The sequence below is a fragment of the Malaya genurostris genome, chromosome 1 (genome assembly GCF_030247185.1).
Source record: "Malaya genurostris strain Urasoe2022 chromosome 1, Malgen_1.1, whole genome shotgun sequence".
NCBI classification, from domain to species: Eukaryota; Metazoa; Arthropoda; class Insecta; order Diptera; family Culicidae; genus Malaya; species Malaya genurostris.
This window is the reverse complement of record NC_080570.1, coordinates 84,530,296-85,107,011: the sequence shown is the minus strand read 5'-3', so window position 1 is coordinate 85,107,011 and position 576,716 is coordinate 84,530,296. Positions and strand designations below refer to the sequence as shown.

At 37.4% G+C, this 576,716-nt stretch overlaps 4 protein-coding genes across 7 annotated transcripts; 1 reads left to right on the top strand and 3 right to left on the bottom strand.

Annotated features, from left to right (window-relative positions):
* Nucleotides 1–136,339: 136,339 nt before the first annotated feature.
* LOC131440655 (uncharacterized) lies at nt 136,340–141,153 on the bottom strand. 2 transcript variants are annotated; one of them, XM_058612128.1, is made up of 4 exons: nt 140,696–141,153; nt 140,567–140,638; nt 140,443–140,503; nt 136,340–140,356 (listed from the first exon to the last, which is right to left on the bottom strand). In XM_058612128.1, exon 4 carries the CDS (start codon nt 139,424–139,426, stop codon nt 138,506–138,508), a length of 921 nt encoding a protein of 306 aa, XP_058468111.1. In that variant the 5' UTR covers nt 139,427–140,356; nt 140,443–140,503; nt 140,567–140,638; nt 140,696–141,153; the 3' UTR covers nt 136,340–138,505. The 2 variants fall into 2 exon arrangements, with proteins under 2 accessions (XP_058468111.1, XP_058468112.1); XM_058612129.1 differs by having other exon boundaries at nt 140,567–140,705.
* Nucleotides 141,154–194,309: 53,156 nt separating this feature from the next.
* On the top strand, nt 194,310–256,841 carry LOC131440654 (contactin). 2 transcript variants are annotated; one of them, XM_058612127.1, is made up of 6 exons: nt 194,310–194,797; nt 194,858–195,854; nt 198,969–201,232; nt 230,755–231,157; nt 244,768–244,851; nt 256,608–256,841. In XM_058612127.1, exons 2-6 carry the CDS (start codon nt 194,864–194,866, stop codon nt 256,718–256,720), a joined length of 3,855 nt encoding a protein of 1,284 aa, XP_058468110.1. In that variant the 5' UTR covers nt 194,310–194,797; nt 194,858–194,863; the 3' UTR covers nt 256,721–256,841. The 2 variants fall into 2 exon arrangements, with proteins under 2 accessions (XP_058468110.1, XP_058468109.1); XM_058612126.1 differs by having other exon boundaries at nt 194,310–194,806.
* A 38,393-nt stretch (nt 256,842–295,234) lies between these two features.
* Nucleotides 295,235–319,106, bottom strand: LOC131440653 (homeobox protein unc-42-like). The gene is made up of 3 exons (XM_058612124.1): nt 318,689–319,106; nt 318,339–318,619; nt 295,235–296,124 (listed from the first exon to the last, which is right to left on the bottom strand). Exons 1-3 carry the CDS (start codon nt 318,996–318,998, stop codon nt 295,894–295,896), a joined length of 822 nt encoding a protein of 273 aa, XP_058468107.1. The 5' UTR covers nt 318,999–319,106; the 3' UTR covers nt 295,235–295,893.
* A 2,750-nt stretch (nt 319,107–321,856) lies between these two features.
* LOC131440652 (GPI inositol-deacylase) lies at nt 321,857–576,113 on the bottom strand. 2 transcript variants are annotated; one of them, XM_058612123.1, is made up of 17 exons: nt 575,516–576,113; nt 575,246–575,465; nt 567,230–567,378; nt 522,027–522,374; nt 521,792–521,968; nt 521,580–521,738; nt 484,825–484,913; nt 450,429–450,718; nt 416,280–416,409; nt 408,638–408,754; nt 408,374–408,567; nt 401,694–401,880; nt 389,903–390,053; nt 369,254–369,389; nt 369,058–369,199; nt 327,689–327,793; nt 321,857–322,080 (listed from the first exon to the last, which is right to left on the bottom strand). In XM_058612123.1, exons 1-17 carry the CDS (start codon nt 575,648–575,650, stop codon nt 321,906–321,908), a joined length of 2,904 nt encoding a protein of 967 aa, XP_058468106.1. In that variant the 5' UTR covers nt 575,651–576,113; the 3' UTR covers nt 321,857–321,905. The 2 variants fall into 2 exon arrangements, with proteins under 2 accessions (XP_058468106.1, XP_058468105.1); XM_058612122.1 differs by having other exon boundaries at nt 408,638–408,757; nt 575,516–576,112.
* Nucleotides 576,114–576,716: the final 603 nt, after the last annotated feature.

Sequence of the window (576,716 nt, the reverse complement as noted above, 5' to 3'; positions counted from 1 at the left end):
TTAATTTAATTTATTTTTTTTATTTCTCTTATAACTGAAATTTTACTATACATAAGTTTTCATTTTCATTTCGTTTTCATTTTGATATTATTAAATTACAAAAAAAAAACAGTTAATGTAATGGATGATCTCATGGAAGATCATCCGAATCCGATTCCGGATACTAGTAAAATCTTAAATTCTCCAAGGGCTAAACATTGTCCAGAGGGTACCACTGGGCCATGGATAGTCTATTTTCGAAAAAAAGAAAAGGAATTAAATTTGATGCGAATTACAAAGGAATTGACATCACATATTTTAAAAGTTGTAGAAATCTCTAAAGTTAATAGAGATAAAATTCGAGTTGTTGACGATTTGAAACAGGCAAACAATATTGTAAGCTGTAAATTATTTGCTGTTGAATATAGAGTTTACATTCCATCGAAGGAGGTGGAAATTGACGGTGTTGTGACTGAAGCAAGTCTGACAGCCGATGATTTACCTCAAAATTGAGTTGGTCGTTTTAAAAACTCCATGCTTGAGGGAGTTAAGATATTCGAGTGCAAGCAATTGTACTCAGCATCTATTGGCGATGGAATTAAGTCTTATCGACCCTCAGATTCGTTTCGAGTAACATTTGCCGGATCTGCGTTGCCTAGCCATGTCTATATCGATAAAATTCGTCTTCCTGTTCGGCTTTTCGTACCGCATGTTATGAATTGCACGAACTGTAAAAAAAATCGGAAATACAGCTACTTATTGTAGTAATAAATCATGCATAAAATCTCAATGGGTTTATTGTGGGGATAGTCCTAATGATGATCTTTCAATATGAGCTGCATTTAAGTTGCGTAAAGACAAAAAGAAGCTTTCTTTAAAAACACGGTCTAAGCGCACACATGCAGAAATGCTTAAAACGATCAAAATCTTGCGGAACCAGAGAAATCTGACTCTGACGAAAATAGTGAATCGTTTGCCACTCTTCAAGGGTCTGTTAAGAGGAGATTAACAACCACTAAAAAATCCTATTTTAATCCACCTAGTGGTGTAATGATGCCTTTCTCATATTACTCATTACATCATAAATATAATCGTGAAATTCGCAAAAACAACTGTTTATTGAATAGAAATAGGAAAATTTGTTCGGACCTAATCTCACAAACTCTACAAATCCTATCTGCAGTTCCGGAACCGAAAGTAATATCCACAACAAATTAAGGAATTCCGTATGAAAATTTAAAACTTTTCTTTTGAACCTATAAGTTTGTGAAAATCGATTTGGCCATCTCCAAGAAAAGTAAATGAAATCCTTTTTGAAGTTTTTGATCATTATTTCAATTCTTCCGAAACTGGATTCAGATTAATGGAATAGCCGAAGTTGGTTCGTTTGCTACCAACAAATATGACCTACAAATTGGAACAGTTTTGAACGTAGTTAAATCTATACTTACTATCTCATGCTCTATTTCGATTAAACCAATTAAACGAAATCTAACAAACGAAACGAACCTGCGTTTCTGTTACTTCTGCATATGTAAGTCAAGCTAAACCGCATAAAACATGTAATAGGATTATTATTATTATTATTATTATTATTATTATTATTATTATTATTATTATTATTATTATTATTATTATTATTATTATTATTATTATTATTATTATTATTATTATTATTATTATTATTATTATTATTTATATTATTATTATTATTATTATTATTATTATTATTGACATCACTACACAACGTGTACGAAATAGAACAAAGCACGCCTTGTTCGTTTTGTCTTTTCTTCTTCTTTCGGTGTTGTACATATTGTCACTCTATATGGCGATTCGAAAACTTTGACACTCATCGCCCTGCAACTGTGGAACCCGATGTCGGATCCGGATGAAATTTCACAGTAGGTTTAAAGACAGTATGAACTTTAATTCAAATCAAGATTTGTGAAAATCGGTTGAAGCATCACAGAAAAAGCGAAGTGAATTTAGTTTTAGGAGTTTTTCTTCTCCACTTTCGGTGCTCTCGGAACAGGAAAAGAGGAGACCAGTAGTGCCAAATTAAGTTTTCATGCCCACAAACTAACAAGCTCTGCAAACTAGAAGAATTTATCAGACAGGAAAATTTTTAGGATTTTATAACACCTTTCATTTGAATCTTAGTTTGCAGAAATCGGTTGAGTTGTTCCAGAGATAATTGAGTGTAAAGTTTTTCTCAAATTTTCACATATTACCATATAACTCCGGAACCGGAAGTTACATTTAAATGAAATTCAATAGCAAGCAATGGGAGTATAATGTCTTTGATTTGAATCTTAGTTTGTGAAAATCGGGTCAGCCATTTCTGAAAAAAGTGAGTGCAAATTTTTGCACTTTTTTGGTACATATCATCCTATATCTCCGGAACCGGAAATCGGATCGGAATAAAATTCAATAGCAGGCTATGCGACTATGAGACCTTTCATTTGAATCGTTGTTTGTGAAAATCAGTTTAGCCATCTCTGAGAAAAGTGAGTGCATATTTTTGTTACATACACACACACATACACACACACGGACACATACACACACAGACATTTGCTCAGTTCGTCGAGCTGAGTCGAATGGTATATGATATTCGGCCCTCCGGGCCTCGGTTAAAAACTTGATTTTCACAGTGATTGCATAGCCTTTCATATGAGAAAGGCAAAAACTAAAAAAAGACACCTAAACTTACACCTTCCAAAAAAAATAACCGTGTTAAATCTAAAAAGACAAATTTCAAACGAAAAACTGTGCCTCCTGGTTTGTCAAATTCACAAACCAATCCAGGAACTAGCACAAGAAAAGACATTAATCCAGTGGGCTCCGTTTCACAGCCACCATCAGGATGACTGAAGTTTTCAGAAATTGTAGAATGGATTTTCGCAGCATTCAATATTTCTGAATCTCTTGAAACCATCATAACGGCATTTCTTCCAGTAGCTAGAACTTTTCGTCGTGAATACGACTTACTTTACTATGGGGCGCCTTTTCAAAATTAGCCATATGGAAGAATGGGCAGAACTTAAACGTGAATATCTCGACTTGTATTAAAGGAAGCAACATAATTCTTTCACCATTTCATCAAAAACATGATCCAGAATTTAGGATAATATTTTGAACAGTGTGAGATAACCACAAACAACTCAAATATTAAGTTTTTTCAAACTTTGAAAACAACGCGGAAAACTCTGTACTTTTGCTTGGCTTTTTCGCGCAAGGACGACGATTATGAGGTAGTCAGGCGCATATCTTCAACTGACTGCGTATAAAAGGGGAACCGTCTTCGAAATTCGATAATTTCTTCTTGTGCGTTGGATGCAAGCAGACGTCGTGGAACCAGCAGCTTCGGAGAGTGCACATTCTGCGTGGTTAAAAACCTCAAACGCTCAGGTCGCAACTCTCATTTAGACTTCACTCATCAGGTGGAGCAGTCGTCGATGAAAGCGGACCTTTTGCGTGGTGCCAAACCTCAAACGCTTACGCCGTGCTTTCATTTGGACTTCAATCGTCGGAAGCAGCGGTCGTCAATAATGGGAGCAGACCTTTTGCGTGGTGCCAAACCTCAAGCGCTTAGGTCGTGCTATCATTTGGACTTCAATCGTTAAGTGGAGCAGTCGTCGATGAAAGCAGACCTTTTGCGTGGTATAAAACCTCAAACGCTAGGGTCGTGCTTTCATTTGGACTTCAATCGTCAGGTGGAGCAGTCGTCGATGAGAGCAGCCCTTTTGCGTGGTATAAAACCTCAAACGCTTAGGTCGTGCTTTCATTTGAACTTCAATCGTCGGCAGCAGCGGTCGTCAATAATGAGAGCAGACCTTTTGCGTGGTGCCAAACCTCAAACGCTTAGGTCGGGCTCTCATTTGGACTTTAATCGTCAGGTGGAGCAGTCGTCGATGAAAGCAGACCTTTTACGTGGTATAAAACCTCAAACGCTTAGGTCGTGCTTTCATTTGGACTTCAATCGTCGGGAGCAGCGATCGTCAATAATGAGAGCAGACCTTTTGCGTGGTACCAAACCTTGAACGCTCAGTTCTCACTTCAATCGTCGGGAGCAGCCGTCATCAATAATGAGAGCAGATCTTTTGCATGGTGTCAAACCTCAAACGCTTAGGTCGTGCTTTCATTTGGACTTCAATCGTCGGAAGCAGCGGTCGTCAATAATGGGAGCAGACCTTTTGCGTGGTGCCAAACCTCAAGCGCTTAGGTCGTGCTATCATTTGGACTTCAATCGTTAAGTGGAGCAGTCGTCGATGAAAGCAGACCTTTTGCGTTGAATAAAACCTCAAACGCTCAAATCGCAACTCTCATTTAGACTTCACTCGCCAGGTGGAGCAGTCGTCGATGAAAGCAGACCTTTTGCGTGGTATAAAACCTCAAAGGCTTAGGTCGTGCTTTCATTTGGACTTCAATCGTCGGCAGCAGCGGTCGTCAATAATGAGAGCAGACCTTTTGCGTGGTGCCAAACCTCAAACGCTTAGGTCGGGCTCTCATTTGGACTTTAATCGTCAGGTGGAGCAGTCGTCGATGAAAGCAGACCTTTTACGTGGTATAAAACCTCAAACGCTTAGGTCGTGCTTTCATTTGGACTTCAATCGTCGGGAGCAGCGATCGTCAATAATGAGAGCAGACCTTTTGCGTGGTACCAAACCTTGAACGCTCAGTTCTCATTTCCCTTCCGGTCGTCAAGGCGAGAAGACGCTTTAAACCAGTGTCGCATCATTTGGCATTGCGTACGGATGTGTCCGTTTGTACGCAAAGCTAGTTTCAATTCAAGCAAGAACGATTGCATCAGCTGCTGGTGCTTTGCATTGGAGAGAAAGAAAACAAGAAACGAAAAGTGAACAACATTATATAAAATCAGCCGTTCTAATGGCTCTAAATACTATCTAAAGAACTATTAAGATTATTTCTTTGAAATTCGAAGGAAGAAATCATCAGTTTAGTGAAAATCCAAAATAATTTGATTTGGTTCGTGCACTTTTCGCTGTGCGAAAATCGTTCGAGATAAATGTTCCGAACTGTGCTAAATATCGTTGAGAACTACACAATTTGGTCCTTCTAAAAGGTAGAAATGAATCCTGTACAGCATCTTGATAGTTTTTTTCAATGTTTCGAAATGAGATAAACGACGTCAAAACTCGTTGAAAAGTTTAGTAGTGAAAAGGGGGAAAGTTTCGCAATTCACACAACCAATCAACTATCATTTCGAATTCGAAAGTGTAAAGACTAAGAGGTGGAGATCTCAGAGATGGCTGGAACGATTTTGATCAAACTAGTCGTAAATGAAAGGTCTCCACAGGTTAAGTTGTTCGTTTTCAGTTATTATTGTGGTGCTTAGCTTTCCCTCAGTTTTAATCTCACGATAATTCGCCGAGGTTGATTATTTTTGAATTGGATTTTTTGAAAATTTCAAGTCTTGCATTTATCGACCAAATTTGAATTTGAAAAACCTGTTTTAACCCGCCTAGTGGTGTAATGATGCGTTTCTATTCAAAATGTTTCTCTTCGATTTTTGAAAGAAACCAAGGGATTGTTTCTGCATTAATTAGTATAACATACATAACGAAAAAGTGCTTTGCTCGCATAGGTCATCCTTAAGAAAACGAAGATGGTTCACTATTATATGCACTTCCAGCACCGGAACCCGAGAACCGGTATAATCGAAGTCGGTTCGTACGCTCACCAACTTACATGACGTACAAACTCTACTAGTTTCTTTTTTTAAATTTTTAAATGTTTATGCGATTTAGCCATCGTACTCTATGCGACATTTCAAGTTTTCGTTGAAACAGAAAAAATGCAGTAATTTTTGGTACGACCATAAAATCTTTCATTGGACTCTAAGATTGGGAATATCGATTTTACAATCTCTGAGAAAGTGAGTAAGATCCATTTTTGACCATATGACTATTATCTGCCGTCGTTAATCGAAAACCGGGAAGAAGGATAGCCGAAATCTATTTTCTTCGTTGCCTACTGATAATAACTATCAATTTCTGAGTCCATTTTAATATTTTTTCTGCGTGTTTTGTTTTGCCAGTTTATGAGACAGTTATAGGGTCAAGTGTGTTGTCTATAACTTCGGAACCAGAAGTCGGATCCGTATGCATTTGTGCAAATCGGTCAAACCATCGCTGAGAAAAGTAAGTGAAATCCATTTGGGAATACATGACCACAACTTCCGGTGCTTTCGGAATCGGAGACCGAGAACCAAGATAGCCGGAATCGGCTTGTTTAGTTGCCTAATAATGACTATCGATTTGTGTAGTTTTGAGATCAGTTTAGAAAAATGTTCGCGTGTTTTGTTTCGACGGTTTAAGTGACGGTGTACCATATTTAACACACTTTAGCCTATAATTCCAGAACCGGAAGTTGGATCCAGATGAAATTCAGGAATCAATATAAGACCATTGCTGAACGCCGCCTACAAGGTACTCTCCCAAATCCTTTGCCGTCGTCTATCACCAATAGCTAAAGAATTCGTAGGGCCGTACCAAGCGGCATTTACTGGAGCCCGCGCCACTACGGATCACATATTCGCGATAAGACAAGTACTCCAGAAGTGTCGTGAATACAACGTACCCACGCATCACCTATTCATTGACTTCAAAGCGGCATACAACACAATCGATCGAGAACAGCTTTGGCAGATAATGCACGAATACGGTTTCCCGGATAAACTGACGCGATTGGTCAAAACAACGATGAATAGAGTGATGTGCTACGTTCGAGTATCTGGGACGCTCTCGAGTCACTTCGAATCTCGGAGAGGGCTTCGTCAAGGTGATGGACTTTCTTGTATCTTGTTCAATATTGCCCTGGAAGGTGTGATTCGAAGAGCGAGGATCGACACGAGTGGCACGATCTTCCGGAAGACTTTTTGGCTTCGCTGAAGATATTGATATTGTAACACGTAACCTTGAGAAGATGGCGGAAGCCTACATCGGACTGAAAGCTGAAGCTAGGCGTATCAGACTGGACAGAAATGCGTCGAAAACCAAATACATGAGAAGAAGAGGCTCTAGAGAAGAAACACTACGTCTCCCACCACGAATATTGATAGACGGTGACGATATCGAGGTGGCTGACGAGTTCGTTGGCCGAGTTGGTGACTGCCGAAAATGACACCAGCAAAGGAATTCATAGACGTATTTTGGCAGGGAATCGTGCGTACTTTGGACTCAGAAAAACCGTGAACGTGCACCCAGATTGATTCCTGTACCGTTCTCTGTATCTTGTGCTTCGCCATTCAGATGCTCGTCATAGTACTGCGTCCACCTGTCGATCACCTCACGTTCGTTCGTGAAAATGTTACCACTGGTATCTCTGCACATTTAAGTCTGTGGCGTGTAGCCTTTACGCGAGCGGTTCACCTTTTCATAGACCTTCCGTGTGTCATTTGCGCGGTACAGCTGTTCCATCGCTTCGCAATCTTGGTCTTCCTGGTGGCGCTTTTTCCTCCGGAAAACAGTGTTCTGACTGTTCCGTGCCTGTCTGTATCGTTCCTCGTTCGCCCTCGTGCGGTGTTGCAGCATCCTCGCCCTTGATGCATTCTTCTCTTCGACCAACTGCTGACACTCGCCGTCAAACCAGTCATTTCCTCGATTCGATAACCTCGTACCTAAAACGGTTGCAGCAGTGCTACTCACGACGGACCTTATGTTCCTCCAGCCGTCTTCAAGAGTCGCCGCGCCAAGCTGCTCTTCCGTTGGTAGCATTAACTCCAGTTGTTGCGCGTATTCCTCTGCAGTACGAATGCTACGTAGCTGCTTGAGATTGAGTCCCGGCGTTCTTGTGCGACGAGTATTGTGCACCGTCGATAGTTTTGAGCGCATACAAATCGCGACAAGGTAGTGGTCAGAATCAATGTTGACACTGCAGTAGGTGCGGACATTGATGTCGTCGGAGAAGAATCGCCCGTCGATGAGAACGTGGTCGATTTGATTTTCTGTATGTTGATCAGGTGATCTCCAGGTGGCCGTTGTCGTTTGTTACCGCGTGCAGGTTCTCCAGCCTGATCACAGACCTGTACATTACCTCCAGGTCTACCTAAGCATTAATATCGCCGATGACGAGTTTTACATCCCGCCGTGGACAGCTGTCGTAGGTTCGTTCCAGCTGCGCGTAGAATGCTTCCTTCTCGTCATCGGGTCTCGTCTCATGTAGGCAGTGCACGTTGATGATGCTGTAATTGAAGAATCGGCTCTTGATCTTCAATACGCACATTCTATCACTATTGGCTGCCACCCAATCACGCGCTGGCGCATCTTGCCCAACACTTCGAATCCCGTTCCTAGAACGTTGGTTGTGCCACAGCTCTGGTAGAAGGTAGCCGCTCGATGCCCACTTTTCCACACCTTCTGTCCCGTCCAACAAAGTTCCTGCAGTGCTACGACATCGAAGCCGCGGATTTGAAGCTCATCATGCAGCATTCGGTCGTATCCTGGGAAGCCAGTCCAGTCGTTTACCAACCGCTGTTAGGTAAGGTAAGGTATATAAGACCATGAGATCTTTCATTTGAATCTTAGTTTGTGGAAATCGGTCGAACCATCGCTTAGAAAAGTACGTGTTTTGTTTTGCCGGTACAATATTTAACATACTTCAACACACACTACCGTATAGCTCTGGAACCGAAAGTTGGATCCGAATTTCCGTACGGGACCATTTCAATTCTGCGTTACCTGCTGGGTAGGTATAAAAGTATACACACACACACATATATATATATATATATATATATATATATATATATATATATATATATATATATATATATAAAAGTTACCGAACACTCAACCATTATCATGTCCAAATAACTTAGGCGCCATACCAACGGCTAAGAATCCAGCAAACATAAGCATTTCACCGTCATCGACCGCATCGAGCCTGCAGCTCTTGTCAACCCCGAGAACGACGAAGACTTCCACCACGCGATCCACCGGTACACCGATGGTGCCGCCGCAGACATCGCTTTAATTTGAACCTAGCACCTGAATACCTAGAAAGCAGTGTAGTTCATAAGTACCTTTGAAACATTATTTCTTGACGGATAAAAATCAGATTCAATTGTGCTTTCAGCCGAGACAGTTCATATTTTTTAGAAACCTAAATCAAATAATCCGTGAGTTAACTGGCGCCGTCGGTAGGATCTGCGTAGTGAATAAAAGGGTAAGTAAAATCCGCACGTGGAAGCTTCATCGAGAGGACATCGTTTGAAGCCGATACATCGCCAAGGGAATATTGGCGAGTTGATACGGGTCCAGCACTTTCATCACGAGAAGCAGATAATTCCTAGTCGAGAGCAGATCGGCAAACTAACTGCAAGTCATAAATATTAATCAAGTAAAAATCAGTGATTTAGTGAAGAGAAAAAATAGAAACTAAGAGGTGATTAGGATTAAGGAGTGAAGTGATAGAAGATTAAGAAGAGCTATAATTTTTTATCTTTTCTCTTTCAAGGAATAAAAATAACAAAAGGCGGTAGAACTTTTTTTTGTCGTGAATACGACTTACTTTACTATGGGGCGCCTTTTCAAAATTAGCCATATGGAAGGATGGGCAGAACTTAATCGTGAATATCTCGACTTGTATTAACGGCAGCAACATGATTCTTTCACCATTTCATCAAAAATATGATCAGGAATTTAGGATAATATTTTAAACAGTGTAAGATAACCTCAAACAACTCAAAAATTAAGTTTTTTGAACATTTCATAACAACGCGGAAAACTCTTTACTTTCGCTTGGGTTTTTCGCGCAAGGGCGACGATTTTGAGGTAGTCAGGCACATATCTTCAACTGAACGTTATAAAAGAGAAACCGTGGTCGAAAATCGATCTTTTTTTTTTGTTTCGATTGTAGAGGTTTTAACCTTAAGGTCATTCACTTCTTCGGGCCAGAAAAACTTTCTGACCCTATGTGCGGGGTTGGGAATCGAACCCAGGCGGGCTGCGTGAAAAGCATCGACTTACCCATCACACTAACAGATCGGCTGAAAAGTTCGTATCGTTTCTATGAGAGGGCGCCACTAGAATTAAATCCATACCATTTTCAGTTAGTACCAACCTTCAATAGATACGTGTATAAATTTGACAGCTGTCTGATTATTAGTTTGTGAGATTTTGCATTTTGAGTGAAGCTACTTTTGTTATTGTGAAAAAAATGGAAAAAAAGGAATTTCGTGTGTTGATGAAACACTACTTTTTGATGAAAAAAAGTGCCGCCGAAACCAAAAAATGGCTTGATGAGTGTTATCCAGACTCTGCACCGGGCGAAGCAACAGTTCGTAAGTGGTTTGCAAAATTTCGTACTGGTCATATGAGCACCGAAGACGATGAACGCAGCGGACGTCCAAAAGAGGCTGTTACCGATGAAAACGTGAAAAAAATCCACAAAATGATTTTCAATGACCGTAAAGTGAAGTTGATCGAGATAGCTGACACCCTAAAGATATCAAAGGAACGTGTTGGACATATTATTCACGAATATTTGGATATGAGAAAGCTTTGTGCCGCTCACAATCGATCAAAAACAACAACGAAAAACCATGCTGAAATTGAACGAATTGCTCCCTCATCCACCGTATTCTCCAGATTTGGCCCCCAGTGACTTTTTCCTGTTCTCAGACTCCAAGAGAATGCTCGCTGGTAAAAAATTTAGAAGCAATGAAGAGGTAATCGCTGAAACTGAGGCCTATTTAGAGGCAAAGGACAAATCGTACTACAAAAATGGTATCGAAAAGTTGGAAGATCGCTATAATCGCTGTATCGCCGCTGATGGCAATTATGTTGAATAATAAAAACGAATTTTGTCAAAAAAATGTGTGTTTCTATTAAACGATACGAACTTTTCAGCCGAACTGTTATACCCGTCCCCATAATCGATCATTTCTTCTTGTGCGTTGGATGAAAGCATACGTCGAGGCGAGAAGACGCATTCAAACAGCGGCATCGGAGAGCGCACCTTCTGCGTGGTTAAAAAAAACCTCAAACGCTCAAGTCGTAGTTCTCATTTGCCTTCCGGTCATCCAGAAGAGAAGACGTATTAAGCCAGTTTCGCATCATTTGGTGCTGCGAGCGGATGTGTTGCTGTTTGTACGCAAAGCTAGTTTCAACTCAAACAAGAGCAATTGCATCATACAACAGAGCTGCTGGTCGTTTGCATTGGAGAGAAAGAAAACGAAAAACAAAAAGTGGACAACATATAAAATCATCCGTTCTAATGGCTCTAAATGTTATCTAAAGAACTATTAAGATTACTTCTTTGCAAAGCGAAGGTAGAAATCATCAGTTTAGTGAAAATCCAATATAATTTGATTTGCTTCGTGCCCTTTTCGCTATGCGAAAATCGTTCGAGAAAATTGTTGCGAGCTGTGCTGAATATCGTTGAGAATTCCACAATTTGGTGCTTCTAAAAGGCAGAAATGAATCCTGTACAGCATCTTGATAGTTTCTTTCAATGAAATATGCAAATCCGAAATGAGATAATCGTCGTTAAAATCGTTGAAAATTTTAGTATTGAAAAGGGGAAAAGTTTCGCAATTCACACAATCGATCAACTATCAATTCGAATTTGAAAGTGTAAAGAAATCGTGTCAGTTTTATTCGTATTCACGACATCCAGTTGTGTCTCTGACATTACACACCCGTACTTTTTTCGTTAAACTTTAATTTGGGAGTTTCTGGTAGTTATTGAAACGCCGTCATCGCATAGACAGCCATTATTACATTATTGCACTTAACTACTGAATTCTGATTACATTTTTTTATGAGTAAAGGTCTCAAATCTAATGTCGTTTTCGTTTTTAAATTGCACTACACTGGTGTAGCGAAAGCTGCACTGAAACCGTTCGTTTTTGCCAATTGCACTACACCAGTGCTACACTTTTTCTGCACCGATACCACTGGTGTAGCACTCATCAAAAGTTTGGTGTAGCTCTGTGCAATGGAATCATGTATTGTAGTCAATGGTTACTGTTTATGTTTTCGTCATTTTTGTTCGTTTATTCAAGCCTCAGTGTAGCACTGCACCGGTGTAGTGCAAATTAAAAACGAAAACGCCATAAGAAAGGCATGGGCGAAAATCGTTTCACGAATTAGAGCGGCATATAGAAGTGCTCAACAGAAACTTACAAGATCGCGATGACCAAATCGCGGAACTGCAACAAAGCCAAGATGCAGTTCCAGTTGTACCATTGGCACCGTCACATAATGTTATAGTTTTTTTTGTTTCAATTATAGAGGCTTTAACATTAGTGTCATTCACTTCTTCGGGTCAGAAAAACTTTCTGACCCTATGTGCGGGGTTGGGAATCAATCCCAGGCGGGCTGCGTGAAAGGCATTGACTTACCCATCACGTTATACCCGTCCCCTAATGCTATAGTTAATATTGATATAGAATGTCAGAGAGGCAAAGTCCCCGACCTCATAAAAAACTTACCAATCTTTTCCGGTAATTCGAAGAAAATAAATCATTGGAATAATTGCGTAGATCGCGTCATTAAACAATATGACCGTCTTGCTGGTACGGACGAATATGAGCTCTGGCTTATGGAAATCCGGAACAAAATTATTGGAGAAGCTACTACAAATCTCGTATCTTACACTTCATTTATCATAAAATCCCTGCAAGCGCGACTGCAAGTAGATGCTATATATACTGATTTCTCTGCTGCTTTCGACAAGATCAATCACCGGATCACAATTTCGGAATTGAGTAGACTTGGATTCAACGGACCTTTTTTTAATTGGCTGTACTGTGAAAATAGGAGATTGCACTACGTCTCCATTTACGGTCAGTTCCGGAGTTCCTCAAGGCAGTCATCTTGGACCGTTCATATTCCTACTCTACCTAAACGATTTAAACATTTTGCTATAATGCATGAAGTTATCGTATGCTGATGATTTCAAACTCTTTCACCTTATCAAAACCATCGAAGATGCCAGATTCTTGCAGTCACAACTGGACATTTTTACAAATTGGTGTGGAGTAAACCGAATGACCGTTAATGCTTCAAAATGTTCTGTTATTTTATTCACTCGCAAACATTCTATGGTTCAATTCGACTACACGATCTTACAAACTATTCTTAGACGAGAATCGTGTATTAAGGACTTGGGAGTTATCTTGTATTCGAAAATGAATTACAAACAGCACATTGAATATACCATCAATAAAGCCTCGAAACTGTTAGGGTTCGTCTTCCGTGTGACGAAAGACTTCAAAAACATATATTGCCTCAAAGCATTATATTGTTCTTTGGTCCGTTCTACACTAGAATATACAGCTGTGGTTTGGTCACCCTACTATCAAAACGACATTCAACGCATAGAATATATTCAACATAAATTTATTCGTTTTGCGCTTCGCCAACTACCATGGAGAGACCCCCTAAATCTTCCGAGTTACCAAGATCGCTGAAAGCTCATAGAACTCGATCTACTGTCCGTTCGCAGAAATGTGTTCAAGGCAGTTTTCATTGCTGATCTTCTCCAGTCACGAATTGATTGCTCGGAGCTGTTACGTTTGCTAGATTTTGATATTCGTCGTCGTTGTCCTCGAACTCATCCTTTCCTACGCATTCCTGCCGCCAGAATCAACTATGGCCACAACGAGACATTCGTCAGTATGTGCCGAGTGTTCAATAGCTGTTCAAGTCAGTTCGACTTTCATCTAACTCGTGATACTATCAGGAAATAGTTTATTCGAACACTATCTTTTTAGAAGTTTATCGTTTGTTCTAAGTACTTAGCTATGTAGTTATAATAGTTAATGATATGCAATATGTTATAATAGATAATAATATGAAATGTATCATTTGGATATTCTGTAATCTGTTGGTACAAAGAATGAGGAGGTTTTATGCCTACTGGAGACATAGTGTTAGATTGATAATAACTTATCTCCAGTGGGCTTTTCCCTGCTCCAGAAATAAAATAAAATAAAATAAAAAATAGAGCGGCTTATAGAAGTGCTCAACAGAAACTTACAAGATCACGATGACCAAATCGCGGAACTGCAAGAAAGCCGAGATGCAGTTCCAGTTGTACCATTGGCACTGTCACATAATGCTATAGTTGATATTGATATAGAGTGTCAGAGAGGCAAAGTTCCCGACCTCATAAAAAACTTACCAATCTTTTCCGGTAATTCGAAGCAAATAAATCATTGGATTAATTGCGCAGATCGCGTCATTAAACAATATGACCATCTTGCTGGTACGGACGTATATGAGCTCTGGCTTATGGAAATCCGGAACAAAATTATTGGAGAAGCTGGAGACCTTCTGGCCTCTAGTGGAACTCCCATGGAGTGGGAGAAAATTAAAACACAATCAAAGATTATATATGGAGACAAACGAGAATTATCAACCCTTCGGCAGAGACTTTTCTCACTCAAACAATTAGAAATAATGTAAGATATTTTTACACTGCAATTAGTGACCGCTATACGGGAATTTCCACCCACATTCAAATGGATGCGGGAGGCAGTTTTCATTGCTGATCTTATCCAGTCACGAATTGATTGCTCGGAGCTGTTACGTTTGCTAGATTTTGATATTCGTCGTCGTTGTCCTCGAACTCATCCTTTCCTACGCATTCCTGCCGCCAGAATCAACTATGGCCACAACGAGACATTTGTCAGTATGTGCCGAGTGTTCAATAGCTGTTCAAGTCAGTTCGACTTTCATCTAACTCGTGATACTATCAGGAAATAGTTTATTCGAACACTATCTTTTTAGAAGTTTATCGTTTGTTCTAAGTACTTAGCTAAACAAGAAGACAATTAATGATAAATATCCTATCCCAAACATCACTGAAGAGTTGGATAAAATCGGTCGATGCAATTATTTTACCACCATTGACCCCGCTTCGGGTTTCCACCAAATTGGGGTGAACCCAAGAGACGTTAACAAAACTGCCTTCACTGTAGATCATGGGAAAAATGAATTACTTAAAATGCCTTTCGGATTAAAAAACGCGCCATCCACCTTTCAAAGGGTGATGGACTATGTACTTCATGACCTTATTAGAAAAGTATGTTTGGTGTATATGGATGACATCATCTTATACTCCACATCCCTCTAGGAACATTAAGTAAATATGAGGACGGTATTTAATGCCTTGCAAAAATATAACTTAAAATTCAGCTTGACAATTCTGAATTTTTATGCAAAAAAGTCAGATTTTTATAACACGTTGTCACGGCAGAGGATGTAAAACTTAATCCTGATAAGGTGATTGCTATAAAAAACTGGCCGATCCATAAAACGGAAACGGAACTTAAAAGTTTTTTTGGAACCCTAGGTTATTATCTCCGTTTTATAAAGGATTTTGCCAAAATTGTCAAACCTCTCGCTAAACCATTGAGAAAGGGCGAGAGGATCGAGCACACGGAGAAGTTCATTGAAACCTTCAACAAGTGCAAAATTTTATTGACTAGCGTCATGTGCTGCAATATCCGGACTTTACAAAACCTTTTATTTTAACAACGGATGCTAGTAATGTCGCCATCGGCGCTGTTCTTTCGCAGGGACCAATCGGTCAAGACCGACCAGTTGCGTTTGCCTCGAGAACACTTACCAAAACAGAGGAAAAGTATTTAGTGATTGAGATGGAATTTCTTGCAATCACTTGGGGCTGTGAATGTTTCAGGGCATATTTATACCGGAAAAAATTACGCTTTTTACGGACCATAAACCCTTGACATACATGTTTAGTTTGAAAGATCCAAATGACAGGATGCTCAGATGGAGACTTCATTGACAACAGTTTGACTATGATGTAAAATACCGCCCTGGCAAACAAAACGCGGTTGCCGACGGCCTTTCTCGATTTAAAATCGAGATAAATTCTAGTAATACTTCAAATCAGACAACTAGTGGTAGAAATGACGACGCACTAGTCTCATCAGAATCAGAAACGGTCCATTCTGCGAAATCTGATGCAAGCGATCTGATCAAAATGACTGAATTGCTCACGATCGCGCGCATAGAGGTGGTTCCGAAAATCATTCTCAAATTATTATACAGTACTATTTTCCAGGCATGAAGCGACAAATTCAACGATATATAAATTTGTGAGAAACATGCTTAGAAAATAAATACGAAAGACGCCCGTATAATATCACACTCCTCAAACCTGAATTCCCGAATAAACCTTTTGAAACCCTCCATTTGGATATTTGCATTGCTCAACCAAATCTATTCTTAACCGCGGTGGATAGCTATTCTCGTTACGCGATACTCATTCACATAAAATCACGTTAAATCCCCGATATAAGAGATGGTTCAATAAAAGTAATTTCCGGATATACACATCCGAAGAAAATAGTTTGTGACTAATAAACAGCTCTTAAATCTGTTGAGATCCGATCCCTTTTTCAGAGACTAAATATTCAAGTAGCATACAACCCTTCAAACCAGAGTCAATCCAATGGCATCGAGGAAAGATTCAACTCAACACTGAGTGAAATCTTTCGTCGCATAAAAGATAAATACGACGACTTATCTCAAAAACAAATATTCAAAATTGCAGTTGAGCCACAGACTAACAGACATGACAGTATAAGTAAATTCTTATAAATTTTTTTTTTGTGATGCACTAGTTCCACCTATATTGTACTGCGCGAACTATTTACTATCTGTACACCCCTTGTGTTATGTAAAAATTTTTTTACTAGTTGGTTTCCCCTCGTTTGTCAACACCGATCAGCTGCCTGATTTCATCAAAATATTTGAAAATGAATCGTCACAATAAATTATTGGATTACGTTGATAATATATTTAACTTTTTCGCGACTCAAAGTTGTTCATCTAGACTATTTTTTATTGTGTTGGTAGTTTTCACCCGAAATTAAGTGGCGCAGACCAGAAGCAAGTAAATATTGTAACAAAACGGGTTCGATTTTTTATTGCGTTGGAGGATGAGAAATAGACACAATTATGTATATAGTTTTGGCAATATGTATTAAATCTGTATCCTGCATGAAATTCGCATGGACGTATACAAATCAATACATTACAGGTAATTCTGTATGAATGGCAACTCTGTTGGTAAATGTAAAAAATAAACACAGTCTAGATGACAGACAGGATGTTTTTGATAGGGTAACGTGGCGCCATCATGACACATGTGAGTACTGTCCCAAATAAAGGAATATTCGAAATGACCGTTAAAATGATTGAAGAATCTAATTTGAGTGTCCTGTCTGTTAGTCTGTGGTTGAGCTCTACAATCAAACAATTCACACGGCGCACGAACCACGGCGAAAACCCTTCGAAATCCTTTTTGGACAACGAGAGGAAGACGAGCTACCGCTTGACTTGGACAAACTATTTCAGAATAGACAAGACTCAGTGTTGCTAAACTCGCTCAAATTGTACGTATTTTATTCACTCATGTGCTATCGAATCATCAAGCACTCCCGTGTGAGCGTTCTCCACATACTTATTTTTTGCTTTATTACCCTACCGAGCTGTTTACTAGTGAGTGACGATCAAACATTCTCTGCTTCAACCGTGCTCCTGTTGTCGCTCACTCATTCGCTCGTATACACACAGGCATGCACACTCCTATTGCAACTGTTACTCTTAGATACTCACACTCTTACTCCCGCTCACAGTCTTGCTCCCACACGTACTTTTGCTCCCACTCCCACTTCTGAATCATTTTGAAGGAACCATTCATAATCGCTATTTTTTCGACCAAATAAAAGTGAAAGTGACGCCAGTCCTAACATTTTCTTTCTGGTGAATTTTGAGACATTAAACATTCAAAATAGCAGAACGAAAGTGGACATCGTCGGTGTACTTCATATTCAACGAATGTACAAATACATCCGAATGCAAACTTTGCGGACGTAGTTTAAAAGGTAAGTAATTCATGAAAATATACAACGCTTGAGATAGACAGACCAATCAAGTTTAGTTAGATTTTACATAGAGATTATATATGATTATGACAAATTGTAAAATTATGACAGGAAAAGTAAAATATATTTTAGACCGTCACGTCGTTAATGTGCATCCGAAGTATGCAGAGGGTTGTACGGTATCAGGAAGTCACCGGAAGCGCAAAAGTGAAACCGTTGGTACCGAAAATATAGAGACAGCTGACGTACTGAATTGTGAAACTAAACGAACGTCAGTAACTAAAGTACGTAAGCTCAAAAAGATTTCAATTGAAATGGATTCCGAGGAGTTCAAAACTGCCTGTGTGAAAATGGTGGCTTTCGATGGAATTAGTTACCGGTTTTTCGAGCAGCGTGGATTTAAACGACTAACAGGGGGAATGCAAACAGTTCTCAAATGTACAGCCAACAGACCAAAGCATGCTAGAGATGACCATTCGGCATACCGCCGAGAATATTGTAGACGAGATTTTATTAGTACTGGCATTATATAAAGTTGATATGTGTCAAATTTATGCATGGTCAAGTGATAATGCTTCAAACATGATTAATATAGCAGAGTTCATCAGTGAACATCAGAAAATTGAACTGAATTCTCTATTTTCAAAACAAATACCAATCGAGTTGACTGATTCCGATCTTCAACAAACGAATTTAATTGAACTGGGTAAGTCATGTTTAATATTTATTCTGTTGAAAGAAATCCATAAAAACCAATAGTTCTGCCTTTTTCACATAAAAGGCTATGCAATCACTGTTAAAAACGACTTTTGAACTGACGCCGGAAGGCCGAGTGTCACATACCATCCATACCATTCGACTCAGTTCCTCGAGTACTCAAAATATATTTGTGTGTCCGTGGGTGTGGATGTGTGTATGTTACAAAAATGTGCATTTGATTTTCTCGAAGATGGACGGATCTAGATTTAAATGAAAGGTCTTACAATATCATATAACCCTACGGAATTTAAGTTAAGAATGATTTTGAATCAAAATATAACATTTATTATAGTGTATATCGTCAATAGAATGAAGTTTATGTGTTGTTTTGAAATCATTCTAAACAGAATCGTTATTTTCCTTATTTTTCGGAAATTAAGCTTGCAGAGAACTCAATAAAGTATGTGATACTTCAATGACGATGACGAGTTGGCAAAATATCTGTTTCGTACATATTAGGATTACATATTACTCTATTCTGCTTGAAATCATGCGTGCTTGTTACTCTTGTGTATTAAATTCAAGTATAATATGGTGATATTGCTTTGTGGTTGAAATATCATTGCTCTGATTATCATTATAATTATTATTCATCAAAAGATGTGTGTACAATTTATTCGCTTTGATTTTATTGAGATTATTACTTCAACGATTTCACTGTAGGACACAAAACGAGAGAAAAAATTCCGTTTGTTCAGCGAAGCATAAAATTCCGATGCATGTTTTTTTTTAATTATTCCAACATAATTTCACTCTTTCATTTGCACCATACTGAGTCGCGTTAGAAGCGAGAAATTTTCTTACAGCTAATTAAAAGCACCTTGTAAGAATGAACACTAAGATGAGAAGATTTCTGGATACTATTTTGATATGAACTCTTTGATTATTAGCAACAAAATAATTAAGTTTCCCACTTTTCAACTTAAGTCGAGCTGGAGGCAGGTTCTCGCGGTGTATGCGGCTTTTTGATCGCTTAACACGCTTCTATAATCAATGCTAACTGTATCTTTGCACAAAAATTTAACATAAAAGCATATGAATTACACTGTTTTTACCAAATTAATAATTTTATGAATTTATGTTCTATTAGACCCAGAAGAAGATGCTGCAAAAGAAGAGCATTGGCTGGAAATGGTTGAAACAGCTTTTCCTAGTAAATGCTTGATGCTATCAAAACTACCAAGTGTGAACAGCAAATTAAAAAAATTCGAACGCTGGTGGAAAAATCCAAAGCCATAATTTTTCGGCCAATTTTCAAGCTTCATTCAAAACCTATTCCTACACTTGACTGTGAAACCAGATGGGGAACAACCGCTGTGATGATAGATTCCTTTTTAGCTATAGAAGAAGAGTTGCGCAATGTAGATTGCTCGTTTATGGTTGACAAAGATCAATGGAAATTCTGTAAACATTATAGTTGCGCCAATTGTTAAACTTTTGAAAAACCTCAAACGAGCTCAGCTCACTATCGGCGACATGTACAGTTATTATTGGATAGAAACCAGAATGGAGTTGAGAAAATCAGCTGACACGAATCGTTTTTCCACAGCGCTTTTGAATTCTTTTGAAATTAGGGAATCGAAGCTGTTTCAGAATAATGCGTTTCTAGCTGGAATGTTTATGGATCCTAGATTCAACTTTAAGGATTCACCATACCTATCCACAGATCAGAGGCAAAATTCGATTGTAAGTATTTACTCCTATTTTTGTTATATATGAGGCGTTCCACAGAAAATCAGCCATCAAAAAAATTTTTTACTCATAACTATTTTTTTCGGTAATGAAGTCGAAAATATTCGATTAGATTTAGTCAAATCCCTAAGAAAAAAATTAGGCAATAGTTTTCAGTTTTTTTTAGTTGTCTATTATTTGTAACTTTTTTCATTAAATAAACAATAAGGACTCTTTTTACACGGGGGTTACGTACCGTGTTAAAAAAATCCGTGTAAAAGAAAACCGTGTTAATTGCGGAAACCGTGCAAAAAAAACCGCGTGGAAAATTTTACGTTATAATTCCAAAAACCGCAGATTTGATTATTTGTTTGTTTTGTTTTTGATGAAATATAACTTTTGATCATTTGAAGGGGAAAAAAGTTTATTTTTTAACCCCCAAATTTATGCAAGGTGCACATAACTGTGAAAATGTAACTGTTATTTCCCAATAAAAACGGAAATCTAAAAAACAGCCTGAGGTTACGAGAAGGGTCCAGTCATACTTGATAAAACACATTGGATGACAAATTAAAATTAGAACACTTGGCTTAAACCTTCTGTATATTGCATTCAGTTTTCAAAAGAACGATAATACGTACAATTAGAACCCATAAACACCTTCACTACAAAAAAAGCTTGAGAATAAGTTCTATTCAATTACGAAGGTGCGATGTGTAGTAAACACTAACGATCTTAACAGTAATTCTCAACTAAACTGAGAGGGAAGATATGGGTATTGGGTGAAGATCTATGCACGCAGCGACAGAATCAAAGGGGAAGAATTCATAGAGATGAATATGGATCAAATTAGAAAAGTTATTACTATGTGTAATGCTGAAGAAACTCATTTCATCGACGTAAATCATAACACTACTAGAGCTAGAGAATTCAAATGGGTATAATATACTGTACTGTTTGATACTAATCTAGTTGCTGACATCATACACCACAACTGAGCAGAAGAGACGTTGTCGTGTAATTTACAACAGGGATTCAAGATCTAAAAACTGATTAATCATTTTATGGAACGACAGTCAATGATCCCGTGAATTGTTGAATGAATGATTTTAGTTAACTTTCAAACTTCAAATTCGCTCTCATAATCGTTTTTTACAGACAACCTGTTCACTTTTTTAATTTTTTTCTGAAAAAACAAATGACAGTGCTTTTAAAACTCTCATAAGAAACCGTGTTAATTGCGAAAACCGTGTAAATAAATACCGTGTTAATTCCGGAATCCGTGTAAAAAAGCCGTGTATAAAAAAACCGCGCGAAAAAAATCGTGTAAAAAGAGACCTTAGTGTACATTTGATTTATGAAATCGCTTATTTGAAAGCTAAGGAAAAGACGCACATTTCATGTCTTGGACGAGTTTTGGTTCTTTTTTATAAACACGGAACTTCAAATATCTTGCAAATTCCACGTACAATATTAAAATGAAAATAACACGTACCGAATATTTTCGAGTTCTTTACCGAAAAAAAAATTGATGGAAAAAAAGTATGGGTGTGTAATGTCAGAGACATAACTGGATGTCGTGAATACGAATAAAATTGACAAGTTTTCTTTACACTTTCGAATTTGAATTGACAGTTGATCGATTGCGAAACTATTCTTAAAGTTATACCAATAAAACAAATGAGTTCTGATTCGATGCTTTCACCTCATTTTTAATATCCGAAACATTTTAATTTTGGTTTTCTTCTCAAATTACAATTCACATTGTTCACATTTGGAAATTTATTAAGACTCCAACCTCCAGGTCTCGAAACAGTCAAAACGATGTTTTCAAATGGCTGTATCCGCAATTCCGCAATCGCAGTTATGTTTGATTTATTCAAAATTATGTTTGATTCATTTAAAATGTATCCCAATAAAGAACCCCAATTATTCTTTCTGATTATTCAGATTAACACTACTGATAAGTTTTATGAGTTTCTCTCATGATTCTACTATTTTTTTTACTAAATTATTATTTATCTTAAGCCCTGCTTGTGTAACAGTTTTATGATTGTTAAATTGTTGCGAAGTGTCTGCTGGCATGTCAATTAGTTGTTAAAATATTAAAATGAACAATTCCAATCAGATTAAGATCATAACAGGTATGTGTCTGACCAATTAAATCTTATATAAAAAACTACAAGGATCAGCCCCATGGGGTTGTTCGAGCCGTTGATGTGGAACAAGGCAACCAACATTTCCAATCATTGACATTTTCAATTTATCGTCACACTTTTGAATCCGCAAATGCACAAGAGTCTGCTTAGATTGATCCTAAATTAGGAATCAACACCGAACACGCGAACCCAGAATATAAGCTCTATTTATTGCGATTTGTATTTGTTTCGTAGCCGACGAAATTACATCAATAGCCCAAATGTATACATTTAAATGTTTGTACATGCTTGCGATACGGATATCGATATTTAAGCTTCTATTCACCAAGCTTGTGTTCAAGTTTTGTATGCAAGCAGTTATTTTTATAGCGTTTCTCTACCAATACTACCATTTCGCGATTTCGGTTGAAGCGATAAAATATTTATCATTATCAACCGAGTTCATCTTATATAAATTAGAAATTAGCCTTATGCACTCAAAATTTACCCTGGGGTAGTTGTCAATTTCTCAGGCGAAACGGCATAACATGGGATTTCATCCAATCTTGCATGACACAAGATCAGAGCATACCAATAAAAGCTTCAAATCGTTTTATGGCACTTTTTGTCTTGCTGTGTAGCAACAACCTACCTCTAGCAAGCTACGCATAAGACTGAAACGTTAGCTATAATTTCTCTTCTATTTGTAGATTCGCGTGCTTCCAACAGCTTCGTTTTTGCATCGATTAACCAATCAAAGCGATGCTTTCCCATTGATATATCGCTTACTCCTTCAAAACCGTCGACTATGGCAGGGAATTCCAGTATGTTGGCGATTTTTAGCAAACAAAATAGGACACTGCTAGCTATTAATCAACATTTCAATGATATAAAATTAAAAATACATGGCTATGAACATTCAAATCGATACGTAGAAATATTTCCAATCAAATGGTGACATAATATTAATAATTGATACAAAATTGACTGAGCTGTAATTGTTCAAAACCTGACCACATTTCTATGTGTATTTTTCTTGAGTTTCTAGTTTGCACCGCTATATAGAAAACAAAAATGTGTTCCACATTAAAATAATTGTCTTCATTTAGGGGTTTGGTACATCATGTGTACCGTTTTGTGCTAAAGTGCACATGACTAGTTTTCATTTTTTTACGTTTCGCATTCAGCTCATCAGTGCGTCTGCAGTTTATGTTGAACTGCTAACGCCACCTAACGGTTCAACACAAACCGCTGAGCAGACGTAAAGTATTTGCTACTTACAAATCACTTATTGGCACCGAAGTGCCATGTCTATCCTGACGTGCCGAAAGAACAAAACAAATTGACGACATACTGGCCGCCAACATATTGTAGTCATTTAGGGGTTTGGTACCTCAAGTGTACCGTTTTGTGTGTTCAATGAAAACTAGTCATGTGCACTTTAGCACAAAACGGTCATTTCAATGAAAACTAGTCATGTGCACTTTAGCACAAAACGGTACACATGAGGTACCAAACCCCTAAATGACTACAATCTGTTGGCGGCCAGTATGTCGTCAATTTGTTTTGTTCTTTCGGCACGTCAGGATAGACATGGCACTTCGGTGCCAATAAGTGATTTGTAAGTAGCAAATACTTTACGTCTGCTCAGCGGTTTGTGTTGAACCGTTAGGTGGCGTTAGCAGTTCAACATAAACTGCTGACTCACTGATGAGCTGAATGCGAAACGTAAAAAAATGAATAATTGTCTGTTACTAAAATAATAATCTTAATTTATCGTTTATACTATCATTGGGATTTCCACTCTCACGCTCACCTAACATGTTTCAATGGGGTGGTCCCTCATGATCCCCTGTATAAATACACAGATTACAGGCTTTATAAGGCTAGTGTTTATTCATGTAGCAATGAGATTTTCCGATCACAAAAAAGTTACAAGAGTTAAAAACAACTTGGGTTATATAATGGTATCGATCTCTAGATAGCTCAGATATTCGTGATGTGATGTGTCGATACCAAATTCAAGAGGCTTTTTTATAGAAAAAATAAATTAGTAATCCATGCTTGCTTCGAAACTTAAAAAAGTTGATTGATTTACTCATTGTTTGATTTACTCTCGTTTGCTATCGGACGGACGAAAACATAAGATCCAAAAGCGAACGAAGGTAATGGTATGGTAAAGCGCAATTCACGATTGCACTATTCTTCTCACCCGGTATCGGTCATTCATATTTTTTCCGAAAAGCTGTGAAATACATCAACAGCGTAAATTAAATAATACCTGCACTGAACATTCATTCGAAAAGCAGTTAAAAAATTATTAGACTTAATCCTCATAGCATAAGCTGAGCTCAAGTTGTAACACACTCGTACGGTTATCATGGTGCTCGCATACGCTTCGATTTGCCAGAGAAAACTAACGCACTGGAGGAGTGCTCACACTCCCTGGGTGTTAATGGAGTGAGTACGAACGTAATCTGGAAGAGTGTAGGCAAACACGCAGCAGTAACCCACTCCCAGTAAGTGTTTACTCCTGCTGACTCTCACTCATCGTACCCAAATAAAACGCCACTCGTGTTTAAACTGCACCTTTTTATGAGTGACACATAAGCGTGTGTGGAGGAATGTGCTGCGTTCACTGGCTTCTCGCTCTATTAACAACACTGGACAAGACATTACAGACGAAGTGACTTTGCAACATGGTAAAACAGCGGAACGATGTGTACGATTTAACAAAAATCAATTTGCATCTAAATTAATTGACCAAGCAAAACAAAGACCTAATTTTCGAAAACAACGAACAAATGAAGATTCACTAAAAAGTCCAAGATAGGCTCATCAGGCTCATTAAAATTGTAAATGATCAACAAAATATTATTAAAAAAAACTTTATAAAATTTCGACAAAACTATGTGAACAGAAAGAATGTCTATGATGAGATTAAAATTAAAAGAACTGTTCAATCTAAACCTAAATATTGATCTGTTAACATCCCACGTGAATAACAAATTTTAAGCTGTCAAAAGTAAATACAATTTCTAAAGACATTTTATCGTCCGAAGAACTCAATGAAGTAACTAAAAATCTCGAAAACGAAAATGTAAATATTCAAGCCTTGATCAAGTGTTAGCATACCTAGACTTAGCAGTGATTCATAAAGATACAAAAATTGTGTTCCTTATCCAGATCCCGACGCTGAAGACAGACATCCTGCAACATCAACTATTGAAACCGGTCGCTAAAGATGGTAAAATGCTTAACCTACATTTCGTGGAAACTCTCAAGAACGAACAATCAACATACCTTATAACTGGATAATGTACAAAGATAGGGCAGAGTATCATCTGCAACGAACAACAAGTAAAAGATGTTTCCAAAGACACTTGCTATTCAAAACTCCTGAAGGGAGTATCTGACAGCTGTGACCTCATCGAGGCACCAAACGAAGGGCTTGTCAAACGAATCTCTAGTAACTACGTCCTTATTGCAGTAGAAGAGAGCACCCCGATTACATCTAACTGTGGCCTCTCGGATGGAAACATTTCCGGAAATACGCTAATATTTTTCCGGAATTGTACAGTAAAAGTTAACCACACATTATTCACCGACATCGAATATGTCACAAAGCAAGAACCACTACTCATTCCATTACACGATTTAGAAAAACGGTCAGCGCAAACTTTACCCTCGAAAAAGTGAGAGTAGTCCATATCCAAACCAGAAGACAATTATACACATTACAAAGACAGCAAAAATATTCGACCTTTGGAACATCGTTAGCCATTTTTACTATTGTCATCATCCTGATACTCTACCTATCCAAATTCAAACCAACATATACACCGAAGGATAACAAAAACGATCCGGGACGGTCCGTTCTTCAGAAGGAAGCAGTTACCGAACGGACCCAACAATTATCATGTGCAAATTACTTAGTCGTCACACGAACGGCTAAGAATCCGGCAAACATAAGCATTTCATCGTCATCGACCGTATCGAGCCTGCAGCCCTTGGCAACACCGAGAACGACGAAGACTTCCACCACGCAATCCACCGATGGTGCCGCCGCTAACATCGCGTTTATTTGAACCGAGCACCTGAAGTACCTTTGAAACATTATTTTTGACGGATAAAAATCAGATTCAATTGTGCGTTCAGCCGAGACAGCTCGTAGTTTTTAAAAACCTAAATCAGATAATCCGTGAGTTAAGTTATATACATATAGAACTTACTTCTTTTACTTTGTCGATACTTGCAGTGAATTCCATAATACATTTCTCGTTTTTCTTCGCTGGTATATTTGTTTGTATTATTACATGCTGCGAGACTCCATTGGTTATTATTTTGCCAACTACAAAAAAAAATATTTCTTTAGACATAATAGATTGAAAAATCACACGGATAAATGAGAAAACGAAACTTTTGTGCTTATTTAGGATGTTTGATACTAAAAGGTCATCCGATGAGTGCGGCTGTTTTAATTTATTTTTCTTTGCGGTTCACATTCTGCGGCTCGTTAGTTTATTTGCAGTAGAACTGCTACCAAGCTACTAGCCACCAACCAGTTTATCACAAACCACACACAAAACATACCAAATATGCTGAACACTAAAACTTATCTACAACTATAACTAAACCCTCTTAATAAATGCTAGCTTGTAACTGTGTACAGAGTGACAGTGTCAAGAATCAAGAAACAGAACATAATGGCTCAGATTGGCTCGGATATGAAACTTTGTATCTACGAAAAGATTCGAAGTTTTGATTTATCAGATGACAGTTTGTGTCTTATGATGACACGCGTTGTCACCTTATGAAATCCATAATTCATTCTGAATTTGAGCTTCTTCAGAACACCCAGACGTTCATCATCAATGCTGCAGATAAGCAACTGACTACCTGCAACACTGCAGTTGGACCATAGAAGTTCCGGAATCGTCGGGTTATAGAAATACATTTTTTTAAATATCGATCCTATTCCAAGGAATACTAAATGAGATCTTATTTTGACGAAAGCTGTAGAGTTCAATTACGAACCTGTTACACCTTGCCTTCACATTAATCATTTCCAGCCTCTGCGTGAGCCAGACATGACTGTCCTCGTTCTCAGGAGAAAACCAGATAGCACCGTATCGTAGCCCACAATCTGTGAAGCTGGGAATGAATGAGGTGGAGCGGAAGTTGAAAAAAGGATACTATTAAGATCTCTCAGTAAATCGTCCTTCAAGTCCGAAGTGAACATTCCATCCACTACTCGTACTTGAATGCGATTATCATCAATAGATGCAAAATTTTTCTCGTTTTTTCTTAGAACCAGCAAAACAAACCGTTACGATCAGTGTTCTAGGATGGAAAGAGTTTGGCAACACAGTCGTGACGGTTTGATACGATACTATTGGTTGTCTACATTAAATCTATTTTTGCGGTGTTTTTTTACTTGTTTGAGTGTTAAAGATAGTAAAGTTGAGGAATTGAAAGTGTGTTTACTTAAAGTTTATAAAAGTGCATGATGCAGGTTGCTCTGAAGCAAATAAATTGCGTTTAGAAAAAGTGATTTTTGCAAGATACGCTCAGATAAGGCAACCATCTAAGTTTGGCTTTCTTTTGCTTGTGGTTGTGGTGGTGTTAGTAATTGTACCCACTGTGATTCTATTGCTGCTGTGGTGTGGTGCCTTGCTGAGTGTCTTGAAATTTTAGAGAAAAAGAAATTGCTTCGTAGTATAGTTTGTTTCACATGCTCTAATACAGCCGTTTGGCACATTTGAGATGCGCTTTGATTGGCGTTGGATGTGTGAAGATCGCTTAATTGAACTGTGTTTGGTCGTATGCTGCTATATACATAATAGTTTGTATGTGATCTAACTATCTCTGGTTCTTTTAGTACCGACCAGCACATGCATGTGCTAACGTCGACCAGTGTATTCTATAGTGGTGTTATAGTTCTGTGATAGGACTTGTCACTTGTATGCGACTACACATCTAGTTAGGACGCATGAAATTTGACTGTTCTGGTTACGGAAATATGGCCCGGGTTGGTGGTTCAATGCATAGGGCGCTGGTCTTACAAGCCAGTTGTCGTATGTTCGAGCCCCGACCTGGAAGGATTCTTAGGGTCAGTAGGATCCATAGTACTAGCCATACAATGATTCTGTACACTAAGAATCGGCTGCGAAGTCTGTTGAAACAGAAAGGCCAAATTCCACTAAAGGAATGTAATGCCAGGACTTTGCTTTTGGTTACGGAAATAACATTGGCAGAAGCGGTAGGAAGGGGAGTGGTCTACATATCGACGGCTTCTTAAGTAATGCATGACTTCTCGGGTTTGCATGGCATGATAGCGCAGGATTGTAGTAAAAATATCAAGGGTGAGTTCTACTGCAACCCGCAGACACTTGAAACAATCACAACTTTAATTCTGTTTGGTAAATGTAAGACTCGTGTATGTAAACAAATCTTCATCTGTATTGTTTTTATTCATTCTTTATTGCATTTCAATACATTTAAGTTAGTTTCCTATTTGTGTCTGAAGGTACCTCATCTCGATAAAAATGACGGATGAAGAACTTTATTGTGTAGAGTGAAAACAAATGGAAGGCGATCAAAATAAATTAATAGCATGTCAGTACTGCTTCTCAAGCGCGCATTTTAAATGCCGCAACATTATCGGGAATGCAATAAGACGGGTCCGGGAACTTCGTACTTTTGTTAATCGGGTTACTCGGCCTCTCATCAGCGTATAATAGATACGAGTAAAAACAACTCATCTATGATTACGGCCATTGCATTGGAAATGAAGAAAACAGTATCTACTGCAGTTGCCAATGAAATGAACAGTATGAAAAATGTGGTGGAAAAAAACTGTTTCGACTGCGGTTGCTAATGAAATGGATATTGTTAGGACAGAGGTGAAGCATATTACGAATGCTATAGAAAAATCACAAGATCTATCCTCAAAATTTGATGACACTATGGTCCGAAACGGGAAATTAGCGTGACAAAAATATTTTTACTATTAAATATTAGTTTTTTGTAGTTGGTGTCTTCACAAAAGTTGTTTGTAATTGAATGGCGCTCCTTTTGATGAAAAATGTTACTAGGGTGGTCCTCATTTAGATTGAAATCTGAAAACTAACTTTCTTAATTCAACTCAAATATGATTTTGTTGTACAATAAAGTTGTAGGAAATTTTTTTTGAGCAACTTTGCTAAAAAAAGCACCTCTCTAGCTTTTCATTTGATCGAGTTACATCAATTTCCCCGAATAAGAGTAGGGTCGCTCCTGAAAATTCACTTTTTTTTATCTAACTTTTTTGTGAAACATTCTACGGAAAAGTTGTCTTCAGAAGAGTTGTTGTACTAATCATTGCGCACAATTTGGATCAACCAAGCGTTTTCATATGAGCTATTAGTAAAAAGTTATGATTATTTTTTCATCAAAAACTAATCAAGCTTCAAATATCAATATTCATTACATGCCAGATCGATAAAAATGTATCCTATGCGGTTCCTGAAAGGTCATAGTATAAGTAAAAATTTAGGAGAAAATTGGGAGGGTGCTATTTTTTTAACTTATTTAAATTAATTTTAAAAATCCCTTCAAAAAACTCGAAAACATTGCATAACTCTTAAGCTTGACTAGTTTTTGATAAACATATAATCATAACTTTTTACTAATAGCTCATATGAAAACGCTTGGTTGATCCAAATTGTGCGCAATGATTAGTACAACAACTCTTCTGAAGATAACTTTTCCGTAGAACGTTTCACAAAAAAGTTAGAACAAAAATAAGCGAATTTTCAGGAGCCACCCTACTCTTATTCGGGGAAATTGATGTAACTCGATCAAATGAAAAGCTAGAGAGGTGCTTTTTTTAGCAAAATTGATCTAGATTGCTGTGAATTTCACAAAGCGAAAAGTGCAAAAATCAAATCAAACAGTTCTAGATTTCCACTAAACTGAGGATATTTTCCTTCGATTTGCGAGCAAGAAATCCTAATAGTTCTTTAGAAAACTTTTAGAGCCATTAGAACGGCTGATTTCGTGTAATGCCTTCCACCGTTGCCTTTTCACCAATGCAAATGACTGGCAGCTGTGACGTAATCGCTCTTGTCGGAAGTGAAACTAGCTTTGCAAACGGCACAAAATACATCTGCTCGCATTGGCGATAGAATCCAAACTGATTCAAATTTTGTTAGGAGCTTTCTTTTACGTGATTACGTTTGTAACTTTTTCTCTAATGGGCGGTCCTAACGGCTATAAAAATAGCCGCATAAAGAATTTTAATTTCGATTATTTCATTTCGGATTTGCATAATTTATTGAAAGAAACTATCAATATGCTGTAGGGATTCGTTTCTAGCATTCAGAAGGACCAAATTGAGGAACTCACTACGATATTCACCACTTTTCGGAACATTTTTCTCGAACGATTTGTTGTACAACAGCAGATATTTTGTTCTCTTCCACAGAACGCGTTCTGATTGGCTGGTGTTGACATGGGTCAAATGAGATAGGTTTTTCAATAGTGTACTATTGAAATACTTCAATGCTTTTGCTATACACGTTTAAGTTGAAAAATTTCGATTTTATTGGTAGTTAGATTATATAAATCCTTCCACAGATCACTGAGCTATGAGTTTTCAAAATACGAGAAAGGCACACACGCTATATGAATTATCCTCTTTGATACTCGTTTATACCAAACATTTCAGAAAAGTTTAATTTTGAATTATTTGAGATTATGTCACACAACTGAAATTTTTATCATAAAATTGTGATCATATTTCTGATGACATGTAGCAAATATAATGTTGATTCGTTAGATACAACAAGAGATATTCACGATCAAAAACTTATCACTCTCTCAGAGGGTAAATTTTGAAAAGGCGCCTTGTACAGGGTGATTTTTTAAGAGCTCGAGAACTTTTTTAAACAATAAAACGCATAAAATTTGCAAAATCTCATCGGTTCTTTATTTTAAACGTTAGATTGGTACATGACATTTACTTTTTGAAGATAATTTCATTTAAATGTTGACCGCGGCTGCGTCTTAGGTGAGAATCTGTGAAAGGTTAGATTAATTAGCGTTCATTATATCGTGTTGCGTGTAGCGATGTCATGCTGTATTAACTGTTTACATGCTTCTATCAAACATACAATAGTCAACTTCAGTTTCATTAACTCGTTCACTTATTCAATTATTCAAGCTTTCATTTTTTAACTCACTCACTCATTCCATTCTTCTATCCATTCATCTACGCATCTACTCATCCACTCATTTATTCATCCACTCATTCATAACACCGTTCACAAACTCTTTTTATTCATTTCAAGTTTTAGCCATTAATTATGATACTAAAAGAAGAAGAGGTTTTTGTGACCTCTTGAGCGAGAACTAGTGGCACAGTCAGCTCAAGAGGGTTTTTTTTTCCTTCTGTGAGGGTTCTCAAGAGGGTTTTTTTTCCTTCGGGGGACTACTTCGGTGCGGTGACGTAGTGACGTTTTCACCAGATCCGTAGAAGCGAACATACGATGGGAGATCCTCAGCTAATACGTTCTCATCGAACCGCCAATTTCCATTCATTTCGAATGCCGATTTCAAACGCATTTGATCAATGTGACGTTTAACTTTCTACCTTGAAATTCAATTCCATAGTTAAGCATGTAGCGCACATTCGTTGAAAGACTTCACGGTTTGTTCCAGATCCTGATCCATGCCGGGCCAATAGACAAATAAGCGGGCCAAACATTTCATGTTGACTATACCGATGTGTGTTGCGTGTAAATCGTTTAAGATCGCTTGACGAAGTGGAGGTGATACGACCAAACGATGCTTAAAAAGCAGGCAGTTTGCAGCCAACGTATAGCTTGCCTCCGAATTCTTGTAACCAGCGCTACACAAATGCAGACCTGCTTCCAGCTCGCGGACTATTTTGCACAAATGTGAATCCTTCCGAGTCTCGTGAGCAATATGTTCTGCGCGTACAGGTAACTATTGAATTTGTTTCAATGTTAAACATTCAAAGTCGTCTTCTTCTTCTTATCGTAAGTACAGTTAGGCGCCATCTTTGTGTGAAGTAAGTCCCGGGATACGAGAGCAGTAATCTGCATTTGTGTTCTCTTTCGTGGGCTTGAATTCGATATCGTAATTAAAGTGAAACAAGTAATCCGCGTAATTGACCATGCGGCTGATACACAAGGCTGGTAGTGTACTGGGATTTTCTTTTACTCGTAATTAAAGTCCACAACCATTAGGTTTGGTTGTTCATCTAGAATTCTTTTATTGCAAGCTTTTCAGACTTAAGCTAACCTACTGGCCTGTTCTATAATGTATATAAAGGTGGGAGGAACCAGTTACAATTCTTTTGTTAAATATATTGTTAGCGGGAGAAAAGAGAAAGAGAGAGAGTATCGATTGGTGTATCAATGCAAAGAAGGCGATTGAACCTATAGCGCATTACCTAAGGGTGCAGCGTGCAGCGTATGTTGCAACACGGCTGGCTAGCATGGGAACTTAATGTGAGCCATATGGATTTGCAACCGGCTCTTGGGAAATGTAACGAGCGTTCAAGTGTTTTACAACCTGTTGCAAATTTGGATGCATGGTGCTTGAAGGATAAAGGATGTAAGGATTGGTGTTTGGGATTTTGGTGCATGTTCGGTTTTAGTTTATGATCTGTGATCAGAGAAGGATTGGTTAGAGATCGTGTGAATGTTATAATGTGGGAAAGTATTTCGTTTGGGTTAGTCAGGTCAATATTATCATGCTACATCACCCACCTTTTGGTTGAATGATGTGACATAGTGTAATCATTCAAATGTCATCGAACTGGCTCCCTAACATTATTAATGGATAGTATATGCTGTAGTGTGTTGTGTATCTGCTGTATATAATCTACTGTATGTGTGTTTCAATTGGGCTTGTATGTGTGTCATAAAAATATATACAAATATTTTTAAAACCTTTTACAAGTCTGTTTTTGTGTACTATCATTCGTTATTTTGTTAAATTGTTTTCGATTTCGCAATTTACATTTATAAATTTGATTATGGTGTACGTTAAATATGATAAAATGAATCAAGTTTTCTCCTCTTTTCGTTTTGGAAATACACTATTTTGCCTATTTATACTTCTAGTGGGTTTATATGGATATTTGAGTTTTTGCATCCGGAGTTTTTACTCTAACTTAATCTTTTTCTAGTTTTTATATGAGTACGGTGTTGTAGAGGTCAAAATTGTAAACGGGGGTCGTTATTTTTGGGTAATTTTCATGCAGTAATTTGGCTTTAATTCGAAAAACAAATTCGTATGGTATAAATTGGTGTTCCGAATGTGGTGTAGTGTTGTATGTAAATGCGTAATAATGTAACCAGTCAGATTGATATTCATTGACGAAGGATCGGAGATACTCGTTTAGGCATCTGTAATTTCTCTTCAATGGTCCAATAGTCTATGTATGATAGGCTGTTGCGAAATTTTGTTTGATTTGTAAGTATTTGCATACTTTCTCAAGTACTTCATTTTTGTACCTTTGTCGGATTTAAATTTCAAAAATTTTCCATATATTAGTATCAATTTTTCTACTGAGTTTTTAGCTATTGTGTTTGCTTCTTTGGTTTGGATGTTTTATTATTATTGATTCTTGGGCGGGCGATACATTATTATTTGTTGTTCTAATGTTGAAAGTATGAGTTCTAAAGCTCTTCTTTTATTAGTATGTGTTGCTAATTGCTTTATTAATTTTTTCATTTGCGCGTCTTTGTATATGATAATTATTAGGTAAGTATTTTCTACAGTTATTCTTAACTTAGGTAAGGATCTCGTTTCAGTCGGGTTTTCGGTCGTATAGCTAACGAGGTTATAAGTCTCTTTATCTTTTGTCGTTGGTAAACTGTCTGTCATAGTTGTCGGTTTATTGTTAAAATTTCTGTTGTTAATATTCTTATTATTATTGTTATAATTATTATTATTTAAATTTGTCATGGCAATAATAAGGCATCTGCCGTAGCGTTGATTTTTCCATTAATATATTCTATGTCGAAATCAAATTCCTCTAAATATAATCTCATTCTTGTGAGCTTAGAAGTAGAGATTTTCATGTTAAATAGATATATTAGAGGACGGTGGTCTGTCTTGACCGTAAGTTTTCTCCCGTATAAGTATGGCTTAAAATAGTCTATTCTTCAGTGTATTCCTGTTAGTTCCTTTAGTATTGTGAAGCTTTTGCTCGCCAAATCTATAGGTAAGTCGATTCCGTTTTTGATTTGAGAAAGTACAGCTCCACAACGTACGTCTGAAGCGTCGGTTGTGAATATGAAGGGTAGTGTGAAGTCTGGATATTGAAGTAGTTTAGGTGACATTGGCCTGACTGACTGAGGTGACTCGACAAATCTCACCTTGTTGTCACATGACTGTAGTCACCCTATTCTACGAGTCGACTCGGGTGACGTGACAAGTTCATTCCATGGTGAGTGAGATGATGAACCTAAAGTGACAAACGTTTCATTTTCCCAAACGTCAAAGCAAAAAAAATGAACGGTAATATTTACTTGGGACAAATCTTCAAGAACACCAATTTTGAAGAAAACTGTCTCGAATTCAAGCTGTAAGTAGTTTGGATTTACAAGAATGTATTGATTTTAATCTTTTTTGCATGGTTTTCAGGAATTCGATGTGAAAATTGATAAACTGGACATGCAGTTTATAATAAGAACATAAGTACCGGAACTGCTCATATGGATGGAGCTATTTTGGTAGTGGCTGCCACCGATAGTGTTATGCTGCAAACGACAAAGTTGATGCTGACGATCAGCAAATGGTTAAACTAATGCAAAATGCTCGAGCTGATCAGTGACATGGAATGATGGGGTTAATAAATATGTTGCAGCAATACTAGACTTGGGCAAGCCATTCCTGCTAGAATCCAGAGAGGGGTAACTGTTGTGACCGGTAGATTAGAGCGCGGAACAGTGGGAAGGGTACAGGATTCCGATGCAGTAAAAATCCATTATTAATTCAAACCCAATGAAATTTACACAATCTTGAAGTCTTTGCGCTTTCTTTCAATTTTTTCCTTGTTACTAGCCCCACCTATATCGATTTCAAGACTTAGAAGTTAGTCTCTCAGTATAAGAAAGGCACAAAAAATCAAATTTGACTACTAACAAACACATATATAACGGAAAAGCTCGATTTAGTTAGCAACAAAAAACAAAATTTAAACAAATGTAATTTCGGCTTTTCTGCTCAAAGAAACTGATAAAATCCACTTTCATACATTATTTACATTTTCTAAAGCAGAAAGTTTAGAGATCTCTAAGATTTTTCGTTTCATATTTCTACTGTCACTTGTCTCATACGTATCGACTCTAAAACTCACCCCACAGTGACTTTTGTCACTGTGATTCGACTGCAAGAATACGGTGAGAGTTCATCCTGGTGACTTTTGTCACTTCATTCGACAGTCAGAATCGTGTGACTCAGGCGACTCGACTTATCTCACCTCACTCGACTCGCAGAATAAGGGCCATTAAGTATAGTTTTAGTGTGTTAAAAGCGTTTTGGCATTTATTAGTTCAAGCGTTTTCTTAAGGTGAAATGTAGCGGAATGCGAAAATCGCGTTTTTGATCAATTATTCAAAAACTAGATCGATTTTCGAAAAACCAAAAACACTTAAGTTTTCGAAATCAAATTTATCATAACTAAGTATTCTTAGAATTTTGAAATTTTGCTTTGCCGAGCCGTAATTGGTTTTTGAAATGTATAAACGGTCACTGTTCCGTCCCACGGGGATGATTTTAGAACTGATAAGTAGTGTTTGTAGCAGAATTTCACAAAGAATCTGAAAATGCCACTCAAAATTACAAAATTTAAGCTAAAATAACCGAAATTTGACAAAGTTGACATAAACTTTTCCGCATTTTTTTATTGCTTGCGCGCTGCTGTTTCGTATTGAGGTGGTGTGAGAAATGCACGGTGGGCACGGTGGCATTATATCGTGAGCAAAAATTACATATCAAATAATGCCGCGAATTTATGCAGCATTGGATTTTGTGTTGAAATGGAAACGAGTTGAATACAATAAAATGAGTATTGTAAGAAATCGTTTATTTTCTAAGTAGCTGTCATTTATAATGCTAATAATGTCCAACTCTGTTGAGTTCAATGCATTGATGTTGCTGAAGCAATAATGCTTGGCTGTGTAATATCGTAAAACAGGTATTATTTTAGATTGCAGCAATTTTTATAGCAAAACTAAAACTTCAACATTGACAAGCTACTGAATGAAATGAATACAAGCCAAGTATTATTAACCTGATATACAAACAAAGTGATAAATATTGAGAGTCAGCTTTGAACCAGTCAGCATGAAAAACTAATTGGAATTCATTGGTTTTTCAATTATTATGAATACAATGAATCAACGGTTGATTTTGCTTTCAAAACCGATTGAATAATAAGGAACTACGAAATAACTTTATATTCAATTTCGTGCCCCAACTATGTGCTTGAGAAAAAATTCACTAAATAATTTTAACTGCATGGTATGATGAACTACTAGTTACAATTGGAATGTATTCCAATAATGTAATCTAAGAAATTAATAAACTATTGATGATTTCTGGCAACGGAGGCCAGAGGCTGTTTGGTCTTCGGTTCGTTATCGTTGAAACAGACATTTCTAGACTCATCATGCTATATAATTCTGAAAGTCGCTTCCGAAAAAAAGTTAATGGTGAATACTTTTACGTAAATTCTATCTCATCGGCGGGAAGGGCCTGGTGAACGACTGGCAAAGATATCGAAAATACTTGAATGTTCTCTTGTCTTCAATCGTTCTTTTGAAGGAGAAGCCATGCTTGCTAGTAAATTCAGGCATATACATGGTTAGCAAGTTAGTCAATACATATACATATAACCTCATGTTAGTCATTCATAATTACTCATGATTTATAGCTCTAGTGTAAGAGTAATCACTAATAATAATGATTGAATTAGCATATATTCAAAGTGTGAAGAATTCAAAAATCCATTACGTCCAGTCTTTTTACAAGCCAATATAACGAGAGGTAAACCGACTGCGCTCAATCATTGAAAAAAGTTCTTGTTTCTATGTGTTCGTTTTTCTTGGTACGCTTTGTGCGACGGTTCGTTCAACTGAAGCGGATAAAATTTGGCGCGCATTTTATGACGCTACATTTCACCTTAAGGTAGCGCTTCGCCGTGGTCACGGGAGTTCGCTGCCTATCCCGGGGTTTCACGCAATTCACCCAAAATTGTAAGAAAACGGGGAAGAAAACGGAAATTCCAAGAACATACGATTCTAGATAATGAATTTTTCTATCGATTCGTATATAAATTGTGCCTGATAAACGTTTTTATCGAAAGATTCCGTGCGAGTTATAAAAATAAATGAGTTTTTCCTTATTCTTTCGCACGCACACAATGTCAACGCATGCATTGGGGTGTGCAAAATGCCACATGCGGTAGACGCTAACAACATTTCTTTTGTTTTCGTTGTCCGTTCTCTCTGCGTAAACGTTGAACATAGATGAGTAGAAAATGAAAGTAAGTGTTACTACTTTGTAAAATAATTTCTATTCATGTTTCAGTAGAACCAGAAATCAGTAATGATTTTCATCGCTACTAGCTTTGACGCTTTGTCGAAAACGTAGCACATCCCTACTTATGCGAGTTGTTTATAGCGAGAAAAGGAAAAAAGAAAACCAAATTTTAACAAAACTCGCACGAAATCTCGCGAAAGAAAAGCTTTCTAACTGATATTTTTCGCCAAATGCATAGTAAAATCATTTACCTACAATCGTATCTTTTTGATTTTTCGTGAATCGGGTTAGTATTTTAGAAATTTGCAATTTAGGGTGAAATTTCGGCGACAAAGCAAGAGAAAGCAGTGAGTTGTCTCGCTTCGACCTGACCACGGCGAAGCGCTACCTTAAGGTGAAATGTAGCGGAATGCGAAAATCGCGTTTTTGATCAATTATTCAAAAATTTCGATTTTCGAAAAACCAAAAACCAAGTTTTCGAAATCAAATTTATCATAACTAAGTATTCTTAGAATTTTGAAATTTTGCTTTGCCGAGCCGTAATTGGTTTTTGAAATGAATAAACGGTTACTGTTCCGTTCCACGGGGATGATTTTAGAACTGAAAAGTAGTGTTTGTAGCAGAATTTCACAAAGAATCTGAAAATGCAACTCAAAATTATAAAATAGTAGCTAAAACAACCGAAATTTGACAAAGTTGACATAAACTTTTCCGCATTTTTTTATTGCTTGCGCGCTGCTGTTTCGTATTGAGGTGGTGTGAGAAATGCACGGTGGCATTATATCGTGAGCAAAAATCACATAGAAATTAATGACGCGATTTTATGCAGCATTGGGTTTTGTGTTGAAATAAAAACGAGTTGAATAAAATAAAATGGGTATTGTAAGAAATCGTTTATTTTCTAAGTAACTGTCATTTATAATGCTAATAATGTCCAACTCTTTTGAGTTCAATGCATTGATGTTGCTGAAGCAATAAAGCTTGGCTGTGTAATATCGTATAACAGGTATTATTTTAGATTGTATCAATTTTTATAGCAAAACTATAACTTCATCATTGACAAGCTACTGAATGATATGAATATAAGCCAAGTATTATCGTTCAAAGTTCAACAAAGTGATACAAATTGTGAGTCAGCTTAGAGCCAGTCAGCATGGAAAACTTATTGGAATTCATTGGTTTTTCAATTATTATGAATACAATGAATCAACGCTTGATTTTCCTTTCAAAATTGATTGAATAATAATGAACTACGAAATAACTTTATATTTATATTCGTACCCCAAATATGTGCTTGAGAAAAGGTTCACTGAATAATTTTAACTGCATGGTAAGATGAACTCATGCGAGTCAAGTAAATACTTTTACGTAAATTCTATTTCATCGGCGGGAAGTGAACTACTGCAAAGATATCGAAAATACTTGAATGTTCTCTTGTCTTCAATCATTCTTTTGAAGAACGATGCTTGCTACTAAGCTCAGGCATATACGTGGTTAGCAAGTTATTATATACATATACATATAACCTCATGTTAGTCATTCATAATTACTCATTATTTATAGCTCTAGTGTAAGAGTAATCACTAACAATAACGATTGAATTAGCATATATTCAAAGTGTGAAGGATTCAAAAATCCATTTCGTCCAGTCTTTTTTACAAGCCAATATAACGAGAGGTAAACCCACTGCGCTCAATCATTGAAAAAAGTTCTTGTTTCTATGTGTTCGTTTTTCTTGGTATGGTTTGTACGACGGTTCGTTCAACTGAAGCGGATAAAATTTTGCGCCAATTTTATGACGCTACCTTTTACCTTAAGGTGAAATGTAGCGGAATGCGAAAATCGCGTTTTTGATCAATTATTCAAAAACTAGACCGTTTTTCGAAAAACCAAAAACACTTAAGTTTTCGAAATCAAATTTATCATAACTAAGTATTCTTAGAATTTTGAAATTTTGCTTTGCCGAGCCGTAATTGGTTTTTGAAATGTATAAACAGTCACTGTTCCGTCCCACGGGGATGATTTTAGAACTGATAAGTAGTGTTTGTAGCAGAATTTCACAAAGAATCTGAAAATGCAACTCATAATTATAAAATTTTACCTAAAACAACCGAAAATTGAAAAAGTTTACATAAACTTTTTTGCATTTTTTTTATTGCTTGCGCGCTGCTGTTTCGTATTGAGGTGGTGTGAGAAATGCACGGTGGGCACGGTGGCATTATATCGTGAGCAAAAATACATATAAAATTATGACGCGAATTTATGCAGCATTGGGTTTTATGTTAAAATAGAAACGAGTTGAATACAATAAAATGGGTATTGTAAGAAATTGTTCATTTTCTAAGTAACTGTCATTTATAATGCTAATAATGTCCAATTCTGTTGAGTTCAATGCATTGATGTTGCTGAAGCAATAAAGCCTGGCTGTGTGATATCGTATAACAGGTATTATTTTAGATTGTAGCAACCTACTGAATGAAATGAATACAAGCCAAGTATTATCGTTCATTAACATGATATACAAACAAAGTGATAAACATTGAGGGTAAGCTTCGAGCCAGTCAGCATGGAAAACTTATTGGAATTCATTGGTTTTTCAATTATTATGAATACAATGAATCAACGCTTGATTTTGCTTTCAAAATCGATTGAATAATAAAGAACTACGAAATAATTTTATATTCAATTTCGATCCCCAAATATGTGCTTGAGAAAAGATTCACTAAATAATTTTAACTGCATGGTATGATGAACTATTAGTTATAATTGGAATGTATTAAAAATGTAATCTATGAAATTATTATTTGATGATTTCTGGCACCGGAGGCCAGAGGCTGTTTGGTCTTCGGTTCGTTATCGTTGAAACAGACATTTCTAGACTATATAATCCCGAAAGTCGCTTCCGGAAAAAAGTTAATGGTAGTTTATGGTACTATAAAGTTTGTTCATTTCAATCTAAGTGCTCACAACCCAAGCTAGTGATGTCCGAGAAAATGTGCCGCTTTTTATTATTGCACACACATGAGTCGGCCTCTTTGGCTTGGTTTGAAATTGCTTCGGCTGTGTATGTGAATATTTCATCATACCGGTTGCACAAACTATGCTTTGAGTGCAAGTGTTAGTAGATCAGGGCCGCTATTACACAGGCCCCGGGTCAATCGACCAAAAAATAAATTAAATGATATAACCGGGACCTTTTTTGCTCTCTTCACTTGTTCTCGGGGGTCCTCACACAAATATTGCTTGAGCCCGGACCCATTGAAACGTGAAAGCGGCCCTGTAGTAGATGGATTTTTATTCTTGAAACAAGACGCACAAAAGGAAACAGACAGTTCGTCATTTCGTATTCAGCAATTCAGTTGGTCAATGGTCATGTTAGTCACTCATAATTACTCATGATTTACAGCTCTAGTATAAGAGTAATCACTAACAATAACGATTGAATTAGGATATATTCAAAGTGTGAAGAATTCAAAAATCCATTACGTCCAGTCTTTTTTACAAGCCAATATAACGAGAGCTAAGCCCACTGCGCTCAATCATTGTAAAAAGTTCTTGTTTCCATGTGTCCGTTTTTCGTGGTATGCTTTGTGCGACGGTTCGTTCAACTGAAGCGAATGAAATTTTGCGCGCATTTTATGACGCTACATTTCACCGTTGATTGAGAGGGTGTGCTATCGTTGCGAAATATGGAACGAATTCACGGTAATAATTGCAGAAAGCTACAAATCATCTAGTGTTGTCGCTATTTTTCGGTATCGGGTAGTTACTGATGGCGTCATATTTTGTACCAGAGATGCCAGGAGAAATGCCAGATCTGCAGATTTGTCTGTAACTCTGCAGATTTCGGACATAGTGCTGCAGACATTTTTTTTGTTATGAAGACTTTCGCAGACTTTTGAAAATCGAAGTTATCGCAGATTTTCGGTAAAAATTTACAGACTTTTGAAATTGTCGCGACCTTTTTTTTTTTTTGTTCACCAAGTCAGTTTAGCGTATCATACTTTATAGAGAAATTGCTGCCAGCAAGACATACTTGCTAATTGCAGATTTTCGTATATACTGACTTTTGCAAACCTGTCTGAAGATATTTGATTTTAGTACGTGGCATATATGTGCTCCATACACTGCTCGAGTATGTCTAAAGTCTACGTAGTCTCATATTTTTTTCAAATTTTCAAGCAATTTAACTTAGTTCAATTAGGCGGCCGCGCGTTTCCTTCGATTGATTAAAAAGACAGTTGAAATCGCGTATTCAACCAAATGCATGATGCTTGAGAGCAGAATTGCAATTTGTCACGTCAAATGACCTAGACAGACAGACTGAAAACATCGTCGACTGTACTCTGTACTGTGAAATTGATTATCAATTATCAAATACTCCGTAGTTCTATGACCAAGTAGAAGTATACTCAAAGACAGACGACTATATTGTTTTTCTTCCAATCTTCTATTCCATATCAAAGCGAAAAAATAAAAGAAAGTACTAACATAAACATAAATTGGTAAAGCTCATTATTCTTTGCAAAAAGTCATCGGACTTTATGTTTATTGGAGTAAATGAATAAATTTCAATTTTTATGCTGTCGATTATTATTTAGTCAAATCGTAATCAAGCAGTCGAAGGAGAAATAAAAATAATGTCAATTGCTTCTGCAATCCATGAGCATTCTGACGAGTGAAATGTCCAGAGAATTTTAGAAATCGCCAAAGGAGCGATTTTAGTAGGGTGACAAAATGATCAATTTTATTACTCAATCGTGAAGTAATATCAGTGTGTTTTTTTCCAAACAAAAACGGGTTTGAAAAATCAAAATGATTGGAATAGCAACAGTAAATTTTTGCCTAAAAATACATCCCAGAGGTTGAAATCGAACCAACCAAATATTTCCACCCATAAAATTGTTGATTTTAATTTTGCAATAATTGTGGTTTCGTCTTTATCGGACTGTTAAATAAGAACGGTTGTTATATGCTGCCTGACGCTTCGACCACTGGTTTTGGTCTTTTTCAAGGGAATCGGTTATGAAAGATATTACAAAAACATTAAAACTGTGTATTAACTCACTATGTTATCGATCCTTGTCTAAAAATCGTATGCTCATGAACGGTTGTTTACATAAAATGGGATTTTAATCACATTTTCTTTCTTATCTATCATCCAGCGAAGCCGTTTGAGATTTATTGTATATCTTCACCTATTGAATATCTTAAATAACTAAGACTTTATGACAACGGTACTGGATCAGATTTTATTTAATCTTATTACACAGAACGCAAACTATAAGAATTTATCAGTGGCTGATAGAATTTAGTTGGTGAACGACTGGACAATGCTCAATTCCCTCCCCAATGTGGTTCTTAGCCTCTTGTTTAGTAACTCCTATCCCTACCTCCTCGCGGTGCCGGCTGAGGTACGAGTGACCAAAGGAAAGATCGGGTAAGCACAAAGCCACCTGGAGATCACCTGATCAACATACGGAATATCAAATCAACCACGTTCTCATCGACGGACGATTCTTCTCCGACGTCATCAATGTCCGCACTTACCGCAGTCCCAACAATGATTCTGCCCACTAACTTGTCGCGATTTGTATGCGCTAAAAACTATCCACGGTGCACAACACTCGTCGCACAGGAACGCCGAGGCTCAATCTCGAGCAGCTACGCAGCGTTTGTACCACAATTTGGCGCGGCGACTCTTGAAGACGACTGGAGGAACATAAGGTCCGCCGCGAGTAGCACTGCTGCAACCGTAATAGGTACGAGGTTATCGAATCGAAGGAATGACTGGTTTGACGGCGAATGTCAGTAGTTGGTCGAAGAGAAGAATGCAGCAAGAGCGAGGATGCTACAAGACCGCACGACAGCGAACGAGGAACGATACAGACAGGCGCGGAACAAACAGAACACGGTTTCCCGGAGGAAAAAGAGCCACCAGAAAGACCGAGATCGCGAAGCGATGGAACAGCTGTACCGCGCATATGACACACGGAAGTTCTATGAGAAGGTAAACCGCTCACGAAGAGACTACACGCCACAGGCCGAAATGTGCAGAGATACCAGTGGTAACCTTCTCACGAACGAACGTGAGGTGATCGACAGGTGGAAGCAGTACTAGGACGAACATCTGAATGGCGAAGCACAAGATACAGAAAACGATACAGGAATCAATCTGGGTGCATGCTCAGTCGACGACAGATTCCCAGCACCTGAGCTGTCAGAGATAAGTGAGGAGATCGGCAAGCTGAGGAACAACATAGCCGCGGGCAATGGCCAGTTACCAGGCGAGCTGCTTAAACATGGAGGAGAGGCACTGGCTAGAGCGCTGCATGGCATGATTTCTAAGATTTGGGAGGAGGAGATTCTACCGCAGGAATGGATGGATGGAGTGGTATGTCTCGTCTACAAAATGGGCGATAAGGTAGATTGTTGCAATTACCGCGCAATCACATTGCCGAACGCCGTCGTCTATCACCAGTAGCTAAGGAATTCTTAGGGCCGTACCAAGCGGGATTTACTGGAGCCAGCGCCACTATGGATCGCATATTCGCGATAAGACAAGTACTTCAGAAGTGTCGTGGATACAACGTACCCACGCATCACCTATTCATTGACTTCAAAGCGGCATACGACACAATCGATCGAGAACAGCTATGACAGATAATACACGAATACGGTTTCCCGGATAAACTGACGCGATTGGTCGAAGTAACGATGGATAGAGTGATGTGCTACGTCCGAGTATCTGGGAGTCCCTTCGAATCTCGGAGAGGGCTACGGCAAGGTGATGGACTCTCTTGTATCTTGTTCAATATTGCCTTGGAAGGTGTGATTGTAAGAGCGAGAATCAACACGAGTCTTCCGAAAGTCCGTACAACTTTTTGGCTTCGCTGACGATATCGATATTGTGACACGTAACCCGAGAAAAGTACGCCAACGCACGAAATTGACCATCTACAAAGCGCTCATCAGGCCTATTCTTCTCTATGGCCACGAGACCTAGATTATGTTGGCAGAGGACCAACGCGCCCTCATTGTTTTCGAAAAATGGAAGACGGAACGTGGAGACGGCGTATGAATCAAGAATATGGGGGCGGGGGTTAATTGAAAAGTCTACGGGGTGGGAAGGTGGGTTGAAAAATGTCATATTTTTGTCTACGTTGTTTATGAACGCTCCCTTTCGGGTAAAGTATGTTCATCTTCAATCATTCTAGACTTGATCGTGGCTTATAGTTTCCCGTAATGCGTAAACTACCATTTTTGTTCACTACTACGTGTGTGAGGGAAGCCCACTCCGAATAATCAACTTTCTCGTAGAAACCTGGCGCAATCTTTCTATCTATTTCTTAAGCGTACTGATTGCGTAGAGCGAATGACACATCTCTAGATTTTGCAAATATTGGAGAAGCTCTAGGTTTGAGATGCACCCTGGCCGGAGTGCCGACCAATTTTCATGGGGATTCACTGAAAATATTGTTATAATCTTTTAACAGCTGATCAAAACACAATTCCTGATTACGTGACATCTTTGGCTCACTCGAAGTTAGAAATAACACCGGAGCAACAGAAGAGGAAAGACGATTTAAATCAATGACATCAATGAAATGCGATATGCACTCCCGACCGAATAGTGTATCCGAGTTACCTGACACTACGTACAATGTACAGTGGTCCGGATCCACAATTTAGGGGAACAAAAACATTTGTGGCTTAGCCTTATACTTTAGAGCTATAATGTCTTCAGAACAAATGATCAGTGAAAGATAAGCCATATTTTGAAGCATATGGTATTAGGGTGGTTCTTATTATTATGGTGATCCTAAAATTATTTTCCGTATGTGTTGAGATAGAGGACTGAATCCTTCATCAAAATTGTAGGAAAACTTATATCAAGCAACTTTGCCGAAGACACTATTGTAGTATCTCTAACGGTTTTAGTGTTACAGCTATTTTAATAGAGCAACTTAGGGTGTTCCTAAAAAAAATCAGATATTTTGCTCTAGCTTTCTTATTTTTCACTTCTCGGTTCTGGTGTCTTTGAATATTTTCTAGAGTTTAGTGAAATTAATTTTGGAAGGCTAGCGCATTCAGGTGGCGTTTTCTGAACCGAAGTTATGAGCAAAACTAGTTCAAAAACAGATCATTTTTAAACTGCTATATCTAACATTGGAGCAAATGAAAAAAAACTCTGTTTCTTTCATTTGATAGAAAATACTTTCGAGCATGTTTATAAAAAAATGGCGAAGGAGATATTTTTTTAATTTTTTAAATTGTGTTCAAACTTTGGGTTTTTTTTATTGAAAAATGCTCTTCAGAAACTTCATAAATTTCATTCATATGATAAAAATAAGACAAACACTTCAAGGCTGTCTTGAAAGGCTTATCAAATATTCAAAGTACTGATGAAATTAAAAATGAACTAAAAGAATTGTTTGGTTTTGCACCTTCCCAAGTAATACTTATGAAAAATGAGCAAATGGTACTTCTAAACCACACTCTGGAATTTCCCATGATCTTTACCTAATACATTTCAATCGAAGTGATGTAAACAATTTGAAAACTTTAGAAAAAGTACGTTTCATTTTCCACATTAAAATTCTTTGGGAACATTATAAACGGCATTATGGTATTGCAAACTTAACGCAATGTCTTCGTTGTCAGGGCTTCGGCAATGGTACCAAAAACTGTCATATGGACATACGACGTTTGAATTGTGGTAAATCGCATTCGAAAGACACCTGTCCAATGAACTGATAAATTGTCATGTTCATTGTCATGACAACAAGTCAAATCAACGACCCTAAATTTACAGAACATACCAGAAAATAAAATAAAAAACCTTACAAATGCCACACCTAATTCTTCTAAGGAACTTATTTCCTCGAATTTAGAACAAAAAAACAGGTGAGCCTTCCAATTGGTCTTCTAACAAGAACAATTTATTGACAGGTAGATTATAATGACAGTTACGCTTTGGGTTACCAAAGCGTAACAGTCATTTGAAAAAGATGATGACGAGGTCAATCTACCTGTCTACCTGTTAAGGTAGAAAACTACCACTTAATTCTTCTAATATAAATAATCAAAACACAGGAACGCCTTCCAGTTCATCTTCTAACAAAACAATTAATTAAATCATCTTCTTCGAATGGCAGTTACACTAGTGTAACAGGTAGACATCTACCTACCAATGTTCATTCAATGCCATTCGCTTCTTTAAACGAAGTCGATTTAGGCGATATAACGGAAAATGAAATGATCTACCTACAAGATCAACTATTTCAAATGATTATCCGTATGAATTCGACTAAATCACTTTTTCAAGCATATCAAATTGGATGGCAATTTGCAAATAATATTTTAATGAATTTTAAATTTAACAGTTATGTTAAATAATTATTTGAATATTTTAAATTGGAATCTCGATCTTTAAAATCGAAGAAGATGAATTTTATAATTTTCTCAAAGTTCACAAAATTCATATTGCCATTGTGACAGAAACTTTTCTTAAGCCAAAAGTCAAATTGAAACGCAATCCACATTATGTGGTTCATCGATTTGACAGGTTTACTGGAATGGGTGGTGGAGTTACCATTTTTGTCCAACGGCAAATTAAACATCGAATTTTACCTTCTTTCAATACTAAAGTTATTGAAAGCTTGGGAATCGAAGTTAAAACCATTCATGGAATTTATTTCATCGCTGGAGCATATTTGCCATTCCAATGCACCGGCGAACAATTAAATTTCTTTAAAGGCGATTTGCAAAAACTCACAAGATATCGACCGAAATTTTTCGTAATAGGGGACTTTGCATTTGCAAATCATGTCCAGTGGAATTGTATATCTGAATTGGTACCCGTACTTGCAGGTGCTCCGTAGGATTCGGGCGCAGCTCCAATCTTGTATAATATTTTTACTTCTGATCTCCCAAATCTACCCGTTGGTTGTCAGAAATCGCTTAGTTTGTTTGCCACAGGTAGAAATCTAAGAGTGATCTGCAGTCGCATACAAAAAAGGTTAAATACGTTCAGTGATTATGTGTCAAAATGGAAAATTAAACCAAATGCTGCAAAAACGCAATTAATTATCTTCGCTCATAAGCCGAGAGCTTCTTTTGTTAAACCAAACAATAATCACATTCTCAAATTGACATGGTCTGATCAAGCAACATACTTAGGTTAAACGTATAACAAAAAACTCACTTTCAAGGATCACATAGAAAGATTCCAGGCAAAGCGTAATAAATATATTAAATGTTTATATCCTCTTATAAACACAAATTCTAAGCTCTGTCTAAAAAACAAATTTTAATTTATAAACAAATGCTTTATGCAGTACCAATTTGGTCAAGTTGTTGTTCCACCAGGAAGAAAACGCTTCAAAGAATTCAGAATAAAAATCTGAAAATGATTTTGAAGCGTCCTCCCTGGTTTAGTACAAATGAGTTACACAGACTCACAAATATAGAACCATTAGATGTAATGTCACATAATATTATAGGCAAATTCCGACAAAAATCGATGCAACCTTCAATTGAATCGATTCGCTCTCTGTATTAGTTAGTAAGTTAGTATATAAGTTCCTTTTCCCCATTACACAAAACAAGTAGGTATAGAATTTTCCCAACACAACAATCACAGAATTACGCAACCAAATGATGTCTTCATGGTAATAACCAAATCATGTATATGATAGGGCTGAAAAGTCACCACGTGTGGCTGAACACCCAGTTTAAATCTCAATCATTTAATTTTTTTGTACAATGACATGTGACGGACAACTTGAACCATTACTCGAATGCACTAATCGTGGTGTAAAGGGTTAAAAAATAAACAATTATTATTATTATTATTATTATTATTATTATTATTATTATTATTATTATTATTATTATTATTATTATTATTATTATTATTATTATTATTATTATTATTATTATTATTATTATTATTATTATTATTATTATTATAAATATTATTATTAATTCGAATTCGGGACACTGTAGCAGCCCAAAAGTTGCACACGCGCTCGTGTTATTTTGAGGCTTTTTTGCTGATTTTCAACCATTCGCAGCTTTATTGAATTCATTTATTAGTTACTGCAGTTCTTACTAGCCCGGATTGGCGGTTCAATGCATAGGGCGCTGGTCTTACAAGCCAGTTGTCGTATGTTCGAACCCCGACCTGGAAGGATTCTTAGTGTCAGTAGGATCCATAGTTCTAGCCATGCAATGATTCTGTACACTAAGAAAACAGAAACATAATCCGCTGAGCAGACGTAAAGTTAATGCAACAGATTTTCGTCATTAGCGGTCAGTATGCCGTCGAATTTGTTTCGTTCTTTCGGCACGTCAGGTTAGACATAGCGCTTTGGTGCAAATAAGTGTTTTGCAAAATGCAATAACTTTACGTCTGCTCAGCGGATTATGTTGATCCGGGGGTTTTGCATCAGCAGTTCAACATAATCTGCTGATGCACTGATGAGTCGAAGACGAAACGTAAAAACTAGAAATAAAAACTCGGAAAATTGGTAGTTTGGTGGCCAATAACGGCGCAAAATAACCCGCGTCATAGTGTAGGTTTATTGGTTCATTCACTCGCTCTGCGAGAGTCGTTGTTGGACGTCCCGACTGACAAGTGGTACCAAGAAGTATGAATTATCAAAATAAATAAAGATATATAAACACTCGCAGTGCAAATTACAGTGCATTACGTAATTGTAGAAACGATACACTAAAGGATCAACTAAGGTAGGACTTTCCTATTTATTACCTTTTATTTTTGGTGTAGGGAACGAGTGACCATCTCCCACATTGACTGCACAAGCGTATTAATATGGCGGCCGTTAGTAACGTCAACCAGGATGGTTCACGTAGAAGAAGAATTCTAAAGTTCGTGGATCCCTCCAACACGTTTGTAGAACTGACCTTTCTTCAATTGACTGAGCAGAATGATACACCGCTGCCGAAGAACCCTTTTCTAACAGTTCAAAGAGTCGCAGGCGTACCGATTGAAAGTACGATTACCGAAACAAGAGGCACCAAGTACACTCTGAGAATACTGAAAATCCTTAGTAAGTCCAGAACCTGTTGCAAATGGAAACTTTAGATGATGGTACAAAAGTAAAAATACAACCACACCCAACTAAATGTCAGTCACTGTGTTATCGTCTCATACGAATTGATCGACTTTACCGAAGCAGATACCCTGTTGGGATTAATCAGTCCACGTGAAAAAAATCACTCTAACGGAAAATGACATGCGAGTTAACACGCCAGCTATGATCCTCACCTTCAACAAATCTACGTTCCCGAGAACTCTGAAAGTCGGCTTATTAGAAATATTTAAACGTCTATATTATCCAGATCCGATGTTGTGCTAAAATAGTTTTTTTTACGGCCACACTCGTGCATGTTGGTCCACAGCGATGTTTTAACAGCTGAGCATCATGTTGAAGGCTGTAGTGAAGCCGCTTACTGTATAAACTGTAAGGTAAATCACAGACCGTCAAGTCGCCGATGTCCTGTACACCCAAACCTCCATTTACGTAACTTATATATGTATATATGTATTGATATACGTACGCATGTGTGCAAATATTTGTATTTCTTAATACATATAAATATTGGTGAAGTGAAAGCGATCATTTATATGTATAAATATATACACATATACGCAAACGAGTGAGTGTGTAAGCATACATACATACATATATAAGGTTCGTAAATGGAGGTTTGGGTGTATATAAATTCGAAGTTGAAGTGATTAAAATCAGGATGAACGAACAAATCAATTAACCAGAAGCACACAAGAAAGCAGAGATGAAATCGAAAGTTAGCTACGCGCACGTAGTTGAATGACCAGTGAGCTCAAATTAGAACACTCGAAGAACAGATGAAAATGAAAGATAACCAAATAGCTGAATTGCTCGAGGAAATGGCGAAGAAGGATGAACAATTTGGAGAAAATGTTGGAACACATAAAAAATTCCAAACCAAATTAGAGAACTTACGAAAACACAATGCCAGACACCTCCTATAATACAATCCCAATCACAAAAGACACAAGCATGGGTCAGACCATGAAAATGTTCACCTCTAGTGCAAGATCCGAAACAAGGCCGACAAACCGATATATCGCATCTATATGGACCGATAACATGGTCTAGAAATAAATAACTCATAGGCCATTCTGGATATCAAAAGAGGATAACCACCGAAACAACCACGGCAAGTCATCCGACAGCCATATCCCCGGAGAAACAAAGCCCTTCGCTAAAGAAGACCGCCACACAGATCACGGAATCATATTCTGAAGCGGAAGACGAGCTAGAGATTATGGAAACGCAACCTAGTTAGTGTCTTTGACAGTCCTAAACAACAAGAATGCATGAACCCATACCAATTGGACCCAAGCAAGGTCACGGGAATCGAATACAATCGGTTTGGAAGCGGTGAAAGTGTAGTACACTTTTCACACTTTTAGGATGTGGCCGATAAGGAAAACGGTCACCAAGCACACTCTACTAAGCTAACTCGAGAATAAGATCAGAAGAGGGCAGACCACCTACAGGTCAGTACCGCCTCAAGTTAATACACCGGATACAATGCTAATCTAATCTTTCAGGTTTTAATGAGAACCATCGCACTCGATCATGGAGTCAACCCGATAAAGGAGTAAGATCCAAGCAACACACAGGCTACTGCTCGAAAACTGCACAAAATCTTTCCCCTTTTTCTTTTCCTTTAGACGAACTACCACTGTATATTTGGAACTACCCACTTGGATCTCTACCTTCCCGAAATTACCATTAGGTACTACTTCGGGGTGGAAGCCTATCGGTGCTCAAAGCACCCTTTCCGGCCTTATGCATCGCCATGGACGAATGTATCGTTCTTTCCAACTTTTGGACCATTTATCTCTCGCCTTTAAGCCACTCGTTTCGCTCCAGGGGATCGACCAGGAGGATGTCGAGCTAGCTCCCCGGCGAAGGAAGTTCTCCCGACATCGACCATTCATGTTATATAACCGGGACACTTGAAGAAGCGCCGAGGTCGATCCGGTAATTTCGGTTGGAGCATAGCTTTCGATTCACTGGCACCCCGACGACTCGACTTCGGTGCTGTGGCTTCTACTCGAATAGTACCCGACGAAGGAACTAGCCTATACTGGCGAAGAATTCCCCGACGATTGAAGTTCTCCCGTAACCGTCCCGTGAACGGATCGATCAGCAGGATGCCTGGGTCGCTCCAATGATTCCGTTTGATGGATGGCTTCCGGTTCACTGGCGCCCCGACGATCTATACTGGGGCTGCGTCGCAATCTACTCGTCTAATCCCCGGCGAAGGATTTATACTTGTTCGCTTAGCCCTCTCTAGCCTCCGGCGGTCGCAGCTGCCTGTTGTTCTGCGTAGCCAGGGCAAGCAGGAGATACCGCGTGGCATAAAACAACCGTAATCTGTGAAGAACTGCGTCAGGCCGAAGTTAAATTTGCCATGGGTCTATCCACCTGGTGACTCTTGAAATGAGTCGATGTATCCACCTGTCCTTGGTTGAACTGTCCCATTTGCTATTACACTCACGTGCGCTAGTTGCAGTTTTCTGCTACGCAACATGTCTTCCACCATGCTTATCGAGTGTGATGCGCTCAGTTTGATGAGTTCTCCGTAAACTGATAGCGTGATATCGTCCACGAACCCGACAATCTTGACGCCCGGGGGAGCCTCAACCTCAGTACGCCATCGTACATTGTATTCCACAAGGGCGGGCCCTGTGGTACTCCTGCCTTAATAGAAGTTCTATTAAAGCAGGATGGATCCCTGTGGTACTCCTGCCTTAATAGAAGTTCTGCGTAAGCCTTCCTTGATCTCGTAGAGCAATACTCGGTACTCCCAGTCGAAGGAGGGAGTCAGCGACATTCGCTCAACAAGCACTATTGAAGGCACTTTGACGTCAAGCATTATTACTACACAAAAAAGAATTCCACGCCGCTTAGGTTGAATAGCGACCTCCGCGGTGGATACTACCCATTTTATGGCATCCGCCGTAAATCTGCATTTGCGGAACCTGTACTGTTCGATAGATAGTCCATCAGCTTCCTCTATAAACGCCTGTTCAGAATGCTTCTCTCCAGAAGCTTCCCTGTGGTATCGATCAAGCAGATTGGTATATATGCCGAGATGTCCCAGGTTCCCCAGGTTTCACTACCTGTGTCTGCCTGTCCGGGAATGTGCGCTCGTCCAGACATCTCTACATGACCTCCCTGAACATGTTCGGTTTTGAGATTATAGGAACTTTCAGAGCCGCGTTCGGGATACCTTTGTTAGTATCGAGCGATCTCGTGTAACCAGGGGCTGTCGGAATCGGAATCGTTCGAATGGAAAGTGGATGATTTTTGCGCCACTCCCGAAGGAGATCATCCACCAAGGTGGCTTTGCCCAGCTATTAAGACCTTCTCTCGAAAGGCGGGTCGCTTGGTAAATCGGAACCGGTTCCAAACGACTCGACTGTCCCCGTACAACTTCCGATGGCCACCAACAACTACAAGAGAGATCTCCACAGACTCCGAGTCTGAAATATTGGAACGAATTCAGTCGATAAAGAAGAACGCAGATGCCAGTCGCATCATAGGCACTGCTCCAATAGTTCACCTCGCCACAGTCTGATATAGATTTAGGAGCGGGGGCTGAAGCATGGGGTCAACCCAACTACACGTAACATAAAATCGATAAACGAACTTCTGAAAAAACGTGAGAATCCCGTCACCAGAACATTAAAATAAATAACACCTCATCTAGGTTTCCTAGCAGCTGCATCCTCCAGCGTATGAGTTTATTCAACGACAACAATAAAAAATAGCATAGATGGGGGGGGGAAAAACTAACTAAAAGGAGTTATCGTTCAATTACATCAAAAAAAAGATTTTACTGTACGAGATTCGAACACACTACATTTCGTTAGCTACCTACTTCACATACTGCCTTTGCAGTCCTGACTATCTCCCCTACTGTCGTTACTTCATCATCGAGCGCTCTACGTCGTGCAGTACATTTATCTCATATTGTGAGTGGCTTTTGAGTGTAAATTTTAATTTATGGTGGCCCTAGGGTCTTTGCGTATTTTGTGTCATGATCACGGTTCATCTAACATGCGCATGTAGAAAATAATCGGAACGTACTTACTACCATGGATTTACGTAAAATGGCGGAATGTTGGCGTCGGTGCATCATCCAGCGGTGGACGAACGGCGATGGCGTGGTTGGGGAGCTAAATGCAGACTCAATGGCGGTCGCGTTGCTTTCAATCCAACGACGGCGTTCTTTGCTGGTGTTGGCCTCCCTGCCAAGCAGTGTCCCTGCTCTTCCGGTCCCTGGATGGTTGACCGGGTTCTTTGTAGCTGGATGGTGGGGTCAGAAGTATCGCTGGCTATGTATTACGGTGTGCCGGGATATTGGCCCATACAATGACGCTCTCTTGCCTAGATTGAACATACGACCAACATTTGGTTGTTATAAGAATACGCTTTGCACTCAAGCCAACATTTAGAAATTTTACCTTAACACAGTCTATTCTTAGCACTGTGAGATGATCTTTGTTACACACTCACTTATCGACCTAGCTAACTGCACGAGAGAAGGGAAATTTATTCAATATTACTGACTTCAGAATCTCACGCTGTTTCTTCAGCTACCTTTAATCTCACACCGCGGCGCTACTAACTCGCGATTAACTCCTGCCTCTTCCACGAACCAGAACAAAGTGAACGACTAGAACTGTGGAATCCTCAGTCTAGGCATCAGAATAAGTCTTCGGTACCGGAAACAGTTGATTATTTCACGAAGTGAATAATTTCCGTCAACCAATTTTATACCGTAGCCGTCCCTTTATCCCACACACAAAGCCGTTTTGACCTACATCGAGAGCATTGTCTTCACCCAAGAAGCACAGTTCAAATCGAGTCGTCCTTTTTCCCGAGTTTAATCTACCTTTCCCTCTCATCGTACTTATACGCTGAATACCGGTGTCATTTTACATGAAGGTGTCAGCGCCGCATCCACCCTCCAAACCCTACTCCCATCCAACATGCTACCCAGGCAGGCACGAATGAATGCTACCGCCGCATCCACCCCTCAAACCATATTTTAATCGATCATATTTTCTTCCCTGCACGCACGAATGAACCTCTATGCGGCGCAGAGTACTCAACCTAGAACTCATTTAATATTCTCGAGCTCTGAGCAAATTAGGAGAAAGGTAGAACTCGCGAGAGTATCTCTACCACTATACTCAGTTGCTAGTACGAGGGGCTCTCTAACTATTTCAGATATTTATCTGTGTAATGTCCACCTTTTCGCACAAATTTCTGTATTCCTGATACGCACAACGCTACATAATTCCCTGCTATTTTTTCGAAAATTTGATTGATTTCCAACTTTAGTTGCAGGAATCAATCAAATTTTCGAAGGGTAACTATTTAGATAAATCAAGGTGACTATTGTGGTTTTGGGGTCATAAGTTTTCATCGTCAATAAATTGACTCCTCTCTATTTCCAGATGTGGTTAGTCAACCAACCTGCTACTGACCATCAACGTTTCTCAACTCCGGTCTCCAGCAAAACCAATAGGACCTTCCTTTCAAAATTTAACAACCATCCGATGCATTTTCAACACATCGCAACAAATCTTTTTCCTGACTATTGAGTGAATCATTCCAGGCTTCTGAAATTGGCAATTCCTTCCATACATACATTCCATCTATACCTGACTAGACTATCTTCAACCCCGGATCATATCTGGGTTAGGTAAAGTTAGTCTTTAAAATATACAAATAACATACTAGTAAGTCTTGTTTTCCCTACCCCGGCTCAATTTCCGGGAAACCAGGATCCACAATACTAAGTACACCGCCTGTGAACTGCCGGAAAAACCCAAATCATTTTGTTGCAACTTCCCCACAATCCCCAGGCTTAAAATACCTCTGAGAACTTCTTTGACCGCCAAAAGGTTTCGACTACAAGATTCTGTTCCCACATAATTACTTATAAACTAATTCCACAAGCATTCAATCACCCCTTGCATACTAATCATTCTCTCTTCCCGTTCATTCTATTGCCAACCTCATAGCAAAAGATAGTCTCATAATCTAGCAGACAGCAAAAAGAGTTCCTACATGATGGCGGTTATTGTTTACCAAGCCGATCACCGTATTCGGACTTGAAATTTTATAAGGATAGTATTCCTAACTTCGTTCCTTTTCCAAATGATGTAAAGGTTGGTTTTTTGTTTGTGTTTCTTTTCTTATATTTTTAGGTAAACGACACTGGCAGAACTTCCTGGATCCAGATTTCTATATTTTTTTTATGTAAAGGAGAGGATAAACATGGACGATTAATTAACCTGGACGGATAGCTGATTTTAATTGGATTTCCTTGCAAATTGGAATAAGTGCTACTCCTCTAAATCCTGGACAACGAACTGAAAATGACCCGGATAAACGATATTTCTTCGAAGAAAAAAAATGCTGGAGCTACTTGGAAGCATTTCGGTCGCAGTGTATGGAAAACATCGGACAAAGACTGCAAAGCTCTAACCCATCGAAAGCGACGTTTCTAATCGTATGTTGTTTTGTTTATCTGACTAACTATAGAATAGGAACTAATACTAGTGAGTAATGAAGCTTATGTAACTAACTATTAATACTTTTATATACAAGAGGACGCTTTAATGGTAAACTTCTCGCGTTTCGCTTTCCGCTTCCCACTTCCCCCGTACTATCCATAGGCCATTACCCCGCCTTGTTCAAGGTTACGTGAATCACCCTACCCTAAGAGACTCATTCTAAATCTTCTACTTAACGGCAGTAAAACCAACTGTTATGCTTCACATACAGGGTTTCTTTGCTATTTATTATCGAGGTAACCTATCAACCCCACAGGTGTTTTTTTTTTTTCTGTACTGGTTTCTCCGTAGAGATACATAGCTTGCAAACTTCTATTTATCTCTACGGAGAAACCTAAGTGGATGATTTTTGCGCCACTCCCGAAGGAGATCATCCACCAAGGTGGTGTTGCGTTTGTGATCAGTTCATTTAGCATATTCAATAGTTAGCACTATTAAAAACAAAATAAACAACAAATAGTATTTAGCGGGTAATAGCACCACCGATTCCCTCCATCGAAAGTCTAATCTCATTCGTCAGCCAACAACACAAATTGAACAAGATAATAACACACAGGCCAGCAACCCTGGCATCACTGCTTGTTTACGAACCGCTTCCTCGGCAAACGCACGATGTAAAACATGCGAACACTAGCTTCCGCACAAACGTCAAATAGCACAGAAAGGGAAAAGCAAAGAACATCCACATTCGGCTCAATCAGTCATCGGAGGCGGACGTCAAATTCACTCCGCAGTGACACGAAACAATTCGCCGCTATCGGCCATTCTACATAATCTGAAAACGTGGCCGTAAACAGCTCGAAGATCCGTCCACAACGACTAGCAAGAGGACACCAGCTAACGAACGGGGTAGGAAAACGACTGCGACGCTGTTAAAGCAAATCTAGCGCTAGGAAAGAGCAAAACCCCAAACGCGGTGTGATAGGAAACTTATTCGCGAATCGACGGGCACCAAGCATATTAACGGACACCCCGAAAGGGGTTTTGTTGTTTTTGGTTCGCCTCGCATTTCTTCGGCGACGGCTCAATTCATTGCGTCGGCAGGCGTGCTATCATCGACCCAAGCGGCGCGCGGACAGACAACGATTCTCGTACTTCAAGTTTGGTGGACTGACCCTCTCGTTTGATTCGAGCATTGTTGACGGTGGACAAAGCGGAAAGTTAGCTGACGCATACGGATCGAGAAAAGTACCGTGGCCGGACTCAGTGTGCAACTCGCGGCGTTGGATACCGGCGAGTGAATGCTGACGGAACGAGCGACGTCATTGAGCTGCAGCTGATCGATCGCCGGAAGAGAGCAGCCATTGTGTGTTCGCTGTTGGCAAAATGGCGACGTAATTGAGATGATCAATAGGCTAAGTTCACAAGTCTCCGGTACCGTGAGTAGAAAATCACTATTGTAAATATTATGAGATAACGCTGAGGAAAGTGAAGAATTTAGAAACGGTGGAGGAAGGAAGATATTGTGAGGTTATGATTTGTAGAGGATGGAAAAATAGAGAAAGAGTGCGAAGAGCAGGCCAGTTTTGAGCGAGAAGGTAGGAATGTAGGGAAAGGAGGAGGAAAGTACAGTTGAGTGAGGTTATGATGATGGCTTATGATTGAATATAAACGCATGAAATGACACACCGACTTCATTTTGATTTGTTTGAGCAAGCCTGGAGTAACAATGGCGCCCAACAAAACGAACCATTTTAATCTGTGGTTTATGCATATTTAATAGTTTGTTTAGTGTTTGTTTTTGGATTTTAAAGAAAATAGAATTTTGGCACGATCCAAGAGTATTGCATTAGGTTGCTGATTTTGCAACTCAATTGCTTTTGTTTAGTTGGCTAATCATAGACCTTAAGGATCATGGATCCATCAAGCCTGACAGAAGAAGAGATTTGGTATGAATGGGCGTTGCGCCACGTGAATAATCTCGGCGTACTTCCTCGCAGAGCAAGATCCGTTCGCTTACGGGCGCTCATGCAAGAGGATGAAATTAAAGGAACCATTTATAATAGTTCCACTCATGTAATGAACGCGGCAGATTACATCAGCTAGGTAAGCAACAAAAGTTGCCAACCACGAAAATAAAACACGCCAAACTGTGGCAGACACACCACGGTGTTATTTTGCATCGGAAGTCCTCGTTCGGCGGTAATCATTTGGACAAGGAATTACACAATTCAGCTATGCAGTCGGCGAGCAAGGAGCTGACGACGAGGAGCAATGTGCCGTTCACACACGTATTTCGGCAATGGCTCGAGGACCTAAACCAAAAATCGAAACCTCGCTAATCCTTGCACTTAAATGGACCAGCACTTCAGAATCTCGTACGAACACGGTCTAACCACACATTGTTTGATCTACCAACAATCATTGCGATAGGTCTTTATCTCAGGCTTAGGTCTTGAACGAGATGGTATTCTTTTGCATGGGGATCACTATGAAATCTAACAAAAACAACGCGATCGGGAGGCGCGGTAAAACCTCTTTTCAGGGCTCATAGTGATTTAGGTCGCGGAAATGCTTCCTTTACTCGACGCGCATTTAAGATTAGCCCTCTAATCGTTCAAAGATTAGCCAACATTTAGTAGTAATTTTCGTTACATGTAAGATTTCTAGTTCTATTTGCATTCTAGAACTAGTATAGATCTAATGAGTGTCGAACCACAGGAGCGACGAAGCACAGAAGATGGGACAAGAACTAGCGTAGAGACCTTTGCTCATTAGTGGGCGTTCAGATCACCTTTGGCAGAACTTGCTGCCGTTATGTTTGTTTGTTAGTTAGTTAGCTTAAAGTTGAGCTCTTAGATCTGGCGAGCTACAAGGCTTGCGTATATTAGTTATGATATAGTTATCACTATTTTGGGGTCTACCCAAGTCGGTAACATTTGGATCTGTTCTATCTCTATGAAATTTCTTGAAGAAATGAGTCTAAGAGTTTTTTGTGAGCTGCCTATCGACGCTCACAAAAAACTCTGTATCTGTGGTAAGGTTGTGTTGCGTTTGTGATCAGTTCATTTAGCATATTCAATAGTTAGCACTATTAAAAACAAAATAAACAACAAATAGTATTTAGCGGGTAATAGCACCACCGATTCCCTCCATCGAAAGTCTAATCTCATTCGTCAGCCAACAACACAAATTGAACAAGATAATAACACACAGGCCAGCAACCCTGGCATCACTGCTTGTTTACGAACCGCTTCCTCGGCAAACGCACGATGTAAAACATGCGAACACTAGCTTCCGCACAAACGTCAAATAGCACAGAAAGGGAAAAGCAAAGAACATCCACATTCGGCTCAATCAGTCATCGGAGGCGGACGTCAAATTCACTCCGCAGTGACACGAAACAATTCGCCGCTATCGGCCATTCTACATAATCTGAAAACGTGGCCGTAAACAGCTCGAAGATCCGTCCACAACGACTAGCAAGAGGACACCAGCTAACGAACGGGGTAGGAAAACGACTGCGACGCTGTTAAAGCAAATCTAGCGCTAGGAAAGAGCAAAACCCCAAACGCGGTGTGATAGGAAACTTATTCGCGAATCGACGGGCACCAAGCATATTAACGGACACCCCGAAAGGGGTTTTGTTGTTTTTGGTTCGCCTCGCATTTCTTCGGCGACGGCTCAATTCATTGCGTCGGCAGGCGTGCTATCATCGACCCAAGCGGCGCGCGGACAGACAACGATTCTCGTACTTCAAGTTTGGTGGACTGACCCTCTCGTTTGATTCGAGCATTGTTGACGGTGGACAAAGCGGAAAGTTAGCTGACGCATACGGATCGAGAAAAGTACCGTGGCCGGACTCAGTGTGCAACTCGCGGCGTTGGATACCGGCGAGTGAATGCTGACGGAACGAGCGACGTCATTGAGCTGCAGCTGATCGATCGCCGGAAGAGAGCAGCCATTGTGTGTTCGCTGTTGGCAAAATGGCGACGTAATTGAGATGATCAATAGGCTAAGTTCACAAGTCTCCGGTACCGTGAGTAGAAAATCACTATTGTAAATATTATGAGATAACGCTGAGGAAAGTGAAGAATTTAGAAACGGTGGAGGAAGGAAGATATTGTGAGGTTATGATTTGTAGAGGATGGAAAAATAGAGAAAGAGTGCGAAGAGCAGGCCAGTTTTGAGCGAGAAGGTAGGAATGTAGGGAAAGGAGGAGGAAAGTACAGTTGAGTGAGGTTATGATGATGGCTTATGATTGAATATAAACGCATGAAATGACACACCGACTTCATTTTGATTTGTTTGAGCAAGCCTGGAGTAACAGTGGCTTTGCCCAGCTATTAAGACCTTCTCTCGAAAGGCGGGTCGCTTGGTAAATCGGAACCGGTTCCAAACGACTCGACTGTCCCCGTACAACTTCCGATGGCCACCAACAACTACAAGAGAGATCTCCACAGACTCCGAGTCTGAAATATTGGAACGAATTCAGTCGATAAAGAAGAACGCAGATGCCAGTCGCATCATAGGCACTGCTCCAATAGTTCACCTCGCCACAGTCTGATATAGATTTAGGAGCGGGGGCTGAAGCATGGGGTCAACCCAACTACACGTAACATAAAATCGATAAACGAACTTCTGAAAAAACGTGAGAATCCCGTCACCAGAACATTAAAATAAATAACACCTCATCTAGGTTTCCTAGCAGCTGCATCCTCCAGCGTATGAGTTTATTCAACGACAACAATAAAAAATAGCATAGATGGGGGGGGAAAAACTAACTAAAAGGAGTTATCGTTCAATTACATCAAAAAAAAGATTTTACTGTACGAGATTCGAACACACTACATTTCGTTAGCTACCTACTTCACATACTGCCTTTGCAGTCCTGACTATCTCCCCTACTGTCGTTACTTCATCATCGAGCGCTCTACGTCGTGCAGTACATTTATCTCATATTGTGAGTGGCTTTTGAGTGTAAATTTTAATTTATGGTGGCCCTAGGGTCTTTGCGTATTTTGTGTCATGGTCACGGTTCATCTAACATGCGCATGTAGAAAATAATCGGAACGTACTTACTACCATGGATTTACGTAAAATGGCGGAATGTTGGCGTCGGTGCATCATCCAGCGGTGGACGAACGGCGATGGCGTGGTTGGGGAGCTAAATGCAGACTCAATGGCGGTCGCGTTGCTTTCAATCCAACGACGGCGTTCTTTGCTGGTGTTGGCCTCCCTGCCAAGCAGTGTCCCTGCTCTTCCGGTCCCTGGATGGTTGACCGGGTTCTTTGTAGCTGGATGATGGGGTCAGAAGTATCGCTGGCTATGTATTACGGTGTGCCGGGATATTGGCCCATACAATGACGCTCTCTTGCCTAGATTGAACATACGACCAACATTTGGTTGTTATAAGAATACGCTTTGCACTCAAGCCAACATTTAGAAATTTTACCTTAACACAGTCTATTCTTAGCACTGTGAGATGATCTTTGTTGCACACTCACTTATCGACCTAGCTAACTGCACGAGAGAAGGGAAATTTATTCAATATTACTGACTTCAGAATCTCACGCTGTTTCTTCAGCTGCCTTTAATCTCACACCGCGGCGCTACTAACTCGCGATTAACTCCTGCCTCTTCCACGAACCAGAACAAAGTGAACGACTAGAACTGTGGAATCCTCAGTCTAGGCATCAGAATAAGTCTTCGGTACCGGAAACAGTTGATTATTTCACGAAGTGAATAATTTCCGTCAACCAATTTTATACCGTAGCCGTCCCTTTATCCCACACACAAAGCCGTTTTGACCTACATCGAGAGCATTGTCTTCACCCAAGAAGCACAGTTCAAATCGAGTCGTCCTTTTTCCCGAGTTTAATCTACCTTTCCCTCTCATCGTACTTATACGCTGAATACCGGTGTCATTTTACATGAAGGTGTCAGCGCCGCATCCACCCTCCAAACCCTACTCCCATCCAACATGCTACCCAGGCAGGCACGAATGAATGCTACCGCCGCATCCACCCCTCAAACCATATTTTAATCGATCATATTTTCTTCCCTGCACGCACGAATGAACCTCTATGCGGCGCAGAGTACTCAACCTAGAACTCATTTAATATTCTCGAGCTCTGAGCAAATTAGGAGAAAGGTAGAACTCGCGAGAGTATCTCTACCACTATACTCAGTTGCTAGTACGAGGGGCTCTCTAACTATTTCAGATATTTATCTGTGTAATGTCCACCTTTTCGCACAAATTTCTGTATTCCTGATACGCACAACGCTACACTCGCCGCTGACAACAACTCTTCGTTCGTCGCTCTGCCAACATCGTTTTTTTGTCGGTGCTGGCGGCCACGGGGACGTATCGTGGTGAGGAAAAAGGACCCTTGTGACTTCCTTCAACTTCGCCGGACTACATTCAGGGGGTGCTAGTGCTCCTCTCGTTTGTTTATAACCATCCTGTAGGCATTACCCCATGGGTCGGAGTTAGTATACTGTCAAAGGTTATCAAAGCAGGCTTTTGGGCTTACGCGAGAAGCCTGTTTCAGTTTGGCCGCTTTGAACGCTTCGTTCATTACTGCTCTTGTCTCCGGTGATCTAGCTCTTTGCATACTTTTCCTGACCCTTGAGCAGGTTGCTCGAAGGGTTGCAATTTACTCGTTCCACCAGTAGACCGGTCGTCTGTTGATCCACGGTCGTGCCTTCCTCGGCATTGTCGCAACGCACGCTCGTGTCAGTACGGCTACCAACTCTCCCACTTCCAGGTTCACTGTGTGGTTCTCCAGTGCGAGAGATGCACTAAATGGTCGAAGTCTACAACTTTCCACGATCGGGTTCCGGGGGTATTTCTCCTGCTGCTGTACCTCGCTAGGCTACCTATCGTGTAGCGTATAGCTAGGTGGTAACTATGGGTATAACCATCTCCCACTCTCCAGTATATGTCTCTGGCCAGGCCGAGACTGCAAAAAGTCACGTCGATAAACGACTCGACTTCATTCCGCTGGAAGGTATTTTTGGCACCGTCGTTCCCCAGTACCACGTCTAGCTTAGCGAGGGCCTGTAGCAGCGTCTGCCCTCTCTGGTTTGTGGGGCGGCTACCCCATGCCGTTGCACATACCTTGAAAACTCCTGCTATCACGACTGGATTTTACCCACCAGGTCTACGGTCAGCCTGTCGACCAGTAGGGTAAACTGATCTATTGGCAACCGTGGTGGGGCGTAGCAGTTGCAATAGTATACGCAATTTATCTTCGCAATGGCTGTATTGGTCCAGATGGCCGCTGACCTCGATCCGCCCGCAACCCAGTTCCCATTGTCGGCGGGGATGAGATAGGGGTCCGGGAGGATAACGACGTCTGTGCTCCATTCTAAAACCGATTGATGCAGCAATTGCAATGGTTGAGGTTTATTGCAAGTAAACGCCTTGTGGCCTTCGCCACCGCAACGCTTACATAGCTTGCTCCGGTCTGGGTCTTTGCAGTCCCAAGACTTGTGGCCGGATTCAAAGCACCGAAGCACATATCCACCACCGGCGGTTAGTATGAAGTCATTGGGCAAACCGACCAACAAACTTTTAGTTTATTTACTTTTAGGACCTTATTAGCACCCATGACTGATAGCATAAAAGTGGCTCTGAGTGCCTTGGGATCCTTTCTCCTTGCTCCTTAATGGCCGTAAACTAGAACTCCGGCGAATTTCGTCCAGTCGTTTACACTGAAGTGTCACCTTGTTTTGCAAGGGTCTCACTTCGACCTCGTCGCCTAGAACTTGCTGGGTTAGCGCCCCGAGTTCTGATCCGACCGATTGTTCTCCTTTTTTAGTACTAGCAGCATCTCGCCAGCTCTAGAGCAAACCTCATTTTCGAGGTCGGCAAGCTTTCCCTCCCCTCGTCTGTTTTGACCAGCATACCTTCCCTTTTGTCCCTAGCCCTAGCGTCAGAGTCTGAGAACCTCGTACAATTCCGAGGACGTTTGTAACACCGACATTATTCTCGATGAGTTACTATGGGCACTCGATAAAGGACAAGGCACATCGACAGAACCGGACAAATAGGATACCCAATGCTCCGGCGACTGCCGTTATTCGAGATATTTACCCTCCTGGACGTACTGAATAAAGTGTGGCACATCGATGGCTTTCCCACTAGTTGGAGAAACGCATTTATCCAATCGCTCCGAAAACCAAACTGTAATGACATTGAACCAACTGCCTTTCGATCGATTTTCCTTGACAAGCTGTATTGCAAAGTTATTCGAGCGCATAATAAATTGACGGTTAATCAGCTTAAGTCTAACGGAAGACTGGACAAACACCAACACGAATTCCACTGCGGACGCGGCACAAATACATATTTAACCGAACTGGAAAGATCGCTATCAAAGGATAATGAGCACAATCTCATCGTCTTGTACCAAATGCCGTTCAAATCCTATTGTATAAAGACGACATCTTACTTGTAGTTTAAGACCCAAAAAATTCAAAACTTTACCGCAAGTTACAGGCTTCCTTTAAAGCTGTCGGTCAGTAGACGAAGAGCCATGGTTTGCCATCTCTGTCGCAAAATCAAAAACGATGTACTGTAGTCCCAACGCACGACGTGATCCGATACGTAACATCACCCTTGATCGAGTCACCATTCCAAAAACGAAGCAATTCTATCATGGCTGTAACTCTTGAATTTTAAAGCACATGCAAGTTGGCAAAGAAAGCATGTGAGCAGACTCGAAATCCTGAAAATGGTAGGAGCAAAACTACCACGTGGGAGCTGTACTACTTTGCTACAGGTTGATTCGGCTTTGGTAACATAAAAATTAACGTATGGGATTGGAATAGTTAGTAGAGGCGGCCCAGAGATTTGAAAAATACTCGCTCCACCATACAACAAAATGGTGCGGTTCGATACCGGAGCCTCCATCACGGAGCCCATTAATATCGTTCATGGCAGAAAGTGGAATCGACGACACGACCAGGCACTCAGAAGAAAAATCAGCATTAAAACTGTTCGCTAACGATTCACCGCCAGTTACCACAAATCTAGCGACCCCTTGTGAATGATAAAAATAATCTTCTCGAGCAACACTGTTTAAGTTGCTATGTACTGGTTACCAAGGATCCCCAAAACAAATAAACATGTTTTGAAAGCGGTGGAATATTAGTGTTAAACTTTGTCCAAATTTAGCAGAAACGAACGAGGACAATGATCTACTTCCAGCGATTCATCCGTACACTTCCACTGCTAGCTTTTCTGGGCAGTAGGATTCGGTGTAATATGCCGGTGTCAAAATTGTTTTGTGTCGGTTGATTGCGCAGCAGTGGAAACAGTATTTCTCCTTGTTGGCCACTATTCGAGGATTACTAGTGGAATTCCACAAAGAAATCATTTTACCGTACGTTATGCAGGTACCGCAGAGCACAAGCTTCGCTCAGCTCGTTGTCGGTTATTTCCATGTCTTCTTTCTCACACAACGGTTTCAAGTCAAGACCTGAATTTTGAACTTGGCTTTATAAAAGACATAACTCATACTCCTAAATTTTTACATTCCGCTCGAGTCAGGTAAATCCATTAAAATGTTCCGTAATATAATAACCGATCTGAAATTTATTTTGTTAACATTCATCTTGCCTTCGATATGCAGTAACCAAGGTTATGGTGACTGTTATTCAAAATCAATAAATAAATCAACTTGTGCTGCCAGTTTAAAAAAATTCACTAACGTTTCCGATTTGACATTTCCAGTTACTGAGGGGTAGTTAAATTTACGATACAGTTTTGATAGACGAGTGGCAGGTCGTGTCGTCGGTGGAATGCTTCCCTGCGAACTACTAGCTATGCAAACCAGCTAATAGCTACTCGCCTCCTGGAATTCGATCACAATAACACTAATCTTCCACTGGTACGCAGAGCATTTGAACAAATGCAAATAGTCACCAACACAACACTTCCGTTGGTTGCACAGCGTCCAAGGAGACACAATAGAGAATGGCACTCGAATAAACCAGTAATCATTTAGGACGTTATTATTATTATTATTATTATTATTATTATTATTATTATTATTATTATTATTATTAATATTATTATTATAATTATTATTATTATTATTATTATTATTATTATTATTATTATTGTTATTATTATTATTATTATTATTATTATTATTATTATTATTATTATTATTATTATTATTATTATTATTATTATTATTATTATTATTATTATTATTATTATTATTATTATTATTATTATTATTATTATTATTATTATTATTATTATTATTATTATTATTATTATTATTATCACTATGATTATTACTATTATTATTATCATAATTAATATTGAAATTAGTGTTGTAGTATTTACCTGGTATTGGTAACGGTGGTAATTTTCGTTTCGATACGCTCCATTTTTTGTAATATTCGTCAATAGATCTGGACTTCGTATGGCATCCATTTGTTTGGCATTCAATCATCGACTGTTTATGCCTTATGTATTGTTGTCGCTTATTTATACGGAAGATATTGCAAAGCTTCTGTTTTATATTAATTGAAAAGTTATTCTTTTTGCTTTCCTTATTTGACATGGCTTTTCTTCTGTTTTCGCATCCATATCCAGCCGACAGTTTTTTTTTAGTTGGATGATTTTGCAAATCAAGGCTCTGTAACGAAGCAGTCCGCCGTCTTCCAAGAAGAAATTTGCTCTGCAATGACCCTGTTGATTAAAAAACTGTTTTATTATTTCATTTCAATTCGGTATTTACTTAGTTTGCATTGTGTTTATTGTACAAATAATTAGTAAAATATCCTCAATTATGATCTCGTATCTCAGGTAAGGTCAATTCAATAGGCTCATTTCCACGGAATGATTTATCTCTAGTATATATTTAGTTATTGCTTGAAGTCGTCATAAGGTGAAATAACTAAGTCCTCACAAGTTCCTATCTAACGTTTCCCCGTATGTCTATGATGACATTTAGTCAATAGATCGTCGTTGACTGGGTGCTATCGCCTTATGCATTAGTAACAAAATGGGAAGGTGCGTAATGGCTTATAAGTTGAAGCCCACCCTAGTTTGCAATATTTATCATAGGATATTCCAACATATCATTTTGTTTTTTCATTATATTATTTAGTTTATGTTGCATTGTATTATATTATATTATGCTGTATTACATTGTATAACATTCATTTGTGTAACATAATTATATTAGTTTTTATTACATTATATAACAATTAATAATAATTTTATTATTATTATTATTTTTATTATTATTATTATTATTATTATTATTATTATTATTATTATTATTATTATTATTATTATCATTATTATAAGTGACACATTTTATTTATACTACTCGAGACGATCGTTGGAGGAGATGGAGCGATGTAGTACCCAAGACGGCAAACCCGCCCAACGTCCTCCAGCTGCGTCCTATCGAGAATTTCTAAACCAACCAGAGAAGGAATTGATATAAAATAAGATAAACTCAAAACTATTCCTCCAAGCATGTTTTCGTCCGCCATGACTTAAGTTTCGGTTAACAGTCGACAGGCCGCTCACAGTAGGATTTTTTGCAAGTAAGCTTAAATAATTACCTTCCATGAGAAATCTATCAAGAGTAGTTACTTGTCCTAGCTTTTTTTCAGCACCATCCGAAAATGTGAATTTCTTTAATGCAAACCTCACTAGAAAAAATCTATTTACTACACATTTTCGATAGGCAGCTCTAGAAGTTGCTACTCGTAAGTCTTCTGATATGGTGATTGAAATTTTGTTGATTGTTTTACGCATGCTTATGATAGCTTTCCGGGCTTTGTGCCGATCGGCATGCAGAAAATGATCAAATTCAAAAGTAGAATCTACCATAGTTCAAATTTTTTTTATTCATACCAACACTGTATTGTAATCTTGAGACTGTACTAAAAACATCAGACTTTACTACATTTTATTCATACGACCCATTATAAACATCAGGGTTCCGCAAAATGGTTAGCTCCAAAAATCGCGGAAAATACGCAGGAAGGCGGGTATGTTGATAATTTTCGAAATCAAAAATGTTATTATCTATACCAAATGTTATAGATGATGTTAGTAGTGCTCGGATAAAATAAAAATGACTTTTGATCTGAACTTCGGAGACCCATAATGTTTATACATTATTCGACTCAGTTTGAAAAGATCGGAAAATTTCTGTGTGAGTAATTACGTTTGAGCACCTTGCAAAGATTTTTCTTACCGCTTAATTTGCTCTAAGATGACTACCCGATTTGAACATAGGCTCGTTGGAAAGTCACTATCATTGATCAAGTTCAAAGATCAAATGGCTATCACTCTAGCTCCGGAGATATAATGGTATATATAAGTAATCGACAAACTGACACAGGCTACACAATAAGAAATAATCAAACTTACATGACATGTAAATTATAGTAACATGGAATAGACATGGGTTGAATCGAAAAATTGATTGAAAATCATCATCGATGCAAAACTAAAGTCGGCTGCTCGGCCATCCATGGAAGTTGTCAATCAATGTCAACTTCCCTTTCTGAGCAGCCTAGATAGCCGTGTAGTGTCGATAGCGGTTTCTCAACTGGCTAAGAATAATGCTACGGTACACTTGTACCGGTGGTATAAGTCCACCAAACAGGTAAGCCGTGTGGCATCCGGAGGAATTATTTTCTACCAAGAATTGATCCACTGGTTTACTGTTCCATGTCGTAAAAGGCCACAAAAATAGGAACTCCTAAGTCAAGGTGTATTTCCGTGCCGAAGACTGAATGGCTGCAGGAGGTTAAACAATGCAGTCGTGAACGGAATATCTTGGGTTTTTCCCTTAGTGAATACACGCAATGCTTAGCAATCGACTTCTTTGTTCATCGCTTCGGCAAGCAGAGATTACAAAGCTAAGCGTCTGTGGGTGTCCTCAAGGTGGTGCGCTATCCCCACTTTTATGGAGCCTAGTTGCTGATGGTTTGTTAAGGAAACTTAATTACCTTGAATTTCCGACTTATGGTTTTGCCGACGGTTATAATATATTGCTGACCGGTATAAACATGAACACTCTCTTTGATTTAATGCAGCAAGCCCTGCGATCTGTTGAGCAATGGTGTTGTCAGGTTGGATTATCTGTAAATCCAGGCAAAACATCAATGGTGCTTTTCACTTGTCGTAGGATAATCACAGGAGCTCGTCCGTTACTGTTCTTCGGTTCAGAGGTCACTGTGGTTGATCAAATTAAACACGTTGGGGTTATTCTTGATTCAAAACTGAATTGGTCTGCTCACATTGACTTCAGGATTAAAAGAGCTTGCATGGCTTTCGGCCAATGCAGACGAGCTTTTGGAAAATCATGGGAACTCAAACCCAGATACATTCATTGGACCTACACAACTATCGTTAGACCAATTTTAGCATACGGATATCTTGTATGGTGGTAGAAAGGAGGAGTTGCGACAGTTCAGCCAAAGCTAAATCATCTCCAAAGGATGGTCTTAATTACGATGACAGGAGCATTCACGACAACTCCTACTGCTGCTCTAGAGGCGCTACTGTGCATTAAACCACTACACGTGATCCTAAAACGAGAAGCATTATGTTGTGCATACCGTCTTAGGGTTAAAGGGCTTTGGAACGGTAACCCTATAGACTGTGCTACTGGCCACACTCGTTTGTGGTCTGAAATGGTTATCTGGGATGCGTATTTGCTCGCTCCTAGTGACCTGACTCTCACGTGCAGTTTTCCTTTCAAAACGTTCAATGTGATCTATCCTTTTCGTGAGGAATGGTTGACTGATTGTTTGAAACGACAACTTGATGAACACATAGTTTGTTATACGGACGGTTCTCTGTTGAATGGTCGTGCTGGTGCTGGTGTCTACTGTCGTGAAATGAGGCTAGAGCAGTCTCATTCACTTGGTAAATACTGTACTGTATTCGAAGCAGAAATCTACGCGATTCTGTGTGGAATGCAATCGGCACTTCAGCAGAGGATCTGTGGCAAACGAATTTGTTTTTGTTCCGACAGTCAGGCAGCTTTAAAAGCATTCAGTTCGAATGATTCACGGTCGAATCTGTTGATCACATGTCGAACTCAAATTGAAGACCTTAGCATTTCAAATGCTGTTTACTTCTTATGGATGCCCGGCCGTTCTGGTATTACTGGAAATGAATGGGCTGATGAGTTGGCTAGAGCTTTTGCAACGAACGATTTCGTTGGTCCGAAACCGGCTTCACCACTTTAAACTAGTTGGATAGAGCACAAGATTTGTTCTTGGTCTGCATCCAAACATGCCAGCAGAAGGATATTCTCTCGTTTCTCACCCAATGTGCTAAGGAGCTATAGTCAGAAGGGTTCATCGTTCTTCCTGGAGTGCATGAATCCTTTCTTTATTCACCTTAAATAGGGTATGCCTTCATATGTTTCGGCTTATACTTTCCTTCTTTAACTATCATAGGACCGGCATAATCTACTCCGGTATTTTCGAATGCCGCTGTAATAATCACACGCTCTTCTGGGAGGTTACCCATTAATGGTTGAATTCCTCTCGGCTTGACCTTGAAGCATCTTACGCAACTGCGGGTTACCTTTCTTATTATGGCACGAGCATTCAAAATCCAATATTTTTGCCTTATGGTCGCCAATAATCCAGACGGTCCTTCATGAAGCCTATCCTCGTGATATTGACGAATCAGCATCTCCGTTACTTTATGATCTCGTGGAAGAAGCAACTGATGTTTGACGTCGAACGGTACTTTAGAATTCTGAAGACGCCCGCCAACTCTTAGAAATCCTTGATCATCTAAAAACGGTTGAAGATTCGCAAGCCTCTTTGGTAATTGATTAAGTTGAACACTCTTAATTTCGTCACAAAACTTATTTTTTTGCAAAACTCGTACTATGTACTCCATTCCATATCTTGCACGGAGAGATATTGATCATTTTTACGTTCAATTTCTCTCATTCTAACAAGTCGAGTAAACCTCGCCACTTGCGCCAGCACTCGGTGTAACTTAACGAATGATCCGCATCGCTCAAATACAGGTTCATCTTCAACGACAACTGTGTTACACACATTGGACTTCTTCAATTCTGGCAGCTCATCTTCTGGAATTATCGGTGTCTCCCAGGTCTCGTAAATTGTATCCCGCAGAAATTGCGGACCATTCCACCATAAATCAGATTGAATCAAAGCACCTGGGTAGCAACCTCGAGATATCAGATCTGCTGAACTATGTTCGGACTTGACATAATTCCACTTGTAGGTACTGGTTAGCTTATTAATTTCCAAAACTTGTTGTACATTGCCAGTACAATCTGACTATCGGTCCACAGTTTTACATCGTGAATTTCTATTCTCAACATAGGTACCACCACACTGACCAGTTTAGCTAGTGTCACAGCAGCGCACAACTCCAGTCTTGGTATTGTAAGACGGCGCAGAGGAGCAATCCTTGATTTGCTGCATAGCAATCTTACCGACACTGTTCCATTCTCTTGAACACAACGTACATAAAGGCATGCTCCATATGCGGTAAACGATGCATCAGAGAAGCCGTGAATCTCCACTCTATAAGGATTTGGGACCATGACACATCTCGGAATTTGTATCTTGTTCAATTCAATTAGCGACTGATGAAAAGTCAACCATCGGTTCAATGTTCTTTCCGAAATATTTTCATCCCAATCTAGGCCATCGGCCCACAATTGCTGCATGATGGACTTAGCCAGTACGATAACAGGCGATATAAGACCAAGTGGATCGAATAGTTTTGCGATTTGGGAGAGTACATTTCTTTTGGTCACACACTCATTAGACTGCTCCGATCCTGCATTTGTCCAGAACATGAACAGGTCTCTTTTAGGATTCCATAAAACACCTAAGGTGTGAATTACTTCGTTGGCATAAGTGTCTTCTATTGAAGTTATTTTTTCACGGTTACTTTCTGGAACACCTTCGAGTACTCTGTCGTCATTGGAACACCATTTTTTGATAGGAAACTTTCCCTTTTGCATGAGCTTCTTGATTTCACTTCGCAATTGCTTCGTAGCATCTAACGTATGAGCACCACTCAAAATATCGTCCATATAGCAATCTTCTAATATTTCTTCAGCGGCTAAAGGGAAATTAGCTCTCTCTTCTCTGGCTAATTGAATCATGGACCTTACCGCCAGGAAAGATACAGAAGATGTCCCATAGGTCACCGTAGTTGATTCCAACACTCTTATTGGATCCGTCGACTGTTCACGCCAAAAAATCCTTTGGTAATGAGTTTGGCTGGGATCGATTTTCACTTGCCTATACATTTTCTCAACGTCTGCTGAAAATGCATAAATATGCTGTCTGAAACGCAATACGATGGAAAACAAATCGTTCTGTATTTTGGGACCGATCATGAGAACCTCATTGAGCGATAATCCGTTAGCCTTAGCCTTTCCATCGAATACAACTCGCAGTTTCGTACTAGTACTCGTCGGTTTACTAACAGCATGATGTGGAAAATAATAATTCTGCTGTTCCAGTGGATCATTTTCTTCGCAAATCTCTCGGCAATGACTAAGATTTTCGTACTCTCTCATAAATGCATGGTACATCTCTTTCATTTCTGGATCAGTGGCTAGTCGCTTTTCATTGGAAAGGAACCATTTTAATGCTAGTTGTCTGGAATTTCCTAGTTGTTTAATGGAATTGCGAAACGGTAGTTGAACCACGAATCGGCCATCCTCGTTTCTTTTGAATGTTTTGCAAAAATGATCTTCTATCTCTCGATCTTCATCGGTTGATGATCTCCTTTCAGGAAGCTCTTCTTGCTCGAAAAATCTCTGCATGCTTTTCAATAAGGGATCCTCATTAGTGGCGCAAAGTACTCTTACGTTTTCTTGATGACACTCTTCGTATACACCGGCAAAGACCCATCCAAAGCAAGTCTCATAAAGTGTAGGTAAATTGTCAGAAAGTTTTAGCTGGTTTTGTTTCAGAATTTGGAAAAATAGTTCAGCTCCAATAAGTAGATCCACATCTCTTGGTTCATTGAAAGACGGATCTGCCAGGACTATACCGGTTGGAATTTTCCATTGCACAACACTTAGGGAAACATTGGGAATCTTCCCTGTCACCTTAGATGACATCAAACATTCCACAATGCTTTCGAAGTTTGTGTATTCGGAAAATAGTTTTAGGATCACTCGATGCCGTACTTGGGACTTAGCACCACCTACTCCCACAACTGGAATGTTTACGGGATATTTCGGAAGTGCCAAGAATTTTGCTGCCGAATCTGAAACTAAGTTGACTTGCGACCCGGAATCGAGCAGGGCACGCAACTTGATAACCTTTCCACTTTTCGATACCACGTTTACCAAAGCAGTCATCAAAAGCACTTGTTTCACTCGCTGTTGAACACTGAAACATGCAGTAGTGACATCATCATTTGTGCCAGCTGATACTACGGGTGTTTTTGTTTCTTGCAAATTGGAGTCACTAGAATTGCGCTGCTTCGGATCTGATTTTGGCACCTGCTCGAAATGTAGCAACGTATGATGCTTCTTGGAACACTTGGAGCATGATTTATCTGACGGGCAAGTTTTTATTTGATGGCCCTTTCGAAGGCAATTGAAACAAAGGCCGTTTTGCTTTACCTTTGTTACACGTTGTTCAACGTTCATACTCAAAAACGGTGGGCACTTATAATTAGAATGGCATCCCGTGCAGATTTCACACACGTTCTCCGATGATTTGGATGTTGCTGCATGGGCGTTTCTCGGTGTTGAGTTGTACCTTGATATTGTAGCAGGTTTGACAGTTGACTTCGATGTGGACGTCTTATCTGCTTCACATCTCACAAGGACCTGACAGTAACCTCTAAGAAATTTCATAGATTCATCAAAATCAGGTAGCTCCCCGTGATCTAATGTCTGCTCCCACTGTTTACGCGTTTCCCCATCTAAACACATAGTAAGTAATTTCACTACAATGAGTCCGGCTGTACCATCGATCTCTTGCTCCATGAATCGCAATCCCTCTACATGTCGATTACAAGTATCGACGAGATTTCTTAGTTCTCTGTGATTTTGTTTCGAGATTGGTTTCAACGATAGTAGACCAGAAATATGCATGTCAATGATCACTCTTGGATTTTCGTAACGTTCTTCCAACAATTGCCAGGCTCGTTCGAAATTGTTGTCGTTTATAATTCTAGCATCCAGAATTCCATAAGCTTCTCCAATTAACGCTTTATCTAAGTACTGCAATTTGGTTGCATCAGAATCGCCACACTTGCCGACAAGGTCACTAAAGAGAGCCTTGAACTTAAGCCAATTTTCATACTTCCCATCATATGTTGGAATCGGCGTTTTCAAAGGTTGTTGCGTGACTATAACTTGGGGAGCTCCGTTAGCATTCGGTGGTGGATCAGCACGGAAGAAATCTAGCAACTGGTTTAGTTTCACTAATGCATCAGTATGCAACTCATCAAACTCATCTAATTTAGCATCCTGTTCTTCGGTATTTTCACTAGTACAAAGAGCCATTACTTGATCATGTTTCGCTGAATATTCCGAATAATGCAATTCCAGTTTCTTTTCAAACGTCTTCAACTGCGAAAGACTTATTGCTGTAGGTTGATCAACAGCTTCAGTTAGTTTCTGAACTATCACTGTAACACGCGCTTTCACTTGGCCTCGCTGGTGGATTAATTGTTTCAATATGGCCATGATTGTCACTTCACTATTTTGTTCACTCAATTTTAAAATGTTCACAAATGTTCACAAATTGTATGTATCACTCTAGTTACAATCCGGCTCGAAGGACCATTATGTTTGTTAGCACAACTGATGTTCACTGAGCGGATTACCGGTAGCCATGCACGTCACACCCACCGGTAACGCTATGATCGAAGAATGATAGCTAACCACAAAATAGCTACCAGCCTCGGCACGATGATTCCCCACCAGATAATGTGCACATCACAATTACCGGTGTTAGTTCTCTCACGAAGGACCACGGCACACTCAATGAATCACTGCATCGACAAGCTCAACTCTTACAAGGTGGAAGGATTCTCAAATAATTTGTTCCAGAATATCGAAACTCTTTGCAATTCTCAATGATTCATTGAGCAATTAAATAAACGATACCCTTAGAGGTAGTTCCGCTGCGCAATAGCAACATAAGCTATGTACTTCCCCTGGCATTCAGGCGAATAGCGATCACAAACAGGCACAAACATGCTCAATGCGTGTGCCGCACACGGAGGGGACGCGTCTGTATACGACGCGTCGCTCTGTGGATCAGCTAGGATTCTCCTTTCGCTGCCGGCTGGACCTTTCATTCCCCAGTTAATGAATAGACTAGGATTTCTTTCAGGTTTTATTTCCGATCTTCACTTGACAATGGTTAGAAACAGAATGAATAGTAATGCCTATCGTTAGCGTTTATATAGTAATGCTCTAACATACACACAACCAATCAGCGCGCAGCAGCAATGCGCAATAAGGAATAATGCGCAATAAGGAATAGTTCAATGACATCATCGCTCGAAACGCGAGCATCGCGTACAATAATTGAATTGTATAAAAACCTTTTAGTTTGTGAATTTTACAATATGCAACACTTGACAAAAATTTGCATTTTGATAATTGATATATAATTGTAGAACATCCGAAAATTCTAAAAATTTATTGAAAAAAGTTATGATGGAAAAACTTGATCTGGAGGTCTCCAATAAACAATGCATCATATCTCGACACCAATGCATTTTAAAGTGTTCATGTCTTGGGCATGTTTTCTTGTTTCAATATGATCTACATGATATGATTTTCCAAAGACATAAACACTCTATCGCGTACTGTATGTAAAATATTTTTTTAAACTCGCTTGTAGGTTGATTAATGACAACTTTAATTATATTAAAAGAAGCGGACTATTTCAAACAGAAATTCTTCTGAAGACATGAGAGCTCCAAAATTAACCTCTGAAACGCGAAAAAAAACCCTTCTTAATCCACCTAGTGGTGTTATAATGTTTTTCTCTTCTTTCATAACAGTCTCATGAAAATATATTTCATACTTTCATTAAATAACTTCGGATACTAATTTTGACACCAATTGATTCAGGTTGATTCAAGTAGTTTACAAAAGCATGCTTCAGTGTTTTTGTTACACAGTCAGCATCATTTTTCCAAACTAGTGCTTGACATTTGCGTTTTAGTACACTTAGTGGAATTTTCATATATCTTGAAAAATCACCAAAAATGACATGGAATTTCCGATATCGAAAAATAATATTTGATGCCTAAAGTCTTAGAATTGCATGAAACGTCGAGATTTATTGTCATCTCGAAATTTTTTTTTTAATATCAACTTTCTGGGACTTAAAATAAAAAGTAAAAAAAGTAAAAATATCAAAACTTTTCAAAGTCCCAGAAAGACGATTTTTTCAAAAAAAAAAACATCAAATCTCGACGTTTCATGCAATTTTAAGATTTTTGGCATCAAAAAACAATTTCGATTTCGGAAATTTTATGTACTCCCCCCTATGGTGCTATTTCAAGATCGAAAATTTTCAAACCATCACCGCCGGGCAGCACCCCTTACGTATATCCGATTTAGCTCAAATTTCGCATGAGGACATTTTTCGACGTGCTTAAACTTTTGAGCACTAGCGCTTTACGAAATTAGAGGTGATCCCAAAATATGGGCGTGTTTTGTCGGTTACGTCACTTATACCATCATATCTCCGGAACAAAAAGTCACAGCCATTTGATCTTTGAACTTGATCAATGGCCCAACAGTAGCTTTCAAACGAGCCCAAGTTTGTTAAAATCGGTTCAGCCATCTCTGAGAAAATTGAGCGCGTATAAATACAACGCGTTTTGTCGGTTACGTCACTTATACCATCATATCTCCGGAACCAAAAGTCACAGCCGTTTGATCTTTGAACTTGATCAATGGCCCAACAGTAGCTTTCAAACGAGCATAAGTTTGTAGAAATCGGTTCAGCTATCTCTTAGAAAATTGAGCACGTTCAAATATCTTCGAAAAGTTCACACACACACATATACACACACAGACATTTTCCGATCTCGTCGAACTGAGTCGAATGGTATATGGGTCTCCGATGCTCCGTTCGAATGTCGGTTTTTCCAGCAATTCTAATACCTTTATATAGAGAAAGGCAAAAACGCGTGTTTTTACATGATTGGAACCACTGTGCATTGTGCGATGTTTCTCTCACCTCAAAGACAGCAGCATTATTGTGACGTTTCGATTTTAGCACGGTTCGTTTTTGCATGTATTAGAAAGATGACAGTATTTTGAAATTCAAAACAATTTCATATTTATATTGATTTATACTGCTTGCAACAATAATTGCAAATATTTCAATATTTTTTGTAGGAGATTGTTTAACTGATTTCTGAAAACGGAATGACAGGAGAAAAATGGGGTTCAGCTAATTTTCTGTATATGCTTCGAATAATCTTATTTACAAAAGTACATACCTGATGAATCACATATGAGCTTTCTGTGCAACATTAATTCGGTGTTGTATTGAGGTCTTACAAAATCAACCGGCGATGAATAAATGTCGGAGTCTAGAGGAACGTTGTAAAAATCTAATATCTTGTTGTCATCTAACGCATCGTGTGACATTGCTTGAGTAATAAAAATGGAATCATCGACTTTATTATTCATTGGACCATAAAGTGAGTTATGAGAACTAGATAGTCGTTTATGTAATGAAGTGGAGTTTTTCTGCATTGTCGACATATTACTTTTGCTACTAAGACTCCACATAATCTCTTGAGACCCTTGCTTCAAACTCCAGGAGCATAATTGAATTGCATAGTCCTTTAAGTGGGCAAAATCGTGTCCATTATTATTATCAGGGAAAACTTCACACGAGACAACGTTCTGAAGCTCATTGTTCATTCCTCTTACTGTTGTTTTGTGAATTGGTGATAATACTGATTCAAATTGTTCAACACTCTGAAAATAAGCAACAACAATAATTATTTGCGGGCATTTTAGTTATCATATTTTGTTACTGTCGAATAAAAAGACTACCAAGCAATCTCATATTTTTATTTTAATTCACCTGAAATTATCATTCTGTAGAGTTTACCTAACTAACTTGTTGAACTTCATTTCAAATTAAAAGCATCTATTGATTCTATATAGTCAATGAAATCAGCTTTCGATGTATAACATCCAATGTAATTTAATTTTCTTCGCGTTTAACCTTCGGCTCATAAGTGCCTAAAGCAGTTCAAGTTAAACTGCCATTTTCACCTAGCAGTTCAATTTGAATCGCTAAGCACATGCAATTTAAAAAAAGCCTTTTTTAATTCACCTAGTGGTGTAATGAAGCCTTGCTCGTTTTTATGTTTGGTATTATTCAAAATAAATTCCTTGGATTCTTAGAAAAAAAGAGGTTCGTCCATACGCTAGTATAACCTAAAGAGTGCAACAGTACTCGGGTTGGTTAGGCTATCTCTAAGGAAACGGAGTGAGTCCCGAAAAAAATTTGTTTGGCCATCTACTGACAATGACTACCGATTGGAATAGTTTTGAGGCAAGCTTAGAAATTATTTTACATTTTTTACCCCGCCGGGTTCCCGTGACGGTATGAATATTTGAGCAATCTTCACCACGTATTCGGGAATACCGTATGGTACCGATATGACGCAGTCCGTCTGGAATACAATCAGGAAGTAATGTAAGTATTCATAAATTCTCAAAAATTTCTTCACTATCCAAACAGAATGTGTTTGAAATTTTGGTCTATTGTCAAAATTTCAATCGAATGAAAGCCCAACAAAAATGAAAGAAACTCATTAAAATCTATTGACTTCCTCTTTCTTGAAACCGAATGTAGCCGGGATGAAACCGTTAGAAGCAAATGTATTTCAATGTATTCTTGCTTTAATTCAGAATAAATTATTACTCGTGGGGGACGGGTATAGCGTGATGGGATAGTCGATGCCTTTCACGCAGTCCGCCTGGGTTCGATTCCCAACCCCGCACATAGGGTCAGAAAGATTTTCTGGTCCGAAGAGGCGAATGACCTAAGATGTTAAAGCCTCTATAATTAAAACAAAAAAAAAAGAAAAAAAATTATTACTCACTAATAGTACTGTTGTTGTACCGTTTAATTCTACTATGTCACGTCATTACACTCTCACGAAGTTACCATTTTCACAAAAGTATATCAAACGTTATACTACAGATACGTATTTCGAATATTATTTTAATTCTTCATCAGGGTTCTAATAATGTGAAAATAGTGACAGTGAACATAGTGAGTTTGTGAGAGTGTAATGACGTGACATTGTAGAATTAAATAGTACAACAACAGTACTATTAGTGACAATATTCTACTAACAGCTTCACATTTTCGGCAACAACGAAACGCGGACTCTATTTCTGACACGGAAATTGAATAGGAGAAAACGAAACATTGCATTACTTATGTCGTTATCTACTCAAACTTTGACTTGATCGTAAAAAATGGGTAGCCTGCTTTGCCATGGCATAACATTTTGAGTAAACTTACATTTACCTAAATTTTAAGGACATCACTCGTTACCTACAATTGGGGAGATGCACTTTATCCAAGTAGCACCTGTAACCAACTGGTCATCGCAACGAAATGTGACAATGGAAAAGTAACACACTGCAAAACAAAGTAAAGTAATGATTTCATATCGGTTACCGGATTCGTTGAAATTCAAAAATGAAAACAAATTCAGTGTCGATTGAAAGTTTTCGTACATTTTTCGCCCAATAACATATCAATAAATGAAGAAAAATTAATCAATTTGAAAATAAAAAGTTGAATCTGCGCATACACGAAACACTATTGGAATTCCGTAAAAAATGTTTTGGTATTTGTGCGAAACAAACATTATTTTATTTTAAGAAGTATATTTTCTCTACCAAAGAGAATATTTGTACACTTTGTCACGGCAGTGTATGATTGAGGAACTTGTGTTAATGGCTACCATTATGAACAGTATAGAATATTGATTAGATTACAAAACAAGATGCATTAATTTCGTGACATTAGGTCAACTGGTTTAACTTAGATATATGAAAACTAATGGTAATCACCAAAACCTGTTTTAATCCACCTAGTGGTGTAATGATGCCTTTCTCATTTTCATTTTTTCCTGTATATTACAGTAGAAAATCCCCGAAATACCATAATTTAAAAAATGTTCAGAAAATAGTTTTGAAGATTTCTATTGCATAATACTACTACATTGGTACACTAAATTTGAATTTAAGCTAGTGAAAATCTATTCAATCGTATGTAAGTAGTTAATTCTTATTGCCTGTATTTCCGAGACCGAAAGCTGGATATCGGCATAGTGACATTCGGTTCATTCAACCATACACCAACATGAACGACAAATTTATTTACGGTTATTTATAACAATTTGAATTTTGGAAAAAATGTACCGGTAGTCGGACTTGGATAAAATTCAGCAAATCATTTATGGGACTATCAATGGTTCATTTGGTAACAGAGTCTCATGGTCTGGAAACTAGAGAAAATCACTAGCCAATATAAAAAGGTAGCTTATGAACTGTGTTAGGAACCGTGATACCTTTAATTTGAATCTAAGTTTGAAAAATTCGGTCCAACCATCTTCGAGGAAATAAAGTGATATTAATTTCACATTTTTGGTGCATACCACCCTGTAAATCCGGAAGCGGAAGTCCGATTCAAATGAAATTCAGGAACTTTGTATGGGACCGTGATACCTTTCATTTGAATATAAGTTTATGAAAATCGATTTAGCCATCTCTGAGAAAAGTGAGTTTATTTTCACATTTTTGGTAACATTATTTTCACATTTTTGGTGCATATCAGCCTGTCATTCCATGGTCGTCAAATGTTGAGATAACTAAGTCCTCACAAGTTCCTATCTTATGCCTCCCCGTGTGTCTATGATGACATTTGGTCAATAGAACGGCGTCGACTGGGTGCTATCGCCTTATCATTATTATTATTATTATTATTATTATCATTATTATTATTATTATTATTATTAGAAGAAGAACGTAACTTACACTGCCACATTAACTGTTATATTGTATCATAGCATATTATTTCATATAATATCGTCTTACATGTTTTTTTGTCTTTTATGTTATTATATAATATGTTGTATGGTATTATACTGCATTGCATTATATCATATTATATTGTATTATATTATATTATAGGGTTTATTATGATTAGTACTACGTACCTCTGCGCAAAATATAAATTTGTTTTCCTTTTAAGTTATCATTTTTAAAGTAATCTTTTAACTAAATATCAAGGTTGTCACAAGGTGAGCTTGGTCCTCACTGGTTCCTGTTTCATGCTTACACGTGTGTCTGTGGTGACAATTGGTCGATGGAATGCGTTGATGGCAGAATGAGAGGGTGAGAAATGACATATAAATTCAAATAATATAATATCATAGCATATCGCAACATATCATTTTATTCATTCTATTAATTATATATTTCATTGTACTGTATTATATTGTTTTTTATTATTATTTTCATTATTATATTTATTGTTATTATTATTAATTTGTCATCAATAATAATAACATATATTATTTTTATAGATGTGAATATTATCATTGTTATTAGAAGAGAAATATTTTACTTCCTGCAGTATTGCTAAGATAGAAGAGCATAACTGACACTCTACATCAGGGGTTCCCAAAGTGGTCGATATAGACCCCTTGGGGTCGATATCCTTTTTGCGGGGGTCGACGGGAACGAAAACTGACTATGGGGGTCGACGAGGTCTAGAAATCGACCCCTATTGTTTGATATAAGTTGTTATTTGAAATATTTACGCTAAAAAAAGTTGTGTTTATTTGACCATCCGCAGAAATTGGTAAGTATTTTACATCACTATAAAAAAGCAAGACACTGAATTTTCAAAGAAATTTGTTGATGGGGGTCTACGGCCTAAGTTAATTTTAGTAAAGGGGTCCATGACCCAAAATAGTTTGGGAACCCCTGCTCTACATTAACTGTTATTTCATATAATGTTTTATAATATATTATATTATATTATATCATATTATATTATATTATATTATATTATATTGTATGACATTGTATTATGTTATATTATATTATTTTGTAATCTATCATCTATCATTTTATGATAAATTAATTTCATTACACTATGTTTCATTGTATTTATCAATATAAAACATTTATCACGGGGACGTAAAGGGGAGGGAGCATCAGGGCATCGGACGAATCGATGACTGGACGAGGGATTGTGGATAGCCAGCCCAAGTCACTTGAAGGAAACTTGTTTCCTTCTGAAGGTTTGAAATGAGTCTGACGCGCCCTTCTCAAACAAACCATCAGGCGGGTTCAAGCTTGTATAGCGATATGCTTCATCCATGCACTGGATATTATGGTTGGAAGAGCATCTTTTATTCCCGCGGAATACGAGTAAGTGACTCTACTTACATATCCGCCCAACCCTTTTTGTTCGCTTTTCGGTAACAGCTATAGTAAGAAGGTGAATGGATGAGTCATATCGGAGCTACTGTAAGTCTACCCGCATCCACTGGCAAGTCCTTGAACTGATGGTGGTTTCACTTCACATCAGAACACATCACACATATCAGCCTGTCATTCCATAACCGGAAACCGGATCCGGATGAAATTCAGGAACTTTGTATGCGACCGTGAGACCTTTTATTTGAATCTGAGTTTGTGAAAATCGGTTGAGCCATCTCCGAGAAAAGTGAGTGACAATATTTGTCACAAACACAAACACACACACTTACACTCACACACACACTCTCTCTCTCTCACACACACATACAGCCATTTGCTCATCTCGACGAGCTGAGTCTAATTTATTTATTTATTTCGTCAAGCAAATGTAGACTACATATAAATTGTTTACAATGTTCACTTACATACTACGCATTATTTCTACGACAAAGCTGAGATTTGATTTGATTTTTTGACATAGTAAGGTCAAGATGTTCGCAGTATTGATTGTAATGGCGCATTATTCGATTGACTGGACTGTATTTTGCATAATTTGTTCTAGCTTGTTTTTCTAAAAATAATTTCCTGGAACGTAGTTGACGGCTAGGTATATAAAAATTTAATTGCGATAATAATGGAGCTGATTGAATGCGTTGAAATAATGTCGCTGATAAAATAAAGCATTGCAAAGTCGCGGCGTTCTTTAAGTGTTTGTATATTGATGAGCATGCAGCGTGCTTCATATGATGGTAGAGGAAATGCTGTCCAGTTTAATTTACGAAGTGCATATAAAAGAAATTGTTTTTTAATAGATTCGATGCGTTCTTCGTGAATAATATAGTATGAATTCCATACTAGGCTGCAATATTCCAAAATAGGTCTGACATATGTAGTGTATAATAATTTAATTGTGTATGGGTCCTGAAAGTTATGACTGAAGCGTTTAATAAAGCCCAGCATGCTATTAGCTTTATTAATTATGGTATTGTAGTGTTCCACAAAAGTGAGCTTGGAGTCTAAGATTACGCCTAAATCTCTTACAATTTTACATTTTTCTACAAGTTGATTTCCTAAATGTATGTTTGTAGATATAGTTTCATTCTTCCTACTGAAAGTTATTGAGTTACATTTTTTTACATTGAGTTGGAGTAGACTTTTGCAGCACCAAATGTGGAATAGATTGATTTCGTTCTGGAATATTACAGCGTCGTTGATATTTTTAATTTCCATGAAGAGTTTCATGTCGTCTGCATATATAGGCACTTTCAGATTTTTGAGTATGAAGGAAATGTCGTTTATATGTAAAATGAAAAGGAGAGGCCCTAAGTGAGAACCCTGAGGTACGCCAGAAGTTACATTAATTGGTTCAGACAGAATGTCTTGGAAGCGGACTACCTGTACACGATTCGTTAAGTATGATTTGAGCCATTCAAGAAGAGTATGTTTTATGCCATATTTTTGTAGTTTGTGTAGAAGTAAAGGTATGTCAATACGGTCGAAGGCTTTGCTAAAGTCAGTGTAAAGAGTTTCTACGTAGTTGCCGGCGTCCATTGCATTCAGTGTGAATGTCATAAATTCTAAGAGATTTGTTGCAGTTGAGCGGCCTATAAAAAAGCCATGTTGTTTGTTTGTTATTACATTTTTAAGTTGATGGAAAAGTTTTTCGTTTACAATTTTTTCAAATAATTTTGGAATGCATGAGATAATGGCTATTCCACGGTAGTTCCGAATGTTAGATTTTGCACCAGATTTAAATATTGGTACAAGAAAGGAAGATTTCCATGCTTTAGGAAAAGTACATTTATTAAGTGATAAGTTAAAAAGTAGTTGTAGTGGTGGTGTAAGTTCTTCAGCAAGATTTTTTAAAAATATTGGTGGTATACTGTCAGGTCCAGGCCCTTTTGAGGCGTCTAAGTTTTTCAGTGCTGTCGAAATGTCATGTTCTGATAGATAGTTTACAGAGATGGAGTTGGAAAATGCAGGTATGAAAGAGAAGTATTCACGGTCACGGACAGTTTCTGAATAAGATGTATATACTTCTGGAAAAAATTTGCAAAGTGATTGCAGATTTCTGTACTATTTTTCCCTACATGTTCGTCGAGGTGCATTTGAGATGGAAAATTGTTACTTTTTAGTTTAGTTTTTGTGTAGTTAAAAAAGTTCTTAGGGCAAGTATTTATTTCGTTTTCAATTTTGCGGTTGTATTCTTCGTGTGCTGTGTTAATGGCTATTTTGAGTTGATTGCATAGATTTAAGTAATTTTGAAGATGAGCGGCACTTTTTTCTTGTTTGTAAGTTTTGTGTGCTTTTTGTTTCCTATTTTTCAAATGTTTTAGTTGTGAATTGAACCATACAGGTAATTTGCTGTTATGATTTTTTCTTCTTCTTTTCATGGGCAAAGTTTCGGCTAATATTTTGTTTATAATGTGATAGAATTTGTTTACTTCGACGTCGACATTGCCTTCTGTACTCAGTATGTTCAACCAATTTATTATACTTAGTCTACACTTGACTTTTTCAAAGTCAATTTTATTGTATTCCGGCACTTCCTCATATTCCAAGTCGTAGGGAAGGGATGCATTGTTTGTAAATAATGAATATTCAATTGCGGTGTGAAATGCTTCATTTTTCCATAATGGCAGGTTTGATGCGTTCACACAATAGTCTTCTGTGCAATTTGTGAAAAGAAGGTCTAAATATGCATTTTGTTGATTTTTTACGGAGTTTACTTGATGTAGGCCAAAATTAGATATTTTGTCGAAAAAGTAGTGCAATGTTTCGTTTTCTCCTACGACTGGAAGTAAGATAGATTCATTTTCAATGTCAGAAATGAAGTCCGCATTTCGTTGATTGAAGTCGCCAAAAATATGAAGCTTTACTTCAGGTTCCATATTCGAAATAATTGTGTCTAAAGATTGAAAGAATAATTCAAAAGAGAATTTGCTCGCATTTTCGGGTGGGAAGTAGACAGAGCAGAAAATATGTTCTTTTCCCAATATTGAGACTTTGGCCCATACATGCTCAAATTCTTTATATTTAGGAGTAATAATTTCTTCAGAAGTAAAGCAAGAGTTTATGGCTATGAGGACTCCACCTCCAGATTTTTTCTGACAGAGAGATAAATTTCGGTCGTGCCGGAATACGTTAAAATTATTTCCAAATACTTCTTCGCTTCTAACACTTTCATCCCAGCTGCTTTCAATTCCAAGGATTACGACGAAAGAGGAGGTTATTAAGTTTTGGTGAATTTCTTTCATTTTGGCCGGGCTTTTCATGCGGTTAAAATTTTGGCAATAGACCAAAATTTCAGTCACATTTTGTTACTTTTTAGTTTAGTTTTTGTGTAAGAATAATTCAAAAGAGAATTTGTTCGCATTTTCGGGTGGGAAGTAGACAGAGCAGAAAATATGTTCTTCTCCCAATATTGAGACTTTGGCCCATACATGCTCAAATTCTTTATATTTAGGAGTAATAATTTCTTCAGAAGTAAAGCAAGAGTCTATGGCTATGAGGACTCCACCTCCAGATTTTTTCTGACAGAGAGATAAATTTCGGTCGTGCCGGAATACGTTAAAATTATTTCCAAATACTTCTTCGCTTCTAACACTTTCATCCCAGCTGCTTTCAATTCCAAGGATTACGACGAAAGAGGAGGTTATTAAGTTTTGGTGAATTTCTTTCATTTTGGCCGGGCTTTTCATGCGGTTAAAATTTTGGCAATAGACCAAAATTTCAGTCACATTTTGTCTATGAAGCGAAGAAGTGTTTGAGAATTCAGGAATACTTACATTACTAATTCCTGTTTCTATTCCTTAGTCAAAGGGCGTCGTTATTTCCGAAAATTCGGCCTTGTAAAATTGTGTTCGGCTTCCCGGATTAGTTGGAGTCGGCGGAAGTGTTCACTTGTCAAAAATTTCCCATAAGAGTCCAGGTCGGCCTGCGCTTCCTTAGGTTTCATTCCATATTCCTGATGCACTTCGATGTAGATTCGTAGGAGGTGGTCAGGTGTTGTTGGAAGGCCTTCTGATGCTAATAGCATTTTTATACTAGTTGGTGTCATACCCTCGATGCATACTGTAGGTTGTTGATTTTTCATGTATGACAAATACAGACGGACGACGTGCATTATTTTCGGGTCACGAAGTCTTGCTTTCAAGAAGCGTTCGTCGCCATTTGCAGATTGTGAAGTAAGACGTACAATGGGAGGACGCATTGGATCAATTTCGAATTGGCTGTCTGTATTCATGTCCTGTGATATTGCAGACGTATTTTTGTTCTGTGATATTGAAGATATGTTCACATAGTTAGTGGATGGTGCAGCTTCGATGTCATTACTTCCTAAGACCGGAGTAGTGTTGTTTTGAATACTTCTTGTTCCTTTGTAAGGGTTGATTGTTTCACCTTTTTGAAAATTTATGAATTTCGAGGCAATATCTGCACCTGGATTCCCGGAGAATTGAACCCGTGCAGCTGCTAGTAAGTCTTTGTCCAAGGGTAAGGTATATTGTAATGACACATTATTGTTGTGGCAGGTATTGTTACTATTAGTGTTCAAGTTGCTGTTGTAGTGCACATTATTGTCGTTGTTTTTGTTGTTGCTGTTATTGTTGTTGTTGTTGTTGTTGCTGCTGCTGTTGTTGTTGCTGTTGTTGTTGTTGTTGTTGTTGTTGTTGTTGTCGTGTTTGCTGTTGTTGGTGTAGTTGTTGTTTTTACTGCGTATACTGTAATTTGTATTATTTTGTTGTTTCCGCTTCCGATGTTTTCGTCTGAGGTTTGCTTTTTCTGCTTGTTTTTCTTGCAGCCGTCGAGTGCGCTGTTTCTTGTCATACTCACTCCAGTCTCGTTTCCAGATTTTTTTACTTCCAATGAAGCGCCAGCCACTGTCGCATGTTTGAATTTCATTCTCTTTGAGTTCTTCAGCTAGAGACTTAGGTTTGGTATTTTTGTCTTTGGTTCCGATATTGGAGATTGAAGTCGATATTGCTTTGACTTCATCTCTCAATTCTTCCAGAATAGTGTAATACCTATCGCAGGGACTTCAGATTTGGTAGGTCGTAAGAATTTTTCTTCGAGGCGAAGAAGCCGTTCGCTCATTTCCTTGATGTGCTGGTCATTTACTTTACTAAAATCGCTAACGTTTTTTATGGCACTGTGTAACGAGGCCTCGAATGACTGCATGCGCTGACCTACTTTACCGCAAATGTTGTGGTCGTTTCTGCTGATACTGGACAATGACTGCTTCACGTCGATGAGCAAGCGCTCGACACTGTCGAATATTTCCAGGTAATGGGTTTTCATGTCTGCAGTGGTCCGGTGATACGTTTCCGTTTGATTTTTTGTGTACTTCAGAAGTTGCTCCTGTTGATGAAGTAGCTTTAGAGTTTCAGCTCCTGTCCTTATTAAATGTTGACAGTCGGCACACACTGGTACCATAAATGCCAGAATAAAATTTTCTTGATGCCGCTGCACGCCGATGCAGGCTGAATGGTACGATTTTTCACAGAATTCGCATTTCCAAAGGAAGTGATCGTCAATATTAACACACGATTTTACACCGCACTTCATTATTCTAGATAAAATTTGTCCGAAAGGCTATAAAAAAAGCGCGCGCGCGACGTAGCCTACGCGTCAAAAAATAAATAAATATAAATTACTTGCGGAGCGCTGGAAAAAGCGAACCGCGCCTGATGACTGTTCGATGCGAATGGTATATGACAATCGGCCCTCCGAGCCTCGGTTCAAAAGTCGGTTTTTGCAGTGATTGTATAGCCTTTCTATATAAGAAAGACAAAACATTCTATCCAATTACATTTCAACTTTTCAGCTGGAGATTGCATACGACGAGAATAACAGTATAAACATTAATTTTTAGTCGATGTGTTAGAAACCAAAATATCGATGGCGCGCACGTTTTGCCTTTCCCATATAGAAAGGCTATACTATTACTGCAAAAACCGACTTTTGAACCGAGTCCCAGAATGCCGAATGACATACACCATTCGACTCAGCTCGACGAACTGAGCAAATGTCTGTGTGTATGTGTGTGACAAATAATTGCAATCACTTTTTTCGGAGATGGCTTAATCGATTTCCACCAACTTAGATTCAAATGAAAGGTCTCAAGAGCCCATACAAAGTTCCTGGATTTCATTTGAATCCGACTTCCGGTTTCGGAACTACAGGGTGATATGCAAAATAATTGTGATCACTTCTCTCGACGATGGCTAAGCCGATTTTCACAAACTAAGGTTCAAACGAATGGTCTCATAGTCCCATACAAACTTTCTGAATATCGTTTGGATCCGACTTCCGCTTCCGGAATTACTGGGCGATATGCACCAAAAATGTGAAAGTAATGCATTAAACATGTTAAAAAATAATGTCACTCACTTTTCTCGGAGATGGCTTAACCGATTTTCACAAATTTATATTCAAATGAAGGGCCTTACTTACCCATACAAAGTTACGGACTTTTATTTTAATCCAATTTCGTGGTTCCATACAAAGTTCCTGAATTTCATTTGGATCCGACTTTCGGTTCCGGAATTACAGGGTGATGAGCAAAAAATATGTGAAAATAATATCATTCACTTTTTTCGGAAATGACTGAACCGACTTTGACAAACTTAGATTCAAATGAAAGATCCTAAGACACCATAAGAATATTTCAATTTTCATTCGGCTTAAGCCCCTGCTTCCGGAGGAAGAGTTTCTAGTGTAAAAATGTTAGTTTCAAGATTATTTTTGCCTTTCTCATATAGAAAGGCTATGCAATCACTGTGAAAATCGACTTTTTATCCGAGGCCCGGAGGGCCGAATGTCATATACCATTCGACTCAGCTCGACAAACTGAGCAAATGTCTGTGTGTGTGTGTGTGTGTGTGTGTGTGTGTGTGTGTGTGTGTGTGTGTGTTTGTTTGTTTGTTTGGTTATTGTCCAGTAGTGTAAGATAAGACATCTTTTGATTATTACTACCTTCGATTTCACCGTTCGCATATTCATTCTTATATCTAATTATATCTAATTATAATTTCTTATTTTAACAATCAAAAAACTACTAGGTACTAGTTACGATTGAAAAAATCGATGCAGCCAACTTTAAAAATTGTTTCCGAGGGAGAGCGTCTTACTGCAGGTGACAACAAGTTCCAATTTATCACACCTCGAACAAACAGTGAACTAGCGTAACACACCGTATTATGAGCAGGAATCACTTAGTTTTCCAAACGACGTCCTCGAGACTGAATAAGTACAGCAGGGAACTGAGTTTTCTTAAGACCTCTAAGGAAAACACAGGAACGACATACATAAAATCCATTTAGAGTACATCCAATGAGGTTCTGTTGCAGATGACTAACGTGGTCGTAGCGATTTAATCCATATACGTATCGCACACAGCAGTTCAATGTTACGCGTAGCTGGTTAAATAAGTTGGCACTAGGGGAGACATGAAGAACATCTCCGAACAAGAAATGTGGCAAGATCAACGATTTGAACAGTTTCAGTTATGTTGATGGCGGGGCGGTAGGAACACAGCTGTACAACGTTCGCAAGCTGGCATAAATTTTTCCGCATTGTTGCTTTGTTAGTCTATCCCACTGCAAGTATTTTGAAAAATGAACCCAAGGTTATTTGACAATCGAGGGTACTGGTAAAGTAAATCCGTTGGTTCTACGTCGCCGGTTTGTTATAAGCAATGCTTTGGTTTAATTTGGATTCACGTATAAGTTGTTTCGTCGAGACCAGATTTAGACTTGCTCAAGATCACTATATATCATGGTTATCAGTTCACGCACGCACGGTCCAACCCGACCAACATAGAGTTGCACATCGTCAGCATAAATCTGAATTGAACAGTATATCAATACCGTTGGGAGATCATTTATATGGGAGCAGAACAGCAGGGGACCAAGAACTGAGCCTTGCGGAACACCAGACATAACATCAGCACTGTTGAGTAACGATTACCACAAAAAACGGTTTACTTTCTACGACAGAGGTACGATTCAATCATGTTTACAGCAGCCGATGAGAAATTGAATTGTGCTTTCAGTTTTTCCAGCAGTAAGTTGTGTGGAATTGTGTCAAAAGCCTTGGAAAAATCCAAAAGAAGAAGAATGGCAGTTCCTTTTTTATCAACGATGGCTCCTAAGTCGTCGTGTACTCATAGAGTGTCGGTTTTGATGCTTTGACCTCTGCGAAAACCAGCCTGAAAGTCCGACAACAGATTGTTTGTTTCGATATATGTGGTCAATTGCTGCTTGAGAAGCTTTTCAAACACCTTTGACAATGACGGTAGTATGCTGATTAGACGAAGAATGGTGATGTCGTTCAGATGTGCTTTTTTCTTCAGCGGCACAACTTTAGCATGTTTCCAACAATCGGGGAATGTACTTGTTCGAATGAGCAGATTAAACATGTGTGTTATGTGTTGAACGATTAACGGACAGGTAATCTTAATAAATCTAATCGGCAAACCATCCAGTCAGAGTGCATTCGACTTTGTATCCCAGAGAGCTTTGACGACATCCCAATATTCCACCTGTTGGAATGAGAAATTCTGTGGCGATGATTGTGCTGATGTAACAAGTATTTCACTTCGAGGAGTGCTATCCGCATAGCCAGCCAAAAATGCGCGGTTTACTTCGTCTGGATCGTACTCACACGGTAGCGTTGTTTTTACTTTACCAACACCAAGATTTTTTATCCGTCACCAGAGGGTTTTTGACGAAGTCCTACTGTCCAAAAATCGGTTAAAATATTGCTGTTTGGCATGACTTATGCTTGAGTTGGCGCGATTTCTCATCACCTTGTAACGCTGTCGTTTTTCGTCTTTCAAATTTCTTGGTGCCTGTAATCAATCCCTTTAAGCCAAGTCTCGTTCGAGTAAAGCTTGACGTACACTTTCCGAAAACCAAGGATTATATCGTTTACGGGTTGACCGAACACGAAGCGGAATACAACAGTCGTGTATCGTTTTAATGTGTGCGTTGAAGAAAGCGATGGCACCGTCCGGGTTTTCAATTTCATAAAATTGATTCCAGGGAATGGATAATAAAGCATTTTCCAAAGTTTGGGAATCAAAATTCGTATAGTCACGATACGTGCAACGGTCCGACTTCCGGTTCCGGAGATATAGGATGATATGTACAAAAAAGTGAAAAAAAATATGCACTCACTTTTTTCAGAGATGGCTGAAACGATTTTCACAAACTAAGATTCAAATAAAAGGTATTAGGGTTCCATAGCTTGCTATTGAATTTCATTTGAATGTGACTTCCGGTTCCGGAGTTATGAGAAAATTTGAAAAAAAGCTTAAACTCAATTATCTCTGGAACAACTCAACCGATTTTCGCAAACTAAGATTCAAATGAAAGGTCTTATAATATCCTAAAAATTTGTGGAACATTCTATCTGGATCCGACTTCCGGTTCCGGAACTAAAGCGTGATAAGTGGAAAATTACCAATTTTATTAGTATTTTTCCACGAACGATGGTTAAAAACAGGTACAAATCCCATAAAACTGTCTGATAAATTCTTCTAGTTTGCAGAGCTTGTTAGTTTGTGAGCATGAAAACTTAATTCGGCACTACTGGTCCCCCTTTTCCTGTTCCGAGAGCACCGAAAGTGGAGATGAAAAACTCCTAAAACTAAATTCACTTCGATTTCTCTGCGATGCTTGAACCGATATTAACAAATCTTGAATTGAATTAAAGTTCATACTGTCTTTAAACCTACTGTGAAATTTCATCCGGATCCGACTTCCGGATTGTCAAAGTTTTCAAATCGCCATATAGAGTGACAATATGTACAACACCGAAAGAAGAAGTAAACACAAAATGCACAAGGCGTGCTTTGTTCTATTTCGTACACGTTGTGTAGTGATGTCAATAATAAAAATAATAATAATAATAATAATAATAATAATAATAATAATAATAATAATAATAATAATAAAAATAATAATAATAATAATAATAATAATAATAATAATAATAATAATAATAATAATAATAATAATAATAATAATAATAATAATAATAATAATAACTGCTACGGCTGCTGATTCATGATGTTTTGCTTGACTTACATATGCAGAAGTAACAGAAACGCAGGTTCGTTTCGTATGTTAGATAGTAAGAATAGGTTTAACTACGTTCAAAACTGTTCCAATTGGTAGGTTATATTTGTTGGTAGTTAACGAACCAACTTCGGCTATTCCGTTTATTTGAATCCGGTTTCGAAAGAATTGGAACAGTGTGGTCAAAAACTGCAAGGATCTCACTCACTTTTCTTGGAGATGGCCGATGGTCGATTTTCACAAACTTATAGGTTCAAAAGAAAAGTCTTACAGTTTCATACGGAAATCCTTAATTTGTTGTGGATACAACTTTCGGTTCCGGAACTACAGGGTAAACAGGATTTATAGAGTTTGTGAGATTAGATCCGAATAAATTATCCTATTTCTATTCAATAAACAGTTGTTTTTGCGAATTTCACGGTTATGTTTATGATGTAATGAGTAATATGAGAAAGGCATCATTACACCACTAGGTGGATTAAAATAGGTTTTTTCATGCGCTACCTCTTTATATTTGCTACTAGAAATTTAGTTTGCCGATCATGAGAGTCTGTAACTAAATAAACCAATCATTGATAATCCCATAAAACATCTGCTGAATTTTATTAAAGTCCGACAACCGGTACATTTTTTCCCAAAATTCAAATCTTCATATAGAATTGTAAATAAATTTGTAGGTCATATTAGTGTATGGTTGAATGAACCGAAAGTCACTATGCCGATATCCAGATTTTGGTTGCGGAAGTAAATCAAATGTAATAGAGTGACAGTTATTTTGGCAAACTTCATATATTTTGGCCCACCTAACACACTTTAAGGATGTAATCGATGTTAAGTAACCCATGTTGCATCAATTTGAAGCTAATCACATTAAATCACCTATTGCGGAAGCATTTTTCGAAGATATTACAATATTTGATGGATATTTTTACAAAGTGAGCCGAAATACCTCATTGACCCTAAAATGTAGCACACTTCACTTTCTCAAATATGATTGAATAGTTTTCCACTAACCTAAATTATGAATGTAGTAGTATTATGCAACAGAAATCTTCAAAACTATTTTCTAAACTTTTTAAAATTGTGGTATTTCGGGATATTTCTGCTAGAATAGACAGGATACGGGTCGGGTACGGGTAATTTTTTTTTCTGATCGATTACCCGAAAATCTCTATGCGTGACAACGTGAAGTCGCAAAAGTACGGGTGAAAATCTTTTCTCGTGAAATACTCAAATTAACTGGCAAATATACCCTAAGTTTCTGTGCCACGTCTCACGTGATGTGACCAATCAGAAGAAAGAAGAAGAAGAAGAATCATTTCGAGTCGGTGTTGAACAGTCGTTCGCACCGCATGCGAATAGCTCCTGGAAATTTTTTCGTGCTACCTAGAGTTTCATTGATTCAAGGCTTCAGTCTTTTTCAAGGCTACATGAATCACTAACAGTCTTTTTGAAGACTAACAATTAGTCAGTCTATCTCAAGGCTATACAAAGAGTGATATTCTAATATAATCAGTCTTTTTCAAGGCTAGCCATCCAAAGAATTATTCTTCAAACTAATCAGTCTTTATTAAGACTACCACAAAATCAGTCTTTATCAAAACTCAACCAAACTAGCCTAGCTAATTAAATTTCAAATTTCATTCATTTCAAAAATGCCTGCGTCCAACCGGAAAGGCAACAAGCCTAAGGCTAAAAATAATTCAATACGGAAGAAATCATAATCCGTTATTCAAAATTTTTTTAATAACGTTGACGATCTTATAGAATCTGAATGTAAAATGCGGATGGGTAATGTCGGAGACATAACTAGATGTCGTGCAAACTAATTAATCTGTATATGCGGTAACCCTGTTTCGCACGGCATATTTCAAAACGACACCCAAACTAGTATAAAAATGTGTTCTACTTCAATACTTTCATTTTCGCATTACGTAAGTCGTAATTATGGTGTTAGTCACATTTGGAACTCACAAAAAATTCCGACTAGAATTTCGGAAAACTTAACTGAGCAGCGCTCCCATGATGACTGATAACTTCCCTCTGGTAAGTTTTTTATGTAGTTTTGCTGTATGCCTGGCTGCGACTGTTCGTCGGCACAATTCTGCTGTTCCGCACTCGCTTTATTCCAAAGACGTGAGGTCTTCGATGTTGTTCTCCCGTATGTCTTGTTTCGACAAACGTGGCTCAGAAAATGATGGGAAAAAGTGGATCTGTTTCCTCTTTTTATCTTTTATACCGATGCTGTTGTACAGCAGCAGATGTTTTGTTATCTTCCTCAGAACGCGATTTGATTGGCTGTGCTGACATGGGTCAAATCAGACAGCTTTTTCAATAGTGTAGTTTTGAAACACTTCAATGTTGTTGCAATACAAGTTCAAGTTGAAAAATTTTGAATCTATTGGTAGTTAGGTTATATAAATCCTTCTACAGATCACCGACCAATAAGCTTTCAAAATACGAGAACTTCAAACACGTGTCATGAGTTTTCCTCTTTGATACTCGTTGATACCAATCATTTCGGAAAAGTTTAATTTTGAATTATTTGAGATTATGTCATACAACGGAAAAAAATTTTCAGAAGAAAGAAGAAGAAGAAGAATCATTTCGAGTCGGTGTTGAACAGTCGTTCGCACCGCATGCGAATAGCTCCTGGAAATTTTTTCGTGCTACCTAGAGTTTCATTGATTCAAGGCTTCAGTCTTTTTCAAGGCTACATGAATCACTAACAGTCTTTTTGAAGACTAACAATTAGTCAGTCTATCTCAAGGCTATACAAAGAGTGATATTCTAATATAATCAGTCTTTTTCAAGGCTAGCCATCCAAAGAATTATTCTTCAAACTAATCAGTCTTTATTAAGACTACCACAAAATCAGTCTTTATCAAAACTCAACCAAACTAGCCTAGCTAATTAAATTTCAAATTTCATTCATTTCAAAAATGCCTGCGTCCAACCGGAAAGGCAACAAGCCTAAGGCTAAAAATAATTCAATACGGAAGAAATCATAATCCGTTATTCAAAATTATTTTAATAATGTTGACGATCTTATAGAATCTGAATGTAAAATGCGGATGGGTAATGTCGGAGACATAACTAGATGTCGTGCAAACTAATTAATCTGTATATGCGGTAACCCTGTTTCGCACGGCATATTTCAAAACGACACCCAAACTAGTATAAAAATGTGTTCTACTTCAATACTTTCATTTTCGCATTACGTAAGTCGTAATTATGGTGTTAGTCACATTTGGAACTCACAAAAAATTCCGACTAGAATTTCGGAAAACTTAACTGAGCAGCGCTCCCATGATGACTGATAACTTCCCTCTGGTAAGTTTTTTATGTAGTTTTGCTGTATGCCTGGCTGCGACTGTTCGTCGGCACAATTCTGCTGTTCCGCACTCGCTTTATTCCAAAGACGTGAGGTCTTCGATGTTGTTCTCCCGTATGTCTTGTTTCGACAAACGTGGCTCAGAAAATGATGGGAAAAAGTGGATCTGTTTCCTCTTTTTATCTTTTATACCGATGCTGTTGTACAGCAGCAGATGTTTTGTTATCTTCCTCAGAACGCGATTTGATTGGCTGGTGCTGACATGGGTCAAATCAGACAGCTTTTTCAATAGTGTAGTTTTGAAACACTTCAATGTTGTTGCAATACAAGTTCAAGTTGAAAAATTTTGAATCTATTGGTAGTTAGGTTATATAAATCCTTCTACAGATCACCGACCAATAAGCTTTCAAAATACGAGAACTTCAAACACGTGTCATGAGTTTTCCTCTTTGATACTCGTTGATACCAATCATTTCGGAAAAGTTTAATTTTGAATTATTTGAGATTATGTCATACAACGGAAAAAATTTTCACAAAATTATGATCATATTTTCGATAGCATGTAGCAAAATTATGTTGATTCGTTAGATACATCACGAGATATTCACGATCAAAAACTTATCACTCTTTCAGAGAGTAAATTTTGAAAAGGATTCCCATAGTAAAGTAAGTCGTATTCACGACAAAAATAAAAGACAACGGACGGACTTCTCTTCCGTAGATTCTATGCCGTCTAACAATATTTACGAGAATCTTCGTGAATCTGATTGTAGCGACATAGAAGAAATTCTTCTAAAATTCCCAAAATGGATGCTTGGCGTTCTGGGAAGAAACAACAATCTATGTCCATTTCTTTCTACTTTTCTCCCGGAAGTAAAAGTCTCATTTCAAATCGGACGAAGAGGAGAATGTCGAGTTTTGGTTGATATATTGGAAGATTACGAACGTCTTATCCGATATTTGTCCGAGAAACTTCATAAATTTTATGCATATGATATAAAATCAGACAGACCTTTCAAGGCTGTCTTGAAAGGCTTATCAAATAATCAAAGTGCTGATGAAATTAAAAATGAACTAAAAGAATTGCTTGGTTTTGTCCCTTCCCAAGTAATACTTATGAAAAAAGAGCGAATGGTACTTCTAAACCACGATCTGAAATTTCCTATTAACTTTACCTGATACACTTCAATCGAAGTGATGTAAACAATTTGAAAACTTTAGAAAAAGTACGATTTATTTCCCACATTAAAATTTGTTGGGAACATTAAAAACTGTCATATGGACATACGGTGTTTGCCTTGTTGTAAATCGCATTCGAAAGACCAATGTCTGTCCAATGAATGAAACCACTGATAAATTTTCATGTTCTAATTGTGATGGAAATCATAAATCCAATTATTTGGAATGTTCTGTCAGGGAAAAAAATTTAAACGCTCGTTCGCTTAGACAATAACTCAAATCAACGAGCTTAAATTTACAGAACATACCTGAAAATCAAAAAAAACGATGCAAATGCCATGCCTAATTCTTCTAAGGCACTTATTTCTTCGAATTTTAAGCAAAAAACAGCCTTCCAACTCGCCTTCTAACGAAAACAATTTATTGACAGGTAGATTGACCACATAATGTCAATCTTCTTCTAATGACAGTTACGCTTTTATAACAGGTAGACAACTACCACTTAATTCTACTGAAAACAAACAAAAAACAGGAACGCCTTCCTGTTCGTCTTCTAACGAAAACAACTTTTTAATAGCTAGATTGGCCAAGTCATCTTCTTCTAATGGCAGTTACACTAGCGTAACAGGTAGACATCTACCAACCAATAATCTTTCAATGTCATTCGTCATTCTTCTAATACCAAGCCTAAAAAAGTTACGCGGAGCACCAAGCACAGACTAACAGACAGGACACTCAAATTTTATTCTTCAATCATTTTAACGGTCATTTCGAATAATATTGAGAATTCAAACCGCTCGCACTAATTATGGCTATAATGAACCTTTCTCCAGTATGTGTCGTCTATTCAATCGATGTGCTCATGTATTTGATTTTACCCTGTCTCGCAATACCATAAAACAATTTTTTTTAAACACAATCTCAAACAGTCCTTCCAACTCCAATACTTAAATTCTAGATTTAGCTTTAGGGTGATTTAGTATCTAATCCACAAGTTTAGTTTAGTGCTCCCTCAGTAAGCCTACTTCCATTCTCTATCGATTACGCAACCAAGAATAATATTCACCATTAGGTTTGTTTCTAACATCCGCTCGACTCTTTCGATTCCCCGGCTGTCCACCATCTTCTTCGGAACTAACTAGATCTTTATGATGTTACTAATACTTTTTGCATCCCCCCCTCTTCATCTTTTCACCATCTTTTGTGACAATTAACTAGATCTTTTGCCGCTTTCTACTTCGTTCGAAACGCCCCCCCCCCCCCCCCCCTTCCATCCTTTCGAACCCCTTCGTAATTCCATTTACTACAATATTCACTTCTCTCTTTATCTCTCCTTTTTTCCTGCATTGCCACTCTCCGAGGGCCACCCTCTTCGATGTCCAGCATGCCGGACACCCGCCGAGTGTTTGTGACTTGGGGGTTTTCCCGCGGACCCCTACCGGACAGCAGGATGCGGCCCTCAACGTCACCGGCCAGTCACTCTTGACCCTCGCCGGGAATAATTTTACTTTAAGCCCTTAGTATTAAGCAGTATATCTGTTGGATCTTTGTAATCTGTTGATATAAAAAGATGAGGAGGTTTTATGCTTGCTGGAGAGAGAGATTGTAAATTTCAGCTCCAGCGGGCTTTTCCCTGCTCCCAAATAAATAAATTCCATTATTTGGGACAGTACTCACATGTGTCATGATGGCGCCACGTTACCCTATCAAAAACATCATGTCTGTCATCTAGACTGTCTTTATTTTTTTCATTTACCAACAGAGTTGCCATTCATACAGAATTACCTGTAATGTATTGATTTGTATACGTCCATGCGAATTTCATGCAGGATACAGATTTAATACATATTGCCAAAGATAAACTGAAGATTACAATGTTCCATACGTTCCATTGAAAAATGTTGGGTCAGTAATCGTGAACCAGTTGGTTCAGTAATAATGTAATTTTATTGACCCTCCGTTAACAAGCGTCGACTAGTTCCGACAAAATGCCATGGAAACAATACAAGTTAGAAAGGAAGCACACATATGTTTACATTCAGCATATAATGATTTCTTGCCACAACTGATGCTTCATGGGATGAGGCTATAACAAACTAAATAAATTCTAGACAATGGTTCTAAGTAGTTTTCACTTTCTTATTCTAAGAATCACTGATATAAAGCGAAATTTCTCAATATCGTTCATACTGTAACTTGATATTTTTCCAAACATAAACAATCATTGTCATAGTTACGACGCATCTAGTGATCAGACACTTGTTGTTTTGCTTCAAAATACTCAAATTGACAGTGAACCGAGCTCATCGAGGGGTCCTATTCAAATGATACCTAAGAAATCGAAGACTACTCTATCTTGAGTTTATCTTTGATATTGCCTAAACTATATACATAATTGCGCCTACTTCTCATCCTCCAACTCAATAAAAAATCGAACCCGTTTTGTTACAATATTTACTTGCTTCTGGTCTGCCGCCACTTAATTTCGGGTGAAAACTACCAACACAATAAAAAATAGTCTAGATGAACAAATTTGAGTCGAATAAATGGTTACCCTCCAACATCAAGAAAAAGTTAAATATATTATCAACGTAATCCAATAAATCATTGTGACGATTCATTTTCAAATATTTTGATGAAATCAGGCATCCCTGCAAGCAGCTGATCGGTGTTGACAAACGAGGGGAAACCAACTAGTAAAAAAATTTTTACATAACACAAGGGGTGTACAGATAGTAAATAGTTCGCGCAGTACAATATAGGTGGAACTAGTGCATCACGAAAAATAATTTTTATTAGAATTTACTCATACTGTCATGTCTGTTAGTCTGTGCACCAAGCCTCAAAAAAGTTGGAACGGTAACCTTGAGCTATCATAGCTCAGTTGTTACTTGACCAGTTTCGATCAATTTTACACCCTCGAATTTCGTGAAGTTTGCTGATTATTTTAAGCATATCATTATTGACGATCGTTTAGAAAAAACTAATGAAAATCTGATTTTTCCCGTTCCAAGTTTTTTTTCGTGCTCAAAATGTGCCCTATCGACATTCGACACCTGCATCGCGAATCGGATATTGAGAACCTCAACTTTACCGAGTCATAATTTTGTTGTTAGTCAATCGATTTTCGAAATTTGTTCACCATTGGAAAAGTACTACTTCCAGAAACAAAATGCACTGAAAAAAACGAAAAATATTGTTGTCTACCCAAAGTTATAATGAAAACTGTAGATAGATGACCTAAGAAAAGGTGAGACTTTTTACAATGATCGTAAATATCTCGAAATTCAAAGAGATGACCTAAATATTTTATACATCATTTGATTGCTAGTGATACCAGCTACAATTTTTGCTCAACTACCGTTCCTGCACAACCAAAAGAAAACATTAAAAAATTGATGAATTTATAAATATATATGAATTTTTAATTTTTTTTTCACATGTTTGTATATAACTCAAAAATTTAAGCGATGACATGTACATTTCTTTTTGATTCAGAATATTGGAATCATTACCAGAAACAATGTATTAATCACAAAAATTATATATCCGTTCAAAGAATCTCAAGAAATTTGGTACAAATACAGAAAATGTCTATTATTGGGAAAATTTTGAAAATCAAAATCAATTGATAATTACTCAAATTCTGATTTTGTTTCAGGTTTGCTGTAGAGTCTCAAAAAAATAGGTAAAAGATCGGAAATTTTTAAAATTTCCGAGTTGAATTGCATTGCACTGTGGTCCGGATTCACAATTTAGGACAAAAACATTTATGGCTTAAACTTATACTTTAGAGCTATGATGTCTTCAAAACAAATAATCAGTGAAAGATAAGTCATATTTTGATGTACATGGTATTAGGGTGGCTCTTATTATGAGGGTGATCCAAAACTTATTTTCCGGATGTGTTGAGTTAGAGGATTGCATCCTTCGGCAAAGTTGTAGATAAACTTATATAGAGCAGCTTTACTGAATACACTATTGTGGTATTTGCAACGATTTTAGTGCTACAGCTGTTTATAAAGAGCAACTTAGGGTGTTCCTAAAAACAGATATTTTGCTCTACCATTTTTATTTTTCACTTTTCGTATTAGGTATCTTCGAACTTCTTTTAGTTATGAGTAGAACTAGTTCAAAGACAGGTTATTTTTAAACTGTTATATCTAACATTGACGCAAACGAAAAAAATCCGTTTCTTATATTTGACAGAAAATGTTTTAGACCATGTTTAGGAGGAGGAGATATTTTTTTCAATTTTTTCAAATTATGTTCAAACTATGAGTTTTTCATTGAAAAATACTCGTATCATGTAAGTCATTTATTAGCTATATATGAAAATAAGGTATTTTTGTCTTCAAAAGTGTTAAATTATTTCAAGTGCATATTCGGGAAGAAATCGTTCTGCATTCTTCTGGGAATGCAGAATGGTGTCGCTTTTGTAAAATCTCTACGGCCTCTCGGTGGTTGGAGGTTTTATCAACCGTGCATTTTGGCACCTGCAGATCGTTCAGCATCCTTTCGGGGATGCAGGACGATTTATTTATTTATGTTTTGTGCTTTTTTCCCACCTCACGAAATTCCCAATTCCCTTCCAAGTTTCTTTTATCCTTCCTTTCCCATCAGGAAGTTGATGAGAAGCTACGGCAAGGCACAAATCTCCAAATAACTAGGGGAACATGCCACTTGAGCCAGTTAGCTTTGATAACATAGGTGTAGGGATTCATTCAGTAAAAAGCATTCAAACGAAAAGGTTGTTTTTCGAGCCAAAGACAACCGTAAGCTGTAAATAGATTGGTTGGTTGGTGCTAATCGCAAAGACTGCTGCAAATCCAATATTCGGGGCGATTCCAGTTTCATAAGTACCTGAAATAGTGGAACTCACTCCACTGAGAAAGATGGCCTAAACGATTTGAGAACTGTTTCATTTTGTAGGTTACACTAGTTCATGCACTAGCTATCATGTTTTTCAAAAATCAAACAAAACTGGTTGAAGAATACATTTTTTATATGAGTATAAGAGAGATATGAGAAAGGCATCATTACACTACTAGGTGGATAAAAACAGGTTTTACTTAATTTCGTGTGATATTTTGTGCTTAATTCGGAATTCTACTTTTTCTGAATTGTTTACTAATAGAAAATTCAAATAATTTTATAATATTTTTTTTTCAATTGTAGTTGGTTTCTTTTGCTATGGGTTAGTATTTTATATGGAATTCATATAATTTTACGTTCTATTTCTATTTGTACAAAGCCCATTGAAATAATTTAAAATTTTTGTGTTGTCACAAAATTTATTTTATTAATAAAAAAAATTCTACGTCTTTTTGAAACAGATGAAATCAACACGGATTCCAATATTTTCACTTTGATTTTCAGAAACATTGGAACGCAATATATATCAGAAATTTTGAAATTTCCGATCTTCTACTGATTTTTTGAGATTTTACGGAAAACGTTAAACAAAAAAAAACGTGATTTTAGTAGTTATCAATTGCGTTTAGGTTATGCATAAAAATTGTTTACATCTTTCGTCCAATACAAAATCATAATTATTTTCAAAGTTTATGTCTATTCACCAAAATTTTTCAGTGATGATCCAAGTTTTAGTTTCAGTGAAATCCAAGTTTTAGTTTTTTTTTGTAAATTTTGTTTCTAATAAATTTCCAACTAAAATAATAAACAAATACATGTCATAAAATTTCAAAGTTTTGATTTGTTTTGCCTATCTCATATAGAAAGGTTATGCAATCACTTGAAAAACCGACTAGTGAAAATTGGCCCGGAGGGCCAAGTGTCATATACCATTCGACTCAGTTCATCGAGCTGAGTAATGTATGTGTGTGTGTATGTGTGTGTATGTGTCAAATAATCTCACTAGGTTTTCTCGGAGATGGCTGAACCGATTTTGACAAACTTAGATTCAAATGAAAGGTCTCCTGGTCCCATACGGAATTCCTGAATTTCATCCGGATCCGACTTCCGGTTCCGGAGTTATAAGGTAAAGTGTGTTCAGTATTGTTCACCGTCACTTAAACCGGCGAAACAAAACACGTTAAAAATTTAATAACTGGTCTCTCTATCCTGGTTCCCGGTATCCGGTTCCGGAAGTACCGGAAATAGTTGTCATATATACCAAAATGGATCTCACTCACTTTTCTCAGCGATGGTTTGAGCGATTTCCACAAACTAAGATTCAAATGAAAGGTCTCCCGGTCCCAAACGGAATTCCTGAATTTCATCCGGATCCGACTTCCGGTTCCGAAGTTATAGGATAAAGTGTGTTCAATATTGTACATCGTCACTTAAACCGGCGAAACAAAAAACGTAAAAAAATTTTTAAACTTGTCTGAAAACTACACAAATCGATAGTCATTATCAGTAGGCAACTAAACAAACCGATTCCGGCTATCCTGGTTCCCGGTATCCAGTTCCGGAAGTACCGGAAATAGTGGTCATATATACCAAAATGGATCTCACTCACTTTTCTCAGCGATGGTTTGACCGATTTCCACAAACTTAGATTTAAATGAAAGGTCTCCCGATCCCATATGAAATTCCTGAAGTTTATCCGGATCCGACTTCCGGTTCCGGAGTTATAGGGTAAGATTTGTTCAGTATTGTACACCGTCACTTAAACTGTCGAAACAAAAAACGTAAAAAATTTTCCAAACTGGTCTCAAAACTACACAAATCGATAGTCATTATCAGTAGGCAGCTAAACAAACCGATTCCGGCTATCTTGTTTCCCGGTATCCGGTTCCGGAAGTACCGGAAATAGTTGTCATATATACCAAAATGGATCTTACTCACTTTTCTCAACGATTTTTTTGACCGATTTTCACAAACTTAGATTCAAATGAAAGGTCTCCCGGTTCCAAACGGAATTCCTGAATTTCATCCGGATTCGACTTCCGATTCCGGAGTTATAGGGTAAAGTGTGTTCAATATTGTACACCGTCACTTAAACTGGCGAAACAAAAACCGTAAAAAATGTTATAAACTGGACTCTAAACCGTTATTTCCAATCTTAAGGTCAATTGAAAGGTTTTATGGTCCTACCCAAAATTACTGCATATTTTCGGATGTGACAAACATTAAAATCATAATTTAGAGTGCGTACTAGTAGAGTTTGTATGTCATGTTAGTTGGTGGCCGTACGAACCGACTTTGATTACACCGGTTCTCGGGTTCCGGTGCCGGAAGTGCATATAATAGTGAACACACTTCGTTTTCTCAAGGATGACCTACGCAATCAACGCACTGTTTTATTCTGTATTTTATGCACAACCAATCTCTTGGTTTCTTTTAAAAATCGAAGAAATTTTTTTTAAATAGAATACCACAATATTATACATGAGAAAGGCATCATTACACCACTAGGTAGATTAAAACAGGTTTTTTTGGCAAAATTTTCCCAATAATAGAAATTCTCTGTAGTTGTACCAAATTTCTCGAGATTCTTTGAACGGATATATAATGTTGATCATCAATACAGTGTTTCTGGTAGTGATTCCAATATTTTGAATAAAAAAATGTACATGTCATCGCTTTAATTTTTGAGTTATATACAAACATGTGAAAAAAAATTAAAAATTTATATATATATTTATAAATTCATCGATTTTTTAATGTTTTCTTTTGATTGTGCAGGAATGGTAGTTGAGCAAAAATTGTAGCTGGTATCACTAGCAATCAAATTATGTATAAAAAAGGCGGCCGGGTAATGTCAGAGACATAACTGAATGTCGTGAATACGAAAACAACTGACATGTTCTTTAACACTTCCGAATATCAATTAGTTGATCAATTGTATGAATTATGAAAGCATTTCCTTTTTTCACATTTTTAGCAAAAACAAAGAAGGTCTCACTTGATCTCGATTACTGTGAACTTCACACAGCAAAAAGTGTGAAGCGATTTGCGAAGAAGAAATCCTGATAGTTCTTTAGAAAACTTTCAGAGCCATTAGAACGGCTGATTTCGTGTGATGCTCCTCACCGTTGTTCTCTTTTCGTTGTTTTTTCACCAATGCAAACAGCTGTGACGTAATCGCTCTTGTCGGAAGCGAAACTAGCTTTGCAAACGACACACAATCAAATCCAAATTGATCTAATTTTGTTAAGAGGTTTCTTTTTACGTAATTTCGTTTGTAGCTTATTCACTAATGGGCGGTACTAACGGCTATAAAAATAGCAGCATATAAAATTTTAATGTCGATTATTTCTTTTTAGATTTGTATTTCATTGAAAGAAACTATCAGGATGCTGTACGGGTTTTATTCCTGCCTTTCAGAAGGACCAAATTGTGGAACTCACTACGATATTAAGAACTGTTCGGAACATTTTTCTCGAACGATTTGTTGTGCAGCAGCAGATATTTTGTTCTCTTCCTCAGAACGCGTTCTGATTGGCTGGTTTTAACATGGATCAAATGAGACAGGTTTTTCAATAGTGTACTATTGAAATACTTCAATGCTGTTGCTATACACGTTTAAGTTGAAAAATTTCACAGATCACTGAGCTATGAGCTTTCAAAATACGAGAAAGGCAAACGCGCCTTATGAATCATCCTCTTTGATACTCGTTTATACCAAACATTTCAGAAAAGTTTAATTTTGAATTGTTTGAGATTATGTCACACAACTGAACATTTTATCATAAAATTATGATCAAATTTCCAATGGCATGTACCAAAAATTATGTTGATTCGTTAGATACAACAAGAGATATTCACGATCAAAAACTTATCACTCTCTCAGAGGATGAATTTTGAAAAGGCGCCCCATAGTAAAGAAAGTCGTATTCACGACAAAATATATAGGTCATCGCTTTGAATTTCGAAATATTTACGATCATTGTAAAAAGTCTCACCTTTTCTTAGGTCATCTATCTACAGTTTTCATTATAACTTTGGGTAGACAACAATATTTTTCGTTTTTTTTCAGTGCATTTTATTTCTGGAAGTAGTACCTTTCCAATGGTGAACAAATTTGGAAGATCGGTTGGCTAACAACAAAGTTATGATCCGGTAAAGTTCAAGTATTCAATATTTTCTATGCGACGTTTATGCCAAAGGAAAGAAAATTGGAAAGCAGATAGGGCATTTTGGGCACGTGAAAAAACCTGGAACGGGAAAAATCTTCATTGGTTTTTCTTTACCAATAGTCTCCTACAAAGTTTTTGAATCAATCTACGAACTTCACAAAAATAGAGAATGTCAAATTTATATTCGTTGAAAAACAACTGAGCTATGACAGCTCAAATTTACCGTTCCAACTTTTTTTAAGGTTTGGTATTTGGAGTGTTAAAGCATTTCTGCATATGTGGGCTTAGACCGTGCTTTTGAAGAAAGCTTCATTTTGTCTTTACGCAACTTAAATGCAGCGCATGCTGAGAGAGCATGAGGGCTCTCCCCACAATTGACACATTTTTCAATGTCTTTATTACTACAATAAGTAGCTGTATGCCCGAATTTTTTACAGTTCGTGCAGTACATAACTTGCGGCACAAAAAGTCGAATAGGAAGACGAATTTTATCGATGTAGACATGGCTAGCAACGCAGATCCGGCAAATGTCACTCAAAATTAATCTGAGCGACGATTAGACTTGTTCTCATTGTTAATAGATGCTGAGTACAGCCTGTTTCAAATCAATAACTCGAATTTTATCTCTATAAACTTTTGAAATTTCAACAACTTCAGAGAAATGTGATGTTAAATTATTTGTAACTTGCATCAAGTTCAATTACTTTAATTTTCGCCGAAAATAGACTATCCATGACCGAGAAGTACCCCCTGGATAACGTTTAGCCCTGGGAGTATTAATGTTCGTACTAGTATCCGGAATCGGATTCGGATGTTCTTCCATGGGATCATCCATTACATTCAATGTATTGTTTTAAATTAATAATTAATAATGAAAACTTATGAATCTTTAAATTTCAGTTATAGTGAAAATAATAAAATTAAATTAAATCTACCTTGTTGCTGTTGTCTCTGTTGCTCTGTCGTTAAGAACGACGTGAAGCTCATCCAACGATTTCCAATTTGCAGTCTTTTGGTATCGTTATTTGCTATCTCTGTTGCTCTGCCGTCGTGGTCACCACTGAGCTTGGCGTATGCTGCCGGTACCTGGCCACAGGTACAGCGCTATTACTCTTGGTAGCGATAAAATTTGATGCTTGCAGTGTAACACCACGCGATATATGTCGTTTCTTTTGATCCACCGCACTGTAGTCTGGTATCTGGTGGATCAGAACTGGGTTGCCTTTGCACCCCATCGTCTTCGCACCTTAATGAGATAGCACCTCTGTGACTCGACACTTCTATGCCTACGCACCTCTGTGTGTATGAACGGGATGGCCTTCGATGCTAGCTTTCCAGTCGGGAAACACCCTGAATATACCCTTTGCAATTAGCACTGGTAGGTTTTCTACCTGCAGCTTAGAGTTGTCTCGGAAGCAACCGTTAACCCACGACCCAGTATAATCGAAACACAACCTCTTCGTTTAAATACGTTTTACTGAATGAGGAATACTTTTTTCATTATTATTATTATTATCATTATTATTATTATTATTTTCCATAAATACATTTATTTCATAGGCAATATACATACGTTTTTCTTCGCTGTGGCATCCACAATACATAGTACTTTAAACCTTCAAACTCCAATGGACTCAATGAAATTATAAAAAAGTTTCATGTATGTAAGGTCACGACCAAGAATGTCGCGAACTGGGACATTGGATAGTCTTCCTTGAGTACGTAAGGCATTTATTAGTTGAGATCTGACATCACGATACTCCACGCATGTTCGAACCACATGGTCAATATCGCGATAACCTTCGCCACTAGCACAATAATTAGTCTCGGAAAGTCCAATTTGGAGGAGATGTGCATCTAACGTGTAGTGATTGGACATGAGTCTGGACATCACACGAATGAAATCCCTACACACATCCAGTCCCCTGAACCATGCCTTTGTTTCTATTTTAGTTTCTATTATTGAGTGCATCCACCGACCCAGATCATCTTTATCCCAAGAAGCTTGCCAGCTGGCAAGTGTTCTTTGCCGAGACGCGCTATAGAATTCGTTGAAAGCAATCGGTCTCTCATAAATTCCACCCTCAATAGCACCACGTTTGGCTAAAATATCGGCTCTTTCATTGCCTGGAATACAGCAATGAGCCGGGACCCAAACTATTGTGATTTGATAATTATTATTCAATATGCCGTTCAGACACTGTTTTATTCTGCCCAAGAAAAGCGGTTCATTTTTGCCAGCAGCGTTTGGGCGAATTGCTTCAATTGCACTTAGACTATCTGTGAAGAGAAAAAAATTGTTTGGAGATAATCTGACACTCAAACTATAATTTGAACTGCTGCTAACTCTGCTATATAAACAGATGCAGGTTCTTGAAGCCTAAATGAGGCCGAAACATTATTGTTGAATATACTAAACCCAGTAGCCTCTTCAATTCGTGATCCTTTCGTGTAAAATATTTTCTCATAGTCAATATGCCTGAACTTACTTGTAAATACTTTTTGGATTTACATCGGGCGTAGGTGTTCCTGGATTCCACGCACTTCGCGCTGCATGGATGTGTCGAAATATAAAGTTGAGTCAGGGACATTTAGGAGGCTATCACGGATAGGAGTATATCTTGAAGGGTCAATTTATTATTATTATTATTATTATTATTATTATAATTATTATTATTATTATTATTATTATTATTATTATAATTATTGTTATTATTATTATTATAATTATTATAACTATTATTATTATTATTATTATTATTATTATTATTATCATTATTATTATTATTATTATTATTATTATTATTATTATTATTATTATTATTATTACTATTATTATTATTATTATTATTATTATTATTATTATTATTATTATTATTATTATTATTATTATTATTATTATTATTATTATTATTATTATTATTATTATTATTATTATTATTATTATTATTATTATTATTATTATTATTATTATTATTATTATTATTTTTATTATTATTATTATTATTGACATCACCGCACTACCGGCTGAAAAAATTGCATATTGTTTCAAATAAATTTCAATCCATTGTTATTCTTTTATTCTTTCGGTCGCACTTATCATAAAATAGCTAAAATTTTTATCAACCGCAGCATTGCCCTTTACCAATATAACACACTGATAGAAGACATGCGTAACCGTATACGTATATGAAATAGAACAAAGCACGCATCGTTCGATTTGTGTTTTTTTCACCACGTACCGGTGTTGTACATATTGTCATTCTATATGGCGATTTGAAAACTTTGACAATCATCGCCCTGTAACTGTGGAACCGGAAGTCGGATCCGGATGAAATTTCACAGTAGCTTCAAAGATAATATGAGCTTTAATTTAAACCAAGATTCGTGAAAATCAGAAGCATCGCACAGAAATCGAAGTGAGCTCTATTTTTGGAGTTTTTTCTCACCACTTTCGGTGCTTCCGCTAAAACCAATTTGTTCATTAACAGTTTGTATTAAACCGCTAACAAGCTTTGCAGTACACACTGAACTATTCAAAGTGAACTACTAGAATATAATATCATTAAGTATGAAGTTCCGGCATAGCAAAACATGACAGGAGACTAGACTAATTTGACTTACCTTTTTATCAGTTTGAAGATCTGCGTATTCCAAAACATCTCCAATCATTCTTGAAAATTCATCTCTCTGTTCTAAATGTTTTGATGTAGCTGGATACATACTGCGACGTTACTCTGTGTATAAAAGGCAAAACGTAATATATTCATCTATATAAGAAGCATAACATACGATAGATATAAGATAGCTTTTCGCCTTGAACAGTCATCGAGTGCGGTTTGCTTTTTTGAGCGCTCCGCAAGTAATTATTTATATCGAATTTAGTAAAATTTAAGAAAAAAGAAGTGTGGAGTGAAATTTTGCTTTAATGTTGACGACCGCTTTTCATGGAAGTGCGAATATTGTGACAAGGCTTATCACGCCGCTTGTATTGGAGTACAACGACATCAGGAACATTTAATATTGGCATTTATGATGCCAATGTGTGCTGACTAAGGACAGGAGCAGAGACCCTGAAGCTGCTCCGTCAACATGAGCAGCTTTTAAAGTATACCAAATCACAAACGGATGCGTCAAAAGTCATTACTTACTTTTAGCATACAGCCATAAGCGACGTCTGCAAATCGAACGAATCCAACAACAAAACTATAAATGAAATGAATGAGGGTCTTTCTCACCTCGAAAAATAATTTATCATAGATCTCATAAAATCACCATAGAGGGGGGCGCGGATTGGCGGTTCAGTGCATAGGGCGCTGGTCTTACAAACCAGTTGTCGTATGTTCGAGCCCCGACCAGGAAGGATTCGTAGTGTCAGTAGAATCGTAGCACTAGCCATGCAATGGTTCTGTACACTCTGAATCGGCTGCGAAGCCTGTTGAAACAGAAGGTCAAATTCTACTACAGGAATGTAATATCTAGGCTAGGGGAAGGGGGGACACATGAAATTTCCGAAATCGAAAAAAAATTTCGATGCCAGAAGTCTTAGAATTGTAAAAGTTTAAACACCTCGAAAAAATCCCCATGGAAAATTTGAGCTAAATCGGACATAGGTTTGAAAATTTTCGATCTAGGAAAATTACCATAGGGGGGAGTACATGAGATTTCCGAAATTGAAATTATTTATGTCAAACGTCTTAGAATTGCATGAAACGTCGAGATTTAGTGTCATCTTGAAAAAAATTTTTTTTTCAAAAATTCGACTTTCTGGGACTTCTCATGCAAGTCCCAGAAAGTCAAATTTGAAAAAAAAAATTTATATGACACTAAATCTCGACGTTTCATGCAATTCTAAGACGTTTGACATAAAAAAAACTCATTTTCGCTATGGTAATTTTTCTGAATCGAAAATTCTCAAACCTAAACCGCCGGTTAGCACCCCTTACCTATGTCCGATTTAGCTCAAATTTGGCATGGGGACTTTTTTCGAGGTATTTAAACAGTAACATTGAACAGTAGCGTTAAACAGTAGCGCTTAACGAAATTAGAGGTGATGCCAAAATATTGGCACCCTTACATTAGAGTAATAAAAAACAACGTGTTTTGTCGGTTATGTAACTTATACCATTAGGGGCTGTCCATAAAAGACGTCACGCCGCAAGGGGGAAGGGGGTGTTTCATAAAACGTGACCTTTTGTGACAGGGGGGAGGGGGGGAGGTTTTTGGAATGTGACGACCAATATTTTCGATGAGCGCATTTTTAAAATACCTAATTATATTACTGCTTTGCCCTATTTCCTGAAAAAATCTCCACAATAAATGTTTACAATCTATAGGAAAACGTGTATTTGTTGATGTAAAAGCTTCTTCTTGTAAATTCGGAAATGAGTGATGCAGGAAATCATTTCTGTTGTGATCAGCAAAAGTTGCACGGAGGAGCGAGTAAAATAGCGAAATTAATAATTTTGACAAATATGAGTAAAAAAGAAAAAAATGCCTTCATACGGTTTAACTTAAGTTATGCACTGATAATTTTTTCAGTAATTTGATTTTCTAGCATTTATAATAGTATATCATAAGAATTTCTCTTATCTGATTCTGATGCAGTTTATTCAATTGTACTCCATTTTCCTCCACCAACATCAAAGCTTATCGAATCATCCAGTGATTCAACTTACATAAATCAAGAATCAAGAAGATCAGTACCGATATTGATCGATGTGTTTTAAATTTCACTGATCAACTGATAATGAAAAAATTCTCCGGAAGTGATCTCGTTTTGATGAGGTTTTGGTCTTTATTTTCTCAGCCCTGTATGCTACACTAAGGAAATATTATGCTTTACCTAAAACAATAATATATCTATATCGATTTTTCCCTCATATTTGTATGGTTTGTCATACATATTAAGAATGTATTGAGATGAATTTCTTATCTTGATCATATGTGATTTTCCTCTACCAACATCAAAGCTTATCGAATCATCCAGTGATTCAACTCACATAAATCAAGAATCAAGAAGATCAGTACCGATATTGGTCGATGTGTTTTAAATTTCACTGATCAACTGATAATGAAAAAATTCTCCGAAAGTGATCTCGTTTTGATGAGGTTTTGGTCTTTATTTTCTCAGCCCTGTATGCTACACTAAGGAAATATTATGCTTTACCTAAAACAATAATATATCTATATCGATTTTTCCCTCATATTTGTATGGTTTGTCATACATATTAAGAATGTATTGAGATGAATTTTATGTATTTTGAAATCTTTACATGTGGAATAGGGGTCTTTGCTTCTGTGACAATTTGTGACAAAGGGTAGAGGGGGAGTAAAAAATCGTCAAAAAAGTGTGACGTCTTTTATGGGCTGCCCCTTATATCTCCGGAACCAAAAGTCACAGCCATTTGATATTCGAACTTGATCAATGGCCCAATAGTAGCGAGCAAACGAGCATAAGTTTGTTAAAATGTAGCGCTAAACAGTAGCGTTTAATAGTAGCGTTAAACAGTAGCGCTTAACGAAATAAGAGGTGATTTCAAGTATTGGCGCCCTGATATACATTAGAGCGATAAAAAACAACGTGTTTTGTCGGTTACGTCACTTATACCATCATATCTTCGAAACCCAAATTCGCAATCATTTGATCTTCAACTTTGAGCAATGGCCCAACCAGCCTAAGCTTGTTAAAATCGGTTTAGCCATCTCTGAGAAAATTGGGCGGTAAAAAACACAACGAGTTTTGTCGGTTACGTCACTTATACCAATATATCTTCGGATCGAACTTGATCAATGGCTCAATAGTAACTTTCAAACGAGTCTAAGCTTGTTAAAATCCGAGAAACTTGCGCGGTGAAAAATCAACGCGTTTTGTCGGTTACGTCACTTATACCAATATATCTTCGGATCGAACTTGATCAATGGCTCAATAGTAGCTTTCAAACGAGCATAAGTTTGGTAAAATCGGTTCAGACATCTCTGAGAAAATTGAGCTGTAAAAATATCTTCGAAAAGTGCACACACATACACACACAGAGAGAGAGAGAGAGATTTTCCTATCTCGTCGAACTGATTCGAATGGTTTATAACACTATGGGTCTCCGAGGCGTTCGAAAATCGGTTTTCTCAGCAATTCTAATTCTTTTCTATAGAGAAAGGCAAAACCTTTTTTATCCACCTAGCCTTTCTCATATTACTCATATTTTCAATAATATCACTAGAAGACTCTGCGAAAAAAATTTTTTTAATCTTGAATGAAGTAAGATACTTTCTTTGGGTATAAACTATCATAACCTTTTCAATTTGTAAACAGTTATGTCAAGTTAAAAAGATTTTTTCTTAATTTTGCATCGTCATACTAAATGATTAAACATACTTTAGTTCTAGAACCGAAAGTCGGACCCGGATGAAATTAATCAGCAACCTATGAGTCTATAGGAACTTTTATTTGAGAATGTTAGTGGAAATCGATCAAATCATCTCTGAGACAATTGAGTGAGTCTCGTTTTAAACTTTTTGACCGCTATTTCCGGTACTCCTGGAACCGGGAACTTGGAACCAGAATAGCCGAAGTCGGTTCGTGTAGTAAGTAACTAACATAGCCTACAAATTGGATCAGTTTTGAGCCTCGAAGAATTTTACCCTCTTTCGCATCGTCGCTCTGAATGACGGCAACCTATGGGACTTCGAGATTTTTTAATTTATGAGTGACATTATTTGACACATACTCCCACACATACATTGCTCAGCTCGATGAACTGTGTCGAATGATATAGAACTCCTGGCCCCCTGGGCCAATTTTCACTAGTCATTTTTTTCAAGTGATTGCCTACACTTTTGATATGAGAAAAGCAATAAGTGTACTTTTACAGAAAAGCATCGATATCATGATCGTGTAATGACACTAACAAGTAAGTACAAATTGAATAAAAGAATTAGAAATTTACACTTTTTGAATACGACTTACTTTACTATGGGACGCCTTTTCAAAATTTACCTTGTACAAGAATGGGTAGAACTTAATCGCAAATATTTCTTGATGTACTTAATCCAAGAACATAATTTTTCCTGCAAGCTTTTGGAAATATGATCAGGAATTTATGATTGAATTTTCAACAGTGTGAGATAACCATAAATAACTGAAAAACAAAGTTTTCTAAAACTTTTGGAAATAATGAGGAAGATTCATAACGCTTGCTTGCCTTGTTCGCACCCGGACGGAAGAAAACTACAAGTTCTAGAGCATCATCTGTCGGCCATGTGTCAGTGGCTACATTACGGCCACACCTACGCTTCGCTGGACCGTTGATGGTTGCCAATGCAGATTATTACTCATTGCGGAAGGCTCTACATTCATTGAATGTCGCACCAACATTCAAGTTATGCATCTTCGGGACCAAGCTACTTTGCAACTCACAGGACGAATATGATCTGGTAATGAAACATCTCCAGGAAACGAAAGCTGAATTTTTCACTTATGACAAGCCGAGTGAAAAACCATACAATGTTGTGCAGTGAGGACTTCCGTTAGTCAACGAAGAGTCACCTTATCAAAACTTAAAAAACCGGATCTGGCAATTCATCGAATGAAACGTCGAGAAGAGGATAAACGCACGTACAGAGACGCATTGTACCTAATTCACTTCAAGAGAGGTACGATGAAATGTGTACACTTCGGGCATGGTGCTCGAAATTGCCACATGATTAGCCGTTGCAACCGAAGAATGCACCCCCCGTTGTGCAAACTGTGCTGGGCCCCTCGAAGCAACAGAACTGTACTCTGCTATTTACTTCTGTGGAGTTGATGAAAATGATGAACCTCTTCGTCTGAATGACTGATTGCTCATAACACCGATTGAAAAAGCTACTGCTTCAGGTCAACATATTGCTCCGGTCAAGACATGATCAGTCCTCAGGAAACTACTGTTTTTGCCACTGTCGAAACTGTTGATAGAATGCCTTCTATATTTTCTGCTAATCACAGAAAAAGAATGAAAAAAATCCATCAAAAGGTAAAAAAATATGAAAGCTCCGGGTGCTGACTCTTTTTTCAACATAGAGGTCAAACACCTTAGTGTTAGATTTTTTTCAACATCTTGCATCTATTTTCAATCAATGTTTGGTCCTTAGCTACTTTCCCTATAGTTGGAAAGTGGCCAAAGTGATCCCAATAAAAAAAAAACCTGGAAAGGATCCCACCTGTCTTCACTGTCGAAAATGTTCAAAAAAACAATCCTGTCCCTTTTATTAGATTTTGCAGACACCAATAACACTTTTCCTGAAGCACAATTTGGGATTAGTCGTTCTACTATTCACCAGTTGGTCAGAGTCAATAACAATCTCTCAAGAAATAAATCTGTTTCGAAAATATCTGGCATGATTCTGTTTGACGTTGAAAAAGAGTTTGGCAATGGCAATGTTCATAAAATGCATCATCATCACAGAAGATTTGAAGTCTTCGTTAATAACTTATCATCAGATAAATTTCATGTTTTCGCAGATGTTCCTCAAGGTAGTATCCTTGCCCCAATATTATTCAATATTTTCATGTCAGATATTACGGCACTTCCGGGTGATGGCGTACTCTCACTGTTTACCGATGACACCTCCGTCATCTACAAAGACCGCGCAATTCGTTCATTAGTAAACAAAATGCAGAGAGCAATGGATGTACTGGTTGATTATTTCAGCAGTTGGAAAATATACCTTACCTTACCTAACAGCTATAGGCCTGGGGTGTCCTTTGCTGTATCAAGAATACGTCTCCACATAGCTTGGTCCATGGCTGCTCGTCGCCAGCTACTCAAGGCACGGACGCTTCTGAGATCAACCTCCACTTGATCGATCCACCTTGCTCGCTGCGCTCCTCTGTAGATGTACTTCGAAGTAATCCATGAACGAATTATTTTTTCTACTCGTTTGTGCACTCGTTCGATTGTTGTATCATGCCTCCATTTTGAGAATCTATTCAGGAGATATTTTTCGATACCTCGTAGAAATGGTAAAGTTAGGTGCTCTGGAAAATCTTTTTGAGTCTGAAAGAATTGAATATTCAGTTACTTTTGCTACAATCTAGTTATAGTTTGGCAGATTTTCAAAGTCCCCAATCAAAGATGCATTGTTGTCGTTCGAATTTTCAAGAGATGGTGGGCCATTCAAATCCAGTTGATTCGTAACTGAAATACTGGAGTACTTTGGCGCATGCTTGTACAGGTGGAAGAGCAACTAGAAATACATCATTAGAATTAAAACTAAAAGTTGTCGAGAATATCGCGATAACAATCCTTTACATTAACATAGTGTTTTACCAAGGGGCAAATCACTCTAAACTCTAGACAATCTCATACTAATAAACTCATGTCATTCCAAAACAATTTTCTCTAATCTCTTTTAATCCCAACTAGTCTAGATAAATTTGGGTAATTTAAAACTAATCCAACCTAGATTTGCCTAATCTTGTTTGAAGTGTATCTGTCATTCGAGCTCCCACGCAGAGAAGCCATTTATACAGATTTATCTGTATTATACAGATTTTTACATGCGCATACAGATTTAATACAGAGTACAGATTTTATACAAATTTCTCAAATTAAATACAGATTTATACAGATACCACAAAAAGTAAGAAAGAAATATTGAAACTTTTCCGTCTGAGCGTGTTTGATTACCCATATTCAAATGAAAATTTTTTCGTGCAGCGTCATGAAACTTTATTGTCAGACTGAAAAGTTGTATGACCTGACTTGACGTTGCGTAATGGGCGTTTAAATTCCATGTTTGAATTCCAAGTCATCATTTTCAAACGAAAAAAGTATATGGATTTACAATTCAATTGTGATTGATAACAAAAACAATTAAATTTCGTCGTTGAATGTTCATGTCCGTGCGGCAAGGACTTACGATATAAAGGAATGCTCTTTGCATCTGCCATTCTATAACAATAATCTAATGGAATAACATCTTCAAACATCATTTTATTTCCGAAATTTCCTTTCTGAATACAGATAAATACAGATTTTTTATACAAAACAATACAGGTTTTCTATGAAAAATATCTGACATCTCTGCTCCCACGTTCACAGCTACCATTAACTTTTTTTCGAAAGCGACGGAATTATAGCATGATGAGTCTAGAAATGTCTATTTCAACGATAACAAACCGAAGATCAAATGTGTTTAATAATTTCATAGATTACATTATTGGAATACATTCCAATTATAACTAATAGTTCATCATACCATGCAGTTCAAATTATTTAGTGAATCGTTTCTCAAGCACATATTTGGGGCACGAAATTAAATATAAAGTTATTTCGTAGCTCATTATTATTCAATCGATTTTGAAAGCAAAATCAAGCGTTGATTCATTGTATTCATAATAATTGAAAAACCAATGAATTCCAATAAGTTTTCCATGCTGAGGGGCTCGAAGCTGACTCACAATTTTTATCACATTGTTTGTTTCAGAGGTTAATGAACGATAATACTTGGCTTGTATTCATTTCATTCAGTAGCTTGTCAATGATGAAGTTTTAGTTTTGCTATAAAAATTGCTACAATCTAAAATAATACCTTTTATACGATATTACACAGCCAAGCTTTATTGCTTAAGCCACATCAATGCATTGAACTCAACAGAAATGGACATTATTAGCATTATAAATGACAGTTACTTAGAAAATAAACGTTTTGTTATAATACCCATTTTATTGTATTCAACTCGTTTTTATTTCAACACAAACCCAATGCTGTATAAACACAGACTAACAGACAGGACACTCAAATTAGATTCTTCAATCATTTTAACGGTCATTTCGAATATTCCTTTATTTGGGACAGTACTCACATGTGTCATGATGGCGCCACGTTACCCTATCAAAAACATCCTATCTGTCATCTAGACTGTGTTTATTTTTTTCATTTATCAACAGAGTTGCCATTCATACAGAATTACCTGTAATGTATTGATTTGTATACGTCCATGCGAATTTCATGCAGGATACAGATTTAATACATATTGCCAAAACTATATACATAATTGTGCCTACTTCTCATCGTCCAACGCAATACAAAATCAAACCCGTTTGGTTACAATATTTACTTGCTTCTTGTCTGCCGCCACTTAATTTCGGGTGAAAATTACCAACACAATAAAAAATAATCTAGATGAGCAACGTTGAGAAAAATAAATGGTTACTTTCTAACATCGCGATAAAGTTAAATATATTATCAACGTAATCCAATAATTTATTGTGACTATTCATTTTCAAATATTTTGATGAAATCAGGCATCCCTGCAAGCAGCTGATCGGTGTTGACAAACGAGGGGAAACCAACTAGTAAAAAAACTTTTACATAACACAAGGGGTGTACAGATAGTAAATAGTTCGCGCAGTACAATATAGGTGGAACTAGTGCATCACGAAAAATTATTTTTATAAGAATTTACTCATACTGTCATGTCTGTTAGTCTGTGATTTGAGGTCGAATTAGAATTTTTTAAAAGTTTTTCCCCATTTTCAGTGATGGTATACAATTTTTAACCCACTTTACCTATCCGGAAGTCGGATCCGCATGAAATTCAGGAATTACGTATGGGACTACAGGACCTTTCATTTGAACCCAAGTTTGTGAAAATCTGACTATGAGGAAAGTTAGAACACATATTTTCTTTTTTTTTTTGCAAATTTTATCTCATAACTCCCGAACCGGAACTCGGATCCAAATAATATTCAGGAATCTTTTATGGGACCTCAAGACCTTTCATTTGAATCGAAGTTTGTGAAACTCGGTTCAGCCATCTCCGAGAAAAATTTGTGCAAAAAAACGTTGCATACACACATACGCACATACACACACAGACATTTTGCGTACTCGACGAACTGAGTCGAATGGTATACGACACTCGGCCCTCCGGGCCCCGGTTTAAAAGTCGGTTTTCACAGTGATTGCATAACCTTTCTGTATGAGAAAGGCAAGAAAAAAGAAATGAAGCTGCCACACGGTGGTACATAGAATATTCACAAACAAAAGGAATAACATTTTATAACATCCATCCAATTCTCATTAAAAATCCATGGTTTATGGAAGGTTTGGACATCAGTCTCCTGAACCGGCTAATGACACGTTACAACTTTTTAAAATACTAGCTGGGAAAATGGAAACAGTGGATGACCTTCTATGCGATTTATGTGATGAAAACGAAACAGCAGAACATATAATCCTACATTGCTCACGATTTAATATCACACGAAATAAATTTAAATTCGACTGCAAATATCGAACTGGAAACCTGGAAGAACTATTTAAAACTAAAGATCTAAAAATTTATGCGGAAGTGCTCATTTTCTTACGAACAGTAAAAATGCATCTTTGAACACACAAATTAAAAAAAAAATAAATATAAAGTTTATTGAAAAATAATGATAATAGGGCATATAGTAAAAAAAACTGGCCCTCTATTAGGAGCTGACATTTGCTCCGAAGTAGAAAGAAGAAGAAGAAGACATGATATGTTGAATGCGATGCCGTGCGATGGCGTTGCTGAACTGAACATTGATTTCGCTTCAAACTGACAGGTTCTGGCTTGAGGAACGGAACCTCATATTCACCATATAAGCACCAGTTGAATAATGCCGGGTGTAGTTAAATGTCTTGGCGTAGATAGCAGCGTGCGTACTCGATGTGTCTCCGTTCATGGATTATCATAGACTGAAGCTAGCCCGTGACCCCCTATTTATAGATTCGGTTAAATTTAATGTTTTGTGTTTGGACCTATTTTTTCACTATTTAAACAATGTTTTTATAATAAACGTGATATTAACAATAATCTTACATTCTTTTCCATTCGTTTCGTGATAGAATTAGTGAAAATACTCAAATAGGGAAAAAGTTATTAAGAAATCAAATCTGGAGTAATTTCGTTACACTTTCATGTCGTGAAATTTTGAAAATGAACCCTGGTGAACATAGTAAAGAAAGACGTAGTCCTACGTCAATATAAGAGCTACATTTTATATTTCGTAGTAAACAGATTCAATAATAGTGAGTGCTTATTTCATGTGTTCTACCAATAATCATTTTCTGTTGTATACATTTTCAAACTTCCACCAGATTCCTCAAACCAGCAAACGTTCCGAAAGACGCAACTCATTTGTATGCATACTCAAATAATTCTATTACTTTCATTTCTATTGAGAAGAATTGAGAAATATCATTCTTCAATAAAGAACTCCAGTTCTTCGAGGAGAACGAGTTCTTTTGGACCGTTCGCGGACTGATAATCTTTGATAAATTCCAATAATATTTTAGCCTAGTATAGCCTAGGAAAAAAACAAGGTTAACAATGAATGAACTAAGGAACAACAACGATATTCTTTCAAGGTTGGGTTTTGGCGAGACAGAACAGAATCCTTTTAGAATTGTTGAAATGTGCGCTTGTTTGTTGTACTTTAGAAAACATTAACAATCTATGCCTCTAGTGACTCATAGTCTAAATTTGATTCTCCTATCATCGACAATCTTCGACTGCTTCTTCGTCGCCATCAATATCCTCACCATAGCTGATAACCTTGAAAAAAATTAACATAGCTTCACTGAACAAATGAAATTCAATCTTCTGAACCTTTCTAAAGTTCTTAAAGTCTGAAAACCAATTTCAATCAAATACTCCTTGTAAACCGTGGATAAGGTGAAAGTCGACAGCTTTGTCGATTTTGTGAATCCTACTGAAATCAATACCAAGATTACAACACAAGAATTGTCACAAATCAACATTACTGAGACAAATTTTTACGAAATTAGGAGAATCAATGGCTGGCACTTAAAAACATGAAGGCTCCTAAGAATTCTTAATAAATTTATTAAACATGCCACCTGATGTTACCTTTGCCATTATGCATACTTATTCTGAAATTCAATACAAATCCAGCAGAAGCATCCATCACAGACTAACAGACATGACAGTATGAGTAAATTCTTATAAAAAATAATTTTTCGTGATGCACTAGCTCCATCTATATTGTACTGCGCGAACTATTTACTATCTGTACACCCCTTGTGTTATGTAAAAGTTTTTTTACTAGTTGGTTTCCCCTCGTTTGTCAACACCGATCAGCTGCTTGCAGGGATGCCTGATTTCATCAAAATATTTGAAAATGAATCGTCACAATAAATTATTGGATTACGTTGATAAAATATTTAACTTTTTCGCGATGTTGGAAGGTAACCATTTATTTGACTCAACGTTGTTCATCTAGACTATTTTTTATTGTGTTGGTAGTTTTCACCAGAAGTTAAGTGGCGGCAGACCAGAAGCAAGTAAATATTGTAACAAAACGGGTTCGATTTTGTCTTGCGTTGGAGGATGAGAAATAGGCACAATTATGTATATAGTTTTGGCAATATGTATTAAATCTGTATCCTGCATGAAATTCGCATGGACGTATACAAATCAATACATTACAGGTAATTCTGTATGAATGGCAACTCTGTCGGTAAATGAAAAAAATAAACACAGTCTAGATGACAGACATGATGTTTTTGATAGGGAAACGTGGCGCCATCATGACACATGTGAGTATTGTCCCAAATAAAGGAATATTCGAAATGACCGTTAAAATGATTGAAGAATCTAATTTGAGTGTCCTGTCTGTTAGTCTGTGCATCCATATTATACTTATTTTTCGTTATGAGCATTCATTCTGCTGTTATTGATGACAACTAAGAAAGCTCTTATTGATTTGAAATTGTTGTCAAACCTATACAAAAACATGAGACAAGGGGTGTTGGACCCATTTTTGGAAATGGGGATTGTGCACCAATGACCCGTGTGGGACAATAAGATGACCTTCTCGTTCAAACAGAAAATTGATTATTGCCTCCCACTTTATCTATCTATCTATCTATATACATAAAAATGCAGAGATCATTCTTTGTAATCGCATCACGTAAGAACGGATGGACGGATATACATGATTCTTTTTTTGTTTGATCAGTTTTTACCCCCACCGGGTTCGTACATCAAAAAAATTAGGAAAACTTGCTGGAAAAGTGGGGGAATGGAGTGCGCGCAGGCCTGGTACCTGAACAATACCCACTTTATTAAAGCCCTAAAGTACGCGTGGCACTTTATGGAAACTTGAATATACAGAACAAGTTCTGAGAAAACTTTCTCGCTGCTTAAAAACTGTGCAAGGAACTGCTTCAAAATTTATTCTGTCGGGTGAACATTCAATTATGAGTATTTCCTTAAAACGGACTGTTCAGAATGGTTTGCATGCTTTGTATGTATGTGTTAAGTTTATCAATAAAAAATTCTGGTTAGTGAGCTTTTTTATCCATTACCAAAAGCAAGAATCACATCTGGAAGAGAAAGCGTTGCACCTTATATCATCAATTGCATATTATGTTATGTTATATAACAAACAATCCATCAGGCGTGATTAAGCTGGTACAGCGAAATTTTTTATTATATGGCCGAATGTTCTTGCTGGAAAGCGCCGGGTTCTCAAAACCCATTTTGGCCTTCTTAACAGCACTTATATGAAAGCTATCTGATAATCAAATTCGGATCTACTGTAAGTCTACCCGCATACACTGGTAATGCCATGAACTGATGGTGGCTTCACACATACATACATACATACATAATACATACATACATACATACATACATACATACATACATACATACATACATCTCCATTTTTCTGTTTTTTTAATTTTAATATATGATGTGCTGATGGATGCTAACATCCACCAAGTGTTCCCAACCTTGCTCGTTTCTTGGATACTTCTAGTTCTACTGTGTTTTTCGACACATTTGTGAGAGAAGAGGTTCGTGGAATTCCTGATTACACACGTCCTCAGGTGATCCCTAACATTTATTATGATAAATTTTTGCGCAAAATTGACCTCAAAATTTACAGTGAAAAAAGTTAAAACGGTTCTTGGCGACAGTTATGAACTTGAGGATATATCGGGAAAACCGGTTCAAGTTAGTTCAAAATAAAACATTATAAAACCGTAGATCCTTCTTCTTCTACGTAAAATGGCGCAGCTACGCCTTCGGATAACCACCAGAAAAAAGGAAAACAATATACATTTTCGATTACCTGAAAAATAGTGAAAATAATAGGTAATACACAAAATTTTATGCCACAAAATACTCTCCGTTTAAACTGCATAATCACGAAGTACTTTATGCTCATCAGTCAGCATATGACAAAGATAGCTATTATCGACAACTGAAACCCCTAGTGACCTTAGTTCGCAGTGGATGGAAGTTTCCTGAAATGAAGTAGAATTATTTATTTAGAGGAGAGTATATTACCAAATACAAATAATAATACCCCTAAGTCCCATATAAACGAATCGCCAATGTTTGGTTCACAGCATGAACAAGTAAGCCTAGCAAATATCTCCCTTTCGTTGCGATAGTATGAAAATGTGAAAGGAGATTGGTTCTGGCAACGCTTTATGCTAGTTTCTACGGTGCAAAACAAACTTGTTTGTTTATCGTTGCTGTATTAAACTGCAACAATCAGTCTAAATATCTCCGCTAAATAAACGAGAAGCTTTCGAAATGGTAATGATATTTATATTTCTATTCTACTTAAATTTAATATTATGTATTTCATTATTCTATTAGGGGAGTGTGCTCTTCGTATTTTCATGGACCAGTTCAAATTCCATCATAAGGATCGGTTAAGATTATAGTTCTTCTGACTTCGCTTGTGTTTACATATTTTTCACTATAATAAACAGTAACTATAGCGAACTTGTTCTTACCCTTCAGTGTTGCTAGTTTTATAAGAAATTCGTTAAAGTACATTGTCACTCTGACAGTGTATCATGACAATGAACCGCACGATGCAAAATGTGTCCTTGAAAATTTGTCGAAGTACTCCGTATTATAATTTGTATTTGATATTACCTTATATTTGCACTTAAGATCATCCCTAATTAGGTATTGCACAAACGTGACATAACCTCACAAAAATGAGCAAAAAGAACCAATTTTGACAGCTATCAGTGATTTGTTTATCTGTTCATTCTAATTTGAATGTGTTAATTAGATGTTAAATCGTGACGTCATAAATGAACAAGCAATGTTTACAAACAAACTTAAACAAAAATCGAAGAACACATCTTAAACAATCATCTTTACTCTTTCCAACTAGTCACTTTTATTTAATAAATCTCTAAAACAAACCGTATGCAATCGTGAACAAATGTTTAAAGACTCTATTTAGGCGATATGGACCGTAAATGGTCTCATCCAATTTATCAACAGGCAAACAAAAAAATCTCTGTTTACAGTCAAAATGTGTTTATCCGATTGGTGTTAGCAGTGACGGTAAAAAAAACCTGATAGGTATGTAACCAATCCACTGATAGCTGTCAAAAAAAGAACTTGATCCACCGGCAGTTCATTCGTGTCGCCATCGTGCAAAACTTAATTGACTTTTCTGACAGCTCACTTACAACCACAAATGCAAATAAGATTAGTTTTTTGTCGTGAATACGACTTACTTTACTATGGGGTGCCTTTTCAAAATTTACCATCTGAGAGAGTGATAAGTTTTTGATCGTGAATATCTCATGTTGTATCTAACGAATCAACATAATTTTTGCTACATGCTATTGGAAATATGATCACAATTTTATGTTAAAATATTCAGTTGTGTGACTTAATCTCAAATAATTCAAAATTAAACTTTTCTTAAATGTTTGGTATAAACGAGTATCAAAGAGGATAATTCATAAGGCGCGTTTGCCTTTCTCGTATTTTTAAAGCTCATAGCTCAGTGATCTGTGAAAGGGTTTACATAATCTAACTAGCAATAGAATCTAAATTTTTCAACTTAAACGTGAAAAAGCATTGAAATATTTCAATAATACACTATTGAAAAACCTGTCTCATTTGACCCATGTCAACACCAGCCAATCATAACGTGTTCTGAGGAAGAGAACAAAATATCTGCTGCTGTACAACAAATCGTTCGAGAAAATGTTCCGAACAGTGTTTAATATCGTAGTGAGTTCCACAATTTGGTCCTTCTGAATGGCAGGAATGAATCTCGTACAGCATCCGAATTGTTTCTTTCAATAAAATGCAAATCCGAAATGAAATAATCGACATTAAAATTCTTTATGCTGCTATTTTTATAGCCGTTAGCCTCTCAACAAAAATTGGATCAGTTTGGATTCTATGGCCACTTCGAGCAGATGTATTTTGTGTCGTTTGAAAAGCTAGTTTCGCTTCGACAAGAGCGATTACGTCACAGCTGCCAGTCATTTGCATTGGTTGTTGCCCCACGACTCGCTCAGTGGGTGGTTGAGGAGGGGTTATTCACACTACTACTGTTCAACGTTCGGTGCTAGCATATACTCACCACGTGTATTCTTTTGCTAACGGGAACATTAGGAAAACGAAACATTCACTGTAGGTAATGGTCAAGGTGGACTACCAATAGGCGAAAATGCTACTTTACCAAATGCTCCAAAGCGAAATTCGGGAATCTTTCTTTGAGGTGAGCACTCGAAGGCGAGGGCTGGAGGCCCCTTTCGAGCCTGGAAACCGATGCAAACTAGTGTGTAACGACACTAATAATGACTACCCTTTCAAACTAAACTGACACAGATTTTCTGAACATTATTAACAAATTTATTGCTAGCCTAACATTGGTTTTCTTAAATCTATGTGACGTCACATGGGATTGTTTTACTTGCGGTTTTTATTCCGGTATAGTAGTGTGCATTATCTTCGACGAGATGATCGATGATCTTCAATAGTAACTGACCATGTTCCAGCCGTAGGTAGTCTTGGAATTTTCTACGGAATTGTCCCAACCAACGGTATGTGGGACGCCATCTCTCAGAAGCAACACACGGGGTTCTCTTTATCCTGTATGCCTTGATGTTTATCGAATCTGTCTTTAAAGTTCACCAATTGACGTGGGACTAGTGAGGTCGGAGTTGCCTTGTTAGTGGCTTGCGGTTGGACCGCGTCAGGTTTCTCTCCGTTGGTCACTGTAAATGAAAATGGCTTCGGACCAAGTCTCCAGCCCAAAACAAAAAGGCCGCTGGGACCTACCCAGAAGACATTAGCAATTTTGTCACGTGTTTGCTGAGGTCTAACCTACATCCACTATACATAATTTATTTTATTATTTTACCTTTTAACAAATTTTCCTACGTTTTCGTGTTAACTGTGGATGCCTTGTCGCTGTTTTAACACTATTAGATATAAGTACATATTTTAATTTGTATGACACACTTTTAATTTGTAATTTAACTAACCGTATTACTAATTTTAACTGTACAATAGTATCATAAATTTACAAATGCTCACTGACTTTTATTTTCACTAAGCTATAAGAAAGGATAACATTAATAAATCGGTACATCACTTTTTTTTAAGTAAATCACTTTAATCGGGAGAATCGCGCGCACTTCTGACTCCTTTGAGTGCTACTAACAAAAAGACCATTCCCAACTTTTGCTGAGCTCAGCCAACCTTGTACAGAATCGGAAATCGGAAATGTTTTTTATTTTATTTTGTTGCCTAGTCCATACAGGCTGACTTTATAAACTGTCAAATATTGGTAGCTTTTCCAATAGCACCAACCACAGCGAATGGGATGTTGCGCGACAAAAAGTTCTAACCGCTGCAGTGATACACGTAAGGTGCATATCTGCCACATTTACCTTCGTGAGTGACCCATCCGTCTCGCATGTAAACACGGACGTGGAAGGCTATCACTCACACTGGTGAACGCCTTAGACTAATAAGACTCTATGATTTTAGAAGAGAGGAGTGGAAACTGAGCAGGTCGCGTTTAGCCAATGTTTGTGGCGGAGACCAACAATCAAAATTGTACCCACTGGTTACAATATCCCATCGCTCCCCTCCCTTCAACGGGTGGACCTACCGTTTAGATCCTGTGTGCCTTGAGTTTCGCGGGCATTATACTTCTGCACCTAGTTTTGTTTTGGGTGCTTAAAATTAGGCCAGGGAGTTGCCCTCTTACGCTTCTCATTTCAGAGTTTCTTTTCTCTCACTTTAATATATAAAGTAAGGAAAGAACTCACCACACCAACACGCTTACGTGTTGAGAGCTGTCAACTTTCCATCAATCCGTGATGTTGCATTCGAACTGTCCGCAATGTTTTTTTTCAATCGTGTTTACGTTCTGTTGAATAACGAGGCATTTCGCGTTTTTTTTATCGTCAACAATTAAAGTAGAATCATGTCATTCCAAGAGAAATTTTCTCTGTGCGCAACTATAGTGAGATGTTTGCCTAATTTACGTTTTTCTGTCACTCTACGGTTTGTTTACATCCACCGAGCAGGAAAAATTCTATTGAATGAGGTAATTATCTTTATCGTATCCTATTCTTTACAACATCGATCGACCTATGAGTTGACTAATTTAATTCTTCATCATGCGGGTGCCCAGGATGTCTGGACAATCCATGGACACAGAATCTATTCTGAACTAGGTTTTGAAGATATACAGTATCGTTCTAGGAAGCTGATTTTAAATCTGCTGCGGAGAAAACACCAATAGGTTTTCCCTTTTCATCGGCCAGCTCATAAGAGCTCGTACCAACTCGGGCCAAGATTTTGCACGGCACATAAAGTGAATCGAATTTCGCATTATAGGTATTCATCAAGGATGATTGTCGGAAGTTTCGCCTAAATACCGGCTGACCGACCGAATAAACCGGCGCAGGGTGCTTAGATCGGAGATTGTACTGTGTTATGCTCTTATTGTGAGCCTTTCTTAAATTGTTTACAACGATCGAATAAATTTTATTATTTATTTCCCTTTTCCTTTCGTCCCTCTCGTCCACCGAAATATCCTTCTCATCCCTATCCATTTTATGCTCTCCACCTTTTCCTATTATTTCATGTCCGAAAAGAACACGATATGGTGAGTAACCGGTGGCTGAATGCGGCGTACTATTCAGGCAAAACTCGATTTCGGACACACGGGTGTCCCAAAGTTTTTGGTCTAGTTTCACGTAGGAACGAATACATGAATTAATGGTACGGTTTAGCCGTTCGACCGGATTAGCTTGGCTGTGATACCGGGAGGTAGACCAGTGTTGTATATCGTATTTTGCTAATAGAGCCTTGAATTCTTTAGACAGGAATGTGCTTGCATTATCGGAAATGATATATTCTGGGACTGAGTACCGCCTAAACCACATTTCTTCTAGGATCTTCCCAACATGCGTCGCTAAAATTCGTTTTACCGGGACCAGCAGGCACCACTTTGAAAAGAGATCCATGATAACTAAAAGGTGAACATGTCCTACTTTAGTTCGAGGCAGCGATTGAATGAAGTCCAGGGCGATTATCTGAAACGGTTTTGTTGTCAGACGTTGCTTGCCTGGCTCAGGAAGTTGAGAACGGTTGGACGGTTTATTTTGTTTACAAGCTGAACATTTCCGAATGTGATTCTTAATTTCTTCGGCCATGTTTGGCCAGAAGTATTTTTTTTTAATTCTAGCTAACGTTTTTTCGCTGCCAAGATGAAGACTATTGTCATGTTCTATTAAAATTTGTGTTCGCAACTCTTCCGGTACGCACATCTTCCATGAGAAACGATAATCTAGGAGATCGTCCGGTGATGAGATAAATTTCATTAGGGTACCCTTTTCTATTTTGAAGTCTTTAAATTTTTCCGGTGCGTTTTCAATTTTTTTGATCATGTTGGCATACCACCCATTCCTCACGTTCAGTTCTTCCACTGACCTAGATAGGGCATCTGCTACCAGATTGTCGGTCCCTTTTCTATGGACGATTGTCATGTCATGGCGTTGTAGTTCCATACTCCAGCGACATAGCCGAGAAGAGGTTCTCCAACTGCTTCGCATTATATAAGTAAGAGCAGAGGCATCGGTGAAGACCGTGAATTTTGTACCTTCCAAATAACATCTAAATTTTTCAATGGACTTGAGAACGGCCAGGCCTTCTTTCTCAGTCGCGAAATATCTCTGTTGGGTGGTTGTAAGTTTTTGAGAGAAATACGCAATTGGTTTCTCCACACCTTCGTAAACTTGCGTAAGAATGCCCGCTATCGCCGAGTCACTTGCATCGCAATGCACCGCAAAAGGACGCGAAAAATCGGGATTGGTTAAGACCGGAGCCCTTATTAAAAGATTTTTAATTTGAAAGAAGGCTTCTTCTGCCTTGTCATTCCAATGAACGGTTTTGGGCTTATTTCTTAGTAAATCCGTCAAGGGTTGTGTAACGTTACTATAGTTGATAAGAAATCTTCGATAATAGTTACACATTCCCAAAAATCTCCGGAGTGATCGAAGAGATGAGGGTCGCTCATAATTTACTATGGCCGACACGCGATCTGGGTTCGGTCTCAAACCTCCTTGCCCCAAAATATATCCCAAATATGGAACCTCGGGTACACAGAAACGTGATTTTTTTAAGTTTATCGATAAATTGGCTGACTTTAATCGATTGGCAACTTCAGTAAGCAAATTTAAATGCTCCTGAAATGTATTGCTAACGATTATTATGTCATCCAAATATACAAAGATCATTCAGTAAAAACCATTCAAGCGAAGAGGTTGTGTTTCGATTGTACTGGCTCGTGAGTTAACGGCTGATACCGAGACAATTCTAAGCTTCAGGTAGTTAAACTGCCCATAGCAAACGTAATATTCGGGGCGTTTCCCGACTGGAAAGCTAGCAACGAAGGCCATCCCGTTCATACGCACAGAGGTGTAGAAACACAGAGGTGCGAGAGCATAGAAGTGACGAGTCACAGAGGTGCCATCGCATAAAGGTGCGAAGACGAAGGGGTGCAAAGGCACAAAGGTGCTAAAGCAACCCAGTGCTGATCTACCAGGTACCAGAATTTGTACGCTGCGTAGGATCAAAAGAGACGGCATATATCGCGAGGTGCTACACTGCAAGCATCGCATTTGATCGCCACCAAGAGCAAAAGCACTGTACCTGGGGTCAGGTACAGGCAGCACAGCAAGTGCAGTGGTGTTCACAACGACGGCAGAGCAACTGAGATAGCAGTAAACGACAGAAGACTGCCAATTGGAAACAGCAGAAGACTGCCAATTGGAAATCGTTGGAAGAGCTTCACGTCGTTCTTCACGATAAAGGAACAGAGACATCAGCTACAAGGTAGATTTAATTTAATTTATTTTTTATTTCTTATATCTGAAATTTTACTAAACATAAGTTTTTATTTTGGTATTATTAATTTACAAAAAAATTTAATGTAATGGATGATCTTATGGAAGATCATCCGAATCCGATTCCGGATACTAGTAAGAGTTTAAATACTCCGAGGGCTAAACATTATCCACAGGGTACCACTGGGCCATGGATAGTCTATCTTCGAAAAAAAGAAAAGATTTTAAATTTGATGCAAATTACCAAGGATTTGACATCACATTTCTCTGAAGTTAAAGAAATATGTAAAGTTAATAGAGATAAAATTCGAGTTGTTGTCAATGACTTGAAACAGGCGAACGAAATTGTAACCTGTAAATTATTTTCTGTTGAATATCGAGTTTACATTCCATCGAAGGAGGTGGAAATTGACGGTGTCGTGACTGAAGCAAGTCTGACGGCCGATGATTTACTTAAAAATGGAGTTGGTCGTTTTAAAAACTCCATGCTTGAGGGAGTTAAGATACTCGAGTGCAAGCAATTGTACTCAGCATCTATTGTCGATGGAAAAAAGTCGTATCGTCCCTCAGATTCGTTTCGTGTAACATTTGCCGGATCTGCGTTGCCTAGCCATGTCTATATCGATAAAATTCGTCTTCCTGTTCGGCTTTTCGTACCGCATGTTATGAATTGCACGAACTGTAAAAAATTCGGGCATACAGCTACTTACTGTAGTAATAAGTCCAAATGTATCAAATGTCAAGGGCCTCATAAGGATAATCTTTGCGATAAAAATGTTGAAAAATGTGTTTATTGTGGGGAGAGACCTCATGATGATCTTTCAGTATGCGCTGCATTTAAGTTGCGTAAAGACAAAATGAAGCTTTCTTTAAAAGCACGGTCTAAGCGCACATATGCAGAAATGCTTAAAACGGTCATACATGTCTCCCCCTTGGAAACCGAAAACGGTTTTTCAAATCTTATGGAGCCAGAGGAATCTGACTCCGACGGAAATAGTGAAGATACCTCGTTTGTCACTCCTCAAGGGTCTGTTAAGAGGAGATTAACAAACCACAAAATACCTAAAAAGACACCTAAAATTACATCTTCAAAAAAAGATCCCCGTGTTAAAGCTAAAAAGCCAAATTTAAAACCAAAAACTGTGCCTCCTGGTTTGACAAATTCACAAACCAATCCAGAAACTAGCTCAAGGAAAGACAATAATCCAGTGGGCTCCGTTTCACATTCACCAACAGGATTACTTAAGTTTTCGGAAATTGTAGAATGGATTTTCGCAGCATTCAATATTTCTGAACCTCTAAAGACTATCATAACGGCATTCCTTCCAATAGCTAGAACTTTTTTGAAACAGTTATCAGCTCAATGGCCAGTTCTTTCAGGTTTTGTATCATTTGATGGATAATTTATCATCCGCCGCAAATGATTCAATCACTGTCCTGCAGTGGAATTGTCGAAGCATCATGCCAAAACTTGATTCATTTAAAGTTTTGTTGCATAGTCAAAAATGTGATGTATTTACTTTGTGCGAAACATGGCTTACATCAAACATAGCCTTAAGTTTTAATGACTTTAACATTATACGTCTCGATAGAGACTCTCCGTATGGTGGAGTGCTTTTAGGAATTAAGAAATGTTATTCCTTTTATAGATTAAATATTCCTTCGACTTCTAGTATAGAAGTTGTTGCTTGTCAAATAAACATTAAAGGAAAGGACATTTGCATTGCTTCAGTATATATTCCTCCAAGAGCTCAAGTTGGACAACGACAGCTTAATGAAATTGTCGAAGCCCTTCCTGCTCCACGTTTGATTTTAGGAGATTTCAATTCGCACGGAATGATGTGGGGTTCCGTTTACAATGATAGCAGATCATCCTTAATATATAATATTTGCGACAATTTTAGCATGACGGTACTAAATATGGGTAGCATGACACGGATCCCAAGACCTCCTGCACGTCCAAGTGCATTAGATTTATCTCTTTGCTCGACTTCAATTCGACTAGATTGCACCTGGAAAGTATTTCCTGATTTACACGGTAGCGATCATTTACCAATCATCATCTCAATTAGCAGTAACAAAGGCATTGCTAATTCAGTTAATATTCCATATGATTTGACAAAAAATATTGACTGGATTAAATACCAAAGTAATATTTCAAGTGCCTTAACTTCAATGGAAGAGCTCCCCCCACTTGAAGAATATGACTTCCTCGTTTGTTCGATTCTGGAGGCCGCAGAACAAGCCCAAACCAAACGATTTCTTGGTCCATCGTCTAACAGAAGGCCTCCAAACCCTTGGTGGGACAAAGAGTGCTCAGATGCTAAGCACGCGAAACAAAATGCCTTCAAGACGTTTTTAAAACGAGGAGGAGGAACTCCTCAGAATTTTGAAAAATTCTTGACTTTAGAAACCAAGTACAAGAGCATACTTCGGGCCAAGAAATGTAGCTATTGGAGACATTTTGTCGAAGGTTTGTCAAGAGAAACCTCAATGAGCACTCTTTGGAATACGGCCAGACGAATGAGGAATCGTAACGTAGGAAATGAGAGTGAGGAATACTCGAACCGATGGATATTTGATTTTGCGAGGAAAGTTTGTCCAGATTCTGTTCCTACGCATAGCATTATTAGGGAATCTTTTTCAAATAATGGTTCCATTGATAGCCCCTTTTCTATGATGGAATTTTCCATAGCACTCATGTCTTGTAACAATAACGCTCCTGGGTTGGACAGAATTAAATTCAACTTGGTGAAGAATCTGCCCGACCTCGCAAAAAGACGTTTGTTGGAATTGTTCAACAAGCTTCTTGAGCAAAATATTGTTCCACCTGACTGGAGGCAAGTGAAAGTTATCGCCATTCAAAAGCCGGGGAAACCAGCTTCCAATCACAACTCATATAGACCCATCGCGATGTTGTCCTGCATCAGAAAATTGTTCGAAAAAATTATTCTACGACGTCTCGACACTTGGGTCGAGACGAACGGTTTGTTGTCAGATACTCAGTTTGGCTTCCGTAGAAATAAAGGGACGAATGATTGCCTTGCATTACTTTCGTCTGACATCCAAATTGCCTTCGCTCAAAAGCAACAAATGGCATCTGTATTTTTAGACATTAAAGGAGCATTTGATTCAGTTTCCATTGATGTTCTTTCAGACAAGCTTCACCAACATGGACTCCCAGCGGTTATAAATAATTATTTGCACAACCTTTTGTCAGAGAAACGCATGCATTTTTCACATGGCGATTTGGTAACATTCAGAATTAGCTACATGGGTCTACCGCAAGGCTCTTGCCTCAGTCCGCTCCTCTATAATTTTTACGTAAATGACATTGACAGCTGTCTAGTATCCCCATGTACACTAAGACAATTGGCAGATGATGGCGTAGTTTCAGTTACTGGACCCAAAGCTATTGATCTGCATAAACCATTGCAAGATACCTTAGATAACTTGTCCGATTGGGCTGTTCATCTTGGTATCGAATTCTCTGCGGAGAAAACAGAGTTAGTCGTCTTTTCAAGAAAGCATGATCCCGCGCAGCTTCAGCTCCATATGATGGGAAGAATGATCCAACAGGTTTTGACTTTCAAATACCTCGGGGTGTGGTTTGATTCCAAATGCACGTGGGGAGGACACATTAGGTTTCTGATAACAAAATGCCAACAAAGAGTAAATTTTCTTCGAACAATAACCGGATCTTGGTGGGGTGCTCATCCGGAAGATCTAATAAAATTGTATCAGACAACGATACTTTCAGTGATGGAATATGGATGCGTTTGCTTTCGTTCCGCTGCAAACTCTCATATTATCAAATTAGAGCGAATTCAATATCGTTGTTTGCGAATTGCTTTAGGCTGCATGCATTCGACACATACAATGAGTCTTGAAGTTCTGGCGGGAGTTCTTCTATTGAAGGATCGTTTTTGGGAGCTTTCGTCGCGACTGCTAATAAGATGCGAGGTACTGAATCCCCTAGTTATTAATAACTTCGAAAGGCTAGTTGAGCTTCAATCTCAAACAAGATTCATGACTGTATATTTTAACCATATGTCACAGGAAATCAACCCTTCAAGATATATTCCTATCCGTGTCAGCCTCCTAAATGTCCCTGACTCAACTTTATTTTTCGACACATCCATGCAGCGCGAAGTGCGTGGAATTCCGGAACACCTACGCTCGTTGGAAATCCCAAAAATATTTACAAGTAAGTTCAGGCATATCGACTCTGAGAAAATGTTTTACACGGACGGATCGCGAATTGAAGAAGCGACAGGGTTTGGTATGTTCAACAATAATGTTTCGGTCTCCTTTAGGCTTCAAGAACCTGCATCTGTTTATATAGCAGAGTTAGCAGCAGTTCATTATAGTTTGAGTATAATCGTCACATTATCTCCAAACCATTATTTTCTTTTCACAGATAGTCTGAGTGCAATTGAAGCCATTCGCTCAAAGGCTGCTGGCAAAAATGAACCTTTTTTCTTGGGCAAAATAAAACAGTGCCTGAACGTCATATTGAATAATAATTATCAAATCACAATAGTTTGGGTTCCGGCTCATTGCTCCATTCCAGGCAATGAAAGAGCCGATATTTTAGCCAAACGTGGTGCTATTGAGGGTGAAATTTATGAGAGACCAATTGCTTTCAATGAATTCTATAGCGCGTCTCGCCAAAGAACACTTGCCAGCTGGCAAGCTTCTTGGGATAAAGATGATCTGGGTCGGTGGATGCACTCAATTATTCCTAAAATATCGACAAAGGCATGGTTCAGGGGACTGGATGTGAGTAGAGATTTCATTCGTGTGATGTCCAGACTCATGTCCAATCACTACACGTTAGATGCACATCTCCTTCGAATTGGACTTTCCGAGACTAATCATTGTGCTTGTGGCGAAGGTTACCGCGATATTGACCATGTTGTTTGGACATGCGTGGAGTATCGTGATGTCAGATCTCAACTAATAAATTCCTTGCGTACCCAAGGTAGACTATCCAATGTCCCAGTTCGCGACATTCTTGCTTGTCGTGACGTTCCTTACATGAAACTTCTTTATTATTTCATTAAGTCCATTGGAGTTCCAATTTAAATTTTATTTTATGTTAGATTGTTTTCTCTTCCATGAGCTCAACCAATAGCCAGCTATCTTATATTAAATAAAAGTGATGAACTGATACAAACAAACCTGAAATAGTTATAAGATCATGTACAAAATAAATGTATTTCATTTAATGTAATTTATAATAGCAACTCGCTTGATAAAAACAGTGTTTAGATTAACTAATGAATACCAACATACTAATAGGATATTCGAAATGTATTAGGTTTAAAGTACTATGTATTGTAGATGCCACGGCGAAGAAAAACTTATGTATATTGCCTATGAAATAAACGTATTTATGAAAAAAAAAAAAATATACAAAGACGTTCGGTTCCAGTTCGCCTGCCCCTAACACTCGGTCCATTAGTCTCGATAACGTGGCAGGACTGTTGACCAGACCGAAGGGCATGCGAGTGAATTGGAACAGACCTCTCCCGAGTACTGAGAACGCTGTAAATTTTCGCGACCGAGGATGTAAGGGAACCTGTAAAAAGGCTTTGGATAAGTCAATCGTCGAAATGAACTCGGCTGTTCCCAGTCGACTTAATATTCGATCAGCATGAGGAAGCGGATAAGAGTCTCTGACGGTGCGATCATTAAGTTTTCTTGCGTCTAAACATAGGCGAACAGTACCATCTGGTTTGTCCACGGGAACAAGACGCAAGGCCCAGTCACTATAAGACCTCTCAATTATTTTTGCTTTAAGCAGTCTGTCCAACTCTTCATTGATCTGTGCTTGTCGTTTGGGTGACGTTGGAAATGGATTAGTTCGTGCCGGAGACATTTTTTTTGCTTCTTCCGTTAGCTCAATTCGATGACTAATCCAGATTGTAGTATCAAGAAACTCTACGTCTGCGACTTTAAATTTCGCTTTTACGGTTTCCAATTGTGCGATCTGCTCTTCATTAAGCCTGTTTTCTAACTCATCTAACCCGACATCGGGTGTTCTGTTTGGGCTTCCTGAGTTGGCGTGGTATTCCAAATTTTCAACCGTCACCGGTTCAATCATAGGACGGATTTTGAATGACTTCCAAAAGTTCATTCCTAATAAAAGTCGCCTTTTTAACGAAGGTACGATAAGAGTTTCTACAATTTGCGTCTCGCCATTGAAAGTAACGGGTAGATGAACTGTACCAGTTACGTTTAATTCTTCTCCATTGGCGGTTCTAAGACACACCTCGGAGGGGAATACTTGTAATTTGCATCTTTCAATAAGTTTGAGAGCACCTATTCCCAGGACACTGAGATGGGCTCCGCTGTCGAGTAAGCCCACTATGGGATTACCGAAAATAGTTATTTGTGCGAACGGTCTCTCGTCATGTTCGAGATGTATAATATTTTCATAAATTTCAAATTTTGAGGTATGAATATAATCAGTACTAAGTACTTTTTCAAAACCAAGTGACTGAAAAGCTTCACTTTGTATATTTTGTGAGAGGGGCTTTACGAACGCTAGACGTGTCGGCCCTCGGGGACAGTCTTTGGCGCGTTTTTTTCGCAGAACGGACACGATTTTGTATCCACGTTATGGAAACCACACTTTTGGCAATACTTATGCCTGGGACGCTCACACTCCCGAGCATGATGCCCTTTCAGACGGCAATTGAAACAAACACCATCTTTTGGCGGTTGGTAATTTTCCAGCAGAATTATAAGACCTTCGTGAGAATCCTTAACTCGTTCCTCCCTACCGGTTCTCCCTACGCTTTTGCTTTCTTCTTCAGAGTTATTGCCGCGGGATTTAGATTTGTAAAAATTTCGCGATCTGTATTGTTCGTTTTCGAGGTTACGCGTATTTTTGGGCCTTGCCCCTGTATTAATTTCGTTGATTTGTGCGGTTTTACCGCGCGTATTGTCAATGGTAGACGTTTGATACTTGTACCAGTATGTTGCATCTAGACGTCGGCCGAACTTTTTCAAATCCGCTAAGTTATCTATCTCTGACGAAACCGCGTGGCCCTTGTAATCCGCGCGCATGTTTCTAAAGATAATTTCAAACTTCTTTTTCTCGGTTAATGGTTTTGTAAGAGAGTTGAAGATTTTTTGCATTTCCATGAAAAAATCTTGGAACTTTTCGCGGGGGCCCTGCTTTCTTGATATCGCTCGTATTTCACTAGTATGGTCATGATCTGGGCTTAAGAATTCTCTTTTCAATTCTTCTTTTAGTTCGTTCCAGGAAGTGAAGTCATCGTTTTCAAAACCTGTCATGAACCACGATTTCGCGGAACCACTAAATAAATGAATAGCTGACTTAAATAATTCTCTATTCGACATGTTTTCCGATTTCGCCACGAACTCAACCTCTTTTATGAAGCTCATCAATGTTTGACCGCAATCGGAACCGTCGTATTTCAGTTTCCAATCACTTACTGGCCTACGTTTACCAACTCGATTAAAACTTTTTTTCCTCAAATCTAAGTACGATTTGTCTGATGACCAGCCCGATTCTGTTCCGGTTGAACTCCCTGAACTTGGAATACGATTACGCGATGTTTTTTTTTTTGTTTTATAGGACGAGAAATCTTTTCCCTAGTTTTATTTTTATTTGAACGATAATCCGAATTCTCACTTTGGTCATCTTTATTGCGTTCTTTTCCCTTTCCGCCAAACTTTAACCTTTTCTGTGCCCCCTGATTGGTTTGGGGTTTTCCAAACATCCAAGGATATGCACCAGCTTGCATGAACCATGGAATCAAATTGTTTTGTAGAGGGATTGGATTTTTATCTACCGATTGTAAATTTCGTTTCATCTTCCGACCTGGTGTAACAAATGCCTTATTATCATCGGTACTAGAGGAGCTCGATGAATCTTTCGCGGGATCTGGCGTTGATTTGATTGCTAAATTTGATAACGTTTGGTTAATTTGATGTATTATTTCTTGTTGTCCGCTTTGGGAGAATAATGAAAAATTTTGATTGTAAATTCCACGAATGCAGGAGCATATCGCGTCAACATCACTAAGATCGTCATCATCTTCAGCGATTTCGGAAATACGTTTAGTACGCGCGAAATAATGAACCAGTCGTGTCTTTAAACTTTCTTTTGTTCCTTCATAACTCTTCTTTTTTGCCAAGAAGTCTTTAATTTCCTTCACCTTCGCATCTATTTCCAAAATTTCTGTATTAGTATCTATCTCTAACCGATTGAAATCAATATCCGCATTACCCTGTACTCTCTCGGTTTTTAGTTGCTCTCTTAGCCGCCTAGACAGAGCCGCGCGTGTCTCTAATTCTTGAAACTCAATCCCTCTAATCGCAAGTTCATATTCGATCTCACCCTTGTCTAAATGATGAACTAGGAGGTTTTTATATTGCATATCGAACTCAACATCCATTTTAGATGGAAATTTCACCGTTTGGTTGTACCTCAAAGCATGCACTTCGTTTGGAGGACGAAGTTAAATATTAATCAGCGTGCTGATTTCACTCTCCCCGTTCGGGGTTTTGAAAAATTCTGGGTTTTTGGAGTTGGGCGCCAATTTGTTGCCCCACGACTCGCTCAGTGGGTGGTTGAGGAGGGGTTATTCACACTACTACTGTTCAACGTTCGGTGCTAGCATATACTCACCACGTGTATTCTTTTGCTAACGGGAACATTAGGAAAACGAAACATTCACTGTAGGTAATGGTCAAGGTGGACTACCAATAGGCGAAAATGCTACTTTACCAAATGCTCCAAAGCGAAATTCGGGAATCTTTCTTTGAGGTGAGCACTCGAAGGCGAGGGCTGGAGGCCCCTTTCGAGCCTGGAAACCGATGCAAACTAGTGTGTAACGACACTAATAATGACTACCCTTTCAAACTAAACTGACACAGATTTTCTGAACATTATTAACAAATTTATTGCTAGCCTAACATTGGTTTTCTTAAATCTATGTGACGTCACATGGGATTGTTTTACTTGCGGTTTTTATTCCGGTATAGTAGTGTGCATTATCTTCGACGAGATGATCGATGATCTTCAATAGTAACTGACCATGTTCCAGCCGTAGGTAGTCTTGGAATTTTCTACGGAATTGTCCCAACCAACGGTATGTGGGACGCCATCTCTCAGAAGCAACACACGGGGTTCTCTTTATCCTGTATGCCTTGATGTTTATCGAATCTGTCTTTAAAGTTCACCAATTGACGTGGGACTAGTGAGGTCGGAGTTGCCTTGTTAGTGGCTTGCGGTTGGACCGCGTCAGGTTTCTCTCCGTTGGTCACTGTAAATGAAAATGGCTTCGGACCAAGTCTCCAGCCCAAAACAAAAAGGCCGCTGGGACCTACCCAGAAGACATTAGCAATTTTGTCACGTGTTTGCTGAGGTCTAACCTACATCCACTATACATAATTTATTTTATTATTTTACCTTTTAACAAATTTTCCTACGTTTTCGTGTTAACTGTGGATGCCTTGTCGCTGTTTTAACACTATTAGATATAAGTACATATTTTAATTTGTATGACACACTTTTAATTTGTAATTTAACTAACCGTATTACTAATTTTAACTGTACAATAGTATCATAAATTTACAAATGCTCACTGACTTTTATTTTCACTAAGCTATAAGAAAGGATAACATTAATAAATCGGTACATCACTTTTTTTTAAGTAAATCACTTTAATCGGGAGAATCGCGCGCACTTCTGACTCCTTTGAGTGCTACTAACAAAAAGACCATTCCCAACTTTTGCTGAGCTCAGCCAACCTTGTACAGAATCGGAAATCGGAAATGTTTTTTATTTTATTTTGTTGCCTAGTCCATACAGGCTGACTTTATAAACTGTCAAATATTGGTAGCTTTTCCAATAGCACCAACCACAGCGAATGGGATGTTGCGCGACAAAAAGTTCTAACCGCTGCAGTGATACACGTAAGGTGCATATCTGCCACATTTACCTTCGTGAGTGACCCATCCGTCTCGCATGTAAACACGGACGTGGAAGGCTATCACTCACACTGGTGAACGCCTTAGACTAATAAGACTCTATGATTTTAGAAGAGAGGAGTGGAAACTGAGCAGGTCGCGTTTAGCCAATGTTTGTGGCGGAGACCAACAATCAAAATTGTACCCACTGGTTACATGGTGAAAAAGCAACGGTGGAGAGCATTACACAAAATCAGCCGTTCTAATGGCTCTAAAAGTTTTCTAAGGAACTATTAGGATTTGTTGTTCGCAAATCGAAAGGAAATATCCTCAGTTTAGTGCAAATCTAGAACTGTTGGATTTGATTTTTGCACTTTTCGCTGTGTGAAATTCACAGTAATCGAGATCAAGTCACAGACTAACAGACATGACAGTATGAGTAAATTCTAATAAAAATTATTTTTCGTGATGCACTAGTTCCACCTATATTGTACTGCGCGAACTATTTACTATCTGTACACCCCTTGTGTTATGTAAAAGTTTTTTTACTAGTTGGTTTCCCCTCGTTTGTCAACACCGATCAGCTGCTTGCAGGGATGCCTGATTTCATCAAAATATTTGAAAATGAATCGTCACAATGATTTATTGGATTACGTTGATAATATATTTAACTTTTTCTTGATGTTGGAGGGTAACCATTTATTCGACTCAAATTTGTTCATCTAGACTATTTTTTATTGTGTTGGTAGTTTTCACCCGAAATTAAGTGGCGGCAGACCAGAAGCAAGTAAATATTGTAACAAAACGGGTTCGATTTTTTATTGAGTTGGAGGATGAGAAGTAGGCGCAATTATGTATATAGTTTAGGCAATATCAAAGATAAACTCAAGATAGAGTAGTCTGCGATTTCTTAGGTATCATTTGAATAGGACCCCTCGATGAGCTCGGTTCACTGTCAATTTGAGTATTTTGAAGCAAAACAACAAGTGTCTGATCACTAGATGCGTCGTAACTATGACAATGATTGTTTATGTTTGGAAAATATCAAGTTACAGTATGAACGATATTGAGAAATTTCGCTTTATATCAGTGATTCTTAGAATAAGAAAGTGAAAACTACTTAGAACCATTGTCTAGAATTTATTTAGTTTGTTATAGCCTCATCCCATGAAGCATCAGTTGTGGCAAGAAATCATTATATGCTGAATGTAAACATATGTGTGCTTCCTTTCTAACTTGTATTGTTTCCATGGCATTTTGTCGGAACTAGTCGACGCTTGTTAACGGAGGGTCAATAAAATTACATTATTACTGAACCAACTGGTTCACGATTACTGACCCAACATTTTTCAATGAAACGTATGGAACATTGTAATCTTCAGTTTATCTTTGGCAATATGTATTAAATCTGTATCCTGCATGAAATTCGCATGGACGTATACAAATCAATACATTACAGGTAATTCTGTATGAATGGCAACTCTGTTGGTAAATGAAAAAAATAAACACAGTCTAGATGACAGACATGATGTTTTTGATAGGGTAACGTGGCGCCATCATGACACATGTGAGTACTGTCCCAAATAATGGAATATTCGAAATGACCGTTAAAATGATTGAAGAATCAAATTTGAGTGTCCTGTCTGTTAGTCTGTGATCAAGTGATGTCTTCTTTGTTTTTGAGAAAAATGTGGGAATGCTTGCATAATTCATATTATTGATCAACTAATTGATATTCGGAAGTGTTAAGGAATGTGTCAGTTGTTTTCGTATTCACGACATCCAGTTATGTCTCTGACATTACCCACCCGCCTTTTTTATCAAGAAACGCCTGCATTCAACACGATTCAGACGATCAATCAACTTCAATCGACGTCAAGATTAATTCAATAATTTTTGGCCGTTGTGTTGACGTGAATTGCATACAATTAATGTTGTTGTTCCATAACCGTTCCATACCGGTGATAGTCACCTGATGCAACGTGTGAACCGCTCTTACATATTGTTTTGTTTTCATCGGAAAATATATTGGGCACTAATTCTGTCTGTGGTGTATTCTTCAGAACATTAACACGACCTTTGTAAAGAATGGCAGTTTTTTTCTCATAAATACGTTTATTTCACAGGTAATATATATAAGTTTTTCTTCGCCGTGGCATCCACACTACATAGTTCTTTAAACCTAATACATTTCGAATGTCATATTAGTATGTTGGTATCCAATAGTTAATCTAAACACTGTTTTTATCAAGTGAGTTGCTATTTTAAATTACTTTAAATAAAATACCTTTATTTTGTACATGATCTTATAACTATTTCAGGTTTGATTGTATCAGTTCATCACTTTTATTCAATATCATATAGTTGGCTATTGGTTGAACTCATGGAAGAGAAAACAGTCTAACATAAAATAAAATTTAAATTGGAACTCCAATGGATTTAATGAAATGATAAAGAAGTTTCATGTATGTAAGGTCACGATAAGCAAGAATGTCGCGAACTGGGACATTGGATAGTCACCTTGAGTACGTAAGGAATTTATTAGTTGAAATCTGACATCACGATACTCCATGCATGTCCAAACGACATGATCAATATCACGATAACCTTCGGCAATTCGAAGGAGATGTGCATCTAACGTGTAGTGATTGGACATGAGTCTGGATATCACACGAATGAAGTCCCTAATCACATCCAGTCCCCAGAACCATGCCTTAGTCGATATTTCAGGAATAATTGAGTGCATCCACCGACCCAGATCATCTTTATCCCAAGAAGCTGGCAAGTGTTCTTTGGCGAGACGCGCTATAGAATTCGTTGAAAGCAATCGGTCTCTCATAAATTTCACTCTCAGCCATGTTTGGCTAAAATATCGGCTCTTTTATTGCCTGGAATGGAGCAATGAGCCGGGACCCAAACTATTGTGATTTGATAATTATTGTTCAATATGTCGTTCAGGCACTGTTTTATTTTGCCCAAGAAAAACAGTTCATTTTCGCCAGCAGCGTTTGAGCGAATGGCTTCAATTGCACTCAGACTATCTGTAAAGAGAAAATAATGGTTTGGGGATAATGTGACGATTACACTCGAACTATTATGAACTGCTGCTAACTCTGCTATATAAACAGATGCAAGTTCGTGAAGCCTAAATGAAGCTGAAACATTATTGTTGAATATACCAAACCCAGTAGCCTCTTCAATTCGTGACCCGTCCGTGAAAAACATTTTCTCAGAGTCAATATGCCTGAACTTACTTGAAAATATTTTTGGGATTTCTACGAGCGTAGGTGTTCCGGGATTCCACGCACTTTGCGCCGCATGGATGTGTCGAAAAATAGAGTTGAGTCAGCGACATTTAGGAGGGTGTCACGGATAGGAATATATCTTGAAGGGTTGATTTCCTGTGACATATGGTTAAAATATACTGTCATGAATCTTGTTTGAGATTGAACCTAGCCTTTTGAATTTATTAATAACTAGGAGATTCAGTACCTGTTATTGTTCGAAGAAAATTTACTCTTTGTTGGCATTTTGTTATCAGATACCTAATGTGTGCTCCACACGTGCATTTGGAATCAAACCACACCCCGAGGTATTTGAAAGTCAAAACCTGTTGGATCATTCTTCCCATCATATGAAGCTGCGCGGGATCATGCTTTCTTGAAAAGACGACCAGCTCTATTTTCTCCGCAGAGAATTCGATACCCAAATGAACAACCCAAACGGACAAGTTATCTAAGATATCTTGCAATGGTTTTTGCAGATCAATAGCTTTGGGTCCAGTAACTGAAACCACACCATCATCTGCCAATTCTCTTAGTGTACATGAGGTTACTAGACAGCTGTCAATGTCGTTTACATAGAAATTATACAGGAGCGGACTGAGGCATGAGCCTTGCGGGAAACCCATGTAGCTAATTCTGATTGTTGCCACATCGGCACTTCTCTGACAAAAGGTTGTGCAAATAATTATTTATAACCGGTGGAAGTCAATGTTGGTGGAGCTTGTCTGAAAGAACATCAATGGAAACTGAATCAAATGCTCCTTTAATGTCTAAAAGACCCAAGTGTCGAGACGTCGTAGAATAATTTTTTTGAACAATTTTCTGATGCAGGACAACATTGCAATGGGTCTGTATGAGTTGTGATTGGAAGCTAGTTTCCCCGGCTTTTGAATGGCGATAACTTTCACAAACGTCATTTTGCAAGGTCGGGCAGATTTTTCACCAAGTTGAATTTAGTTCTATCCAACCCAGGAGCGTTATTGTTACAAGACATGAGTGCTATGGAAAATTCCATCATTGAAAAGGTGCTATCGATAGAACCATGATTTGGAGAAGACTCCGTAATAATGCTACGCGTAGGAACAGAATCTGGACAAACTTTCCTTGCAAAATCAAATATCCATCGATTCGAGTCTTCCTCACTCTCATTTCCTACGTTACGATTTCTCATTCGTCTGGCCGTATTCCAAAGTGCTCATTGAGGTTTCTCTTGACAAACTTTCGTATCTATCGAGACGTATAATGTTAAAGTCATTAAAATTTAAGGCTATGTTTGATGTAAGCCATGTTTCGCACAAAACATATACATTACATTTTTGACTATACAACAAAACTTTAAATGAATCAAGTTTTGGCATGATGCTTCGACAATTCCACTGCAGGACAGTGATTGGATCATTTGCGGCGGAAGAAAAATTATCCATCAAATGATACAAAACCTGAGAGAACTTACCATTAAGCTGATAACTGTTTCAAAAAAGTTTTAGCTATTGGAAGGAATATCGTTATGATGGTCTTTAGAGGTTCAGAAATATTGAATGCTGCGAAAATCCATTCTACAATTTCCGAAAGCTTCAGTAATCCTGATGGTGGCTGTGAAACGGAGCCCACTGGATTATTGTCTTTTCTTGTGCTAGTTCCTGGATTGGTTTGTGAATTTGACAAACCAGGAGGAATAGTTTTTGGTTTCAAATTTGGCTTCTTAGATTAAACACGTGTATCTTTTTTTGAAGGTATAATTTTAGTTGTCTTTTTTGGTATGTTATGGTTTGTTAATCTCCTCTTAACAGACCCTTGAGGAGTGACAAACGAGGTATCTAATATTTCCGTCAGAGTCAGATTCCTCTGGCTCCGCAAGATTTGAAAAACCGTTTTCGGTTTCCAAAGGTGGGACATAAATGATCGTGTTGAGCATGAGCAAGCTTCATTTTGTCTTTACGCAACTTAAATGCAGCGCATACTGAAGGATCATCATGAAGACTCCCCCACAATAAACACATTTTTCAATATCTTTACGCAAAGATCATCCTTATGAGGCCCTTGATATTTCATGAATTTAGATTTATTACTACAATAAGTAGCTGTATGTCCGAATGTTTTACAGTTCGTGCAATTCATAACATGCGGTACGAAAAGCCGAACAGGAAGACGAATTTTATCGATATAGACATGGCTAGACAACGCAGATCCGGCAAATGTTACTCGAAACGAATCTGTGGGCCGATAAGACTTAATTCCATCGTCAATAGATGCTGAGTACAATTGCTTGCACTCGAGTATCTTAACTCCCTCAAGCATGGAGTTTTTAAAACCACCAACTCCATTTTTAAGTAAATCATCCGTCAGACTTGCTTCAGTCACAACAACGTCAATTTCCACCTCCTTCGATGGAATGTAAACTCTATATTCAACAGCAAATAATTTACAGCTTACAATATTGTTTGCCTGTTTCAAATCGTCAACAACTCGAATTTTATCTCTATTAATTTTAGAGATTTCTACAACTTTTGAAAAATGTGATGTTAATTCCTTTGTAATTCGCATCAAATTTAATTCCTTTTCTTTTTATCGAAAATAGACTATTGGCAGTCTTCTGCTGTTTCCAATTGGCAGTCTTCTGTCGTTTTCTTCTATCTCAATTGCTCTGCAGTCGTTGTGGTCAACACTAAACTTGATGTGCTGCCTGTACCTGACCCCAGGTACAGTGCTGTTGCTCTTGGTGGCGGTCAAATAAGTGCTACACTCACGATATATGTCGTCTCTTTGGATCCTATGCAGCGTACAAATTCTGGTACCTGGTAGATCAGCACTGGGTTGCTTAAGGATCTCTGTGCCTTTCCACCCCTTCGTCTTCGCACCTTTGTGTGATGGCACCTCTGTGACTCGTCACTTCTATGCGCTCGCACCTCTGTGTCTCTACACCTCTGTGCGTATGAACGGGATGGCCTTCGTTGCTAGCTTTCCAGTCGGGAAACGCCCCGAATATTGCCTTGGCTATTAGCACCAGCAGCACCACCACCTGCTGAGACGTTTGGGGCAGTACGCTGCAATGAAGAAGATTGGTCCCATCGTCGTTGTAATCTCAATTCCGATCGCTTCTATAAGTTGCAATTTAAAGGCAGGCAGAAACCTGTGCTGAATGGATCGTTTAATGGCAATTCCCCCTCCTCTGGTAGTTGTCCTGTCGAGCCTGTGAATTCTGTAATTGGAAATAAAAATAGAAATTTCAGGTTTAAGATGAGTTTCAGTTAAAATAGCAATATCGGCATTCTTCTCTTGAAGAAAGTCGGACAATTCCAATGGCTTCTATAAGTTGCAATTTAAAGACAGGCAGAAGCCTGTGCTGAATGGATCGTTTAATGGCAATGGCAATTCCCCCTCCTCTGGTAGTTGTCCTGTCGAGCCTGTGAATTCTGTAATTGGAAATAAAAATAGAAATTTCAGGTTTAAGATGAGTTTCAGTTAAAATAGCAATATCGGCATTCTTCTCTTGAAGAAAGTCGGACAATTCAGCAGTTTTGCTCCTGAGTGAGCAAGCATTCCAATTTACTACAACCAACAAGTACAAAAAAGAGTGTTGCTCCCAAGTATTGCTTTGTCATACAATGCACAAAACCCCTATTGCTGGAATAGGGGGAAAAGTCGCTTACACAAAATGTCGATATCTCCGTTGAAAATGTACGGAGTTTAACAATCTATGACTTTTTCGATAGCTATTACCGTGCGGAATCTAAGTCTGAAAACATATTCTGTTTTCAAGGTCAAGTGTGACAGATATTGTAAAAAACAGAAAACTTTGACATAGAGCTTCGTATAACTCAAAAAGTAAACATCCGATCTCAAAACTGTTCTGGATGACGGGGAGACCTTTTATTTGCGACTAGTTTGATCAAAATCGGTCCAGCCATCTCTGAGATCTCGACCGCTTTGTTGACAACACACATACAGACCCACCCACAGACACACACACGCACAGACATTTGCTCAGTTCGTCGAACTGAATCGATTGGTATATGACCTCGGAAAATTTTTGAAGTTTGAGCAAATTCTATACCTATTTTTATATATATAAAACAAACAAACCAAATCGACCATGTTTCCATCCACCGACGATTCTTCTTCGACGTCATCAATTCGCACCTACCGCAGTGCCAATATTCTTAGTGTCAGTAGGATCCATAGTACTAGCCATGCAATGATTCTGTACACTAAGAATCGGCTGCGAAGTGTGTTGAAACAGAAAGGCCAAATTCCACAAAAGGAATGTAATGCCAGGACTTTGCTTTGCAGTGCCAACATAGATTTTAACTAGTTAGTAGTACCAACGGAAAAGCAGCTTGCCGAATCGTGAAGATGCCAGGAAGAATAAAATGTCCATCATAAAAAGTACTGCTGCCACCGTACTAGGTACGAGGTTATCGAATCGAGAAAATGACTGGTTTAACGACGAATGCCAGCAAGAGCGAGGATGCTGAAACATCGCACGAGAGCGAACGATACAGACAGGCGCGGAACAGAACTCGGTTTCCGGAGGGAAAAAACGCCACCAAGAAAACCAAATTCGCGAAGCGATGGAACAGCTGTGCCGCGCAGATGATACACGGAAGTTGTATGAGAAGGTGAAGCGCAAACGTAAAGGCCACACGCCGCAGGCCGAAATGTACAGAGATACCAGTGGTAACCTTGTCACGAACAAATGTGAGGTGATCGACAAATGGCAGTACTACACACAGAGAAATTGAGCATTTTTAAAATAACAAAACTGAAAAACTTATTTCTTTCAAGAAATAAAACTGATGGACTAACCGTCCAATTTTGTGTCTAAAATACTACTGATTTATTTACAAATTTTTAAGGTTAGTTTACACTTTTCTTGCATCTATGTTAGTTCCACTACATTTTATGTATACATTTTCCCCTTATTGGAGAATCTTCAGATAGGAAAGAGTATCGAGAATTTACCAAGGCGGATCAAGAGAATTGGAGATGAAGCGAGATAGATGATAAACACTGAAAACATACATCCTGCATGAAGATAAGGCTGGCCTTTTTATGACCCTAATTTTGACATGAAGGCGATCTAGCTAACAGACATTATCTTGTAAGTCTAGACTAAATATTTATCTTCTTTTCTAAAGCAAATCTCAAGACGATTGTTTATCATCATGTTTAGGTTTCTCGTAAACAAAGTATCAAATTTAATCTCGTAATCTACACCGGACCTCGTAAATCAACTATAAAGATTTACCACAACTTGGGCCTTATTTCCGGACCTCGTAGAAATTAATTTTCTTGGAGATTAAATCGGTTAATTTGATCTTTTATCCACAATAATTCTAGAGTAGTACTGAGCTGGTGGCTATCTAAGCTCATTAGTTTCAATTTCAAGATTTTGTCGTGAATACGACTTACTTTACTATGGGGCGCCTTTTCAAAATTAGCCATATGGAAGAATGGGCAGAACTTAATCGTGAATATCTCGACTTGTATTAATGGCAGCAACATAATTCTTTCACTATTTCATCAAAAATATAATTAGGAATTTAGGATAATATTTTGAACAGTGTAAGATAACCACAAACAACTCAAAAATAAGGTTTTCTGACAACTTTAAAACAACGCGGAAAACTCTTTACTTTTGCTTGGGTTTTTCGTGCAGGGACGACGATTTTGAGGTAGTCATATCTTCAACTGAACGTTATAAAAAGGGAACGTATATGCAAATCCGAAATGAGATAATCGACGTAAAAAATCGTTGAAAATTTTAGTAGTGAATAGGAGGAAAGTTTCGCAATTCACACAATCGATCAACTATCAATTCGAATTCGAAAGTGTAAAGAAATCGTGTCAGTTTTGTTCGTATTAACGACATCCAGTTATGTCTCTGACATTACACACCCGTACTTTTTTATCTCTCTGACTGAATTTGAAAGATCTTCGTTCACCTCATTTCGTTGTTTTCTTATAGCATTTCTATGAGATAGAAATGTCGTCAATGAATCCCAAAACGACGCTAATAATTGCCATTCAAGACCGTAGATGTTATATAATATTTTTTCGTGCATAATAGTGTCGAAATCAAATTTTATTATTCGTCCAATCATATAAGTTCCTATGAATGTTGATGTTACATGTCCTATCCAATTTGACCATGAAATAAATGTTTTCCGATATTTATTCAAAACATTTTCGATAATTTTTACTGAATCCCTGTGTTGTCCCGATAAGACTTTATGTAAAATGGTTGAGGCTATTTTCCTATCTCCTTGCTCATAAATCATATTTCGCATTTTATCAATGCTGTCTGAATCATAAACGCCACTCTACATTAAACTCGGAAGTGGGGTGTAAGACCACGTAGTTATTATGTCAGTGGTTAATTTGTTGGGTGATGTGGTCTCTCTAAGACGTCCGTCTGTAGTGTACCATCGATTTCCAAATCTGAATTTTGCTGGGAGTGCAATCAATTTCAGTACATATTTTGGAATACATAAGTTACTGGAGTCAAAAACATCGTTGCATTATTATAATTGACTGGTATATCTTGGTAACATCTCTCAGATGTTCGATAGGTTACATAAACCGGATTACATTCCAGTATGTGAAGCACTTCTCCAGCTACAACTGCTGTGTACCCAGGCTGCTTTACAATACTATTAACAAATTCTGTGGGATTCAATCTTGCTAGAGTTAGCTTTGTTTCCATCATGGCTTTATCAATTTTACACATTTCAGTCATGATGGTTCCATAAACATCGTCCAGTTTTTGACCAATATAATGTTCTACCAACTTGATTTTTGAATTAAAATATGTAAAAATATCATAATTCTTACTTGTCGGTTTACGCTTAAAAGGAGACCTGAATTCAGCTTCCTCTAATATCAGAATTCGAGGATAATCTGTTTTGTAACCAGTACATCCGAAAATTTTCGTCACATCTCTTGTTTTTATTGAAAATAGATGCATATGGGAAATAATTGTATATATAGCATTAAATTTTCCACCAACTTTATGTGTATTATTATCTAAAGTTTTATTAACTATACCTTCATATATTACCTCAAACTCTGTATCTTCGCACCTTCCCTTCGGATTTATATCCCAAGTTAAATACCCATCTTCAGAATCTAAACATTTTCCATGGGTATAAATACACACTAATCCATTTCGCAATTTGATTTCATTATTTTCAATATCAATTGTTGCCATATAGTCGCGCAATGTTATTTCGTATTCATAGTGTTAAACTAATGCATTAGTCCACGTATAAAACGGTGTTCTATAAGTTCCTCCATCGCAAGTGCTACCTTTTACATTTCCTATAATTAGAGCTTCTCCGCGTGTAGTTCCATTTCGTTTTAATTCTCTCAAGTTATAATCATGTGCAAGATTTGAGGAATTCAATATATGAGCTCTTCTGCATTCATCCGGAGTAAATTCCTTTACTATATAAGCATACTCGTGTTCATAGTCAGAGGTATGCGAGTGCATGCCACAATGTCGAATTGATCTTTTAATTATGACCTTGCACTGAAATACTTGCGTTGTGCCTTTCGAATTTCTTTGCAGGACTTGAATTGGAACTTCCTGTGTTGATAAATTTTTGCTAGTTGGTAGGCATGAGGCGACATCTAATAGCGAATATGATGTTAAGTTTACTTCAGCGTCGGTGCAATCATATGCAATGAACCCATTCGAAACTGCTCCAAATGCTTGGTAAATGAGCAGTAATAATAATAGTATATTCAAACATAAGTTATTCAATGAAGTAAACCCTGTACTGCCTTGTAATTCTAAAGTTTGTTTCTTTGAATTATTTTTCAATGTTTTTTCATCGTATATAATACGTTTGGGTTTGACGTCCTGATTAATGTATTTCACTGTATTTGAGGACTTGCTGATTTGTGTTATGGTGGATGACTCTTGTTCATCCGCACTACTGGTCCTTTTAACGTCTATTTTGCCTCTTCTACATTGCATATATTTGATATCATAAATTCATCGGTACTAAGTGAGTTTGCCAAATTCAAATACACAGCACGTGTGTTTAGACAAGTAAACAACACTCCCCAGCGTTTTTCTTGTCTTCTACCAATAGATACATGAAGTGGACCAAAATAGTCCACACCAGCTCAAATAGCTCTAACGTATATTACCCAAAATTTTTGTCGTACCGAAGCAATCCATCTTTAGGTGAAAAAACTTTTCATGATAGAATTTAAGAATCAGATTCGTAACGTGATGTTTTTTCGGTAATATTGCGGGATGCTTAGCCGTATATGAACGTGCTTCCCCATTTCCTATACGTCCTTTACATCGCATAATGTCATTATCGTCCATAAATGGTGTTAGATTTTTGAGCGAACTTTTTTCACTTATCTGAAGATTTAGATACAATTTAGACATTTCTGATGGAAACGATTCCCATTGTGCCTTTCTTACAAGAAGTATTTCTGCTTCATCAAATTTCTCCTTTGATAAATAATTTGTGTGTGGCTCAGCCTTTATTTTTGAATAGAGCCGATCTAAATAATTCAATGCTACACAAATTGACGTTTTCAATCTTTTCCAGTCTCAACACCAGTCAATGTTGATGTTTCTAAATTTGGGGTTTGGGGTTTATTTTTTTTATCTTTTTTCATATTGCAGCATCGTCGCAAGCCTTTTATGTGGAATCAGCCAATTACAGAATATTTCTAATGTGGGAGACAGAATCATCCTCCCTATCAATTTCATGCTTCAACCATTGTTGATGAAGATTGGTAGGAAGTTTGGCTGATAAATCTTTGATCAGTCTTTGATTCTTAAGATAATCAATTTGATCTAAAGCTTTAATATTTATTACTAGGTTTTAGACTGCTGTAATAAAGTCGATCATTGTTTTGAAGATGTCGAAAGTCGGACTTTTAATTGTAAGCACGTCTTTCAGTAATTCTTCATAAATTTGGCGAACAAAACCAAATTGTGGTTTTAAAACTTCCATAATTTTTCGTTGATCTAACAACAAAGGATCAACTAATTTTAGGGCATCTCCTTTTAAATATTTTTGGCATCTCCTTTTAAATATTTTTGGAAAGATTTTCTAGATCCGAAAACTCACCTTCCTTTGTAGTTTCTTCGAAGGTGGTTTTAAATTTAGGTGATACTTTATATGACCCATCAAAGTATTGCAGTTCCATCATGTCTCGCTATGATTTTTATTAATTTTGCAGAAGAATCGTGACGTAACCGACAAAACATGTTGATTTTCGCACGCTTCCGTATAACAGTTGATCGATTGTGTGAATTGTACAAACATTCCCCTTCTTCTGTACTAGATTTTTTTTTGTTTTGTTATGCTCACCACGCAAACTAATCTCAGCTCAAAAAAAATCTAGTCTTAAGTCTTACGTAACAATAAATATAATAAAAACCCTTCTTAACACTCCAAATACCAAGCCTCAAAAAAAGTTGGAACGGTAACTTTGAGCTGTCATAGCTCAGCTGTTTTTCAACGAATCTCAATAAATTTTACACCCTCGAATTTTGTGAAGTTCGTAGATTGATTCCAAAACTTTGTAGCAGACGATTGGCAAAGGAAAACCAATGAAAATTTGATTTTTCCCGTTCCAAGTTTTTTTCACACGCCTAATATGCCCTATCTGCTTTCCAATTTTCTTTCCTTTGGCATAAACGTCGCATAGAAAATATTGAATACTTCAACTTTACCGAGTCATAACTTTGTTGTTAGTCAACCGATCTTCAAAATTTGTTCACCATTGGAAAGATACTACTTCCACAAATACAATGCACTGAAAAAAACTAAAAATAGGGTTGTCTACCCAAAGTTATAAGGAAAACTGTAGATAGATGACCTAAGAAAAGATGAGACTTTTTACTATGATCGTAAATATCTCGAAATTCAAAGCGATGACCTATATATTTTTATACATCATTCGATTGCTAGTGATACCAGCTACAATTTTCGCTCAACTACCTTTCCTGCACAATCAAAAGAAAACATTAAACAATCGATGAATTTATAAATATATATTAATTTTTCAATTTTTTTCACATGTTTGTATATAACTCGAAAATTAAAGCGATGACATGTACATTTTTTTGATTCAGAATATTGGAATCATTACCAGAAACAATGTATTGATGATCAAAATTATATATCCGTTCAAAGAATCTCAAGAAATTTGGTACAAATACAGAGAATTTCAATTATTGGGAAAATTTTGCCAAAAAAAAACAAATCAAAACTTTTAAATTTTATGACATATATTTTTTTAATATTTTAGTTGGAAATTTATTGTGAACAAAATTTACAAAAAAACTGAAACTTGGATTTCACTGAAAATCTTAAAAATTTTGGTAAATACACCTAAACTCTAAAAATAATAATGTTTTTGTATTGGACAAAAGATCTAAACAATTTTTATGCACAACCCAAACGGAATTGTTAACTACCAAAAATTAGGTTCTTTTTTTTTAGGTTTTCCGTAAAATCTCAGAAAATCGGTAGAAGATCGGAAATTTCGAAATTTCTGATATATATTGCGTATAACGTTTCTTCAAATCAAAGTGAAAATATTGGAATCCGTTTTGATTTCATCTGTTTCAAAGAGACGTAGAATTTGTTTCTATTAATAAAATAAATTTTGTGACAACACGAAAATTTTAAATTATTTCAATGGCTTTGTACAAAAAGAAATAGAACGTAAATTTATACGAATTCCATATACTAACCCATGGCCAAAGAAACTAACTAAAATTAAAAAAAAATATATTGCTTGATTTTTGTTTTACTAGCAATTGAGAACAAAAAATATATCTTAAATTTTCTGCTATCCTAAACGACATCAATTATAATCGATAGAATATTAGAATTTAAATATCACAAACTTAGAATTATTTCGGAATGTATAGAATCCGAAAATTATTTGAATTTTCTATTAGTAAACAATTTAGAAAAAGTAGAATTCTGAATTTAGCACAAAAATCATACGAAATTAAGTAAAACTTGTTTTTATCCACCTAGTTGTGTAATGATGCCTTTCTCATATCTCTCTTATTCTCATATAAAAATGTATTCTTCAAACAGTTTTGTTTGATTTTTGAAAAAACATGAAAGCTAGTGCATGAACTAGTGTAACCTACAAATTGAAACAGTTCTCAAATCGGTTAGGCCATATTTCTCAGTGAAGTGAGTTCCACTATTTCAGGCACTTATGAAACTGGAATCGCCCCGAATATTGGCTTTGCAGCAGCCTTTGCGATTAGCACCTACCAACCAATCTACAGTTGTCTTCGTCTCGAAAAACAACCTCTTCGTTTGAATGCTTTTTACTGAATGAAACCCTGCACCTATGTTATCAGAACTAATTGGCTCAAGTGGCATGTTCCCCTAGTTATTTGGAGATTCGTGCCTTGCGTAGCTTCTCATCAACTTCCTGATGGGAAGGGAAGGATAAAAGGAACATGGAACGGAACTGAGAATTAGGTGAGGTGGGAAAACAGCACAAAACATAAAGAAATAAGTCGTCCTGCATCCCCGAAAGGATGCTGAACGATCTGCAGGTGCCAAAATGCACGGTTGATAGAACCTCCAACCACCGAGAGGCGTTAGAGATTTTACAAAAGCGACACAATTCTGCATTCCCCGAAGAATGCAGAACGATTTCTTCCCGAATATGCACTTGAATTAATTTGACACTATAGAAGACAAAAATACCTTATATAGCTAACAAATGACTGATACGAATATTTTTCAATGAAAAAATCCAATGTTTCATACTAATTTAAAAAATTTTTAAAAAATATCTCCTCCGCCTTTTTTTATAAACATGCTCGAAAATATTTTTTGTCAAATACAAGAAACGGATTTTTTCGTTTTCCTCAATGTTAGATATAGCAGTTTAAAAATAACCTGTTTTTGAACTAGTTTTGCTCATAACTTCGGTTCAGAAAACGCTATCTGAACACGCCAGTCATTAAAAAATTGGTTTTAACAAACTCTAAAAGATGTTCAAAGATACCTATACGAAAAGAGAAAAATATAAATGCTAGAGCAAAAAATCTGATTTTTTGAGGAACACCCTAAGTTGCTCTTTAAAAATAGCTGTAACACTAAAACCGTTGCAGATACTACTATGATGTCCTCAGCAAAGCTGCTCGATATAAGTTTATCTACAGTTTTGCCGAAAAATGCAGTCCTCTATCTCAATACATCCGGAAAATAAGTTTCGGATCACCTTAATAATAAGAGCCACCCTAATACCATGTACATCGACATATGGTTTATCTTCACTGATCATTTGTTTTGAAGACATCATAGCTCTAAAATATAAGGTTAAGACACAAAGCCCCCTAAATTGTGGATCCGGACCACTGGCAATTTAACTCGGAAATTTTAAAATTTCCGATCTTTTATCTATTTTTTGAGATTCTACGGCAAACCTACAACAAAACCAGAAATTTAAGTAGTTATCAAATGCGTTTGTGTTGTGCATAAAAATTGTTTAGATCGTTTGTCCAATACAAAAATATTTTAAGAGTTTTAGGTTATTTACTAAAAATTTTAAAATTTTCAGTGAAATCCAAGTTTCAGTTTTTTTTGTAAATTTTGTTTATATTAAATTTCCAACTAAAATAATAAAAACATGAAAAAAGTCTTGGCATTACATTCCTTTGGTGTAATTTGGCCTTTCTGTTTCACAACAGACTTCGCAGCCGATTCTTAGTGTACAGAATCATTGCATGGCTAGTACTATGGATCCTACTGACACTAAGAATCCTTCCAGGTCGGGGCTCGAACATACGACAACTGGCTTGTAAGACCAGCGTCCTATGCCTTGAACCGCCAACCCGTCCTATGCCATAATAAAAACATATATGTCATAAAAATTAAAAGTTTTGATTTCATGTTGTTTGGCCAAATTTTCCCAATAACACAAATTCTCTGTATTTGTACCAAATTTCTTGAGATTCTTTGAACGGATATATAATTTTGACCATACATACATTGTTTCTGGTAATGATTTCAATATTTTGAATCAAAAAAATGTACATGTCATCGCTTTAATTTTCGAGTTATATACAAACATGTGAAAAAAAAATGAAAAATTCATATATATTTATAAATTTATCGATTTCTCAATGTTGTCTTCTGATTGTGTAGGAATGGTAATTGAGCGAAAATTGTAGCTGGTATCACTAGCAATCGAATGATGTATAAAAATATATAGGTCATCGCTTTGAATTTCGAGATATTTACGATCATAGTAAAAAGTCTCATCTTTTCTTAGGTCATCTATCTACAGTTTTCCTTATAACTTTGGGTAGATAACCCTATTTTTCGGTTTTTTCAGTGCATTTTATTTCTGGAAGTATTACCTTTCCAATGGTGAACAAATTTTGAAGATCGGTTGACTAACAACAAAGTTATGACTCGGTAAAGTTGAAGTTCTCAATATCCGATTCGCGATGCAGGTGCCGCATGAATGCAGATAGGGCACGTTTTGAGCTCGAAAAAAAACTTGGAACGGGAAAAATCTGATTTTCATTAGTTTTTCCTAAAAGATTGCCAATAATGATATACCTAAAATAATCTACAAACTTCACAAAATTCGAGGGTGAAAAATTTATCGAAATTGGTCAAGTAACAACTGAGCTATGGTAGCTTAAAGTTACCGTTCCAACTTTTTTTGAGGCTTGGTGCTTCGCGTAACTTTTTTAGGCTTGGTATTAGAAGTGTTAATCCACCTAGTTGTGTGATAATGCCTTTCTCTTCTTTCATAACAGTCTCATGAAAATATAAGGGATTCATTCACTCCAGGAAGAACGATGAACCCTTCTGACTATAGCTCCTTACCACATTGGGTGAGAAACGAGAGAATATCCTTCAATTTTAGCTCCGCATACACAGACTCAACCATGTATGGAGAACCAAAAACCCGGATACGTAGCTGCGTCAATGCGGGACAGTTACATATCAGATGATATGAAGTACCATAATCGCATTCACACAAATCACACGAATAATACTCAGCACGTTGAATAGTAGCCATGTGATAATTGAGTGTGCAATGTCCAGTCAGAGCTCTGACCAGAATACTGCAATGATGCTTGGAGAAATGCAGTAGACACTTTGACATTTTCAGATTTAAATCTGGTAGAAATGCTTTTGTCTGAGCGCAAGTATGCAAGCTGCGCCAGTAGCTGGCATGTTTGGATGCAGCCCAAGAACGAATGTTGTGCTTTATCCAACTAGTTGAAAGTGGTAAAGCTGGTTCAGGACCAACGAAATCATTCGTTGCACCAGCTTTAAAAACTCATCTGCCCATTCATTTCCAGTAATACCAGAATGGCCGGGTACCCATAAGAAGTAAACAGCATTTGAAATGCTGAGGTCTTCAATTTGAGTTCGACATGCGATCACTACATTCGACCGTGAGTCATTCGAACTGAGTGCTTTTAAGGCTGCCTGACTGTCGGAACAAAAATAAATTCGCTTACCACTGATCCTTAGCTGAAGTGTCGATTTTACTCCACACAGAATCGCGTAGATTTCTGCTTGAAACACAGTACAGTATCTACCAAGTGAATGAGACTGCTCCAGCCTCATTTCACGACAGCAGACACCAGCACCAGCACGACCATTCAATAGAGAACCGTCCGTATAACAAACTATGTGTTCATCAAGCTGTCGTTCCAGACAACCAGACAACCATTCCTCACGAAGAGGATAGCTCACATTGAATGTTTTGAAAGGAAAACTGCATGTGAGAGTTAGGTCACTAGGAGCGAGTAAATACTCATCCCACGTAACCATTTGAGACCACAAGCGAGTGTGGCTGGTAGCATAATCTAATGGGTTACTGTTCCAAAGCCCTGTAACCCTCAGACGGTATGCACAAGATAATGCTTCTTGTTTTAGGAACACATGTAGTGGTTTAATACACAGTAGCGCCTCTAGAGCAGCAGTAGGAGTTGTCGTGAATGCTCCTGTCATCGCCATTAGGACCATCCTTTGGAGATGAATTAGCTTTGACTGAACTGTCGCGACTTCTCCTTTCTGCCACCATACAAGACATCCATATGCTAAAATTGGTCTAACAATAGTTGTGTAGATCCAATGAATATATCTGGGTTTGAGCCCCCATGATTTTCCAAAAGCTCGTCTGCATTGGCCGAAAGCCATGCAAGCTCTTTTAATTCTGAAGTCAATGTGAGCAGACCAATTCAGTTTTGAGTCAAGAATAACCCCGACGTATTTAACTTGTTCGACCACAGTCCCCTCTGAACCAAAAAACTGCAACGGACGAGCTCCTGTGATTATCCTACGATGAGTGAAAAGCACCATTGATGTTTTGCCCGGATTTACAGATAATCCAACCCGACAACACCATTGTTCAACAGATCGCAGGGCTTGTTGCATTAAATCAAAGAGTGTTAATGCTTATACCGGTCATCAATATATGATAATCGTCGGCAAAACCATAAGTCGGAAATCCAAGGTTATTAAGTTTCCTTAACAAACCATCAGCGACTAGGTTCCATAAAAGTGGGGATAGTACACCACCTTGAGGACACTCACAGACACTCAGCTTTCTAATCTCTGCTTGCCGAAGCGATGAACAAAGAAGTCGATTGCTAAGCATTGCGTGTATCCAATTTGTGATACTTGAAGGTATGCCATGACCACGGGCTGCTTCCAGAATTGAATTGAAAGACACGTTATCAAAGGCACCTTCAATATCTAGGAAATCTCCCAAGCAAGATTGCTTTTGTGAGAAAGCTTTTTCAATGTTGTACACAACATCATGTAACAGGGACTTTCCACGCTGGTAAGCATGGTAAGCATGCATTCCATGTAGCGGATGCACGCCCAAACTAACATTCCTGATATAGTGATCGACTATGCGTTCCACTGTTTTAAGAAGAAATGAGCTAAAACTGATAGGCCTGAAACTCTTCGCTTCCTCATAAGTGTCGCGACCGCCTTTGGGAATAAATTTGACAATTATTTCCTGCCAGGCTCTTGGAATATATCCAGTCGCAAGACTAAAAGTAAGTATTTTCTTCAAAACATGTTTGAAATGTTCATACCCTTTCTGCAGTAACACTGGGAAAACTCCATCCTTTCCAGGAGACTTGTACGGAGCAAAACTCTCAACTGCATATTTGACCGATTCAATCGACACAACGCTTCGAGCAAGAGCCCAAGAATCGTAACTATCTGAAAAAGTCTTGGGAAGAGCTGTCGGTGATGGATCCATACATCCTGGAAAGTGAGTGTTAAAAAGATAGTGAAGTACATCACCTTCTTCAGACAAGTGTTCACCATCTGAAGTTCTTAAGAAACTGACATTAAAGTCCTTAGACTTCGAAAGTAACTTATTTAATCTACTAGCCTCGTTGAAACTAGAGACATTTGTGCAGAGGCTTTTCCAACCACTTCGCTCAGACGATCGAAGAGCATTTTTGTAAGCCCTTCGAGCCGACACGAATGCCTCCGACCCATCTCTGCGTCGATGGTTCCAAGCTCTTCTGCATAGTTTCCTTAGTCTAGCAAGTTCAGCATTCCACCAAGGAGTTTCTCTAGTAGCTCGCACAATCCGAAGTGGACAAGCCTCTTCATATGCTGCAACTATGAGTGAATTTGTCTCGTCGACAACATTTTCCAAATCAATTGGGGTTTCAATTGTTGGTCGGTACCCGTAAAATCTAGTCGCCAAGCCCTCTTCATAGAGGTCCCAGTTTGTAGATTTGGGATTACGATACGTGATAAACTTGAACCAAAGCTATAGAAGCTTTACCTTCTTGCAGAAGTCTGGATAGATTCATAGTTGCTGTACGTTTATGCTGGAGATTGATTTGTGCTACTCTAACCATTATCAATTAGAGTAACGAACATTCCACCTCCAGCACCAACCGTACAACAACTACAAGAAACCAAATATATTGGCTTATAATCGCCTATAGCGAACCATGTAAGGATTTTTTAAATGTTTTAATCATTTAAATCCCACGAGTTGCGAAGAAAGAAGTCGTCCACTGGGCCAGAGCTTCGCTTAACACAGTAAGGGAAAACCCCAAGATATTCCGTTCACGACTGCATTGTTTAACCTCCTGCAGCCATTCAGCCATCGGCACGGAAATACACCTTAACTTAGGAGTTCCTATTTTTGTGGCCTTTTACTACATGGAACAGGAAACCAGTGGATCAATTCTTGGTAAAAAATAATTCCGCCGGATGCCACACGGCTTACCTGTCTGGTGGACTTATACCACCGGTACAGGTGGACCGTGGCGTTATTCTAAGCTAGTCGGGAAACCGCTACCGACACTACACGGCTATCTAGGCTGCTCAGAGAGGGAAGTTGACATTGATGGTCAACTTCCATGGATGGCCGAGCAGCCGAAAAATCACCATAGGGGGGGGGGGGGGTAAATGAAATTTTCGAAATCGAAAAAAAAATGTTGGTGCCAAAAGGCTTAGAATTGCATGAAACGTCGAGATTTTGTGTCATCTCGAAAAAAAATTTTTTTGTAAAAGTCGACTTTTTGGGACTAAGAAAAAATATGAAAATTTTTCCCAGAAAGTTGATTTTTTCAAAAAAAAAAGTACAGGTATGTAATGTCAGAGACATAACTGGATATCGTGAATACAAATAAAACTGGCACTATTTCTTTATACTTTCGAATATCAATTAGTTGAGCGATTGTGTTAATTGTGCAAATTTTGCCCTTTTACACTACTAGAATTTGAAACGATACACCCAAACTACAGTACAGATTAGTTACATCTAACATTCTGACACACAAATATTACAAAATCACCAGTATAGTTCTTTATGATAAAATATTGGTGGTTTTGGAAAGAACCTCTTATGAAGGCGTGCTTGAAGGGCCAAATTGTATAATTTTCTAAGATATTAAACACTGATTGGATATAAACGATTTTGAACACTGTTGCAAAATTAGAACTGTGAAAATTGCAAAAAAAATGTTCATATTATCTTAGATTTGCACTCCACATTGTTGTCCATTTCCCGTTGTATGCAAACGACCACCAACAGGATGATGTAATCGATCTTATTGAATGTATTGTCACAAATCTGGCTCTGCGACCTGAGCGTTTGAGGTTTTGTACAACTCAAAAGGTCTGCTTTGGCACCCTTATATATATATATATATATATATATATATATATATATATATATATATATATATATATATATATATATATATATATATATATATATATATATATATATATATATATATATATATATATATATATATATATAAGAGCGGTAAAAATCAATGTGTTTTGTCGGTTACGTCATTTATACCATCATATATCTGGAACCAAAAGTCACAAACTTGATCAATGGCCCGACAGTTGCTTTCAAACGAACCCAAGTTTGTTAAAATCGGATGAGCCATCTCTGAGAAAATTGAGCGCGTTCAAATACAACGCTTTTTGTCGGTTACGTCACTTATACAATCATATCTCCGGAACCCAAAGTCACAGCCATTTGATCTTCGAACTTGATCAATGGCCCGACAGTAGCTTTCAAACGAGCCCAAGTTTGTTGAAATCGGTTCAGCCATCTCTGAGAAAATTGAGCGCGTTCAAATATCTTCGAAAAGTGCACACACATACACACATACGCACACACACAGACATTTTCCGATTTCGTCGAACTAAGACTAATGGTCCAACTTTGGGTCTCCGAGGCTCCGTTCGAAAGTCGGTTTTTCCAGCAATTCTAATACCTTTGGTAAGATGTTATGGGTATTATCGGAGTACAACAATAAGCTTGAAAACAGTAGAGGTCTATTGAAGATGATTTAGAGACACCTGCTTTGTAGTTTGAATTTTTTTAGATGAGAGCTAGCGGCGCGACCCCTTACCGATACCAAATAGACAGAGTGGCAAGTGAATTACCGATTTCAATTTCCCAGTTTTTTCCCGGCTTTTCGAGATAAATGTTCCCGGTTTTCGGAATAGGCTCAAATCGCCCCAATTTAGATTTTTTACCTTTTTTATGAATATTAAAAAAAAGTATAGAATTCACTTAAACTTCAGATAAATTTTCCGAGGCCCGGAGGGCCGAATGTCATATACCAATCGATTCAGCTCGACGAACTGAGCAAATGTCCGTGTGTGTATGTGTGTTGTCAACAAAGAAGTCGTGATCTCAGAGATGATTGGACCTATTTTGATCAAACTAGTCGCGAATGAAAGGTCTTCCAGTCACCCTGAACGCTATTGAATAGTTTTGAGATCGGATATTTACTTTTTGTGTTATACGAAGTTTTATGTCGTATCTGTCGCAGTTGACCTTGAAAACAGATTTTTATAGATTTAGATTCTGTACGGTAATATCTATCCAACAAGCCATAGATTGTTAAAATCCATCCATTTTTAACGGATATCGATATTTTCGTGTAAGCGACGTTTCGCCTTATTACAGCAGTAGGAGTTTTGAGTGCTGTATTACAAAGAAATGCTTGGAAGCTACGTAAAACACGATTTTGTCGTGAATACAACTTACATTACTATGAGGCGCCTTTTCACTTGATGTACTTAACCCAACAACATAATATTTTTTACAAACTTTCGGAAATATGATCAGGAATCTGTGATTAAATTTTCAACAAAGTGAGATAACTATAAAAAACAGAAAAACAATGTTTTCGAAGACTTTTGGAAATAATGAGAAAAAATCATCACGCTTGCTTGCCTTTTTCGCACCCGGACGACGGTTTTGAGGTAGTCAGTTCCGATTATCTATTGGACGCATATAGAAGGTAAACTTTAATCGAATATCGTTAATTTCCTCTAGACGGAATTGGATGTCGAGGTGAGATTCTCCCACCAACATCAGCAAGAACAACCCAAGTATAAAGCTTGAAACGCTCAGATCGGCACAAGGCATGTGAAAATGTTTCATATAACTAATCTGCACATTGGTTTAGGTGTATCGTTTCAAATAAAGTGAATATGCTCCTAGTCGCCATCTCAGAAGTCGTCAAATATTCCTGGAAAAAATATAAAACAAATTATGCCAAAACTAATCCTGTTAATCAAATGATGCGATTTTTATAACGAAAAATGCCAAAGTATCGATCTATGTCCAGGAAACAAATTAAAGAAAAATTGGAAGCAAACCGTAAAAATAATGTATAGCATATAAAAAACCATTGTAACTTTTTTTTTCTGTAGTCTACATTTGTTTGACGAATAAATAAATAAATAAAAGTGTAAGTATAAGTATAAGTGAAAAAGAGGAAAGCTTGCACAATTCACACAATCGATTAATTAATTGAATGTCAGTTTTGTTCGTGTTCACGACATCCAGTGATGTCTCTGACATTATTTTTTTATTTTTTTTTATTTTGTTAAATTTCGTCCATCTGACCAACATGGTCTTAATGGAACTGTCTAATTCTAAAAACGAACCAATAAGAATAAATACATAGTGGTCAAGTAATAAAATTAAAATTACGGACGGACTGATAGTAAACGCCGACGGAAGCTGTTAGAAGTGCGATTGAAGTCGAAGTGCTCGGAGACCTCGTTGAAGTGACGAATTGAAGCAGCTAGAGAGCTATTTGCAGCGTAGTTCGTGAACTGTGGAGTCTCAAACAGTAGAGTTCTCGGTCGAAGTGAACGGGCAGGAGCATATAGGTTGATTCGAGCCAGCAAGTCTGGCACATCGTACTCAGCAAGCAAGATTTTGGCAACAAAGGTAGCATTTGATGCATTCCTTCTATCAGTTAGGGTGTCGAGACCCAGCAAACGACAGCAGTCGGCGTACGGTGGCAGGTTACGTGGGTCACTCCATGGCAGGTATCGCAGTGCACACCTGACGAATCTTCGCTGCACAGCTTCGAAACGTGCACTCCACACTTCCTGATAGGGACTCCAGACAACAGAATCAAATTCAAGCAGCGAGCGAACCAAGGAACAATACAAGGCATTGAAACATAGCGGATCACGGAACTCACTCGATATCTTGAACATGAATCCAAGTTGACGATTCGCTTTGTCGATCGTAGTTGAGAAGTGCCGAACGTATGTAAGCCTTTCATCCAAGACGACACCAAGGTCCTTGACGTGGTCGACACGTTGAAGCGGGGTCCCAGCGATGTTATAATCAAACGGAACTGCAGTCCTGGTCCTTCGAAAGCTAATTACAGAACATTTGACGACACACAAGACCATCATATTACGTTCGCACCAGTCGTTGAAGATGCACAGGAGGTTCTGCAGTTCTCGGCAATCAGCTTGGTTACGAACGACGTGATAAATTTTGACATCATCAGCGAAAAACAATTTTCCTCCACGCTGTAGGACAAAAGCTGCATCATTGACGAATAGTGAGAAGAGAAATGGACCCAGTGTGCTGCCCTGCGGAACTCCTGAACAGTTGGAAAAGCAGTCAGAAGAACTATTTCCAATGCAGACAGATAATCTCGTTGCACCAGGTATGATCTTAGCCAATCGCAGAATCCAGACGAGCATCCCATTTTTTCAAGTTTAGCTAGCAGAATGTCATGGTTGACTTTGTCGAATGCAGCTTTTAGATCCGTGTAGATCACATCCACTTGCAGTTTTTTGCATATTTGATTCATGCAGAACGATGTAAAGCTAATGAGATTAGTCTCAACAGAGCGACCCGGAAAGAATCCATGCTGGTAGGGACTAATGTATTGCTTGCAAGATGCAAAGAGTTTTTCGTAAATCAGCGTCTCAAACACCTTGGATTCCACTTCCAGCGAGGTAATGCCACTGTAGCTGCGATAGTTGTTGCTGGCAACTGAGAAGTTCTGTTTGGTAAGGGGGGATCGTCGGCTACATAATGCACGAAGAGATTTAGCACGTGCACGCTTCAGTTTCCACAGAGTGGCATTTGTCCATGGTGGCTTCCTCGGAGGTTGGGACCTCGGTACAGAGGCAGAGATACAATCTAGGAGAAGGCAATTGAAACGTGCGACGGCTGAATCGATGTCGGTGTAGTTCAACTCTGCGTTCCAATCGATACGATTTAAGGAACGACGCAGCAGAGCAAGGTCGGTCTTACGAAAATTTAGCCTATCAGCGCTCGAAGTTTCGTCGTAGTGTTGCGCAATATCATTTGTGATAGATATATCAAGTGCGGGATGAAAGTTGTCAAGAGCGACGACAACATCAGCAGCTTCATTAACGGCACAATCTAGAAGCGAGTTCGCGCTTGCAAACACCAAATCCAAAAAGTGAAATTGAAAGTTAGAAACATGGCTTATCTGGCTCAGACCGAGAAAGGTAGCTCCATCGACAAGCAAGCGGCTGGCAGGAGTAGTTGTCGATACTATCGGATCGGGAAACGCATATCCATGACGAGTGGGTGACCAAACAAGCCCCGGCTGATTAAAATCCCCAAGCATTAAGAGCACATCAGATGGATCAGCTTTCGTTGCAGCATATTTAGCAGCATCCAGGTGAAGCTGCATGGTACTGCAGTCATGTCGTCGTTCAGGTGGAATGTACACAGCTCCGACAAATACGTTTCGAGAGAGAAGTTTAATCTTAACCCATATCGTTTCGATCGAAGTGAACCGGTCGGCTTTAATCAAACCGGATTACAACGTGTTAGACACCGCGATTAACACTCCTCCGCCACGTGTTCGAATGCTATTGGCTATGCTGCGGTCGCATCTGTAGACGTTGAAACGGTCATCAAATAGTTGAACAGAATTGATTTGCTCGTCCAACCACGTCTCTGAGAACACATAAACATCATAATCGCTAACCAGTGCAGTCAGGTAGTCATCGTCAAGTTTTGTCCTCAGTCCCCGAGTATTTTGATAATAAACCCGGAGACCGCGTGGCTTGAGGTACAGAAGAAATGCTAGGGTACTCGCCTGAGGGTGGCAGCTGGAGGTCTCTTTCACCGCTCCCGATCGCAGTACCGAGACGGCTCTGATGGCTGGAATCGAGGTCGTCAAGTGCTGATGACGAAGAAATTCTGGTAGAAGACAGGACTGGGTCGGGTGGCTTAGAGACCTCCAACAGGCTTCGTGTCGTGCGTCTCGGTGTCAAGTCCATCGGTGGATGAGAGTTTACTCCTTTGGTGAGCCCAGCATCTCTGGGGTTACCAACGGTTGTAACAAGGTTTCGATTCGTGGGACCTTCAGAGCTCTTGGCTTCCAAAAATCCTCCGTGTTTCTCCGATCATCGAATTCTCGGAAGAAGATACCGTTCGGCCAAATGGATGGATCCAAGCCATTGTCCTTAAGTTCACGATCCACTCCGACCTTGAAGGACACGAAGGCCAACGAAGAAAGATCGGCATCTTTTTTGACCAGCTTCTTGACAACAGGCTCCGAGCCGGTGACACACTCCTGAACCATAGCAGCGACGTCCTCCTCGGTCACATGTGGAGCAATTCTGGAAAGGTACAGCCAGAATTTGTCCACTGGCTTCGGTACGGTATCCACCGCTTTGACAGCGTCACTGACTTTGCGTGTTCCACTTAGTAAAGCTGACGTAGGCCTTCCACTAGGAGTAGCCTTGTAGCCAGTATCGCATGGACGTTTACCAGTGAGTCGATTTGACGCTGACTTTGCAGCCGAAGAAGTGTTGAACTGGTCAGACAACGCCTGTAATGCACAATTAGTCTTGTCCAGCTCAAGTTTAAACTCCTTCAGACAGTCGTTGACACAACCGTGGAAACAAGATTCACCGTGGTTAAAGATGAATTCCGTGCTTTCAGTTGGTCCAGTGTTGAAATGCAGTCGTTGCAGAACCACAAAAGATTCGGCGACTGGTTGTTGACAAAATCGAGGTTCGATCTGGTCCATCCGATGCATTTAGTGTGGGCCGTGTGCTCCCAAAGTGACATTTGATGAAATCCAGGCTTTTCACCGACTTAGAGCACTGAACGCAAGATAAATCCATTTTGCAGACTTTGTCGCTCACAAAAAAAAGTGATCAGTCTTTGTATATGTTATCTTCGCACTTAGTCACACAGAGTGTAGCTATTGACACACAGATGTCGCGACGTAACCGGATTTCACCGGGACCGCGAAGATGGTGTAAACAAAAACAGCTGTAATGCAACAAACCGATCAAGTAACACTCACTGGAAACAGTTAATACCGGAATGTAGACACAAAACTTTACTATTTCACGACTGCTTTCGATGTTTAGAGTGATTTTCGCACGACTAACAACCAATAAGAATCGTATTTCACAGAAAAAAACAAAGAAAAAGTATCGAGCTCACGCGCGCAGTAAATAATATCATGCAGTGTTGCCGAAAAAATGATACACACACCGTTATTATTTTGTACTGTTACCTACAATTATTTCTAAGTACCAAATAGACTGTGTACAGTATCCTTTTTCATCTCATTTTGTCTTGGACCGATTTTAGCACGGTTCGGTTTTTAGCAACATAATCGTTCGCATACGATATATGTAAATCAGATGATGGCAGCATAAAACGCAATTCCATAATTATATTGATTAAAACTACTTATAGCAATACATGCTGGAAAAACATAACACCCGTATACCATTCGAATCAGTTTGTCGAGATCAGCAAATGCGTGTATAACAAATAATTTCACTCAATTTTCTCGGAGATGACTCAACCGTTTTCTAAAAACTCGTATGCTCCCAAACAAAGTTCCTCAATTACATTTGGATCCGGAACTACAGGGTGATATGGGAAACGAAATTAATTTAAAACATTTTTCTCGTAGATGGCTGAACCGATCTAAGAATCAAATGAAGTCTAAGATCCATCTAGCATTCAAATGAAAGGTCTTAGGATCCTATAAAATATCTTGCTTTTTAGTCAAATCCAACATCCGGTGATGAGTGTAAAAGTGTCCATTTCACATAAATTAATTTATCGTTGATAACCAAATAAACTTATTTTAGTTGGGGGGTTGTCACAAATCGAAAAAATAATTTTAATGCCAAAAGGCTTAGAATTGCATGAAACGTTAAGATTTAGTGTCATTTCGAAAAAAAAATTTTTTTTTTAAATCGACTTATTGGGACTTAGAAAAAATATCAACATTTTTTTAAGTCCCACAAAATTGATTTTTTCAAAAAAAATTTTTTGAAATAACACTAAATCTCGACGTTTCATGCAGTTTTAAGAGTTTCGGCATCAAAAAAAAATTTCGATTTTGGAAATTTCATGTACTTTCCCCTTTTGTGCTTTTTCAAGATCAAAAATTTTCCAACCCTAACCGCCGGGCAGCACCTCTTACGCATGTCCAATTTAGCTCAAATTTCGCATGAGGACATTTTAAGAGGTGCTTAAACTTTTGAGCACTAGCGCTTTACGAAATTAGAAGTGATCCCAAAATATTGGCACCCTTATATGTAAAAGGGCGGCAAAAATCAACGTGTTTTGTCGGTTACGTCACTTATACCATCACATCTCTGGAACCAAAAGTCACAGCCATATCAGCTTTGAACTTGATCAATGGCCCAACAGTAGCTTTCAAACGAGCCCAAGTTTGTTAAAATCGGTTCAGCCATCTCTGAGAAAATTGAGCACGTTTATACGCGCTCAATTTTCTCAACATTAATATACAACGCGTTTTGTCGGTTACGTCACTTATACCATCATATCTCCGGAACAAAAAGTCACAGCCATTTGATCTTTGAACTTTATCAATAGCCCAACAGTAGATTTCAAACGAGCCCAAGTTTGTTAAAATCGGTTCAGCCATCTCTGAGAAAATTGAGCGCGTATAAATACAACGCGTTTTGTCGGTTACGTCACTTATACCATCATATCTCCGGAACAAAAAGTCACAGCCGTTTGATCTTTGAACTTGATCAATCGCCCGACAGTAGCTTTCAAACGAGCCCAAGTTTGTTAATATCGGTTTAGCCATCTCTGAGAAAATTGAGCGCGTATAAATTCAACGCGTTTTGTCGGTTACGCCACTTATACCATCATATCTTTGGAACAAAAAGTCACAGCCGTTTGATCTTTGAACTTGATCAATGGCCCGACAGTAGCTTTCAAACGAGCATAAGTTTGTTAAAATCGGTTCAGCCATCTCTGAGAAAATTGAGCGCGTATAAATATCTTCGAAAAGTGCACACACACACATACACGCACAGACATTTTCCGATCTCGTCGAAATGAGTCGAATGGTATATAACACTATGGGTCTCCGAGGCTTCGTTCGAAAGTCGGTTCTTCCAGCAATCCTAATACCTTTCTATAGAGAAAGGCAAAGATAGGAAAACTTGCCGGCAAAGTGTGAAAAATCCATAAAATTGTTTTGTATGGACAATAGAATTTTCCGTTGTAAAAGTCACCAATGCTTGCTAGATCTACGATTGGTGTTTGTCGCTCAACGAGTTGCATAAGTGTTTGACCGTCGAAGAAAAGAATACTAGATCGCTGAAAAAATCGTTTGGCGCGAAGCGAGTAGTTTTGTATGGAGATTTCACATGCATACTTGATCCATTCTTTATTACGAGCCACGTGGTTAATAGTGTATCAAAATTATTGCTTGACAAATGATTCAATGACGGAATGCATATGACTGTTTTTATAAAGCCACTGTAGGCAGGTATTACGGACCAGTTTAATAATTCAATTATATCAGTTTATAATTAAATCAAATCAGGGATTTTATCCGATGTCCAAAGAGTGGGTCTAGACATGGTAAAGTATTAAAAAATAATGAACAAAACTAAACCGCTCTTCAAGCGGTTGTAGTGCCTGAACAAAGCAGGTATAGATTTATGATTTGTGTGCAAGCCGAGATAAGACGCTCTTCAAGCGGGTCTAGGGCCAAATATAGGAAATTCTACATTTAGAGCAATAAAATCTTTCCGCTCAGCTTTCGATAAGGACTAAAATATGTAAACACACAGCATCGATCTGAGCCGCGCACCAGGATATATGAAGTAAATAATACGTTTGTAAACAAGCAGGTAAAACTAGATGCGCGCTAACATAGCTAGGTGTCCGTGTGAGCTAGGATCCCGCAATGGGATGGAAGGGGAAAACCGAGAATGTTGCGCAACATTTACATTTGTTGTAAGGAAAATACTTGTATATATAGTTAAGATTTCGTTAAAATAAAACACTTGCAATTCACTGCAGTCAGAGGGTAACTTACTTGTCCGAAAGCAGCCGAAGTGTAATTGATTTGCATGGTGGATAGACCGCTACGAGAGCTATCCGGCCGCGAAACAAGTACACTAGGCTTCAATACAGAACCCCTCAATATTGGTGGCTGCAGTAAGGAGTCTGCGGTCAATAACATTGGTGACTCTAGAAAAGAGTCTCGCCAATAATATTGGTGTCCTCCAGAGAGGAGAGAACTCACGAAGATCTAACTCACGTTATCATAACGAAAGAAGGTTTTCGTTGCCAACGAAAGGGAAAGCTCGTGAACTAAACACAGCTAGAAACATGATGTTCACGACATATCGACCGAACCCCCATGGCAGTTGCCGTCTGTGTACGGCAGCTGATAAAAAAGAAGCCATGATCGCATGTGACGAATGCGATCGATGGTTCCATCTGAAGTGTGTAAAACTGTCATATTCACCACCAGAGGTAGAAAGATGGATATGCCCTAAATGTTTAGACACTGAAAGGGAACTTATCCAATTGAAAACTCATCAAAAACAATCGCTAAATAAAGACGTCATCCAGGAAATATTTCGGGAGAATAGAATTGCGATGGAACAATTAATAAAATCCATGCAGGCAATTAAATCAGAAGCTAAAGAGCCTGTACCAGGCACATCAGAAAACAGAAATTATTTGAAACGACAAGCGCTTATGAGTTTGCCCAAATATGTAGGCACGGCCAAGGAATGGCCTAAATTCAAGAAAATATTCTTGGAAACAACCAAAGAGGGGTTGTTTAACAATCTGGAGAATCTCACTAGACTCCAGACTGTATTGTATGGCAACGCAGTGAAAAGCGTGCGTCAACTAATGATGGATCCAAACAGTGTGGATCAAATAATAAAGAGACTAGAAGAAAATTTCGGAAGACCCGAACTAGTCTATAAAGAATTATTGGCAGATTTGATTAATATAAAAAGGATAATCGAAATCTGATAGCAGAGATATCCGATTCATTGGATAATCTCGTCAGCAACGTATCACTCTTAGACAGAGAAGAGTATCTAATAGACCACAGACTTGTGGAGGACACGGTCCGAAAGTTACCATATGGCTTACAAATAAAATGGCACGAGGACCAATACCGAGATGATACACCGATAAAAACACTATCGGATCTAAATGAATGGCTAAAGCCTCATGCTAGAACTGGCAGGTTGATGATCGCATCACATAAAGAACCAGAGCGAAAATCAAAAATACATGTAAACATGCATCAAAGCAAGGATGCAGATAAATGCGTTCTGTGTGGTGGTGGTCATAAGCTACCTGAATGCACCAAATTCAAAGTATTGAAACCAGAAGAAAGAAACAATCTGGCTTTCAAATCAGGACTATGTTTGAGCATCACCCGTTACAACACAACAAACGCATGGAAAAAGAGGTACCAAAGGATAAAGAGGTGGAATTAAATAACCACCACGTTCGTACTATGCTGCAGTATTTTAAAATTGTCCTGACGCAAGTTGTATATAATAATTTTATTGTGTAAGGGTCCTGCTAATTGCAACGTAAACAAACAATCAGTAATGCAATTGTTTTACGGTTTATCTCGTTTAGTGCACGAAAATTAGTGAATTTTGGGTCGACTCTTTCACAATAACTTGTCGGTTTAGCTGAAATACAGCAAACAGTGTTTTGGGATATCAAGTGCAGGTAATTTTCACAATTTGAGATTCGCGATGAGTATAAAAACATCGGAGTGTTTGGGGCTCAAAAAGCGAGGGGATCAACGTAATCGGTGTACTTTCAAATGGCTGGTGCCAACATACCGGTGTCAGATGGCTGGGATTGACGGAATTGACAATACTTTGGATTTATAATAATATTGTCTTGTGTAAAGCACATAATATCAGTATCAATACAAGGAGTGTTGACTTTTGATCGTGTAATGGAAACTTCCAGCCATCTGACACCGGTATGTGAGCACCAGCCATTTGAAAGTACTCCGAACACCTTTAGTCCCTCGCCTTTTGAGCCCCAAACACTGCGATGTTTTGATACTCATCGCGAATCTCAAATTGGGCAAATTACCTGCCCTTGATATCCCAAAACACTGTCTGCCGTAGTTTAGCTAAACCGACAAATTATTGTGAGAGAGTCGACTAAAAATTCACTAATTTTCGTGCACTAAACGAAGAGAGCTTTGAATTTGACGGGGTCCCTTTGATTTACTGTAAGTACTTGGCCACTTTGGTCAACGCCAAGCTCGGCTCAGCTTACGACCTGCACTCTGTCTGCAGCCTAAGTGCTGCTACTCTTGAACAGGTATGACGTGTGTGTACATAGCTGAGGACACCTTTTCGTGCGATGCAAATCGGTAATGCACAGCAACTTGATTTATAACTCTGTTTTAAAAATTGATTTTAGTTTTGTTGACTTCGAGAACAAGACAGCTATGCCGACGATTTTCTTGAATATCGAAAAAAGCCGATGCGATTCTTTTAATGGGCTGGAGGTTTGCCAATTGAAAGAATCGCTTTGGTCTTCTTTGTTTCGCCTTTCTATGATGTTCGGCTATTTGTAGGACTCCCGTTCTAAACAATTATTTATTTTAAATACTTTCAACCCAGAGCTAATAACAACCTAATATTTATTTCGAAGTTTGTTCAAACCAAATTTATACCTTCGAAAGGCATATTGAAGCAAAAATTGAAAATACCTTAACCTCTGTCTGCAACTTTTCTCACGTAAAGATGTAATAGAAAAAAGTTATAGGATAATTTTAACCTTTCTTCATCTTAATTCATCATTCAAAAATGCAGTAAAACCAGCAATTTATTCTAAAAGCATTGAAACTTGTACCACTGCAATTAGCCAAACAAATGATTGTACAAATTGTTCATTATTTTTTTGTTTTCATTTAAATGAACAGAAGTACGTAACACGGTATTAATTTTGTTCTGAAACAATATTTCGTGTAGTTTTGTGCATTATTGTACCACAAACATCAAATGACTTGTGGTCATTCAACGCCACGAAATAGCTTACATACCTGACAAAAATAAACATCGATCACCAGAAATTCAGAGAATGAGCTTTTTTCATACGCAAACAAAAGAACTTTGCAACTACCTATACTAGTTTAAATTACTTTCGTTTACTAAAATGATAATCGTAAACACTGAATATTAGGTTTTTTATCGTGACGACACAAATGAACAAGTATTCATCCTTGACAGTTCAGCGATACTGTTTACAAACAAGCTTAAACAAAAATCGAAGAGCACATCTAAAACAATCATCTTTACACTTTGCAACTAGTCACTCTTATTTAATAAATATCAAAAACGAACTGTATTAAAACGTGAACAAATGTTTTAAAACTTTATTTAGGCGATACGGACCGTAAATGGTCTGATCCAATTTGTCAATAAACAAACAAAAGAAATTTCTGTTTACAAACAGTACTGCTGGACTGTCAAAAAGTGTTCATCCGATTGAGGTTAGCAGTGACGGTTAAAAACCTAATTAGGCTCTCTGACAGCTCACTTACAACCACAAATGCAAATGAGATTGGTTTGTTTTCATCAGGAAACGAATGCATTAAACACAGTTCAGACGATCAATCAACTTCTGTCGACGTCCATATTGGTTTATTAATTTTATTTAGCCGAATATTGCTCACGTATCCGACGTTAAAAAGTTCCGTGAACTTGACGTAGTGTCCTTTCATATGAATTGCTTACAATTAATGTTGTTATTCCGTAATCGTTCCATTCAGGTGATAGCCGCTTGATGCTACGTGTGAATCGCTTTTACATATTGTTTCGTTTTCATCAGGAAACGTGTTGGCCACCCATTTTTCAGTAGGGCCACCGTTCATTTTTCACCGGGCATAGAAACCTCAATAGCACAAAATCAAAGACATTATATTAACAAGATATCCAGCTCTTACATTTCCCGAACAAATCATTGGCAACATACTTTTCTGCGAGTATGTCGCCCACAGGTGAGTCCGTATCGAATCTCGTACATAGAAGTAAGGGAGAGAAATGTCAAATTGAATGTGATTCCGCGCGATGGCGTTGCTGAACTGAAGATTGATTTCGCTCCAAGCTGACAGGGTCTGATAAAATGAATTAGGTTTTGCACGATGACGACACAAATGAACTGCAGATGAATCAAGTTCTTCTTTGACAGTTGCCGTGTACTTGTTTTGTTTTGCGACTGCAAGTTAAAAGTTGAAAAAATGACGAAAAAGCGCCTGTTAAAAACGTATTCCACAGTGAAAATAACTAAAATGATTGCCCTGTATGTGTTTCCAGCATCAAGGAGCGATACATGTATGAATCTGTTGAGTGTGAGGCGACTTGCAATTTTGACATTCGAACGATGAACTTCTGATGAACTTTTAAACTGTAAACAAGTACACGTCGACTCAGCGTTGCCAGGTTGCCAGATTTGTCTGGCAAATGCCAGATTTTCCTCGTTTCACCAGACACTCAAACTAACCAGATCTTTTGCCAGATTTTCCAAATTTTCCCAGACTTTTCATTTTTTCCTAGATTTAGTCAGATTTTACTAGATCTGTACGGTTTTGGCCTCTATACGATAGGTGGGGAGACCTTTTTTTTTGCTCACTGAAAATGAAGCCCGGCAAAAATTTCCTTGTATATAGTAGACCCAGCCAAATCCAGATAAATTTTTGAGTTTTGACAGATTTTTGAAAAAATAACCTGGCAACTCTGCGTCGACTGTCAAAAAAGTTCATTCTGTTAATTTTTGTGAGGTTATGTCATGTTCGTGCAAAACCAAATTAGGTTTTTTATCGTGACGACACAAATGAACAAGTATTCATCCTTGACAGTTCAGCGGTACTGTTTACAAACAAGCTTAAACAAAAATCGAAGAGCACATCTAAAACAATCATCTTTACACTTTGCAACTAGTCACTTTTATATAATAAATCTCGAAAACAAGCCGTATCCAATTGTGAACAAATGTTTTAAAACTCTATTTAGGCGATATGGACCGTCAGTGGTCTCATCCAATTTGTCAACAGACAAACAGAAAAATCTCTGTTTACAAACAGTACCGCTGAACTGTCAAAATGTGTTCATTCGATTGAGGTTAGCAGTGACGGTAAAAAACCTAATACTTCTCCAAATTCATTCTGTAACCAGCGTTGCCAGGTTGTCAGATTTGTCTGGCAAATGCTAGATTTTCCTCGTTTCGCCAGACACTCAAACTAACCAGATCTTTTGCTTCATTTTTTCCTAGATTTAGTCAGGTCTATCTAGATCTTTATGGTTTTGGCCCGAGGGGGACGACACTTCTGAATTGCAGCGACTTTTCACAACAAATCTCCTTGAAATTTTCTTATTCCTTCGAGTTTTTCGTCATTCTTGAGAGCTTTCTAAAAATCTAAGAAAATCCTCAATAATTCCATCAAATCCAGAATTTCTAATCTATCTTTACTCGAATTCTCATAATTCTGATTCTAATTTCGAGCTATTTGGCAACCATTGTTATGACAATCATTATTTATTTAGATTTGGCAACAATGCTTACGTGTTGTTTTTATTCTATCAAGCACTTACCAGAGCTGCCATTTTAAAATCTGTGTTTCAATTCGAAAAATATGCATAATATCTGCCACGGATATTTTCGTTTCAAATCAGTAAAAATGTGTGAGAAACGTTACAAAAATGTGTCAGTTTCACGAGATATTTCTATAAATTTGTGAATTCCGTGAAAGTCCGAGATTTGAAACGCAACATCTGTTCAGTGAGATAGATGAAAAATCTTTTGCCGTTAAGGAAAAATCTGTGAATATAGTAACCCTGGCACTCACTACTCAAACGGGATTATGTTTATATGGTTTATATCGATTTTTTCGTTATTTGCTGTGTCTTTTTCTATATCGAAGTTTATATTCATGTTGATTTTGATCAAAGTAGTAAGTGGACTTCCTGTGAAGCTCTCAACGTGTGAGCATATTGCTTTGCGAAAAATTTTTTGTGTATTTCTCGGAATAGAACGATTTTTCTCGTTCTGGAATAAATCAGTGTAGCGACGCCGCGAAACTATCATCGGGAATCTATATGAATAAAAATGAACAATAAATATGAAAAAAATCACTATCGAAAAAATTTAAATACGAAATAAAACAATATACAAACAATACACGGGCAAGACGGGCCATCACTGGCCTAAGCGTGTCACGTTAGTGACACGGCAAAGAAAAATAGCAAGTGTAGTGGATTATTCTAAAACTGAATACGTAAGTATATCAAATGAAAGTTAACATGATTCAGCAAAGTAATAAAAGTTAGAAACTAAAATGAGTTTGCGGAAAGCATGAGACCTGCTTGCGGAGAATCAATGGAATTATATCAAACTCTGATCTATACTTACTAGATTTCTAGATTTACATTTTGGTTTCTCGCAGACTAATTTCAACTTCCAGTTTGGATTAATTTCTCACTTTCTATCTCCCTGTCCTAGCAATGTCCAAAAACTACATTTGACTCCGCGACGACAAATTTTTACAATATTCTACGACGATTTAGCTGTTTTGAAGATGAAGTGTTCGGTAGTAATTCATCCTATATCAATCGATCTGGTGAATTCTTTCTTCAAACGAAATCCTTCGGTAAGTACTAGTTCATTGATCTATAATCATTAAGAAAATATTCCTAAAGATTCAACTGTACAGAGATACTGAATTAGCACTACAGTGAGGAATGTATGAATTTTTATCAATGCTTTATACATACATTTCGAAAGCATTTACATTGCCATTTTTACTAAGTTTATTAAACAGCCATAGCGGCTGTCGTTTTTCTATTTTACCTGGTGCATCTCATATAAAAATAAATCTTATTTCAGGACATCAGGTCACAATACTATTTTTACTTTGACTCGCATTGTTTCGTGGAGCTTACCACGTTGGTACTCTCCTGAAGTAATTTTCGAGAGCGAAACGAACAAAGCAAAAAGGAAAGTAGTGTATCAGCAGCCGATGAATGCAATAATCCAATAGAAAAAGAATAATTCTGTTACAAGAAGAACAGTATAGGTTTCATTCAAATCATATTTTTATTTATTGTATTAGCAGAAGTCAATAAAAGTGCACGAATGTATTTCGATGTGTTTAATTTATAAAATATGTCATAAGTGTGAGTTTCTGGCTTTTCCAAATAAAAGATATAAAATTTTATGTCTAGAGTACGTTCGTTGGATTCTTCATCTAATTCTAATACAATATCCTTTTTACAACAAACAATTGTAAAGTAACTTCCAATTACCCCAACACCTTTTGCGGTGGTACCTGTAGGTACATGTATGGAGCTTCAGTTAAAGTATACGACGTTCGGTCTCCACTCAAATATTTGAAACCATATATTTTTACTATTAACACTTCCTCGTTTGCTTTCATTTTTTTTTTTTTTTTTTTTTTTTTTTTTTTTTTTTTTTTTTTTTTTTTTTTTTTTTTTTTTTTTATTTTATATAACTATTTATTGGAATATGAGTTAAAATTAAATTATTAAGATTTAAATTGGGTGTTCAGCCACAAGTGGTGACTTTTCAGCCCTGTTATATATATATATATGATTTGGTTATTACCATGAAGACATCATTTGCTTCCGCAATTCTGAGATTTTTGTGTAGGGAAAATTCTAAACCTACTTGTATTGTGTAATGGGGAAAAGGAACTTATATACTAACTTACTAACTAATACAGAGAGCGAATCGATTCAATTGAAGATTGCATCGATTTTTGTCGGAATTTGCTTATAATATTATGTGACATTACATCTAATGGTTCTATATTTGTGAGTCTGTGTAACTCATTTGTACTAAACCAGGGAGGACGCTTCAGAATCATTTTCAGAATTTTATTCTGAATCCTTTGAAGCGTTTTCTTCCTGGTGGAACAACAGCTTGACCAAATTGGTACCGCATAAAGCATGGCTGGTCTGAAAATTTGTTTATAAATTAACAATTTGTTTTTTAGACAGAGCTTAGAATTTCTGTTTATAAGAGGATATAAACATTTAATATATTTATTACACTTTGCCTGGATTCCTTCAATGTGATCCTTGAAAGTGAGTTTTTTGTCATACGTTAAACCTAAGTATTTAGCTTGATCAGACCATGTCAATTCCAAGCCATTCAATTTGAGAATGTGATTATTGTTTGGTTTAAGAAAAGAAGCTCTTGGCTTGTGAGGAAAGATAATTAATTGCGTTTTTGCTGCATTTGGTTTAATTTTCCATTTTGACAGATAATCACTGAAAATATTTAAACTTCTTTGTAGGCGACTGCAGATCACTCTTAGATTTCTACCTGTGGCTAACAGACTTGTGTCGTCACAGAATAGCGATTTCTGACAACCAACGGGTAGATTTGGAAGATCAGAAGTGAAAATATTATACAAGATTGGAGCTACACTCGAACCCTGTGGAACACCGGCTCGTACGGGTAGCAATTCAGATTTACAATTCTGATAGCTAACCTGAAGAGTACGATCAGTTAAATAATTTTGAACCATTTTGATCAAATAAATAGGAAACTGGAAATCAGACATTTTTGCTATTAAACCTTTGTGCCAAACACTGTCGAATGCTTTTTCTATGTCTAGAAGAGCAACTCCAGTGGATAACCCAGAAGATTTATTTGATTTTATCATGTTCGTTACTCTGACAAGTTGATGAGTAGTTGAATGTTCATGACGAAATCCAAACTGCTCTGGTAAAAAAATTGAATTCTCATTTATATGAGTCATCATTCTTAACAAGATAATTTTTTCAAAAAGTTTACTGATAGAAGAAAGTAAGCTAATTGGGCGATAACTTGATGTTTCTGCTGGGTTTTTATCAGGTTTTAGGATAGGAATTACTTTAGCGTTTTTCCATCTTTTTGGGAAGTAAGCTAATGAAAAACACTTGTTGAAAATTTTAACCAGGAGTCTCAAGGCAACATCGGGAAGATTTTTAATAAGAATATTAAAAATTCCATCATTACCAGGAGCCTTCATGTTTTTAAGTTTTCTAATAATTGATTTAATTTCATCAAAATTCGTCTCAATAATGTCATCGTGTGATAACACTTGGGTTGAAATATGATCATATTTCAGTGAGACTTCATTTTCAATAGGACTCACAACGTTCAAATTAAAATTGTGGACACTCTCGAACTGCTGAGCAAGTTTTTGAGCTTTTTCGCCATTTGTAAGAAGTATTTGATTTCCTTCCTTGAGAGCAGGAATAGGTTTCTGAGGTTTCTTAAGAACCTTAGAAAGTTTCCAGAAAGGTTTAGAATATGGTTTAATTTGTTCAACTTCTTTAGCGAAATTTTCATTTCGCAAAAGAGTAAATCTATGTTTAATTTCTTTTTGTAAATCCTTAACTATGTTTTTCATAGCAGGATCACGAGAACGTTGATATTGTCGTCGACGAACATTCTTCAACCGAATGAGCAGTTGAAGATTGTCATCGATGATAGGAGAATTTAATTTAGTTTGAGCTTTGGGAACTGAAAGATTTCTAGCTTCGATAATATAATGATTCAAATTATCAATTGCTGTGTCGATATCCGCAGAATTTTCTAAAATAGTTTCATGATCCACATGATTTTCAATGTGAGATCTGTAATCCAACCAATTTGCTCTATGATAGTTGAAAATAGAACTAATTGGATTAATTATAGCTTCGTTGGAAAGTCTGAATGTTACAGGAAGATGATCTGAGTCAAAATCAGCATGAGTAATCGGTTCACTACAAATGTGACTTTGATCTGTTAGAACCAGATCAATTGTAGACGGGTTTTTCACGGAAGAGAAACAAGTAGGATTACTGGGATGAAGAACTGTAAAGTAACCAGCTGAGAGTTGATTATGAAGTATTTTACCATTACTGTTATTTTGCCTACAATTCCACTGGACATGCTTAGCATTTAAGTCCCCTATTACGAAAAATTTCGATCGATATCTTGTAAGTTTTTGCAAATCGCCTTTAAAGAAATTTAATTGTTCGCCGGTGCATTGGAATGGCAAATATGCTCCAGCGATGAAATAAATTCCATGAATGGTTTCAACTTCGATTCCCAAGCTTTCAATAACTTTAGTATTGAAAGAAGGTAAAATTCGATGTTTAATTTGCCGTTGGACAAAAATGGCAACTCCACCACCAATTCCAGTAAACCTGTCAAATCGATGAACCACATAATGTGGATTACTTTTCAATTTTACATTTGGTTTAAGAAAAGTTTCTGTCACAATGGCAATATGAATTTTGTGAACTTTGAGAAAATTATAAAATTCATCTTCACTCGATTTCAAAGATCGAGCATTCCAATTTAAAATATTCAAATAATTATTTAACATCACTGTTAAATTTTAAATTCATTATAATATTATTTGCAAATTTCCATCCGATTTGAAATGCTTCAAAAAGTGATGAAGTCGAATTCATTTGGATGATCATTTGAAAAAGTTGATCTTGTAGGTAGATCATTTTATTTTCAGTTATATCGCCTAAATCGACTTCATTTAAAGAAGCAAATGGCATTGAAGGAATATTTGTAGGTAGACTGCCATTAGAAGAAGATGATTTGGCCGGTCTACCTATTAATAAATTGTTTTCGTTAGAAGAAGAACTGCAAGGCGGTCCTGTGTTTTGATTATTTACATTAGAAGAAATAGGAGATAGATTTCTACCTAATATACCAGCATAACTGACATTAGAAGAAGATGATGACGAGGTCGATCTACCTGTCAATAAATTGTTTTCGTTAGAAGACGAATTGGCAGGTGCCTTAGAAGAATTTTCAGGTATGTTCTGTAAATTTAAGGTCGTTGATTTGACTTGTTGTCTAAGCGAACGAGCGTTTAAAATTTTTTCCCTGACAGGACATTTCAAATAATTGGATTTATGATTTCCATTGCAATTTGAACATGAAAATTTATCAGTGGTTTCATTTATTGGACAAGCGTCTTTCGAATGCGATTTACCACAATTCAAACACCGTATATCCATATGACAATTTTTGGTTCCATGACCGAAGCCTTGGCAACGACGACATTGCGTTAAGTTTGCAATACGATTATGCCGTTTATAATGTTCCCAATGAATTTTAATGTGGGAAATGAAACGTACTTTTTCTAAAGTTTTCAAATTGTTTACATCACTTCGATTGAAGTGTATTAGGTAAAGTTCATGGGAAATTCCAGAGCGTGGTTTAGAAGTACCATTCGCTCTTTTTTTCATAAGTATTACTTGGGAAGGGGCAAAACCAAGCAATTCTTTTAGTTCATTTTTAATTTCATCAATACTTTGATCATTTGATAATCCTTTCAAGACAGCCTTGAAGGGTCTGTCTGATTTTATATCATATGAATAAAATTTATGAAGTTTTTCGGACAAATATCGAATAAGACTTTCGTAATCTTCCAATCCATCCACCAAGACTCGACATTCTCCTCTTCGTCCGATTTGAAATGAGACTTTTACTTCCGGGAGAAAAGTAGAAAGCTCAGTACGGAATGCTTTGAAGTCGGAAATCATCACCGTCACTGGTGGCATAGATTGATGTTTCTTCCCAGAACGACAAGCGTCCATTTTGGGAATTTTTGAAGAATTTTCTTCTATGTCGCTACAATCGGATTCAGGAAGAATCTCGTAAATATTGTTAGACGGCATAGGATCAACGGAAGGGAAATCCGTCCGTTGTCTTTTATTTTTACATTCAGATTCTATAAGATCGTGAATGTTATTAGAAAAATGTTGAATAACGGATTGTGATTTATTCCGTATTGAATTATTTTTAGCCTTAGGCTTGTTGCCTTTCCGGTTGGACGCAGGCATTTTTGAAATTAATGAAATTTTAAATTAAATTAACTAGGCTAAATTAGTCTTCGATTAGACTCCTAGCTAGCCTTAAAAAAGGCTGATTAATTTCTTAGTCACTCTAATATCACTCTTTGTATCACTTAGTCACTCTAATATCACTCTTTGTATCACTTAGTCACTTAGTTAGTGATTCAGGTAGCCTTGAAAAAGACTGAAGCCTTGAATCAATGAAACTCTAGGTAGCCAGAAAAAAAAATTCCAGGAGCCAAGAGCTATACGCGTGCGGTGCGAACGACTGTTCAACACCGACTGACCCGTTTGCTTTCATCGCTATCCATTCTCCGCAGCGGATAGAAGTAAATACTTTATTAACCTCACGCACAACTGCTTCATTGACTGCTGATGTTTCTCGAAATCGATAAGAGCGATCACTCGAACATCTTTGAGTGCCATTAGATAAAATCCATAGAAACGTACTTTTCTTGACATGAATCACAGTACCTTTCTTGTTTCTAATAGCGAATGTATGTCTTGTTGAGCATTTCGAATTCTTCAAATTCAACTCTCCTCCAGAATTAGGGATTAGTTCTTCCGCGTCGTTTATATCTAACGCTAAATTTCGTTCAATTGCACTATTTCCGGGACATTGTAGAGAAATGATTTCAAAATCAGTTGGTTTTGTTCGCGAATGTCGTAGTGAAAGAGAATCTGTAAATTCGATATCCAATTTATCAATTCCAAGACTGATAAGAGTATCAAATGCATATGCTTATGCTTTCGTTAAAGTACATACAATTTCTTGAGTTGATGGCATGTCGAAGTTTACAGTATTTGTATTTTGTTGCAGGAAAATTTTTCAGTCCTGCTATGCATAATATCTTGTTTTGCTTGTATGCGATTCAGTCTGGATTGAAAACGATATATCACGTATAACTCTACCATTGTGTTTTTTTAGTTAGACAATATTTGTTTTTCTATATAATAAGGGTATTCAAACATGTTCAAATTATTTCTTAATTTTGGTTGTCAAACACTGCTTGAAATATTGATAGCAAATCAGTCGTATGCATTTCGAGCAGTTTCAATTTTTCAATCGCACTTATTCTACACTATTCCAAATCATTCTTCTACTTTTTTCAAAACATTCCAATTCAATCCGTATTATTCGAACAACATTTCAAAAAATCCAATAACTAAGCATCAAACTAAAACTATTCTTACATACAATCACGGAGTGTCGTCCCCCTCGTTTTGGCCTCTATACGATAAGTGGGGAGACCTTTTTTTTGCATAGTGTATAGTAAGACCCATACAAATCCAGATAAATTTTTGAATTTTGACAGGTTTTTGAAAAAAATAACCTGGCAACTCTTTCTGTAAAGAAAATTGCGAAAATTAGGTTTTGCACGAACATGACATAACCTCACAAAAATTAACAGAATGAACTTTTTTGACAGTCGACGTGTACTTGTTTACAGTTTAAAAGTTCATCAGAAGTTCATCGTTCGAATGTCAAAATTGCAAGTCGCCTCACACTCAACAGATTCATATATGTATCGCTCCGTCCTGCTGGAAACACATACAGGGCAATTTTTTTAGTTATTTTCACTGTGGAATACGTTTTTAACAGGCACTTTTTCGTCATTTTTTCAATTTTTAACTTGCAGTCGCAAAACAAAACAAGTACACGGCAACTGTCAAAGATGAACTTGATTCATCTGCAGTTCATTTGTGTCGTCATCGTGCAAAACCTAATTAGGTTTTTTATCGTGACGACACAAATGAACAAGTATTCATCCTTGACAGTTCAGCGGTACTGTTTACAAACACGCTTAAACAAAAATCGAAGAGCACATCTAAAACAATCATTTTTGCACTTTGCAACTAGTCACTTTTATTTAATAAATATCAAAAACAAACCGTATTCAATCGTGAACAAATGTTTTAAAACTTTATTTAGGCGATACGGACCGTAAATGGTCTGATCCAATTTGTCAATAAACAAACAAAAGAAATTTTTGTTAACAAACAGTACTGCTGAACTGTCAAAATGTGTTCATCCGATTTTACCGTCACTGCTAACCTCAATCGGATGAACACATTTTGACAGTTCAGCAGTACTGTTTGTAAACAAAAATTTCTTTTGTTTGTTTATTGACAAATTGGATCAGACCATTTACGGTCCGTATCGCCTAAATAAAGTTTTAAAACATTTGTTCACGATTGAATACGGTTCGTTTTTGATATTTATTAAATAAAAGTGACTAGTTGCATGGTGTAAAGATGATTGTTTTATATGTGCTCTTCGATTTTTGTTTAAGCTTGTTTGTAAACAGTACCGCTGAACTGTCAAGGATGAATCCTTGTTCATTTGTGTCGTCACGATAAAAAACCTAATTAGGTTTTTTATCGTGACGACACAAATGAACAAGTATTCATCCTTGACAGTTCAGCGGTACTGTTTACAAACAAGCTTAAACAAAAATCGAACAGCACATCTAAAACAATCATCTTTACATTTTGCAACTAGTTACTTTTATTTAATAAATATCAAAAACGAACCGTATTCAATCGTGAACAAATGTTTTAAAACTTTATTTAGGCGATACGGACCGTAAATGGTCTGATCCAATTTGTCAATAAACAAACAAAAGAAATTTCTGTTTATAAACAGTACTGCTGAATTGTCAAAATGTGTTCATCCGATTGAGGTTAGCAGTGACGGTAAAAAACCTAATTACTTGGAACAGGGTGTTAACGCAAAAGCAAGCAACAGCAGAGATGCCAGGTAAAAATTTCAAGTATCTTCAGACAGGGTTGCAAATGTCTGTATATCCGAACAAAAATCTGCAGTTAGCAAGTATGTCTTTATTTCTTTATAATAGTATGTTCACATTAGCGCTGATATCACTTACCGAGATGACATGCATATCACACCGAAGTGTTCACATATTAATAAGGTAATATCATTTGACATTTTTGACATCTTTTAGTATTATTGGATCCGCCATGTGCATATTAAGAAAAAATATCGATATTAAAAAATTTCAACATTTTTAAACATTCTAGATAATATCAATGCGGCAACTAAAATGATTTCAGTGTGTGAAAGGATTTTACAGCAAAAACGTCGGCGACATTTATTAAATATTTTGAAGTAGCAAAGAAAAAATATTTTGATATTAAGTCAGATAGAACAACTTGAGTCAACACGAAGAATATGGTGAAATGTACAATTGACATAAATAATAAATTAAAAATCAAGATTTTATATTGAAGGGTGATTAATTTTCGTGTTTTCCATTTTCAGAAAAGAGCCTGATAACACAGACTAACAGACATGACAGTATGAGTAAATTCTTATAAAAATAATTTTTCGTGATGCACTAGTTCCACCTATATTGTACTTCGCGAACTATTTACTATCTGTACACCCCTTGTGTTATGTAAAAGTTTTTTTACTAATTGGTTTTCCCTCGTTTGTTAACACCGATCAGCTGCTTGCCTGATTTCATCAATATATTTGAAAATGTATCGTCACAATAAATTATTGGAATACTTTGTCAAAAATCGCCACTAGCATCACGGACTATTAATGTCATTTTGGAAACATTCCCAATTGGCATATTGTCGCAAAACTGAAATGTAGAGGCGCTGCTTGATTAGAGATGATACTTTCTGCAAGAGCTGTCAAATTGGTAGGAAAATTTCTAATTACTCCACCTTTTCAACGATTTCTTATGAAAACGGGCAAATTCATTTGAAAAATCATAGTAGAAGTGGAAGAAAAAGTTTTTACTCTGAGGTGGTAATGTTGATCTTAATTCATTGTGTGAAATCTGCCGTTTATTCAGAATAGAGCCGACGACACGACCAGGCACTCCGAAGGAAAATCGGAATAAAATGTGTTCGTGAGCGGTTTACCGCCAGTTACCGCAAATATAGCGACCCCTTGTTAATGATAAAAATTAAATTCTTAAGCAACACTGTTGTAGTTGCTACAACATAGTTACCAAGGTACCCTAGAAATAAAAATAAACAAATAAATTGAGAAAGTTCGTCTGAATTCGAATATCGCAAGATTGCTTCTGGGAAGTTTTGAAGATTGTTTAAAATATTTCTCATAACAGATTTATAATTTCAGTTTGATCAGATGGTGGTGTTTCGGAAGAGCCTTCAAGCTTTTTAATCGAGTAAGCTTTCAAATATGAATCTCCAGAAAATATACGAAATCTAGCTGTGTATATACCAGATTTCGCTGTGGAGCTCTACATAAACTTCGACTGCGAACTTCACTATCAATTAATTAATTGTTTCCTGATAAGAAATTAAGAGAGTGTGTATAAAACAGCCCAAGAATACGGCCGGTTACTCACTCAAATTGTTATCTGTTCATAGAATAAATATCGATTCTACTATGACACGACCGACCGCAGTAAAATGCCTTTTCTTTTTTTTCAATGAAAAACTAAAAATAGTTGTTGTATTTTACTTTACATCTCGTTCAGGGATGTTCTGTTTGTACAAGTACCGAGTGTTTGAATACGGGTGGATTATCTTAAGTATGACTCGGAAAATTTTTAATTCTGTCATATAAAAAATACTTCTTCACTAAGAATCTGGGTGAAGTTAATCTAAGTCGTCTTAATCGTTTTAATTTTTCGTCATATTTTCCCTGTAAGAGTTTTTATTGATATTTTGTCGAATTGGTAATTATATTCGATAGTATCAATTTCGAATGTAGGGAAGAAAAAGATGCTTTGATTACACCCAAATTGGAGCGAACATAGTCACAGCTACACTACACCGGTGCAGCGCTAAAAACAAAAAACGACATTATATTTCCTCTCCTTTTGATCCTTTTTCTATCTTGACGGCTGTCCACAAACTTGGATTTCTAAGCATAGGCGCATAAGCAAACGATTTTGCAGCCGTTTTTACAAAAAACGTTAGATGGAATATAAGCTAACCATTTATATTAAACCCATAATACATTTATAATTGCAATTTCGTCTTCTTCCTTTGCATTATACAATAGAACCATGGTGAAATACTTATTGATTTGTTTTGTTCTATTTAGTTTTTTTCAATTGAACAACAAACGTAACCAAGGATATTGTTATTCTAGAATCAACAGTTTATCAACCTGGGTTGCCAGTTCCAAACATATTTACCAAAATCTCATTTTGACATTACGAGTTACTGAGGGGTAGTTAAATTTACGATACAGTTTTAAAAGCGAGTGGCAGGTCGTGTCGTCGATAGAGCATTAAACTTGGTTTGATACCATTTATAAAATGCCTGGAAATAACAAATAAAGTATTCAAAATAAATAGTACTCGAACGCTAAACATTCTAGTACACGAGAAATCAACATTACACTGGTTTCTGTTTAAAAAAAATTGATCCGAAAAAACCTAACCTTATTCAATTTCACACATTTCTGAAGATTTTTCATGTTTAATCGTAGTTTAAACTAAAAAAAGTAGTAGTTATCACTTTGCTATCGATTTTCATCTACTCCGAGTGTACTTTTATTGCTGATATCTATTTGTACTATTGAATAAAAGATAAAAATGTTGCAAATCACTACTGCCGATATGAAAATTTCTTGGTTTCATTTTTCATTGGCAGGTGTCGCTTCCGGTAAATCAGCTTTGCGACATTGTGCCAATCGAAGCAAGCGGAAATCAGGGATGTCAGGTTCACATATTAATCTGCACCCTCATTAAACATAACTCAAAATTGAGTGACACATCACTCAAATTCATAAAAAGTGCACGTACTCCAAGGGGAGGACGCTTAGAACAATGTGCCAATCACACATTTACACAATGCGTTTGTGCCTTTATCAATATTGGCACTCTCGTTTTCATACAGTTGCACAGTTGCGGCACACAAAAGGCTCAGTTTTGACAAGTAGCTGTTTCATGGGGCACAGCGTGGCACACTTAGACTCACAGTATCTCACGTGTTTTTTTTAGAGTCACAACGACGACACGACCTGCCACCCGCTTTTAAAACTGTATCGTAAATCGAGCTACCCCTCAGTAACTGGTAATGTCAAAATGGAATCGCTTGAAAAAATGTTGGAACTGGCAACACAAGTTGGTAAATTATTGATTTTGAAAAACAGTTACCAGTAGCCTTGGTAACCACAAAAGAAATGTAAACAAAAGCAAGAGATTCTCACTTAAAACGAAACCACTGAGTGTAGTTGGCCCGCTGGCAGGTAATAAATTTATTCTTTCAGAGATCTGCCATAGCTGCATAATCTGCCATAGCGATTGTGTCGTATGCCGCTTTGAATTCAATGGCGCGTTGTATTCTCGACACTTTTGGAGTACTTGTCTCATAACGAATATGTAATTCGTAGTGGCGTACCGTACCGGCAACGCAAATTATTCACTACTTAAAATTTGATTTTGGTTGGTCAATGCAATAAAAAACTTCTCGTGTGTTATCTTCAGGGGGAATATATTCATTTAACTAAGCAAAAAAACTAAAACTAGTCCACCAAGCCGATTGAATGTAGATTTTTTGATAACTCGCTCCAGGCGACTTGTAACTTCACTAGTAATGATACTAACCGAATAATCATAATCCATCATAATTTCTTGGTGTGAGGGCAGTTTTGAACGCCGTTAATAAGGCGTCGACTTGCACTAGAAGGAATTGTATAAATGTTTCCCCAGCTTCATACGATGCCAACTCTTCCTCAGCGAGGTTGTGATTGTGATTGATAAATTGGTCAACCCACGGATGCAAAAGAGTTTTAAAAAAATTTTGCACGTGCCTGTTCAACGTCACTAGTTTGTAATCGTCCTTGCTGGATTGAACTTTGAAGTGCCGATTGGGCTATCTATGTGACCGGTAGGGTAACCAGATTTCAGAGGTGATTTCAAAGCATTCCACGTCGAATGCACTTCCGAATAATGAAAAATACATCATCCAACATGCTGGAGCATTGCTGCCCGTTTCAATGCTGTACAAAATTATCGCTTTCAGGACGCTCTCTTCAATGAAATAACTCTCTAAAAGTAAATATGGTTCAAAAAGTTCCTGCATTTGCGTACTCAATCGGGACTTTTCAATCAACTCATTTAAAGTTTTTGCTTCGCTTCCTAAGTATTTGGTTCCAGAGAACTTTTTTCGAGATCGAACTAAAAACACAAAGCGATTAGAAATTCATTTATACGAATTAGAATATCATTTACACTCACCAAGCATCGGCTTTTGACAAACTTTATATACAATTCAGCCCTCGAATGAATTATTGTTATTTTTTGCAGTTTTTTGTAAGATTTTTAATAACCATGATATGTGGAATTATTCCACAACTGTTTCAAACTGTTTGTTTATTTATTCTGGTGCTCCTTGGTAACTAGTTCATAGCAACTTAAACAGTGTTGCTCGAATAGTTAGTTTTTGTCATTTTCAAGGGGTCGCTATATTTATGGTAACTGGTGGTAAATCGCTCACGAACACTTTTTATTCCGATTTTTCTTCGGAGTGTCTGGTCGTGTCGTCGGTCACAATATAGTTTGTGTTAAGCGACTCTTCCCTTGACGTACTCTCATTTTTGAGTTAAGGGACGAAATTGTCCCTTGAGTAATTTTTACTCAAAATAAGAAAAATATATTTTGTACAAAATTTGAATAAGTTCAACTCAAAATTTTAGTTCCTTGCTCTCAAAATGAAGAAACTTTTCTTCGTTATTTTCATATACAAAGTTATTCTTCTTTTTTTTTTGAATGCGCAAAATAGTGATTCAAAACCGTTTCCTTTCGAACGGTTTGGAGTCAAAATTGAATTATTTTGATATCCTTATGTTGGGCTTTTGACTAAGCCTAACTGAAACCACAAAACATCGATGATTGACGTTGATTCATGTTTTCAAAACCGGATCTAAAAACGGCAATGAAAAACGACGTATTCTTGCATTCTTTATTTCGATAAGAATATTACGAGAATGAAAACGCTCTGAACTGCAAGAAATATTTTTTTCACTCAAATGTTTAAAAACTCAACGCTTACTCTAATGTATGAATAAATGCGAGAGAACTCATGGCAATGAGTTTACTTCACTCAAATTTTGACGTATTGTTCTAGTTTATAAATTTGAGTAATCGCAACTGAAACCATGAGTTATGTTGAAAGGGCGTTTGTGTTTCACAGATTTTGAATTTTCTGCACAGGTTTTTAAATGACAGATTTTCATAGTGTTGAAGGCAACACCACGGAGTCCGAATGATGCTTTGTACAACACGACGTCGAAGGAGGATGGTAAACGTCAACAGCAAGAAAGCGGAAGGAAAGAGAAGGAAGGTTGAAGAATCAGAATGTGTTAAAACTCTGAAGATAGAAGGTGAAATTTATCGAATAATATAATCTAGCAGTACAAATTGTGGTGAGGATGAAAATTCTAGAAGGATAAAAGAGTGATAGTTTGGATACATGAAAGGGTATAAAAATAGAAATTTCGTTATAAAAATGATACCTAAAACTTAACCCAAGGAGCAAATCACTCTAAACTCTAGACAATCTCATACCCTCTCAGCAGGCCGTTCAATTTTGTTGATTTTTGAGCGCTTGTTGAACGACACATTGCACGAAATATTCGTTCAATTTGCTGGAACGGTTTGTTGTTGTTTTTTCTCTTGCAAAAATAGTGTGAAAATTAAGTGTTACCTTTACATAGAAAGAAAATTTGTTGTTATTCTACGTGAAGTAGAAGTATTGTGCAGGTATGTATTGTTAGTTTAAACAAATAAGTGGAGAAAACTTCAGAAATTCTGCAGTAAAACTAGTCCAACGGAGCTCCATCTCCTCATATTAAAAATGCTTCAACAAGGGACCTCTGTCTGTCGGGTTTGTTGAACGAAAAAAATGGCATTCGGTTCAACGGTCTGTTTCAAAACCGGCAAACGAAGGACTTGTGTTGGCCTCCCGTTGAACGATTGATTGGACTTTCATTGGACCAATGATCCAACGTATTAGACCAATGAAGGACCATCGTTGAACGTTTTTTTCTAAGTGGGTACTAATAAACTCAAGTCATTCCAAAATATTCTTATCTAATCTCATTTAATCCCAACTAGTCTAGATAAGTTTGGGTAATTTAAAACTAATCCAACCTAGTTTTGCCTAATCTTGTTTGAAGTGTGTCTGTCATTCGAGCTCCCACGCAGAGATGCCATTTATACAGATTTATCTGTATTATACAGATTTTTACATGCGCATGTAGATTTAATACAGAGTACAGATTTTATACAGATTTCTCAAATTCAATACAGATTTATACAGACACCACAAAAAGTAAGAAAGAAATAATGGAACTTTTCCATCTGAGCGTGTTTGATTGCCCATATGATCTGATGTTCAAGGAAGTCATGGCGTTATGAAACTTTATTGTCAGACTGAAAAGTTGTATGACCTGACTTGACGTTGCGTATTGGGCGTTTGAATTCCATGTTTGAATTTCAAGTCATCATTTTCAAACGAAAAAAGTATATGGATTTACAATTCAATTGTGGTTAATAACAAAAACAATTAAATTTCGTCGTTGAATGTTCCTGTCAGTGCGGCAAGGACTTACGATATAAAGGAATGCTCCTTGCATCTGCCATTCTATAACAATAATCTAATGGAATAACATCTTTAAACATCATTTTATTTCCGAAATTTCCTTTCAAAAATTTCGTTTGAAAATGATGACTTGAAATTCAAACATGGAATTCAAACGCCCAATACGCAACGTCAAGTCAGGTCATACAACTTTTCAGTCTGACAATAAAGTTTCATAACGCCATGACTTCCTTGAACATCAGATCATATGGGCAATCAAACACGCTCAGATGGAAAAGTTTCATTATTTCTTTCTTACTTTCTGTGGTGTCTGTATAAATCTGTATTGAATTTGAGAAATCTGTATAAAATCTGTACTCTGTATTAAATCTACATGCGCATGTAAAAATCTGTATAATACAGATAAATCTGTATAAATGGCATCTCTGCGTGGGAGCTCGAATGACAGACACACTTCAAACAAGATTAGGCAAAACTAGGTTGGATTAGTTTTAAATTACCCAAACTTATCTAGACTAGTTGGGATTAAATGAGATCAGAGAAGATTATTTTGGAATGACTTGAGTTTATTTGTATGAGATTGTCTAAAGTTTAGAGTGATTTGCCCCTTGGAATGTCTTGTAGGTGAGTAAATTTTGTAGCCTTACTAGTTTCCGCGTTTGGAATTAAATTTTTCAACAATTTTACCGGTAGCGGCTGTTTTCTAGTGAAATCGACGTCCTGTATAATTTTTATTATTCGTTATCGGTCGTTGTAGAAACGACATCAAGCGATTGATGAAAACGACGAACAACATCCGATTCCCGGATTCAAATCGCTCGAATCCGACGGAAAAAATAACAATATATGGCAGGTGGGTATTAAGGTTTGCATCTGGACTTGGCTATTAATTTCTTCCATGCTGCCCATTCCTGCTTCAGGAAAAACTTCACCGAACAGAGCCTGGGATAAACAGTTGCAACCAAGCAATGCTGCTCCGTGTCTACGTTGATAATCAATATTTCACCAGGCACATCATCATTTGATTTGATGCAAAAATAAAATAGAATTCAATGAAACTATTTTGTTGTTCTTGTTCTAGAATTTAAATTCATAAAACTTTTTAACATTAGCTCATGTTCTGTTGATCTTCAGCATTGTTGCATCAACCACTGCCTTTAGTTTCGAAATAACTAGAAGTGAAATGTCAAAAATACCATGGCTCTGGTTATAGCGAAAAATACAATGTAAATAAAGATTCGGTCATAGTTAGCCTAACCATCTCAATTGTATTAGTTATTCATACAATATACTGTTCAATATTACTATTCTAGAGCCGATACCATTTATAGTAAACATAAACTTGACTATTGTTGAAATCATCTGATTTAATAGTTGACTGAAAACCACTATACTCGCATGGTCACATTGGCCCTCTATATAGTAACTGTTACCATAATATTTTTCTGAGTGTACGAAGCGAAAAAAACTGTTTTGCCAGATAAATCTGGCGACCTGGCAACGCTGGCTACAAATTAGGTTTTTTATCGTGACGACACAAATGAACAAGTATTCATCCTTGACAGTTCAGCGGTACTGTTTACAAACAAGCTTAAACAAAAATCGAAGAGCACATCTAAAACAATCATCTTTACACTTTGCAACTAGTCACATTTATTTAATAAATATCAAAAACGAACCGTATTCAATCGTGAACAACTGTTTTAAAACTTCATTTAGGCGATACAGACCGTAAATGGTCTGATCCAATTTGTCAATAAACAAACAAAAGAAATTTCTGTTTACAAACAGTACTGCTGGACTGTCAAAAAGTGTTCATCCGATTGAGGTTAGCAGTGACGGTAAAAAACCTAATAAGAGTGAGACGAAGAAAAAGAAGATCCTTGATCTTGTTTTGATTGGCGCTGTATCATCTCGCCTAATTTTTTTTTGAAATTACTTATGACGAATTACTGTATCTAGGATAGGTTTTTTTAGACAAATCGAATGTAAAGTGTCCAATGCGTTTTGTTCAGTAAATTTGGTAACAAAACAATTTATAATATACGTAAATATACTCGTTTTTGTGTTTCAGATTAAAATGCTCGTAATATTGATTACGATCTTACTTTACAAAAATATTGACGGACAGAATATCAAATATTCTCGTACCACTTCCCAGTTGATGTCCAACGCAATCAATAACAATGGCGACGATTCATTTTACGGCAGTTTAAGTCGTTATAATCAAATCAGCAAATTTATATCCATACAAGAAGGAACTTACTGTCCAGAATATTGGGTGGCATACAAAACATCTTGTATCCGTATACATAAGTCTCCACGTAAAGCATACATCAATGCGCAAAAGATTTGTCAAGCATATCAAGGCGATTTGCTTAATGTTGACAATATAGAAAAGCATTCTTTTATTCTAAAGTTACTTGATAATGAGAATAACAAGTATAATCGTTTTTATATATCTGCCCGGCAAGTATCCCCAGGGAATTGGCTTAATTCCGACAAGACGTCGTTAGTAGCTATAGAAAATTCATTTAGCTACAATGAAGAAAACGAAAATATGTATCATATTCCTAATGTTAAAGCTACGCAGTCGACGTTGAATTCTCGTGAAAGTGCAATTTATAATAGTCGTAGTAACTTAGCATATGTATTTGATTTTAACGCTGAGAAATGGCAGTTTCTACCTGTGGATCCGCAAGATTTAAATTTATTTATATGTGAATCTCAAAAAATTTACAGTGCGGAAAATTTCAACGTCTTAGAAGATGATAAGCGTGGCTATGATTATGGTGTTGATATAGCAGATATAAACAAAATTCCAAGAGGTCCCTACTTCAGAAAACAACCTCGTGAAACTACGTATGACACTGGTAAAATGAAAATAACCAAAGACGTGACGTTAAAATGTTTGGCAGGAGGGTATCCCACTCCAACATATACATGGTATAAAGAACTTTTTCTAAATGATAAGGTGTCTGTTACAAAAATCGATCCTCTGAAAAATTCTCGTTATACCATAAGTGGTGGAAACCTGATTATACACGATCCACAGCAAATACAAGATCAAGGTAAGATGAACTATTTTCCATAATTTATTTTTGGATTTGCTTTATTTTAATGTACACTCTTATAAGTCTTCTTCTAATTACGGGTAGAAACTTACCCAAAGTAAACAAGTTCATCTCCGCATTTTTGGGCAACGGCTGTATTACTTAAATTAATCGAAAATGTAAGATTTAAACATCTTAGTATAATTTTGGGTACTGATAGGATAACCCAAAATTGAAGTACTTAATAAAGAAGTCTAGAAGTCATTACTTAGTAATGACACTGCTGCTCAAATGCCCGTAATTACTGCGTTACTGTTCATAACTACAGTAAATCGAGTCCATCTTTTAAGTTTATTGGTGGTTTGTGTACCATGGAATACTGTGGAATGAGATAGAATATTGTAGAAGAGAATAAAATAATAATAACTGAACCAATGAGCAAACCACTGATAGCTGTCAAACGATGCTCATCCAGTTTATATTGTGAGGATGTGTCGTTTAGGACCTGATGGGTGAGGTGATGTGTGAGTGAAATGTAAGAGTAAGTGCATGCAAGAACGGTAATAAAGGCCTCCAAATATCAAGGGGAACGTGCCATTTGAGCCAATTTGTTCTGATTCCTGATGATTCCTGAACATAAACCTAAATTGATAAAGTTCATTGTTCTTTGTCTTTGGAGAAATGAAGATAATATCAATCACATCGGCAATTAATGAGCGTCCTGGTGCGTATAATATCAAGAGAATTCAAGTTATGACAGATCGGCTCTCAGACACTCAATATATGAAGATTGGTAGAGCCTGATTGGCAGCAGTCCAGTGACATAGACTTTCCAATCTTCGTCGTGCAAAGTTGCTCGTTGATAGTGACATTTAGCAGCTCTGGTCGAGATACTCAATACTCAATGAACAAGTTAAAAGATGTCGTTTTCAGTTATGCAATTCTTTTTGTTTTAATCCACTTAGTGGTGAAATGATGCCTTTCTTATATGATACGTTTTCTCCTATATATTACAACAGAAATTCATCAAAGTTTTGACACTGTGCTCACTTTTTACTCAGTGTTTTATTGCATTTTGATAGCCATTCCTTCACAACTTACGTTTCCATCATAACCGCCGATCTATGTATCACCAATTTCATCTGGAGTACACTTGTTCCAAGCCACCTAACCAACAATTCCAAAGAGATTTTAAAACTGAATATCCATCCTTAACCTACCAATGGATTCCGCTTCAGCGTTTTGTGCTTGTGCCTGCGAGGTAGCCAAATCAGAAGAAATTGTGTGCAGTGGATTTAGTAGATCGTCTTTCCATCTTAAGTGTGTGAAACAATCAAATGCGATTAGTGATTCAATCATCAAATGCTCCAATCTTTTCTGGATGTGCAACGCTTGCACTAAGATGATGGCAAATGCTATTTTCCGTCATACTGTTTCGTCAACAAATAATGCCATAGCCGCTATGAGTGTAGAACACAACAAAGTACTGTTCGAGTTAATGTGAAAGGTAGCGGAATGCGCGCGTCGCGTTTTTATCAATTATTAAAAAACTAGACCGATTTTGGCTTTGCCGAGCCGTAATTTGTTTGGGCTTTGCCGAGCCGTAATTGGTTTTTGAAATGTATAATCGGTTACTGTTCCGTTCCACGAGGATGGTTTTAGAACTGAAAAGTAGTGTTTGTAGCAGAATTTCACAAAGAATCTGAAAATGCAACTCAAAATTATAAAACTTCAGCCAAAACAATCGAAATTCGAAAAAGTTTACACAAACTTTTCTGCATATTTTAATTGATTGTTTCATATTGAAATGGTGTGAGAAATACACTGTGGGCACGGTTGCGTTATATCGTGAGAAAAATTACATATCAAATAATGACACGAATTTATGCAGCATTTAGTTTTATGTTGAAATAAAAACGAGTTAAATACAATAGAATTGGTATTGTAAGAAATCGTTTATTTTCTAAGTAACTGTCGTTTATAATACTAGTAATGTCCAAGTCTGTTGAATTCAATGCATTGATGTTGCTGAAGAAATAATGCATTTATCGATGTGATCGCAACTATTTTACAAGCCGGTATCTTCGAGGTGGCGGTGTTCTGATTGTAGTAGTATCTGATTATAATAAACCAATGTTGCGCTGGATTTTTGACGAGGAAGTTGAATATTTTCTTCCTAATAACGTATCTTCAGAACATGAATTGTTATTAGTTGAATCCATGGTCGCTACTGGATTGCAACGAATTGACAATTTGATTAATTTAAACGAAGAACTTTTAGATTTGGCATTTGTGTTGCTTCACTGACTGTGAAATTTTTCAACCGCCCTTACTTTTGATGAAACTGGACTCGATTCCGAAGGTAGCGTAGCTCATTATTCCAACAAGCGACCTTGTTGGAATAATGAGCTACGCTACCTTCGGAATCGGTTAAGAAAGACTCGCAGAAGATTTTTTCGGACAGATAAATGGAGGAGATAAACTGTTGACGCGTAAATTAGAGCATTATTTGAATCATTGCACGCATCGTGTTTTTGGCTCTACGTTTCTCGACTGGAGAGCAGTTTTAAGGAGAACCCGAAACAGTTCTGATCTTATTCGCGAAGTAAAAAGTCTTCCGAAGGATTTTCTGAAAACATCAAAACCAATCTTCATTTATTTATTCATTATTAACTGTTGTCTACATGAAATAAAAACTTTAAACTATACACTAAAAAAGTAAACTAAATACGTGACTTGGTTTGTGAAATAAACCGGGATGATGGCTCTCCAAACTCATGAAACTCCTCGACGGTCGTGAAGGTTCGAATCATTGCAGTTATTGGTTCGAAATACCCAAATGTAGTGCGATGAAGAACTCTGGGAGGAACTCGATCAACATGGAGAGAAGCTCAGAGCTAGCAACTTCACCATTCAATAACTTAGCCACAAAACTATCTTGATGAATACGCCGACGCCGTTTTAATGTATGGGCTATAAATAGCCCAATAGTAAATTTCAAACGAGTTTAAATTTATCGAAATCATTGGTTCATCTTCGAAAACATTTAGCGCTAATACCACCTCCATCCTCTAAATAAATTATTTCTGTAGTGCATAAAAATCTTTCTACATTCTGATTGTTTTTTTTTAGGTTCTTACCATTGTGTTGCTGAAAATATATTTGGACGCATACTTTCCGAAAGCATCGAACTGAATTTTGGATATATACTTGAGTTCAATCTCCAGAGGTCATCAGAAACCGGTGAAATGAATTGGGGTAAATCGTTATACTGTGATCCACCACAACATTATCCAGATGTACGTTATTACTGGTCAAGGGATTTTTTCCCAAATTTTGTCGAAGAAGATCAACGAGTTTTTGTAAGTTATGATGGGTCATTATATTTTTCATCTCTTGAAATAAAAGATCGAGCTAATTACTCATGTAATGTCCAAAGCACCGTCAGCGACACAGGTAGAAATGGACCTTTCTTCAATTTACAAGTTGTTTCTCATCCTCACTATCAAGATTTGATATTTGCCAATAACTTTCCAAAGGTATTTCCCGAAGCTCCAGTTGCCGGCAAAGATATTCGAATAGAATGCATGGCTTTCGGTTATCCTGTACCATCCTACAATTGGACAAGAAAAAACGGGAATCTTCCTCGCTATTCACGTCAGGAAAGTTTTAATAGAGTACTGGTTATAACAAATATTACTGTAAATGATAATGGAGAATATATATGTACAATAAATAACAATAAAAAGTCATTATCAAGAAGTGTGTTTATTAACGTTCAAATGGAACCAAATTTCTCTATACCACTGAGAGACAAAGTTAAGGACTATCTTAGCTCAGTAACGTTTTTATGTGAGGTATCTGCTATACCAGACGTGAATTATACGTGGTATAAAAATGCTGAACTTTTGAGTACTGAGGATATGAAATATAATAAAGACAAATATGTAATTCAGGACAACATACTAAAAATAAATTTTTTAAATCCGGCTGAAGATGATGGAATGTATCAATGTAAAGCAACTAATCAACTAAAAGGTGTCTATTCATCGGCACAACTGCGGGTGTTATCCATGAAACCTTCGTTCAAAAAAAACCCTCTGGAATCCGAAATTTATTCCATATACAACGGTAATACTAGTATTGCATGTGACCCTGAAGCTGCGCCAAGACCAAAAATAGTGTGGAAAAAGAATGATAACATAATAGAAAGTGGTGGTCACCGAAGGATTCTGCCTTCTGGAACATTATATATATCTCCTACATCTCGAGATGACGAAGGATTATATACCTGTATTGCTAGTAATTCCCAAGGCGTGGCAGATTCTAAAGCTCGATTGATTGTGCTACAAGAGCTCCGATTTTTGGAACAACTTCCAATAAAATTAATCAAACAGGTCAACGAAATGTTATATTTAAGATGCGAAGTTAGCTATGATGAAATTCTCGAAATTGCATTTTTTTGGGCACACAATGGACGTATAATAAATGTATCAAATAACGAACATGTTTCTTCCAAATATTTCATCAACCACAATAGTCTAGAAATACATAATTTGACTCAACTGGATGCCGGAGAATATAAATGCATTGCTAAATCTGCAGTAAATGAAATAGTTTCAAAAACAAATGTAGTCATACAAGGTCCTCCAGGAGCGCCAGGAGCGTTAAAAGTTATAGACATTAAAAAAACTGATGCTGTTTTAGAATGGATTGATGGAACAAATAATGGTAGACCAATACAATTTTACAATATCCTTGGTAGAACGAATTGGAACAGAACCTGGGCTAATTTATCAGAAAACGTGGTCGCTCAAGATGTGGATCGTTATAACGGTAGAAAACGTGCTGGAGTAAGTTATCTGAAACCGGGATGCGGATATGAGTTTAGCGTGGTGGCGATTAACGACCTTGGTGCTAGTGTACAAAGTCTTCCATCACCCGTATACAATACTCAGAAGGACAAACCATATGTTGCTCCACGAAATATTGGTGGAGGTGGTGGGAAAATTGGTGATCTTTCAATTACTTGGGATCCACTGCGTCCTGATGAGCAGAATAGCATTGAAATACACTACAAAGTTTATTATCGTCAATTAGGGCAACGTGAGTGGGCATCAAAATTGTTGAAACAACAAGGAAATGTGGGAAAAGCAGTTGTTCACATTCCATTTGACAAATATTTTACACAATATGAGGTAAAAATTCAGGCCATCAATGATCTTGGAGAAGGACCTATGAGTAGCATAGCGGTTATATATTCAGCTGAAGATATGCCACAAGTAGCTCCTCAACAGACGATTGCTAAAAGTTATAACTCTACTGCTCTGAACGTTACTTGGGTTCCTGTTTCACAGAGTAGGGAATCAATAAGAGGAAAGCTAATTGGACACAGGGTAAGTAACATATAATTATATTGAACTAGTTTAATCACCCGGCGTTGCTCGGAAATGTTTCATAAAGGCAAGGCTACAAAAAAATCTAGAAATTGTGCTTCTCATTTAAATACTCTCCTTATTTGATTACGGAATGCTGTTTATCATCATAACTACATTACGAATATAAATACCGATTCAGTTAACCCAAATTTAGTCGTACACATTAGGTCGAAAATTTGTTCAATTTTCATAAAAGTTTGGTCTATACTTTAATTTGAATGGACGCTGGCAAAGTTAGAGGAAAATCCACTGTTCCAATTATGTTCAGCGACAAAGCTCATTTTTGGATATGTCAAAAAACAAAATTGCCACATGTGGAGTGAACACCAGCCAAAATCCAAATCTCAAGAAGTCACTGTTTGGTTTGGATTATGGGCCAGGTATCATTGTTTGTGAAATACCGGCCGATATATTGAAAAGTGTGTGCCAAATTGGACCTTGCGCATTGACCATCTAAAGTGGAGCCGCGGTTAACATTTGCATGAAATCATTTTGAAACATTAAATTATATTGATCGTTCTATTGATTCCAATCAAGATTCAATCAATTTTCTCACATTTTATGTTTTACCTATTTTTATAAATATAAAAAATAGGTATAGAATTCGCTCAAACTTTAGAAAAAATTTCTGATACCCGGAGGGCATACGACATTCGTATACCAATCGATTCAGCTCGACGAACTGAGCAAATGTCCGTGTGTGTGTGTGTGTGTGTGTGTGTGTGTGTGTGTGTGTGTGTGTGTGTGTGTGTGTGTGTGTGTGTGTGTGTGTGTGTGTGTGTGTGTGTGTGTGTGTGTGTGTGTGTGTGTGTGTGTGTGTGTGTGTGTGTGTGTGTTCTCAAAAAAAGCCAAATCGAATTTCAGAAACAAAAGTTCAAATCAAAATAAATCCCATTTTAACCAATTCTGACTTCTGATTCTAGAATTGTAGGATGATGAATTTTTAAAATTCAAAGCGATATAGAAGATGACAATCCCGAAAAGCTTTAAAGTTGGATTTAAAAATATTGCAATTTATTCGTCATATGGCCATACGAATCGGTTCGGGTTATGCTGGTTCCGGAATACCGGCTCTGGAAGTACCTTAAATTACCCTAAACTCTAAAGTGGAAATTACTTCGACATATCATGGAATGTATAATCGATTGTTACATTTTTAGATTCAAATTCGATCCGACTTGCAGTTTCGACTCTGTAATGTCGTGAGTGAGTGATTGAAATCTCAAATTGCCACTTAAAATGACGGACATTAGAATAATGTCATGAAAACTGAAATACCGAAGAATATTCATGCAAAAAACACATGCGGATTGATAAAAAAAAAGTATCATCTCACTGCTAGGTGGATTTAGCACGTTTTTTAATCGAATCCTGTACCTTTTAAAAAATCGCCCTTAATAAGGGTGATTTAATCCTATAGAATACGATAAATATCAGTCTCGTTATTGTGAATTTTAATTCCTTACCTGCCTAAACAAGAGTAGTATGCAAACTGTAATGCCTCCTTTGTATAACCGCGCAGTACGCATAGTTTCGAATCTACTTCCGAGTAATGCCGCCTGTGTAGAGGCCGGACTACCATCTTTCCTGTGGTTTTCCGCAACTTCGCTCTACAAACGCATAATTGGTTTTCTGGCGGACAGTGTACTTTGTCGCGAATAGCAAAGGTGACTAGCCGACTAATGACTAATCCTTTACGGGTTCAAATATTCCCCGAGAATGCGCTCTGTGGGATATTTTAGCGTGGCGCCAAAATATCCCAGACATCGATACTAGGCTATCCAAATTAACAAAAGTCCGATCAGATCCCAACATTGCCAAAGTCAACTACCACCAACTGATGCACAACTTTTACCCCAAACATATATTCACCGATGGATCCCGAGCAAACGATCGGGTTGGAATAGGAATCAGCGGCTCCGAAACTGCATATGAACTTCGCATGCCACCGACATGCTCAGACTTCACCGCCGAAGCTGCAGCAATTTTCTACACCATCACAAAAATACCAATAGGTCAACCAACGCTGATTCTGACGGACTCCTTATCCGTACTAACTGCGCTAGCTACAGGCAAATCCCGACACCCGTACATCCAGGCAATCGGTGTTTGCTGTGACAAAAAACACCCTCTGCTGGATCCCCGGCCACTGCTGGATTGCCGGCAATGAAGATGCTGGCCGACTGGCCAACCTACGTCGGAAATCTAGGAGTGCTTTGACCAAGAAAGTACCAGCGGTCGACATGATCCGAAATCTCACTACCTGTGTCATAGACCATTTCACCTCGTACTGGAGAAGTCAACAGGGACACACTGAAAAAATCAAAGGCTCTTCTGAGCAATCGCCAGGAACAACAATATTACGACAATCGCCAGGAACAACGAGTATTATCCCGGTTGAGGATTGGACACACCAGAGAAATCCATGACTACCCTTCTCTGGTAAAACAAGATATCCAGTGGAACATTTTCTTGTTAACTGTTAACTACAACGACTCGGCAGTCAATAATAACCTATCTGAAGGACGCTGATTTGTTCCACCGAATATATACACGGGCCATCTGCCTCACCAACCGGTGAAGGGAAAACACGACCTAGCTGAAGTGAGCACCCAGGATACCACAACACGCACCAACCAACGTAGGACAGTCTAAAACCGACCAAATGCAGCAGTAACAATTAAATTAGATAATCAAAATGTAATGTATTTTAGTTATCAAGTCATCAGCCCGTTGAATGACCAATTGTTTAAAGCCGGGGCTAAATAAATGAATAAAAAAAATTAATTCCTCTTGTATCATATACCAAGGCACAAATCTCCAAATATCAAGGGGAACGTGCCATTTGAGCCAATTTGTTCTGATTCCTGATCATATACCATGCCTGTTTTTAAGCGTATATCTCACAGATATTTTTGCAGCAATGATACACTAGTTGTGTTGCATGTGTAGTAGTTTTCGATGATCGGTGCAGAAACAAAAAAAAAAATGATAGGAACGAAAAGCGGTAAAAGAGATCAAAAATAGCTCTATAATTTGAAGCCCAAATGAGTTAAGTGATTCATTGTCAGTGCAATGTGATACTTTTGTTTTACGGCTACGGCTAAAAAGTATGGGCATTATTAATGCATAAAACAAACATGGTATGAAGTTTGATGACATGTGAGACGTGGGGGTGGAGTGACATATTGAAATTCCAACTACAAAATTCAAAAATGTAATGTCAATAATGTGTGCGTAAAAACAAGTTTCATCATAATTTTTCCGGATTTGATCAGATAAAACTATTATATAGTAAAAAGTGAAACAAATCAGTCGTTTCTGCTTATAATGGTAATTCAAGAAAAGTAGAAACTTTGAACGAAACCTTATCCATTTTACTGAAAACTGCTAATGAGAAATAAATTGGTTTACGTATCCTTGCACTACCACACATTCCATCAGTAACTAACACATTATATACCTTCTATTAAAATTCAAGTGAAACAGAAACCTTTGCTCGAAAAAGCCGAAGGCAATAAATTTGGTATGTTGTTAAAAAACTCTTCATTCTTTCGGAAAACTGCTTTTTCACAAAACATGTTCAATTTTGTTTATTTTGTATAGCTCAATCCAATACAGACGCACTGAAGCAGTGTAGCTAAACTTTCTAATATGTAACCACGAATCAAAAACTAATGTCGTTTTCCTTTTTAAATTGCACTACACTGGTGTAGCGAAAACTGCACTGAAACCGTTCGTTTTTACCAATTGCACTACACCAGTGCTACACTTTTTCTGCACCGATACCACTGGTGTAGCACTCATCAAAAGTTTGGTGTAGCTCTGTGCAATGGAATCGTTTATTGTAGTCAATGGTTACTGTTTATGTTTTCGTCATTTGTGTTCGTTTATTGATGCCTCAGTGTAGCACTGCACCGGTGTATTGCAAATTAAAAACGAAAACGCCATAAGAATGTATGCAATTTCCCATCAAACATCGACGAAATATTGATCTAAATTAATATTTCAATATGAAACAATGCTTTACATTTGTTTGAGCATATATTATTGAAAAAATAGAATGTTTGAAATTAAATTGTAAACGCGTCTTTGATAAACTGGTTGCACTGAACATATAAATTCGGTAGAATCAGCAGGAATAGAACCGGCTGCATCACATGAGTGTAAGTGTCCCATGCTATAATGGAAAAAAAATATCATACCACCAAAGCTATCAGCTGATAGCCGCCTTGTCAAATTATTCTGAACGGTTTTCTTCAGATGTAAGATCATACATGAACCTGTTTATATATATAACTGACTGCGCTTGTGATAAAGTAAAATTAATAGTGTGGAACGGGAATGATTTTAATGTTATTTCGTATACCATATTTAGAAAGCAGGGGCCTTACATCAACATGCTAGAATGCGTAATTTAATATTGTTAGCCCAAGGTGAACATTGCAAAATTTACCAATATTTTTTTCAAAAAAAAATCTGCAATATTATTTTTTCTTCAGAACAAGATCTACGACTATTTTTACCTATAACCTTCACCTTCATCACTTAAAAATTAACTTTGATTTTAAATGATATCCATACTACCCATTTTATGTGCAGGAAATTGTACCATCTTCATTTTTGTGGTGTGGGGTGTAGATCTATGATATATGTATCAAACATGAAGTATGTAATATACAAATTTCTAACACCAGGAAACTTGGTTTACTCTTGATCCTTAAAATTATCGTCTAGCCAAAATTACCAACACAACAGGTCTATTGCTGCGTTCGCTGCATGGCGTGTGCTCTCATTTTGTTGAAAAAAAACAAAGCGCGTCTGGCTCGCTTGTTTTGACAGTTTTAGTGAAAAAGAAGTGTCCCACTCTTATACGTTCACACAGCAAAAATGCGATTGTACCTATAAAATAGAGCCGCGGCCTATTTAGGTAATAAAAAGTAATACATTCAAACAGGGCCTAAATGAGTAACAAAAAAAAAAACAGTAACACATTCATTAGTTATTCGTATCCCCATTCGCTTTGGCATTGAATCATTAAGATTCATGTGCTTTGCCCTGATTTTGTTCCATGCGCTCTTAAATTCCTTCATACTTCAAACGATTTTAATGGGGTTAAGGCCCGGGGAATCGACAGGTCATTCAAGTGCCAATGTAGTAAAGTATCGTTGCGTCATCTTGATGAAGAAACAACTTAGTAGGTCGAAAACGTCAGAGGTAGGGCTTGAGATGTGCTTCGAACACTGCCTGATAGTCTACGATAATAATTTTTATGGGAACAAATGCCAACCCATTTTTACAAAACCACTGTATGCTTCCCATTGCATCACGGATCCGCAGCCAAAGTTCCGTATATTTGAAAACGAAACCTGAAACAGAAATGATCCAAGTTTCCAGTTTCAAGAATTGTTCCGAATTATAAAATGAAATCTTATATTCCAGACCTTAGACGATTTTTGAGTTCATCACAGCCTCTATTCTGCATAAGAGCTTTATTACTTTTGCATTTTCTGATGAACCAATTGGAAGAAATATTTAAAACGCGATGAACTGTAGTTTAAGAAACAGCTCTTTATTGTTTAAATGGCGGTAGCCACTGTATATCGTTTGTCACGATCTAAAAGCTGTGATCGTGGTGTGGGATTGGGATTATTCAATAAAATTGCCAAAACAAACGTACCAGACGCAATACTGTTGTAAAATAGTGTCGGAACTTAGCCACCAGATCATTGTACGTAGTGTAGAAAGTTCCACACTCTCTCTGGAGATTGACTGTTCTCTCCTCGCCGAATATTTTTATGTGAAACATTACTGCTATTAGTCTGCTCTCCTGGTTATCGATTCGTTTCAGTATTCGGGTGTTGGCAAAGTCGAAGATGTGTCCTTCTTGTTGCGTGTGTTGAGATAACCCAATTCTTGCATCTTTTTTCCTCGTATCGTTCTTGTGTTCCACTACTCTCGTCTCAAGCTTTCTTTCCGTTTGTCCTATGTAAACTTTGCCATCGTCTGCTCCGCATGGGATCGTGTACACCACGTTCGTCTGTTTCCCTGGTCTTTTAGCTTAGTGAAAATTTGATTCCTAATTTTATCCCTCGGTTTAAATGCAAGTTTTGTTCTGTACTTTTTTAAAATTCCTTCCAATTTTTCACTAAGTCCAGGGATGTACGGTACTGCAACATACGACTGCACTAGATCTTTTTCTTTTTCCTCCTATAGGCTGTTGTAGTGTTTGTGGACACGTTATTTCAGTATTTAGCAAACAAACCATTTAGGGTAATGGTTTATTTGTAAAATTTTCTTGGCTGTTCTTATGGCTGATGGACAGATGTCTTCTATCAGATTGTTTGGGTAACCATATTCGTTCGATGTGATCGTTGTTGCGGAACAACATCATATCGAGGAATTTGAGTTTTCCATCTTCTTCATTTTCAATAGTAAACTGAAGTTTACGGTAGAAACTATTAAACGACTCTACGATGCCCTGAATGTGCTCCTTTTTTCCCACTCAGAAGCAGTCATCCACGTATCGTCGATACACATTCATTTGTATTTGTTTCTCCTCCATCATGGTTATGCGTTGCTGCTCCAAACGTTCCAATACCAAATTGGCAATAACAGGTGAGAGTGGTGATCCCACTGGTACCCCGAAGGTTTGCGTATACACTACGCCTCGGTGTATGAAAAAAGTAGACTCCAACACAAGCTTAACCATGTCCAAGAAACTATCCCGATCAATGGTTGTGTGCTTTTCTATTTCACTCCATCTGTTACTTAGACACTCTAGCGCAAAATCGATCGGTACGTTTGTGTATAGTGACGTAACATCCAGCGAGAACAAAACCTCATCCTCTGCTACATGTACTCCAGATATCTGTACCGCGAACTCAAAGCTGTTTTTGACATGATGTTCGGTTTTTCCTATTATGTTTTCCAATGATTCCGGATAGAAATTGTGCTACTTTGTATGTGACTGATCCTATGGTTGATACTACAGGACGGAACGGTCTGTCCGGCTTATGTATTTTAGGTAAGTCGTAAATTCTAGGGGGATTACAGCTTGAAACTTTCATCATCCTGTGCGTACGCCAATCGATTAATTTGTTATCACGCCACTTATCTATCAGTAATTCAATTTTCTTTAGGATTTTCGTAGTTGGGTCCGATTTCAACTGTTTATACGTGGTTACGCCATTCAGGAGGTTCGCCATTTTATTTCGTACTCATCAGCCGTAACGATAACCATTTTATTGCCTTTGTATGCCTTAGTCATAAGTAAGTTAGGATTATCTTTCAAAAACTCTACTTTTCACTATGTCCTTTGCTATCTATTCATTTTCGTAATGTCTGGGCTGTTTTTTAAAATTCATGTAAATGATCATAGCAGTGGAAACCTCCATCCTGATTTTATCCGCACTTTCCTTGGATTTTCCGTAGACTAAGTACATTAAACTGGCAAAATATTTTTAGCATAGAAGGAAACGTCAATGAAGAAGTGGAAAAATTCTATCTAATTATTAACAACTTAATTTCGGATATTGTGCCAGTAAAAAAGAAGAAGAAGAAGAAGTCACAATCAATGTTGCTCGAATATCAAAAATACAACGAATGTCAATGATCATCGCTCGCTTTTCTTCGCCTTTGTTCGATAATCATTCTGGTATTCGGACTTGTCCGTATATTCGGGCGCGAACGAAGCCGACGCTGCTTCGTTACTCGCACGAATATTTATTCCTTGCAGTTGTTATTCGCATTGGACCCCCGAATGACTTAACGCGAATATGGAACGAATATTCATACAGCGATCATCGCCAAACCTAATTCGCGACGATCATTCGTGCTGTCTTTGAAACAAGCAAATTAAGACGTTTCCCCCCGCACTATTACCATACTCTTATGTGTACGTGATGAACCATATTCCAGCAGTCTCCCATTGCTGCTACCCAACGAGATATGATGAATTTATTAGATGAAAAATGCTTCGCGAAGAATGGAAACCAACGATCATCGCAATGACGCTATTCGAACCAATTCGAAAAATAAGATAAATGAACGAATGACAAACGAATGTATAAAACGAACGAACATGCACGATGTATACCAGCAGCGAAGAATGTATTGGTATATTCGGGTTCTCTACGATTATTGCTTATTCATATTCACCCTTCTCTATTACGTGCAGTGAATAGTTCAACGTTGTTCGAGACTGGCATATTCGAAGGCAGTATAATCACAGCGAGTATGCGTGAATGAATTAGTTACACGAAGGATATTTGCAACATTGCCCTAAAACATCAAATTTTTTGGTTTACCCCAAACTTTGTTACAAATTTAGTATTCTCAATCTTGTTCTTTTTCACATAAGAATCCGACTATGGCTGACGATGAGATTTAATGTGTCGAATGTAACAAAAAAGAAAATGATGCAAATAAAATAATAACGTGCCTGTATTGTTTTTCGAGTGCACATTTCAAATGCCGTAACATAATTGGGAATGCCATTAGACGCATTCGAGAATCCTCATATTTCTGTTCGTCTGATTGTTCTGCTACATATCAGCGAATAATGGAAATGAAAGGCGATAATACGTCCATGATCGCAGCACTTGCGGAGAAACTGGAGAGAACAGTTTCTAATGCGGTGGCTTCAGAAATGAACTGCGTTCGATTGGAGGTTTCAAATGCAGTGGCAAATGAAATGAGCTGTGTCAGAAAGGAGGTAAAACAGATAACCACTGCAATTGAGTCGTCCCAAGATTTCTTGTCCTCAAAATTTGACAACATTGTAACCGATTTCAAAAACATAAGAGCAGAAAATGAAGAACTGAAACGAGAAATCTTGTCCCTGAAACAGTCAAATGCATCACTAACCGGAAAAGTCAACAAAATAGAACTAAATATCGATAAATTTAACAAGCAAGCAACGTGCAATAATGCGATGTTATTCGGTATTCCAATGCTTCCTAATGAGAATGTGCCTGATATTGTTTCAAAAACAGTTGCAACTCTTGGTGTGTCTCTTGATCCTGATTCCATTGTATCGTCAACAAGAATATTCACAAATAGTAGGTCGGGAGGTGCACTAATCCCGATTAGGGTAGTTTTTAAAAACTCAGAAATTAAAGACGAAGTCATGAACCAAAAAGGCTCGTTAAAAAGTTACTATCAACATCGATTCATCCTACTCTATTATCAAACGGAAAAGCTACAACTATTTCAATCCGCGACGAGCTAACTTTGCTGTCTCTAGAATTCTTAAAAGAATTGAGGGAAGCACAGGAACTCCTCAACATAAAATATATTTGGACAGGTAGAAGCGGAGTTATACTTGTCAAAAAAGACGAGAATTCAAAACCGGAATTAATCAAGAACAGGGAAGACTTAAGTCGATTGTTCTCCCGTTATTTAAACAGCTCCAACTCTATCAACTCTCCCTCTCCTAAGAGAAAAAAAATTAACTTCTATGCTATTTTCTTTTTTCTGTTGTATTGTTTTTTGTCTTATTCTCTTTATTTTAAATGTCTAGTACGATTACAAATTTTTTTCATGATAGTGTTGCTGACTTCAATACAAGCTACACTGAGAAGAATAACAAGGATCTACGAATAGTCCAGTGGAATATAAGAAAAATGAATGACATAGATAAGTTTGATAGTATCAAATATTTTTTGAATGACTGTGATGTTGTTTTGGATATCATTGTCATTGGGGAGACATGGATAAAAAATGGCAATACCTCTATTTACAATATCCCTGGGTACAAATCCACCTTTTCCTGCAGAGATTCATCCCATGGGGGATTAGCTGTGTTCATTAGAAAGGAGATCGCGCATAGCATTATAAAAAACGAGATCATTGATGGCCTACATGCTATCCATGTTGAAATCAATATAAATGCGCGGATCTCTGATGTCGTATGTGTTTACAGACCCCCTTCGTTTGAGTTCGCTAGTTTCCATGACATCTTGGAATCCTGGATATCTCAGTCCAGGGACAACAGACCATGTTTTCTAGTAGGAGATATGAATGTGCCCATCAACCTTTCCAATAACAATGTTGTCCAACGATACCGCAGCCTGTTGGAATCTTATGGTTTCCTTTGTACTAACACCTTTGCTACTCGTCCATTAAGCAACAACGTACTTGATCATTTTATATGTAAATCATGTGATGCATCTTGCTTGCGAAATGATACTATTTTCACCAACATCAGTGACCACCTTCTAATTGTGTCTACTATAAAATTGCACATGCAGAGGCTTCTTGTCAAGAAAGTTGTCAATTACAACAAACTCGAGAGAGATTTCAATGAGTTTATTAATAATATAGCAATAGTAGAGGATGTTGAATAGTGTTTCTCCGATATTATATCCACTTACAACTCAATTCTATTGCAGTGCACCAAATCATACACAAAAATCATCAACACGAAAAACAATCACTGTCCTTGGATGTCTTACGATCTATGGAAACTGATACAGATAAAATCTAACTACCTGAAAAAAGTACGTAAACATCCGGGTGACTTACACTTACAAGAATTACTTAAGCACATAACTAGTAAGGTTGATAAACTGAAAAGATCTAGCAAAAAGTTATATTATGCTAATTTGCTTAACACAATTTGTCACTCTAGACTGTGGAAAAATCTCAATACAGTTATGGGTCGAGTAAGGGAAACAGAAAAAATCAAACTAGTTGCAGATGGAATCCATACGTCAAATGACCAGGAAGTATGTGAAGCCTTTAACAAATACTTCTCAAGCATTGACAGTACTCTAGCGACCAGTATTCCGAACACTAATATCGACCCCGTTAGCAATATACCTTGTAATTCTAACTCCATATTTCTGAGGCCAGCTACAGTGAACGAAATTATTCCTTTAATAAATGAGTTAAATAGCAAAAAAGCTACTGGTCCTGATAATATATCGGTGAAAACTTTGAAGAGCAATCCTACTTCATCCGCTTCAATTTTATCTCAAGCTTTCAACAAAATCCTGATTACCGGAATTTATCCTGGATGTCTCAAAGTTGCCAGAGTTGTTCCAATATTTAAGTCGGGGAATCCTAACGATCCATGCAACTACCGCCCAATTTCAACTCTATCAGTGTTCAACAAAATTTTAGAGAAACTTCTTATTACCAGGCTGATTGATTTCTTCAATTCCAATAACATCCTGTACAACTTTCAATATGGGTTTCGACATGGTTGCAATGCTACAACTGCAATAGTTGAGCTCATGGATAGTATCATTAAGGAAATCGATTCTAAACAGATTGTTGGGTCGTTGTTTTTGGATCTAAGGAAAGCTTTCGATACACTGGACCACAACATTCTCCTGCGGAAACTGGATCGGTACGGAATCAGAGGAATTGCCAACGACATCTTTCGCAGTTACCTTTCAAATAGAACACAGTTTGTAAATATAGGGGACGCGAAAAGCTCAAGACGCCAAATCGACGTAGGTGTTCCACAAGGCAGCAATATTGGGCCTCTCTTGTTCTTGGTATATATCAATGATATTGGTAACCTAACACTGAGAGGTATTCCGAGATTGTTTGCTGATGACACTGCGCTTTTTTATCCATGCAAAGACACACCAACTTTAGTGACATGTATAGAAAACGACTTACGTATCCTAATGGGCTACTTTAACTCTAATTTACTGTCTTTGAACATAGCGAAAACCAAATACATGGTATTCCATTCACCTAGGAAAAAACTGACGCATCACACGAACCCATGCATTGGTCAAACATATATAGAGAAAGTTGATAGTTTTAAATACTTAGGAATTCACCTAGATTCAACACTATCTTGGAATAGTCACATAAAAGTGATTGAAAGCAAACTATCTTCACTTGCCGGTGCTGCCAGGAAAGTTCGCAATTTTGTTCCTAGGAAAGCATTGATCAGCTTTTACTTTGCATGTATCCACTCTCATATACAATACTTATTGATTATATGGGGTCATGCCTCGAAATCCAAGCTAAAAAGAATTCAAGTACTGCAGAATCGCTGTCTAAAAACTATATACAACCTCCCATATCTTCATCCAACATTGCAACTTTATTCCGATTCTTCACACTGTATCTTACCTCTCCTGGCACTCCGTGATATGCAGGCTATCTTGTTTGTGCACAAAGTTCTCCATCAACCACATGCTCGTCACAACATCTCATTACCCGTTGGTACCCAGCAGCGGTATACGAGACAGGCCAACTCATTATTTCGAGTAAGAGCTTATTCGAATTTGGGTCAAACTCGTATGACATATTACGGTCCATCGATATATAATAGTCTTCCTGATGAGCTCAAACAAACCTTCAACCCGGTCGAATTCAAAATGAGATTAAAGCGCTACCTAAAGACAGAGATAGCTAACTATATACTGTAATCGTATCAACCGTGTTTTTGTTTTTGTGTTTGTACAGTTCATCCTTCCATCATCTACTCATTCATGCACTCATCCATTCATTCATTCATTCACTCATTCATACACTGATTTATTCAATCATTACTTCCCTCACTCATAAACTCTTTTATTCATTCATTCATTCATTGATTAATTCGTAACATCATGTACCCATTCATTCATACATTTATCAACTTATAAATTCGAGTCTTTGTTCAAATGTTGCAATCTTAAAAGTAGAGGAGGTTTTTGTGCCCTTTTGAGCAAGTGCTGGTACCACAGTCTACTCAAGAGGGTTTTTTTTTCCTGCTCAAGTGTTGAAATGAATAGATTACTGTTAGTTAATTAGTTAATAAATAATTACTGTTAGTTTTTGTAAGCTTTGAAATATTAGTAAGAGCCCCTTAAAAGCAATTCTACATTCCACTGGGAGTTCTTGCATAGTGTAAATAGTTAAATGTCTCTTCGCTAGTATATAACGTTAGTAGTAATAACCTCAGCTTGTCATCATCGCGGTTTTGTTTCCTTTTTATTTTGCTATAGTTCTTGATTTTCCAATCTGAGGTATGTATGTGTCCGTGACCAGGGAGCTCCAATTGTGAGCTTTTTGGTGCGGGGGAGTGCGGAGGGCTATTAAAAAAAAAAAAAAAAAAAAAATATATATATATATATATATATATATATATATATATATATATATATATATATATATATATATATATATATATATATATATATATATATATATATATATATATATATATATATATATATATATATATATATACTAATAGTTTAAATTTATTTAAAATAGCTTAAATTTAGTTGTTCATTTAAAATTCACATTGTTTTGCCAGCAGTTGAAGGAATGAGAATATGAAAACGTTGAGTTCTTAATATGTTACTACCTACAATGAGAACCGATCTTTAATTAAGCTCTTTTGTTTTCATAAATATCACAAAACTAGAAAAATAAGTTTTTAAGTTTTTTATGGAACTCAGTGCCTAATTATATAGCTTCATTACGACTTGAATTGATCTTCTCTTTCCTCTCATTGCAAGTTTCTATGTACTCCCCGGACCTTGTAATTGAGCTCTTTTTTGTTGAGGTGGTAGATCTTTTAGTACCATGTACACCCAAACCTCCATTTACGAACCTTATATATGTATGTATGTATGCTTACACACGCACCCGTGTGCATATATGTGTATATATTTATACATATAAATGATCGCTTTTACTTCACCAAAATTTATATGTATTAAGAAATACAAATATTTTCACACATTCGTACGTATATTGATACATATATACATATATAAGTTACGTAAATAGAGGTAACATGAAGTTGATTGGGGGAGCCCTCAGCTAAAAAGTAGGGTAACAGATGGTTGTTTATGTATCTTTTTCCTGCCGGTGCGCATTAAGAATATTTTTTTCGAGAATGGATAGAGAAGAAAAGTTCAGTAGAAGTTTCCAAATCGCAAATCATTTAATTAAAATCTTTGAATAATCATGACTCGAAAGACATGTGTTATATACCATTCGACTCACTTCATTGAGCTTTTAACATATTAATGGGCCAGGGGGAACGATTGATATGTGTGCCCTAACTAACTACTAACTTAATTTTATTGTTTTACTCTGTGGGTTCCGTCAAGGGCCTCCTAAGACTGTGGGCCTTCCGGCACATGCCCCCACTATCCCTCTGTAAAAGCGGCCCTGGTATAAGTATGCTTGTGTGTGTGTGTGTGTGTGTGTGTGATATTGACCGACTTATCCAAACTTTGGGTATCCAACTTCTTGTTTCGAAATTAAGGGAAGATCGTTACCAAAACTGGGAATTTAAAGATTTAATTTTCGAATTTTAAATAAATGAAAGACAAATTCGTATCATATACTACTCTTAAATTCTGTTTCTCCTAGGATAACTAAAGCAATGATGAAACAAAACAATATTATTATTTTTATTATTCTTATTATTATTATTATTATTATTATTGTTGTTATTATTATTATTATTATTATTATTATTATTATTATTATTATTATTATTATTATTATTATTATTATTATTATTATTATATTATATCTTCTATTTATTCCCGGTTCCAACCTTATTGTGGTCGTTCACCGGGGAATTACATCTATATTTTTCAGAACATAATTTCTTTTCAGAGAGAAAACTTTTAAATATGCACAATGAACTCTGCTCTCAGTATGTTTCACTATTCAGTTACAATATTCAAAGTTCCAAACGTTTGATTTTTTTTAACTGCGGACACAAGCTACTAGGCCAATTGGATTAACGGTATACCAAAACTTAGGATTCACAATAATATTGTCACGTGTCACGTCACGTGTCACGCTTAAGAAACGATCGCCTAAGATGTTTCTAAATGATTTCCGACTCCAAATTTTGCACTCAAGGTTTTTATTCGATTGGTGGTTCAATGCACAACGAACTTAACAAGCCAGGTTTTGTATGTTCGAGTCCTGACTTGGAAGGATTCCTAGTGTCCGTAGTATTGCAGCACTGGCCATGAAATAGTCTTGTAGGCTTGCAAGTCGACTGCAAAGTCGAATGCTATTCAGAATCACGCTAACGAGTATCGAATACGGAATCTTTGATTTTAATATATCTTTCGCTACATTTATTTACCGTTTACATCTAAAATCTGATTCAATTGGCTTATATACTCTCGTATAAGAAACGATCGCGCCTTTGCTATCTTTAAGGAAGAGATAAAGAGGATGAAAATAATGCTCCACGCACATGAGTACGCTCATACACTATAAATGTTACAGCCCACAAACCGAACGTAAACTGCCTGAAACGAGCACGCCGAGCTGTCTCAGCTGTGGAAATACATTACTCTTTAATTATGAATATAATTTTTTGAAAACAAACTTTCCTTTCTATTGAATTTCATTGATCGATCGATTAATAAAAGATCGATTAAAATATAAAATTAAAACTATCCATTAAAACCAAAGTCCGTTCCATCCGTTTCGTATTAGTACTTTCATATATTATTAATTATCAATGCCCTAACAACGGTGATTGCTATGCGCAACGATCAACCGCTGCGCAAAGCGATCGCCAAAGGCAATACTAAAAACCCACATGCTTGCCTCGAATATATATCGCGAGGTGCTACACTGTAAGCATCACATTTGATCGCCACCAAGAGCAATAGTACTGTACCTGGGGTCACCAAACCAAACGATTTCTTGGTCTATCGTCTAACAGAAGGCCTTCAAACCCGGTGGGACAAAGAGTGCTTAGATGCTAAACACGCGAAACAAAATGCTTTCAAGACGTTTTTAAAACAAAGGGGAGGAACTCCTCAGAATTTTGAAAAATTCTTGACTTTAGAAAGCAAGTACAAGAGCATACTTCGGGCCAAGAAATGTAGCTATTGGAGACATTTTGTCTTAGGTTTGTCAAGAGAAACCTCAATGAGCACTCTTTGGAATACGGCCAGAAGAATGAGGAATCGTAACGTAGGAAATGAGAGTGAGGAATACTCGAACCGATGGATATTTGATTTTTCGAGGAAAGTTTGTCCAGATTCTGTTCCTACGCATAGCATTATTAGGGAGTCTTCTCCAAATAATGGTTCCATTGATAGCCCCTTTTCAATGATGAAATTTTCCATAGCACTCATGTCTTGTAACAATAACCCTCCTGGGTTGGACAGAATTAAATTCAACTTAGTAAAGAATCTGCCCGACCTTCCAAAAAGACTTGTTGAACAGTTTCTTGGGCAAAATATTGTTCCCCCTGACTGGAGGCAAGTGAAAGTTATCGCCATTCAAAAGCCGGGGAAACCAGCTTCCAATCACAATTCATATAGACCCATTGCAATCAGTGTTGCTAATGGAGCGAGAGCCCAGTGAACGCAGCACATTTTCGAGCGATGGCGAGACGTATTCTGTCTTACTCGCACTCCTTTGCGTACGCTTATGAGTGACTCACAACAAGGTACATTTTGAACACGAGTGGTGTTTTCTTTTGGGTGCAATGAGTAAGAGTCAGCAGGAGTAAACACTTATTGCGAGTGGGTTACTGCTGCGAGTCAGCCCACAATCTTTACATTATGTTAGAAATCACTCCAAGAGCGAGTCCACATCTATACACAAGGAGTGTGAGCACTCTTCCAGTGTACTGACAGTGTGCTGGGCACGGTAGTTTTTTTTGGCAAATCGAAGCTTATGCGAGCCCCATGATAGTCGCTGGAGTGTGCTACTGCTGGTGTATTTCACAGCTCCTCGAAGAAATGAAAAGGACTGATACGATTTTCACTAGCAGATGATAATATTCACATGTCGAAAGTCCAATACCTAATAGCAGCATGCAATGCAGTAAAAGAACATTCTGAATATTGATTACCGAGAAAAACACTTCGTTTTAATTCCAGAATTGTTTTACTCTCATGGATTAAACCCAATTAAACGCTATTTAGTATGAATTTGATTTATAGAAGTAAAAGGAGTTCAGGGGTTTGCGCAGTGTTTGAAACAGCCCTCCGGTGAGGAGCTGGTTTGAACTATTGTTTGTGTTCGCTCTAGTCCTGTACTCCTGTTAATTCTCTGTACGAAATTCAAGTTAATAGCGGTAATAAGGTTGAAACTGTTGCATGAAACATTTTGCAGCAATGTCAATAGAACTTAGAGTTCGTGCGGGAGCGAAAGAGCGAATGGGAGCGAAAGAGCGAGTAGGAGTTTTCATGTGTGTAATAATCAAAGAGTAAGCATCGGTAAGAGTGCGAGAGTGGAAGAGTAACGGGTGCAGGAGGAGTGTGCATGCTTGTCTGTACACGAGTGAGTGAGTGAGAGCCAAAAGGAACACGACTTACAGTGTTTAAAGCCTGACCACATTTCTACGTGTAGTTTTTCTTGAGTTTCTGATTTGCGCCCCTGTATAGAAAATAAAGATGTGTTCCACATCAACATTCAGAATTAGCTACATGAGTCTCCCGCAAGGTTCATGCCTCAGTCCGCTCCTCTATAATTTTTAAGTGCATGACATTGACAGCTGTCTAATAACCCCATGCACACTAAGACAATTGACAAATGATGGTGTGGTTTCAGCTACTGGACCCAAAGCTATTGATCTGCAAAAACCATTGCAAGATACCTTAGATAACTTGTCCGTTTGGGCTGTTCATTTGGGTATCGAATTCTCTGCGGAGAAAACAGAGCTGGTCGTCTTTTCAAGAAAGCATGATCCCGCAGCTTCAGCTTCATATGATAGGAAGAATGATCCAACAGGTTTTGACTTTCAAATACTTCGGGGTTCGATTCCAAATGCACGTGGGGAGGACACATTAGGTATCTTATAACAAAATGCCAACAAAGAGTAAAGCTTTCGTTCCGCTGCAAACTCTCATATTATCAAACTTGAGCGAATTCAGTATCGTTGTTTGCCAATTGTTTTAGGCTGCATGCATTCGACAGATACAATAAGTCTTGAAGTTCTGGCGGGAGTTCTTCCATTGAAAGATCGTTTTTGGAAGCTTTCATCGCGACTGCTAATAAGATGTGATGTACTGAATCCCCTGGTTATTAATAATTTCGAATGGCTAGTTGAGCTTCAATCCCAAACAAGATTCATGACAGTATATTTTAACCATATGTCACAGGAAATCGACCCTTCAAGATTCCTATCCAAGGGTGGCAAAAACTCGCTCATAAGATTTGATTTTTTCTATTCATCAGCTCACCACATGATTTACGATGCAATCCGAAAAATGATGGTAAAGATGAAAATCATCGCTGATTTAAACAAACACACTCACCTATACAGAGCACCGCTGACATCAAATTGTGATGGTATTGATGGTTCTCAGTTTTGATTTCATAGCATTTAACTCTCATTCCTAGTTTTAAAAAGTGAGTACTGAGTTTGGCATCACTGTACCGAGCTACACCGGTGAGTGTATTCTTAAACCACAGAGCTGCCAACACAACCCAGTTTTTCGGTTTTGTTTTTGCTGGTACTCAAAACAAACACGAGCGTTAATGTACGAAAAAAAATGTCGAACCGTAGTGTGATGTATACCATAAACAATTGAATTTCATGTCTCGAGCTAAACACAACTGGCTACCGAACGAATGCGTTCTCCAGCATGCGAGAACATGTCTTGAGAAATGGATTGAAATGGCATGGATTCGAACATTGGCCGCTCATGGCAACTCTGGTGGGTGGGGAATACAAGCGAGACAGTTTCATAAGAATCTGATTCAATGTGTTGATGTACAAACACATCAAATCACAACTCACAAATCGTCTCTCAGTGGGTTCTAATATTTGATGAGCAGTCAGCGCTCATCTGCTGATTGCTTGACACTACGATGTTGAGACGATGTTTTCTCTATACGAATGGTTACCCAGTTACTCAACTCGTTCAGTGATGCTTTTGAAACCGATTTGCAGGTGAGCTGAACTCGGTGATGATGAAGTACTGAGTTGATTATTGCCAGCCCTGTTCCTATCCTTGACAGCCTCCTAAATGTACTCAACTTTATTTTTCGACACATCCATGCAGCGCGAAGTGCGTGGAATGTCGGAACACTTACGCTCGATGGAAATCCCAAAAATATTTACAAGTAAGTTCAGGCATATTGACTCTCAGAAAATGTTTTACACGGACGGATCACGAATTAAAGAGGCTACTGGGTTTGGAATATTCAACAATAATCTTTCGGCTTCATTTAGGCTTCAAGAACCTGCATCTGTTTATATAGCAGAGTTAGCAGCAGTTCATTATAGTTTGAATGTAATCGTCACATATTCTCCAGACCATTATTTTCTCTTCACAGATAGTCTGAGTGCAATTGAAGCCATTCGCTCAAACGCTGCTGGCAAAAATGAACCGTTTTTCTTGGGCAAAATAAAACAGTGCCTGAACAACATATTGAATAATAATTATCAAATCACAATTGGGTCAGTTTTACATTTGAACCCTTTTATTAGAAACATTTAAAACACCTTGCTCTCTATAAATACCTTCTTAGTAACCTCCGAGTTTTATATGTATATAGGCTTGTAGCGTACTTGAATTATTATGTATATGTGCTTGTAACATACTTCCGTACTTCCTCATCACATTCGATCTACAATACTTTTGGCTTCCATGGCTATAAAGAATCCCTCCTCTTTATAAAAATTTTTCTGCCATCATAATTTTCACGTAATTGCTTAAAATTTTCCATCTGATAATAATTATTTTATAACGAAAGGTTGTTTAACATCATAACTACATTCGTACTATAGAATAACAATTTTATATAATTTATTTCATCCCGGTTTTAACCATTCTTGTCGTATACTCGGGAGGAAAACCTATGGAATAACGATTCAGTTAATACAAACTGAGTTGTAAACTTATTTACATCACCTAGAGTCGACAGTTTTCTCAATTTACATAAAAAAGCACATTGATTGTATGATTTTGTCAATTCAGAGCAATGTTGAGAATACATATTCTCCCTCCCTCTTTCGAATATTTTTTTGAACCTCACTTAGTTGCTAGAAATATACTGTACTCTTGAAGAAGTACCAATTTTTCGTAAGACCCGATCAATTCTACCTTACACTTTCCATATTCAGGGCACTTGCTCCACTCTCTCACCCTCAAAATAACTTTATAATCTATTTTGATTTAACTTTCTTTTGTCAGTAAAGTTGCTACAGATTTCCTTCATGATTACCCTGAGTAGTGTAGAAAGTATTTGTGCTTTTCAAAAAAATATCGATTCCCATCTTTGGTACAAACTTTGGTGGCGATTCGTTTAATTGTTTCGTAGTTATGCTGAGACTTAAATACATTCGCGTTCATAGGCAGATAAAGATTATTTTCCCTTAGTTCTTTGAATTCCCCGACAAAATGGAACCAGATCTTTTGAAATTATTTAAAGAAAATTGCGTTGTATTCAAATTAACAACAGCAATACTATCTACTACGACCTTGAAATTCTTGCCGCTTTCTTGTTTTACAAAAAATGGGAGATGAAAATTTATTTTCGAAACCCCCTCCTAGTCTAAATGTCGATTCTCTTCAGATTATATAAATTTCGTCATTGACCCTATGCTAAGGACACTTGCTTCACACTCTCCCCACTGAAAATTCCCTGATGATCATCTCTGAAGAGCAAGAAGTATCTGTGCCAAATTTGACAGCAATCCACTGAGTAGTTCCGGAGTTATGCCGTTATAAACATTACATCCTCCTTTTTAGAGGCTCGTACTACATCCACCCCACAAGAATACCCTTATAATCATATCTAAGTTGTGCAGAAAGTATCTAGAGTCTTCACAAAGTACCGATTCTTGTCAAATTAGATAAAAATTTTCATGACCCCCTTTGTTAACGACACTTGCTACGCTCCCCCCCCATAAAAATATTCATATAACCATTTCTGAAAAGCAAGAAGTACAGGTGCAAAGTTTGTTAACAATCCTTTAAATAGTTTCGGAGTTATGCATTACAAATGCCCCCTATTTAAGGTACTTGCTACATCCACCTCCCGTATAGTCATATCTAAGGTATGCAAAATGTTTCTATGGTCTTAAGAAAATATCGATTCTCGTCAAATTAAAAACGCTCCCTCTACTACGCTCCCCCTTACTACGCTCCCTCTCCCATTAAAATACCCTTATTATCTGTGCCAAGTTTGGTGACAATCCGTTCGGTAGGTTCGGAATTATGCCGTTTTAAACATTACGCCCCCCGTTTTAAAGGCACTTGCTACATCCACCTCCCATATAGTCATATCTAAGGTAGAATGCTAGAGATATACTGTACTCGTAAAGACGTACCAATTTTTCGTAAGACCCGATCAATTTTCCCTTACACTTTTTATGTTCGGGGCGCTTACTCCACTCTCTCATCCTCAAAATAACCTTATAATCTATTTTGATTTAACTTCCTTTTTGTCAGTGAACTTACTCCAGATCTCCTCCATGATTACCCTGAGTAGTGTAGAAAGTATCTGTACTTTTCAAAAAATATCGATTCCCATCTTTGGTACATGTGCCAAACTTGGTGGCGATTCGTTTAATTGCTTCGTAGTTATGCTGAGACCTAAATAGACTCGCGTTCATAGGTAGATAAAGATTATTTTCACTTAGTTGTTTTAATTCTCCGAGAAAATGGAACTAGATCTTTTGAAATTATTTAAAGAAAATGGCGTTGTATTATGGTATGGAGAATCTCGATTACTTTACAGTCATTATTGGTTTTCGGCATTTCCAGTATGTGTCGGTTGAGCTGACTATTTTTGGACAAATGAAATTAACCCATTATGTCCTAGCGTATGATATATCATACGCAGAAATATCGATTTTTCAAAAAATATTTACTGCACTACCCAACAGCTTCACGATAGCAAAACAGATAAACTACACTACACAACTTCTTTGTGTGTTAAATCTGTTGTTTGTTTTTCAAAATTTAATTGTATTTTGATCCTTTACCTTTGATCTTCTAATGACTAGAAATGGCTGTGCAAAAGTAAGTTATATATTGCTTTGTATTTTTAGGTCAAATTATGCGCTAATACTTATATCTTGTGACAAAACATTAGCAGAGGCTCCAAAAAGGTTATATCTATAAAAATGTGTAAAATAATGTAAAATTTGATGCTAACATTTGTGTGTATGATACATCATACGGTGGAATAATTTCGTTTAGAAAAGATTTCTGACAGTGGTTTGGTGTTATCCATAATCTTCAACACATAACATGATCGAACTGATGATATCAATTCATATGATTCAAATTTCAAAACCCTCGGGTTATAATGGGTTAAGTGCCTCTTCTGGGAAAATTGTAGAGATGCCTTGTTTGTTTAGTATTAACTCTATCTGAAGGATTTCCTTAACTGTTAACAGCTTGCTGCCTGGTAATGAGACTCTCGCTCGTGAAATGTTGTCTTCGATGTCCTTGAGAATGGTATTTATGGTGATCCATTGCTAATAGAAGGATAATGACGTCTGTATCGTTCAGCAATATGAAATTTAAAGTTGTGTGGTGATCAGTCAGTTTATTGATTGTGGATTGTGGAGATTTTCGTGATCCCTCATTTATGACGTGATTAATTTTGAATTGTGCGTTCGATTCGTCGATTAGTTTGTTGAACCGTAGTTGATGGATCCTCTACGTCTGGATTCCCAGCAATCCATTTCCAAACTGTTCCTAAGGTGTCCCATCTTTTCAGCCTGCGAGTCGTTTTTTATGGTTGCAGCTGCTACAGATTATCTGTAATTGCCTGCTTTTGTGTATGATAAGATTAAACATTCGGAGGGTTGAATCTATTTTGTTTTAGATTCCTAGATATACATTGACCGTTTTTGCCTTTCTCTGCAAAAACCGACTTATGAGTCGAGGCCCGGAGGCCGAATGTCATATACCATTCGACTTAGCTCAACGAGTTGAGCAAATGTCTGTGTGTATGTGTGTGTGACCAATATTGTCACTCACTTTACTATAAGAAACCGATTTTCATAATCTTAGATTCAAATGAAAGGGTCCCATACAAAGTTCCTGAATTTCATTTGGATCCGACTTCCGGTTCAGGAATTACATTGTGATAAGCACCAAAAACGTGAAAATAATGTCACTCACTTATCTCGGAGATGGCAGAATTGATTCATAAACTTAGATTCAAATAAAAGGTTTTATAATTCCATACAAAGTTCCTGATCCTACATTGGATCCGACTTATGTTTAAACGATAGTAATATAAACTTAAAACCGCACTGTTCACACTAAGATTATGTTATACGCATGACATATTACTTGGTATTGAGTTTGTTTAGAAACGAACTGCAAAAATGCTTACGCCGCAGGTAGGAAAGAAAAAAGTATGTTGACAACATCCAGAAAAAAAGGAATATGCCAGGTACTTCTCCTAGCTATGAAGGATATTATCGTTTCACGCTTAAGGTCTGAGGACAGAGGGTCGCGAGTTGAGTTTTAAATCGACCACGTGGCTCGCTCAATTCCCTTTGCGCATCTTATTTCTCTTGTACTATCTCTTAAGCGGGCCTTACACGTGACAATATTATTGTCAATCCAAAGTATTGTTAATACCATCAATCCAATTGGTTTGATAACTTGAGTCCGAGTTCTTCGGAAAATTGAAGCGTTTGGCGCTTTAAATATTGCAAATGAATATTAAAATATTGAGAGAAGAGGTCATTGCACATATTTAACAGTTTCTCTCTGGAGAGAAAGTATTGTCGGATTGATGAGCAGTTTTGATTTTTTGACAATATTTACTCCTTGTATTGACAATAATATTGGTTCGTGTAAGGGCCGCTGTGTATGAGCAAACTGTACCGGGTTGCCAGCATACGTTTTATTATTTGGATGAGAAGTTTTATCATATAAATCTATCGTATGGGTTTGACATTACATGGATTCCAATGAACAATGAAAAAATATTCAACTTTCACAAAGATTGAATGCGAAACAAAAAATGTGTTCAAATACAATGAAACGTCTGTGTGTTTGGCAGCCTTGTCGAGCCAATATTATTTCTCTCTCCTTTTTCAGAATGCTATCAGGACACCAAAGCGAGAGAAATGGCGGATGCATTGAAACTGACTTTGTTTCACAGAAAAAATACAAGACTTTATTTTTATCGCGATAACATATATGTTGTTATGTACTAATCGCATCTAAACTAAATTATCTAGACTTTGTCATGGTAGATTTATGATACAAGCCTTCAGAGCCGAGATATTCGATGAACAAGTAGAGGTATGCATTTCCGAGCGTTTCAATTTTCAGCAGTTCTTTAGTCAGAAAACAATACAACACGACCGCTGAGTAGCAAATGACCAAAAAAGTAATCTTTCAAATCAAAAACAAAAATAGTTGTACCAGTCTGCGTTGCCGGGTCATTTTTCCAAAAATCTGTATTCAGCGTAAAAATCTATCTGTACCATATCGGTATCAGAATCTATTCTACATAAGTAGTAGAAAATGTCACCAAGAGGTGAGCAAAAAAAAGGTCCCACGACAACCTTTTCTCATGTCTATTCAATTTAAAAACCAAAATCGGTACTGATCCGTGAATTATCGGTATTTTGGGAAAAAGCAAAGCCTTGGTATTACATTCCTGTAGTGGAATTTGACCTTCTGTTTCAACAGACTTCGCAGCCGATTCAGAGTGTACAGAACCATTGCATGGCTAGTGCTACGATTCTACTGACACTACGAATCCTTCCGGGTCGGGGCTCGAACATACGACAACTGGTTTGTAAGACCAGCGCCCTATGCATTGAACCGCCAACCCGGGGAATTTTGGGAGTTCATATCTGTATTGCGGTCAGGCTTCCCAAATGTACCGCCGCGCGACATTATTATTGAGGCTGTCTTGCTACTCTTTCCATGACAGCCTTGTGATAGGTTTCATCACGACAGCCCTTAGACAAATAGTTCTGTACAGCCCACGTTGCCGTCATTCACTTCGTTCGACAGTTCATTCCATCTAAAGACATTTTGTCATGGTCCACGACAGCCGAAGAAGCATGAAGTTCTCGCTATTGCGACAGTAAGCTTCGGGTATCAGTCACTGCGTTGTTTCTGTCAAGAGCAAAATATTACTCTCCCTTGACCACGTCTGCGACAGTAGCCGGTGCGGTTCAAATTTCTTGCTCTTGGTTTGCTATGAAGATTCGATGCAAGCATGTGAGTTTTAGTTTTGCCTTTGGTGATTGCTTTGCGCAGCGGTCGATCATTGCGCATAGCAATCACCGTTGGTAGGGCATTGATAACAATATAATTGATAATTAAGAATATACGAAACGGATTGAAGAACGGACTTTGGTTTTAATGAATAGTTAATTTTTATATTTTGGTCAATCTTCTATGAATCGATCGATCAATGAAATTCTATAGAAAGAAAAGTTATTATTTATTAGTTAGTTATTATTTAAAGCTATTATTTGTTTTCAAGAAATTATATTCATAATTAAAGAGCTGAGACAGCTCGGCGTGCTCGTTTCAGGCAGTTTACGTTCGGTTTGTGAGCTGTAACATTCATAGTGTAGGCGCGTACTGATGTGCGTGGAGCATTATTTTCATCCTCTTTATCTCTTCCTTCAGGATATCAAAGGCGCAATCGTTTCTTATACAAGAGTGAATAAGTCAATTGAATCAGATTTTAGATGTAAACGGTGAATGAATGTTTGTAGCAAAAGATATATTCAAATTAAAGATTCTGTATTCGATACTAGTTAGCGTGATTCTGAATAGCATTCAACTTAGCAGTCGACTTGTAAGTCTACGGGACTATTGCATGGAATCTTTCCAAGTCAGAACTGAAACATACAAAATCTGGCTCGTTAAGTTCGTTATATGTACATTGAACCACCAATCGAATAAAAACCTTGAGTGCAAAATTTGGAGTCGGAATTAGCAATGCAAAAATCATGTAGAAACTTATTGGCAGGTACCGTACAACAAAGCTTTGAATGCAAAAACTGAATGAAAAATTCCGGTTCTTCCAAAAAACATGTTTCCAAGCGTGGAATGCAGCATGGTTGCCCGTAACAGGTTCGAATGTTTATTTCGTTTTATTTAGAAAAAAAGTTTTAGTTCACCAAGTTATTTCATAATGTCTTTCGTGAGTAATATGGTCTCAAGCTTTCCAGACATATCAAGTTATCTTCTATATATGAATAGTATAGTGTTTCTATTAACCTGAAATATATTCCAAAATACATATGTGCTGATAATCTGGAATGCATTTTCTTCCTGTTATGCATTGAATTATCTTATCTCTGAAACGGCATATTAACTATTATATTATTTTGGTCATAGCTACCAGAAGTTCGCGACTTTTACACACGTTGAAACTGTCACATGTTCGATGTTTGGAAGCATTGGGAAAACCGAAAAGACTCCCATCCAGAAATTTCGGAAGTTGCTTTAATCCTCATGACTGTGCCTGCAACGCAAGTTTCTTTTGAAAGAGCGTTTAGCGCTCTGGCGTTAGTGTTGTCGCCAGCTCGGACAAAATTGTGCGTACAAAACCTGTCGAACATTTTAATAGTAAAATTAAACCAAGACCTACTCCATCATATTATTCCACACATGTACAATTGGAAAGACTACAAATCGATGGGAAAAAATGAATAAAAAAATATTTTTGATTAATTTAGAGCTAAAATCTTATCATTTGCGGTTTCAAAATCACTATAGATTCATCGTATTGAATTTCATTGCCGGTTCTGGTTGGGAAATTTGGGGAGTACGATTACCTATAAAGTACACTTATATTTCCAAAAATGGTAAGTAACAAAAACTACCTAAACATGAATTCAAGCTCAATTTGGTTTTAAAGAATTTTATATCTGCCATTGGAATTATAAAAATTTCATAGTGTCTATACATAGATTTTGATTTTGTCATAAAAAAGGTTTTGAAATTACTTGAAAATTCGACTAGTGAAAGTTGACATTCGACTAAGATAAGTTAATCAATTTCTCAGGCATGACACTCAATTTCTCAGGCATGACTGCACCTATTTTCCCAAATCAGGCTGAAATGACCCACCTGCACCTATTTTCCCAAATCAGGCATGACTGCATAGGTTACTATTGAATTTAATTCGGATCCTACTTCCGCAGTTACAAGTCTAAGAATGTCGAAAATTTTCTACCGTCTAATTGGCTAAGTATTTAAAAAAATTAAACGTTTGGAACTTTAAATATTGTAAATGAATAGTGAAACATTCTGATAGCCGAGTTCATTGCATATATTTAACAGTTTTCTTTCTTAAAAGATTGTCTGAGCGCAAGTTTGCAAGCTGCGCCAGTAGCTGTCATGTTTGGATGCAGCCCAAGAACGAATCTTGTGCTTTATCCAACTAGTTGAAAGTGGTAAAGCTGGTTCAGGACCAACGAAATCATTCGTTGCACTAGCTCTAGCCAACTTTTCAAATAATAATAATAATAATAATAATAATAATAATAATAATAATAATAATAATAATAATAATAATAATAATAATAATAATAATAATAATAATAATAATAATATTGTGGCTGTCATTTTCGATCCTAAAAAATTCATTGGTTTAGTTAGGAGAAACAGAAAAATCAAAACGTCGTTATTCAGAATAAGGGTGCATAAGATATTTTCGGAGTATTATCAATGAATGCTAGTGTATCTGTTTCTTTAGGAATAAGAAGGAAGCACTAAGGATGAATACTTCAGTAATTCAGATATATGAGCCGTTACACAAAACTCTGTGTTTATCTTTTAATATTCGTTAGTTATTAAAATTCATTGCCTTCGCCGACAGTATATATAAATCTAAAACAATTTCTTTATTCCACAATGGTAATGTAATGAAACCCTTAAATTTCCTGCAAAGGCAATCCCAACAACGCAATCGTATGTACTAGTACCATTTCATTGAGGCAGCTGAAATAGTGCGAGCGCACTATAAACCACAGCTCGTCTCCAGAAACTGCCGGTTTATTGCTTCAAGAGACATTGATGAGACAGCCGGCTGGCGACAGCCCTTCGTAACAGTAATTCCCTAAAAATCAAAGGATGTCTTCGATTTTCTAAGGCTGTCCCCGTAACATTTTAAGCGAATGAGCGAACAGAATGAAACAGAATACAAACAGCCCGTTCGGTTTGACTACTCTCCGGATAGAATACTCTCATCAAACTGGTGAGTAGAAACTGTCTCAGCGACAGCATTCATTTAGGCATGCGAGCGCTGTTGCCATTACAGTTCGGCATATGCTGCACACATATTGTAGACTGGGCTTTCGACTTTGCACTCAGACAGTTCATGCTATCTCGTGGCGGATGTCATTGAAAAGCAGTACTGCTGGGAAGCCTGATTGCGGTATAGAGATCAAAAATCTGTATAAATACCGAGAAATCGGTATACCTGGCAACGTTGGTACCAGTTTTCAGTTTTGTTTTATTATGATTACATGGCTACTTTGATGGAAAACTGCTGTTGTTGAACAGCTTGTCAATTGACAAAATCGAAAAGTGAAGGAAAATGCTAGCAGGGTTGTGCTATACTGACAAATATATCATGTTATTTCGGAAAAACATGTTTTAATGGGGCATTTCTGAATATGAAATAACGCAAAAGTAAAACATGTTATTTCGCTTAAAACATGAAATCAGAGTTAAAACTTGTTTTAGCTCATAGTGTGAACATAGTGTTAGATTTAAATTAAAGGTCTCATAGTCCCATACAAAGTTGAAAGTGTCGTCTCTGAAGAAATAGAGTGTGAAGTTTACTGCAGTAGAGTGATCGTCAGTGTGTTCACATTCGGTTTCAATTAAATTGAATCAGACCCTGTCAGCTTGAAGCGAAATCAATCTTCAATTCAGCAACGCCATCGCATGGTATCACATTCAACATATCATGTCAATTGTATGGATGAGCAGTGCTGTTATTTTGGCGCGCACGAATTTGACATTTATCTCCCCTAATTCTATGAAAGAGATACGATGCGGACTCGCCTAAGGGTGCCATGCTCGAAAAAAAGGATGTTGCCAATGATTTGTCAAGTTCATTTGCACTTCCAGGTGAAAGATGCGAGATAAGAAGCCAGAGAATCACGGTCGTCATGGGTTCGAATTCAAACAAAGAATCATTTTCATTATGATTGATAAAAATATACAATATAGAAATAATAATACACCACAAACGGCACTAATAGCGATATTCACGTATTTATTTGAATATTGAATACATTTTAAACATTGAAATTATTTTTTATAAAGCTTTATCTAAGCACATTCATTCCATCATGACATTCAGAATCTAGAAGAGTTAAATAATAGTTCTTTTTAGCTTTGTAATACCATTATAAAAACATCTATAATTGTGTTGCATTTAATCAATTTTTAAATTTTTAAATCAAAAATAATGTTGGGTTATAATGCGTCGTGGTTACTTGGGCTGACCACTGTTTATATGGTTGGTGCGGTTTCGAATTTTATTTATTTATTTAATTTTATTTTAATTTAACCGAATTTTTTTTTGGTCTCATATCTTGTCAGCTTAAATATTGGAAAAAGGAACATAAAGAGGAGGATGCCGTGTACTATTTATCCAGAACAATACGTCCTTGGTCACTGATTGTTGGACTTGCTCCTGATACGTATTATTTTGTGAAGGTGATGGCCTACAACGCGGCTGGAGAAGGCCCCGAAAGTGAACGTTATCTGGAGAGAACCTACCGACATGCACCACAGCGACCACCATCTTCAGTAAATATATTTGGAATAAACCCGTCCACAATTCGTGTAATATGGCGATACGTAGCTCCATCTCAAGATGAAGAACCCGTTCAAGGATATAAAATAAGAATTTGGGAGACAGATCAAGACATGGCAACAGCAAACGATACAACTGTGTATATAGGAAACAAGCTCGAAAAATATATTAGTAATTTAACACCAGGTAAGCATGATATTATTATTTTAAACATTCTGCGTAACTTTTCTCGTTTTAAACGTTTCTTTTCGGTTTCTCAAGTACACACATTTTTATAATATAACTTTAGTAACGAAAATTCTACACAAGCTCTTTAATTCTCTTACGAGATAAATAAATGTTTGTTTGAATACATATTTTTTTTTAAATTTAAATTTTAAGGATTTATGTGGGGTCTTCTTATTATATACTTGATTTGGTTATTACCATTACGACATCATTGTCTTCCGCTAATCTGTAATTTTTTGCAGGGAAAATTATAAATCTACTTGTAATGTGGAAAACGAACTTATATACTAACTTACTAACTAATACAAAAAGCGAATCGTTTCAATTAGGGATTGCATCGATTTTTTTAAAATTTACTTATAATATCATGTGGAATTACATTTAATCATTCAAAAAAAAATATTCTGAATCCTCCCTTCCATTTTCTCCCTGGCGGTACAACAACTTAACCAAATTAGTATTGCATAAAGCATGGCTAATCTGAAAATTTGTTTATAAATTCATAATTTATTCTCAAGATATAGTGTAGAATTTCTGTTCATTAGAGGATATAAACATTTAATATATTCATTACACTTTGGTTGAATTCCTTCTATGTGATCCTTGAAAGTGGTTTCTTTTTTAATTCCTAAGCTTTCTAAAACTTTGGTATTAAAAGAAGGTAAAATTCGATGTTTTATTTGTTGTTGGACAAAAATAGCATCTACACCACCCATTGCAGTAAACCTGTCCAATCCTTCAACCACTTTAACCACAACCATGGGTTGCTTTAAATTTGATATTTGATATAAGAAATGTTTCTGTCACAATACCAATATGAATTTTGTGAACTTTGAGAAAAATATAAAATTCATCTTCACTCGAATTCAAGGATCGAGCATTCCAATTTAAAATGTTTAGAAAATTATTCAACATCGTTTCTGAATTTTCAATTCATCATTTATTTACATTAAAAGAAATAAGTGCATTACAAGACGAAGTATAAGGCGTAACTGTGTTTTGTTTATTGACATAAGAAGAAATAAATGCTTTAGAAGATTTAGGCGTTAATTTTGTTGAAGAAAAAAAATAAAAAAATAAAATTATATTGTAAATTTACAATCGTTGAATCGACTCGTTGTTGTCTAAGTGAACGGTCTAAAATTTCGCTTAAATGCCATTTCACATAATTGGATTTGTGATTGCCTTTACAATTAAAAACATGAACATTCATCAGTGGTTTGATTCAACGACGACATTGCGTTAAGTTTGCAATATTATTATGTCATTTATAATGTTCCCAATGAATTTTGACAAGAAACACAAAACGCATTTTTTTTTTAATTTTCCAATTGTTATTTCATTTCGATTAAAGTTCATAGGAGATTCCAGAACGTGTCTTAGTAGACTTTTTCGATATTTTTTTCATAAGTATTACTTCGAAAAGTTTAAATCAAATCCTTTTAGTTCATTTTTAATTTCATCAGTACTTTGGTCATATGATAAACCTTGTGTAATGATTTGCCATATGAAAAAAAAATTATGAAGTTTCTAAGAAAAATACCGAAGAAGGCGTGCGTGATCTTCCAATCCATCAACCAAGACTTGACATTCTTCTCTTCGTCAGATTTGATATCAGACAATGTCATCCATGGAAGCTGAGCATCAATGCCAACTTCCCTTTCTGAGCAGCCTAGATAGCCGTGTGTGTCGGTAGCGATTTCCCAACTCGCTAAGAATAATGCTACGGTTCAGCTCTACCGGTGGTATAAATCCACCAAACCGGTAAGCCGTGTGGCATCCGGCGGAATTATTTTCTACCAAGACTTGATCCACTGGTTTCCTGTTCCATGTCGTAAAAGGCCACAAAAATAGGAACTCCTAAGTCAAGGTGTATTTCCGTGCCGAGGACTGAATGGCTGCAGGAGTTTAAACAATGCAGTCGTGAACGGAATATTTTGGGTTTTTCCCTTGCTGTGTTACGCGAAGCTCTGGCGTAACGAAATATAATGGAAATAGTTGATGTAAATTTCAAGGGGGGGGGGGGGGGGGAGGTTAAATTACGAAACAACTCAAAAGATTAGTACCTAATTTGGCACAAATAATTCTTGCTGTTCATAGGTTGCTATAAGGGATACTTTATGGAGGAGTGGGGGCTGTAGTGAGTGTTTGCTAACAGGGAGAATTAGAGACAAAATTTTACAAATTTTTGCGAAATCGAGATTTTTTGACAGGCACAGATATTTATTAAAACTAGGATATGATCGTAAGAATATTAATACGCGTGAAAAGATAACAAGTGTCTTTATTAAAGAAACTCTGAGTCTAATTGTTTGTATATATCGACAAAATTCCATAATAACTCAGTAAATTATCCCCAAACTTGGCACATACACTTTTTGCAATTCAGAGGTGGTAATAAGTGCATTTTCATTTTTCTTGGCGAGATCAGATATTAATTACAGAGGTGAACAAAAGGGCGGAGTTTGTAGCAAGTGCCTCTAAAACGGGGTGTTTATTCTTCTTATTTGCCGACAAACGAAGGAGGCTGGAGTATTTAGACTGATCAGGCTTTACCAAACAACGATATTGTCCGTAATGGAATATGGATGCTTCTGCTTCCGATCCGCCGCGAACATCCATTTCATTAAACTGGAAAGAATTCAGTATCGTTGTTTGCGTATTGCCTTAGGTTGCATGCAGTCGACTCACACGATGAGTCTCGAAGTGCTTGCGGGCGTCCTACCGTTGAAAAATCGATTCTGGGATCTCTCATATCGATTGCTAATCCGATGTGATATCTTGAATCCGATGGTGATTGAAAACTTCGAAAGGCTTGTCGAGCTCAATTCTCAGACCCGTTTTATGCCCTTGTATTTTGATTACATGGCTCAGAACATTAATCTTTCTTCGTTTGTTTCCAACCGTGCTCATTTCTTGGATACTTCTGATTCTACTGTGTTTTTCGACATATCCATGAGAGAAGAGATTCGTGCAATTCCGGAACACGTACGCCCTCGAGTGGGGGCTGTAGTGAGTGTTTGCTAACAGGGAGAATTAGAGACAAAATTTTACAAATTTTTGCGAAATCGAGATTTTTTGACAGGCACAGATATTTATTAAAACTAGGATATGATCGTAAGAATATTAATACGCGTGAAAAGATAACAAGTGTCTTTATTAAAGAAATTCTGAGTCTAATTGTTTGTATATATCGACAAAATTCCATAATAACTCAGTAAATTATCCCCAAACTTGGCACATACACTTTTTGCAATTCAGAGGTGGTACACGTACGCCCTCGAGTGGCCCTTAATATCTTTCTTAATATATTTACAACAGTCAACTATGAAAAGGTGTTTTACACTGACGGATCAAACATCAACAGGTCCATAGTCTAAGCTCAATAGAAGCTCTCCGGGCAATAGAGCCAGGAAAGTATCACCCGTATTATCTGGGGAAAATACGGAAATATTTGAGAACTTTATATGAATGGTCTTATTTAATATCGTTAGTCTGGGTCCCTTCGCATTGTTCCATTCTGGCAATGAAAAGGCAGACTCATTGGCTAAAGTGGGCGCATTAGAAGGTGTAATTTATGAAAGACCAATCTGCTTCAATGAATTTTTCAGTATTTCTCATCAGAAAACTCTCGAAAGTTGGCAAACTTCATGGAGCAATGGCGAACTGGGACGAAACCTTGATTCACTTTCAACGCACATCTCCGGCGTGTTGGGCTCGCGGAGAGTTTTCTCTGCACCTGTGGCGACGGTTATCAGGACATCGAGCATGTCGTGTGGTCGTGCGTAGAGTATCTTGACGCCAGGTCGAAGCTACTGGAATCCCTTAGGGCCCGAGGTAGACCGCCTGAGATTCCGGTTCGGGATGTGTTGGCGAGTCGGGATAGTTTATATATGCTTCTCATATACAAGTACATTAAACACATTGATATACAAGTGTAAAGTGTTATTCCTCGCTCAGAAAGTATAAACTCCACCTACAGGTTCGACACTAACATCCACCCGATTCTCACAATCCCCGTCCCTGTCCACAATCTTCATTGGAACTAACAAGATCTTCTCTTTGTCACTAACTTTTTCGTTCCCCCTTCCCTGTCTCTTTACCATCTCGATGGCAACTAATTAGATCTCTGTTGTTTTCAGACATTTTGTTCCCACATCCCTTTTTTACCACGTTTTCCACAATATTTACTTCTCTTTCATTCTCTTCGGCAATATCATCATTACTACCCACGGAAGACCGCTCCAGTCGATGACCACCATGCGGGCCACCCGCCGGGCCTTCGTAGCCTGAGGGTGTTTCCCGCGGACCCACACGGACCGAAGGATGCGGACAACATGGATATTCACCAACGCCATATGGAAGACTCTCATGCAATATTCAATACACCAGCCACTGCCGATCGCCAGCTGAAAGCTGAATTTTCGAGAATCCGCTACCCCGATACTACATTACATACAATTACATTACATTTACAATCTTTAAGTAACCAAAAGTTCGGAAAAAAGAAAGATGTTTTGACTTAACTAGCGTACAAAACTAATGAATAGCATTCTAAACAGTCCTTTTTAAAGGAAATATTCACACTTGAATGTTCACCCGACGCAACAGAACAAACTTTGAAGCAGTTCCTTGTTCAGTAGCGAGCAAAGTTCACTCAGAACTTTTCTGTACGTTCAAGTTGCCAAAAAGTGCCATGAGTACTGTAAAACGGTAAGAAAATAATAGTATTCAGATACTGTGGAATTTTTCGTGGGTTGGAGATACTTTGCTTCAATTTCAATTCGATATTACTGTATTTCTGTATTACTGTTCAAGCTTATCGCTGCTACAGTACCATCTTTTCAATTTCGCAAAAATTTCGATACTCAAATAAGCACGTGGCTCGAAATGACAAATCGTGGATTTTTCCCACTTTTCCGGCAAGTTTTCCTAATTTTTTTTTATGTACGAACCCGGTGGGGGTAGAAACTGATCGAACAAAAAAAATAATCATGCAAATCCGTCCATCCGTTCTTACGTGATGCGATTACAAAGAATGATCTCTGCATTTATATATATATATATATATATATATATATATATATATATATATATATATATATATATATATATATATATATATATATATATATATATATATATATATATATATATATATATATATATATATATATATATATATATATATATATATATATATATATATATATATATATATATATATATATATATATAGATAGATAGATAGATAGATATACTAGCTAACCCGTCGAACTTCGTCTCGCCTGAAATTATTTTTTTAAATTTATGTTTTCGGACAGCAGAATCATCAAACGTTAATGTTTCATTCCATTATTTTACTGATTACTTGGCTTACAATAAACGAATTACGACAAATTCATATCCAACACATTACTTTCGTCCCGAAGAAGAAATATCATCAAGAATTATTGTGGATATGTTCAATGCTTTTGTTGCGCAAAAACTAAACAAATGCACCGATTGCCATCTCATCCTTCGAGTCAGTGTATTGAACAGAGATTGTAGATCTATCTCAAACTAAAGGTTTGACATATGGGATGATGGATTGGATTGAATCATACCCGACTGGTCGTAGTACGACCGTGAAAATTGGCGACTGCGTTACTCCATCATTCATCGTGAGCTCTGGCGTTCCTCAGGGAAGCCATCTAGGACCATCTGATCTGAATTTCGCATTGCAATGCATGAAGCTATCATTCGTCGACGATTTCAAACTGTTTCATCTCATCAAAGATCTGAAAGACTCAAATATTTTGCAGTCACAGTTGGATGTATTTTCTAACTAGTGCAACGTCAACAGAATGGTTATGAATGCCTCTGAATGCTCCGTTATCTGCTTCTCTCGTAAACGAACCACGATGATTACACTATTTTGCAAGCTGTACTAAAACGGGAGACATCTATTAAGGATCTAGGAGTGTTATTGGATTCAAAGATCACATAGAATATACCCTCTCTAAGGCATCAAATATGCTAGGTTTCATCTTACGCATCTCAAAAAATTTTAATAACATATACTGCCTGAAATTGTTATATTGCACTCTAGTTCGCGAGTATGATGTTGTTGTTTGGGCACCATATTACCAAACAGATAAGGTACGCATTGAAAGTGTTCAGTGCAAGTACATTCGTTTTGCTTTGCGTCGCTTGCCCTGGAGAGATCCATTGAATCTTTCAAGCTACGAAAATCGTTGTAGGCTCATACACTTCGATTTGCTATCAGTCCGCCGTGATACACTGAAAGCTGTTTTCGTCGCGGACATCATCCAATCTCGAATTGATTGTTCAGATCTCCTACAACAGCTAAGATTTGACATTCATCAGCGTAATTTGCGGTTTAATCCCTTTCTCAGAATTCCTCGTGCTAGAACTAGCTATGGCTTTCTCCTAATACCAAGCCTAAAAAAGTTACGCGAAGCACCAAGCCTCAAAAAAAGTTGGAACGGTAACTTTGAGCTACCATAGCTCAGTTGTTACTTGACCAATTTCGATAAATTTTTCACCCTCGAATTTTGTGAAGTTTGTAGATTATTTTAAGTATATCGTTATGGCAATCTTTTAGGAAAAACTAATGAAAATCAGATTTTTCCCGTTCCAAGTTTTTTTTCGAGCTCAAAACGTGCCCTATCTGCATTCATGCGGCACCTGCATCGCGAATCGGATATTGAGAACTTCAACTTTACCGAGTCATAACTTTGTTGTTAGTCAACCGATCTTCAAAATTTGTTCACCATTGGAAAGGTACTACTTCCAGAAATAAAATGCACTGAAAAAACCGAAAAATAGGGTTATCTACCCAAAATTATAATGAAAACTGTAGATAGATGACCTAAGAAAAGATGAGACTTTTTACTATGATCGTAAATATCTCGAAATTCAAAGCGATGACCTATATATTTTTATACATCATTCGATTGCTAGTGATACCAGCTACAATTTTCGCTCAATTACCATTCCTACACAATCAAAAGAAAACATTGAGAAATCGATGAATTTATAAATATATATATGAATTTTTCATTTATTTTCACATGTTTGTATATAACTCGAAAATTAAAGCGATGAAATGTACATTTTTTTGATTCAAAATATTGAAATCATTACCAGAAACAATGTATTGATGATCAAAATTATATATCCGTTCAAAGAATCTCAAGAAATTTGGTACAAATACAGAGAATTTGTGTTATTGGGAAAATTTTGCCAAAACAACATGAAATCAAAACTTTTAAATTTTATGACATATATTTTTTATTATTTTAGTTGGAAATTTATTATAAACAAAATTTACAAAAAAAAACTGAAACTTGGATTTCACTGAAAATTTTAAAATTTTTAGGAAATAACCTAAAACTCTTAAAATATTTTTGTATTGGACAAACGATCTAAACAATTTTTATGCACAACACAAACGCATTTGATAACTACTAAAATTCTGGTTTTGTTGTAGGTTTGCCGTAGAATCTCAAAAAATAGATGAAAGATCGGAAATTTTAAAATTTCCGAGTTAAATTGCATTGCACAGTGGTCCGGATCCACAATTTAGGGGGACAAATACATTTGTGGCTTAACCTTATACTTTAGAGCTATGATGTCTTCAAAACAAACGATCAGTGAAGATAAACCATATGTCGATGTACATGGTATTAGGGTGGCTCTTATTATTAAGGTGATCCAAAACTTATTTTCCGGATGTATTGAGATAGAGGACTGCATTTTTCGGCAAAACTGTAGATAAACTTATATCGAGCAGCTTTGCTGAGGACATCATAGTAGTATCTGCAACGGTTTTAGTGTTACAGCTATTTTTAAAGAGCAACTTAGGGTGTTCCTCAAAAAATCAGATTTTTTTGCACTAACATTTATATTTTTCGCTTTTCGTGTAGGTATCTTTGAACATCTTTTAGAGTTTGTTAAAACCAATTTTTTAATGACTGGTGTGTTCAGGTAGCGTTTTCTGAACCGAAGTTATGAGCAAGACTAGTTCAAAAACAGGTTATTTTTAAACTGCTATATCTAACATTGAGGAAAACAAAAAAAATCCGTTTCTTGTATTTGACAAAAAATATTTTCGAGCATGTTTATAAAAAAAGGTGGAGGAGATATTTTTTAAAAAATTTTTAAATTATGTTCATACATTGGATTTTTTCATTGAAAAATATTCGTATCAGTCATTTATTAGCTATATAAGGTATTTTTGTCTTCTAAAGTGTCAAATTAATTCAAGTGCATATTCGGGAAGAAATCGTTCTGCATTCTTCGGGGAATGCAGAATGGTGTCGCTTTTGTAAAATCTCTAACGCTTCTCGGTGGTTGGAGGTTCTATCAACCGTGCATTTTGGCACCTGCAGAACGTTCAGCATCCTTTCGGGGATGCAGGACGACTCATTTCTTTATGTTTTGTGCTGTTTTCCCACCTCACCCAATTCTCAATTCCCTTCCATGTTCCTTTTATCCTTCCGTTCCCATCAGGAAGTTGATGAGAAGCTACGGCAAGGCACGAATCTCCAAATAACTAGGAGAACATGCCACTTGAGCCAATTAGTTCTGATAACATAGGTGCAGGGTTTCATTCAGTAAAAGCATTCAAACGAAGAGGTTGTTTTTCGAGACGAAGACAACTTTAAGCTGCGAATAGATTGGTTGGTTGGTGCTAATCGCAAAGGCTGCTGCAAAGCCAATATTCGGGGCGATTCCAGTTTCACAAGTACCTGAAATAGTGGAACTCACTTCACTGAGAAAGATGGCCTAACCGATTTGAGAACTGTTTCAATTTGTAGGTTACACTAGTTCATGCACTAGCTTTCATGTTTTTCAAAAATCAAACAGAACTGTTTGAAGAATACATTTTTATATGAGAATATGAGAGATATTAGAAAGGCATCATTACACAACTACGTGGAAAAAAACAAGTTTTACTTAATTTCGTATGATTTTTGTGCTAAATTCAGAATTCTACTTTTTCTAAATTGTTTACTAATAGAAAATTCAAATATTTTCGAATTCTATACATTCCGAAATAATTCTAAGTTTGTGATATTTAAATTCTAATATTCTATCGATTATAATTGATGTCGTTTAGGATAACGGAAAATTTAAGATATATTTTTTAGTTCTTAATTGCTAGTAAAACAAAAATCAAGCAATATTTTTTTTTTAATTTTAGTTGTTTTTTTTGACCATGGGTTAGTATTTGGAATTCGTATAAATTTACATTCTATTTCTTTTTGTACAAAGCCATTGAAATAATTTAAAATTTTCGTGTTGTCACAAAATTTATTTTATTAATAGAAACAAATTCTACGTCTCTTTGAAACAGATGAAATCAAAACGGATTCCAATATTTTCACTTTGATTTGCAGAAACGTTGGAACGCAATATATATCAGAAATTTTGAAATTTCCGATCTTCTACCGATTTTCTGAGATTTTACGGAAAACCTAAAACAAAAAAACCTAATTTTAGTAGTTAACAATTCCGTTTGGGTTGTGCATAAAAATTGTTTAGATCTTTTGTCCAATACAAAAACATTATTATTTTTAGAGTTTAGGTATATTTACCAAAATTTTTAAGATTTTCAGTGAAATCAAAGTTTCAGTTTTTTTGTAAATTTTGTTTATAATAAATTTCCAACTAAAATAATAAAAAAATATATGTCATAAAATTTAAAAGTTTTGATTTCATGTTGTTTTGGCAAAATATTCCCAATAACACAAATTCTCTGTATTTGTACCAAATTTCTTGAGATTCTTTGAACGGATATATAATTTTGATCATCAATACATTGTTTCTGGTAATGATTTCAATATTTTGAATCAAAAAAATGTACATTTCATCGCTTTAATTTTCGAGTTATATACAAACATGTGAAAATAAATGAAAAATTCATATATATTTATAAATTCATCGATTTCTCAATGTTTTCTTTTGATTGTGTAGGAATGGTAATTGAGCGAAAATTGTAGCTGGTATCACTAGCAATCGAATGATGTATAAAAATATATAGGTCATCGCTTTGAATTTCGAGATATTTACGATCATAGTAAAAAGTCTCATCTTTTCTTAGGTCATCAATCTACAGTTTTCATTATAACTTTGGGTAGACAACCCTATTTTTAGTTTTTTTCAGTGCATTGTGTTTGTGGAAGTAGTACCTTTCCAATGGTGAACAAATTTTGAAGATCGGTTGACTAACAACAAAGTTATGACTCGGTAAAGTTGAAGTATTCAATATTTTCTATGCGACGTTTATGCCAAAGGAAAGAAAATTGGAAAGCAGATAGGGCATATTAGGCGCGTGACAAAAACTTGGAACGGGAAAAATCAAATTTTCATTGGTTTTCCTTTGCCAATCATCAGCTACAAAGTTTTGGAATCAATCTACGAACTTCACAAAATTCGAGGGTGTAAAATTTATTGAGATTCGTTGAAAAACAGCTGAGCTATGACAGCTCAAAGTTACCGTTCCAACTTTTTTTGAGGCTTGGTATTTGGAGTGTTAATGAACCGTTTTCGAGTATTGTTCGCGTATTCAATACTTGCTCTGATGAATTTGATTTCAATTTATCTCGTAACTCCATTAAAACCCGTTTTCTTAGAATCTTTCCCCGCTAGTTTTATTAAGATAATTAGACGATATCAATAGTTGTTAGTTAGCTTTGTAGTGTAAATAAGGATAATCTAAGATTTCGTTATGTATCATTTGGACAAATGTTATCTGTTGGTACAAAAGTTGAGAAGGTTTTATGCCTGCCAGAAAAGGAGAATAAAAATCTTAGCTTCAGTGGGCTTTTCCATTGCTCCTAAATAAACAAATAAACATATGGATGGAAAAGAGATGACCAAGATAAATACTTTAAATTGATCCCACAAATTTCCAAAAGCATCCCTCGGGGATTGTTGTTTGTCTTTGCATGTTAAGACTTACTTGTACTGAAGACGTTTAAAAATTTAGTAGCAAATCCTTAAGGGTTATCGAAAGTAATAACTTAATTTTGAACGGTTGTCCATAACCTGCTTCACCGCTAGTGATATTACTTAGTCGTGTTTGATGAATGTTCGTAGCATGATAATGACAGGATCAATTTTCGATTAACGAATTAGTGATAAAATGAAAAATTCTTGGACATTCAAAAGTTCAAATTACCACTATTATTGAAGACACTAAATTTCGATGTTTCATGCAGTTTTAGAAGTTTCGGCATCAAAAAATTTTTTCTATTTTGGAAATTTCATGTACTCCCCCCTATGGTGCTTTTTCAAGATCGAAAATTGTCAAACCTTTATCACCGGGCAGCACCCCTTAAGCATGTCCGATTTAGGTCAAATTTTGCATGAAGGCTTTATTCGAGGTGCTGCTGAGCACTAGAACTTAACGAAAATAGAGTTGATCCCAAAATTTTGGCACCCTTATATATAAAAGCGGTAAAAATCAACGTGTTTTGTCGGTTACGTCACTTATACCATCATATATCTGGAACCAAAAGTCACAACCATTTGATCTTCGAACTTGATCAATGGCCCGACAGTAGCTTCCAAACGAGCCCAAGTTTGTTAAAATCGGATCAGCCATCTCTGAGAAAATTGAGCGCGTTCAAATACAACGCTTTTTGTCGGTTACGTCACTTATACAATCATATCTCCGGAACCAAAAGTCACAGCCATTTGATCTTCGAACTTGATCAATGGTCCGACAGTAGCTTTCAAACGAGCCCAAGTTTGTTAAAATCGGATGAGCCATCCCTGAGAAAATTGAGCGCGTTCAAATACAACGCTTTTTGTCGGTTACGTCACTTATACAATCATATCTCCGGAACCAAAAGTCACAGCCATTTGATCTTCGAACTTGATCAATGACCCGACAGTAGCTTCCAAACGAGCCCAAGTTTGTTCAAATCGGTTCAGCCATCTCTGAGAAAATTGAGCGCGTACAAATACAACGCTTTTTGTCGGTTACGTCACTTATACAATCATACCTCCGGAACGAAAAGTCTCAGCCATTTGATCTTCGAACTTGATCAATGGCATGACAGCAGCTTTTAAACGAGCCCAAGTTTGTTAATATCGGTTCAGCCATCTCTGAGAAAATTGAGCGCGTTCATATATGTTCTAAAAGTGCACACACACAGACATTTCCCGATCTCGACGAACTGAGTCGAATGGTATATAACACTATGGGTCTCCGAGGATCCGTTCGAAAGTCGGTTTTTCCAGCAATTCTAATACCTTTCTATAGAGAAAGGCAAAAAGGAATTTCGTGTGTTGATGAAACACTACTTTTTGATGAAAAAAGTGCCGCCGATACCAAAAAATGGCTTGATGAGTATTATCCAGACTCTGCACCGGGCGAAGCAACAATTCGTAAGTGGTTTGCAAAATTTCGTACTAGTCATATGAGCACCGAAGACGATGAACGCAGTGGACGTCCAAAAGAGGCTGTTACCGATGAAAACGTGAAAAAAATCCACAAAATGATTTTCAATGACCGTAAAGTAAAAGTTGATCGAGATAGCTGAAACCCTAAAGATATCAAAGGAACGTGTTGGGCATATTATTCACGAATATTTGGATATGAGAAAGCTTTGTGCAAAATGGGTGCCGCGTGAGTTCACAATCGATCAAAAACAACAACGAATTGATGATGCTGAAATTGAACGAATTGGGCTTCGAATTGCTCCCTCATCCACCGTATTCTCCAGATTTGGCCCCCAGTGACTTTTCCTGTTCTCAGACCTCAAGAGAATGCTCGCTGGTAAAAAATTTAGAAGCAATGAAGAGGTAATCGCTGAAACTGAGGTCTATTTTGAGGCAAAGGACAAATCGTACTACAAAAATGGTATCGAAAAGTTGGAAGATCGCTATAATCGCTGTATCGCCTCTGATGGCAATTATGTTGAATAATAAAAACGAATTTTGGCAAAAAAATGTGTGTTTCTATTAAACGATAAGAACTTTTCAGCCGAACTGTTATATATATATATATATATATATATATATATATATATATATATATATATATATATATATATATATATATATATATATATATATATATATATATATATATATATATATATATATATATATATATATAGATATATATATATATATATATATATATATATATATATATATATATATATATATATATATATATATATATATATATATATATATATATATATATATATATATATATTTAAACTCTTTTTTGCGTCCATGTATTTTTTTGTTGATTTTCTTGCATGTGAAGCAAAGAATAAAGGAAAATAATAATGGAAGCAATATCGCACACGAGCTATTTTCTGCGGTGTTTCTTCTTAGAGTCGAAACGAGAATATTGTGTTCGATTTTATCACAATTGGTTAATTGAAAGTCGAGCAATCCTCAAAATAACATAACTACTCTACTAATGAGATGACAATTGGTAATTCTCTTATTTAGCATAAATATCTAGGGCCCTAAATTGGTAATTCTCTTTTCTAGCATAAATAGTGTAACTTATCTTTTTCTTATTTTTTCAGGAAAGTCGTATAATCTTCGCGTTTTGGCATTTAGTAATGGAGGAGACGGCAGAATGTCAAGCCCACCTATAAAATTTCAGATGGGTAAGATATAAGTTCTGTTCGGTCATACTTTGCTGAGTGTTTATCTTGGTTTTTAAGAAAAATTCTTATCCACATACTGGTTTAATATTGCCTTTCTTCTTTTGAATCAATCTAATAAAAAAATTTCATTGAGCTTAATTTTGACACAAATTCATTCACAAAATGGACACAAATCCGTTCAGGTTCAATCAGATTGATTTGGGAAATTTACAAAAGTATACTTCAACACTAACATTCATTTTTTCGAACTTGAATGAATGTTTATTTATACTCGTTTGTATACGGTCCTGATATGCTGGAGTGCTCGGGTATCCAACAAGTAGTGTTTCGCTATAACTTGAATAAAAGGATGTTTGTAAGACCAGCGCTCTATGCATTGAACCACCAAACCAGGGTTTTCTCCTATGGTTACCCGAAATTCGCGACTTCAAAGATAGGAACTGAGGTTATGTTATGATGATAGTAACTGGAAATATGTTGTCGTTGAATTCTTATTTCTGTAATGTAAGCAGTACACCTTGCCATAGTGTTGACTTAGACTGTGTATAGAATGGTTATGTTAGTGTGCATATTTTTGCCTATTGCATTCAGAGAAAAGAAACCAACAGATGAAAATACCGGACGTTTTTAAATTATTATTTAATTATTTAAAGGGGAACAAGTTGATTGTAGTTTCAATAGGTAAACCTTTTTTGCAAAAAGGGGTTAGAGGAGATCCCCATTCGCTAAACCGGGTGCAAAGGATGAAAGAACAGTGGTAGACTGGTAGCCGACTAAACGAATGACAGCAATTCGCTCGTCGAATTAGTGGACCAACCAAAGGCCCTGGTTCGGGAACTGGTCCAGCTCTATGTAGTATGCCGACGGTCATATAGCAGCTCGACGCGATCATCGCTTTCACTAGCGAAAAGAGTAACATCAGCAAGGATCTCAAACTGAACTTGCTGAAGCTACGGAAAGCCGTAAATGTGAGTAAGAGGGACCAGAAGGTTCTAACAGCCCGAGCGGAGGGAGGCGAAAGGATGGATAAATTTTAGTTTGATGAGATGGAATCTCGTTGCTATCGTTTTTTCTAGGAGTTTATTCGATTATTTTTCTGCAAACGTTATCAAATCACTACAAAGGAATTTGAACAAATAGATTCTCTACCAGTAAATATGGTGCGTTTTGAGTTTCACTGAAAAACACATAAGAAATTTGCAACATAGTGTCTGGCATTGTGTCAAATATAGCGGCCGACGACAATTTGTATCGGCTGTGCTTATTTTGTATTGTTGAGCTGAACAGCCTTCGCGAGGCGGAGAGGACGCGAGAAATCAATAGCTAATTGCTCATAACGTCGAGCAATGTGTGTGCACTTAAAATTGTATCTGAGAATGATAGGGTTTACTGCATTGGTGGACGTGAGCAGATCCTGCATATAAAGTGTTCAGATCTAAGCGTGAGTGGAGCTAGTTCTATAAAGGAAAATGTAGTACTGAAGTATACGTGCTTTGCGTGTAGACGTAAGCAAATTTCCCTGAACGATGGGTAAAAAATCTACGTTATACTGCTTGAAAAGGCAAAAGAATCCGCCTCGGTTGCAAAACAATTTGAAACCAACTTGAAACAGATTATAAAATCGGATTCTCGAACAACGCATACTGCCGAATATTTTGGCATCAATTAAACAGTTCGTTTTGAAAGAGTGCATTTCTGGGTCTTAATCTGATGTTAGACAAAATGGTACTAAAGCCACTAAGGTTGGCAACAAGACCTACGTATCGGTAACAAAATCTTCCACAACTAACAGCCCAAGTAGCAATCCGCAACTAGTTCTGATACGACAAAGTCCAAACTATGTTGCAACAAGAGCACGAATATGTTTTTTATGTTATACTGGTTAAAACATGGTGACAGCAATGTTTCATCATAACATAACTAGTTACGAAATAGTTATTTAGGTTTCCAATAATAACATCTTTGTGTCATATTGAATTAAATATAATTTACAAGCTATCGTTACTTAATCCAAACATATCTTTAATCACAACAATGCTTCTAGCTACTAGTTGAAAATAAGTTTATTTGACTTCAATAGTAGCAACCCGTAACTAGTTTTGATACCACTTAACCCAACTGTGTTGCAACAAGAGCACGAACATGTTTTTTTATGTTATACTGGTTAAAACAAGGTGACAGCAGTGTTTCTTTATAACGTAAACATTGAACTAACTATCATTTGTAAGTTATCGTTACTTGATTCTAACATATCTTTAATCACAGCTATGCTTTTAGCTACTAGTTGAAAAAAAAGTTCATTTTCCGTTGCGAAATCATTATAAATACGTAAGCGTATATGTAAATCGTTACTGTGAATTGATGTAGTAATAACTTAGATATTATAAGATTATAACATATAATTTCTTCATTGATTCAGATAGTTATCGGTAGGTTTTCCCAACGTTATGATAACGAAAATGCAAACAAAACAACTTTTGTTGGCTCGAATATGGCGAACACAATATGGAGTCTCAAGAAGTGTATGAAACATAAATAAAACCAGGATAATACTTGTTTCAAAACTACTTTTTGCCGAAAATAGTGAAAGGCAGAATAGTCATTTTTGTTCTATGCACTGTCATAAACACGAAGAAAATAATATAGGGATTGAACATTGATTGTGATAATATTATAATTCTTATGATATATGATTTAAAAATGATGAGAAATCACTCTACTTGGAATAATTTTGAGGATTCTGAACATAGTGTTATTTTCCTGTTTTTTTTTGTTATATCTTTATAAACAGATTGATTGAAGGCGCATAAAAAACAGTTAAGTAAAATTTAATTCCGCTCGACAGTTTGAAAATCGTTGTGAAATTTGTACCTTGTATCAAGTTTGTGATTTAAAGTATTCTTCTGTTTTTTTATTGATGATAGAAAAGTGTTCTGTATTCATTCAATGTTTATAATGTCGATGGTGACTAAGTTTCAACTAGTTTAATTGAAAACAAGTTATTTTCAAGTTATGAAAAAATAAGTTCTTTCAGTATGACATTACAACGTAACGACAACTTATTTTTAGCCGACCTAACAACTAGTAGAAACTGCGCTTTTTGAGTCATGCAAGTGGTTAGATATTAGTAACAATCACTCAAATATCTGGTTGCAAACTAGTCACAAACAAGCTAGCGTAACAAAAATTGTTACTTGGGAGTGTAACACAGAAAGTAACTGAAATCCTGTTTCACGACTCGTCAGAGCAGAACTTAAAACAGTACATACGACTCATTTGATAAAAGTAGCCTATTGAGATCTGACCAAAGACGTAGATACGTTCGTGACGGAAGAAACCAAGTACAGAGTATTGTGTAGTGAACAATAGATCGATCTCGAAATGAGTGAACCAAACGAACAAAAGCTACCGCCGGCACGAAAGAATACAATTATTGTTGACTTCAGGCAGTGCAAAATTCGACCTTCGATAGGAGAACTTGAAGGTTTGCTTAAAGAGCAAATACATCTTGACATTAAACGTGTGCATTTGCTTCAATGCAACAAAACAAATAATGTTGTTTACATCCAGTTCTATAAAGAGTAGGATGCAATTCAATTCGCTAAAGACAATAATAATGTGCACTATGTGGAGCATGAAAATATCAAATTCAACATACCAGTATATATGAAAGATAGTGCTATAGAAGTGCGTGTGCCTGATATTGATAATCGATTCTTATATTCGCAAAACTATTTTCCCTGAACGATGGGTACGCATGCGCTTAAAGAGGCCTATACCTTCTTATGTGACTTTCGGTCAGGATACAAGAATCCCGTGCAAATCACTTGTTACCTATGACAAACAGATGGCCCCAGTACACCTGTGACAGCCACCAACAACAATGAAGCATCTCCTTCAACGAAACGTAATTTTGAGCTATCGTAGCTCAGTTGTTACTTGATCAATTTCAATAAATTTCACAATGTATTGATGAACAAAATTATATATCCGTTCAAAGAATCTCAAGAAATTTCATACAAATACAGAGAATTTCTATTATTGAGAAAAGTTTTCCAAACAAAATCAAATCGAAACTTTTAAGTTACATATATTTTTTTACTATTTTAGTTTTACAAGTTTTACAGAGTTTACAAAAAAAACTGCAACTTGAATTTCACTGACAATCTTAAAAATTTTGGTAAATATACCTAAACTTTGAAAATAATTATATTTTGGCCAAAAGATCTAAACAATTTTTATGCCCAACCCAAACGCAAATGATAACTACTAAAATTTTGATTTTGTTTTAGGTTTGCCGTAGAATCTCAGAAATTGGTAGAAGATCGGACATTTTAAAATTTCCTAGTTACATTGTATGCACAATGGTCCGGATTCACAATTTAGGGGGACAAAAACATTTGTGGCTTAACCTTATACATTAGAGCTATGATGTCTTCAAAACAAATTATCAGTGAAAGATAAGCCATATTTCGATGTACGTGATATTAGGGTGGCTCTTATTATTAAGGTGATCCAAATCGTTGGTTCGTTGGCTTAGTGAGCAAAAAAAAAACAAGCTGAACTCCATCTCTGGAAAGCTGACTTATGAGAGCAAAAAAAACCCTTCTTAATCCACCTAGTGGTGTGATAATGCCTTTCTCTTCTTTCATAACAGTCTCATGAAAATATGTTTCATACTATTATTAAATAATTTTGGACACTAATTTTGACAACAATTGATGCAGATTGATTCGAGTAGTTCACAAAAGCATCGAAAAAAAAATTTTTGATGCCAAAAGGCTTAGAATTGCATGAAACGTCGAGATTTAGTGTCACCCCGAAAAATTTTTTTTTTTGAAAAAGTCGACTTTTTGGGACTATGAAAATTTTTCTAAGTCCCAGAAGTTGATTTTTTCAAAAAAAATTTTTTTTGAGAAGACACTAAATTTCGATGTTTCATGCAGTTTTAAGAGTTTCGGCATCGAAAAAATTGTTCGATTTTGGAAATTTCATGTGCTCCTCCCTATGGTGCTTTTTCAAGATCGAAAATTGTCAAACCTTTATCACCGGGCATGTCCGATTTAGGTCAAATTTTGCATGAAGGCTTTATTCGAGGTGCTTAAACTTTTGAGCACTAGAACTTAACGAAAATAGAGTTGATCCCAAAATTTTGGCACCCTTATATATATAAGAGCGGTAAAAATCAACGTGTTTTGTCGGTTACGTCACTTATACCATCATATATCTGGAACCAAAAGTTACAACCATTTGATCTTCGAACTTGATCAATGGCCCGACAGTAGCTTCCAAACGAGCCCAAGTTTGTTAAAATCGGATGAGCCATCCCTGAGAAAATTGAGCGCGTTCAAATACAACGCTTTTTGTCGGTTACGTCACTTATACAATCATATCTCCGGAACCAAAAGTCACAGCCATTTGATCTTCGAACTTGATTAATGGTCCGACAGTAGCTTCCAAACGAGCCCAAGTTTGTTAAAATCGGATGAGCCATCTCTGAGAAAATTGAGCGCGTTCAAATACAACGCTTTTTGTCGGTTACGTCACTTATACAATCATATCTCCGGAACCAAAAGTCACAGCCATTTGATCTTCGAACTTGATCAATGGTCCGACAGTAGCTTCCAAACGAGCCCAAGTTTGTTAAAATCGGATGAGCCATCTCTGAGAAAATTGAGCGCGTTCAAATACAACGCTTTTTGTCGGTTACGTCACTTATACAATCATATCTCCGGAACCAAAAGTCTCAGCCATTTGATCTTCGAACTTGATCAATGGCCCGACAGCAGCTTTCAAACGAGCCCAAGTTTGTTAAAATCGGTTCAGCCATCTCTCAGAAAATTGAGCGCGTTCATATATGTTCTAAAAGTGCACACACACACACATACACACACACACACATACACAGACATTTCCCGATCTCGTCGAACTGAGTCGAATGGTATATAACACTATGGGTCTCCGAGGCTCCGTTCGAAAGTCGGTTTTTCCAGCAATTCTAATACCTTTCTATAGAGAAAGGCAAAAACAAAGGTCCCAAGGATTATTTTGGTGTTATCTCGACGTTACAGGCAAATCTAAGATATTTGACATAAAAAATAAATTTCCCATTTCGGTGAATTTTTGATGTGGAACACATCTTTATTTTCTATATAGGGATGCATATCAGAAACTAAAGGAAAAATACACGTAGAAATGTGGTCAGTTTTTAAACATTTACAGCTCAGTCTATTTTTTATCAATTATTAATATTATTTCATCATTTGATTGGAAATATTTTTAAGTTTCGATTTATTTTGTCTGCTAAAAATCTCCGGCATTCCGGATTTCCCTGCCATAGACGACGGTTTTGAAGGAGTAAGCGATATATCAAAGGGAAAGCATCGTTGTGATTGGTCAATCGATGCAAAAGCGAAGCTGTTGGAAACATGCGAATCTATATATAGAAGTGAAATTATAGCTGACGTTTCAGTCCTACGCGTAGCATGCTAGAGGTAGGTTGTTGCTAGACAGTAAGACAAAAAGTGCCATAGAATGATTTGAAGCTTTAACTGGTATGCTCTGATCTTGTGTCATGCAAGCTTGGATGAAATTCCATGTTATGTCGTTTCGCCTGAGAAATTGACAACTACCCCAGGATAAATTTTGAGTTCTTAAAACTAATTCATATAAGATGAACACGATTGATAATGAGAAAAAGTTTATCGCTTCAACTGAAATCGCAGAATGGTAGAGAAACTTATATATATAAAAATATATAGCTTAGCTACAAAAATAACTGTTTGCATACAAAACTTGAACACAAGCTTGGCGAAGAGAAGCTTTAAGGTGAAATGTAGTGTCATAAAATGCGCGCAAAATTTCATCCGCTTCAGTTGAACGACCCGTCGCACAAAGCATAGCAAGAAAAACCGACACATAGATACCAGAACTTTTTTCAGTGATTGAGCGCAGTGGGCTTACCTCTTGTTATGTTGTATTGTAAAAAAGACTGGACGTAATCGATTTTTGAATTCTTTAAAATTTTGAATATATGCTAATTCAACCGTTTTGGCTAGTGGTTACTCATTATGAATCATGAGTAATTATTAATGACTAACATGAGGTTATATCACAGACTAACAGACAGGACACTCAAATTAGATTCTTCAATCATTTTAACGGTCATTTCGAATATTCCTTTATTTGGGACAGTACTCACATGTGTCATGATGGCGCCACGTTACCCTATCAAAAACATTCTGTCTGTCATCTAGACTGTGTTTTTTTTTTTCATTTACCAACAGAGTTGCCATTCATACAGAATTACCTGTAATGTATTGATTTGTGTACGTCCATGTGAATTTCATGCAGGATACAGATTTAATACATATTGCCAAAACTATATACATAATTGTGCCTACTTCTCATCCTCCAACGCAATACAAAATCGAACCCGTTTTGTTACAATATTTACTTGCTTCTGGTCTGCCGCCACGTAATTTCGGGTGGAAACTACCAACACAATAGAAAATAGTCTAGATGAACAACGTTGAGTCAAATAAATGGTTACCTTCCAACATCGCAAAAAATTTGAATATATATTCTCAACGTAATCCAATAATTTATTGTGACGATTCATTTTCATTTTGCAAGCAGCTGATCGGTGTTGACAAACGAGGAGAAACCAACTAGTAAAAAAACTTTTACATAACACAAGGGGTGTACAGATAGTAAATAGTTCGCGCAGTACAATATAGATGGAACTAGTGCATCACGAAAAATTATTTTTATAAGAATTTACTCATACTATCATGTCTGTTAGTCTGTGGTTATATGTATTGACTAACTTGCTAACCATGTATATGCCTGAGTTTAGTAGCAAGCAGGGATTCTTCTTCAAAAGAACGATTGAATATAAGGGAACATTCAAGTATTTTCGATATCTTTGCCAGTATTCCAAGGTTGATATTTTAGTTTTGCTATGAAAATTGCTGCAATCTAAAATTATACCTATTATATGATATTACACAGCCAAGCATTATTGCTTCAGCAGTCGTTGCCCAGGTGTTGAAGTCTCCGGCTATCACCACCGGCTTCCGACCCACCAGGCCTGCGGTCACCTATTGACCATCCGGGTGAATTGACCATCTCGGTGAAGCGTAGCAGCTACATTAGTACACTCTGTTCACCTTCGTTATGGCTACTCCCTCCGCTTGCGTTTTCACCACCTCTTGCACTGGGTATCGACCAGTCGTTAAGATCGCCACAGTCTTGGATTCGTCCGCCACCCAGTTCCTGTTATCTACTGGTATGCGATAGGGATCCGGGAGAATGGCGACATCAATGCCCCATTCCGCAACTGACTGGTGCAGCAGTTGCTGGTCAGCTGCACAGTGATTTAGATTCAGCTGTGCTACTTTCATGTTGTTTTACTCCCTCCACTTGTTGGACAATTAGGTCCGCGAATGACGTGGTTTGTTGCCTTCTTCTTGCTCACGCACAACATGCAATGTGGCGTTCTTTCACATGCCATACGCCTTGTGCCCTTCGCTGCCGCAACGCTTGCAGAGGTTGCTACGGTCTGGGTCTTTGCAGTCCCACGACTTGTGGCCAGGTTCGAAACACCTGAAGCACATGTCAACCGCCGATGGTTGGTAAGCGGTCACTGGGCATACCGATCATTCGACCTTTAGCCTGCCCACTTTGAGGACCTTATTAGCATCCGTGGCCGATAGCTTGAATTTAGCTATCTGGGTGCCCTGTGGTCCTTTCCTCATGCGGATGGATTCCTGTGGGACAACCACACCTCCTTGCTCCTTGATGGCCATGGCAAGTTCTTCTGCGGTGGCGATTTCATCCAACCGTTTGCACTGGAGTGCAACCTCACTACGCAGGACTCTAAGTTCGGCCGTGTCACCCAAGACTTGTTGGGCCAGCGCAACAAGTTTCGTTCCGCCCACCTGTGCTCCCTTTTTTAGCTCGAGCAGCATCTCTTCCGTTTTCGTGCAACGGATGCTGCGAATCTCTTCGCCAAGCTTGGCTAACTTTGCCTCACCCCGCATGGCCTTGAGCACATCGGCGTACTTTTCTTTGTCGGCCTTATCCAACAAAGCCTCACCTTTGTCCCTAACCCTCCTCTCGGGAATGGGCCCAGCATCTTATTGGATCCTTTTCTTCTTGGCGACCTTCAGCCATGGTTGCTCAGGCTGATTCTCGCCGGGTTCGCTTTCATGGCTTGGATCCGGGGGTCGAGTGCCGAGGTATGGGTTGAGCCCCTCGCCACGTTCCTTCGCCCCATCATTTCCGCCATGGTCTTAACTCCATTTGGTCTTGGGAGTAAGACGTTTACTACCTGGAGAATCTCTGGCGCGTTTCCGGTGCTTTTTATTCCTCTCAATCGTGAGTCGGAGCGTAAAGTCGACCGCATCCTGGTTTTTATCGCTATCGAAGGTGAAGTACTCTGTTTGAGAACACTTCTCCGACTTTCCGCCACCCTCTAGCCGCACTATCAACGCCTCTTTTCTCCCTTTTAGATACGTTCACGGCCTTACGTAGCTTCAGCAAGTTCACTTTCAGCTTCTTGCTGATGTTGGTTTTCTTTTGCGTAAATTCGATAATCGCGTCGAGTTGTTCTATGACCGCTGTCAGACTCGGCTTGACTACTTCATTCCCTTGCATCCGGGACTCAGGATGGTCCACTGATTTGACTCAAACCCCCTTTTGCGAGAGGGTTTACCTCCTTGCTCGACGCCGATGTTGATGGTGTAGAACTCATTTTATATGGGTCAACCTACCGTCAAACCCTGCCGAAAATAGTCGCTATCGTGATCCTATGGTTACCTATGCGGTGCAGTGAGGCCATGCGAGGATTAGCTTTACGCTCAGAGCCGGATCAGCGCAAATCAGGAGAAGGGCATCTGAACCTGCTTCCACCCAGTCATCCCAACCAGGTGGCTGAAGGTGAGACGACGTGCCATAAGGCCTGCCACGGTTTTATAGGACGGAAGGCAGTTGCGGCATCAGCCTACTCGCCATTTCAAGCCGGTTCCATCTGCTTTACTGAAGGAGTAGAATACCGCAACTGTCAGCCCTAGCTTCTCAATATATTCCGATCTACCGTATCGTATCCGTGGATGGTATGGTAGCCAGTATACCATAGTTAGGACCTCACTGGCGTTAGTCCTAACGTGCCGAGTCGGCACTCCCGCTGGGCTTGTGCACTTTGAGCGGCACACGGTCGCTTTAGTAGAATTTGCTTGCGGATACATGCAGCACATCCTAGGCAAGCCCTACAACTCGCAGTTGCCAGGGGAGGGGTCGTAAAGCCCTTAGACACAGTCTTTGCTGCCCCATAGTGGACGTATGTGTGAAATGTTAACTGTTGACTATTGTTGTATATGCAGTTGCTCGGACACACCTAACTCACTCGGTAGGTGGTATTTTGGAATTTTTAGTTTCGAATGCCTGCCTTGCGAGCGCTAATTACGGCATGCTCCACTACGTGTCCGTAAGGCGGGATCACATCGAGTGGGTGCGCCAGCCGAGCCATAGGACGGTGTAGTACATGTCCGTCGGACGGGTTCTGATCGAGGGGATACATTTTCGAACGAGTAGGTAGGTCGATCGGTTGGTTACGGATGACGGAAACGTGTTCTATCGCTTTTTCGGACCAACTCCGGCTAATGCGAGGAGGATCTAGATGTTGGATGAATGTTATACGGCTACCACGTTATATGTGGTAGCTAACGAGCCGTGGCAGTGGTCGACTCGTAGTCGGATGTGAATCTTTTGGCCATTGTTTTGCTTGTCCTCTAGCACCGCGTGTACCACCAGGGTAATGGTATACGGCTAGTACGGGGATCATTCGAACACGAATGTGCGCGAATGTACGAACGAAAAACGTTGTGGTGAACTTTTTCTCTGGACATGAGAAGGGGAAGGAGGACGGTGATTTGATAGCTATCCAAAAACGGTATTGAACGACGGCGGCCATAGCCATACAGATTGTACCAGATTTAACGGCTAATAAAATACTCTTGTCTGAATATAATATAATATAATATAATATAATATAATATAATATAATGTAATATATGAATATATTATATATATATATATATATATATATATATATATATATATATATATATATATATATATATATATATATATATATATATATATATATATATATATATATATATATATATATATATATATCAGCTTGATTTTTACCTGACGGCAGTACCACCTTTTCTACGGTAAATAATACCGCACACATAATGCCTTCTTTGTTTCTATCTTCTACGTAATAGCTTTTCAATACGCTGATTGAATTTTTTTACTAAGAAATTGTCTTTCTGAATTTCTTCCACAAAAATGTTGAAGGGAAATTTTTGTCTTGTTTCTTTTTCAAGCGCCCAACAAATTTTTTACAAAGCTTGACGGAAATTCCAAATTAAGAAAATAGGGGAAACCTCCTTGCTCTTTGCTTTTATTTCAAAGAACTTTATGATCAAACCTCAACTGTTGAGTTCGTTGAAAAGAGAAGCAAACTATTTTGTGAAAAAGAAAGACATTTTATGATTTTATGTATGTAGAGTATCATTGAGTTGTCAAGGAAAACTGGGAGTTAGAATTGCTAAACTTCAAATCTTCATCATAATTTTCGTTGATCGTTATGGTATATTTCAATGAGTTGTTGCTTCCGTCAATACACATACACCAGTGTCCAGCGAAGAAAATAATTATTTCAATATTTGTTTTTCTTATAGGTATCACTCAATCGCCTTCCAATGGAAACATTCGAAAGATGACACCATTCGTAACAACTGGAGCATCTCTTTTGATCATCATGTGCCTTAAACTAGTTTTATTAAAAAACTGAAGACTTCAAAGAACTACTCCGTCCATCACATACTGAAAAAATCGACGATACAATGAACATATTTCTATAAAAATAAACAAATGGGAGTGTGATGCGAAATAAATTTTTTATGTATTTGAAATCGAATTCTCTTCGTTTATATTCCGAAAAGTCGGAAAAAGAATTCTTCTCTATTAGTTTCATTTCATAATCTCTGAACCCTTAACGTCTTATATCTGTTCCTTATGTTTTCAAATGATGAAGGATTTATATAAATAATAATTTCCTGAGTACCATTCTTTAATAGGTCGAATTCTCGAAATTACTCAAGAATATGTTTCTCGATAAAGAGACTCGTGTGAATTGATTAGAAATACTAAACGTAAGTTGGTTTCAGTTCCTTATGGTATAACTAATTACATCTAAAATCCTTTTAGGAGATTTTAACATATTCTAATAAATTTGTTGCGATCACAGAAAATCTATTCATTTCTTGTGGTAAAACCACAAGAGGTAAGACATCGAAAAGAATGTACCATTTCACAGAAATGGTAGAAAGTCATAAAGCAGAAGCCGCGGGAGGTTTTTCTTTCCGTTCTATGAAAGGAGCATCTGGAGACCAGTCTTTTGTTTTTATCTACACACTGACGAATTAAATTTCAAGATTCCTTAAGTTGTTCCTCTATTTGATTGTATTTGCACACTAACGAATTTAATTTCATGGTTTTTTACTTGCTTGGTCACTGACTCTATTCTCACTCCTTTGTCAGGTGATTGTGTTGGTAAACTTTTATACGCTGCTCTGTACACTGTATTTATTGTGATCAAGCCACAGAAAACAGACATCCAAGCTAGTACAGTTATTTTTAAAAACCCTGTGTAAAATTCAAATTTATATACGTGAAAATCACTAGCGCTACCTATCGTCAAATTGCGTTATATCATTCACTATCGCCATGTTATTTATTATACACGAAAACAAATTCGGACCTAATTACCATTATTCATGTTATTCCAATCATTAATCGTCATTACCTATTAACTCCAAGCTCAATTTCACTCATAGTTTTACTTCAAGTCCAAATTTTCATTACTTTAAAATTTCATCACAATAAAATTCCATGTATTTTTTTTCCATAAATACGTTTATTTCTTAAGGCAGTTTACATAAGTTTTTATTCGCCGAAGCATCACTTTTACATAAAAGTTTTGTCCTTATATAATTCTAAAATAGTCACAACGATTTAGATTTATTAAAACATATTCCTCTTATTACTTTAAATATCATCTCAGGTAATTTGCCATTAATTATGAAATCTACTCGGAAATATTATTTGAAACAAACGATGAACTTCTATAAATTATAAAATAAGCTGTTATTTTCAAACATTTTGTTGATAATTTCATGAAGTATTTCGAGTTTGTTTGTATCATTACATAATTTCTATTCTAATTTAGCTATTGGTCGAACTCATGGTCGCAGTTTGAATCAGAACTAAGTCTTAAAAGGGTCATTTATTAAATTGAAACTCCAATTATCTTTATGAAATGATAAAAAAGTTTCATGTATGGAAGATCACGACAAGCAAGAATGTCTCGAACTGGGACATTGGATAGTCTACCTTGAATACGCAAAAAATTTATTAGTTGAGATCTGACATCACGATACTCCACGCATGTCCAAACGACATGATCGATATCCCGATAACCTTCGCCACAAGCACAATGATTAGTCTCGGAGAGCCCAATTCGAAGGAGATGTGCGTCTAACGTGTAGTGATTGGACATGAGTCTGGACATCATACGAATGAAATCCCTACTCACATCCAGTCCCCTGAACCATGCATTTGTCGATATTTTAGGAATAATTGAGTGCATCCACCGACCCAAATCATCTTTATCCCAAGAAGCTGGCAAGTGTTCTTTGGCGAGTCGCGCTATAGAATTCGTTGAAAGCAATCGGTCTCTCACAAATTTCTCTAATAGCAATAGCACCATATTTGGCTAAACTATCGGCTTTTTCATTGCCTGGAATGGAGTAATGAGCCGGGACCCAGACTATAGTGATTAGATAATTATTGTTCAATATGTCGTTCAGGCACTGTGTGAATTGCTTCAATTGCACTCAGACTATCTGTGAAGAGGAAATAATGGTTTGGAGATAATGTTACGATTACATTCAAGCTATAATGAGCTGCTGCTAACTCTGCTATATAAACAGATGCAGGTTCTTGAAGCTTGAATGAGGCTGAAACATTATTGTTGAACATACCAAACCCTGTTGCTTCTTCAATTCGCGATCCGTCCGTGTGAAACATTTTCTCTGAGTCAATATGCCTGAACTTACATGAAAATTTTTTTTGGATTTCCAACGAGCGTAGGTGATCCGGGATTCCACGCACTTCGCGTTGCATGGATATGTCGAAAAATAAAATTGAGTCAGGGACATTTAGGAGGCTGACACGGATAGGAATATATCTTGAAGGGTTTATTTTCTGGGACATATGGTTAAAATATACTGTCATGAATCTGTTTGAGATTGAAGCTCGACCAGCATTTCGAAGTTTTTAATAACCAGGGGATTCAGTACCTCACATCTTATTAGCACTCGCGATGAAAGCTCCCAAAAGCGATTTTTCAATGGAAGAACTCCCGCCACAACTTCAAGGCTCATTGTATCTGTCGAATGCATGCAGCCTAAAACAATTGGCAAACAACGATACTGAATTCGCTCAAGTTTGATAATATGAGAGTTTGCAGCGTAACGAAAGCAAACGCATCCATCACTGAAAGTATCGTTGTCTGATACAATTTTATTAGATCTTGCGGATGAGCACCCCACCAAGACCCTGTTATTGTTCGAAGAAAATTTACTCTTTGTTGGCATTTTGTTATCAGATACCTAATGTGTCCTCCCCACGTGCATTCAGAATCAAACCACACCCCGAGGTATTTGAAAGTCAAAACCTGCGCGATCATTCTCCCCATCATATGGAGCTGGAGTGAAAAAAGACCAGCTCTGTTTTCTCCGCAGAGAATTCGATACCAAGATGAACAGCCCAAACGGACAAGTTATCTAAGGTATCTTGCAATGGTTTTTGCAATCAACAGCTTTGGTTCCAGTAACTGGAACTACGCCATCATCTGCCAATTGTCTTAGTGTGCAGGGAGTTACTAGTCAGCTGTCAATGTCATTCACGTAAAAATTATAGAGGAGCGGACTGAGACATGAGCCTTGCGGGAGGCCCATGTAGCTAATTCTGAATGATGCTAAGTCACCATATGAAAAGTGCATGTGCTTTTCTGACAAATCAGAACAAATTGGCTCAAATGGCACGTTCCACGTGGTGGAGCTTGTCCGAAAGAACATCAATGGAAACTGAATCAAATGCTCCTTTTATGTCCAAAAATACAGATGCCATTTGTTGTTTTTGAGTGAAGGCAATTTGGATGTCAGACGAAAGCAATGCAAGGCAATCATTCGTCCCTTTATTTCTACGGAAACCAAACTGAGTATCTGAAAACAAGCCGTTCGTCTCGACCCAAGTGTCGAGATGTCGTAGAATAATTTTGTCGAACAATTTTCTGATACAGGACAACATTGCAATGGGTCTATATGAATTGTGATTGGAAGCTGGTTTACCCGGCTTTTGTATGGCGATAACTTTCACTTGCCTCCAGGCAGGTGGAACAGTGTTTTGCTCAAGAAACTTGTTGAACTATTCCAACAAACATCTTTTTGCGAGGTTGGGCAGATTCTTCACCAAGTTGAATTCAATTCTGTCCAACCCAGGAGCGTTATTGTTACAAGACAAAAGTGCTATAGAAAACTCCATCATTGAAAAGGGGCTATTAATGAAACCAGTATTTGAAGAAGATTCCCGAGTAATGCTCTGCGTAGGAACAGAATCTGGGCAAACTTTCCTGGCAAAGTCAAATATCCATCGGTTCAAGTATTCCTCACTCTCATTGCACACGTTACGATTCCTCATTCGTCTGGCCGTGTTCCAAAGAGTGCTCATTGAGGTTTCTCCTGACAAACCTTCGACAAAATGTCTCCAATAGCTACATTTTTTGGCTCGAAGTATGATGTTGTACTTGGTTTCTAAAACAATAAATTTTTCAAAACTTTTCAAAGTTTAGTTTGGGATTGTTCTGCTGCCTCCAGAATTGAACAAATGAGGAAGTCATATTCTTCAAGTAGAGAGAGCTCTTCCATTGAATTCAAAATATTAGAGATACTACTTTGGTATTTAATCCAGTCGATATTTTTTGTCAAATCATGAGGAATACTATGCTAATTGAGATGATGATTGGTAAATGATCGCTACCGTGTAAATCAGGAAATACTTTCCAGGTGCAATCTAATCGAATTGAAGTCGAACAAAGAGATAAATCTAATGCACTTGGACGTGCAGGAGGTCTTGGAATCCGTGTCATGCTACCCATATTTAATACCGTCATGCTAAAATTGTCACAAATGTTTTTTGTTTGTTTACATTGAAATCCCCCAGAATCAATCGTGGAGCAGGAAGGGCTTCAACCATTTCATTAAGCTGTCGCTGTCCAACTTGTGCTTTTGAAGGAATATAAACCGAAGCTATACAAATATCTTTTCCTTTAATGTTTATTTGGCAAGCAACAACTTCTATACTAGAAGTCGAAGGAATGTTTAATCAATAAAAGGAATAACATTTCTTAATTCCCAAAAGCACTTCACCATACGGAGAGTCTCTATCGAGACGTATAAAGTTAAAACTATTAAAATTTAAAGATATGTTTGAAGTTAGCCATGTTTCACACAAAACAAATACATCACATTTTTGACTATGCAACAAAACCAAGTTTTGGCATGATGCTTCGATAATTCCACTGCAGGACAGTGATTGTATAGTTTGCAGTTTGGTTATCCATCAAAAGATACAAAACCTGAGACAATTGGCCATTGAGCCGATAACTGCTTCAAAAAGGCTCTAGCTATTGGAAGGAATGCCATTATGAGGGTCTTTAAGGGTTCAGGTATAATGAATGCTGAGAAAATCCATTCTACAATTTCCGAAAGCTTCAGTAGTCCTGTTGGTGGCTGTGAAATGGAGCCCACTGGATTATTATATTTGTTTGTACTAGATCCTGGATTGGCTTGTAAATTTGACAAACCTAGAGGCACAGTTTTAACTTTTAAATTTTGCTGTTTAGCTTTAACACGGGGATCTTTTTTTGAAGGTGTAATTTTAGGTGCCTTTTTTGGTAATTGGTGGTTTGGTAATCTCCTCTTAACAGACCCTTGAGGAGTGATAAACGAATTACCTTCACTATTTTCGTCAGAGTCAGAGTCCTCTGGTTTCTCTAGATTTGAAAATTCGTTTTCGGTTTCCAAAGGGGGGACAACAATGACCGTTTTAAGCATTTCTGCATTTGTGCTTTTAAAGAAAGCTTACTTACTGAAATATCATCATGAGGACTCCCCCACAATAAAAACATTTTTCAATTTCCTTGTTGCAATTATTATTTTTATGAGGCCCTTCACACTTAATACATTTTGGTTTATAACTACAGTAAGTAGCTGTGTGGCCAAATTTTTTGCAGTTCGTACAATTCATTACATGTGGAACAAAAAGCCGAACAGGTAGGCGAATTTTATCGACATAGACATGGGAAGGCAACGCAGACCCGGCAAATGTCACTCGAAACGAGTCTGATGGACGATAAACTTTTTTTTTCCTCTTCATGAACTACTGAGTGCAGTTGTTTGCACTCCAGTATTTTCACACTCTCAAGCATAGAGTTCTTGAAACGACCAACACCATGCTTGAGTAAATCATCTACCGAAAGACTCGCTTCGGTAACAACACCGTCAATTTCGACATCTTTGGAGGGTATGTAAACTTTATACTCTCTAGTGAAATGTTCCGAAAAGACAATATCACAATAGCCGCGCCATCTCTGAGCAAAGTGATGAAATAATTTGAAATTGTAATTTTTATATTAATCACCTTGTAATTCCGGAACCGGAAGTTGAATCGAAATGAAATTCAGGAACTTTGTATAAAACATTTATACCTTTCATTTGAATCTAAGTTTGTGAGAATCGGTTCAGCTATCACTGAGAAAAGTGAGTTCAAAAAATGTTACATACATACATACATACACACACATATAGACATTTTGCGTACTCGAGGAACTGAGTCGAATGGAATATGACACTCGGCCCTCCGGGTCTTGGTTCAAAAGTCGGTTTTGAATATAAAAAAGACTGCTAGTTTAGCCCTATTTGTAACTGGTTTTATTAGCAATTCAATGATGTTTAAAAACATATAGGTCATCGCTTTGAATCCAGAGATATTTACGACCATTGTAAAAAATCCCATCTTTTTTGTGGTCTTCTGTTTACAGTTTTCTATATAACTTTAGGTAGACAACTCTATTTTACGTATGTTTTAGTGCATTTTATTTCTGACTAGTACCATTCCAATGGCAGGGTTGTTACGGTCGCGCGGATTTCGCGGTTTTCGCGGATTTCGCGATTTTCGCGGATTTGGCGCGGTTTCTGCTAAGATTTTGATGCTATGGCGCGGATTTCGCGCGAATTTCAAAAAACATCATTCCACAAAATTCTTTGCAAATTTTTGAAACTTGTGAGTTTTATGAAACCCTAAAAAATTAAAGATGGGCGAACGTTTCAGCAATTGGTCGAGTTGGCCGAATTTTCCCTTGATAAAACTAAAATTTACTAGAAGGCGGTTCTAGCCAATGTTTACTTCAGTGGACAAAATTTCGATTTTATGCTTTTCGATCTCGAGTGGTACAAGATGTTATTTCAACATTTTGCACTCAAGGATATTAATGTCAGATGGAAGATATCGTCTCAGTGATAATACATTCAATAATGCAAAAAACGTAATAAATGGAATGCGATTCTTCAATAATATAATAACAAATTTTGTGTATGATAAAAATCGAATTCTTAAAGCAAAAATTACACGACATGCTTACGAAGCGAAGTCTGATAATAAAAGAAACGAAGAAGTTCTGGGATTCCATTCGTGGTGATAAGAAAGTGTTCTAATAGTTTGTTGGTTCAACTATCCAACATTTTCAATTGTTTTTTTGCGTTCTGGAATTTGTCCTGAAATATGGAAGAAATCCTATGTGAATAAGGGTATAGTATCCAACTACCTTGGAAGCTGTTTGAAATTATAGTTCTGGATTTTATAACACATAGTTGCTCTGACTACATATCAGAGACTCAGCTTGGATCCATGCCAAAGCTTTCAACTTCCTCTGCTGCGTTCGACAAAATCAATCATCACATAACGATCTCCAAGTTAAGTAGACTGGGACTAAATGGATCATTTTTTAATTGGCTTCGATCATATCTAACTGGTAATGAAATGATAGTGAAAAAAGGAGCCTGTACAACCTCACCAAGTGCTGTTACATCTGGAGTTCCTCAAGGAAGTCACCTTGGACCGTTCATAATTTTATTGTATCTCAACGATCTAAATTTTTCGATCAAGTGTATGAAACTATCGTTCGCTGATGACTTTCGTATTTCATATTTCTAAATGGTTTAAATGCCACTAAATGCTCCGTCGTCTCTTTTTGTAGCAAAAAGTCTGTATTCAAGTTCGACTACAATATTCCACAAACTGTTCTCGAACGCGCATCGTCTGTTAAGGACCTGGGTGTTCTGGGAACCAAGTTAAATTTTAAAGAGCACATAGAGCTTTCAATTGTTACAATTTGACATTCGACATCGTAGTTTTCCTATTTTTTTCGGATTCCCTTTGTCAGAACTAATTATGGATATAACAAGCCCATTGCTAGCATGTGCCGCATATTTAACAAATGTTTCAATTCTTTCGACTTTCATTTATCACGTAATGTTATCAAGAAATCGTTTCTTATGTTACTGTCTCATTAGATGTAGTTACTATAGAAGCACTAGATTTAAGCAAATGTATCATTTGGATGTTTTTGATCTATTGATGCAAAAGATGAGGAGTTTTTATGCCTACTTGAGAACAAGTTTGACAGAAACTAATTCCAGTGGGCTTTTCCCTGATCCAAATAAAAGAATAAAAAATGATTTCCTCCTCAGACATTCAGAGTAAAATCTTTCAATAGAAGAAGACGCTATTATAATTGAAACTGATATTAAAAAGAGTGAATCAGATCATCCTGATGTGTTTTACCTAAAAATTCTTCTTACCAAGAAGGAAATGCTTGCCGAGCAAAAAAAAATCGAAGCAAAAAAAAAATCTTAGATGAAATCTGTTTCGCTTCTTTTAAAATCACAAGTGTAAGCATTTTTATTTTTACTGTAACATTTTCCGTACATCAGAGAGTATTAATTAAGGATCAAGAATAAACCAAGTTAACTTGTGTATTACGTACAATTTATTCAGTACGTTTGTTATAGATTAATATATGCAGTGCAACGAGTTTATTAAAGTAACTTGCAAGATTGAGTTTCAAACAATCTTGTTTAACAATAATTTATTCTCAAATGAATGTTAAGCCTGACATTTTGTATGATATATCAGCTTTGAACAATTTTTCACCAACGTTTTATGGAAAATTGCTTACATTTTATGAATATAGATTTTAATTCCCTAATAAAAGTTGGCAACACTGCTTCAAATCATTTGTATTAGATTGCGCTACACAAAATAAGCAAAACTGAATATTTTATGTTACAAAAGTAGTTTTCCGGAAAAATAAATAGTTTTACGACAACATGCCATTTCCATTGCCTTCCGCATGTTAAATTAGGGGTTTCTATTTAACGGGTTTACTTATAGAAGCTACGAAAAATAATAATTTTTCTCGAGCAGTTTTAAGGAAAACCGAAGAGTTCTAGACTAAGACACTTTTCTTGAATTGCAATTTTAAGCAGAATAAACTGATTGGTTTATTTTTCAACCATATGGAAGATATATTGATTAAAATCAGTAAAAGAAGCGCCGGAATTTGTTTTTACGCACGTATTGTTGACATTACTCATACGCTTGCAAAAAGTCTTGCTCCTTAACTAAGGGCATCGAAAAAAAAGAAGAATAAAAATGAAATCGTTTTCATTGGGTTTCTCGAAGTGACGTGCTGTATGCGGACTTATTTATTGTGTTCATATGACAAACTTATGCAAATTTTTAAATTATATTTAAGTGAATTTTTAAGTACTGCGTAAAGTATCACCTGCATAAAAATAGTTGTCTAACGCGTCGCTCGAATATCGCGCGTTTCAGTTTTCAACTTCGCGCGGATTTCGCGCGTTTTAGTGTTCGACTTCGCGCGGATTTCGCGCGTTTTGATTTTGAAATTTTTCGTAACAACCCTGCAATGGTGAACAAATTTTGAAAATCGGTTGTCTATCAACAAAGTTATGACTCGATAAAGTTGGAGCTCTCAATATTCAGGCGCGACGTTGATGCAAAAGCAAACAAGATTAGCTAGCAGATAGGGCATTTTTTGCGCCTGAAAAAAACCTGGAACGGGAAAAATCACATTTTCGTTGATTTTTCCTAACCGATTGTCAATAATGATATACCTCAAATAATCTACGAACTATACAAAATTCGAGGGTGTAAAATTTATTGAGATCCGTTGAAAAACAGCTGAGCTATGACAGCTCAAAGTTACCGTTCCAACTTTTTTTCGGGCTTGGTATTTGGAGTGTTAAAAGCAATTTTTTAATGACTGGCGCATTCAGGTAGTGTTTTCTGAACCGAAGCTATGAGCAAAACTAGTTCAAAAACAGGTTATTATTAAACTGCTATATCTAACATTGAGGGAAACGGAGAAAACCGTTTCTTGTATTTAACAGAAAATATTTCGAGCACGTTCTTAAAAAAAGACGGAGGAGATATTTTCTATTTTTTGCCTTTCTCTATAGAAAGGTATTAGAATTGCTGGAAAAACCGACTTTCGAACGGAGCCTCGGAGACCCATTGTGTTATATACCATTCGACTCAGTTCGACGAGATCGGAAAATGTCTGTGTGTATGTGTGTGTGTGTATGTGTGTGTGCACTTTTCGAAGATATTTGAACGCGCTCAATTTTCTCAGAGATGGCTGAACCGATTTGAACAAACTTGGGCTCGTTTGAAAGCTACTGTCGGGCCATTGATCAAGTTCGAAGATCAAATGGCTGTGACTTTTGGTTCCGGAGATATGATTGTATAAGTGACGTAACCGACAAAAAGCGTTGTATTTGAACGCGCTCAATTTTCTCAGAGTTGGCTGAACCGATTTTAACAAACTTGGGCTCATTTGAAAGCTACTGTCGGGCCATTGATCAAGTTCGAAGATCAAATGGTTGTGACTTTTGGTTCTAGATATATGATGGTATAAGTGATGTAACCGACAAAACACATTGATTTTTACCGCTCTTATATATAAGGGAGCCAAAATTTTGGGATCACCTCTATTTTCGTTAAACTCTAGTGCTCAAAAGTTTAAGCACCTCGAAAAAAAAGGTAAAGGTTTGACAATTTTCGATCTTGAAAAAGTACCATAGGGGGGAGTACATGAAATTTCCAAAATCGAAAAATTTTTTTGATGCCGAAACTCTTAAAACTGCATGAAACATCGAAATTTAGTGTCATCTTAAAAAAAATTTTTTGAAAAAATCAACTTTCTGGGACTTAGAAAAATTTTCATATTTTTTCTAAGTCCCAAAAAGTCGACTTTTTCAAAAAATTTTTTTTTCGAGATGACACTAAATCTCGACGTTTCATGCAATTCTAAGCCTTTTGACATCAAATTTTTTTTTCGATTTCGAAAATTTCATGTACTCCCCCCTATGGTGATTTTTCAAGACATATGAAAATTCCACTGAGTGGACTAAGAAGGTTTTTTTTATTTAGATTAGCATCACTGTTCTCATACAAATAGGCAACGCAAATGTCAAGCACTAGTTTGGGAAAATGATGCTGACTGTGTGACATAAACACTGAAGCATGCTTTTGTGAACTACTCGAATACTGGTGTCAAAATTAGTATCCAAAATTATTTAATAAAAGTATGAAACATATTTTCATGAGACTGTTATGAAAGAAGAGAAAGGCATTATCACACCACTAGGTGGATTAAGAAGGGTTTTTTTAAATTATGGTCAAACATTGGGTTTTTTCATTGAAAAATATTCGTATCATATGAGTCATTTATTAGCTATATATGAAAATAAGGTATTTTTGCCTTCTAAAGTGTTAAATTATTTCAAGTGCATATTCGGGAAGAAATCGTTCTCCATTCTTCTGGGAATGCAGAATGGTGTCGCTTTTGTAAAATCTCTACGGCCTCTCGGTGGTTGGAGGTTTTATCAACCGTGCATTTTGGCACCTGCAGATCGTTCAGCATCCTTTCGGGGATGCAGGGCGATTCATTTCTTTATGTTTTGTGCTGTTCTCCCATCTCACCCAATTCCCAATTTCCTTCCATGTTCCTTTTATCCTTCCCTTCCCATCATGAAGTGAATGAGAAGCTACGGCAAGGCACAAATCTCCAAATAACTAGGGGAACGGCATGTTCCATTGAGCCAATAATTTAGCTAATTAGTTCTGATAACATAGGTGTAGGGTTTCGTTCAGTAAAAAGCATTCAAACGAAGAGGTTGTTTTTCGAGACGAAGACAACTGTAAGCTGAAAATAGATTGGTTGGTTGGTGCTAATCGCAAAGGCTGCTGCAAAGCCAATATTCGGGGCGATTCCAGTTTCATAAGTACCTGAAATAGTCTAACTCACTTCACTGAGAAAGATGGCCTAACCGATTTGAGAACTGTTTCATTTTGTAGGTTACACTAGTTTATGCACTAGCTATCATGTTTTTCAAAAATAAAAAAAACTGGTTGAAGAATACATTTTTTATTTGAGAATAAGAGAGATATGAGAAAGGCATCATCACACAACTAGGTGGATAAAAACAAGCTTTACTCAATTTCGTATAATTTTTTGTGCTAAATTATTCTACTTTTTCTGAATTGTTTACTAATAGAAAATTCAAAAAATTTTCTAATTCTAAACATTCCGAAATAATTCTAAGTTTGTGATATTTAAATTTTAATATTCTATCGATTATAATTGATGTCGTTTAGGATAGCGGGAAATTTAAGATATTTTTTTTTCTTAATTGCTTGTAAAACAAATTTGAGGACGACCTGCGGACCCTTCGCAGCTACCGAGGCTGGCGGCGAACAGCCATGAACCGAGTTGAATGGAGACGCCTCCTGTATACAGCAGAGACCCGCGTGGTCTACGACTGATAGAGTAAGAGTAAGTAAGTTGTAAAACAAAAATCAAGCAATATTTTTTTTTAAATTGTAGTTGGTTTCTTTTGCCATGGGTTAGTATATGAAATTCATATAATTTTACGTTCTATTTCTTATTGTACAAAGCCATTGAAATAATTTAAAATTTTTGTGTTGTCACGCATTTTTTTTATTAATAAAAAATAAATTCTACGTATCTTTGAAACAGATGAAATCAAAACGGATTCCAATATTTTCACTTTGATTTGCAGAAACGTTAGAACGCAATATATATCAGAAATTTTGAAATTTCCGATCTTCTACCGATTTTTTGAGATTTTACAGGAAACCTGAAACAAAAAAAACTAATTTTATTAGTTATCAATTCCGTTTGGGTTGTGCATAAAAATTATTTATATCTTTTGTCCAATACAAAACATAATTATTTTTAGAGTTTAGGTATATTTACCAAAATTTTTAAGATTTTCAGTGAAATCCAAGTTTTAGTTTTTTTTTTTGTAAATTTTGTTCATAATAAATTTCCAACTAAAATAATAAAATAATATATGTCATAAAATTTCAAAGTTTTGATTTGTTTTTTTTTTTTTGCAAAATTTTCTCAATAATAGAAATTCTCTGTATTTGTAATAAATTTCTTGAGATTCTTTGAACGGATATATAATTTTTATCATCAATACATTGTTTCTGGTAATGATTCCAATATTTTAAATAAAAAAAATGTACATTGCTTTAATTTTTGAGTTATATACAAACATGTGAAAAAAATGAAAAATTCATATACACACTTAAAACCATTTCTTGAGCTCGGCAAAAATGCCGAAACTCATCAGCAACACGTAAATTTGCTGATTGCTCAGTAATTAATACGCATGTTTCTGAACTTCGTTAAATGCATTCACTGATATTTCGGTAAAATGCTTCACTTTGCCGAAATTTGGCATAATTGATTGCTGAATTTATCAGTAAACAACAGATATGCCGACATCAGCAGCGACATTTGTCGAGATTTCGGAATATGCGCTAGCTGTTGCCGAGATTCAGCACAACAGCTGTCATTTATTGCCGCGTAACATTTTCGCTTCGCATTGCGCGATTATTTTCTGATGAAATTCTCTAGTGAAAAAATGGATAATCTTCGAAGAAGCGTGGAACCACTTGCAATTCGACTTTATCAGAGCACTCGGGATTATAAAAGAAAAAAAAAAACAACTCGGGACTCAAAGCGTCCTCGAGACAAAACTTTGGGGGATATGCGAAAAAATAACCCAATGCATGGAATAATTCAATGGATCAAAGTAAGTTTATTTGAACAATACCGTATATGTAAACCAGAAATCTGTATGTATATATAAATTTATTTTTATTTTCGTATTTCCAGCTCGACTCAAGGTCGCATCCGGAAACGCCGCTGTTGGTAGTGATGTCTGAAGGATTTGGCGAAGGAAACTGCTCATTAGTTTGGAGAGATGTAATAATTCCCATAGGACCGGAAATACTGTCAGCATTTAAAACTCTTTGCATGGTTTTTAAAGTATTCGGTATCAAATGCGAGCCTTCCGACAAATTTTGTTTAATTTTTTTTTGTATGCTACATGTTTTCAGATACAGGCTTTAAGCACTACTGGCAACACATTTGTAAGCCTCCTTTAAATGTTAATAAAATGAATTTTTGAATGTTTTCTTTTGATTCTGCAGGAATGGTAGTTGAGCGAAAATTGTAGCTGGTATCATTAGCAATCGAATGATGTGTAGAAATATATAGGTCATCGCTTTGAATTTCGAGATATTCATACGATCATTGTAAAAAGTCTCATCTTTTCTTAGGTCATCTATCTAGTGTTTTCATTATAACTTTGGGTAAACAACCCTATTTTTCGTTTTTTTCAGTGCATTTTATTTCTGGATGTAGTACCTTCCCACTTAGAAAAAAACGTTCAACGGTGGTCCTTCATTGGTCCAATACGTTGGATCATTGGTCCAATGAAAGTCCAATCAATCGTTCAACGGGAAGCCAATACGGGACCTTCGTTTGCCGATTTTGAAACAGACCGTTGAACCGAATGCCATTTTTTCGTACAACAAACCCGGCAGACAGAGGTCCATTGTTGAGCCATTTTTAACATGAGGAGTTGTAGCCCCGTTGGACTAGTTTTACTGCAGAATTTCTGAAGTTTTTTCCACTTATTTGTTTAAACTAACAATACATACCTGCACAATACTTCTACTTCACGTAAAATAACAACAATTTTTTTTCTATGTGAAGATAACACTTAATTTTCATACTATTTTTGCAAGACAAAAAACAACAACAAACCGTTCCAGCAAATTGAACGAATATTTCGTGCAATATGTCGTTCAACAAGCGCTCAAAAACCAACAAAATTGAACGGCCTGCTGAGAGGGTTTCCAATGGTGAACAAATTTTGAAGATCGGTTGACTAACAACACAGTTATGACTCGGTAAAGTTGAAGTATTCAATATTTTCTATGCGACATTTATGCTAAAGGAAAGAAAATTGGAAAGCAGATAGAGCATATTGAGCGCGTGAAAAAAACTTGGAACGGGTTTTCCTTTACCAAACGTCTGCTACAAAGTTTTGGAATCAATCTACAAACTTCATAAAAATTTGAGGGTGTAAAACTTATTGAGATTCGTTGAAAAACAGCTGAGCTATGACAGCTCAAAGTTACCGTTCCAACTTTTTTTGAGGCTTGGTATTTGGAGTGTTAACTATATTATTTAACAAAAGTATTTGATTGGAATTGATGAAACATTTAAATCATCTGTTTTAATCCTCCTAGGGGTACACAGATATATTATTCCTTTAGCTAAGGTGTAATATTTCATTAGTGTAGCATACAGGGCTGAGAAAATAAAGATCAAAACCTCATCAAATCGAGATCACTGCCGAAGAAGATCGTTTGTGATCTTTGCCAATAAAGATCACTTCTGATCTGATCTTTTCAAGATCAGTTGACCTGTGGTCTTTAAACCACATCAATCAAAATCGGTACTGTTATTCCGTAACACAAAATCGGTAGTGATTTTGAGTTAAAATGATTCTTGATTCATGTATCATTCAATCATTAGATGATTCGATCATCTTTGATCTTGGTGGAGGAAAACCACATATGATCAAGATGAGACATGACATGATCTTTTTCTGAAATCGTTGATCCCCCGCTGAGGGGTGTGAAAATTAGTAACAACAGCAATCCTACTGGAATTTGTAACTAAGGATAACGTGTGTCAATGAGACTTTTCCAAAATCATGGAACATTGTCAATTTTGTATCTTTGGGAAATGCTCTTTTAACACTCCTTATCAACAGAGTTGTGGAAAATACCGGTTTCGTTACGGCACGGTTTACGTAGTTTCAACATACTTACTTACTCTTACTCTATCAGTCGTAAACCACGCGGGTCTCTGCTGTATACAGGAGGCGTCTCCATTCAACTCGATTCATGGCTGTTCGCCGCCAGTCTCGGTAGCTGCGAAGGGTCCGCAGGTCGTCTTCAATTTGATCGATCCATCTTGCCCGCTGCGCGCCTCTTCTTCTTATACCGGTCGGATCATTATCGAGGATCATTTCAACCGGGTTGTTCTCCGACATTCTAACAACATTCCCGGCCCACCGAAACCACCCGACCTTGGCCGTTATGACAAGGGTTGGTCCTCCCAGCAACTGGTGCAGTTCATGGTTCATTCGCTTTCTCCACGTACGGTTTTCCATCCGCACTCCGTTAAAGATGGTTTGCAACACCTTCCGTTCAAAAACACCCAGTGCGCATTGATCCTCCGCAAGCATTGTCCAGGACTCGTCCCTGTAGAGGATAACCGCTCTAATCAGCGTTTTGTAGATAGTTAACTTCGTACGAAGGCAAATTTTGCTCAATTGAAGCGTCCTGCGCAGTCCAAAGTAAGCACGATTTCCTGACAACATGCGTCTCTGAATTTCTCTGCTGGTGTCATTAGCGGCAGTCACCAGTGAGCCCAAGTACACGAACTCGTCAACCATTTCGGTTTCATCACCACCAATCAGAACGCGGAATGGGTGGCTGACATTATCTTCTCTCGAGCTCCTGCTTTTTATATACTTTGTTTTTGACACATTGATGTCTAGTCCGGTCCGCTTGGCCTCAGCTTTTAGTCCGATGTACGTATCTTCCATCCTCTCAAAATTACGTGCTATAATGTCAATATCATCAGCGAAACCAAGTAGCTGGACGGACTTTCGGAAAATCGTGCCACTAGTGTCTATCCTCGATCTTCTTATCAAACCCTCCAAAGCAACGTTGAACAGCAGACATGAAAGGCCATCACTTTGCCGTAGCTCTCTGCGAGTTTCGAAGGGACTGGAGTTTATCCCCGATACTCGAACAACCCAACTCGTAGCCTTGACCAATGGTATCAGTTTGTCCGATAATCCGTAGTCGTGCATGATTTTCCATAGCTGATCTCGATCGATTGTGTCGTAGGCTGATTTGAAATCGATGAATAAGTGATGTGTGGGCACATTGTATTCGCGGCACTTTTGCAACACATGGCGGATGGCTAACACTGTGGTAGCACGATCGCCCATAAATTCTGCCTGATATTGTCCCACGAATTCGTTTGCAATCAGTCAAAGTCTGCGGCATAAGATTTGGGAGAGTACCTTGTAGGCGCGGTTCAGCAGAGTTATCGCGCGGTAATTGCAGCAATCCAGCTTGTCACTCTTTTGGTAGATGGGACACATTATTCCCTCTATGCATTCCTCCGGTAAAATCTCGTTCTCACATATCTTGGTAACGACCCAGTGCATCGATTGCACTAGTGCATTACCACCGTGTTTTAGTAGCTCGCTTGATAGTTGGTCAACGCCAGCGGCCTTATTATTTTTCAACCGGCTTTACACCTCCTCGACTTCTTGGAGGTCGTAGGTGATGATGCATACCAATTAAGTACAATTGGTCCAGTGATTCCTTTTTCAAATGGAATACAATTGAATAAACTGCATCAGAATCAGATAAGAGAAATTCCTATGATATACTATTCGCAATGCTAGAAAATCAAATTACTGAAAAATTCGTCTTCTATGAATGTTTTGCTCTTGCTTTGATGTTACAATGGCAGAATTTTATATTTTGTTGCTATTTTCTCAAGCATTCCAAAATTATTTGAAAGAATTGTATACGAAAAACTTTTTCATCAACTTAAAAATGTAATAACAAACAAACAACATGGCTTTTTTAAACATGGCTCAACTTCAACAAATCTCTTAGAATTCATGACATTCACTCTGAATGCAATGGACGCTGGCAACTACCTTTACCATTACCTCTACACAAACTACAAAAATATGGCATAGAACATAGCCTTCTGGAATGGCTCAAATCATACTTAACGAATCGTGTACAGGTAGTCCGCTTCCAAAACATACTGTCTGAACCAATTAATGTAACTTCTGGCGTACCTCAGGGTTCTCACTTAGGGCCTCTCCTTTTCATTTTAAATATAAACGACATTTCCTTCAAACTCAAAAATCTGAAAGTGCTTATATGTGCAGACGACATGAAACTTTTCATGGAAATTAAAAATATCAACGACACTGTAATATTCTAGAACGAAATCAATCTATTCCACATTTGGTGTTGCAAAAGTCTACTCCAACTCAATGTAAAAAAATGTAACTCAATAACTTTCAGTAGGAAAAATGAAACTATATCTATAAACATACATCTAGGAAATCAACTTGTAGAAAAATGTAAAATTGTATGAGATTTAGGCGTAATCTTAGACTCCAAGCTCACTTTTGTGGAACACTACAATACCATAATCAATAGCATGCTGGGCTTTATTAAACGCTTCAGTCAAAACTTTCAAGACCCATACACAATTAAAATATTATACAGTACATATGTCAGACCTATTTTGGAATATTGCAGCCTAGTATGGAACCCATACAATATTATTCACGAAGAACGCGCCGAATCTGTTCAAAAACAATTTCTTTTATATGCACGCAGGAGCACCGAGTACTTGTTCGGATTGCCGACTCGAACAAAATGGACCCGTCAGACGGATACTATCGCTATTGGTACCATGGTGTTGGTAAAGGAGGAAAACTTACCAGCACTTAAATGGCGCATTGGAAGAGTGGTTCATATTTTCAAGGCCGACGACGGCAATTTTCGGTTTGGTGAAAACACAGGACCGAGAATACCGAAGGACTATGCGTGTTACTCATACGCGAAGCATCGTTACCTACGGCTGATGACACCCAGATGACTAATCACGAGTGACTCTGCCATCACAGTGGCTGTACTGTGCAACCATGTGAGTTTTTTGTTTCAATGAATTTTCAAAAAGTTAATTGAATTTTTTGTCTTCCATTGTGGCTGCTGGATTTAATGTCGTGTTTCAGCCCACAACCATGAGCACCTAGTTTTTTATCGATCATTATGACACCGATGGACATGTCATGTTGGTCGAAGAAACGTTCGAGCTGATCGCCAACTGCAATGATTAACCGATGAACTGGAGGAAGAGCAGCAATCGACGATCGACCAGACGAATGGATTTGGCAGCTTGTGCAACAGTTTTGGATACTGAACAACAATCATAGCAACTACAAAGTGGATATTATATTTACACAAATATAAACTGAATTACTCTATTCGCTTTATCACCAAAAAAATTGTACCTACTTTATCACTCTTATCTCTCACCATCAAACACAATAGAATAGTGAGCTTTTTATTGTTTTTTGATTTCTACCTGAATCTGTACTGATCATATATATGAGATATAGGACAGCCAGAATCGATCTTTTTATCGTTAGTTGAATATAAACCATCAAACAAATCACATCTCTAAGGCTTATCGTACCAATTTATCGACCGAAATTAATCCAGACTTAATACCAGTTCACCGCGTTCGTTACTCCGAAAAAAATTTAACAAAAATAATAAATGATTTTGCAAAAGTGTTAGACCCTACCCGCCCCTTAATCACAGAAGTGTTCGCTCACTAGCACACACCAGTGGTCACTTGGGTGTACTCAGGCGAGAGCGCGTGAGAGCGATTCATGCAAAGAGAATGTGTTTCACTCGCACCAGTTGCTTTAACCACAAGCACATACTCAAATTATGTCTATTCGACAATGAAAAGAAGTGCGCTTTCCTTTTTGTGTGATGTACGCTTCCTGCATCCCCTGTGTAGACATACATCTTACACTAGCGATGAAATACCAGCACTGCTATGCAAAACGGTCCAGACGAGAACATAATTATGACAAGCGTTTATTTTCTCGTGAAAACAGAGGTCAATTGAAATCGAGTTTTCTACAGTATGCTATTGAAATACTTAAACACGTTGCTCTATATGTTTAATGCAATTGTTAACCAATCGATTGATAATTAAGTTATATAAATCCATCAACAAATGACTGCGTACAAAATTATGACAGGAAAAGGTAACGCTGCTATTTTTTGCATTTTTTGTGAAAAGTAAGGCTATTTTAGTATTTTTTTTTATTGAAAACCAGCCCCGTGTAGTGAAAAATTCTGTGCAAAGGAGAACATAATTATGGCAAGCGGTGATTTTCTCGTGAAAACATAGGTCAATTCAAATCGATTTTTCAGTAGTATGCTTTTGAAATACTTAAGCTATGTTGCTTTATATGTTTAATCCAAATGTTTTCCAATCGATTGATAGATAAGTTATATAAATCCATCAACAAATGACTGAGTTATAAACGTACACAATTATTGCAGCCAAGGATGGCTTTTATCGTATCAAAGATCGTTCACTAGCAACTCTTCAACGATTAAATCAGTGCCTTCAAAGAGAAACGGAAATCATCGCAACAACAAATCAGTTCGGTTTTACATCTCATCCAAGTCAGTCGATTAAACAAAACCGCTTAAGTTGGAAACAGAAGAAACCAAGTACAGTATTGTGTAGTGAACAAAAGACCTCGAAAATGAGTGAACTAAACGAACAAAAGCTACCGCCGACACGGAAGAATACAATTGTTGTTGACTTCAGGCAGTGCAAAATTCGACCTTCGATACGAGAACTTGAAGGTTTGCTTAAGGAGCAAAAGCAGCTTGACATTAAACGTGTGCATTTACTTCAATGCAATAAGACGAATAATGTTGTTTACATCCAGTTATATAAAGAGTTGGATGCAATTCAATTCGCAAAAGACAATAACAATGTGCACTATGTGGAGCACGAGAACATTAGGTACAACATTCCAGTATATATGGATGATAGTGCTATAGAAGTGCGTGTGCATGATCTTCACTCAAGCGTCACCGATTCTTATATTCGCAAAACTATGTCCCAATACGGAGAGATTCTCTCTATCGAAAAAGAAAAGTGGAAGAATTTTTTCCCCGGTATTCTAAATGGCGTACGTTTATTACGCATACACTTGAAGAAGCCTATACCTATGTGATTTTCGGTCAAGATACAAGAATTCCGTGCAAATCACTTGTAACCTATGACAATCAGATGGCCACATGTCAATGTTGTCAAAAAGTTGTTCACTACGGTAAGCCATGTGATAAACTGGACAAGGAGACAACCACACCAAAGGACAACGGTGCTTCCTTCACACCAATCCAAAGCAACCTCATTACACCTGTAACAGAACAAAGTGCATTAGCTGCAGTGAACAACTTACCCTCCAACCAACCAGCAACTGCAAACAATGTACAACAAGGCTCATCTCCAGCAACTAGTAATGAAACCAACAACAATACCATCAATGTGGCAATGGATGACGAGACGAACCACGAACGAAGTGCCCCTCAATTCTCGCAGGAGGGGCTCAATTCCCTCCTAGAAAAAGGGTGATAACGAGATCCAACTCAAAAAAAAAAATATTTCAAAAATCGGCTTAATCGGCCACGTAAAGCTTGTACGCAAATAGGCCTGAATAAAAAATATTTTTTAAATAAATCGCAACAACAAAAACCCGGTCATTCAGTAAAAACCATTCAAGCGAAGAGGTTGTGTTTCGATTGTACTGGCTCGTGAGTTAACGGCTGCTACCGAGACAATTCTAAGCTTCAGGTAGTTAAACTGCCCATAGCAAACGCAATATTCGGGGCGTTTCCCGACTGGAAAGCTAGCAACGAAGGCCATCCCGTTCATACGCACAGAGGTGTAGAGACACAGAGGTGCGAGAGCATAGAAGTGACGAGTCACAGAGGTGCCATCGCATAAAGGTGCGAAGACGAAGGGGTGCAAAGGCACAGAGGTGCTAAAGCAACCCAGTGCTGATCTACCAGGTACCAGAATTTGTACGCTGCGTAGGATCAAAAGAGACGGCATATATCGCGAGGTGCTACACTGCAAGCATCGCATTTGATCGCCACCAAGAGCAAAAGCACTGTACCTGGGGTCAGGTACAGCAAGTGCAGTGGTGTTCACAACGACGGCAGAGCAACTGAGATAGCAGTAAACGACAGAAGACTGCCAATTGGAAACAGCAAAAGACTGCCAATTGGAAATCGTTGGAAGAGCTTCACGTCGTTCTTCACGATAAAGGAACAGAGACATCAGCTACAAGGTAGATTTAATTTAATTTATTTTTTATTTCTTATATCTGAAATTTTACTAAACATAAGTTTTTATTTTGGTATTATTAATTTACAAAAAAAATTTAATGTAATGGATGATCTCATGGAAGATCATCCGAATCCGATTCCGGATACTAGTAAAAGTTTAAATACTCCGAGGGCTAAACATTATCCACAGGGTACCACTGGGCCATGGATAGTCTATCTTCGAAAAAAAGAAAAGATTTTAAACTTGATGCAAATTACAAAGGATTTGACATCACATTTCTCTGAAGTTAAAGAAATCTGTAAGGTTAATAGAGATAAAATTCGAGTTGTAGTTAACGACTTGAAACAGGCAAACGATATTGTAACCTGTAAATTATTTGCTATTGAATATCGAGTTTACATTCCATCGAAGGAGGTAGAAATTGACGGTGTTGTGACTGAAGCAAGTCTGACAGCAGATGATTTACTTAAAAATGGAGTTGGCCGTTTTAAAAACTCCATGCTTGAGGGAGTTAAGATACTCGAGTGCAAACAATTGTACTCAGCATCTATTGTCGATGGAAAAAAGTCTTATCGTCCCTCAGATTCGTTTCGCGTAACATTTGCCGGATCTGCATTGCCTAGCCATGTCTATATCGATAAAATTCGTCTTCCTGTTCGGCTTTTCGTACCGCATGTTATGAATTGCACGAACTGTAAAAAATTCGGACATACAGCTACTTACTGTAGTAATAAGTCCAAATGTATCAAATGTCAAGGGCCTCATAAGGATAATCTTTGCGATAAAGATGTTGAAAAATGTGTTTATTGTGGGGAAAGCCCTCATGATGATCTTTCAGTGTGCGCTGCATTTAAGCTGCGTAAAGACAAAATGAAGCTTTCTTTAAAAGCACGGTCTAAGCGCACATATGCAGAAATGCTCAAAACGGTCATACATGTCTCCCCTTTGGAAACCGAAAACGGTTTTTCAAATCTTGCGGAGCCAGAGGAATCTGACTCTGACGGAAATAGTGAAGATACCTCGTTTGTCACTCCTCAAGGGTCTGTTAAGAGGAGATTAACAAACCACAAAATACCAAAAAAGACACCTAAAATTATACCTTCAAAAAAAGATCCCCGTGTTAAAGCTAAAAAGCCAAATTTAAAACCAAAAACTGTGCCTCCTGGTTTGTCAAATTCACAAACCAATCCAGGAACTAGCTCAAGAAAAGACAATAATCCAGTGGGCTCCATTTCACATTCACCAACAGGATTACTGAAATTTTCGGAAATTGTAGAATGGATTTTCGCTGCATTCAATATTTCTGAACCTCTAAAGACCATCATAACAGCATTCCTTCCAATAGCTAGAACTTTTTTGAAACAGTTATCAGCTCAATGGCCAGCTCTTTCAGGTTTTGTATCATTTGATGGATAATTTATCATCCGCCGCAAATGATTCAATCACTGTCCTGCAGTGGAATTGTCGAAGCATCATGCCAAAACTTGATTCATTTAAAGTTTTGTTGCATAGTCAAAAATGTGATGTATTTGCTTTGTGCGAAACATGGCTTACATCAAACATAGCCTTAAATTTTAATGACTTTAACATTATACGTCTCGACAGAGACTCCCCGTATGGTGGAGTGCTTTTAGGAATTAAGAAATGTTATTCCTTTTATAGATTAAACATTCCTTCGACTTCTAGTATAGAAGTTGTTGCTTGTCAAATAAACATTAAAGGAAAGGACATTTGCATTGCTTCGGTATATATTCCTCCAAGAGCTCAAGTTGGACAACGACAGCTTAATGAAATTGTCGAAGCCCTTCCTGCTCCACGTTTGATTTTAGGAGATTTCAATTCGCACGGAATGATGTGGGGTTCCGTTTACAATGATAGCAGATCATCTCTAATATATAATATTTGCGACAATTTTAGCATGACGGTACTAAATATGGGTAGCATGACACGGATCCCAAGACCTCCTGCACGTCCAAGTGCATTAGATTTATCTCTTTGTTCGACTTCAATTCGACTAGATTGCACCTGGAAAGTATTTCCTGATTTACATGGTAGCGATCATTTACCAATCATCATCTCAATTAGCAGTAACAAAGGCATTGCTAATTCAGTTAATATTCCATATGATTTGACAAAAAATATTGACTGGATTAAATACCAAAGTAATATTTCAAGTGTCTTAACTTCAATGGAAGAGCTTCCCCCACTTGAAGAATATGACTTCCTCGTTTGTTCGATTCTGGAGGCCGCAGAACAAGCCCAAACCAAACGATTTCTTGGTCCATCGTCTAACAGAAGACCTCCAAATCCTTGGTGGGACAAAGAGTGCTCAGATGCTAAACACGCGAAACAAAATGCTTTCAAGACGTTTTTAAAACGAGGAGGAGGAACTCCTCAGAATTTTGAAAAATTCTTGGTTTTAGAAACCAAGTACAAGAACATACTTCGGGTTAAGAAATGCAGCTATTGGAGACATTTTGTGGAAGGTTTGTCAAGAGAAACCTCAATGAGCACTCTTTGGAATACGGCCAGACGAATGAGGAATCGTAACGTAGGAAATGAGAGTGAGGAGTACTCGAATCGATGGATATTTGATTTTGCGAGGAAAGTTTGTCCAGATTCCGTTCCTACGCATAGCATTGTTAGGGAGTCTTCTTCAAATGATGATTCCATTGATAGCCCCTTTTCAATGATGGAATTTTCCATAGCACTCATGTCTTGTAACAATAACGCTCCTGGATTGGACAGAATTAAATTCAACTTGGTGAAGAATCTGCCCGACCTCGCAAAAAGACGTTTGTTGGAATTGTTCAACAAGTTTCTTGAGCAAAATATTGTTCCACCTGACTGGAGACAAGTGAAAGTTATCGCCATTCAAAAGCCGGGGAAACCAGCTTCCAATCACAACTCATATAGACCCATTGCGATGTTGTCCTGCATCAGAAAATTGTTCGAAAAAATTATTCTACGACGTCTCGACACTTGGGTCGAGACGAACGGTTTGTTGTCAGATACTCAGTTTGGCTTCCGTAGAAATAAAGGGACGAATGATTGCCTTGCATTACTTTCGTCTGACATCCAAATTGCCTTCGCTCAAAAGCAACAAATGGCATCTGTATTTTTAGACATTAAAGGAGCATTTGATTCAGTTTCCATTGATGTTCTTTCAGACAAGCTCCACCAACATGGACTCCCAGCGGTTATAAATAATTATTTGCACAACCTTTTGTCAGAGAAACGCATGCATTTTTCACATGGCGATTTGGCAACAATCAGAATTAGCTACATGGGTCTCCCGCAAGGCTCATGCCTCAGTCCGCTCCTCTATAATTTTTACGTGAATGACATTGACAGCTGTCTAGTAACCCCATGTACACTAAGACAATTGGCAGATGATGGCGTGGTTTCAGTTACTGGATCCAAAGCTATTGATCTGCAAAAACCATTGCAAGATACCTTAGATAAATTGTCCGTTTGGGCTGTTCATCTTGGTATCGAATTCTCTGCGGAGAAAACAGAGCTGGTCGTCTTTTCAAAAAAGCATGATCCCGCGCAACTTCAGCTTCATATGATGGGAAGAATAATCGAACAGGTTTTGACTTTCAAATACCTCGGGGTGTGGTTTGATTCCAAATGCACGTGGGGAGGACACATTAGGTATCTGATAACGAAATGCCAACAAAGAGTAAATTTTCTTCGAACAATAACAGGGTCTTGGTGGGGTGCTCATCCGCAAGATCTAATAAAATTGTATCAGACAACGATACTTTCAGTGATGGAATATGGATGCGTTTGTTTTCGTTCCGCTGCAAATTCTCATATTATCAAACTTGAGCGAATTCAGTACCGTTGTTTGCGAATTGCTTTAGGCTGCATGCATTCGACACATACAATGAGTCTTGAAGTTCTGGCGGGAGTTCTTCCATTAAAAGATCGATTTTGGGAGCTTTCATCACGCCTGCTAATAAGATGTGATGTGCTGAATCCCATGGTAATTAATAATTTCGAACGACTAGTCGAGCTTCGATCTCAAACAAAATTCATGACAGTATATTTTAACCATATGTCACAGGAAATCAACCCTTCAAGATATATTCCTATCCGTGTCAGCATCCTAAGTGCCCCTGACTCAACTTTATTTTTCGATACATCCATGCAGCGTGAAGTGCGTGGAATCCCGGATCATCTACGCTCGACGGAAATCCCAAAAATATTTTCAAGTAAGTTCAGGCATATTGACTCTGAGAAAATGTTTTATACGGACGGATCGCGAATTGAAGAAGCGACAGGGTTTGGTATGTTCAACAATAATGTTTCGGCCTCATTCAAGCTTCAAGAACCTGCATCTGTTTATATAGCAGAGTTAGCAGCAGTTCATTATAGCTTGAATGTAATCGTCACATTATCTCCAAACCATTATTTCCTCTTCACAGATAGTCTGAGTGCAATTGAAGCCATTCGCTCAAACGCTGCTGGCAAAAATGAACCGTTTTTCTTGGGTAAAATAAAACAGTGTCTGAACGACATATTGAATAATAATTATCTAATCACAATAGTTTGGGTTCCGGCTCATTGCTCCATTCCAGGCAATGAAAGAGCCGATATTTTAGCCAAACGTGGTGCTATTGAGGGTGAAACTTATGAGAGACCGATTGCTTTCAACGAATTCTATAGCGCGTCTCGCCAAAGAACACTTGCCAGCTGGCAAGCTTCTTGGGATAAAGATGATCTGGGTCGGTGGATGCACTCAATTATTCCTAAAATATCGACAAAGGCATGGTTCAGGGGACTGGATGTGAGTAGAGATTTCATTCGTGTGATGTCCAGACTCATGTCCAATCACTACACGTTAGATGCACATCTCCTTCGAATTGGACTTTCCGAGACTAATCATTGTGCTTGCGGCGAAGGTTACCGCGATATTGACCATGTTGTTTGGACATGCGTGGAGTTTCGTGATGTCAGATCTCAACTAATAAATTCCTTGCGTACCCAAGGTAGACTATCCAATGTCCCAGTTCGCGACATTCTTGCTTGTCGTGACCTTCCATACATGAAACTTCTTTATCATTTCATTAAATCCATTGGAGTTCCAATTTAAATTTTATTTTATGTTAAACTGTTTTCTCTTCCATGAGTTCAACCAATAGCCAACTATAGGATATTGAATATAAGTGGTGAACTGATACAAACAATCCTGAAATAGTTATAAGATCATGTACAAAATAAATGTATTTTATTTAATGTAATTAAAATAGCAACTCGCTTGATAAAAACAGTGTTTAGATTAACTAATGAGTACCAACATACTAATATGATATTCGAAATGTATTAGGTTTAAACTACTATGTATTGTGGATGCCACGGCGAAGAAAAACTTATGTATATTGCCTATGAAATAAACGTATTTATGAAAAAAAAAAACAAAAACCCGGCATGGCTCATTTAACATAGAATCGTCACCAGGGCGAGAGCGAATTTCTCTCGATGACATTTCTGAGAATCAAAGGTTAGCACGCTGCTGTGGGGATTCTCTCTGAAGCAACAAACGTTCGCTTATTCTCGTTTTGCGATCCGATGGGCAGTGGATAATTGCGATAGAATCATTTTACTCTTGCCGCTTATTCTAACTATGTGCATATAACCTTTGTATAAGTTATTTCTATGAAAATGTCTGTGAATGCTTCACATAAGGATTTTGAAATATTACAACCTAGTATGAGAATCGTCAAGTTGAATCATCGATTCGATTTTCTGCGATAATTGTCAACTTGCGATTCTCTCTTGGGAAATTCCACACAGCAACGATCATTATCAGACTTCAAATTTTTTTTAAGGGCGTGAAATACTCAGAGTATGAAGTGGAGCGAAGAAATGTAGCAAAATTCTCTCAAGGTTCATGCATTGAGAGACTCGAGTTCTTGCAGCATCTTCTACCGGATTGAAAATGTTGTATACAATATAGATAGCAATATAGCAGCTTCTGTCAAATTTTCGGCAATCATCAACACTGATTGCAGCAAAAGGTTACGCGGCTATTTTTGCATTTTTTGAGAAAAGTAAGGCATTTTTAAATATCTAATCAGTGACGCAATCATGATACACAAATGATAATGATAAAGGACGCAATAACAGTATTATGGCTCTAACACCTTTTTAAACTAGCATTTTTAGATCTTTAAATGTTAAGTGTTTGAGTCTTTTGTTCAAACTATCTTTAGATATTTAAAATTTTCAATGAAAACTCACATTTAGTGAGTTTTCATTGAAACCAAATAAAAAAGTGCAATTTTTTCGTTTTTTAATTTTATCTGTTTATTGCAGTATTTCTCAAGTTTTGAAATATTCAGAGACTCTATTTATAGCTAAACAAATCAATGTATCATTTGTAAGAATCAAACTAAAATTTCGGAAGTTATTGTATTTTTTCGTAAATAGAAAATCTGGCCCAGAATATGCCTTAGAGTATAAATAGAAAAGGCTCAACTCTAATTTAGTAGAGCGATAGTGTCCGAACAAAGAAGCATCTCAAAAAATATCCTTGGGCCTAATTTTAGCTAAATCATACTGGAATTAGAGAAGGCTCATTTTTATTGGCACCTTCAGGAATCAGGAAAACGAACAAATTGGTGGAATTGTGTTGCTGGTGAGGTAGGAAAACAGTACAAAACTAAAAGAAATAAATCGTACTGCACCCCAGGAAGGATGCTGAACGATCTGCAGGTGCCATATAATAAAACCTTCAACCCACGAAATAATTTGGAGATTTTATAAAAAAGATACCATTTTGCGTTCTCGAAAAAATGCTGAATTATCCGCAATAGTTATGAGCAGGAGTACATTTGGTACCCCATAAAGGATGCCGAACAATCTATTAAAATTTTTTAAATTCACTACAGAATTTATGCAATTTTCTTAATTGTTCAAAACACTCCCCATACCGAAAAGTTCCGTAAGGAGCCCCCTGGTAATGGACTCATCTAATCTCAGTTGTTAAACACTGGCAATATTAATACTAACAAAATACAAAAGAAACTGAGATTTCAAACAATTTATTCTAGGATGTGCAATTAACTTATTAACGATTAACTAGTGTGGAATCTCAGAATCTCAGAACAAAATTTCTTTTTAAGGGATCCACGTTAAATATATAAAATTAGATAATATAATACTGCTGACGTTTATCTAACATTGATACACAGATGGAATACGCTGGTTCAAACTTTACGCTTATTGAAAAAAAGTTTCAAGCCTAAAGTAGTGCTTCAGTCTAGATTCAAATATGGTATGTATATCGATTTATTGTATGTCAGGGGAGTGCATTAATTTTTGTAGGACTAAAAACAGAATTCACTTTTGGCTCAGAGTAGTGGTTGTTCGAATGCATTTCAAGTTGTGATTACGGTGAATCGCGTACAAATTGAAAACTGTTTTGAGTTGAAAACTGTATGTTACAATATGTCGTGGCATGAAAAGTGTCATGAACGAACAACAAGGTTTGCATGTCACATAAGCAAGCTGTTAGAGCGCGTTATGAGCTTAGTCGGAGTACAACAAAAACATAGAGAACAGCAGAGGTCTATTAAATGTGGTTTTACGGCTCTTATTCAGAAGAATTTGTAATTTTTTTCAGATGAGAGCTTGCTGCACGTCCCCAGACCGAAACTATATTTTCGCGCCGGAGGTTTGCAGTGTGTATGTGGTTTAGTATGGAGAAATTCACTTCACACCAAAAAAATCACTGTAAAGACAAATTTTACATTTTTAAATTGAAAAAAACAGGTTTCTGGAATCTTCTACAATATTTTAGAATAACTCAAATTAAATGAATTTGCCGAAGATATAAACTCTCTATCTCAAATAGTTCAGAAAATACATACGATACTATTTTATGCGAACACAAACATAATTTACATGACTTTTTGGGTCTTTGCGGTAGCATGGTTTGTCACTTAAAAAGAATTTTCATACTAAGCTGAGTAACATCGCGAATAGACATCAAGTGACTCCGATCAACCGTTAGTAATAAAAGAACGCAAAATCACATTACCACCATTAGCAGCAGTGGCGCTAGATATATTAAGGAATGAGCCATCCGGACCTTGTGTCGGTTTTCATTTAATAACATTTTTTACAAATAACGGATTGTTTTGCGGTTTTTGAAGGTTTTCTTTATCGTTAAATGCACTACGAAAATCCCACTCTTATGCCTTATTTAAAGTTATTAAAAAATATTTAAATATGGCTACACTGTATCCGATACGTTAGTATTTATTCCACAGGGCGAAGGATGATTCGGAAGGAACAAAACGAAGCCAGTTGTCAGGGCTTGTCTTAGATTCTTACTATCTATCCCACTAATTATCTTGTCAATTAGTTCTATAATAGCAGTTTGTGTGCCAGAACGTTGTCTGAAACCGTTTTGAAATTGTTAAAAAACGCTATGTTTGTTTTAAAATTCAAGAAATCTGGTGAATGTTTTTTTTTAATTTCGTTGAAGACGGACAATGTCGATATGGAACGATAATTATTACAATTACAACGATGACCGGACTTAAGGTAGCGCTTCGCCGTGGTCACGGGAGTTCGCTGCCTATCCCGGGGTTTCACGCACTTTACCCAAAATTGTGAGAAAACGGGGAAGAAAACAGAAATTCCAAGAACATACGATTCTAGATAATTAATTTTTTCTATCGATTCGTATATAAATTGTGCCTGATAAACGTTTTTATCGAAAGATTTCGTGCGAGTTTTAAAAATTAAATGAGTTTTTCCATATTCTTTCGCACGCACACAATGTCAAGGCATGCATTGGGATGTGTAAAATGCCACATGCGGTAGACGCTAAGAACATTTCTTTTGTTTTCGTTGTCCGTTCTCTCTGCGTAAATGTTGAATATAGATGAGTAGAAAATGTAACTAAGTGTTACTACTTTGTAAAATAATTTCTATTCATGTTTCAGTAGAACCAGAAATCAGCAATGATTTTCATCGCTACTAGCTTTGACGCTTCGTTGAAAACGTAGCACATCCCTACATATGCGAGTTGTTTATAGGGAGAAAAGGAAAAAAAGAAAACAAAATGTTTAACAAAACTCGCACGAAATCTCGCGAAAGAAAAGCTTTATAGCTGGTATTTTTCGCCAAATGCATAGTAAGATCATTTACCTACAATCGTATGTTTTTGATTTTTCGTGAATCGGGCTAGTATTGAAGAAATTTGCAATTTTGCGTGAAATTTCGGCGACAAAGCAAGAGGAAGCAGTGAGTTGTCTCGCTTCGACCTGACCACGGCGAAGCGCTACCTTAAATACAGAAATGAGTAGCGTCAATGCGGGACAGTTACAAAATCGCATTCACAAAAGTACCACGAATAATACTCAGTACGTTAAATAGTAGCCATGTTACAGTTGAGTTGGTTGGTTTATTCACTCTCATGCACTATTTCGATTAAACTCAGCTAAAGCTATTTGGCAGCAATTGGATTTATAGAAGTATAGAAGTGCTATTTCTGTTCATAACATTCAAGTATAACTGAGAACTCTTACCCTCTATTTGTCCCGAATTAAGTAAGTGATACGCAGCAGTTTTTGTGACATAAAGTCATCATTGAGAGCAGTTAGCAATCGAAGTTCACAGAAGCATTCGACATTTAAGAGCCAGTCATCAGTCTATTGACGAAAACTGAATATTTAATCTTCAGCACTATCGAGCATCGTGAAGATAGTTTCTTGCTATGAACTATTTTGTGAGAGGAACGACGTTCATAAAAAGCAAAGCAAAGCAAAGTCTTGGCATTACAATCCTTTTGTGGAATTTGGCCTTTCTGTTTCAACAGACTTCGCAGCCGATTCTTAGTGTACAGAATCATTGCATGGCTAGTACTATGGATCCTACTGATACTAAGAATCCTTCCAGGTCGGGGCTCGAACATACGACAACTGGCTTGTAAGACCAGCGTCCTATGCATTGAACCGCCAACCCGGGACAGAACGACGTTCATACCACGAGAGAAAAAATCATATTCACGGCCTCTGGGCTTCATAACGACTCTAATACCAGCTGTACTGTACTGTGTTGTACATGAGGAATATATTTGCTTCCACAAGCCCTTTGTTTGTGTCGGTTTTTATGGCTGTGTGAGCGGTGGAATTTTTCGCTCATAATGCAATTAGGTTTTGCACGATGACCACTCGGATGAACTACCAATGAACTGCCGAAGAATCAAGTTCACCTTTTGACAGCTATCAGTGGTTTGTTTACATATCTATTACACGTATTCAAATTAGAATGAACGTAATGAACACATAAACAAACCACTGATAGCTGTCAAAATTGATTCATTTTGTTAATTTTTGTAAGGTTATGTTATGTTCGTGCAAAAACTAATGGAAACTGTATGTTAATTCGCCGGTGAAAGAATATTCCAAACCCTGACTTTTAGATCTTTTCTTCCGCTGAAATAATTGTAATTCGTACCGTGTGTACTCCTGCAGGCAAACAATTTTTACTCTTTTACCTTTCTTAACATATTAATTTGTGTGTTAGAATAAGTATGTCGTCATTCGTAACCGAATGTTCGAAGTGAGCACACGCGTTTTTTAACAATCGACATCGGTAAGACGAAGGTGCCTATCACAGCAGAGGCTGTAGTATAGGCATTAAATAAAAGTGATAAAAAGTAGCATCCCCGCAAGTGAGTTCTGTCTGTGCACCGGATTTGTATCGGTATCGACAGTAGACGCTATTGTGCTATCCTCGGGCAGCAGTTATTTCTATTGTTTGCTACCCGCATCGCAGCAGCCAAATCCGGACTCAAGGTCACGCTGAAGCACAACGAAGGAGTGAAGGAGCAACTCACCTAACAGCTTACCGTGACATACTGTTAAGTATTTTCTCAAACTTTTTCTTTCAACTTTTACTATTCATATATTTTCTTTTCATTTTATTTCTTTCTTTCTCATTTCAAGTGCGGGAGACTTCTTTACTCCCGCACTTTAAATATGAATATTGATGACAGTGGGGGTGTCTCGGAGGAGGGCGAAGCTGAACGAATGAACGAAGAACATTTAGAGGCTGAGTTTGCTTCCGAGATGCCATCTACCCCTCCTATACCATCTCCCCCTCCGATACCATCTCCCTCTCCGATACCATCTCCCTCTCCGATGCCATTTCCCTCTCCGATGCCTCCATCTCCCTTTAAGATATTGCCTGCTCGCCAAAAAGTTTACCAAGACGATGGCTCGGGGGGTCCGTGGGTGGTATACTTCCGGCCCAAATTAAAGTCTCTCAGAGTTTTAAATATTGCTCGGGACCTGGAAAAACATTACTCGGCAATAAAAACAATTTCGCCAAACAAGTTACGCGTTGTTGTGTCCGACCTGAAGCAAGCAAACGGGATTGCTACCAACGAGTTGTTCACGAAGGAGTACCGCGTGTACGTCCCGTCTCATGTGGTGGAGATCGACGGCGTGGTCCGTGACGAAAGTCTGACAATCGAAGATCTGATGAAGGACGGGGTAGGCCGTTTCAAAAACCCCGACCTTCAACCAGTGAAAATTTTGGAGTGCAAGCAATTGCACTCCAAATCGATAGATGGTAAATTTTACCAATCGGACTCATTTCGCGTGACTTTTGCCGGATCTGCACTTCCAAATTATTTGGTAGTGAGTGGAGTTCGTCTACCTGTTCGGCTGTATGTACCGCGGGTAATGCATTGTACAAGCTGCAAACAGCTAGGTCATACGGCAACCTATTGTTGCAACAAACTGCGATGCGGCAAATGCGGAGAGGCCCATGAGGACGATCTCTGCAGAAGAGCAGTGGAAAAGTGTTGCTACTGCGGGGAGAATCCTCATGATCTTTCGGTGTGCCCTACGTACATACAGCGTGCGGAGAAATTGAAGCGATCCGTGAAAGAACGTTCCAAACGTTCTTATGCGGAAATCTTAAAAAGAACCACTCCATCGACCCCTGAGAACCCGTTTGCAATCTTGCCAGTTGAAGAGGATACCTCTGACGACCCAGGCGAAGGACCTTCCTACACACAGGTTGAAGGAAGCAGGAAAAGACAAAATCTGGCTTCTTTCAAGCTTCCTCGTAAAGGCCTCAGACTGTCCTCTTCGTCACAAAAGAACCAAACGGAAACAAAAAGTGCTGACTCAAAACCGAAGCAAACACCTCCTGGGTTCAAAAAACTTAGGGATGATAAGGAGTACCCAGCACTTCCTGGGGCATCAAAAAACCCGAATGACCCCAAAGCACAACCAGAAAATCCAACAAACGCTGGATTATTGAAATTTTCTGATATCGTGGACTGGATATTAACAGCCTTCAATATTACTGATCCTCTGAAAAGCTTCCTAACTGCTCTACTGCCAACAGTAAGGACATTTTTAAAACAGTTGACTAAACAATGGCCCCTCCTTGCAGCGACGATCGTATCTTTTGATGGATAATTTACCACTGAGAATCGAAGATATGATCATTGTGCTTCAGTGGAATTGCAGAAGTATCATCCCAAAACTTGATTCTTTCAAACACTTAATACATACTCATAATTGCGATGTATTCTCCTTGAGTGAAACTTGGCTTACTTCTAACATCAACCTCGACTTCCATAATTTTAACATAATCCGCCTGGACCGAGAAGACTCTTATGGAGGGGTACTTTTAGGGATTAAAAAGTGCTATTCATTTTATCGTATTAACCTCCCCTCGACACCGGGAATTGAAGTTGTTGCTTGCCAAATTAATATTAAAGGCAAAGATCTATGTATAGCTTCTATCTACATTCCTCCCAGAGTCTCGATAGGGCATCGTCGGCTTGCAGACATCATAGAACTTCTTCCTTCACCGCGGCTGGTTTTAGGGGACTTTAACTCGCATGGTACAGGATGGGGCTGCTTATATGATGATAATCGTTCTTCGTTAATTCAAGATCTGTGTGACAACTTCAATTTGACAATTCTAAACACGGGAGAAATGACACGGAACCCTAGACCACCAGCACAACCAAGTGCGCTGGATTTATCCCTTTGCTCGACTTCGCTACAGTTAGATTGCAAGTGGAAGGTAATCTGTGATCCTCACGGTAGCGATCACTTGCCGATCATAGTTTCTATCACCAACCGTGGAAGACTATCGGAAACAATCAATGTTTCGTACGATTTCACACGAAACATTGATTGGAAGCGTTACGCGAGCTCGATATCTGAGAAACTAGAAACATCACAGGAGCTTCCTCCGGAGGAAGAGTATACATTTTTGGCTGGCTTGATTGTTGACACCGCAATTCAAGCTCAGACGAAACGAGTACCTAGCGCGCAAACTAGTATGCGTTCTCCCAACCCATTGTGGGACAAAGAGTGCTCAGAGCTGAAAACGAAAAAAGCTTCAGCCTTCATATCGTTTAGAAGGAACGGAACTCCAGATAATTATCGGAAATACGCGGCGTTAGAATTTCAAATGAAAAGTCTGATTAAAGCTAAGAAACGCGGTTACTGGCGAAGGTTTGTTGACGGATTAACGAGAGAAACAGCAATGAGCACTCTTTGGAATACGGCCCGTCGCATGCGCAATCGAAATCACGCGAACGAAAGCGAGGAATATTCTAACCGCTGGATATTTGATTTCGCTAAGAAAGTATGTCCTGATTCTGTTCCGGAACAGAAGATATCCCGCGTCGCGACATTGAATACAAACGAAACACCGTTTTCGATGGTAGAGTTCTCACTTGCGCTCTTGTCGTGTAACAATAGAGCCCCGGGGTTAGACAGAATTAAATTCAACTTGTTGAAAAACCTGCCCGACTCTGCCAAAAGGCGCTTGTTGAATTTATTCAACAAGTTCCTCGAGGGTAATATTGTCCCACACAAATGGAGAGAAGTGAGAGTTATTACTATTCAAAAACCTGGAAAACCAGCCTCCGATCACAATTCGTATCGGCCGATTGCTATGCTTTCCTGTATTCGGAAATTGTTGGAGAAAATGATTCTCTTCCGTCTAGACAATTGGGTCGAAACAAATGGATTGCTTTCAGGTACACAATTTAGGTTCCGCAGGGGCAAAGGAACGAACGATTGTCTAGCGTTGCTCTCAACAGAAATTCAAATGGCATTTGCTCGTAAAGAACAAATGGCATCAGTTTTCCTCGACATCAAGGGGGCATTCGATTCAGTTTCCATTAACGTTCTATCTGAGAAGTTGCATCAGCATGGTCTTTCACCAGTTTTGAACAACTTTTTATATAATCTATTGTCCGAGAAACACATGCATTTTGAGCATGGTGATTTGACGACAAAGCGATTCAGTTACATGGGTCTTCCTCAGGGCTCATGCTTAAGCCCCCTTTTATACAACTTTTACGTAAATAACATTGATGAATGTATCAACACATCTTGCACGCTAAGACAACTTGCCGACGACAGTGTTGTGTCTATTATAGGACCCAAAGCTGCCGATCTCCAAGGACCATTGCAAGATACCCTCGACAACTTGTCGACATGGGCTATTCAAATGGGTATCGAGTTCTCTACGGAGAAAACTGAGCTGGTTGTATTTTCAAGGAAGCGAGAACCTGCGCAATTACAGCTTCAACTAGGGGGTGAAACCATAGCTCAGGTTTTCACATTTAAATATCTCGGGGTCTGGTTCGATTCCAAAGGTACCTGGGGATGTCACATTAGGTATTTGAAACGAAAATGCCTACAGAGAATCAATTTCCTTCGTACAATAACCGGAACTTGGTGGGGCTCTCACCCAGGAGACCTGATCAGGTTGTACAAAACGACGATATTGTCAGTAATGGAATATGGATGTTTCTGTTTCCGCTCCGCTACGAATATTCATTTCATTAAACTGGAAAGAATTCAGTATCGTTGTTTACGTATTGCCTTGGGTTGCATGCAATCAACCCATACGATGAGTCTTGAAGTGCTGGCGGGCGTCTTACCGTTGAAAAACAGGTTCTGGGATCTCTCATATCGACTGCTAATCCGATGCGACATTTTGAATCCGATGGTGATAGAAAACTTTGAAAAGCTCGTCGAGCTTAATTCACAAACCCGTTTTATGTCCTTGTATTTTGACTACATGGCTCAGAATATAAATCCTTCTTCGTTTGTTCCCAATCGTGTTCATTTTGTGGATACTTCTAATTCTACTGTGTTTTTCGACACATCCATGAAAGAAGAAATTCGTGGAATCCCGGATCCTGTACGCCCTAAAGAGATCCCAAAAATTTTTAATAATAAATTTAAAGAAGTCGACTGTAATAAAATGTTTTACACTGACGGATCATATCTAGACGGGTCCACTGGCTTCGGTATATTCAATGTAAATTTCACCGCTTCCTATAAACTCAGTGATCCAGCTTCAGTTTACGTCGCAGAACTAGCTGCAATTCAGTATACCCTTGAGATCATTGACACTCTGCCCACAGATCACTACTTCATTGTATCGGACAGTCTCAGTTCCATTGAGGCTCTCCGTTCAGTGAAGCCTGGAAAGCACTCACCGTATTTCCTGGGGAAAATACGGGAACAATTGAGTGCTTTATCTGCAAAATCATACCAGATTACCTTGGTTTGGGTCCCCTCACATTGTTCCATACGGGGCAATGAGAGGGCGGACTCGTTAGCCAAGGTGGGCGCACTAGAAGGTGATATCTATGAAAGACCAATCTGCTTCAATGAATTTTTCAGTTGCTGTCGTCAGAAAACTCTAGCTAGCTGGCAGAATACATGGAATAGTGGAACTCTGGGACGATGGTTACACTCAATAATCCCACAGGTATCGACGAAAGCTTGGTTCCGGGGGTTAGACGTGAGCCGAGACTTTATTCGTGTAATGTCAAGGCTCATGTCTAATCATTATATGTTCAGCGCGCATCTCCGTCGTGTGGGGCTCGCTGAGAGTGGTGTCTGCGTTTGCGGTGAGGGTTATCATGACATCGAACATGTTGTTTGGACATGTGTCGAGTATTGTGATGCCAGGTCCCAACTCATAGGTTCCCTTCGGGCCCGAGGTATACCACCCTTCGTACCAGTCCGCGACGTCTTGGCAACTCGAAATCTTCCTTATATGACTCTCATCTATAACTTCTTGAAAACTATCAATGCTCAAATTTAGTGCTCTCCCTATCTCTTTCTCGTCTACAGCTCTACCGCACTCTTCTTTACGTTGCTGGAAGTATGGCCTGTGTAAACGATGCTTCGGAGCATGCACCTGCCTTGAACTGACTGAGTTGCTGGAAGCTACCCAAAAACGTCACATCAACGTCAGAACACACCAACGAAGCATCCCAATCCAGAATAATCTCTTCATTGCTACAAGCTGAAAAACATGAAGATTCATCGAACGCAAAATGTGTCTAAAAGATGTATGCCACAAACCAATGATGTATTCAAATTTCAATTCAATACTGTGTAGGTCCCACCCTCCCTATGTCCCCTTACTAACTGGGGAGTATGCCGCCCCGTAATACGGCATCCCTTTCTCTCTCCCTAACAACAAGACAATCGGCCCATTAAGCTAAAGCAAATGAGCCTAATAAAAATTTTATTTGAAAAAAAAAAGTATGTCGTGAATTCGTCGTACTTTAGAAAAGGAGTACCGGTACATTTCTAGAAGTAATGAAATCGAACCTTGCACTATTCACACAATATATCAACTTTGAACGATTTAAAATAATCAGAAGTGTAAAGTTTTATTCGTATTCACGTCATCCAGTTATGTCTATGTTTTAATCTTGTCATCCATTTTTATTAGCACTCTAATACACTTGCTAAGCCGTATTTTCTATTTACGAAAAAAAAAGCTTAACTTCCGCTGATATAACAATTTGTTCATCAATAAATGCATTCACTGATTTTTACTGAGCTAGAAAAAACACTTGGTCAAACTTTGCAATAAACAATGGTCGATTTTAAAATATTAAAAAAAAATTGTTTTTTTTCAGTTTTGCTTAACTCACAATAGACTCAAACATACCTGTATACCTGACATACTGCTCTCAAAACCGTATTCGATTTAAAATATCGCTAAAAATTCTATTATATACTTAAAAATACGATTTTTTCAATAAAATCAATTCGTAGGGTACAAAACATATAACAAATAAATGATGGTGCAGTACTCGACTATATATGTTATATCCACTATGTTATTTCTCGAAAGTATTTTCAGTGTCACACCGTGTTATCCATCTTCTACATAAAACTGCTCTAAAAATGATATATAGAACGCCAGTGTATGGAATACATGTTACAAATTCAGGTAATTTATTTACATTGATATCGTTTATAAAACTTTGCTATCGCCCACGTTTTAAATTGAGTTGCTGCTTAAAGTAAGACTCATCACACGACTTCGACATCTGAAGCATCATCGCTACTAATACCATCTCCAAATCGGCTTTCCAAATTATTTTTCGAGATTTCATCGGATTCAAATTGTCTATGTTTCTCTTGTGAAGATGATGACGTACTCATAAATTTTCGAATTTTATTGTTGATTTCAAAGTTTGTAAACTGCTCCTGCTCTTCTCGTTTCTGCTTTCGCCATTTAGCTCGGCGGTTTTTGAACCATACCTAGGAGAAAAATATAAAAAGTTGGAATGAAATGTTCAGAATTTTTATGATTATGATTTCATGTTATAAAGAAGGTATTGTATTCGCTCCAACATTGAAATTTTGCGAGGCTTGTGTAAAAAATCTATGGTTAGTCTCAAGAATCGATGATACACATTGTGAAGACCAGTATTGGCATTATCATTCTCAAGACATAAAAAATCAGCCATGATCCCCGAAAATAATCAGACATTTCGAATATTGATTATAGAGACAAAAGACTTGGTTTTAATTCCAGAATTGATTTATTCTGTTGTTCTGAACTAAATTAAACCCATTTAATTGCTATTTAGCGCGAATGCAGGGTTTTGCGCAGCGTTTGAACCAGTCCTCTGCTGAGAAGCTATGTTGACTACGATAGAGCGGTGCTTGGTAGAGCGCCCTTCCACTGGCTGGTTTGAACGTTTCTTGGTTTTCAACCACTATACTAAAAATGCCCATCTTTTCAGAATTAACATAACAAATACAAACCTTTGCGATTGCGAAAATGGTTTTGCTGATATAGATCATCTAGTTTGGAGGTGCAGACGATTGGATGATTCAAGGAAAATTTAAAAAAACGAACTCAACAACATCCGTCATGTAACAGACCTCCCAGTTCGGGATATACTTGGTACTATGAACATTCCGGCAATGATAGCGATACAAAATTTTCTGAGCAATGATAACGATACAAAATTTTCTGAGGAATACAACTGTAACATCACGGCATTGAAGCCCAGATAGGAACACACATCGGAGGTTTCACAAAAAATTTAAAAACCCACTCTCATTATATCAGATACTAATTTATGTATTTTATTGTAACTCGGTTTTGAAATGGTTAACTAATAAACCTTATAAAAAAAAACAACTTTTATCTATGGTTGTACAATTATTTATTGATTATTATGAAATACTCGTTAGTATTCCAATTTTGAGTATAATTTAAGAGTCCACTTTCATAAAATTTATGCGATGATTTTACTGTACTGAATTTAAATATAATATTTCACAGGCTTAGCTTATCTGTATATTAAAAGCAAAAAGGTGCAAGTTTCACCTCCAACGTTGGATATTTTGCCACATGTTGATACGCATTCACACAGACATTGCAGCAGGGTGATTTTTAGATTTTTCTATACCATACTGCGTCATTCTGTCGCCTGCTTAGTTTCGCTGAACATTATTGAAGCAAATAAGTTATAAATTGTTTTCTATATTTAACCTACATCGAATCAATTAGTAGTCGAATCAAATAACTCCTCCCACCAATAACCGAGTGTAATTCATCAATCATGCGAGAGAGAGAGAAATATACCTGAAACTACTCATTTTAGTTTGACTTGCTGTTTAGCAAACCTGATCCTGCGCTCAAAATCGTAACCAAACACAATGTGCAACCAACGAGATCAACTAATATTTTTTAGTCAGTACAAGTACACCAAACCCTCAATTTACGCGTCTTATGTATGTAGGGTAAGAGGTATTTTGGCTCACCTTACACACTTAAAACAGATTCTTGAGCTCGGCATAATGAAATACCGAATTAAATCGGCATCACGACATTGTACTGATTGTTCAGTAATCTATATGCTCTTTTCCGAAATTCGTTAATGTATTATTCTAGGTGTCGAACAGTCGTTCGCACCGTACGCGTATAACTTTTGGCTCCTGGAATTTTTTTCTGGCTACCTAGAGTTCCATTGATTCAAGGCTTCAGTTTTTTTTTCAAGGCTACCTGAATCACTAACGGTCTTTTTAAAGACTAACAATTAGCCAGCCTTTTTCAAGGCTATAAAAAGAGTGATATTCTAATATAATCAGTCTTTTTCAAGACTAAGAAATTAATCTGCCATTTTTAAGGCTAGCTTTTCAAAGAACTATTCATCGAACTAATCAGTCTTTATTAAGACTACTGCAAAATCAGTCTTTATCCAGACTTTTCCAAACTAGGAGTCTAATCGAAGACTAATTTAGCCTAGTTAATTAAATTTAAAATTTTATTCATTTCAAAAATGCCTGCGTCCAACCGGAAAGGCAACAAGCCTAAGGCTAAAAATAATTCAATACGGAATAAATCACAATCCGTTATTCAACATTTTTCTAATAACATACACGATCTTATAGAATCTGAATGTAAAAATAAAAGACAACGGACGGATTTCCCTTCCGTTGATTCTATGCCGTCTAACTATATTTACGAGATTCTTCCTGAATCCGATTGTAGCGACATAGAAGAAAATTCTTCAAAAATTCCCAAAATGGACGCTTGTCGTTCTGGGAAGAAACAACTACTACCAGTGACGGTGATGATTTCCGACTTTAAAGCATTCCGTACTGAGCTTTCTACTTTTCTCCCGGAAGTAAAAGTCTCATTTCAAATCGGACGAAGTGGAGAATGTCGAGTCTTGGTCGATGGATTGGAAGATTATGAACGTCTTATCCGATATTTGTCGGAGAAACTTCATAAATTTTATTCATATGATATAAAATCAGACAGACCCTTCAAGGCTGTCTTGGAAGGCTTATCAAATGATCAAAGTACTGATAAAATTAAAAATGAACTAAAAGAATTACTTGATTTTACCCCTTCCGAAGTAATACTTATGAAAAAAAGAGCGAATAGTACTTCTGAACAACGCTCTGGAATTACCTATGAACTTTATCTAATACACTTCAATCGAAGTGATGTAAACAATTTAAAAACTTTAGAAAATGTACGTTTCATTTCCCACATTAAAATTCATTGGGAATATTATAAATGGCATAATCGTATTGCAAACTTAACGCAATGTCGTCGTTGCCAAGGCTTAGGCCATGGAACCAAAAATTGTCATATGGATATACGGTGTTTGAATTGTGGTAAATCGCATTCGAAAGACGTTTGTCCAATGAATGAAACCACTGATAAATTTTTATGTTTAAATTGCGATGGAAATCACATATCCAATTATTTGAAATGTTCTGTCAGGGAGAAAATTTTATACGCTCGTTCGCTTAGACAACATGTCAAATCAACGACTTTAAATTTACAGAACATACCTGAAAATAAAAAAAAAACCGCTACAAATGCCACGCCTAATTTTTCTAAGGCACTTATTTCTTCTAATTTGGAACAAAAAACAGGTACGCCTTCCAATTCGTCTTTTAACGAAAACAATTTATTGACAGGTAGATCGACCTCGTCATCATCTTCTTCTAATGACAGTTACGCGTTGGTAACAGGTAGACAAATACATCTTAATTATTCTAATGTAAATAATCAAAAAAAAAAAACACCTTCTAGTTCATCTTCTAACGAACACAATTTATTAACTGCATTTATTAATTTATAAACAACAACTGAAAATAAAATGATCTACCTACAAGATCAACTTTTTCAAATGATCATCCGAATGAATTCGACTTCCTCACTTTTTGAAGCATTTCAAATCGTATGAGAATTTGCAAATAATATTATAATAAATTTAAAATTAAACAGTGATGTAAAATAATTATTTGAATATTTTAAATTGGAATGCTCTATCTTTAAAATCGAGTGAAAATGAATTTCATAATTTTCTCAAAGTTTGCAAAATTCATATTGCCATTGTGACAGAAAGTTTTCTTAAACCAAATTTCAAATTGAAAGGCAATCCACATTATGTGGATTTGACAGGTTTACTGGAATGGGTGGTGGAGTTGCCATTTTTGTCCAACGGCAAATTAAACATCGAATTTTACCTCCTTTATTGAAAGCTTGGGAATCGAAGTTAAAACCATTCATGGAATATATTTCATCGCTAGAGCATATTTGCCATTCCAATGCACCGGCGAACAATTAAATTTCTTTAAAGGCGATAAGTAATGGTAAAATAATTCATAATCAATTCTCAGCTGGTTACTTCACAGTTCTTCATCCCAGTAATCCGACTTGTTTCTGTGAAAAACCTGTCTACGATTGATCTGGTTCTAAAAGATCAGTCACATTTGTAGTGAACCGATTACACATGCTGACTTTGACTCAGATCATCTTCCTGTAACATTCAGACTTTCTACGAAGCTATAATTAATACAATTAGTTCTATATTCAACTATCATAGAACTAATTGGTTGGATTACAGATCTCACATTGAAAATCATGTGGATCATGAAACTAGTTTAGGAAATTCTGCGGACAACAATTGATCATTTGAATCATTACATTATCGAAACTAGAAATCTTTCAGTTCCCAAAGCTCAAACTAAATTAAATTCTCCTATCATCGATGACAATCTTCAACTGCTCATTCGGTTGAAGAATGTTCGTCGACGACAATATCATCGTTCGCGTGGTCCTGCTATGAAAAATATCGTTAAGGATTTACATAAACAAATTAAACATAGATTAAATCTTTTGCGAAATGAAAATTTCGCTAAAGAAGTTGAACAAATCAAACCATATTCTAAACCCTTCTGGAAACTGTCTAAGGTTCTTAAGAAACCTCAGAAACCAATTCCTGCTCTCGAGGAAGGAAATCAAATACTTCTTACAAATGGCGAAAGAGCTCAAAAGCTTGCTCAGCAGTTCGAGAGTGTCCACAGTTTTAATTTGAACGTTGTGAGTCCTATTGCAAATGAAATCTCACTGAAATATGATCATATTTCAACTTAAGTGTTATTACAAGATGATATTATTGAGACGAATTTTAATTACATTAGGTCAATTATTAGGAAATTTAAAAACATGAAGGCTCCTGGTAATGATGGAATCTTTAATGTTCCGCAGGGTTCGAGCGTAGCTCCAATCTTGTATAATATTTTCACTTCTGATCTTTCAAATCAGAAGGTTGTCAGAAATCGCTATTCTGTGACAACACAAGTTTGTTAGCCACAGGTAGAAATCTAAGAGTGATCCGCAGTCGCCTACAAAGAAGTTTAAATATTTTCAGTGATTATCTGTCAAAATGGAAAATTAAACCAAATGCAGCAAAACGCAATTAATTATATTTCCTCATAAGCCAAGAGCTTCTTTTCTTAAACCAAACAATAATCACATTCTCAAATTGAAAGGCTTGGAATTGACATGGTCTGATCAAGCAAAATACTTAGGTTTAACAATGACAAAAAACTCACTTTCAAGGATCACATTGAAGGAATCCAGGCAAACTGTAATAAATATATTAAATGTTTATATTTATATAAACAGAAGTTCTAAGCTTTGTCTAAAAACAAATTGTTAATTTTTAAACACATTTCCATACCAGCCATGCTTTATGCAGTACCTATTTGGTCAAGTTGTTGGGCCACCAGGAATAAAACGCTTCAAAGGATTCAGAATAAAATTCTGAAAATGATTTTGAAGCGTCCTCCCTGGTTTAGTACAAATGAGTTACACAGACTCACAAATATAGAACCATTATATGTAATGTCACATAATATTATAAGCAAATTCCGACAAAAATCGATGCAATCTTCAATTGAATCGATTCGCTCTCTGTATTAGTTAGTAAGGTAGTATATAATTTCCTTTTCCCCATTACACAATACAGGTAGGTTTAGAATTTTCCCTACACAAAAATCTCAGAATTGCGGAAGCAAATGATGTCTTCATGGTAATAACCAAATCATGTATATAATAGGGTTGAAAAGTCACCACTTGGGGCTAAACACTCAATTTAAATCTTATTAATTTAATTTTAACTCATATTCCAATAAATAGTTATTAAAAAAATGTATTATTCTGATATCTCGGTAGAGCGCGTTCTTTTGCCGGCTTGGAAAAATATTATGCAAAGCTTGTTTCGCTGAACATTATTGAGGCAAATTATTTTCTATAATTGTTACCTACATCGAATCAATTAGTAGTCGAATCAAATAACTCCTCCCACCAATAACCGAGTGTAATTCATCAATCATGCGAGAGAGAGAGAGAGAGAAATATACCTAAAACTACTCATTTTAGTTTGACTTGCTGTTTAGCAAACCTGATTCTATGCTCAAAATCGTAACCAAACACAATGTGCAACCAACGAGATCAACTAATATTTTTTAGTCAGTACAAGTACACCAAACCCTCAATTTACGCGTCTTATGTATGTAGGGTAAGAGGTATTCTGGCTCACCTTACACACTTAAAACAGATTCTTGAGCTCGGCATAATAAAATACCGAATTAAATCGGTAGTACGACATTGTACTGATTGTTCAGTAATCTATATGCTCTTTTCCGAAATTCGTTAATGTATTATTCTAGGTGTTGAACAGTCGTTCGCACCGTACGCGGTACTTTTGGCTCCCGGAATTTTTTTCTGGCTACCTAGAGTTCCATTGATTCAAGGCTTCAGTTTTTTCAAGGCTACCTGAATCACTAACGGTCTTTTTAAAGACTAACAATTAGCCAGCCTTTTTCAAGGCTATACAAAGAGTGATATTCTAATATAATCAGTCTTTTTCAAGACTAAGAAATTAATCAGCCTTTTTAAAGGCTAGCTGTTCAAAGAACTATTCATCGAACTAATCAGTCTTTATTAAGACTACTACAAAATCAGTCTTTATCAAGACTTTTCCAAACTAGGAGTCTAGTTAATTAGGCTAGTTAATTTAATTTAAAATTTCATTCATTTCAAAAATGCCTGCGTCCAACCGGAAAGGCAACAAGTCTAAGGCTAAAAAGAATCTGAATGTAAAAATAAAAGACAACGGACGGATTTCCCTTCCGTTGATTCTATGTCGTCTAACAATATTTACGAGATTCTTCCTGAATCCGATTGTAGCGACATAGAAGAAAATTCTTCAAAAATTCCCAAAATGGACGCTTGTCGTTCTGGGAAGAAACAACTACCACCAGTGACGGTGATGATTTCCGACTTTAAAGCATTCCGTACTGAGCTTTCTACCTTTCTCCCGGAAGTAAAAGTATCATTTCAAATCGGACGAAGAGAAGAATGGCGAGTTTTGGTCGATGGATTGGAAGATTATGAACGTCTTATCCGATATTTGTCGGAGAAACTTCATAAATTTTATTCATATGATATAAAATCAGACAGACCCTTCAAGGCTGTCTTGAAAGGCTTATCAAATGTCAAAGTACTGATAAAATTAAAAATGAACTAAAAGAATTGCTTGGTTTTGCCTCTTCCGAAGTAATACTTATGAAAAAAGAGCGAATAGTACTTCTAAACCACGCTCTGGAATTACCTATGAACTTCACCTAATACACTTCAATCGAAGTGATGTAAACAATTTGAAAACTTTAGAAAAAAGGCGGGTGGGTAATGTCAGAGACATAACTGGATGTCGTGAATTCGAAAACAACTGACATGTTCCTTAACACTTCCGAATATCAATTAGTTGATCAATTGTATGAATTGTCTAAGCACGCCCCTTTTTCACTACTAGAATTTGAAACGATGCACCTAAACTAAAGTACAGATTAGTTACATTAAACATTCTGAAACACAAATATTATGAAATATCCAGAATAGTTCTTTACAATAAAATAATGGTGGCTCTGAAAAGAACTTTTTATGAAAGCGTTTGTGATGGAGAGTGATGAGTTGAATTCGAATTTCGATGGATGCCGCTGACTTCCGTCATCTAATTCCAGGCTGAACTGTTGTCCGTGGGTGCGATACTGATATGGTTGGTGTAGGTGTAGCGTTCACAATCGATTATAATCTTCCAATGAAGGAAACATTAATTCGCTGGATTGATCAATGATACAATAGGCCTGTGATATGAAAAGTATGATATATATCTACGGCTTTCTACATTGATGTTCCTAGCAAATACGAGATCAATACATGTGCCTCCAAGGGTAGTAGCTTGTGAAGGAGCAGATTCCATATCCAACTTCATATAGTTGCTCATGAAATCAATGAATTTAATATTATCTTGTTTTGAGGCATCTATATTGAAATCCCCCACAACTATCATCGGCGTAATTTTATGTGAATATAAAAATAAATTACGCGTGATGAAAAATTGCTTCTCTTTGTAGGTTGTATCTGGCGAAATATATAGAACAACCAACAATACTTTTATACCATTTAGCGTAATATCAATTGCACATATGTCACCGAAATTGTCCGCCAACAACAAATTTTCGTCATATTGTTCACTAAGCTGTTCGAGTTTATGAACAGTAGCAATCAAAGACGCACTGTCCTTAAGGTAAAACGCAACACCACCAGCTCTACAATTAGAACGTTTATATTCGGCGATGCAATTGTAACCTGTTATATTCACTGCAGTACAATTGTCTAACCAAGTTTCGCTAAATGCTAAAATATTACCTTTGGTTAGTATATTGTCAGTTGAAATATCTGAAGCATGATCATTTAAGCTTTGAACATTGAAACTGATTAAGCTAAAACCATGATTCGTCATATCGATAAAATCCAACAGTACATCACTGATTGTGGATAGTTTATGACTGGATAGTCGGTTTAATTCTGTTCTCAGTTCCATCATTCTGGGCGAATCACTACCCTTTGAGTGCCAAAATTTGAAGATGTTCTTTTGGTTAGTTAAGTAAAGCCCATCCATTGTTGTCACCCGTGACAATCCAACATATACTAGTTGTTGTTCCAAAGATTTATCGTAGTCAAGTATAATTTCAGAAAATGTACCTCCTTGCGATTTATGAACCGTGAGTGCACATGCACTAACTATCGGAAATTGAATTTTTTTACAGTTGATGCTGCCAAGCTTAATATTGGCTGATCGTTTTAATATAGGTACCCAATCAAATTGCAGTTGACCTGGATTAGAATACACCAAAGGTCTAGATTTGATCTTTAAGCTGGCACCGATAATATTACTTTCAAATTTTAGCCATAATCGAAGAATGCGCTCATCAGGATTATCATCATCATGTTCGATAAATTTAAGCTCTCCTATGGCCCCGTTAACTAGCCCATCTTCGACATCAATGTTAGTTGAGATCATATAGGACATTCCAAGCGTCAACCGTAATAGATAAGGTAGACCGCCTGTTTCCACTACGCTCATCTTATGCATCTTTAATCTAGCACTAGCTAGTTGTTCCGCATTTCGATAACCTGTGAAAACATCGTTGACAATAAAATCATAGCCCTCTCGTTCACGCAATGCTTCCGTATTATATCTTTCAACATCCATATTGCGATGGAAGAGACGTATAGCATTCGGAACATTTTGTTTACACCACTCAGCTGTTCGGAAGCGGCTTTCAATACGCTCATTTTCAGAATCAGTAAGTGGCATACCATTACCAATTTTAGTAAGTATGGAAGAAAATTCAATATCAGCTTGTCGCATAACTTGAACTAATGGGAAGAAATTAAGTGATTGCCAAAGTACAGGTCCAAGAATAGAGTTTTTACATGGCTTGAAAACTGGCCGTGCGTTCACAGGTGGCAGTTGGCGAAGATCACCACAGAATATTATATGAATTCCGCCAAAAGGATCATCATAGTTCCCAGTGATGTCTTGCAACCGAGTGTGAATAATATTAAGCATATCTGCGCCAATCATGCTTACTTCGTCGATAATAATCGCTTTAACGCCTGAAAAAGCATTGCGATACAGTTGAAGTGCTTCGAACCCAAGTTTTGAACTACTTCTACGTGCCATTGAAATTCGAAAAGCAGAATGAACTGTAGTGCCTCCAATAGCTACCGCTGCTTTCCCTGTTGATGCACAGGCAACATATGCGTTTTTAAGCAAATTGTGCCCTTGACTAAAACGATTATAAGTCTCCATCAATATTCTCAGAGTAAACGTTTTACCACATCCTGCGGGACCAGTGAAAAATATTTGCAAAGGCGTGTTCTTTCCGTCGTAGGCGTGCAAAATATCAATCAAATGTAAAATCAATTTTCTTTGATCTACATTTGTGGCCCTGACCATAGCACAATAATCATGTTTGCTCATGACATTGGTACGTTTTTTGATGACAGCTGACAGAGCACCAGTAGGCAACTGTTCTATATGATCATCGTTGGGCTCCATAGTTATGGCCCGTACGTATTCATTGTGTTTATCGTTGGATTTTTGTTGATCATCACTTCCATTTTCTTCTGCAACACGAAGATATTCTTCGACGATCTGTTCCAACTTAATATCACAATCATATTCCTTTAACTTGTCGAATATGATAGTTTTATTTTGATCATACAAATCAATGAACTTGTTACGATCAAGAATATCACAAGCTTCATTTCGAAATGGTAGAAACAGAAGAACCATTTCACGCTTGTGATCATTTAATTCAGATATTTTATATTTCAACCATCGCACTATGCGAGGTGCATTTCGCTTCTTATACGAATTCGTGTTACTGTTATCCTTCGTGTAACACGCTACGAAGTCAGCTAAACAAATGTCATCGAGATCTGCACGCTTATCATATTTTTGCACTATGTTCAGCGTCCAAACATCGGTAGAATCATCATCAATACCTTCCTCGTCCATTTGTTTAGTATGCTTCCTAGATTTTATACGTTCATGTGGCCACATGGTGGGTATAAATTGTACTTTCCGGCTGGCTTCTGACATTGGTTGACGTAGTAAGTACCAAGCAGCTTCTTGGGCACACATTTCTACTGAATTTAGCATTTTAATACTAACTTTTTTCAGCAATGAAGCATAATCATGATCAGGGTATTCTTCTTGTAACTTAACTAATTCGAGATGTAAGTTACTAATACCTCTGTTCGTTTTATTAACATATTCAACAACATATGCAGCACATGAATATTCATCTAGAATAAATTGAAGATTCATGTTTGACAGTAATTTGTTTGCAACCCATTGATTATACGGGTTGATCCAAAGTTCTTCCATGGAACGTTTCAAAAGAATTATAGGTCTTGGTGTGGAGGCACGAATTACATCCAAGTAGTCATCGTATGAACAATTACAATCGCGAAGGTATTCATCTAATGTCGCATAAATTTTTATATTCAAATTTTCGCGCATTTCTTCACCTTTTTTCATCAACCGATTACGACGGGAGTCATTCGATGGCATTGGCAAAATAATTCTAGTTTGTTCCATGGGCCAATATGGGATGTTAAATCGACAACGCTTTTCGTTCCGTTTGTAACAGGTAAATGTATGCTTATGTACCTCAACTGTGGCGGGTATGTCCTCTGAAATTGTTTCTTTAGGATCATTGTTCAACCACAGCAAAATGTGTGCATGTGGACTGCCACGATGCTGAAACTCTATTCTTTTGAAATAATCGACCACATAATATTCGCCAAAGGAACTAAATCTTGACGAAGATAATATGTTGAGCAAGGTATCAACAAGTTTATTGAAATAAATGCAACAAGTGACTGGATCCTCACTAACGAGTGTAGCTCGCTGCAAAGCAGTCAGTTGATCTACTGGGTTTGCTAAATTAGCGATATGTTCATCAGAAAGTCTATATAAAATTTTTAACAATTCGGGCCATCGAGTTTCATTGGCACTCAAAGTCATGAATATTGTTGGTCTTCCAAGTTGTCTAATCATAGCGAAAACATCATGCTTACGTTGTTGCCAATATTGAACTGAATTCGGGATAGACTTGAGAAACGATAAATTACGTTCAATGCAAGTCTCCAAGAACTCTCGGTTCTTCAACATTTCGCGAGTTATATTCGCAGTTCCCATGCACTTAAAAGTGCTGTGCAAACCTTCTGAAACACGAAGTCGCATAATTTTTGCCGCCATATACAATAGGTGTTTCGGTTTGGCACCTCGCCTATCCTGGCGCCTGAGTTCACTTGTAGCCATCATAAATGGTGTAACATGAAGATCAGTCCTGAAAGTGCGTGGATGTCCAAAATAAATATCTGGAAATGAGAGTTCTTCCGCAAACTCGTCATATATTATTGACAGAGGAATTCTATTCTGAGCAGGCGCAATTTCCAAACACTGGTCTTCATTCCAAAGGAGCGTTTGTTGTTGCCCAATCAAAAGCTCAAAATCACTTTGAGAATCAATAGATTCAAGCTCGTTGTCATGATCAAGTATTACTGACGAGGAGTCACCAAACTGGTTTAATTGATCTTGATTAATTACTATATTGTAACGACGGTATAATGGAGTATCAACAAGATACATAAGCCACTTTTTCACAGTAACTTTTTTAACGAATCCATTCAAATAGGATGATTTATGAATCGAATGCTTCTTAATGCTAACATTGAATGCATAATCATCATCAATGTTTCTAGGAAGCACGCGAACCATTTCAGAAACATCTACTGGGACATTAATAATTTGTCCCATAATTGAATGACTACCTGCTGCGTGACGCAAACGGCGAATTTGCATGAAAGGTATCCTTGGTGAGATGAGTCTCTCACTTATGGGATCAAGTGGAGGTAGATCTAGCGGACGAGTGGGATATACAAAACCATTCGTTTTCGCTAGGTTTGGTATAACCCCACGTTTCAAACTGCTTCGGCATGTTTGACATGCTCTAAAGTTATCTGTGGATTCAAAAGAAGCCAATGTGATAAGCAAATTTTCCTCATCTCTGTTAATAGTTTTCAAATCATTTCGAAACCATAATCGATCGCAAACGCTACACACTACACCAAACTCATTATCAGTAAATCGCTTTTTGAACTCACGATCAGCCCTTTCATAAATACACATCATATCTATAAAGAAATAAAAAAAAACCTGTTTTAATCCACCTAGTGGTGTAATGATGCCTTTCTCATATCAATCATACTATCATATATAATACTGTGGTATTCTTCAAAATAATTTCCTTCGATTTGTTTGACCGGCTACTGATAAAAACTATCGAAGTTTTGAAGTCGATTTAGAAAACTTTTTTACGGTTTTTCGCCCTTTTCAGTGATGGTATAAAATTTTTAACACACTTTACCCTATATTTCCGGATCCAGATGAAATTCAGGAATTATGTATGGGACCACAAGACCTAACTTTGTGAAAATCGGTTCAGCCATCTCCGAGAAAAGTTAACGCACGTAACGTTACGTACACACATACGCACATTCACACATTCACACACACACGCACACACACACGCACACACACACACACACACACACACACACACACACACAAATTATCATACATTTCACTTTGATACTATTCCGAAACTGTATGTTCTGAACTTGAAACTATTTCTTTTTAATATTCTAATATAGGCTAGGTACAACAAATTTGTAGTTTATTTTTCGAAAACTTTTAAGTAAGAAGACTTTTGACTCTTCAGTAAGAGCCAATTATTATTATTATTATTATTATTATTATGTAATAATACTAATAATAATTAACATATTTCATAAATTTTAAAATAATAAAATCAATCATTCGAAATATCGATTCTTCAGCACAGAATCAAGCTAATCACCAAGATAGAAAATTATTGCAATATATCAAGCACTTTAACTCCGCTATCCGTAATATTATCACTAGCACTTCATAATTAGTATTGAAAAATCTGGCACGAATTCAAAATAGAGAGAAACTAACAATGATTAAAAACAACACATCAGAAGTATATTCAAGATAAGTAAACAAACCGTTATAATCAATAACTATATTAGAAAATATGCCAGACATGATAGTAAAATTTAACATAAACATACCAGATCGGCTTCCAATCGAAACCGGATTTTGAATCCCGCTCACTCCAGCACTCAACGACTCGATTGGCGCTTCCAGGCCATCACTGGACACTGCTCCTTCCTGACGCACTCGTCTCAAAAGACGACTCGGTTCTTCTTCAGTAGGTTCCGATGGAGGCACCTGTCGCTTCCTCTTGCGATGGTTAGCAAGGTATTTTGCCTGAAGATACCGTGATCGCGCCATAACAAGCACTTTCAATGAAAGCTGTATCCAGAATGAGGAATCGCTTTTTGCCTTTAGTTAAAGAGTTCAGCAGAGTTGTCAGGTTATTTTTTCAAAAAACTGTCTCTGACTCAAAAATTTATCTGGATTTGTCTGGATCTACTATATACAAGAACTTTTGACCGGGCTTCATTCTCACCACCTGTCGTATCGAGGCCAAAATCGTAAAGATCTTGCGAGATCTGACAAAATCTAGGAAAATTTGGAAAATCTGGGAAAATTTGGAAAATCTGGTAAAAGATCTGGTGAGTTTGAGTGTGTGGCGAAGCGAGAAAAATCTGGCATTTGCCAGATAAATCTGGCAACCTGGCAACGCTGGAGTTCAGCACTATGTATTAATTACTCAAGTTAAAAACTTATCTCTCTTTCTCTCTTAGAGGGTACGGTGTTAAGAATTATTTTCTTTTCGCAACATTTAAGTCTGTATTGTTCAGGAGAAATCTGTATATGTGGAAACCTTATTTCGCACGGCATATTTCGAGACGACACCCATACTTGTATAAAGATGTTTCTAACACAAAATTTTCTTTTTCGTATTGCGAAACAGCGTTACTGTCGTAATTGAATGTGTTAGATATCACGACCAAAAAGCGCCCCATCCTAAAGAATTCACGGCAAAATAAAGAATTCACGACAAAAAGAAACACATATTGATCTGTACGTGGCAACTCTTTCGCACGGCATATTTGTATACTAGTATAAAGATGTATTCAACATCATCACTTCTACTTTCGCATTGCCGTTCGTAATTAAATGTGTTAGTGACGGTGCAAATTAATTCAACTTCTCGTTGTTTCGGCAACAGTTGCTCGAAAAATGATAGGAAAGCGACAAAATTCAACTAGTTCTTTATGATTATTTTTAGCACTTAAAAGTGCTATTTGAATGGGCCTTGCTTGCTGGAATTTTCGGCTTCCTTTCACCCGGTTTTCGCTGTCATCGTCCCGTACGTTCAGAGTAGCTGCTTTAACTTAAATGCTATTTTTCACATCACCTTTGTTAGAATTCCTTCTTGTACGCAGAACGGGAAACAGTGAGCAGGCTTCCCAGCAGTACTGCTTTTCAATGACATCCGCCACGAGATAGCATGAACTGTCGGAGCGCAAAGTCGAAAGCCCAGTCTACAATATGTGTGCAAGCATATGCCGAACTGTAATGGCAACAGCGCTCGCATGCCTAAATGAATGCTGTCACTGAGACAGTTTCAACTCACCAGTTTGATGAGAGTATTCTATCCGGAGAGTAGTCAAACCGAACGGGCTGTTTGTATCCTGTTTCTTTCTGTTCGCTCATTCGCATAAAATGTTACGGGGACAGCCTTAGAAAATCGAAGACATCCTTTGATTTTTAGGGAATTACTGTTACGAAGGGCTGTCGCAAGCCGGCTGTCTCATCAATGTCTCTTGAAGCAATAAACCGGCTGTTTCTGGAGACGAGCTGTGGTTCATAGTGCGCTCGCACTATTTCGGCTGCCTCAATGAAATGGTACTAGTACATACGATTGCGTTGTTGGGATTACCTTTGCAGGAAATTTTAGGGTTTCATTACATTACCATTGTGAAATAAAGAAATTGTTTTAGATTTATATATACTGTCGGCGAAGGCAATGAATTTTAATAACTAACGAATATTAAAAGATAAACACAGAGTTTTGTGTAACGGCTCATATATCTGAATTACTGAAGTATTCATCCTTAGTGCTTCCTTCTTATTCCTAAAGAAACAGATACACTAGCATTCATTGATAATACTCCGAAAATATCTTATGCACCCTTATTCTGAATAACGACGTTTTGATTTTTCTGTTTCTCCTAGGATAACTAAACCAATGAATTTTTTAGGGTTGGAAATGACAGCCACAATATTATTATTATTATTATTATTATTTGATGAGTTGGCTAGAGCTGGTGAAACGAATGATTTCGTTGGTCCTGAACCAGCTTTACCACTTTCAACTAGTTGGATAAAGCACAAGATTCGTTCTTGGGCTGCATCCAAACATGCCAGCTACTGGCGCAGCTTGCAAACTTGCGCTCAGACAAAAGCATGTCTACCAGATTTAAATCTGAAAATGTCAAAGTGTCTACTGTATTTTTCCAAGCATCATTGCAGTATTCTGGTCAGAGCTCTGACTGGACATAGCAAACTCAATGATCACATGGCTACTATTCAACGTGCTGAGTATTATTATTATTATTATTATTAATATTATTAATATTATTATTATTATTATTATTATTATTATATTTATTTATTCCCGCTTTCAAACTTAATTGTGGTCGTTCACCGGGGAATCACACCTACATTTTTCAATATATCATTTTTCATTTTTTTAACATAATTTTTTTTCAGAAAGAAAACTGTTAAATATATGCAATGAACTCGGCTCTCAGAATGTTTCACTATTCATTTACAATATTTAAAGTTCCAAACGTTTGATTTTTTTTAATGCGGACACAAGCTACTTAGCCAATTAGAGTAGAAAATTTTAGACATTCTTAGACTTGTAACTGCGGAAGTCGGATCCGAATTAAATTCAATAGTAACCTATGCAGCCTTTTCATTTCAGCCTGATTTGGGAAAATAGGTGCAGTCATGCCTGAGAAATTGAGTGACGTTGTTTGACACATACAATACACATACATACACACGGAGGAATTACTTAACTTATTCTAGTCGAATGTCAACTTTCACTAGTCGAATTTTCAAGTAATTTCAAAACCTTTTTTTATGACAAAATCAAAATCTATGTATACACACTATGAAATTTTTATAATTCCAATGGCAGATATAAGATTCTTCAAAACCAAATTGAGCTTGAATTCATGTTTAGGTAGTTTTTGTTACTTACCATTTTTGGAAATATAAGTGTACTTTATAGGTAATCGTACTTATCCCCAAATTTCCTAACCAGAACCGGCAATGAAATTCAACACGATGAATCTATAGTGCATCGAAATGTGAGGGCGTGAGGGCCGACTGAAACAGAGAACCAAAAATGTGTACGAGAATTGTAGCAAGCGCAGAGAAACTGGATGTGCTGTTTGAAATTTCAAGGCACCGCATCTAATGTCGTTTTCGTTTTTAAATTGCACTACACTGGTGTAGCGAAAGCTGCACTGAAACCGTTCGTTTTTACCAATTGCACTACACCAGTGCTACACTTTTTCTGCACCGATACCACTGGTGTAGCACTCATCAAAAGTTTGGTGTAGCTCTGTGCAATGGAATCGTTTATTGTAGTCAATGGTTACTGTTTATGTTTTCGTCATTTTTGTTCGTTTATTCATGCCTCAGTGTAGCACTGCACCGGTGTAGTGCAAATTAAAAACGAAAACGCCATAAGTAAATGTAAAGTGACAGTTTTAATGTGTGTAAAAGTCGCGAACTTCTGGTAGCTATGACCAAAATAATATAATAGTTAATATGCCGTTTCTAGAGATAAGATAATTCAATGCATAACAGGAAGAAAATGAATTCCAGATTATCAGCACATATGTATTTTGGAATATATTCCAGGTTAATAGAAACACTATACTATTCATATATAGAAGATAACTGGATATGTCTGGAAGGCTTGAGACCATATTACTCAAGAAAGACATTATTAAATAACTTGGTGAACTAAAACTTTTTTCTAAATAAAACGAAATAAACATTCGAATCTGTTACGGGCAACCATGCTGCATTCCACGCTTGGAAACATGTTTTTTGGAAGAACCGCAATTTTTCATTCAGTTTTTGCATTCAAAGCTTTGTTGTACGGTACCTGCAAATAAGTTTCTAAATGATTTTTGCATTGCTAATTCCGACTCCAAATTTTGCACTCAAGGTTTTTATTCGATTCGCTCCAAGCACACCAGTACGCGCCTACACTATGAATGTTACAGCCCACAAACCGAACGTAAACTGCCTGAAACGAGCACGCCGAACTGTCTCAGCTCTTTAATTATGAATATAATTGCTTGAAAACAAACTTTTCTTTCTATAGAATTTCATTGATCGATCGATTCATAGAAGATCGACCAAAATAAAAAAATTGACTATTCATTTAAACCAAAGTCCGTTCTTCAATCCATTTCGTATTAGTAGTTTCGTATATTATTAATTATCAATAAAATTGTTATCAATGCCTTAACAACGGTGATTGCTATGCGCAATGATCAACCGCTGCGCAAAGCAATCACCAAAGGCAAAACTAAAACCCACTTGCTTGCCTCGAATCTTCATAGCAAACCAAGAGCAACAAATTTGAACCGCACCGGCTACTGTCGCAGACCTGGTCAAGGGAGAGTAATATTTTGCTCTCGACAGAAACAACGCAGTGACTGATACCCGAAGTTTACTGTCGCATCAGCGAGAACTTCATGCTTCTTCGGCTGTCGTGGACCATGACAAAATGTTTTGAGATGGAATGAACTGTCGAACGAAGGGAATGACGGCAACGTTGGCTGTACAGAACTATTTGTCTAAGGGCTGTCGTGATGAAACCTATCACAAGGCTGTCATGGAAAGAGTAGCAAGACAGCCTCAATAATAATGTCGCGCGGCGGTACATTTGGGAAGCCTGACAGTGAGACGACAGGTCCACGATGTTGCTCTCGTGTGTCTTGTTTCGGGAACAGATGCTCAGCAAATGGTAGGAAAAATGAAGCAACTTTTATATGGATGCTCTTGTATAGATGCAGACATCTCGCGTTCTGATTGGCTGGTGCTGTCATGGGTTAAATCAAACAGGTTTTTCAATAGTGTACTATTGAAAAACTTCAATGTTGTTGCAATACACGTTCAAGTTGAAAATTTTCGATTCTATTGGTAGTTAGATTATATGAATCCTTCAACAGATCACTGAGCTATGAGCTTTCAAAATACGAGAAAGGCAAACGCGCCTTATGAATTATCCTCTTTGATACTCGTTTATACCAAACATTTAAGAAAAGTTTAATTTTGAACTATTTGAGATTATGTCACACAACTGAAAATTTTATCATAAAATTGTGATCATATTTCCGATGGCATGTTGCAAGAATTATGTTGATTCATTAGATTATTCACGATCAAAAACTTATCACTCTCTCAGAGGGTAAATTTTGAAAAGGCGCTCCATAGTAAAGTAAGTCGTATTCACGACAAAAGGCAAGTGGGTAATGTCAGATACATAACTGGATGTCGTGAATACGAAAACAACTGACATGCTCCTTAACACTTGCGAATATCAATTAGTTGATCAATTGTATGAATTATGCAAGCATTCCCTATTTCCACATTTTTCGCGAAAACAAAGAAGGCTTCATTTGATCTAGATTACTGTGAATTTCACACAGCGAAAAGTGCAAAAATCAAATCAAACAGTTCTAGATTTGCACTAAACTGAGGATATTTACCTTCGATTTGCGAGCAAGAAATAGTAATAGTTCTTTAGAAAACTTTTAGAGCCATAAGAACGGCTAATTTCGTATAATGCTCTCCACCGTTGCTTTTTCACCAATGCAAATGACTGGCAGCTGTGACGTAATCGCTCTTGTCGGAAGCGAAACTAGCTTTGCAAACGGCACAAAACACATCTGCTCGCATTGGTGATAGAATCCAAACTGATCCAATTTTTGTTAGGAGCTTTCTTTTACGTGATTTCGTTTGTAGCTTTTTCACAAATGGACGGTCCTAACGGCTATAAAAATAGCCGCATACAGAATTTTAATGTTGATTATTTCATTTCGAATTTGCATAATTTATTGAAATCAACTATCAATATGCTGTAGGGATTCGTTTCCTGCATTCAGAAGGACCAAATTGCGAATTGGAACTCACTGCGATATTCATCACTTTTCGGAACATTTTTCTCGAACGATTTGTTGTACAGTAGCAGATATTTTGTTCTCTTCCTTAGAACGCGTTCTGATTGGCTGGTGTTGACATGGGTCAAATGAGACAGGTTTTTCAATAGTGTACTATTGAAATACTTCAATGCTTTTGCCATACACGTTTAAATTGAAAAGTTTCGATTCTATTGGTAGTTAGATTATATAAATCCGTATCGTATTCACGACAAAAATCTGATTTTTTATTATCGAATACAGCACTTATCCATTTTTCTGTTTACATCAAGGATGGCTTTTATCGCATCAGAAAACATCCTCTAGCAACTGTTCACACGATTCAATCAGTGCCATCAAAGAGAGATGGATTCTCAGCAACAGAAAACCGGCATGGTTCAGTTAACATAGAATGGACACCAGTGCGAAGGCGAATTTCTCTCTATAAACCGTATGTGCAACACGGGTTAGCACGCTGCTGTAAGGATTCGATCTGAAGCAACAAACGGTCGCTCATTCTCATTTTGCAATCCGATTCTATACGGGCAGTGGATAATTGCGACATAATCATTTTACTATTGCCGCTTATTCACCCGTGAATGAATATATAGCTTCCATTGCATTGTGAGCGAACAATTCCACCGCTCTCAAAGAGGACGCCTTTCCAGCCAAAAAGAATCACACAAACAAAACACTAGTGGAAGCAAATATATTCCACATATGCACGGATGGTACAGTGTGCTAGTATCAGAGTCTTCATGAAGCACAGAAACCGTGAATATAATTTTCTCTCTCATGGCATGAACGTCGATCTTCTCACAAAATAATTCACCAAAAAAACTATCTTCACGGGGCTAGAAAGTAATGAACATTTTATATTCAGTTTTCGCTAACAGACTGATGACTGGCTCTCCGAACGCGAACGACTTTTGATGATGACTTTATGCTCACCAAATACTGCAAACAAACAAAGAGAAAAACTAGCTCCTGTACTCTGGTTACTTCTGTAAATTAAATTCCTGCTGAATAGCGTTTAATTGGGTTTAATCGAAGTTGTGTTTGATAGTTAATCAACCAGTATAATAAAATTAAAGTCTTTTAATCAGTATTCAGCATTGAACATTTTTTCATTAAATTTTTATTGTGTATTGCTATGAGCTGTGAGAGCTGTGAAAAAAACAATATTACAGCAAAACCTTTATTCTAATAAACGCTCTAGCGGTGGCAGTTCACACAAAATGAATTCTGCATAAACAAATTTGAATCGCGCTCGGACCTCGAAGAAACATGCGACAGTTAAGAGCCATTCATCAGTCTGTTAGTGAATACTGAATACATAATCTTCATCACTTCCTAGCACCGTGAAGATAGTTTGCTGGCTGTGTATAATGGTGCTAGAACTTCTCTCTTACCGAAAGAAGGAGAAACAGTAGCAGAGGTGAATTTTGTTCGCTCTCTTCCATTCTCGTGCATGGACAGCCATTTCAATAAGCAACAAGGCTCACACTTTCTCAAAAGCGACATGATTCATAAAGCAGGTATATTCATGAATATCATACGCCGTGAAGCATGTATACTCATCTTCACTGCTTCGTTCGTCCAAACCCTGATAAGTTGTGTCTATGAAAATATCTATGAATGCTCCATACACGGGTTTTGAAATATTGTAACCTAATGTGAGAATCATCAAGTCGAATAATCGATTCGATTTTCTGCGATAATTGTCAACTTACGATTCTCTCTTGATAAATTCCACACAGCGCCGATCATTGCAAAACAGTATCTATTTTTGCAAGGGCCGTGAAATACTCAGAGTATGAAGTGGAGCGAAGAAATGTAGAAAAATTCTCTCACGGTTCATGCATTGACAGGTAGTGAGTTCTTCATCATCTACCAGATTGAAGATGTTGTATGCAATGTAGAGGATATCGAGACGTTCTATGCCAAATTATCGGCAATCACCAACACTGGTTTACATGGGACAGTGTTATTCAAAGTTTTGAACAATACTAAATTCAATTATGATAGTAGACGAGAGTTGTGACCCAATGCACCCGCCACGGTAGGTGTATTAGGCCAAATATCAACAAATTTTCAAGTTCAGTTTTTATGTTAAAATGTGAAGGTATAGAGGAATACAAAAATGCCAGAGTGCGAAGTGTTTAAATATCTTTCATTTAGAGTTATAAAAAATGTCAAGTGAAAAATGGCATAAGTCTTTCGATTCGCACCTAACTGTAAGAATTTATTTCAATCTTTCTTATACATTTATCGGACAACAATAAGTTTTACAGTTTGCATATAGTTGAGAACCAATAAATACAGTAAATTAGGATTTAGAATTAATCATGAATTATTGTTTGAAACTAAAATAATAATTGAACAATTATATGTAGTTTTATTCGAACAGAAGAAAAACAGTAAGCAAACATAAGTTTAAAAATATTGGATTAAAAATTATCTTCACAATACAATAAATTGTTTTAAATCTCGTAGATCAGTGAGTTGATTGTGCTGTGAATCAAATTTTCTATATTTTTACTAATATACTTACTTCTACTCGTTCTTCTTTCAAATCCACTTTCACAGCCAATTTTTCGCGCAATAATACATCTGGGTAATGTGTTTTATCAAACGTCGCTTCCAATTGCTCTAATTGATCCTCAGTAAAAATGGTGCGATGTCTACGTTTTCGTTTGATGTGAGTATCAGTGTGAAAGAATGGGTATCGAGGGCGAAATGGTCCGTTGCAAGATACAACTCCAACTGACGAATGCAGTTGTGAAGAAAATAAATCATGTTGCATATATCCATGACAAGATGAAGGATACGTAACTAATGATTTTGGATAAAAAAAAGCGGTATTAAATAATTACTTTTCATTAACGATAAGATATAGTATACTTCCTAGCAGGTTTGCTGGTACTATTGACAGTTCTGAAGAGTTTGAAGGGCGAATCGAATTGATGCCAGAATATTGAAAATAGCTCCTTGAACTATTTTTGACGATGTCCAATGACCTAAATTGTTCTTGATTTTTGCTCAATGTTGAGAAAACTGTACTTTGTAAAGTTTTTTTTGGCAATTGTGAATCTATTCCCAAAATACTTTCGATGGTAAAAATAGACACAGATGGCGATTTATCCTTTGGAAAACTTATTTGTTCATCGGAAACAATCTCCACACTACTGTTTAAATGCTTTTCGTTCAACATTTCTAACACAATCAGTATCGACTTAGTAATGTTTTAGCTGGTGTTGTGTTCACGGTGAAAAATCACTGTTGCGAGTGGAACTATTATAAATCAAACAAAATAACACTTACTTTCAATACGGTACGTTAAATATTACCGCTTACACAATCAAAAGCGCAGTTTTGACATGTTAAAGAAAGCGGTTGGATTAATACTCAACAATTCACCTTTGCAATACAAATCTACTGATTTCTAAAATATCATTGGAAATTTGGTTGTTTCTTTAAAAACGAAAAGGGTTGTGATATGACCAATTTTTCTCCGAGACAATCAAACTTTTTGGAATTATCACCTAATCAGTCTTTTCAAAGGCTACCTAAAATTAGTTTTTCTTTTGACCTTAGTAGACTAATTTAGTGTAATTAATTTCCATACTTGAAAAAAATTCCTTAGACCTTCTAGAAAGATAATATACTATGCAACAAAATTCTTCTAACATTCCTAAAATGGACGCTTTTCTGCAACAATTCACAAGCAGATAAAATATTGAAATTCCTGGCCTTTTTGATACATTTTTTGGTTGATAAGGTGACAATAAAAATTCTGGTTTGATAAAACCAATGTTTTTTCTTTCTCTAAACGCAACGATTTATTTTATTGAAATAGTGACAAATGAAAATTTGGTTTAATATAGCAAATATTGTTGCATGAAACAAGAAAACTAGACTTTTGATTTTTCTCTGTGGATACGTTTGTTGCAATAAATATTTAATATAATCAGCTAAAAATGAACCAATCTTATTTATTTATTTATTTTATTTGTTTATTTATTTAATAATGCTCATCTGACAATAAATATTAATGAACTACTAAAAGCTACCAAACAAGTTATCTCCTAAATCCGAGTAACCGACCTTTGTCAATCATAGCCGCAAGATGACGAGTGTATGTTAGTTTCTAATCCAGAATAACACCTAAATCCTTGACGTTATCCACACGTTGCAGTTCAGTTCCAAGCACAGTATAATTAAAACTAAGTTTGTTTCTCGTAACAGATCGGCTGAAAAGTTCGTATCGTTTCTATAAGAGGGCACCACTAGAATTAAATCCATACCATTTTCAGTTAGTACCAACCTTCAAAAGATACGTGTATAAATTTGACAGCTGTCTGATTATTAGTTTGTGAGATATTGCATTTTGAGTGAAGCTACTTTTGTTATTGTGAAAAAAATGGAAAAAAAGGAATTTCGTGTGTTGATGGAACACTACTTTTTGATGAAAAAAAGTGCCGCCGATACCAAAAAATGGCTTGATGAGTGTTATCCAGACTCTGCACCGGGCGAAGCAACAATTCGTAAGTGGTTTGCAAAATTTCGTACTGGTCATATGAGCACCGAAGACGATTAACGCAGTGGACGTCCAAAAGAGGCTGTTACCGATGAAAACGTGAAAAAAATCCACAAAATGATTTTCAATGACCGTAAAGTGAAGTTGATCGAGATAGCTGGCACCCTAAAGATATCAAAAGAACGTGTTGGACATATTATTCACGAATATTTGGATATGAGAAAGCTTGGTGCAAAATGGGTGCCTCACAATCGATCAAAAACAACAACGAATTGATGATTCTGAGCAGTGTTTGGAGCTGTTATATCGAAATAAAACCGATTTGTTTCGTCGATATATAACAATGGACGAAACATGGCTCCATCACTTCACTCCGGAGTCCAATCGACAGTCAGCTGAGTGGACTGCACGCGATGAATCGAACCCAAATCGCTGAAACTGAGGCCTATTTTGAGGCAAAGGACAAATCGTACTACAAAAATGGTATCGAAAAGTTGGAAGATCGCTATAATCGCTGTATCGCCTCTGATGGCAATTATGTTGAATAATAAAAACGAACTTTGGCAAAAAAATGTGTGTTTCTATTCAACGATACGAACTTTTCAGCCGAACTGTTACCTTGAGTATGCAAGGAATTTATTAGTTGAGATCTGACATCACGATACTCAACGCATGTCTAAACGAAATAAAATCCTCCAATGTTGTATAAAATTTTCATGACATTTGGACGTACATTTGTAGTGTTGATCGGAAAATGAGCATCAAACAAAGAGCCACTTCGCACTTTGACGCTTGCTTTCGGGCTCATATTCAAAGCACCATGTTTTGTCACCAGTCACAATCGAATACAAAAAGTTTGAATCCATTTTGGCCTCTTTAATGATCTCTCTTGAATGTTGATTTTGGAGGTCTTTTTCGTGTTGTTTCGAAGTGTGCAGACCAAATCCAGCACAAACCTTTCTGAGGCCAAAAATTCCTGTCAAAATACGATGAATTGGTAATTCCGATTAGAATGATTGCGGCTCTTTTTCGATGAATTCACGCACAATTTCCGTGTTTTTTCGTTCACAACATCTTTTGGCCGGCCGGACCTTCATCGTCTTCCAAGTTCTTTCGTCTCTCGTGAAAACGTTTTAACCACTCGTGAATATGGCTGAGTTTCGGTAAAAGTTTTACCAAGTTTAAAATAAAACTTAATGTTGGCTCTTTGTCCGATGCTCATATTCCGACCGGCACTACAAACGTGCTGTTTAGCGCGATATCTCAACGTCCAAATGTCATGAAAATTTTATACGACAACACTGGGGGATACACAATTGACGGATAAAAATTTCAGATAGATGGCAATACTAGGAGTCGCGCTAGTTGATTAGTCCCGTAACTTTTGAATATTATCTTGTATGCAGCGTTGCCATGTTGACAGATTTATCAGGCAAATGCCAGATTTTTCTCGCTTCACAATACACTCAAACTAACCATATCTTTTGCCAGATTTTTTGTTTTTTTTATCCCGCGAATAAAAAACGGTAATATTTTTATTTGTTTATTTGTCTGTAATAATGCATAATGTATGACTATTCCTTAGCATGTACCGTATTTGATAGGTTTTAACTTCGTTCCGATAATTTGGTGAATAGCTACAATTAAAAAAAATGTCGAAATAACAAAATTTAACAAAAAAACTGACTCTTGACAATACACGACACATAGAACTGCAGCAATATTTGATATTTCGGAAAAGTATTTGTATCCAGAGCTGAAAATAAATTTATAAATTCATAAATAACATGAACAATCAGAATTCATTTCATACGTTTCATAGTCGGATGTACCAAGTAGACATATGCTAATTTATACTGTATATCAAGACTAGAAAATGTGTGTTGTTTAAATAAAATAGCGCTTCGCCGCGGTCAGGCCAAAGCGAGACAACTCGATGCCCCCTCTGAAATTTCACCTAAGACATTGAATTAAATGGTTCCACCTCATACCCCTACAAAAGGTGTGAGCAGAACGAGTTATCTAAATGATAATTAATATTTTTGCACAAATCTTAACCAGTAAACAAAGGAAACGATCTGATTAATCTAGCAGGTATAGATTCTTCTTCAAAAGAACGACTGACCACAAAATAACATTCAAATATTTCGGATTTACTATCCAGGGTTAATCAAGAAAATTTCCAACCCGGGAAGATCCTTGATCACATCAGGAATCGAACCCGATATCTTTACCAGTATCAGACAGTAATTCACCTGACCCTTCCCGCCGGACCAGTTCATCGCTACACACATCAGCTACGATGGAGTAACGAGACTGCGGATGAGCAGAGCCAAGCCCAATTCCATCAACAGCTTCGCGCGCGAGGCTCAAACGTTTGTAGACTGCTCATTATTTTTAACTGTCAAACAAACTAAAATTCCACCAAACATAGTAACTTAATACGTCTCACAATATTATATATAAACAAAAAAAAATACAATCTTCGTTATGCATAAAAAAAATAAAATATCTAAAAAATTTGAACTAACTAAATATTTGCTTACAAAGCGGACTTTATGTGTGAAATACATAACTTTTTGAACTCCACCAATGTTGTTGCGCGTTTGATTTCTCTTGGCATCGAATTGAAAAAACTTATTCCCTCGTACAATAATGAGTTTTGCGATCTGGCTAACAAAAAGCTTGGTGTTCTAGCATCAGATGCGTTTCTAGTATTGTATGCAAATCAGTTCCTCTTTATATTCGATCACACAAATATCGGGGCAGCATGCCATTTAATATCTTGAAAATAAATACCATGATTAAGTAGTAAATTCTCTGTTTTACTGAAAGCCATTGTAATGCGTGCAGTAGAAAATCTGAGGAGGTACATCTACTACATTTTAGAATTAATCGCATGATTTTATTTTGCAGTTGCTGTAATCTCAAGATTTGTGTTTTATTAGCAAGAAATAGAATGGATGGGCAAAAGTCAATGTGAAATGACTGTTTTAAACAAAAGAATCTTACTATGGATCGATGGGTCATTTGTCAAACGACACAATATACCGTACTTTCGGGCAATCTTCTTGATGACGTTATTAATATTAGATTTGAATGTTAACTTTTCATTAATTATGACTTCAAGATACTTCATTTCTTTAACGCGATCAATAGTTTCACCATCAATTCTTACATTGACGTCATGACCGGTGCTAACAGAAGAAATAACCATATATTTAGTTTTCGCGACGTTTAGTTTCAGTTGCTTAAATTTTAACCATCGAACCAGCGAACTTAGATCCTCGTTTAAATGTGCAGCAGCTTCATTGACATCTTTAGCCGTAATGAACAGAACAGTATCATCAGCAAACAAATTTATATCACAGAAACGTAAGACTCGCTTCATATCATTAATATACATAATAAATAGAATAGGACCTAACACACTTCCCTGATGCACACCAAGTGAATTGCCGAGGGAACTAGGCACTACACCGTTAAAAACAGTCTTTTGAGATCTACCGCATAAATAGTTTTCAAACCATTCATGTGCCATTCCCCCGATGCCAAAACGCCGTAATTTCTGCAACAATAAAGGTCTTGAAATTGTTTCAAAGGCTCTCTTCAGATCCAAGAACACAGCAAAAATACTCTCTTTGGCTTCGATTTTCTCCTTCCATTTTGCCAATACTAGGTTCAAAGCGGATTCACAAGAGTGACCCTTACGATATCCCGATTGTTCCGGTATTAGAAAACTGTTAGAGTTAAAACAGTTAATCAGCTGATCTTTAACAACAAGTTCCAGAATTTTTTCCAGCGTGTGCAGCATGTTAATGGAACGGTACTCCTCGGCTTTATCCGTTCCAGTAACCTTGGGGATAGGAACCACCAGAGATTCTTTCCACACTTTTGGCACGTGTCCCGTTGTACACGATTCATTTACTAAAACCAGTAGATCGTGTCCGGTAACATGAAAGCAATCCTGTATCACTTTTGAGTTTACATTGTCAATACCAGTCGATTTTCTCAAATATAAACAAATAATTTTCAATTGTTCAACAGTGATTGGTTGAAATTCATCAAGTCTACAATAGTTATTCATCGGCTGTTTATTTCGAGATTTCCATCGTCAACCCTTCTGGGGTGGGGGGAACGTAATTGAAGATACTAATCGAGTCCAAGGAGGAGGAAGAAGAGTTTTGAGGCTGTAAGGTGTCATTGTATGGGGCTTCGTTTCGGACGCCGGGTGGGCTTGCACTGCTCGATTTTTTCTCTTTCTGACCTTTTGTTTTCTGACCCTCAGCCGGTTTGGCCGATGGCAAGATCGTGCTTCATTACGGTTTCCTTTTCCTTTGTTTTTGCGGGGGAGCTCCGCTGTTACGGTCTTCGGTATTTCTTGGTGGTTAACTGGAAGAGCTTTCACCTTTGCCGGGGTGGGGCCGTCGCTGTTTTTCTTCGCCAGGGGATTTTTGCTGCGGGTTGATCGAGAGGTGGTCTGTTTTCCTTGCAGTTCTTGGACCTCTTTTCGTAATTTGGCCATATCGAGAGTGGCTTGCTTTAGTGCAGCTTGAGGTTCCAGAATTTCCCGGGACTGGGCCTTGTTGTCTTGTTCCTCAGTGGGGTTTTCTCGCTAGGCTCGGAGTTTCCTAACTTCTGCTCTGAGGAGGGCTATGGTCAGGTCCTTCTCATCGTTTTGGACCGATAGCCGCTCCTTCAGTTTACTGGCATAGTAATCCCCGGGCTGGTTGGCTTTCCGGAAGGCTTCAGAGTCACATGCTCCTGGGAGGCATATTTTTCGGAATTTGCTTCCATGCCCAAACCTTCCGCATTGATAACACAACATAGGGGAGGGGTAATAAGGCTCCACCCGCATCCGAACCATCCCAATGTAGACGTACTCCGGTCTGAAGGATCCGGAGAACGACAAGACGAATAGGGGGGTATTAATAACTACTCAATTCTTTCTGGAGGTGATCCTCCGGACTTCGCAGACACCTTGGAGTTTTTCGGTATCTACGTTGACTGTGTCCAAATCTCAGACCAGGCCTCTAGTCACATTCAGGGTGGGGTGGGGGATACATTCGACCGCTTGGCCACATTCGAGCGTCGTCAACCCGAGTAAAGCTTGATAAACTGATCTTAAGGTCGTTCAGAGGACATACCTGGTACCTCTGGCCTCTTTTGTTGCGGATATCTCTTTGCAGGGGTCGGTGCCAAGGACTCGCTTGACACTCCGCAGGATCATGAAGGGGTCGCTCGGCAGGCGGGAGTCAGTGGCTCTCTTCTGTGCAACGGCCCGCAGCAGCAGGGTCTGCCTGTCGATTTCATCCCCGGATTGGAGAAATCCAGTGAGTGAGCGACTTGGCGGTAAGACCCTGGAAGACGAGCCTCCACCGGGGGGGTCAGGTCCTGGCATGGTTAGAGGTGGGAAAGGGTACAAAGAAGGGTAGGGTATTTATTCGGGTTTAAAATCGATAGAAATATAGTTGTGAAATATAAATAAGAACTATTCTGCAATTTAAATAGCGAATAAAAAGTATGGGCTTGTCTAGGTATTCCTATTCTTTCAGTCCCGATGTTGACTCAGCATATGCCGGAGCGGCCCGGTCGACTGAAGACAATGGCGATCGGTATCCGTGATTGATAGGGGGTACCACACAAATACTACTCACGACCTATTCACGTGTTCGGGTTGTTGTTGTTCGCACGCTTTCGCGACCGTATCGATTGTATGGGTGATACACTATCACTATCACTGTGGAGGGTATTGTCGTCTTTGCGGCTTTACTAACACTGCCACTGTTCACTTCCAACATGGCCACTCCGGGTGGCTGAGACCGTGCCCCGAGGCAAAAGCCGATGGCTGCCCGGAGCACGTTTTGCTACGGTTTCACTTTCTCGCGGACTTTAAAACGGTTTTCGGGGATGGACTTCTTTTACTTCAATCCGGATAGGGACACTATAACTGTGCGAGAAAATGTCGCTAATTCGCGGAGAGATGACCTATCGGCGAGAAACTTTCCGTTGGGAGGTTTGGAAGGAATTTCATCTTAATGCTCATTTATACCAAACATTCTAGAAAACTTCAATTTTGAATTTATTAATAATGAATTTGGGAAGTGCGCCGCATAGTAAAGAAATACGTATTCACTTTAAAAATTTAGCTATTATGTTGATACGTTAAAAACCCTAATCTTAAAATTAAAACTTAGTTCCGACAGAATTAGTGAGCTTTTTACAGCTTTCATTGCTATATTCCCCTTCGTCGGCGCACGCGCTTTCATTTGGCTCCGATTGTCTCCTTGTTGAACACATTTGAGCAGCTTTGTAAGCATCTTCATTTATATCTTCCGTAAACCGATCGCTTTGTTTTACTTATTGTCAAAATTTAGAATCACTACCTCTCGTAAGTGGACATTTCCGTATCAGAATCTAAATTTTCATACATACACCTGCAATCGCAGAACCGGTTATATCTGTATGTTGTATCTGAATAAAAAGATGGATTATACCTTATGATCAAAAAAGAGCCGGAATTTTCATTCTAAAATTCCCGCGCTTGTCCAATCGGTAAAGTTTTATTCTCTCAACGTTGGCAGCACTTTCATACACATTCTGTCAAATTTTGACGCATATCGTACGATTAGTTTTTGTTTGGCGTCTATACAAAGAAGCTGAAAAATTTTCGTGTGGCGATTTTTATAATGGATGAAAATTTAGAACAACGGCTCGCCTTCGAAGCGCCATTTGGTCGATTGTTGTGCGGTTTCGACGTCATATTCATAGATCCACGCCTTGTTGGGCGGCCAGGGATCTCATCATGATCCAAGCTTGTACGACCACCTTTGATGCGTTTATACCACTCGTATGCCTGTGTTTTTCCTAGACACGATTCACCAAAGGCCTTTTCTAACATTTTAAACGTTTCGGAACACTTAAATCCATTTGCAACATAAAATTTTATGCACGCACGTTGTTCTAAATTTCATCCATTACAAAAATTGCCACACGAAAAATTTTCAACTTCTTTGTATAGACGCCAAACAAAAACTAATCGTACGATATGCGTCAAAATTTGACAGAATGTGTATAAAAGTGTTGAGAGAATAAAAGTTTACCGATTGGACAAGCGCGGGAATTTTAAAATGAAAATTCCTGTTCTTTTTTTATCATAAGGTATATGGAGCCGTAGACCTTTATATTTTTTTCAATCGGCCACAAAACATCATGTCAACACACAATAACAAACACATTTATTCACAAATTGCAGACCAATAATGTCCTTTTAACACAAAAATTAAATTTATATTTTGGCATCTTAGTACTTGGTATCATCAGCATTAATTTCAAAAATCGAAATACATCGAATGTTTACTTACATATTTTGAGGTACGGGTGCGTTAAATTGCCATAATTTGGTGAGACTTCCAATTAAAATTAGAGAAGGAAGAAGAGATGCATCTGGCTTCAAACCAGACATATTCCTGGAAATAAAGTAATATTACAATGTTATATAAAACGATAAAAATCAGAGTTAAGTGAATGGAAACACCTACAGCTAGTTGAATTGTTATCTAGTTATGTGCTTCGCAGGACTCATTTTGTAGCTGTACTGAACCGTATATTGAACATCAATGAAATTCAATAATTTCGGGCCACCAAAAAAAATATTAATCAGAACAGTACTGTTGATCGGTAAACGATGTTGCGAAAGGCTATCGCCATAACAAATTGAGTTTACATTAAAGATACGGAATATATAACTCATATTTAGAATTATAAAAGTGACCAGTAGCGTAATAGGAACTTCGGAATAATAACGGAAGGCTTCTTAGCACGATGGTTGCTCAGTAGTAACTAATACAATCTTTAATCTTCATATGTTAGTTCGAGATGAAAGTGTATGATAGTGTGAGGATTGTTGGAAACAGGTGTCAATGGAGTTTATAATAATCTGCTTGTGCAACGGTCGTTAGAAGATCTTCGAAATGATATGGCGAACATCCCATAATGAGGCGAAAAGGATACTTAAATGCCTTTACTGCTGCCTCACTTTACTCGCCGAAGTGAGGTGCTCGTGGCTATGCATACAATTCTTCAGACACTCACTTGCACAATAAGTAGATTTCAGTTGTTCAATAAGCTGTTATCGAAGTGCCAAATTAATTATCCGTACCAATCAACTGCAAATAAATGCACTTAGCAGCAGTGATCGAAGCAAGTGAACGATCGCTGCGTTTTGCCGACGCTGCACATGTTTGGCAAGCGAAGCGAGCCACAGGTGTGCGACATTAAATTTTGTCATATCGTCACTTCAGAATTCTATCTCCTTTCGGCTTACAAGAAGAACCAATTAAAGAAAATTGTCACATGCAACATATTCATTTCGTATAAAAGACTACTGCGAATTAATAAATGCAATCATACCTTATTTGACTTTTCTCAATGCTGCTCCTAGCGAGACCGGGTAACACCGTAATCTAGCTAGCATATCAGCCTTTGATGACTGCCAATAATTAAGTGGTTAATCCGACAAATACCACATGGCGTACGTGAGGCTTCGAGCCTGAATAAATTAGTTAGTGAAAATTAAAGGTAAAGATCATCAAAATAACTACGAATCCGCACAAACGCAATCTGCTAAGCAACATATGTAGTGCCGTGCAACGAAGAAAAAAAAATGAAGAAACTATAGTAGTGTGTCACTCCTAAAATGGGTTTTTTTCTCGTCATCGGAAGAAGAGAATAATCGTGCTGAAATACACGGCTACTTACTATCGTTGAAACCCAAAATAAACACTCGGAAGAGTTCTCCAAACAGTCGACTACTGTCATCATCCTGATTATACTAGTCACAATACTCATACTAGTCATACTCATCGTCGCTAAAAGTATATAAAAAATAATGAAAAATGGATCGACGAAGGCTAAAGACTGTTCAATTAAGTATTGAAATAAATGGCCTAAAAATTAGTGAAAACACTTGGTGTTAGTGTATCGCCCACAATTCTGACTGGACAAATTTTGTTGTGATAGAAGATTATTACGAAGGGTGCCTATCCATTTGACTGAGAAAGCCGCATTTATTCCGATAAGGAGTAATTTATTTCAGAAATAAATTTTTTTTTTCATTGCCCAATTTTATAAACAAATCGTTTGCCTAACATATATCCATTTGACTGAGAAAGCAGCATTTTTTCGATAATACTCCAAAACATTCGATATATACAAACTTGAGATAATTACTGCAGTTGTTATAATTCTTTTATTACCATCTGATCGGGTAGAACTTGAACTTACGTGTGGATTTTAACAAAACTTCATTGTTTTATTTTAATGCACACTATAAGAGACATAAAGTCTTATATTATACTCGAGACGCAAAATATCCAGAAAGGCAAAAACATGCCTAGACGCTTGCAAGGTGTTCTAGAGGAAAAGGAGTCATTGAACAAAGCTATTAATTTAATAAAATCTATTTTACAAAAACGTGATTAATCCACCTAGCAGTGAGATGATACCTTTTTTGTCAATCCGCATATGTTTTTTGCATGGATATTCTTAGGTGTTTTAGTTCACATGACATTATTTTAATTATCGTCATTTTAAACGGCAAATTGAAATTTTAATCACTTATACCCTGTAATGTCGAAACTGCAAATCGTATCGAATTTCAATCTTAACGTGTGACAATCGAAGATGTCGAAGTAAGTTCCACTTTAGAGTTTTTCGTCATTATTTATGGTACTTCCAGAGCCGGTATTCAGGAACTAGCATAGCCCAAAATGATTGGAATGGCTATAAATTATTACGCCAAACAATTTACATCTTCTATATCGGTATGAATTTTAAAAAATTAATCAACCTGTAATTCCAGAATCGGATAAAATTCATCAGTTTTGTATGGGGCCATTAGTCCTTTAATTTGAATTTTTGTTTTGCCTTTCTCATATAGAAAGGTTATGCAATCACTTGAAAAACCGACTAGTGAAAATTGACCCGGAGGGCCAAGTGTCATATACCATTCGACTCAGTTCATCGAGCTGAGCAATGCCTGTGTGTGTGTGTGTGTGTATGTGTCAAATAATCTCACTAGGTTTTCTCAGAGATGGCTGAACCGATTTCGACAAACTTAGATTCAAATGAAAGGTCTCGTGGTCCCATACGGAATTCCTGAATTTCATCCGGATCCGACTTCCTGTTCCGGGATTATAGGGTAAAGTGTGTTCAATATTGTACACCGTCACTTAAACCGGCGAAACAAAAAACGTAAAAAAATTTCTAAACTGGTCTCAAAACTACAATAATCGATAGTCATTATCAGTAGGCAACTAAACAAACCGATTCCGGCTATCCTGGTTCCCGGTATCCGGTTCCGGAAGTACCGGAAATAGTGGTCATATATACCAAAATAGATCTCACTCACTTTTCTCAGCGATGGTTTGACCGATTTCCACAAACTTAGATTCAAAGAAAAGGTCTCGTGGTCCCATACGGAATTCCTGAATTTCATCCGGATCCGACTTCCTGTTCCGGAATTATAGGGTAAAGTGTGTTCAATATTGTACACCGTCACTTAAACCGGCGAAATAAAAAACGTAAAAAAATTTCTAAACTGGTCTTAAAACTACACAAATCGATAGACATTATCAGTAGGCAACCAAACAAACCGATTCCGGCTATCCTGGTTCCCGGTATCCGGTTCCGGAAGTACCGGAAATAGTGGTCATATATACCAAAATAGATCTTACTCATTTTTCTCAGCGATGGTTTGACCGATTTCCACAAACTTAGATTCAAATAAAAGGTCTTGTGGTCCCATACGGAATTCCTGAATTTCATCCGGATCCGACTTCCGGTTCCGGAATTATAGGGTAAAGTGTGTTCAATATTGTACACCGTCACTTAAACCGGCGAAACAAAAAACGTAAAAAAATTTCTAAACTGGTTTCAAAACTACACAAATCGATAGACATTATCAGTAGGCAACCAAACAAACCGATTCCGGTTATCCTGGTTCCCGGTATCCGGTTCCGGAAGTACCGGAAATAGTGATCATATACCAAAATAGATCTCACTCACTTTTCTCAGCGATGGTTTGACCGATTTCCACAAACTTAGATTCAAATAAAAGGTCTTGTGGTCCCATACGGAATTCCTGAATTTCATCCTGATCCGACTTCCGGTTCCGGAGTTATAGGGTTATTATAAGTAGGCAAGTAAACAAACCAATTCCGTCTATCCTGGGTCCCGGTATCCGGTTCCGGAAGTACCGGAAATAGTGGTCATATATACCAAAATAGATCTCACTCACTTTTCTCAGCGATGGTTTGACCGATTTCCACAAACTTAGATTCAAATAAAAGGTCTTGTGGTCCCATACGGAATTCCTGAATTTCATCCTGATCCGACTTCCGGTTCCGGAGTTATAGGGTAAAGTTTGTACGTCAAGTTAGTTGGTGTCCGTACGAACCGACTTTGATTATACCGGTTCTCGGGTTCCGGTGCCGGAAGTGCGTATAATAGTGAACCTACTTCGTTTTCTTAAGGATGACCTACGCAACCAAAGCACTGTTTTATTCTGTATGTTATGCATAAACAATCTCTTGGTTTCTTTCAAAAATCGAAGAGAAAAATTTTGAAAAGAATGCCACAATATTATATGTACATGAGAAAGGCATCATTACACCACTAGGTGGATTAAAACAGGTTTTGAAGTTCGATTTGGTCTTTTTGAGAAAATGATTGAGCTTTGAGAAACGATTCGATACTGGAACCGGAATTCTAAAATCGGTGTAGCTGAAATCAGTTAAATTCACCCGAGGAGTGTGTAGACATCTTTGAGAAATTGTAGTACGAATTAAAATTTGGGGGTTCATTCCGAATCGAAAAACGAATACCGCTTAAACTGAAATAAATTTATTTCCTAATCGACTATCCAAATCTGCAAACCCGATAAACCTGATTAATTTATGTGAATAGGACATTTTTATACTAATCATCCTGTATCTCCTGAACCAGAAGTCGGATCTGATTAAAAAGTAAGATGTTTTGTAGGATTTTGAGACCTCTCATTTGAATCATAGATGATTCTTAGATTTCATTTGAAGCTTCGATCGGTTCAGCCATCTACAAGATTTCTCTCGTGAATTGCATTATTTTAATTGCGTTTTCACATATCATCCTGTGGTACCGCAATCAGAAGTCGGATCCAACCGTAATTCAGGAACCTTGTTTGGGAGTATACTACTTTTCATATGAATCTAAGTTTGTAGAAAACGGTTTAGCCATCTCTGAGAAAATTGAGTGAAATTATTTGTCACGCACGCATTTGCTGATCTCGACGAACTGATTCGAATGGTATATGGGTGTTATGTTCTTGCAGCATTTATTGCTGTAAGTAGTTTAAATCAATATAATTTTGGAATTACTTTCAACTCGAAAATGCTGATATCATCTGGTTTACATTTGGCATATTCGAACGATTATGTTGCCAAAAACGAACCGTGCTAAAATCGGTCCGAGGTAAAATATCATGCTGTACACAATCTTTTGGGTACTTAGAAACAAATGTATGTCAGAATAAAAACGTGATTAATCCACCTAGCAGTGAGATGATACCTTTTTTTATCAATCCGCATGTGTTTTTTGCATGAATATTCTTCGGTGTTTAAGTTTTCATTTCATTATTTTAATGACCGTCGTTTTAAGCGACAATTTGAGATTGTAATCACTCATTACTCTGTAATGTCGAAACTGCAAATACAACCGAATTTAAATCTAGAAGTGTGATAATCGATTAAACATGCCATGATATGTATGTTCCACTTTAGAGTTTACGGTAATTTAAGGTACTTCCAGAGCCGGTATTCAGGAACCAGCATAACCCAAACCGATTCGTATGGCCATATGACGAATAAATTACAGTTTTGAGTACAACTTTGAAGCTTAATTGGATAAAATTCATTAATTTTTGTATGTATGTATAAAACTTTAAATTTAAATTTAATAAATTTAATTCAATTTGAATTTTTGTTTCTGAAATTTGATTAGGCTTTTTTGAGAAAACGATTGAGCATTGAGAAACGATTTTATACTGGAACCGGAATTCTAAAATCGGTATGGCCGAAGTCAGATAAATTCTCCTGAATAGCTGTATAGTTTACATTTGTTTCAAAATATTTGAAAATCAGTGAAGACATCTTTGAGAAATCATTAGGTGCCTTCTGAATTGACAACTGAATACCACTAAAACTGAAAAAAGTTAATTTTTGTATCGACTATCCAAATCTGCTAACCCGATAAACCTGATTAATTTATGTGGAATAGACATTTTTATACTATCCCCGAAACCGGAAGTTGGATCTGACTGAAGAGCAAGATGTTTTAAAGAATCTTGAAACTTTTCATTTGCATCTTAGATGATTCTTAGATTTCATTTGAATCTTAGATCGGTTCAGCCATCTACGAGAAGAATGAGTTACACAATTTTGATTTCGTTTCATATATCATCCTGTAGTTCCGGAACCAGAGGTCGGAACCAAACATAATTCAGGAACTTTGTTTGGGAGCATACGAATTTTCGTATGAATCTGAATTTGTAGAAAAGAAATTTTCAGAGAAAATTGAGTGAAATTATTTGTCACACACGCATTTGCTGATCTCGACGAACTGATTCGAATGGTATATGGATGTTATGTTCTTCCAGCATTTATTGCTGTAAGTAGTTTAAAACAATATAATTAAAAAAAAATCTGCCATCATCTGGTTTATATATGTCATATTCGAACGATTATGTTGCCAAAAACGAGCCGTGCTAAAATCGGTCCGAGGCAAATTGTCATGAAAAAGGATGCTGTACACAGTCTTTGTGGTACCTAGAAACAATTGTATGTAACAGTATAAAAAATCGTGTTTTCCGTTGCTCCCAAGCATTGCTTTGTCATACAGCGCTCAAAACTCCTACTGCTGGAATAGGGGGAAAAGTCGTTTACACAAAAATTTCGATATCTCCGTTAAAAATGGACGGATTTTAACAATCTATGGCTTGTTGAATAGGTAATATCGTGCGGAATCTAAGTCTGAAAACATATTCTGTTTTCAAGGTCAATTGTGACAGATACTGTCAAAAAAATGAAAATTTTGACATAAAACTTCGAATAACTCAAAAAGTAAACATCCGATCTCAAAACCATTCAATAGCGTTTTGGGTGACGGGGAGACCTTTCATTTGCGACTAGTTTGATCAAAATCGGTCCAGCCATCTCTGAAATCTCGACCTCTTAGTTGACAACACACATACAGACACACACACACACAGACATTTGCTCAGTTCGTCGAGCTGAATCGATTGGTATATGTCATTCGGCGGCCCTCCGGGCCTCGGAAAAATTTTCTAAAGTTTGAGCGAATTCTATACCTATTTTTTATATATATTTAAAAAAAGGTAAAAATCGTGTTTTATGTTGCTCCAAAGCATTTCTTTGCCAGACAGCGCTCAAAACTTCTACTGCTGGAATAGGTGAAAAAGTCGCTTACACAAAAATTTTGATATCTCCGTTAAAAATGGACGGATTTTAACAATCTATGGCTTGTTGGATAGGTTTTACCGTGCGGAATCTAAGTCTGAAAATATATTCTGTTTTCAAGGTTAATTGTGACAGATACTGTCAAAAAACTGAAAATTTTAACATAAAACTTCGTATAACTCAAAAAGTAAACATCCGATCTCAAAACCATTCAATAGCGTTCTGGGTGACGGGGAGTCCTTTCATTTGCGACTAGTTTGATCAACATCGGTCCAGCCATCTCTGAGATCTCGACCTCTTAGTTGACAACACACATACAGACACACACATACACACACGGACATTTGCTCAGTTCGTTGAACTGCATCGATTGGTATATAACATTCGGCCCTCCGGGCCTCGGAAAATTTTTCAAAAGTTTGAACGAATTCTATACCTATTTTTTATATTTATAAAAAAAGGTAAAAAAAACAACTAACGTATTAGTTTGCGAGACTGGGCTAAAGAAGTAGAAAATTAGAGTCAAAATTGCTTTGAAAATTTTAGACGAAACTGAATTGTTAGTTGAAAAGGAGATCAGTAAAGCCAACATGGTGTCGGTTTTGGAAACCATAAAAACCGCCTCATCGTTAATCCCTGATTACGATGGTAGCGGTGATGAATTAGAAACAACAATAGCAACCATTAAAGCCATTATGCCATTAAGGTAGCGCTTCGCCGTGGTCACGGGAGTACGCTGCCTATCCCGGGGTTTCACGCACTTTACCCAAAATTGTGAGAAAACGGGGAAGAAAACGAAAATTCCAAGAACATACGATTCTAGATAATTAATTTTTCTATCGATTCGTATATAAATTGTGCCTGACAAACATTTTTATCGAAAGATTTCGTGCGAGTTATAAAAATAAATGAGTTTTTCCTTATTCTTTCGCACGCACACAATGTCAACGCATGCATTGGGGTGTGTAAAATGCTACATGCGGTAGACGCTAACAACATTTCTTTTGTTTTCGTTGTCCGTTCTCTCTGCGTAAACGTTGAATATAGATGAGTAGAAAATGTAAGTAAGTGTTACTACTTTGTAAAATAATTTCTATTCATGTTTCAGTAGAACCAGAAATCAGTAATGATTTTCATCGCTACTAGCTTTGACGCTTTGTTGAAAACGTAGCACATCCCTACATATGCGAGTTGTTTATAGCGAGAAAAGGAAAAAAGAAAACCAAATTTTAACAAAACTCGCACGAAATCTCGCGAAAGAAAAGCTTTCTAACTGATATTTTTCGCCAAATGCATAGTAAAATCATTTACCTACAATCGTATGTTTTTGATTTTTCGTGAAACGGGTTAGTATTTTAGAAATTTGCAATTTAGGGTGAAATTTCGGCGACAAAGCAAGAGGAAGCAGTGAGTTGTCTTGCTTCGACCTGACCACGGCGAAGCGCTACCTTAAGAGCAAATTCAGCAGCTGCAAGATTCATATGGGTGGTCTATATTGTAACTGAAACTGAAACAAATGTATCCCCAGCAAGCCGTTTTAGTTTTATTTATTCGAACAGTTCTACTGTCAAATTTAAAACTGATATACGCTGCCGTTCTATTTTTTTCTATATTTGAAGCACATATAAAACACTGCTGGTGCTGCCAGTTTATTTTATTATAGTTGCTAGATTTAAATTTTATAACTGAACGAACCGTCGCACAAAGCGTACCAAGAAAAACGGACACATAGAAACAAGAACTTTTTTCAATGATTGAGCGCAGTGGGTTTACCTCTCGTTATATTGGCGTGTAAAAAAGACTGGACGTAATGAATTTTTGAATCTTTCACACTTTGAATATATGCTAATTCAATCGTTATTGTTAGTGATTACTCTTGCACTGGATCTATAAATCATGAGTAATTATGAATGACTAACATGAGGCTATATGTATATGTATTGAATAACTTGCTAACCATGTATACGCCTGAGCATAGTAGCAAGCATGGATTCTTCTTCAAAAAACCGATTGAAGACAAGAGAACATTCAAGTATTTTCGATATCTTTGACAGTAGTTCACCAGGCCCTTCCCGCCGATGAGATAGAATTTACGTAAAAGTATTTACTTGACTCGCATGAGTTCATCTTACCACCCTTTCAGCAGACCGTTCAATTTTGTTGGTCTTTGAGCGCTTGTTGAACGACATATTGTACGAAATATTCGTTCAATTTGCTGAAACGGTTTGTTGTTGTTTTTTCTCTTGCAAAAATAGTGTGAAAATTAAGTGTTACCTTTCCATAGAAAGGAAATTTGTTGTTATTCTACGTGAAGTAGAAGTATTGTGCAGGTATGTATTGTTAGTTCAAACAAATAAGTGGAAAAAAACTTCAGAAATTCTGCAGTAAAACTAGTCCAACGGGGCTCCAACTCCTCATGTTAAAAATGGCTCAACAATGGACCTCTGTCTGCCGGGTTTGTTGAACGAAAAAAAATGGCATTCGGTTCAACGGTCTGTTTCAAAATCGGCAAACGAAGGTCCCGTGTTGGCCTCCCGTTGAACGATTGATTGGACTTTCATTGGACCAATGATCCAACGTATTGGACCAATGAAGGACCACCATTGAACGTTTTTTTCTAAGTGGGCATGCAGTTAAAATTTTCTCGAGCACATATTTTGGGCACGAAATTAAATATAAAGTTATTTCGTAGTTCATTATTATTCAATCGATTTTGAAAGGAAAATCAAGCGTTGATTCATTGTATTCATAATAATTGAAAAACTAATGAATTCCAATAAGTTTTCCATGCTAACTCTCTATTTTTATCACATTGTTTGTATCACAGGTTAATGAACGATAATACTTGGCTTGTATTCATTTCATTCAGTAGCTTGTCAATGATGAAGTTATAGATTTGCTATAAAAATTTCCAAGCTTTATTGCTTCAGCAGTTCAATGCATTGAACTCAACAGAATTGGGCATTATTAGCATTACAAATGACAGTTACTTAGAATATAAACGATTTCTTACAATACCCATTTTATTGTATTCAACTCGTTTTTATTTCAACACACAACCCAATGCTGCATAAATTCGCGTCATTATTTTATATGTAATTTTTGCTCACGATATAATGCCACCGTGCCTACAGTGCGTTTCTCACACCACCTCAATACGAAACAGCAGCGCGCAAGCAATAAAAAAAAATTAGAGGGTTGTATTCAAGACACGACCGAGCACAATAACATTAAAAATGAAACGTTTCTAGGGTCTTCATAATAAATACAAAACTAAAGATGATAATGATGATGATACACTAAAATTCACTACACTTCAAAGTTACTTGTAAGCTCAATTTTAGATACAAACAACCTAAAGATTTAAACCTGAACAAATGAAACTATTTTATTTTATGATGATAATTTTCGAGAAACGTGCAAACTTATTAATTTGATTTGATTTATATCGTTTATTTACCCTCAGTTCTAACCTAATAATGGTCGTTCACTGGGTGGACTTATTAATTTTTAAAACAGTTAATCGATCTAAGAGAATGTTGTACCAGTAATCTCAGTAATGGTGTAATTTTATTAATCCTTCAAAATCGTCGATAATCTTCGGAAAGTGTCGTTAAATAAAATGGCAACAATACGAGGAAGAAAACATGTGAAACAGTCCGCATAAAATATTTAGTTACTTACATTTTTTTTCGATGATTTTCGCTTTGGCATATTAGGAATATACGGAATGGATACGCAACAAAATTCCGAAATTTTGTTCATATTGTAACTTGATGTTATTAACACATGAATGAACATTGTCATAGTTACAACGCGTGTAGCCATCAGACGCTTATTGTTTGGAAGCAAATAATAATTGAACTGAAACTGGAGGCTAACCAATTTCTACGAGGGTTCCTATTCAAATGATACATGTAAAATCGCAAGTAAGCTAACCTTTAGTTTATCTTTGAAATTATATGATATTGTTTCTAATTGTACTGTGTATGTGAGCCTGAGGAACTAATTTGAACTAACTAAACAAAACTATCACACTGAAGATGAATATAAATTGTATTCGAAATGTGCATATGTGATGTGACGTTTATTATACAAGATTTATAGTGTCGTGAGATACATAGTGAATTTGTATAGTGACGTGATATACTTATAACAGAATTAAATGGTAATATTTAAAAAATTTATCCTTGTAATTTGAACTACTAAACCGAGGAGACCGCTTTTAGATAAGTTTCAGAATTTAATTTTGAATCTTTTGAAGCGTTTAATTCCTGGTGGGACAACAACTTGTTCAGTCACATTGTCACGTTTTGTTCGTATGGGAATGGAGATTTAAGTATGCAAACCGATCCGTTGACAAATTAAAACATTCTCAAGTTTACAATATTGAAGCTGCAAATTAGATCCGAAAAATCTATCGCCGATAATTCTAAATTGGCCTGATAGTTACCAAAAAACTAAAATAAAATACTCAATTCAAACCAATTTTTCAATGGTATGCAATTGAAATATTCAAATGACGTTGTCTCATAAGTTTAAGTTAAATGTTTCCGAATCGATTGTTTGTTCAATTATATAAATCCATCAACAAATGACTGAGTTATAAGCGTTCAAAATTATGACAGAAAAATGTTACGCGAATAGTTTTGCATGTTTTAAATTGACACCCAGCCTCGGGAAGCGAAGTGTAAGGCTTTTTTAATGGCAAAATCGACCAAAAATTTGCCAAATACATGGAATATTTCAATAGAATCGGTAACCACACTGATTCGGTTTTTCAATAGCTAGATGATATATAAGATACTCAAGCGAACACGGTGTTGCACAGACAACAGGAAATTTCACCAACACATAATGCAAAAGCGACAATCCAGCAAGTGAACGCATATACAATCCAGTCATCAGCTCACTGGACGAGCTACTTGTTTCATTCGCAGTCAAACATCAACTAGGCAAAGAAATATTGTGCAGCCTATATTTATAGATTTCGCTTCATACTACGCATAACGATACGGTGTTTTTTATGCCTGACGCAAAGCCTCCTATGACGAACAAGAAGTTGACGTCATTTTGTACAACAGGGATTGGTGGATGAAAACATAGGTCGATTCCAACCATTTTTTCAATAGTATACTATTGAAATACTGAAACGACGTCGTCATACATGTTTAAGTTAAAGGTTTCCGAATCGATTGGTTGTTAAATTATAACAATCCATCAACAAATGACCGAGTTATTAACGTTCAAAATTATGACACAAAAAGGTTACGCGACAATTTTTGAAACTTTTAATTGACACCCGGCCTCATATAGTGAAGAGTGAGGCATTTTTAATGCCAAAAATGCGCAAAAGTTTATGTAAACTTTTTCAAATTTCGATTGTTTTAGCTAACATTTTATAATTTTGAATTGCATTTTAAGATTCTTTGTGAAATTCTGCTACAAACACTACTTTTCAGTTCTAAAATCATCTCCCCGTGGAACGAAACAGTAACCGTTTATATATTTCAAAAACCAATTACGGCTCGGCAAAGCAAAATTTCAAAATTCTAAGAATACTTAGTTATGATAAATTTGATTTCGAAAACTTAAGTGTTTTTGGTTTTTCGAAAATCGGTCGAGTTTTTGAATAATTGATCAAAAATGCGATTTTCGCATTCCGCTACATTTCACCTTAATACCTTTATTTCAAAATGTTCAAGCAAGGCACGAGTAGCTGTTTGTGAAAATCCCGGAACTCTAGAAATCATAATACAAAGATTTACCGAAAAATGTAAAACTCAATAACAACCAGAAGTTATTCAAGCAAAATGCTGGTGGAACAAACTAGTAAAGAAATTAACTCTCGAACTAAAACAATGTTATTTGGCAGATAACACCCCAGTAGATACTGCTGTTAAATTACCTAGCAATAGCCACAGCCATTGGTAAAATAAATGAAAATCAACACTGGACTGGAGCCAGCGTAATGTATTTATCAAACAGAAACAATAACCAAAGAAACCATAGAGTCATACATAACTACCAAGGTACATGGCAGGGTATTATTATGCTTTCTTTATGTTTCATTTTGGCCGAAACAGATTCGGTGTTAGAAACATAATGTAAAGTGGGTGCATAGGGTAATGTTTATGTAAGTTCAGTATGTGTGTTCATGTGACCGAAATATATCTCGGTGTAGATATCATGCTGAGACAATAAGAATTTTGCTGGGAGATAATCAGGCAGATTTCTCATTGACCGATGCATTTCGGTGTTAGAGTTACTGTCTTGGGTACGTTTATGGGATATTATGTTTGTCGTTTAGAGAGTGTTGTCCAGTAAATGTTCTGGGGTTCTCTCGAAGATAAAGCAATCCTTTCCAACTTATGATTGGAGTAGTCCGGAGATCTGACAAACCTGTTACAGTTAATGTTATAGTGTACTGTCATGTGTGTTGTGTGGGGAATCGGCTTGATCTAAAATTTTAATATTTTAGATGCAATGCTATAATTTGGGAATTTATGTTTATAGTGTGATTGAGGGTGAACTGCTAACAGAGTAGCGGACGAAACGTCGAAGATGCTCCGTTTCTGTACCGATGTTGAACCTTATGACTTCAGTATTTTTTTGTATATAGTAGATTAAGTTCCTAATCGTGATTGCGAGTAATATATGTCTTTAAAGCTTTTCCTCTTGAGAGAATTTTCCAGTATGGCTCGATATTTTGTTGTTTGTCCAGATTACGATTACGAAAATTTGGTTTTACTTCTTCAACCAAATTTTCGTAAAAATCGCTGGGTATTATGTAGCAATCACGTGGTTTCAATAAAAACCCGCCGATTACGAAAAAGTGGTTTTACTCCTTCAACCGCATTTTCGTAAAAATCGCTGGGAATTATGTAGCAATCACGTGGTTTCAATAAAAAAGTTTGCTTCCGTCACTTCGATATGGTTCCCTAGCTTATCGATTAAGCTTTCTTTTCCTACCTAAAGTTGGAAGAATGAATATTGGGCGGCTATTTAGAATGCGCCGCTTGCGTAGGTGCCGATTGCCTATTCTCTCCAATTTTGTCTCTCTTTGCTGTATCGTGACCTTTGGACTCGCGAAGCGACGATGCGACTTACTTTTTTATTTAAACCACGTGATTGCTACAGATTTTTTATTGAAACCACGTGATTGCTACAATATGGTGGAAGAGTCAAGGGGTCTCTCCATGGTAAATTCCGTAATGCTAAATGAACAAACCGCTTTTGAACTCGTTCAATTCGCATGCACCATGAGAGCTAATACGGTAACCAAACTGATTAAGCGTTCTCAAGAAAAGGTCTAACGAGTGAGCAATATAATGCATTCAAGCAATGAGGATCTTTAAAATCCTTAGCGATTTTTTAAATAAATCCCAACTGGCGTGAAGCTTTTGAATCAGTGATCGATGTGAATCAAAGGTCAGTTTTTCATCCAACCACACTCCTAATTCGCTCATCTGGTTAACTCTAGTCAAAACAGAGCCATCAATATTGTAATTACATTTCACAGGATTCAAAGTACGGTGGAACGTAATCACCTGACATTTTGCCACGTTAATGATTAGCTTGTTTCTGTGACACCAATCTACGAACAATTCTAGTAGATATTGTAACCTGGTTAACTCTAGTGAAAACAGAGCCACCAATATTGTAATTAAATTTCACAGGATTCAAAGTACGGTGGAACGTAATCACCTGACATGTTGCCACGTTAATGATTAGCTTGTTTTTGTGACACCAATCTACGAACAATTCTAGTAGATATTGTAAACGCAGGCAATCCTCTACGGTACGAACTATGAGGTACAATTTTAAATCGTCTGCATAGATCAATTTTCAGCCATTTTGCAAAGCAAATAAGACATCGTTGAAAAACAGTACGAAAAGTAATGGTCCCAAATTACTACCTTGAGGAACTGCTGAATTGTTCGTATATTGAGATGATGTGCAGTTATCCAAATTCACTCGTAATACTCTACCAGTCAGATACGATCTTAACCAGGACACGAGCTGCGCAGAGAATGCAGCTTTTAGATCAATGTAGACAACATCCATTTAATTTTCCATTTTCCTCCATGCTAGCGATACACTTAGACGTGAATGTTAACAGATTCGTCAAAAATGATCCTCTTGGTATACATTTATGTTGATCAAATGAAATGTAATTCCTCACTCGATCTAATATGGCATCACTTACAATCATTTCGAAAAGTTTAGATAAGGCAGAGAGACTGGTAATCCCACGGTAATTAGCAACATTTCGCCGATCGCCATCTTTAAGTATGGGACAAATGTACGATTGCTTCCATATGCACGGGAATTTTGCCTGTTCAAAAGATCGACTAAAAATTGTACTCAATGGTTCAGCCAATGCACCAATACATCGATTTAAAACAACAGCGGGTAAGCCGTCTGGCCCGGGAGAATATGAGTATTTCAACTTTTTTGCAGCGCGTGAAATTATCACAGAGGTAGCGATGAATGTGTTCAAACTAATTAGGTCAGCAGGAACAACAGTAACATCAATTTCTGTCTCTTCATTTGATGACAGATTACTATAAAACACACCAGCGAAATGCCTGGTAAACAATTCACAAGATTCAGAAACTGATTGGGCAGCCGCTTCCTCGAGGAAAACATTCGTAGGTACACATGAGTTTTCTCTTTTCGAATTAACAAATAGCCAAAAACTATGGGGGTTACGTCTTAGACTAGTCTGCATGCGAAGTACATATGCTTTGTATAAACTAGCATTAAGAGCACGATAAGTATTGGCAGATCGATGAAAGTTAGCAACGTTGGAAGCATTACCAAATACAAATTATAATACGGAGTACTCCGACAAATTTTCAAGGACACATTTTGCATCGTGCGGTACATTGTCATGATACACTGTCAGAGTGACAATGTACTTTAACGAATTTTCTATAAAACTAGCAACACTGAAGGGTATGAACAAGTTCACTATAGTTACTGTTTATTATAGTGAAAAAATGTAAACATATTACTTACATATTTTGATCCTTAGGAAAACTACGGAGCGAAATTTCGGACGACCCTGTTCGTGTGTAACATCCCTCTACTAAGCAACTTCTCACCATTTCAAAAGCTTCTCGGTTTATTAGCCGGCGATATTTAGACTGATTGTTACAGTTTAATACAGCAACGATAAACAAACAAGTTTGTTTTTCACCGTAGCAACTAGCATAAAGCGTTGCCTGAAACGATCTCCTTTCACATTTTCACACTATCGCAACGAAAGGGAGATATTTGCTAGACTTACTTGTTCATGCTGTGAACCAAATATTGGCGATTCGTTTATATGGAACTTAGGGGTATTATTATTTGTATTTGGCATTACGTCGTCGAAGCAATTTGCGCTGATTTGCATTACGCTCTCGTTTTAATTTGCGTAATTCTAATGTGCTCCAAGCAGGAGAAACGGGTTTCCTAACAAGAGGTACATTTGACTCAAACCAACGATTGATTTCGTCGCGGAAGATCTCTGCCATATCATGATTCAGGGCAGTGCTGGAATACTATCCGGGCGCGCGAACCATACAGATGAAAGTCGCATGTGACAGTCATGAGCGAGCGCTTTATGAATGTAGTGGCGACAGTCTTACTCGTATTTGGCGATGAATATAACGAAAGAATGATAGTCATCAATAGAATCGGTTGCATTTTCTTTTCGGAGCGAACTTCATTGCTGGTAATAACCTTTCATGAAGAAATTCAAAACGACGTCATTAGTGGCCGTTTTCATCTTGATAAGGGAGAGTGTTCAGCGCCCTTTTACATTTAAGCTCATAACTTCTGACTTAGTGCACATTATGCGGACATCTATACATCAATCGAAAGCTTAAGTCCCTAGCTAACAACTGATTAAGAAACTAAGTTGATTCCTTTGATCGAAAAACTTTATAATCAATTTAGTAAAGTGATAAATTTTGTCCATTTCAAAAAAGGTGCTCAGTTACCGGCACCCCAAGAAATTTCGGAAAATTATAAGTAAAGAATGCAATCATTCAAAAGAAAACCGGAATTTATACTTTTTGGGGACGTTTTGGACAAAAGTCTTTATTGTCTGATGATGACTTCGTCTTGGCTCTCTTGGCCGATGATTTGGATGGTGGTACCTTTAATGTTGATTTGGCCGGTCTTCCACATTTTTCTCTTAGCCGGAGCATCTACTGTATGAGCAGCTAGATGTTTGGCCAAAACTTTGGCTTGCTTTGTCACGATAGCAGCCTGCATATCACTGACAATTTTTCACGATTTGTCGTTAAAAATGGGATGCCGGTAACCGAACACCTTGGGGTGCCTGTAACCGAACACCTCGGTAACCGAAATCGGTAGACATGTCAAAAATGACAAAACAAATTTTTGGTTGCGAAAATTTTGATAGCATCCAGTATTAAATCACGAAATAGACCGATTTCACCTCATAAATATTCAATACACTCACCTTTCCGGTTGATGCTCTTCAATTTATGATGCTATAAAAAAGGCAGAAAAAACTTTTGTGTTGATTTTCACGCAATTAAAAATTGTTTTGAACGCAGCAAAAAGTACAAGCGTTTGTTGGTTTCGGTATTTGGCACAAAAAGAATGTGCTGCTATTACACACACATGACATTTGTCGTAATGACGCTATCTGTTTTCTGTCAATAGTTACGGTGGGGTGCCGGCAACCGAACACCTTCGCCTACTGTTCCATGAAGTGGTCAAATTTTATACCATTATTGCGAAAGGAGAATGTCAATAAAAAATCGCGGGTTAGGGTTGTCAATCAACGGAGATTTACAATTTAAAAAAAAATCAAACATGATTTGAATGGAAAAGAAAGTGCATATTGATCGAAAATCAGAACGTTTAAACATTGACTAGATGCATAGGGTTGCCAACCAGCGCATATTTTCAATTTAAAAAAAAAAGTAAAAAGTGATTGAAATAGCAAGATCTCAGACTTTCAATACAAAAATTTTTATCTTATGTGCATTGTTCGATATATAATATAATATAATATTTTTGGAAAGATACTGACCAGTATATAGGTATCATAAAAGTATGTTCTAAGTGGTTTCAATGTCCAAGATGGCGACTTCCGGTTCATCGATATTCGTTACAAACCATCAAAATTTGGGTATTTTTCGAACGGGTTTGATGAGTAAAAATCGAAAATCGATGTTTGAAGTCGCTTCAATATCCAAGACTTCCGGCATACCATTATTCGTTACAAATCATCACAATGCTGATATTTTTCGAAGGGGTTTGAGGAACAGATGTCGGAAAACGATGTGCTGGAAACGATCCTTTCACGCGATAATTCAAAATGAAATTCCTAAGTTGGTATCTAAGGCTTTAGATGTTAGCTATGAATGCCGTGTGGATGGCAACTTTCACGTTGCTTGCTATCCGGGCAGTCCTTTATGAAAGCAGTTGGCAAATGTTTACATTACGCTGGTAGTGTGAATGTGCCAAAATACTGACAGCCAGCAAAAATGTAAAGGGCCATATCGTAATTGATTAATATTGACGTTCTTTTCCATTCAATTCACGTTTAAATTTTGTTTTCTAAAGCTATGAATATTCATTGGATTAAAAACCTATGCGTCGAATCTAATAATTTTTGATATCCTACTTTCGTTGTAGTCTAAATATTATAATATTTTTCCAAAAATTGTTTCTTTTCGATAAAGCCCAAAACCACTGATTTCACGAATACGAATACGCCATTATGAATTTCTTCATGACCTCTACTCATCGAATCCGTTCGGAAAGTGCACATATTGGAATGGTTTGTAACGAATATCGAGATGCCGAAAGTCGCCATCTTGGATTTTTAAACGGTTTCCAATATCGTTTTCTGAAATCTACTTATCAAATCCGTTCGAAAAATACCCATATTGTGATGGTTTGTAACGAATATCGATATGCTGGAAGTCGCCATCTTGGATTTTGTTATCAAATCTGGTAAAAAATACTCATATTGTCATGGTTTGTAACGAATATCGATATGCTGGAAGTCGCCATGTTGAATTTTGATGGAAGCCGTATCAAAATTCAACATGGCGACTTCCGGCATATCGACATCGTTTTCTGATGTTGGAAGCCGTATCAGATACTTATCAAATCCGTTCGAAAAATACCCATATAGTGATGGTTTGTAACGAATATCGATATGCCGGAAGTCGCCATTTTGGAATTAGAAACGACTTCCAACATCGTTTTCTGACACCCAATTATCAAATCTGTAAAAAAATACTCATATTGTGATGGTTTGTAACGAACAGCGATATGCCATCTTCGATTTTGAAACGGCTTCAAACATCGTTTCCTGACATCCACTCCTCAAACCTTTAATTTTTTCATTCAATTGATATTTGAAAGTTATTCAAAAATTCCCTTTTTGCATTTTTGGCAACCGTACGCATCTTGACAAAGCTTAAAACTACGATATTTCATCGCCTCCACAGCAGCCATTTGAATTTCAACCATTTCATGGAACGCACTCTTAGAAAAAATGAAATTTACGCTTGATGTAAATTCAAGTATGACGTAATTTCTTCGGTGATGACAATATTGTGTCATCACCGAAGAAATCTACTAACATGTAATCATATATTTTGCGTCTGTATCGATGTGAGTTTCAGCTAAAACAACTGTGAAGTTAATGATATGACTTATCTTCAAATGCTTTGTATTGTGAATGTAAGTAAATCGACGCTCCTTTTATGTGCATCTATAAAGACGTAACATTTTTTAAGTGTGCGGTATCGAGATTAAACCCGTCACGAATGACGCCATTATGAATTTCTTCGTGAAATTTTATTACCAGCAATGAATTTCGCACTAAAAACAAAATGCAGCCGATTCTATTGATGACTATCATTCTTTCGTTAAATTCATCGCCAAATAAGAGTAAGACTATCGCCACTACATTCATGAAGCGCTCACTCATGACTGTCACATGCGACTTTCATCTGTATGGTTCGCGCGACATTCATGTGTGACTGCCCTGATAGTAGGCAACGTGAAAGTTTCCAGCACATGATATTCAAAAAAAAATGTCAGCAGTTTCCAGCAATGGTTCAGGGTATACCAAGATAACGGAGGAATAAATAATTCACGAGGGAGTACCCGTAATTACAATAGAATTTATTACAATGAAGCGGAAAACTGGCAAGGCCCTCAACAGCAACAACAGAGCCAGAATCAACATACTCAGCATGGATACAACCAACCACTAACATCCCCCACAACAACAGCACCAATAAATTCCTATATCCATAACAAGAAATCATTAAAAAGATACATTTTCAAACATAGCTTATTCTTGTTAGATACGGGAGCAGAAATATCTATTTTGAAACCTAATGGATTTAATCAAAATGAATTAATTACAATAATCGACAAATGCAAGATCTCAGGAATTAATAATATTATAACAGAAACTAAAGGATTTATGACCACAGAGTTGTTAATAGATAATGATATATATTTAATACACACGTTCCAAATAGTAAATGAGGTATTTTGGGTAGAGATTTTCTCATATATACCACTGTTACATTGACTACGATTAATATGTTAGTTTTACCGTCACGTGGCGTAGTATACAGGCAGATATACCTGAGTAAAATCAAAGAAGATAGTGTATTACTATCCACTGAAATACAAACTGGAATATTTTGTGGAAATGCAATTATTAATTTAAAAAATCCAATAGAGAAATTCATCAACACCACACATGAAACTATAAAAATTCATCAAAGTTTTAGTAAACAGATAATCCCTTTGCAACAATACAATTTATCCACTTATAAAAGAGTTAACTAGGACAATAGGAATACTAAATTATTCAACGAATTAAATACAAATGGAAACGAAAATATAATTAGAAGCAAATTGATTAAATTATGCGAAAAGTATAATACATTTTTTTTACAAAAATAAATTCTACAAACAACGGATTAAATTCCAGTTTATGTAAACAATTACAGAACAACAGAAGTTCACAAAACATAAATAACCGTCAGCTTGTATGCGATTTCCGTCAGCTCAATACAAAAATTATTGCTGACAAATTTCCCTTAACCAGAATTGATGATATCCTGGATCAACTAGGAAGCGCGGAATATTTTTCTGCTCTTGACTTGACATCAGGATTATGTTATCAATATGAATTCAATAGACTTCCATTTGGTCTATCATTTATATATATATATATATATATATATATATATATATATATATATATATATATATATATATATATATATATATATATATATATATATATATATATATATAATTTTTTTAAATAAACTAAGGGATTCTTTGTGCATTAACTTGTACAACATACAGAATGAAACTGTGCTTTGTTCGCGTAGGTCATCCTTAAGGAAATGAATCGGGTTCACTATTATATGTAATTCCAGCACCGGAACCCGAGAACCAGTATAATCGAAGTCAGTTCGTACGGACACCAACTAAAATGACGTAAACACTAGTTTTTATTCAAATTTTGTAAATTTTATGCGATTTTGCCATCGTACTCTAAACGATGGATTACATTTTTGATGTGGTCGAATATATGCATAAATGTTTGGTGAACCATAAGACCCTAGGATTGAAAATATCGGTTCTGTAAACTCAAAAGCAAAGTTAGTGAGATCCACTTTTGAGCATATGACTATTTTTTTTGGTCCAATTTAGAAAAAATAAATCGTGTTTTGTTTCGCCGGTTTAAGTGACGGTGTGCAATATTTAACACGCTCCAGACCCGGAGGTCACACCCGGATGAAATTCAGGAACCTTTCATTTGAATCTAAGTTTGTGGAAATCGGTCAAACAATCGCTGAGTAAAGTGAGTGAGATTCACTTTGGAATATATGGCCACTATTTCCGGTGCTTCCGGAACCGAAGACCGGGAACCACAATAGCCGGAATTGGTTTGTTTAGGTTCCTACCGAAAATAACTATCAATTTGTGGAGTTTCAAAAAAATTTCTAAATTGGACTCAAATAAATTTACTCATACCGTTTTCGTTTTTGAACCTACACGCGGGCGACTCTGACTCCGAGTAAAACGAATACACGTGATACGCGCCCTAAACAACAACTCATGAAAAAAAAGAAAAAACAAACAAACTCGCATGGATGCGTAGTGCGACCCGACAAAATTTTCAGAGCGAAACTACGCGATTGGAGTCCGATCTAGAGCAACCCCAGGTTGCTAAAACAGACACATTAAAAGTTGTTTAGGCGACTCTGGGTCAGCTCTCGGGCTGCTCTGATCAATAAACGAAAACGATATCAGTTCGTCGAACTGAGTCGAGTGGTATATGACATTCAACCCTCCGGGCCTCGGTTAAAAAGTCGATTTTCACAGTGATTGCATAACCTTTCCATATGAGAAAGGCAAAAAGATAGCAATATTTAACTGGAGTAATGAATGTAAAAAGTGTTTTGAATTCTAAAACAAAAATTAATATCACCAAGGATTTTACAATTTCCAGATTTTAATAAAAAAAAAGTTTTAATCCACCTAGTGGTGTAATAATGCCTTTTTTATTTCAATTATAAAAACTATCAATTGGAGGAGATTTGAGGTCGATTAAGAAAACTTTTTACGGTGTTTCGCCCTTTTCAGTGATGGTATAAAATTTTTAACACACTTTACACTATATTTCCGGATCCGGATGAAATTTAGGAATTATGTATGGGACCACAGGACCTTTCATTTGAACAACTATCAATTGGAGAAGATTTGAGGTCGATTTAGAAAACTTTTTACGGTGTTTCGCCCTTTTCAGTGATGGTATAAAATTTTTAACACACTTTATACTATATTCCCGGATCCGGAAGTCGGATCCGGATGAAATTCAGGAATTGCGCATGGGACCACAGGACCTTTCATTTGAACCTTCACAGTGATTGCATAACCTTTCCATATGAGAAAAGCCAATTTAGAAATTTTTTGCGGTTTTTGTTTCGCCGGTTTAAGTGACGGTATACAATATTTAACACACTTTACCCTATAACCCCGGAACCGGATGTTTTATCCCGATCAAAATCAAGAATTCCGTATGGCACCGTGAGACCTTTCATTTTAATCTAAGTTTGTAGAAATCGGATGAACGGTCATTGAGAAAACCGATTGCACGTTTTTAGTTCATTTTGCACAGTTTACCCTACAGTTAACTCCCGAATCGGAAGTCGGATCGAGATGAAATTCAATAGCAACCTATGAGACTACAAGGCCTTTAATTTAAACCTTAGTTGAAGTAAATCGGTTTAGTGGTCTCCGAGAAAATCAAGTGCACTTTTTATTCATTTTTTTTGCACATTTTACCCCTTTACTCCCGATCCGAAAGTCCTATCCGGGTAAAATTCAAAAGCACTCTATGGGACCAAGAGACCTTTCATTTCAGTCTTAGTTTGCGAAAATCGGTCCAGCCATCTCCGAGAAAATCGATTGCACATTTTTGTTACATACACACATACATACACACATACATACACAAACATACTCACACTGGAATAATTCAGAATTGTGATCGCTCGGAAGTTCTCGCATTCCAAATGGTCGCCTTTCTTATGAATGGGTCAAATTACCCCTTCCTTCCACTCCTCCGTTAGCTGTTCGGTTTCCCAGATTCTGACTATTAATCGGTGCAAACACGTGGCCAACTTTTCTGGGCCCATCTTGGTGAGTTCAGCTGCGATGCCATCCTTACCAGCTGCTTTGTTGGTTTTAGCTGGTGCATGGCATCCTTAACTTCCCTCAATGTGGGAGCTGGATCATTTCCGTCTTCTGCTGCATTTACGTAGTCGTTTCTCCCGCCATCTTGAACCCCCATGCCTACATTCTCCGCGCCGTTCAGGTGCTCATAGAAGTGCTGCTTCCACATTTTAATCACCTCACGTCCATCCGTTAAGAGGCTCGCGTCCTTATCCCTGCACATTTCAGCTCGCGGTCGTAGCGGGATTTGTAAAGCTTCTTGTAGAATTTCCGTGTTTCTTAAGAGCGGTACAGCAGTTCCATTTCCTCGCACTCCGCTTCTTCCAGGTGGCGTTTTTTCTTCCGAAAGTTGCAGGTCTGCTCTTTCCGCTTCTGTTTGTATTTTTCCACGTTCTACCGGGTTCCATGCTGCAGCATTACCGCCCGCGCTGCGTTCTTCTCCTCCAAAATCACTCTGCACTCTTCGTCGAACCATTCGTACCGTCAACTCCGATCCACGTACCCGACGGTGCACTCGGCTGCGTTGTTTATGGCTGCTTTTACTGTACTCCAGCAGTCTTCTAGGGGAACCACATCGAGCTCGCCCTTGTCTGGCAACGCTGCCTCGAGATTCTACGCGTATGCTGAGGCGACATCCGGTTGCTTCAATCGCTCTATGTTGTATCGTGGCGGTAGATGGTACCGCTAGAACACATATTTACATTTTTTTGCACATTTTACCTCATAACTCCGGAACCAGAAGTAGGATTCAAATAATATTCACGAATTTTGTATGAGACCACAAGATCTTTCGTTTGAATCTAAGTTCGTGAAAATCGGTTCAGCCATCTCCGAGAAAAGTTAGTGCAAAAAAACGTTACATACACACATACGCACATATACACACATACACACACTGACATTTTGCGTACTCGACGAACTGAGTCGAATGGTATATGATACTCGACCCTCCGGCCTCGGTTCAAAAGTAAGTTTTCACAGTGATTGCATAACCTTTCTATATGAGAAAGGAAAAAATATTTTAAGCACTGATGCGTCAAAATTGACATGCGGTGCTGTATTATCTTTAATGCATGGTGAAGTTGAATTACCAATTGCATAGGAGAGAGTAATAAATCGACAATCGTGCAAGAACTAACCGCCATTCACAGGGCGATAAAACATTTCGATTTTTAGTAAAAACTGATGATGATGACAGATTTAGAAGACTTCAAAAATAATACGGTACCAGATGCATTTTCACGAACAGCTATCAATTCTGAAGCTTTATTAGTCCTACTAGTTCAAACTAAGCACAGCACAAATAAAATGGAACAAAACATTATAACAGATAATAATCATACTGAGATTGATCACCTCAAAGTTAATAAATCTGGCAACAACATAGACGCTTTCAATTTTATTTTTTTCGTGAAAATCGGTTCAGCCATCTCCGAGAAAAGTTAGTGCAAAAAAACGTTACATACACACATACGCACATATACACACATACACACACTCAATTTTCTCAGCGATGGTTTGACCGATTTCCACAAACTTAGATTCAAATAAAAGGTATTCCGGTCCCATACGGAATTCCTGAATTTCATCTGGATTCGACTTCCGGGTCTGGAATTATAGGGTAAGTTGTGTTGTACACCGTCACTTAAACCGGCAAAACAAAACAAGTAAAACAATTTCTAAACTGGTTTCAAAACTACATAAATCGATAGTTGTCATCGAACCCCTCGTCACAGATAGCTGATAACACTGCCATCCTTCCCGGAAAGTCTACTCGTTAGATTTATAGCGAACGATAACGGTCATACACAGCGAAGACAGGTATAAGAACGAAACAATCGTCAGTAGAGAGGACTATTGTTCTCAGTTGAAAGCACGTTTTGATGCTGCGCGAATTTAATCGTTATATTCATTTACGAAAAAATCTATACTGCAGTTCCTTTGTTGAGGTTTGTAATTGATTCAGACATTTTCTATAATTCTAATTTGTTATAACCTATGTTTAGAGATACACTTACAATTAACGTAAATCTAAATCTTCACAAAAGAGTAGTGCGTCTCTTGAACTCTAAAAGCGAAGGTAATATTCACCACTATTCATGAATTATAATGCTAATCTATAAATTAATTTAGTGATCAAAGGTGGTACGCGACCGTTATACCGATCAGAATATTGCCTGTATAAACGACGAGTAAAGACACTAAACATAAGAAATTATTATAACCTCAATTAAAAACTCAAATTGAACTCAATTATTATTATTAGGAAATTAAAGTTCGGCGTGAAACGAGTGAATCTACCCATTATTGCTCCGAACGGACATATAGGGCCACCTGCTAAAAATTTCGGAAATACCGATCTCGAACTCTTGTTACCTGGAGTAACAAATCTTTAATTTCGTTTATCATATGCAAGATGTCGGATCAAGTTAACGATAAAAAGGCTATCACCGCAGTCACCGCAACCACACAAGGTAAGAGCTCAGCTATCCAATCTATATGCGCAAGCACAGTAGGCCCCTTCCATGACCCCCCCTCTACAAGTGCTTATATAGAAGATCTTTTGAATTTGGAAACGAGACAAATCGTTAGAAAAGCTCTTTCGCACAATGGTGGTAAGAAGAGTCAGTTTCTTGCTGGGATGATAGCCAGTGATGATGGTATTGGACGTAGCTGTAAGATGTGCAATGCGATCGACACCAGCCAAATGGTTCAATGCGATGATTGTGATGGCTGGCACCACTTTGCTTGCGTGGGCGTTTCATTCGAAGTAGAGAATAGAGACTGGAGCTGTGCTAAGTGTGAGGCAAAGAAAAGGAAAAACAGGTCTACTAAGAAAATAGGTACGGGAAAGCGAATAAAGGTGCATCCAAAGAAGCTGAACGCGGTGCCTAACGAAAGGGTAATGAAAACTGATAAACAGGCAAGGAAACCTAAATTAACAAAAGTTCAACAGGAGACCGCGAACACGGCGAGCCAACAATCGAAACCTTCGATGGTGTGGCAGAATCCTCTTAACACTGCTATCATACCACCGAAGCCTGCCTCAGTGACGTCATTGATGTTAAAGAAATCTTCGAAAGCAGTGTCCAATGCATCTGAGCCGGAATCGGCAACGTCCGCGTCGGTCGAGTCTTCGGTCACGAAAAAATCTTCCACAATGCTGTCACATCCTTCTGAGTCGGCCGCAGCAATGTCATCAGTGTCGAGAAAATCTTCCAAAATGCGTTTGGAATTGAAATTACAAAAAAATAGAAGCGGAACAGACCTTGTTAATCGAGATGAAAAGGCTAATTGAAAAACGGTATCAAATTTTAGAAGAATTAGCTGACGTCGATGGACCAAACGCAGACAGTGAGAAGCAGCAATACGGTGACGGTATAAATGGAAATACAAAAGTAACGGATTGGCTGCAAGACAACGCTGATGTAAATAGTTCGCAACCCTATTCCGCTGATGCAAAATCTGACGGCGAAGCGCAATCAAGTCAAGATTGTAGGGAATCAATCCGCGTGGGTGAAGAAGAAGCAGATACAGTGAAGTCCAATTTTGACCCAAAAAAGCGATCTACTCCGAAGACCGCGAAGAAACGGTTTACCAGTAACCAACTCGCCTGCAATCTTTCCCGTAATCAGATAGCAGCTCGCCAGGTTATTCCAAAGGAACTGCCGCTGTTTAATGTAAATCCTGAGCAATGGCCGATGTTTTTCGCTACCTATGAGAGCACGACGCGGATGTGCGGTCTAACAGATGAAGAGAACATGCTTCGTTTGAGAAATTGTTTGCGTGGAGATGCACTCACGGCAGTACAAAATTTCTTACTACATCCGTCAACGATCGACAAAGCGACAAAGGCCCTTAAGCTTCGTTTTGGGCATCCGCGATATATAATTCGAGTTTTGAAGAATAAGATCATGTCGCTGCCCCCATTAAAGGCCGATTCAATTAACAAAATGATTGATTTTGCCTTTGCTGTTCAAAATCTTTCCGTTACCATTAGCGTTTGTGGCGACGAGGAATACACGCATGATAAGTCAATGGTGGATAGCTTAGTGGAGAAATTACGAGCATCTATGAAGTTAGATTGGGCCAGACATAGTAAGCACTTACAGAAGGTAAATATCTTAGCATTCAGTGATTGGATCTTTGATATGGCGGAGGACGCTAGTATTGTTGCTGACCCCCCTACAGTGCAAGAACATTTCTCAAATAAGGAAATACGCAAAGGTGCGAGAGACTTCGTAAACACACATGACGAATTTCAGGTACGGAGAATGAATCCGTCCGGATCATTGAAAAGTGGACACTGCAGAGTAACCCCAGGTGCCATACCTAAGCTCAATTTTACGTCATGTGTCGCATGCAAAGGAAATTGTACATCATTTGCCAAATGTAAGCGTTTTTTGGATCTTTCCTATGATGGGAGATGGGCGGTGATTCGTGAAACAAGAACATGTCGTAAATGCTTGAAAAGGCACAAAGGAGGATGCGAGTCTAAAGACTGGTGTGAATCAGTGTACCTTTAAGCACCACCCATTGCTACATAAAGAACTAATATCGGATCCGTCTGTAGCATATAATCCACGACGTGATGAGCAATCATGCAATACTCACCGAGGTGGATCAAGTTCAGTTCTTTTTCGTTATATTCCGATAGTAGTTTACGGTAACGGCGTGTCGGTTCATTGTTACGCTTTCTAGACGATGGATCATCATTAACTCTTTTAAATCAAGATCTTGCGAATGAACTCAACCTTTCCGGGGAGCCTCGCCCTTTGTGTTTAAAGTGGACTGGGGGTGCCCATCGACTTGAGGAGGATTCACATATCGTCAGTTTCGATATCTCCGGCCAAAACGGAAGACGGTTTTCGCTTGAAGATGTCCGGACGGTCAAGGACCTTCAGTTACCATCGCAATCACTCGACGTTGAACAACTTCAAGCCGAGTATCGTTATCTTCAAAAAATTCCTTTACAGTCTTACCAAAACGTTAGACCACGACTTCTGATTGGGGTGAAACACGCTAATGCCACCCTCGTGAGAAAGAGTCGTGAAGGACAGTATGGCCAACCTATCGCGATTAAGACGAACCTCGGATGGACAGTTTATGGTGGAGCTACAACAGAGCAGACAATGAATATGCTTCACTACACGTATCACGTATGCCTATGTGACCATGAAAGCGATGATAGTATACAACAATCTATGAAAAACTATTTCAATATCGATAGTCTAGGCATAACACGCCCTGCAAGGGAAACTCGTTCCTGTGATGATGAGCGAGCCTTCAAACTTCTACAAGATCTCACCCTATTCAACGGAAAGAGGTACGAAACCGGATTACTCTGGAGACGAGACGACATCAGACTGCCAGATAACAAGCAAATGGCTCTAAAACGTTTCTACAATCTGGAACACCGTATGAAAAAGGACCGTGACTTGGCTGGTGTTATGAAGAATAAGATGGCAGAATATTTAGTAAAAGGCTATATACGGAGACTCACAAACGATGAGCTAGCGGAAAGCCATCAACGTTCGTAGTATTTGCCAGTATTCCCAGTTTCTAATCCCAACAAACCTGGCAAAATAAGGCTGGTATGGGACGCTGCTGCCACGTCGAATGGAATTTCGTTAAATTCTGTCCTGTTAACAGGACCCGATTTACTTACCCCGTTAACATCGGTGCTGTGTAGATTCCGGGAGTATCGCTTCGCTATAGCCGGTGACATACGTGAAATGTTTCACCAGGTACGCATTCGCGGTGAAGACCAGCATAGTCAGAGATTTCTGTGGAGGGACAACGATGACCAGAATGAACCAAGTGTATACGTCATGGAAGTCATGACTTTTGGGGCGTGCTGTTCCCCGGCAAGTGCACAATTCACGAAAAACCTCAACGCGGAACGCTTTAGAGGATTATTTCCAGCTGCTACGACAGCAATAATCGAGAACACCTACGTTGATGACATGCTATGCAGCTCTGAAACTGAGAAAGATGTAATTGATCTAGTAAGAACAGTCTGCTTCGTCAACGAGCAAGGCGGATTCGAAATCCGAAATTGGGCGACAAACTCTCCTACGGTTCTCTCTGCAATTTGTGGCAAGGAATCAACAGAAAAAAGCCTTGACTTTTCTTCGGATTTGGCCACAGAAAAGGTGCTTGGCATGTGGTGGAACACCAGTAGCGATTGTTTCACATTCAAGTTGAATCAATTCAGACTGGGGCAAGACCTGTTGGAAGGAACTCGTTGCCCCACTAAGCGCGAGGTTTTACGCACTCTAATGTGCATCTATGATCCGCTTGGCCTAATATCACACTATCTGATGTTCCTAAAAGTGCTGCTTCAGGAAATCTGGCGCACTGCCGTCGGCTGGGATGAGAAAATCAGCCTACCATGCTTTGAAAAATGGCGAATGTGGATAAAACTTCTTCCTCAAATCGAAAATCTTAGCATTCCGAGGTGCTATAGACAGGTCACTTCAACGCGTACTGAAATAGAGATCCAGCTTCACACCTTCGTTGATGCAGGAGAGAACGGTATGGCAGCCCTAGTATATCTCCGATACGTCGAGGGGACAACGGTCGAATGTACGCTGGTTAGTGCCAAAACCCGCGTGGCACCACTTAAGTATTTATCAATCCCAAGAGTAGAGCTCCAAGCGGCTCTTATCGGGGCAAGACTCGCGGTCTCTACAATCCGTGGGCTATCTATCGAGATCAAGCGACGTGTTTTCTGGTCCGACTCGCGAAACGTGCTATCTTGGTTACGATCGGAACACCGCAAATACAGCCAGTTCGTGGGAGCGCGAGTTAGCGAAATCCTTGAGCTGACGGACGTCTCCGATTGGAGATGGATTCCAACGAAATGGAACGTTGCTGACGAAGGCACAAAATGGCAACGTCAGCCAACCTTATCCAGCGACAGTAGGTGGTACAAAGGTCCCGAGTTCTTATGGACATCTGAAATTGATTGGCCAAAAATGCCTGTTAAAATAGGGAGTACATCTGAAGAACTACGCGCCAGTGTACATGCGCATTTTGAGAGTTCGTATACTGTGTTGCCAGCTAAAAAATTTTCCAAATGGAGACACTTGGTCCGTGTAACAGCATACGTTTTGCGTTTTGCAAACATCCGTAAAATGCGAATAATCGGAGTCCTGACTAGTGAAGAAATTCTTCGGGCTGAAGAATTTCACTATCGCATAGCACAGTGGGATGCATATCGTGATGATTTCTCAATGCTCACATTAGAAGGCAGGAAAGGCGCTGTAGCTAAACGAAGTCCGCTATATAAATTAAATCCCTTTGTCGATGAAAAAGGTATCCTCAGAATGCGCGGCAGAATCATAAATTGTGAATATGTGCCAATGGAAGTTAAATGTCCCATTATCCTCCCACGAGACCATGCAGTTACTAGGCTAGTCGTGGAGAGTTATCATCAAAGATTCCATCACCGGAATAATGAGACAGTTATTAATGAAATACGACAAAAGTTCAGTATTCACCGTTTGCGCAGAGTATACTGCAAAATCAGAACCAACTGTCAGCGATGCAAGATCCGAACAGCTTTTCCACGTCCACCAGCTATGGCGGATCTTCCAATATGCAGACTAGCAGCATTTACTCGTCCGTTCACTCATACAGGCGTGGACTATTTCGGACCGATTGAGGTGGCAGTGGGGAGACGGGTTGAGAAGAGATGGGGGGTCCTTTTGACATGCCTTACTGTGCGCGCAATTCACATAGAAGTAGCTAGCTCTTTAAATACCGCTTCGTGCATAATGGCTCTACGTAATTTTATGTCACGTCGTGGTACTCCGGCAGTTTTCTATAGTGACAGGGGGACCAACTTTATTGGCGCAGACCGTGAGTTGAAAGTAGCTCTGCGTGATGCCAACCAAAATGCGATGATAAAAGAGATGGTATCGTCAAGTACATCCTGGCGCTTTAACCCCCCAGCATCTCCCCGTATGGGGGGGAGCTGGGAACGGCTAATTCAAAGCGTGAAGCGGAACCTGTCAGAGTTGAATCTATCTCGGCGACCGTCGGATGAGGAGCTAAGAAACGCGTTAAAAGAGATCGAAGGAGTTATCAATGCGCGGCCATTAACTCACGTACCGATAGAGGATGAGGGAGCTCCCGCGTTGACTCCTAATCACTGGCTGTTAGGTGCTTCTAATGGTTCCAAACCGCTAACACTCTTAAACGATAGCTCAGTGGCACTCAGGCGCGGTTGGCACGTGTCACAAGTATTGGCCAATCGATTCTGGCGCAGATGGCTCCAGGAGTATCTACCAGAGATCACCGATCGTTCCAAATGGCATCAAAGGGTGAATCCGATAAGAGAAGACGACATTGTGCTGATTGTGGATCCAGATCTTCCGAGAAACTGCTGGACAAAGGGACGCGTGATTGGGACAGTAAACAGCGGTGGCCAGGTACGCAGAGTAACGATCCAGACAAACACAGGTGTGTACGAGAGACCGGCAGTCAAAGTCGCGGTGCTCGATGTAAAGTCTAAGGAAGAGTTAGCCAACCCAGGGACAGAGTTGCCGAACTGGGGGGGAGTGTCATCGAACCCCTCGTCACAGATAGCTGATAACACTGCCATCCTTCCCGGAAAGTCTACCCGTTAGATTTATAGCGAACGATAACGGTCATACACAGCGAAGACAGGTATAAGAACGAAACAATCGTCAGTAGAGAGGACTATTGTTCTCAGTTGAAAGCACGTTTTGATGCTGCGCGAATTTAATCTTTATATTCATTTACGAAAAAATCTATACTGCAGTTCCTTTGTTGAGGTTTGTAATTGATTCAGACATTTTCTATAATTCTAATTTGTTATAACCTATGTTTAGAGATACACTTACAATTAACGTAAATCTAAATCTTCACAAAAGAGTAGTGCGTCTCTTGAACTCTAAAAGCGAAGGTAATATTCACCACTATTTATGAATTATAATGCTAATCTATAAATTAATTTAGTGATCAAAGGTGGTACGCGACCGTTATACCGATCAGAATCTTGCCTGTATAAACGACGAGTAAGGGCACTAAACATAAGAAATTATTATAACCTCAATTAAAAACTCAAATTGAACTCAATTATTATTATTAGGAAATTAAAGTTCGGCGTGAAACGAGTGAATCTACCCATTATTGCTCCGAACGGACATATAGGGCCACCTGCTAAAAATTTCGGAAATACCGATCTCGAACTCTTGTTACCTGGAGTAACAATAGTCATTATCAGTAGGCAACTAAACAAACCGATTCCGGCTATCCTGATTCCCGGTATCTGGTTCCGGATGTACCGAAAATAGTGGTCATATATACCAAAACAGATCTCACTCACTTTTCTCAGCGATGGTTTGACCGATGTCCACAAACTTAGATTCAAATGAACGGTCTTTCGGTCCCATACGGAATTCCTGAATTTCATCCGAATCCGACTTCCGGTTCTGGAATTATAGGCTAAAGTGTTTCCAATATTGTACACCGTCACTTAAAATATTTTCGGATGCAACAAACATGTTATGCATAAAAAATCTCTTGGTTTCTTTCAAAAATCGAAGAGAAAATTTTTGAATAGAATACCACAATATTATATGTACATGAGAAAGGCATCATTACACCACTAGGTGGATTAAAACAGGTTTTTGCTAGCTAAAATTACTGTATTACCTAGCATCTTAGGTGATATGCAACACGTGGACAACTTGACGGCTTCAATACATCCGACATATAAGTAAAAACTTTGGTTCCCTGGTTCTGTTAGCTATGGCGACTTCAAAAAAATCGTCCAAGTCAAGGAAAAAGAGCTTTAATGTGCTGATTAATGCCATTAAACGTTGCTTAGTGGATAAGAAGCCAATAAATTCGACTGCAACAACGTATTGAATTCCGCGAAGCCGGTGGAAGACCGACCTAATCAACATCAAAGACGCCACCATCCAAATCATTGGCCAAGAGAGCCAAGGCGAAGTCACCATCAGACAATGAAGATTTTTGTCCTAAACGCCTCCGAAAAGAATTCCCTTTTTTCCCTGTTTCATAGAGACGTAGAATTTGAATTTTACTAATAAAATAAATTTTGTGGCAACAAAAAAATTTCAAATAATTTCAATGGCTTTGTACAATAAGAAATAGAACGTAAATTTTTATAAATTTTATATACTAACCAATGGCAAAAGAAAACTAATGCTATTACAGAGATTATCTGACTAATAACAATACAAGGTAAAAATAATGTATTGCTTGATTTTTGTTTTACAAGCATTTAAGAACAAAAACATATATCTTAAATTTCCCGCTATCCTAAACGATATCAATTACAATTGAAAGAATATTAAGATTTAAATGTCACAAATTTATAATTATTTCGGAATGTATAGAATTTAAAGTCAGATAATCTCTGTAATAGCATTATCAAATAGAGTGGTTGTTACCAACGTGAGTGAACTTCATCTTCCCGAATATGCACCTGAATTGGTTTTAATACTCCAGAAGACAAAAATGCCTTATTTGCATGTATAGCTAATAAATGCATTACATGATGGAGTATTTTTCAATGAAAAAAACAAATGTTTGAACAAAATAAAAAAAAAATTAAAAAAATATCCTCCGCCTTATTCTTATAAACATGCTCGAAAGTATTTTCTGTCAAATGCAAGAAACGGATTTTTTTCATTTGCCTCAATGTTAGATATAACTCAAACTCAAACTCTAAAAGACGTTCAAAGATACCTAATACGAACAAAATGTGATTTTTTGAGAAACACCCTAAGTTGCTCTTTAAAAATAGCTTTAACATTAAAACCGTTGGAGATACCACAATGGTGTCTTCAGCAAAGCTGCTCGATATAAGTTTACCTACAATTTTTCCGAAGGATGCAGTCCTCTTTCTCAACGCATCCGGAAAATAATTTTTTGATCACCCTAATAATTAGAGTAACCCTAATACCACGTACTTCAAAATATGGCATATCTTTCACTGATCATTTGTTTTAAAGACATCAGTTATCAATTGCGTTTGGGTTATGCACAAAAAATGCTCAAATCTTTTGTCCAATACAAAAATATTATTGTTTATAGAGTTAAGGTATATTTACCGAAATTTTTAATATTGTGAGTGAAATCCAAGTTTCAGATTTTGGTAAATTTTGTTCATAATCAATTTCCAACTAAAATATTAAAAACCTGTTTCAATCCACCTAGTGGTGTACGTATGTCGGATCAGGATGTAATTCAATAGCAGGCCTTGGGACCATGAGACCTTTTATTTGAATCTTAGTTTGTGAAAATAGGTTCAGCCGTCTCCGGGCATATTTTTATTACACATGTTTGTTCGTCGAGTCGAATGGTATATGACATTCGGCCCTTCGGCCCTCGGTTAAAAAGTCGGTTTCCACAGTGATTGCATAGCTTTTCTATATGAGAAAGGCAAAAAATATATGTCATAAAATTTAAAAGTTTTGATTGGATATTGTTTGGCAACATTTTCCTAATAATAGAAATTCTCTGTATTTGTACCAAATTTCTTGAGATTCGATGAACGGATACATAAGTTTGTTCTTCAATAAATTATTTCTTGTAATGATGCCAATATTTTGGAGCAGAAAAATGTACATGTCATCGCTTTAATTTTTGAGTTATATACAAACATGTGAAAAAAAAATCTGTTTTAATCCACCTAGTAGTGTTATGATGCCTTTCTCATATTACTTATAACATCATAAATATTACTGTGGAATTCGCTAAAACAACTGTTAATTGAATAGAAATAGGAAACTTTGTTCAGACTTAATCTAACAAACTCTACAAATCTTGTTTACCCTGTAGTTCCGGACCCGGAAGTACTATCCACAACAAATTTAGGAATTCCGTATGAAACTGTAAGACTTTTCCTTTGAACCTATAAGTTTGTGAGAATCGATTTGACCATTTTGAAGGAAAGTGACACATGCACACACAGACATACACACACAAAAATTTACTCAGTTCGTCGAGCTGAGTCGAGTGGTATATGACATTCGGGCCTCCGAGCCTCGGTTAAAAAGTCGGTTTTCACAGTGATTGCATAGCCTTTCTATATGAGATAGGCAAACAATGAAAAATTATACATTCATCGATTTTTTTAAATTTTATTTTGATAGTGCAGGAATGGTAGTTGGGCGAAAATTGTAGCTGGTATTACTAGCAATCGAATGATGTGTAAAAATATAAACCTAGGTCATCGCATTGAACTACGAGATATTTACGATCATTGTAAAAAATACAAGGATCAGCCCCATGGGGTTGTTCGAGCCATTGATGTGGAACAAGGCAACCAAAATTTCTAATGATCTACAATCAAATAGTTCAATCAATCGTCATACTTTTGAATTCGCAAATGCACGAGAGTCTGCTTAGATTGAACTTTATTAGGAACCAAAACCGAAAACGCGAACCCAGAATATAGACTTTATTTGTCGTGATTTGTATTTGTTTTGTAGCCGACAAAATTAAACCAATAGCCCAAATGTATGCAATTAAATGTTTGTACACGATACGGATATCGATATTGGAGCTTTCGATACGGATATCGATATTTAAGCTTCTCTTCGTCTTGTGTTCAAGTTTTGTATGCAAGCAGTTATTTTTATAGCGTTTCTCTACCATTAAAACCATTCTGCGATTTCGGTTGAAACGATAAACTTTTTCTTATTGTCAATCGAGTTCATCTTATATAAATTGGAATTTAATCTTATGCACTCCAAATTTAGCCTGGCGTCAATTTCTCAGGCGAAACGACATAACATGGAATTTCATCCGAACTGGCATGACAGAGCATACCAATTAAAGCTTCAAATCGTTTTATGGCACTTTTCATCTTGCTGTCTAACAACAGCCTACCCCTAGCAGGTAATCTTCAAAATAATTTTCTTCGATTCTTAAAAGAATATCCGGAATCGGTTTGTTTGCCCGTCTACTGATAAAAACTATCAATTGGAGAAGATTTGAGGTCGATTTAGAAAACTTTTTACGGTTTTTCGCCCTTTTCAGTGATGGTATAAAATTTTCAAAACACTTTACCCAATATTTCCGGATCCGGAAGTCGAATCCTGATGAAATTCAGGAATTACATATGAGACCACAGGACCTTTCATTTGAACCAAAGTTTGTGAAAATCGGTCGCGCCATCTATGAGAAAAGTAAGAACACATATTTTCATTTTTTTGCACATTTTACCCCATAATTCCGGAACCGGAAGTCGGATATAAAAAATATTCAGGAATTTCGTATGGGACCACAAGACCTTTCATTTGAATCTAAGTTTGTGACAATCGGATTAGCCATCTCTGAGAAAAGTTAGTGCACTTATTTTCACATTTTTTTGCACATATTACCCCATAATTCCGGAACCGAAGTTTGTGAAAATCGGTCGCGCCACTAATTCCGGAACAAGAAGTCGGATCCAAATAATATTAAGGAATTTTTTATGGGACCACAAAACCTTTCATTTGAATCTAAGTTTGTGAAAATCGGTTAAGCCATCTCCGAGAAAAATTAGTGCAAAAACACGTTACATACACACATACACACACAGACATTTTGCGTACTCGACGAACCGAGTCGAATGGTATATGACACTCGGCCCTCCGGGCCTCGGTTCAAAAATCGGTTCTCATAGTGATTGCATAACCTTTCTATATGAGAAAGGCAAAAAAACATGGAACGGGGAAAATCATATTTTCATTAGTTTTTCCTAAACGATCGTCAAAAATGACATACTTAAAATAATCTACAAACTTCATTCGAGTTTGCAACATTTATTCAAATTCGTCAAGTAACAACTGACCTATGAAAGCTCAAAGTTACCGTTCCAACTTTTTTCCAGGCTGGGTGCTCCGCGTAACTTTTTTAAGCTTGGTATTAAGAGTGTTAATAAATACCTTGCAGCATTTGATTATTACGATTTTTAAACAGTCCGACTCGAACATAATATGCGAAACACACAAAATATACTATGATTTAACAATGCAATAGATTTCCGCAGCGGCATCGTTTTCGCTAACAATTTATTATCAAAGTGTAAGAGGTCTTCGTACTAAAACAAACAATCTGTTTTAGGCACTGTCACAATGCGACTACGATATTATAGTTTTAACAGAAACATGGTTAAAGTCGTCGGTTAAACGATAACATTCTGAGCAGTGAGCTTACCAACAGTTACTGCTTGTACCGATGCGATCGAAATTCAAACACCAGCTCATTTCAGCGAGGCGGCGGAGTGCTGGTTGGAGTGAAAAGAAATGTAAATAGTATCTCAATAACAGCAAACAGCCAGCAGCTAGAACAAGTGACCGTTCGAGTTAATTTGAAACTCTTTTCTTTGTTCGTTTGCGTTGTCTATCTTCCACCTAATTCGGATGTGGCCCTGTATGATACACACTCGTCTTGTGTTCAAGAGATATTTAAGCAGGCTGCTGAAAATGATGTTGTGGTGATGGGTGACTACAATTTACCTCACTTAAACTGGCATTATGAAGAAGTTACAAGCTCGCTGCTTCCAAATTCCATCCTCTGAGCATGAAATTGTTTTAGTAGAAAAATTGTTATCGAACGGACTGCGGCAGATCAATGGTCTTAAGAACATGAACGGACGATTACTAGATCTTGCTCTAACAAATGACCCTGTGATATTTGATTTACTCGAACCACCCTGGCCACTGATGAAAGTTGACCGTCATCACAATCATTTTTTGCTTCACCTGAATCTTACTGCAACTTGTATACCAGATGGAATTGAACCAACTTTTGATGACAATCGGGCGAATTATTTTAACTTGAATGAGCTGTTTAATGGGGTTGACTGGACCGAAATCGTTCTCGGTGACACAATTGATGACACTGTCTCATCTTTTTACACCAAACTGTATGAAATTATTCAGAATAACGTACCAATCAAACAACGTTCCCTTCAGAAGAAATTCAAACAGCCCTGGTGGAACGTCGAACTGCAGCGTCTACGAAATCGTTTGCGAAAGGCAAAGAATCGGTACTTCAAAACCAAGTCCACATGGCATGAATCAGAGTCACGAGAATTAGAACGCCAGTACAATTCTTTGAACGCAACGAAAGGCAAAAAATCGGTACTTCAAAACCAATTCCACATGGCATAAAGCAGAGTCACGGGAATTAGAACGCCAGTACAACTCTTTGAACGCATCTTGTTTTCGGAATTATGTGCAGCGTATTGAGAGCAACGTGAAAGACAACCTAACTTCTTTTTGGAATTACATCGCCAGCCGCAAGAAATCTAAAGGCATTACTATTAACGTTCGTTACAAAGGAGTTTCAGCCGAAACATCGTTGGGCACGGCGAACCTGTTCTCGTCGTTCTTTCAAAGTGTGCTAAGTAATAACTCGCCACCCTTGTCAGAATCGTACTTGAGCGGCTTGCCTAATTATCATCTGGATATTCCACGCATATTTTTTAGTCAACAAGACATCCTCCGTAAGATGTTAACTATCGTTGGTTCGAAAGGAGCAGGGCCTGACGGTTTACCACCTGTTTTCATCAAAAACTGTGCAGCGGCACTCGCATTTCCCGTTTCTATAATATTAAACCGTTCTTTCGCGGATTGTGTTTTTCCGAGTGCATGGAAAATTGCTGCAATAATTCCAATACACAAGAGTGGCAGCATTCATGACGCAGATAACTATCGACCCATTTCGATTCTTAGTTGCTTACCTGAATTGCTAGAGAGCATGCTACACGATGCTTTATATGAGACTGTGCATCACATCATGGCAGATGAACAGCATGGTTTCGTGAGGAAACGTTCTACTACAACAAATCTGATGTGCTACATTTCTGATTTAATCGATCAAATGGAGCGCAAAAAACAAGTGGACGCAATTTACGTTGACTTATCCAAGGCATTCGACAAAGTTCCTCATCGACTTGCTGTTGAAAAATTAAGCACACTTGGCTTTCCGGAGTGGCTGACACAATGGATTAGGACATACTTGACTGGACGCAGTGCTTTTGTACGCATTGGTAACATACAATCTACTTCGTTTGCAATATCATCAGTTGTTCCCCAAGGGAGCCATTTGGGTCCGCTGCTTTTTGTATTGTTTATCAACGACCTCTGCAGAGCTATAAAATCTCCCAAGCTATTGTTCGCGGATGACCTGGAGTTCTTTTGCTGTATAAATTCATTATTGGACTGCAACGCTCTTCAATCCGACATCGATGCACTTGTTGATTGGTGCGAAATCAACGGAATGGAAGTAAACGTACGCAAATGCAACGTAATATCTTTCTCTCGTTTGCGTTGCTCCACTACTTTCGACTACAAAATTTCATCACTAAACATTGAAAGAGTCGCTGTTATAAAGGATCTTGGTGTATTATTAGACCACAAGCTAAAATTTTCAGAATACGTAGCACTGACCACTGCTAAGGCCTTTTCAATGCTTGGTTTCATTCGTCGAAATACTCAGGCTTTCGAAGATGTATACTGTCTAAGAACATTGTACTGTTCAATTGTTCGCAGCATTTTGGAATATGCTGCTTCAGTCTGGGCACCGAATTGAAAGCGTGCAAAAAAGTTTCATACGTTACGCTCTACGTCTGCTGCCTCGGTCCGATTCCGTTCATCTCCCCTCCTATGAGGATCGCTGTCGACTTATCCATCTTCCAACATTAGAGAGCACAAGGATAACCTTGCAACGTCTTTTAATCTTCGACATTGTTGGTAATAATATTGACTGTGCTGAATTACTAAGAAAATTACAATTTCGTGCCCCGTTGAGACGGACCCGGCATATGGAACTGTTTCAGCTACCTAATCATCGCACACAATATGGACAAAACAACCCTCTTAATGTATGTTGCCGATTGTTTAATGAAGTTTATGACAAATTTGATTTTAATGTGTCTAAAAATGTGTTTAAATTATGAATTAGCATTTAAGTGTCTGTGCGATGTAAATTTTCGAAGTCCAAATAAATAAATAAATAATAAATAAATATACTTCAGTCGTTTGCGAGCTTAATTGTTGTGGTTTCATAATGCTAACTTCTCAATATTCTAATACTTCTTCGAGTGAAGTCGAACGATGATCGTGTTCGAATCGTAAACCATAATACTAAACATGGTCGATTCGATTAAATTTTAGTGGAATCGAAATAAATAATGCTACCCCTGCTTCATCTATTTCGAAATAAAATACATGCTTGAATTTTAACTCTGAAAGAACTATAATCATATAACTGAACAGCTTAAGCAAATATTTTGCGCTCAAAAATTATTTATTTTTAAATAATTGTATTTCCATCATTGTTTAACTCACACTGCACAATAAGAAGATATACACATAAATAAATTTAAAAGTTCTGCACTGTATAAACTACGTTCCTTAATAGTCCTAAAATCAATTACACACAACGAGTAACATACATACCTAAAACGTTTCCCCCAAGTTATAAAACAAGGAGAATTAATTACGCATGTCAACATTAACAGGAAAAACACTGATAAATGGAAATTAAAATCGGGATGACTGTTGTAGTTTACTTTATCAGTCTTTTTGTTTCGTTTTTCTCCTGAGAAAAAAGAGTTGTTAATCAAATGGCACATAGCCAAGTTTATCAACCTACCGTTCTTTTGTGTTTCAGGTACTGCTGTCTTGTAGGGTGAGTTTTCTTTTGAAGGGGACAACCAGATTAAATTGTATTCCGACGCTATCGCATTGGACGCATAACGTTTTGAATACCCTTCGTACATCCAAGTGAGCTGAAACGAAATAATACTAATTATGCTCTTCTCCTTTAATTGTCGTACAAAGTAGTTGCATTGAATATTGTTTAGAATGACAAATTATATATCTTTCATCTAATTAATTAAATAACATTGTTGCATAGAAATTTCTAATTTGACCAACATTATTATCAACTTGTAGGTCGTGCGGGTCTGCTATACAGGGTTCATATTTGAGTACAAAATGACTTCAAATCCGTATCAAATGCTCTTGGATCTTTGATGTTCCACCGGATAAATAATGTTATGAAAATGTTTCCTTTGTCAACAATGCCCAATATGTGAAGGCTGGGTGAGATGAGTGTTAGGGGTTCTAAGAGGCAAAGATTTTGGAATAAGAATAACAACAAGATTCGAGCTTTTAACATTTTGATAAGACAGCTTTGTAAGCAAAAGTAAGGTCTTGCTGGAAAATGTTCCTAAGTTTCTTTCTAGATTGCTCAAATGAAGATTTTAGCTGAATATCAATTGATTTCCTGGCGACAGGCGACAGGCGACGAGATAAGAATTTTCAAAGAAATAATTAAGCTAGAGTAAGACTTCCAATACACATATATTCATTTCATTGTTTCTGTTAATATTACAATAAATTATTTCAGGTTATCAAATTTTTCACTACTCGCATTTGCTGCTAGTGCCTGATGCTAGATACTACTCTCGCTAAAATAACTTCCTTTGCTTATTTATTTGTTTACCTAACTTTTATTCACTACTTCATATCTGTACTGTTAACCTGGCGTATAACATCCGCGCCTGATTTATTAGTAATTCAACGGTAAGGCCGTAGTAATGGTGAGGCTAGTTATGCGACCGCCTCTTGCGCCAATATCCAGGGGCGCCAAAAATTAAAATGAAATGAAAAAACCTGTTTAATCCACCTCGTGGTGGATGATGCTTTTCTCACATCTCTCAAGTTATCATATATAAATGTGTGGTATTCTTCAAAATAATTCTTTGATTCTTGAAAAACAGAAAGGTTTGTCCATAAACTTGTCCGGGCCCCTCCCGAAATCAGAAACAGATATACAATTATTTAGAAGGTCTAAGACATGTGTTTCAGAAATAGCAACACAGTAAACGTAATGTAATACAATAACAGTTCTAGTGCAAAAGTCTAAACTGTCTGTTAAAAACACCCGTAAAAGGCACACCGAGAATTAGGTACATAAGCAATCTTCAGTTACATTTTTTTAATATTTGGGCCCCTCTCGAAACGAAATCCTGGGTACGGGCCTGTGTATAACCTACAGAATGAAACAGTACTCAGATTGGTTAGGACATTTGTGGGAAACGAAATAAAAAAAAGTTCTACTATTGCAGGTACTTTGCCGCTTTTAGTGGCGGTATACATGTTTTAACAATCTTTACCCTGTAATTCCAGAACATAGTGTCGGATCCGGATCCGGATGAAAATTTGCAATTCAATATGGAACCACAAGGTTTTTTTTCTGAGCCTAAATTTTTGAAAATCGGTCAAGTCAAGTGAGTTAAATCTATATATGACTGGTGCTTTTGGAATTAGAAATCGGGAACTTGGATAGCCGGAATCGGTTTGTTTGGTTGTCTACTGGTAACGGCAACCGACTGGAATAGTTTCGAGGCCAACTAAGAATTGCAAAAGGTTATGCAATCACTGTGAAAACCGACTTCTGAACCGAGGCCCGTAGGCCATTTGTGTGCTCGAGGAACTGAGTCGAATGGTATATGAAACTCGGCCCTCCGAGCCTCGGTTCAAAAGTCGGATTTCACAGTGATTGCATAACACTTCTATATAGGAAGGGCAAAAAGAATTCGATTAAATTTCCTAAAATTGGATGGTGCCGTAATGAATTTAAAGCTTAAGACGGGATGGCGTCTTATGTACGACTCATTTAGTTTTTTTTTAAATAACTATTTTTTGGAATTTGAGTTAAAATTAAATTATTAAATTGGGTGTTCAGCCACAAGTGGTGACTTTTCAGCCCTATTATATATATATATATATATATATATATATATATATATATATATATATATATATATATATATATATATATATATATATATATATATATATATATATATATATATGATTTGGTTATTACCATGAGGACATTATTTGCTTCCGCAATTCTGAGATTTTTTGTGTAGGAAAAATTCTAAACCTACTTGTACCTACTTACTAACTAATACAGAGAGCGAAACGATTCAATTGAAGATTGCATCGGTTTTTGTCGGAATTTGCTTATAATATTATGTGACATTACATCTAATGGTTCTATATTTGTGAGTCTGTGTAACTCATTTGTACTAAACCAGGGAGGACGCTTCAAAATCATTTTCAGAATTTTATTCTGAATCCTTTGAAGCGTTTTCTTCCTGGTGGAACAACAACTTGACCAAATTGGTACTGCATAAAGCATGGCTGGTCTGAATAGAATTTCTGTTTATAAGAGGATATAAACATTTAATATATTTATTACACTTTGCCTGGATTCCTTCAATGTGATCCTTGAAAGTGAGTTTTTTGTCATACGTTAACCTAGGTATTTAGCTTGATCAGACCATGTCAACTCCAAGCCATTCAATTTGTAAACTCATTTAGTTGCTGGGCCTTTGTGGAGCTGTGTGTAAGTACTCGGTATAAGTTGTTTACTACTTTCGCGGGGATCTCTCAAACATTAATACTAATCTCTCTCACGAAGTCGGCCGTTCAATGCATAGGACGCTGGTCTTACAAATCAGTTGTCGTATGTTCGAGCCCCCACCAGGAAGGATTCGTAGTGTCAGTAGAATCGTATCACCAGCCATGCACTGGTTCTATACACTCTGAATCGGCTGCGAAGTCTGTTGAAACAGAAAGTCAAATTCCACTACAGGAATGTAATACCAAGGCTTTGTTTTGCTTCTCGGCGATGGTTGAACCGATTTTTACAAGCATAGGCTCGTTTGAAAACTATTGTCGAGCCATTGAGCAAGTTCGATGATCAAATAGCTCTGACTTTCGGTTTCGGAGATATGATGCAGTGCAGTCGAAGCTAAATCATCTACAAAGGATGATCCTAGTGGCGATGATAGGAGGATTCACAACATTTCCTACTTATGCTCTAGAGGCGCTACTGTGCATTAAACCACTTTATGTGCTCCTAAACCAAGAAGCATTATCTTGTGCATACCGTCTTAAGGTTACAGGGCCTTGGCACAGTAACCCTATAGACTGTGCTACTAGCCACACTCGATTGTGATCTCAAATGGTTACTTGGGATGAGTATTTACTAGCAGCTTTCAAAACATTCTATTTATTTATTTCGTCAAGCAAATGTAGACTTCATATGAATTGTTTACAATGTTCACTTACACACTACGCATTATGTCTACGACAAAGCTGAGATTTCATTTAATTTTTTGACATAGTAAGGTCAAGATGTTCGCAGTATTGATTGTAATAGCGCATTATTCGATTGACTGGACTGTATTTTGCATAATTTGTTCTAGTATGTCTTCTAAAAATAATTTCCTGGAACGTAGTTGTCGGCTAGATATTTAAGAATTTAATTGCGATAATAATGGAGCTGATAGAATGCGTTGAGAAATAATGTCGGTGATAAAATAAAGCATTGCAAAGTCGCGGCGTTTTTTAAGTGTTTGTATAATGATGAACAAGCAGCGTGCTTCATATGATGGTAGAGGAAATGCTGTCCAGTTTAATTTACGAAGTGCATATAAAAGAAATTGTTTTTGTATCGATTCAATGCGTTCTTCGTGAATAATGTGATATGAATTCCATACTAGGCAGCAATATTCCAAAATAGGTATCACATATGTACTATAGAATATTTTATAGTATATGGGTCTTGAAAACTATGACTAAAGTGTTTGATAAAGCCCAGCATACTATTTGCTTTATTGATTATTGTGTTGTAATGCTCCACAAATGTGAGTTTGGAGTCCAAGATTACACCTAAATCTCATACAATTTTTTTTTCTACTATTTGATTTCCTAAAAATATATCTACAGAATGGGTTTCGTTTTTCTGCATATATAAGCACTTTTATATTTTTGAGTATGAAGGAAATGTCGTTTATATGTAAAATGAGAAGAAGAGGCCCTAGGTGAGAGCCAGAGGTACGCCAGATGTTACATTAATTTGTTCAGATTTTATATTTTGGAAGTGAACTACTTATACACGATTCGTTAAGTATGATTCAAGCCGCTCCAGAAGGCTATGTTCTATGCCATATTTTTGTAGTGTGTATAGAAGTAGTGGTGTGTCAGTACGGTCGAAAGCACTAAAGTTGGTGTAAAGAGTTTCTAAGTGATTGCCAGCGGCCATTGCGTTCAGAGTGAATGTCACAAATTCAAGAAGATTTGTTGTAGTTGAGCGGCCTTTGAAAAAACCATGCTGTTTGTTTATTATTACATTTTGAAGTTGATAAAAAAGTTTTTCGTTTACAATTTTGGAATGCAAGGGATAATGGCTATTCCACGGTAGTTTCGAATGTTAGATTTTGAGCCAGATTTGGATTTTGGTACAAGAAAAGAATATTTCCATGCTTTAGGAAAACTACATTTATTAAGTGATAGGTTAAAAAGTATTTGTAGTGGTAGTGTGAGTTCTTCAGCAAGATTTTTTTTTAATATTTGTGGTATACAGTCTGGTCCAGGCCCTTTGGAGGCGTCTACGTTTTTCAGTGCTGTCGAAATGTCATGATCTTATAGATGGTTTACAGAGATGGGGTTGGAAAATGCAGGTATGAAAGAAAAGTATTCACGGTCACGGTCAGTTTCTAAACACGATGTATATAGGTACTTCTTGAAAAAAATTTGCAAATTGTTTGCAGATTTCTGCACTATTTTTTCCTACATGTCCGTCGAGATGCATTTGAGATGAAAAACTGTTTCTTTTTAGTTTAGTTATCGTGTAGTAAAAAAAATTAGGACAAGTTTTTATTGGATTTTCAATTTTGTGTTTATATTTTTCATGTGCTGCACTTATGGCTATTTTGAGTTGATTGCAAAAGATCGTATTGGTTCGTCTACTCAAGAAATTTGCCAGCTGTTCTCGGAAAGGTTCGCAAGCGTTTTCTCTTGCGATTTTCTATCTCCGCAGGAAATAGCACGCGCCGCGAATAATGTTCCTGTATCCAATTATACTTTGCACTCGATCAATATAGACGAGGAATCGATACAAACGGCAATCGTTGGTATGAAGGCTTCCACCTCTGCAGGCCCAGACGCCATACCAGCAGTCATCTTAAAGAAATGTTCAATCAGGTTAATTGCCCCCCTTTGCCGTTTATTTAATATGTCACTAGCTATGGGAGTATTCCCCAACTTATGGAAAGCTTCATTCATGTTTCCGTTCTACAAGAAAGGAGACAAAAGAGATATAAACAACTACCGTGGTATAACTTGTATAAGCGCTATCCCCAAGCTGTTCGAAACATCTGGAATTCCGCAGGGGAGCCATCTCGGCCCTTTGATCTTCTTGCTTTACTTTAACGACGTTAATTTTTCTCTGGAAGGACCGCGCATATCTTTTGCAGATGACCTCAAGATCTACCGTGTTATTCGCACCTTAGAGGATGCGACGTTTCTTCAGCGACAATTGGCAATCTTTTCGGATTGGTGCAAATTGAATCACATGACCGTTAATCCAGAAAAATGCTCGATCATAACATTCACGAGAAAAAAAGTACCTTTGAAATTCGAATACTTTATTGAGCGATTCATGATTGGTAGATCGACGTGCATCAAGGACCTCGACGTTTTTCTTGACGAGCAGTTAACATTTAGGCAACACACCAACTACATTGTGGCTAAAGCTTCTCGCTGCCTTGGATTCGTGATGAGAATGGCTAAGCATTTTACGGATGTTTACTGCTTGAAATCCCTATACTGTTCACTCGTTCGCTCTACTCTGGAATATTGTTCAGCTGTTTGGAACCCTCACTACCTCAATGGCGTTAATAGAATCGAGTCAATTCAACGTAGATTCGTTCGATTCGCTCTTCGCCGTTTACCTTGGACCAATCCTCATCAACTACCGAGCTTTGAAAGTCGCGGATTGCTAATCGGTCTAGACACACTGCAAGTAAGACGCGAGCTATCGCGTGCTTTAATGATAGCAGACGTTTTGAATGATAGAATCGACTGCCCCACTTTGCTCCGTGAAATCAACATCAATGTTCGTCCTCGAGCTCTCCGCAACAACGCTTTTCTTCGACTTCCTTTACGCCGCACTAACTACGGGATAAACGGTGCGATTATCGGCTTACAACGGTCATTTAATCGAGTGTCATCTGAGTTCGACTTCAATCTTTCACGGCATAAAACTAGGACTAAATTCTTACATAGTATTAGAATTAATCATTAGGACCACATCGTGTCTGTTGATTTTACAACAAATAAATAAATAAATAAATAAATGTCTATGTAATTTTGGAGATAAGTGGCACTTTTTTCTTGTTTGTAAATTTTGTGTGCTTTTTGATTTCTATTTTGCAGATGTTTCAGTTGTGAATTGAACCATGCACGTAATTTGCTGTTATAATTTTTTCTTCTTCTTTTCTTTGGTGAGCTTCTGATAATATATTGCTTACAATTTGATAAAGTTTGTCTACTTCGTCATCGAAATATCCTTCTACACTCAACACATTTCGACAATTAATTATATTTAGTCTACGCTTGACTGCTTCAAAGTCAATTTTATTGTATTCCGGCACTTCCTCATACTCCGAGTTGTAGGGGAGGGATGCATTGTGTAAAAATAATGAATATTCAATTGCGTAGAGTAAGAAGTACTCGCTTTGAGTGTTGGTCGTTGACTTTACTAGAATCGCTAACGTCTTTTATGGCACTGTGTAACGAGGCCTCAAATGACTGCATGCGCTGACCTACTCTACCACAAATGTTGTGGTCGTTTCTGCTGATACTTGATAATGACTGCTTCACGTAGATGAGCAAGTGCTCGACACTGTGGAATATTTCCAGGTAATGGGTTTTCAGAGGTCCGGTGATACGTTTCCGTTTGATTTTTAATGTAGAACACATTTTTGATTTCTATATAGGGGTGCAAATTAGAAACATAAGAAAAATACACGTAGAAATGTGGTCAGGTTTTAAACAATTACAGCTCAGTCAATTTGGTATCAATTATTAATATCATGTCACCACTTGATTGGAAATATTTCTACGTATTGATTTGAATGTTCATAACCATGTATTTTTAATTGTATATCATTGAAATGTTGATTAATAGCTAGCAGTGTCCTATTTTGTCTGCAAAAAATCTCCGGCATACCGGATTTCCCTGCCATAGTCGACGGTTTTGAAGGAGTAAGCGATATATCAAAGGGAAAACATCGCTCTGATTGGTCAATCGATGCAAAAGCGAAGCTGTTGGAAGCACGCGAAGCTATAAATAAAAGCAAAATTATAGCTAACGTTCCAGTCCTACACGTGGCTTGCTAGAGGTAGGTTGTTGCTAGACAGCAAGACAAAAAGTGCCATAAAACGATTTGAAGCTTTGATTTTTATGCTCTGACCTTGTGTCATGAAAGATTGGATGAAATCCCATATTATGTCGTTTCGCCTGAGAAATTGACAACAACCCCTGGGTAAATTTTGAGTGCATAAGATTAATTTCTTATTTATATAAGATGAACTCGATTGATAATGAGAAAAAGTTTATCGCTCCAATGCCCAAGCGCAGAATGGTAGAGAAAGTTGACGCTATAAAAATAACAGCCTTCATACAAAACTTGAACATAAGCTTGGCGAAGAGAAGCTTAAATATCGATATCCGATAGAATTGCATACATTTGGGCTATTGATGTAATTTCGTCGGCTACATAACAAAAACAAATCACGACAAATAGAGTCTATATTCTGGGTTCGCGTGTGGTTGTGGTGTTGGTTCCTAATAAAGATCAATCTAAGCGACTCTCGTGCATTTGCGGATTCAAAAGTGTAACGATTAATTGAAAATAACGATCATTAGAAATTTTGGTTGCCTTGTTCCACATCAATGGCTCGAACAACCCGATGGGGCTGATCCTTGTTGTTTTTGTATACTTTAGAAGTTACTCCTGTTGATGAAGTAGCTTTAGAGTTCCAGCTCCTGTCTTCATTAATTGTTGACAGTCGGCACACACTGGTACCATAAATGCCAGAATAAAATTTTCTTGGTGCCGCTGCACGCCGATGCAGGCTGAATGGTAAGATATTTCGCAGAATTCGCATTTCCAAAGAAAGCGATCGTCAATATTAACAAACGATTTTACACCGCACTTCAATGTGAGATATCATCTGCGTGAGGAATGGTTATCTGGTTATTTGAAACGACAACTTGATGAACACATAGCTTGTTATACGGGCGGTTCTCTATTGAATTGTCGCAGCTTGCAAACATGCGCTTAAACAAAAGCATTTTCACTAGATTTAAATTTGAAAATGTAAAATGTCTACTATATTTTTCCAAGCATCATTGCAGTATTCTGGTCGAAGCTCTGACTGGACATTGCGAACTCAACTATCACATGGCTACTATTCATTTTTTATTTTTTTGTGTGTTTTTTTTATCAACCTATACCACTTGAAAAATCCCCCTTTGTATTGGAAGCTTTTTATACTTCTAATCATTCCCATCAGTATAAAATGGCAGCTTTTCAGCATATGAATCATAGAATGCTAGCCTTACCCATGGAAAAAAATGCTGCATTAAGAGAAAAAAAACTATCTTCGATGTTGAAATACTCAATGGTTATCCGGAATCAATTCAATTCAAATAATCCTTTATAAAAGTAGGACTATGGAAGAAACAATCACTTATACTTTAACCTAACCATTGTATAATTTAAAAAGAATAGGGTAACAGAGGTATTTTGGCCACTTCATATATTTTGGCTCACCTAACAAACTTTATCGATTTCATCGGATTTTATCGATGTTAAGTAACTCAATTTGCATCAATTTGAAGCTAATCACATTAATTTACCTATTGCGGAAGGGGTTTTTAATGATATTACAATATTTGGTGGATATTTTTATAAAGTGGGCCAAAATAAAATCAATCCTAAAGTGGGCCAAAATACCTCTGTTACCCTATTAGTCGAATTCAACAATGATATTGCTCATCCGTTCAAAATTGAAACGAAATAGGTTTGGTCTAGACTATGCACGGAATGCATAAGAACGCAGGTTCGAGTCCTGTCTCTGAGCGTATCTTTTTCCGATAAATCATCTTTTCTGATAGTTTTTCATTCATTTGGCTTCTCCAATATATGTTTCCGCTCAGTCATTGAAAAAACTGAACTTAATTATGGCGGCTTTACGTTAAACCAACTAAAAATAATAAATCACTAGACATCTGTTTCAAAGAGCACTTTACAAAAATTTTGAAAACTTCCAAAGAATCGGATAATAACACCTGTATCGATTGCATTTTGGACAGATGCAAAGAATATGGATTATATTTTTGTGTACGTCACATTCGTCGCAGTGCTCTATTTGTGTTAATTTCCATTTATATAGTCTGTCTTTGGTAGCCGTTTGATTTTTTTTTTAATGTATATTTATTGAAATATGAGTTAAACTTAAATTTTCTGCCCTATTATAAACATGATTTAGTTATTACCATTAAGGCATAATTTGCTTCCGTAATTCTGCTATTTTTGTGTAGGGAAAATTCTAAATCTACTTGTATTGTGTAATGGGAAAAAGGAACTTATATACTAATTTACTAACCAATGACACGAGAGCGAATCGATTCAATTGAAGATTGCATCGATTTTTGTGGGAATTTGCTCATAATATTATGTGACATTACATCTAATGGTTCTATATTTGTGAGTCTGTGTAACTCATTTATACTAAACCAGGGAGGACGCTTCAAAATCATTTTCAAAATGTTATTCTGAGTCCTTTGAAGCGTTTTTTTTTTCCTGGTAGAACAACAACTTGACCAAATTGGTACTGCAAAAAGCATGGCTGGTCGAAAAGTTGTTTATAAATTGATAATTTGTTCTTCAAACGGAGCTTAGTATTTCTGTTTATAAGAGGATATAAACATTTAATATATTTATTACACTTTGCCTGGATTCCTTCAATGTGCTCCTTGAAAGTGAGTTTTTTGTCATACGTTAAACCTAAGTCATTTTGCTTGATCAGATCATGTCAATTCCATGCCATTTAATTTGATAATATGATTATTGTTTGGTTTAAGAAAAGAAGCTCTTGGCTTATGAGGAAAGAAAATTCATTTTCCATTTTGACAGATAATCGCTGAAAATATTTAAGCTTCTTTGTAGGCGAGTGTAGATCACTCTTAGATTTATACCAGTGACTAACAGGCTTGTGTCGTCACAGAATAGCGATTTCTGACAACCACCGAGTAGATTTGGAAGTGTCGTACGGGTAGAAATTCAGATTTACAACTCTGATGGCTAACCTGAAGAGTACGATCAGTTAAATAATTTTTAATCATTTTGATCAAATAAATAGGAAACTGAAAATTAGACATTTTGGCCATTAAACTTTTGTGCCAAACACTGTCGAATGCTTTTTATACACAGATAAAAATATTTTGTGAATTTACATCTATTTTCATGCACATATTTGGAGCAGGTAATTAAACATAAAATTACTTTACAATTCTGTACGTTTCAATACAATTTAATCGCAAAACAAGCGTTAATTGAAAGATACAGTTATATTCATTGAAAATTCTATGCAATTCAATTTAGTTTTGCATCGATGAAGGTTTTCAATCAAAATTTCGATTCAACCTATGTCTATTCCATGTTACTTAGATTTACATCTCGTGTAAATTTCATTATTTCTTTCTGTGTATGTCTAGAAGAGCAACTCCAGTGGATAACCCAGAAGATTTATTTGCTTGTATCATGTTCGTCACTCTTACAAGTTGATGAGTAGTTTAATGTTCGTGACGAAAAAAAATTGAACAAGATATTTTTTTCAATAAGTCCACTGATAGAAGAAAGTATAATTGGTCGATAACTTTATGTTTGTGCTGAGTTCTTATCAGGATGGATGAGAATTACTTTAGCATTTTTCCATCTTTTAAGGAAGTAAGCTAATGAAAACCTTGTTGAAAATTTTAACCAAGAGTCTCAATGCAACATCGAGAAGATTTTTAATAAGAATATTAAAGACTCCATCATGTTTTTAAGTTACCTCATAATTGACTTATTTCAACAAAATTCGTCTCAATAATGTCATGTTATAATAACACTTGAGTTGAAATATGATCAGATTTTAGTAAGACCAAGAATGGCTTTTATCGTATCAAAGAATCCTCACCAGCAACTCTTCACCCGATTGAATCAGTGCCATCAAAGAGAGACGGATCTCATCGCAACAACACAAACCCGGCATGGCTCATATAACATAGAATCGACACCAGTGCGAGAGCGAATACCTCTCGATGACATTTCAGAGAATTAAAGGTTAGCACGCTGCTCTCTGAAGCAACAAATGGTCGCTTATTCTCATTTCGCGATCCGATTCTATACAAGCAGTTGATAATTGCAATAGAATCATTTTACTATTGCCGCTTATTCTAACTATGTGCATATAACTTTGTATCAGTTGTGTCTATGAAAATGTCTGTGAATACTCCACCCAAGGATTTTGAAATATTACAACCTATCATCAAGTCGAATCATCGATTCGATTTTCTGCGATAATTGTCAACTTGCGATTCTCTCTTGGGAAATTCCACCCAGCAACGATCATTATCAGACTTCAAATTTTTTTTAAGGGCGTGAAATACTCGGAGTATGAAGTGGAGCGAAGAAATGTAGCAAAATTCTCTCAAGGTTCATGCATTAAGAGACTCGAGTTCTTGTAGCATCTTCTACCGGATTGAAAATGTAGTATACAATATAGCAGCTTCTGTCAAATTTCCGCCAATCACCAACACTGAGTAAGACTTCATTTTCAATAGGACTCACAACGTTCAAAATAAAATTTATTTATTTATTTATTCGTCAAACAAATGTAGACTACAGACAAAAAAAGTTACAATGGTTTTTTATATGGTATACATTATTTCTACGGTTTGGTTTCAATTTTTTTTTTATTTGTTTGCTGGACATAGTTAAATCGATTTTCGGCAGTTTTCGTTATAAAAGCGCATCATTTGATTAATAGGATTATTTTTGTCATAATTTGTTTTATATTTTTTTCCGAGAATATTTGACCGAGACTTCTGAGATGGTGACTAGGAGCATAAAATTTTAGTTGTGAAAGTAATGATTCAGATTGTACTCGTTGAGAAATAATGTCGTTGATAAAATAAAGCATTGTAGCTTTGCGGCGTTCTTCGAGTATTTGTAAGTTCATGAGCATACAACGCGCTTTATATGATGGAAGAGGAAATGTAGTCCAGTATATAATAATTTTATTGTGTAAAGGGCTATTCACACACTTCAGTTCCGGGACGGTTCAGTTAAAGTGCCTTCAGTACGCCGTCAGTGTACTTCTTTTATCGGAACCCTTCCGTTTCGTTTCCGTGCCGTTTCCGTACCGGTACAACAAATGCAGTGACATACCGACTTCAGTGAAAATAAAAAAAATATCGGTGACGACGAATTTGAGTTTGCCGGACGGGCGCTACACTGTCGGCGAGCTTCACTGAAACGGCACGGTGCCGGATAGGTGTGAATGCGTGAATAGAAAACGAATGAAATAATATCAGTATCCGTGCACAGTGTCGTGCCGGACCGGATATGTGTGAATAGTCCTTAAGGGTCCTGAAAATTATGACTGAAACGTTTAATGAAGCCTAACATACTATTTGCTTTATTGACAATTGTATTATAATGCTCCACGAAAGTAAGTTTTGAGTCAAAAATTACGCCTAGGTCTCTAATAATTTTACTTTTTTCTACAGGTTGGTTTCCTAAATATATGTTAATAGAAGGAGACATGATTTTTCTACTGAACGTTACTGAACTACATTTTTTAACGTTTAGTTGGAGTAAGCTTTTATTGCACCAAATGTTGAATGCGTTAATTTCATATTGAAATACTTCAGCATCTACAGCATTTGTTATTTCCATAAAGATCTTCATGTCGTCTGCATATACAAGTACTTTTAGATGTTTGAGTAAGAAGGAAATGTCGTTTACGTACAAGATAAAAAGAAGAGGCCCAAATGTGAATTTTGGGGAACACCTGAAGTGACATTTGGTGATTTGGAGTATGTGTTTTGATAGCGTACAATTTGTTTACGTTTTGTGAGATATGATTCAAGCCATTCCAAAAGTTTTTGTTCAATGCCATATTTTTTAATTTTGAATAGCAATAATGATATGTCAATTCTGTCGAAAGCTTTGCTGAAGTCAGTATAGAGAGTTTTGACATAATTTCCATTGTCCATAGCTTCCAAAGTGAATGTAATGAATTCCAGGAGATTTGTTGACGTAGAACGACCTTTGAAAAAGCCATGTTGTTTTGGAGTTATGTAATTTTTTACTTGTTGAAATATTTTCCCATTGATAATTTTTTCAAATAATTTTGGAATGCACGAGATAATGGCAATTCCTCGATAATTACGTATGTCTGATTTTGAGCCTGATTTAAAAACCGGTAAGAAGGAGGATTTCCATGTTTGTGGAAATATTCCTGTTCTTAGAGATAAGTGGAAGAGATGTTGTAATGGTGTTGTGAGCTCAGTAGCTATTTGTTTCAAAAATATTGGTGCTATTCCGTCAGGTCCAGGTCCCTTTGCTGCGTTGAGGTTTTCAAGTGCATTGAATATTTCTTGCTTTTATAATTGATTGACACTGATGTCATTAGAAAGCACCGGTATAAAGGAAAAGAAGTCACGTTCACAATCTGTTTCGGAATATGATTTATATATTTCTTGGAAAAAATTTGCCAATAAATTATTAATTTCAGTGCTATTATTTCCAGTAGTTCCATCTAGGTTCATCTGGGAAGGAAGGTTGTTATTCTTCAGTTTTGTTTTAACATAGCTAAATTTTTAGGATGCTCTTTGATTTCGCTTTCGACTTTAAAATTATTTCTTCGTGTGCTGAGTTGATGGCTATTTTCAGGTCATTGCAAATGTCGACGTAGTTCTGTAGATTGATAACACTTTTATCTTTTCTATTTTTCAGCTTTTTCCATTGCGGGTTGAACCAGACAGGCAATTTGCTATTGTGACTTCTTCTTCTTCTTCTTACTGGTACAATTTCCGAAATTAAGTTATTAATAATTAGATAGAATATTTCCACGTCTTCATTGACGTTTCCTTCTATACTCAAAATATTTTGCCAGTTTAATGTACTTAGTCTACGTTTTGCTTCTTCAAAATTTTTTTGTGGTATTCCGGCACTTCCTCGTATTCTATTTCGTTAAGGAGAGACACTGCCCATACTCGCATATCAGTCCCATATCGATTTTCGCCAATATTGAGTTAGCTTGAGGAATGCAAACTATCCTCAATATTTTCTCAGAAATTGCAATAAAAGTTGAGGGTTTGTTCAGCAAAATGTGAAAAAAATATCAACTCCTGTTTGTCCCATATGCAAAGTACCCGCATATCAGTCCCATTCAGTGTAAATTTCAATAATTTCATTTGTTGCAATATTGGAATAGCAAAGGTGTATTACCGATATTTCATGTAATATAACCATAATTCAGCATAAGGTAGCACAATAAATCAAAAAATTCGAAAATAAAATTTTAATCGGCTTTTTCTCGACATGCCGATTTTCCATATGGGACTGATATGCAAGTATGGGCAGGACATGTTATGCATAAAAATGGAGTATTCAATTGCTGTGTGAAATGCTTCACTTTTCCAGAGTGGATTTGGTGAGACATTCACACAGAAGTCTTCGTTACAGTTTGTGAAAAGAAGATCAAGATATGAATTTTGTTTGTTTTTCACCGAATTCAAACCGAATAAGAAGATGTTGTCGAAAAGAAATTGAAGTGTTTTATTTTCTCCTGCAATTGGAAGTAGAATGGATTCATTTTGTTCATCGGTGATGAAGTGAGCGTTTCGTTGGTTAAAGTCATCGTATATGTGTAACTCTACGCGGTTTGAAAGAATAGCTCGAAAGTTATTTTGTTAGTTTTTTCAGGAGGAAAATACACAGAGGCAAAAATATGTTTTTGTCCTCATATAAATACTTTGGTCCAAACATCTTCAAATTCTTTGTGTTTATTTGTTTCAATTTTCTGGGATGAAAAGTCAGCACTTACTGCAATGAAGACTCCGCCTCCAGATTTTTTTTTGGATAATGCTGAGTTACGGTTATGAAGGAGTACGTTATAGTTATTTCCAAAAATTTCTTCGTATTTTACGCTTTTGTCCCAACTACTTTCAGCTCCAAGATTAACTGAGGAAGAAGACGATAAAATATTTTGTTGAATTTCCTTCATTTTGGCTGGGCTTTTCATGCGATTGAAATTCTGACAGCAGACAAGAATTTCAATCGCATTCTGTTGTGAATGCGAAGAAATTTAAGGATTTGAATGAAGTGTAGTGTCACTTACGTCATTATAGGATATTACCTCAATGAAGGGCGTCGTTATTTCCGAAAATTCGGCCTTGAAAAATTGTGTTCGGCTCCCGGATTAGTTGGAGTCAGCGGATGTGTTGACTTGTCAAAACTTTCCCATAAGAGTCCAGGTCGGCCAGCGCTTCCTTAGGTTTCATTTCATATTCCTGATGCACTTCGATGAAGATTCGTAGAAGGTGTATGTGTATGTAACAAAACTATGCACTCACTTTTCTCGGAGGCGGCTAAACCGATTTTCACAAACTAAGATTCAAATGAAAGGTCTCATGGTCCCATAGCCTGCTATTGGATTTGATCCCGATCCGACTTCCGGTTCCGGAGATAAAGGATGATATGTACCAACAAAATGGAAAAAACATGCACTCACTTTTTTCAGAGATGGCGTAACCGATTTTCACAAACTTCGATTCAAATAAAAGGACTAGCAGTCTCATAGTCTGCTATTGAATTTCCGGTTCCGGAGTTACATGGTAATATGTGAAAATTAGAGAAAAAGTGTGAACACATTTTTCTCTGAAATGGCTCAACCGATTTTTACAATCTAAGATTCAAATGAAAGGTCTTATAGTTTTCTAAAAATTTCTAGAACATTTCATCCCGATCCGACTTCCGGTTCTGGAACTAAAGCGTGATAAGTGTTCAGTAGATTCATCAGTAGTTTTTCACAAACGATGGACAAAAACAGGTACAAATCCCATAGAACTGTCTGAGGAATTATACAAGTTTGCATAGCTTGTAAGTTTGTAGGTATAAAAACTTATTTCGGCACTACTGCCCCCCTCCCCTTTTTCCTATTGCGGAAGCACCGAAAGCGGTGAAGAAAAACTCCAAAATTAGAATTCACTTCGATTTCTCTGCGATGCTTGAACTGATTTTCAAAAATAATGATTTGAATTGAAGCTCATATAATCTTTAAAGCTACTGTGAAATTTCATCCGGATCCGTCTTCCGGTTCCACAGTTGCATGGCGTTGGTGTCAAAGTTTTGAAATCGTCATATAGATTAAAAATATGTACAACACCGAAAAAAGAAAAAAACACAAAACGAACCATGCTTGCTTTGTTCTTTTCGTACACGCTATGATGGAATCGAAACGGTCACGGATTTCTGTTAATGATGTATGATATTGGTAGAAGACGGTGATAAAATTTTTAACTATTCTATGATAAGTGCGACCGAAAGAATAAACGAATGTCATTGAATTCAAATTGATTTGAAAAAATATGCAATTTTCGCAGCCAATAGTGCAGTAATACCGCTCCAGTTGTGTAGTGATGTTAATAATAATAATAAAAAAAAAATAATAATATAATAATAATAATAATAATAATAATAATAATAATAATAATAATAATAATAATAATAATAATAATAATAATAATAATAATAATAATAATAATAATAATAATAATAATAATAATAATAATAATAATAATAATAATAATAATAATAATCCTCCTACATGTTTTATGTTGCTGAATGATGCTGTTTAGCTTGACTTACATATGGACTGGACCAGAAAGTGGTATCTCTAATCATGAAAAACAAATCAATTTCAATAGGTGATTTGGCCAAAAAAGCAGGAACGAGTGTTGGAATGATTCAGCGTATCAAGAGGCGAAATCACCTGAAAACCTACAAGAAGCTGAAAATCTCGAAACTGCGCTTTAATGGACGATGAGACTTATGTAAAGGAGGACTCAAAAACCCTTCCAGGTCCACAATAATTTACTGTCGTCATTGGGGAGGATGTGAGCGATGCGGACAGGTGGAGAAATTCGGTCGAAAGGTACTGATATGGCAAGCTATATGTTACTATGGTTTGAAGTCAACCATTTTTTACACTACCGAAACTACAAATGCAGAAATCTATCGATCTGAGTGTCTCCAAAAGAGATTGCTGCATTTATATAAGAAGCATAGTACACCTCCACTGTTTTGAACGGATTTAGCGTCGGCTCACTATGTCAAAACCACTCTCAATTGGCTTGCGGGTATACATTTAGTTGAGAATCAATCAATCCACCAAATTGCCCTAAGCTTCGACCCATCGAACGTTACTGGACAATCGTGAAGAGGGTCTTTAAGAAGATTGGTAAGGCAGCTGTGAACATGCAGGAGTTCAAAAAAATTTGGACTCAAGCGTCCATAAAATGCGATGCAACACTTGTCCGAAACTTGATGAAGAGCGTTCGATCAAAAGTTCGAAGATTCGTGAAATAATAACTGAAATTTCATCCGATTTTCATTATGCTCAAGTTTAACCTAGTACAATAAAGAATCAATTTTTAGTTTGAATAAAATATCGTTTTTTAATCATAATTTGAAAGAAGAATTTGTGGATAGCTTACTTTTGATACACTCCTTAAACAAGAATAACAACTGAGAGTAACATGACACTACCAAAAATTCCATTTGGAGAAGATAAGTTTATAGATATAGATCCTTCAGTATGTTTGAAAAACATTTCTATGCTTTAGGAGGAGCTACTAGTATAATCCTAATTATATTAATATTATTTCTATGTTACATGTCTTATAAAAGAGTGAATAGTAGAAAAAGTAATAAAAATAATCAGCAAATCATATTGGACACACCACGCTCATTTATTAACATGTTACAATTGAGAAGTTTAAACGCTATTGAATAGTCATTTATGTAATGATTGAAAGTTTAAACGCTATTGAATAGTCATTTATGTAATGATTGAATAGAATCGGTAAATCACCATGCGGACGATTTACAGGCCGTTAATGTCGCAAACGCTCAATTTATTTATAAAATTTTAATAATATTTCAAATAAAAACAACAAGATGTCGATGAGACAGCCGTCAGTAAAACAGGGAAAACCAAACAGATGTTAAATAATAAGCCGAACTAGAAAACTTGGAAAATGTTTAGGTAAAAATGTTGTATCTAGACACAGTAATTAGGACCATTCGCAGATAGGAAATAAAATTTATTATCCTTGTGCCATTTCCCCAAGGGATGCTCACTGCTACAAGTTTGCATAGCTTATAATGAGAAACATGTATCTACCTGTCTGTACCAAATTCGTTCGAAAAACGAAGTAATAGATTAAGAAGAGAAATGTACACGTAGGTGTAAGTTGGAACAAATAAAGCAATCTATTTTTAGTCACGAAACAACTCGTTTTGTTTTTTATCAAGAAAGGTGCTAGGGTAATGTCAGAGACGTCATCAGACGTGTAAACCATAAAAATTCATGACAAATGGTAAAATATTATTAACTTATATACAGATATGATATGCACTTCACAATCTAGATATTTTTATTAAACATTTTACAAGCTCATAATAATGAATGACTAAATTGACCGTCCTCAACAACATTTGCAAATGCGTCTTCTTTATATTAATCAATTAAAAATACTCATGGTTTATAAGCACACATATTAAGTGTCTGTTTTACTAGCGAACAAAACATGCCGTAAGCCTGCATTCAACAACTGAAAATATTCCGTATTTCTATGTGTCGGTTTCGCACGACACGCTTTGTGTGATGATTCGTTCAATTTAAGCGGTAAAAATTTTAAGCCTTTTATTTTGACACTGAGTTTCACCTGAATGTTTGTTCATTCCATACATATTAGAAAACTTGAATCCCGAGTTATTTGTGGTTATCGCATACTATTTTTTATTATATATTGCTGAGGAATATTCTGATGATTTGGAGGAAAAAGTATGTTGCTGCATTAAATACAACAAAAGATACTCTCGATTAAGTAGGGGAAGATGTTCGATTGCCGGCAGTGTTCGGTTGTCGGCAACCTACTTCAATATATCCGTCATAAAAGTAAAAACTTTGGTTCTCTGGTTCTGTTAGCCATGGTGACTTCAAACAAATCGTCCGAATCAAGGAATGCACTTTAATGCACTGATTAATGCCATCAAACGTTGTTTAGTGGATAAGAAGCCAATAAATTCGACTGCAGCAACGTATTCAATCCCGCGAAGCCGATGATAGCCCGGCCAAGTCAACACCAAGGTGCTACCATACAAATCATTGGCCAAGAGAGCCAAGGCGAAGTCACCATTGGACAATGAAGACTTTTGTCAAAAACGCCCCTGAAAAGAATAAATTCCGTTTTTTATTTGAATAATTGCAGTTTTTACTTATATTTTTCCATTTTTAGCGTAATGTCTTGAGGTTCCGGTAACCGAACACCTTTTTTGAAATGGCCAAAATTTATCACTTTACTAAATTGATAAAGTTTTTTCAATCGATTAAATCAACTTAGTTTTTTATTCAGTTGTTAGCTAAGGACTTTAGCTTTTCATTAATGTATATATGACCGCATAATGCGCGCTTACTCAGAAATTATAAGCTTAAAAGAAAAGAGTGCCGGTAACCGAGCACACTTCCCTACCCATTCTTGTACAAGGTAAATTTTGAAAAGGCGCCCCATAGTAAATTAAATTGTATTGACGAGAAAAGAAATCCATTCGTTGGATGGAAAAAAATTTTCATCAGGAAAAAATCTCATCTCCCTTTTGGAAGGAAGATTTTTTTATTAGAAAATATTATAGATGAAATCTCTCTGATCTAAACAAAAAAATATTTATCAGAACAAGCCGTAAGAAGGTTGTAAAGTTGTTCCAGTAAAGGTTGCCATGGAAGAAAGCAAATCCGAACTAACCCGTACCCGTACCGATCAAATAGAATTGAATTATGTAGCCATGTCGGTATACTAGACAATGAGATGGCCAAGTAGATAACGCTGTTAACTACATTGATAGTTTTGAAGAATATATCCGAAAAGACATTTAAAACAAATGTAATGAAAGACGCAATCAAGGAATTTGGCGTAAAATTAAAGTCATTTAAAAGGTATTACACCTTAGTCTGAGACATTGCATATAATTACAAACCATTTCTAAAAAGTTAAAACCGGGATTCAATAAACGATATATATTATAATACTTACCTTTATAAGGTACACAAAACTAGTACATATGAGAGCGACACATCCGCATGTTTTCAGTGCTAAAGACGTTAAAAATACTGCAACTGCTATATCAATACACCATGAAACAAATGGTGTCGAAGAGAGGATCACCACCATCATCGGAATGCTTCTGTAAAATAGAGATATTTATATACAATATACATATACAATTACACTATATGGTACACATATGCGATATAGGTTTCGATCCGTATTTTATCCATTTCCATGTTACTGGAGGTAATTTAACTAGTTTTTATTGGGGCTACTAGTTCTCGGTTTCCGCTTTCGAAAGCACCGACAATAGTGAAGAGAAACTCCAAAAACGGAACTCACTTCGATCTCTCAGCAACGGCTAAACCGATTTTCATGAATCACGATTCAAATTAAAGAATCATGATTCAAATTAAGATCGCATTGTCTTAAAAGATATTGTGCAATTTCATCCAGATCCGATTTCCGGTTCCGAAATTACAGGGCGATGGGTGTGAAAAAAATTAAAATCACCATTCAAAATAACAATGCAAAACTGGTACGTGTCGGTACGGGCGACTATGCTCCGTTCGCAGCGTGCGTTGTTCATTTTCGGTTGCCACAATAAAATCTATATTGTTCAGGTGAAAAAATGTAAATCTGTAAATCTTATATTCAATTTAGACCTACTTATTGTTGTTGTTACAAAATCCTGATTACGATACTTTTCTATAAAAGTACACTTATTGTTTTCCTCATATAAAAAGTTTATGCAATCACTTGAAAAATTGGCCAGTGAAAATTGGCCCAGAAGGGTAAGTACATTCGACACAGTTCATCGAGTTGAGCAATGTAGGTAGTGTGTATGTGTATGAGTATGTATCAAATAATGTCACTCATGAAATATAAAATCTCATAATTATAGGTTGCTATAGAATTTCATCGTGGTCCGACTTCCGGTTCAAGATCTATTGGGTAAAGTATTGCGACGATGCTAAATAAAGAAAAATTCTTATTGCCTTTTGAAACCAGGGGCTGTCGGAATCGGAATTGTTCGAATGGAAAGTGGATGATTTTTGCGCCACTCCCGAAGGAGATCATCCACCAAGGTGGCTTTGCCCAGCTATTAAGACCTTCTCTCGAAAGGCGGGTCGCTTGGTAAATCGGAACCGGTTCCAAACGACTCGACTGTCCCCGTACAACTTCCGATGGCCACTAATAACTACACGAGAGACCTCCACAGACTCCGAGTCTGAAACATTGGAACGAATTCAGTCGATAAAGAAGAACGCAGATGCCAATCGCATCATAGGCACTGCTCTAATAGTGCACATCGCCACAGTCTGATATAGATTTAGGAGCGGGACTGAAGCATGGGGTCAACCCAACCACACGTAACACAAAATCGATAAACGAACTTCTGAAAAAACGTGAGAATCCCGTCACCAGAACATTGAAATAAATAACACCTCATCTAGGTTTCCTAGCAGCAGCATCTTCCAGCGTATGGGTTTATTCAACAATACTAATAAAAATTAGCATAGATGAGGGAAAAACTAACTAAAATGATGAGTTATCGTTCAATTACATCAAACTTTCACATACTGCCTTTGCAGTCCTTGCTGTTTCCCCCACTGATGTTACCTCTTCATCGAGCGCACTACCTCGTACAGTACATTTATCTCATATTGTGAGTGACTTTTGAGTGCAAGTTTGTAATTTAAGGTGGCCCTAAGCTCTTTGCGTATTTTGTGTCATGATCACGGTTCATCTAACATGCGCATGTCGAAAATAATCGGAACTACCATAAATTTACGTAAAATGGCGGAATTTTGGCGTCGGTGCATCATTCAGCGGTGGACAAACAGCGATGGCGTGGTTGGGGAGCTAATTGCAGAATCAATGGCGGTCGCGTTGCTTTCAATCCAACGACGGCGTTCTTTGCTAGTGTTGGCCTCCCTGCCAAACAGTGTCCCTGCTCTTCCGGTCGCTGGATGGTGGGGTCAGAAGTATCGCTGGCTATGTATGACGGTGTGTCGGAATATTGGCCCATACAATGACACTCTCTTGCCTAGATAGTACATAAGACCAACGTTTGGTTGTTATAAGAGTACGCTTTGCACTCAAGCCAACGTTTAGAAATTTTACCTTAACACAGTCTATTTTTAGCACTGTGAAATGATCTTTGCTGCACACTCACTTATCGACCTAGCTAACTGCACGAGAGAAGGGAAATTTATTCAATATTACTGACTACAGAATCTCACGCTGTTTCATCAGCTACCTTTAATCTCACACCGCGGCGCTAATAACTCGCGATTAACTCCTGCCTCTTCCACGAACCAGAACAAAGTGAACGACCAGAACTGTGGAATCCTCAGTCTAGGCATCAGAATAAGTCTTCGGTACCGGAAACATTTTATTACTTCACGAAGTGAATAATTTCCGTCAACCAATTTTATACCGTAGCCGTCCCTTTATCCCACACACAAAGCCGTTTTGATCTACATCGAGAGCATTGTCTTCACCCAAGAAGCACAGTTCAAATCGAGTCGTCCTTTTTCCCGAGTTTGATCTACCTTTCCCTCTCATCGTTTGATCTACCTTTCCCTCTCATCCACCCCTCAAACCACATTTTTAATCGATCATATTTTTTTTCCAGCACGCACGAATGAACCTCTATGCGGCGCAGAGTACTCAACCTAGTCATTTAATCTTCTCGAGCTTTGGGCAAATTAGGAGAAGGGTACTCGCGAGAGTATCTCTACCATTATACTCAGTTGCTAGTACGAGGGGCTCTCTTACTATTTCAGTTATTTATCTGTGTCATGTCCACCTTTTCGCACAAATTTCTGCATTTTTGATGCGTACAACACTACATAATTCCCTGCTATTTTTTCGAAAATTTGATTGATTTCCAACTTTAGTTGCAGGAATCAATCAAATTTTCGAAGGGCAACTGTTATATAAATCAAGGTGACTATTGTGGTTTTGGGGTCATAAGTTTTCATCGTCAATAAATTGACTCCTCTCTATTTCCAGATGTGGTTAGTCAACCAACCTGCTACTGACCATCAACGTTGCTCAACTCCGGTCTCCAGCAAAACCAATAGGACCTTCCTTTCAAAATTTAACAACCATCTGATGCATTTGCAACACATCACAACAAATCTTTTTCCTGACTATTGAGTGAATCATTCCAGGCTTCTAAAATTGGCAATTCCTTCCATACATACATTCCATCTATACCTGACTAGACTATCTTCAACCCCTGATCATATCTGGGTTAGGTAAAGTTAGTCTTTAAAATATATAAATAACATACTAGTAAGTCTTGTTTTTTTCCTACCCCGGCTCAATTTTTGGGAAACCAGGATCCACAATACTAACTACACCGCCTGTGAACTGCTGGAAAACCCCAAATCATTTTGGTGCAAGCTTCTCCACTATTCCCAGGCTCAAAATATCCCTGAGAACTTCTTTGACCGCCAAATGGTTTCGACTGCAAGATTCTGTTTCCACATAATTACTTATAAACTAATTCCACAAGCATTCAATCACCCCTTGCATACTAATCATTCTCTCTTCCCGTTCATTCTATTGCCAACCTCATAGCAAAACATAGTCTCATAATCTAGCAGACAGCAAAAAGTGTTCCTACATGATGGCGTTTTTTTTTTATCCAAGTCGATCGCCGTATTCGGACTTGGAATTTTATAAGGATAGTATTCCTAACTTCGTTCCTTTTCTAAATGATGTAAAAGTTGGTTTTTTGTTTGTGTTTCTTTTCTTATATTTTTCAGGTAAACGACACTGGCAGAACCTCCTGGATCCCGATTTCTATATTTTTTTTATGTAAAGGAGAGGATCAACATGGACGATTAATTTACCTGGACGGATAGCTGATTTGAGTTGGATTTTTTGCAAATTGGAATAAGTGCTACTCCTCTAAAACCTGGACAACGACCTGAACATGACCCGGATAAACGATATCTCTTCGATATTTAGCTACTACGTGACTAACTTTAGAATAGGAACTAATACTAGTGAGTAATGAAGCTTAGGTAACTAACTATTAATACAAGAGGACGCTTTAATGGTAAACTTCTCGCGTTTCGCTTTCCGCTTCCCAGGGAAATCCCCCGTACAATCCATAGGCCATTACCCCGCCTTGTTCAAGGTTACGTGAATCACCCTACTCTTACAGACTAATAAATCTAATTAACGGCAGTAAAACCAACTGTTATGCTTCACATACAGGGTTTCTTTGCTATTTATTATCGAGGTAACCTATCAACCCCACAGGTGTTTAATTCTGTACTGTACTGTTTTTATTTGATATTTTTTTAAATTTTGTTGAATTGTTGGTGATTATTTAAAGTCAAAGTGCGATTTTCCATGAAAAAGATCGTCGTTTTGTAGCTGTGAAAACCTCTCCAAGGTAACAAAAAAATTAAAGGAAAAAGTTGGGGTTGACCATTTTATATGTAGAAAGTGTGTGCAATATTTGAAAATAATTGTTGAAGTAATTTTGAAATGGTACGTAATTTTATAAATGACGATGGACATGGACTTTTAAAACGTGCTTTCGAGAAAAACGCGTTTAAAGTTTATTGTAGATAAAATCCAAGGAAACAATGTTTTGTGCGCTGAGGTCTTGTGTCTTCGCAGTATGAGATAATGAAAAATAAAGTCCCACAACTACCAGAATTTTTCCGGTTAACTTGAAAATTTGACAAAATATCAATTAATTACTAATGAAAACATTCATAAAATGTGTGATTTACTCCACAATTAAAAGTGCGGGTGTGTAATGTAAGAGACATAACTGGATGTCGTGAATTCGAATAAAACTAACACTCTTTCTTTATACTTCCGAAAATCAATTAGTTGATCGATTGTGTGAATTGTGCAAGCTTTCCCATTTTTCACTACTAGTATTTGAAACGGTATATCTAAACTAATGTACAAATTTATTACATTAAATATTCTGACACATAATTAAACATTAAGAAATAACCAATACAGTTCATTATGATAAAATAATGGTGGTTTTGAAAAGATCCTAGTATGAAGGCGTTCGTGATAGAGAGTGACGAGTTGAGTTTGAGTTCCGATGGATACCGTTAACTTCCTATGGATACCGCTGACTTTTGTCATCTATTTCCAGACTGACCTGTTGTCCGTGAGTGCGATACTGATATGTGTTCCGTTGGATTCTCCTGCTTCTTCCGCTTGTATTTCGCTTTGAAATGCCTCTATCGCGTCATGAACACGTTGACAACACCAGCCAAATTCGAAATGAATAGCTTCTGAGTCGGTGGTATACATATAGCAAATCAGCAGAAAGTGCTACTACAAACTACAACTGGTAGAAAAATGGCCGTAAACAGTATAGTGAAGTAAAATTTAGCATAATTCTTTGAGTGTACAATTATGGTTGTGAATAGTAACCTACAGAATTTTTTTAATGTGGAACACATTTTTTTTCTATATAGGGGTGCAAATTAGAAACTCAAGAAAAATACACGTAGAATAGTGGTCAGGTTTTGAATAATCACAGCTCAGTCAATTTTGTATCAATTATCAATATTATGTCACCATTTGATTGAAAATATTTCTACGTAATGATTTGAATGTTCATATGTAACCTTGTATTTTTAATTATGTATCATTGAAATGTTGATTGATAGCTAGCAGTGTCCCATTTTGTCTGCAAAAAATCGCCGGCATACCGGATTTCCCTGCCATAGTCAACGGTTTTGAAGGAGTAAGCGATCGGTCAATCAATGCAAATGCGAAACTGTCGGAAGCACGAGAAACTATAAATATAAGAAAAATTATAGCTAACGTTTCAGTCCTACGCGTAGCATGCTAGAGGTAGGCTGTTGCTAGACAGCAAGACAAAAAGTGCCATAAAACGATTTGAAGCTTTAATTGGTATGTTCTGATCTTGTGTCATGCAAGATCGGATGAAATTCCATGTTATGTCGTGTCGCCTGAGAAATTGACAACAACCCCAGGGTAAATTTTGAGTGCATAAGATTAATTTCTAATTTACATAAGATGAGCTCGATTGATAATGAGAAAAAGTTGATCGTTGCAACCGATATCGCAGAATGGTAGTAATGGTAGATAAAATCTATAAAAATAACTGGTTGCATACAAAAGTAGAACACAGGCTTGGCGAAGAGAAGCTTAAATATCGATATCCGTATCGCAAGCATGTACAAACATATAATTGCATACATTTGGGCTATTGATGAAATTTCGTCGGCCACAAAACAAATAGAGTCAATATTCTGGGTTCGCTTGTTCGGTGTTTGTTCCTAATAAAGATCAATCTAAGCAGAGTCTCGTGCATTTGCGGATTCAAAAGTGTGACGATTGATTGAAAATGTCGATCATTCGAAATTTTGGTTGCCTTGTTCCACATCAATGGTTTGAACAACCACATGGGGCTGATCCTTTAAGTACTTTTTTTTCAAAAAAGTACGGGTGTGTAATGTCAGAGACATAACTGGATGTCGTGAATACGAATATGACACGCTTTATTTATGCTTCCGAATTCGAATTGGTAATTGATCGATTGTTTGAATTGTGCAACTTTCCCCTCTTTCATTACTAGAAATTTAAACGATGCGCCTAGACTAAATTACATATTAGTTACATTAAACATTCTGAAACGCAATTAAATATTATGAAATAAGCAGTATAGTTCATTATAATAAAAAATGGTGGCTCTGAAAAGAACTTTTTATGAAAGCGTTCGTGATGAAGAGTGACGAGTTGAGTTAGTTCAGCACGCAGACTCTGAATTCTAAACCCATATTCCGGAACTAAGCTCTGAAACTTGAAGACCGCCATGACTACCAGAATGAGTTGTATAGAGTACAGTAAAGTAAATTTCCGCATAATTCTTTACGAGTATTATTATGGTTCTAAAAAGAACCGAATAGAAGAAGTCTGGAATAAAGAACTGGACCCTGAGTTCAAAAACTAAATTTAGAACCAATAACAGACTCAGAATCCAGTTTGAATTCTAGAACTGCAATTTCGAAACTGAAATTAGTTCCGGAATACAGTTTCAGCACGCAGGCTCTGAATACTAAACCTATATTGCGGAACTAATATCTGAAATTTGAACTTCTCGTTACGACTACCGAAAAGCAAATGAGAGTTGCTACCTGAGCGTTTGAGGTTTTAACCACGCAAAAGGTGCACTCTCCGTCGCTGCTGGATGATGGTTTAACTCTCGCGATGGCAGTCTTCTCGCCTTGATGACCAGCAAGCGAATGAGAGTTGCTACCTGAGCGTTTGAGGTTTTAACCACGCAAAAGGTGCACTCTCCGTCGCTGCTGGATGATGGTTTAACTCTCGCAATGGCAGTCTTCTCGCCTTGATGGCCAGCAAGCGAATGATAGTTGCTACCTGAGCGTTATAGGTTTTAACCACGCAAAAGGTGCACTCTCCGTCGCTGCTGGTTGATGGTTCAACTCCCACGACGTCTGCTTGAACCGAACGCACGGAAAGAAATGATCGATTTTCGACCACGGTTTCCCTTTTATACGCATTCAGTTGAAGATATGTGCCTGACTGCCTCAAAATCGTCGTCCTTGCGCGAAAAATCCAAGCGAAAGTAAAGAGTTTTCCGCATTATTTTCAAATTTTGAGAAAACTTAATTTTTGAGTTGTTTGTAGTTATCTCACATTGTTCAAAATATTATCCTAAATTCCTGATCATATTTTTGATGAAATGGTGTAAAGTAAGTCGTATTCACGACAATAAAATTTTATTGGGCTCATTTGCTTTAGCTTTGCGTAGCCGATTGTCTTGTTGTTAGGGAGAGGGGAAGGGATGCCGTATTACGGGGCGGCATACTCCCCTAGAGTTAGTAAAGGGACATAGGGAGGGTGGGACCTACACACTATGGAATTGAAATTTAAATACATCATTCGTTTGTGGCATACATCTTTTAGACACACTTTGCGTTAGATGAATTTTCATGTTCTTCAGCTTGTAGCAAGGAAAAGGTTATTCTGGATCGGGATGCTTTGTTGATGTGACGTTTCTGGGTAGCTTCCAGTAACTCAGTCAGTTCAAGGCAGGTGCATGCTCCGAAGCATCGTTTACACAGACAATACTTTCAGTAACGTAAAGAAGAATGAGATAGAGCTATAGACGAGAAAGAGATAGGGAGAGCACTAAATTTGAGCATTGATAGTTTTTAAGAAATTGTAGATGAAAGTTATATAAGGAAGATTTCGAGTTGCCAAGACGTCGCGGACTGGTACGAATGCGACCTGGCATCACAATACTCGACACTAGAGATGAGCAAAACAGTTCATTTCAAAGAACCGTTCAGTGATGCAAAGTTCTACTGAAAGAACTAGTTCTCCAGAGCCGTTCGTTCGTTCGTTCTTTTCATAGTTGGTTTGTTTGTTCAAAGACTAAATGAGAACTTAATGTTGTTAGGTTAGGCGAGCAAAAAGAAGGTCCCACGAATTAGAACTGAGCTTTCGACATGCAGTTTTCTTATTACAGAACTATCGCTCTCGAAAAAACGTTAAGCGAGCAAAAAAAACGTCCCACGACTTTGAACTTCTTCCCGAACAGAGGAGAAGAAGGTTAACAATTTTTCGTACAAAGAAAACAACATAGAATCGTGGGAGTAAGCGATTTCTTAACGTATCATTTCGCCGAATGACATATTTTGTCGAATCATACAACTATTCTAATATCATAATAGAATTTATTAAGAATAAGGACAGAGATGAATGTGTCAACTTGAAAAAATTTTGTACCATCTGTGTTACATATTTTCGATCATAATCTGTGAAAAAACATTTTGAAAATCTGGCATTTTTATGAAAATCTGTAAAAATCTATGAATTTTGATAAAATCTATGTTCTGTGACACAGAATCGGTTTGGCAAAATAGGCAAAACAATCTGTGAATGTGGTAACTTTGGTGTCTACGTCCGTTTTGTTGACCTAAAGACTGTCCCAGAAAGTATGGACACACCCATAAAGTATGAACACGAACGTTCCTCATTAAATTCCGTGCAAACTCCTTGGTGACAAGCTTTGACACTTTTTTCCAATCTTTTTCGAACTGTTGAATGGTTTCGGCTGCCGAGACATGTTTCCTAAGATGTGCCTTCGTTAATGACAAAAATTCCTCAATTGGTCGAAGTTGTGGGCAATTTGGTGGATTCATGTCTTTTGGGACGAAAGTGACATTTTTGGTGGTATACCATTCTACCGTTGATTTCGAGTAGTGGCAAGATGTTTTCTGGCCAGAAGACAACATGATCCTTGTGGCTTCGAATCATGGGTAGAAGTCGTTTTTGTAAACATACCTTGATGTATATTTCGCTGTTCATTGAAGCAGTGGTGATGAAGGGTTTCGAAATCTTACCGCAGCTACAAATTGCTTGCCAGACCATAGCTTTCTTACCAAATTTTTCAACTTCAATCGATGTCTCGGACTGGTTTAACACTTGCCCTTCTCGCACCGTATAATATTGTGGTCCCGGCAAGGATTTGTAATCGAGTTTCACGTAGGTTTCGTCGTCCATGATTATACAGTTCAAATTTTCAGCAAGAATCGTATTGTACAGCTTTGGAACCCTCGGCCTGATCGATGCTTCTTGTTTCGGACTACGTTTTGGTTGTTTCTGTTTCTTATAGGTTCGAATATTCAAACGTTCTTTAGCACGAAGAACATTTGACTTCGAAGTGCCAACTTTTTTGGCCACATCCCGAACTGAAACCTCCTTCTTTTGCTCGAACGCCTTCAGTATACGTTTATCCAACTGAGGGTTAGCAGGACCTTTTTTCGACCCGTTTTCGGTTTATCCTCAAAAGTGTTATCGTCACCGAACTTCTTGATTGCATTTCGCACGGCTTTTTCACTTACTCCTTCCATTTTTGCTATCTTTCTCAGTGACAATCCGCGTTCTGTGCACCATTTGTACACAATTTTTCGACGTTGCTCTGCTGAAAGTCCACGCATTTCGAAAAAAAAACTAATGAAAACGAATAAACAATTGCACAAGTGGTTAGAGAAGAGTGTAAACAACAGGACGCAGCCATAAAAATTGACAGATTCTGAACCATTGCGAAATGGCAGCGGTTTTTGGTTCCGTCCATACTTTCTGGGACAGTCTTTACAATCGTACTTTTGATATATCCCATATTTGAAATAACGGTTGAATAAATCCAGAAAGACTACTCTCTTGATTGACTGTTTACCTACATCAATGTTAGCATAATCAAGACAGATGTACGGTCGTGTGTAAATGTCTTCATAGCATATAAAAAGTTCAGAAAATTTTATCTGTTGTTAAAAGGCAGGTGGGTAATATCGAAGACATAACTGTATGACGTGAATACGAATAATACTGACGTTCGTTATCCACACTTCCGAATATCGAGATTCATACGTACTAGTTGACTGATTATGTGAATTTTTCAAACTTCAATGCTTCGCATGTAGGATTCGAACGGTATGAGACGAATCAAACAAGAGCAAAAGGTTACAGGGTTGTGTAGGGAATGAAACCAATTCCGTGAGATTAAAAATGCAAAGTGTAAATTCATTTAATATGTGGTTTTTGAGTTGTTCATCTTTACACTCTTGTTGAAATAATTTATGTCGAAAGTGGTAAAAAATAATCCAACGAAATCCTTCTCAAAAAGTTACCATTTTTTAGCAAAATTAATTTTTTCAACTCACTGTAAACAACACAAATAGTTCTTGTACATCAAAACGTTCTGAGTACGTTTATGTTAAAAACGATCAAACTTTATTTTGGTGTTGCCAGATTTTAGCTATTGCCATTAGTGTGTCCAGTTCCCGAAATATAAGTAGCGACCTATGTACTAAGCAGTAGCAGGTTTGATAGACAACTAATTATTTTCTTATTGTAAGCTATCGAGATTATTCTGCGTGTACATAAACTGCTTCGCGAACAACAACTTTGTCTTGAAACGATAGATGTGAGTAGAGGTACGCATTGGCATAAGCTTTGGTTTAATCGAATCAACTTCTATTTATGGTTCTTGATATAAAATAGAACATGAAAAAATTTGAACATTTTTTGTTCATTTTATAAAATGATACTAAGCGAAGTTTTGTCATCATGCCCAAGAATTTGCTCTTTAACAAATAATGAACACTATAGGCGAGAAAATTAATTAAAGGAGCATTTTGATTGTAAATTGAATGCCTAAACTGTCCGTCGTTAGTATCTGCTTTACTTTTTGCGAACAAAACGTGTAGTAGCCCACTGCGCTCAATCACTGAAAATATTACGTTTTTCTGTGTCGTTTTTGCAAGACACGGTTTGGATGGTAATTCGTTCAATTTATGCGGTTGGAATATTTCTGAGGGATCGAATATGATTTTCTCAAGAACTGGCTATATTGCATGTATTTCGAATGCATTCACTTACGGTAGAAGATAACCATGAGTTCAACTAATACTAAATCCTATTAAAATCCATACCGTTATAAGTTAGTACATTTTATGATGAGTTTCAAGATTGGGATCTCAAACAATAAAAATCGTCAAGTAGTTCAGTTTTATCACACAGTTTTATCACACAGAAAAATTCTACTTTGTTAATTTTTGATACATTTACAAAAAGTTTAGAAAAATCTGACCTGTTGTTAAAAAACAGCTATGAGTTCTAAGCTATCTTGTGAAAAATCGATATTTTGAGTTACCTTATCAATAACATGGAAAAAATGTTTTTCTGTATTGGATGTATTTCAAATGCATTTACTTACGGTGAAAGATATTTATGAATTGTGTTGCTATTGAATCCTATGAAAAACCGTACCGATATATGTATAGTGTACAATATGCCTTTAGATGTACCATACACCATCACTAAAACGATAATTGGAGTGTAGTAATGATCTGGATATAGAAAAAAATTCAATTCCTTCAATAATTTTGCTATGATTCTTGAAGCTGAAAGTAAATAATAAATAGAAAAAGTCAATAATGTTGTGTTTTATATAACATATATTTAAATGTTGTTATCATTATTATTATTTTTATTATTATTATTATTATTATTATTATTATTTTTATTATTATTATTATTATTATTATTTTTATTATTATTATTTTTATTATTATTATTATTGTTATTATTATTATTCAGTTTCGGCACGCCGTCAATTCCAGTGAGTTAATCCGCGCGCGCTTGGAACAAAACCTTCAAAATATCATAGTAATTCGCGATCGTAGCGGCATATGAAACCGCATACCAGTGTGTGAGGTGATATTGAAGTGATAGAAACAGTGGAAACAGTGAATTTGTGCACATTCTACGTGCTTTGTATAGCAGTACAGAGAACAGTAGTGTTTTCCGTGTGCAACGTATCACCAGGAACGAAGGTGGAAAAAAGGTGAATACACCAGCAGTGATATTAACGTTTGGCAAAACCACGTACCCGGAATATATTACGATAGGTTTGCTCTATATTCCTACCCGAGCATATTTCCCGAATCCCATACTGTGCTACAATTGTTTTAGCTATGGCCACACTCGTGTCAGATGCCCTGGACCACAGCGCTGCTTCAATTGCTCTGGCGATTATCGTTCTTAATACCTAAATTGTAAAGGCGATCATCGACCCACCAGTCGCCAATGTCCAGTATACAAGAAGGAGGTGGAAGTCATCAGAATCAAAGTGCGTGATAATGTATCATTCCCAGAGGCAAGAAAACGAGCTGAGCTCCAAGCAAGTGGTAGCTATGCTCAAACGGCAGTACGATATAGCGAATTTGAAAGGAGGTTGAAAGAGCTGGAAACGGCCGTTAAAACAAAGGATGCGGATATAGCACAAATGCGAGAAGAGATCAAGCAGAAGGATGAAAAAATGAAGGCAATGGCAGTTTCCATCCAACAATTGAAGCAACGAATAATCGACGAACGATCGCATTATGCTAGTTGTGAAAATATATTTCACAACAGCGAACAAAACACAACGCCTCCACATCTGCTCCTATGACCCGATCAAGAACAAACTCTCCAGCCATTGAAGAGTCTAAGCGAGGCCGAGGTCATCCACCGAAACATAGCCAATACGTTATATCGCCCGATCCTAGTCCACCACCAAACAAAACTGCCGTTACAATACACGATCTCACTAGAATGGACTATTCCGGCGAAGAATCAGAGACATCGGATCAGTATCTTCGATAACATCTCCTCTCAACAACGATTGAATCATTACGACGACTCACCCACGAACACTGACAGCGAGAATTATCGGTTTGGAAGCGGAGATTGTGTAGTATCCCTTCCGACGCAAGCGCAGCAGGCTGAAGGAGCCATCCGGAACGTCTTACCCCAACCCGTTGATGGCGAATTCACCTCTGCAGCCGATACAACCAGCGAAATATATTGTACATCGAAATTCTGGGATAGACGGCAGGGAGAAGGGGTAATCCTTCTTTGCCCTAGTCGCCGCCCTACAACTTCTCATCTGATATCAACTACGCAGAACCTTCCGATATCAACCATCTAAACCAACAGCGCAGAAGCCGATAGAACTTTACAAAGTCTTTCCCCAGTGCCGGCTGCTGCCAGTATATCTGATAGCAATGCTGTAGTAGTTTCGACTATGGCTGGCATTGTGAGGCAAGGCGTCCCACAGGTCAGTAATCACGAAATTCGTTCAAAAGCAGGTACTGTCTCGCCCTTCGATTTTTCAGACGACAGGACAGCAGTGAGCTCGCCTGGAGAAAGCTTATCAAACCCCATCCTGCAGAAAAATGTTACATAAAGTGCATCCCCAGTGCCGGCTGTTATTGGTGTTGGCAAAACTAGTGTAATGGTTACGACAGCGGCTAGCACTGTGGGACAATGCGTCTGCGCATTGACACTTCACTCCACTTAGTTGCTGCACGCATCCACGCACCGATTCAAGCAACGGTGGTATCGATTTATTTCCCGCCAAGCTCAGTCCAATGTCAAACCGCGTTGCAAGAGCTCCTCGAGCAACTAGAGGGCCCGCTGATATTCCTTGGTGACTTCAATGCACATCATCTCGCTTGGGGGTCATCATCATCAAACGTTATTGGCAAATTTATCGCCGAAATAACACTGATGAAGCAGCTTGTGATTCTCAATAACGGTTCCCCCACTCGCATCGACCCGGCTACCGGATATACTTCGGCAATCGACGTTACCTTTTGCTCCAAGAGCTTGGCCCCAAAATTCACATGGCGAACACTTTCGGACACGCACAACAGCGACCACTTTCCAATAACTGTCTCTATACCTGGATGGTCGAGCCACGGCACGACGGAAGTGGTTATATGACCGGGCTGACTGGGCATTGTATGAACAAATTATTGCTGAAACCATCCACCCGGATGTCGCGTGGAACGTTAACAGCTTTACGGAAAAGCTGATCACAGCAGCCAATAAATCTGTATCACGTACCAGTGGCCAGACTGGACCCAAATCAGTACCTTGGTGGAGCTCAGAAGCGAAGGCAGCAATTCGACAGCGACGAAAATGTCTGCGATCCTTGCGGCGAATGCAGAGACCAAACCCAGAACAATCTACAGCGTTAGCACGATTCCAGGAAGCTAGAGCAGCGGCACGAAAGACAATAAAGGAAGCAAAGGGGAATTCGTGGAAGAAATTTTTAGCGACAATCTCTCCTGAGAGTACGACTGCCAAATTATGACAGACAGTAAACCGTTTGCGTGGCCGTCGACAACAGCATACAACAGTACTCAACGGTTTCACGGACAACCCTGCAGAAGTAGCAGAAGAACTGGCCAGATTTTACAGTGAAAGATCTGCGATCTCCAGCTTCTCTCCAGCTTTCCAGATGACGAAGCGAAAGGCAGAACGAGAGTCCATAAATTTTTCGCCAAATACCGATGATACTTACAACACGAACATCACCTTGAACGAACTGCTGTGGGCTCTCGGTAAAGGTCGAGGTACTTCTACAGGTCATGATAGTACAGTATATCATTTGCTTCGTCATTTACCTCTATCTGCGAAAACAGTACTTCTTGAGCTACTCAACAAAATCTGGAGCAACGGGGAGTTCCCGGCAAGCTGGCGGAACGCTATCGTTGTCCCTATTCCAAAACCCAACTGTAACGATACTGGACCTGCTACCTTTCGGCCAATCTCGCTTACCAGCTGCATGTCCAACCTTTAAAATCATTAGCGGATCATCAATCGTCGACTGATCACCGAGCTAGAGTCGAATGGACGGCTTGACAGACGCCAACATGCGTTTCGTTCGGGGAGAGGAACTGACACCTACTTTGCCGAGCTGGAGAAATCGCTTCCTACCGTGAACGAACATTGCCTAATAGCCTCACTTGGCTTGTCGAAACCATATGATACCACATGGCGCCAAGGCATACTGCGCACCTTGAAAACATGGCGAATACGTGGCCGAATGCTGAGCATCATACAAAGTTTTTTCTCCGAGAGGATATTTCAGGTGTCTGTAGGAGGACACTTATCTCGCGAACACGTTCTAGAAAACGGAGTACCTCAAGGTTCGGTCCTCTCGGTGACACTGTTTCTCGTTGCGATGCAGCCTATCTTCCGAGTACTACCGTGCGGAGTTGACATAATTATGTACGCTGACGACATAATTATGCTGTGCGAAGAGCCAAAAGTGATGCCTTATTCCGTAAACTGCAGGCCGCAGTCAAAGCTGTCAACATATGGGCAAAGAGCGTCAGTTTCTGTATATCGCAAAATACCTCCTTGACTGATAAGTCCCATTCCATACAGCAACACGAGGTGCTGATCCAATCTGAAGTAGTGAAGTTCGGTTGCCGCGTGGAAGTTTGGCTCCGACCACCCGCAGAATCCGTAGCCGAGACTCGCAATCTTTTTTCATCATTTTGCAATGAGGTTTGAAAGTCAGAGATTGGTCTAAGGTTATGCCCAGAATCCTTAGTCGGTTGATCGTCGAAATTGGGATCTTATCAATGACGATGCTCCTTGTAGGTCTTTGCCGTGTATTCGGACTGCAATAGAAAATGCACGATTTTGATACCTTAAACACATTAACATACAAGTGTAATCCGTTGTATCATTTCTCTTGTCAAGGCTAAGAATAATATTCATCTACAGGTTCGACACTAACAACCGCCCGAACTCCCGATCCCCCGTCTGTCTACCATCTCTATCGAACCTAACAAGATCTTTTTGCTATCACTAACTTTTTCGCTTCCCCTTCCCCCGTCTTTTCGCCATCTCGATAACTAGATATTTACCGTTCTTAGTCATTGTTTCCATATACCCTTTTTCCACAACATTTACTTCTCTAGGTTTCTCTTTCATCGTCTTTGAAAAACTACTGCACCGATTTTTTTTTCAAATTTTGCACACACTTTCTACATACCAAACAAACAGACTCCAACGTGTTCCTTTTCGTTGTTTGTTACTTTGGGGAGGTTTAACAGATACAATATGGCGGATTTTTCCTTGAAAAATCGTTGTTTTTACTTTGAACAACCACCAAAAATTAAAAAAAAAATAAACAGAAACGTTGGGGTCTAGAAAAACTTCTACTCTAACTATGATGCTTTGATTTGTTCACTTCTGATTAGTCTGCACTGAGATACAGTGGACACCGCAAATCATGATTTTTAAGAAGCGTCCTCAAAAATACCTCTCCACCGACTTATTTCTCAACATTTTTCCACGAAAAAATTCAAAATATTGTTCGAATGATGCTTCTTATTATACAAAACATTAGAATTTAATTTTTTAAACGATAGTTCTGTAAAAAAAATTTAAAAAATGATGATTTTTTTCATCACTTAGACCCAATAAAAATTGCTTTGAAAGTATCCCGACGAACTGATAACAAATCAAGGTTGATGAGCCTACAACGATTTTCGTAGCTTGGAAAGTTAGCAGACGACGCAAAGCAAAACGGACATATTTTTGCTGAACAGCGAAATATGGTGCCCAAACAATGACAGCGTACTCAAGGCAATATATATATATATATATATATATATATATATATATATATATATATATATATATATATATATATATATATATATATATATATATATATATATATATATATATATATATATATATATATATATATATATATATATATATATATATATATATATATATATATATATATATATATTGTAGAAGTTTTTTGAAATGCGGAACATAAGTCCTAGCATCTTAGAAGCTTTAGAGATAGTATACTCTAATACAAAGTATCTACTACGGCCAGTGATAATAGATGGTTTAAGTTTAAGACAAGCGTTTTCGACGATGTCTGTCGCAATTGTAGGATGAGACACAATCGTAGAACGGCGAGGAACATTGCTGGCTGCTATGTGGATTTGTTGATTCATCAATGTTTTTGCGGAGAAAACACTGCTCAAGTGTTTGGAAAATAAGTGGCAAATATCGACGGAGTTTGATGTGTTATGTTCTCCAAAGGACATGTGAGTAAGTAATTCACATTCCTTTCTTTGATCATTAACATGACTCCAAAAGCGTTTGGGATTTGTTTCGAGGCTATTCTGAATCCTGCGCTGGTAGTTGCAATAAAGCGCCTTATTTAATCGCTTATACCGGTTATTGACAAATTTATAATGTTATCTTAGTTGTAGAGAAAAGTTCTTTGTGAACTTTTTTAATGCAGATCTTTTGGCACTTTTATAGCGCATTCGACTAAGAAGGATAAGTTAACTGTCGACGCGTCTTCTTCGGAACAAACTGATCGATTGAATATAAGTTCCACTCGTCATTAGTTAGCAGCAAAGTCTAGTGAAGATAAAAACGTATTCATGGCGTCGTAGTTTCCCATTTTGTAGTCGTAGTAAACTGATTCAGAAATCTCATTGAAAGTTGGCGGTGAGGAATTCTCTATAGATAGGGATTTCATTCGTGTGATGTCCAGACTCATGTCCAATCACTGCACGTTAGATGCACATCTCCTTCGAATTGGACTTTCCGAGACTAATCATTGTGCTTGTGGCAAAGGTTATTGAGATATTGATCATGCTTTTTGGACTTGCGTGGAGTATCGTGATGTCAGATCTCAACTAATAAATTTCTCGCGTACCCGAGGTATACTATCCAATTACATGCTACTGCATCATTTCATTAAATTCATTGCAGTTCGTTTTATTCTTTTTCATTAAATGTAATTTATGATAGCAGTTCGCTCGATAAAAAAAGGGTTTAGATTCATTAATGAATACCGACATACTAATATGATATTCGAAATGCATTAAGTTTAAAGTACTATGTATTATGGACACTACGGCGAAAAAAAACTAATGTATGTTGCCTTATGAAATAAAGGTATTTACGGGAAAATAAATTATTATTATTGTTATTATTATAATTATTGTTATTATTAATGATACCAACAATATTATTATTGCTATTATTATAATCTACAGTTACATGTTTTACCTGCAACAAGAACCAGCGGACTAGTTCCTTTTAATTCTGAAAGTGTTTTGCTGCATCCCATCAATTTTTCATCACACATCGACGATTTTCGGCACAAAAATGCAGAGAGCAGTATTGCTAGACAAGTAGATGGCAACCGATTTCCATATTGCTGAACAATTCTGGCAATCATCACACCAAGAGACTGTTTATAACTAAAAAAGGACGAATAAAATTTACGTTACCATTGTCATTGTAGTTACAAATAAAAACACAATATACTACCTTATAATATGTTCACATCCTGGACTCATATGCAATACCACTTGTATAGATTGCGTAGAACAACCCAACGGTCTGTTGAACGGAGTAACCACATATCGGTTAATAGTTTCCTCGGGTCTGCTGTAAAATTCATTATTATTACATTCATATAATAGTTATATTTTATACATTGTGTAATTTTTTTGTTTTTTTTTTTGCAGGTCTTGTAGCTCATGCCTGTTGCTAGTTGCGATTATTCTATTTTTTTGAGCTTTCAATTGTATGTCTGAGTTGTGGGAAGCTCGGTGAATAATTTGTGTTTCATATAAAATTTCGCTGGAACGAAACTGTTCGTTAATAAATATTACTGTACAATTCCCAAAATTGATAAGAACCCGAGCAGAGTGTGAGATCAAATAGAAAACTCATTTTGATGTTGTGATGTTCGCATTTATCGATTACTCAATTTGCTGTTGTTTTGGTCGTTTTAAGTGGCAAAACATCAAAATCGAAAGCAAAAAGATATTCCGATGATAGCAAAAAGAAAACTATTTTTGCTAACAGCGAAAGCAAACTGAAATCTAAATAAGATATAGATTTTTTCTTGTTGATAGCAAAACTAGTTTTCAATTTGTAGTTATTATCAAACAACGAAAACAAACCTGGAATGCATAATCAGTTATTGATTTGCTTTAAAAAGACATTACTGAAAACAAACAAGTCGCGAGCATAAGCTAAGAATAGATCGGGCAAAAGACCCGGAATAGTATACCTTTAGGCGATATTACTTGCAACAATAAAAAAGCGTCTAAAAGCACAACACCTCCACAGAGAGAGACTTGGGTTTCGAACCTAGGTAATTTGGATTTGGAACTCTCTGCGAATGCTATGGACTGTGACGTTAAGCTGTAAGTAGATGGAGAATTTTCGATCATATGACAAGCAGTGTTGATTCACGAAGCTGTATACAGGTAGTTTTAGCCGATGTACAGTCGTTTCGTCGCATCCGTCCCGCAGCCTTCGTGAATGGCAGTGCAGCTATTTGATAGGTATGGAAATGTGGTCTTTGTCTTTCTCGTATCCAGAAGCTGTAGCATGTGAACATCATAATATCAGATTGAGTTATTTATTTGATCTCACACTACTCGAGTATGTAATCACTTTGAAATACGAATTTCTAGGCTCAGAAGAGCGAGCGCTTTGGAGTGAAGTCTTTTACAGCAAAGGCTTACTGGAGACGTGAATTAGGAATCTGACAATAAGCAATCTCAGATCATATGTTATTTCGATTCCAAAAAAATATCTTACTTATTTCGACTAATTGGGACAATTAACGAGTATCTCACTTCTTATTTTCGGAGCGAACATTAAGCAATTCATTTGCATGCTTCAGATAAAATCTATTGAACATAGATAATTCATGGAAATCTGATTATTTAGAGAATAGGGTTTTCAAACTAGTTTTCTAAATTTTTCAAATATTAATGCAAAATCGCTGTGGACTATAGTTGACTATAATATGATCTAGCTCAGAACCTGAAATCTTCAAAGCTTTTTTTTCTAAGGAAAGTTGTGCGGGATGTCAAGGTCTACAATATGAAAAATATGTTAGTTAGGAATTTATCCGCCAAGCGCTCCTACAGCGCTCGAAAGTTTCTGATAGAAGACATATTACGCTATATCTCTGAAACGTGATGATTTATAACGTCTTTGATTGGAGTTAATAAAATTCTTTCATTTGGTGGCGCTAAAATACAATCATATATTCAAACTTTTTAGAGATGGTCCTTGGGATATTTTTAAATGGTTGGGACAAAAAGAAGGGATGGGGGGGGGAGTTTGTGTGGTTATGAAAAAATTCATATTACTTGACGAGAATCGACACGTTTTGAAGATCATAGAAACATTTTGCATACCCAAGAATTGACGAGGGGTAGATGTAGCAAGTGCCTTCAAAACGGGGGGTGTAATGTTAGTAACAGCATAACTCCAAAACTACTGAACGGATTGCCACCAAACTTGGCACAGATACTTCTTGCTCTTCAGAGATGGTCATAAAAGAGAGAGAGCGTAGCAAGTGTCCTTTACCGGGGGATGATGGAGGGGGAGAACAAGAAATCGATAGTTTTTTAAGACCATAGAAACATTTTGCATATCTTAGATATGCTTATATGGGGGGTGAATGCAGCAAGTGCCTTTGAAAATTGCTATCAAATTTAGCACAGATACTTCTTGCTCTTCAGAGATGGTCATAAGTGTATTTTTATGGGAAAGGAGGCCTAGCTAGGGTCTTCAACAGGAGATCAAACTCAAACATGCAAAGGATAAATTGTATATATGATCGAACATAACGCCAAAACAACTCAATAGATTATTAACTTTCTTGGCACAAGTAGTTCTTGCTGTTCATAGGTTCCTATAAGAGATATTTTAATGAGGAGGGGGTGGGAGAGGTGCTGTGTTTCACTACGCTCTGAGTATTTCAATGGTCAGAACAATTTCTAAAATTGTTTTTAATGCCTTGTATTCACGAAACATTTCCGAGCAACGCCGGGTAATTCAGCTAGTATGATATAAAGAAGAGCGTATTATTCAAAAGACTTGTTAGTTGATGCACGAAAAAACAATCACTTTGGCAATACCGATACTCGAATTCTGAACCACAAATAACGGTCAAAACAACAACCGAAAATAATAGTCAGAACATTTAACATCTTTTTTTTAACTAAACGCGAAAACTGTTAGAGAATCTGATATTTAACGTACCCCACCAGAAGGAAATCGTGGACGTCAAATGTATTTTTCATATCAAGTTCCTGACGAAGGTCTTTCTGTGGCTGACGATCAGAGAGATGAGAATGCCCCTTTTGGCCGGATCTGGTGAAGGCCCAGTATGCCAGGAGATCGCTAAAGGAGATGAACTAGCTTCAGATAGACGTGGCACCAATGATCGTCAACCTATTCAATGTCCTCCAGATATGTGGTGCTACAACAATAATCTCGCAAGTAAACATATAGAGGATTATTGATGTAAAGGTTGCAAAAGTGTTGACAAAAATCTTTTCCTTGATCACGGTTATGGTTGTTCCATTAAAATTTATTTTTGTATTTTTGTATCGCCTAATGAAATTAGTCCTATTTTGATGCAGTTATTATGTTGTTGCTTTTGAATAATCATTTTGGGAGTTTCCCAAAATTTTTGCCTCCCAAGTTTTTTTTTTCCAAAATTAACAGCAAAATGATAACATAATGTGATATCAATTGAAAAATTAATGAGCTGAGATCAAATTAAGATTTCAATGTGATGTTGCTATCATAATAAGATTTCGATTTGCTCTCGTTTTGATGTTTGACTTTGCTCGGGAAGACATCCTGTTTTCGGAATATCGCTTTTTAGTGTGTTGTTTTTGGCAATAGTTATTAAGATAGTATTACTCACGAAATGCAGTTTGATTGTTTACCGTAAATTTAGGGCTTTATACAATCATCGTCGAATTCTTTTAAGTAAGATGATTTTTGTATTGTTTCTTCTGGTTTCAGGGTATAGAAAAGCGCACCTTCGTGTTGTACCATGCATTCGGGATACTCGTAGACTGTTTTGTTATCTTGCGATAGTGGAAAAAGTCTTATGATTGTGGAGGCGTTGTTAAAAATTTCGAAATATGTAGAATGTATAATAACGTATCTTTGTTCCTTGCCAACTTGGGTAATTCCCAAGTTTATGATGATTTAATGATGTGGACGTCTCGAGTTGGAACGTGGGTTTCCCGACTGGAAAGCTAGCAACGAAGGCCATTCCGTTCATACGCATAGAAGTGCAGAAACACAGACGCGCCATCAAATAAAGGTTCGAAGTCGAGGGGGTGCAAAAGCACAGAGGTGCTAAGGCAACCCCGGGCTGATCCACCAGATACCAGATCTTGTATGGTGCGATGGATCAGAAGAGACGACACATATCGCGTGGTACTACACATCAAGCATCACATTTGATCGCCACCAAGAGCTATAACGCTGTACCTACTAATAGGCACAGACAGCATAAACCAAATTTAGTGGGGACCATGATAGCAGAAAACTATACCAGAATACGATCAAATTGAACTAGTTCGTTCAGCATCACCTCGTTCATCACGACAGAGCAACAAAGATAATAACAACAAGGTAGAGTTATTTCAATTTAATTTCATTATTTATACTTACTGCAATTTTCATTTTGATATTATTAATTTGAAAAATCCAATTAATGTAATGATTGATCTACCGGAAGATCATCCGAATCCGATTCCGAATACTAGTAGGAGCTTAAATATTCCCAGCGCTAAACATTATCTAAAGCAGCGGTTCCCAAACTTTTCTCGTCGAACGCCCATTTTGAATATAATGCCCACCAAGTTGAAAAAAAAAATATTAAATTGCGATTGATTCCTGTGTCGTTCTCTGTATTTTGTGCTACGCCATTCAGATGCTCGTCATAGTACTGCTTTCACCTGTCGATCGCCTCACGTTCGTTCGTGAGAAGGTTACCACTGGTATATCTACACATTCCGGCCTGTGGCGTGTAGCCTCTACGTGAGCGGTTCACCTTCTCATAGAACTTCCATGTGTCATTTGCGCAGCACAGCTGTTCCATCGCTTCGCGATCTTGGTCTTCCTGGTGGCGCTTTTTTCTCCGGAAAACCGTGTTCTGTCTGTTCCGTGCCTGTCTGTATCGTTCTTGTTCGCTTTAGTACGGTGTTGCAGCATACTCGCCCTTACTGTATTCTTCTCTTCGACCAACTGCTGACTTTCGCTGTCAAACCAGTCATTTCCTCGATTCGATAACCTCGTACCTAGTACGGTTGAAGCAGTGCTACTCAAGGCGGACCTTATATTCTTCCAGCCGTCTTCAAGAGTCGCCGCTGCTCTTTCGTTGGTAGCACTTGTTCCAGTTGTTGCGCGTATTCCTCTGCAGTACGAACGCTACGTAGCTACTCGAGATTGAGTCCCGGCGTTCCTGTGCGACGAGTGTTGTGCACCATCGATAGTTCTGAGCTTTTCGATAGACACAGGGCGACAAGGTAGTGGTCAGAATCAATGTGGCTTTGTGGATATCTTTGCGGGGGTGCTTCGAATTACCATTCCTCGGGAGGCTGCAAAGTTCACGCATCGTTGACCGTTGTCGTTTGTAACCGCGTACAGGCTCTCCAGCCCGATCACAGGGCTGTACATTGCCTCCCGGCCAACCTGAGCATCCATGTCGCCGATGACGAGTTTTACATCCCGCCGTGGACAGCTGTCGTAGGTTCGTTCCAGCTGCGCGTAAAATGCTTCCTTCTCGTCATCGGGTTTCCTCTCGTGTAGACAGTGTACATTGATGATGCTGTAATTGAAGAAACGACCCTTTATCTTCAATACGCACATCCTATCACTGATTGGCTGCCACCCAATCACGCGCTGGCGCATCTTGCCTGACACTACAAATTCCGTTCCTAGAACTTTGTAAAGAGAAAGCAAGCACCCCCTTTCCTGCCAACATACGACCAAGGTCCCACCAGGGTTGGTTACCCGGTCTTTCCTATGGTTACTCGTACCCCAGTAGGCACCCCGGGGAGGTAGGGATAAGAGTTACTGGACAAGAGGCACATTGAACCACATTGGGGCCTGAATTGCGCATTTTCCAGTTGTTTACCAACCAAAGCCTTGACCCAGGCCTTGACCTTCTTGGAACTTCAAGAAGTACCAAAAGGTTTGGCTGCCATAAGAAGTCATGCCCCAGATTCGATGGCACCATTCTTCGATTACAAATCTCTGTTTAAGATAATGCAAAAGATGGTACTCGATTGAATTCAGCTAGATTTCCTTCGGCTGTTTGGAATACTCGCCGCAATACTTTAAATGATATGCCTCGAACATCCAACATCCTAGAAGGCTACCACAATAAATAATCGAGTAATATGGCGTTCTACGCTGTATTCAACTGCTAACGACGTAACATTTACGGTATCTACTAGGTGATCTGCCAACCAACCGTAGAACTAAACAACTTATAAAAACAGAAAATCTGTGAAAAAGCTATGAAAAATAAAACAGACATTGAGCTATTCGATTGTATTTAGGGACTAGCATTTATTTTAAATAATAAATAGTATTAGTACTAGTTATATATTTTGATATTAGCATAATTTTTTTAAATAAACAGAATTGGAATTTCGAATGGAAGGCCTCCTGTCAAAATGAAGAATATTACATGATTTAAAAAAAGAATGTTAGCTGTTCGGAAATTCGTTTGAAATCTTTCTTATAGATAATTCAGGGCGAGACGGTCGTCGATTAGGAATGTTGCCGGAAACCTGCTGTCAACCGCACTGCCCATTGCTGGGAGCAGCCCGCTTAACGCATGGTTTTTATTGCGGTGCGCGATCGTGTGGCTGAAGGTATACCTGAAGACCTCGCATACCCTGAGAAAATATCAAGAGTTTCGTATACTTACGACTTAGTAACAAAGTAAAAATCAATTCTATTTTAATTAAAGATTTTCATAAACAGTTTTATGATGTTCTTAATTATTATGGATGCACTTTATAATCTTTCGCTTCATACATTTCTTCGATAGTCAATTATGAGATAATTTTATCTTATTGAATTCATAAGATAACGGACAAAAATGCGAATAAGGAAGAAACAATTTTAGATGCCAAATTGTCAGTCACTTCCAGATAGTCAAAAGCATGAATAAATCCCGTAAATTCTATGATTCAAGCCTTAAAACTGGAATTTTCCAAGTACTGTTTTGTGTATATTTTTTAACGGTTGGATCATAAATTAACCAAATTCAAAATCAATTGAACCCAAAATATACAATTTTACATGACATTCCCCGTGTGTATTCCGGCAACATTCCTAAGGACCGTTTGGCGTAATGCCGTTTGATATGATTGATATTCGGCATAATAGTTATTTGGTATAATGGTCATTTGGCATAATTCCATTTGTCATAATAAGAATTGAACTCGCAATATTTTAATGTAATATGAAATTTCGTTTGTGTTTCGATCGAGTGATGATTTGCAAGAAAAACTAGAACAAAATGTGTGAATTTCATATTCGGTCCAAATATGTCAATGATATTATGTGAAATAGCATTATTTCTAATATATTTAAATTCTGTAGTAAAAAGCAAAATCATTTTATATAAGCATCTCATTTAGTGGTAGCACAATAATCTGTCTAGTTGCGGGCGTTTGCCCGGATAACCCAAAGCTAGAGGCTATCTCTCAGTTAAGTCATAGCAGATGATTAAAAACGATGAAGCGTAGTCGCCTTTCAAAATCGCAGTAAATTAACACAAATTCTATTAAACAGCATGTTGATTAGTTACGCCAAATGATCATTATGCTATATAACGATTATACCAAACGGCGTTATGCCAAACGGTATTATGTCAAACGACTTTATGTCAAACGTGGTAGCCCCGTTTCTAGGCAATAATGGTTTTCTGGGAAACAGTATATTAGAGGGATTAGTTTTCTAGATTAATGTACACTCTGGGAAGTGCTTTTCTGGGAAATGGTTATTTTCCAAGAAATTTTCCGACGAAATGGTTTTTGGGAAATGGTATAGAATCGAAGAGTAAGGTATTTCCAATGGTAAAAAACATATTCATTTTGATTTTCAGTATACTTACTTATTGTAGTAGATCCGAACAAACTCATCCGCCCATGGAATGGAGATAATTGTAATTTGAGGAAGATTGATTGAGTTACATGAACGAACAGCAACGTTTATGGACAGTGCCTGATAACTGTAATCAATACCTGAAAAATACATATTTTCAAATATTACTCCAATTATTACATAAAAAATAACACAATGAAAATTCGCAATATTGGTATATTTCAAAGTGATTTGTTAGCTATAAAGTGGAAACGACTTGTTTTATTTCTTGTACAGTGTCACTTTCCCAAATAGTTCCAAAGTGTCCAAGTATGGTAACAGAGGTATTTTGGCCACTTCATATATGTTGGCCGACCTAACAAACTTTATGGATTTAACCGATTTGAGGTTACCCATGTTGCATCAATTTGAAGCTAATCACAGTAAATTACCTATTGCGGAAGTGTTTTTCAAACATATTACAACATTTGGTGGATATTTTTACAAAGTGGGCCAAAATAAAATCAATCCTAAAGTGGGCCAAAATACCTCTGTTACCCTAGTTCTGAAGTGGACATGACTTGTTTTATTTCTAGTACATTTAGAGGAAAAGTGCGCGGTACATATTAGTGCGCATTTCATTAAATATAAAATCTGTTCATTAAATATAAAATCTGTCATTAGACAATAAGCTTTATATTAATTTCTAATAGAATCACGTTATTTTTTTTGTTTCGTAACAGCTTTTCGACCCAAACGAAGTTATCATCGAGTATACCGAGTGTTACCGAAAATTCGAGTATTCGAGTACTACGGAAAATTCATTGTGCGCATAATTATGTACCACTGCGCACTATTCCCAAGTAACATTTTTAATATTAATAAATACTTGTAGTTGTCGTCAATGCTACATAATAAATCTTGCAATAAAACTTTAAACTCTACGAAAACCTACTGAAAACCTCTATAAGAGCATGTTCCTGCCAAGTGGACCAATCTTTATAAGGTTTATAAATCAAAATGAAGAATCAGCATAAACCTGCTTTCAAACTCCAAATTCAAGAAAATTTTGATCAACATTAAATTTATTTGGATGGAATGAATTCCGCTATGAATAAACTGACGTTTTGATAATATTTTTCTTGACTATGTGTGTGTCATGTCTACTTTGAATGCAATCAGTAAGAATATATTAGACTTTTTATTACGAGTTTTAAGCTTTTTCCTAACGTAAAAACTTCATGCGCTTTTATTTTTATCGTGAATGTAAGGATAAAAATAAGAATTATAACTAATCGCCTGGAAATAAATGCGGTTTTTGCGAAAGTCTTCATGATTTATGAAAGTTATTTTTTGTGCTTCTTCGTCATTTTTGTATAAAACTATTTCGTGGCGTTAAAACTTGTGCATACATTCTGAAAACGAATCATGAAAGTCCATCACATTCCCTCGTTTTTGCATTTCGAAATGTATTTGATGTCAATAAATGCTACGGTATAGAACATCATAATGGCGGCCATGAAATTTCCTTTAATGCAAATTACACTTAACCTAAAAAGCAATAAATCAAATAGCCTACAACTAATGTGTCATAAATGTACTTTAAAACCCTCAAATTTGCTCTGAGTGAAATTGTCATCCAATGAACACGCACACACACAAAACTAGATTTATGAAAGAATTCAACGGATAATAATGTTTTAAAGAAAATGTTTGAAAGCAATATTAAGAGTGTTTGCATGGTTTCATTCTAGCACAAATTGTTTTATTTTTAGTTCTGTTGTTAGTGTAGGTAAAGGGTTTTATAGAAGCTTTGAAAACTATGATATTACTGGTTAAAAGAGACACTTATTATAGTTGTCATAAAACAGGTAGTGATTGAAAAATCAATTATAAAACTCATATAAATTATAATCAAAACCATAAGGCATTCGAATTGTTACTTGGGTTACTTTACCTTGCACACTATTATGAACAAAACACAATTATTTTGTGGCTTTCATGCTCGTAAGCATCATAATAGTTGTAATCGTTCATTTGAGGATTATTCATTTTATAAACAGTGACTAGATAAGAACAACACTTAAGTTCTCTTTCATTGATAAACGATGAATTGAGCTTAAATGACAAAATTATGATCTTAGGTGATTTCAACTAACCTGGTATTGAATGTACTCGCAGTTCTTGTAAATATCTTTATCCGGATGCGTCATGTTCTTCTAATTACAACAATGCAGGTTTAGTTCAGCTAAATGATAACTATAACAGCAATAATCGCCTTCTAGACCTTTGCTTCGCGAGTTATGAATTGTCGAGTACTTGTTCCATATCCATCGCTCCTTCGCCACTGGTTAAAATGTGTCGTCATCACCCTCCTCTCCAAATCACTATACCTGCATACACGCCAACCGATTTTAATAACGTTTCTGAAGCCACATATTACGATTTCAAGCGAGGAAATTTCGAGGCAATGAATCAGTTTTTGCTGTCGCTAGACTGGAGAAGCCTGTTTACTAATGGCGATTGCAATTCCATTGCTATGTTATCGTCCCATATAGTTTCGTATGCTATCGATTAATTTGTACCCAAAAACATTCGACATGAATCTGTTCTTCCCCCATGGTACAATCTGACCCTAAAACGATATGAGCGTGCTAAACGTTCTGCTCAAAGAAAACTATCGAAGCCTCCTTCGCTCCATTTGAGATCTTATTATATGTCTCTCAACAATCGTTATAAGCGACTGAACAAAATGTTAATTCATTCCCACCTCCTTCGTGTACAAAATAATTTGAAAATCAACCCTAAACGCTTCTGGAACTACGTGAACGGACAGAGGAAGGAATCAGGCCTTATTGGTAACGTTGATTCTTGGTAACGATGAGTCATCCGATGTTTCTTAGTAACGTTGGATCGTCCGTGTTGCCTGACATTTGTAACCTATTTAAATCACCAAATTGGAATTGCTAAACTCGAAAAATTTGTATTCAGTTTATCTTTACTCAAGTGGCTTTAATCATATCTTATTGGTCGGGAAATGTTAGTGAAAATCGGTGAATGCACTACAACACCGTTTGCTGTAGGTTCTGGAGTCTTTCAAGGCAGTCACTTGGGACCACTTTTATGCTTGCTTTACTTCAATGATCTCAACTTTCTATTGAAATGCCACAAACTATCTTTAGCAGATGATTTTAAGCTATATCATCTAGTAAGATCGCCCGACGACACTATATTTTTACAGTCACAGCTTGAATCATTTGTGAACTGGTATAACGACAATAGAATGGTATTAAATGCCTCGAAATGCTCCGTAACGTCGTTTACTGGCATACACTCGCTATTTAGCTACGACTATAACATTTCGCAGTTTGTACTAAAACGAGAGTCTCCCGTAATGATTTAGGTATCGTTCTTGATACCAAGTTGAATTTCAAAAGTCATATCGACTATGTGATCTCTAAGGCCTCCAAAGCTTTTAGGTTTTGTCTCTCGCATTACTAAGAGCTTTGTCAATGTATATTGTCTTAAAGCATTATATTGTGCTCTAGTCCGCTCGACGCTTGAATATTTAGCTGTAGTGCCCATTATCAAATCGAAATAGATCGGATCAAAGCTATTCAACATAAATTTGTTAGATTTGCAATGCGTAACCTACCATGGAGGATCTACTAATCTTCCTAGTTACATAGATCGCTGTAAGCTTATTGATCTTGATCGGTTATTCCTTCGTCGGAATGTCTCCAAGGCAACTTTCGTAGCTGATTTGCTTCAATCACGTATCGATTGTCCCGAACTCCTGCAGTTGATTAATCTCGACATTCATCGACGCAATCTGCGTTCCCACCCTTTTTTGAGATTACCTGTTGCAAGAACAAATTATGGTTATAATGAGCCGTTCTCCAGTATGTGCCGAACATTCAACAACTGTTCCAATGTCTTCGACTTTCATTTACCTCGAAACATGATTAAACGATTGTTTCATAGTCGCCTGTCAGATTAGGATTTGTCTGGAACCGTTAATATTTTATTTTCATTCAACCCCCATTCCCTCTCTCCATCATCTTCATTTGAAACTAACTAGATTCGCTCGCCTAAATTGACTTGGTCGTTATTTCCTCTTTTTTTTCTGTCTTCCACCATCCATTTTTATCACTAATTAGATCTATGATTCTAACCTCGTCGTTTTTTCTGTTTTCCACCATCTTTTTGATAACTAATTAGTTCTACATGCCGATTCTAACCTCGTCGTTTTTTTCTGTCTTCCACCATCTGTTTGATAACTAATTAGATCTACATGCTGATTCCAACCCCGTCGTTTGTTTACGCTCATTTAGCATCCCCTCCACCAACCCTTGTTTTCAATTTACCTAACCACTTTTCTTCTCTCTCTCACCTTCTAAGTAATAGTACTAATACTGTTATGCTTGGTGTCATCAACTAGTTATAGTGTTATAAATATAGTTTTAACTGTTAGTTTTAATTGTAGTGTTAGGCCTAAATGTATCTGTTGGATCATTGTAATCTGTTCATACAAATGATGAGGAGGTTTCATACCTGCAGGAGAGAGAAAGAGAGGTTGCTAAATTTAATCTTCACCGGGATTTTCCCTGCTCCAAATAAATGAGCATCGCATATTCGCAGCACGCCACCGAAGATCGTGTATTCTATCCGATGACGGAGATAGTAAGCGACAGTTGTATTGAAGAATCGTTCGCGTTGCGCTCGTATAGCAGCACCAGATGGAGCATATACATTACACAGTGTAACATTGTTTAAACGCATTGCGATCAATTTTCCACATGAGAGGGTTTCAAATGTTCTTTGAGAGCAATTGCAGTTCCTCTCCTCGCATGGTCCACGTTGCACACCACTTTGTACCCGGTAATGTTAGTGTTTCGTTTTAAACTTCTTGTAAGTAGAGTAGATATCGAGATCCATCGATCGGACGAAAGTGCTAAGAACGCTCAGTTTTGTTTCCAGGAAATTATTTTTAGAAAAACAAGCTAGAACAAATTATGCAAAATACAGTCCAGTCAATCGAATAATGCGCCATTACAATCAATACTGCGAACATCTTGACCTTACTATATCTAAAAATCAAATCAAATCTCAGCTTTGTCGCAGAAATAATGCGTAGTATGTAAGTGAACATTATAAACAATTTATATGTAGTCTACATTTGCTTGACGAAATAAATAAATTAAAAATTAAATTAAAAAATTAAAAGATATTACAAAAAATATTAAAAACTTTGTGTTAACTCACTATTTTATCGTTCCTCGTTTAAAAATCGTATGCCCACGAACGTCGTCACTTTTCTAAAATATACAAAAAACATGTGCGATCACAAAAACCTGTTCATTTACTATCATTAAAATATTTTAGTTAAACTGATTTCTTACGTTGCACTAATAACGTTTGTTTTAAACAGCCTGTTTTACCACTATGCACTACCTAACGTCACTTTCAAAGATGGTGAGTAAATGATGAAATGGTGCTGAATTCAGTGAACTTATTTGCGTGACTGAGCTTGAGCGAGAATGGTGAGATGATAATTTATCATTCAGTTGTGCTTTTGATCTAGAGATCTTATAGTGGGTAGTTTTAACTGTGTGGAGTACGCCTGCATATGTAGTACTTAAACCGTCTATGTCTGTGCGGTGATTGATAGTGTTAGGAGTGTTTACAATATGACACATTTCTAGTATGGGTAAAGAAGTGGATTTGAAACTACGATCTATGATTTTAGTCTGACTTAGATCAAAATAATGGTGGTACCGTATGACATGATCTACCAGTGCGGTTTTTTCTTTTAATTTTGCTATTTCGTTATCTATGTCTCCAGGTCTGTCTGACATTAGTTTTAAGTATTTGGTTATATTTGATTTTTATGTCCACTGAGCCGCACTTTTAGTTGATTTGAAGCCATTCCTATGTAACATTTATTGCATGTGTTGCACGGAATGCTGTAGATGACACGTGCCTGTTGGAGTGTAGGAACTGGATCTTTGATCGGTGGTCAATATTTATTTGTTGTATGGATGGTTTTCGGAGCGAGTTTGATGAATGGATAGTCTTTTTTTAAATATGTTGATATTGCTGTTGTGAGTTGATTGATATGTGGTATGGATCTGTATATGGTATTTCGTTGATCAGTGCTGGAACAGTTGGCTATTGTTGGTTGTGTGGTTATATCGGAGTTAGCATGAAAGGTTTTCATTTATTGAACTGATGATTTGACTGTTGTTCTTTGGTGTAGTGGTTGGTGATGATTTTTTGCGAATTTTATTTATCAAACGGTTTATGAGTGATGCGGGATAGTTGTTTTGACAGAGATATTGAAATAAAGTGTGCTTTTGTTGGTCCATTGTCTGAGTTGTATCAAGTTTGGTAACTCGTTCAATAAAATTTGCTGCTACGTTCATTTTCATCGGCATCGGGTGGAACGAGTGGTAGTTTAGTAGTCGTCCGGATGATATCGGCTTTGAATACCATTTTGTTGATATGGTTTGGTTGTTTTGACGGATTACCAAGGTGTCTAAGAACGGTAGTTTGTTATCACTTTCTTCCTCTAAGGTGAACTGTATGTGGGGATTATAGCTGTTGAACTTTTGTAGTTTATTTTGTACTTCTGATTTTGGTAATGCGAGTATGAAATCATCCACATACTTTTTGAGTATAGGTGTATCAGCTAGAATGGGTGATAAAGGGCTGCCCATTGCTGTGCCGAAAGTCTTTTGATAGTATTTATCGCGAAAACGGAAGTAACTGCTGTTGATACAGATCTCCAGAAATAAATCAAGGTTGATATATTTGCTTATTTGGTCCCATTGCATAATAATGTCATGTATAACTAGATCCTTAGGTATGTTAGTAAAAAGCGATATAACATCGAAAGATACCAATACGTAATCAGGTGGGAGGATGATATTGTTTATGTACTCAACAAATTCGAAGCTATCGGTGATGGTGTAATTGCTGTGTATGCTTTGTTTAAGAATGTTCGCTATTATTTTTGACAAATTGTACGTAGGTGCCGTTATGTTGGGTACTACGGGACGGAGTGGTAAATCTGGTTTGTGTGCTTTGGGTTGCCCATAGGTTGATGGGCACATTGCTGAAGAACTATGTAGATGTTTAGCCATTTTTTGTCTATTAGTTTTAGATTTAACAGTCGTGTGACAAACGAATTGTTTTTTGTTTGGTAGACGGCAGTTGGATCCTTGGATAGTACTTTGTAAGTGGAGCTGTTTAACAATTGTAACATTTTTCTGTCATATTCGTCTGCCTGCATAATTACCATCCGTTTGCCCTTGTCTGACACCATAATGTATATATTTTTGTGTTCATGTATGAACGTTTTTAAACTTTTGGTGGCACTCTCACAGAACTTTAGCAGTGGTGTTTTGTATTGGCATTTATTATTGCGAGTTATATAGTTTTGTATTTGATTTACTATGGCACAGCGATTTTTATCTTGAACCTGTTCATCTTGGTGTGTGGTCAGTATGGATTCGATATCTGCCAACAGGCATGGTTTTATGTTTTATGTAGGCAAAGCAAATTTTGGTCCTAGACTGAGCAAGACCTCGACATCGTGTTTATATTGATGGTTCCAATATTAACGCTGACGAAGTCCATCAACATTGCATTTTAGTGTCCGTTATGTCAGTGTGTGTAGACTCGCTTCTGCTTGGTTTCAATTTCTTGTTCGGCTGTCTGTTCGAACGGCGTGGGCCATTCGATGTCTGCGAGCTGTCAGTTTCGTTTCCATCGTTCTTCCGTTGTGCACTGAGAGTTGCCGGTAGCCAGGGTTTGGGGGCAGCTTGTGCTGCAGTGATTATCTACTGGATGGAAGCAGGTGTAGCTGGAGGAGCCATTGTAATGTTCTGCTGTGTCTCGGTTATCTTCGGGTCCAGGCTCGAAATGCTCGGTTGGACTCCCGCGGGTGCAGGCGAAGATTGTGTTTGTGTGTCTTCCCTATGGATGGTTACGAGTGAAGGGATATTCTTGTTCACCACCATCCGAGCGATACGCACACCAGTCTTTACTCCTTCAAAAACGCCGTAACGATTATCCCAAAGGAGGTCACGAACTTTTAACACTTCACCGTAGTCAGTGAGAAAAGACGCGATTTGTGTGTTGGTGATGTCTTCGGGAAGATCGAAAATTTGTACATCAACCGCTTCGTCCTCCATCGTTATTCGTAACTTGTAGGACTTCCCGTCGACGTACAACTCATGCTTGTTGTCGTGTTGCTCAACAATCTTCTCGGCCAGCCGACAAGAAAAGGATAACACATATTAAAGTCCAGATTTGAGTTTATTTTTAGAAAGAAAAAAAAATAGGTACACGCACCAAAAGAACCAGCTCAGGTTTAGGGGGAGAGAAGCTGCGGCATGGACATTACACTATCGACCAGTTTAGACGCGATTCCGATAATTGAACGGAAGGACGACTTCTGAAGCTATGGAGGAAGGATGGTAAGACACCATTAAAATGAACACGGCATAGAAGCTAGTTGCGGGAAAAGCTTAGAAAAAAGGTTTAGAAAAGATTCATTATAACCTGCAACAAGCATTCGCATGCCGCAACTTTAATAAAAAAATTTATTTCCACAGACAGACGTATTGTCGACAGACGGGTTGTTGACCTGTATCTACGGGTTAAAAAAGGTGCGAGGTACCTCAACAAAAAAAATATAAGTAAACATAAAAACCTCTCGATTAATGGAAAAGTATACGAGATAACATATAGACGAATAAATATATCGCAGAAACAATTAAATGCATAAAAAAACATAGATTCAACTAATAGAAAGAACATGTATGATAACGAAAAAAAAAATTACGATGCACAAAGATATAACAATGGAAATATATATATATATATATATATATATATATATATATATATATATATATATATATATATATATATATATATATATATATATATATATATATATATATATATATATATATATATATATATATATATATATATATATATATATATATATATATATATATATATATATATATATATATATATATATATATATATATATATATATATATATATATATACAAATAATAACAATCATAAAATAGACAATAGATCACGTAATACGTATATAAAAATAATAATAATAATAACAATCATAGAATAGAAAAATGATTACACTAAAGGCACAGAATCATACAAAACGAATAAAAGTTTTTTTTGGAGTCCTGAACTGTGTGTGTGCGCGAAAATAGTCGTCGCAGAAGGAAGGATGTCAGTAGCTTAGCCAAGCTACCTAAGAGAACGAGAGGGTGTGATCGGATGCGGTAACAATCATAAAATAGACAATAGATCACGTAATACGTATATAAAAATAATAATAATAATAACAATCATAGAATAGAAAAATGATTACACTAAAGGCACAGAATCATACAAAACGAATAAAAGTTTTTTTTGGAGTCCTGAACTGTGTGTGTGCGCGAAAATAGTCGTCGCAGAAGGAAGGATGTCAGTAGCTTAGCCAAGCTACCTAAGAGAACGAGAGGGTGTGATCGGATGCGGTGGCAAGTTGAAGACAAAGGGAACCGGGGAATCACCAAGATGTCAGAAGGAAGAACAGTAGAGTTGAAAATCGAGGCAATTACGAGTTGAAAAAGAAATCGAGGCAGAAAAATTACGAAAAAGTTTAATATGGAAGACGTGATAACAAATCGAAATAATGGCAATGCTACAAATTGCTACATCAACAAGTACAACTGATAACAAAACAAGAAGGAAGTAAATGCAGTCAACACAGTTAAATAATTACAAAATAATCCGAAAAAATTAAATAAAAAACAAGCAGGAATTTATTTTTTTTGATAATTTTTATTTTAAAGCTGTTATTTATTAAAAATTATTCATGTACATGTAGTAATTGTTGATATAGCAAGCAAATGAACAATTCATAGAAATATAAAAAAATGTGTTATAATTGAATATCCAAGTATCTCAAGAATTACTTTTAGAAGAAAGGATATCATGAACAAAGGCTATAGCAGGATAAGCATGTAAAATCTGCCCCCAAAGGGAATTCATATTGTTATACCACATTCGAAAGGTCATGGACTGTAAACTATTTTCTCAAAGTTTCAACCCTTTAACTGCCATATTGACGGAACTAGGGTGGTTCTATTGATTTTTATTTTATTTGATTTTTGAAGAAACTGCTTCTCCGAAAAATTTGAAAAAAATCAGCCATGTTTAGAGCATTATGGGGATGCTTTACAATTTTTTTCAAAATTTTTGAAGATGTATTTCTTTTATTAAAAAATACTAGAAAATTTTGAAACATATTTTTTCCCTCTTCCAATTTTTGCACCACCCTGGATTTTTTAGTGATAAATAAAGAATTTTTGGACATGTTAAAGTGGTATGTTTCCATATTTTTTAAAAATGTGGACGACCAAAATATTTGATTTTTTCTAAAAAATTAATAACAGTCGACCATGCGTCCCCATCGAATTCTGAGAGAAGGAAACGCATGGTGCTTTATCTTAGCAGTTTCTAGTAGTAATCGACCATGCGTTCCCATAAAGTTCTCTTAAAAGGGAAACGCATGGTGCTTTGTTCTAGTAGTTTATGATGCAACTTAAGTGCAAGGCTTAGAAATCAAAGTAACGAAAAGAAGGAAATGAGTATCAACCTTTGCATAATACATACACGATCATACTTCGGGAACAACCTAGAAAGCTACAAAGCGAGAACTTACTGGTATGTGGTTTTTATATGAATGGTAGTAATATATGAACGTTGCGAGTATCACACATATGAAATTCGGTTATGGCAGTCAAGAACTAGAGCGAGTGTCAGTTTTTTACGTGTTGCTGATGGATGTAATGAAAGAATAATGAAAGAAAGAATGAAAATTTCATTGCAGTGTCAAAAGTTATCATAAAGATATGTTATCGAGGGATGTGTACAGTTTTCTGGAAAAATGTATAATAAAGATAAAGTTGGAGTTTTGTGTTTGAAAACTTCAATCGAATATCTTTATGATGGTTTTCATGGTTTGTAGACTGAGAGCGCTGTATATTTTTTTATTTATTCTAAAATTTGAAACAACAACAGATATAAAAAAATAGTGATGCGTTAATTTTCATTTTTGAGTTATAACCTTTGCATAATTTCAAATCAAGCATTTATCGACCATGTCTATTGAAAAACTTGATTCGCTGAATCGATCTCTTTAATTTTTGGGTATATTGTGTAGAAAGCTCCATATTTTCCAGAAAATATCTGAGAATACATAATAAACTCAGTAAGTGATTTTCACTCTCAGAGGAACGCTTCCAGGTTTTTACAAGTTTAATATGGTCAAATATCATTGAGCTTCGTGATATGCTGGTGTAAATGAGAAAGATTTATTCGTATTTTTGTTCAAATTGCGAACGGGAAGTTCTAATAAGATAATATTATCAATCCTTGGATTGGAACGAGTGCAACAAGTATCGGAATATAGTAGCTCTGGAACAGAAGCTTTTGAAAAGGATGTTCTGCAACGTAAGTTTGGATTTAAAGCTTCATCACGAGATGACCCAATTGAGACACACAGATCACAAAAAAGCTATTCGGGCCGGTAATAAGTCTCATTTTTAAAAGCTTACAAGTACTATATCGAGTACACTACAAATTCGACTGGATATTTGGGAATCCAGCGCCGTTGCTGTGAATGCGTTATTGGCAATAGAACTGTTGGTTGCTGTTCACACGAGGCCGCCATTATTCACTACCTTTCCTTATGCTCGGTTTTTATCCAGAATTGTGAGACCGGCGAAAATATTGTCAGAAATGCTTAAATCAGAACAGCTACCAAGTGACGATGATAATTCTATAGAATAAACGAAAAGAATCAGAGAGAAAATGTGTGCATTGAAACAGCAATGTATTTTTATAACATTTTTATCCCATTTAAATGAAAAATACAGTCAATAATTTTCAGAAATTTTTTCGTGACCTTTCTTACATGAAACTTCTTAATCATTTCATAAAGACAATTAAAGTTTCAATTTAATAATTGACCCTTTTGAGTCTTAGTTCTGACTCCTACTGCGTCCACTAGTTCATCCAATAGCAAAATTTTATTAAAAATGATGTGCTGATAAAAAAAACTCCAAGTGGGTTATGAAATCAACCACAAAATGTATAAAAATTTCAGCTTATTTTAAAATTTATAGCAGTTCATCGTTTGGTTTAAATAATATGATATTTAAAAAATAAGAGGAATATGCTTTATTAAACTCAAATTGATGTGACTATATTAGTATTATATTAGGATAAGAATTCTATGTAAAAGTGATGCTACGGCGAAGAACAACTTATGTAAATTGCCTTAAGAAATAAACGTATTTATGGAAAAACAATTCTAAGAAATCGATTCCAACCTTCATCAGTGGCCACTTTTGTTTGACACCAATATAAAAAAAGAAAAAATTAAATTCACTGCTGTTTCAACTCGCTATGTATTTAGTGAAATGTACAGAGCTGGCAAAAAGAAAACCGCGTTGTACGAGACCAAACAGTGCAAAACGATTTGACCATTTCATGAAACACTATCGAATCATCGAATTATATACAGTCACTCGCTTTAGTTCTTGACTGCCGTAACCAAACTGCTTATGTGTGATACTCGCAACGTTCATATATTACTACCATTCATATAAAAACCACATACCAGTAAGTTCTCGCTTTGTAGCTTTCTAGGTTGTTCCCGAAGTATGATCGTGTATGTATTATGCAAATACTGATACTCATTTCCTTCTTTTCTTTACTTTGATTTCTAAGCCTTGCACTTAAGTTGCATCATAAACTACTAGAACAAAGCACCATGCGTTTCCCTTTTAAGAGAACTTTATGGGAACGCATGGTCGATTACTACTAGAAACTGCTAAGATAAAGCACCATGCGTTTCCTTCTCTCAGAATTCGATGGGGACGCATGGTCGACTGTTATTAATTTTTTAGAAAAAATCAAATATTTTGGTCGTCCACATTTTTAAAAAATATGGAAACATACCACTTTAACATGTCCAAAAATTCTTTATTTATCACTAAAAAATCCAGGGTGGTGCAAAAATTGGAAGAGGGAAAAAATATGTTTCAAAATTTTCTAGTATTTTTTAATAAAAGAAATACATCTTCAAAAATTTTGAAAAAAATTGTAAAGCATCCCCAGAATGCCCTAAACATGCCTGATTTTTTTCAAATTTTTCGGAGAAGCAGTTTCTTCAAAAATCAAATAAAATAAAAATCAATAGAACCACCCTAGTTCCGTCAATATGGCAGTTAAAGGGTTGAAACTTTGAGAAAATAGTTTACAGTCTATGACCTTTCGAATGTGGTATAACAATATGAATTCCCTTTGGGGGCAGATTTTACATGCCTATCCTGCTATAGCCTTTATTGCCTTTAACCTGTAGAACAATGTTCTACTGTTTAAATGATTATCCTTCAACGAGAACTTGAAATTTCGAATATATCTGTAAATTATTGTAGCTGTAACTTTTTAATTTTTCAATTTTTTTTTATTCAATCACTGTCCTGCAGTGGAATTTATCATTCGCTGCAAATGATTAACCCTCCTGGGTTGGACAGAATTAAATTCAATTTGGTGGAGAATCTGCCCGACCTTGCAAAAAGACGTTTATTGGAATTGTTCAACAAGTTTCTTGAGCAAAATATTGTTCCACCTGACTGGAAGCAAATGAAAGTTATCGCCATTCAAAAGCCAGGGAAAGCAGCTTCCTATCACAACTCATATAGACCCATTTCAATGTTGTCCTGCATCAGAAAATTGTTCGAAAAAATTATTCTTCGGCGTCTCGACATTTGGGTCGAGACGAACGGTTTGTTGTCAGATACTCAGTTTGGGATCTGCAGGAAAAAGGGACGAATGATTGCTTTGCATTACTTTCTTCTGACATCCAAATTGCCTTTGCTCAAAAACAACAAATGGCATCTGTACTTTTAGACATTAAAGGAGCATTTGACTCAGTTTCCATTGATGTTCTTTCAGACAATCTCCATAAACATGGACTTCTAGCGATTATAAATAATTATTTGCAAAACCTTTTGTTATAGAAATGGATGTATTTTTCACATGGCGATTTGGCAACATTCAGAACTAGCTCAGAACAAATTGGCGGAGAAAACAGAGCTGGTCGTCTTTTCAAGAAAGTATGATCTCGCGCAGCTTCAGCTTCGTATGATGGGAAGAATGATCCAACAGGTTTTGACCTTCAAATACCTCGGTGTGTGGTTTGATTCCAAATGCACGTGGGGATGACACATTAGGTTTCTTATAACAAAATACCAACAAAGAGTAAATTTTCATCGAACAATAACAGGATCTTGGTGGGGTGCTCATCCGGAAGACCTATTAAAATTATGTCAGACAACGATACTTTCAGTGATGGAATATGGATGCGTTTGCTTTCGTTCCGCTGCAAACTCTCATATTATCAAACTTGAGCGAATTCAGTATCGTTGTTTGCGAATTGCGACACATACAATGAGTCTTGAAGTTCTGGCGGAGGTTCTTCCACTGAAAAATCGATTTTGGGAGCTTTCATCGCGACTGCTAATAAGATGTGAGGTAGTGAATCCCTCGGTTATTAATAACTTCGAAAGGCTAGTTGAGCTTTAATCGCAAACAAGATTCATGACAGTATATTTTAACCATATGTCACAGGAAATCAACCCTTCAATATTCCGTGACAGTCTCCTAAATGTCCCTAACTCAACTTTATTTTTCGACACATTCATGCAGTGCGAAGTGCGTGGAATCCCGGAACACCTACGCTCGTTGGAAATCTCGGAAATATTTACAAGTAAGTTCAGGCATATTGACTCTGAGAAAATATTTCACAAAGACGGATCACGAATTGAAGAGGCTACTAGGTTTGGTATATTCCACAATAAAGTTTCGGATTTATTTAGGCTTTAAGAATGTGCATCTGTTTATATAGCAGCAGTACATTATAGTTTGAGTGTAATCGTCACATTATCTCCAAACCATTGTTTTCTCTTCATAGATAGTCTGAGTGCAATTGAAGCCATTCGATCAAATGCTGCTGGCAAAAATGAACCGTTTTTCTTGGGCAAAATAAAACAGTGCCTTAACAACATATTGAATAATTATTATTAAATCACAATAGTTTGGGTCCCGACTCATTGCTCCATTCCAGGCAATGAAAGAGCCGAAATTTTAGCCAAACGTGGTGCTATTGAGGGTGAAATTCATGAGATAACGACTGCTTTAAACGAATTCTATAGCGCGTCTCGCCAAAGACCACTTGCAAGCTGGTAAGCTTCTTGGGATAAAGATGATCTGGGTCGGTGGATGCACTCAATTATTCCTAAAATATTGACAAAGGCATGGTTCAGGGGACTGGATGTGTGTAGGGATTTCATTCGTGTGATGTCCAGACTCATGTCCAATCACTACACGTTAGATGCACATCTCCTTCGAATTGAACTTTCCGAAACTAATCATTGTGTTTGTGGCGCAATTTATCGCGATGTTGATCATGTCGTTTGGACATGCGTGGAGTATCGTGATGTCAGATCTCAACTAATAAATTCCTTGCATACCCAAGGTAGACTATCCAATGCCCAGTTCGCAACATTCTTGCTTGTCGTGACATACAAAATAAATGTATTTTATTTAGCGTAATTTTAATCGCTCGATAAAAACAGTGTTTAGATTAACTAATGAATACCAACATACTAATACGATATTCGACATGTATTAGGTTTAAAGTACTATGTATTTTGGATGCCACGGCGAAGAAAAACTTATGTATATTGCCTATGAAATAAACGTATTTATAAGAAAAAATCAGATTGAAATCCTAATATGATATCGACTCATCGAATTTTCAATTGATATCACATTATGTTATCACTTTGCTGTTCGTTTTTTAAAAACCTGTTCTAATCGATGGATGAAACTATCGTGTGTTACCTCGTAGATAGCGAAAGAGACAAAAACAAAAGTCTCGAATCAGTATCGTGCGGCAAAAATAGACGGGTAGAAATAGACTCGTGATCATTGTATGTGTTTCTGTTGAATTTGTTTCCGTCGATACGAGACTGTAAGTGAATACCGTGGTGACTAAGTACAGCGAAGCATGCGTAGTTTCGTCCAATCAATTGGACTTTCTTTTCATGTGTTTTCATATGTAGGATAGTTTAATTGGTAAAACAATTTACCCGGTTAGGAGTTAGCTACGGGTTCAAGCCTCGTCACTGCAGTAACATTTTCGCGATTTTCATTACAATATTGTGTTCATATGTCAGTTTTTCAATCTGTTTCCCCGTTAGATACTGATCATTTTACAACTAAACAGGCTCTACATTCTAACAAAGACTAAAACAAATCGCTGTCGTAATCCACCTAGTGGTGTAATCATGAGTTACAGGCGTTACATGCGTTACTCTTATGTAAGTTATGGCGTTTCGAAATTACAAAAATTATAGACGTTACAGAACGTTACTTTTTTTTGTGAATCATAGGTGTTATGAAACGTTACATGCATTTCGTTTTTGAATGTTATAGACGTTACACGTTACATGCAAGTCATGAACGTTACGAAGCGTTACATGCGTTACTGTTTCGTGAATCAAAGGCGTTATTATGTTTGACATGCGTTCCTTTTGATTAAATTATAGACGTTACTAAGCGTTACATGCGTTACTTCTTTGAAAGTTATAGGCGTTACATGCGTTATTTTTGTGAATCATAGGCATTACGAAGCGTTACATTCGTTACTGTTTTGTAAATTATAACGTTACTACGTGTTGCACGCGTTACTTTTTGTAAGTAGTACAAGTTACTTAGCGTTACATGCGTTACTTTTTCGAATGTTATAGGCGTTACGAAGCGTTACATGCGTTACTGTCTCGAGTATAACTTTCAAAAATACAAGTAAACAAGTTCTGTAACGTGTTGACCTTTCAAAGCAGTAGCGCATGTAACGCTAACTAGTGTCATAACTCACAAACAGTAACGTATGTATCGCGTCGTAACACCTATAACTAACGAATGAAGAAAGCAATCATACTATCATATATAATACTGTGGTAATCTTCAAAATAATTTTCTTCGATTCCTAAACCGAAATCGGTTTTTTTGACCGTATACTGATAAAAACTATCAATTGGAGAAGATTTGAGACCGATTTTGAAAACTTTTTACGGTTTTTCGCCCTTTTCAGTAATGCTGTAAAATTTTTAACACACTTTACCCTATATTTCCCGATTCGGAAGTCGGATCCGAATGAAATTCAGGAATTACGTATGGGACCACAGGACCTTTCATTTAAACCTAAGTTTTTCGAAAATCGGTAGCGCCATCTATGAGAAAAGTTAGAACAAACATTTTCATTATTTTGCACATTTTACCATAACTCCGGAACCGGAAGTCGAAACCAAGTAATATTCAGGAAAAACGAGAATATTATAATCAACAACTTAATGAATTCATTGAAATTGGGCAAATTTCAAATGGCGGCACAAAAATACAAAGTTGAGTTTCAATGGAAGAATTATTCCTTCAATCCTATGTTGCCTTTTACAGAAATACTTTGACATCCTGCCAATCATCTGTGGCAGTTGACCGCAACCATAACCGTGAAGAAATTATTTTTTTCGACATTTTTTCAGCTTTTACGCCAATAATGCTCCTTCTTTTTAGCCACGGGAATATTGGTGTAGAATCACACATCTGGGAGGCATTGGATAAATTGGCGATCATCGGTACCACGCTTGTTTGAAGCTGGTCAATCTGAATAGTGGTTTTGGCATTCCCAACTCGCTGATCGTCAGCCGTAGAAGGAGCTAATTTAAGAATTTGATATGAGAAATATATTTGACGTCATCGATTTCCTTCTAGATACGTTAAGTATCCAGTCCTGTAACAATCTTTGCGTTCAGTTAAAAAAAATGTTGTTGTAGACAGTGGCCGATATTTGTAATCGGAGGAATCGTGGAATTAGACCAAATAAAACGTACACTTTTTACGGAACTATAACTCGTGTTTTTGCTTTATTGCGTAGTTAATTTATCTCTATGTTTGCATGTAAAGGTGGGAAGTTTTGCCAGGCGCCAAGATGCATTAGAAAAGGTAATCACAAAAGTGGTAAATATATAACAGCTCTTCCCCACTAGCAATTGAAATCTGAAGTAAACGTATCAAATTACAAATCAAGTCTTCTCGGTGGTCTGATGATTCTACTCGATCTTCTTGGAGAATGGTCGTTAATTGGCACAGCAGGATTCTCCAGAACAGTTCTCGATACAGGGTAATTCTCAGCAACCTGGTTCTTCTTATCCTTAACGGGCGACGATCGTACAGCAGGTATCTCTTTACTGGATGAAGGTACACAAGGCGTCGCATACTCCGTAGAAGCAGCATCCGGTTTTTCGGTTTCGGGTGCTGTACTGTCGTCTTCAGGAACAATTATATCGTACACGGTTCGGTTTGTAGTTAAGTTCGGACCAACCTCTCGCAGCTGGTCGATGTGTCGCTTCCACGTTCGGCCATCGTCCAGTTCAATATTGTAATGCAGCTTACCAAGTTTCTCAGTGACCACTCCGTACTTCCATTTAGTTTTGTCCAAATAATCTCGCGCTGCAACTCTCGTCCCCTCAGGAAGACAACGAACTTTTCCTTCAACGTCCCTCGAAACAGCCGCATTATTTGGAATCATCAAATCAAGACGAGAACGAATTTGTCGGTTGAAAAGCATCACCGATGGTGATTTTCCGGTCGCAGGATGTACTGTTTTCCTGTAACTCAAAAGAATATTGCATAGCTCGGCGTGCATCGTTGTTTTATCGCATCGTAGACTCTTAAGTTTTGCCTTAAGGGTTTGAATAAACCGTTCAGCTTGCCCATTTGTCGCAGGATGATAGGGCGCACCCATCTTGTGGTAGACTCCATTCATTTTGAGGAAACGTTGGAACTCATTCGATGTAAACTGCACTCCGTGATCGCTGACTAAAACAGATGGTATTCCGTACGTAGCAAAGTATTCCCGACAAATTTGAATAGTCGTCGCAGTTGTGATGTTTCAGGAATCAGGAATCAGAACAAATTGGCTCAAATGGCACGTTCCCCTTGATATTTGGAGATTTGTGCCTTGCCATCAATTTGTTTTTAGCATCATTTTCCCGATATATAAGAGGGAAGGATTGAAAGGAAATGGTAAGGGTTGGACTAGGAGGATGGGAAAAATTGACGACACAAAAACACATAAAAGCAGAAGTAAATTCTGCACCCCTAGGAGATGCCGAACAATCTGCTGAGGATCACATTTAGTGGAAGCAGAAGTAAATTCTGAACCTCTACGAGGTCCCGAACAGTCTGCTGTTAATAAAACCTCCAACCCCCGAGAGGATTTAGAGATCTTACAAAAGCGACACCATTCTGCACTCCCGGAAGAATGCAGAACGATTCGCAGTATGTACGAGCAGAAGTAAATTCGGCACCCCCGAAAGGATGCCAAACAATCTGCTAAACCCTATTTAAGGTGAATACAGAAGGGATTCATTCACTCCAGGAAGAACGATGAACCCTTCTGACTATAGCTCCTTACCACATTGGGTGAGAAACGAGAGAATATCCTTCAATTTTAGCTCCGCATACACAGACTCAACCATGTATGGAGAACCAAAAACCCGGATACGAAGCTGCGTCAATGCGGTGCAGTTACATATCAGATGATATGAAGTACCGTAATCGCATTCACACAAATCACACGAATAATACTCAGCACGTTGAATAGTAGCCATGTGATAATTGAGTTTGCAATGTCCAGTCAGAGCTCTGACCAGAATACTGCAATGATGCTTGGAGAAATGCAGTAGACACTTTGACATTTTCAGATTTAAATCTGGTAGAAATGCTTTTGTCTGAGCGCAAGTTTGCAAGCTGCGCCAGTAGCTGGCATGTTTGGATGCAGCCCAAGAACGAATCTTGTGCTTTATCCAACTAATTGAAAGTGGTAAAGCTGGCTCAGGACCAACGAAATCATTCGTTGCACCAGCTCTAGCCAACTCATCAGCCCATTCATTTCCAGTAATACCAGAATGGCCGGGTACCCATAAGAAGTAAACAGCATTTGAAATGCTGAGGTCTTCAATTTGAGTTCGACATGCGATCACTAGATTCGACCGTGAGTCATTCGAACTGAGTGCTTTTAAGGCTGTCTGACTGTCGGAACAAAAATAAATTCGTTTACCACAGATCCTCTGCTGAAGTGCCGATTGTACTCCACACAGAATCGCGTAGATTTCTGCTTGGAACACAGTACAGTATCTACCAAGTTAATGAGACTGCTCCAGCCTCATTTCACGACAGTAGACACCAGCACCTGCACGACCATTCAACAGAGAACCGTCCGTATAACAAACTATGTGTTCATCAAGTTGTCGTTCCAGACAACCAGACAACCATTCCTCACGAAGAGGATAGCTCACATGGAATGTTTTGAAAGGAAAACTGCATGTGAGAGTTAGGTCACTAGAAGCGAGTAAATACTCATCCCATGTAACCATTTGAGACCACAAGCGAGTGTGGCTGGTAGCATAATCTAATGGGTTACTGTTCCAAAGCCCTGTAACCTTAAGACGGTATGCACAAGATAATGCTTCTTGTTTTAGGAACACATGTAGTGGTTTAATGCACAGTAGCACCTCTAGAGCAGCAGTAGGAGTTGTCGTGAATGCTCCTGTCATCGCCATTAGGACCATCCTTTGGAGACGATTTAGCTTTGACTGAACTGTCGCGACTTCTCCTTTCTGCCACCATACAAGACAACCATATGCTAAAATTGGTCTAACAATAGTTGTGTAGATCCAATGAATATATCTGGGTTTGAGTCCCCATGATTTTCCAAAAGCTCGTCTGCATTGGCCGAAAGCCATACAAGCTCTCTTAATCCTGAAGTCAATGTGAGCAGACCAATTCAGTTTTGAGTCAAGAATAACCCCGACGTATTTAACTTGATCGACCACAGTGACCTCTGAACCGAAGAACTGTAACGGACGAGCTCCTGTGATTATCCTACGATGAGTGAAAAGAACCATTGATGTTTTGCCCGGATTTACAGATAATCCAACCTGACAACACCATTGTTCAACAGATCGCAGGGCTTGCTGCATTAAATCAAAGAGAGTGTTAATGCTTATACCGGTCATCAATATATGATAATCGTCGGCAAAACCATAAGTCGGAAATCCAAGGTTATTAAGTTTCCTTAACAAACCATCAGCGACTAGGTTCCATAAAAGTGGGGATAGTACACCACCTTGAGGACATCCACAGACACTCAGCTTTCTAATCTCTGCTTGCCGAAGCGATGAACAAAGAAGTCGATTGCTAAGCATTGCGTATATCCAATTTGTGATACTTGAAGGTATGCCATGACCACGGGCTGCTTCCAGAATTGAATTGAAAGACACGTTATCAAAGGCACCTTCAATATCTAGGAAAACTCCCAAGCAAGATTGCTTTTGTGAGAAAGCTTTTTCAATGTTGTACACAACATCATGTAACAGGGTTGTAGTGGACTTTCCACGCTGGTAAGCATGTTGCATTCCATGTAGCGGATGCACGCCCAGACTAACATTCCTGATATAGTGATCGACTATGCGTTCCACTGTTTTAAGAAGAAATGAGCTAAGACTGATAGGCCTGAAACTCTTCGCTTCCTCATAAGTGTCGCGACCGCCTTTGGGAATAAATTTGACAATTATTTCCTGCCAGGCTCTTGGAATATATCCTGTCGCAAGACTAAAAGTAAGTATTTTCTTCAAAACATGTTTGAAATGTTCATACCCTTTCTGCAGTAACACTGGGAAAACTCCATCCTTTCCAGGAGACTTGTACGGAGCAAAACTCTCAACTGCCCATTTGACCGATTCAATCGTCACAACGCTTCGAGCAAGGGCCCAAGAATCGTAACTACCTGAAAAAGTCTCGGGAAGAGCTGTCGGTGATGGATCCATACATCCTGGAAAGTGAGTGTTAAAAAGGCAGTGAAGTACATCACTTTCATCAGACAAGTGTTCACCATCTGAAGTTCTTAAGAAACTGACATTAAAGTCCTTAGACTTCGAAAGTAACTTATTTAATCTGCTAGCCTCGTTGAGACTAGAGACATTTGTGCAGAGGCTTTTCCAACCACTTCGCTCAGACGATCGAAGAGCATTTTTGTAAGCCCTTCGAGCCAACACGAATGCCTCCGACCCATTTCTGCGACGGTGGTTCCAAGCTCTTCTGCATAGTTTCCTTAGTCTAGCAAGTTCAGCATTCCACCAAGGAGTTCCTCTAGTAGCTCGCACAATCCGAAGTGGACAAGCCTCTTCATATGCTGCAACTATGAGTGAGTTTGTCTCGTCGACAACATTTTCCAAATCAATTGGGGTTTCAATTGTTGGTTGGTACCCGTAAAATCTAGTCGCCAAGCCCTCTTCATAGAGGTCCCAGTTTGTAGATTTGGGATTACGATATGTGATAATATCAAATTTAACGTTTGAATGATCAAAGAATATGTACTTATGATCAGACAACGAAGGTTCGAGCTCATCGGAGACGAGCCAATTCACCAACTCATGCGCAATTCTATCAGAGCAGAGAGTTACGTCCAAAACCTCCTCTCTTCCAGATCTCGCAAAAGTTGGGCGGTTTCCTGCATTGACTATGTGCAGGTTTGTACTGCTCACGAATTCCATCATATCAGAGCCCCTCGAATTTATATCTGTGCTGCCCCAAATGATATGGTGAGCATTTATGTCACTGCCGATTACAAGCGGTATATCACTCTTGCAGCAGTATGATACAACCTTTTTGAAGTCATCGCTTGGCGAAGGTTGGTTATGCGGCAAATATGCCGAACAATAGACATATTTCCTGTCTATGCCATCAGTAGTCATACCAACTGTGACAGCACAAATATCCCGAGTTGTGAGCTCCGATATGAGAGAAACATCGAGAGCACTATTTGCAAGTATGCATGCTCGAGGCATTTCACGTGGATTAGTCATACCGATCTTGTTGAAGGCAACAAAGACTGGGTTTAACAATTTTCCAACGTAGAAGTTTCCCTTTTGGAAATATGGTTCTTGAACCAAAGCTATAGAAGCTTTACCTTCTTGAAGAAGTCTGGATAGATTCATAGTTGCTGTACGTTTATGCTGAAGATTGATTTGTGCCACTCTAACCATTATAAATTAGAGTAACGAACATTCCACCTCCAGCACCAACCGTACAACAACTACAAGAAACCAAATATATTGGCTTATAATCGCCTATAGCGAACCATGTAAGGATTTTTTTAAATGTTATTATCATTTAAATCCCACGAGTTGCGAAGAAAGAAGTCGTCCACTGTGTCAGAGCTTCGCTTAACACAGTAAGGGAACACCCCAAGATATTCCGTTCACGACTGCATTGTTTAACCTCCTGCAGCCATTCAGCCATCGGCACGGAAATACACCTTGGCTTAGGAGTTCCTATTTTTGTGGCCTTTTACGACATGGAACAGGAAACCAGTGGATCAATTCTTGGTAAAAAATAATTCCGCCGGATGCCACACGGCTTACCTGTTTGGTGGACTTATACCACCGGTACAGGTGGACCGTAGCGTTATTCTTAGCCAGTTGGGAAACCGCTACCGACACTACACGGCTATCTAGGCTGCTCAGAGAGGGAAGTTGACATTGATGGTCAACTTCCATGGATGGCCGAGCAGCCAAACATCGTTGTTTTATCGCATCGTAGACTCTTAAGTTTTGCCTTAAGGGTTTGAATAAACCGTTCAGCTTGCCCATTTGTCGCAGGATGATAGGGCGCACCCATCTTGTGGTAGACTCCATTCATTTTGAGGAAACGTTGGAACTCATCCGATGTAAACTGCACTCCGTGATCGCTGACTAAAACAGATGGTATTCCGTACGTAGCAAAGTATTCCCGACAAATTTGAATAGTCGTCGCAGTTGTGATGTTATTCAGGATTCGAACTTCCGGCCATTTTGAATATGCGTCTACCAGTACAATGAAATAGGTGTTCATGAACGGTCCCGCAAAATCGACGTGAACTCTCTCGAACGGTTGTCTTGCAACCTCCCAGCAGTGTGTCGGTACTTTGGCGGGTTCAGCCCTAGTGGACTGACAGTAACTACAATTTTGCACCATATTCTCTATGTCCTTATCGACTCCTTCCCACCAAACGTATCCCCGAGCCAGAGACTTCAGTCGGCATGTTCCGAAATGCGTGGAATGTAATTCAGCAAGAACCTTTCCTCGCAGACTTGGTGGAACGTAGACTCGTATTCCTCGCATGACACAGTTCTGTTGAAGCGTAAACTCTTTCTGATCAACTCCGAAACGATCTTTTGGTTCAACGGTTCTGCCACTCCGCAAACCTTGAACAAAAACTTTCACATTCTGATCCGTAGAAGTGGCTTTCGATAATTCCTCTATGGTCAGCGGTAGTGTCTCGATTATGTTGACTTCAAGTAGATCAGATTCTTCCACTACATTGTTAGGAACTTGTTGTTTCAGCGGTAAACGCGAAAACGCACCAGCATTGCAGTGTTTACTCGTCGGCCTGAACTGTATGCTGTAGTTGAAAGACTGTAAGAATGTTGCATAATGTTGCATCCTTAGCGCAGACATCTTTGGCAATCCTTTTGTATCAGAAAAGATCTGCTTCAACGGTTCGTTATCCGTAATCAGCGTGAATCTTCTCCCGTACAGGTACTGATAAAATTTGCGTACCCCGAAAATTATCGCGTATGCCTCTCGATCGACTTGTTTGTAGGCTTGCTGTGTAGCATTCAGTGTTTGAGAAGCATATTGGATAGGTCTCTCCGAACCATCCTCGTACATATGGCTTAGTACAGCACCGACCCCGTATGGCGATGCGTCTGTAGCCAGTACTAGCGGCAACGTTGTATCGTAGTGAACCAGAAATTTGTCCGACTGCATTTCTTGCTTAACCTTGTTAAACGCTTCCTCGCATTGCTTCGTCCAGACAAAAGGCACAGTATTCTTCAGAAGATTGTTGAGGGGGTATAACATTGTACTTAGATTCGGAAAGAATCTACCGTAGTAGTTCACTAACCCTACAAACGATCGTACTTGATCCTAGTTTTCCGGAACCGGCATGTTCTGGACAGCATCAATTTTCTTTTTGACTTTATGAATCCCCTCCTTGTTGATTAGGTATCCACAGTATTCGATTTCGTTCGCAAAGAACTGGCATTTGTCCAAATTTATTCGCATGTTGTATGAACTTAGCCGCTTCAAAACCTCTTCAAGTCTTTGTAAATGCTCAGTATCATTCGAACCGGTGACACGTATATCGTCCAAGAAAACCGTAACGCCAGGTATCCCATTCAGTACTTGTTCCATCAAACGCTGCCAAATGGCAGGCGCCGCCGCAATTCCATACATCAACCGTGTAGGCCGATACAAACCCTTATGTGTGTTCAAGGTTAGTATCTCTTGATCATCCTTTTCGACCTCCAGTTTTAGATAGGCCTGACTCAAATCGATCTTCGTAAACTTTTTGCCGCCAGCTACGTTGACAAAGAGTTCCTCAATCGTCGGCAATGGATGATCGTCGACTTTCAGATTCGGATTGACCGAGATCTTATAATCGCCGCATAGCCTCACTTTATTATTACATTTCATTACTGGAACAATGGGCGTTGCCCACGCACTATGGTTTACGTTCTGTAACACACCATTTTGCTCCAAATAGTCAAGTTCATCCTCAACAGCACTTCGTATCGAAAATGGTACTGGTCGTGCTTTGATGTACACAGGATTCGTATTAGACTTGAGTACCAGCTTCGCAGATAATCCGTGGATTCTTCCAATCGACGGGTCATACAAATTCGCATATCGTTCAACTAACGATTTCACAGCTGCAGGCGTAACACTCGGTAAAACAGCAGCAGCACAAACTGTATGTACACCGGCATAAGCAATATTGTTCAGATTAATCTGCATCTCTCGCATCCACTGGCGTCCCAACAACGGATGTTTCTTCACATTTGAAACGTAAATCGGCAATGAATAAACTTTACCGCAGTACTCTGCTCTTACATTCAGCATTCCGTCGATATTGATTCGTGTATTACAGAAGCTAACGAGTTCCATGTCTGACGGTAGCAATATGTCGGCAGCAAAATATTTCTTCTTGTCCTCCCTACTAACAATCGTAACAGGAGCTCCAGTATCGACCTCGAATCGGATGATAGTATTGTTGACATTCATTTCCAACCAAAATTTGGAGGCGTATGACTTGCCGTTTCTCTCCAACTTGCACACTTCATCCAACGTAATAACTTCATTCGTACACTGACTATCATTAGAATCAGTATCGTCTAGTAAGTTAGCTTCAGGTTTCTTTTCCTTTTTTGCCTTTAGACACACTTTCTGTAGGTGTCCTTTCATTTTGCAGAAGTGACAAACAGCCGTAATGTGCGGACACTTGTTTGCGAAATGAGCAGTGTTCCCGCAACGATAGCATCCTTTTTTATTCGACCCGGCGCTTTCATTGTATTTCGCATTTGTATTAGATTTTTTTACCTTCGTTTTTGTACCGCTTCTGGACGATTCCACCAGATTAACATCTGGTTTACCTTGTTTCGACTGAATCTCTCTACCACCCTTTGATGACAGTTCCATCGAAACAGCAATTTCTCGAGCTCGATCGAGGGTTAAATTACGAACTTCCAGCAGTCGAGATTGTATTGCTCTGTCCTTCAACCCGAATACCAACTGATTTCGCAAGGCCGTATTGAGATATTCCCCAAAATTGCAAGTGATAGCGAGCTTCCGTAATGCTATCAAATACTCATCGATGGTTTCTTCCGGACGGTCATCTCCTTGCTTTCTGCTCTTGAAGCGAAAATTTTCCAGTATCTCCAAGGGCTCTGGGTTGAAGTGAGTCTCCAGCAAACGAACAATTTCTGCATACGTCAGTGTTTGTGGTTTCTGTGGAGCTATTTTATCACATATAATATCGTATGTTTCACCTCCCATGAAGTGCAGCAGCATGTAACGTTTCGATTCCTCCCGTACTCCGAACAAAACAAAAGCACCTTCCAGCCGCTCCACCCATCTCGACCATTTCATCCGGTGTCGGTCGAATGAGTCGATAGTAAATGATGATTGCATAGCAGCAGGAAAACCCGGAACATCTTCAGGACCGTTCGCAGTCGCCATCCTCGTCGTCAATTTAACTGTTGTAGACAGTGGCCGATATTTGTAATCGGAGGAATCGTGGAATTAGACCAAATAAAACGTACACTTTTTACGGAACTATAACTCGTGTTTTTGCTTTATTGCGTAGTTAATTTATCTCTATGTTTGCATGTAAAGGTGGGAAGTTTTGCCAGGCGCCAAGATGCATTAGAAAAGGTAATCACAAAAGTGGTAAATATATAACAAATGTTTTGACATTTTTTGTCATACGACGTCGCGAAGTTCAATTCCAAAGTCTTTTGACCATCATTTTTAGTGAATCCAGGAATCGGGGATCTGGATAGTCAAAATAATTTCTGTGCGCCAACTAACAAGTACTTTAAATTCAGTTCTAAAGAACTCGCTCTTCTTTAAATCGTAATTTATAAAATCAAAATTCAATTCATGGAATAATGGATCTTCCAATCATACGTAATTTGGTATTTACAGTGATTGCATAGAAGGGTTGAATTGAATTGAATATCATAGTAGGGTTATTGTACCAATAGTAATCTCATCAGTAGAGTAGTCATGTTAATTTGCGGACTAGTCGACTCTCAATCAACGCATTGTGGTAAAATTGAATGCAATGCCAATGCTTCGACTGTAATAAACAATATACCGAAGAAAAAATAGTTCGACAATTGTGGGATATTGCTGTTATAACCACGATAAAAACTCGAAGCAAATTTTCATCTAACTCGTAGAGTCAATGTAGCTCTCGAACAGAGACAGTAGATCTCACACTAACGTATGATTCTAGTATATGAGATGACTACTGAAGCTGAGATGAATGGTGGTACCGTCATCGAATTTCTACATGCGGGAAACAAAAATACAAAACATCTACTCGCCAAACCCGTTCTGAAAATACCCAAAACTTTACTCAGATTTCAGAACCTAGAGCTAATTCTCAATAATATTTATTGGGTTATAAGTGCCACCAACAAAATATATGTTTACTTTGCCTATTCCTAAGTATTCCACAAATTCACTCTTCAAAACAATTCTCATTCCTTATAACTAGGAACTTCATATACTCACTAACGCTAGATACTATGAGAAGTATTTTATCAATCATCTAATACATCTTGGATCTTTGATGCACTTTTCCGAAGAAACCGTCTAACCAAATCTTCATAATTTTGAGTCACAGGACTAATTCTGCATCAAATGATCGTAAATTATAAGTCTACACAAGAACTAAAAATTTACTGAAGACATAATCTACAATTTGTGGTCAGAAGCGAGATAATCGTTCATTGTCCCAATTAGTCGAAGAAACAAATGATCTGGGATACCTTATTGCCGGATTCCTAATTCACGTTCCCTGTGTTGTAGGAGACTTCACTGTAAATCATTTGGTCTTCAGAGCCTCTAAACTCGTATTTCAAAGTGATTACATGTGCGAGTTGTGTGAGATCAAGTAGATAACTCAATTTAATGTTATAATGTTCGAATGCTACAGCTTTGGATATGAGAAGGACAAAGAGAACATTTTCATACTGTGCTCAAATAGCCACACTGCTTTTCATGGTGGATACGGAATGGAAGCGACGCAACGAGTGTGCACTGACAGAAACTACCGGCATACAACTTTGTGAAACACCTTAGTTAGTGGGGTTTGCATTTAATTTTTTTTTGCTTACGAATAAATCGCCTAAATGTATATATCCCGGACCTTTTTTGGCTAGTCTATTTTTAGCTTATGCTCGTGACATGTCATTTCAAGAAAATGTACATCATGTTAAATTTTCAATGTGCTTTCACTGAGAGCAACACTAGTTTTTGGTTTGGTGTCACACAGCATTTTTTTTTTGCTTTCGATTTGATCTTTTAACCGTTAAAACGACCAAAAGATAGCAAATTAAGTAATCGATAAATACGAACATAACAACATAAAATTGAGTTTTCTTTTTGCTCTCACACTCTACTCGGGTACCTAAGAAGAGTGATACTTCTGAAAAAAGTAAGTCAGAATAGCCAGTCGGTATTGCACAGTCGTTCGCACCACTTGTCTCCTGAAATTTTTTTTGTTCGCAGCTCTTGGCTCCTGAAAATTTTTCCGACTACCTACAATTGCATTGATTCAAGGCTTCAGTCTTTTACAAGGCTACATGAATCATTAACAGCCTTTTTAAAGACTAATAATTAGTCAGCCTTTTTTAAGGCTATACAAAGAGTGATATTCTGTTATTATCAGTCCTTCTCAAGACTAATAAATTAATCAGCCTTTTCAAGGCTAGCCATCCAAACAATTAGCCTTCGAACTAATCAGAACATATTTTAGGACTACCACAAAATCAGCCTTATCCAAACTAGGAAGTTTATATTCTCAAAAATGGCTGCGTCCAATGGGGAAGGCAACAAATCTAAGGCTAAAAATAAAACAATACGGAAGAAATCCCCATCCGGTATTCAGAATTCTTCTAACAACAGTGACGATCTCACAGAATCTGAATGTAAGAATAAAAGACAACGGACGGGCTCTTCTTCCGTTAATCCTATGCCATCTAACAATATTTACGATATTCTTCCAGAATCTGATCATAGTGACATAATATTGGTTGATGGTTTGTCTCTACAAACTTTTGCAGTTTTTTTCGCTGTAATATAGTGCAATCGGTTCATTTGTCTGCAAACAGTCAAAATCTGCGTGACTGTCGATCTGTATGCAGTCAAACTGCCCAAGTTATCTGTTACAATGTAATCACAGTGTGATCATAATCGACAGACAAACAGTTGTTGACTGTATAGACAAATTTGACTGTTTCTGAAACTGTTGTGCAGAAGTTGTCTGCCACAGATTCTATGACAACCAAAAACTTGTTTATTTCATCCAAGCAGAAAACAAAACGTTCCAGCACCATACTTCTGGAAAGCCATTGCCTTTTATTGTGAAGGAGGAGCTCGAAAAATTCAGTAGAAATTTCTTTTAAGAATTTCACGAAATGTACTGAAAAACCTGTTGTAATCCACCTTTCTCATCTCATATTATTCATATAATCAAATTCTCACATATGTGGTATTCTTCGAAATAATTTTTATTATAGGAAAACAAAAAAATTGTTTGCGCATCAATTAGTACAATCAACAACCAACAAAATGAAACAGTTTTGCTATTGCAGGTACTACTGCAACCGGTGTAAATGAAGTCAGTTCGAACCATCTATTAACATGACTAACAAACTATATTAATTTTGATCAATTTTGTATGATTCGGCCATCGTACTTTAGACTACGGCTTAAAATGTTAGATTCTTATAATTTTAAAAATAACAAAAATGAAATTTCAAACACTTGCACTCGCGCAAAATTTAGGAGTTTTGAGCTTTTATTTGAACCTAAATTTGTGAATATCGTCAAGCAACCTCTACGAAAAGTGAGTGAGTTCCGTTTTTGAGTATAGGACCACTATTTCCGGTGGTCCAGGAATAGGAAGCCAGGAACCAGGATAGCCCAAGGCTCTTTGAATATGAAGCTGCGGCTCTTTTTTTCTATACACAAATATTGTTTATTTTACAAAAAAAATACTTTAAAATCGATCGAAATTGATTAACGACTATAAGACACCATTTCTATCCTTTACCACGTGTACTCACTTCTCACCGAACCGCGTCGTACAGGTCGTCATTGAATAATACAAAGCGTTTGGTAATAAAATTGTGAATCTGTCAAAATCTATCCAGATGATGAAAATTGTAAATGAAACCCAGACACATATCCGAAATCTACTTCTGACATCAGAGACTTTTCAACTGGTTCTCACAAATTTCACGCTTTTCGAAGATTGTGTATGTGAAATCTGTCCCAAAGGGAATTCATATCGTTATACCATATTTGAAAGAGCTTGGACTGGAGACAACATTCCCTAAATTTCAAATTATACCAAGTTTTATGTCAAAATTTGCAATTTTTTTTCACAATACATGTCACAATTGACCTCAAAAACAAAGCAGATTCCAAAATTTAGAAGTCTAGTTTTAATACCTTTCAAACAACTCATAGTTTGTTGAAAATTTTTGAAGGAGGTAATGACAGTTTTGTGAAAAAGCCGCCAAGGCGACGCCAGCTGAGTTAGCCGCCGACCCGCCGTCGGAAGCGGCGGCCTCTTGCATACAAACCTGTAACCCTCCACTCAAAGGTAGGTTTCTTTGCTTCAGTTAGTCCCGAACGAGCGGTAGCGAAGTCGGATAGCATACGAACAAAACGATGTGACGAAGCCGTATTAGATATTTTTTCATTTGCACTTAGTTATCGGCAAAAAGCGCAAATATTTACCTAGTAGATACACTAATAAAGTCAATGAGTTTTATTGGGAATTCCGTTCTGAGGATCATGAATAAACCTACAATAATTATTCAAGTTTTTCTGAATTATTTCAAAAGTGCGATGGTCAACAAAACGGGAGTAAATCATTTGTTTTCTTTTTAAATCAATTCCAATCACGATATTAAGATAAAAAATTCGGCGAAATGATTCTTTTAACGAAATTACCTTTCGGCGAAATGGCTTTCGGCGAAATGACTTTCGACGAAATGACCCTTTCGGCGAAATGGCATTCTGTGAAATGACGCTGATCCTTTTTCTTTATCCCAGTAAAAGAAGTTTTGAGCGTTTCATGATAAATCGATGTTTGGAATTATGACCATTATACATGACATTTTGTGCAAGAGATGAAAATCAAAATAATTCAATTTTCTCAAGAACCGCTCGACCAATTTTCACAACTAAGGTTCAAATGAAAGATCATACAATTACAAATGGCTGATGATACAAGACTGAAGAGGATAGAAAATTATTTTAATCAACGTGTTTTATACATGACACAGAAAAATCGAGCAAAGTACTTCAGAATGTCATATAACTCATCAGTTGGGCAGGTCTGGTTAGTTGATGACCACAAATCCACTGATTTCGGGTATATCAAATCTTAGTTACAGTTCCCGGAAAAGTGGTCGTATTCTCCAAACCGGAAATCACTCCATTTTATCAAGGGCAGCTGCCCAGATTCAGCTCGACGAACTGAGCAAATGTCCGTGTGTATGTGGGTGTTTGTATGTGTGTTGTCACCAAAGAGGTCGAGATCTCAGAAATGACTGGACCGATTTTGGCCAAACTATTCGCAAATTGAAGGTTTCTCCGTCATCCTGAACACCATTGAATAGTTTTGGGAACGAATGTTTACTTTTTGAGTTAACATCTGTTACAATTGACCTTGAAAACAGAATATGGTTTTAGCCTTAGATTCCGCACGGTAATATCTATCCAACAAGCCATTGTTAAAATCCCTCCAGTTTTAACGGAGTTATCGATAGTTTTGTGTAAGCGACTTTTCGCCATTTTCCAGTAGCATGAGTTTTACGCGCTTGATTATAAAGCGATGTTTCGGAGCAAAGTGAAACACGATTTGCAATACTGTTTTATGCAATTGTTTCTTAGCATCTAAAAGACGATGCACAGCACCCTTTTTCATTTTTGTTTTTGGCAACATAATCGTTCGAACATGAAATATGTATTAGAGAGATGGCTATTATTGTTGCAAGCTATAAATAGTATAAATTAATATAGAATTCAAAGCAATTTCATATTTATATTAATTTATACTATTTATAGCTTGCAACAATAATTGCTGGAAGAACACAACTTCTTACACCCTTATACCATTCGAAGAAGATCGTCAAGATAAGCAAATTTGTGTGTGAAAAATAATTTCATGATTTTTTCTCGGAGATGACAAAACTAATTTCTACAACCCTAGACTCATATAGAAAATCCTATGCTACCATATAAGGTTTCTGAATTTCATTAAGATCCGAATTCTGGTTCCGGAACTACACGATGATATGATATATGTAATGAACTTAAAATAATATAACTCATTTTGCTAGTAGATGGCTGAATGGATTTCTCCATCTAACATTCAAATAAAAGATCTTAAAGTACCATAAAAGCTGCTTGTTTTTTTATCACCAAAAAACTTTATGTGGAGCGCACTACGATTTCTAAAATGGCTACATTGATTTTCAAAAATTACAAATCTGATGAAATGGTTAACAATCCATTAGGCGAATTTAACTGACTTCGGATACACCGATTTCCGAATTCCGTTTCCGAAAGTACCGAAAATAGAGAAAAGGCCAAAACGTATTTAATAAACAAAAATTAAAATTAAAATTAACTCATGGTACCATAAAAATTTTCGGGATATATTGGCGAGTCGGAATAGTTCATATATGCTTTTCATATACCAGTACCTCAAATACATTAATATACAAGAGTAATCTTTATCTCTCGCACAAAGTTCCTTCTACTCCTCGACGATATTTCAACTGTGGCTAAGAGTAATTCCCACTTACAAGTTCAACACTAACATCCGCTCGATTCACTCGATCCCTCATCTGTCCACCATCTTCATTGGCACTAACCAGATCTTTTCGATGTCAATTTTTCCTTCCCCTCCCCTAACTTCACCATCTCGATGTCAACCAATTAGATCTTTGTTCCTCTTAGTTATTTCGTTCCCATACCCCCTTTTTAACTCCGTTTTCCACAACTTCTCTACTGTTAAGAAATGGCCTCAGCTTCTTAGAGATAAAGCAGTGTGCCTTATTAAATATATTATTAAATAAAAAATAGGCGAATGAATAAAGATTTTTTGTTTTATAACCGCATTCCGGATATTTTTTGTTACAATATTATAAAGAAAACGAATACCGAGATTTTTGAGTTTTTTTTTTCATTTTGACATTGCTCAATAGAGCAAACTTCATCACGCAACTGGTTAATTACGGTATGTATGAATATTTTTGCGTTTCTTTAAAACAACGTGTAATATATACATTATTTTACAGATAGGATTTTTACTCACCATATATGTTTAATATGTAGAATGTGCTGTTAAGATCAAATTTGCTTTGTGAAATATTGTAAACGAAGAAATTCCATTTCGAAATTGTGATATCACGCGTACGATTACTATAGTTGCCAACATCTATAGAAAAACTCAAGGGTTTCGTTGTGGTTGGAGATTTTATAAGTAGATGTGTCCAATCAGGATATTTATTTTTAACATCTGGCAGATTAACTTCCACGATTTGTCGCTTGTTGTCGTCAAAATGTAATACGCGCATAGCATTTTCCAAAGGAATTTCGGTTGAACTGGAAATATAATATAGTTTCAATCTATTTGAATAATTTTACAGTTTCAATATTCGGAGGTATAAAAAACCTGTTTTAATCCACCTAGTGGTGTAATGATGCCTTTCTCATATCAATCATACTATCATATATAATACTGTGGTATTCTTCAAAATAATTTTCTTCGATTCCTAAAAAGAATAACCGAAATCGGTTTGTTTGACCGTCTACTGATAAAAACTATTAATTGGAGAAGATTTGAGGTCGATTTAAAAAACTTTTTACGATTTTTCGCCATTTTCAGTGATGGTATACAATTTTTAACACACTTTACCCTATATTTCCAGATCCGGAAGTCGGATCCAGATGAAATTCAGGAATTACGTATGGGACCACAGGACCTTTCATTTGAACCTAAGTTTATGAAAATCGGTAGCGCCATCTATGAGAAAAGCTAGAAACATATTTTAATTTTTTTGCTTATTTTACCCCATAACTCCCGAACCGGAAGTCGGATTGAAATAATATTCAGGAATTTTGTATGGGACCACAAGACCTTTCATTTGAATCTAAGTTTGTGAAAATCGGTTCAGTCATCTCCGAGAAAAGTTAGTGCAAAAAAACGTTACATACACACATACGCACACACACACATACATACACATGCACGCACACACACAGACATTTTGCGTACTCGACGAACTGAGTCGAATGGTATATGAAACTCGGCCCTCCGGGCCTCGGTTTAAAAGTCGGTTTTCACAGTGATTGCATAACCTTTCTATATGAGAAAGGCGAAAACAAATGAAAACAATTCAACTAGACCACTGGACCACTTATTAGCCAAAGAGCTACGATGAACTTTACAACACTTTAAAAAAAAGAAGGGTGGGTAATGTCAGAGACATAACTGGATGTCGTGAATACGAAAACAACTGACATGTTCCTTAACACTTCCGAATATCAATTGTATGAATTATGCACGCATTCCCCTTTTTCACATTTTTCGCAAAAACAAAGAAAGCTTCACTTGATCTCGATTACTGTGAATTTCACACAGCGAAAAGTGCACAAATCTAAGCAAACTGTTCTTGATTTGCAGTAAACTGAGAATATTTCCCTACGATTTGCAAACAACAAATCCTAATAGTTCTTTAGAAAACTTTTAGAGCCATTGGAACGGCTGATATTGTGCAATGCTTTCCACGTTGTTTTTTTCCCAATGCTAATGACTGGCAGCTGTGACGTAATCGCTCTTGTCGAAAGCGAAACTAGCTGTGCAGACGACACAAAAGACATCTGCTCGCAGTGGCGATACAATCCAAACTGATTCAATTTTTGTTAAGAGATTTCCTTTTATGTGATTTCGTTTGTAGTTTTTTCACTAATGGGCGGTCTTAACGGTTATAAAAATAGCCGCATTCAGAATTTTAATGTTGATTATTTCATTTCGGATTTGCATAATTTATTGAAAGAAACTATCAATATGCTGAAGGGACTCGTAATTCTCTACGACATTAAACTCTGGAACATTTTTCGCAAAAAAAGGCTTCACTTGATCTCAATTACTGTGAATTTCACACAGCAAAAAATGCACAAATCTAAGCAAACTATTCTTGATTTGCAGTAAACTGAGGATATTTCCCTACGATTTGCGAACAACAAATCCTAATAGTTCTTTAGAAAACTTTTAGAGCCATTAGCGGCCCTTACACGATCATTAAAAGTGTCATTACTAAAAAGTAATGGCACTTTTAATGATCGTGTAAGGTCTACGATTTCAGTAATGACACGAGTAATGATGGAATTCCGGATTTTCCATCATTACCAACAGTATTTTTTCTTCTTATTTTTCTTGTGGAAGTGCTGAATATCTTTAGAGCTATACGCGAAAAAATGACAAAGGGTAGATTTAAATTGTTAATATTTCATTACCCTTAACGTTTCAATGGCAAATCAAATTTATTTTCAGCTAAACGAAAATAAAAATATTGCTATTGCTATTGCTGGAGTAGTTACAAATACTCATCATTAATAATGAACGTGTAATGCTAAAAAGTAATGATATACAGTAATGCAGTAATGAAGAGCGTTTGAGCAGAAGTGTCATTACTTAGTAATGACACTTTTAATGATCGTGTAAGGGCCGCTATTAGAACGGCTGATCTTGTGCAATGCTCTCCACCGTTGTTTTTTCCCTATGCTAATAACTGGCAGCTGTGACGTAATCGCTCTTGTCGAAAGCGTGCAGACGACACAAAACACATCTGCTCGCAGTGGCGATACAATCCAAACTAGGGATGTCGTAATATCGATCGATTAATCGAGTAATCGATTAATAACCCAGATAATCGAGTAATATTTAATCGATTAGCATAAAACTAATATTCGATTGTTGAGCTAATCGAATAGTTAAAAAAAATCCTTAGTAATAATCGAATGAATAATCGAGTAATCGATTAATAACTTAGATAATCGAATATATTACAATCGATTAGTTTCAAAATTATACTCGATTATTAAATAATCGAGTAATTCGAAATTTCCGACATCCCTAATCCAAACTGATTCAAGTTTTGTTGAGAGGCTTGTTTCTACCTGATTTCGTTTGTAGCTTTTTCACTAATGGGCGGTCCTAATGGCTATAAAAATAGCCGCATACAGAATTTTTATGTCGATTATTTCATTTCGGATTTGCATATTTTAATGAAAGAAACTATCAATATGCTGTAGGGATTCGTTTCCAGCATTCAGAAGAGTCAAATTGCGTAATTCTCTACGACATTAAACTCTGGAACATTTTTCGCAAAAATAGGCTTCACTTGAGCTCGATTACTGTGAATTTCACACAGCGAAAAGTGCACAAATCTAAGCAAACTATTCTTGATTTGCAGTAAACTGAGGATATTTCCCTACGATTTGCGAACAACAAATCCTAATAGTTCTTTAGAAAACTTTTAGAGCCATTAGAACGGCTGATATTGTGCAATGCTCTCCACCGTTGTTTTTTTCCCAATGCTAATGACTGGCAGCTGTGACGTAATCGCTCTTGTCGAAAGCGTGCAGACGACACAAAACACATCTGCTCGCAGGGGCGATAGAATCCAAACTGATTGAATTTTTGTTAAGAGATTTCCTTTTATGTGATTTCGTTTGTAGCTTTTTCACTAATGGGCGGTCCTAACGGCTATAAAAATAGCCGCATACAGAATTTTATTGTCGATTATTTCATTTCGGATTTGCATAATTTATTGAAAGAAACTATCAATATGCTGTAGGGATTCGTTTCTAGCATTCACAAGGACCAAATTGAGGAACTCACTGCGATATTCACCACTTTTCGGAACATTTTCCCCGGACGATTTGTTGTACAGTTGCAGATATTTTGTTCTCTTCCTTAGAACGCGTTCTGATTGGCTGGTGTTGACATGGAGCAAATGAGACAGGTTTTTCAATAGTGTACTATTGAAATACTTCAATGCTTTTGCTATACACGTTTAAATTGAAAAATTTCGATTCTATTGGTAGTTAGATTATATAAATCCTTTCACAGATCACTAAGCTATGAGCTTTAAAAATACGAGAAAGGCAAACGCGCCTTATGAATTATCCTCTTTGATACTCGTTTATACCAAACATTTCAGAAAAGTTTAATTTTGAATTATTTGAGACTATGTCACAAAACTGAAAATTTTATCATAAAATTGTGATCATATTTCCGATGGCATGTAGAAAAAATTATGTTGATTCATTAGATACAACAATAGATATTCACGATCAAAAACTTATCACTCTCTCAGAGGGTAAATTTTGAAAAGGCACCCCATAGTAAAGTAAGTCGTATTCACGACAAAACTGGGGGCCAAATATGGTAATTAAAAAAATTGAAAGCTAAATCTCTCTTTTATAACTTCTTATTAGGGCAAGTTCAGGAGTTTTCTAGTTCTACATGCATAATTTATGTCAGTTTTAAAATTTAAATCTGAAAATTATAACAAAATAAACTGGCAGCCTCAGCAGCGTGTTTCAAATATAGAAAAAATAGAACAGCAGCGTATACCACACTGAAATGAAAATCTTATTTATATTCATTAGATTTGTCATATGAATCATACGCAGAGTATAATTCATAGAAATTATATGGAAACTTATAATCTTTATTTAATGTGTACGTCAAATCTAAATGGACGTTATCATAATGAAAGTTATAAAAATATCCCATATAATTTATATGGAAATCCGATGAAAGTCGTGAATAGTTGTGTCCTCGATATTCATTAACTGCTCCAGACCATTTTTTTCAGGAAGTTTCGCATCTCAATGTAATTTTAAATCGCTGACAAGACAGCTCATCCAACTTCGTTCAAGGATAAGCGTTAACGAACCATGAAATATATATCCGGTACATTTCATTACTCTATCTGTTTAGTAAGATTCATTTTCTTTACTTTCAGTCTCGGGATCTCACTTCTCTTTCGCAAATATCATGAGGTGCTCCCTTACCGAATGGAATACTAGTACAGCTTGAATCCTCAAAGAAAAGTAGTAGTTGGCAATTATCTGCTATTAGCATGACCTCCATTGAAAGTTATATATATATATATATATATATATATATATATATATATATATATATATATATATATATATATATATATATATATATATATATATAAATAAATTTTATAAAACTAGTCATATGGTATATATGAACCTATATAAATAAATTCGAAGTGAATATAATATGCGCTTCATAAATTGTTCCAATGTATGTTGTGCGGATATCTAGTAATGGTTATAAGACGCGCCAATAAACTTGACTCAGACTGGAAATTTCATTCGTTATATGGAAATCTTGTGAAAATAACGTTAAGAAGAGTTTTATGTTTCATAAGATTATCTCATATATTTGACATGATGTTGAACACATCTTGTAACTATTATTGGAAATGCTAATAGTGCAACATCATTAGAATATCATGTAATGTGAAAAAGAAAATTTAGCTCAGTGCAGTTCTAAATTTGACAGTAGAACTGTTCGAATAAATAAAACTAGAACGGCTTGCTGGGGATACGTCTGTTTCAGGTTCAGTTATATTATAGACCACCCATATGAATCTTGCAGCTGCTGAATTTGCTCTTATGCGTGAATGTGTTCTTTTCAATAAGACATGTTGGAAGTGCATTCCAATTTTTTGTATCTGTCCACTTAACTTTCAATTCATCTTCTTTCTCATACAGAAAGGTTATGCACAGGTTATAAATCACTGTGAAAACCGACTTTTGAACCGAGGCCCGGAGGGCCAAGTGTCATATACCATTCGACTCAGTTCGTCGAGTACGCAAAATGTCTGTGTGTGTATGTGCGTATGTGTGTATGTAATTTTTTTGCACTAACTTTTCTCGGAGATGGCTGAACCGATTTTCGCAAACTTAGATTCAAAGGAAAGGTCTTGTGGTCCCATACAAAATTCCTGAATATTATTTGGATCCGACTTCCGGTTCCGGAATTATAGGGTAAAATGTTCAAAAAATTATGAAAATAAATGCACTAACTTTTCTCAGAGATGGCTGAATCGATTTTCACAAACTTAGATTCAAATGAAAGGTCTTAAGGGCCCATAAAAAATTCCTGAATATTATTTGGATCCGACTTCCGGTTCGGGAGTTATGGGGTAAAATGTGCAAAAAGAAAAGAAAATATGTGTTCAAATTTTTCTCATAGATGGCGCGACCGATTTTCACAAACGTAGGTTCAAATGAAAGGTCTTGTGGTCCCATACAAAATTCCTGAATATCATTTGGATCCGACTTCCGGTTCCGGAATTAAGGGGTGAAAAGTGCAAAAAATTGTGAAAATAAGTCCGCTAACTTTTCCCAGAGATGGCTGGACCGATTTTCACAAACTTAGGTTCAAATGAAAGATCTTGAGGTCCGATAAAAAATTCCTGAATATTGTTTGGATCCCACTTCCGGTTCGGGAGTTATGGCGTAAAATGTGCAAAAAGAAGAAAATATGTGTTCTAACTTTTCTCATAGATGGCGCGACCGATTTTCACAAACTTAGATTGAAATGAAAGGTCTTGCGGTCCCTTACGTAATTCCTGAATTTCATGCGGATCCGACTTCCGGATCCGAACATATAGAGTAAAGTGGGTTAAAAATTGTATACCATCACTGAAAATGGGGAAAAACCTTTAAAAATTTAGAAATTAATCCACCTCAAATCTTTTCCAATTGATAGTTTTTATCAGTAGACGGTCAAACAAACCGATTTCGGTTATTCTTTCAAGAATCGCAGAGAATTATTTTGAATAATACCACAGTATTATATATGATAGTATGATTGATATGAGAAAGGCATCATTACACCACTAGGTGGATTAAAACAGCTTTTTTGCATTTTGTAGTTATGTTAATTGCAATCAAAAATCGTAGTTTTAAAGCATTGTTAATGAATGCAAAAAGGGAATTTTTGAACTTGAATAAAACACAACGTTAATATTGAACGAAAATTACTATATTTGTGCATTTCAGAGCTGCATAGGGTCGTCAGCAAACCAAAATTGATAATTTTTGAAAAACTTTTATACACGGGTAAAATTCCGATTCTAGGAATGAGCAAATCGAGTCATGATTTGGGGAAAATAATATATTTCATGTTATGATAATACACCATGATTAAAATTTCTCGGATCATGATCCACTCGTACTGATTTCGATGAAATTTAAACGTAACGCACTTGAAGTTGTTGGGTATAACTTCAGGCATGTTTCTGATACGATGGTAATTTTTTCAACATAAATTCAGGCGTTATATGTGAGTTTTGCAACGATGGTCATTTTTGCAATATAAATTCAGTGAAAAGCACGACGAACTTCTTTTAAAATGAAAATATTCTGTTTTTGAAAAACGACGACTCAAGAGATAACGTGTTCGTTTGCGTTCATTACTTCAGTTTTGATTTTGTGTTTCAGAATTTAAACACTTAAACGGACTGCTTGAGAAAACACGAGTGAATCAAGCCCCTTAAAAAGAAACTCTATGTCGAATTCTTGCAAAAAAATCGTCTTATTCATAATATTTAGGTGCATCAATACAGCTTGTGTTGTTATATCTATGAAACAAATTAATCAAAGTGGTTGAACAAAATATTTTTCTGATTTTCGTTAGATGGTGTTCCAAATTCACAATCGAATTAAACGCTAGCTCTTGGAATATTATTCTAGCAACAACGATCACATCAAATATGTAAGAATACATTCGAACAAAATGTAACATTGATGTTTATCAAATGAAAAGTGTAGCCGTGCTTAGTCTCTTATGATGTCAATTTTCGATTCATTATCTAATTTTTCGATATGTTGTATCTGAAATCCAAAGTAAAATAAATACAAATTTCAAGAACGAAGAAATACTATTTGAAACAGTAACATATTTTGAAATTATGTAATTTTTTTTTAATCATGAAAAAATTATTTTTATTTATTTTTAAACAAAATTTTATGACAGAACACTAAATTTTCAATTAAAACTATGTTAATCAAAAATTTTCTATATGCTACCGTTCTCGAGATACAGCGGTTAAAAAAAACTTCGGAAATTTTTATTTGTTACGATTTTGGATGGTCTTTGAGTCTTCCATGTTCATGCGGGTTGCTAAAATATGAGCAATATTTTTTTTAACAGTAAACAAATTGTTAAGTAAAAGCATGTATTCATTCTATGAAATTGTATTTAGAATGTATAGCATATATGGAAAAGGAATCAGAAAATATGTTTCCCAGTGTTCGCAAAAATGAAAAATCTCCTTCCTGCAAGTTAAATTATGTGATATCAATTTCTTTAACTTATAAACAAAATAGGAAACAAACTCTTCCTTATGTTTTACAAACGTTTCTACATTGCATCTAATAGTTGTGACCCATTGTTCAAAATAATTTCATCAATACATTTTTCATCCCTTTCTTTTAATAAACTTTTTTCTTATGAAGCTGAATCTGTTTAAGTTTTGCATTGACGTAGAAAAACATTCTACTGTTACATTTCCACATGTCTAACTATTTGTGTACACTTTCAATTCATTAGATAAGACATATATTTTTAGGCTATGGATGATAAGATTCATATTTTCGTGAATAGAACATACACACATTGTGAGTACCTGAGCCTGGTAATGGTTTGCGATTCCTAGGCCGGAGTTGAGCAAAGGATGAAAATCCGATTTGTATTTCAGTGTACAATTATTTAAATCGATTGTAGGCTTCTCGCAATGTAATCTTTTGAACAGCTTGGCATTTTTCGTGCTTCCTAATTGTCGACTGCTTTCCTCATCCTCGTAAAATTGCATAACGGTGTTCTTAATATTTTCACCTAGTTCACTGGCTGCCCTCGATCCAATAGTAGAAAGCACACCGCTCTCATTAAGTAATCTTTTTGCTTCCGTGACTTAGAAAGAACAGTTAAAAGTTGAAATTGTTCAGCCCTTGTCGTACCGTCACTGGAAAACTTTCCTTTGAGCTGATTAATTATTTAATACAATTTGTCGATTCTTCCTTCATCAAAACTAACTTCTTTGGTTAGAGTAAATACATGTCTTCTAATGCTGAAAAGCTTTTCCAAAAATGTGTCTAAATGTAATCCTTGTAACCAGTATAAGGTTTATTTTAAAAAAAATCTCATCACATTATTTTTCGAAATAATTCTGAAAGATCACAAAAAACACTCATTTTTCAGAACTATTTTTGATAAGTCTCGGAAAATCCGATGGTTATAGGATTGCAATCGGACACATTTTTGGAAAAGCTTTTGTCGCTTTTCATGGAAAATTAACGAGTTTCATATAACCGATTCCGATCCCAATATATACTATTATACAACAATGGCAATTCAGTTTATAAACGGAATAATGTTAGTTTTGTAAAATTTCCTAAATTTTCACAGAATAAGATCAATTTTTCAATGAACTGAAGAAAATCCGCATCGTTGCAGGATAATTTGTATTTCATTTAGTACTTCCAAATCGTCAAAACACGACGAAATCGGTTACTTCTTGTTATATCTTGTTATCACATGATTATCACTTGTCTGTATCTCGTTTCTCACTAGCATGTTTATTCGCAGTACCAAATTGTTTTATATATAAATATGGGTACATTTTGTAAGTTCAGGAAAAATATAACGATCTGCTTACCCTACGAAAATAACAGATAAATTTATATTTAAAAAAATGGGAAACATATTTTTCATTCTTTTCGAATACTGGGAAACATATTTTCTGATTCCTTTTTCCATAAAATTGACCATATTTTAACAACCCACATGAACGGATACCATAAACCAACTATACCAGATATCGTCAAATGTTAAGGAGTATGGTTTGGATGATACATGGAATAGAATTTTGGGCTGGTCTGCTGATACTTTTACATGCGGGAAGATTCAAAGATCATCCAAAATCGTTACACAAATAATCCCCGTTTTTTTTTTCAAACCGCTATTACAACCGTCATGAGAACACGTTACTTCTCATTATTATTCTAAGTTTCACGAAATTTTCCCTTGAGGTCTTTTTCAACGCTACCTGAATCACTAATAGTCTTTTTAAAGACTAACAATTAGTCAGTCTTTCTCAAGGTTATACAAAGAGTGATATTCTAATATAACCAGTCTTTTTCAAGACTAGTAAATTAATCAGCCTTTTTAAAGGTTAGCTATTCAATGTCGTCATTGCCAAGGCTTCGGCCATGGAACCAAAAATTGTCATATGGATATATGGTGTTTGAATTGTGGTAAATCGCAATCGAAAGACGTTTGTCTAATGAATGAAACGACTGATAAATTTTCATGTTCAAATTGCGATGGAACAATTCGAATTCATTCGGATGATCATTCGAAAAAGTTGATCTTCTAGGTTTTCCTTTTATTTTCCGTTATATCGCCTAAATCGACTTCATTTAAAGAAGCGAATGGCATTGAATGAATATTGGTACGTATATGTCTACCTGTTACACTAGTGTAACTGCCATTAGAAGAAGATGATTTGGCCGATCTATCTATTAATAAATTGTTTGTGTTAGAAGATGAACTGGAAGGCGTTCCTGTGTTTTGATTGTTTACATTAGAAGTATTAAGGGGTAGTTGTCTACCTGTTATAAAAGCATAACTGTCATTAGAAGAAGATGATGACGAGGTCGATCTACCTGTTAATAAATTGTTTTCGTTAGAAGACGAATTGGAAGGTTTACCTATTTTTTGTTTTAAATTCGAAGAAATAAGTGCCTTAGAAGAATTAGGCGTGACATTTGTAACGTTTTTTTTTTTTTTTTTTTTTTTTTTTTTTTTTTTTTTTTTTTTTAAATAACTATTTATTGGAATATGAGTTAAAATTAAATTATTAAGATTTAAATTGGGTGTTCAGCCACAAGTGGTGACTTTTCAGCCCTGTTATATATATATATATATATATATATATATATATATATATATATATATATATATATATATATATATATATATATATATATGATTTGGTTATTACCATGAAGACATCATTTGCTTCCGCAATTCTGAGATTTTTGTGTAGGGAAAATTCTAAACCTACTTGTATTGTGTAATGGGGAAAAGGAACTTATATACTAACTTACTAACTAATACAGAGAGCGAATCGATTCAATTGAAGATTGCATCGATTTTTGTCGGAATTTGCTTATAATATTATGTGACATTACATCTAATGGTTCTATATTTGTGAGTCTGTGTAACTCATTTGTACTAAACCAGGGAGGACGCTTCAGAATCATTTTCAGAATTTTATTCTGAATCCTTTGAAGCGTTTTCTTCCTGGTAGAACAACAGCTTGACCAAATTGGTACCGCATAAAGCATGGCTGGTCTGAAAATTTGTTTATAAATTAACAATTTGTTTTTTAGACAGAGCTTGGAATTTCTGTTTATAAGAGGATATAAACATTTAATATATTTATTACACTTTGCCTGGATTCCTTCAATGTGATCCTTGAAAGTGAGTTTTTTGTCATACGTTAAACCTAAGTATTTAGCTTGATCAGACCATGTCAATTCCAAGCCATTCAATTTGAGAATGTGATTATTGTTTGGTTTAAGAAAAGAAGCTCTTGGCTTGTGAGGAAAGATAATTAATTGCGTTTTTGCTGCATTTGGTTTAATTTTCCATTTTGACAGATAATCACTGAAAATATTTAAACTTCTTTGTAGGCGACTGCAGATCACTCTTAGATTTCTACCTGTGGCTAACAGACTTGTGTCGTCACAGAATAGCGATTTCTGACAACCAACGGGTAGATTTGGAAGATCAGAAGTGAAAATATTATACAAGATTGGAGCTACACTCGAACCCTGCGGAACACCGGCTCGTACGGGTAGCAATTCAGATTTACAATTCTGATAGCTAACCTGAAGAGTACGATCAGTTAAATAATTTTGAATCATTTTGATCAAATAAATAGGAAACTGGAAATCAGACATTTTTGCTATTAAACCTTTGTGCCAAACACTGTCGAATGCTTTTTCTATGTCTAGAAGAGCAACTCCAGTGGATAACCCAGAAGATTTATTTGATTTTATCATGTTCGTTACTCTGACAAGTTGATGAGTAGTTGAATGTTCATGACGAAATCCAAACTGCTCTGGTAAAAAAATTGAATTCTCATTTATATGAGTCATCATTCTTAACAAGATAATTTTTTCAAAAAGTTTACTGATAGAAGAAAGTAAGCTAATTGGGCGATAACTTGATGTTTCTGCTGGGTTTTTATCAGGTTTTAGGATAGGAATTACTTTAGCGTTTTTCCATCTTTTTGGGAAGTAAGCTAATGAAAAACACTTGTTGAAAATTTTAACCAGGAGTCTCAAGGCAACATCGGGAAGATTTTTAATAAGAATATTAAAAATTCCATCATTACCAGGAGCCTTCATGTTTTTAAGTTTTCTAATAATTGATTTAATTTCATCAAAATTCGTCTCAATAATGTCATCGTGTGATAACACTTGGGTTGAAATATGATCATATTTCAGTGAGACTTCATTTTCAATAGGACTCACAACGTTCAAATTAAAATTGTGGACACTCTCGAACTGCTGAGCAAGTTTTTGAGCTTTTTCGCCATTTGTAAGAAGTATTTGATTTCCTTCCTTGAGAGCAGGAATAGGTTTCTGAGGTTTCTTAAGAACCTTAGAAAGTTTCCAGAAAGGTTTAGAATATGGTTTAATTTGTTCAACTTCTTTAGCGAAATTTTCATTTCGCAAAAGAGTAAATCTATGTTTAATTTCTTTTTGTAAATCCTTAACTATGTTTTTCATAGCAGGATCACGAGAACGTTGATATTGTCGTCGACGAACATTCTTCAACCGAATGAGCAGTTGAAGATTGTCATCGATGATAGGAGAATTTAATTTAGTTTGAGCTTTGGGAACTGAAAGATTTCTAGCTTCGATAATATAATGATTCAAATTATCAATTGCTGTGTCGATATCCGCAGAATTTTCTAAAATAGTTTCATGATCCACATGATTTTCAATGTGAGATCTGTAATCCAACCAATTTGCTCTATGATAGTTGAAAATAGAACTAATTGGATTAATTATAGCTTCGTTGGAAAGTCTGAATGTTACAGGAAGATGATCTGAGTCAAAATCAGCATGAGTAATCGGTTCACTACAAATGTGACTTTGATCTGTTAGAACCAGATCAATTGTAGACGGGTTTTTCACGGAAGAGAAACAAGTAGGATTACTGGGATGAAGAACTGTAAAGTAACCAGCTGAGAGTTGATTATGAAGTATTTTACCATTACTGTTATTTTGCCTACAATTCCACTGGACATGCTTAGCATTTAAGTCCCCTATTACGAAAAATTTCGATCGATATCTTGTAAGTTTTTGCAAATCGCCTTTAAAGAAATTTAATTGTTCGCCGGTGCATTGGAATGGCAAATATGCTCCAGCGATGAAATAAATTCCATGAATGGTTTCAACTTCGATTCCCAAGCTTTCAATAACTTTAGTATTGAAAGAAGGTAAAATTCGATGTTTAATTTGCCGTTGGACAAAAATGGCAACTCCACCACCAATTCCAGTAAACCTGTCAAATCGATGAACCACATAATGTGGATTACTTTTCAATTTTACATTTGGTTTAAGAAAAGTTTCTGTCACAATGGCAATATGAATTTTGTGAACTTTGAGAAAATTATAAAATTCATCTTCACTCGATTTCAAAGATCGAGCATTCCAATTTAAAATATTCAAATAATTATTTAACATCACTGTTAAATTTTAAATTCATTATAATATTATTTGCAAATTTCCATCCGATTTGAAATGCTTCAAAAAGTGATGAAGTCGAATTCATTTGGATGATCATTTGAAAAAGTTGATCTTGTAGGTAGATCATTTTATTTTCAGTTATATCGCCTAAATCGACTTCATTTAAAGAAGCGAATGGCATTGAAGGAATATTTGTAGGTAGACTGCCATTAGAAGAAGATGATTTGGTCGGTCTACCTATTAATAAATTGTTTTCGTTAGAAGAAGAACTGCAAGGCGGTCCTGTGTTTTGATTATTTACATTAGAAGAAATAGGAGATAGATTTCTACCTAATATACCAGCATAACTGACATTAGAAGAAGATGATGACGAGGTCGATCTACCTGTCAATAAATTGTTTTCGTTAGAAGACGAATTGGCAGGTGCCTTAGAAGAATTTTCAGGTATGTTCTGTAAATTTAAGGTCGTTGATTTGACTTGTTGTCTAAGCGAACGAGCGTTTAAAATTTTTTCCCTGACAGGACATTTCAAATAATTGGATTTATGATTTCCATTGCAATTTGAACATGAAAATTTATCAGTGGTTTCATTCATTGGACAAGCGTCTTTCGAATGCGATTTACCACAATTCAAACACCGTATATCCATATGACAATTTTTGGTTCCATGACCGAAGCCTTGGCAACGACGACATTGCGTTAAGTTTGCAATACGATTATGCCGTTTATAATGTTCCCAATGAATTTTAATGTGGGAAATGAAACGTACTTTTTCTAAAGTTTTCAAATTGTTTACATCACTTCGATTGAAGTGTATTAGGTAAAGTTCATGAGAAATTCCAGAGCGTGGTTTAGAAGTACCATTCGCTCTTTTTTTCATAAGTATTACTTGGGAAGGGGCAAAACCAAGCAATTCTTTTAGTTCATTTTTAATTTCATCAACACTTTGATCATTTGATAATCCTTTCAAGACAGCCTTGAAGGGTCTGTCTGATTTTATATCATATGAATAAAATTTATGAAGTTTTTCGGACAAATATCGAATAAGACGTTCGTAATCTTCCAATCCATCCACCAAGACTCGACATTCTCCTCTTCGTCCGATTTGAAATGAGACTTTTACTTCCGGGAGAAAAGTAGAAAGCTCAGTACGGAATGCTTTGAAGTCGGAAATCATCACCGTCACTGGTGGCATAGATTGATGTTTCTTCCCAGAACGACAAGCGTCCATTTTGGGAATTTTTGAAGAATTTTCTTCTATGTCGCTACAATCGGATTCAGGAAGAATCTCGTAAATATTGTTAGACGGCATAGGATCAGCGGAAGGGAAATCCGTCCGTTGTCTTTTATTTTTACATTCAGATTCTATAAGATCGTGAATGTTATTAGAAAAATGTTGAATAACGGATTGTGATTTATTCCGTATTGAATTATTTTTAGCCTTAGGCTTGTTGCCTTTCCGGTTGGACGCAGGCATTTTTGAAATTAATGAAATTTTAAATTAAATTAACTAGGCTAAATTAGTCTTCGATTAGACTCCTAGCTAGCCTTAAAAAAGGCTGATTAATTTCTTAGTTACTCTAATATCACTCTTTGTATCACTTAGTCACTCTAATATCACTCTTTGTATCACTTAGTCACTTAGTTAGTGATTCAGGTAGCCTTGAAAAAGACTGAAGCCTTGAATCAATGAAACTCTAGGTAGCCAGAAAAAAATTCCAGGAGCCAAGAGCTATACGCGTGCGGTGCGAACGACTGTTCAACACCGACTGACATTTGTAACGTTATTTTGACTTTCAGGTATGTTCTGTAAATTTAAGGTCGTTGATTTGACTTGCTGTTTAAGCGAACGAGCGTTTAAAATTTTCTCCCTGATTTCAAATAATTGGATCAATCTTCAACTGCTCATTCGGTTGAAGAATGTTCGTCGACGACAATATCAATGTTCTCGTGATCCTATGAAAAAAAAATTAGAAAAAGAAATTAAACATAAAAAATTTCGCTAAAGTTGTTGAACAAATTAAACCTTATTCTAAACCTTTCTGATTCTTAAGAAACCTCAGAAACCAATTCCTGCTATCAAGAAAGGAAATCAAATAATTCTTACAAATGGCGAAAAAGCTCAAAAACTAGATCAGCAGTTCGAGAGTGTTCACAATTTTAATTTGAACGTTGTGAGTCCTAGTGAAAATGAAGTCTCACTGAAGTATGATCATATTTCAACTCAAGTGTTATACCAAATGACATTATTGAGACGAATTTTGATGAAGTTAAGTCAATTATTAGGAAACTTACAAACATGAAGGCTCCTGGTAATGATGGAATATTTACTATTCTTATTAAAAATCTATTTATTTATTTATTTATTTATTACTTCCCAAAAAGATGGAAAAACGCTAAAGTAATGATTTATTAACTTTTAGTTGTTTGACGTAAAGCCGCCATAACTAAGTTCAGTTTTTGCAATGACTGAGCGGAAACGTATATTGGAGAAGCCAAATGAATGAAAAACTAACAGAAAAGATGATTTTTTGGAAAAAGATACACTCAGAGACAGGATTCGAACCTGTCTCTGAGCGTATCTTTTTCCAAAAAATCATCTTTTCTGTTAGTTTTTCATTCATTTGGCTTCTCCAATATACGTTTCCGCTCAGTCATTGCAAAAGCTAAAGTAATTCCTATCCTCAAACCTGATAAAAAAACCTAGCAGAAACATCGACCAATTAGTTTACTTTCTTCTATCAGTGAACTTTTTGAAAAAGATATCTTGTTGAGAATGATGTCTCATATAAATGAGAATTCAATTTTTCTACCAGAGCAGTTTGGATTTCGTCATGAACATTCAACTACTCATCAACTTGTCAGAGTAACGAACATGATAAAAGCAAATAAATCTTCTGGGTTATCTACTGGAGTTGCTCTTCTAGACATAGAAAAGGCATCCGAAAGTGTTTGGCACAAAGGTTTAATAGCAAAAATGTCTGATTTCCAGTTTCCTATTTATTTGATCAAAATGATTCAAAATTATTTAACTGATCGCACTCTTCAGGTTAGCTATCAGAATTGTAAATCTGAATTGCTACCCGTACGAGCAGGTGTTCCGCAGGGTTCGAGTGTAGCTCAAATCTTGTATAATATTTTCACTTTTGATGTTCCAAATCTTGCCAGAAGTCGCTGTTCTGTGACGACACAAGTCTGTTAGCCACAGGTAGAAATCTAAGAGTGATCAGTATATTTTCAGTTATTATCTGTCAGAATGGAAAATGAAACCAAATGCAGCAAAAACTCAATTAATTATCTTTCCTCATAAGCCAAGAGCTTCTTTTCTTAAACCAAACAATAATCACATTCTCAAATTGAATGGCTTAGAATTGACATGGACTAATCAAGCAAAATACTTAGGTTTAACGTATGACAAAAAACTCACTTTCAAGGATCACATTGAAGGAATCCAGGCAAAGTGTAATAAATACATTAAATGTTTATATCCTCTTATAAACAGAAATTCTAAGATCTGTCAAAAAAATATTAATTTATAAACAAATTTTCAGACCAGCCATGCAGTACCAATTTGGTCAAGTTGTTGTTCCACCAGGAAGAAAACGCTTCAAAGAATCGGTGATTTTGAAGCGTCCCTCCTGGTTTAGTACAAATGAGTTACACAGACTCACAAATATAGAACCATTAGATGTAATGCCACATAATATTATAAGCAAATTCCGACATAAATCGATGCAATATTCGATTCGCTCTCTGTATTAGTTAGTAAGTTAGTATATAAGTTCCTTTTCCCCATTACACAATACAAGTAGGTTTAGAATTTTCCCTACACAAAAATCACAGAATTGCGGAAGCAAATGATGTATTCATGATAATAATCAAATCATGTACATAATGAGCTGACAAGTCACCACTTGTGGCTAAACACCCAATTTAAATCTTAATAATTTAATTTTAACTCATATTCCAATAAAAAGTTATTTAAAAAAAATTTAAATAATATAAGTTTTAAAACCGGTGGGTCCGATCGATTTGGTGTCTTCTGCAATGTTTTAAGTAATTATAAGAATTATGTAAAAAAGGTACTGTTAAAAAACTTTTTGTTTGATTGCTTTACCAAAAAGAACTCCTAAAATTAAAATATCTCAAACAAGGTGTTTTTGATTTTGTTATTTTTTTATTGTTGTAGCTGAAGTCCAAATTCTATTCCATGTATCATCCAAACCATACTCCTTAACGTTTGACGATATCCGGTATAGTTGGTTTATGGTATCCGTTAATGTGGGTTGTTAAAATATGGTCAATTTTATGGAAAAAGGAATCAGAAAATATGTTTTAAAAAATAATATTTTTCTAAAAAAATATTTATTTATTCGTCTACATCTATATGGTCCCCTTCAAAGTAATCCCCCTTAGATATAATACATTTATGCCAGCGTTTTTTCCAGTCTTCGAAACACCCCTGATAGTCACTTTTTGTAATACTCTGTAGCACTCTCAGCGATTCTGCCTTTATCTCTTCAATCGATGAAAAACGTCCTTTCATGGGTCTCTTCAACTTTGGGAACAGGAAAAAAATCACACGGAGCGATATCTGGTGAATAAGGAGGTTGGGGCATGATTAAAGTCTTGTTTTTAGCCAAAAAATCACGATCAAAATTCAGCAGTTTTGGAACGAATTTTGCTGCCACTCATTTCATGCCCAAAACATTTGAAAAAATATGATGGCATGAGCCAACTGATATGCCAACTTCATCAGCAACTTCTCTAATAGTGATTCGGCGATCATCCATAATCATTTTTTCCACTTTTCCCACATTTTCATCGATTATTGAAGTACTGGGTCGACCGGAGCGTTCGTCGTCTTCAACGTCTTCGCGGCCATCTTGGAAACGCTTATACCACTCGTAAACACTTGTTTTTTTCATAGCAGACTCACCGTAGGCTCTCTGTAACATTTCGCACACTTGGTTACACTTTATTTCATTTTTCACGCAAAATTTTATACAAATTTTTTGACTCTTCAATTCTTCCATTGCACAGTGGTCCAGGAAGCAAAATTAGCAGGAAACAATTGTTTACGCTTTTATTATTGGGCTTAGAGATTTGAAGTCTTCGGCACATTAGTTGCAATTAATAAACTGCGTTTTTCGGCCATAGTGGTTTTAGGGTGGTCCTAAAGCAAACTATGAATTAAAAAATTATTTCAAAATCTGGATGAGATAGAACAATGCATCCTTCCACAATAATTTAGAGTAATCAATTTAAGGCAACTTTGTCGAAAATATTGGTTGTGTATCTTTAAACGTTTTTACATTAGAACGGTTTACATATCCTAAGTTTGGGGTGGTTCTTAAAAAAACAGTTTTTATTCAATAACTTTTTCATTTGAATTTTCTCAATAAAGTAATGTTCTAAGAAATTCAGGAGCCTAGAAAGGTGCAACTTTTGGTGGAAGAAGATTTTTTTTATACTACCTGGTTCAATAGTTATGATAGATTTTAACAAAAAAAATACGCCTTTTTTAAATAACGGTTTCCAAAAATGGCGCAACCCGAAAAATAAATTTTCGATTGCATGTGATAGCTTATACATTTTTATATAATATGAGAAAAATTTGGAGAACAGTTATTTTTCTATCTCATTTAAATCAAATTTCCGTGCAAGTATTTTTGTACTTTATCATATAACATCTAGCTTAGTAATATACTAAGGAGTGTTAGAAAAAGGATATTTCATGACAAATATTTACAATCTATTCTTTGAACATTTATCGTACGTATAATAAGATGTAACTTTTAAACTTTTTATCTTTCTCATAAAGAAAAGTTTTACAATCACTGTGAAAACTGATTTTTGAACAGAGGTCCATAGAGCTGAATATCATATACCAATTAAAAGTGTTTGTGTTTGTCACACTCAGTTTCAATGGGGATCTCAGAGAAATCTCCTAAATTTCATTTCATTTATATGCAATTACGTGGTGAAAAGCGCCAACAAATCAATTTCCAAGTGTTTCTTATAAGTGGCCATGGGAAGGAAGGGGATTTTCCAAAACCACTTAGTAAAATTAATTTGAACAATATGTATAATCATATTACAATATTAGATGCCGTGTATTTTCTGAAAGGAAAACTTTGTTAGTATTTTTGTTTGTTTTGTTTTTCAGAGAAATGATGGGATCGGAAGTCATTAGAAGCCTTAAGAACAGATCTTCTAAATTGACCTGCCTGTTGAATTTTTTTGTATTATTTTCCCTAAATCTTCGAATGCATTTGTTTCTCGTTTCTGCTGCTTCTTCTGAGAACATTCCAATTGGAAGAATTGCATATTGTACAATAGCGACTCCATGCACGAGTAATTTGTGTACAGTTGGTGACAAAGCGTACCAACCATACAACTTGTTGTATAGTTCATGTGTACTGTTCGTATATATTCCGAAAGACACCACATCGATCTCCATTTTGCTGTTAATTAGTGATAGTATAACATAAAATCTTTCCAATAAATCATGATTCAGTCCTGTAATTTTAGCAACTATTTCTCTTCCTTCAAAAAACTCCCTTTGAATTTCCTCCCCCTGGCCGAGGTTCACTGATTGTAGACCCAATTGCTCTCGAAAAGCCGAACGGATAGATTTTTCATGATGACTCACTGCATTATTATTCTTTGAAACTTTCCACGTTGGTTTCTCCAAGCACAAACGATAAGAAATCTTGAGAAGCAACTCCATAGTGCGAATATACGCATGAAGCGGAGAGAGTCCGAACTCGTATTTGGAAGGATCATCATCCGAGTCTACTGCTTCTTTTGGAAGATAAAGTTTCATTACGGATCGCCGACAAATGAAGCAAGCTTGTGAAGAAGTTCCCGTCAAATCGTTAATAACTTTCGTGTCTAATTTACAGCAAAATGGAGATCGATGTGGTGTCTTTCGGAATATATACGAGCAGTACACATGAACTATACAACAAGTTGTATGGTTGGTACGCTTTGTCACCAACTGTACACAAATTACTTGTGCATGGAGTCGCTATTGTACAATATGCAATTCTTCCAATTGGAATGTTCTCAGAAGAAGCAGCAGAAACGAGAAACAAATGCATTCGAAGATTTAGGGAAAATAATACAAGAAAATTCAACAGGCAGGTCAATTTAGAAGATCTGTTCTTAAGGCTTCTAATGACTTCCGATCCCATCATTTCTCTGAAAAACAAAACAAACAAAAATACTAACAAAGTTTTCCTTTAAGAAAATACACGGCATCTAATATAGTAATATGATTATACATATTGTTCAAATTAATTTTACTAAGTGGTTTTGGAAAATCCCCTTCCCCTGATTTGTTGGCGCTTTTCACCACGTAATTGCATATAAATGAAATGAAATTTAGGAGATTTCTCTGAGATCCCCATTGAAACTGAGTGTGACAAACACAAACACTTTTAATTGGTATATGATATTCGGCTCTATGGACCTCTGTTCAAAAATCAGTTTTCACAGTGATTGTAAAACTTTTCTTTATGAGAAAGATAAAAAGTTTAAAAGTTACATCTTATTATACGTACTACAAATGTTCAAAGAATAGATTGTAAATATTTGTCATGAAATATCCTTTTTCTAACACTCCTTAGTATATTACTAAGCTAGATGTTATATGATAAAGTACAAAAATACTTGCACGGAAATTTGATTTAAATGAGATAGAAAAATAACTGTTCTCCAAATTTTTCTCATATTATATAAAAATGTATAAGCTATCACATGCAATCGAAAAATTTTTTTCGGGTTGCGCCATTTTTAGAAACCGTTATTTAAAAAAGGCGTATTTTTTTGTTAAAATCTATCATAACTATTGAACCAGGTAGTATAAAAAAAATCTTCTTCCACCAAAAGTTGCTCCTTTCTAGGCTCCTGAATTTCTTAGAACATTACTTTATTGAGAAAATTCAAATGAAAAAGTTATTGAATAAAAACTGTTTTTTTTAAGAACCACCCAAACTTAGGATATGTAAACCGTTCTAATGTAAAAACGGTTAAAGATACACAACCAATATTTTCGACAAAGTTGCCTTAAATTGATTACTCTAAATTATTGTGGAAGGATGCATTGTTCTATCTCATCCAGGTTTTGAAATAATTTTTTAATTCATAGTTTGCTTTAGGACCACCCTAAAACCACTATGGCCGAAAAACGCAGTTTATTAATTGCAACTAATGTGCCGAAGACTTCAAATCTCTAAGCCCAATAATAAAAGCGTAAACAATTGTTTCCTGCTAATTTTGCTTCCTGGACCACTGTGCATTGTTTAAACTAACAAAAATCGCCGAGCTCAAAAAAACACGTCTACACCAGCCGCTACAAGACAGAATGTAAACAATGAATACAGCTGAAAATTTCACCATACATTAGGGACATATGTACCAACACAATAAAAATAAAAATTTGACCACCGGACTCTCCAGACGCGCCATTAAAAAATTCCGGGAACTTTTTGAACAGACCTCGTATGTTTCCCATTTTTTTAAATATAAATATACCTGTTATTTTCGTAGGGTAAGCAGATCGTTATATTTTTCTTGATCTTAATATATATATATATATATATATATATATATATATATATATATATATATATATATATATATATATATATATATATATATATATATATATATATATATATATATATATATATATATATATATATATATATATATATATATATATATATATATATATATATATATATATATAACAGGTATAGAATTCTCTCAAACTTTAGAAGAAGTTTCCGTGGCCCGGAGGGCCGAATGTCATATACCAATCGATTCAACTCGACGAACTGAGCAAATGTTCGTTTGTGTGTATGTGTGTGTATATGAGATCTCAGAGATGGCTCGACCGATTTTGATCAAACTAGTCACAAATGAAAAGCCTTTTTGAGTTATACGAAGTTTTATGTCAAAATTTTCAGTTTTTTGACAGTATCTGTCACACTTGACCTTGAAAACAGAATATGTTTCCAACCTTACATTCTGCACGGTAAAGCTATTAAACTAGCCATAGATTCCGTCCATTTTTAAAGGAGATATCGATATTTTTGTGTTAGCGACTTTCCCGCTTATCCAGCAGTAGGAGTTTTGAGCGCTGTTGACAAAGCAATGCTTGGGAGCAACGTGAAACACGATTTATTATACTGTTACTTACAATTTTTCCTAATTACCAAAGAGACTGTGTATGACCGATTTAGGCACAGTTCGTTTTTGGCAACATAATTGTTCGAATATGACATATGTAAACCAGATGATGGCAGCATTTTCGAATTGAAAACAATTCTTGTAGCAATAAATGCTGGAGGAATATAACACCCTATACCATTCGAATCAGTTCGTTGAGATCAGTAAATGTGATAAATAATTCCACTTAATTTTCTCGAAGATGACTAGACCGTTTTCTGCAAACTCAGATTCATATGTAAAGTTGTATGCTCCCAAAAAATTTTCCTGAAATACGTTTGGATCCGACTTCTGGTTTCGGAACTACAGGATGATTTAAATTGTGTAACTCATTTTTCTCGTAGATGGCTGAGCCTCTAAGATTCAAATGAAATCTGAGAATCATCTAAGCTTCAAATGAAAAGATTTAAGATTCTATAAAACACTTTGCTTTTTAGTCAGATCCAACTTTCGGTTTCGGAGATACCGGGCGATTAATATAAAATGTCTATTTCACATAAATTAATCAGGTTTACCGGGTTAGCAGATTTGGATAGTCGATAACAAAATAAACTTATTTCGGTTTTAGTGGTATTCAGTTTTCGATTAGGAAGGTACCCAAAAATTTAATTCGCACTACGATTTCTCAAAGATGTTTACACTGATTTTCAATTACACTGCGGTCTTTTTTATGCGGTTTTTTTAGGCGACTTTTTCATGCGAATTTTCAGAGTTATGCGTTTTTTTATGCGAAGTTTCAGAGTTATGCGGTTTTTTATGCGAATTTTCAGAGTTATGCGGTTTCCCTTCTGCGGTCTTTTTATGCGAAGTTTCAGAGTTATGCGGTTTTTTATGCGAAGTTTCAGAGTTATGCGGTTTTTTATGCGAATTTTCAGAGTTATGCGCATAAAAAAAGACTTGAGTGTAATTTGAAACAAATGTAAACTATACTGCTCCTCAGATGAATTTAACTGATTTTGGCTACACCGATTTTCGAATTCCTGTTCCAGTATCGAATCGTTTCTTAAAGATCAATTGTTTCCAGTCGGTGTGGAACAGTCGTTCGCACCGCACACGTATAGCTCTTGGCTTCTGGAAAATTGTTCTGGCTACCTAGAGTTTCATTGATTCAAGGCTTCGGACTTTTTCAAGGCTACCTGAATCACTAACAGTCTTTTTAAAGACTAATAATTAGTCAGCCTTTCTCAAGGCTATACAAAGAGTGATATTCTAATATAATCAGTCTTTTTCAAGACTGAGACATTAATCAGCCTTTTTTAAGGCTAGCCATTCAAAGAATTATTCTTCAAACTTTTAATATATAAAGACTACCACAAAATCAGTCTTTATCAAGACTTATCCAAACTAGGAGTCTAATCGAAGACTAATTTAACCTAGTTAATTTATATTGTTCAAAAATGCTTGCGTCCAATCGGAAACTAAGCCTAAGGCTAAAAATAATTTAATATGGAATAAATCACAATCTGTTATTCAACATTTTTCGAATAACATTCACGATCTTATAGAATCTGAATGTAATAATTTATTTATTTATTTCTTATTCCTTCATCCGACCTGTTATAGTCTCCATGAAGCATTGAAAAGGGGAAAAACCCAATTGAGGATAATTCAATCGTCCAATTGGGCGTAAAAACCCCTACATCTTTTCTGACGGTTGACAATAATACAATTATACATACAATTTCATATTACATAGTGGGCTTACACTTACACATTACAATAATCTTCTTAGTCTATTTTTAAAAACATCACATGAAATGGAAAAATCAAAACATTCATTGGGACTATTAAAACTATTACACATTCCCCTAATGGGTTCGTTTTGTCCATATTCAGTATGTTGATAGTCAAGTCTTAAAAAGTTCCGCGATCTTAAAGTTCTAGGTAGTACATTGATATTTACTTGAGAAAGGATATTAGAAGCGTCAATTTGTCCCATCAATAGTTTCCCTATAAATACAGCTCTGAAAATATTTCTCCTTCTTGAAAGTGTGTCCATACCCAGTAATCGACAACGATCAGTATAAGGTGGTAATTCTGTCGGGTTGCGCCAAGGTAAAGATCTGAGGGCGTAGCGGAGGAATTTAGCTTGTATTGATTCAATTCGGTTAATCCAAACGTCCGCGTAAGGACACCATATTACCGATGAAGCTTCAAGAACAGATCGGACAAGGGTGAAATACAATGATCTGACACACTAAGGGTCACTGAATTCTTTTGCTATTTTAAAAATAAATCCAAGATTCCGGTTAGCTTGTGCAATGATATGGGAGTAGTGGTCTCTGAAAGACAGCTGAGAATCAAGTACTACTCCTAAGTCCCTTACAATTGATACTCTCTCAAGGAATTCTCCAAAAATAGTGTGTCTCCAGAGAATAGGTTCTTTCTTGCGTGTGAATTAAATGACGGAGCATTTCGATATACTAAGCGTCAATCAGTTACGCGTACACCAGTCGCTGAAGACATCAACTTGTCGTTATTAAGCCATGCAGTCTTCTTCAGATCTAATGATATGAAATAGCTTGAGATCGTCTGCATAAACAAGCCTACACCCTGGTGGCAAGACAAAACAGATGTCGTTGTAGAACAAAGAAAATAGCATAGGTCCGAGATTGCTACCTTGAGGCCCACCCGACAGATTCGAAAAGCTAATTGATTCACAATTTCCAAGCTTAACAGAAAGTGAACGGCCAACAAGATACGATTTGAGCCAATCGGTGAATGCTTCCGATGCACCTAGTTTTCGAATTTCCGCAAGTAGCAGAGTATGGTAAACACGATCGAACGCTGCTTTAAGGTCTGTATAAACTGTATCAACCTGTGCTCCATCTTCAATGTTTCTGATGCAGTGTGACGTAAACTGAACTAAACGTAGCTGTCGATCTAACGGGGAAAAAACCATGTTGATCGGTCGATATGTATGATTTGGTTTTTGTCGTGAATACGACTTACTTTACTATGGGGCGCCTTTTCAAAATTTACCTTCTGAGAGAGTGATAAGTTTTTGATCGTGAATATCTCCTGTTATATCTAACGAATCAATATAATTCTTGCTACATGCCATCGGAAATATGATCACAATTTTATGATAAAACTTTCAGTTGTGTGACATATTCTTAAATAGTTCACAATTAAACTTTTCTGAAATGTTTGGTATAAACGAGTATCAAAGAAGATAATTCATAAGGCGCGTTTGCCTTTCTCGTATTTTGAAAGCTCATAGCTCAGTGATCTGTAGAAGGATTTATATAATCTAACTACCAATAGAATCGAAAATCTTCAACTTGAACGTGTATTACAACAATATTGAAGTTTTTCAATAGTACACTATTGAAAAACCTGTTTGATTTAACCCATGACAGCACCAGCCAATCAGAACGCGAGATGTCTGTATCTATACAAGAGCATCCATATAAAAGTTGAATGGTTAATTTTTCCTACCATTTGCTGAGAAACTCTTCCCGAAACAAGACACACGACAGCAACATCGAGGACCTGTCGGCTCATTGTTTTCCGATATGAATGCACGAGACACTGTTAGCACAATGACACCGAAAAAGGCAGCCAAAAAGTCCAGCAAGGCTCAATGCCGAAACAAGACACACACGAGAACCATCTCAGATCTCAATATTTCCTACCAAAAGATTCATCAAGATGGGAGTTAAAATAATTTGCACCGTCACTAACACATTCAATTACGAACGGCAATGCGAAAGCGAAAGTGATGATTTTGAACACATCTTTATACTAGTTTACAAATATGCCGTGCGAAACAGAGTTGCCACAGATCAATATGTATTTTTGTCGCGATTACTTTAGTATGCGGCCGAAAACAAAAATTATTAGAACAAATGTTTCCACTTGATTTGCGCATTCTACTTTCCAGGCGTATCAGAACTGGCTAAACTTAAAGCAATTCTAAATATTTCTTTATCACAGTGATGTGGTCATCCTGAAAAGGACGGGGTTTTCAACGGATGGCCAGCTGCAGATGGCAAGGGATGATTTTCGTTTTCGTTCTCATGGGCAGCGTTACCGGCCAATTCCAACACTTCGGTAACCAAGTACTCCATCACTGCCGCCAGATAGACCGATGCACCAGCACTGACACGCTCGGCGTAGTTCCCCTTCCGAGGCAAACGATGGATTCTGCCGCCAACTGGGCACTTCAGACCAGCACGGTTTGAGCGGGACTTTGCCTTGCCCTTAACTGTTCCTCCACAATATGCTGTTAACAGCTCGACGACCCATTCAATATTACTGGCTGCCGCTCTGCTAACTCTCTCTTTTATATCGTTTCACTGTTTCCCGTTCTGCGTATAGGAAAGGAATTCTAACAAAGGGGACGTTCGTCCACCGCTACCACTAGCACGTATAAAAGGAAATGTGATGTGAGAAATAGCGTCATTTAAGTTAAAGCAGCTACTCTGTACGTACGAGACACAGTCATAACGATGGCTCCGAAAACAGGTAGAAAAGCAGATTTTTACCGTCACTAACACATTCAATTACGAACGGCAATGCGAAAGCGAATGTTGAACACATCTTTATACTAGTATGGGGTCGTGTGAAAATATGCCTTGCAAAACAGGATTGCCATATATACAGATTAATCTGTATTATCATTATTATTATTATTATCATTATTATTATTATTATTAGAATCACTCTTGCATACCGAAGATCGTAGATACATTTCAAACCAGGCCATTGCAATTGTCTCGTACTGAAATTTCGAGAAGAATCAGATATCTTCGAACTTCATAGCTTCAATAAAAATAAACTACAAATTTGTCGTACCTAGCTTCCTATATTAGCAAATTAAAAAGGAATTGTTTCAAGTTTGGAATATATAGTTGTAGAATAGTAGCTGTTTAATGTAACTAATCTGTACTTTAATGTAGGTGTATCGCTTCAAATTCTATTAGTGAAAAAGAGGAAAGCTTGCACAATTCATACAATCAATCAACTAACTGATATTCGGAAAAGTGATGGGAGCGTGTCAGTTTTTTCGTATTCACGACATCCAGTTATGTCCCTGACATTACTCACCCGCCTTTTTTAAACAGAACATTGCTAAAGAGAATTTCAAATAACTTAGAACCAGCCCAAAGAGAAGTGATACCGCGGTAATTTGCTACGTCTTGCTTATTTCCTTTCTTGAACACAGGGAACATGTACGATTTTTTCCAGCATAAATAAAAGACAACGGACGGACTTCCTTTCCGTTGATTCTATGCCGTCTAACAATATTTACGATATAACAATACTGTCGTTCTTGGAAGAAACAACAATCTATGCCACCAGTGACGGTGATGATTTCCGACTTCAAAGCATTCCGTACTGAGCTTTCTACTTTTCTTCCGGAAGTGAAAGTCTCATTTCAAATCGGACGAAGAGGAGAATGTCGAGTCTTGGTTGATAGATTGGAAGATTACGATATTTCTTATCCGATATTTGTCCAAGAAATTTCATAAATTTTATTCATATGATATAAAATTAGACAGACCCTTCAAGGCTGTCTTGAAAGGCTTACTAATTGATCAAAGTACTGAAATTAAAAATGAACTAGAAGAATTGCTTGGTTTTGCCCCTTCCCAAGTAATACTTATGAAAAAAAGCGAATGGTACTTCTAAACCACGCTCTGGAATTTCCCATGAACTTTACCTAATACACTTCAATCGAAGTGATGTAAACAATTTAAAAACATTAGAAAAAGTACGTTTCATTTCCCACATTAAAATTCATTGAGAACATTATAAACGGCATAATGGTATTTCAAACTTAACACAATGTCGTTGTTGCCAAGGCTTTGGCCATGGAACCCAAAATTGTCATATGGATATACGGTGTTTGAATTGTGGTAAATCGCATTCGAAAGACGATTGTCTAATGAATGAAACGACTGATAAATTTTCATGTTCAAATTGCGATGGAAATCATAAATCCAATTATTTGAAATGTCCTGTTCGACATTACAGAGTAATCACTCAATCGCGAAATTGCCGCTTAAAACGACGATCATTAAAATAATGGTATGAAAACTGAAACACCGAAGGATTGATAAAAAAAAGGTATCATCTCACTGCTAGGTGGATTAAGCACGTTTTTTCAATATAAATATACCTGATATTTTCTTAGGGTAAGCCGATCGTTATATTTTTCCTGATCTTACAAAATGTACCAATTTTATACATAAAACCATCTGGTACTGCGAATAAACATGCTAGTGAGAAACGAGATACAGGCAAGTGATAATCATGTGATAACAAGAAATAACAAGAAGTAACCGATTTCGTTGTGTTTTGACGATTTGGAAGCACTAAACGAAATACAAATTATTCCGTAACGATGCGGATTTTCTTCAATTCATTGAAAAATTGATCTTATTCTGTGGAAAATTTAAGAAATTTTACAGAACTTATATAATTCCGTTTATAAACTGAATTAGCATTGTTGTATAATAGTCTATATTCAAGTCGGAATCGGTTATATGAAATTCGTTAATTTACCATGAAAAGCGAGAAAAACTTTTCCAAAAATGTGTCCGATTGCATCCTTATAGCCGGATTATTATCGGATTTTCCGATTTATATCAAAAATAGTTCTGAAAAATGAGTGTTTTTGTGATCTTTCACAATTATTTGGAAAAATAATGCGATGAAATGATTTTTTTTTTCAAATAAACCTTATGCTGGCATCAAGGATTACATTTAGACACATTTTTGGAAAATACTACTCAATAATAAAATATAATTTGAGGCCACTGTTTAAGCTCTAAGATGCCAAGGGTATTTTCTAATCTTAATTAACGACTAACTTAAAACTAGAATAGTATCATTTGATTATGTCGTCTCGGCTGGCGATCGACATTGGTCGATGAATTGAATATTGCATGAGTCTTCCAGATGGCGTTGTTAAATATCTATGGCCGCTTCCTTCGGTTCGTGTTCGGGAAACACCGCCAGGCTACGAAGGCCCGGCGGGTGGCCCGCATGCTAGTCTTCGACTGGAGCGGTCTTCCGTGCGCGGTGATGGTGATGTTACGGTAGAGAATGAAAAAAAAGTAAATATTGTGGAAAGTGAGGTAAATAGGGGGTATGGAAACAATATGTCTTAAAACTACAGAGATCTAATTAGTTGCCATCGAGATGGTGAAGAGACGGAGAAAGGGGGAACGAAAAAGTTAGTGACAAAAAAAGATCTTGTTAGTTCCAATGAAGATGGTGGACAAGGACGGGGATCGAGAGAATCGATCGGATGATAGTATCGAACCTATAGGTGGAGATTATACTTTCTAAGCGAAGAATAACACATTACACTTGAATATTAATGTGTTTGAGGAAATGGTGTATGAGAAGCATATATAATATATCCCGACTCGCCAACACATCCCGAACCGGAACCTCAGACGGTCTACCTCGGGCCCTAAGGGATTTCAGTAGCTTCGTCTTGGCGTCACGATACTCTACACACGACCACACGACATGCTCGATGTCCTGATAACCGTCGCCACAGGTGCACAGACCGCTCTCCGCGAGCCCAACACGCCGGAGATGTGCGATGAAAGTGTAGTGATTTGACATGAGCCGCGACATAACACGAATGAAATCACGACTCACGTTCATCCCCCTGAACCAAGGTTTCGTCGATACCTTAGGGATAATGGAATGTAACCATCATCCCAGTTCGCCATTGCACCATGAAGTTTGCCAACTTTCGAGAGTTTTCGGGGGTCTGTCAAAGATAAGTATTATGTGCCCAAGCCAGAGACAATTCAAGCGTTGAAGGACAACATTCGTGCAGCCATAGCTGAAATAAAGCTGCATACAATCGAAAATGTACTAGAAAACTCGTCCGACCGTATGGCGTACTGCAAGGCCAGCCGAGGCAGCCATTTGAATGAAATTATATTCCACAATTAACCGGAAGAATTGTACTTTAATATAAAAAAATTCATTTAGAAATCGGATGAACCGTTTGTGTTTTATTACATGTTTAAAAAAAAGTTACATGGCGGACCCTGTATATATAAAACAATCTGGCGAAATCCAGCCACTCAAGACACGGATGCTTCGGAGATCACCTCCACTTGATCGATCCACCTTGTTCGCTGTGCTTCTCTTCTTCTTATACCAGCCGGATTTGATTCAAAAATCACATCCGACATCGACTATGACATGTCCAGCCCATCGTAGACGTCCGATTTTAGCAGTCCGTACGATGGGAGAACCCTCCTAACAGCTGTTGCAATTCGTGATTCATACACTGTCGTTCCGTCTTCCATCTGCACTCTGAAATAGATAGTCCTCAGTACTTTTCATTCGAAAACACTGAGGGCGCGTGGGTCTTCTGCCAACATAGTCCAGATTTCGTGGCCATAGAGAACAACCGGTCTAATGAGCGTTTTGTAGATGGTCAATTTCGTGCGGTGGCGTAATTTTCTCGATCTAGGGCTTTTTCTGAGTCCAAAGTATGCAGTATGGTGATGGTGATGTTACGGTAGAGAATGAAAAAAAAGTAAATATTGTGGAAAGTGAGGTAAATAGGGGGTATGGAAACAATATGTCTTAAAACTACAGAGATCTAATTAGTTGCCATCGAGATGGTGAAGAGACGGAGAAAGGGGGAACGAAAAAGTTAGTGACAAAAAAAGATCTTGTTAGTTCCAATGAAGATGGTGGACAAGGACGGGGATCGAGAGAATCGATCGGATGATAGTATCGAACCTATAGGTGGAGATTATACTTTCTAAGCGAAGAATAACACATTACACTTGAATATTAATGTGTTTGAGGAAATGGTGTATGAGAAGCATATATAATATATCCCGACTCGCCAACACATCCCGAACCGGAACCTCAGACGGTCTACCTCGGGCCCTAAGGGATTTCAGTAGCTTCGTCTTGGCGTCACGATACTCTACACACGACCACACGACATGCTCGATGTCCTGATAACCGTCGCCACAGGTGCACAGACCGCTCTCCGCGAGCCCAACACGCCGGAGATGTGCGATGAAAGTGTGGTGATTTGACATGAGCCGCGACATAACACGAATGAAATCACGACTCACGTTCATCCCCCTGAACCAAGGTTTCGTCGATACCTTAGGGATAATGGAATGTAACCATCATCCCAGTTCGCCATTGCACCATGAAGTTTGCCAACTTTCGAGAGTTTTCGGGGGTCTGTCAAAGATAAGTATTATGTGCCCAAGCCAGAGACAATTCAAGCGTTGAAGGACAACATTCGTGCAGCCATAGCTGAAATAAAGCTGCATACAATCGAAAATGTACTAGAAAACTCGTCCGACCGTATGGCGTACTGCAAGGCCAGCCGAGGCAGCCATTTGAATGAAATTATATTCCACAATTAACCGGAAGAATTGTACTTTAATATAAAAAAATTAATTTAGAAATCGGATGAACCGTTTGTGTTTTATTACATGTTTAAAAAAAAGTTACATGGCGGACCCTGTATATATAAAACAATCTGGCGAAATCCAGCCACTCAAGACACGGATGCTTCGGAGATCACCTCCACTTGATCGATCCACCTTGTTCGCTGTGCTTCTCTTCTTCTTATACCAGCCGGATTTGATTCAAAAATCACATCCGACATCGACTATGACATGTCCAGCCCATCGTAGACGTCCGATTTTAGCAGTCCGTACGATGGGAGAACCCTCCTAACAGCTGTTGCAATTCGTGATTCATACACTGTCGTTCCGTCTTCCATCTGCACTCTGAAATAGATAGTCCTCAGTACTTTTCATTCGAAAACACTGAGGGCGCGTGGGTCTTCTGCCAACATAGTCCAGATTTCGTGGCCATAGAGAACAACCGGTCTAATGAGCGTTTTGTAGATGGTCAATTTCGTGCGGTGGCGTAATTTTCTCGATCTAGGGCTTTTTCTGAGTCCAAAGTATGCACGATTTGCTGCCAAAATGCGTCTCTGAATTTCTCTACTGGTGTCATTATCGGCGGTCATCAGTGAGTCCAAATACACAAACTCGTCAACAACCTCGATATCGTTACCGTCTTTCAATATTCGTGGTGGGAGGCGTAGTGTTTCTTCTCTAGAGCCTCTTCTTTGTTTTTGGCGCATTTATGGCCAGTCCGATACACCTAGCTGCAGCTTTCAGTCCGATGTAGGTTTCCGTCATCTTCTCAAGGTTACGTGTCACAATATCAATATCGTCAGCGAAGCCAAAAAGTTGTACGGACTTTTGGAAGATCGTGCCACTCGTGTCGATCCACGCTCTTCGAATCACACCTACCAAAGCAATATTGAACAAGATACAAGAGAGTCCATTACCTTGCCGTAGCCCTCGCCGAGATTCGAAAGGACTCGAGAGCGTCCCATATACTTGGACGTAGCACATCACTCTATCCATCGTTGCTTTGACCAACCGCGTCAGTTGATCCGGGAAACTGTATTCATGCATCATCTGCCATAGCTGAGCGATCGATTGTGTCGTATGCCGCTTTAAAGTCAATGAATAGGTTATGCGAGGGTGCGTTATATTCAAGACACTTCTGGAATACTTGTCTTATCGTGAATATGTGATTCGTAGCAGCGCGGGCTCCAGTAAATCCCGCTTGGTACGGTCCTACGAATTCCTTAGGTGATAGATGACGGCAAAGGATTTGAGAGAGTACCTTGTAGGTGGCGTTCAGCAATGTGATTGCGTGGTAATTGCAACAATTTAGCTTATCACCCTTTTTGTAGACGTGGCATACCACTCCTTCCATCCATTCTTGAAGTAGAATCTGTTGCTTTGTGGATACCTTTGCGGGATAACCAAAAAAAAATACTAATGCTATTTATAGTTGTTGAGTGCTGTCGTTGAACGGAAATTGAAGAGAGAAATACGTTTGTTGTAGAGACTGTGAGTGGAAACTTAACTTTATATTGTTCTACCGGGCCGTCAATGTAAAAAAACTGCAACAAATAATTACTACCGACAGATAACAATCAAACTACTGAAATGATCTACAAGACATGAAAAAAATTTTACAACTTGACAACGCTTTCTCAAACAAGTGAAAGCGATCAAAACATCATTTCTGTACCCATACTCTCTATTTTTTTTAATAACTATTTATTGGAATATGAGTTAAAATTAAATTATTAAGATTTAAATTGGGTGTTCAGCCACAAGTGGTGACTTTTCAGCCCTATTATATACATGATTTGGTTATTACCATGAAGACATCATTTGCTTCCGCAATTCTGAGATTTTTGTGTAGGGAAAATTCTAAACCTACTTGTATTGTGTAAACCCATACTCTCTAGGTTCGTCCTTTTCAACTATTTTTTGTTTGCACGCGTTTGCTGAGAAGTACTCACGACTGGATCGCATTAACAGATTGACAGTCCTTTTGACGTTGTATTTGGACGTTGATGAAAAAATGGACAAATGCATAAAAAACACGACTCACGACTGAATTACATTAAAAAATTAACAGTCCGATGACGTTGTATTCGGGCGTTGATGAAAAATGGACAAATGCATGCATAGCATCTACTTTGATCTAAAATGGGTTTAACCTACTAAATCATAGCAATTACTTACCAATATGAAATATTATTCAGCATTTTGGTCGCCTGGCATCCGAATATACATTGTTTTGCATTTATATTTACTGCATCAATTTTCAGATACTGGAAAAATACAAAGTATGAAAAAACTTGAAGAGAATTTTATTTAAGTTATTTAGATTTGGCTGTCAAATGTATCATTTCATTACATATTACTGTCAATCACCAAATACCAATTTCAAAGCATAAACGGAAATTGGTAATTACCTTTATTTTACTTCTTTTTACTGAATTTTGAGTTCTTTTGAATCTTTTCTTTCATTCGTTCTCATTGTTGTCAACATACAAAGAGCATGACCACCAAACAGCGAGAGTTGCGTTCAATAAGCTAAAATTAAGTAAACCGCATCAACCTAAAAGTGAGTCAACACAGCTCAACTGTATAGTAAATATAATTTACCATTGAGTAGACAACTCATTTTTAAGTATTTTTTTGCACGTGATTTACAGAAACTACCTACAATCACTTTACCTAAAATTAGGTTATTGAACAGAACCCCTAAATTGGGTGGAATGTACTTAAAATTAGGTTGTTTCGCGGATCCGCGTATAGATCTTTTTCATACACAGTGGCGTACCGAGAAAATTTGGCGCCAATGTATCAATGTATCGTAATTTATGAGTTTCTTGAGAGGCCTGGTCAACTATTGCAAAATTTGAAATTATCCATGAGCCTCTCTCATATTACTCATAACATCATAAATATTACTGTTCCTTTGAACCAATAAGTTTGTGAAAATCGATTTGGCCATCACTATTTCCAATACTTCCAAAACCAAACCGGAATAGATGAAGTTAGTTCGTTTGCCAGCAACAAATAAGACCTATGAACTGGAACTATTTTGAACCTAGTAAACCTGGACTTATTGACTCATGCTCTATTTCGATTGAAATAATTAAACGAAATCTAACAAACGAAGCGAACCTGTGTTTCTGTTACACCTGCATATGCAGGTCAGGCTTAAGAACATGAATCAAGAGCATTAAACATGTAGTAGGAATCGTAGAAGAAGGCTTTAATTATACCAATTTACAAATCCGGAAATGTGCATAATGTAATGAATTACCGGATAATTTCAATTATGAGCTGTCTTCCGAAAGTTTTTAAAAGTACAGGGTCCGCCATGTAACTTTTTTTTAAGCATGCATTAAAACACAAACGGTTCATCCGATTACAAAATTTATTGTTTCATATTAAAGTACAATCCTTCCGGTTAATTGTGGAATATAATTTCATTCAAATGGCTGCCTCGGCTGGCCTTGCAGTACGCCATACGGTCGGTCCAGTTTTTTAGTACATTTTCGATTGTATGCAGCTTTATTTCAGCTATGGCTGCACGAATGTTGTCCTTCAAGGCTTGAATTGTCTCTGGCTTGTCCACATAACACTTATCTTTGACAGCCCCCCAAAGATAATAGTCTAACGTCGTCAAATCACAGCTCTGATGCCGCCAGACCAAAAACCGCACCAAACCGTCACTCTCTGAGGATGCATCGGCTTCTCCATAACGTGCGGGTTTTCCGTCCCCCAGATGCTACAATTTTGTTTACTAACATACTCGCGAGGATTTTTTTTTAATTTAAGGCCATCGTCCAAGTACCATGCGCGCGGGTGGTTTTAGGAAATTTTCGATGGAAATTTCGAAAAATTTGACAAAACCAAAAACATACAGACCTTTGAAATACTTTTATATATCTACAGGGTAAAAATGACTGGAAAATTCGGAGGATTTTACGAGTCTTATCAAAAATAGCGCTGAAAAAATGAGCTTTTTTGTAATTTTTCACAATTATTTGAAAAAATAATTCGATGGAATGAAATTGAACCTCATGCTGGCATCAACGATCACATTCGAAAACATTTTTGGAAAACCTTTTCACGCGTTTCATGAAAAATCAACGAATTTCATATAACCGATTTCGTGGAAATTTTTGAAATTCGTGGATTTTCTATGAAAAGCGTGAAAAGGTTTTCCAAAAATGTGTCCGAATGTAATCTGTGTATCCATAATAAAGTTTATTTGAGAAAAAAAGTTTATGTCATCGCTTTATTTTTCCAGATAATTGTGAAAGATCACAAAAACACTCATTTTTCAGAGCTAATTTTGATAAGACTCGGAAAAACCTCCGAATTTTCCAGCTATTTTCACCCTGTAGATAGATAAATGTATTTCAAAGGTTTGTATGTTTTTGGTTTTGGCAAATTTTTCGAAATTTCCATCGAAAATTTCCTAAAACCACCCGCGCGCATGGTACTTGGACGATGGCCTTAAAAGACATTTTTATTCAGGCCCATTTGCGTACAAGCTTTACGTGGCACGTGGCCGATTGAGCCGATTTTTTGAATAAAAATTTTTTGTCGTGAATACGACTTACTTTACTATGGGGTGCCTTTTCAAAATTTACCCTCTGAGAGAGTGATAAGTTTTTGATCCTGAATATCTCTTGTTGTATCTAACGAATCAACATAATTTTTGCTACACGCCATCGGAAATATGATCACAATTTTATGATTAAGTTTTCAGTTGTGTGACATAATCTCAAATAATTCAAAATTAAACTTTTCTGAAATGTTTGGTATAAACGAGTATCAAAGGGGATAATCCATAAGGCGCGTTTGTCTTGCTCGTATTTTTAAAGCTCATAGCTCAGTGAAATGTAAAAGGATTTATATAATCTAGCTACCAATAGAATCGAAATTTTTCAACTTAAACGTGTATAGCAAAATCATTGAAGTATTTCACTAGTTCACTATTGAAAAACCTGTCTCATTTGAATCCCCCACCCACCAGCCAATCAGAACGCGTTCTGAGGAAGAAAACAAAATATCTGCTGCTGTACAACAAATCGTTCGAGAAAATGTTCCGAACAGTGTTTAATATCGTAGTGAGTTCCACAATTTGGTCCTTCTGAAAGACAGGAATGAATCTCGTACAGCATCCTGAAAGTTTCTTTCAATGCAAATCCGAAATAAAGTAATCGACATTTAAAATTTGTATGCGGCTATTTTTGTAGCCGTTTGGACCGCCCATTAGTGAAAAAGCTACAAATGAAATCACGTAAAAAGAAACCTCTTAACAAAAATTGAATCAGTTTGGATTCTATCGCCACTGCGAGCAGATGTATTTTGTGTCGTTTGCAAAGCTAGTTTCGCTTCCGATAAGAGCGATTACGTCACAGCTGCCAGTTGTTGCATTGATGAAAAAACAACGGAAAGTGCACAACGGTGGAGAGCATCACACAAAATCAGATGTTCTAATGGCCCTAAAAGTTTTCTAAAGAACTATTAGGATTTGTTGTTCGCAAATCGAAAGTAAATATCCTCAGTTTAGTGCAAATCTAGAACAGTTTGGTTAGATTTGTGCACTATTCGCTGTGTGAAATACATAGTAATCGAGATCAAGTGAAGTCTTCTTTGTTTTTGCGAAAAATGTGAAAAAGGGGAATGCTTGCATAACTCATACAATTCAATCAACTAATTGATATTCGGAAGTGTTGAGGAATATGTCAGTTGTTTTCGTATTCACGACAACCAGTTATGTCTCTGACATTACCCACCCGCCTTTTTTGTATTCGATCTCGTTATCACCCTTTTTTAAGGGGGAGAGGATTTCTATCCTGCGAGGATTGAGGGGCACTTTGTTCGTGGCTCGTCTCGTCATCCCAATGGATGATACGTCAATACGCATCGGTGGTATTGTTGATTTCCGTCTTCTTTTCGTTTTCCTTGTTATTCGCAGTCTTGATCTCGTTGCTAGTTACTGCAGAAGCGCCTTGTTTTACATTGGTTGCAGTTGCTTGTTGGTTAGATGGTAAATGTGTTTTTGAAACAGGAGCACTGCATTCACTAGTTTCCGTTTTTGAGCGGTTGTTCTTGTTTTTATTTACTTTGTTTGTTTTCGCAGTTTCAGTGCAAGGTTTGCCGTAGTGTGCAGGTTGTTCACAAAATTGACTTGTAACCAGTTGATTCTCATACGTAATCAGCGTTTTACACGGATGTATCCTGTCTTGATCACAAATGATGTAAGATGGAATTGCTTTACGTAGTTGCATACGTACCTCTCGTACGCCATCCCGGGAAAAAAATTCCGCCATATTTCCCTTTCGATGGAAAGAACTTCACCGTACTGTGACATACTTTCTCGAACATACCCATCGCTGGTCTGCAGAGGAAGGTCATGCACGCAACTTCTATGGCATTGTCCACCATGTACACAGGGATTTTAAATTTAACATTGTCACTGTGCACCCCGTTATTAACCGAAGCAAATGAAATTGCATCTCTTTCACGTTTGAACATAATGTACGCACAGTTAGACGCCTTGATGAATTGAATCTCACTTACATCATTAACGTTTAGATGCATTCGTTCCTTAAGCAAGATTTCAATTTCGATTGCTGCTGGTCTAACTTTGCAGCGCTTGAAATCAATACAAACTGAATTTGGCCTTGTAGGCCAAGTTTCTGGCTTTGTTTAATCGTATTTGCCCATTTCGTGCACTCTATTGTTCACTACACTGTATTGTCTTTGTTTCTGTTGTCTCGACCGTAAACGATTTGCGACTGTGTCGGATGAGATGCGAGCACGAACTGCCTACCGCGGAGATGAAAATGTGCCTCATCCGAGAAGATGATTTTTTGGCAAAAATCGGCATCTTCTTCAAGCTGAGCAAGCCCAGTTGGCACTATTTTCACGCGTTCCTCAAGCATATACACAATCATTTTCGTTCAGCGGAAGAATAAAACTAAGTTTCGAAATAACCGCTACCAAACAAATGATAGATGGCGGACCCTGTATACTGTTGAACATTCTCTACCTTGCAGTAAAATACGTAATATCTTTGGGTCAACACGGTTTCGTCAGGAAACGCTCTAGTACAACAAACCTGATGAGCTATGTGTCTTCGCTTATTAGCATACTTGAAAAACGTCAGCAGATCGTTGCAGTATATGTAGAATTTTCAAAGACTTTCCACTTTGTTTCACATCAACATGCAGTAGAGAAGCTGGAAAAAACTGGCTTGCCCGACTGGTCGACCAGCCGGATTTTTTCATACCTTTCAAATCGTAGTGCATCTATAAGGCTTGAGACTTCGTGTTCAGTAAGCTTCAACATTATATCAGGAGCTCCCCAAGAAAGTCATCTCGGGTATGTATTGTTTGTATTTCTCATCAACGACCTCTGTGACAGACTTACATCTTGTGAAGTCTTATATGCGGATGATTTGAAGCTGTATCGTATCATAACAACTTTGGTGGACTGTTGTGCTCTGCAGATGGATATCGAGAGAATTCTAACATGGTGCCATCAAAACGGTATAGGAGTGAACATTGAAAAATCTAGCATCATTACTTTTGCACGAGTACGATCTCCAATTGTTTTCAAGTATACTATGAACGCTGTCCCTATGAAAAGAGTAACAACGGTCAGGAATCTTGGCATTATTCTTGACAGTAAACTTCGATTCACGGAACACTACTCAACCATGACAGCACAGGCCCTATGCTCATCAAACGCAATACTTTACGGATATTTATTGTCTTAAGTCACTGTACATCTCTCTGGTTCGTAGCATTCTCGAATATGAAGTTACTGTATGGTCGCCGTGCCACTCTATCCACATATCAGAATCAGAACAAATTGGCTCAAATGGCACTTTCCCCTTGATATTTGGACCTTGAAATATGATTATGATAGAAACATCAGATTGAAATCCTAATATGATATCGACTCAAAAAAAATTTCAATTAATATCACATTATGTTATCATTTTGCTGTTTAAAGGCAAAAGTTTTGTGAAACTCAAAAAATAAAATCAACAACTTAATGAATCTATTGAAATTGAGCAAATTTCAAATGGCAACACAAAAATACAAAGTTAAGTTTCAATAGAAGAATTATTCCTTCAATCCTATGTTGCCTTTTACAAAAATGCTTTGACATCCTGCCGAGATCCTGCAGTTGACCGCAACCATAACCGCAAAGAAACATTTTTTTTCAACATTTTTTCAACTTCTAAGCAAATAATGCTCCTTCTTTTTAACCACGAAAATATTAGTGTCAAACCACACGTCTGGGAGGCATTAGATAAATTGGCGATCATCGGTACCACGTTTGTCTGAAGTAGGTCAATCTGAATAGTAGGTTTGGCATTCCCATCTCGCTGATCGTCTGCCGTGGAATGAGCTTATTTCAGAATTTGATATGAGAAATATATTTGACGTCATCGATTTCCTTCTAGATACGTTAAGTATCCGATCCTGTAACAATTTTTGCGTTCAGTTTAAAGAAAAGTTTCGAAATTTGTAATCATACGACGTCGCAAAGTTCATTCCAAAGTTTTTAGACCATTATTTTCGGTGCATCCAGAAATCGGGGACCTGGATGGTGAAATTAATCTACTCGCCAAACCCGTTCTGAAAATACCCATAGCTTGATATCCAACAGTATGGAAAAATTCATTGTTTACGAAGTTCGAACATCAAACATTGAAAGGCTCAGATTTCAGTACCTAGAGCTAATTCTTAATAATACTTTAGTGGCTTAGAGGAGCCACCAAGAAAATATATGTTTAATTTGTATATTCCTAAGTAGTCCACAAACTGTGTCGAAGACACTCTTCGTGGAATGCTTAGAACTTCATATACTCACTAACGATAAATACTATGAGAAGTATTTTATCAATCATCTAATACATCTTGGATCTTTGATGCACTTTTCCAAAGAAACCGTCTAACCAAATCTTCATAATTTTGAGTCACAGGACTAATTCTGCATCAAATGATTGTAAATTATAAGTCTACACGATTTGCCCCCAAAAATATGAGACAATAAATTTAAAGATTTTTCTATAAAATTGCAAATGCATCGTCTGTAGTAGAACTAATTTTCGAAACCCGAATGATTGACAAAGAAGTTCACTGGGGGCAAAACGATTCGAATTGTGTGAGGCTAAATGCTCAAGAATTCGCTTACAACAATTATCCATAAGTTATCAATTTAATGAATAATAGTGAACAATCTTTCACCTGGAAAATATTTCGTCAACGAAAAGTCTAAAGCTTTCTTTGAAGAAAAAGAAAAAGGTTTATGAGGGTGCATATAGCCCCGTGGTTGTCATGAGCTTTAATCCGTTGTTTTGATGGATGTTTACCCGTTGTTTAAGGTCATCCTGCCTCTATGTTCAAATAATCGTCACTTCGCATAATTCAGAATGTATATTTTTCATGTTTTCCACGATCGGGCGTCATGCCCCGTGTTTCAATAGACAATTTTTAAGGGTTTTAGAAAATAAGATATTTCATGTATTTTTCAATGTATTCAGCGAGTATTTGTACGTAATTTGGAGAAATAATGATTACGGAAGATAGTCATGCATGAAACTAAGAATCCTTCCAGGTCGGGGCTCGAACATACGATAACTGGCTTGTAAGACCAGTTTCCTATGCATTGAACCGCCAACCAGGGACTAACGTGCTTACTATATTTAATTATATGAATGGTTTTTTATGTATGACCACGCAAACAGTTTTAAATAAATTTTAAGGTGGTGGTTTAAGTCTCAGAAAACACAACTGCAAAGAAATGTATGGTTTAATATTCGTACAAAATTGTATAAATATTATTTGTGATCGGGGACTTATCGTAGAGTTAATAAGTACAGGTTGCGACGCTTATTCTCATGCGACTGGAGCACTCGAGCCTCGTTCTTGGCTAAACGCGCTGAGAATGTACAAATTTCTTTTCTGCCGCGATACAAAAATTATTTATCTTTTGGAAAATAAAGCAAATAATTTCAAATTTTACCATTTTTTATTAAATGAGCAATTTTTTTCTTAACTAATATCCAAGCGACGATTAGTGTGCTCCAGCCAGTGCGGTAAAATTTCATTTTCAATCGAATAATATAAGATGAAAATGAAATTTATGGCCGCTGACCGTCATCCCTACTAATTCATTTGACTTTTGCTGCCATTTTCAAGTGAAGCTCCCAGGATTCATCGTCAGTTGAATAATCGTACCTAGTCATTTAAAGTTTTGCTTGCTCAGTTTCAAGTGCCAAGTAGTCTACCTGCTTCATTGCCTTCGCTCTTGGTAGTAAGAAGATTCGAACGAATAGAATTATAAATGGAGTAAAGTATTAAAAATGAAAACTGAAGGAGGAAACAATTAACTTATGTGTATTCTGTGATTGACATTTCAGCTATATAGTTTGTCTTTCATCTATTATCTTGAACCAATTCGAATGTTTACATGAACCTCATTTGAAGGCAGCTCTCACACTATTGAAAGAGATATTTTGTTACTTCAAGAGATCAACTGACGGTTGTTAAACTGAGCCTCGATTGAAGAGAAACGAGTGATGAACTGAATGCTGCCCGTTCGGACCGTCAGTAAACATAGTGTGTGTCAGAGAGTGAAGTTTACTGCATTAGAGAGATCGTCAATGTGTTCCACATTCAGTTTCAATTGAATTGAATGAAGTTTTACTGCACTGGCTCCAGCACTGGCCCTTAATGCGTGAACAATAAACAACTGAAGAATTAACAACCGATCGTTGCTCCAAAGAGAATCCCGAATCCCCACAGTATATATATATATATATATATATATATATATATATATATATATATATATATATATATATATATATATATATATATATATATATATATATATATATATATATATATATATATATAATTTTTAATTAGAAATAACTACTATCTTGACCGTGGTTATGGTAGACAAACAAAAATATTAATAACCGAAAACAAACTTGACCTAGTCTCACATTACTGGTCAGCACATTGCTTCAAATGTAACGAGCCATGCTCGAACGATTATCGTCCGCGTTCGCATTTTTGTTTATAATTGGGTCAGCACAACTCGGTGTTAAAAAGGCGGGTGGGTAATGTCAAAGACATAACTGGATGTCGTGAATACGAAAACAACTGACATATTCCTCAACACTTCCGAATATCAATTAGTTGATTGAATTGTATGAGTTATGCAAGCATTCCCCTTTTTCACATTTTTCGCAAAAACAAAGAAGGCTTCACTTGATCTCGATTACTGTGTATTTCACACAGCGAATAGTGCACAAATCTAACCAAACTGTTCTAGATTTGCACTAAACTGAGGATATTTACTTTCGATTTGCGAACAACAAATCCTAATAGTTCTTTAGAAAACTTTTAGGGCCATTAGAACATCTGATTTTGTGTGATGCTCTCCACCGTTGTGCACTTTCCGTTGTTTTTTCACCAATGCAAACAACTGACAGCTGTGACGTAATCGCTCTTGTCGGAAGCGAAACTAGCTTTGCAAACGACACAAAATACATCTGCTCGCAGTGGCGATAGAATCCAAACTGATTCAATTTTTGTTAAGAGGTTTCTTTTTACGTGATTTCATTTGTAGCTTTTTCACTAATGGGCGGTCCTAACGGCTACAAAAATAGCCGCATACAAATTTTAAATGTCGATTACTTCATTTCGGATTTGCATTGAAAGAAACTTTCAGGATGCTGTACGGGATTCATTCCTGTCTTTCAGAAGGACCAAATTGTGGAACTCACTACGATATTAAACACGGAACATTTCCTCGAACGATTTGTTGTACAGCAGCAGATATTTTGTTTTCTTCCTCAGAACGCGTTCTGATTGGCTGGTGGGAGAGGGATTCAAATGAGACAGGTTTTTCAACAATGAACTACTGAAATACTTCAATGCTTTTGCTATACACGTTTAAGTTGAAAAATTTCGATTCTATTGGTAGCTAGATTATATAAATCCTTTTACATTTCACTGAGCTATGAGCTTTAAAAATACGAACAAGACAAACGCGCCTTATGGATTATCCCCTTTGATACTCGTTTATACCAAACATTTCAGAAAAGTTTAATTTTGAATTATTTGAGATTATGTCACACAACTGAAAACTTAATCATAAAATTGTGATCATATTTCCGATGGCGTGTAGCAAAAATTATGTTGATTCGTTAGATACAACAAGAGATATTCAGGATCAAAAACTTATCACTCTCTCAGAGGGTAAATTTTGAAAAGGCACCCCATAGTAAAGTAAGTCGTATTCACGACAAAAAAATTATCATGCACACTATGTTCCTATCGGCATAAGATATCAAACTATCCTTGTCATTTATTATTTTGCTGGAAGTCGTGATGTCACTTATATTGTATTCATGTATAAAAATATTTGCTTAATTATTTTATTATCAGCCATTCAAATGTATGGTATTTGGTTTTCTCATGAATTTCTTCGTCTAAACGATGAAAAAAAACATCATTTTTGCGAATGCTTTCCAGAAATATCGTTCAACAAAATAAATTAAAATCTTTTGCATGATAAAAAGCATCATTCGAACAACATTTTGTGTTTTTTCATGGCAAAATATTGAGAAATAAGTCGGTGAAGAGATATTTTTAAGGACGCTTTTAATAATCATGATTTGCGGTGTCCACTGTATCTCAGTGTAGACTAATTAGAAGTGAACAAATGAACGCAGCATAGTTAGAGAAAAAGTTTTTCTAGACCCCAACGTTTCTGTTTGATTTTTTTAATTTGTTTAATTTTTGGTGGTTGTTTAAGGTGAAAACTACAATTTTTCAAGAAAAAATCCGCCATTTTGTAGCTGTTGAACCTCCCTAAAGTAACAAACAACGAAAAGAAAAATATTGGGGTCTGTTTTTTTTATATGTAGAAAATGTGTGCACAATTTGAAAAAAAAAATGGTGCAGTAGACAATGGACACGGACTTTCAAAACCTGCTTTTGATAGAAACGCGTTTAAAGTTGTTTATCTATACAATCAATGGAAAAAAATAATTACTTCAGGGAGCCCATAGGGTCTAACTTAAAAAAAATTTTTTTTCTTTTATAATTTATTATAATGAAACATGTCAAGAATGAGATGGGCATAGTTAAAGGTCCATAAATTCCAGAGTTTCGTTCCAATAGGCTTGAACATTTCACAGAATATTCTTGAAATGTTTTACTATAAGTCAATATAAAGAAAATAATAAATGATTTTTCAGTGTTAGACCCTACCCGCCCCTTAAAAAAGAATATTCAAAAAAATTTCTCTTATTCGGCTACGGAAAAAAATGGAAAAGGTTCGTTGCAATCTAATAACGGCACCGTTGATTTCGTAGTTAGTATCTGTAAAGCTTGTTGTTGCGGAAAGCTCTGGAACGAATGTTGATTTTGATTTGACTAAGAAGTGCTGGACAATCAATATCGTTCGTCAAGACATCGACAATCAACATTGCACCGATAAGCATTCTGTGAAGCGCTTAGCAGCTCACATAACAAATCCCAAACAACGAGAGGTCTTCGCAACTGCATAACCAATATGCTGATTGTAATTCATTTGTTCGTCTAGATAAACTCCGATTTTACCGATTTTTACAAACTTAGGTTTTAATGGTGGTCTTCCCGAATTTCATCTAGATCTGACACATCACATCACATATGATAGAATAGATTTGCACTAACCTAAATTCAAATGTGGTATATCAATGTAGTAGTATTATGGAATATAAATCTTCAACTCTTTTAAATTGTAGTAAATTATCCAATATATTCAACTCCTCTTTATGTTCAGTAACTGTTTCTAAATATGGAAGAAACCCTATGTGTTTCCAGTTTTTTAAAAAGAGAAACAAATCTACATTATTCTACTACCCCGGAATAGCAGCTTTGTGAGCTTTATCTATGCTGTTTGAAATTATACTTCTGGATTTTATAACACATAATTGCTCTAGCTATATATTTGAGACTCAACAGTCTACAAACTTAGTATCCTATACTTCCTTTAACGTACGTTCGTTACAATCACGACTATAAGTAGATTATATCTACACCGATTTCTCCGTTGCGTTCGACAAGATCAATCATCACATAACAGTTTAACAAATTTTAAGGAATGCATTGAGTATACTATCTCCAAAGGCTCTAAATCTACAAGGATTCATTTTCCGTAATGTCCAGACTTTACTTTAGGGTTGAATACCTTTAGTTGGATGAGATTTTCGATCGAAGATTGGGTTGCAATCTTTAAGTGTTTAATCAACTTTATAATGTCAATAAGAAGGTAGGCTCTATGTTTTCTATAAGCGCCATTATCAATTATGTAGTGTTATCTGGGCTACTTAACCTTGTTTGTAAAAACAAACCCCTCTATTCCTTCTTTATTTAACTTATTTCTTTTAAGTTTTGTTACCTAGATGGAACTTTTTTAATGATGTCAGCTTCAACAGTTCTGGCATCACGATTCACCAAAAATAGAACGATTAACCAAAACTCTTTCTAAAATGTGTACGAGATTGATCTTTGAATTGTATGGAACGTAAATTTTTGAACTTCTTATGAAGGTGAAGTCTTTCCGCAAATTTTACTTCGCTTAAGAAGGTAGCAAACCGAGTTTTGCTAATTTTGAATGAAGATTACAGCATCCTAATATTTTCACGATTAGAATGCTATATAATTTTCTCCTTCCTCGGAATCGATTTAAAAAGAAAAATTTATTCCATTTAATTTCACTATATTCAAAATATTATTCCGTAATGACGGAATAGTATTTTGAATATAGTGAAATGGTATCACGAGATAGTGACAGGTACAGATACCAGTATTTCGGTGTGTTATTTTCAACCTTCATCAGTTTATCAGTTCAAAGTCTGTTGGAAGAACGCGTCTCTTTTGTACTAATTCTGTTGCGGAGCTGTCTCTTTTGAACTAGTTCAGGTATATTGTAAACTTTTTTATTACACGTTACTCATTTTGCTAAGTTATTTAGTAAGTTGAAATGTTTATGTTTGTTCGTTCTGCATATTTAGGTAGTAAATTAGAAAACCAGAAAATATATTTCCATGGTCATGCCATAATAAAGAGTTTGAATTAATCTACATATATAAAAATGGATGTAAGTTTGTATGTTTGTAACGCGATAACTTCGGAGCTACTGAACGGATTGCCACCAAACTTGGCACAGGTACTTCTTGTATTTCAGAGATGGTTTAGGAAGTATATTTATATGGGAGGGAGCGTAGCAAGTGTCCTAAACAAGGGGGGGGTCATGGAAAAATTCATATAACTTGACAAGAATCGATACGTTTTAAAGACCGTAGAGCCATTTTGCATACCTTAGATATGACTATATGGGGGGTGGATGTAGCAAGTGCCTTTAAATAGGGGGGTGTAATGTTTAAAACGGCATAATTCCGAAACTACTGAATGGATTGCCACCAAACTTGGCACAGATACTTCTTGCTCTTCTGAGATGGTTAAAAGGATATTTTAATGGGGGAAGGAGCGTAGTAAGTGTTCTTAACAGGGGGAGGTAATGGAAAAAATTGTCTAATTTGACGAGAATCGATACTTTTTTAAGACCATAGAAACATTTTGCATATATTAGATATGATTATAGGGGGGGGGTGGATGTAGCAAGTGCCTTTAAAAAGGGGGGTGTAATGTTTGTAATGGCATAACTCCGGAATCACTGAACGGATTACTATCAAACTTGGCACATGTACTTCTTGCTCTTCAGAGATGGTCATAAGTGTATTTTGATGGGGGGAGAGAGCGTAGCAAGTGTCATAACCAAGGAGGGGTCATGAAAAAAATCATATAACTTGATGAAAATCGATATTTGTTGAAGATCTTAGAAACATTTTGCATACCGTAAATATAATTTAATGGGGGATGGATGCAGCAAATGCCTTTAAAAAGAGGGGTGTAATGTTTGTAATGGCATAACTTCAAAACTACTTAACGGATTGCTATCAAACCTGGTATATGTACTTTTTGCTCTTCAGAGCTGGTTATACGAATATTTCCATGGGGGGAGGGAGCGTGGGAAGTGTCCTTAACAAAGGTGGTCATTAAAAATATTATCTAATTATGACGAAAATTGGTACTTTTTGAAGACACTTTTTGCACAATTTAGATAAAATTATAAGGATATTCTGTGGGGAGAGGGTGTAGTAAGTGCCTCTAAAAAAGGAGTGTAATGTTTGAAACGGCATAACTCCGGAACTATTGCACGAATTGCTATATAATTTGGTACAGATATTTCTTGCTCTTCAGAAATAGTCATGAAGGTGTTTTTATAGGGGAGGAAGCGTAGCAAGTATCATTAACAGGAGGGGCCATGAAAAAGAATCATAAAATTTGACAAGAATCGATTATTTTTGAAGATCATGCAAACGTTTTCCATACCTTAGATATGATAGATATAGGGAGTGGATGTAGCAAGTGCATTTAAAAAGGGGGATGTAACGGCATAGTTCCGACACTACTGAACGGATTGCTATCACACTTGGCATAGCTGCTTTTTGCTCTTTAGAGATAGTTGTTAGGGTATTTTTATGGGGGAGAGAGCGTAGCAACTATCCTTAACAGGGGTCATGAAAAAATTTATTTAATTTGACGAGAATCGATACTTTTTGTGCAACTTAGGGTATTCGTGTGAGGTGGATATAGTACGTCCCTCTAGAAAGGAGATGTAAAGTTTGTAACGGCGCAATTCCGGAACTACTGAACGGATTGCTATCAAATTTATCACAATGAAGATCTTCAGAAATGATCATTAGGACATTTTCTGGGGGTAAAGTGTGTAGGAAATGTCCTTAATATGGGGGGAGAGGGTCAATGACGAAATTTGAAGAGAATCGACATCTAGACTAGAAGGAGGGGTTTTTGAAAATAAATTTTAATCTCCCATTTTTTAAAAAACAAGAAAATTTCAAGGTCGTATTTTTCTTTAAATAATTTCAAAAGATCTGATTGCATTTTGCCGGGGAATTCAAAGTGCACTGACAAAAAGGAAGTTAAATAAAAATAGATTATAAGGTTATTTAGAGGGTGAGAGAGTGGAGTAAGTGCCCCGAACATGAAAATTGAAAAGTTTAACGACAAATCGGTACTTCTTTACGAGTACATCATATTTCTAGCAACTAAGTGAGGTTCACAAAAAGAGTCACAAGAGTGAGGGGGAATAAGTATTCTCAACATTGATCTGAATTGACGAAATCATACAATGAAGGTGCATTTTTTATGTAAATTGAAAAAACTGTCGACTCAAGGTAATGGAAATAAGTTTACAACAACATTTGTATTAACTGAATTGTTATTCCATAAGTTCCATTCCCCGATGAATGGCCAAAAAGGTTAAAGCCTTGGTAAAATTAATTATATAAAAATGTTATTCTATATTACGAATATAGTCATGATGTTAAACAACCTTTCGTTATAAAACAATCATTATCAGATGCACAATTTTGAACAATTCATGATGTCATGGAAGTACGGAAGTACGTTACAAGCACATATACATATGAAACTCGGAGGTGACTAAGAAGGTATTAATAGAGAGAAAGGTGTTTTAAATGTTCCTAACAAAATTGTTCAAATATAAAACTGACCCAGTTTGTCGAGAATACCATGAAAATTATGATTATTGTGAGATCTGAGATGGGACACTGGATCATTCGCAAATTGAACATGAACGGAGTATTGTTCAATCGAGTTGCCGTCTAAGTTATGTTTCACTACAAGAGTATTTCACTAAGCAGGACAACTTCGATAATTTTTTTCGGCCTTCCCTTCACGAAACATTTCCGAGCAACGCCGGGTCATTCAGCTAGTTTCATATATTTCTAAACTTAATTTCTTAATTAAACGTCTTGTCATCAAGGCATGCTCAGCTAGTTTGGGTTTGAAACGGTATGGTAATCCCTTTGCTAATTCGAAATTAATCCTTATGGTATGGTAATCCCTTTGCTAATTCGAAATTTCTGCAATATGCCCTTTAAAATGGGTGTCTAGTGTTTTCTCGTTTGTCCATTGTATTTTTGATCGCAATGAAAGCACGAAATTTTTTATACTCCGTTATTTGTTTAAATCATCTGTATGGTCTTTTGTAGATCCTAGTACAGTTTTTAATTGATAGTTCTTACTGCTGAATTCTAATTCCAAGACAAACCGTTTTAGTTTGGTTTTGAGCGAATGTACAATATCAGAGTTGAAATTTACTGATATTCTTTTTGAATTGTCTGATGGTTGGGTTAAAGTAGTTGGTATTTGTTTCTTCAACAGTATTACTTTTTTATCAAGGATTGTTTGAATTGATCGTTCCGAATATTCATTCAGCTTTGCAATAACGAAAATGATTTTTTTTTCTTTTTTTAGGTGCATTTTTTACCAAGGAGAAATTTGCATTATATGGAAAATAAGGTGAAAAGCTGCCATTTTATGATGATGAGAATAATTAGAAACATAAGGTATAATGCGCACTCAATTTTCTCGGAAATTTTTTAAGCGATTTTCACAAACCAAGATGTAAATCAAAGGTTTTAAAATACCCCCAGAAGTTGATTTGGATCCAATATCCGGTTCCGATATTACAGCATTAGTAATTTTTCAGAAGTGCGAAACGGGTTGCAAATTTGTAACTTACTACTTTTACTTAAGCTTACTGGTAAATTCATCTAGTTTGCAGGACTTATTAGTTGGTGGATATATAAACTATTCCCCGGTTTCCGGTTACAAAAGCACCGATAATAATGAAGAAAAGCTATTTTTTTAACTTAACTCACTTAAATTACTCAGCAACGGGTAAACCTATTTCTACAAATCTGGATCCAATTTGAAGCTCTCATTATCTTAAAAGATACTGTGCTATTTCATCCAGATCCGACTTCCGGTTCCGAAATTATATGGCGATGAGCAAACTGCATCGGTACATGCAGGTACGGAAGAAGGAAACACCACCGTCTTCACTCCGTTCGCAGCGTGCTATGTTCAATTTCGTATAGCGTGCAGGGTTGTCACACCTAAATCAATATTTTCCAGGAGAAACACCTGTAAATCTGCATCGAGAGATCAGAGTTCTGTACATAAAAATGATCAGAACTTAAAGCGCAACGAAATGAAAACGTCATTAAATCGAACCTGAAAATGACAGCTACTTTTTGTTAGAGGTAGTGTTTATTGTAATGTAATTTACAATCATTTCTTTTTACTATCAGGCCCTGATCTTTCCATCTTACCAGAAGAAACTTTAGAAAACAAAAAAATGCGCTAAAATAATTGCACGAAAAGTTAATATAGATACACCGTCATTAGCAGATGGGACCATTTGTAGTGTTTAACATCCTTGATATTCTCTTTTATTTATGTTGAGTTTGTACCCAGTTATATTATCACAAATTCATGATAACGATTATATTCTATCAAAGTATATTTTTTGCCTTTTTCGTATGCAATCACAAAAAAATTGACTAGTGAAAATTGGCCTACACCATTCGACACAGCTCATCGATCTGAGCAATGTAATAAATAAAAAAAAATAAAGAAATAATTTCACTCGTTTTTCTCGGTGGTGGCTTGAGCGATTTTCACACTTAGGCTTAAATTAAACGGTCTCATGGTTCCATTGGTTGCTATTGAATTCCATCCGATCCAACTTGCGGTGCCGGATTCATAGGTTGAAAGGCATTTAAAATTTCACACCGTCATTTATAGCGACGATGAAAAAAGGGGATAAATTCTTCTAGTTTTAGCTCAAAACTGATTAGTTTGTAGGCTATATTTAGTTACTTGCTAAAAAAACCGACTTTGGCTATACCAGTTCCGAAAGTACTGGAAATAGTTGTTAAAAAACTCTAAAACGAAGCTCACTAAATTTTCTCAGAGATAATTTGATCGAATTTCAGAAACCTAGTCGCAAATGAAAGGTCCTATAGTCTCATAGGTTGCTGTTGAATTTCATCCGGGTCCAATTTCCGATTCCGGAACTATAAGTTAAAGTGTGTTTAAAATATCAAATCATCATTTGGTGCGGCGATGGAAAAGAAAGAAACATTTATATCAACTTGAAATAACTGTTTACAAATTGAAAGAGTTATATTAGTTTAAACCCAAGGAAAGTTACCAGTTTTATTCAAATTTGGAAACAAATTCTTGACAGAATTAAATTATTAGATTAAAAAGATAATTTTATTCAATAGCATTCTGACTGACGAGAAGTCCTTCAATTTGAGACTAGTTTAATAAAAATCGATCCAGTAATCTCTGAAATCTCGATCTCTTTATTAACAGTTTGTATTGTCAATAACGTGGTCGAGATTTCAGAGACACGCACATATACATGAGAACATTAGCTCAGTTTCTCGAGACGAATCGATTGTTATATGAAACTCGGCACATTGGAAAAGTTTTTTGCAGCTTGAGCGAATTCTATATCCATTTTTTAAATAGTAGACGTCTCGCGTATAACGTGTAAAAACAACTCAAATTAAACCAGATATCTTCAATTGTCAGTGTGATTAACCTATCCCAAGTCCCACTATCTGGCAGCGGCTTACAGATAAAAGATGTTTCCATGCACTAATTTATTCATGCAAATTACTTGGATACCGATTCAATTTATTAATTTATTATGTATGTAATGATTATTCTTTTTTTATCTTTCTCATATAGAAAAGGCTATAAAACCACTGTTAAAACCGACTTTTGAACCGAGGCTCTGAGAGCCGAGCGTCGTATACTATTCGAATCAGCTCGACGAACTGAGCAAATGTATGTGTGTATGTATGTATGTATGTATATATGTATGTATGTATGTATGTATGTATGCATGTGTGTATGTAAAAAAAGGTCACTTGACTTTCTCAGAGATGGCTGAACCGATTTTCACAAACTCAGATTTAAATGAAAAGTCTTATGGTCCCATACATTGCTGTTGAATTTTGTGCTTGACATAACTGTTTACAACTTGAAAATGTGATGGTAGTTTATACCGAAGAAAGTTTTTAATTTTATTCAAGTTTGAAAAAAAGAAACTTGACAGAATATTTTAGTGATGTTTTTGAAAATATAAGTAATATGGGAAGGCATCATTACACCACTAGGTGGATGAAATAAAGGTTTTATTATTCAACCTACCAATAGCAGAGTATACTTCACTATTTTTCCTTACCGGCATTGTTACTGTATGAATTTTTAAAATCTCTTCTTGTGAAATAATAATTAGTTGGATTTATTTGCGATTGAACTTTTTTCCCCGACTTTCATACTTCCTTGTTATCATATACTTGTTCTCTTTCATGTGCATGTTCATCCAGTCAAATTCAATATACATTAGTATGGGTTAGTACCCATACTAACATATGTTCATTTTTTTCCTCAGCACATTCAAGTCTTCCTTACATTCCGGCCACTAATTCCACTTCCAAAATTTCTTCAAACATCTGCAGCCAGTAATTTGCTGCGAAACAGTATATAAAAACAGCTTTTATCATCTGGAACCTTTATGACTCACCATTGTGTGTTGTAGTTTTCGCTATATGAAACACCTGCTGGTTTATCGTTTACAGCATTTTTAATATTAATTCTAAAACTTCAATATCTACTATCAAATTTCATGCCAACAACTTTAATCTTTCTCTCTCTCCCATCATCAATGAACTTAAGCAACTTCTTTGAAAAGAGATGGCAAACAGTCTTAATTATTTACTCTTTATTTACTCTCTTAGTTTCTTTCCACCACATTCCAATTGCCATAACTGTTGCAGCTACCGCGCAATCACATTGATCAACGCCGCCTACAAGGTACCCTCCTAAATCCTTTATCGTTGTCTATCACCGATAGCTAAGGAATTCGTAAGGATGTACCAAGCGGGGTTTACTGGGACCCCTGCCAATACGAATCACATATTCGCGATAAAACAAGTACTACAGAAGTGTCGTAAATATTACTTACCCTTGTATCACCTATTATGTTTATTCATAAGGTTCAGAGGGTTTCTCCATGGAAGACGACTAAGTGCGAAATGGACAAATTTGCGTTGAATTGCTTCAATACGTCGGTTATCGATAATAAAGTGACCAGACAACCAAAGTATACTTAAGCGTAGAGTGCACCAAAGCAATAAAGTACTTTCAAGCAGTGTATATTTTAAACGCGTTAAATGAATCCTCACAGCTTGGAGGCTTTGGAGACACTAAATTCGAGTTCGAGAATAGTTTGAGACATATTATAGTCAAACTTTACTGAAGACTGCTTACGAGTAAATGAAATAAAGAAACATTAAGAGGCATTTAAAACCATTTTGTTGATATAACACCAATTTGTCAACTAATACAATGGTTCCTGTAGGAATTCTGAATGATTTGATTATATGAAATAGTTTTAAGTCATCAGTAACAGATAATTTCATTCAATTGATCGGAAAATTTAAATCATTGAGGAATAGTAAAAATATGAACGATCGAATGATGAAGTAGTGCAGTCTCATATTTTCACTATTATTTGGCAACCAGGTATTATTGAAGACGATTCAAAAATAAACCACTGAATTCTAACTTACTCAACTTAGAAAGTGTAATGTGGTGATTGATTATGTCGAACGCAGCGGAGAAATTTATAAATCAACTTGCAGTATTTATAAATCAACTTGCAGTCGTGCTTGCAAAGATTGTATGATGAAAGAAATGTAGGATATGAAACTTGTGTAAGTTGAACGCGCGGGCTTAAATCCAATGTAGTCAGAGCAACTATGAGTTATAAAATCCAGAGCTATAATGTCAAACAGATTCGATACAGCGTATAAAGCAGCTATTTCACGGTAGCTGGATACAATAGACTTGTTCCTCATTGTATATCAGCTATCGAAAGTTTGTTCGAAAAGAGTTTTATCATTCAACCAGGTTTTCGTTGATTACGTAGAGGTCACATTCACCAGCAGAACAAGCGAGATTGTATTCAGAGAGAGAGAGAGAGAGAGAGACTGTTCATTCCGACAACATTCTGATAGCCTTTGAAACAATTTCAAAAACCTTTATTGTTGCAGATATTGCGGCGTTTTTTCATCGGGGGAATGGCACATGAATGGTTTGAAAACTATTTATGTGGTAGATCTCAAAAGACTGTTTTTAACAATGTAGTGTCTAGTTCCCTCGGTAATTCACTTGGTGTGCCTCAGGGAATGTGTTAGGTCCTATTCTATTTATTATGTATATTAATGATATGAAGCGAGTCTTACGTTTCTGTGATATAAATTTGTTTGCTGATGATACTGTTTTGTTCATTACGGCTAAAGAAACTAAAACTTAACGTCGTGAAAACTAAATATATGGTTATTTCTTCTGTTAGCACCGGTCATGACGCCAATGTAAGAATTGATGGTGAAACTATTGATCGCGTTAGAGAAATGAAGTATCTTGGAGTCATAAATGATGAAAAGTTAACATTCAAATCTCATATCAATAACGTCATCAAGAAGATTGCCAAAAAGTATGTGTATTAGTCGTTTGAAAAATGACTTAACGACCCATAGTAAGATTCTATTGTATAAAACAGTCATTTCACCACACATTGACTTTTGCCCATCCAATCTGTTTCTTGCTAGTAACACACAAATCTTGAGATTACAGCGACTGCAAAATAAAATCATGCGATTATTTCTTAAATGTAGTAGATATACCTCCTCAGATTTTCTACTGCACGCATTACAATGACTTTCAGTGAAACAGAGAATTTACTACTTGACCATGGTATTTATTTTCAAGATATTAAATGGCATGCTGCCTCGATATTTGTGTGATCGAATTGAAAGAGGAACTGATTTGCATAGGTACAATACTAGAAACGCATCTGATGCTAGAACACCAAGCTTTCTGTTAGCCAGATCGCAAAACTCATTATTGTACAAGGGAATAATTTTTTTCAATTCGATGCCAAGAGAAATCAAACGCGCAACAACATTGGTGGAGTTCAAAAAGTTATGTACACTGGGGTCTCTTTTTACGCGGTTTTTTTTTATGCGGTTTCTTTTTACGCGGCTTTTTTTACGCGGATTTCCGAAGTTACGCGTTTTTTTTTACGCGGATTTCTGAAGTTACGCGGTTTATTTTTACGCGGATTTCGATTGATGGAAAGATTTATATTGCAATTTAAGTGTCGAGTCATATGCGACGAAATGAAGTGTAAAGTACTTCCGTCTAACGTGTAGATTTCTATCAGTGTAAGACAGTTGGTTGACAGGTTACCAGAGTTGCCTTATTTCCAAATTCATCTAACATTTGCCATCTTATCATTTCGACAGACACACTTGCAAATCAGATCTAATTTTACCAATCACTCCTCATAGTTTTTAAATTTCAGCATATCTCAATATGAATAGTTATTGTCGTCTAATATGAGTCAGATTATAACTGGATGGTGGATGTTTACATCCATCAAAATTCAACTAGTCGGAAGAAATTAAAAACGTTGGATAATTTTTTCAAATTTTGTCAAATATTTCACGTTTGTGTTATGTCTCTAGTTGAACTGCATATATTAATGCACGAGTCAAACAAATCGAAGATGATACGTAGAGTAATAAAAATAAAAATAGAACTTGGCATCCCTGATGTGATAATTTTTCAAAACACCGCTATTATAGAGAATTTGCATTCTTTTCGTGATTTACAATTAACATTTGTAAGATATATCCGAGTGAGTAATTGATTATTAGTTTACCGTTTACTACGACCGTCTAGTTAGATAGACACGATAACGATTACAGGTATGTTCAGAACAATTTAATATTTAAATGCGGTTTAATATTATATAATACGAAGGATGTTTGTGTGTATGTTTGTAGTGACATAACTCCGACGGAACGGAACAGAGATTGTCATAGGAGAACTTTCAGAGGGAAAGAGGTGTAGCAAGTAGCAAGTGTGGTAATATTGTGTAAATTGATATTTTTTTATATTTTTTATTCTTTATAGGGTCATTTTTTCTGAAGTCGGATTTGAAAAATCTCGAAATGACCACTATTGAAGCATTGAAAAGTTCGAAACAAAGAACATCCATATCACTAGACAAAAAATTATCAATTTTACAGTGCCTTTCGGGTGGTCAAACTGCAGCTTCTGTCGCTAGAGCTTTTCGGTTGAATGAATCAACTATCAGAAGTATCAAGAAAAATGAGGCCAAAATAACAAAAGCTGCTATTGAAGGAACGGTTGGTTCTGCTAAGCTTTCATCATATACACGAGATCCTACGATGGTAAAAATGGAAAAAGCATTGCTGCTTTGGATTGAGGATCACGCACAAAAGGATATACCCCTAGATGGGGAGTTGATAAAAAACAGCTTTGCAGTTATATGGCCTACTATCGAATGATGGGCCATGTACAAGCTCTGCTGTCCGGAGTTTTACTGCAAGCAAAGGATGGTTTTACAAATTTATGCAAAGAAATTCAATCCGTAATGTAAAACTAAAGGGTGAGAGTGCATCTGCGGACACAACGGCCGCAGACCATTTCAAAAAAAATTTTTATGAAAATAGTCGATGACGGCTCCTACCACGCAGATCAAATATTTAATGCAGATGAGACAGGTCTCTTTTGGAAGAAAATGCCTAGTCGAACTTTCATTGCCAAGTCCGAACAAAAGGCTAGCGGATTCAAAGCAGCGAAAGATCGAATAACTTTGATGTTTTACTGTAATGCATCTGGCGACCGTATGTTAAAGCCACTATTGATACATAAGGCAAAGAGACCACGCGCTCTCAAAAATGTACAACCTAAAGATTATCCTGTACATTGGATGTCTAACCGCAAGGCTTGGATGACGAAGGAATTATTTGAACAATGGTTCTATGATTTTTTTGTACCGGAAGTTCAGGAGTATTTAAACAGCAAGGGAATGGATTTTAAAGCCTTGCTATTGATTGATAATGCCCCTGGTCATTGCGAATTAACACATTCTAATATAAAAGTTATATTCTTGCCACCAAACACAACATCTCTAATACAACCGCTAGACCAAGGAATCATCTCAACATTTAAAAAACTCTATATAAAACAATCTTTTCGGTTCATCTTACAACAACTTGATCGAAAAAGCTCTGAATCTCTGCCAGAAGCCTGGAAAAAATACACCATGAAAGAGTGTCTAATTAACATTGAAGCAGCACTAACGGAAATGAGGAAGTCTACACTCAATGCTTGCTGGCGTCCACTTTGGCCCGACTGTGTCATTTTTACAAAACCACAATCGGATAATGCAGTTTCAGAAATCCTGTTGTGGGCTCACGCAATGGGAGGTGAAGGTTTTGAGGACATGTCCAGTAAAGATATCGACGAACTTTTAAAGGAGTCCGTTATAGAAAACGAAGAGTTTTTGGACAGCCTCAATGATACAATTGACCCAGCGATCGATGATAGCCAAGAAATAAGTGCGACAAAAATTAAAGAAGGGTTAGATTTGGCGAATAAGCTAGCGGAGCATTTTTTAAAATGTGACCCTAATATACAACGTGCTATTTCCTTTAAAAATGATCTTAATTATTGTATGGTACGGTACAAAGAATTGGAATCAAATTTATTGAAAGAAATGCAAGAAAACATTGGTACTGAAGTTTCCAGTGATGTTACAATCCACACAAAAAAGCGTAAATTTGTAATTTACGATAGTGATTAATTTTTCATTTTTTGTTTTTTGTTTATATTTGTTATTGTTGTATGCTATATTTGAACTCAACTGTTGTATGAATTTTGAAAGTCGAATAAATAAATTTGAAAAATCGAATAGACAGCAGGATATATTGTTTTATTGCCAATACAACTTCCATTTATTCTGTGATTTTGAGCAAATCGTAAAAATTTTAAACTTGTAAATTTGTGTGAGAAAAAAACATGAAGAAATATTCCAAAAGTATTTAATGGCTCTCTATGAGGTTTTACGTGGGTTTCTGAAGTTAAGCGGTCTCAAATTTTCCCAAAGTCGATTTTCACACCAGATTACACCAGATCTGGACGTTCATGCATTCTAAGATATTTGCATCAAAAAAATTATTCCTTAAGTTTTGCGGTTTTTTTACGCGGATTTCCAAAGTTACGCGGTTTTTTTTTTACGCGGATTTCCCAAGTTACGCGGTTTTTTTTTGCGCGGTTTTGTTTTATGCGGTACGTATCCCCCGCGTAAAAAGAGACCCCAGTGTATTTCACACATAAAGTCCGCTTTGTAAGCAAATATTTAGTTAGTTAGTTCAAATTTTTTAGATTTTTTATTTTTCTTTTTACGTATTACGAAGATTTTTTTTCTTTTTCTTTTTGTTTATATATATTATTGTGAGACGTATTCAGTTACTGTGTTCGGTATGATGATGATGGATTTTTAGTTTGTTTGAGAGGTAAAAATAATGAGCAGTCTACAAATGTTTGAGCCTCGCGCGCGAAGCAGGTAGTGACTATTTGGAAAGCGAACAGGACTGGCCGAAGAGCCTTAGCATTCAGTGTGTTAAGTTTAAGGAATAGATTCGGGAAACTAATTGGGATCGACAGTTGTTGATGGAATTGGGCTTGGCTCTACTCATCCGCAGTCTCGTTACTCCATCGTAGCTGATATTTGTATCGATGAACTGGCCCGGCGGGAAGGGCCAGGTGAATAACTGTCTGATACTGGTAAAGATATCGGGTTCAATTCCTGATGTGATCAAGGATCTTCCCGGGTTGGAAATTTTCTTGATTAACCCTGGATAGTAAATCCGAAATATTTGTATGTTATTTTGTGGTCAGTCATTCTTTTGAAGAAGAATTAATATCTGCTACATTAATCAGATCGTTTTCTTTTGTTTACTGGTTAAGATATGTGCAAAAATATTAATTGTAATTTAGATAACTCGTTCTGCTCACTCCTTTGTAGGATTATGAGGTGGGACCATCATCATCATCTAAAATCAAGTCAAACGAACGTTATTTGAGTGTGTCTTACTTGTATTGATCGACGTAGTGCTGACGGTTGGAGAAAGGGTTGGTGAATTCGTTCGTGAACGAACGTGGTGACTAGTTTTGGTAACTCCTGTTGTTGTTCGGAATACGTCGAGTAGGATGATATAGGAATTGCGATCTTAATAAAGGAGTGATCGTAACGCCCTGCGGCCAGAAATCCGATGAAGTTATTTGGTGTTATTGCTTTTCGTTGATGGCTGGATACGTGACGAGTTTGTAGCTGAATGGATTCGATCAGGTTCGTTAAGTCAAGATGTAGATCGCCTATGCGCTCGAAAAATCGAGTACCATCATTGATTGAACGTTCGGTTGGTTCACGTAGCGTAGAACAATGGGTGCAGCTGGGTCATGAGCAAGCATTGGAATACATACGATAAAACACTTGTAAAGAATTAATCAAATCGCCGATTATCTTCAGGGCTGAGGTGGTACGCTGGATAATTAGCTGAAGTATCATCTGTGGACTCATTGTAACTGGACGATAGACGACACAGAGAACACAACCAGCAAACATAGTCCAGGAGTGTTTTAATGGATTTAATGAGCGAGTTGTTCAAATTGGCGCACTTCACACGAAAGCTTTTCAATTTGCTGCTTCGTTCACCATAAGAACCGAAGCAAACTTCGCATCGAATTTGTTATTGTCATTTTGATGCTAGTAGCAGACAAGTGACAGATGCGAGAGTGCCCAAGTATTATTGGAGTACTAGCGGCTTTGATAAGTGCAGCATTAATAATAGCTTCTTGAGTTTGTAAACGGATTGCTGTTTCCAGAACTGCACTATATTAATTAACGATGTTTGAAGAGTGCAAAATTTTTACTTGAATCACTTGGCATACACTGAATATAAAAAAATTCATTGACTACAAAGTGAATTTTTCCCCGTTTTTCGCACTTTGTATGAATGACATCGATCGAGAATTCACATAGCAGATTATCCATGAAAACGGTCCAAACAACGACGGGTAGAGTGATGTGCTACGTCCAAGTATCAGGGACGCTCTCGAATCCCTGCGAATTTCGGAGAGTACTACGGCAAGGTGATGTAATCTCTCGTCTCTTGTTCAATAGGTGTGATTCGAAAAACGGGGAGTAACACGAGTGATACGATCTTCCGAAAGACGGTGACGATATCGAAGTGGATGACGAGTTCGCTCACTCGTAAAGATCGATAAAGATATCGGCTGGGACAAGAAGAAAAGGTGCGCAGCGGGCAAGGATCGGTCAAGTAGATGGCGATCTACAAAGCATCCTGGTCTTGAGTGGCTGGCGACGAGCAGTCATAGACCGAGTTATGTGAAGACATATGCTTGATACAGCATAGGACACCCCATGGACTGTTAGTTCAGGTAAAGTATTCGCACAAACTTTTGAAAACTTTTCCGAGGCCCGGAGGAACGAGTATCATATACCAATCGATTTAGCTCGGCAAATTGATCTCAATCTCTGAGAAACACGGGTCTTAATTAATTGCATGCATGTGTGTGCTAAATTAAGATATGTATGAGTGTGCTAAAATAAAAGGCGTGTTTCTTAGAGATTGAAAGATTGTATACAGTATTCTTCAGCATAGTAATATGGTTAGATTTGTTTTAGTACGGTTCTTTGTTGGTAACATAATTGTTAATTGTTTGACTTTGACGTGTATTTGAACAACCATAGAAAAGCGATATTTTCATGAGTTAAATATATACTCAAAGATATGTGCATATTTTTTGAAGTTTTCTTGATAAATATTTGTCTTACTAATTTTAATATGATAAAACAACCGATGACCAGTTGTTCTAGTCACAGTTTTTGAGAGATAAAAGATGAACACATGTGGATGGATAAAAATTGTATCATCTCACTGCTAGGTGGATGAAGCACGTTTTTTTTTCTTTTTTACCTCAGTCAGCTCCGCAAACTGAGCAAATTTCTGTGTATGTATGGCTGTATGTGTGTATAAAATTGAAAGGCGTGTTTCTCACAGATGGGTGGACCGATTTAAAAAAAAATTATTTATTTATTTAGCTATGCAAACTTTTATGCGAAAAAATGCAGTTTCTACACAATATCTGTCACAATTGACATTGTGCAAACTACGTTTTGGTACTTGAATTCTACACGTTTTTATCTTTCTAAGTTTTTATAAATTTCAAAAATAGGTTTAGAGTTCGCACAAACTTCGAAAAACAAACTGAGCAAATGGCTTACTCACGTATCTGTGTCTCTAAATGTGTGCAAATAAAAAGGCGAGAATCTCAGAGTATCTTGACGACGGCTGGAGGAACATAAGACAACTGACAGGCGCGGAACAGACAGATCACGGTTTTCCGGAGGACGCAAATGACACACGGAAGTTCTATGAGAAGGTGAACCGCTCACGCCACAGGTCGAAATGTGCAGAGATACCAGTGGTAACCTTCTCACGAACGAACGTGAGGTGATCGACAGGTGGAAGCAGTACTATAACGAGCATCTGAATGGCGAAGCACAAGATACAGAGAACGACACAGGAATCAATCTGGGTGCACGCTCAGCCGACGACAGATTCCCAGCACCTGATCTGTCGGAGATGAGTGAGGAGATCGGCAAGCTGAGGAACAACAAAACCGCGGGCAATGACTAGCTACCAGGCGAACTGCTCAATTATGGAGGAGAGGAACTGGCTAGAGCGCTGCACTGGATGATTTCTAAGATTTGGGAGGAGGAGATTCTACCGCAGGAATGGATGGATGGAGAGGTATGCCCCGTCTACAATTAGAGCGATAAGCTAGATTGTTGCAATTACCGCGCAATCACATTGCTGAACGCCGCCTACAAGGTACTCTCCCAAATCCTTTGGCGTCGTCTGTCACCAATAGCTAAGGATTTCGTAGGGCCGTACCAAGCGGGATTTACTGGAGCCCACGCCACTACGGATCACATATTCGCGTCAAGACAAGTACTCTAGAAGTGTCGTTAATACAACGTACCCACGCATCACTTATTCATTGACTTCAAAGCGGTATACGACAAAATCGATCGAGAACAGCTATGACAGATAATGCAGGAATAAGGTTTCCCGAATAAACTGATGCGATTGGTCAAAGCAACGATGGATAGAGTGATGTGCTACGTCCGAGTATCTGGGACGTGATGTACTTTCTTGTATCTTGTTCAATATTGCCTTGGAAGGTGTGATTCGAAGATCGAGAATCGACACGAGTGGCACGATCTTCTGAAAGTCCGTACAACTTTTTGGCTTCGCAGACGATATTTATATTGTGACACGTAATCTTGAGAAGATGCTGAAAACCTACATAGGACTGAAAGCTGAAGCTTTCAGTCGTAGAGACGGCGTATGAATCACGAATTGCAACATCTGCTAGGAGAATCACCCATCGTATGGACAGCTACTATCGGACGTCTACGATGGGCTGGGCATGTCATAAGGATGTCGGACGACAGCCCAGTGAAAATGGTTCTTGAATCTAATCCGACTGGTACAAGAAGAAGAGGCGCGCAGCGAGCAAGGTGGATCGAACAAATGGAGGGAGATCTCAGAAGCATCCGTGCCTTGTGCGGCTGGTTACGAGCAGCCATGGACCGAGTAATGTGGAGACGTATGCTTGATACAGCAAAGGACACTCCAGGACTATAGCTGTTAGGTAAGGTAAGCACAGACTAACAGACAGGACACTCAAATTAGATTCTTCAATCATTTTAACGGTCATTTTTAATATTCCTTTATTTGGGACAGTACTCACATGTGTCATGATGGCGCCACGTTACCCTATCAAAAACATCATGTCTGTCATCTAGACTGTGTTTATTTTTTTCATTTACCAACAGAGTTGCCATTCATACAGAATTACCTGTAATGTTTTGATTTGTATACGTCCATGTGAATTTCATGCATGATTTAATACATATTGCCAAAACTATATACATAATTTTGCCTACTTCTCATCCTCCAACGCAATTCAAAATCGAACCCGCTTTGTTACAATATTTACTTGCTTCTGGTCTGCCGCCACTTAATTTCGGGTGAAAACTACCAACACAATAAAAAATAGTCTAGATGAACAACGTTGAGTCAAATAAATGGTTACCTTCTAACATCGCGAAAAAGTTAAATATATTATCAACATAATCCAATAATTTATTGTGACGATTTATTTTCAAATATTTTGATGAAATCAGGCATCCCTGCAAGCAGCTGATCGGTGTTGAAAAACGAGGGGAAACCAACTAGTAAAAAAAACTTTTACATAACACAAGGGGTGTAAAGATAGTAAATAGTTCGCGCAGTACAATATAGGTGGAACTAGTGCATCACGAAAAATTATTTTCATAAAAAATTACTCATACTGTCATGTCTGTTAGTCTGTGAGGTAAGTAAGAATCTCAGAGAAGGTTGGATTAATTTTGACCAAACTAGTGACAAATGAAAGGTCTTTCAGGATACACGCTATTGTTTGGATCTGATGATAACTTTCTGAGTTATTATGTTGAAATTTGCTATTTTTCGTCATAATTGACCTTGAAAACAACAAATAGTTCCAAAATGTGAATACCTTATCGTAATGCCAATCAAACACATCGTAAATTGCAAGAATCCGTCAAATATGACACTTATAATCAAAACAAGATACAATTAATTTCTGAATGATTGAAAGCTCGAGTACAAAACACTTCGCATTTTGGCTCAATTTGTTTTAAGCACGGTTCCATTTTGAAAACATAATAACTCGACTGTAACATATTAATCCTTATATTGGAAATTCTGCATTATCTTCGAATACAAAATGATAACCCATACATTTGTATCACTAGAAAGATTGTAACTGTCTTCAACAACAGCCACTAATAAAACAAAATTTTCGTATCACCAAATATACAGGGTGATTTTTTAAGAGCTTGAGAACTTTTTTAAACAATAAAACGCATAAAATTTGCAAAATCTCATCGGTTCTTTATTTTAAACGTTAGATTGGTACATGACATTTACTTTTTGAAGATAATTTCATTTAAATGTTGACCGCGGCTGCGTCTTAGGTGGTCCATTCGGAAAGTCCAATTTTGGGCAACTTTTTCGAGCATTTCGGCCGGAATAGCCCGAATTTCGAATTATGCGTTTTATTGTTTAAAAAAGTTCTCAAGCTCTTAAAAAATCACCCTGTACTATATATCAACATGGATCACTCTTGCGAATCACAAGGGACATTTCAGTAAAGTGCGGTGGCAAAAAAGGTTACTAATGCACTACAATTTTTTTAATGCACATATGACAGCTTTTCCAATCAGTACACTGAACCAAACAACTCCAAATATATGGCATATTTCTCGATATACACTGCTAGAAAAAATAAGCTTCAAATACGGCTTAGAATCGTAATCTGATACTAACTCGGAAGAGACATTGTTTTATAAAAATCCCTAACTACATAAATACGTTTGAAATGTACACGCAGAACTAAACAAATTAATCTTAATGCTAGTTCCAGAATTTTACCAACAATTTCGAATTATGTACTACAATTTCGTGATTTGAAAAATTGTATCCATGTTTACTGTGATAATGATTACGGTTCCAGTGATATAAATACACAATATCAGGTTGTTTAATAAATAAACAAATGCTTCAAAACAAAATAATTTAGTATATATAAATAAAACGTAACTTATAATTCACATCAATGAGAGTTACCAATTGAAGTAAAAGTAATAAGTATAACATGTTTCTATGATTATTTTATTGCATTTATTATACTATTTATTATTTTTTTCAGAGATAAACAAACTATATTAACAAACAAATTATATTTGTCGAATTTTTGAACGGTTCGTATAGTGAGTGGAATTCAAATACTTTTTAGAAAGTAAATATCGAAATTTCGAATTCCGACTAAAAGTTCGAACTATTTACAAAACTGTTCACAGCAAGGAGCAGATTGCTTAGTATATGAACTTTTAATTCATAGACAATTTATAAAAATGACAATTTTCTTTTACATTCTAACTTTCCCTGAGGGAAAAGATAATGTGCAGTTAATTTAAATTAAATGCCATGTACGCAATGAAAAAAATATCGCAATCAAAGTAACTTGTAATACACCGTTCATTGCATTTTAATTTTGTTGATATATTCTACATATAAAAAGTGATCTGCTGCTCATTTAAATTAAGTTAAAATCAATACAAAAGCTTCTCATGACTTTATAGTTTCATAAATTGTAAAACATCAATCGGAAAGGTGAGTGGATTGAATATTTATGAGGTGAAATCGATCTATTTCGTGATTTAATACCGGATGCTATCAAAATTTTCGCAACCAAAGATTTGTTTTGTCTACCGATTTCGGTTACCGGAACCCCATTTTTTTCGACAAATCGGGTAAAATTGTTAGTGATATGCAGGCTGCTGTCGAGACAAAGCAAGCCAAAGTTTTGGCCAAACATCTAGCTGCTCATACAGCAGATGCTCCGGCTAAGAAAAATACGTGGAAGACCGGTCAAATCAACACCAAAGGTGCCACCATCCAAATCATCGGCCAAGAGAGCCAAGACGAAGTCACCATCAGACAATGAAGACTGTTGTCCAAAACTTCTCCGAAAAGTATAAATTCCGTTTTTCCTTTGAATAATTGCATTCTTTACTTATATTTTTCACAAATTTCTTGGAGTGCCGGTAATCGAACACCTTTTTTGAAATGGTCAAAATTTATCACTTTACTAAATTGATAATAAAGTTTTTTCAATCAAAAGAATCAACTTAGTTTCTTAATCAGTTGTTAGCTAGGGACTTTAGCTTTCAATTGATGTATAGATGTTTGCATAATGGGCACTAAGTCAGAAGTTATGAGCTTAAAACAAAAGAGTGCCGGTAACCGAACACTCCCTTACACTTACTGTGAAAACCGATTTTTCTTATCGAGGCTCGGAGAGCCGAATATATTATACCATTCGACTCCGATTTTCACAAAATTAGATTGAAATGAATGGTCATATGGTTTTACAAAGCTCCTTACTTTTTGTTTGGATCCGACCTACGGTTCCGGAATTACAGGGTGATATGCACCAAACATGTAAAAATAATGTCAATCACTTTTCTCGGAGATGGCTAAACCAGTTTTCACAAATTCCAACTCCCGGTTTCGGTTTCGGAGTTACAGATTGATATGCACCCAAAATGTAAAATTAATGCACTTTTCTCGGAGAGCAAGCTTTACAAACAATTGCAGTGATTTTTTACCAGTTAACATCACTAGCAGGTTATCTCGTGTACATCTTCCATTGAAAATGTTACTATAACCGAACACATGCCGTTTGAATTACAATGTCCTGCTTCTGACCCCTATGTTAATAACACTACCGATGGATCACAACATAGTCTTACGATATACTACCAAAACGTTCGAGGCCTCCGTACCAAAACTAAAGAACTCAATGCAGCACTCGCTATTTCCGATTACGATATTTTGGTGCTAACCGAAACCTGGCTCAACAGAAATATTAAAAACGTTGGAGCTGACTGCTTAGAACAAATCGCTATCCGGGTCGAGTATAGTACTGTGTCATTTTTTCTGTGTGCTATTTACTTACCCCCAAACTCCAATCTCGCTTTGTATGAACAGCATTCTTCTTGTGTAAACAATCTATGTAATCAGATTAGAGAACGCGAGAGTTATTATTCTGGGCGATTACAATTTACCCTTCCTACAATGGAACTTCGATGATGAAATTGGCAGCTTTATACCGACCAACGTATCTTCCGAACACGAAACTCTGTTAACTGAATCAATGATTGCATCTGGTTTGCAGCAAATAAACTAAACGAATGAAAACGGTAAACTACTAGACCTGGCTTTTGTAAGCAATGCTAGTGATATCGAATTATTAGAACCCCCCCCCCCCCTGGTTAACTCGGCTGAGAAAAGCTCGTAAACGATTTTTTTCGGACAAGAGGAGAAAGCGATAAATTACTTGTGCGTGATTTAGAACGTCAGTCCGATTCTCTTAATGCAACATGTTTTCGGTCATACGTACACCGGCTTGAGACCAGTTTGAAGGATGATCCGAAGATGTTTTGGAATTATTTGTGAAATAAAACATCTAACCGAGGATTTCCGGAAAGTGTCAACTATCTGGGACGACTTTCTTCATCATCCGAGGAGTCCGCAAATCTATTCGCGTCTTTCTTTCAAAGTGTGCTAAGTAATAACTCACCACCTTTGTCGGAACAGTACCTGAGTAGTTTGCCTACTTACAACTTCAGTTTACCAACGATTTCTTTTTCTGAACGTGAGGTGTATGAACATCTTTGTTCTGTCGATAGTACCAAGGGAGCCGGGCCGGATAAAATTCAACCGACATTTGTCAAACAATGTTCGTCAATTTTCCCTCAATCGTGGAAGAAGGCTTTACTTATACCAATTCACAAATCCGGAAACGTGCATAATGTAATGAATTACCGGGGAATTTCTATTCTGAACTGTCTTCCAAAAGTTTTTGAAAGCATGCTGTTGAACATTCTCTACCTTGCAGTAAAACACATAATATCTTTGGATCAACACGGTTTCGTCAGAAATCGCTCTACTACAACAAACCTGATGTGCTATGTATCTTCGCTTATTAGCAAACTTGAAAAACGTCAGCAGATCGATGCAGTATATGTAGACTTTTCAAAGGCTTTCGACTGTGTTCCACATCAACATGCAGTAGAGAAACTGAAAAGGATTGGCTTCCCCGATTGGTTAACCAACTGGATCTTTTCATACCTTTCAAATCGTAGTGCATCTGTAAGGCTTGGTTCTTCGTGTTCAGTAAGCTTCAACATTACATCTGAAATTCCTCAAGGAAGTCATCTCGGGCCTCTACTGTTTGTACTTTTCATCAACGACCTCTGTGACAGACTTACATCGTGTAAAGTCGTATATGCGGATGATTTAAAGGTTTACCGCATCATAACAACTCTGGTGGACTGTTGTGCTCTGCAGATGGATATCGAGAGAATTCTAACATGGTGCCATCAAAACGGTATGAGAGTGAATATTGAAAAATCTAGCATCATTACTTTTGCACGAGTACGATCACCAATTGTGTTCGAATATACTATGAACGCTGTCCTTATAAAAAGAGTAACATCGGTCAAGGATCTTGGTATTATTCTCGACAGTAAACTTCGATTCACAGAACACTACTCAACCATGACAGCAAAGGCATATGGAGTATTAGGGCTCATCAAACGCAATACTCGCGACTTTACGGATATCCATTGTCTGAAGTCACTGTACATCTCTCTGGTTCGTAGCATTCTCGAATATGGAGTTACTGTGTGGTCGCCGTACCACTCTATCCACATAGATTGTATCGAACGAATACAAAAGAGCTTCATCAGATTTGCCCTTCGGCAACTTCCTTGGCAAAATCGTTTACAACTTCCTCCCTATGATCATCGCTGCGCTCTCATCAATCTTCCCACTCTACGAAATAGGCGAATATACTTGCAGCGACTGTTTATATTCGATTTGATATCGCACAACATGGACTGCCCTGTGCTGTTGGCCGAATTAGATATCGACGTTCCTGGTAGATCACTGAGGAGAACTGAATTTTTCCGACCTGTGGCTCATCGAACGCAGTATGGACAAAACAATCCAATAGATGTTTGCTGTCGACATTTCAATATCGTTTACAACCACTTTGATTTTAATTTTAGTAAGGACACTTTCAAAAGACGAATAGGAGTAGAGTTAATTTAGAATTAGATTTAGTCTGTGCGATATTTTTTTAAATCGAAGACGATAAATAATAAACATAAACATAATTACAATGCAAGGTCTTATAGTCCCATACGAATTTCCTGAATTTTATTTGGATCTGACTTCCGATTCCGGAATTACAGGGTGATATGCAAATATAATGTGGAATAAATGTCACTCACTTTTCTCGGAGATGACTGATTCGATTATCATTCGGATCAATCCTCTGGTTGGGTGCTTAGTGTAAAAATGTCAGTTTCGAGATTTTTTTTCATAGGCTTCCTCTTTATATTGGTTAGTGAATTTCTCTAGTTTTCAGACCATGAGAATCTGTAACCAAATAAACCATTGATAGGGGCTATTTGCTGAATTGAATGAACTGAATGTCACTATACCGATATCCAGCATTCGGTTCCGGAAGTACCGACAATAGTAATCAAATGTTATGAAATTGAGCTCAATTCACTCTCTCACATAGGGTATAATAGATTTTCACTAACTTAAATTCAAATGGAGTATATCAATGTAGAAGTATCATGCAATAGAAAACTTCAACACTTTTTTCTAAACCTTTTTAAATTGTTGTATTTCGGGAAATTTCTACATATACGAAAAAATGAATAATTTGAGAAAGACAGCATTACACCACTAGGTGGATTAAAGCAGGTGTTTTTTAATTGTCCTGAGTATTTTATTAAATTTGTCCTATTTAAATTTGTCCTATTTTTTTAATAAAGCAATCAACGACTAATATTACTAGTCACAATTTTTGAGAAAAAAAGCGATTATTGATGCAGAAAACAAGTGGATCGATAAAAAATGGTATCATCTCACTGCTAGGTGGATTAAGCACGTTTCTTATTCACATAAAAATAGGTATAGAATTCGCTCAAACTTGGACAAATTTTCCCGGGGTCTGGAGGGCCGAGTGTCATATACCCATTAGTTCAGTTCGACGAACAGAGCAAATGCATGTGGCCTCAACTGTTGAAGTTGAAAAACTTTACGATCCTGTTACGCAACAGGATCTGCACTTTTTTTTATTTCATCATATATTCAATAAGGCACAATACGTTAGCTCTAAGATACCTGGACAAAAAAGTGATGTTCTACAAATTGGTCGGTATTAATTTTCCATTTGTTGGAAAAGTTTGTTTTTTGATAGGTTTAAATTCCTGATACTTACTTCATGAGCCGGTTTAGAACTGAGAGATATCATTTGTATACGAGGAGGGTGTATTTCTTTGTCAAACACATGATGTAGATTTATTTGTTCATTTTCTGTCCAATCATCCTCACTACTATAAGCATATCGTGGATTCATCACAGAAACTCTACTTCCTCCCTTAAAATATATATGATCAAATTACGTAAGGAAAATTAAATGAAACTACAAACCTGAAAATATGTATGTGCGTTTTTCATTTTGAGGGTTTTGTCACTGATAAAAATTGTTTTTGTCAGATTAGTTTGAGTAATACTTTGCAGAAATCGGTTCACTACAAGTACAAACTGTAAACACCACACAATGCATACATGATCCGTTGATAACCAAACCTTTGGAATGTTATAGGTCTGCAAACAGTTTACAATATGTACTACTCGGCATTCAGTTTGTGAAAATGCAACTTACCATAGCATGAATATCGCTAAATATAGAAAATGTTAAGGCATCATGAACGAGAGTGTCGCGCGGTCCCCCTCCAACAGTTATTAGTAAGATGTGGTCTAATGGCTTCATGGGAAACGATGAATAGCTGCAGTGTGAATTTTGAATATCCAAACGATTCTGCAATTTGAATAACTTTTTTGTTCTAGTCCGATTGAATTGCCACTGTTCATTTATTGTTAAGTAGAATTTATGAATGTAATGATCCATCGACAGTACTGGAGAATCCATGGGAGTCGAAACCGCTATGATTGTATTAATTAAAGATGATAACCCTGGGCGAACTGACACAGCCTGAGCTATTTTTCCTCCCTGAAATTGGTGATACACAAATTTATGTATATATATATATATATATATATATATATATATATATATATATATATATATATATATATATATATATATATATATATATATATATATATATATATATATATATATATATATATATATATATATATATATATATATATATATATATATTTCTACGTATTGATTTGAATGCCATGTATTTATATTATTATATATCATATCATTGAAATGTTGAATGTTGATTAATAGCTAGCAGTGCCCTATTTTGTGTGCTAAAAATCTCCGGCTTACCGGATTTCCCTAACGTAGACGTCGGTTTTGAAAGAGTAACTGCGTGCATACAAAACTTGAACACAAGATTGGCAAAGAGAAGCTTAAATATCGAAATCCGTATCGCATACTTACAAAGATATAATTGCATACATTTGGGATATTGATATAATTTCGTCGGCTACAAAACAAATACAAATCAAGACAAACAGAGTCATTGCCGTTTCAACCTTCCGAGCGAACGGACGTGATTTGGATTTACTGCGAAAGCAGTGAAAACCAGTTGTGTGTGTGTGATAAAGTGGTCGGACGATATTGTGTGATAGACAATAGTGCTTTTTCCTCTGAGAGGTTTTTTTTTCGCATTATATAATAGAACAGTGCCTTATTGCGAGCGGTCGATCGAAACGGTACCGTTAGCCGATTATTGTTTCGCCGATCAAGGCCAAGTGTGAGGATTATAAACAAGCGGCCATTGTGTGAGGATTATAAATAAGTGTGCCTTTTCCTCTCGGAGGTTTTTTGCACATCATCAAAGCGGCGATACGCCGATCGACGAAGTCCAGCTTGGTGTCCCCCGTTGGATCTTAGTTAAGTACCTTTACTTCGTTTATTTTTATTTCTTTATTTGACCATTATATTTCCCCCCGAATCATTTGTTTTTGCGCGGAAGTAGTTCCGCTATGTCTAATTTAAAACCTGCCCCCCCCGCTCCCGATGTTCAAATGGAGACTTCCCTTGTCAGTAAAAAGTCCCGCATAAAGAGCTATCCTGATGGGCTCGCACTACCGGCCGGGCCTTACGCGGTCTATTTCCGGACCAAATCAAAGGAAAAAAAACTGAATATTTTAAAAATATCGCGGGACCTGTATTCGCGATATAATACCATAAAAAGTGTAGATAGAATACGGCCAGACAAGCTCAGGGTCCTGTTTACCAGCTCAAAACAGGCTAATGAGCTTGTTCAAAATGATCCTTTTACGCTGGAGTACCGCGTCTACGTGCCAGCTCGTGAAGTCGAAATCGACGGTGTGGTCACCGATTCGAGTTTGACTTGCGAGGATATTCTTAAGTACGGGGCGGGTTGTTTTAAAGACCCCTCACTTAAGAATGTCAAGATACTGGATTGCAAGCGATTGCATTCAGTATCGATCGCCGGGGATGGAACAAAGTCTTATCCCCAATCAGACTCTTATCGTGTGACCTTCGCCGGCTCGGCATTGCCCAACTACATCCTCTTGGACCGGGTTCGTTTGCCTGTTCGTTTATTTGTACCCCGGATAATGAATTGTACCAATTGCAAACAACTGGGGCATACAGCTACCCATTGCAGCAATAAGCCACGTTGTGCTAACTGTGGGGAAGCTCATGCGGACGGCTCTTGCGGTAAGGATGCTGAAAAGTGTCTCTACTGTAAGGAGGGTCCGCATGACCTCTCTGACTGTCCCGCTTACAAACTGCGAGGAGATCGGATGAAGCGTTCCCTGAAGGAACACTCCAAGCGTTCCTTTGCCGAGATGGTTAAGAGTGCCACCCCTCCTAAACAGGCAACGAATCCATATGCCTGCTTGTCAACTGACGAGAGCGATTCTGACGACCCTTTGGAAGGTCCATCTTCAGCGGTCCCTCATAGCTGTAGGAAAAGAATGAATAAATCTTCTCATAAGCTACCTAGTAAGGGTTCGAAGGTGTCTTCCGAAGGGCTTCGAAAAGTTACAGCTAACGGGAATCGGGAAAAATCACCAAAGCAAAAAGCTCCTGGTCTCGGAAAACTCAATTCCGAGATGGAATTCCCACCGCTTCCAGGGACTAAAAAATCCCCAAGCGTCCCTGAAAATCCACCAGAGAACCAACTAGGTGCTGGACTTATAAAGTTCTCTGATGTTGTGGACTGGATTTTTACAACTTTCAATATTTCAGACCCTCTTAGAAGCATTTTAATTGCTTTCATGCCAACAGTAAAAACATATTTGAAGCAGTTGACTGCAAATTGGCCCCTTCTTTCAGCGATTGTATCTTTCGATGGCTAAATCATCCACCGAAGTCACGGATCTAATCACTGTTTTACAGTGGAATTGCAGAAGTATTATCCCAAAAATAGATTCATTTAAATTTCTAGTAAACAATCTGAAATGTGACGCATTTGCATTGTGCGAAACTTGGCTAACTTCTGAAATACCCTTAAACTTTCACGATTTTAACATTATTCGTCTGGATCGAGATAATCCCTATGGAGGAGTACTTTTGGGGATCAATAAGTGCTATTCTTTCTATCGCATTAACCTCCCCTCGATACCAGGTATTGAAGTTGTCGCATGTCATGTTACAATCAAAGGTAAGGACCTTTGCATTGCTTCCATCTTCATTCCCCCAAGAGCCTCGGTTGGGCATCGGTGGCTTAGTGATATCGTAGAGCTCCTTCCTGCACCGACGTTGGTTTTAGGAGACTTTAACTCACACGGTACGGGATGGGGCTGTCTTCACGATGATAACAGATCAACTATGATCCATGATATCTGCGATAACTTCAATATGACAATCTTGAATACGGGAGAAATGACACGGATTCCTGCACCACCAGCAAGACCAAGTGCGCTGGATTTATCCCTTTGCTCGACATCGCTACGGTTGGATTGCACGTGGGAGGTAATTCCTGATCCCCACGGTAGCGATCATCTACCGATCGTAATATCAATCACCAGCGGCTCAAAACCATCGAAGACAATCAATGTTTCGTATGACCTCACACGAAATATTGATTGGAATAGCTATGCGACCTCGATATCTGAGAAATTTGAAAGAACTCAACAACTTCCTCCGGAGGAAGAGTACACGTTTTTGGCTGGCTTGATTCTCGACACCGCGACTCAAGCTCAGACGAAACGTGTACCCGGCGCGAAAACTAACATCCGTCCTCCCAACCCGTGGTGGGACAAAGAGTGCACAAATTTAAACGCGGAGAGAGCCTCCGCGTATAAAATATTCAGAAAAAATGGAACACCTGATAATTACCGGAATTACGCGGCGTTAGACGTTAAAACTAAGAACTTGATTAGAGCCAAGAAACGCGGTTACTGGCGTCGGTTTATAGACGGCTTAACGAAAGAAACATCTATGAGTACTCTTTGGAACACAGCCCGACGAATGCGCAATCATAACACCACGAATGAAAGCGAGGAATATTCCAACCGCTGGATATTCGATTTCGCTAAAAAAGTATGCCCAGACTCTGTTCCGGAACAGAAGATCACCCGCGCCGCGACACCAAATACAAACGAAACACCGTTTTCGATGGTAGAGCTCTCACTTGCACTCTTGTCATGTAACAATAAAGCGCCGGGATTAGACAGAATAAAATTCAACTTGTTGAAAAATCTGCCAGACCCCGCCAAAAGACGCTTGTTGAGTTTATTCAATAAGTTCCTTGAGGACAACATTGTTCCACATGACTGGAGACAAGTGAAAGTGATCGCCATTCAAAAACCAGGAAAATCAGCCTCCGATCACAATTCGTATCGGCCGATTGCTATGCTTTCCTGTATCCGGAAATTGTTCGAAAAAATGATTCTCTTCCGTCTAGACAATTGGGTCGAAACTAATGGCTTACTTTCAGATACACAATTTGGTTTCCGCAGGGGTAAAGGAACGAACGATTGTCTTGCGTTGCTCTCAACAGAAATTCAAATGGCATTTGCTCGTAAAGAACAAATGGCGTCAGTTTTCCTAGACATTAAGGGGGCTTTTGACTCAGTTTCTATAAATATCTTATCTGAGAAGCTGCATCAGCATGGTCTTTCGCCAGTTTTGAACAACTTTTTACATAATCTATTGTCTGAGAAACACATGTATTTCGCGCATGGTGATTTGTCGACAATACGATTCAGTTACATGGGTCTTCCTCAGGGCTCATGCTTAAGCCCCCTTCTATACAATTTTTACGTAAACGACATCGATAAATGTATCAACACATCTTGCACGCTAAGACAGCGACGACAGCGTTGTGTCTATTATAGGACCCAAAGCTGGCGATCTGCAAGGGCCGTTACAAGATACTCTTGTCAACTTATCCACATGGGCTCTTCAAATGGGTATCGAATTCTCTACGGAGAAAACTGAGCTGGTTGTATTTTCGAGAAAGCGAGAACCAGCACAATTACAGCGTCAACTAGGGGGTGAAACCATAGCTCAGGTCTTCACATTTAAATATCTCGGGGTCTGGTTCGACTCCAAAGGCACCTGGGGATGTCACATTAGGTATCTGAAAAGAAAATGCCAACAAAGAATCAACTTTCTTCGTACAATAACCGGGTCGTGGTGGGGTGCCCATCCAGGAGACCTGATCAGGCTGTACCAAACAACGATATTGTCCGTGATGGAATACGGATGCTTTTGCTTCCGATCCGCGGCGAACACTCATTTCATCATGCTGGAAAGAATTCAGTATCGTTGTTTGCGTATTGCCTTGGGTTGCATGCAATCGACTCATACGATGAGCCTCGAAGTGCTGGCGGGTGTTCTCCCATTGAAAAACCGGTTCTGGGATCTCTCATATCGTTTGCTCATTCGATGCGACATTTTGAATCCTCTGGTGATTGAAAATTTCGAAAGGTTAGTTGAGCTTAATTCTCAAACCCGTTTTATGTATTACATTACATTACATGGCTCATTTATTACATTTGATTACATGGCTCAGAATATTAATCCTTCTTCGTTTGTTTCCAACCGTGCTCATTTCTTGGATACTTCTGATTCTACTGTGTTTTTCGACACATCCATGAGAGAAGAAATTCGTAGAATTCCGGCTCACGTGCGCCCTCAAGTGGCCCCAAATATTTTTTATAATAAATTTAGAACAGTCAACTGTGAAAAGGTGTTTTACACTGACGGATCAAACATTAACAAGTCCACAGGCTTCGGCATCTTCAATCAAAACATCACCGCTTCTTACAAACTCAGTGATCCGGCTTCAGTTTACGTCGCAGAATTAGCTGCTATTCAGTACACCCTCGAGATCATTGAAACCTTGCCCAAAGACCATTACTTCATTGTCACGGACAGTCTAAGCTCAATAGAAGCTCTCCGGGCAATGAAGCCAGGAAAGTATCCCCCATATTTCCTGGGGAAAATACGGGAACATTTGAGTACTTTATCTGAACGGTCTTATTTAATATCATTAGTCTGGGTCCCTTCGCATTGTTCCATTCCGGGCAATGAAAAGGCAGACTCATTGGCTAAAGTGGGCGCATTAGAAGGTGATATTTATGAAAGACCAATCTGCTTCAATGAATTTTTCAGTATCTCTCGTCAGAAAACTCTCGAAAGTTGGCAAACTTCATGGACGAATGACGAACTGGGACGATGGCTACACTCCATTATCCCTAAGGTATCGACGAAACCTTGGTTCAAGGGGATGAACGTGAGTCGTGATTTCATTCGCGTTATGTCACGACTCATGTCAAATCACTATACATTCAACGCACATCTCCGGCGTATCGGGATCGTGGAGAACGGGCTCTGCACCTGTGGCGACGGTTATCAGGACATCGAGCATGTCGTGTGGTCGTGCGTAGAGTATCGCGGCGCCAGGTCGAAGCTACTGGAATCCCTCAGGGCCCGAGGTAGACCGCCTGAGGTTCCGGTTCGGGATGTGTTGGCGAGTCGGGATAGTTCATATATGCTTCTCATATACCAGTTTCTCAAACACATTAATATACAAGTGTAATCTGTTACATCTGGCTTAGAAAGTTCCTCCTATTTATCGACGTTGTTTCAACTGTGGCTAAGAATTATTTCTCAACTGCAGGTTCGACACTAACTTCCGCCGATTATCCCGATTCCTCATCTGTCCACCATCTTCATCGGAACTAACAAGATCTTTTTGCTGTCACTAACCTCCGCTTCCCCCCTCCCCGTCTCTTCACCATCTCGATGTCAACTAATTAGATCTCTGTCGTTTTAGTCATTTCATTCCCATATCCCCTTTTTACTCCGTTTTACGCAATATTTACTTCGCTATATTTTTTTTTTTCATTTTCTTCTGTAACAACACCATCATCGCCCACGGAAACTTATCAACAGCATGCGGGCCACCCGCCGGGTATTCGTAACCTGGGGGTGTTTCCCGCGGACCCACACGGACCGAAGAATGCGGCCAATATGAATATTCACCAACGCCATATGGAAGACTCTCATGAAATATTCAGATCACCGGCCGATCACCACATGAAGGCTGGATCTGCCAAAGTCAACCACTGCGACCCAAATATGACATTACTTAATGATACAACCCTAGTTTTAAGTTAGTCGTAAATTTTAAATTAGTAAAAGCCCTTGGCATCTTAGAGCTTAAGCAGTGTGCCTTAAACATTATATTCTTGAATAAAAAAAAAAAAGACAAACAGAGTCTGTATTCTGGGGTCGCGTGTTCGGTGTTGGTTTCTAATAAAGATCTATATAAGCAGACTCTCGTGCAATTGCTGATTCAAAAGTGTGGCGATTGATTGAACTGTTTGATTGAAAATGTCGATCATTAAAAATTTTGGTTACCTTGTTCCACATCAATGGGTCGAACAACCCCGTGGGACTGTTCCTTGTAGTTTTTATTTAAAAGATACGCGTTTTATAGACTTTACGCGTTAATATATGAATATCTCGGTGAAGTTTTTTTTACGATTTTCAAATTCTAATACGTTTTGGAAAGGCCTTTGAAATGATGTATATAAGTATTGTTTAAACAATCTAGATGTGAGTTTTCATCGAGTAAAGCTAGAAAAGGTGCTATTGCTCTTCATTTTTGTAACTATGACCCAATGCACTGGTCACTAGTATGTTCAAGCAAGTACTTTAGTAATATTCGGAGAGTGTTTTTATTGACAAACAAATTGATGTTTCATTTGTTAAAATCGGAAAAAAAAGTTGCGGAAGTTATGCTATTTTTTCGTAAATAGAAAACTGACGATGATTGAACCGAATTTCAATTGAGAATGGAATAAATGAAGAACCATGCTGCTCATTCAGTGCGTCAGTGCACCATGTATGTGTTGATGGTGAAGTTCATCATAGTAGGCTGATCGGCTGTTTAAACCACATTCGATTGCAAATGAATGAAATTCAATTTTACCGCATTGTTGCAAACAAATCAGTTAAGTATTAAGTTATGTGTGATAAAACGCAATAGTTTTTGTTACGTATGCGAATTGTTTAATGACAAGCAACATCGTAGTGAATTAAGGGTAAATAATATAATATCGTGGTTGAAGCATACAATTTTTACTTTAAACGCAAGTCTATATATAAATGCTCAATTTCACTACAAAAGTGGCAATCAAATCAGTGTCATCAAAATTGTTTACCGTTTCCCAGCTCAATGATTTGGCATCATCAAGTAATTAACAAACCACAAGACTTCTATGATGAAATTTCATCTGATGGTCAGCATGATGATGTACCATTTATCTCAACTATATCAGCAACAACAGAACGACATCTTGTTTCGAATTCGAATATGAATGACATCATACATGATTTGGGAATCTCATGGGGAGATTTTGTCATCACGATTGAAACAATGGAATCTTGTAGAAAGTGACTGGAAAATAACATCCATTAGAAAAAAAAAACACTGAGAGAATTATATTCAATGGAAATTTTGAAGTTCATGGCGTTGACAAAAAAACTCGTATTCTTTTATGGCGTTGACAGACTTATAAAATATATTCCGCTTGCAGGGGTATTAGTTGGGCCACAGATTAGGAGAATCATGAGCGGTGAAAATTTCAATGATAAATTAAATCAAGTTGAAAGAAGAGCATGTATGGGTTTCTTTTCACTATGCAACTTTTTTTGTCGTGATTACGACTTACTTTACTATGGGGTGCCTTTTCAAAATTTACCCTCTGAGAGAGTGATAAGTTTTTGATCGTGAATATCTCTTGTTGTATCTAACGCATCAACATAATTTTTGCTACATGCCATCGGAAATATGACACAATTTTATGATATAATATTCAGTTGTGTGACATAATCTCAAATAATTCAAAATTAAACTATTCTGAAATGTTTGGTATAAACGAGTATCAAAGAGGATAATTCATGCGGGGCGTTTGTCTTTCTCGTATTTTTAAAGCTCATAGCTTAGTGATCTGTGAAAGGATTTATATAATCTAACTACCAATAGAATCGAAATTTTTCAATTTAAGCGTGTATAGAAAGCATTTCAATAGAACACTATTGAAAAACCTGTCTCATTTGACCCATGTCAACATCAGCCAATCAGAACGCGTTCTGAGGAAGAGACTAAAATATCTGCTGCTGTACAACAAATTGTTCGAGGAAAATGTTCCGAACAGTGTTTAATATCGTAGTGAGTTCCACAATTTGTTCCTTCTGAAAGGCAGGAATGAATCCCGTACAGCACCCTGATAGTTTCTGTCAATGAAATGCAAATCCGAAATGAAATAATCGACATTAAAATTCTGTATGCGGCTATTTTTATAGCCGTTAGGACCGCCCATTAGTGAAAAGGCTACAAACGAAATCACGTAAAAAGAAACCTCTCAACAAAAATTGGATCAGTTTGGATTCTATCGCCACTGAGAGCGGATGTATTTTTTGTCGTTTGCAAAGCTAGTTTCACTTTCGGCAAGAGCGATTACGTCACAGCTGCCATTCATTTGCATTGGTGAAAAAACAACGGTGGAGAGCATTACACAAAATCAGCCGTTCTAATGGCTCTAAAAGTTTTCTAAAGAACTATTAGGATTTGTTGTTCGCAAATCAAAGGGAAATATCCTCAGTTTAGTGTAAATCTAGAACAGTTTGGTTAGATTTGTGCACTTTTCGCTGTGTGAAATTCACAGTAATTGAGATCAAGTGATGTCTTCTTTGTTTTTGTGCATTATTTGGAAAAGGGGAATGCTTGCATAATTCATACAATTGATCAACTAATTGATATTCGGAAGTGTTAAGGAACATGTCAGCTACTTTCGTATTCACGACATCCAGTTATGTCTCTGACATTACCCACCCACCTTTTCTGGGAAACAAAAGTGATCTTTTATAGCGTTGACAGAGTTATAAAATATATTCCATTTGCAAGGGTATTAGTTTGGCCACAGATTAGGAGAATCATGAGCGGTGAAAATTTCAATGATAAATTAAATCAAGTTGAAAGAAGAGCATGTATGGGTTTCTTTTCACTATGCAACATCTTTTTGGTAAACAAAAGTGACACATTCCACACGTTTCCATTGTGAATGAGTTCCTGCAAACCTACAGAAATATGGGATGTAGAATGTCCATTAAAATTAATTTTTTGCATTCGCATTTGGACTTATTTCCGGAGTTGGCAGATTGTTGCTGATCACTCAATCGAAAAATGAGCGATTCTTCTTTGAAACGACGAAGATCGAGTAAGCATTTTTAATTACGATTAAAACACAAGATAATATAACAAAATAAATTGATATAAAAATGAATGAGTATTGTTTACTTCGAGTTATAACAAACTTTGGGTCAATCGTTGAATTTTGTTTTCAAAAATGTGTGCAATCTATTTTACAAACTCCGTAAAGGGTCTGAAACCAAGTACGCATGCTAGGCCTACTTTCTTCTTTTTTTTTATTTTGTAGCACCGTGTAATGAATGCTATGTCTAAAGGCTCTCTAACGGATGCAATTGACACAGATCTCTCAGTAGCTTTCGACAAAATTAAGTACGCTATTACGTTCGTCAAACTGGAGAGGCTGGGTTTCGGTTTAATGACAGTCTATCGCAGGAGTTATTTGCTTTTTTCCGGAATACCTCAAGGTAACCATCTCGGCCCCCGGATTTTTCTCTCATATTTCAACGATTTAAATTACTCACTGGAGGGCTCACGACTATCTTTTGCTGATGGCTTAAAATTATACCAAATAATCAAGAGTGCAGAGGATGCTTCATCCCTTCAGCGTCAACTGATCATTTTTGGGTGGTGCGAAGTCAACCGTATGTCTTCGAACATTAGCAAATATTCTTTTATTACATTCACTCGCTAGGAAGACTCTTTGCGGTTTGATTATAGTCTCTATGAAGCAGCAAATGAAAGATTAAACGACGGCTTTTTGGTATTTCGTCGAAACTTTCTATACTTGACGTTGGCCGTTAACGAAAAATAAATGTTTTGACGACAAACCAATTGACCAAAAAGTCGTCTTTTAATTTGATACAATATTGATTGGTCGCACTTATCGCTTCAAAGCAAATGTAAGAGTCACAAACAGTTTATCTAGACGAATAAATGAATTACAAACAGCATATATGTTACATAGTTGCGAAGACTTCTCGTTGTTTGGGATTTGTTATGAGAACTGCTAAACGCTTCACAGATATACTGTGTTCACTTTTTTTTGTTTCGATTATAAAGGTTTTAACCTTAAGGTCATTCGCCTCTTCGGGCCAAAAAAACTTTCTGACCCTATGTGCGGGGTTGGGAATCGAACCCAGGTGTGCCACGTGAAAGGCATCGACTCACCCATTACGCTACACCCGTCCCCTAAACCCCACACTTGAATATTGCTCGATAATATGGAACCCTTACTATGTCAATTGTGTTCTTAGAATCGAGTCAATTCAAAGTCGTTTCGCTCTTCGCCAATTGCCCTGGAATAACCATCATCAGCTGCCGAGTTACGAAAGCCGTGGAATGCTTATCGGTTTCAATACTTTGCAAGAGTGATCTGTTACGTGCAATGCAGATTGCCGATGTCTTGACGACTAATATTGATTACTCCGCCTATTTAGTCGAATCAACATCAACGTTCGTTCCACAGGTCTTCGTAACAACACTCTCCTCCGATTGCATCTACGTCGTACTAACTACGGAATTACCGGTGCCGTTATTGAATTGCAGCGAACCTTTACTTGTGTATCTATGGGATTCAATTTTACCCGAATAGAAGAAATTAATAAATTCTTAGATACAATCATTAAAATTAATAAATGAAGAAACTCTTGCAAGTGGTTTGTATTATACCCATGAGACTCTCGAAACAATAGATGCAACTTGACCTTCTGAGTTACATGCAGAATGCGAAGAATAAATAGTACTTATAAGACAAGCATTGTTAATGTTATCCGGATTACTCTCTGAAATATTTGCTGAAAATTGTCTAATTCGTCCGGACCAATTTTCAAAACAATTTGATTACTGAATGCAATCAATGGCAATACAGTGCAATGAATAAATTCTGATAAATCTGTATGTTATTGTTAAGAAAATACATTTTCATTGATGTTAAGTTTGTTAAGGATTCTCAACATACTGTCGGCCACTACATTTTACTTTCCAGGTATATATCGAATCTCGTAATCAAATTCACTTAACGAGAGACGTCAATGAACAAACCAATTATTGGTATCTTTAAAATTAAGTCCATACGTCAGAGGCTTGCGATCTGTACAATATAAAATAAATTTCCCGCCATACAAATAAGGGCGGAAGTAATTGCATGCCCATACTTCAGCTAATAGTCCATTTTTATAGCTGAGTATTTTTTTTCTCCGTTTTGTTTAGAGTTCTGAAAGTAAAAGCTATAGGCTCGTCACTTCCTACAGTTCCTTAGGATAAAACGGTGCCTGTCGCGAAGTTAGAAGCTTTCGTGGTAGGAATAAATGGCTTTGAAAAATTAGGGTATTGCAATATATTGCTTCCAGATAGCATTTTTTACACCTTTCGAAGGCATCTATAAACTTTATTGAGTGTGATAGTGTAAGGGTGTTGGTTAATTGTTTGGTAATTTTTGCAGAATACTTCATAAATTTATGGTAATATCCTAGAAACACACGCCATTCTTTCGCGTTTGATAGCAGCGGCCTTTCTTTTATATTTTTCTGGCTTCGGATAGAACCCAGATGCGAAATGCAAGGATGTCAGTAAGGGCTGAGGCCAGTAGGTAGCGTAAAACCAAGTGGCTCACTGTGCGTATTACATTTCTCTCCATGCTCTCTCGCAAATGTGCAAAATGACTCTCGATGTGGCCGGGTGTCCAAGAAAGTTCTGATATTTTCGGTTACAAGTTTGACTACATCACATAAAATTCAATAAAGCTACCGCTTGTTTGGCAGCCTTTTCGAGTCGATTTTATTTCTCTCTCATGTTTCGTTACGTTACCAGGGAACTATGGCAGAAAAAATGGTGTCGCCATAGAAATCGACTTACCTTCTGTTACGTGTGGTTTTGTACATACACTACAGGCGGCTGCTTCTCAGCACCGGACCACCAGTTCAGGGTCGTTTACCTGTACGTGTCTTCAGAGAAATTTCACTTCACTACTCGGTTTAGGGCGGACTTTTCTTCCCAACCTATGGCCACTGAGTAAATCGTTTCGGCGGAAACAAGTAACAAAATACAAAATGGACGACACAGCTTGTATATAAAAAGACAGCACAATTTTAATCTTAGACACTATATTTTGTACTAAAAAAACAATGGAATATTTAACTTTTTACTACTTGCGCAAGTTTATTGTCTGGTAACTTCTCCACGACACTCCGTTGCGGCCGTGATGATCGTTGGTCGACTTGATGATCTCGGCGGGCGACGACAGGCGGGACGGCACTGACTTCGGGGCGATGGGACCGTGATGTGATGACCAGGGTATCCAGATGATGCAGCAACTCGGCCTATTTGTAACGGAGGCCTGCGTTTCACAAACAACCCGGAGAGTGGTACACGTGCACTTGGATTATCACGAGTGTTTAACGCGAAGTCGAGTGGAATCTTTAATTTGATCGGTCTTTCCCGCCAAACCCTGCCAATACGTGGGTAGTGGTGTCGTAATTGGCGTCTTTGGTTTTGCCAACACTGACCGTCTATTGCACTCGCGGCGTACGACTCAAGGAAAAACGGGAAACCACACTGATCCCAACTCGATTCATCGAACAGAAACTAACGTTTGTGTGGACCAAGGCTATCAATGGTACCATTGTTTGGAGAAGACTCCCTATGCGTAGGAACAGAATCTGGACAAACTTCCCTCGCAAAATTAAATATCCATCGGTTCGAGTATTCCTCGCTCTCAATTCCTACGTTACGATTTCTCATTCGTCTGGCCGTATTCCAAAGAATGTCTCCAATAGCTGCATTTCTTGACCCGAAGTATGTTCTTGTACTTGGTTTCTAATAACAAGAATTTTTCAAAATTCTGAGGAGTTTCTCCTCCTCATTTTAAAAACGTCTTGAAAGCATTTTGTTTTGCGTGTTTAGCATCTGAGCACTCTTTGTCCCATCAAGGGTTTGGAAGTCTTCTGTTAGTCGTTGGCCCAGGAAAGCGTTTAGTTTGGGATTGCTCTGCGGCCTCCAGAATCGAACAAATGAGGAAGTCATATTCTTCAAGTGGTGGGATCTCTTCCGTTGAATTTAAGATATTTGACATATTACTTTGAAATTTAATCCAGTCAATATTTTTTTTAAATCATATGGAATATTAACTGAATTAGCAATGCCTTTGTTACTGCTAATTGAGATGATGATTGGTAAATGATCGCTACCGTGTAAATCGGGAAATACTTTCTAGGTGCAATCTAGTCGAATTGAAGTTGAGCAAAGAGATAAATCTAATGCACTTGAACGTGCAGGAGGTCTTGGAATCCGTGTCATGCTACTCATATTCAATACTGTCATGTTGAAATTATCGCAAATATTATATATTAAAGATGATCTGCTATCATTGTAAACGGAACCCCACATCATTCCGGGCGAATTGAAATCTCCTAAAATCAAACGTGGAGCAGAAAGAGCTTCAACCATTTCATTAAGCTGTCGCTGTCCAACTTGAGCTCTTGGAGGGATATATACCGAAGCAAGGCAAATGTCCTTTTTTAATGTTTATTTGACAAGCAACAACTTCTATATTAGAAGTCGAAGGAATGTTTATTCTATAAAAGGAATAACATTTCCTAATTCCCAAAAGCACTCCACCATACGGGGAGTCTCTATCGAGACGTATAATGTTAAAGTCATTAAAATTTAAGGCTATGTTTGATGTAAGCCATGTTTCGCACAAAGCAAATACATCACATTTTTGACTATGCAACAAAACTTTAAAGGAATCAAGTTGTGGCATGATGCTTCGACAATTCCACTGCAGGACAGTGATTGAATCATGTGCGAAGGATGATAAATTATCCATCAAATGATACAAAACCTGAAAGAACTGGTCATTGAGCTGATAACTGTTTCAAAAAAGTTCTAGCTATTGGAAGGAATGCCGTTATGATGGTCTTTAGAGGTTCAGAAATATTGAATGCTGCGAAAATCCATTCTACAATTTCCGAAAACTTCAGTATGCCTGAATTATTGTCTTTTCTTGTGCTAGTTCCTGGATTGGTTTGTGAATTTGACAAACCAGGAGGCAAGATGTGAAAAACCATTTCGGATTCCAAAGGTGGGACATAAATGATCGTTTTCAGCATTTCTGCATATGTGCGCTTAGACCGTGCTTTTAAAAAAAGCTTCATTTTGTCCTTACGCAACTTAAATGCAGGGCATACTGAAAGATCATCATGAGGACCCCCCCCCCCCCACAATAAACACATTTTTCAATATCTTTATCGCAAAGATTATCCTTATGAGGCCCTTGACATTTTATACATTTCGACTTATTACTACAGTAAGTAGCTGTGTGGCCAAAATTTTTGCAGTTCGTGCAATTCATAACCTCAAGCATAGAGTTTTTAAAACGTCCAACTCCATGCTCAAGCAACTTTTTAACCGAAAGACCCGCTTCGGTGATAACACCGTCTATTTCAACGTCTTTCACAAACAACAATCTCGCTTTAAGGAATCGACAACAACGCGGATCTTGTCATTATGGACTCATACTATCTCTTTGGTAGCGGAAAATCGTGATGTCAATTCTTTAGATATATAAAATAATTTTAATGCCTTCATTTTACGCCGAAAAAAGACTATCCATGGGCCCGCAGAAGTTTCATTGTTAAACATCGTTCTCTGTGTGTTAGGAACCGTTAAATTTTCGCCTGGTGGCAGAGATGAATCTCCTGAATTCTGATCCATTAGATCATCCATTTCATAAATATGTTTAAATAATTGATCTCAACTGAGTTATATAAACGAGAATATACTTTGAAATGACATAAAATAAAATTATAGATCTTCCTGTTAGTCGTTTTCTGCTTTCCACAGGTAATCGGCCTGAAGCTCGCTCCAACTATTTCAAATTGGCGGTCTTCTATCTCTGTTGCTCTGCCGTCGTGGTCTTCGCTGAGCTTAGTCTGTACGCTGCCTGTACCTGGTTTTAGATACAGCGTTGTAGCTTTTTTTGACGATTAAGTGTGATGCTTCTTGTGTAGCACCACACGATAATGCTTCGTTTTGTCCACCGCAACCGGTACTGTGCACCATACGAACTGATACCTGGTGGTTGTCTCTGCGGCTTTGCGCTGATGCGCCCTAGCACCTCTGTGCCTTAGCACCTCTGTGTCTTTACACCCCTTCGTCTCCGCACCTCTGTGTCTGAGCACTTCTATGCGTTCGCGCCTCTGTGTCTCTTCACCTCTGTGCGTATGAATGGGATGGCCTTCTTCGATTGCTTTCAAGTCGGGAACGCCCCGAATAGTGGCTAAAGTTGCCTTGACTCGGTTATAGCCGTTAACTCACAAGTCAGTAACACAACCTGTCTGCTTGAACACTTTTTACTGAATGAGGATAATATTGTCCCACATGACTGGAGACAAGTAAGAGTTACCGCTATTCAAAACCCAGGGAAACCAGCCTCCGATCACAATTCGTATCGGCCGATTGCTATGCTTTCCTGTATTCGGAAATTGATCGAAAAAATGATTCTGTTCCGTCTAGATTATTGGGTCGAGACTAATGGTTTACTTTCAGATACACAATTTGGTTTCCGCAGGGGCAAAGGAACGAACGATTGTCTTGCGTTGTTCTCAACAGAAATTCAAATGGCATTTGCTCGTAAAGAACAAATGGCATCGGTTTTCTTAGACATCAAGGGTACTTTTGACTCAGTTTCCATAAACATCCTATCTGAGAAGTTGCATCAGCATGGTCTTTCACCAATAACTTTTTGTATAATCTCTTGTCCGAGAAATACATGTATTTCGCGCATGGTGATTTGTCGACAATACGATTCAGTTACATAGGTCTCAGGGTTGATGATTAAGCCTCCTTTTATACAATTTTTACGTAAACAACATTGATGAATGTATCAACACATCTTGCACGTTAAGACAACTTGCCGACGACAGCGTTGTGTCTATTATAGGACCCAAAACTGTTGATCTCCAAGGACCATTACAAGATACCCTCGACAACTTGTCGACATGGGCTCTTCAAATGGGTATTGAATTCTCTACGGAGAAAACTGAGCTGGTTGTATTTTCAAGAAAGCGAGAACTAGCACAATTACAGCTTCAACTAAGGGGTGAAACCATAGCTCAGGTCTTCACATTTAAATATCTCGGGGTCTAGTTCGACTCCAAAGGCACCTGGGGATGTCACATAAGGTATCTGAAACAAAAATGCCAGCAGAGAATGAATTTTCTTCTCACAATAACCGGAGCTTGGTGGGTTGCACACCCAGGAGACCTGATCAGACTGTATCAAACAACGATATTGTCCGTAATGGAGTATGGATGCTTCCACCGCGAACACCCATTTCATTAAACTGGAAAGAATTCAGTATCGTTGTCAACGTATTGCCTTAGGTTGCATGCAGTCGACTCATACGATGAGTCTCGAAATGCTTGCGGGCGTCTTACCGTTGAAAAATCGATTCTCTCATATCGATTGCTAATCCGATGCGATATCCTAAATCCGATGGTGATTGAATACTTCGAAAGGCTTGTCGAGCTTAATTCTCAAACCCGTTTATGGCCTTGTATTCTGATTACATGGCTCAGAACATGAGTCCTTCTTTGTTTGCTTCCAACCGTGCTCATTTCATGGATACTTCTGATTCTACTGTGTTTTTCGACACATCCATGAGAGAAGAGATTTGTTGAATTTCGGATCACGTGCGCCCTCAATTGGCCCCAAATATTTTTTATAATAAATTTAGAACAGTCAACTGTAAAAAGATGTTATACACTGACGGATCAAACATCAACGAGTCCACAGGCTTCGGCATCTTCAATCAGAACTTCATCGCTTCGTACAAACTCAGTGATCCGGCTTCAGTTTACGTCGCAGAATTAGCTGCTATTCAGTACACCCTCGAGATCATTGAAACCTTGCCCAAAGACCATTACTTCATTGTCACGGACAGTCTAAGCGCAACAGAAGCTCTCCGAGCAATGAAGCCAGGAAAGTATCCCCCATATTTCCTGGGGAAAATACGGGAACACTTGCGAACTTTATCTGAACGGTCTTATTCAATATCGTTAGTCTGGGTCCCTTCGACTCGTTGGCTAAGGTGGGAGCATTAGAAGGTGATATTTATGAAAGACCAATCTGCTTTAATGAATTTTTCAGTATATCTCGTCGAAGAGCACTTGAAAGTTGGCAAACTTCATGGAGTAATGACGAACTGGGACGATGGCTACACTCCATTATCTCTAGGGTATCGACGAAACCCTGGTTCAGGGGGATGAACATGAGTCGCGATTTCATTCGTGTTATGTCTCGGCTCATGTCTAATCACTACACATTCAACGCACATCTTCGGCGTATTGGGGTCATGGAGAGCGGTCTCTGCACCTGTGGCAACGGTTATCAGGACATCGAGCATGTCGTATGGTCATGTGTGGAGTATTGTGCGCCAGGTCTGTTTTAAAGGACTCCCTCAGGGCCCGAGGGAGACCACCTGATTTTCCGCTTCGAGATGTATTGGCGAGTCGGGATATTTCATATATGTTGCTCATATATAAATTACTTAAACACATTAATATACAAGTGTAATCTATTGTATCTTGCTCTGAAAGTTACCCCTGTTCCTTGACTGATGCTAAGAATATACTTCACCCAGAGCTTTAACACTAACATCCGCCCGAATCTCCCCATCCCTCGTCTGTCTATCATTTTCATTGGAGCTAACAAGATCTTTCTGCAGTCACTAAATTTTCTGCTAAAAGATAGGTTGCTTGATTCTGGGCGGGATTTCGCAATGATTTCTCGAAAAAATTTCAACATGTCTATACAAACTCGTCATGAATACATTTACTCAGGCCCTTTATCAGATAAATTCTTTCAATGGGCAAGCCCACTATTTGAGACTTATTGCCCACCTGTTGACCACTGAAAGTTTACTACCTACTAAAATGAACTAGCGCTTACAGTTTAAGAATCACTGATCTAGTATGTAATAATTCCTCAAATTAATAATTTTGATTGAAATTACTGGTCTGTTTTTGTGCACTGTTAGTAGATTGATTGATTGGGGTTTTTGATTTTACAATTACACTTAAAATTTCTATCATAAAATTTCTATCATAAAATGGATCGTGCTTTTTGTTTTTTCTTTTTCTAAAAATACTATTTCGCCTATTTGTACGTGTAGTGGGTTTATATGGATATTTGAGTTTTTGTATCTAGAGTTCTTACTTTTATCCAATCTTTGTTTTGCTATTGCGTTGGATTTTTCTAGTTTCGGTGTTGTATGGATCAAAATTGTAGATGGGTGTTTTTATATTTGGATAATCTTGTGGTAATTTGACTTTTTTTCGAAAACTTATGCGTATGGTGTAAATTGATGATCTGAATGTGGTGTGGTGTTATAAGTAAAAGCGTAAAATGGTAACTCCTTTTGCACGATTCATGAATCCTAAATTAGTTTTTTTATATCTATTGTAATATTCTTTTATTTTGAGGTACATTCAATGCTGGCCTACATGTCCTCCCGTGGGAGATTCGTGATAATTTTTTAATAGATTTTGTATCTCGTCAATTTCACTGATGAACTTGGGTGGATGATACATTATTATTTGTATGTTTTTGTTCGTTTGTTGTACTAGAGTTTTGAATATATGTATGGGTAGCATATTAATTACTGTTTCTGCGGTCGATATTGCGACTTAGTTTATTTTCATCTTTGTCAGTTCTTGTTCCAATACTGAAAGTATAAGTTCTAGAACTCTTCTTTCATTTATATGTGTTGAAATTAGTTTGTTATTAACTTTTGTCGTGAATAGACTTATTTTACTATGGAGCGCCTTTCAAAATTTACCCTGTAATAGAATGAGCAGAACTTTATCGCGAATATATTTTGATGTACTTAACCCAACAACATAATTTTTTCTAAAAGCTGTCGGAAATATTCTCAGGAATTTTTGATTAAATTTTTAACTGCATGAGATAACAATAAAAAACTGAAAAACAATGTTTTCTTAAACTTTTGGAAATAATAAGGAAAATCCATCACACTGGCTTTTTCGCTCTCGGACGACGGTTTTGAGGTAGTATGGAACATATTAATTCCGATTATCCACTGGAAGATTATAAAAGGTAAACTTTGGTTGAAAATCGTTCATTTCTTTTAGTGGTTCAGATGGAACTGGATGTCGAGGTGAGATTCTCCCACCATCAGTAAGAACAAAACAAGTATATAGTGTGAAACGCTCAGGTCGTGCTTCTATTCGGACTTCGGTCGTCAGCAGAAGTTAGTTTTTTCGTATTCACTACATCCAGTTATGTCTCTGACATTACATAACCATACTTTTTCATCTGCGCCTCTTTGTATATGCTAATTATTTAGTAAATGTTTTATACAGTTATTCTTAGTTTTGTAATGTTCTTGTTTCAGTGTGGCTTTCGGTCGTATAGATAACGAGGCAATCAGTCTCTTTATCTTTTGTCTTAGGTAAGTTATTTGTATCAATTGTCGGTTTGTAGGTAAAATTATTGTTGCTATTATTGTTATTGTTATTACTATTTTTATGGCTCTTGTGTTGACTTTTTTAATTCATCGGACAAGTCGTCTGCGTTGTGTTGCTTTTCCGTTAATGCATTCAATGTTAAAATCAAATTCTTCTAAATCTAGTCTCATTCTTGTGAGCGTAGAGAAAGGGTATTTCATATTAAATAGAAATACTATAAGTCTATGGTTTGCTTTGACCGTAAATTTTCTTCGGTATAAGTAAGGCTTAATGTAATTTATTCCTCGATGTATTCCTGTTAATTCCTTCAGCATTATCGATTTGCTCTTTTCGCCGGGGGCGAAACTTTTACTTGCAAAAGCTGTAGGTGAGCTGTTTTCGTTTTTGATTTGAGAGAGTACATCTCCGCAACCTACGTTTGAAGCGTCGCTTGTGAGTATAAAGGGTGAAGTAAAGTCTGGGTATTGAAATATTCATTCATTAGTCCAAGCCAACTGTGAATGTTTCTTAAGAAGTTGATTGAGAGGTATGAATTTACGGTAGTAATTGCAGAAAGCGACAAATCGTCTAGTGTCGTCACTGTTTTTTGGAACTGGGTAGTTCCTAACGGCGTTATATTTTGAACTGTCTGGTAATATTCCATTGTCTGTCATTTTACATCCTAGATATGCATTCTGCATTCTGAAAGCAGAGCTCTGATTGATTTGCAACAAGTGCATTCAGATTGCTTTTATTGAGCTATAATAATTTTTGGTGCTAATAAAAGGCTCCTTTACTACCATTATTAGTGCTCGTTGGTTACCTGGGAAGTTTGCACTTATCCCAATATTTTTCTACAGGGTCCGGCACTCGAAGTGTAACCAATTAAAAAGGCCATAAATTCAGTTTGGAAAATTACTTTTACTTAATTCAAAGTACAAAATGTGTAAAAATAATACAAAATTCAGAATCAATTCTTTTTTGCTCGATATGACCACCTTTTGCCTTGACTTGATGACTTGAGAGAGCGAAGGAGTTGCTTCGTTTGGCCGAATGTGACTTGCAGGTATTTTGGCCCACTCGCGGACAATAACTTTTTTCAGCGCCTCGAGACTGGTGTATCTTTTAGTTCGGACTTTGCTCTCCAAAATGGCCCAAAGAGAATAATCCATTGGATTAGCATCTGGTGAATTCGAGAGCCATTGTGTGCACGTGATTGGTAAACGACTGGAAAATGCGCAATTCAGGCCCCATTGTGGTTCTTAGCCTCTTGTCCAGTAACTCCTATCCCTACCTCCCCGCGGTGCCGGCTGGGGTACGAGCAACCATAGGAAAGATCGGGTAACCAACCCCGGTGGGACCTTGGTCGTATGCTGACAGGGAAGGGGGTCCTCTTTAGAGGATGTCGGAGCGTCTGTACTCCATGTTAGGAGCGGCTTCAAACAGCGTCTGTTCTGGTATCCAGCGGCTGAGTATGAAATGCTGCATCCCGTCCAGCTAAATCCAAGGTGGCAACCCCACCAACGGGATCGTCCTAGTGCTAGTTGGGACGTTAAACAGAGCAAGCACGATGATCCTCCGGCGAGACAGGGGGTTGGCGTAGGCCTAATAAGCCGCCCATAAAACTTTAATTACTAACAATACAGGAGATAATACGACCCGGAACAATCGGCATAGACCCACGCGACGAAATAAGGACTACGATTGGAAACTTGGAACATGGAACTGCAAGTCGCTAGGTTTCGCAGGCTGCGACAGGATAATATACGACGAACTAAATCCTCGCAGCTTCGACGTCGTAGCGCTGCAGGAGCTTTGTTGGATGGGACAGAAGGTGTGGAAAAGCGGACATCGAGCGGCTACCTTCTACCAAAGCTGTGGCACAACAAACGAGCTGGGAACTGGCTTTATAGTGCTGGGCAAGATGCGTCAGCGAGTGATTGGGTGGCAGCCGATCAACGCTAGGATGTGTAAGTTGAGAATTAAAGGCCGTTTTTTCAATTACAGCATCATCAACATGCACTGCCCACATGAAGGGAGACCCGATGACGAGAAAGAAGCGTTCTACGTGCAGCTGGAACAAGTCTATGACGGCTGCCCACGCAGAGACGTAAAAATTGTCATCGGTGACATGAATGCCCAGGTAGGAAGGGAGGCAATGTACCGACCGGTAATCGGGCCGAACAGCCTGCATGCCGCATCGAATAACAACGGCCAACGGTGTGTCAACTTTGCGGCCTCCCGAGGAATGGTAGTCAGAAGCACCGTCTTTCCCCGCAAGGATATCCACAAAGCTACCTGGAGATCACCTGACCAACAGACCGAAAACCAAATCGACCACGTTTTGATCGACGGAAAATTCTTCTCGGACATCAACAATGTTCGCACCTACCGCAGTGCGAATATAGATTCGGACCACTACTTGGTTGCTGTATGCATGCGCTCAAAACTTTCGACGGTGGCTACCCGACGTCGAAACCGATCATCGCGGTTTAACATTGCGCGGCTCCGGGATGCAGGAGTAGCCCAAGATTACGCGCAGCAGTTGGCAGTGGCACTACCAACGGAAGAGCAGCTTGGTGCAGCTACTCTTGAAGATGGCTGGAGACACATCCGATCTGCCATAGGTAGCACTGCTTCAGCAACGCTAGGTACGGCGGCACCGAACGTAAGGAACGACTGGTTCGACGACGAATGTGAACAGTTAGTGGCCGAGAAGAATGCAGCTTGGGCGAGTAAGCTGCAACACCGGACGAGAGCAAACGAGGAGAGATACAGACAGGCGCGGAACAGACTAAACTCGGTATCCCGTAGAAAAAAGCGCCAACAGGAAGACCGAGATCGCGAAGCGATGGAACAGCTGTTCCGTGCTAATGACACAAGGAAGTTCTACGAGAAGGTGAACCGTTCGCGCAGAGGCCATGTGCCACAGGCCGATATGTGCAAGGACACCAACGGGGATCTTCTCACGAACCACTGTGAGGTGATCGAGAGGTGGCGGCAGTATTTCGACGAGCACCTCAATGGCGATGTGGCGGAATACGAAAGTGGCGGCGCGGTAACGAACTTGGGAACGCGTGCGGAGGACGATAGACTGCCGGTCCCAGACCTCCAAGAAGTGGAGGAGGTGGTAAGCCGGTTGAAAAATAATAAGGCTGCTGGTGTTGATCAACTACCAAGCGAGCTACTAAAACACGGTGGTAATGCACTAGTGAAAGCACTGCACTGGGTCGTTACCAAGATCTGGGAGGACGAGATTTTACCGGAGGAATGGATGGAAGGAATCGTGTGTCCCATCTACAAAAAGGGCGATAAGCTGGAGTGCTGCAATTACCGCGCGATAACTCTGCTGAACGCCGCCTACAAGGTACTCTCCCAAATCTTATGCCGTCGACTTTCACCGATTGCAAACGAATTCGTGGGACAATATCAGGCAGGATTTATGGGTGAACGTGCTACCACGGACCAAGTGTTCGCCATCCGCCAGGTGTTGCAAAAGTGCCGCGAATACAATGTGCCCACACATCACTTATTCATCGATTTCAAATCAGCCTACGACACAATCGATCGAGAACAGCTATGGAAAATCATGCACGACTACGGATTCCCGGACAAACTGATACGATTGGTCAAGGCTACGATGGATCGAGTGATGTGCGTTGTTCGAGTATCGGGGATAAACTCGAGTCCCTTCGAAACTCGCAGAGGGCTACGGCAAGGTGATGGCCTTTCGTGTCTGCTATTCAACATTGCTTTGGATGGTGTGATAAGAAGAGCGAGGATAGACACGAGTGGCACGATTTTCAGAAAGTCCGTCCAGCTACTTGGTTTCGCTGATGATATTGATATTATAGCACGCAACTTTGAGAAGATGGAAGATACGTACATCGGACTAAAAGCTGAGGCCAAGCGGATCGGACTAGACATCAATGTGTCAAAGACAAAGTACATGAAATGCAGGGGCTCGAGAGAAGATAACGTCAGCCACCCATTACGAGTTCTGATTGGTGGTGATGAAATCGAAATGGTCGACGAGTTCGTGTACTTGGGCTCACTGGTGACTGCCGATAATGACACCAGCAGAGAAATTCAGAGACGCATATTATCAGGAAATCGTGCTTACTTTGGACTGCGCAGGACGCTTCGATCGAGCAAAATTCGCCGTCGTACGAAGTTAACTATCTACAAAACGCTGATTAGACCGGTTATCCTCTACGGGCATGAGTCCTGGACAATGCTTGCGGAGGACCAACGCGCACTAGCTGTTTTTGAACGGAAGGTGTTGCGAACCATCTTCGGTGGAGTGCGGTTGGAAGACGGTACGTGGAGAAGGCGAATGAACCATGAACTGCACCAGTTGCTGGGAGGACCAACCCTAGTCCAAACGGCCAAGGTCGGGCGGTTACGGTGGGCCGGGCATGTTGTTAGAATGTCGGAGAACAACCCGGTTAAAATGATTCTCGATAATGATCCGACCGGTATAAGAAGAAGAGGCGCGCAGCGGGCAAGATGGATCGATCAAATTGAGGACGACCTGCGGACCCTTCGCAGCTACCGAGGCTGGCGGCGAACAGCCATGAACCGAGTTGAATGGAGACGCCTCCTGTATACAGCAGAGACCCGCGTGGTCTACGACTGATAGAGGCAAGGTGTGCACGTGATGAAGTTCAGAACGTTGTTTTTCAGCCATTCTTGGTTCACTCGAGCTTTGTGAGACGGTGCCGAGTCCTGCTGAAACGTCCATGGTCTGCCACCGGAATGTTTGTCTGCCCACGGCTTCAAAGCAACCTCCAGAATACTTTCCCGAAAGTATGTCGCATTTACCTTGACGCCAGGCTCGATGAAAACGATTTGAGAGCGCCCATCTGCGGTTACAGCGGCCCAAACCATTATCTGTTGAGGGTGCTGCCTCCTGGTGGCCAATCGATGACTCAAATTCTCGTATGAACGGTCGGTCAAGTAAACTCTATCGTTTTGAGAGTTTACGAATTGCTCAATTGGAAAAATTTTCTCGTCAGAAAATACAATGTTCGGAAATTGACCGCTTTCGGCAAAACGAAGCAACTCCTTCGCTCTCTCAAGTCATCAAGTCAAGGCAAAAGGTGGTCATATCGAGCAAAAGTGAATTGATTCTGAATTTTGTATTATTTTTACACATTTTGTACTTTGAATTAAGTAAAAGTAATTTTCCAAACTGAATTTATGGCCTTTTTAATTGGTTACACTTCGAGTGCCGGACCCTGTATAGGGCGTAGCTCTGGCGTCTTGGAAAGATGGTTAATTTTCTTGAGATGCAACAGAGATAAACAACATTGCAACAAAGATAAACAACAATTGCCGACCGCTTCGGAAAACCGTCTTGAGACAATTGAAGACATCAAACATGAATCAACAACTGTTTCGGGGATTTGAAAAAACGGTGGCACAAGTGGATTGTGGATGAAGGGAATAACTTTGAGAGGGACGAAATAGATTTAGAAGCATAAATACAGTATTTTGAAATTATAAACAAAGTGTAACTATTTTCTTCCCACAGTAGTATATTCCTTCAGGAGCTCAAGTTGGACAATGACAGTTTGATGAAATGGTTGAAGCCCTGTCTACTCCACGATTGATTCTGGGAGATTTCAATTCGCATGGAATCATGTGGGGTTCTGTTTACAATGATCATAGGTCCTCTTTAATTTATAATATTTGCAACAACTTCAACATGACTGCATTAAATATGAGCAACATGACACGGATCCCAAGATCTCCTGTACGTCCAAGTGCATTAGATTTATCTCTTTGCTCGACTTCAATTTGACTAGATTGCACCTGGAAGATGTGGCCTAATTTACACGGTAGCGATCATTTACCAATCATCATCTCAATAAGCAGTAGCAATTCCATTGCTAATTCAGTTATCATCCCAAATGATTTAAAAAAGGCGGGTGGGTAATGTCAGACATAACTGGATGTCGTGAATACGAAAAAACTGCCACGCTCCCATCACTTTTCCGAATATCAATTAGTTGATTGATTGTATGAATTGTGCATGCTTTTCCCTTTTTCACTAATAGAGTTTGAAGCAATGCACCTACATTAAAGTACAGATTAGTTACATTAAACAGCTACTATTCTACAGCTATATATTCCAAACTTGAAACAATTCCTTTTTAATTTGCCAATATAGGAGGCTAGGTACGACAAATTTGTAGTTTATTTTTATTGAAACTATGAAGTTCGAAGATGTCATATTCTTCTCGAAATTTCAGTACGAAACAATTGCAATGGCCTGGTCTGAAATGTACGGTATGTAAGTCATTTTAATGATGATAATGATAGTAATAATAATGATAATAATAATAATAATAATAATAACAATACAGATTAATCTGTTCATATATGTATGTATAAATAAAATACAGATTAACCTGTATATATGGCAACCCTGTATCGCATGGCATATTTTCAAACGACCCCATACTAGTATAAAGATGTGTTCAACATCATCACATTCGCCTTCGCATTGCCGTTCGTAATTGAATGTATTAGTGACGGCACAAATCTGCCTTTTTCCGGTTTTCGGTGCCAACTAGCTGACGGTGTCTCGTACGTTTAGAGTAGCTGCTTTAACTTAATTGACGCTAATTCTCACATCACATTTCATTTTATACCTGCTACTGGTAACGGTGTAGGGACGTCCCCTTTGTTAAAATTCCTTTCCTGTAGGCAGAACGGGAAACAGTGAAACGATATAAAAGAGAGAATTAGTATAGCAGCAGCCAGTAATACTGAATTGGCTGTCGAGCTGTTAAGGTAGCGCTTCGCCGTGGTCAAGTCGAAGCGAGACAACTCACTGCTTCCTCTTGCTTTGTCGACGAAATTTCACTCTAAATTGCAAATTTCTCCAATACTAACCCGATTCACGAAAAATCAAAAACATACGATTGTAGGTAAATGATTTTACTATGCATTTGGCGAAAAATATTAGTTAGAAAGCTTTTCTTTCGCGAGATTTCGTGCGATTTTGCATGCGTTGTGTGCGTGCGAAAGAATAAGGAAAAACTCATTTATTTTTATAACTCGCACGAAATCTATCGATAAAAATGTTTATCAGGCACAATTTATATACGAATCGATAGAAAAATTAATTATCTAGAATCGTATGTTCTTGGAATTTCCGTTTTCTTTACCGTTTTCTCACAATTTTGGGTAAAGTGCGTGAAACCCCGGGATAGACAGCGAACTCCCGTGACCACGGCGAAGCGCTACCTTAACAGCATCCTGTGGAATTTTTACGCAGAAACACGCACACAGTAGGAAGAGTTAAAGGCAAGGCAAAGTTCCGCTCGAACCGTGCGGGTCTGCAGTTCCCAGTTGGCAAAATCCATCGTCTGCTCCGGAAGGGAAACTACGCAGAGCGTGTCGGTGTATTGATCTATCTGGCGGCAGTGATGGAGTACTTGGCTGCCGAAGTGTTGGAATTGGCCGGTAATGCTGCCCGTGACAACAAGAAAACGAAAATCATCCCTCGCCATCTGCAGCTGGCCATCCGTAACGATGAGGAGTTGAAAACCCCGTCCTTTTCAGGACGACCACATCACTGTGATAAAGAAATATTTAGGATTGCTTCAAGTTTAGCCAGTTCTGATACGCCTGGAAAGTAGAATGCGCAAATCAAGTGGAAACATTTGTTCATCTCTTTCATTTGTTCAATTTGTTCAACTCTGTTTCGCACGGCATATTTGTATACTAGTATAAAGATGTGTTCAAAATCATCACTTTCGCTTTCGCATTGCCGTTCGTAATTGAATATGTTAGTGACGGTGCAAATTAATTTAGCTTCCATCTTGATGAATCTTTTGGTAGGAAATATAGAGATCTGATATGGTTCTCGTGTGTGTTTTTTTGGCTGCCTTTCTACCGATTTTCGGTGTCATTGTGCTGACGGTGTCTCGTGCATTCAGATCGGGAAACAGTGAGACGACAGGTCCTCGATGTTGCTCTCGTGTGTCTTGTTTCGGGAACAGTTGCTCAGCAAATGGTAGGAAAAATGAACCACACAACTTTTATATGAATGCTCTTGTATAGATTCAGACATCTCGCGTTCTGATTGGCTGGTGCTTTCATGGGTTAAATCAAACAGGTTTTTCAATAGTGTACTATTGAAAAATTTCAATGTTGTTGCAATACACGTTTAAGTTAAAAATTTTCGATTCTATTGGTAGTTAGATTATATAAATCCTTCTACAGATCACTGAGCTATGAGCTTTCAAAATACGAGAAAGGCAAACGCGCCTTATGAATTATCTTCTTTGATACTCAAACATTTCAGAAAAGTTTAATTTTGAACTATTTGAGAATATGTCACAAAACTGAAAATTTTATTATAAAATTGTGATCATATTTCCGATGGCGTGTAGCAAGAATTATATTGATTCATTAGATATAACATGAGATATTCACGATCAAAAACTTATCACTCTCTCAGAGGGTAAGTTTTGAAAAGGCACCCCATAGTAAAGTAAGTCGTATTCACGACAAAATATTGACTGGATGAAATATCAAAGCAATATCTTCAGTATCTTGAAGAGTATGACTTCCACGTTTGTTTGATTCTGGAGGCAGCAGAAAAATCACAAACTAATCCAACGACCAACAGTTTCGTGAGCAAAATATTGTACCACCTGACATGAGGCAAGTGAAAGTTATCGCCATTCAAAAACCGGGGAAATCAGCTTCCAATCACGAGTCATACAGATCCATTGCAATGTTGTCCGGCATAAGAAAATTGTTCGAAAAAATTATTCTTCGAGCTTCGACACTTGGGTCGAGACGAACGGCTTGTTATCAGATATTCAGTTTGGCTTCCATAGAAATAAAGGGACGATTGATTGCCTTGTATTGCTTTCGCGTGACGTCCAAATTTCCTTAGCACAAAAACAAAAAATGGCATCTGTATTTTTGGACTTTGGAGTTTAGTTAATTTTTAATGTTCTTTCAGACAGACAACATAGACTTGCAGTGGTAATAAATAATTATTTGCACAATCTTTTTTCAGAGAACGCATGCATTTTTCAAATGGCGATTTGGCAACATTCAGAAGTAGCTACATAATTCTCCGACAAGGCTCATACCTCAGTCCGCTCCTCTATAATTTTTACGTGAACGACATTAATAGTTACTATATCGATTTTGATTGGTTCTTTTCGGCAAGCATTAACTGAGAGAGACGAAAGATATGCAATGAAAAGACGGTATAGATTGAATCAGTTATAAATTTAGAACGGAAAAGCTAGCCTAGGCAGGCTCATATAAGCATGGTCAGAAGAAGAAAATGAATTTTAAGGAGTGTATCGAAAATAAGCTATATATTTTATTCAAACTAAAAATTGATCTTCTATTGTACGAAGTTAAACATTAGCATAATGAAAACCGGATGAAATTTAAGTTATTCCTTCACGAATTTTCGAACTTTTTATCGAACGCTCTTCATCAAGTTCCGGACAAGTGTTGCATCGTGGGGGTGTTTCCCGCGGACCCACACGGACCGAGGGATGCGGCCAACGTCATCTGGAAGACTCATGAAATATTCCATCCACCGGCCGGTGCCGATTGCCAGCTGAAGGTTGGATCTGCCAAAGTCGACCACTGCGACCCCAATACAACATTATCCAATCATACTATCCTAGTTTTAAGTTAGTCGTTAATAAAATTAGAAAAAGTCCTTGGCACCTTAGAGCTAAAGCAGTGTGCCTTAAAAAATAATTATATTATTGAATAAAAAAAAAAGTGTTGCATCGCATTTTTTGGACGCTTGAGCCCAAATTTTTTTGAGCTCCTGCATGTTCCCAGCTACCTTACCAGTCTTCTTGAAGACCCTCTTCACGATTGCCCAGTAACGTTCGATGGGTCGAAGCTGAGGGCTGCGATGGATTGATATTTTTCCCAACGAAATTTATACCCTTTTCCGCAAGCCAATTGACAGTGGTTTTGGCATAGTGAGCCGACGCTAAATCCGGCCAAAACAGTGGAGGTGTACTATACTTCTATATAAAGGCAGCAATCTCTTCTGGAGACACTCAGATCGATAGATATCTGCATTTATAGTTCCGGTAGTGTAAAAAATGGTTGACTTCAAACCACAGGAACATATTGCTTGCCATCCTCCCCAACGACGACAGTAAAGTATTGTGAACCTGGAAGGGTTTTCGAGTTCTCCTTTGCATAAGTCTCATCGTCCATTAAAACGCATGCATCCGGACACTGCAAAAACCACGAATACAATTTCCGGGCCCTTGTTGCTGCTCGCTTCTTCTGTTCTACACTTTGTTTCGAGATTTTCTGCTTCTTCTTCAGGTGATTTCGCCTCTTGATTCGCTGGATCATTCCGACACTTGTTCCTGCTGTTTTGGCCAAATCACATATTGGCATTGATTTGTTCTTCATGATTAGAGATACCACTTTTTGTCCAGTTTCGGGTTGGAAGAGCCGGGTTTTCTGTCTCTTCCTGTTAGCTCATCCAAAGAATAGTGTTCCCCAAACTTATTAATGATGGTTTTAACACTGGCATGATGAATTCCAAACCGCTTCGCCAATTTTCGCATAGTAATACCCTTCTCACTTAGCCATGTGTCCAGAACCTTAATTTTCACTTCCTTTTCAATATGCGACATTTTTAAAACGCACAAACAAGTAAACAAACGAAAGCTGACAGCCAAACGCACAGCATGCTGTGATCTGAGTATAAAAACCCATCACACTCCTTATTTTACCTTCTACTTGAGGGGGTCGAACACTAAATTCGAGTATGGTCGTGTAACAAGTGTAGTTCTTCACCGCATAGTGTCTATTATATCGATCTAGAATACTTATCCGTCTTTTCATTTCTAAAATACCTATCCGTCTTTTCATTACATATCTTTCGTCTCTCTCAGATAATGCTTGCCGAAAAGAACCAATCAAAAATCGGTATAGTAGACATTATGCGGCAATTAAAATCAAATAAAATATACATGAGTTTAAATTCGAAAAAAAGACGGGTGGGTAAGGTCAGAGACATAACTGGATGTCGTGAATACGAAAACAACTGACATGTTCCTTAACACTTCCGAATATCAATTTTATGAATTATGCAAGCATTCCCCTTTTTCACATTTTTCGCAAAAACAAAGAAAGCTTCACTTGATCTCGATTACTGTGAATTTCACACAGCGCAAAGTGCACAAATCTAACCAAACTGTTCTTGATTTGCACTAAACTGAGGATAATTACCTTCGATGAGCGAACAACAAATCCTAATATTTCTTTAGAAAACTTTTAGAGCCATTAGAACGGCTGATATTGTGTAATGCTCTCCACCGTTGTTTTTTCGCCAATGCTAATGACTGGCAGCTGTGACGTAATCGCTCTTGTCGGAAGCGAAACTAGCTGTGCAGACGACAAAAAACACATCTGCTCGCAGTGGCGATAGAATCCAAACTGATTCAATTTTTGTTGAGAGGCTTGTTTTTACCAGATTTCGTTTGTAGCTTTTTCACTAATGGGCGATCCTAACAGCTATAAAAATAGCAGCATACAGAATTTTAATGTTGATTATTTCATTTCGGATTTGCATAATTTATTGAAATCAACTATCAATATGCTGTAGGGATTCGTTTCTTGCATTCAGAAGGACCAAATTAAGGAACTCAGTGCGATATTCACCACTTTTGGGAACATTTTTCTCGAACGATTTGTTGTACAGCAGCAGATATTTTGTTCTCTTCCTTAGAACGCGTTTTGATTGGCTGGTGTTGACATGGGTCAAATGAGACAGGTTTTTCAATAGTGTACTATTGAAATACTCCAATGCTTTTGCTATACACGTTTAAATTGAAAAATTTCGATTCTATTGGTATTTAGATTATATAAATCCCTTCACAGATCACTGATCTATGAGCTTTCAAAATACGAGAAAGGCAAACGCGCCTTATGAATTATCCTCTTTAATACTCGTTTATACCAAACATTTCAGAAAAGTTTAATTTTGAATTATTTGAGACTATGTCACAAAACTGAAAATTTTATCATAAAATTGTGATCATATTTCCGATGGCATGTCGCAAGAATTATGTTGATTCATTAGATACAACAATAGATATCCACGATCAAGAACTTATCACTCTCTCAGAGGGTAAATTTTGAAAAGGCACCCCATAGTAAAGTAAGTCGTATTCACGACAAAATCTATCCCTACTGGGTGGCTACGAGTAATTCAAATACACAACAAAGAGTAAATTTTCTTCGAACGATAACAGGATCTTGATGGGGTGCTCATCCGAAAGATCTAATAAAATTGTATCAGACGATACTTTCAGTGGTGGAATATGGATGCATTTGCTTTCGTTACGCTGCAAACTCCAATATTATCAAATTAGAGCGAATTCAAGTTATATTCCTACCAGTGTCAGCCTACTATATGTCCCTGACTCAACTTTAGTTTTCGACACATCCATGCAACGCGAAGTGCGTGGAATCCCAAATCACCTACGCTCGATAGAAATCACGGATTGAAGAGGCTACTGGGTCAACAGTAATTTTTCGGCCTCATTTAGCCTTCAAGAACCAGCACCAGTATTAGCAGCAGTTCATTATAGCTTGAGTGTAATTGTCAAATTATTTTCTCTTCTCAGATAGTCTGAGTGCAATTAATGTATTTGCTCAAGCATGGCTGACAAAAATGAACCTTTTTTTTAGCAAAATAAGACAGTATATGTACGGCATATCGAATAATTATTACCAATTTACAATAGTTTAGGTCCCAGCTTATTCCAGGTAATAGTTTATAAAATTATCAACAGAACTTATAAAAATAACAGTTTCTTTTAAAATGTGTAACAGTTAATAGTTAGGTTCAAATAATATTTATGCGTACACAGATAAAAATATTTTGTGATTTTACATTTATTTTCATGCACATATTTGGAGCAGGCAATTTAATGGAAATTTACATTACAAAACGAACCGGTTTGTAAATATAGTCTTGTTCAATGAAAAACTAAATGAATTTTAATGTAGTTTTACATCAATCATGGTTTCAATCAGATCGTTTCAACTGATGTCTATTTCATAGTACTATCGGTTTACATGTCGTGTAAGTTTCATCTTTTCTTTCTGTGTAGATTTAATAATAAATTATGATATATCTACAATGTTTGATACACTTTTGGGAAAAATAGACTGTGCAAAAAGTGACTGTGAGAGTGTAATGACGTGACATAGTGGGATTCAACGGTACAACAACAGTACTATTCAGAACAAATTGGCTCAAATGGCACGTTCCCCTTGGTATTTGGAGATTTGTGCCTGAAAGCACGACCTAAGCGTTTGAGGCTTTACACCACGCAAAAGGTCTGCTTTCATTGCCAACTGCTCCACCTGACGACTGAAATCCAAATGAGAACATTTCCTGAGCGTTTGAGCGCAAAAGGTTTGCTCTTATTATTGACGACTGCTCCACCTGACGACTGAAGTCCAAATGAAAGCATTGCCGACTGCTCCATCTGACGATTGAAGTCCAAATGAAAGCACGACCTAAGCGTTTGAGGCTTTATACCAAGCAAAAGGCCTGCTTTTATTGCCAACTGCTCCACCGGACGACTAAAGTCCAAATGAGAATTGCGAGCATTTGAGGTTTTTGAGAAAACTTAATTTTTGGAAAGCTTGCACAATTTGCACAATCGATCAACTAATTAATATTCGAAAGTATAAAGAAGGAGTGTCAGTTTTATTCGTATTCACGACATCCAATTAAGTCTTTAACATTACTCACCCGTCATTTTTTGTTTTAGATTCGAAGAAATAGGTACCTTAGAAGATTTAGGTAGGCAGTTGTATCGTTTTTTTTTTATTTCAGGTATGTTCAGTAAATTTAAGGTCGTTGATTTAACTTGTTGTTGTCTAAGCGAACGAGCGTTTAAAATTTTTTCCCGGACAGGGTATTTGAAATAATTGGATTTATGATTTCCACCACAATTAGAAGATGAAAATTTATCAGTAGTTTCATTCATTGGACATACGTCTTTCGAACGCGATTTACCACAATTCAAAAATCGTTTATCCATATGACAGTTTTTGGTACCATGGCCAAAGCCTTGGCAACAACGACATTGTGTTAAGTTTGAAATACCATTATGCCGTTTATAATGTTCTCAATGAATTTTAATGTGTAAAATGGAACATACTTTTTCTAAAGTTTTCAGATTGTTTACATCACTTCGATTGAAGTGTATTAGGTAAAGCTCATGGGAAATTCCAGAGCGTGGTATAGAAGTACCATTAGCTCTTTTTGCCTTTCTCATATAGAAAGGTTATGCAATCACTTGAAAAGCCGACTAGTGAAAATTGGCATATACCATTCGACTCAGTTCATCGAGCTGAGCACTGTCTGTGTGTGTGTGTGTGTGTGTGTGTGTGTGTGTGTGTGTGTGTGTGTGTGTGTGTGTGTATGTATGTATGTGTGTGTATGTGTCAAATAATCTCACTAGGTTTTCTCGGAGATGGCTGAAGCGATTTTGACAAACTCAGATTCAAATGAAAGGTCTCGTGGTCCCATACGGAATTCCTGAATTTCATCCGGATCCGACTTCCGGTTCCGGAATTATAGGGTAAAGTGTGTTACATATTGTACACCGTCACTTAAACCGGTGAAACAAAAAACGTAAAAAAATTTTTAAACTGGTCTAAAAACTACACAAATCGATAGTTATTATCAGTAGGCAACTAAACAAACCGATTTCGGCTATCCTGGTTCCCGGTATCCGGTTCCGGAAGTACCGGAAATAGTTGTCATATATACCAAAATGGATCTCACTCACTTTTCTCAGCGATGGTTTGACCGATTTCCACAAACTTAAATTCAAACGAAAGGTCTCGTGGTCCCATACGTAATTGCTGAATTTCATCCGGATCCGGCTTCCGGTTCCGGAGTTATAGGGTAAAGTATGTTCAATATTGTACTCCGTTACCTTAACTGGCGGAACAAAAACCGCAAAAATGTTATAAACTGGACTCTAAACCGTTATTCCCAATCTTAGGCTCAAATGAAAGGTCTTATAGTCCTACCAAAATCTAGAGTGCGTACTAGAAGAGTTTGTACGTCATTTTAGTTGGTGGCCATACGAACCGACTTTGATTATACCGGTTCTCGGGTTCCGGTGCCGGAAGTGCATATAATAGTGAACCCATTTCGTTTTCTTAAGGATGACTTACTCAATCAAAGCACTGTTTTATTCTGTATGAGAAATTCTAAGTATACGGTACAACAAGAAGACACGAGCCTCGGGATATACTGACGCACAGATTTCAACGCTGAATTCCCAATGCCGCTGGTTGATTAAAAATTTTTCCGGAAAAAGTTTTGTTTTGGACGACGAAAGTTACTTCCCTCTTTCGATGACGCAGATTCCCGCAAACGATCGATACTATTCAACGGATAGTTCTACTGTACATTCGAACATAAAATATTAGTTTAAACATAAGTTTGAACAGAAAGTGATGCTGTACATTGTCATTTCCGAGAAAGGCATTTCTAAGCCATGGTTCAAGCCATCTGGGTTGGCAATCAATCAAGATGTGTATTAGAACGAATGTTTGTAGAAAGTTTTGATCCCGTTTTCAAAAACATCATGCTGATGGACAATACGTGTTTTGTCCGGATAAAGCGTAATCGCATTGCACCAAAAAACACAATCATTTTTGAATACCCATTCGATCCCATTTGTACTTAAAAATCCACAACCCGATAAATCTACCTCAGTGTCTCCTAATCGAAGATTTCTTCGAGGTTTTGAGCTCCTTGGTGTACAAAAATAACTGGAGAGCCACGAATTGCTAACTGTTGATTGGTAGAATCAAGAGATGCATTCGCAAAGTTGACATGAAGGCCGTACAACGCTCCTGTTCCGACATCAAACGGAAGCTTCGCCGAGCATCCGATTACGGACCGTTTTCAAATGTTCACTAATTTTATTCCACAATGAACAATGTATATTTAATTTCAATAAATCAGATCTTCTCCAAGTATGTTTGTCTTTTTTTGACAGCTTGAGAAAGAAATTCCAAAATTTTAGTTTCCATCCGTTATTACTTGGCAAGGGACAACACCAAGCAATTCTTTTAGTTTGATTTTAATATCATCAGTACTTTGATCATTTGATAAGCCTGTCAAGACAGCCTTGAAGAGTCTGTCTGATTTGATATCATATGAATTTATGATGTTTCTCGGACAAATATCGGATGAGACGTTCGTAATCTTCCATTTCTTCAACCAAGACTCGACATTCTCCTCTTCGTGTGATTTGAAATGATACTTTTACTTCCGGTAGAAAAGTAGAAAGCTCAGAACGGAATGCTTTGAAGTCGGAAATCATCACCGTCACTGGATGCATAGATTGTTGTTTCTTCCTAGAACGACAAGCGTCCATTTTGGGATTTTTCGAAGAATTTTCATCTATGTCGCTACAAACAGATTCAGGAAGAATATCGTAAATATTGTTAGACGGCATAGGATCAACTGAAGGGAAGTCTGTCCGTTGTCTTTTATTTTAAGATTTTATAAGATCGTCAATGTTGTTAGAAAAATTTTGAATAACGGATTGGGATTTCTTCCATATTGTATTATTTTTAACCTTAGGCTTGTTGTCTTTTCGGTTGAACGCAGGCAAGAATATAAAGTAACTAGACTAAATTAGTTATTGAATAGACTCCTAGATTGGTTAAGTCTTGATAAAAACTGATTTTGTGGAAGTCTTAATAAAGACTGATAAGTTCGAAAAATAATTCTTTGGATGGCTAGCCTTAGGCTGATTAATTTCTTAGTCTTGAAAAAGACTGATTATATTAGAATATCACTCTTTGTATAGCCTTAAGAAAGACTGACTAATTGTAAGTCTTCAAAAAGACTTCCAGTGATTCAGGTAGCCTTGAATCAATGAAACTCTAGGTAGCCAGAAAAAATTTCCAGGAGCCAAGAGCAATTCGCGTGCGATGCGAACGACTTTTTAACACCGACTGATGAGAAGGAGTTAATGGTTTCAAGTCCGCAGGATCCTCATTTAGTGGTGTGAGGGGACGCAAATTGAGACAAAACTCAATTTGAATGAGAGAAGAGTGTCCATTTCGTCGAAAGCTAGCGATGTCCACCGAGCATCCTTAGAAAATGTTTCTGTGCAGAGTGAATCGCCGCCACCGAAATGCTTTCGGCGGATTTGGTGGAAAGTTTATCCTTGAACTCCTTGTTTTGCATAAAACGCCGTAATTCGTTTGACGCTCCAACGAAATTTCGACCGTTATCTGTATAGACATCTGACAGTCCGCGTCGAGAGACAAACCGCCGAAATGATTGTAAAAATTTACTTGTACTCAGATCTACAACTATTTCCAGATGAACTGCCTTGGTGGCGAAACAAACAAATACAGCCATATATGACTTTAACGGACTGTCACGTCGATGTCTTGGCTGAATACGGTCGTGATGCAGTTTCACGAGTAGCTGGGAGCTCGGCCATAAATTGTTCAATTAATTTGGACGGGTTCGTACGCAAGTACTGCATTTATGCCCAATGTTTCTGGCTGATTTCCGTAAGCCCAATGGCCAGTTCACGATCCCACTGCCATATAACTCCATCGTCATCCATGAGTGACCAGAGTGTCTGCATAAACGCTTTCGCTGTCACAACGATGGGCCCAACCAATCCAAGAGGGTAAAAAATCTGAACAATATACGACAAGGTCAAACGTTTCGTTAGTTTTGCAAAAAGCATCAAAGCCATCACGAACCTTTGTCGTCGTGCTGCTTTCACGAATTACATGATGATGGGGCAAGTAATAGCATGAACTCAAATCATTTGCTTCATCTAAAACCGGTGCCATATATCCTAATCTAAGGTATTCAAGATCAGGATTGCGAGCTAAACGATTTTCCAACAAATGAAACCTCCGCAATGCAGTTTTTCTATTTTCTCCCAATCGCTCGATCTGACGATCCTTGAACGGAAGTCGAACTGTATATCGTCCGTCAGCATTACGCTGTACCGTTTATTTAAATATTTCTTCACATTTACAACTAGTAATCCCGGAGTGTGCAACGGTAGCAGTTGTCGTTAGACGTGGTCTAGACGTATTATTTACAGATGCTGGTATCGTTGTGCTGCCTACACTTGGATTAACAGCAGCATTGTTAGACGAATTTCCAGTATTAGAAATAAATTTTGTGCACAGTAAGGTGTGATGCCTAGATTGGCATTTCTTACAACAATTTTCCGAAGCACATTCTCGTGCGAAATGTCCTTTTTTGAAGCAGTTGCGATATAGATGGTTTCGCTTTACAAGTTTTTCTTTCTCGTCGACTGCCAAACGAGCAAAAGTAGACAAAGTTTTCCTCGGAGCATGCAATGCATTTTCGGGATCGATAATCCTGGAATGCTCCATGTATTCCAAAACGAGGCTGAACTGGTTTTTTATTTTGCGTTTGTTACTGCTATGTGATTTCTACTGGTTTTGTGGCTACTTGTTGCAAAACATTGACTCTTCGTTGTATGTAATCAGGAATCGGTTTATTTTCCTAACTGTTTTAACACCTTGATATTCGCTTCGAACTGCTCGATCGGTAGCTGACTCGCGACGTAAAGGTGGGAAATTGAATAAAGTTTGCACATAGTTTCGCTTCAACACAATTGGATTCTGGAAATGATCCACCAGTAAATTCTGCGTGACAGGGTAATTTGTAGCGCTTATCGGTATAGTTTGAATTAGTTTTAAAGCTTCTCCACTGAGTGACGAGCGGATGTAATAAAACTTTTGGATGCTCGACAAATCGGATGAGGAATGTACTAAGGATACAAATAGATCGTGGAAGTTTAACCAGGCTTCGAATTTTCCATCAAATATTGGTAATTTTACATTCGGTAATTTTACTCTGTTCGTGCTATTTACGACTGATGTTGGTGCTACTGGTGGAATAGCAGGAACCTGCTGTAAAAGAAAACTTCAACCCTATAAAAAGATGAGTCGAACTCGGCTCTCTCCTTTAAATATGCTTCTAAAGTATCAGGTGTTTCATTTGTAGTTTCTAACTCAGCTTGAGCAGAGTTGAACCACAGTGAAACGGCCGCGTCTAGTCGAACTGGTACCTCAGCGATATCTCTCTCAGCATTGCAGTCAGCAACAAATAGTCTGAACAAACTGAAAGATGTTGCTATACTGCGGCGACGGGCTGCTAGGTTACGCAATTTTCGCTCCAGTTCAGACATGATATGATGATAAATCCGGACCTACAATTTGAGATCAGTTATTTCGGAATAGAAAGATATAGGGAATCGGAGCGCTAGTTACCAGACCCTCGCAATTAATTGCCTTGTATAAATCAAATATCTCATGTTAGCTACTGTGACTTTGTTTCTAAGGCTATGAGCTTTGTCGATTGCTTCCACGATTGAGTGTGTTGCGATGCATTAGTATATAGGTGCCATGCGAGCAAAACGACTCGGTAGAATGACCACAAACGGTGTATGAATTTGGAATGTCACTAACCTGATATATTGTATAAAATGTGTCATAAATGGTAGTTGCCGTTTTTAGAGAGGGCGGTAAGGTAGTGTCAGGTACGATGTATATGAAATAGACGTATCTTTTCCGGATAAACGACATTCATCCGGCTCGAATGACCAGATGTTCGTTAGCTCAGCAAAACTCTCTTTTTACTGTATAGTGCTACCTCCGCTTCTATTGCATTCTTTCAACTTGAAAAATCATCCCTGGTGAGGGAGGTTAAAACACCCAAGACCCCCACACCCTTCGCACGGGTCTAAGTAAATATACCAGAAACCCCCTTCCAGAAATTATCAAAAAAGTAGATAGAACTCTTCATGAATGCAATCCAAACTTCGATATCAATCTCAGTAGTCTCAAAGTTTCTAACCCCACTTTATCCTAAATCAACGGACTCCTAAAGGTTCATAAACCTGGTAAAAGGGAAATCATTTCTTCAGTGGGTGCCCCAACTCAAAAAATCTCCAGATGGCTAGTAAAAGAATTCCAATGTATGCTAATCTTCAGTAAATCAGTTTCTAACACACAGGTTTTCGCTACTCAACTTCAGAACTCGGAATTGAAGATGACGAAATGATGGTATCTTTCGATGTAACCGCCTTATTCCCAAGCGTCCCGGTGAAGGACTCAATCAATATGTAGGAAGATTGGTTACAAAATAGTAGTAGTTTATAGAAATGCAAAGTAAGGTCTTATCTTACCCTAACTCGGCTTTGCATGGATGTAAATTATGTCAAGTTCAGAGATGAATTTTATGAACATTTACAAGGGGCACCGGTGGGTAATCCGCTTTCCCCGTTTTTATGCGAATTATTTATGCAAACCTCGAAGAACTTTTAAATAAACAGGGATTATTACCTAATCGCTGGTGGAGATACGTAGATGCTATATTTTGCATAATCAAACGCAACGATTTATCAAACCCAATGACAGCATTCCACCATATGATTCACAGAATGCTACCCTTGCCCCTTAGAAAAGATGCTGCAATAAAAGAGATAAACTTTGTTTGCAAAATAGGAAAGCTCAATGGATATCCAGAGCATACATTTCGAACCATCGTCGATAAAAAATTAAGATTGTTAAAAAAACAATCACTTACAACTTTGACCCCCCTTTCCGGAAATTTAAAAAGAATATTTCACACCCATTAAAATCAAAACTAAAAAAATGGTTTAGATTTAGTATTCAGCTTTATAAACTACCAATTGAATATGTTCTACAAAAGATCCTACAGAAAATTTGAAAAAGTCTGAGGTATACAAAAATTTTTTCATTGCGATAAAATATACATCGGACAAACAAAGAGAACACTAGACATTCGTTACAAGGAGCATATCTCAGAAACAGCGAAAGCATCCAAAGAATTGGAAAAGGGACTACCACATCACTTCAAAAGTAGCAGAGCATGCCTTTTTCGAAGATCATGAACTCACTACCAATGACATCAAAATCTTAAGACAAACTTCCAATCCATGGAAATTAGATTCAGCAGAAAGTTTAGAAATATTCAAAAATAACTCCACCTCTTTATTAAGCCGAGACCAAGGGAATAGATCTTCTTGGCTTTTCCAATTACTACCCGTATCCTAGGTAAAAACAAACATAGAAAACACTAACCTCTTCCAGTTTATGGTACCTGTTTTCCTTTTCAATTTTTGTAGAATTAAACGGTACTATTAGTGACAATATTCTACTAACAGTAGAGATGGTCGGGTATCGGGTATTTTACCCGAAACCCGACCCGTACCCGTACCCGACGGGTTGTTGGTCGGGTACGGGTAAAAATTTTTATTTTCAATCGGGTACGGGTCGGATACGGGTAAAAAATTTTACTGTTCACTCGGGTACGGGTCGGGTACGGGTAAAAAAATTTACCGCTTACTCGGGTACGGGTCGGGTACGGGTAATTTTTTTTTCGGATCGATTACCCGACCATTTGTACTTCACATAAATATGTTTACACGTTGACGAGATTTTTTCATTGCAAAACAGTTCTTCCGAAAAATAATCAATTTGATTCAAGGGGTTTTGACATTCGCGCCTAGGACCAGACCTGTCAACTGGCATCTTTTTCCAGAAAAAAACATTTTATTCTTCATGAAAAGTTATGTGAATATTTCCCGCCCTACTTTGTTTATAACATATTTAATAAGACACACTGCCTTAGCTCTATGATGTAGCGGTAGGAATCTACTTTTCACGTAGGTTTTAATGGACTGCCATTTTGATGCTGTTTAATGCACAATCCAGTAAAAATTATTTGATTCATGTACTGCCCATACTCGCATATCAGTCTCATATCGATTTTCGCCAATTTTGAGTTAGCTTGAGGAATGGAGTCTTTCCTCAATATACTCTCAGAATTTGCAATGAAAGTTGAGGGTTTGTTCAGTAAAATATAAAAAAATATCAACTCATTTCTGTGTCCCATATGCTAAAGTACCCGCATATCAGTCCCATTCAGTGCAAAATTTCAATAATTTCATTTGTTGCAATATTGGAACAGCAAAGGTGTATTACCGATATTTCATGTAATAATACCAAGATTTAGCATTTGGGAGCAAAGCAAAGTCTTGGCATTACATTCCTTTCGTGGAATTTGGCCTTTCTGTTTCAACAGACTTCGCAGCCGATTCTTAGCGTACAGAATCATTGCATGGCTAGTACTATGAATCCTACTGACACTAAGAATCCTTCCAGGTCGGGGCTCGAACATACGACAGCTGGCTAGTAAGACCAGCGTCCTAGGCATTGAACCGCCAACCCGGGACCAGCATTAGGGAGCACAATAAATAAAAAAATTCGGAAATAAACTTTTGATCGTCTTTTTCTCAACATGCCGATTTCCCATATGGGACTGATATGCAAGTATGGGCAGTATATAAAATGTAGTGTAGTACTCATATCACATTCAGATACCAGAAAACTGTTATTTTAAATATTGGTTAGAGATTTTCAAAATATTCATAAAAATCATTGGGATTCTTACCATAAAAACATGAACATTTATTTCAGAAAATCTGCATAGAAGTTCTTATTATTCTGCACTTCTGGGTGGTGTCACCTCACTTGAAATGACACCGATTGATGGCACAGCAGATTGGGCTATATTGCCAGATAACTTTCGTTTCTTTTCACTGGAATACAAGTGAAAATCTCGATGCGTGACAATGTGGAGTCGCAAAAGTACGGGTGAAAATCTTTTCTCGCGAAATACTCAAATTTTCACCGTGTTCACTTGTTGAGTGTTCCACCTGAGTTGGCACAGAAGTTCAATGGCTGTAAAAACCACCAGCTACCGTTAACATCGTGGGTGTGGGTTTGTGAGGCTTACAAAACGGGCATGTTTGACAGATTAATTTAAATCAAAATCATAATTCATTTTGCTTTGTAGTAAATAATTGTAACCAAAAAAAATTTCTCACGAATGTTCAAACTACTTACACTTGAAGGACTCACTGTTCACCATTTTCAAAATTTAATTTTTCACACCGGGAATACACGCACATTATTTGATGTTTGGTCAATTCACGTAAACGAACTTTCATTTTAGGGGATGTTCGCATAACATTCATTTTCGTCACGTATAATATTCAATTTAACATTAGGAACCTTTTTACGTGATTTTTCAAGTGATTCGAATGTGAATTTTTATTTGTATGTCAAGATAAGATACCTACCCAAAATTGAATACAACGGGTATTACGACATTTTGGGTAAATACTCATTCGGGTCGGGTACGGCTACGGGTAATTTTTAATCGGGTACGGGTCGGGTACGGGTAAAATTTTTTATTTTTTATCGGGTACGGGTCGGGTACGGGTAATTTTTTTTTAGTTTTGTTCGGGTACGGGTCGGGTACGGGTAATTTTTTAAATTTTTGATCGGGTACGGGTAAATTTTTTTGCTGATCACTCGGGTACGGGTCGGGTTCGGGTATAAGAATTTCTATACCCGACCATCTCTAACTAACAGCTCAAACGAAAATCTAGTAAACCTAACATGATAAGTGACTAAGAAACAATCGTTTGACTACATTTCGAGACAAATTCAAATCGAAAACATTAGACAAGTTATCTAATAAAAAGCACATACTAGTGAATGGTTCATTGAATCCATAGTTTTTTATGACGAAAAGTAATCTAAAAAAAGATGATAAAACAGACTACGGCGATGAATGTCTAAGTTTATTAATTGTAGAAGTTCGGGACAATCGATACATGATTGTAACAAACCGACTGCTTTTGAGACTTCTACAGATAATACATACAAGCCTACAACTTTACAGTTTCATGCAGATTGCATAGAGCAAATCGAACCAATTTCCACTGGATAGCTTCGATACGCTCATTGTCGATATGATAGTAATGTTACCAAATGATAGAGCCATATTCAAGTGTCGAACGGTCTAGTGCACAAAATAATGCACATACATAGACAAAGTTCTTGGAACGCGAAAAATAAATCGTAAAAGTAGAATCCTTGGAAATTACATAATCGATGTGATTTTGAAAGTTTAACTTGGCATCAATAATAATACCTGAGTCCTTCACGTGCGATTCACTTCTCTGCACTCTTTCTGTAAAGTTATACTATTATCCTCTGAACGAGTGTTCGCGAGAGAAAGAAATAACAGTACAGTAATAATATAAATGGTCCCAAATAACCTGATGTCCCTGAGGAAATATAGAGCTAACGGCGAAAGGTGTCGTCGAGTCGTCTCCAGTTTTCGTAGACATTTTGCGACCAGTTAAATATGAATGTAGTTAGTTCAGAATGATCCATTGAACCCAAGCTTATCTAGCTTGACAACTGTTATTTGATATTTTATATTGTTGAAGGCTGCGAAGAAACCTGTACAGGTTGCATTAACTTGGGTACGTACTTCAAGAGAACTGATAATAGAAGATTTTTAGGTAAATTCGTTGAAGTTGAACGATTGGTCATAAAAGCATGCTGAGTTTCGGAGATGAAATATTCTAGTAAAATTGAGGATTTCGTAAGGGTCCAAGAGATCGTTCACTTAAATCTTCGTTTATGGATATCGGTTATGCTGCTTTCGAGCGAAATGACCGTTCTACACGCAAAATGCAACAAAGCTGAAATGTATTAGAGACACTTGAGCACAGTAACAGACATAACATATTTTCAATAAGATTGATTCAGTTTCTCGCACTCGTTTCACATTAACCTACCATTGAATGGCCTATTATGACAACTGATGTTGGACTGGCAGAATGTCTTGCATATAGCTCAATGATTCTCTTCACGCATATTTCGACGAATTCCACTTGTTTCCGGAGAACTCCCCCATATACGCCGGACAATTCTTCATCCAGATCAACTGCAAAAATAATTGAAAAATTTTTGTGAGAGCTTATGCTTGCATGATTTTTTTGTAAAGACTGTACTCCAACAAATGCAACACATATTTTTTTTGCATAATTTTATTGCAGGAGCAAAAGATGATCGAATCAGAAGTGTAATTCTGTCAAAATCTGTCAAATGTATAATACGAGCAAGGAGTTCTTCGCCAAAAGTTATGGGAACCGTCGTGAAAAATTCTACCCAGCTCCACAGGCCACCAGCGAAGCAGTTGGGAATCGATAATTCGGCCATGTGTTGCGTAACAAATTGTTAAATATCCTAAAAAATCAACGGCGAGCTAGAAGTACAAAAATGCAACCTTGAGGACGCAAGGTGGAACTAAAATATAAACTTCAGAGTGACTATAGAATCAGTATAAATGTTGACATAAAATTGGAATACAACAAAGAATGCTGGACGATCTGCAGATGCCGAATTGCACGCTTAATAAAAGCAGAATTAAATTCGGCGCACCATAAGAACTTTATAAATAGAGCAAATATTCACTCACTCCAAGATGGCCTCCTCTATAGCTCTTAACTACATTCGGTGAGAGACGATAGAAAATCCTACCATTTGAGATTCACAGAGAACCCGAAACGCAGGTACGTACGTGTTTATACGGAACTGCTACATGATATGATATGATATGGAGTACCGTAATCACATTCACACATATCACACGAATAACACGCAGCACGCTGTATAGTAGCCATATGATAGTTGAGTTTGAAAAGCCTAGCAAGAGCTCTAACCGAAATACTTCAATGATGCTTGGAAAATGCAGTAGACATATTCAGATTCAAAACAGGTAAAAATGCTTTTGTTTGGGAGCAAGTTTGCAAGCAGTCCAGAAACAAATCTTATGATTTACCCGACTGGTTGACAGTTGTAGAACTGGTTTTGGCTCTACGAAATAATTCGCTGCACAAACCCTAGTTAACTCATTCTCCATAACAAAATGGCCCGATACAGCATTTGAAATGTTGAGGTTTTCGATTTAAAATCGACTTGCGATCACAAGTGAGTCATTCGAATTGAGTGCCTTTAAAGCTGCTTGATTGTCGGAATAAAACTAAATACATTTTCCACAGCACCAGCACCGACTGTACACCGCACAGAATTCCATTGATTTCTTCGAATACAGCACCAGCACAACCATCCAGCAAACGTATAGATAATTGCTTCTGATAAATTTCCCATGGAAGGTTATTATTTAAGCTTACTTGCAAAAAAAATCTACGCCCTTGCGAGCGACCTTCCAGCAGTTAACCGGAACATTGGTGGACGAAAACATGCGTGTAGACATGTTTTGAGTTTTTTCTTCGTTTTATTTATCAATTCCTCCTCAGTTTTTGTCAGGTGAACCTACAAATTCTCGATGGGATGCAGCTGACGGACGTTGGGCGGGCTCGCCAACTTGGGTACCACACCGATATTCAGCTGCTCCAACGATCGCTTCGAGTAGTGGGCCGACCAAAACTCAGCGTCTTCGCTCTTATGGTATTTCTTGATGAACGACGCATCTTCAGGCAGGAATTTTGTACTAAAGATTTTCCCGTTCACGGCCAGGAGCGCAAGAAGAGCGGCTTTGATATCCCCTCTTCGCTGATTGCTAGCCACAGCAGCTATTGGACAACTTGGTATGAGAAACGAACTTGACCTCAGAGCTCACTTCCTTCGTGGAGAAAGTAAACTACGAAGGGCCCTGCCTGGGTGGTAACGCAGAGAGAGATAGGTCTCGTTGTTCATCACCACCTCACGTCGCGGTTCGCCGGGAAAATCTAGTTGACGATCATATTCAGCTACTGCCGTTTTGTCAATGCCTGTTGCTCCGAAACCAGTGGGTTCGACGTCCGCTTCCTGACATATGTCTTCATCACGCGCAACGATATAACCAATTTTTCTTCGGTCTCCACTTCAGCTTCCTTTGGAGCTTATTGTATCTCAGGGTCGTCGGCCATTCAAAACCGGGCTTTCTTTCGATGCTCCGATTGCTGCCTAATAGTACCAAAATTTTGTAGATGACGGAACAAGCGTCTCTGGCATCCACAAAGCGTACACTTCTAAACAGAGTTGCTTCACTGTTTTTGCCATCACGGTTAAAGTTCGACTGATAGAGCTGTCAAGTGTTGTCTGCTAACTCATGGGTTACTATGATAAATGCGGCATGGTAGTTTTGTCAGTGGGGGTTAACCTATGAAAAAAATTTAGAATATAAACGTTATGACTACATCAAGTTGTCGTTTCGAACTTCCAGACAACTATATGCAATGTCCAAACCAATTTCTGTGGGAAAACAAAATTACGACTAATTGAGCCTAATTTTGTGCGCTGAGCATGAAACCGCTACTACGCAAGGAAACTTGGAAGCAGTTACCGCTAAGTTAATCAAATTTAACGGTTTCAGTTCATCTGCTAGGTAATATATAACATCACTCAACAAGTCGTGTGACTAGCCCACAGATGACACTGTCATTTTCAAACCCTTATGAGGTTCATGAAGTACCCACTTTCAAAATATTATGTGTGAGACTTCATGACATTTAGATTGGACAAAAAGTGACGGTTGAATTGCAAAAAGAGTGGCACTATGTCCGTTTTCGAAGAAGTGCGCAACCATGTCCGTTTTGTGCGCGCACACTCCTGAATGGAGTTGATTCTCTTTTGTTGCTATTGCGGTTGGAGTTCGATTGATAGAACTGACAAATTTTGTCTGCTGACTCATGGGTTACTATGATTGATACAGCATGGGTAGTTTCGTCAGTGCGGGTGAAGGTTAACACATGACAAATCAGCCATGATGTTCCATTTTTTTAATGCAAACGTTAGAAAAAATATTGTGCAACATCATCGATAACATCAAAAGTGTTATCCGTACTTTGTTTCATCGAAAAAAATCATTTGTTATAGGTTTACTGAATTTAAACGTGGTCGTATTCCAGAGAACATAAAAAAAACTCCACATTAGTTATATCTAACCGTAAATTTAAATTTGCTTGAGTTTGCTGAGGCTCTTTTCAAAGTTAGTGTCCCGTTTTTTCACAGTCGGTCAAAAACAACAACTTGATGATTCAGAGCCGTGTTTGGCCATGGTTTACAAGTAGTAAATCAGAATTTTTGCGTCGAAATGTGACAATGCATGACACATGGATCCATTACTTCACTCCAGAAACAAAAAGATCATAACTGAGTGGACCACGGTACAACGGTCAGCTAGGAAGAAAACTATGGCTAAGGCTGCATTATTTTGGGATGCCCTTGGTATAACAGTCATCGACTACAGAACCATTGCATGGCTAGTGCTATTATCCTGCCGAAAATACGAATCCTTCCAGGTCGGGGCTCGAACAAACGAAAACTGGTTTGTAAGACAAGTGCCATATTTATTGAACCGCCAACCCGGGACAAATAGTTGAATTGAACGAATTACAAATCGAATTGCTTCCTCATGCACGAGTCTTCCAGATGACCTTGGTAAATATCTATGCTGGCCGCATGCTTCGGTCCTTGTGCATCCGCGAAAAACACCCCCAGGCTACGAAAGCCCGGCGGGTGGCCCGCATGCTGGTTTTTCGACTGGAGCGGTCTTCCGTGGACAGTTTCGGTACATAAAACACGTCGCTTAATTCGATGTCTATCGGTTTTCCAGAATCGGACATTCCAACAATAATCCCGCTGCCGTATCCAGCAACCTCAGTTCTCTCATCGTCAGCCAACATTACAGTCGTTGCATCATAATGTTGCAGCATCGTGAGAAACCTTCGGTTACCCGTCATATGTCGTAAACCAGCAGTTTGGATCAGCTTGTCCCACCACTGTCTATAAACCAGATGTTTGGATCAGTTTGTCCCACCAACCATGCCAGAGGTCCCTCAGGAACAGTTTGTGCCTATTTCACTTTTGGTTCATGCTACTTCTTCTTCATCGTCTTCGTCGATGAATCGGCAATTACAGCATTCGGACAGTCTTTCTTTGGGTGTCCCGGTTGTTTAGCTTGAAAACAAGAACGCGATTTTATTTGTTTACTTCCACCAGTAAACTTCTTACCGCCACGTCGGTACCTATGCTCCACTCGCTACGCTTGTCCGCTGATTGAATTAGCGCCTTCATTGCGTTCCCGGTGTTTCTCTGCTTCCTCCAACAGCTTAGATTTAACCAGTTGAATCGTTAGTTCTTCTCATATTCGTTGCTCCAACGACGAACCAGGAAGCGAACACAGTAACACTGCCACTTGCAACTTCTCTAGAATTGCATAAACAACATCCGCAATCCGTTGTGGTAAATCAGAATAGGTATGCAAATGCTGCTCCATATCAATCCTTGAGCTCCACTTACCTTACCTTACCATACATAACAGCTATAGGCCTGGGGTGTCCTTTGCTGTATCAAGCATACGTCTCCACATAACTCGGTCCATGGCTGCTCGTCGCCAGCCACTCAAGGCACGGATGTTTCTGAGATCACCCTCCACTTGATCGATGCACCTTGCTCGCTGCGCTCCTCTTCTTCTTGTACCAGTCGGATTAGATTCACCATTTTCACTGGGCTGTCGTCCGACATCCTTATGACATGCCCAGCCCACCGTAGACGCCCGATTTTAGCTGTCTGTACGATAGGTGGTTCTCCTAGCAACTGTTGCAATTCGTGATTCATACGCCGTCTCCACGTTCCGTCATCCATCTGCACTCCTCCATAGAGTACCTTTCTTTCGAAAACACTGAGGGCGCGTTGGTTCTCTGCCAACATAGTCCAGGCCTCGTGGCCATAGAGAACAACCGGTCTAATGAGCGTTTTGTAGATGGTCAATTTCGTGCGGTGGCGTACTTTTCTCGATCGGAGGGTTTTTCTGAGTCCAAAGTACGCACGATTCCCTGCCAAAATACGTCTATGAATTTCTCTGCTGGTGTCATTATCGGCGGTCACCAGTAAGCCCAAATACACGAACTCGTCAACCACCTCGATATCGTCACCGTCTATCAATATTCGTCTATCAGAAGAAACACTACTTCTTCTCTAGAGCCTCTTCCTCTCATGTATTTGGTTTTCGACGCATTTATGGCCAGTCCGATACGCCTAGCTTCAGCTTTCAGTCCGATGTAGGTTTCCGTCATCTTCTCAAGGTTACGTGTCACAATATCAATATCGTCAGCGAAGCCAAAAAGTTTTACGGACTTTCGGAAGATCGTGCCACTTGTGTCGATCCTCGCTCTTCGAATCATACCTTCCAGGGCAATATTGAATAAGATACAAGAAAGTGGTGATTGCGCGGTAATTGCAACAGTCTAGCTTATCGCCCTTTTTGTAGACGGAACATACAACTCCATCCATTCATTCCTGCGGTAGAATCTCCTCCTCCCAAGGGAGGCTCCAAGTTTGTCATTTTCTTCAGTAAATACACCTCTGACCCTTTGTCGTGATACACCTTCAACGTGTTCCAAGTTTGTTTGGCAGTTTAACAACTTCGTACCAAACTTGTCTTGTCGTCTTGCAGAGCCCGATAGTCGCCCGAGCTTTTGCAGCTGCCCTCGTCCAAGCTTCAGTTACTGGATTCACAGGATTCTCCGAGATAACTTGCCATATCTCCTCCCGAACTAGCAACATCTCCATCTTAAACTTCCACGACTGATAATTGTGATTGTTTAATTTCTGCAGTGCAAATCTTTGTGGATCCGTCATCTTCTTTCTGCTTCCGTTCGTGAATAAATTAATCAGAAATAATTATTTTCACAGGCAGCAACTAAACAAACTTATTGTTGCCTACTAGCCTGGGCCCATAACCTATTGGGCGGACAATCGAAAGACGGATTTGAACACGAAAAATACGGAGAAAGAAAACGATTTACGACCGCGTACGAGTAACAACGTGTATTTATATAATGAAACAAAAAAAGAAATTCAGTTTCACATCGTTTCGTAACAGCAGGACCGAATTCGCGTATGCGCCTGGCGTAATAACTCAACAGGGCACAACAGGTGGCAGGATCGGCAGATACAATAGATGAAGCGGAATAATAATAAGAAGAAACCACTTGGGCAAAACCACGTGTACTCACTTCTCACCGAACTGCGTCGTCAATATTGTTATTTCCGGGCGAAATAATGAAGCTTATCGCACATTTCGTGGAATTCTCAAAAGAAATTACCATTGAATTAGCCAAGCTCCTCCTTCACAACAAAGTGTAATGGCTTTCCAGAAGTACGGTGCTGAAACGTTTTGCTGTGTTCTGGGATGAAATAAACAAGTTTTTGATTGTCACAGAATCTGTGACAGACAACTTCTGCACAACAGTTTCAAAAACAGTCAAATTTGTCTGTACAGTCAAATACTGTACTGTTTGTCTGTCGACTATTATCACACTGTGACTACATTGTCACAGATAATCTGCACACTTTGACTGCATACAGATGGACAGTGAAAGCGAGTAAGTCACTAGTAGGGTAACAGAGGTATTTTGGCTCACTTTAGGATTGATTCTATTTTGGCCCACTTTGTAAAAATATCCACCAAATGGTGTAATATCTTTGAAAACCCCTTCCGCAAAATAGGTAATTTAATGTGATTAGCTTCAAATTGATGCAACATGGGTTACTTAACCTATTATGTCCTAGCGCAGGGGTTCCCAAATTTTTTGGGTCATGGACCACTTTACTAAAATTAACCTAGGGCTTAGACCCTCATCAACACATTACTATGAAAAAGCTTGCTTTTCTTGTTTATTAATATTGATGTAAAATACCAATTTCTGCGGATAAACACAAAACTTTTTAGCGTAAATAACAACTTGTATCCAACAATAGGGGAACGATTTCTAGACCTCGTCGACCCCCATAGTCAGTTTTCGTTAACGTCGACCCCCGCAAAAGGGATATCGACCCCAAGGGGTCTATATCGTACTTTGGGAACCCCTGTAGCGTATGATATATCATACGCAGAAAAAAATGTTCACTGTGGAACTGCACTACCCAACAGCTTCACAACAACAAAAACAGATAAACTACACTACGCAACTTGTTTGTGTTAAATTTGCTATTTGTTTTTCAAAATTTAATTGTGTTTTGATCCTTGACACACCTACTAACGACTAGAAATGGCAGTGCAAAAGTAAATTATATATTGCTTTGTATTTTGTTGTCAAATTATGCACTAATACTTATATCTTGTGACAAAACATTAGCAGATGCTCTAAAAAGGTTATATCTATAAAAAAAATCCAAATAATGTGTAAAATAATGTAAAATTTGATGCTAACATTTGTGTGTATGATATATCATACGGTGGAATACTTTCGTTTAGAAAAGATTTCTAACAGTGGTTTTGCGTTTCCCATAATCTTCAACACATATGATGGAACTGATGATATCAGTTCATTTGATTAAAATTTCAAAACCCCCGGGTTATAATGGGTTAACATCGATTAAATCCATAAAGTGTGTTAGGTGGGCCAAAATATATGAAGTGCCAAAATACCTCTGTTGCCCTACTATTGATATATCATGTTCACATTTCATAATCTTCGGTTGATCCCCAGGCACTTTTGTGCGTCTGATAGACATTGACTCAGAATCGAAATGCATCACGACCAATTGAATACAACGCACTCATCTCTGTTCTGATCTAAAGGGCAGGGAGGAACTGGAATATTGTAAACTGGAATACTTTATATAATTTTGTTTGCAGTGAAAAATAAACCCAAATAATTTTCCACCCGTCAGTTTTTATTACATTTGACTACTCGATAAAAAATATCCGATCGACTAGAAAATTTAAACTAAATCACGAGATTGTCGATTGCCTACAATATAAACCTGCTTCTGTTGATTTCAATTAGCATGAAAAATACCTGTAAAATAATTTAGATTTCCACGCTTTTTATTTACTGTTGTTTGTATTGCAACGGATGCCAATGATCGAACTTGCTTAAACGATCCTCCATTCCCAGGAATGAATAGCACTGGAGCTCCACGATATTCTTTATATTTTACGCTTTGTGTTTGTCGACCTTCCAGATAAGAGTACAGGGAGTATGCAGGAAAATATTTGTTTTCAGGTAACACAATTTTCTGTAATTGAAAATGATAAGAACTTTCAAATCATAGTCTTTATTACTTACCAAATATTGTGGATAGTCGTACATGTAGGTCATTTGACAAAGATTTTCTTCGACTTTCTTTGTGTTTATGAAAATTCCATACATAAATAATATAAAACAAAGCAATGATATTATGGAGATAAAATTGAAGAACATTTTTGCTTAGAGCAAATCAGCAGATGGAAGTTTTATATGGGAGATCCATAATAGAACTGAAACTGGGACATATGTATCCCCTGCAAATCTTTAGAGGAATTCAGCTGTCGCAAGATTCATATGCGTGGTCTATAATATAACTGAAACTGAAACAGACGTATCCCCAGCAAGACGTTTTAGTTTTATTTATTCAAACAGTTCTACTGTCAAATTTAAAACTGTTGCTAATTTTTGTATTTTTGAAACACGAGTGAAACGCTGTTGTTTCTGCCAGTTTTTATAGTTTTACTCTCCAGGTTTAAATTTTGAAATTGACACAAATTATGCATGTAGAACAGGAACACTCCTGAACACGCCGTTAAGTTTAATTATCCTAACAAAAATCCATGTTTTTGTTTACAATCCGAATACCGGCAATTACACTAATAAAAATTTGCACGATCGATTTATTTACAACTTGCGCGAAACCTACACGCTTAAAAATAGTTACTCAAAAATGAGTAAGATCTCACTCATCTACAGAAAAAGTGGAACAACTCTAATTTAGAGTAACTCCAAAGTTACTCAAATTTGAGTTCTTCCACTGGAAACGATATTTGGGTAAAATCTACTCATTTACTGAGTAATACTTAATTTGTACGTGTACCAAAAATCAAATCACTCAAATTTTGAGTGAAATTTTATTTCACATTTACCAAATTTGCAAAAAAATTGCTCCTTTTCTGAGTGTATTGTATTAAAATATTAGGTAATTGAACTCAATACTATATCAAGTGGTGGTCGCTTGGAGTTGTGTGTCAATCGCAAATTAACATACATGTCAGTTATGCTCAGGCACCAATCATACACTTATTCCTCACAAATGACATTTGAGCATATTCGTTTCCGTTCTGAACCAAAACACGGATTTTATCATTCCGGTTTTTGCAGACACAACACCGTTTGTGTTGCAACCTGTTGCTACAAATGGTTTTTACAACTTTTAGACTGATCTTGCGAATAGTGACAAAAAAACAAGTTCTTGCGTTAAACTCAAATTTAGAGTAGAAGTTACTCAATATCATTG

What these genes read in the sequence shown, in the direction of transcription:
- LOC131440655 (XM_058612128.1), bottom strand. Translation starts at nt 139,426, where the DNA reads ATGGATGTTGAGTTCGATATGCAATATAAAAACCTCCTAGTTCATCAT.
- LOC131440654 (XM_058612127.1), top strand. Translation starts at nt 194,864, where the DNA reads ATGCTCGTAATATTGATTACGATCTTACTTTACAAAAATATTGACGGA. An exon ending in ACAGCAAATACAAGATCAAG is followed by an intron (nt 195,855 to 198,968) that starts GTAAGATGAACT and finishes GTTTTTTTTTAG; the next exon opens with GTTCTTACCATTGTGTTGCT. An exon ending in TATTAGTAATTTAACACCAG is followed by an intron (nt 231,158 to 244,767) that starts GTAAGCATGATA and finishes TTATTTTTTCAG; the next exon opens with GAAAGTCGTATAATCTTCGC.
- LOC131440653 (XM_058612124.1), bottom strand. Translation starts at nt 318,998, where the DNA reads ATGTTGAACGAAAAGCATTTAAACAGTAGTGTGGAGATTGTTTCCGAT. An exon ending in ACCAGCAAACCTGCTAGGAA is followed by an intron (nt 318,620 to 318,688) that starts GTATACTATATC and finishes CAAAATCATTAG; the next exon opens with TTACGTATCCTTCATCTTGT. An exon ending in TGAAAGAAGAACGAGTAGAA is followed by an intron (nt 296,125 to 318,338) that starts GTAAGTATATTA and finishes TTTTTCTCCTAG; the next exon opens with GTATGGTTCAAAAACCGCCG.
- LOC131440652 (XM_058612122.1), bottom strand. Translation starts at nt 575,650, where the DNA reads ATGTTCTTCAATTTTATCTCCATAATATCATTGCTTTGTTTTATATTA. An exon ending in ACGACTATCCACAATATTTG is followed by an intron (nt 575,466 to 575,515) that starts GTAAGTAATAAA and finishes TTTCAATTACAG; the next exon opens with AAAATTGTGTTACCTGAAAA. An exon ending in ACGCACATACATATTTTCAG is followed by an intron (nt 521,739 to 521,791) that starts GTTTGTAGTTTC and finishes ATATATTTTAAG; the next exon opens with GGAGGAAGTAGAGTTTCTGT.